Source organism: Caloenas nicobarica, chromosome 8 (assembly GCF_036013445.1).
Source record: "Caloenas nicobarica isolate bCalNic1 chromosome 8, bCalNic1.hap1, whole genome shotgun sequence".
NCBI lineage: Eukaryota > Metazoa > Chordata > Aves > Columbiformes > Columbidae > Caloenas > Caloenas nicobarica.
In genome coordinates, this window is record NC_088252.1 from 5,948,131 (window position 1) to 6,435,717 (window position 487,587).

The window sequence follows — 487,587 nt, forward strand, 5'->3', positions numbered from 1 at the left end:
TCACCAAAACATTATCATAACTGTCTTTAGCTGTCTTCCTTTTGCTCTACTAGAATTCTCATAAGAATTTATCACCTAGTAAATCATATATATCATATATTGCTAGGTTGAAAGGCTGTTGTGTTAGTCCAGGGGCTTAATGTTTCAGATGCTCCAGAATAGTGGCAGATACTAAGAGAACAATCACTACAGTTTTATCTGGCCAGAAGAAGATCTGGATGTCTAATATCCAGAGGTTTTAAGGTCTTCTCTATTGTCAGCTGCTAATGCAGAATTGTATTTTCTGTGCTTTTAAATGTATGGAAATTGTTACAGAGCTCCCTGAGGCTTTTTATCAAGGATGCAAATTGGCAAGTGAGTACCTTTTGGTGCAGAAGCTCTTGTGAACCCTTTTGTCTTTTGGACCTGAAAATAAAATGAAGGTCTGAAAAACTACTGATATTGCTACATTAATTTCAATTGTTTACCTTTGAGACCAGCCTGGAGGAGAGAAGAGGGGAAAAAATGGCTTTGTTAAAAGTTTGACAAAACATATTTAAACATGGCTTCTTGTTTGGTTGGATGGTTGGTTTTTTTCCTAGAAGACTTTTTTCTGTTGCCTTTAATTACATCTCCATGGGTTCATTTCCTTGGCAAGCTTTGAGAGAAAAAGAGTAAGGAGCGCTTTCATGCCAAGATGGTTTCTCCAAGTTCTTACTAATCCATACTTCATAGTAGCTTTATCAGTAATTGGTTTGGGTATGTTGGCAGTGCTTGATAGCTTTCAGCTGGGTTTGTAAAGTCAAACACATTTTCATAATCTACAAAATATTGTTCTCTTAGATCTTGCTTTTTGTTCTTTTCCATTTTTTTTTAAACATCGCAATGTCTGATGTTTGCTGTTTCATTGTAATAAAATTTATGGAATAGCTTAGGTAATGTTTAGGAGAGTAAACCCCATACACGTGCCGTGCTGCTTACTCATTACAGAAGGCTCAACTCAGTTCTTCTGGGACAAAACAGGAGAGCCTAATTAAGAAAGGGGAGGTCATCATGAAGGTGGTCTATGCTTATGAATATTATCCTTATATACTGACATTCACTGAATGTATTTCTGGATGCAAAACCAGTGTAATGTCAATGAATCATGTCATCAGACATATCATCCTCACTGCTGGTAAGGTGCTTAGCCAGCAGGTCTAAAAAGTGCAGTGACACACAGCAGTAATTGAATTTTTGGGTGATTTCCCATTACCTACATGTGTCAGCCTCTCAGTACCCCGAAAATTCTGTAGCTCAGCAGGAGGAAGTGGCAAAATGCCGTTTGCCTCTGCTGAACTTGATGATATGATGGTTTGGGAGTGGACATTTCTCTCTACCGTAGATCAGGCTGTGACCATGAAAAGTATTTTGGATAGAGGCAACAATGCAAAGATGCTATAAGCTGATGAGGGTAGATTTGAGATTCGAAAATCCAGGAAAGTTGAAACTGAAGGAAGACTCTAATCATGTATGTAAAGATTCTGAATACGAAAGATAAATAAACTGCCCTGCGTATTGGCTGTGCTAGGTATAAAATGTTCTAGGCTTAGAGCAGGGGAGAGCTGGGACAACACATCGAGCAGGAGAATAGAATTGTGCTGAAATAGTTTGCATAGGAAAGCAGTGGTGTCTTCACTCACCGGAGATTTGTAAGGACAGGCTGGGCATGAGGTTTTAAATCTTTCTGCTGACAGAAAGAGCAGATTACCTGTTCTGGTGGCAGCAAAAGAAGTACCAGGTTATGTGCTGGTTTTCTAAAGTTTCTTAAATACTTTGAGCTCCTCTCTATAAAGCTCCTCTCTATATTTTCGGACTTGCTGTGGGATTAACATTTTGCAGAAGGCACGTTGGTGAGAGGCGGTGGCTCTCTTCCCAAGGGCCTGCGAATGTGCACAGGCCAGTGTGGCTGTGAGGTCCCCTGCATGATCAATCACTGCCCAGGTGACACTCCTCTGGAATGCTGCCACCGCTGTGCTGGTGATGCCACCGAGCTGCGTTGGGTTGTCGTTACTACCAGGGACTCCAGTGCAGGGTGCAGTGCTAAGCACCTTGTTCAGTGTCCCCAAGTCTCTTGGGCTGTGCCACCGACGTGGTGGGGTGGTGGCCACAGCACACTGGTGAAGCCTGGGGTGGGCTGGAAGGCAGAGGTCGCTGTGAAAGGGACTGAGCTTCCTAGAAAACCAGCAGCCACCATTTCTAGTTGCCCCTGCTGGATACAAGAGCTCTCAGGTCCTCACAAAGATATTCAGAGGTGAGAGGTGGATCAGTGAGAAATTGAGGTGTACGGGAGGCCTGGCTCTGAGCTGCTCCCTGCTGTTAGCTCAGGACATGGCTGTGAGCTCATGCTGGAGCTGCACCCCCAAGCTGTCAATTATGTCAAAGGAAAGAAACACGCACACTCTAAAAAAAGGTACTTTTAGCTGTCTTTGTATTTTACAGAACAAAGCCTATTTTTCTACCTAGTTTTGTCATTCCTCTTTAAATTTGACCATTACTATGAATGACTATGAATAATGTAAATGAGCATTTGCCACCTGGGGTTAGGCTAACTAAAATGTTAAATGTGACTTTAAATGGCCTGTCTGGGACCGCTTCGTCATGTTACATATTACAGCCATCAGTTGTTTAACTGAAAAGCTGACTCCTGCTGCTTCGCAGTCATCGGAGTAGCACAGGCAGAGCTGTGCATGCTGGGGATGTGAGCTGCACACTGCGGTTAGCAGTGATTAATGGCTGCAGTTATAAATAAGTGTGTACATGTGTATAGTAATCTATGAAAAAGATTATGAAGTGCAATGTCAAAGTGAAAAATCTAACACGGGGGCATTTCTGAAGAGGTAGCGACTCCCTTTGGATCCTTTCACTGTTGCTCCTTCGTATCGTCAGCTTCTGCTGCTTCATTGCAATCCATAGCCGCTAATGCGTTTATAGGAAAACGATGCTCAGTAGGAGAGGCTCTAAAATGGTGCTTAGTGTTTGTGTGGAGAAGAAGATTTATCTCTCTTCAAAGGGAATTGTGCAAATGCATTTGTCAATATGCATGAAGTAAATGAAGAAGCAGATATGTTTAATAGGTTGCTGGTAGAATAGAATGTGGTTCCTTTCTGAGCAAGGCTGTGCCTGCGTGTGTGGCTATTTTTTACCCTGCCGTAAGAGCAGTGCAGTGATACCAGTGCCCCTGCAGAGTTGCAGACTTTGACTGCAAGCACAGGGTGCTAAAGGGGACTAAGTGTGGTAAGGGTTTGTCATTATGGAGACTTTGCACTATCCCTTGAGTCTTCTGTGCTGTTCTGCCATCCCTCCTCCATTCCCCATCTCACATAGACACACCAATCAATTCACAGTTGTGCACGGCAGGCAAGAGACAACAGGCATGAACTCAGACAAGAGAGGGTCTGACTGGATATAAGGAGAAACTTTTCTCCCACAGGGACAGTTTGGCATTGGGGCCTGCTGTCCGGGGATGGTGTACCCCTTCCTGTGCAGGCTTTCTGCTGGTTCCCCTGCTTGACGGGAGGTTTCCTTCTCTGTTGCACACACCCCTCTGGGAGCAGATACTGTGCTCCTTCACTGTGCAGTAAGCTGGAGGCTTTAAGAGAGCCTGAGTGACTTAGATACCCCACATAGTTGAACTGGGTTCCTTTGGGCTTCTTGAAAATTCCCTGTTGCTCAAGTGTCCATTTAATGCAATTGCTTAGCTGTTATATACTTGAATTTCTGGCTGTAGAGCAGCATGCAGGCAGTAGTGCTGTACGTAAGCACATACCCTCCAGGTGACTTTGGCTGCTGAGGCTCCTGTCCTTTTTCTGTTTAGAAAGGACTTAAAGGGTAAAAGGGAAGGAGGAGCAGTGCTCAATACGGAAATTACCCTCCCTGTTAGCGAGTCATCAAGATCTCAAAAGAAACCATCATGAATGCTGGTAAATCAATGTCCTAACAGAGGGAGCAGAAGATGGAGCACTAGTTAATGCTGCTACAGGCCACCCACTGGCATCAGAAACAAGCTGGCCAGCTTCTCAAGCAGCCATCCCTCATTTCGGTGGTGACAAACACTCTAGACTCCTCACAGGCTTCACTCTGAGTGATGCTCATGCTGCTGGTGCTAAGACATTTTGCCACTCCTGACTATTCTCACAGAAGGAATAAAAATCAGAAAGTCTGGCATCCAGTGGGGAGACACTTGTAAAAATGAGGTGATTATGAAACAGATATTTTCAGTGTAAGTAAGTATGATTGGATCACGCTTCTTATCTGCAAGTGTGAAACCAGCGGATATTCCCTGGATGGTTTAACATTGCATGTTTCACAGCATTGCAGATAATTTCGAGGCACAGTAGAAAGGAGCTGCAAGTAAAACTGCAGAGCACATAAGGGGTTTGGAAGTGGTTTAGCTCCTCTTACAAGCTCCCCAAGACATCACAGTTCAAAAAGAGCCACTGTCACTGAGAAAACAGGAGCCTGATTTAGCGGGAGTGTAAGGCAACTAGAAAGGAAAAAAGTTTTTAAGTGTCTGACACATAACAAATGGAAGAAAGGGGAAGATGGTCGGTGGTAAGGGAGTAACTGGAAATTGAGGGAGAGAAGTAACAGAAATTGAAATCTAAGTCTATCAGCAAGAGAATTGGAAGACCTGGTGGGAGTTGCAACACTCCATTCCTAGGAAATGGTAACAGGGAAAGCATAGATGAGGTGATTTGCAGTAGATGTTTCTATCTTCTTATTGAGGAAATGCAAGATGATGTGGCCCTTTCGTATGAGAATTTTTTAATTTTATTTATTTATTTATTTATTTTATTTATTTATTTTATTTTTATCTCTCACAATGAAGAGTGTGTTAAACCTCAGGTACAGAAGTTACACTTGTTGAGGTTGGCAAATGTAGATGAGTTGCATCCTGTGGTTGTGAAAGAGCTGGTCGAGGACTGATGCTATAGAGTTTTTTGTTTGGTTCTTGTTGTCTTTTTTTGTTTTTCGAAACTCCTAGAACCCTGGGAGAGTTTCTTGGCACTAAAGAGAAATTAATGTTTCAGAATTTGAAAAGCAAAAATGCATTGATCCCTGTGAAAAAAATTCAGGTAAATGTAAGTCAACTTAAAATCAGATTTGGACAAAACAAAAGAAGGACAAATACATGAATCTTTTAATAAATGGTTAAAATATCTAAGTTTTTAAATTAATACTGCTTGGTATTCGCTTGTGGAAAAATTGATCCTTTTAGGCTAGCTTTTTGATAGCATTATAAACTTATTTGATTAAATTAATAGTGTTTATATAATGCACTTTTGCTTGGTACCTTGGAATATTTTGACTGAGAAATAATGCAAGATGACTTCATTCCTATTAAGTTTTATTTCTGTCCGATAGGGGTTGAACTCTAAGAGCAGCGAAGTCATTCCCATGCTGGTGTGCTTGTGAGGAGATCCTCCAGCATTTTTTCAGTGACCTGAGAGACAACCTGAAGTTACAGAACAATACTTGCAGATATCACGGCAGCTCTGGAGTTATAAAGAATTAAAAGACTAGAGCACTGTTGCAGATGTGGGAGATAGAGACACGTTGTAACATAGCCAAATGTAAATTTCTATGCATAGGAACAAAGAAGGCAGCACGCCGATTTTAATGTGGATAGAGGCTTTCTGTTTGCTCCCCCCCTCCCCCAAATTTAAAAGTTAAATATAATTGCTTAATACTTGGGAATCCTACCCTCAAGAAAAAGTTCTTTTTCCGTGTTCAGGTCCCAGGAGGTTCCTTGGCTGGCCGGAGCAGCCCGACGCAGCCCTCGGCCCCAGCCCTGTCCTGAGGACCCCGGCGGGCAGGGCACGCCGCGTGTGGCCTTTGGGATGATGTCACAAAGAGTCTGCACCGGGGTGACTCCAGATTGTTGGGCTGGCAGAGCTCTGGAGGAGGAACACTATTTGTGGGCCCCGCGTCAAGTGGGTCAGTCACAGTGATATTTTGGGTGCGTTGGATGGCTCGGTTCTCTTTAGACAGCTCGCAGGCCGATGCCGCCTCCTGCTCAACCTCATGGCTTTTGCAGCCACTGACTAGGTAGGATTGGCGAGACAGCATTGAAACGTGACTGAAAGGGCTGGAAATTGTGCCATTGTAGTGTGACTCAGGAAACTGGAGCTTCTGAGTGAAATGAGGAAAAGGAAGATGATGTCCCTTCATGAGTAGCTGCGTGAGGATCCAGTCTTGGTAATGGACTTTGTCTGAACCAGTAAATGTGTGGGAAGACCCAAGATTTAGTGGATGTAGCTGGACATGTTAAAAATAACTGACAGTTACTTAGCAGTAGGTATAATTAGCACCCAGAAAAGTCTTTCTAAAAGTGTTCTTGAACTCTTCACTGCTGGCAATTTGAACGTTAAGGCTGACTGTTGTAGTGCAAGGTATGAACTGCTGCAGACAAGAACTGAGCAGACACTGAGGCCTGTGTTATGCAGGAGAACACCTTGGTGATTGCAGTAGTCCTTCTTGGCTGCACAATCGGTGATGTGAAGGGTAGCGTGAAGCCAGGCAGATGCAGTAGTAAATGAGCTGATCATCTGAATGAATCCCCTTTACCCACTTGAATTATGAGGGATAGGATGCTTCTCACTGTGATGACACTCAAACTTGGCTCATCCTCGTCAGTGTGTCTGATGTACTGTGTGCCTATTTGCAGAATCTCAGGGGATGCTAATCAAGTTGTCTTTTCATCTCATAGCTAGCAGCACTTTTAAGGAGGCACTAAGGCAATACTTCAACACATCGTTTCTCTTCATCTTTTGGGGAGGTGATGTGGGACACTTTCAAGTCACCACTTACTACACAGCAGTAGATCTTGAAGACAGCTGTCTTTCCTATTCCAGTAAAAGTAGTAGTAGAATGCCAACTCCTATGGGAGCTAAATGAAAACTAAATAAGAATTTCATCATTTTCTTAATTCCCAGAAAATTAAATTAACAAAAACTGAATCAAATGTCTCCTGAGCAAAGGACTTAGTCATTGCTTATTGTCTAGGGAGCTGAAATAGTGAGGCTGTGATCAGTCTTCTCAGATGTTACCAATCTGCTTGTGTTTCTTGGCTCTGTGAATCCTTAACAAGGTAAATGTCTGACTCCCATTTTTTTATCAGCTATTGCCACCGCTATTTCGCATATCAAGGTTAGCTTCTTCAGTGCATTATTTCCATGCAACGCTGGATTCAGCTCTGCCCTGCCTTCTTCTACCCTGGTGTTGGAAAGTAGGCAGATAAGAAATCATCTGTAGTTCTCTTAGGATGACAGTAGAAGTAAAGAATATGGTGAGCAGAACAAGTACTGTGGGATCTCAAACTGCTTATACACAGCTGTGTGCAGTGCAACTAGTAACACCTGAGTATGTTTGGTTGCATGATAAATATGTATAGAATAACCTAGCTCTTCTTTATCACCATCCTTTAATGAAACTACTGCAGCAAAATCTGACCCTGACGTGACCACCCTCACCTCACCCTAACCCCCCTGCTGAATTCAGTACTCAGTGTCTGTGATACAGATTTAATAAAACTGATCATTAGATGCACTTTTCCAGAGTCAAAGGCCCCACTTCTTCAAATTCAGTGGGCCTGGGCTTAAGGCTGGTTTGGAGCAGTAGGGTGAGCCCCCTAGGAAAAGGTGAGCATATGTGTGAGTCTTTGCAGTGCGGGAGGAACCCAGAGAGCCGCTCAGCAGCACGGCCTTGAATGTGCTGATGCTCCATTTTATGACCTGCATCTGTAAACTGCATTAGAAGTTGTTATAATTTGATCCCAAGGTCAAATGATAAGGCAGCTTCAAAATAACCTTGAAGAACGAGGACAGGTCATTTGTGGTGACGTCTGCACATCTCAGATTCTGCTGGCAGAGGCTTTTTCCTGCTCCAGGATGCTGTGCTGAGTATGGGGTACTGTTATGCCTGAGAGATAGGGAGCTCACCAGCTCTGTATTCGGTATTTCACTGGGAAGCGAGGGCTGGGAAGAGGGGAATCTTGCTAGCTGAGCTTCTGTGCACAATGGCAGATGAGAGCATATTGAGATATTGATATGGAGAGCATACACCAGATTAGCATTTTGCAATGACGGCCTGTTTGCAAAGTGGATTAACAGTATTTGAACCCTTTAATTTGCTCTTTCAAGAAAATATGGATTGAAAAACTGAAAACCCAGCTTTCTATCAAACTTCTTTATTCATCAAGGATGCACAACTAAAGGTGAAAACATAGGTCATCCATTCAGCTGAATCAGAGAATATGGGAAGAGAACATATTCCATTGCTTCCCTGCCACACTCAGCCACATGGAGTGGCCTTATCACAAGGGTGAGAGGGGAAGATAAGAAATTAGCCCCCATGGGCAGTAAAGTAGGCAGTGGAGGAGAAGCCAAGCAGGAGACAGGCATTTGAACTCTCACACCATCTCACTCAGCGCACACACAGAGGAGCTGAAAATACAGGGCAGTAACTCCCCGTTTGACAGGCACCAGTTGCCGCTGCTGCTCCTCCTGGGGCAGGCAGAACACACAATGGCTGAGCCAGCGGTCCTTCCCGGGCAGGAGCGCAACAGCGGGCTACTCTGCTATGGGTTCTTCAGCTTGCTGTTGAATCTGAACACTGTGCCTGCTTCTCTTTTTAATTGGCGTTTCACAATATTTGCTGGGTTTTTCCTCTAGTAAGTTCATATAACTTCTGGTGACGTTTTTGGACCACATCTTGCTTCCTCCTGAATTTGGATGAAGCGGATTAGTTTCAGTGCAGATTAGCATGGGTAACATGGAATGAGGCCAGTCTCTGAAGCTTCTGAATTGCACCATTGTTCCTTAACAGTATTACGTGGTGTAGCCAGCAATTAATCACTCCCAATCCTTAAATTATGAATCGTTAATGAGTGTGCAGAAGAAACAGAATACAAATGAAAAGTGGATTTCATTATTAAAGCAATTTTAACTCTCTGAAGATAAGAAAATAAAGTCTGATTTTCTATAATAGAAAATAATTATGGAACTTAATCATTAACCTGAAATTATAAATTTGCATACGTTGTTCTCACAAAGAGCAAAAAATTTTGAAGGTTTGCTGTTCTCCTGTTATATTTTAAACACAAGAAAAAGCAATGCAAGAATTTTCAGAAATTGATCAGTGAGCCAAAATTTGAGGGGCCTACTGACCTGAAGTAGCAATTTACTCTTTGAGTAGTCCCATGATATCAATGGAGGTTCTTTTCCTTGATAGACTTGAAATAGTTCAGGCCATGCATACGAATAGGTCCCAGCATATTCCTTAGATGCTTTGTGTGAGTAAGCATGCTATAGAATAAGTAACAACCTTCTTTCTGAGCATGATTAAACTTGCAGTGTACATTGCTTCTTAAAGCATTTAAAATATTTCCTTACAGTGATAAAGGATTTATGACCACAGCAGTAATTTCAGTGTTTGCAACTGGAGGGGAAAGAACACAGCAAATAGGCATTTCCATTGCGTTGCACACACATTCCCATGTGCAGCGGCCACATCCCTCACTGCGGGTGTTCCTGCCAGTTCCACCGCTGTAAACTCCAGCCTGCCGAAAAGAGAAGAATCAATGGGAAAGGAGGGGTAATAGCAACGTGTGAACCTGGGAGTAGGTCTACAGTAAAAACAGATCAGGCTGACTTGGCTGCCCTAATAAAGAGAACTCAAACATAAAGATAAAAATAAAAATGATGGAAAAAGATAAGGGGATCTTATAATAGACCTGCAGGATGGCAAGTGAGGGCAGAGCACCCAGTGTTTTTGCAGGTTCATTAAGAGCCTGGCACAGTCGTCATGGGAGGGCTTTAATAACCCTGCGATTGACTAGAATAAGAATTACGAAATGACTGGGGAAGGATGAATGTTTCTGGTAGTTATTTCAGGACTGTTTTCTTGCTGCTTTTTCTTAGGCAATCAATAAGATCAGAAGCTGCTGTAGTGGGTTGGAACTGAACACTAAGTGACAAAAGATGGAGCCTTCATCTGAGGGAAAATGGTCATTATACCATTGGATGTGTTTGAGGTGCTTATGAGGAAATGTTCAAAGGCAGCAGCACAGAAATATTGGGTTTTTAAAAGGTAGACGTGAGGGAATGTGAAAAGGCTTGGATGAAAGTGGTTGAAACAACTATTGTCCGAAAAGTCCACTCAGGAGCAGTCTGATCTAGGGCCTATGAAGAGGAATCTTTGTTATAGAAGACCTTTTACTGTTAATGGCAGTAAAGAAAGCCACCTTTGTTGAGCTGGAAAATTAGTGTTTAATCAGGTGCCAGGTTAGATGCGTGGAAAATGAGTGAAGAGGGCGAGGGAGGGTATTTCACCACAGAATATCGTCAGGGACATGGAGTGATCCTTGTCTGTTCTCACAGAACAGCAGTGATTTCAGCCTACGTGGGTTCTCCAGCACATATGGAAACACTGGAGGGTTTTGCAAGAAATGAGGATCACTAACGTTAATCTGCTGCTCCCTGTGTCTCTACTCCCTTTGGGGACTCCCAACTGCCAGCACCTGCCCCGAAATCCTCACTCAGTGGAGATTTTGTAGTCTTCAAGGCACAGCCTTGGACTTTATTACCTTTTTCTTCAGATTCCTGCCTGCAGGCCTCTGCCTGCCTTTCCCAGCTGTCTCCCAACACAGGCCTCTGGGACCAGCAGTTTTCTCTTTGCAAGGAGAGCAGTGAGAAAGGACAATTCCCTCAGTGAGTCCCATCCCTAATGTGCTGTGCTATATCCTGCTTTGCACCGCTGCGCAGGAAAGAAGGATATAGCTGAGCGTTTCTCAGTGCACAGAAGAAATGAGGCAAGATAGATAATGTCCCTTTTATTAAAATAAATGCTGGTTAAAAAAGCAAAGTGAAAATCAAGCTTGCAGATTTGAATAAGTACTGAGCTCCTTTTTATGTAAGACTTACATTTGTAATAAGTTAATAAATGAGAAAGAAATGTCTAATGTTTTTATAACATGACTAGTGTGTGTTTCTAGACCGTTACAAGATGATGAGGAAAAAGTGTTACAGATGGTTACCTGCTGAGGTTATGATCAAGCTGTGTGACTCTTAACAGCCGATCATTTTTTTAACATCTGTTCCTTTTCTGAATTCTTTACAAACCTGGTGCAGAACCTTCACATGAAATAAGACTAAGTATTGAGTGAGGTGCAGACGTGCCACTTGCTGCTGGTTCTTGCACGTAGCAGCCTGCACTGCCCCTGGTTCCTGCCACATGGAGCTGCTGCTGGGGACAGACAGGGCATGGGTGGTTTTCGGTTTGTAGGAGCAGCGTGGAAATTCAGAAAGCTGGCAGGACAAAGAGGGGCAGGACTAAGCGGTGCTGATTCATTAGCCAAATTACCATGTTTGCAACTTGCACGTTGAGGGGCTGTCAGCATGCTTGAGGACTGATGGTGCTCGTCTGGGCACACTGCAGCTTCTGCTCCACTGTTCCTGCTAGTGGTTTTCTGCCAAACAGACAAAAAATGCAAAAAGGTTTACATGGGTAGAACTCACTTTCTAATTGTCTCTCCTCAGAAGCCTGGCTCCCAAACGAACAAGGAGGAGATTGCTTCTCTTCCTTTTCGGGATCAAAACACTTCATGCTGGTTTCACTGACTTCCACCAGCGTGTGGTTTTTTTTGTCTTCATGAGCGGTGTCCATATCAGATCCCATGGTCTCTTGATAGCTGTCTTAATGTTTTGTCAGAGCCACAAACTCTTCCCCACCCCCAGGGCTTTGGCTGCCTTTAACCAAGGCTCTGATATGGTGCAGCTGTAACCTGGGATCAGGCTGCTGGGGCAGAGCTGCGTGAGACTGAGCTGGGACATGCCTCCGAGGAGGCTCAGGAGCTGAGTTTAAGCTCAGGCCCTCAGCTCAGGTCCTTGCCTATGCTCAGCCTCAGACCTTCCTGACCCCAGCTTTGTCTTGCTAAATCGATGTCCTGGTTTGACCTTGGACCTGCCTCTTCCCTGCAGGCTGGCTGCTGCTGCTGGGCCTCCTCTGCTCCCTTCAGCGCTGTGGGACTGTTCCCTGGGCTGCAGCAGATCCTGCCCTGTGCCTGCCGCCTTGTCATTGTCCTTGGCTCACCTTCCCTTGCTGAGCAGCCCACTCATGGTGCTCTTGGAGATGCTCCAGGTAAGAAAAACCTGTCTGGTATTTCATCTGTTTTTTTACGTCCATAATTTTGACTGCTTGCTTTGGTTTGTGGTAAGATACTGGGAAATGGAGAGGGCTACACATGTATTTTCTTGATTGCATTTTGAGGGGCTTTTGCAGTAAGGGACGACTTTTCTTCCTGTTTGCATCTTCAGTGATTCTCTTTTTAAAAAAATTGTGCCACTTGCAGATTTTCTTTCTCTAATTATTCTGAATTTGTTTTTCTTCTTTCCCAAAAGAGAAAGACTGAGATATTTTTGGCCTAGTCTTGTAGAACACACAGTCTTTTGCCCACCAGCAGGCAGTGCCACCATCTGTCATGCAATTAGCTGTTCTCACTTAAGCACCTCTGCTCTGTGCTCTCCAAGAGGAGACTCAGGAGTCTGCTGGTCACTCCCTCTTGGGCAGGAGGGGTTTCTCCCTTCATCCTTGGTTGGTTGATAGCAAGTGTGCCCGCAGCCATTTGTAGTAAAGGCAACTGGCTGTGTAACGCCTGGTCAGTGCTCCAAATCCCAGCTTCTCTGGCTCGATCCTGCTCTGTGTGGGTTGGTTTTCCTCAGCTGCTGCTGGATGCCAGTTCAGGATTCCATGCACTGCTTTCCAGGCTGGGCACCGGGCTCTACCCAAAAGAAAATCCCCAAGATTTTCCTGGGAGCTGTTGTAATGACAGGTGAACTGCAGCCAGAGTGTCCTGAAGAGCTCAGCCCCAGCCAGGGACACTTACAACGGGGATAGGAAGGAGGGAAAGGCAGAGGTAGTTTTGTAGTCTCTTTTCTTTTTCACAACAGGCAACACATAAGCAATGAGTAGAGACTACTGGCAGGTAGAGAGGCAACTCCATCTGTCCTTGGCCTTCATCCTCTGCCCCAGTAAGTCTGCAGAGGGTCTCTTATGGGCACTGTTTTCTGCCTACTGCCTCCTCTCATCTGCTGTTCTCGGCACTCGACAGCTCTCCGCTTGGAAGGTTCAGTGGAGAGGGCTCCGTTTTGTGGCTGGTGTTACATGGAAACAAGTCAAGCACTGCTCTTAATTACAGATGCTGTTTTGCAAAGCGACTGAAGCAGGTTTTCAGCAAAGACATCTCTCCAAATCAGCTCATGTGATTTAGACTCAAGAGTGTTAGTAGGCAGGTAGCTAATTCTTGGCCTTGGAGAATTGTGGGATTTGTTGTTTTCATTGGTGTGTTTCTTTGTTTTTAATGTATAGCAGGGAATGTTGGTTTAACATGTAAAATGAAACTGTAGCTTGGTGAAGTAAATCCCTATAAAATGCTAACCTTCTATTTATGTAGTCCTTCCTTTGGGTGTTTCTTTGTTCATTATTTTTTTATGATATGGAGTGGAAACCGAGTAGCTTCATACAAATAACGGTCTTTAAATCCCCATAATCTCATTTGTTAAATTTCTTCTTGTCTCCATATATTTCCCTGAGACCAATTCTAGGCTTAATGTGCCAAAGATTTTAAAAATAATAATAGTTGATAAGGACATCTTGTACAGAGTTAGGATAGCAGGGAATATTTGTTTTGAATATAGCTGTTTCATACCCATACCACAGCAGTTTATGAAATCATTTTTTTGATGAAAAATGGTGTAAACGGCAAAGCAGTAAGAGTTACCTGAATAGAGCTTTGGCTTATTTAACCAGGAGGAGGAAGCCTTACCTGGATACTGCCAACTCTTCTGCTCTTCAGAAAGGAGAGACAAATTTTCAAGTGCAAGAAGTCAGTATGTTGTCAGGAAGTCAGTTTGCACAATCCAGGTTGTATTTTCTACCTGTTTGGGCACATAGATGGACAACTGGCTTTGACAAACCTCACTTGAAAATTTGTTTCACTGCAATGTTGTCACGGGATATGAGCCTCTGTCCCAGTGTGGGAAGTGAACTTCTGAACTGGCTTACGAACAAAAATGCTTCCCAAAAGAATCTGGACAAAATTGCAGAGCATGATTTAATGCAAGAACGAGGGCAGACACTGAAAGGTCAGCGTGATGACAGATGGTATTTCACTCTGCTTAGAGTTCTGCAGCTGTTTGCAGGAGGGTGGTGGGCGGGGGAAGGACAAATCCCAGTAGCAGTATATCAACAGACCATGTCTGTGTGTCATGTGGAAGCGCCTGCTTATGGGGGTGTCCACCAGGCACTGTGCGGTGCTTGCAGGAGCACTCTGCTGGCCCTGCAACCCTGGGGAATCAGTGGATTTATGGGCTCCCAAGCTGCAGGTACTGCAGTGTGGATTTATGGAGAGGCGGAGAAGCCAAAAGCAGGCAAAAAGGCCCTCTTCTGCCCTCCCTTACCGTTGGTCAAAATGATTCCCCAGGCCACATCGTAGAGGAGACACCTTGCAGCCCTTTATGGCACTGTAGCTGTCTGCTGTAAGACATACAAGGCACATGGAGCTGGCTGACAGTGGGAGTAACCGGGACTCCCTCTCAGGAGCTGCCAGGAGGGGAAAGAGCCCCAGATTTACTTGTTATCAACCAGTTTTCTTATTTTGGGGAGGCAAGAAGCAAGTGTATTGTCCTGCATACCTGGTCCAGGGTTTAGGAAGGCATGAGAAAGATGAGACCAGGAGAGAGGGGCTCTTAATTCTGTGCAGAAGGCCGTGCTTCAGCCTGTGCTGTGTCCCGTGGAGGTCTCTGCTGTGCTTTAGAACAAATCCTTGTCATTGCTCCTTTGAGGCCAGTCAGCCTCGACACCTGGGGTCTGCCTCCAGGAGCTGTTGTCGCCCAGCATGGTGCACGGGGGGGTTCAGAGGATTGGTAAGGAAAGAAGTTTGTGCCTGACACAGTGTCTCTGTTCCACAGCTTGCTTGACGGACATTTTCTTAGTGAAGAACAGATAACTACATTTGGGTGAGGCTGCACAAGTGATTCTTTTTGCAATTATCAGTGTCTATCTTAGTCTGCAAAATCTGGTGATTATCATCTTCATCAAAACAAATGGCATCTTTTTCAGACAGATTAATTAAGGGGAAAGGCATAAGTTGGTGTGGTAGACCACTCTTACAAAAATGCGACTTTCCTGGAATTGTACCGTGGTAAAATTTATATATGCAGCTTTTATCATTATCATAATTGAAAATGCAGAAAACATTAACCCATTAATACCCTCAGAAGTTATTAAGCAAAGAGAATATGAGTTATTTTAAGTTCCCTTGATTCCTAGTGTGCACAATTTTGACCCTTCATTCTTTGGAATGAAAATAGAATGAAAAATACACTACGGATAACTCAACTAAACATATATTGTAAATTGCTGCATTTTAGAAGGGAAAATAAAAGCCCTTGTTAGTAGTTGAAGATCTAATTCTGCTCAAATGATTTTACTAAGTAACTCTAGAAGTCTGTTGTTTGTGAAGGGGAAGCTCTGGAGGCTTCTCTTGAGGTTCTTGGTTTATTCTTAGTGTTCAGCACAATGCTCACTTAAACTCTGTAGTTTCCTTAGTGCTCATGATCTTATCATACACAAGCAACGTCTTAGTGTAGATGAAATGAGATTCTTTACATTTAAAGGTGGTTTCCCCTCTTGAATTGGTGTAGTTGTATTTGGTTGCTGTGGTACCAGAACTAGGGAATGCCCCTGCCCAGGGAGCAAAAGGAAGTTATTAGAAATGTAGGTGCTGGATATGCTTCTCTCACTTTTTACTTTTCTAACGTTGTCCGATTCTTTTTCCTGGTGTAATCTTTGGCCTTTCCTTATTATTCCTCTTTTTCTCCACTGGGTTGGCGTATCCATTTAGAAAGGCACATTCCTGCATACTACCATGCATGTTACTCTAAGGGAAGTACTGTCATAACAATTGCATATATTTTTTCACTCAGATGTATTTATGCATATAGGACCACTTAAAAACTATACCTCGAAGTGCTGAGACTCGCTTTCCTACATGTATCGGTGGTCCTAAATAAGTAATGAAGCAAATGTAGTTAAGATGCAAATGTAAAGTATCTTATTTTCAGTTTGGCTTGCATTAAGCTGTTCATTTCCATTAGCATTAATGAGGAAATACACCCAAAGGTTTTCCCCAGGCAAGAGTTCTCATCCTCCTAACAATAATTTCCATTTTACATTGTCTTTCAATCAAGGATATTTGTATTTTGCAAACTTAATTAAGAATTAATTAATTAACAATATCCCTGGATGGAACAGCAAATGGCATTTTCCCCATTTTACCAGTGAGCAAATGGAGGTTGCCCAGTGGGATCTGGGACTCCTGGCTCTGATGTTGAAATCTGAACCATCTGTGTCAGCATCTTCAACTTACTGGGGACTTGCACAGGTTTATGTCCGATGCATATCCATATTTATCATTTAATATATCGCTTCTTTGATAGTTGTTTAAGTAAGGGTATGAGAAAGCTGTCCTTACCCAAGTGCTTCTTGTGATTATAAAAGAATCTCACTTTCATGCGCAGTTCTCTCTCTTATTTGTTATGACTGACATTTCTGTTAAATGCCCAACAGATCCATTGAGACTTTTATATCTGCATTAGTAGAAACAGCAGACAATTTTAATAGCTATCTGCAGAAACAAATTACTTTTTGGCTGTAAACTGTGGCTGATGCTATGAAACAGTACACTGGGATACCTACCCTGTGGTTTCCTACCGGATATTCTCTATCTGTATGAACATCCTCAGTGCTGTGCTTAGTGGCCAGCTAATTTCTATATATTCATTTTATTTAATATGTATTCCTATCACTCAATCAGGTTTGTAAACCAAATTCACGAACGATGGGAGTATGTTCCTCTTTGCAATTACAATGATTCACCAGTGGCATAACTAATATGAGAACAGGAAACTGAGAAGTTATACCCTTCTGCTTGAGATTGAGGGTGGAGCTTGGGAGCAGAGACGATAGGAAAGAGAAAGAATGAGAAAGAAGAGGAGAGGATCAAAATACTGAAAAGAGGCAAGGAGATACGTTACCATTCCTCAGGCTTGCTTCATGGGGCGTATTCCAGGCTGCCTGTGTGAGTGCGTGTGGATGGGATCCCCACAGGAAACCCCAAAGTTCTTCAAACACGTCTAAGACTGTTCCCACGTTGTGAATCTGCATTATCACCACCAAAGGCAACAGGGAGAGCTGGTGCGTTAGGAAGCTCTTGTAATCCACCTTTCTTGTACTTAAGTCTAGACAGAATAGCTGAGGCTTATTTGTGCACTTCTTGATGTTAATAGCTTACTCTTTTAGCCTCACAGAAGGTAAAAAAAAAACTAGGGACAGCTCCAGTTTTGCAATGAAGCTCTGTGGAGACTAACTTCTTTTTTTCTTCAAATCACTTGTCATAGAACACAGCTTTGTGTACAGGAGCAGTTGCCTGTTCAAAGTCAAGGATTTTGTCCACCTTACTCTTCTGAGATTTCTTACTTCGTGTATTGACTCCAGATATATCTGAAAAAAGGGGTCTGGAAGGTATTCCAGATTGCTGAAAGTTGCTGTTGGATTTTCGTCTTTTTCCACAGAAAGACTGAGTTATTGGGTGTCCAACATAACCGCTTGGCTGTTACTGATTAATGTCTTTTAGCGCAGAGGAATTAGCAATGGATAAAGGAGTTCCAAGGACAGAAATCTGAGAAGAAAGTAACTTAGCTGGTGAAAGTGGTCCTAGAGATACGTGACAAACTGGGGTCCTTGAGCAGATAATCAATTCACATGGTGTGATTTGAAAATGACAATGTGGAGTTGAGAGCTAAATTGGTTGTCATTTATTTATTTAAAATCCAAAAAGAGAAACATCCTATTTTTCCTAGTCACAGCAAGTTCAGAGGTGTTGTCCATCTGGTTTATCACTACCTGTCTCTGATCACCTTATAGGCTGCTTCTTCATTGATATGCAGCCTGTATTTTGGACAATAGAATCACTTCATTTGCATTTTTGATCACTTTGTCCTTAGAGTCGCCATTCATGGAACCACACGATCAGTTGAGTCTCAGCTTTCATTTTAGAGTCTAGGAGGCATTGCCTCATTGAAAGCTTGAAAAGTGGGCCCTAAGGACTGAAACGTCAAAGGAAAAGAAAAAATACTTGAAATTATTTCTTTTTCAGTTGTTCAACATAAATAATTGGAACATCCTTTACTAAGACAATCTCGTAACTTTAGTGGGGTCTTACCCTTTCTATAGCTTGGGATTAATATTACTGAATTAAAGTTCTTAATTGGCATCTTAACTTTACCTTTTTAAAAACAGCAGAAAAAAATCAAATCCACGTGCTTTTCTTCTTGCACCTCTCTTTATTCGACTAATCTGAATTTTTAAATCTTACTTGGAAAAGAAATAATTCCAAAGTGTAATGAACATGTGTCTGTGCAGTTTTGTACTGGTTGGAAGTCACTAATCCTTTTGTGTCATCCTTTGTGAGGATGATCCTTGTCTAGTCTTGTATATTGATTAAAATTAAGCATTACAAAAACCTTTGACATTTCAAAGGATCAAACTTTTATATTTTTCTCCTTGTCTCCTTTTTAGAATTAACTTTTTTGTACCTCAACTGATTTACCAGCTGTCTTTTTTTTTTTCTTTAATAGAAATGTTTCACAGTGAATTGATATCTTATTTTGCTTATATTCAGCTTTTATGAAACATGCCAATGGGCACTTCCAGGGCACAGTATTGTGAATAAGTGTAAAGGTGGAAATCTCTAGCTATGTCATGTATAGCTGTAGGTTAGGGAGCCTAAGTCCAATTTATGCATATACTGATTAATAGGGATGATCACAAAGAACATTTAGATCGTTTCTGTGCCAAACCATTTGTTGTCTTGGTTTATACCTGAGCAGCTTTGCTAGCTTGGGTAATTGTCCTTGTACACAGCCATGGTGAGTCATCTGCGTTTTGAGATGTTTATTTCTTTTGTTTTCACATTGTTGAAGACATAACTTGATTAACTGTATCATTTGTGAAGAATCATGCCGAGAGTAGGATTTAAGTCATACTCACATTTGGTCTGTCTGGCCAAAACCTTATGTAATTTATATTCTTTCCCATTAGGACTGGTACGTTAAGTGCCGTCTGTAAAACTGCAGATCCTAAAACCACCAGTCGCTCGAGGCAGGCCCAGAGGTTATAGTTTCTAAAACAAACTCCAGTGAAGTATTTGGACACATTTCTTCTAACTCACCAGCCTCTGCAACCCTGGGGTTTGCTGCTCATTTTAAGAGTGTTTGATACCCACTGACCCCTAATAGCTGGTGTGCTGCACTAACCTTAAATTAATGCCACATAGTTCTTCTTTCTTATAGACTTAGTTCCAGCTGGTGTATGTTAGTCCTTCTTGACTGACCCTGCACCATGTTTAAAACTTTGGGAAAAGCGATCAAGCCCAAAACAGAAAGAGCAATCCAGCCCTTGAGAGGGACATGTAACCGTGGCATGGTGGTTCTGTGTAGGTCCAGCTGTGTCCAGTGGCTCTGAGCCCTAGCACCGAGTTTGTTCCGAGTTGTGAAGAAGAGATTGAAAATTTGAGAGTTGATCCTGCCAGATCACTAAAAGGAGGTGAGGCTGGTAATTTCAGGTCGGACAAGGAGCTGCATTTAGCAGGTGGCAGCCAGCACTTGTCCTGAAAAGGAGCCGTCAATACAGCTGCCAAATGCTCTGTGGCAGATTCTGAAAAGTCATAGCAAGCAAACAACATGTTTCAGAAAGGCAAGGAAGCAAAAGTACACTGCAGGGACTGTTTGTTATCTATGAGCGTGCTGACTACTGTGTTCTAAATAGAGATTTGTTTATAAAGACACAGTAACACAAACGGGAAGGTGGGAATCCTCCTGTCTGCCAGTGACTCATCATCGCAGGGCAGGATGCGGTGACGGGGATGCGCGGGCTGTGTCGTATAGTTAGTAGGAGATTTGCTTGAGATGTTCTGTGCGGTCCAGAGTCACTCCTGCACCCTGCTCTGGGGTTTTTAGGCTGGGCGTTTGTCAGACCTGTGAATCTGTATATCGCCTTATCTTGGCTAGAGTCTCAAGGTGCTTCCATAGCATAAATAATACAATAGTGTTTTTGCCGCTGTGCATAGCAATTGTGCCGTGCTGATAATCAATACAAACAAGTTGGCAAAATGTCTTGAGAACTGGTTAAAATTACCACTCTGAGCGCAAGACGAGAAAGTTATGTCAAATTTAATAGTCTGTTTAAACATTAGGTTTGTGCTTCGCCTTAGCAGGATGCTGCTAACGGACTCTCTCCCAGGGTACCACTTAATTACAATTACTATGGTTACAAGGTTAAGCAATAAACTTTCATTTAGTCTTTCAGCAGGTCAAATTATTCATTAACAACCTCTGGGCAAAACCTAGCCAGCTCATGTGCTTAAAAACCAATTAGACTTATCCCTGGTTTTACTAAGTCTCTCTTTGGTCATGAAGGTTCGGCAGCAAAGATGGAAGGAATTAGATCTGCAGTGAGTCCTTCGAGGCTGTGCATTTCCTTTCTTCCTTCTTCAGGATTAATGCAGGATTCCATCTAATGTAGGTTCAGCTCGTTAGATTCTTCAGTATGGTTTGTCTTTCTGTAATTAAGCAGCCACTGACAAAACTGGCTTCAAATGGCTGTTAATAGCTTTATAACAGTGCTTTTTCTTCTGCTATCCGTCCTGTAAAGTTGTTTTTATAGATTTTTTTCACCGAAAATCCAAACTGTGAAACTTGAGTTCTCCCTTCTGTCCCTTCCTACCTACTTCTTAGTAGCAAAAATAGCAAAAGGTTATGCATTTGTGAGTATTGCTCTATTTTAATTTGTAAGTCAGAACTTTATAAGCCAACTTTTCCATCAAAAGTTTTGATTTAAAAAAAAAATATCTGAGGTGAGTTCTAGGCTTCCCCTTCCTTTGGTACAAGCAAAATTTCGGGGGACTGTAACCGAACACTCATTCTTTTCAGGGCCTTATCCACAAAGAGTCAAGGGGTTTTTTATTACATCTGGTTTTCAGTAGATGTAAAAGCATTGGTAGCAGAAGAGTCATCCCCAATACTCTGGAGTCCAGTGTTGTGACAGATAAGCCTCAGGGCTTCCAGGTTACTAACCACAAACCTAGTATTCTCCCTTCTCCTCGAGCTATTTACTATTTACTTATATTGTCATTTCCGTTAATGTAGGTCTTCAATTAAATGCGTTTTCTTTATGTGAATTTTGCCATCTGAAGAGAATTTATAAAATATATAAAGTCATCCAATGCTAAAATAATAATACTGCTGTGCTACCAGGTAGAAGGAGCCTTGATCTTGTCAGGGTTGTCTCATGAGGAGTCTGCAGGTAGCAGGGGTTAGCACATGTCCCCTGACTGTAGGAATCAAATAATTTTGTAAAGAGACCAAAAGTAAAATTACACTTTGTGGTTTTACAAGCCAACTGACATTTTGAAGTAATTTAAACGTAACAACGTAATGCAAAGTGGCAGCTAATTCCCTAAAGCAATGCCGCAGCTTCAGATTATGCAGACTGTTCAACTTCAATGTGACAAACAATGTTGCTGTAGAAAAACTAGATTGTGAGTTATTATATGGGCTCCCCATGAGCTAAGAGTGCACATCCTTCTCAACAGGAGCTGGAAACAGCAGAGAACTGGTGCTGCCCCACGTCAGCTCAGGATCGCAGTGTCACCCCGAGTGGACCCCCTGTATCCCAGTTCTGAAATGGTAGTTAAAACAACAAAAGCAAAAAGCTGGTTTTTAAGGACCACTGGTCTTCTCTATAGGAATAATCTGTAGATTGTAACAGTGAGAGGTTGGACTTAAAAAGCTTTCGCTTGTGCGATAGAGTGTGGATAAAATAGAGCATGTCTTGTCTTTTTTACCAATGACTGTGGAGTGAGGAGGAGCAGTCTTTAGCGTTTAACTCAATTTCTAGGTAAAATTAAATGGAAGAGACAAGGAGGAGAATGATATTCCTGGCAATACAAACACTGTGCAGTCTGAAAGGAACTTTTTTAATTCCCTTACGAAGAAATCTCTTCCTGACGGCACTCTTCTCCATTTATGCTTCAAACACCTTATTTTTCATTTCTGCTTGAGAAACCATCAGAGCTCTGTCTTGTTTCCTAAAACATCGCGTTCATTTTGCCTTGTGCTTCCCAAAGTGAACCTGTCGTGTCAGCTGGCAGACTCGGAGACAGAACCGGCTCCTTCACTCTTTCTATGGATGACAGCGTTGAACTCAAAAATTATTTTTCTACCTCTTGTGTCATAAAGTTCCTCCCATGTCTCTCAGGCGCTCCCTCGCTGGTGTTACTGACAGAAAGCACAATTCAATTGCTTATTTCCTGAGGGACCCCCGGCCCCTCCTCTGGCTGGCTCTGCACCAGCAGGCGGTACTGGGCAGGGGAGAGATCTGCCCAGGGAAGCAACTGAAGCTGCGAAGCCGCCATCCAGGCTTGTTCTGTTGGTGGGGGAAGTCACTGCCCATTTCCTCAGACTTTTTATGGACTGAATGCTCACTGGAGGCTGGAGCACATTAAAAGCACACCTGGAGCACAGCTTAGTTTATTGTCACCTAAAGCTGTCCCTTTAGCACAGCCCGAGACAGCTGTGTGCTGCGAACCGAAGCAGAGGGAGCAGCGATCCAGAGAGGTTTGCTTCAACAGCGCTCTCATCCAGCCTGAAGCGCTGATGTAGATGTGCCCCTCCGGCTGCTCGGCACCTTCCCTTCCTCGCCCTTTGCAGCGGGCTGGTTAGCGCTCCCGTTAGCTCACAGGGATGGGGCGGACAGGCTGGCGTGGAGGCTGCGTAAGTTCATGGCAGTTATAGAAAGAAAGGCTTTGGAGGAAACACTAGGAGATTTAACTTTAATACAGTTGCAACACTCATTAAATAATTCTTTTTGTAAAGGCAGATGTAAAAATACCTCACATAATTACCAAAATGAAATATTGAAGATGGATAGTAGACAGGTAAGTATTTACGTCTCTGTTATCGGCTGCATGTTTTAAGAGGAACCTAAGGAGATTTCTTGGTCATTTCTTGCTATGAAAGTCAGCATGCAAGGTGAATTCTGGCTCCTTGGGGTTAGGATATGAAAGTTTTCCATAAAGCAAAGGTTCTGCCAAAATTCTGTTCACAAATATAGAAAGACTTCATTTGACTTGTTGAAACAAAATGTTTCCATTTTACTAAAGCAGTAAGAGAGTCAAGCTATGCACCTTGGCAATTCTCTGGTGAAGACATGACCAGCATTGCTGTATTCCTGCAAAACAATTTGATTCCATCTAAACTATGTTCTATGATAGGAAAATTTTCTGCTTTGATATGTTCCAGCCATTTCTGGCTGTATATACGGATGTGATACGCCTGAGCTATCACACTGGCGATGATCCAGAAGCTCAAACCAGGCAAGTGATCCTGAGCAACGCTGTTGTCCCCATGAGCAAAGTTTACCACAACTTGCAGCTGAATGTCTTTGTACCTTTTGCTTTGTCCACAATGTCCGTGCTAAATGGAGAAGACCACTTACTGATTAAACAGTGTAGGTCTTATTCTCTTCTGGCAGGAAAGCTCCTGTTGTAAAAACTTTATGGATGGGCCTTCCTTAGAGCATTTAGATTTAGGCTGTCAAGCCATTGTGCTGAATGGATGGAAAGATGTGGTGGAGAAGAACTTCACTGTGGGTGTCTTCCCTAAGAAAAGGCTCATCACAGTTTTGATCCCTGACTTCCCTATGGGCCTTAACTTCATAGCTGCTCATGACAGAGCCTGAAGGATGCAGGAGGAAGCGCTTTTACTCCTTTTCTGTTCTTACTGGCTGTCTTCCCAGAACTTTGTGGTGCTGTGACTTTAGTTTGTGTCTTATTCTCTTTAACAGCACATTTGTGCTTTTAATATTCTGGTTTTACACCATTTGCTGGTGTGAGTTAAAAGCCCATTTGCCACTGCTGTAGTATTAATTGTTGGCTTCTGTGTGTGAGTTTCTTTGCTGCAAACCAGGTATCTGTTGTACAGTGTAATGTACGGGAGGCTGTACTTACCGTGTGGTTTGGGTATTCAGCCATAGGTAAGGTGAAGGCTCGAGGTGCAAAGGCCCAGTTCTGTCATGTCCACAGCATTTAAAAATGATGGCCTTAATAAGGCTGACAAGGTAGAGAGAAACAGTTGCTGTAGGACAGTCCAAGAGCTGACAGTTCCCCACTAGTGATGGCAGAAAAGTCCATCTGTGGTCAGGGCGATGGACCTGATGGGCTCCCTGTGCTTACGGGACTGGCACATGTTTTGATTCTGCAGACATGATCCCTGGACAGACAGAAGTAAATCCTTTATGGAAAAAGGCCTGTGACTGTGCTGTGCTGTTTGAAACCACCAGTAATTTAGGAAGGATTGTCCTGGTTGTGGTGTTACTGATACACATTTACTGAGCTAATCCAGCAGTTCAGAGTGAGGGGAGTTCACGGGGATGGAGGGCAGGGAAAGGTCCAGATAGAGACTTCCCTGCAAATAGTGTTTGCATGTCAGGGAGGAAGAAAAGAGAGAAAAATAGGAAAACACTACTGTGTATTTTAGCAATTTTTAAGGTCATTCGATGGTGTGAATTACTGCAGTGCATTTTTCTAAATCATATCTCACATTGGTGCTTGTCAAAGGAAGAACCTAAAATAGCACAGTAGTTTCAGTAAGACAGTTTCAGCCTCTGCACCAAAGACTTTCTGAGGGCCTGAAGAAATCTTGTGCATGTATTTATAATAACCAAGTTAAAGGGACTTCTGGTAGCACACATTAAATGCATATTATACTACATGTAAGTGAGCCAGACTGAGGCACAGAAAAAACGAAATTCTCAATGCTCAGGCAGGTGGGAGAAGCTTCTGTTGTGCTGTGGGGTAAGTCTGGAGTTGGAGAGTTGCAGGAACCACTTGTGCAAAGGTTTGAGCAGGTGTCTGCTCATTGCTTCAGAGGCACAAACAGGCAATTGAGTGAAGTGCTGCTGCTGCTGCTAACTTTTAGAGGATGCAGGCGAGGAATAGGAAGCTGAAGTCATATAGTCCAGCAACAGCTTAAAACTAAAGAAAAAAAAAAATGGGAGGACTCTTCCCAGTTGGACTCTTACACTGGTTTGAGCCCACTGGTATTTAAAAATTACCACAACTAAGACTTTCTGCACTCTTAGATGAAAGAAAACTCATTTGGAAATTAAGTATTGCTCTTAATGCTTATGATTTTGATGTGTTGGTTTACAAAAGGGAGGCATATATTAAAAATAATGAAGTAGCACTGGCATTTCAATGCTGCTCAGTTACAGCATGTGTCTCTCTTGAGGATGACAGTTGTTAGACTGCAGGTGTGGCTATAACCCACATTTCTCTGGAGATGACTTTTTGTCCATGTTTGAAAAAATGTCATAAACCTTGTTGCCTTTGTCTTCCATTTTTTAGCTCTTAGTTTTATGGTAGGGAGGAGGACAAGGGAAAAGGGGGGAGGAGGATGAAGGGAAGACAATAAATGAGGAGAAGCGTGATGTTTGCTATTCCTAGAAGGTAAAGAAGAAAGAAGGGCATTACTGGCAGCATCCCAAGGAACTGCCACTCAGCCATGGCTGATTCTCCTAAGGAGAGCTGCTTTCTTTCTAAAGTAGTCCCAGAAGGCTGCCTTGAGAACTTGCCTTCACAAGTTATTTCAAAGATGTTCCTTATCCAAGATGTAATCAGGGCTGCATATCAGAAACTATATAAATTAACACTCTCATTAGGGCCTATGAATAGCTACACTTTGTCTCTTAAGAGTCACCTGAAAAAATCTCTATTTAAAAGTAAATGCAGCCATTCCACTTGGTAACAAGGATTTCTCCCCCAGAAAGCAGAGGAAAGAAGTGGATAGTTGACAGCAAACGCTTCTGCAGACCAGCCCCAAAAGGTGGGCACTTTTTTCTCTCCAGGTAGAATTTGCTAGTTGTGTATTTTTATGCCCTGTGTTGAGCCAGTAAAACCGAACCCAAACACATTGTGTGTTATGCTGGTCAAGTAAAGTTACTTCCCCAGTTCCAGAGACGTCCTTGCTCAGCAGTGATCACAGTGCCTGTTTTGATACTGTATTACCCCTAAAGGGAGAAACAGCTCTTCAGGAACAAAGGACATATGTAAGAGCAGAGTCAAAATTCTGGTGTCTGCTGGCCAGAAAACACAGTAGGTTGCTCATCACCATCAGGTTTTGCCTTTGCGTCCCTTTCTGCTGGCCCGCTTATGTTCACAGGCTGCCATGCATCCACATGAAGCAGCAGCTAAAGCTTGAACTACCACAAGGTTCCAAAAAATAATCTGTTTCCTTGGCATGTGTTTGTCTGGTTACCAGGAAACAGAGCCTTTTTATCTGGATGATGCAGAAGACAGGCCACAGCCAGAGCTGGGCAGGACTGCAGAGCAAGGAGGAAGGAACTGGGACAGTCCTATCAGGCTGTGGGAGGCCACAATGGTAGGTCAGCCTGCCTCGTGCCAGGGGACTTGCACCACGGAAAGGGCCCATGTGCAAAAGTGCAGCTTCCCACGGCAGCACATGCTCTGCCAAATTTAAACTTGTCTGTTTTCTGATGAGTTATTGAGCAGGTCTTCTTGCAGGCTTTCAAAAGTGAATGCAGAGCTCGCTCCAAAAAACCTAAATGCATTGGGTCATTGTGCTGAAGGCACAGCTTGAGCTGAGGTGAAAGTTGCACCAAAATTAGCTGTGCTGGTTTTCAACTACCAGGTGAGGTAACTACGACATAAATTCTTTCACGTGCTTCTGCTAGAGACATTCTTTCCAACTTCTTTCTGAGCTTGAGGAACTGGTAAGTATTATGAAACCAATTTTGGTCATAGATACTTGGCTGTTTTTTCCAGAACTCCAAGGTTGTGTTTGAGAGGCTGCCCCTGGGATTCGGGTTTCTACTTCACCTTCCTCATCCTTCTTTATGACATTGAACATTTATTGCAAGGGCTTCATCCAAAGCCTGTTAGTCTCTCTGCTGCCTTCAGTGGATTTTAGTTTGTAGGCATCAGTTTAGGCCTGAGGATTCCCTTATTCTGTTAGAACCTCTAAAAATTATTTGAAGCCCACTGATAAGTGGCACAGCTGTTCTTTGAGTCTGTTCAAGACCATTAGAAACAGCCCTCTATGGATCTGAAAACCATAGATTAAGAACCACTGAGCTAAATTCAACTCAAATAATGCCTCAAGCACTAATAGATACTTTTATTTCCTTCTGCTCCCAACTCTGATCAAATCCAGCCTTTTCTGTTTTACCTTAAGGGGTAGAAAGCAGTTCAAGCAGTGCTCTCACAAATGGATGAGTATAAGAAAGCACAATTGCTTCAAGGAAGTTACCCTTCCATGAGCCATTTAAGGGGAAAAAATAAAATTGCTTCTCATAAATTGTATAAACTCCATGGCTTATTGTCTAATCTAGGAAATGGTAGTAAAATAGTACTGAGTTAGAAATTTTTTAATTAAACCCAGACTTATTGACTTAAAGTTTGTTTATGAGTTCTAGCAAAGATTAATATACAACAGCAAACCAAACAATTTATTATTGCAGAGCTTTCTGTCATGTAATTCATAGAACGAGTGAAAGAGAGATTATTACATTCAAATAAATTTATTGTTCTGTAGCTCAGGGATTTTCTTTTGGTTGTTTTGGTTGCTGGGTTTGTCTGTTGTTTCATAAAGTAAGAGTAAATCAACTACATGAAGTACTGAAGCTACTCCTGGACTTTCCCTAGAGGAGTGGGATACTTACACATGCTTCAGACCAGCAGCTCTGGACTCTTATCGATCAAGGCAGGAGGCTTGGGTTTCCTCAAAGCCAGAGTTGTATATTGTTGTAGATGTAGAAGTGGATAAATCATTGGTCTCATCTTTAAAATAGCCTGTTATTTTAAGGGAGAGATCCAGCATATAAAATCATATGAGAACACGTACCTTCATATTGGTCTTGGCTTCTCAAAACCTTATGGAAGAGCGTCAGCTACAGAACTGCTCACAGGAAGCAGTATTAAGTGTCAGAAAAGTGAAGAATCCTTATTGCCGACTTCATTTTCTCTAATGAATTAGCTACAGCCACCTCATTAAGGAGGCTGTTCTTGATCAAACTTTTCTGACAGTTTTTTTAATGACCAAATTGAATTTAACCTCTCTCAACTTGAAAACTATTATTTTTCACCTTAATGACAGGACTTCGTTTAAACTATTCTTTTTAATTTGCTCCATTATTACAGTAAGTATTGAATGTTAAAAAGAAGCCATTCCAAAACCTTGCTATACTAAAATTGGAATCTGAATTTCACTAAAATTCAATGACTCAAATTCTTGGGGTAGGGCTGGATGATCAGTCTCTCACCTCGTCTCAAAGCCGTTTACATGTTTCCTCCAGTAAGTCGTTTCTGGCCCCACATGACACTAGTTCAGGAGCCCCTCAGTTGTGCAGGGGGGGTGCAGGCTGGGACTTTGTTCTGAGCCTCAAAATCCTTGCTTTGGCACAACGGAGGGGTGATTAAGAGCAGGAGATAGAGATGGGGAGGAGTGGGAGCAGGATGAAGAACCTCTTGCCCCCTAGTATTTGCACAGCTATACATTGCCACGGTGCTGCACATGAGGAATGTTCTTGTGTTATGGTGCATGATGTTTTCCGTGGTCCCCACTGGCCTCGCTGCAGGAGGTGCTGAGCACAGTGTGCCAAGTGCTGGACAGCAAGCCGAAACGGATTTTATCCTGAATCCTTCTATGTTGTAATTTGATGATAGTAAACATGACTAACTCTTTAGATGTCCTGAATGAGACATCTGGGGAATGATTTTTACCATTCCCATGAAGTGTTGGGCTAGGCTCTCTAAATTTGGATGCCCCTATGGAGAATTTAGGCTGACACTGGCTGTGGGGTCTTTTAGAGTTGTAGCACGTTTCTTTCACTCAATTAAAATTTTTCACATTGTAATCTTCTTCCTTTTTATTGCTGTCTTTATTCGAACGGGAGAAGCAAAAAGGAAATATCTGAAATCACCCTGAGAGATTTCCCTTTGAAAAGTAGAGGCCATCTTCAGCAAAGCAGCAATTCTTGCACTCGGTGCTGCTACTGAAACCTCAAATTTTGGACATTGAGAGCTCTCTTCAAAATACTTATTCTGCAAAATCCTGTCTTTATTGGAACATGATGCAATATCAGAAAGAAGATTTCATGAGGCCATGAATATAATCTTTTGTTTGTATTATGGTTTATTGTTTCTTCCTCACTTTGTCATAAAGCAGGAGTAGTGTTCATGGCATTGGAAGACGCATGCACAATAAACAGCTCGGTGGTTCTCAAACACCTCAACTTTACTTTGGTATTTAATCACCCAGAGAAAATGTTTATTGCCATGCACACTCCTCTGCTGTGAACATTATCCTTTTAATTGCAAAATGTTGTGCTGTATAAGACATACAGCACAGTTATATGGAACAAAATCTGGTATCTGTTTCTCGGGCAGGAAGAATTCCATGATGGGATCCTTGTCCCTTGGGTCTGCTTATATTAACTTGACATAATATGGACATAACCCATCTTCTCTGACTCCAGTGAGCTTTGGGCTGGCATCGTCTTTTACATGTGGGCTCCTCCTGTGGAAGCTCAGCTCAGCTGCCCCCTTCGGGGTCAAGCCCTGAAACAGCAAGTTCTCAAGGGCCAGATTTTACTGCCTTCATTCAGTGAAGAAAAGGGAATGTTTGCAAAGTAAACGACAGTACAAAGTAGAAGACAGAATCAGAGTTTCACACTCCTATGGCTAGCAATAACCCTTGCTTAAAACCTTCCTTTTCTTGGACCTGCTTAATACCACTGTCTTGTTTAACTGTTGCCTTTTATGTTGGAAAAAAGAAAAATTCAGGAAGTTAAAGAGCAAGTTTGACATAAAAGGATGTTGTGACAAGTATTTTCATAGATTCTCTGTACCATGGGAAAACCCTGCTGTGTCTTTCTGCAGGGCTGCAGAGCAGAGGTGGAACAGGGACACGGCGGGCAGCCCGGGGGGCTGTGCAGAGAGTGTGTGGCCACCCCAGCCACCCAGTCCTGTCACCCCCAGCTCCCTGGGAACAGCCAGCACAGACTGACTCATGGACAGCCCCTCTGCAGCAGTTTGGCTCCTTTGTCACAAAGCATGGAGGAAAACGTAGTGTGAAAGCAGCTCAGCGCTTCCCTCGTGCCTCCCCACCCAGGGCTGCTCCCGCTGTGCAGGTACCTCTGGATGTGCTGGAATGTGTCTGGTGCCTGCCCAGCCCCTCAGACACAGCACAGCCCCCAGTGTCCGATCCTCTCACAGTCAAACCTGGCACAGAGATGACATTTTCTGTGCAATTACAGGGATCTGACCAAACAGGACATAACTGTAGCCCAGAGAGGCTTATTCAGCTACCTATATTTTAAAGAAAATGGGAACACCTGCTGTCATTCTGTCCCTGTGCAGATCCCAGAGCAGTATAACGAACCCCTGCGTTGCATGTTCCTGCCTGCTGTGGTTTGAGTGCAAACACGCAGAGTGCCACGTGGTTTTGTTAACTTGTTCTGTGCCACCTTGGATTGTGAGACACAGAGACTTCAGCTGCTGATTCCTGTGGACTCCTGTGGGTTCCTACTTCTGTCCTCCCCTCCTGCAGAGGCTTGTGGTGCAAGACGAATTTATCTATAGATGTGTCTCCTTTGCTGGAAGACCTTCCACATTCCTTCTGACATCCTCAATCTGACCCAGTGCTGTTTCTCCTTGTACTCATCCTACAATCCCTGGGCTTCAGGAACTCCTCTTGAAATCATAAGCCGTCACCTCCACTTCGTCTTCCCAGCTCTTTTTCACAAAGCCAGTGGAGTAATAGGACCTCAGAGTTTTATTCTGAAGTGTTTTCATCTAAAATTCCAGCATCTGTGGATTCCTCCTTCGTTTCAGTTGTTGTAGTAGAGGATAGATTTTTATGTAATGTTGTAGATTCTGAAGCTCAAATAAGAGACTTTGGTAGGAGTGGAGCAGAACTTCATTGTGCATCCAAAGACATACGTAAGAAAATAGTAATGTTTCAAATTACTCTTGGCCTTTAGTGACTAGGAGGCAGACTTACTGCTGGCATTTCCCGATGGCACTTCTGGAAGTCACCCAGTATGCATCACCCAGTCATGTAACTTTGTCCGGTGTGCCTCTGTTTTATGTACAGGTAGTAGAACAGCTACAGACAGCTTTTTGTATTTAGCAGCAGGTTTGTAAGGCTGAAGAAAAATGCCTGGGTACCTCTATTGTTCCCAAGGCACTTGAGCACTTAAATGTCTTTTTCTGTTTGACATTCTTTGTATTTTAAGAACACACAGAGGTATCAACAGAGATTGAAACTCTATTACATGAGGCACTAAATGAACATGGAGAATGGCAGCACCTTCCCCGAGTAGCTCACTGTCTAAAATAGACAAAATGGGCACTGAAATTCCTATTATCTCAGTTTATAGGTAAGGCCACAGGATAAATTAAGACTCCTGTAGTTCTACACAGTCTATAATAGTCATAGTTGTTGAACCGCTGTCTCTAGAGCCCCAGACTAGTGTTTTTTAAACAGAATAACTGCTGCTTTCTTGGAAACAATTTAACAATCAAGATGTAAAACAAAGTAATGCAGGTATTGATACAGAAAGAGAATACGTTCAAGTATCATGAGGATGTTGCCATTTCATTTCTGTAGGAACAGACCACTAAGAAGCATATTAAGGCTTTTTCTTTTTAAACCGGTAAAGAAGTGCAACATAAAACTAAAATAGAAAGAGCCTCAATTGTCCTTTCACCACTTCCATGCCTCTGGCATTCCCTAGTTTGACTGGAGTTACTTCACTTTTAAACTACGCTAAGGAAAAGCAGCATATTGCCCTAACAGTCCGTCCCAGAGTTTCATTCATTTAGGAATACGACCTCAATGCAGGGCTTACTGCTGGATTGCCTGGTTCCTAGCAGCAGCTTTCCAGCTTTAAAAGAAATCCTCCAGTTTTTAAAAGTATTTACATTTAGTTGCAGTAGTCAGAATACAAGAGGAGAAAACATAGTTAGTCTCATTTATCTTAAAACACTAAAGTTAATAAACCCGCTACTTCTTCAGGAAGGTAAGAGAGTCTTTTGAGATGGTCAGATCCGCTACTCACTATTTTTAAATCAGATCTGCAGCTCTGACACTTTATTTTCTGCAGTGGATGAGTAACTGCATGTGGCAGGTTTATAGAAAACTAATTCCTCACCTTCAGTGATACTTAAGGAGAGCATTGGTACCATCTGCACTGATCCCATTACAGGCAGCTTATGGACAGCTGGGATGTCTAGGCATCCACTCTCCTCATTAATCCCCCATTCCACAGTGATAAACTTCTGCAGAGATGGCAACACATTGCAGATGGAATTAATCCACCATGGCAGGAGCTAATTAAGAGAACAAATCTGAAGCAGTGCCTTATGGCTTTAATTCCCTTTTTATACCTGCAGGGCAAGGACTGTTAAAAATGAAAAGAAGTTAAGCATAAGCCGATGCTGGCACTAACCATGTCTGCAATCTCAAATACTATTGCTCCTGCTCATTTCAGCAAAGCCTTGAATCAGACTTTTTAAAAAAAAAAAAAAAAAAAAAAATATATATATATATAAAAATAAAAATTTAATGAACTGTAGAGAGAACAGAGGAAAGAAAGCAGTTTTCATTAGGAATATTCAAAAATCAACCTGACTGTTCTCCTATGAAAGCTGATATAGTTAATCTTAGCATCAAAGCAGAGTTTTGTGAGGTGACATGAATTTTTAGGAAACAGTACTGAGACGGATACAAAAGGTATCTCCAGGAGCAAGTAGAAGTAGAGCTTATTTAAGATTGTATCATTTATAACAAGAAATAGTCCTCTACAAGATGTTGATGTGTCAGGGTAAAGCAACCATCTGTGCTTGTGTTTTCCAAAGGGTGTCTCTCTTTTTGTAGGTTTTCAAACTTTTGATCTTCAATCATCAAAAAAAAAAAAATCCTGAAGCCTTTCATTATCCACCAGTTTAACTCTCTGATGAGCCCCTATCTAAAGTCAAGAACAGGGGATGATGAAAACCTCTGCATGTGATTCTGCAGGATAGGAGTGCCAGCATATGAATGACCAATAGCGGGGGAAATGAATGAAATATGCACAGGAGCATATGGGAAATGTTAGAGCTGCTGGTGATCTGTGCAGTATTTATGTGCAAAACCTTGGAGTGTGTCTTCTGGATCAGAGCTTTACAAAATATGTTATTTCAAACTTGGATAGCTCTATTTGTAGTGCACTGAAGCATGTGCTCTGCTTTCAGCATACGTTTAAGACCCTTCTCTGCTTGTCAAAATACTTTGGGCTAAATATACAAAAGATATAAGCCTGGTGATTAGTATTATGTGATCTGCCTTTGAGACCCTTGCTATCACAGAGGAATCCCCAGTCCTGAGTTTAGGCTCTCTAGGCAGTGAAGTTGCTGGTACCACAGAAACAAGGGGGGGCTTGACAAAGCCAGTTGTAGAAAATGTTGGATAATTGCCATTTTTTTTTCCCAGTACCTGAGGCACTTTCTTCTGCAGGAAAAGTTGCAGACTTGCATCTTTTCCCGGAAGTAATTCCTTCTTATGAAACCAGAGTGGTGAAAAAATAAGTCAGAGCTTTCTTTCATATGTGACTAGTGATAGCACTGGAACTTCCACTCCATCCCAGATCAGTGGTCTGAACACAGCAGGTGAAATAAAAGTAGCTCTAGACATACAGGGCACTCTTAATTGCTGTGCACCATCATCCAGAGATGTGTCAGCACTGCCTATGTTGAGGAGGCAGCGATGTTGTTAGCCTGGGAGTCAGATGCAGCTCAGCAGCATTTTTTAAAGACTGTGGTTCTGGCTTGCACGTTTGCCATTTGTCCTTTTGTGGATCTGGACAGCAGTTCCCACCGGCAAGGACTGTGATCCTGAACAGGGTCACACTTGGAAGCGGTGCCAAAAATTCACTGCAGAACTCGGACTTAGAAAGGGAATTGTGATCCCAAAAGTGGGCAGCAAGGAGGGAAGGTGGGGAATTGCTGCCTGAAGGGGATAAGGGCAGTTGTAGCATCATTGAGCAAAGCACTGTGCAAATGGATCTGCACTAGAGAGAGCTGAGGTAGGTTAGTGCAGAGCCGTGCTCCCCTTACTCGCTCTGTGGGCTTGGGGCTGCTCCTGCACGCTATGGCTCCCTGCTGCTCCAGCTTTCCTGTCTGGAGAAATCAGTGGGACTTTTGTATCCCCTCCAAGTTCAAGGTTGCTCTTCAGCACAGACACTAATCAAGTCGGTAGCAAGTCCTCTGCTGACTTAGGGTCAGACAGACGTTCTTGTATCCCATGTGCAGAGCATCTCATTAAAAGAACACGTCTGATCCCCAAAAAATAACAGCTTGGGAGAGGAACATTACACGTGCTTTTGGTCGGGGTGTTTGTCACTTGCTGTGTGTCTGTTACTTGCAATACATTAAAATGATGTATTCTGAAATCCAACTGATAGCTGGTTCTGGGCAATTAAGATCGATTTAATGTATGGATCCTTGGAGTCTAATAACATATAGGAACAGATATCTTAAATAGTAAAAGGCCTCATTATTTTCCAAACCATGCAAATGTCTTAAGTTTTACTGCTAGATTATTAATGTCCGGTTGTTTGCATATGAAGAGACAGAGCCTGGATAAATTTTTGAAAATGTGGCTCTGAGCATTGATGCTACAAAAACATCAAAGTTATTTCAAAACCTTCAGTGAGGCAGGGCTCCTAGAGGTTTGGATTGTCTCAAAGTGAGCAATTAAGCTTGAACTGCTAGATTGAATTTTTAGAAGAATTGCTATGGGGAAGAGGGGGAAAAAAATAAGTAACAGAGTTTTTGGCCTGTGCGCTTCAGTTGTAGCTCAAGGAAGACTGTGAGGTTTATTGATTGGTGTTTTCAGTTTCAAATTGCAAAAAAAAGATTGAAGACTTAATTTTGCTTGTGGCAGGCAAGCGTCAACCCCCTGCTTCTGTAACTGTGTGCTCAGGCAGGCTGCCCGGCCAGGCGCAGCTCCCTGCCCCTCCTTTGGACTCTGCAAGGAGAAACTGCAGATTTTAAAAAAATCAGATTTGGAAAAGCATTAGACATTTGCATATTTACTGAAAATATACTGAAAGGAAAGGCCGTGTTGCCTGTATTGCAGAATTAGGTTCTTTTTCTTGACTGACAGTGTTCCTTCTTTCCTTCATACACACCAGGTTTTTGTTGGGTTTGTATCTAGAAACCCTGAGCTCCGGAGGTGCCTGCAGGTGAGATACAGGAGCTGAAGGGGACTATCCAAACTCTTTCAAATCCCAAAGATTCAAGTCAGACTTTGTTTTGATTTGGGGTGAAGTTTTAATACTTAGATTAGATGCAGTATGGTCTTACCTTACTTGTTAGTGGAGGCTTGTTCCTCAACTCTGTGTGATCATGGAGAAAAGGCTTCCAAATCAATTAGGCCTTGCTTAGGCGTGACTTTAACAGTTTGCCATTATTTGTGTAAATTGTTGCTCAGATTATATGAGCACCTTTGAATGAATAAGAGATACGAGACAAGGGACATTTTGTTTATACCTTTTCGGCATTTTTAAAGCAGAGCCCTCTGTCATAGGGAGTTACCAACTCCCTTTTCCTGATGGACAGTAGGGGGGAACAGCACTCAGAGGTGTCATTGCATGGAAATCCCAGATTGACACGCGTCGGCATAGAGAAGTTGTGTGTCAGACCAGGTCCTCCCAGGTCAAATTCTGGCTGACAGCGTACATGCAAGACCAATGCACATGGGGTCAGAAGCCTGCCAGGGGTTCCTGCCAGGAAGTACAGCCGAGTGGCAAATAATTCCTGCTAATTTCGGAGAAAATGTTTGATTCAGAGGCAGGAGTAGCTGGACTCTGAATTCTTCTGAGTAGGCAGCTCCTGTGTTGAAGAGATGGGAGTCTTGGAAGACACCTTTAGGCAGAAGATATTCATATTTATTTGTTCTGTAAGTGAAAAAAAGAGTGTTTCTATGACACTCAGCAATTCATGCAAAGGTTTTCAACTCAATTTTTCTCTATTTTTTTCTCCCGCAAGTTCAGATGGCGGGTTTCATGTTTCCAAAACCGGTACCTCTTCAGATCAAATACTTACAAAAAAATAGTTCAGTAAAATAACCCTGGCCTGCTGCAGAGAGTCATGGCAAGTGTCAGAATATTTTTTGATTTAACCAGTTTTGGCTTTCAGAGTCTGTTTATAAATCATTTGATGTGTAACTGTGCTATTTCACTTGGTGACCCTAGCAGTTTTGTTGTGGGATTTTGTGGTTTTTAAATGAAAATACATTTTTGTAAATGAGCAGAGCATGTATGGCCTGTTTGTGGTTTTGTGGATAAATAGCAAACCTGGTTTAAAACAATACACAGCAGAGTTGTGCGGGGGGGAGGAGGATGGAGTGGTCTCAAGTGCCCTTTCACCTCCTGGTGAAAGAGGAAAGTTGGGAAGGGCCATGTTATCTTCCTTTGTGCCCCCATGTATTCTACCTTCTGAGCTCCTCCATTCCCCCATCAGAAGTGAACGTCCATCACCCGTAAAACATGCGCGACTCTTGTGCTGTTTGTGCTCCCTTCAGGCGGAGGGCAAGGAGGAGCTGGAGCACAGGTCCTGCGAGGGCTGCTGGGTGGGTAGGGGGTACCAGCTCTGGGTAGGGGGCTGCTCGCCCTGTCTGCCTGGCCTGGAGACTCGGTGTCCTGAGTTCCAGGGACAGGGATTTGCTCCAGACACTCGCACACCTGGCTGCAACCCTACTGGAGTAAACTTGAGCAACAGCAGAGGCTTCGAACAGACAATTAGGAGTTAAGCTATCCATCAAGAACCTCTAAAAAGCACCCCGGTGAGCTGAGTTCATATTAGAATTTGTGGGAGGAGCGAGATTCTAGTTGATTCTTACTTTTGATGTATCAAGGATAAGGTTTAAGAAGAAATTAAACACTTTCTTAAAATAATGCCTTTAGTTGTGTGGGTGGAAGTCACAAATCTTTCAGCTCATAAAACTGATGCTTCGTATAATTTCCTAATGTTCACTTACCTTGGCTGTTAATGGAAACTTGCATTCCAACATAAACTCTAATCATCCCACTGAAAGCAGCAGGAAAGGTTTGTCCCTGGTGGCAGCCACAGGCCATTAATGCACTGGCACAGTCGATGTGCTCTCCTGTCTGTTCATGTGTTTCAGAGCTATCGTGAGCGGTACAGTGCGAACTCTTCAGAGAAGTACAGCAGGGCTGGAGCAGTGTGCTCCTACCCATCTCTAAGTTAAAACAGACAAGCCGCCTTGGAGGTCATGCCTGCTCCTGGGGTATTCACTTACCTTTGTATCCCAAATCAGAATGAAATGTGCCAGTAGAGCTCAGCACAAAGGGCTGGCCACCAGGTAACACCTTAGCTACTGAGCTCACCAGTGCTGAGGGCTGCCACACGTAGTGATTTTCAAAGAGTCCGTCTTTCCACGGGCAGATGGCAGACGTGGTACATCTGGGGTGAGTCTTCTTGACTGTGTGTGTGCTGTATATCCAGTCTGTGTCGGCACCACGGCTCCTTCACTTCAAAACTACTGCATGTGCTCCAAGCTGATCCTTGGTTAGCATTTCTGATATGCAAATCAGTACTCTGATTAGAGAGCTGATTCGGTACAGAACAATTCACTTGTGGAAGAGTCTCGTGGCACCAAGCGTTAGCCAGATCAGGGGAATTGGCTGAGAGAGGAGAGCTGGACACATACTGAGCAACCAGGCAGCAGAGAAACTGGAGAGACACATGAACCACAGCACAGGAGTGTGCCAGGAGAAAAGCTCTTGGGCAGACCAAGGGTAATGTTAATTGGAGAATCTGGGAAGCCCTGAATTTGATCTACCCAGGTCAGGATAAAGCCATACCAGTTAGCTAATACAGAGGAACTTGTGAGGATTTTTGTTGCAGCTGTAACATCAGATAGGAGGTTACATATGTGTGCATATCTGTATACATATATATGCAAATGTGTGTGAGTATACATATATATATACACTTAAATCCAATGCGGAGTTTGTGCACAACAGGCCAAAATTTAACTTTCTGGCAAGGTTGCTCATTGTACTATATTGGCGTAAGTCCTCGTACTCTTACTGTAAATTGCTGCCAGGAATGAAACATCTTCTGTTTCCTTTCTTAGACGCAGCAAATTAAAAGCAAGATCAGAGTCACTTAACGCCTGATTTGCAAGAGATGGCTTAACTGCTTGCTCCCAGCTTTCATCCAGTTCAGATTGAATTTAACTGATTGGAAGTGACGTGGGCAGTCTTGCTCTCCATCAGAACAGTGCAGTAAAGCAGATGGCTGGCCAAGGCACTGTTCCATTATTAAACAGATCAGCAAGGAGCCTAGAAAGGAGTGCACTTACAGCCTTTATATCTTACAAGGCTATATATTTTCTCTAAGATGAGGGAAAATTAATATGGCCTCTTTATTGGATGGAAAGGCTTTTCAATTTAACCTTGAGCTATTTCCCTTTACAAAGAAATTGCATAAAAGCAACAATGAAAAAATTTAATCTCCTTACAGGATAATAGCAGAGAGATCATCTGGAGTTTATAAAGCATCTTAGTTAATGGGTTCATTTAAATAATGACAGGTTTATCCGCCCACATTTGCAAATCTTGATTTTTTTTTTTTTTTCTTTAGTATATGCATCCAGATTACTCCTCTTCAAGCACAGAAAGGAAGTGTCGTACTAAGAATAATACAAGTACTCACCTGTCTCTCCTTTGGCAGTCGAGATGCAGAGTCTCAGCATTCTCCCTGACACTTGCGTCCATAATTTGAGCACTCTCCCTGACCATCTCTTCTCTAAATCTTAATGTCTATGTTACAGCTGATTCATACTCCACCCTGAAGTGTAGCTGCTTTCCACTATACCTCTGACTCTCATCAGGGCTTCGCCAACTGAATTCCTACATTGTCATCTTCTCTGACTCTTGACAGAGGTTCCTACTGGCAGCCAGCTGAAGTGTTTCCTTCAGTGCCGTTTGCCGGCTGGTTCAGCTGCGTAAGCTCTCTCTCTGTCCTTCTGCTGGTTCCTTTTTTATTTTTTTTTACCCCCCGCCCCGCTCCTCCCCAGCATTAACTGCTCCCCTTTACTTTAAAGGCCCTGCCTGATCTCTTAATGTCCTCATTATCACTTCTCTTATGCTGTCAAGACAGCGTCTCCCTTTTCCATGCAGCTGTGCTCGGTCAACCTTAAACATGTGTCCATGTGCCCTCCAGCTATGAGGCCCGTCACATCTGGAAGGACCCTCCCACAGGCCGTGCCATTCTCCTTTCTGCCATTCCCTGCTTAAACCTTGTTTTCCTGAAATGTTTGTGAAATTTCTGCCTGCTGCTAACGCCACTGCTGTGTTCTCTCCTTGCTTCCTTGGCTGCCGTGTTGCCTTCAGGCACTGGTGTCCTGTTGGTCTGTAAGTAGGTGAAGAAAGAGCTTTGTCGCTGCCCTGTCAGCGCCGTGCATGGTTCTGTGGTCCTGGTCTGTCACCATAGCTCCTGGCCCTACACTAATACAAATAATTAATAGCATTTTTTTTCACTATTATCTGGAAATACTTGTCAGCTTTGTGGCATTTCTTGTAAAAGCTTAGCAAGCCTTGTGAAGCGAATCTTGCAATAGAGGAAGAAAACCGATTATCAATCCAGGAATAATACAATACTGTCTTATGTTGAACATTCATTTATTTTTCACTTGCCAAATAGATTAAAATTCTTTAGGTAGGGCCTAAATTTGCTTCAGCAGATATCTGGTATGTTGTGAAATTCCTCTCTGTCTCAGATGCAGGTGTTCAGCAATGCTGTTGGAGTCTCTGCTCTGCTGCTCTTTGCTTTCCCTAATCAACAGGCACCCTAAGACACTTGCTAGATTAATTAAAATTTGCCAGCTGGGAGGCAAATCTGTGCTTGTGTCTGACCATTTGGTTGGGTCTAATGTGAAAAGGAAAAAAAAAAATCCTCTTTCTGGTTTGGGAAAACTCCTTGTGAAGGCTTTCTGAAGACTCAGGTTCACTGAGGGCGGCTCCTTGGCCCAGTAGTGCCTGGGTGGGTATTGGGAGATTTCTGGAAAGATTCCCAGTGCCTCTTTCAGGATATTTAGGAAGCCTTAATGCTTCACAACAGGATATGCCCTAAGCAAAAATCTTGGTAAATGTTACATATACTGTAAGTGGTCCTGGAAGCTTCTCTCCATTACTTTTTCGGTTTTTTCCCCCTCCTTTCTTACTAGTGCCATTAGTGGTAAAGCCAGAGCATTTCTGGGGGCTCCCACCAGTGTGCACCATGGAAATAGCTATGTACCCACCACCCTGCAGCCTGAACGTTCCCCGATGGTCTGAGAAGGCAGAGGTGCTGGAAACTGTGCCTGACCTGCCTGATCTGCTCTGCCCTGCCCACCCTGCAGGTCTGGTGGAAATAAAAGATTGACTGAAGTGGCTGAGTCAGCATCCCCAGAGGTATTTAAATGACATGTAGATGTGGCACTTAGGGACATGGTTTAGCAGTGGACTTGGCAGCGTTAGGTTAGTGGATGAAATTAAAGGTGTTTGCGAACCTAAATGATTCTGTGATTCTAAGAGCAGCTGAGTTGCTAAATGTCTGATCACATTCCCAAAGCTCATAGAATGCATATTTCTCAGGAGCAAATGTTCACTGTGAGGAAACTGCAACCAGTAATTCCAGTGGAGTTAAATGAGGATTCTGAAGGTGAATCCTGTGCCAAGAATAATGCTCTGAACTAAATAGCCCAAGAGTGGAGAGCCCAAATTTGCTACCTTTGTTTTCACTGTTCTTTTGGCTCAGTTTCTCCATTTCTTCTGCATTGTCTGAATGAAGGAGTTGTTTTTAATAGTCTTGATTTTTATCTTCCAGAACTACTTAGGAAACATAATGGAAGTGGAAACAATCATTGCAATACCAAAGACTTGTTTAATTTACTGGTCTCTTCATTAACATTATCTTGATCCATCATTATCAAGCTATATCTTCCAAACCTCCAGAGTAGAAGGAAGATGTATTAAACCCACTTTCTTCCTCCTGGGAAGTGAAAATATGCTAATTTTGAGAGAACTGTCCTCTCTTTTGTGACAAATTAGTAGCGTTCTAGAGTATTAATGGGTGGATCCTAAGTGGTTTTGCAACAGTTTCAGATCCCTGTGAATCTGTTATAGGCAGCACAAGAATTGCTTCTGTGAAATCCTGGATGGGGATATGGAAGCTTAGAAGTGTCCTCAGGGACCCTGTGCTATCCACTTATTCAAAGCAGTAGCTGCATCCAGAATATGGCCTGTGACATCTGGAATTTACCTGCAAATACTGACTAAAGAAGTTATTTTATTTTTGTTTTTCTGGGTGAGATATTAAGATGAAGAGTGTCATTCTGCTCTTTTAAGTAACCATGCTCTGCTGTAAGGAACTGAAACCCACTCTGAGGGCCAGGGACACAGGATGGAGGAGCTCTCAGGCTGATGTAAAGCAGCTGTTCTGCTTCATGTGCTGTTATTAAATACCCGTTGGTCTGGAGACTGCAGCGTGCATGTCCCAGGTGACTGAACCCAAGGTTTCTCCTCTTTTCTCACCCAACGAATTTAGTTACTCCATATGAGAGGAAATACCATCAATAAGAGAGATGATGAACTCTGTTGTGTATATTCTGTAGCCTAATGATTTAAGACTTCATTCTCAGTACAGAACAAGGTGACTAACTTGAATCCTGATTCTCCATGTCCCCAGGCAGTTCTCTGGCTGCCAGGCCTCCCTCTGACAGCAAGGCTTTGCTTTGGGGACCCCCTTGTAGCCATTGCTTTGGGAAAAATGGCCAACACAGGTAGGTGGGAACTGCTGTTGGATCATCAGTATTTTCATGTTGACTCAGTTGACAAAGGTTGCTCGTTCCTGAGCTTTTTGGGAGGGTGTGTGTTTCTGCCACCAAACTGATAAATTCTGCATGCACTTCTGTTTCTTCTTTCCTGCCAGTTATAATTCATGGACAGAAAGGAGGAGGGAGGGGAAGAAAAAAAAAAGCTTAAGATATGAAAAGTAAATAGCTTTCATTTTTTCTCAAATGTATTCATTAGTCAAAATTAGTCACTGAATAATTTACATGGATGATTCTTAGTTCACCAGTTGTCTGTGAGCAGTTCATTACCCACACTCAAATTGCAGATGTTTTGATTAGGTACATGAAATGCATCACAGCTGTGATCTTTCCTTCAGAGTATTTCTCTGATGTCAGCAGAGGCTTTCCCCATTATATCGGTGGTGGACCTGAATTAAGCCCAATATATATTTCTTTTGATTACAGAGCTTAAGCAAAGCTTCCTGAATTCAGTGTGATCTTTATGTTCAGCCTTGTGCCACAGATTATTTTTCAGCTATTTGGGGGGAACAGCAGGGTTCACAAACCCAAACAGAGATGCCAAATCCTGCACAGCAGGCACAGGTAACCAAGCTTGCTCTTCTGTGTGACCTTTCACAGGTTCTTGGTCAGTGGCCCATAGAGCCTTGGTAGATCCCAGGCTGAAAATCCTGGGATTAAACCTTTAATTAGGTGTCTCAGAACCAGGCTCTGGATGTGAAAGCTGACAGCTCTGAATTTGGCCGTCAATGTCATTGTGGATACACTTTTTTTAGAACATGTTTTACAGTTCTTTTGTCTTTCCTTTCTGTAAACAAGCTTTTCTTGCAACTCTTGATTTCCACAACAGCCTATGGTTCATTGAGAAAGTACTGTACCTCCAAGGACAGCTTCAGTTGTCATTCTGCTTAAACCCTCTTGGGACAAAGTCTTAGTTCATCATTGCCATGGACAAATACAATATTCTTATTGCATTTACTAAGCCGAGAAAAAGGTGAAATCATTATTGTTAGTCTACAAACAAGAGTTAAATACCTATCATCAAATGTAAAAAGGAGTAAATATGGTGTAAATTATTCTAATAGGTTTGCACAAAAAAGAGCAATTAAACTAATGCAGTTTGACTTCTTTTCAATTAATAATGTACCCAATCATTTCTACATTGTTTGGAAAGACTATGTGCAGATAATATTGTCTTATGGCCTAATTTTTTTCATGCAATTAGTTGCATACATTTGCTGACAGGCTAATTTATGAGCAATTGCTTTAAAAGCAGAACTATTTTGCATTTAATTACATTGGGTTGTAATCCATCTGTTGACAAATTTGTGTGTTTTGCTATTTATTTGCTAATGCGTTCCACTACTCCAATATGATCAGTCATACAAGTTGAATATTTTTTTGATTATATAAATACCATAGGGTAATTAAGGGCCAGATGTATGGCTGGTGGGAATGACTAGTTGCGCTATTTCTACACCCCAGTTGAACCTTTTATTACTGCTCTGTGGAGAGTGAACAAAACTATGATTAGAACTGGAATTCTGTGGCTGCTGTTTCTCAGCAGCTGCAGCAGGGGAAGGTGGGGGGGAGTTTATCCAACAGGGCCCTGCGATGCTGCTTGTTCCTGTGCCGGTTACCCCTAAAACATCATGTTTCTGAGCAAATCAATGCTCTTGTAGTGGGAAGCAGAGGGCAGCCTGGGGAATGAGGCCAAGCTTTCCGGATTCACTGTTTTCATTACTCTGAGGAGGAGGCAAGGTGAGCTGGCCGGAATGGCCCCTCAGGTGAGGTGCCTTTGGACGGCAGGTGCTTGGACATGGAAAGCAGGAGCGCTTCAGTTCACTCAAGTCTCTTGCTGGATGGGTTGGCAGTGAGTGCCTGAACTGTGGGTGCAGTGTGGAGAACGGCGGCTCTTGGGAGAATGTTGTTTCTCTTGGCAGTTACTGCTTGGACTTACTGAAGAACGGTGGTGTTTGGGTGTAAGAAATATTTTTTTCTAATTCTCTTGTGAGAAAAGAGAGGTATCGAGCTGAGCGGTTTTAAGACAGGTATTGGCACTTGGACTTTGCGTCGTTCTTGGGGGAAGAAACAGGAAGGTTCAGAAAAATGTAGTGGCCTGCGGGTGGAGGAGCTTGCTTGCTTTTGTTCCTTTGATGGGTAGTTCCTTCAAGACCAGTTGAGTTTAGGTTGCTCTCACAGAAAGGACAGCAACAATCGATAGATCTTAAGACAAAGTCTTGGAAAAGTCATTTGCACGTAGACACCCCATAGCACTTGACAAAACCCAGCGGGACGGTGGACAAAGTCTCCTTTTCTCTTACAGTGAGAGCTGCAGGATGCAGTGTTGGATTCCCTCTGTCAACAAAGCACTGTCATTCTTTCCCATATTGACTAATTACCCCTAAGGAACCCCTTTTGTTTGCATGATAATTTGAGGTGAGCTGTACTATCCAGGAAACTGAAGAGCAGCATCATTTGGCTCTTGACAGAGCTTCTAAGACTGTTCATTTCAAGGCCCATCAAAACAGCTCTAGAGAGTCCTGTGAAAAAGTGACAACAAGAGTGACAGCTTCTTGTGTAGCAGAAGCAAAGATTGAATAACGTGTGTTGAAGCCTTTTACAGTGGCAGTGCCTGTGTAGATGTGCATGAGCATACATACACTCCAGCAGGTTCATTTGCACTGTTGTGGTAGAAGTACCAAAATAAAGGCTTGTGAAGGTGGGTGTTTGTACACAGGGTTTGTCTGTACTTGGCTTGGGTAAGGACACACATCTCACACATTTCTCAGCCTCTGAGTGGGATTGAATGGAATCTTGGAATTACCACATTTTCTGGCAAACAGTTTCTGACTTTGGATTAAAGACAAAGGTCAAATTACAATTCTCTTTGTGTGTTGGATTTTTGGTTTTGTTTCTTTGTGGTCTTAAAGAACTGAATTTCTATGTCTCCTGGGTATTGACAGCTGGCAGCTGTACAGATTATGAAAGTGCAGGCATCTATAAAAATATCAGTTCCTTTTGAAGTGCTTTACAGCATAAATTATAGTCAGATAATATCCTCAGATGACAGTATCAGTCTGTGAAAAAGGATTTTCTTTCACCACCTCCTCCTGCTTTTAATCTAGAAATTAAAGACAATAGGAACGGCAATTATCAAAGATGCCAAAAAATATTCCCTCTTGGGAGTTTTACCTCGAAGTTCTAGTTTCTGCTCAGCATACATTGGGAAGCTCAGTTTGTTGTTAATATGCTTTTGTAAAGCTGTCTGACAGTCGCCATGAAGCATGGCGGGAATAGAGCTTAAGGGAATGGGTGGACACTTTGTGAAAGTCAGACAAATAAATTGCATGCTTTTTATTCTCTGAAGCACAGATTACTAGAATTGTAACTGACTGAATAATTCACAGTGATTAATTTGAAGAGATTTTACAGGTTTTCAGTGTTCTTTGAAAATCTGGACATTTAAGCAGAAGTATGGTTTATTTAAACATATTTCAGTGTAATTGTTTGGTCTTGAGACTGCTAGCAGGCAATTGTCACTTGAAATATTTGGTGTATAGACAAATTCTACAAATTCTGTGATATTTTTGCCTTGCATGATAGTGAGTTATATGAAGATGGTTTTATTCCTTAAATTGCAAGTCACGTGTTTGATAATATTTGCCATTCTTGCCATTTTGGATAATTGTATCAAACAGGGAGAGGAGATGGCATCATATGATTCATATAAGTAGCAGGCTGAAATGTGGATTTTGTAATTGGATTTATTTATTATTGCTATTTTTATGGTAGTGGTTCCTAGTTACTGTTAGGAACAGGGAGAATGACTATGTGAGTGTTCCAGGCAAATGGCATCCTAGAAGTCTTCCCTGCACTGCCTTAAATCCTACTTTTCCTGCAATTAGCATCTTAACTTCTCTTTAGGAGCAGTTTTCTCATTGCAGTTAATAATTGTTTTGGATACTGTTTTGTCCTGGTAAGCTGAGATGATTTTGGAGAGCAAGACGAAGATTATAAGAACATTAACCCTGCGCTGTGCATCTGAGAAAGTCACTGATGAGCAGAAGCCATGGGGAAAACCTACAAACCTGCTCATGTCCCTGTGTTCTGTAGGTTTATTGGGGATTAAGAGCTGAACTCATACACCGTGAAGGGCAGGGGGAAGGGGAAAGCAGGAAGGTGGGAGCCACTCCGAGATTTGGTATGTCAGCCCATGTCCACACTCCTGCTATGCCAGCTGAGGCTGTAGGACTAAAAGTATTTTACACATTGCAGTTTTGTGTTGCGATTTCCATTTCAGAACTGAAGATAAGCATTTTCTCCTGAGATCTCTGATCCCAGCTGAAAAAGTCTAAAGAGAGTTTGTAAAAGTAGAAGTAGGGGAATTCTGAAGCATTATGAGGCTCATCTGAAACTTAATCACTGTTGGCCCTGATTTTACATTCAAAATCCAAATACCTTCAAAAATGAGTGTGGGAAACAGCAGTGTTTCTATCTCATCTTTCATCATGAGATCCTAGTGCCCTCCAGAGTCTGACTAATAAAATCACTGAGACCAAGATACAATAAATGGGCTGTCTTCCCTGAAACAGACGGGAATATTTTATGGAGTGGAGCTTGGACTTTCCCAGTTGTCCTATTAGCTGTCCAAATTAATTCAGTTCAGATGACCAAGATGTGGATGTTGCAAATTTTTCCTGAGTGGAAATAAAGAACTCATTGATCAAACGAGAGTGGGAATTAATTAATGAGGAGCGAAGTCACAGATCTGCAGAATTGTGAGGAGTGAGGAAGTGATTGCATTGCAACTGTCGTGTTATTTACTACAGCAGCAAAATTTAGGCCACTTGGGGTAGGAGTGAGATGAGGAGGGTGTTTATAGCATCAGGTTTAGACATCCAGCTGAAGCACAGTTTGGTGCCATTAGCAGATGTTCCCTGTGGAGTTGATGGAGGGACAGGCACTACCTGAGAGAGAGCTGCTCAGATCCCGGGAGTTAGGTGGCACAATTACCTTCTTCATTCCTTATCATGGTTCTTCATTCAGCCAGTTCCCACCTGCTCCTTTCTTCAGACCGGCTTTGCAGCCACAGCTGGTGCGCCTGGGGCAGCTGGCCCAGCAGTCAGAGCGGCAGCACTCGGGGATGACGGGCCGTGGTTGCTCTCAGTGAGTGTCCCCTCGCTGCCCACTGGCTCTGTTTGCCCGCGGGTGCTGCTGGCACTGGTGAGCAGCACCCCGGCTGAGATCGCACCCCAGCCCCGCTGCACGGCCCGAGGGGCTGCACACCAAAGGAGGTGCTGCTTTGGCCCTGGTCCCAGGTTGTGTACCCACGCGCTTGCTGGGGCACCACCTGCCCAGCAGCTCCTTAACTGACTGGTAGCAGGTAGCCTGCTCTTCACAACAGTTTTTTACGAGCATGAGGACACTTCCTCTGCTACATACAGCTTACTTTCTCATTACACTTTACAGTAACCATTAACGTGTAGGAAAAAAACAGATTTTATCTGCTCCCAAGATAAAACATAAAACAAACATCCATGGCTCTGTAATGCCAAGACATTTTTAGGATGCTTTTCAGAAAACGTACTTGACTTCAATCATTCTAAATCTATTTTGTAATTACAAAGCCATTTTATGTTCCTTTGAAACCGATTCTAAAGCTATTCCACAACCATACTGAAAATGTCTTATGTACAGAGTTTACACAAACATTTATTTCAGTCCTGCCTTTTTTTTAAAAAATTTTTCCCGTGTTGATAATCTTTAGGGTAGAAAAAGGGATCTTTGCAGAACCTGAGCTGGTTTTGAACATCTCACCATGGCCTCTATAAAAGGCTGCTCGAAGGAACCCTATTCATCTGGGCAGTGTTAGTGCAAAAAACAAAGAAAAGGAAAAGGAAAGGAAACCCACCCACTGCAAAGTTTTAAGACCAGATGGAGTCATTAACATTTCGTTTCAGCTTCCCCTCTGGCACAGGCCATACCGATTCAGTGAGGATTCCTTTGTGGAGGTGAGCAGCAAAGGTTTACTAGACCACAAAGTTTATTGCTGGCTCTAAGGCTTCATCAGCTGGCTGCAGGGCGTGACAGGCTGGTTCGCTCGCTGAACAGGGGAAAGGTCTATTCTCTTCTCTCGGATGGTGATAACAAAAAAGACAAGATTGAAAACCACTAAATAGGCCACACGCTTCAGGAATATCAGTGAGGTTTGGATCAGCACGCTTGCCTATTATTATTACTTTCTCCTTGACAATGCTGTGTGAGGAACATGATCAGATTTATGAAACTGTTCCAGCTGTATGTAACCCTGATACTAAGTAGGTTTTCTCTGACTACAAAATATTAATAGCACTGACAAAGCACAGATCATCTCCCTATTAGATACAGCCTATCTCAGACAAACCAAAGCTTTATTTAGAAGCAGCCATGTTAAAACACAAATCCATCATCAATGGGTAGAGCCAGGAGCTGAATGATGTGCGTTCAGAGAGCGACCTAGTTGTAGCATATATAATGCCAAGAAAAGCAAATAGCAGAGAGGAAGGTGGAGAGCTGCTTCTGCAAGTGTGTGCTGTATTCGCAGTGTGAGAGCATATGCACTGAGCATATAATAACATGTAATTAATTATCAAGTGTTGTTATGTAAAGTAATTGGAAATAAAACTGACATTACATTAAAAGTGATATGATACTGCTACAGTAATCGCTGTGAAAGCAGAGGAAGGGATTGTAAACCAATGTGATCTGGTTCTGACTTGGTATTGGTGGAGTTTACATCCCCTGCGCATCTCTTCCCGCTCCCAGGTTTATGGGAAAAGCAGCTGCATAGCTGTTCTCTTGCCCCAGTCTCATCAGTACTGGCTTTCAGGTTATTAGTTCTCAAGATTGCTCTTGCTATGATTCAGCCTTTAAGATGTGGTTATTGTGCCTTTTATGGGTGAATGGAAAAAACCCACAAAGGTTAGCTATGTTTCTTCTCAGTGAATTCCTTAGCAGAAGGAAACATTCAATGATCCCCTTTCTGAGAATGTGGTCTGACAGATCAATGCATTTTCTGGGTTCTGTTACCCTGCTGAGAATTTATAACAGAGTTTGAAGCCAGACCACATCGGCCCTTCTAGCCAAACATAACTAACTTAAGTAAACATGACCACACAGTCTCGCAGAGTTTCTGGATTGTCACTCTCTGCAGGGAGAGAGGGGCACGTTGTCCCCTGTCCCACAGGAGAATCAATCAAAGTTGTAGTGTGTGTGTGTGCGCAGACACCATCTGCTTATGGGCCTTTTCCCCAGTTAGGGAGCACTTTCTGTGCTGGGGAGGCTGTGAGCCATTTACCCCCTGCATAAGAGGGATACAAACTGCCAGGGTGAATAATGATGAATGATAAATTGATTTTTTAATTATTTTTACTAGAAATCTGGTCTCTGAGCTTATTTTTTTCTTTTATACCAAAGGAAGCTATGATTTTGCTGATGATTTTTTTCTACTGATATAACTAATTACTTAATCAAGGGCTTCTGCCTTCTGTTTAGAGATAGCTGAGATATTAAGAGATCTCATTAATGCCCTTAAAAACACAGCAAGACTTGAGAAACCCATAAAGATATATTTAGTGGTAAAAATCATTCCATGATAATTTGTCAATTGCAGTATTCTATCAGATATCGAATGCTCGAGATGAGATCTGCTCCAGCTGGGAGAAGGATCCATTTTCTGTGCTTTTAGACGTGTCTGGAAAGATAATGCCTTTACTTAATTTTTTTTCTCATGTTTGCTGGGTCAGTAGTGTTCGGGTTATGTTTTGTATCAAGAGGGTTTTGTGTAGGGCTAGCAGATGGTCGATGGGTGTTACCAGCATGGTATAGACATAACCTGATGTCTTCTGGATTGGTAAATGATGCCATAGAAAATACTTATAAGTAAACCTCGAATACTGGTTTAGAGAGTCATGGAATAACTCTGCCTGGAAGGGACCCATAGAGTCATCTGGTCCACCTGCCCCAAAAGCAGAGCTAAATCATATTAAAACTTTAATAACAGAACCATAACAGAAAGTGACTTACAACACCCTCACAGTTTTACTCGGTTTCATTTCCATGTCACTTCTGTGTAGTTAATGCTCCTTTTAATTGAGAAAAACTGCACAAATGAAAATGTTCTAAATTTTTCCTGTTATTGAGCTACTGAAACTTTTCTACCATTATTACTCTTTTAGGGAAAACATCTGTCCTTCTTTGACAGAGGGGTATTTGCCCGTGTTCAGAGCACACAGATTTAATAGCATTTGCTGGTTCCTGCAGCTGAGTATCAGATTCATCATTTCTTGTCTAACTGCACCTCTGGCACACAGACAGTCCATCACTCACCTCCCCAGGAAAGGGCATCAGCTCCTCTGTCTGTCATCACTTTGCAAGAGACCGGCTGCCCCCCAGGTGGGACCCACCGTGCTGTCCCTTGGACACAAGGTGGGACCTTGTCTTCCTAAGAGCTCCACAGAGAGCAGCTGGGAGAGTAGGCTACAGAGTCACCATAAGCACCTGTTATACATTAAGCCCTTCCTCTGTTGTGTGTAATATGTGCATACAGGGTAATATGCTGATTTGCTTTATTACCATTTCTGTCATTTTGTCATATCTTACCAGTTAATGATATAAAGCTATAGTTTCAGTGACGGAGAACCCCATGCTCTGCCTTTTCTCTTGTTTCAATAGGAAAGCTTACTGAACAAGGACTAATGAAAATTATAGCTATTTATCCACCAAAGCTGTGAAATAATACATTATGATTCCCAAAGTGCTGGGTTACTGTACTGTGACAAATAGAATAGTTTCGTAAGTACCCTTGAGTGAGAACAAGTGTACAAAAAGGGAACTGATATTGGAGATTTATTTCTTTCAATCACTTAGTTGCCAATAGAAGGAGTGATAAGTAAAGTTTATATTTCTTAAATATCTGTCTGGTGGGGGGGTTTAAAGGTGGATAAAGCAGGGGGGGCGCTTAGAACCGATTGTGTTTGAAGTGGTAGGAGGAATAAATGAGATTTCCATACAGTGAACATTCCTTAAGAACTATGTCTACAGCTGCTCACCTGGGCTTTGCTCAGCCCCTGAGCCCCGCAGCAGGACACACGCTGTGCCCCTCAGCCGTGGCCTCGGGCTCTGTGCTGTGGTGGCGCTCGGCTGCTGGGTGCCCGTGACAGCTTGCCCATCGCTTCTGTCACTCATCTTCCAGGTGATCTTTTGTTCATCTGCTTTTTGTGCCCATAGCAAACAGCCAACCTTTAACAGGGTCACACCAGTCAAGTCTGGGCTATTTCACTCTGGTGCCGGGCTGGGCAGCAGCAGCAGCACACACATCAGCACAAGCCTGGTGCCATGGCATGTGGAGAGGCTGCTGAATCGGAAAAATTTCTATTCTTCTTTGTTCTGCATAAGTAGCATTTAGACATGAGGCACTATCTAAAAGGAATAGGAGCGAAAAGCTGGATTTGTGAAAGACCTGGCTCTCCTCCTTTCGCCAGTGCAAACAGGCCGTGTGAAAGAGTGACTTGGGTACTGTTGCCAGCAGGGTGGCTCCAGAAAGGGTGCTGCTTGCAGCATCTGCTCAGTGGCTGAAAGATGGATAACACTCTTTGAAAGCTGCTCTGTCCCCTATGGGGTATAGGACTGCAGCATCCTGGGCCCTGTATCTAGAACATGCATATGCTGAGGGCAGAAGTAGGCATAGGGGCAAATGGGAGGTCCTGTTTGAGAGAACATTTGGGTTGGCTTTGTCAAAGACTTGCTTTATTGTCTTGGGCAAATTATTTCAGACCAGAATTTATACTTTTCCCTCCCACTGACACTCCCGATTGCTCTCTTGTTTTCTGAGATACACCTAACGGGGCTAAGATTGCTGGATTTGGAGCGGATACCTGTAAAGCTGTTGGCAGCTGAGCAGGAGTTCCCAAGTCCTGTGTCTCAGGGCAGGTCTGGCGTGAAGCCGTCCGCAGTGTGCGCTCTGTTCCCTGCTGCAGAGCCAGCAGGAACCACCACGTTCCGCTGCAGGGATCCCGACAGGAGAGCGGAGTCTGTGCAGCACGTCCCAGCCTGCCCAGGGGTGGGGAGAGCAGGAAGGGCTCTGCCTGCTGCAGACCAGTGCAAGGCTGGGTCTGCATTCTGGGTGCTAGATGTTCCTCAGAAGAAAGGCAGTGTAATAGTTACCCTGCATTCACGTCTATTAAATGTGTCAAGTTAACTGTCTCAGCAAATTAATCTGTGAACTGATTGTTAATAACTCCATTCTCAAATGGGTGAGCAAAACCATAGATTAATGAAGTTCTGTAGGCCTCGTAATTCAGCTCTGATGCAAATCCAGAACTCATGCATGGAGTAAGCCCTTTGCATTGTGTTCACCAAATTAGCTATAGAGAACAACAAGGTGATGTCTTTTGGTTTATCTAACAAAATCTCTACTTTGAGTTATCAAAATCTATATGCTTTTATACCACCTGGGGCTAAAATCAGGTCATCTGAAATCAAGAAGAGCTTTCTCGTTATTTTCCAAGTAACTTAAAACTTCGTGGACATGTAGAGAGGAACCCCATTCTGTCTAGTCTTGTCTGGCCCCAGTTATCCTAATCCTCCCTGCTTTGCAGACAGACTCTGGCTCCTTGTCCTCAAGGCACTTCCAAACTTTCCATCATGTGAATAGACATTCAGAGTTGCAGCTGAGCAGTTAAATTTTAGGAAGTGCATGGTGACCATTTTGTCTCTTGTTTCTTGATTATTTTTAATATACATGGTATGTTTTTATAACTGCCGCTGCTCACTGAGAACATTGCTGAACTGGCCACCTGACTTGTTTTCCTGAGCCGTTACAACGGTTTTTACGGCATCTTAGTGTGCCAGTGTAGTTCATGTTATTCTTTTCAGCCTGTACTTTGTTGCAAAGGTGATAATCAAAATTAGGAAACAGGTAATCTGTGAACAAACATGCTAACAATAACAACACTGCTGCTCTGAACTTGTATTTGTTGCACTTCTCAAATCTTACTTCTCTTACAATGCCTACAAAATGCTTGAAGTCCAAGCAGCTGATGAGCTCTGACTCCTGCTCATCTTTCATTTTCTGGTCTGTTGTTTCTTGCTGCCACCGCTGTTTCCCCCTGCATAAGTGGATTGAAAGCCTGCTGAGGTACAGAGCTTTTTCCAGTGTATTTGGTGCTCAGCCTGGGTGAGTCACACTAAAAGCAATGTTAAAAAACAGTGATCTTGGGATTACAGTGTTTTGAGAAACATTAAGCAGTACCCTCCACTCTCTTCTGCAGAGGACTTTCAAACAAACTTTTCAGTGAGACATTAAAGGGCCCTGGTCCTTGTGTCCTTGTGACTTGCCAAGGCAGCCTTGGAGGCAGAAGTTTGCGTGTTCCTGCGCATTGGGAGGTTTCTGACCGAGGGATCTTTAGGTCTGATACAGAAGTAACGTGGTGAAGTTCTCGGTCTTGTATACAGTATGCCAGAGGACTGTTCCTTCTGGCCTTAACATCTAAAGAAATGTCCCTTCTCCTTTACCCTGTGGATCTGTGAAGCATTCAACCAGACAAGGAGAGACACAAGGCCTGGGAACAAGGTCTTTGATAAATGAGATTGTCTCCTTTCCTTACCTTTGACCTGCAGGTAACTTTGATTAGTGGCTCTGACATGTGTCCTGGGTTTTTTTTCTTAGTAAGGGAGAAAAAAAAAAGTTGGGCATCAGTTCCTGATTATGACAGTTATGCAGAGTTTTGAAATAAAACCAACGGTATGTGGCTGAACCTGCCTGATAAGAAGTTATTAAAAAAAGTCATAATGTCTTCGTCACAGCAATGAGGAGATAAATTATATGTTAAATGGCAAAGCACAGCACTGCATATTTCATGCTCTGTAATGACTTAAGAGTTCATCATGATAAATGTTATTAAAATAAGCACCAAAGGAATTAAATGTGATGCTCTGCTACCTGTGCTGAGATCTCTTCAACTCAGTTCTTGCTGCATTGCCTTTGCATAGCCACTATTCAATATAACTTTTAAAGAATGTGAACAGGTAAAAAAGAAAATCCTTGATGATAAAAGGCTACACAATTAACAAGGGGAAAAAGGAAGTTGCCTCGAAGCTTTCCCACTGCCTATAAAAATGAGCTTTAGGTTTTACACAGGTGGCATTATTTTTAAATGTCAGAGCTGGGCTTTGTTCCCCCTTTTAATATAAATGTCAGTGGCATTTTGCTGGGAAATCTTTTTGTTTCACCTACAACTTTTATAAATTCAGACTGGCTTTCAATCTTGCCATCTACTTTTATATATTAATAACTCTGACTGAAGTTTTGCATCAGGGTGGGTTTTTTTCCAAAAGCCCTGAATAAAAGACAAGCGGGGGACCAGGCATATTCCAAAAGATCAGCAACAAGGTTTAGCATGAAGTGGACAAGTGCTGTAGTGACAGTGGGGTGGAAATAAAGTGCCGTGAACCCCCGCAGTCCTAACCAAGGCAGAGAGCTTCATTAGCACTTGGGCCACTGGTTAATTATATTGCTGAGGAGAGGAAATAGAACCAATAGCACTTCCATGCAGCGTAGCTAAAGAAGGCGTGGGTAATGGAATTCCACAGGGAGAGGAAATAATCAGAAACTGGTAAATACTACCCCACTCTGCTCTTAAGTGAGCTAGATCTTAGAAAGCTGTATAAACTTTGAAGAAAAATATGATGGTGTTAGAAAACTGCTCTTTTCCACCCAAATTATCTGTACTTCCAGATCAGTTGGCAGGTGCTCCTGAAATACCATGAGGGTGAAAAAAATAACTTTATCGATCATTAGTGCATTTATTCTGTCCTTGCTTTCTAAGGCTATTCAGTGCCCTAGTACCTTCAGATGCTTTTGTAGACACCATTAATACAGAATAATTCACCAGTGGGAAGGCAGGAGTGGAAGGTTGGAGGAAATTATGGGGAAAATATCCCCATCTGCTGTCCCTCACCTCAGCATCTGCCCAGGGTACCGGGCGATGGGAGACCCTTGGTCTCATTCAGTAGGGCCATCTTTGCTCTGTGGGCCCTTAGGAGCTGGCATTACCCCTTTCATTTGTATTTTATACTTTTAAAAATAGTGTCCCAATTTTTATGTGGGTTTTTCCCACTTAAAAATATAGTTTGTTGCATTTAATGCAAATAGATTTGTCTAATCTGAAATAGCAACAACTGCGTTTCTGTATGAAATAGATTTGGCAAAACCTGCCCTTACCAAAGCAGATTTCTGCCCTACCTTGCTAGTGCCAGCTGTTTAACTTCCCAAACCCTTTAAGATTCAGTGTCATTTATGTCATCTCTAAATGATACTAAAGTGGCCGAGAGTTCTCCTATCTCACTATTCTTTGAATAGTTGACTACTAGCATCTCAAGACTGAAATATATTTCTATAAAACCTTTTTAAGCTGTCTGTAATGATGCATAAACTGAGAAGTATCATTCCAGGGATTTGCATGAAAGCCCACTGTGTTCATGGTACATTGCTTCTGAGTTACAAGGTTTTATAGCGGATTTTTAGTGTATTCAGATACTTAAAGGTGTTCGGCTATATTATGTCAGAACTTTTTGGGCATGTTAAAACTCTGCTTTTTCACATCTTAGAAGCTCCCCTGGATCTGTCGCTCCTGAGAAGCCAGCTTGAAACCAGCTTTACAGAGGCTGCAGAGGCTGCACAGCTGCTCGTGCTGCTTTGCATCATGAGCAGAATAGCCCTGACACACGCACCTTCATTCTGTTACTCCAATGAAAGTGCTCCTGGTGTTCTCAGTACTATGGTATCAAGTACTCTTCTGGTGCAGAAATTGCTGCTGATGAGCACAGAGTCATCAAGCCAGAGACAATGAAATACCTTAAAAAAAAAAAAAAAAAATTAGCTGGCTCCATCAATGTTCCTTTATAAACTTCTAATGCACCTAGTTGTTCAGTGTCCAATTTCAACCCAAAAGGCTCTGTTGACTTTTCCATCATCCTCATGTTATGTTTGTGGCAATTTCACCTTCTTGAAGATAAAACAAGGATTTTATGCTGCTCTTGGGAAATGGGAGATGAAGGCAGAGTGCCAGTGCTTGCTGAACAAAGGGTGCCCGAGGTGGCAGCCTTGGCTCTGAGCTACAGCTGCTCTCCCTTTCAGGCAGGCCTAAGAGCATGAGCAAACCGAGATTCATCCCATGTCCTCACTGAGTAGAAATGCACATGTGCTACTGCAGGTGAAAGGAGACTCAGGTCTGTGACACACAGTAGTGCAGATTAACAAGATTAACAGCTAGCTCTACTGTCCTGTCTCATCCTATGTGCATTCTTTCTGTCGTAGCGGTAGCATCATGTTAGGCCAACCAGTCATCCACGCATTTTTTCTGGACGGTTTCCTAAGTATCAAAACAACTAGGATTTGTCAGGTAGCAAAGCTCAGGCTTCCCATTCAAACCTGTGATTCCCAGAATTGAGTGAAGATGTGCACCAGATTTGGTTTTCAGTCTGCCCTCTGGCTTAGTCTGCTAAAGAAAGTACAGATGGATGGTGAGCAATGTTGCCGCTGTGATCTGAATCAGGACATGATTAGCAACAAAAACCAAGCTGTCACCACAGGGATACTCTTTAATCCAGCTCCAGCAGGCCTCTGAACAAACTGTGTTGCACCAGAATACCTCGTTGTGTTTGACGTGGACATCAGGTGCCACTGAGTTTAATGAGCTCTACTGAGCTTTACAAACAAGCATAAATATTAGAGAGCTGACAAGCAAAGACACATCCCACAAAACAGATTGACACACATGGTCATTTTGAGGTTGTGCAGATATATAAGGCTAAGAAAGGAGCACAGGAGTAGGCATCTAATACTCTAAGTATGAAACCTCAATTTTCAGTGAAGACAATGGAGACGTGAGAGTAACTCATGGCATCTAGGTTTTAAAGCACAATTTATGAAAATAAATAAAGGCAGTTGACTGAGCAGTGGCCGTTACAATTTGCACACTATTGGGTGCTGTTGTTTGGTTTGGGACAAGATGCTGATACCTAGTTGAAGTGTAAGAACTCCAGGAAATGCCCAATGTGGGATTCAGTGGGATACTTTTGTATTAAGGTATCAACCACTGAGAGTGACAAAGTCTGTTGGTTAAGGTACAATTCTTAATCGGAAAGACTGGTGTTTGCTGATAAAGGGTAGTTAAACTCATAAGCTTTTTTAGTAGTGATAAAAACGAAAATATAACAGTACACAAGGAGTGATTTTGTTCTCAGATTCTCATAATATGGCTAACTGCGAAACTCCTTGCAAAAGTGGTGCTGGCAAGGTGCGTTGGCTTTTGCAAAGCAAAGCCCAGGTTTGAGCTTACAAATGCCTGATTCACATGTAGTCCTTGAATGTGTTGAACAAAAAGCAGCTCTAAGAAATTGCTTGCTGTAATCCAAGCTCAGCCGAAAGGCTTCTGTGATTCAAATTTGACTACTTCCCATAGCCAGTTTTTGAAAACGATGTTTACTGTTAATTCATCGTCTTTAAATATTTCTTTAGTAACTTTCTCCTTTGCCTTTGAAAAAATCTTTGATCTTATGAGTCAAAAATATAACTGGCAATATAAAAATGGAAAAGCTTACGATGTTTTTATTAACACAAGTTTACTCAATAACTTTGAAGGTTGCTTTTCCAGTCTGGGAAGGAAATATGATGCCAGTCCAACCGCATCTCCTTTTTCTCCATTGATGTTTTTTCTTCCTCTGTAGCAGTTGCTGAAAGTTAGAGTTCCTGCTTGTCCCAGTTCCCTCTGCACTTCTTGCATCTTCCAGCAGCTATCAAATGTGCCACATCATCCCACCATCTCCTTTCAATGGATTTCTCTCATATTGCCTCCTTTTTCATTGCATCAAAGTTAAGCTTCTTGGATGCATTTCTTCTTATTTTCTCTTTTTATTCTCTTACTCTGTTGCATTCCCTCTATTCTGCCCATGGTGGTAGCCTCAGTGGCCTGTTTTGCCGATTTCTTACCAGATGCTACCCAGAAGCACCTCACTTTCTCATGTTCTCTGTGGTGACATCAAAAGCTTTACTAGCAAATGGAAATCCCTTCTTGAAAAATAGATGAAGAAAAAATGACATTTTTTGGCTGACCTCTAAAATATTTTGAACTCAAATTGTGTTTTTGACTAAGCCAGCCACCTTGCTCTCCCAGACACCTTTGATGTCAATATTCCCAGTGCACAGGGTGGCTTCACCCATGGAAACAGGAGCGGAGTGAAGGGAGACAGCCCTGCAAAGCAGACGTGCTCCATGAATCACCTCTGGCTTCATGTCTGTCTGCCTGAGTTACACTCTGTAAGACATGCAACTTAAACACTGACTCGCTGTTTTGAGGGAGCCTGAAGAATTTTGGCACCCAGTCCCTTCTAAATCCCCAAAGCGCTGACAGCCTGACTCCTCTGGCAATTAGGATTAACCGTTGTGGTTGGTAATATCCATAGAGGATGGAAGGAGTTTGCAGTGTTCTCAGAGCGTTTAACTCTCACGTGACTAATGAGGGGATTGGGGACGGTCTCTGCTCTGGGTCCTTCCCAAGGGAGCCCAGCAGCCACGGGGTCCTCCTGGCGGCCACTCTGCATCCCAGAGCTGGGTGTTGCTGTGGCGGCTGTGAGGGAGCCGAGGCTGCTGCCCAGGGCTTTGCTTTGAGATTCTGTGCAGTGCCGCTCAGAGACGTTTCTGCACCGAAGATCAGGACTCCGGTCACAGCTGCTCTGGCGAGTGCCAGGGCGATTCAGTTCATTAAATAAGATGTGTGAAGTTTTCGTGTTGCATGAAGGTTGGCAAGGCAGCTTCTGGTAGAGTTTAAAAGAGAGACATGGAGAGATACAGGGACAAGAGGAGGGCGTTGAACAGATTATTAGCGGACTTGAGCACAGGATATATATGACCAAGGCCAAACAGCAAGTTGGAAATGAATATTGAACACTGCTGAGAGCTTGTCCCTTCAGCACAGCAGTGATGAGTGCTGAGCATATTGTGCCCCCACTGTGGATCCAGCTCAACAGGTGTAGGCCTCAGGTAGCCGAAAAGCTCCTTCACCTTGGTGGGGAATTGGCCCATTTGTTGGCTCTGAGATTTGCAGTAGAGGATAAAAGTGGTGGGGAAACATCTATTCCCTCTCTTACCACCATTTCCTAACCATGGGTACTGTCCCCTCAGAGACTGGGGCCTGGTTGGTGCAAGGTGGGAAGGGAGCTCTGTGACCTGATGGCTGGGAGCAGGGAGGGGGCAGGTGACCCGCATTTCAACCATCCTCCTGACAAATTTAAAAAAAAAAAAAAAAAAAATTCCAAGAAGCTGTTGTTAAAACCCAGGGAAGAAACTATTGTAACAAAGCCTTGAGCAGGGAAACACTCACACATTGTGGGGTTGCAGGTCACTGGGCATATGTGGAATGAAACATTCAGTCTTGCTCACAGGATTTGGGCTGAGAAACCAGCGGGGCTGGAAATGTTAGAAACAGGTTATAAAGAGATACACTTAAAGTAATCGTTCAGAGAAAAGAAACTTCTTCCCATTCGCCACCCTTCCAGACACAGGAGGCCCATGAACACTGTCCTGGGATGGGGATGCAGGGCACGCAAGGCGCTGCACGACAGGCTGCAAACGCTCCCTTCCGGCCTGCTGTGCTCCAGAGTTAATTTAACCTTCTTTAGACCTGGGTATCCTAAAGTACAGTTAGCCTTCTGCTTCTCTGTGGTTTTCATTTTGAAAAGGGGAAGGAAAGGGGCAGAAAAGGAGGAACTTTGTCTCAAAAGATCTTCCATGCTAAGGCTGAATATTTTAACAGAATTTAACTTTCTAGCCTGTTTTTTGGGAGGCAGTGAATGAATCACAGTTAGCTCTGCTGCAGGCTGAGGGGGCCGAGTCACGACAGACCAGAGGGAGAGATACTTCAGGAGGAGAATCAGTGCTGGTCAGCCTTGAGTGCCACAGCCGAGCAGCACCATTAAACAGCTGCCAAGGACCATTGGCTCTCCAGGATGCTCTTCCATTTCGCTACATTAGTTATGGTTTCCGACAATGACCTCTCTTGACCCAAAGGATTTTTTTTCAGATAAATTTCTCTATTTAAATTTCATGCATTGCGAGTCTACTCAGATTCTGACAGAGGTTAGTTCTACATTTGACTGACTTGCTTTAAACAAAAACAGTCCTGGGAAATTAACTCCTCCTTTGCCAGGCTGTTGTCTTGTGAGTAAATGGTAGGCAATGTTAGGAAAGGAATGAAGCTTTTCAGGGGAGTCATGATGCCGGGAAAAAGTAGCCTCACTTTTTAGGGCTCACACACAGGTGTTGCAAAAAAGTAGTAACGGCTGTAAATAAAAAAGCTAATCAATTGTTGGGAAAACTGAGGATGTCTTAACCCACACCATGTTTAACTGCCTTTAGCAAACAATCTTCCCGCACAGTAGTCATGCCTGGTGGAGGATCTGGAGAAGAGGCAATTACCAAATCAGAGACTGAAACAGTTCAGATGTGCGTTAAAAATGAAGTAGCAATTGGTGTTGGTGGATCTGCTGTAGATGCACATGAATGTACTTCTGTGCTCATTTCTGGTATATGCTCCCCTGCTCCTGGAGTCAGAGATTTCTGTAGTGTGTTGGCTTTTGTGAAGCCCGGTTAATGATGCCCATTAACTTCAGTAAACTGCAGTTTTAGTCTTAAAAAAAAAATCTTGCTCGGGTTTCTGCTGTCCCACAGATAGAAGAACAAGAGCTCTGACTCCCTTATGATTTATTTCAACAAAAGTGATCTTATATTAATGTCTGACAGTTTGGGATCCATTGAGGACACAAAAAAGAGGCAAAAGAGATGATGTTTGCAATCCATTCCTCTCTTGGTTCAACAAGCAGTTCAGTTTTGTTTGCTCTTACATTTGACAGACTGAAATTACTGTCTCACTGTTTATAGGGCAAATGATGAGCTTAATAATGTTTGGGTGTGTTGAAATATGTGCACTATGAAAGAAGATTGGGTTTTCAAGAGCTTCCCATGAAAATCTACCTGAAGTAGTTTATCCATCTCTCATAATTGTGTATTTTCTTTTCCTTTGCTTTTACATGTGAACAGGAAACAGGAGCTTGTTTCTTGTGTCTCTGCTTCCTCTAAATGCCAGAGACGTTGTGTCATCTTGACTGAGAAAAAGATGCTGTAATATTAATTTACTTGTGTTTTTAAAAAGAAATTTTGTTTAAAAAGGGAACAAAACCATTTGACGTTAATATAATTGGTTTGGTTTGGTTTCCAGAATGCCCAAGCCTTTCTGCTGCAGTTCAATTAATTTCCACCATGGATGCCACCAGAAGGCTGAAATAAGGAAAGCACTAATATACACACCATCCTGAGAAAACACATCTGAAGGCCTTTACTGCCCTGCTGTCGTGTTGCCAACACACACTGAGTGCACCACCAGGCTCTGCACCCTCTTCCCCTGCCATGGGTTTTGGCTGCTTGTCTGCAAGGTCGGCTCTGATGTGATGCAGGTGACTTTGAACCTGCCTCGTTGCTGTGGACTTGTCTGCGCATGGGACTCCTCACTGACCCTTGCGCCACCACCAACCCATTCTGCCCTTCTTGCTGGGCCACACCAGGGCCGTGCCAGGCTGGGGAGGGCACCGTCCTGCTGCTTTGATGCCTGCGGCTCCCAGCTCTCCTTTGCAGATCAGCCCACTGACACATGGTAAGATTTTGTAATTATACTCAAAGAGACTGATATTTTCTCAAGAAATTCTCTAATGTTTTTAAAATGTTGCTCTGTGCATTAAATCCATATCTGAAGGATGTGGTAAATCAAATATGTCAATGAACAAAGGAGCTTTTTTCTACAGTGCACGTCCTAGTGCGTACAAGGGTGGCCAGCCACAGACTGCGCCGCTTCTTACTGTCTCTGCCCGTGAAGTTGGCTCATGTGGCCGCAAAGCCAAAGGTGCAGGCTGCCATCTTTAGGGAGTACAGTGAATCCTACCTGACCTATGGCTGGCTTCAAAGTCCATTGAAATAATTAGAAATGTCTTGTGGATTCTCTGCAAGCAGTCCTACAGACCGCATGTACTGCAGTAGCTTGTGTATTCTATTGTGTCCTTGAACCAAGACATTATTTCAGTGCCTGCTGCCCTATGGGGGTTCTTTGGTTGACTTCAGTTTCTCCATCAAACCTTTACCAAACAAGTTAGTGTAGATGTATTAGAGAGGCTTTCAATCAAATGTGGCAAGAAGTCTGTTATGCTTTTTGTCTCTTTGTTTGTTGTTTGTACTTGTGTGGAGCATCTAAGGTAACCAAGCTTTGCTTTAGCCCTTCACATTATGGAACAGCAAAAAATATCCTCGCCAAGGTAAGTGACACACAGAGGCTCTGTCTGAACAGCTTTTCCAAGTCAGCGTTCTAATCTTGTAATCCAAACAAATAATCAAAGTGAAAATCCTCTTTCTGTAATTGCTAATCTGAAATACTCAGCCCTTTTCTATAGAATTCAGCAAGGGGGCAGATGATCTTCAAAGGTGTTTCAATGTTTTAGATCAAGATGGATTTGGTTTTGCTGTTGGAGGTGAGGTGAGGGGGAGGATTGTTGTTTTGTTTTACAATACTTAGATGTTTGCATGAGGTAAACTTTCAGCTATTAACAGGAAAGTCAAAGACTTTGCTAGAGCAGGAAATAGTCCTTTTAGTTCCACATGCAAAGGCACCTTTTAATGTGGCTGCTGAATTGGATTCATCAGAAGTAAAGGCTAATCCTCCCCTTGACATTTATGGCGTTAGTTGATTACTTCTCTTCTGAACTATTCACGTAGAGCATTGCAGGTTTTTATAAATTCTTTCCTGGAAGTGATTAATATTAAGAGGTTTTTCCAATTCCTAATTTAAGCTCTGCACATTAATAATTGAAAGCTTACAAGGTAAAGAAAAAAAAAATCAAACCTGGCAGAGCACACTGGGAGAAAAAAATATCAGTGAGACAAAAACATTTTAACTGTGGAGGCCAGAATTCTCTTGACCGTCATAAAGGCACGTCCTGACATCAGCTGAAGGCTGTTGAGGCGGGAGGGCGAGCTGGAGGCAGCGCAGCCGCTGGTATTTGTGCAGGGCTCTGTGCTGACATTATTGCAATACTTACACTGCACAGAGAGCTGGAACTGAATGAGGGGACCCACCATGTATTCTTTGCTCAGGAAAAACCTTTTCCTTTCTTCTACAACTTACACAGTTTATTTGAATTTACTTCTTAACTGTTTTGGAAGTACTTTGTCCCTGTGGGAAGAGTACCTCTGAAAGGAAAATATTTAGTAGTATATATAGTTAAATGCATATGTATCTCATATATATATATGTGTGTATATATATTAGAATGACAGTAGTAGCTAACAGACCCATGAGAGTTCAGAGTCTCATTCTATGTAGACTCTAGACTGGGTAGGAATTAGCCATTGTACCACAGTTGACAACTCTATGAAGACAGACAAGAATCATTTCTGTCCCTATTTTTAGGGAAATTGATGCAAAGCAAACACAAGGACTCAGATTTCTGTATGGTACACATCTTTATAGGCCTTGTAAAGGGATGAAATTTTCAAATTAGTTTTCTCCTTTTGACAATCTGGGCATAGGTGTTGTACTGCAGGTACTAGCTTCAAAGGTTTTCTTTAGATCGTGGTCCATATTTAACGTCAGCCAGGCTCTCTGTAGGAAAACAAACACACAAACTCCCATCCTGGAGCTCACACCTGTGAAACCTCTCCAGTGATGCTGCTGTGAACCAGAAGCAGGCAGCTACAGTGGGCCTGCTGGGTCGTCGTGTCTAGTCCTGTGCTACTGCCATCAGTCCCCTCTAATCCCATCTATAAGTTTATCGAGCCTCATCTTAAAACTAAATAGGTTCCTAGTGGCAAAGCTATTACCACTTTTTCCTCCTTCTGTTAGAGAAGGTGGTTAAAGAAAAAACTCATTTCAAGCTTGAATTTATCTGTGGTTTATTTGTACTTTTTTATTCTTTGTCAGCATAGATGGCTCTTCTCCTTCCCTTATGTTTACCCTCCTCCTTTCACTGCCCCTATGTTGAATTTACTGGCAGCAAGTTCAGTTGCAGCTTTTCAAGGTTACATGAGCCTTATTCGTGTGCTCCTTTATCAGGTCACCTCTCCACAGCCCATGTTATTCTAAGAGCCCATGTTATTCTAAGAGCCCATCTCCCCATCAGTTGCAGGTCAAATAAGTCTTTCCCCAGTTGGAGTGCCAGGCCCAGAAATGGTGCTCGATGACTTCTTACCCGGGCACTGCCTTCAGAAGTGAGAGATCTATGTTCAGTTCCCTCTCTGAGTGAATCTGAATTTCACGTAAACTAGAGACCACACCATAAGGTATTCTGACCTGGTTGTGTGCTTTCAGTCACTTGTAGATACTATTTCATTCACTAGAAGAAATTAAAAGTGGAAATGGAGCGGCACTATCCCATAGAACTGCTGAGGGTTTTAAGCATTAGGCTGGAAAGTCATTCGCTTTCCTTTTCTGTGTCAGTGCTGTCATAACTGAGGAGAGCCCCATCTCTCCTTCCTGTAGGACATAAATCCTGAAACCATCTGGAGAGCTTCCTGGTAGATGTGTCCTCCTCCTCCCTCAAGCAGAGGCAGGGATTTAACCCGGCTCTCCCTATTCCAAGGAAAAGACAGACACCACATCAAAGTAACCAGCTTTTCCTAGGTTTAATGGCATCAAGAATAGCTGAAAATTGAATGCTTCAGATCAGTCTGGACTGGTTTTTGTTTAACTTCAGTTAGGCCTGATGCATTGGGGGAAAAAAAAAAAAAAAGAATGACCAGAATAACCAGCACTGCTTCCTGAGCAGTTTGTTCCCTAACAGCCACTGGGGAAGACTGACTTTCTGCTCGTTTGCAGGCTGCTTGGTCCCATTAAGTACAGATAAATGGTTGCGAACAAAGATGAAACACAGTTTCAACATTCATATAGTGGAAAAATGCAGCCATTTGTTAAGAGAGCTTGTAGCTGGTTAAACATAAATGGCTGGAGTTGGCTCATGTGGTTCATATTCTCTTATTACACAGCCTTATTGCAGTAGGAACAACTTAGTGTTTTCAGACAAATTGATTCCATGATTACAAACTGGAGATATTGTTCACTTTGGTCAGTGAGAAGGCCAAGAGATTGTGAAATGGTATTCGTTTTTTTACATTTTCTAAGTAATACATTCCCCTACAAAGTTAGCACCAGAGAAATAATAGCACAAGGTCAGAGTTAAACTTGTTATATGAAAATTACACTTGGTAATGATCTGAACTTTAAAAAATATCTGCTTCCCATTTCAGAAATAAGACAGCTCAATTCCTTCCTACGTTTCATTTGTTTTAAGGCTGGAAATGGTATCAATTTTTCTGCCAGCATATTAAAACATGTTTTTATTAACAAGTAATTGCATTGAGTCTTGGAAAGCATTAGCAGCAGCAGCAGCAAATACTTCTGGAAAGCTGAAATATGTATTTCAGATTCCTTTGAATAAAAATGTAGAACTGCTCCAACAGGGTATTTCCCTTCCCTGAGCATAAGACTGGATAATTTTCTATAGGTTCCACAGCTGAGCGCTTTTTAAAATCTCATTTTGAACTCAAGTAATCTGTGAAGTGAATGCCCATCTGAGTGAAAAGACACCCTGTATTTTTTTTTTTTGAGACAAAACAAGTACAAAATACCTGAAAACATAACAAATTCAAATGAAATTCAGAGGGAGGTTGACGTTTGAGCTGTATGTGGTGTTGTTTTATTTCTAGTTTTGCACTAGTGTGGATCAGCAGGGAAGGGGGGAGGTTGATCTTCCCTAAGTTAATTTTTTTCAGGACAGTCTCCTATGTGGATGTAGTTAGAACCAGGTAAAGTGGATGTAGTTAGAACCACATAAAGGTGCCAGTGTATTAGAAAAAAAGTTATTGGTACATGAGACTAAAATGTGATATGATTACATGAAGTGATCATCTAGCTTGTCCAAAAGAAAATTGAGAAGCGACTTTATTATACTACATAAACACAGTGAAAAGAGGAAGAATACCTTGTGCTGATGAACTCTTTGGTCTTCTAAAGGAGGATGATGCAAAAATAATGGTTGGAAACTAAAGTAATATAAAAATCCATTAGAAAGTTGTGGGGTTTTTTTAAATGAGAGTGACTGGGACAACCTCCTGAGGGATGCGGTGGATTCTGCATCTCTGGAGGCTGCATCAGAGGCAGCACAAGGTGAGCTCAGAACAGGGTGAGTCTAAGCATATAATAGACTGAAAATAAACAGGATACTCACTGGACACGAGATAGTCTCTCTTGATCTTAAGCACTGAAAGGGTTACATCTTCAGTTTAATCAAGTACATAGCTGCCATTCCTGCACCTATGAGTTCAAGAAGCTGTTGTGGCAAATGTGCTATTAAAATGCAGTGACAGGGTTATGGCTGTAAGCAGCTGGACATCGGTTCTTTGGAGAAGGTGTTAAAAGTGATGGCTGGGGTTTCCAGGAGGGCCTATTGGGATGATGTGACAGAATATCAAGCAATATTCAGATCATTTTCTTGAGGTCTCCCAGGTTGCACTTGGGGGGCCAAAAAAATAAAGAAGGTTGACTTACAGTAATAGTGTTGGTGAACAGCACTGATAGTTCTCTTCAGCGAAAGGGCAGAGACAGGGATGGAGGCACAGCTGGTTGCACACAAGGGTTGTCAGGGACGTCTGTACCTTCTAGCTAAGTTTACCAAATCAAGCCCGAGTCATTTTGGGGCATCATTTGAAGGCAGAAGGCAGCGCAGGGTGCCTGTGCAGGGAATGGGAAGAGGTGGGTGCTCTGCAGCCCGTGCTCCTTGCTGCCGTTCTCACTGCTGCGGAGGCTGCAGGCACTGAGCAGGCTGCCTCCCTCTGCCTTGGGAATGTTTTAAAGCCTCCATGGGGAAGCGGGGGAAGAACGCAAACCACTTGTCCTTTGATTTTCCTTTTTTCAATCAAACTCCAGGTAGCGATCTCTTTGAAAGATCTGGTGACTGGCTGAGTCCAAGCCCCTCTGAACGCTAATGGTAAAGCACTCACTGACCTCGGCAAAGCCAGGATTTCAACCTTGCTTTTTAAACCAAAAGAACGCTGTCCCAGCCTAAAAAAACTCCAGGCAATAAGTGTTTAAGGCCAAGCTATCCCAGAGAAACAGTGTCCTCCTTTATCTCCTCTTTCTTAATCCAAAGGTACAATTTTCTTTTAAAAGCCTCTGTGGGCTTTGCAGCAGCAATTTTGTAATTTGAGGCTAGAAGGAAGCTGGAGTGTTCTAAAGGAGTAAAGAAGCAGTTTAATTAGAACATGAAAAACCTCCCAATAGCTCTTAAAGTAGGTCTTTTGGGGAGTATTTGAACGACCTGAAAGTGCAGTTGTGACCTTGCTGGTCTGGATAACCATCCATTCATCCTTAGGTTTCTTTAAATCATCCTGATAACAGTAAAAACGTTGATAACGTTGGAAGCCAGGGTTCACACCTTACAGACTCCAAATCTTTTCTTACCTGTTCTTCCAATGAAGCACACTCACATTATGGCTAATGTGGGAAAGGAAGCAGATGATGAAAGTATACCTTGTAATTGGAATTTAATGAAGTTTTATCCACAATCCAGCTGAACATGTGTGAGTCCCTCAGTCCAATTGCTCAGCGCCTGGAGCCTGGAGTGCCTGGATTTGGCAAGGGGACACATTAGCAGGATAAATGCTGAACAGACTGTTATTCAAGGAACGAGCTGGACTTTGTGCACTTCCCATTCACTGGTGAGACACGTGTTCCTCGCCCACCAAATGCTGGCAGGAAGTTTGTGAAGGGTACAAAGTAAGGAGGGGGGAAGAAAGATTCCTCTTAAAACAGACAGATGGAACATTTCATATATTGAAAAAATACGTCTGTTTTGTAGAAAACAGGCTGTTAAGTATGTTTGTTATTTTTAGCCAATAATGCACTTGATGGAAGAGTGTTCTTGATAAGGAACAGCCTCTGATGGGAGGGAGACAGGACCATGGCAGGTAGTTATTAAGGCCAGTTTGGTTGGCAGCTGTAAAAGTAAATAGTGGTGCTGCTCTTGGTTAACAAGCAGCAAATGGGGGATTGGACAAACTTTCAGATCATTAAACAAGTGGAAAGTTCACTTAACATCAAAGTGTTGTTCGGTGTTTAGTTTGTACTTAAAAAAAAAAAAACCCTGGCTCTAAATATTTCTGCAGGTCTTACGCAGTCTCTGTCAGACCTGCCTGGGAGCAAGACTGGTGCCATAGAGAGAAGGTTTTGTTTAACTCGTTTGTGTGGGTAGGTCTGCAGTGACATCTGTCTCCTCAGACATCACTTCTCTCCCCAGGTTCCAACTTTTCTGTAAACTCCTGTCATTCAGGGAGCTGGGGACGTGAATCTATTGCTCAGGCAGGGGCTGCAGCCGCTGGATTACCCCACAGCGTCCCTCAGGTGGGCATCGTGCCCCTCCGACCAGCCTGTTTCCATTAGATGGCAATGCAAGGACCACTGTCAGTCACATTGCCTGATTACTATGTTGTTGGAGACAGGATGATCATGGTAGAACATAAATGAAAACTTTACAGATCGAAGGCTGAACAAAATTGCAGCTCACATAGGGCTGTTAGTGGCTTCTCCATGATTTGATTGTCACCCTTACCCCAAGCTCCAGGCACAGACTGTGATTGCCTCCTCTGCTCGAGGATGAGTTTGAGTCTGTAGTCTTTACATTTACCACTTCTAAGTGTGAACAGAAATTCTCTACCATCTCTTTATTGCAATCTAAAATATAAGAAAGCTTATTATTTACATACAGCATCAGACTTCCCCTTGACGTTACAGAGGGGTCTTTGTGCTCTCTCACTCATACTAAAATCTCTCTAACTGGTGTCCCACCATCTAGTTTAACCCAGAGACTAACAAGGGGAGAAAATGGTAAACGTGTTGTGTAACTTACAGAAAGACTGCTGAAAAAAATCTTTGTTATAAAATTGTTCTAGTACTTCAGGGAAAAGTAAATTATTTTTTATAGCTGTTTGTAATGCAAATTTTCTATAGCAAAGCCTATGGAACCTTGTGTTATTAATCACCATGAGTATCCATCCAAACTTTCTTTTTTTAATACTGGGTCTTTTAGCTATTTGGAAAAAAACATAAATGTGTGATTTAAAGGTGGAGGGGCGATGACTTGTATACAGCAGAGGAAAAAAGCCTTACAATCTAAAAAGAAAAAGCAAGATAAAGACATTTGATTTCCTCTCACTGATCACACCTGTACAGAAAGATGGCCATCTGATTACTTAGTGCTTTGAGATGGCTAGATCACCCTGTGCTGAGATTTCTTCTGCTCTCTTCTGCCTCTTGCCCATAACAGAGATAAGAGAAATCATTCGAATAGAAATTCTAGCCCTAGTAATAATCAAAGAACTATTCTGTTCTTATTTCAGAATCAAGCAAAAAATCATTGTTCTTTCCCTTGCCACCCTGTTCTCTGCTCTTAATGTAATGCATTAAGGCCACCTCTCATGTTCTTGTTCATTTTGGGGTAGATCGTGATTTAGGTGATTGATTGCAGGGGGGGAGCAGGAGTTCCCCTGCTGCATTCAGTGGAGGCACACACAGAAGAACACTAAGGACGGCTATTTGTGCAAATTCTTGGGGCTAAATTCAGTCTGTTAGGGCTGGGTTTGAGACCACTCCTTCTCGATACCATTCCCGTTTCTAGTTCAGTGCTGTGTTTATTATCTTTCAGCAGCTGCACAGCACTAAGCCCTGGGGACTGAAGAGAATAATCATTGTGTTTTGATCCTCAGCTTCTTTTCAGAGCTAATAAATAAGTTAGCTGCTGGTTTATATAGCAGTTTGGAAGCCCACACCATTAGAAGGTGTATTTCATTGGCACAGATAATTAGCAAACATTGCCCCAGCACTATAATTTGCTGTTTGTTTTCCCTCTGAAGCAAATAGATATAAATTGCTTAAAAGGGCAAACCTGTGCAAGCGAAAAACATCCAGACACCCAAACACCAGCTTCTAGCAATTAAGGAGATATTATTGGCATCCACAGGATTATTGTCATTTTTAAACTATGCAGCTGCTTATGATGACAGTGCTCTCTGGAAAGGCAGCTGGTCACCAGCGTGCCCGCACAACGGGCTCTGAGGCGGGCTGGGAATTACCCGCTGCTACGCTGAGATTGTCTTGGAGGTCTCTGGCCGGGTTTATCTCTCAGTGCCTTATTATCGCTGCTGGTGCTTGCAGATCAGCCTGTATTCCACAAGCTGAAACTGAAGCCTGCCTGCAGGTTGCAGTGGGTACGGCCAGATGGGAACTGTTCAGTGAAACAGCTTTTTAAGTAGAAAGCGCATGTTTGTCAAAATCGAAATTGTTTTGTAGCAATACATCCCTTTCTGTGAATTTCTAGGAGGTTACGCAGCTTGTGAGTCTTGCTGGTCCCCACATGCCAGCCTGGCCCCCGGCCCCAGGACCTGGTGCCCCTCGAGGCTGTTGCACTCGGGACCCCGGAGCAGGACCGGCCTGGGTCCGCATCTGAACCTGCCGGCTCACACCACGATGGTTGGGCACGGGCTGCACGGGGAGTAGCAGATGGAAAAGGTCGAACCTCTGAAATTCCCAACCCAGCCTTGGTTTGTCTAATCTCCACTGAGCACTGGAGCCCCTGTTTTACTGGCCTTGGCTCAGATTTTGACATCCAGAAACCAGTCTTGGGATGTGCTTCTGTTTTCAAAACTGAAAAAAGGTAGGAGTGGTTTGCATGTGAAATTTTTCTCTGCTGTGGGAGACATTAAAACTCCTGTTTTGTTCTGAAAGAGAATAATTTCTCTACTTTTAAAGCAGTTTTGGATTTCACACTGAACAGCCATTCCTGCGTTCAGCCAGCTGGCTGGTACCTGCAGCTGCTGCGGGGTCTGTGCCCCCCGTTCCGGTGCTGCCCCGCGGTTCTGCCCCCGTGCCAGAGGGACAGAGCCCCTTTGCTCTGCAGCAGAACTGCCTGTATGAGCGACTGTCACCAATGCTTACGCAGCTTCAGCTGAACTGAGAGACAATAAACCAGCCTCCAGTCTCATTTATAATTACCCAATGGGAAGGAAATTAAAATGACAGTATTTAAGTTTTCACTCTCTCCTGGTGACACTTAGATGTGGGGTCACACTTGGCAAAGGCAAAGTAATCAGCCAAGAACAAAACCTTGTACAGCTTTGTTTCTTGTTGCAAAGCATTGCCAGTGGGCCATTCAGTCCCTCTTCCCCCTTACACAGGTATGCCATTCATTTTATTAGTCCCTTGTGAATTCTGTTGCAGACAATGACATAATTGAATTTAAACAAACTGGACTAGACTCTTCTATGGTCTAGTGAACATTTATGTCACTCAAGCACCAGGAGACCTCCGGAGGGGTTTGGGTTTTTGTTCTTCCTTTTCTTTCCTTAGATACTTCCAAAAAATCAAGCGTCAGTGACATTTTCTGGAGTAAACAGTTCTAATGGAGCTGCACAGAGATTTGGGTGGTCATATGCTTTTTGTGTGTAACAAAGAAACAGGATTAGTTTTCCCTGAAAGGCAGAGTCACAGAGCTCCCCACAGACATCTCAGGAAATGCTAATTCTTCCTGACTCAGGTGGATAAAAGATTATGACACAAATGGTTACATTAAAAGGAAATATCTCCTCCCCAGAGGAATTTTTTTTCCTTACCTATAATGTAATACTAACAGATTAACAATCTGTTACTTAGATTGAGAGATCTAAATGTATATCATGTTAGACATTGCTCAGGCAATTGGGAAGGGGAGGAGGGGATGCTGTGGTTTCCACCTCTTGTGTGGAAGATTGTGTAAGCTGTTAGTGAAGTAAGGGCAGATTCTTGGTGGCATTAATGTCTGTGGTTACAATTGAGAACAGGAGAAATATGGCTGCATTTAGTTGGCCTTGAGTTGAACTTTGATTGGAACAATCATTTTATTGAAAATAATGTAAATGTTGGGGAGCTTGTTCTGATGGGGCTTCTGGTCCATGGGCAGTTCTCATTGCCATCTGCAGGAGCCAAACATCTTTCTTATCCTCAGTAGCACGAAGACTAAAATGAGCCTGCTCAACGGCTGAGGTTGACCCCGAGCATGGAGAATTAATCCCAGACTGACTTCAGCTCAGAGCTGAAGCGGCCCAGAGACATAAGCAACCTGTATTCCCTGTGACCTTGACATCCTGGTAATTGTGGGATTCTTTCTAGAGAGTATTTAAGCTTGTGCCAAAGCCCCACTATAGGCAGGCACTAAGCTGTAGTAGGCTCCAAGGAGATGTTACAGTTAATCTTATGTCTAGATCGTTAGAAGAATTAGCATTTAAGAAGGTCTTGTGCTTTTTTCTTTCTTTTTTTCCTTCCTTTTTAGTTTCACTGCACTAACCATGGCTAGATGGCCAAGACCAGGCATTGTGAATCACCTCCCTCTGTCGTTTCATTAGCTGAGGCCTTCTCCCTCCACATTAAACATTCATGGTATTTAGAATAAATGTTGCATGCATTGTTCTGTTGAAATAAAAAGCAAACTTCCTTAGTGAAGTAATTATGATGTGGGTCACAGGTTTTTATATAGCAAGTCAGACGTTATTTAACTTTGCAGAAATCCTGTGCTAGGCCTTTTATCAAGAAAGTCCATTTGTTTTTAAAAACCCTAAATCAATAAATCCCAATTAAAATAATATGTCAGATAACTAGTAGTCCTTAAGATTTTGGTTTTATACCCAGGAGGGTTCTAGCTTACTGATGACATAAGTGTATTTATTTACTGACTAGATCAATAGCCTGCTCAATAATTGGTTTTTGCCAAGGTTACAGGCATCTGGCTAGAAATAATTAGGGCTGTTTGTGATGATGGATTTTTCTGAAACTTGCTGTAATACCTGAAGAAACTCCTACCTGGGTGTCTTGAGGCTCAGAGCTGTGTTAATTCCCTGTGCATCACAGTCATGCTAGCCCTGTCTTATAAATAGATCCTGTTCAATGACCTGGCTTCCAGAATTTGCTGTCCACAGGGCCACAGTATGTGCCCGACAGCTGATAGGTAGAATCTCATTACATTTACAGCATTTCCAGTTTTATATTCAGTGATATTTGTCTGCAGTGATCTGTGGGAGATGTTGAGGTTTGGTAGTGGGCTTTGAGCAGAAACTCTGGAGATTCTGGCTTACGGGTGAGCTCTGGATGGGGTTCTGTGGCATTGCGAGGACTTTAGGGGGGAATAAAGATCTCCGCCTTCTTTCATTTATAATATTTCTTAGCTGCCCTGTGTGGGTTTTAATAAGGGGTGATTACACTGTTCCCTGGAGCCAACATACACAAGATGGCAAAAGTGATTAAAAGGTAAGTACTGATTTGAAGCACCATATACTTTTGTCAGCAAGTATCAGTGTGAATCGTGAGGACGGCTGGTAGATCCCTGCAGTGCTGTCAGAATAAGGCCATCAGCTCCCCAGGGCCACTGTGAGGGGTGACAGACTGGCTGTGAGAAGCAAAGAATCTGGGGAAATGGAAAATCTAAATAGCAGCCAGTCTTTATTTTATGACAAAGAGGCTCTAAGAAAGATTAGATGCTTCTCTGAATTGTAGTTCTAAGAACCTCTTCAAATCAGCAAAGTGAATAAGAACACACTTGGTTTAACCTTAAACACATGAGCACTCCCATTTATTTTTTTAGGGCTGACTGATGTGCACTGGATTTTTTTCCCTGAATAAGGTTCTTGGGTTGTTAATCCCAGAGTACTTTGTCACTCGGTGAGGCTCACTCCTGAGACCTCCTATCGTCCTTGCAGTGTCCCGGGTCAGTGAGGTCCCTTCCTGCGATGAATCTCCACTCGTCAGAGGTTGTTGTGCCAGCCCACGCCTTCGGCGTGTTTCATGGCTCAGTAATAAATACGTCTGACTTCTGCATCCCATCCTTTCCCCAGGGCGTCTGTTTGCCTTTATGCACGGAAGCCAGCTATACATATTTATTACTGGGATGAAATAATAATCAGGAGATTTTTCATTTGAGTTATACTTTTTATGTTATTGCTTGGTGTTGTACACAAATATATCGGGAAGTAAACACAACTTGATTGCAGTGACCAAAAAAAGAGAAGAAATATCTCTCTTCAATAGGAATATAGTCTCAAAACTGATAGTGATAGCTTTTATCATGCTCTTTCTTCATCCCTTTTCCCATAGGTTAAGACTCAAGTCATTGATGCAATATCCCAGAAATAACATTTCAGTTTATTCCCAGACGGCATCCTCAGCTGTGTATTTGGAACCACTTGCACATAAATTACTGGGAAAGCTTATAGGAGCGTAAAGTATTTTCAATAAAACCTAAAACCTTTGACTTTTAAGCTTGCTCATGATGAACATCTCAACCACGTAAAAACTAGAGCACATCCTCAGAGGACAGAATCTTTCAGTCTTCATAATCATTTAAAAAGAGAAAGATATCACAGGTGGAATGGTTAGAAACGAGCATCCTCCTGACTGTGGGTGTATCATGGCTTCCAAGCAAGTAGTTGACTTTCACAGATTTAACCCCACCTTGTAGTGTGTCCTTAATTAAAACCGGAGGGTAAAACAGAGATTTTATGTTTAAAACATATAAATATATATATGCACACATATATTCACACATTTAGCTAAAGGAATTTACATGAAAGTGTATTTTTCAAAGGAAATGTAATATCTTCAACAGGAATAGCCATCAGGTTCTTGAATCATCCTCCCCTGACAATATCATAAACCTAAAGCACTACTCAGACTAAGTGCTTGCTTTTACATGGCTAAATTTAGGTAGGATGATTCACTCTTAATTCAAGAGCCAGATTTGCATAACAAGACAATGGCAGTTAAGTGTCGAAAAGCCTAGAGCAGATTTTCCAGCTTCCTTACATCGCAAAGCTGTCATTGACCTCTGTGCAACAGGAAATCAAACTCCATTTGTGGATACGAAGCATGCTGCAAAGATATGATTTAAACTAAAGTTTAGGGACATACGAACAACCATGTGGCATCTGATTGGTGTTCCAAGCCTGAAAGGGGACAATAGCATTTGCTGAGGGAAAGAGGACAAGAAACAAGGGGAAATGGTGTAACCCTTCCCACGGCACAGCCTCTCTCACCACGCTCAGCTGCTCAGGGAGTTTTTGCGCCCAAGGTGGCACATGGACCATGCTGTGCTTTGTACCTCCTCATCAGTCTGCCTTCCATCAAGTTTTGAGCCCACTCGTGAACCTTTCTCATTTCGAACCCATTTGCAGTTTTGATTTCTAATATACTGTGGGATGATTTCCACAGTATAGTTAATAATTGACCTTCTCAATGTAAGAGCCTGATAAAGGGCTGCTCAGTGGAAGAGACAGGGTGGGAACATAGTGCAACGTTGATTAGATTGCCACAAAAGCATACTAGGGAGTCTTTAGTTAGGGCCATTCTACAATATAGAGGCCAAAAGTAATGCAAATCATTTTTCTTGAAGAAAAGGGAAATAGAAATTGAACTTTATGTGCTTTGACTGTGTGGCTGGTGTAGGGAGAGACAGTTTTTCTTTCACCCAGTTGAGTCAAAAATAAAAATTTTCTTTGAAGTGTTGCTTGGCATGTCTCAAGTGACAAGATTCTTTTGTAAAAGCTATTGCAGTCAAACTATGAATCCAGTGCCTGATGCTCCTTGCTTTGAAAGACTGTCAGGCATCCTCGTGGGAGCATGCTTAGTAAAAGTGACACTTTCTCCAGTTAACCAGAAAATAGAAAACCAAGGACAACTCTTCCTTCCAAAACCAGCATCAATTTCACAGGATGACAACTTACGTATTTGGAAGGCATTGCTATTTGTGTGTCTGTAGGACTGGCAAAGTCAAACTAATAAATAATCATAAATCCGCTTACGAATGGTTTTTCATCTTTACTTTCTCTGTAGCTGCTGCTGGCTTGGTGGCAAACAATGGAGCTGTGATGCAGTTGAGATCCTGCACTTTTCAGGTCTCCAGAGACAGGGCAATGCACAGGCACTCTTGTTCTTGAAGTCTTCAGCTTTACTCTTGGGTTCAAAGAGTCTCTCTGGCAAAACTTTTCAGAAACTGTCTCCTTAGGCATTAGCCTACCTTCAGAGAAGGTGTTCAAGAATTCATTGTTTTGAAGAAAACAGGCCACAGTCTGTGCAGAATATATCTAAACCATTCGCTCTGTGCTTTAAACAATGAAAGAGCTACGCGCGAATCCTTGTCTTGGTTTCCACCTTATTCAGATGCATCAGGAGTTGATCCTCGTTCTCTAAGCAGACCAGGAGATGTCCTCTCTGCACCCATCTCTTTCTGTGCAGCTTTGGGGTTGCATTCAAGTTTCCGTAACAGTAGCAGACCCTTTTGTAAAGGCAGTTGATCTGCTCTGCCAAAAGACTTTGCCCTCACTTTTTACTCTCAGGCTAGCAATTAAGTTTTCTGTCAGGAGATTAGTTGCTCACTTGCCCACCTGAGATTTGCTCTGGGCAGTAGCCAGCTCTTCGAAGAAAAATGTTTCCTTTTGACTATAAGCTTATCAAGCCTTTACAGCCATCCACTGTGAGCTTTCTGCGAAGGAGTGGGGGGGTCTCTCCTGGCACTGCCAGGGATCTCTGGCCAAACGGGTTTTCAGAGGATCCTATGGAGACATGGGGTAGTTTTTGCACTCAAGGATGGCTGGGCACGGGGCAGAGCGTAGGACAAAGTAGTGTAGTAGATGGAGAACAATGCATACGTATGCATAAATGTATAGTCACTGTTCACACTGTCATTGGCGCTCATTTCTTGAAAAAGAGCATCTGTTTCATAGCAGCAATATTCTGTAATAGCATTGCCAAGTATTTTTGTGCCAACTCATTTTACAAAACTGAACCCTGGTCGATCCCGTTGGGTGGAGGGGGACAGTTCCTGTGAGCTCACAGTGAAGGTGGGGAGGGGAACAGCAAAAGGGAGCACACAGTATGTACAACAACAAACAAATTCACTTGCTGCCAAAAAGCAAAAGGTAAAGAACTTTTGTTGAGCAGGTATAAAAAAGCATTTAGTACCTAGTGCCTTTGAAGTCCAGATGAAAAATACTATAAACACCCAACTTCACGTCATTTTAGTCCAGCATCTGTTTCTTTGGCGGAGAAGTTGGATTTTCCCCAGAAATCGTTTCCTGTTACTGAATTAGATCATTTCCCAATAAATATGTAGATGAGAGCACTAAAACTATATGGATTTGTACTTGTCACAGAATAGGTGTTGTCCCAGTGAATTATCATTTATGGATACTGGAAAGATATGAATAAACCTTAAGTCATCTCAGAAATAATAAGGGGTTTCAGCCTGTGTCCTTTTAACCTCCTGTAGTGAGCTCAGCTACTGCTTCTTAATACTGAATATTCATGAAGTCATTAAATGAATAATTGGGATACATTTACACTTTATTACTGTTATGGGATAGCCTGAGCACCTTAATAAGATGCTGATGATTCATTTTGGCATGACAGGAAGAGGGTGCAGAGGGAATTTGTCAGTATGACTTGCTAATGCAAAAATAATTGTTCCATTTTCCAATTTTAATGTCAAGAAAGACACTGATGTTTAAGAGTGAATCTGCCTAATAGTCCCTTTCACTATCTGCTAGAGATTTGTACAGAATCAGTGCTCTGCAGTTTGCTGTTTCTATTTCTGCAGTAAATGAAGAACTGAGGAAGAGGCGGCAGAAATACCCCCGCCCCTCGGAAACTCAGAGATGACTAAGAGCTCCTGTAAATTGCAGATCAGTTCTGATGCACTTGATAAATGGGGAGGATTAGATAAGTAATTTGATTAGAATGTAATAGCAATGGAAGGAGCTTTCCATTATACAGAGACCTTGACTCTTGAAATATAATGCAGCTTTTATGGGTCAATTTAATTGTATTTGAACTATACAAATATTTACCATGGGTACATATTGAAAAGTTACATTCCTCTGCTATAAGTCAGCTCCATAAATAGATGTGCTATAGAGATATAAAAAGTTTTATAAATGTAGTAGAAACGAAAATTTAAATGAAAACTGGGCTTCAAACCTGCATTGACTCAAGCCAGTGTGCTTATTTTTGTGACTTAAAATCACGGTCATCTCCCCCATGGTGTTTTTCCGTGCACTGCCACTGCTGTCCCCGTGGCCACGAGGTGTCCCAGCTGGCATGGAGAGCTTCCCTGCGCGCTGTGTCCAACCTGGGCTGGCCTGGCCTCCTGCACAGCACCCGCGTGTGCTCCCGAAGCTTGTGGTGCGTCTGTGTCCCATCCCATGGGGTGAGACTGTGTCTTGATTGCAGAGGGAAAGAAAGTTGCCACGGGAAGAAGATGGCCTTGGCGGTGGATATCGGTGTGAGGACCCTCCTCAAGATCTTGTTGTCAGAAAGAGGTGAACGTAGGAGACGTCACACTCAGAGAAAGGCAGATGCCAGCCTTTAGGCAGCTCGTATACAAGAATTTCCAGACCATGTACTCTACATCTGGCAGACAGTTCACATTATATGTCTTTGATAAATAGTACTTATTAAAGAGTTAGAAATTTCGCCTTCCCCAGAGAAGCTGCTTCATACGTTTTTCAGTCTTTAAGCGAAATGAAAAAGTTTAAGGAAAAAGCCCCCATCCGGCTTCCCCTGATGAGCCTCCAGTTAAGATTTTCCTGAAGTATATAAATTCTTAATTTGCTGTAGATAATGTCTACCAGATGATAGTACCAGGAGCAGAAGTGGAAATTAAAGAACAGCAGACTTGGAACAGAAGTTATTAAGCACTTTTTCATGAAGAGAAACGTTAGTGTGTTGACTTTAAGGCAAGGCTGTCAAGGCAAGAGAGGCCAACTGAGGTCATGCAGAAGGGCTTTAGTTGGACACTTTCTGGAGCAGGTTTGCCATGCAGGTGTGTGTGGGGTGGGTACAAAGCTCCCCTTCCCTGGGTCCCAACGTAACTGTAGTAAAATACCCTCAGCAGAACGAAAGCAGACGTTGCATCACATCTACAAAGCAATGTCACTCCTCGAAGAGGGGCAGGTAGCCAGGCTGGGTTCCCTGTGGGTGACAGCAATATCTGCTTCACCTGAAGCACCGTGTGAGTTTGTCACGTGAACATTTTCAGGAAGACAGAATGTGATTTGTCTAGTTAGCAATGTTGAAAGCCTCAAGTATGGGTTCTTTTCATCTCGCCTTCTCCACTATTGATGGCGCTTAGGTGTGGAACAGCAGTGGTGGTATTATATATCGTATAAATCCAAGATTTCTGAAGGAGTTTTTAATCTCTGTGGTTTTGGAGAGAGGATCTGTACAGCTTTTCCAGAACATGAAAAAAATGGCCTAGAATGTGATGTGTTTTAGTGAATTATTAAAAAAGCAGAAAAGAATGTAAGAAAATAACAATAAAACCCTTCTTGCCATATAGTGAGGCTCATCAACAGCACTTACATGGCTTTGCACAAGGATTTATCACATCATCTCTCTTTCACAGGTGAGGAAACAGAGGCTTACAAGAAGAAAGTAACTTGCCAAGTTCAAGTGCAGAAATAGTGGATGAACGGGGGATAGAGCGTAGGTCTTGATTCAGAACTCCATCCGGGACGCCTCAGGCCAACGCGAGAGGGTTGGAAATTACCGTTTTAGCAATTAGAACACGCAATCTTTTTTTTCTTATATATTTAGGGAAAGGGCTAATTATTTTTAGGTTGATTTTTCATTATTCTTTTTTTCCTATGACATGAACATTTCTATAGGGGGCCAAGCGAAATATTGTGCATTTATGTTGTGTGGGCACTTACTGAAAAAAGCATATTTAAATGAAAACTTGAGCTTCTAACTTGCTCTGAAAAGAAATGTTCCAGCTTTTAGGAAAATCACAGCATTTTGAGTCTGGCTTCCTGAGGAAGAAAATCTTTCGCTGTATCCTGCAAAATGGCTGCTGATGTGTGTGGCCACGTGTCCAGGAGCCTGTCTGTCCTCGGTCACTTTTGAACTGTGCATCTTTCAATTGAGAAAATTCGATAATCTGCCTACAGCTAATCAGTCAAGTGGGCAAATATGTTCCTTGTTTTTACTTTTGGCAAAATAATGGCTGGCACTGAATCCTGTGCCTGCTTGTTCTAACGTCCTCCTTATACTGCAGCTGAAATTAATCTTAAGGCAATCTCTCCTATTTCCAAATGAAAATAAAATCTTCATATTCTGCAAAATGCAGCTATTGATCTGGCTCTAGCCAGATAAATCCTTTTGAAATGAATTCCCAATAAAGCAGTAAAACTTACTGCTTTAATAAGTTTACAGTGCAAAACTTATTTGACAATGCAATAAAATACTATCTCAATTGTCGAACAGATTTGAGGGTACTTGTTAAATGAGGCAGTGTTTCCTCTTTCCAGAAACTCCGATTTAGATGCAAGTTTGTTCAAAAAATATAGTTTTGGTGCAAGGTTATCCTTGTGAAAAGTTTAGAGCAGGGACTGTAGAAGCAATTATTCTTTCCAGGCTATCACTTATTTCTACTGTAACTTCTAGCAATGGCAGAAAGCTTCAGTACTGGAAAAATTAGTAGATGGACTGAGATTGAATTTAGTTTTAAAATTTATATTAGTAACTTTGAAGTGATTTTTTGGAAAAAAATAGGTTTGTCAACAGTATACTTACATGTTAAAGAGAAACATCCTAGCATTAGCAAACTTATTACTATCGTCTGGATTTTTTAAATAAAATATTCATAAAGCCAGATCTGAATTTCAAAAAGAAAAATAGCCTTTAAATTCTGAAGTAATATATTCTCCCATCTCATTAAAAAGCAGAGATCTATCTTGGATCTTATATGCTCTTCCTCATTACAAGACTATTTATATAAGAGTCTGATAGACATCAGCTCTTCTTGGGCTTACAGTCCTTGAAAATCATATAAAATACTTTCCTCGCTGTTTTAGCCTATATATCTAATTTTTCATTATTTATGACATACAACAGCTCGACTCTCAAGGTCGCACTCCAAAGAAGTCAGAGCACATTTCTTTTTAGGTTTTGTTTTATCTCAGAATTCCAATCAGCTGAAAGAAAAAACACCACAGAAAATACAGTGAAGGCAATCAAGAATATAATATGGTTTCGATAAATGCTTTTCAAGGGTGGAGAGTTACTGAGGAGCTTTTTAGCTAACGCTTTACTTTAATGGTACATTTAACTAATGCCAAATTGCAATGGGGCTCAAGTGAAAGTCCATGTGATGTGCATGTAACTACCCAAGAAATTCATTCTGACAGTTCTTTTTGCAAAACTACTCTAAGACAAAAGGAGACCTTGGAGCTCTCCCTGCTTTGTATTCTGAACCTTGCTTCCGAGCAGCATGCCCAGGCATTAATCCCAGGAAAGGTTTCATCTCAGCGCATTATTCCAGCAGAGCAGAGCTCATGGTGAGGCAGGCAGGCCAAATGGGTCCTGCAGCCGCTGTCACTTGTCAAAGGTTTGCCACAGCGCACCAAATTGTGACCCTGTCGGCAGTTTGAGCCTGCAGCAATCACATACGTTTCTATGGCAGGTGGAGGAGGACAGAGGACACAAAGTCCAGTGGATGGTAAGGGCTGGCTTTTTAGGAGCAGCTCTGCAGTTTCCACCCACACTCTATGTTCACTTAACAGCAGAATTAAATAGAACAATAACTATGGAACATTCTCTGGAGTTTTGGCAATTTGTATCAGAGATGTGAACTGGCTTGCAGCATGAGGTAGGTTTTACTGTTGTTACGTGCAAAGGGTTTAGCCAAGGTGGAGCTATGGCGTTTCAGAACACAGTCACGTCAGCAGCCATCACTTGGCTTGTTCAGTGCAGAGCATGCTACAATTTCCCTAGAACATCGTCCGGACTCCATACGTTTAGGATGGAAATCAAGCCACATTTCACTGCACACCAGGAACAGGCCCTTGTGTCTCCTGCATGACCTCTCAAAGCAGGATGGTGGCACCTCTGACCCTGTCACTGCTGGCCAGGCATTACTGGCTTCAATTCAGAGCAGGGTTTGCACTTTGTTCATACAATGAAGTCAGGCATGGTGAGGGATGGTGCGAGCACTGCCACAATACAAATCATAAAGAAAAAAATGGTAATTAGAAGGGCCAAGCATCACACTTGCATTCAGCACTCTCCAAAGAATGGGAATGAGATTTTCTTCCAAGGTCCTGCAGTGGCTAAAGCCACATGTCATTGTATACCCAGCAATGATGCTGGTAGCAACGTGCCAGAAAACACAGTCATCCTAATTCTTAGTCATCAGAGATTGGTTTAATCCTTAGGCATGACCCATGGTATAATTTTGAAAATAAATAAATAGATAGCTAGGTAAATAAATACATGAAATCAGTTGCTATCATCCATATAAATACGCCATTGCTCTCTTTGTCTTAAAATTTTATGCTAGCATGAGAATGTGTTGTGGACTGCTGGCAAAACGCTAAATATTAAAAATTACCTGATTGTATATTTATGACTTGGAACACTCTATGATTTATGCCATCTACTATCCACTTAAAGGCTTCATCATTTATTTGTTTGTCTCTTTTACCTTCAGGTCTGAGAAGGGCAAAAGAATGGTACCATGGTGAAGAGAGATGTCCTTCCTTCATCTTAGAGGATTCTCTGGCCTGAGCTGTGTCTGAGCTGGATTCTTCCCTTGCTGAACATCAGCCTGCAGCTCTTCTAATGACTAGCATCTCAGGTACCCAGTGGAAATTAGATGAGAATTTGGCCATTGCATCCAAGTGCTTCATATCTATCTTTTCTGAAAATGTTATTACTCTAATACAAGGGGTATATTGCAGTTCAACACCTTATCTTCAGAAAGAGTCCCATAACACTCCCCGGTAGTTATGCGGTACTGCTGCCCATAATTCACCTGTGTCCTACTAAACACCTGCTAATGGGGTTGCTTTGAATTTAAATTCAAAACAGGTCTTTTACTTCTGCTCTTCATCAGTAATAACCTGTGCTTATGGGAAAGAAACCAAATAGATCTTATGTGAGAAAAACAAAGCATATGGTGCTAGGACAACTTTATAGGGACATCAAACTCAGTGACTCTTCAAGAATTCATTCCTCTATCTGCCTCAAAATCTGTTTTCATTGTATTATGTGTGTATCTTAGCTGTATGAGACTACTCTTGTGACTTCTTCCCAAAGCCTGTGGTTCCCATGCCATGTGCCATACATTCTTGTTCTATTAGAACAACGTCCCAGTTTTGTATCTCACTACAGGTGGATAGATGATGGCAAAGAAGTGGATGTGGTCTGTCTTGACTTCAGTAAAGCATTTGACACAGTCTGCCACAGCATCCTCGCTGCTAAAGTGAGGAACTGTGATCTGGACGATCGAGTAGTGAGGTGGACTGTGAACTGGCTGAAGGAAAGAAGCTAGAGGGTTGTGATCAATGGGGCAGAGTCTAGTTGGAGACCTGTATCTAGTGGAGTGCCTCAAGGATCGGTACTGGGACCAGTATTATTCAATCTATTCATCAACAACTTGGATGAGGGACTAGAGTGCACTGTCAGCAAGTTTGCTGATGACACCCAGCTGGGAGGGGTGGCTGACACACCAGAGGGCTGTGCTGCCATCCAGCGAGACCTGGACAGGCTGGAGAGTTGGGCAGGGGAAAATTTAATGAAATATAACAAGGGAAAGTGCAGAGTCTTGCATCTGGGTAGGAACAACCCCAGGTTCCACTATGAGTTGGGGAACGACCTGTTAAAAAGCAGTGCAGGGGAAAGGGACCTGGGGATCCTGGGGGACAGCAGGATGACCATGAGCCAGCACTGGGCCCTTGTGGCCAAGAAGGCCAATGGGACCTGGGGTGGATTAGAAGGGGGGTGGTTAGTAGGTCAGAGAGGTTCTCCTTCCCCTCTACTCTGCCCTGGTGAGACCGCATCTGGAATATTGTGTCCAGTTCTGGGCCCTTCAGTTCAAGAAGGACAGGGAACTGCTGGAGAGAGTCCAGCGCAGGGCCACGAAGATGCTGAAGGGAGTGGAGCATCTCCCTTATGAGGAAAAGCTGAGGGAGCTGGGGCTCTTTAGTTTGGAGAAGAGGAGACTGAGGGGAGACCTCATTAATGTTTATAAATATGTAAAGCGTGAGTGTCACGAGGATGGAGCCAGGCTCTTCTCGGTGACAACCAATGACAGGACAAGGGTCAATGGGTACAAACTGGAACACAGGAGGTTCCACTTAAATATGAGAAGAAACTTCTTCCCAGTGAGGGTAACAGAGCACTGGAACAGGCTGCCCAGGGAGGTTGTGGAGTCTCCTTCTCTGCAGACATTCAAACTCTCCTGGACGCCTTCCTGTGTAACCTCGTCTGGGTGTTCCTGCTCCAACGGGGGATTGGACTGGATGATCTTTTGAGGTCCCTTCCAATCCCTAACATTCTGTGATTCTGTGATCTTCCTTTAAAACAAATATTACATCTTCCTTCAGCTTCATCCTTGCTGTGTGTACAAGTCCTGCTGTCCGGGTGTTACCAGTTTCACCATGAGAACAGTTTCTTGGGTGCCTTCATTTCCCGCTTCCTATTAGATACCACAGCGAGAGGTCCTGAGTTTGCAAAGCCAGCTGCTGCCAGCTCTGTGTTATATGCAGAGCACTTGTACAGATGCCATCAGCTAGAGCCCTATTTGTCGTCTTCAGCCTTGCACAGGGACTGAGGAACTGGCAGCCTCCGAAGCCTTGTTTCTTGTTTATCTCTTTTCCCACCTCTTGCTCAAAAACGTCTCACAGGGGTTCAACAGGGTCCCCGTTCTGTAGCCCCACGTCTTCCACTTGTGAGGGATTTGATGATGCTTCCTGAGAGTGACAAGGTTTCTGCAGACTATAATGTGCGATCCCAGACCAAAAGGGCGTTTAGACTGAGGCTGCTGTGGCACTCTGGTGACAGATCACCAGCAGGGGAGGAGACCCCAGTATGAAGGGCAGGGATAGAAATATTTCCCAATAATGGTGTGTGGGCAGGATGCACATTTTCATCTAGGGAAACAGGCTAGGACACTGGGACATGTGACAGGTTCTTGTTTGGCAGTACGTACTTTATACCATCTGCATACCGTAACAAATGAAATACCATTCAGAGCATGGAACAAGAATCTGGTTGCCAGAGTCTGTGGGAAGCCATCCAGGTGACAGAGGGAAGCTCTGCAGAGAAAACTAGGATGGTCATTTATGACAATTAAATGACTATGTTGGGGACTGTTCACAACCTGTTTATGCAATGCATCTTCCTAAAAATTAAGGTAACTCTGGGCACTCACTGGCTGTGTGAACGTGTGCCCAATGGCTCGGGTCAGTGCAGAGTCCCTGATCCTGAAAGCAGAACAGACTCTGTTCTGCTCACTGAAAACTGCTCTTCCCAATGCCTGGATAGTCCCACTTGTAGGGGTCTGAGAAACTTCTCAACCCAAGTATGGTGCTACGTGGTCGCTTGTGAAGCTTTATATTGCTGCAGAGATCTGTTTGCATTTGCTAATATATCTTTATTCTAATGTACAAATATAAATACTTTGTACTATGTGGCACCTCCCACTCCGAAATTTCAAGGCGACTTAGTACCATTAGCTAACCAAGAAGGTAACCATATATTTGGGAAACCTGAGGCTTTTGGCATTCAGTCATCTTGCCAAAGTCAAGTGGGAAATGAATGCCAGAATTAAAGCAGAATCGAGGGCCAGCTGCTAGCCCTGCCTCTGGTCACCACTCCGACTGTTACCTGCCTGCTAACAGCATGCAAATCCAGGCTGGATGGGTGATCTCTGCAGTGCTGTTAGCTTCCCGTACCACAGGTACCAAACATACTGCATACTGGCAAGTCACAAAGTCAGATTCAGCCTTTGTCCAGCTGTGATTTTAACTGGCAGTTTTTGCAAACAAGGGAGTAGCGAGACACAGTGCATCACCACACATATGTGGGGTTGCTGGTGATGCACTTACCACAAGGAGATCAGCCTTCTCCTTTACAGGTGGAGCTCTTTGTCAACCAGACGTTGTCTGTCTACTTTGAGCTGATAGCGGTTGAGGCCCAATGCAACTTGGAAGGGAAAATAAATGGAAAGATGAGACCTTTAGTTAAAATAACATTTTAAAAAGGAAGATGGCGTTTCAGTGATTTGCAATGAGAATTGTGACACGGAAGAGAGGTCACCCTGAAAAATTTAAGTACTTTTAAGCAGGGTTTAATTTGTACAAAAGGATCTGCAGTGCACCTTGAGGCAGTGGAGCCATAAATCATGCCTTTCCAGGGCTCATTTATCACCACAGTTCGCCCCAGGATTTAGAAAAGGAGGTAGAAGCATTCCAGCTGTTTCATGCAGCAAAGTGTCATTGATAAACGCGAGTCTCCAAAGTAAACAATAAAATATCAATTATAAGTAAGACGTTTGCAAGGAGGCTGCATAGAATTAGGTTTCCTGTGCATTGCAGAGCTGTCTAGATAGTGTCTCCTTCCTCACTGGTGATATTGATTCCCCCATGCTGGAGCAGTTCTTGCAGTTGAAAACAGGTGACCCAGACTGCACTTCCACTTTCTTATCAGTAGCAGGCGGTCAAGGAGTCAGTGAGGCTGGAGCAAGGAGCCGGTCATGCTGTCCTCCTGTCCTTGCCATGCGCCTGGCGGTGCAGCTGAAGCCAGCATTAACACTCGTAGTCATTTGCCATTGCAGAGGTCTCTCTCTTTTGAAGCCTAACATTTTCTCAGCGAGTCTGCACCCCCTTCCCAGGGAGGGAATGATTATGAAATTAATTCAAAATATGTACACTCAGATAAAGCCACTGATGAGCAAACTACCTTCTGGCCGTTTGGGTCAGGCAGTGCTGATGTTGCTGCCCCTGCAGATGCCATCTCAGGCAGAGCCACGCCGGGCAGGTGATGTGCTGGTGGCAAGCCGGGACCTGCCCCGCTCCGGCAGCTGGGGGTGACGGTGCGACCAGATGTGCCCAGGAACCTGCTGAGCACGGCATGTGACAGCCATTAATCATTTGCAAAGCTGCTGCTGACTGCAGTCATGGAGAGAGCAAAGGGGCATTTTGAATTCATTTTGTTGCATACGGTAGTTAACATGGAGGAGGGGGACGCCTCACTATACTAATTTTCCAAAGTTATGTGCAGGAATGTAGCTACATAATGAATATCAAAGACTTTAAGAGCATCTCATGTGACTAAATCACAGCATAATGCCTTGAAGTTCCATGTGTCCATACATTTGTACAGCACTCAGCACAGATAACTCCTACTTCTTGTATCTCAACAATAATAATCTGAGAATATAAGTTCAGTCAGAATAGTTCATGACATTTTGTTCAGCAAAGGCTTTTTATGCTTATCCCAGGTGTTGGTTGCCGTTGCACGCTAAAAACTCCTGTAAATTCCCTGCAACTCATTTAATTTGTAACACTGTGTAAGCACACAGGATGAGAGAAAATGCATGGTGAGGCGGAAAGGTTTAATGGACATAAGATTGGTGTGGTAACTGTAGGAAGTGAAGCTGTTTCCATCGTTCAGTGCCTGCAGGTCTGTATTGAGCAGAGTCCCGCAGTGGCCTGTGCTGCAGGCAGCCCCAGCCGGTACCCCCCACCACAGCACTGGGGCGCAGGAAAGGACTTTCCCTGAACAGTTCTGGCTGTGTTGGGCACCAGAGCAGTTGCTGGGCCAGCGGCAGTGCCATGGCGAGTGCCAGCCTGGGCTCGCTCTGTGGTGCTGCCTGGAGTCCGCCGGGTGCCCAGCGCCCGTGTCTGTGGGTCAAGCGCACCTCTGCCTTTGCACACACACCAGGACGAGGGCTCTTCTCTGGCCGCTCTTGTTGCAGGTGGCCAAACTGTACGCTCACTGACGACTGAGATGCGGGGAGGCTCAGTCCCTCCCCAGACCCACGCTTGCATGGGGAGACACCGTTCTAGAAACATGCACTCGAAGAGGACGGGGCTGTGCCAGCCTTGCTGTGGCTCTTGGTTTCCTGCCTGGAAGCCACAAGTGAGCAGCCGTCCAGGGCTACCTTCCCTCCCCAGAACTTCTCATAAAAGCCAACCAGCGTGACACCACCCTGCGTCAAATATGCAGGCACAACCTGTCCCTGATGGTTTGAAGAAATCCATAAATAAGATTCAGCCCAGCAGATCAGCAGTGACCCACCCTCAGAGTGCCTTGCACTGCCCGTTTAAGAGACAATGATGTCTCTAGCCAAGATTTCTTAGGCATCCTCTCTGAAGAGGTTTGCCTTATGCTGCTCTCCCACTATGAGAGACATAAGCCCAGTGTAATACCACAGCAACAGTTCTCTGAATTGGTGTTGGTGCAACAGAGCAGACTGTAAATCCAAGCAAAATGTCCAAAGTCAAAGTCATTTTAATAGAAAAAAGAGAAAATTATTTATCATCAATAGATAATAAGAATCCTATAAGCTTGTCTTAGTATCTGTTTGCTCTTGGGGAATTCAAGCCACAAATTATGGATGATTTCTTAATTGCGAAGATTTATGATAAAAAAATTACAGTAGTTTCTCTTTAATTGCTTGCAAAAAATCATTAATATTGTTAAGCAGCATCATTTTTCAAAATGCTTTTGGACATTATTTTTATTAGGCATTATTGTATTGCAGGACTATTTATGTTTTGCGAGCAATCTACTGCATTATTAGTTAAGCTCATTAGCCTAGGTGACTGAAGGCAGACTTTGCTGCAGAAAGCTGCTCTGCCTGCAGCCAAGCAGCTTTTTGCAGTCCAGCTTGTCTTGGGTGCCTTCTGCTGGCCAAATAAATCCAGCCCGTTTTCAAGACACCATTGTTTTATGGTGGTACTGAAAACCGTAGGAAAATAGCAGAAATTAATGGTGGTTTTCTTTTTTATATTTTCAGTGTTAGGTGGATAGTCAAGTTGTGTTTGACTCTCTTTTTCTGCCATCGTAGTTTCAGATGAGGTCAGGGCTGCTTTGCGGCCAGTGCTCACCTGTGCTGCCTACACCTGTGCTGTAAAAATACATGTCTTGGAGAAGAGAAAAGGAGGAGCTGCAAGGTAATGATTTGGGCAGAGAACACTAAAGCTGTGCTCCCAGCTGCTCTTGTGACGCCTACTTACACCTGTAAACAGCCACTGGTTTGTAGACTGTGATCTGAGTGCACTTTTCAGTGCTGGTCCGTGCAGCCACCTGAAGTACAATGTGAGTGATACCCAGCTCGTCACCCTTCACCGGAGGCTCTGAGAGATGTTGAGGTTCACATTCTGGGGTACATGGTTGGGCCACCCTGCAGGAACTCATTGCGGAATCTTTAATACAATTATATTTCTGGCACCAAATTTGTCTGACAAGAACCCTTAGTCTTGACAGAGAAGCTTTTCACATGATGCAGTGGGGCTGGAATTATCTCCCTTCAGCTCAGTAAAACTCTGCCCCACCAGACACATTGCTTCATTACAAACAACTGCTGCAGTTCGAACTGATCAAGAATGAAACACATCTGATTTTTCAAGCCTTTTAAACCTGATGGCAAGTGCATTTGCTGCTGTTTTATTAATCAACATCTTGTGAAAATGCCTTGTTTTCTGTAGCAGCCATCAGTCCTTCTCCTAGAAGGCACAGGGTGCATAACCACACCATGTAGCTAACCTGAGTAAATAATAAATAAACAGAGCAGAATTCAATAATTTAACACACTATCCTCAGAAAGGAATAGGTAATTTCAGGGAAATCAGCTTGGTTAAATGTGGCTAATCCATGAGAGCTAAGCGCCTTGACGGCTTTGATCTGTTTCAGCAAGACAGAAAGGTCCCAGGCTCAGCGCTCCCCGTGGGCAGCACAGAGGAACCAGGGATGGCGGGGCTGGGGCTCCCTCGGGTTCCCTCAGACACCAGCCAGGCTCACAGCTGCTCGCAGCTGCGTGTCTTCACCCTGCCTTGTTTACACCAGGGTTGCTGCTCAAGGTCATGTTTTATCTTAAAGAGTCTGCATATATATATATATTATTTTTTTAACTTAGTCCATGATGAAATTAGGGATGTTTTCCCCCTTTTTTTTTTTATTTTGATGAAAATTTATTTCAGCAGTTATTTCTAGGGAATCCATTATCTGGTGTATCAACTGATTGACTTTTTCCTTATTGTTCCTCAGGTCCTCATTTGGTTTATTGTTGGGCAGTCCCAGTCAGTAGGCCAGGTTCAGCCTTGCTGCGAACCTTAAAGCAAGATCACAAATATCAATTCTTCTGTGTCTATGCCGCCAAATCACTTCTGCTTGAGTTGTAGGGTCTCAGCATCTCACTGAATTTAGCTGGGAGGTTAGACAAGCTATTAGTCACTATGGAATTTTAGATATATTGAAAGTAATTGCTTTCCAGCTTACTCTGAGTTATGGGTTAGGAGACAAAATGGAAAACAAACTGTGCCAACATTCCCCTGCCCTCCTCATTGAACAGTGTCTTGGAGTATTGTCTCCAAAACCAGCCTGAGCCTATATCCTCCCAGCATTAGTTCTTAGCAGACACATGAAAATCTAAGAGGCAGGAATTAGAGTCAGTTTTATTAGCCTTCTTCATTGCTTGTTAAAAAGAGTTGTACTAATTTATTCAGCAAGGTGGAAGCCCAGATAGGCCCAACTGACCCAAGGTGAAACTGGGACCATTGTGGCTGATGACAAGGCTGTATAAATTCTCCTTTCGTTTCCAGCTGGATCCCCCTGTGCTGAGGTTTCTCAGCCTCCATTTCTCATCTGGGATGTAATTTGTCCTTTACAAAAGGCTCTCACTGCCTTAACTCCCGCATGGGATTGGGTTTGAGCCTTAGTGAACCCTCAACACTACTTAATGCTCCAGATCTGGGGCTTTTTCAGACCGGCCCGAAAGCTGTGCCCAGCTGTGCACTGGTGATTTTCTCTGGCTTAGGCAACTCCTCCCAATTGTGTCCTCCATTGTCAATGAGCCCTAATTTTCCAAAGGCAAAAGGCCAGTACATCCTTATCCCAGCAAGTTACCCGACCTCCTGCAGGTCCTGATGCTCTGCTACAGTCTGTTATCTTCATTGTTTCCTTCTTCCCATCATTGTCAGGGTGTAAGTTATTGATTATTCTGCCAGGCGTTGCTAAACCAGAAAATTTTGATATCTCGAGTGAAAGTGCGTATCACAACTTATTTACTGAACTGCAGCCAGATTATCCACAACATTTTTCTGTTACATGTGAGCAAGGATGACTGCAGCCAGGCCTGACAACAAGTTGTAAAAAATAAACATAGCATGTTTATTTATCTCATCTTAGACAGAGGCTATGGCCAAATTAAACCTGACCTTCATTACTAATGAGGGCTTGGAGCAGTCTGTTCCAGTCCTGTCCTCTGTGTTTCCATAATTTTTCAGTTCTGGTTAATAGCCACATTACAATGAGGTGAATACACTGGAATAGTAGTGCCTGTTTGCACAGAGGTACCCGGCTGTATTCCTATATCACCTTCACTGCCTTGTGCAACACAAAGCACAAACAGTCGCTCCCGAGTGCAGGGTACATTTACAGGATCCTGAGCAGATCTGAGGAATGGCATGTGTAGCATCTTCTGAATACTGAATTCCAGGTATGGCAAGTCAAATTTTGGCACTTCTGATGCAACCCAAAGTTGCTTTTGAAAAGCCCCTCTGGACAGGATTGACTGATTCATTTTAGTAGGAAAAATTGGAGAAGTGACTTTGGTGCTGCCACTTGCCTGGCTTCCCCTGACTGTCCTGACTGGGATGCAGGAGCTGTCAGCGCAAACCCGGCCTTGGCTCTTGCTCTGAAGCACTCACTGTGCTCTAGGGGCTTGTCCGAAGGTGTGCGAACTCCTACTTTCTAGTTACCCAGCTGCATTCTCTACAGTCAGTAACATATACTAAGCGTAATTCCAAAGCAAAAAGAGTGCAATGTTAAGAATAGCAGTGCTTGGTCTGGGGGCAAAGCAGCAGCTTGTGCATTTGCTTTAAAACCAGAAAAATAATTTTAAAAATCTTGACTCATTTCAAGTGGTGACTTACAGAATATATTCCACAAATCAGAGGAGAGATCTTGGGTGTTTGACAAATAATTCCAAGATTAATACAGATATATATCCCTGAGTGCAAGAACTTTAATCAATCCCTAATCTCCCAGAGAAGCAGTTTGACTTTACCTGACAGCATTGTGAAAGATGATCTGCTGCTATGTGACTAGTATAGTAATAGCAAAAGCCATTTCCTCTTTTTATTCAGTTTTTAGTATAGATAGCCCACAGTTCCTCAAAGACACATTCAGAGCCTTCTGTTGAATACAGGAGGCTTTGGATCAAGCCCTTGGATACTTTCCCACTAATAAATTAGACCTAATGAAGTGGGTGACAGCTCTCCAAGTCTCTGCGAGTCCTGAAGGCCCAGCAGTGAAGCATAAGACTGAAAACACACCTGAAAAGGAGGGAGAGCAGGCAGGGAATAAGGAGCTGGTGACTGGAGCCACCTAAGATCTCCACTCTCAAGTCTTTTGCTTTTTCCTCGCTCGCAGAGGACAGCTGCCCTCCTCTTTCATTCTTCACAAGTCGTTTACAGCCCATTTAATTGGCTGCCAGTGGCTCTTGCTATTACAGGTGCGGGCTAAAGCAAGACAAATTGTTTTCATACAGCTTGTTTATGCATAATCCAAAAGAGATTTAGAGCTGAACAAAAGCAAACCCTTATTGGCCTAGACCAGAGGACAGGTCTATACACGAGTACAGCCGTGCAGCCCCGGAGTAGCAGGTACTCCCGGGGTCGGGTCCCCTGCTGAGGGCCGTGGGTTCCTGCGGGGTTTTCAGGGCTTGCTCTGGCTCAGCGGTACCAGCGCCTGCCCTGTCTGCTCCTGCCATTTTTGTGGGGTCACCCACATAAGCCTGGGTCTGCTCTTCACCAGGCAGCACAGCAGAAGGTGATAGATTTTACACAGCATTGTTTTGCCACTGGGCTAACCCAAGGTAAACCGCTTGCTTTATTAACTATCTAATTAAAATGAGACCGTAACATATCATTCTGTACAAAAATAGTAACAAAAACAGAACAGTTAGGCAGCTCTGTAAGAGAAGGTTGTTTAAAACTCTGGCATATTTTGCCTGATGAGCTTCATTAATAACACACCAAGAGAAGGAACATATCCTCTGTGGTGACTAAAAAGTTAACAAAATATTAATAGAAGTTTTATGTATTGGCTTATTTATATATTCTTATATAATGGTATATATTATTTATTGTCTATTAATATATTAATATATAAGTGTATTGATAAAAGCTTTGTACAATAGCTAGAGGAGCTGAGAAAATAGCTGTTAATAAACATTTTCACTTAGGTTTGGTTCACTTTGGTTTGGACTGTGAAACTTAATATATGCTCACAGCAAAACACACTAAATTAATAGATACATATACTTACGTTTTGACCATGCAACATCCAAAGTATATGTTTAATTTTACCTGCTATGTATATTTCTCTTGAAGTCAAAGGGATGATTCAGTGTGTATAAATTAAGCCTACAGCAATATAACAGCATTGTGAATGCTTACTCTCTCCATTTTTTATGATCATGGCTACATGGTGCCACTGTGTCTGGCATTTTACATGACTGAGAGATTACTGAAAATAATTTAAATAGAGAAGGTAAGGGTGATCAGACATAAAAATAGGGAAAAAACCAAAGCAAAACTAGGAGAAAGGAGGTGTCCACTGTGTCCGTCATGCTGTAGGGACAATTGCTTTGCACCAAGGCATGTGGCGTTTGCATCTGCAGGTGTTGCTGCAGGAAATACAGGAGTAGTAAGAGCTGCTGTACCCTGAGAAAGGGCCTGGTCTTCTGTTTGAAGAATCCTTGTACATGCTGGTTTTGTGTGGTAACTCATATAAGCCTAAGTCTGAATTTCAAAACCATATTTTGCTGAAAAAGATTTCTGAATTTAAGAGCCAGTATTTGACAGTTGAAAGCATGTGTATAGATCCATTTTAACACCCCGATTTGTACGCTATGAAAACAGGAGTATGAGTTTTTAGAACAGTTACATTAACAGATATGTTTTCTTTAAATTTAAATATCCAGATTCTGGTCTGAGAGCAAGCAAGGGGACGTTCCTCTCTTAAGAAACCTGTAAGTGACTGAACACAGGATTTTTGAACAGAAGTGTCAGGATCTCCCATGTAATTAGAGCCTTCCACTGTGCCAGGGGAACCACTTTGCAGCAAACCTGAGATTATAGATGCATATTTCCAGCAGATTGGGAATTTGCATAACCCATCCATAGACCACCAAAAAAATTAATAAGGAATTGAACCCGGTGTCAGCTATGGCCACTATGTATCTGAAAATACAGCTCTGTTGTGCCTTGACCTTTTCTGTTTGGAATTTGGATTTTCCAGCCCCTCTGGGAAACATAAATAAATAAATATTTTCCCCTGTGCACGCTCATGGCATCAAATAACATAATAAAATGAAATCTCTCTTCTTCTATCTCCCTTTTCAATATTTATTCTGGGGATTTATTGTTTTCCTGCCTTTTCAGGCTTCAAGGTTTCCCTCTGATAGACCACCTCACTGTGGAGCATTTCTCATGCTCTCCATGCAATACCTCTCAAGCTATTATTTTAAAATGTAGTTGGAGCTGCTTTAAGACAGTGCAGAGTTATTAATTTTTCTTTCTAGTTATGCCGGAGCTGCCTCATGAACATTTCAACTCAATTTTTAATTGAAATATTATTTACATTTCATAGTGATTTCATTAAACACCTCAAGAACAAAAAACTTCTGTATGTTTACATGTGGGTCCTGTTCCTACAGGGTTCTGATCTTGTTATGCTGTGCTGAGCTGAGTTCTCAGCTGGCATGAGTGAGAATGTGCTTTGGGATAGAGATGGGCTGACTTAGACCCTGTGAGTATCTAGTATTGTGATGAAAAATCATGAGGTTGAGTGCACAAGCATTCAAGAAGAGCAGCTTTAATTTTACTTCTGTGCTGTGAAGAGTTCCACAAAGTCAGTTAAAGCTGTTACACAGTTGAGAACATGCGTGTGTCAATACAGGGTGTCACTTAGGCCAAAACCCAATGAACACACTAAAAATCAGAAGTCCCCCAGCAGAAAATGACTCGCATTATCTCACCAGTCTTTTCTACTTAGAAACTTGTCCTGGAGTTTTCTGAAACTAAAATACAGTGTTTTCCCCATTGGGGTATTTTCCCAGCCATGTCCAGTAACAGTGCCACTGGCCAGCAGATGTTGTGAGTGGCACGGGCTGACGGTGTCACTGCACAGGAACTGTGGGGTGGAATGGCTTGTACCAGAGAGAGCTGCTGCAGAGAACATGGCACCTGAAAGGACATGTCACTGAAAGGTCAGTTAATGATGCCATTCGTCCACCTTTGAGCTGTCTCAAGGTGAGGAAGGAAGCACCAGTGCTGCTGGGTTGTCTTCTCCTTTCTATCTCCTCATTGTCCTTACTCTGTGAAGTACAAGGCTGGCTCTTCCTGGATGGGACAATGATTTTTTAGAAGCTGGGGCAAGCCACAGGCAATTAGATTTCTCGTCTTTGTCATAAATACAGTAGAAGCTCAGGTTATCCAGGCGTTATTCAGCACCGCCACCTCGCAGGGAGGAGAGCAGGGGCCTTGGCTGCCCCCGGCTGCTGGGGCTGGCAGGGGCCGTTTGTGCGAAATGAGGAGTCATTGTACATGGCTGGTCTCCAGCATTCATGCACTTTGCAGGAATGCTAAAATGGGATTATTACTGGTGTGACAGTGAAGCCTGTGTATACACCCTCACTTTCAAGTATATTTCACTGTTGCTTAATCTCAAAGGAGAACTAATCAGCAAGAATATAAAGTATTTTAGGTCTAGATTAGATCTGCATGGGGGTTTAATACCTTGGATCCAAAGCACAGAAGCAGTGAAGCTACATAAGGCAGAATTTCCGTAATGTTTAAGCATCAGCATTGCAGGAACAGTGCCAACTATTTGTATTTGTTGCAGAGATTTGGGGTCTCCTATTTCCCTCCTGTGTACTCCCTGAGTTTCGCAGTGTAAGCGCCTATTCCCAGCTGTTGCTGTTGCCTTTAAGCCTGTTAAGGATAGGTTTGCTTTTCATGGTGCACTCTGATTGCTAAGGAGTGAGTCTGGGAAGGAGGAGAGAAATCACATGTGCCATCTCCGCCTGAGAGGTTTCCCATAAAACAGTAATTCTTGGAGTTCTGTTTCCAAATGCAGTCAAAGGAGTTCTTAGGGTGCCCTGAGCCCTCTTACACTGACCAATTTCTTTTTTTTCATAAGAAAACTAGAAAATACTTTTATCCATGAGTTAATTGTTTAGCCACATCAAAGCTTTCAACAACAGGCTCATTATGGAGTTTGGCTTTTCTGAATAATCCCCTGCAATAAAAGCTACTGTCTTTCCCTGAGAGCTTCAAGGCAATGCAACAACAATTGCTTCACCAAAAAATAATTCACTACTATGTAATTAGCAGCTCATCCAAGAGATAATCTTATTGAAATGAGTATATGCCATGGGTAGTAACAAGAATTTAAAGCAGTGACATATACAAAGAGCCCATTCAGAAGCTGAAACATATTGCCTTTTATTTGTAGAACAGCTTATAAAAGTAATAAGTGTGTTACAGCTACATTATCACCATGAATATATTGCAGATGAGCTGTGCAAATAAGCAAGAGTTTACAGTAGCTTTGTTTCAACCATTTTTTTACACAAACTTTGTAATCACTCAGAGGGCATCCTTGGGGGCTACTGGAGATTATTGAATATGAAATGTTGCAGTTCTGCATATTCAGATAGAAACATGGTTCTGAGAATCTGTTTAGCCAGCCAAGATACAAACAAGTGCTGGGACCTCTCTGTCCTTTCAGAGCTGCTTACATACTGGGATGTGAGAAAGCAGCAGAATGAAAACCTGTTCGCTCAATAAGTTCTAATGACAAGTTAAAGACAGTCAGAGGCCCTTTGCAGATGAGCCATTAGAAATGGCACAGGAGACGTTTCTCAGACACACAGCATTGTTACCCTGCTCCAGCTGGCATCACCTCCCCGTTCAAAGCTGGTGCTGGCTGAATCGTGTGTGACTGAAGGAGAGAGATGTTTGTTGTAAGATGCCTGGCTGAAGATTACATCTGTTCTTCTAAAATAAATCTGTTTTCCTGTATTATCCATTTTTCAACTATCCATGTATTGAAATCAGCAACAAAGAACCTTGAAAACCTCTCCTTCCTGATAGTGGCTTGCAAACTGATCTGGTCATCCACATGAGGCCAAAGCTTCTATTTCTGGCATGCCAAGAAAGCACAAATCTGTGTACTGTCTGCTCATGTGGGTAGACCTCCCTCTAGCCCATATTTCAGCAAAAATCACCGGTGCATGGCCATCTAGATAGCTCCTGACATTTCACAGTGTTTCTGATCTATAATACTTGCCTGCAGAGATTGGCTAACAAATATGATTGTAAACTCTGAGCCTGCTGTCACAGTAGTTACTCATTCTATAATATCACCTTCTCCTGAGAGTACACAGCTCTACTAGTTTAATTCACACGTGCACTTAGATAACACCGTGACATGTGAGACAAAATACAGAGGCAGGAAAAATTTGTTTCAACTGTATTTCCAGGTCTAGTGGTTCTCACTGATGTTAAGCAATCTTGTATCATCAGAGATTTTTCCCCAGACTTTCTGGGTGCTGCCGGGAAAACTCACTCAGCCTCTAACAGTCCAGCTCATGGACACCACAAAGGACCAGGTTCACACCTGTAGTAAATCGGGATTGCTCTGTCTGGAATCGATAGGGCTGTGTTGACACACGCCAACCACAGACTGCACTGCTGATGCAAAACTCAGTGTGGGCCAAGGAGCCAGTTTTAAAACTAAGGAAAGGACTTTAAAAACCTGTACTCATTTTTCTGCTCTGTACCCTAATCTTTTAAAATAAATATTACCCACCAGCACCAGAATTAGAAACATCTGTTAGGAAAATGTGGCAAGAGCAGGGAAGTGTGTGTTTTATGATTAACATCAATTTCTGTGTCAGGGCACTCCTGTTTTAACTGAAAACCTGCAAAATATCCAGATCTTGGTGCAATGTTCTCTGACAAGGCATTCATACTTGTGCTAGACTTGGGTAATTTTGTTGTTTTATCACAAATTTCGTCCCTGTTTTCTGTAGGTGTTTGTGTTTCAGTATGTTCAATATATTTTGAACATTTTTACAGAATGTGAGGGCAGTCAGTGACACACTGGACATCAGCTGTGTTTTGTTAAAGGTCATTCAAACTAAGAAAACTTAACAGTTATTTGTAATATCAGATAGCTTTGATCTCTGACCTTGATTAATGTACTTGTGCCATTGGTACCTAATATATCATTTCTGTGATGAGATACATAGTAATCCCATCATTGTTATGTGCCAGGAAAACTGGATGGCAGCGAGGTTAAAGTGTAGCTGCTAAATATGCAGCTTTTTATCATTTAGCAAAATGGAAAAAGATGAGGGAAGGGTCAGGGCACACGTTAACCGGAGCCATAGGGGTTGACCCTGAAGTCCATGAAGGTTAACAGAAGTTTTTCAAATGGTTTCAGACAACCTTGTGGAGAAATGCAAAAGTCTGATGTCCAGACACGGCTCAATAGGATTGCACTGATAAATACTGATGAGGCAACCTCAGCGTGGATGAGATCGCAGTGGAATAAAACAGATGTGTCCCCCAGCTTTTTTACAAACCATTTTGTCGTCTGTGTGAAGACTGAGTTCAATGTGGGTCTTGTCTTCATATCCTGGAGATCATTCCTCATCTCACTGAATATAATATAATTTAACATAATGGAGGACATGCACCTGCAGCTGTAGTTTCTAACCTTGTAGGTTATTTCACAGGGTGTCACACAAACAGGATAAAAAATGAGAGATGCGATTCTAAAATAAAGTGTGAGTTTTAGAAATGCAGTGAGCATGAGTTAACTCTTCTTGCGTTGGAAGTACAGTGGGAACAGAATCAGGCCACGTCTGAGAGCTCCAGAAAATCTCATTATGTATGTCCTTATTATTTACATCTTTTACAGATATCATGTAGTGCCAGTCTAATAGCAGTAGATAAAAATTACTTCTTTTTTTTTACAGAGATCCTTTAATTTAGAGACACCCAGCAGTATTCTAGTGTTCAGGTTCTTTCCTCTACTGTTTGTAAATCAAAGTCTTAAGCTGTAGTGCTTTATTGAATACAGTGACAAATAGGGATGAACTGCATTCTCCCCTATAGTCATAAAATTGATTTAATATTTCAATTAATCTTCGCTACACCTTCTCCAGAAATGTATGTGAATATATTCTGAGTAAGTCATCTTCAGGAGTTAAATAAATACTAACATAAATATCACTTAATTTATTTGTTCTCTATAAAATACCTTTATATCAGTCTTGCAGTCAAACATAAGCATTGCTTCCACCAATTACAACACAGGAGTCTCAGATGAGATTGCCTTAACAAAGAGATTTTCGCATTTTCATTAAATACTTTTGCATTCATAATCTGGTTTCCATATCCAATGAAATGGTTCTTCGCAGCTTTATAGAGGATAGAATTTATATCATAATCTATCCTCTAATATAAAATTTAAAAAAAAAAATAAAATAAGTGACATTTTTCTTTCCAGGAAAGAAAAGAAGACAGGCTCTCATCATTAGGGCTTTGCTTATTTTCCCTCTGATACAAGACTGCAGAGAAGCTGACAAGATTTCATGAAGCGCTTTTGTGTATGTGCATTTTTTGATGTGAAGTGCTATGGTTCATATTTTTTCTGTAATGATCCTTCATGGTCGTAAGTTGATGAAGAGGAGACACACGACTCCTACTAGACCGTGCTAAGGTAGTCCAGAAGTGGTGAGATGGACGAGTATGTGAATGGATGAATTGTTAACATAAGATTTCTGAAGTCTAATGCTTTTTGCGTAAGTATTTTTCCTCTAAACCAGAATCCTAAATTCACTAAATGTAGCAGGCAATTAACTGTGCATTAGGAAGCTATTTGTGGAAGCACACGGTATGAATCCCCCTCCCCAGCTCACTAAAGGCCTCACCCTGCAGTCTTTGCAGCCCTTGGCAAGGAATTTACTGATTTTAGTAGATTTTAGATCATTCCCCAGTAGTCTCCTACTATGAATGATAAAGAGTTGGATTAAAAATTAGGTTTGGGGTGTTTTGTGAAATATACTATCCTGAAAAGTAGGCTCTAATGAAAAGACAGGAAGAAAATAGTGTATGGGAAAAAGGACTTCTTTCTCTCTTCCTGGGTCTGCCCTTTGGGGTTTTCTTTCAGCACTAATTTGTGACCTGGTGATGACTTTGGACTCTTACACTGTTAGAGATGCTAAGTGAGGCCTCCATTGGGTAGTGAGGGCCACAAGCATTGAACCCCTTGCTCAGGACCTCCACGCTGACTCCCAGGCACAGTGCAAGATCTATTTCTTCACGTTTTTCAGAGGGAGTCAATTAGAAAGTTGGGTTTTTTTCTAAAACCACAATTGATCCTATTAGTAAGTCCTAGGGAAATACTGCAGGGGTGGTCAGACTGCCCAGATGCAGGTGATGGCACTTCCCTGTGCTTATTCTGAGCAGCAGTTACTGGTTCTCCTTCCTACATTGCACACGACTTGTAAATGATACTGCCCTGTGCACATGACTGCAACAGATAGTTAGATGTATTTAAAACACTGGAATGAAGGAGTACCCAGCATACAGGGTTGAAAGAATAGCTGAAATAGAGGGGTTTTTTTTCCTCTCCTCTGTCTCCTCACAGTCTCCCCATTTTGCTGACTTTAAGAAATCGAGTTATGGGCCATAAACTACCTCACAGTTCAGCTTCTTTAGCTCAGCTGTGATTGAAAAAGCTGGCTGCTCGCTTAGGCTGGTGGGGGAAGCAGAAGATTTTCTTTGAAGTGGACCTGGAGGGGAACCGGTAAACTGGGAGGACCTGCTGGGAGAAGTGGCAGAGATTACATCTGTCTTCTTGGTAACAGCAAGCACACTTAGTGCTTATTATTCCACTTTACAATGTAGAGACATATTAGGCTCTAAAATATTTGTGGAAACAGCGGTTACAGGTAAGGTAGTTCTTTCATCTGTCGTTAATGAAAAATGTACAAAAATGTTCAGGGGCAGCACTGTTATCTGTGCATTTAGTGCTTTTAGAGTCATTAGACAATTATACAGCTCCTAATTATGAGTCTAACTTGGGACCGCCATCTGTAAACTTCAGTTACTGCACAGTGTGTCTGTCCATTTATTAAGTGGTGCTTTTACACTTGGGCTCACTGGTCTCTGCTTTCCTGCTGTTCATTGCCAGATGGAATTTAAGTCTTGCTTCATTAAGCCCTAAATGGCTTGGGCCATGTTTGACTTTCTTGCCTTGTGGTACTGTCACGCATCTTGCAGAGGCCTGTGAGACATCAGTGCTGTGCTCTTGAAGTTACTGAGACCTTTGCGGTGAATCTGCTACAAGGAGTAATAGTTTCTCTCCCCCTCTCAAACCAGAACCTCAATGTCTTGACCCTCCTGGTACAAGAAAAGGCTCTGCCCTTCTTGCACACGTCTAAAGAAGAGACGGGGTGAGGTAGGTCAAGGCTGCATGGAGGTGAATGTTACTGGAGGGGGACAGATGACCAAAGCTGGGGGGAGACTTGTCTGGGAAAGAGCTGTGAGGTGGGCAGGGAGAACCTGGAGTTACTTTGCATGTGGCATTATCTGAAGCAGAAAAAAATGTGAAAGAGAATGAAAAATGAAGCTCCCAGGAAAGGCAAATGCTGGTATTCTGATATTCAGTAAACATTCAACTGTGCTGAAAACCTGGATCAAATATGATATGGGCATAACATCAGCCCCATGAAGCTGGATGATTATTCATCCTACTGCTGCTACCAAGTTCTGTGCACAGTGATAGAGGTCTAGTACAATTAGCGTCAGCTAAATTAGGTTAAAAATAATCAATAGGATACTGTCATTCTTTGTGTCAGTTTAGATCACACAGGGGCTTTTTATAAATCTCACTGGGAAGAAAAATAGTTGGTTCTTTTCCATTTTGGTTCACGCAGCAAGGGCACAGATGTCTGGCATTTTTTCAGTTGCGTTTTTGCAAGTGGCACCGCGTTGCCAGAGGGTTCGGTTCCAAGCTGGCGTCCTCGCCCGCCTCTCTCCCAGCTCAGGGCTCCAGCAGTAGATGATGTCTTCACTTGTTCCTCCTCTCACCTGCCAGCATGGGCTTGCAGTAGGCAAACATGGGACAGACCTATTTAAAAACAGCACATTGCTCTTTTCATGCCTTACGAAGCAATCTGCAATATGTGCTGGGACTGTACTCCTTTCTCAACACAGCAGGTAACTGCTCCGACTTGCACCCCAGACACCCCCAACAGCTTCAGGAGGCGGTAAGACTGAGAAGGAATTTGGTCTCCTGCACTCACATAACCCGGGCAGGACGTCTGATGTGTCTGGCAGCTTCCCCAGAGTGTGCTCGCTGCAGCAAGCAGGACAGGATCCACCCTGGTGCTGGGCAGATCAGGGAAGGTCCCCAGCAAGCCCTGCTTGAAGTGGAAGCACCAGTGTGGCGTGCAGAGCGCAGGCACGGCCTGACATGCACAGGATGCTGTGCATGCAAGAGATGGATCTGCTCTGTTTCCACTTGGGGCCAACTTGTCTGTAGGGCTGAGGAAAGGGGTGACATTACCTGCTCTGGCCAGCCGAGGGCATTTGGCCTTTCCCTGTACCCCGGCCATCTGCAAGGCTTCCAGCCTCCTCCATGCTTGGCTTCCTGGGCAGAGGCACAACAGGGCTTTAAATTTTGGAAACACAGGAGGGAAATCCCAAAAGGAAGGAAACCAAGGAGAGGAGAAGCCAAGTACTGAATGTGAGGGGAGTGTTAGTCAAGGCTGCAGTTCTTGTCCCAGTCCCAGGCTTTGCCCAGTTTACCAGGTGCTTTGTGTTTTCTCCCATTCACTCCACTCTCCATCTGCATTGGACTGAGCCAATCAGACCCCTTGCTGGCAATGGCAACAGCCTTTCTTCTTCTTTATTAGTTTTGTTTTGCAGCGATTTTTTTTCCATGCTATGTCACATTAGCAAAGATCTCCTTAGACACATGCTATGACACGGCTTCCTGCCTTCTTCTGCCACACGAGTATCTCTGAGGAGGAGCGGAAACTCTCCTGCTCCCGGACTTGGGCAGGGGACCCAGTCCCCAAGCACCTCTCCAGCTCTGCATTCGCTGTAGAAAAGCCAGTTAGTCACTGGCCACATGCACCACTGGTGAGCACTGCGAGAGGCCTGTCCCCTGGGAACCAGCTGTCACCACCAGCTCCTCTCTCAGCAGATCCTGAGGATCTGTCACAAGGCAAAATCATTATAGATGATGAGGAGCAGCATCATGGTTCCTTTTTGTGTGTGCTCTCTATTCTAAAGCCCTCTGCCAGCAGAACCACTCTGAATGCATGGTAGTGTGCTCAGGCTGCAGAAGAGCACAGGAATGGATTACCCTCGCAGTCATTTATATGTTAAGGGTTAAACATGACATGAAAAGCCTATTTAAATGTCCTTTAGGCATCCCTTAAGCTTCCTGCTTTCCTGTCTTCTCCGTGGTTCATAGCCAGGGCTTTGCCCTGCTGGGAGGCCAGAGCCAGTGTGAAGCTGCCAGCTCTGCGTCCAGCGCAAGGCAGAGCAGGAGGGACAGAGCGTGTGGCTGCCATGGCCTGACACCAGCACGCTGCCCGCCACGGCCACGGCGGCCAGGCTGGGGCACGGGCACGCTGCTCTGAGTGCCTTTGCGGTTCCCACCAGTTCAGCAAGAGCGGTGGAGATCCTGGGTATCTCAAGTGGATCTTGGCGGGAGTGAGGACGTTGTGTTGTATCGCGGGCTCCTGGAGAACAGACTTGGTGACCTCTCCTGGTTCACACGTTGAAACAAAACAAACCAGTTGTTAAGGACACCGACCTGGATGAGCAGTGCTAGGGATCACTGTGCTGCAGTGTATAGTTAAAGTGTATACAGTGGCCTGGCATTTTCTTCAGAAATTTCTCTACATCTGGAGGGGGCCCCTGGCCCTGGAAGTCCTTGCCTGGCCATGGTGGTACTTTACCTGGGCTCGGTGCTAATCCAGCCCTGGGAAAGGAGGACACAGGGGCAGCAATAGCAGCTGTAGCTTATGCTAAGCTAGAGGAGTGCCTCTGTTCGATGTCAGTCTGCAAACTACTGGGGCACCTGCAGGGTTGTGGTCTTTTTTTTTTAACAAACTATTGCAAGAGCTGAGCATCTGGGATTCCCTTTAAGTCTGGAACACGTCAGGCAGAGGCCAGCTCTGGCCAGCACATTAGTGTTAATCAATCCGTTGTTTTGGCTGTGCATTACTTGTACAGCAGCAAAGAGACAGACAGACTCACCTTTCTGAAAGAAAAATAGCTTTTAATTTCCCATACTGAGGTGTCATTTGGCTTCTGTATTGATTCTGACAGCTTTCCCAAGCACCTGGAGTAGTGGAAGCAAATAGTTCCTTGTTTTACTGACACAGGAGAAAAATCCGTATCCTCATGCAGATCAAATCTTTTTTCCTTTTGATTAAACGATATTGCATCCACAAAAGTCATTAGCGTTCCAAATACATTGCAATTAATCATGAAGGGAGTAAATGAATCATTGATTTAACATTGAGAGCTTTTTTTTTTTTTGGCAGTGTATTCTCCTGCCAAGTTACGTTACCAGTAACTAGTCAATAAAGAATAAAATCAAACATTTGGTCTGTTTTAGCATGTGCCTCAAACTTCATAAATATCGACACAGATAGAGCCAAGCAAATCTTCTTGCTGATTGTGAGCTCTAGCTGATAATACATCTAGCAATAAAGATATTTTCAACAGAAAGCAGTGGCAGATACAGCTTTCTGATTTGTCCATTGATACAGTTTGGGCAGTTGCATATATATTCACATGGTTTAGGGGTAACTCTTTGGGTGAGACAGGGTATGTATGGAGGTGGCAGGGAGATTATTATCTGGCCTACACCAAGAGATGTACTAGCTTTTTGTCAGTAGTGTGTGCATGTGTGTGTGCGCATGTGTGTGAAAAACTGCTTATGAGCATATGCCCAAAAATCCACAGAACTATTGGTACTGTTGGCTGAGTATATATATGTGTCCATATGTAAACCACCTTCCCTGGAAAGGAAATCCAGAGAACTTTACAAATACCGCATATGTACATAAAAAGTGAAGGTTATAAACTTAAGCACTCAAAAATTAGGAAATGTGCTCAGTGCTCTATAAATTTGATTTTTGTGTATTGATGCGACTTCTGGCCAAAGGTCTCCCTGCTGTTGGGGCATTTGGCATTCGTTATGTTGAGCCCAGTGTAAGCATCTGCCATGTCCAGCAGTTGTGTGGCCACAGGCAGCTGGATCAGCTTGCTGATGTGGAAGAAAACGTCGTTTTTATTTTGGTCAGTTACTTTTCTATGAGCTCAGTGAGCTGGATCCACACATTGCACAGTTGCACAACCTGAGACAAGGGAGGTTGGCAAAGCGTGTCAAGAACGGGAGAGAAGGGAGGATGGGACCGCTTTGTTCAACAAGAGCTCGCAGCAAGGTTGAATGTAATGACGTCCAAATCTGTAGCCTTGAAAGGGAATATCGCTCACGTGTCTAATGGAGCGTAAAGTCACGTGGCAGCCTTTGCTTCATTAACATGGCCTCCCCACCCCAGCCAATTCCCCATCCTCAATTTACAGAAACATCATTGTACTGAGATTTTTATTCATCTGTGAAATTCAGTGTTTGGCCACTGGTTCACAATGCGTTGGGTCCTGTGCAGGTGCAAACACAGAGGACGGTGCCCTGGAAACAGGGCTATCAAACCAGGGTTGGTTCATTTCCTTCTTTTTCCTTGCAAACAAGATATTACATATAATCCCTGGATAAGATAAAGAAGCAGATCAGAGAAAATACTAGAAATAATGGAAAACGTGCACTCTCTTTAGGACAGAAGAGTGAATATTTGGACATCAGATGTGTATTTATATCAGAGAAAACTGTTGAAAGGCTAGAGATTTATCCAGTCTAAGAAAAAAGTGCATTAGTGTATAATATGCTCTAGTAAGATCTGTAACTTCATGCACATGAATATTCACTACTGAAGTTAATGATACTGCTTTTAAAGTTAGGTACTTGATTTTAGGTACCTTGTTCAATTAGAGCCCATTGCATTAACTTCTCTTAACGACTGTTGCTTGGATTTCATCATAGAAAGTTTTTACAGCGCTCTAAGGTTAATCTACCAGTATCTTTCTTTTCTCCCATCCCCAAAGTGCCGTTAAAACTTCAAGCTTCCTTTGTGCCTTGTTTTATGTTTTCGTCAGCTCTATTGGTTCTCAAGCTTAAAAATATTCTCTATACCTATAATACATGTGGGTGGGGGAAGGCAATTTGGGCCAGAGGATAATTACCCTCTTCTGTAGTTTCTGGTGCATCTTAAGTCCCAGTATCACCTGCAGGTGAACTAAAATGTCAGGCTTATAAAAATATTAAAAATGGTAAAATATGTATATATCCATAAATCTATTTAAGCAGAATCGGTGATGGATGAGTGCGTTTAAATTTTAGAATCATATTTCTGCTAACTTACTGGAAGGGGAATCCCATAATTCATGGGAAAGTCTCATTCTTGTGAATTATTGTCTTCATCATTTAAGGAATATTTCATCTCCTGAAGATGATCTCCAGCCACTGTAACCTGTAGTTGGCTTTCAGCTATATTTCTTTATCTTCCTTAATGTATAGGATCTTGTGCAGTTCAGTCCTGAAAAACCGAGTCCCTGCTTTCTAGTTTCTGGAGCTTGTTTTTTCGAGAGCGCTATTTAAGTAAACACAATGCAGCAGCATGACCAGTTTCTGTTTTCTCCCTCCTTCCGTGTGATCATCCCTTGTTTACTTCAGCAGCATTACCTGTGGCTCCTGAGCAGCACTGTTGGTATCTTCAAGAGGAGGTGACCTGGCAGTGCCTCAAGCGCATGCAATGTGCTAAAAGGGAAGCTGTTTAATGTCCCTACATGTCCGGTCATTAAACTGATGACAAATGGTTTGGTTGTACAGGTGAAACGCTGGGCCTGGTGACAGGGTGACACCTGAGTTCCTAGCCCTTGCGCACCTCAGGCATGGTCCTGGTGGTGCTGTGACCTCGTGTCACGTCTTCTCCCTTTGCTTGTTTGCCTTAGGGCTGTGTGACCACATCTACTGCGCCTGCCACAGGGACCCTGCTCTTAGCTGGGCTTCTATGTGCTGAGGAGAGTTCATCCTGGAGGGACAGTTTTTGAGAGGATCCACAGTCTACGTGATGCAGACATTTAATATTTTGTTCCTTATTTAAAAATGTAGTAACGCTGGTAAATGCTGCAGTGGGCAGGGCAGAGCTTGAAGGAGCAGTGCAGTGGAGCTGAGGAGGGAGCGTTGGGCCAGGCGGGATGCTGGGTCTAACCGCAGCTTTCGGTCCAGGGCACCAGCAAAGAGGGAGTCCCCAAGCTGGCCCGGACGATGTGATTCCCAACATAAATCCCCCTGGGAAGAAGCCCTGTGCTCTCAAGTCATGTCTTCCCGTCCTTGCTCTGGAAAATGAGGATAATAATACTTGAGCTATCTTCTCCGAGTGTTGCCTAATATTTGAATACTGCTTTGATGCTGTGGAGTGCTGAGGGTTATTGCTCCGCATAATCTCTGTAATTCTATTATTCCATGAGTGAATTGATTCAGACAAAACTGGAAGCATCTTTTATGCAGAATCAGAGCCGAAGTAGAACTGAAATCTTGTATCCATAGGTAGGGCAAGAAATTAAGCTCAACTGCAGGAAACTTTTTTTTTTCATGACTGGTCCAAAGTCTATGGGAGTCTTTCTTTATGCCAGTGGGCTTTGAATGGGAGCAGCAGAGACAGGTAAGCCAGACAAAGTGGAGAAAGAATTGCTATGATTCTACTTCCAGTTCTTGTATACGGTGTTCACGATGCCCCAGATCTCTTTAAATCTTCTTGCTATTTTTTGTGTTTGATGGTCTCCATGGACATAAGAAAGGAATAAAGTAATTTCTACAAAATTACTGATGCTATCCTGTGAGCTAGGCATCAAATCTCAGGTCTGAGTCAGCTCAAATTTCATCTCAGTCATATGGACCGGGCCCATCAATAGGCTATGAAGATCTGCCTAGGAAGTTTTCATTTCTTTTTTTCCAAAATGTGCCTCTCTGAAACTTCTTAGAAATGTTTGTGTCTGATGAGAAGCAGAGCCATTGAAGATGGGTTAGTGGGCAGAGCAAGAATGTTTAAAATGGATGATAGATGAACGCCATTACAAAGCTATTACCATCATGCAATATGTAGCTGAAATATCTTAAGGATATGCATGGTTTCGCCAGTAAAAAAATTACTATGTAAGTAGAAGGCATTAGTACAGGGGTGATTATGCTAAAGGCACAGTGCTGGGCATGTGAGCCAGGAGCAGGGGAAGGTGCCAAGACCTCAGCCCCCTGTGACTCACCCTTACAATTTGTGGTGGGTATAAGTGTGGATATAAATGTTGTGTCTTCTGCCAGGCCTGATTTCTAATTGCTAATCAAATACTGTGGCTTAGCTTTTATTATAGCTTACGAGAGCACCACAGAGTCATGTAAAAAACTGATTATCAAATGTATACCCCTGTGCAGTAGGGTGTGTGCTTGGGATTTCCTGGGTGCACTGGCAGTCCTGGGGGGGACCGGGACTAAGGTTGGTGTGAGGCAGCAAACGAGTTACGTTCCTTCTTCGCTCATGCCTGACTGAAATCTGTGAGGTACTTCTTAGAAAGGATGAGCACCTTGTTGGGATGTAGCCATGGGAAGTGTCAAGGGCCAACAAGCACTGAACCTGGAGGGCTGCTTCTGAATAGCAAATAAGCCAGTTCCAGTTTAGCTGCTTCTTGCTCTGCCACCAGATGACACTGCCTGCCATCCTGCAGCCCTCAGTGCCACTGCACGATAACACAATCTTTGGCTTCTTAGTAAATATCTTTTAAACCAATGAATTCAAAAAGCACTTCAGATGACATTTAAAATTTAGAACCAAATGACTGAGCCGTGAATAATGAATCTTCCCCAGTAGATGGATGGCACGTTACTGTGCAATTCTCTCCCTCTCAGTCATTGTCAGCTGAAGCACTTTTCTCTTCCACTTGGTTTCCCTCCTGTCTTCCCTCACTCACCCCCAGTACACGCAAGACCTGTTCAGAAATGCTTTATTTTGAAGAGCATATGCAGAAGGAAACTTTCAAACCAATCAGACCTAATCACAGATCCATTTTTCTCCTTATCTTCCATCCTTACCTGAGGGTTGGTTATTTATGATGCCCATCTTTAAACTGGAGCTTTCTCCACCTATCGGCCCGTCCTCAGCTGTGCACTTGCCAGCAGTGTCTCCCAGGTACACAGAGACGCAACACAACCACCTGTGCCCCTTGGACATGCGTCCTCGGGCACACGGTGGAGGACAGTGGACAGGCAGCCCCCGTTACCCCACAGCCCCTAAGGCCAAATCAGAGGTGCCACCTTCAATGCCCAGCAGTAGCCAGTGTTTTGGGGCAGCACAAGGTTGCTGTGGCAGGCAACATTCAGCTGTACCCCAAGCTAGGCTGTGAAACTGTCAGCTCCTGCATCCTCCCCCTGGCCAGGAGCCCCTTCCTCACCAGAGGACAGGGAGCAGAATAGGATGGGGGGCAATTAGGGGCGGGGTGCTCAGGATGTAGCAAGCTGGTGAGTAACAGCATCCCCTGCACAGGCTCTGAACCTGAATTCTGTCATCTCAAACCAAGCTGGGTCGTGGGCACCTGAGCACGGGGGAAAAGGAACAGGTCTGTGCCATTTGTGTCACCAGGGCCCAAAAATTAAGCAAAGGAGGATAACAGACTAAGCGGGAGGCTTCATCAGGTGGGAGCAGGTGATTAGGCTGGAGTGCTCTGCCTTCAGCTGGGAGTCAGTTCTATAAGGGCTGCATTTCCACTCTAGAAAGGCTAGAGGTTCTCAGCTTTGTTTGGTTGCTGTGAGGGAAAATCCTTGCAGCATATTAGAAGTCTTGCTAAAGAAGGTAAAAATCTCTCTGTATTTATTATAGCATTGGTTACTTTTTGTATTTTTCATTTTCATTGATTGAATCTTTCTGTTCAGAGGAATTTTCAGCATTGTATTGCATATTATCTCCCAGTGCTATTATCCTGTTCCAGAAGGCAGCTGTGGAAAGTGCTGATTTTGGTAATTACTCTTGGGTTGTTGTTCCTTGTCTTGTCATTCTTGAAACTTTTATATGATTCAATTAGAAATATTAGGAAATAACATTTTAAGACAGACTCTTTCAAATTTACTTCCTTGGTTGCTGTATGTGTTATTTAAATATTTTTTTTTCTCCTTTTCTAGGGTTTCCCATTGTTTCAACACCCAAATTAGAACCTCTTTCATGTGGGAAATGCTTTTCTTCTATGAACACTTGCAGAATATTTGCCCAGAGCAGACATGGAGGAAACACCCTTGTGTGGTAAGTACCCACTCGGAGACTAGTGCTCTGTAGTAGGATGAACTTCTAGCTCTTTGTGGCCTGAAGCAACAATCAATGGCTATGTTGCTTTGTTTTATGAGGAAGGTAATTGAATGTTGTGAACTACTGTTTATGAATCCTGCTTTCACATCAAGGAGCAAGGCAAAAAGGGGATATATTTTTTTAGTATATTTTAAACGAACTGTCAAAGCTGCCTCTCTGTAACTCCTTTGTATGCAAAATAACAATGCAGAGCCAGACTAAAAGACGAAAAATTGTCTTTTGAGACAGTTATTTGAAGCAGTAGCAAGGTAGCGCTGACTGCACCTGAACCTCAACCTATTCACACCCTGCAAACCTTAGCAAATAATTAGTCTCTGCTGAGTTATGTGAAAAGCAATAAAGCTTATTTCTGTGAGCAGAGAGAAAAAATTTGTCGAGCTAGACCTTGCTTTCAGTGTCTAGATATTCCAGTGCGGTTACACCTTCCAGCTGAACTTCGAGATGATGAGAGATTTCCCCTTGAGTATAATATAGATGAACCAACATAGGAAAGGGTTACTGGAATAGGGCCTGTGACTGACTGGAAATATCTCAGTAAAGGTGAGGGAGAGGCAGTATTGCAAATCCTGGGATTATTCTAAATAAAAGATTATTTTTTTAAATGAAAACTGGGAAAACTTATCTTAGAATTTTAAGTCAGGAGATGGTTTAGTGGTGAGTATTCAATTGCTAAAGAGCCGTGAACTTGACTGAACTAATGTATTGATTAAGGCAATATTTTCCTAATGTTGTTCTTAACACTTATTTACCCTTCATTAAACTTAGGAAAAAGTACTGCTGAAGATGTGTTTAGGACTCAAGGTAGCTACAACTTTCTACTAGTGAACTCACTTTGCTTTCAAACTAAGTAAAAATACCTAATGTGGTGCAGTTGGGTATATAAGGCAAGCTGGTATGGTGAAGTGGGAAGAGCCTCAGGTTTTGAACTATACACTGGCGTTACATTGAAATAAATCAGTGTTCCGTGCATACATCGTAGAGCATTGCATCAAATGACCGAAATTAACTTTCTTGCCATGGCAGGTAGAACAGGTAGTGCTTTTATGTCCCAAACGTGGCAATAGCACGTGTAAATGGGGTGACTGTAGTTACCAGTGCCTCTAATGGTGTTGGAGCACGATGTGGAGTTGTGTTGCATTCAACAGCTCTTTGCTAAGGCCTCTGAAGTATAAATAAATAAATGGTTTCCAAAGGCTAAATAGGCTGTTCTGCTGAATTGGTCTTAACCAGCAGTGTTGACAGAGCACACCGGCCCATGTGCTGGTCCTTAGACTAGCTATTCAAGCTGCTCTGTGAAATCGAGCATCTTTCTATAGGTCTTTTTTATTCCATTGGTGATGGAAACGCTCAGAGTAAGTCTCCCAGTGTTAACATAGTGTTTTTATTTTTAATCCTGTCTAAAATACAGAAAAAGCAAAGGAGGAAAGATGGATATTAACCAAAGATCATTTCCAAGGGACTACTGTCCTTTTGGACAAATTGACTCCAATTTGCAGCTCTCTTGCCTTGTTTGTTTGTTTTATTTTCCTCTCCTCAAAACGCTTCTTCCCTGGCTGTAAAGCCTTCCCTAACTCCTTACCTCACAGCTCAAAGGAAGAAAAAGGGCCAGGGGGAATAATCAGTGTCTGTATACACTCAGAATGCATAATCCCTTATAAAAGACATTGTATGTGGAATAGATTATGAGAATGTGACCTTTGTGTTTGAGAAAATGATTAGAGAGCAAGAGCCTTGGTTCAGCACAGCACTTAAGAGTTTACTTAACTTGAGCAGTTGCCCAACAACTTTAATGGCTTACTTGCACTCTGTGATAGGTCAGGGCCTCACACTCACAACTGGATAAGGTGTTTTGAAATATTAATTTACTTTACAGAGGTTTTTTTTTCTTTTTGCTCGGAAAGTGTTCACAACAAAATGTTTTATTGCAACATCAAATGTTCTAGAAGCATGATTAATAAAGAGCTTGCGGGAATTGAATTAGCAGGCAAGAAATTGCCTGCTTGCATTGATTTACTGTGCGTGTATGCAAAAACTTTTATTTTAACATGAGCTGCTACTCCACTCCTCACAATTCCTGGCAGTAAGTATTATAGAAAGCAAAGTTCCATGAGATGATAGAGGGGCAGTTCTAACTTTGTGTTATGTGTGTGGTGGCACAGCTGTGGGGCTGCAGGAAGACAGAAGGGCTCACTGCTGAAAGCCAGGGTGTTGCAGACTGTGGCTGGGAACTGCCTCTTCCTTGGGCTGTTATTCACACTGGAATTATTAAAACCAGTTTTGGAGCATTTTCTGTTGCTGGCAGGTGTGTAACAGCAGGACAGCTTCTAATCCATGTGAACAATGGACATTGGGATACTTCCTGAAATCCTTTAAAAGTGAAACTGTGACCATTATGGGATGTTTTGTTATTAACTTCCCTTCCCCGGAGTGTATGTGGGTTTCTGGCTGTGCTGTGAATAGCACAGTGTGAACCACTGGAAAGCTACTGAGCAGCACAGGTCTGTAGTTAGCCAAACCCAGGCTGGACCAACTCAAACCTCCTCTTCTTTCAGGAATTCAGTGGGCATGGCTGATCGCAGCTTTGCATAGAGAACTCCTGCAAGCAAAGGAGAATGCTTGCTGTGCATTTTTGCATAACCAATCCCGTGAAAGATTTTTCTACTTCATTTACTTTGTAGGAGAGCTTGCAGTGTCTGAGTTTGGACTAAATATACAGGATTGTTTTGGACATGCCTGAAGTTCTGCTGAGTATTTGTCTGCATGCAGTCCTGGGTGCTGATTGAAATTTCATGTGGCAAATGTAATGGAGGGTGTAAATCTTCATCTTGCTTCTCATTCAAACCATAAAAATTAGATAATCTGGTTCATCCTATGTCTCATGCTAAAATGAGTCATATGTATGTATGTGTGCATGTACTTGTATAGGGGTCATTAATGAAATTCCTGCTGTTAGTAGGTTCCTACAAAATCCCTTCCAAGGGAAGTAAGCCAAATAGCTTTGCTCTCTCATCATTCCTATAGAGGCAGCCACTGGGTCCCAGCAGGGGTGTTAGCATCAACCAATCTGTGTTTTGACTGAGGCACCAGGAAGCCCAGTTTTCTGGGCCAGTATTTCAAGAAAACATATGGCAGTGTCTGCTGCTCAGGAAAGGCAGTGGTGTAGCCAAACACTGAATCGGGACTTTCCCACTGCTCAGAGTTAGGGGAATCTGGTTTCCCCCACACCACTGGGTTATAGTGCAAGGCTATTTTGCATTTTCTACTGTAGCCCTAATAAAAACTTTTTCGCAGCTAACCCATGCAGGATTTGAACTCGCTATCCTCAGGATTGAAGGCTTCAGGCTAACAAAGCCCAAGTCCATTAGCCAGCCTCAGGAACAGATATGTGAGCTTCTTAGACAAGGAAACCACTAAAGACTGGCTTTCATTGTAAGCTGTGTTTTAATTCCGATGTTGTAACACACATCATGTTAGACGGAGTTATTACAGGGCAAACACTGTTTCTAATATCCTGTTAGGATGATGAATGAGCTAGCACTTCAGAGCAAACTGGGGAAAGGGGGACTTATCACTGCCATGTCTTTACTGCTTGACTTGCATTGAAACTTATTTTGGACTGCCACCCTGATCCTTTGACATTTCTACCTCATTGCTATTGCACTGCCCACATTGAGCTTGTTTATAATTGAGTGTCAAGTAGTTGTAAGTGGGCTTCTAGACATGTGGAATAAGTTTAAAAGTATATTAGTTGCCTTATTCCGTAATTCAGTCACGTTCTGACAGCTCTTAACAGGATAAACAGCTTGTGTCTTATGAGAATCTCTTGATTGTGTTCTTTTGCTAAAGAGCACTTCCACAACTAGCATTAATGACTTGTTTTCTGGTGACAGAGTATCTTGACTGCTTTGAGATCCTTAGCAGTCTGTACATCAGGTGACTGCAGGACAGCAGGAACTTTACTTTTAAGCACCTACTGTAGTGTTGTCTGGCCCAGCAAACTTTCTAGTGTTCAGGACCCAGGAGTAGGGTAGGTTTCCCTTCAACGTATAGTGACTGTTATGCAAGGTAATTATTTTCTTCCTTTAACTTCAAATGATGTTTGGATTTTTTCCAATCTGTAACCAAAGTATCAGCACAGTGTCAGCTGCAGGTGGGATTCTCAGCAAGAATTGCAAAAGCATATAGATATTAAGTATGGATATTCACGCAGTCAGATGTTGCATGGGGCTTGTCTTCATTAAAGTACTGTATTAGTAGCTTCTATTATGTTGCTCTCCCGCGGTGCAAGCATTCTGGATCAGAAGAGACCTGCCATTTCACATGTGCTCCAGCTGTTCACTTCACCCACCACAGTCATGCCTAGTATTTTCTTATTTTTAATGAGTTACGTGTGTGGAAAGCCAAAAAAAAAAAAAAAAAAAAGCAGAGGGAGATTGTTTCCAGCATGAAGAAGCTGGCTGAGATCATAGAAGGGCCCAAGAAAGTTTTCTCACAGTGGTGTGAAACGTGGAGCTGCAAGGCCAACTCGTTTCCTTGGCTGGTTGTTGTGACGGACCAACAGCAGGGCAGTTGCCTTTGTCACTGGTGCTTTTGTTTCTGAGAGCACTGATGATTCCTGCCCCATTTTCTAGTCTCTTTTTGTTGTTGCTCTTCTGTTTTCTGGGCTCTTTATTATTCTGTCCTGATTTTGGTGTTACCATCCTTTGGGGATGTTTCCCATCTCCTTATGTCTCATCTTAAAGCTACACATGGTTCAGGGCTCTAAGTGATGGCTCCAGGATGCCCAGCCATGGCTTTGATGTGTGTCATAGTCAAGCAAGCCGAAATACCAACACAAATCAGTGCGTAATCAGGCACAGCTCTTAAGTTTGTCATGCAGTGAGGAAAAGCTGTGCTGAGGGGAACCAAAGCAACAATGCACATGGCCTCCCTTCATACGGACTGGTCCAAGCCCCCACTGTGACAGTACGTGTACCTCTGGAGGCCCTTGAGCTGTGCTCAGTGGCACACTTGCCCTGGAGCACTGGGCTTTTGTACCTTGTCTTCTGCCAGCATCATGCTTCCTTCATCCAGCAGAGCTCTCCCAGAATAGGTGTAGATCAATCCTGTCGAGGGTCCTGACAGTGGGGTGGTCTGTGGATATCACACTGGTGTTCCCAAGTTCTTGCCTGGTGGCATTTGGATCCTCTCAGCACATGCCATACTTGAGGTAGGGGCTCGCAGAGCAGGATTCCTGCTCTGTTCTGAAAGCCTGCACCACGTTACAAAGAACTAGCGTAATCATGACTGCAAACCTGAATGCCAAGCCGTTCCTTGTGCTTTGCATCCCTTGCAACTTTGATAGTTGCACAGCAATCTGCAGAAAGCTTGCTGACAGTAACACGGACACTTACTGGCCTGTGCACAGGAATATTCCAACTCTGGGCATGCAACCAACAGAGCGTGTAAGCTTCTGTTTCTCTTGTTCTTTGAACCATCTTTTTGCCTCAAATAATGTTCAGAGAAAGGGATTCAAAACCTCAGTTTCAAACTCGTATACCCAGTGCTTTTGAAGAACTGTAGAACAAACAAGATCTGTTTTGTAGGAGGGCAGAGGGGAGAGAGTGGGTACCGCTGCTCTCACATTGCTTGTCACTCTCTCAGGATGGAGCTGGGCCTGGGAAAATGGTACTGAGCTGATATAGCTTAAGCAGGGTGGAATTTTAAGGTCTCTACCCTCTAGCTATGCCCGATCAGCCTTTACAACATTGGTTGCTTCTGTACTGCATCAAATACTGTTGTGAGGGAGTAATCCAGCCCCTGCAGTATCATTTGGAAAGGATCTGGAGGTTTGATGGCAGACCACCAGTTCTTAAAATCTGAGAGCTCTGTATAGTCTGGAGGCCTTTATAGCTGTGCTGAGTTACCACTGGCCTAAAATATTGCCAGAATGCATTACTTGTCTCTGGAAGCCATTTGTTTTCATTTACTGCACAAAGTGAAGCCAGCCCAGGGTTACAAACAGCCCAGTCTGTGCCGGGGCTGTAATTCTGTTCCACTGGTAAATGCCACTGTCACTTACAAGTGCCATTGTCAGAGGTGTAACACAAGCAGCTTGGTGGCAGAGCATAGGTGCTTGGGGCTGTGGAAATGGCTGTTTAGACCTGGTTTGGCAGAGGATTTAAGGAAGCGATGCGCAGGAGGGTTCTTGTGACAGGTCTTGGAGGGAGGCCGGCTGCTTCTGGGGGCACTGCCTGTCTCTTGTGTTTGAGGAGTCTGTTCAAAGACCAAACCTGTAATCACAAGGAAGAGAATTAGGGTGTGCGGTGAGAAAATGAGCTCTTAACACAACTAAGAAGTCTGTATTCACAACAGACCACTTCTCCTTAGCAGCCCAGTGCTGCCCTGGCGTAAGGCTCAGGTGTTACATATATAAGAGCTATTTGCGGTGATGCCCAGCACCCAGTACTGTTAGTTGAGAAGCTTGGAGTGTTTCACTTTAAATTGCACTGTAAAGCTAAAATAAAAAGATAATATCTCTGTTTTACAGAAAGGGAGACTTAAACTAAGAAGAGCTTATGTAACTGTCCTCACAGAAACTTTTCTTAAAAAGCAGAATGTAAGCAGGTGAATGGTTAATCAGTCTGTGCACTGGATGAATACAAACATTTAATGGGTAGGATCTGTACCTGAATTCTATTTCTTGTGGAGAATTTAATTCCTAACAGCCTGAGTAGTCCCTAATGAGCTTCTGGAGCAAGGAAGATGTATATTTGGTAGAGAAAGATGAAGTTAGAATACACTTAAAATTAACTGGACAGATAGAAGTCCCTGGGACCTGATGGGATGTGCCTGTGAGTGCTGAGGAAGCTGGCTCATGTCATTGTGAGGCCACTCTCAACCTTTGAAAGGTCATTTCAACTGGGGTAGGCTCCTGGGGGCTGGACGAAATCAAATGTCGCTTCCATCTTCAAGAAGGAGGATCTAGGGCCATACAGGTCAGTCAGCCTCACCTCCATCCCTGGGAAGCTGAAAGAGTGAATACTAGTGAAAGCCATTTCCAAACATACCACTGATGGGAACATGTTTGGAAGAAGTCAGCATCGATTTACCAAGCGGAAATCATGCCTGACCAACTTGATAGCCTGTATGGTGAGATGACTAGCTTGATGGACAGAGCGAGAGCAGTGGATGTTGTTTATCCTGACCTTAGTAAGGCTCTTGGCACTGTCTTCCATAACATCTTCATAGACAAAGTAACAAAATGAAGTGAACTGAAAACTGGCTGAACTGCCATGCTTAAGGGGTGCGATCAGCACCCAGATCCAGTGCAAGGCCGCTCACCAGTGGAGTATCCCAGGGGCTGGTGCTGGGCTCAGCACTGTTTAACATTTTTGTTAATTATATGGGTGATAGGACAGAGTGCACCCTCGGTAAGTTTGCAGCTGATGCCAAACTGGGAGGAGTGGTTGACACACCAGAGGATTGTGCTGCCATTCACAGGGACCTTGATGGGCTGGAGCGGTGGGACTACAGGGATTTCATGGCATCAAGCAAAGGGAAATGCTAAGTCCTGCCCTTGAGAGGAATAACCCCACCTACCAGGACCCTCTGGGGCTTGTCTGGCTGGAAAGTAGTTCTGTAGAAGAGGACCTGGGTGTCTTGGTGGACACCACGTTGAGCAGGAGCTAGCAGTGTACACTAGTGGCAAAGGTGGCCAACAGTATCACGGGCTGCATTAGGAGGAGTGCTGCCAGCAGGCCAAGGGAAACCATCCTTCCCCCTGCTCAGCACTGGTGAGGCCACATCTGGAGCACTGGACCCGGTGCTCAGCTTACCAGTACAAGAAAGATGTGGACTTGCAGGAGCAAGTTCAGCAAAGGGACACAAAGGCAGTTAAGGGCATCTCTGATACAAGAAGAGGCTGAGAGAGCTCAGATTGTTCAGCTTATGAAAAAGAAGGCTCAGGAAAGGTCTTACCAGCTGTTCCCAGTGAAAGGGCAAGAGGAAATGGACACAAACGAATTCAGAAAATTCTATTTAAATGTAAGAGAATTCTTTTACTGTTAGGGTGGTGAAATCCTGGAATAGGTTGCCCAGAGAGGCTGTGGAGTCTTCATCCTCAGTGAGTTTCAAAACCTGACTGGCCACAGCTCTAGGTGACCTTGCTTTGAGCAGAGGGTTGGACTAGATGATCTCCAGAGGTGCCTCCCAGCCTCAGCCCTTCTGTGACCCCCTGAAAAGGCAGCGACTCTGTGCAGGCACAGTAGTTGAAGCACTGTCTTTAACATAACAACATTACTCAATGCTCTGCTCTTATTCAAGAGGCCTGTCAGCAATCTAACTTCTAAATCTGCATTTCCTGGCTTATGAGATCACAAATGGAGGCAGACTCTCATTTCGTGAAATGATAAGAGCCCAACAGATAAGCAAAGGGCAAGAGCTTGCTCAATCTGTTAGTTACATAACCACATAAATATAACAGTCACTTTTCTCAGCATCAGGTACTTACTCTGTAATTGGTATCACTTAATGTAAAAGCGTTGTTCTCCATTTCCCTTCTCAGTTTTAATGGGTGATGTAATTGCAGTTTCTCAAACCGTGGTAGCATACCAATGCAGTCACTTCTGTAGGGAGTCAAGTACTTGGCGCTATTCACGATACGTTAATGTAAGATGATCACAGAAACAGGACCAAATTGCAGATGCATATGACATGTTTGGTATCATGAAAGGAAGAAATACTAAGACCTTGAGAAAGAACCTTGCCGCACTTAAAAGTATATATATCTTAAAATAATTATATTTTTCTACATAAATTATGGTTTTTATTTCAGGTACAGAAATTGCTGCACTATTAACTCGACTACCTGAATTTTCATATGAGATAGGTAGAAAATTCCACTATAAGGGGAAACTTTGCAGATAGTGGGATGCAGAGAATTTGTGGAATTTATTAAATAATTTGAAAATTCACAACTCCTCTAAGGAGCACGTGTCAGGTCTTTGAGCCAGCACTTCAGCTACAGTTGCAGAGCTTGTGGGGAGTATCTGATTTAACTGATAACTGACTCTGATATGAGCTTCACCAAGCTTTGGGGCTCCCATCTCTGCTTTATTCAGGGCAGAAAAATGAGCTACTTTATATAAATAGCAACCTGATTAATACTGACCCTGTTAGAGGATTAAAATTACTCCCTCCTTTGTAGTCCTGGCTGTAGTGCCTAGGTGGTTGCAGGGCCATTTGCTGTGTTTCACACCTGTGTATGCGGTCAGCCTGGGCAGGGCGCTCACTGGATGACTTTTGGATATAAATGAGATGATCACAAGCTTGGTCTGAAGCTGTGTTCAAATGGCCTGCACCTGATGCACTGAGGACAACTGCTTAATTAGAGAAATATCATAGACAAGACGATGAGATACAGGAAGGTTTTCATTCAACCTTGCCTTGGGAGTTGATGAAACTCAAATGTTCCTTACTTTTCCATTTTATTGTGTGCTGTGAGGACCCTGCCAGCTGGCCTCCCACTGCACGGGGGTGAGCACAACTGAACATGCGGTGGAGGTGCCAGACATGACAGCAGGGGAGTGAAGTGATGCCTGTGGATTTGCCACTCGGCATTACAGTTATCCCCTTAAGCTGTAAGGCAAAAAGCTTGCTGGATAAGGGGAAAGCAAGCTTAGCTGGGGGAGTGACGATCATCTCTGAAACACCTGCAGGTCTGAATAATGCTTTCAGAAGAGCTGGTCAGAAGAATAAGAGTTTTCCTGCAAGAAATACTCGTAAAAATCTCTATCTGCTTTGTACAGGATGCTGTTTCCAGTTTTGGGATGGTGGAGGAGGAAAGAAATTGCTGTACTTCATGGTAAATGGTCAACAGAAGAGTGAAAGCTCCTGCTTGGAAATGCAGGCGAGGTCCTCATGAAAGCTGTCCTTTGGGAACTTTCCACAGAAAAGAATAGGGATTAGCTCTGGTCTGAATATTAACTCAGTTTTAGTAAACAAAGTATGCTTTCATCTGCAGTGAGTTCCCAACTCAAATGCGCTTGCAGCTGTTCATACCAGTGGTATTTGGGACCTCACCATCAGTTCAGTGCAGGGACAGGACACTTCCCTGGAATTGCCTCGCCGTGTCTCATTAACTCAGATTTACTGGGATTTGATCAAAACCATAATCTCACCTCCCTGCCCACAGTGCTTTACTGTCTTTAACAGAAACAATCAAACACAGCTCTGAGCTTCTCATTTTCCCCACGTGCCACTAAAATATAGTGCAGTGTGCTGCAACATCTGTAGGTGATTCCATGCATGAAGGAGTATATTTATGCCTCTGCAAAATACTAGATTGGGGTCACTTCTGAAGCATTTGGTAATACTTCTGTTGAAGGGAGAAGCAGACTGTTTTGTTTACAGCACAGGCATTTCCTTTTCCTAAAATGGATCTTTGAGAGCCTTCGCTAGCTGTAAAACCAGGATGCAAGCTGGCATGTGGATTCATTAGTGTTCTGCGCATTTACACTGGTGCAGATTTTGGCCTGTTTTATTGCACCATGTATAGACAAATCCAGCAAGTTTGGGGGGTTCCCCCATTTCCCTCCCCCAAATGCCTAATATGTTCGTGGCAGTTTTGTGTTTTTACAAAACCGTTGGCCTGTCCAACAACACAAGTGATTGAAGATGCACAGTGTATGCACCATTCAAGTCAAGACAGTTATTTCCATGCCTAAAGTTGAGCTCACAGACTGCTTGGGCCAGCACACTGACAGAGCTGGAATAATGGAAATATTTCTGGATTTATTTCTTGTGATGAGGACCAAAAAAACCCACCAGAAAAACGTTTGTTCTGCTAAATTGACATATGTCCATCCCAGGAAGCATTTGAGCTTTGCATGAGTTGAATTTATGTGAGGTTTTCTACTGCAATTACATAAGGAAGACGCATCCTAGCCTGACTGATCATATGTGTGTAGCTTTAACAGCAATTAGTTCTACTGATAGCTTATCTGAAGAGCTGCCAGAGATATTGATCAGAAAAAAAGTTGTTTGGAATAGTGGCATCCAAAACAATTGGTTTTAAACCAGTCAGAAATATAGCTATTGATTGACTGAAGGAGATTCTTCTAGCCTGTAAGCGTACAATTTTACTTTCTTAACTCGGCGTGATGCTGTGGTGTGAACTTTGAGAATAATCTTTAAAGAAGGTTTTAAGGGGAAAAAAAATGCATCAGGGTGATTGAATGTCTTTCAGAGAAAAAATGTGGAGGAGTACAGGAAGCAAGGGTTGTTTTCCTGATTATTTCTCAGCCATCCAAATTAGAGATTGAAAACATTACCTAGATTTAGTGAGGATGATGTAAAAAGGGATGCTGTTTAGAATCTGTCTGAAAAGTCCTTATGCGCGTCACTTTCCTGGGACTGGGAGATGGCTAACTCATACTTGCAAACTGAGGAACTCGGAAGTCGAAAGTGGTTTGTAGTGTTGAGTATCTGATTGAGAAATCATTCTAGGATTTGTTCTAGAACTAGGCAAACAGGCCTGTGCTGGTGGGAGGGATTTTACCTGGATCTGTTTTCTTCAGGCCTCTGATTATCTGCTTTAATTCATGCCTGCACAGAGAGGGATGGCACGTGGCATTATATTGAACCTCCACTGTCAGGAGAAATTTCAGGTAGTGAAATGGTTGACTTGAGTATTTTTCAGCGTAGTTAAAGAACAAACATCTCTGTTTTCCCCTTTTTAGTCAGCCATTGCAAAAGCAAATAAATTTCAAGTACAGTCTGTAAAGACTTGTGATCCAGACATTTAATTCCTGTATTCAGAGCCTGTCTGTTGTCATGCATGGTCTGATATGCCCAATGCAGTTGCATCACCATCTGCTGAACTGAGCAGTTGTTTGAAAGATGGTAACATGAAGTTACAAGTTGATGATGCTTATGTTGTTATGAATTGAAGGTAGACAGTTTCTAAATCGGTCCCTCCTGTCTATATAAGATGAGCTTGAAACAGGGAAATTGAAGTTCAACGTATTCTTTTAAAAAATCTCCGTCTAAAGAGAGCTGTGGTTCTTCCCCAACTTGGGAATAGTGCCCAGTCTTTGCCTGCATCAGGTGGAGGTCGTGTGCCATGGCCCTTCCTGGGGCTTGGGCTTTGGGGAGCGCTGGGTTTGCTGCATGTGCTGCAGCGCGGTGGAGCTGAGTCTGCTTTGGATAAGGAGGAGTTAAAATCTCTTCCAGCCCTTGTGTCCTGTATTCTGTGTGTAAAGAAACATGATGCTGTTCTTGAATTACTAGTCCTTGCCCTCTGTATTCTAGGCTGTTTCTTATTTAAACACTGTTAATTGTTGTTATGATCATATTGGAGGTCTCTGAGAATGTCAGCCAAGACTGATGTCCCTGTGTCCTCAGTGCACACACAGAGCGGAACACCTTACAGCTTGGCGTGAACTTGTCTGCTTCTTTCGTGTCACCATCTCTCTCTTGGGAATGAGAGAAGTGAGATGTGACAACGTGAAGTGGCTTTTTCCGGCATCACGCAAACTGCCTGTGACAGAGCTGGGAAACTGACCGAGACCATCCCAGTCCCAAGTCAGGGCTCTCGGCCCGTCCTCGGGCACTAAAGCACAGGCTGGGAAAACCCAGAGCCCCGCTAAACCTGTTGCCAGCTTTTAGTCATCTCGTGTGCTCAGCCAGCAGCCCCTGCAAGGCTGTGTTAGGACTGAGGCCAGTCTCTTTCCAGCACAGCAGGAACATTCCTGTTTGGGGGGCTGAAGTTTTAAGCGTGGTAGCTGCCCAGGGGGTTGGACTTTGGTTACTGCAAAGCCAGTTCATCTGCTAGCTTGGCAGTACAAGGAGAACGAAAATACCCCCTCCACTTCCAGAAAAAAAAAAAAAAAATCCTGTGGCTTTATCATAAACAGCTCTTCGGCTGAAGCAGCTAGGGATTTGAGCATGGAAATAGCCTTTCATTAGAATAATGTCTCTGAGCATTCCCATGAAAAACTGCGTTTGATCAGCAGCGGACTTGGAAAGTATTGCCTTGCAGAGATTGCAGCCCTCCTCCAAACTGCAAACCTGCGGGTTTGTTCGCTGCCTATGAATATGATCATTATCGTTATCCCAGACTGTTATTCGCAGGGCAGGAGTGCTCCAGAGCTCCTGGGAGGGCTGAGGCAACACCGACACACCCGCTTAGAGGGGGGAAGAGAAATGCTGCTGCTTTCCCGCAGGACTGCGCTGCTGCGGGGCAGCGAGGGGCAGGCTCCGGGGGATGGAGGGGAGCGGAGCTGCTGGGGCAGCTCCCTACGATTTCCGAGAACCGCCAGTTTCCTGGTGAGGCTGGAAGCCGCTGCCCGGGAGCCTTTCCCCGCGGGCTGTCCGAGCGGTGCCGCCGGCAGCCGCGTTTGTGCGGGGGGGCGCGGGGCCGGCGCGGGCCATGGCTGGGGCGGGGCCGCCATCTAGCGGGCGGGCTGGGGCTGGCGGCGCGAGCGCGGCCGTTGGGCGCGAGCTGCAGCCGTTGGTCTCCCGCGGCGCTGGTGCCGTTGGGGACCCGGCGGGAGCACCGGGCGGGACCGTGTGTGGCGGGGCTGCGCGGGAGGTTTAGGTACCGAAAGTGGCGCTGTCCTTCCAAAACCCGGCCCGGAGCCCCCGGAGGTGCTGGTGGACTCGCAGCGGGAGTCGGGGCGCTGTGCAGCCCGCTGCCGGGAGCGCCCACGCAGGGTAAGATTGTCTCGGCTCCCGTGGGCGCCGGGGCCCTGAAAACTCCGGGTGCTTGTCAGTGGTCATTTTGCGTCACTCTCTACTTGCTTTGGGGGATGTAACTACTTAGCAAAGTGCATAGTTAACTTGGGTACCTAGAGTATCCAGAGAATCAGGTGGTATCAGTATTGCATCCGCCATATTCAGTCAGATTAAGCCCAGTGTTGTCAGTCTGAAACTTTGACAAATTGCGCCTTAAAAATAATCATCAAATGGATCTTAAGCTTTAAATTATTAATGCAGATACATTTGGAGTCTTGATTTGCCCTGTGAGTCTTGGAGCCCTTTAGAGATGCCTCAAAAACTCTGAAACCTAATGAGATAAGCTGTGGTGATTAGGAGACTCCTAAACCTGTGCATTAGTGTCAGTCCATTGTTACAAGTTCTCATTTGTAGTTAGTAAGTCCTCACAAGGTACAGGGGGAAACTTTCAGCTCCACTCAAATGGAGGGAAGAGCAAATGTTCTGCTCTCACTTCAGTGCGTTGTAGTGGAATTGCAACAGGAGAGAGGCACAAATAAAGGCACTTTTGGAAATGCAACCCAAGTTAATTACTGTGGTTGCATTTAGTGACCACAAAGAGGGCAGGGAATGCAGGAGGAGAGGGGAGCGCAGTAACAGAGGCAAAGGCCATTCTCTAAACTGTTGCCAGTTCAGGAAGGTATGGAGCTGCTAAGCTTTGCACGACAATTTAGTTCTTTAACTTGTTCTCGTGCAGAAATGTCAGTAAAGGTGGGCTCTCTGGTGGGCAGGGTTAAGTGTACATAACGGTCTGCTTAGCCTAGTAAATCCATCACATGGAACAGGTGACTGATGAAATGAGCATAGCCAAACATAGCACGCTGGGGAGAAGAGTGACATTAACTGATGGGCTGAAATAGCAGTTTTGTTTTCATTCCCAGATTAGTGGCTAAAAAACCACCACCTCTCAATAGTAGAAACAGAGCGTGCATCAAGCAACTATAATGGTTTATAAAATGTACTGTGGTCCTTCTGACAAATAGCTTAATTTCCAGCAAATGTACAAGATAGTCTGCCTTTAGGTGGTGGAGCTAGCTGTGGTCATTTAGTATCTTTGTCTAAGCAAATTTATTGATTGTACCCATGAATGAAGCAATTCAGAAACAGGAAATACCAATACAGCAACCAGTAGCATTCTGCCCAGAGCAACATCTGTGCTCCAAGCTGCTTATGGTAATATTAAACAGTACAAATCTGTTGATTTGATAACACAGCGTCAAATGGTAAATCTGGATCAGCGTTGCATATATCCAAGATTAAGCATTTCTGAGTCAAAGCCTTCAACTCTATTAAAAAAGAAATAGGCCTTAATTCTAATCTTGGTATAGTGGTGTTAGTGTGGAGTTACTTTGCTGATTTCACAGACATTACATCATCTTTATTAAGTGGTAACTGAGATGACTGGGATATGTCAGCCTGAGCTCTAACCCCAACAGCCACAGTTGTCTTAGTTTATTTTTCTACCAAGTAAAGTCACCCTTGTAATTACCTTGGAAAGACTGGAGGGGCACAGAATACATCATGGTACTGTTTCTTTGCAAAGGAAATCTCTTGTAAGCTGACTACACGTTTGAAAAACTTACCTGTCTACAGACAAACTAAATGAGAAATGTTGAACAAAAGCTAGTAAACATGTCAAGACAAAAGAATTACCCTTAAATACAAACTTTATTCCGAAGAGTATTTTGCTATAAATTAATAATGAGGATGGGGACACACAGTAAAAGCAACAGTTAAGATAGAGAATGTACAAGAACATGAAGGATCTGGGGGTGAAACATTTGCTGCATGCTACCCTCCATGACTTACACCTATCTATCTTAGTTGTATCATAAGGAGAAAAAACCACAAACACATCTGAGGAACATGGGTATGAATTTTCTTTACTCAACTTGCTTAGCTGCTTCCATCACCTATTGAATGTCCACTGAAGAATAAACAAAATGAAGCCAGTGTTGTGTGACAACTGGCTGGATGACTGAGCCCAAAGAGTTATGGAAAATGCAGGCAAATCCGGTTGGCAGCTGGTCATGAGTAGTGTTTCCTAGGGCTCAGTATTGAGGCCAGTTCTGTTTAGTATCGTTATCAACGATCTGGATGAGGGGATCAAGTGCACCCTCAGTAAGTTTGCAAACACCAAGTTGGGTGGGAGTGTTGAGCTGCACGAGGGTAAGAAGGCTCTACAGAGCAATCTGGACCAGCTGGATTGATGGGCTGAGGCCAGTTGTATGAGGTTGAACAAGGCCAAATGCTGGGTCCTGCACTTGGGTCACAGGAACCCCATGCAAGGCTACAGGCTCAGGGAAGAGTGGCTGGAAAGCTGCCTGGCTGAGAGGGATCTGGGGGTGTTGGTTGACAATGGCTGAACATGAGCCAGCAGTGTGGCTGAGAAGGCCAACAGCATCCTGCCTTGTATCAGGAATAGTGTGGCCAGCAGGACCAGGGCAGTGACTGTCTCCCTGTACTGGGCACTGGTGAGGCTGCACCTCGGATCCTGGGTTTAGTTTTGGGCCCCTCACTACAAGAAAGACATTGAGGTGCTGGAAAGACTTCAGAGAAGGGCAACAAAGCTGGTGAAGGGTCTGGAGAGCAAGTCTTATGAGGAGCAGCTGAGGGAACTGGGGTTGTTTAACCTGGAGAAAAGGAGGCTGAGGGGAGACCTTCTTGCTCTCTCCAACTACCTGAAAAGAAGGCATAGGGAGGAGGTTGTTGGTCTCTTCTCCCAGGTAACAAGTGACAGGATGAGAGGATATGGCTTCAAATTGCACCAGGGGAGGTTTAGATTGGATATTGGAAAAAATTCTCCGCTGAAAAAGTTGTCAAGCATTGGAACAGGCTGCCCAGGGAAGCGGTTGAGTCACCATCCCTGGAGGTGTTTAAAAGATGTGTAGATGTGGTGCTTAGTGACATGGTTTAGTGGTGGACTTGGCAGTGTTAGGTTAATGGTTGCACTTAATCTTAAAAGTCTTTTCCAACCTTAACGATTCTATGATTTAGGATAGCTCCATCTAGATGCAGATCAGAATGCTTCAGCACTAGAAAAAACATGTCTTAGTCAAAAGTCAGTGCAGTTCTCTGTTCATAAACACTTTAATCCCCTTCCTCTCTAGTTCATAAGCCTTTACCTACTCACTAGAAGAGGCTGGCTCTCTAGCCCCCCACATCCAAGCAAAAGAAGCCAGTAGCTGTGTTTTCACATGTAACTAAGAATTTGGGAGGGGGCCCTGGTTCACATCTTTAATGTGGTCAGACTTAGCAAAAGGCTGAGCACTTCCACCCCTCTCTGGAAGCCTGGCTCTGTCTAGCTGTCCATAACTGAGGGTCCCAAAGTAGTTACAGATGAGCATATAGACTCATGACCTCTGTAAGCACTGACAGTTAATTCTGAACGGACTGTAACTGCTATACAACAGATTTAGTCATCCTTAACTTACAGTGTATGCTGCGAAAAACAGTGGCACTGTAGTAGCTGTGTACCTCCCATAGGTTTAGGGAGGTCAGGTACTGGGCCCCAGTTAGGAAAGTGTGTGCTTGGGTGCTGTGCAGCTATAACTGGAATCACAGCATCATGAATAGCACCATTCAGAAACAAACATTTGCTTAGGACTGTCATTTCAATCTGTTTTGGAAAGGACCTTGCCACACCCACTGCCTCTTCCCTGCACTGTCTGCAGCAGCTGGCATGGCAGTCCCTCCAAGCCCCCAGCCATTAATTTTTTTATTTTTTTGGTGCTATTCTGTCACAACCATTATGAAATTCAAAAGAAATCACAGTGGTATTCAATTGTTTTATTCTCCCCCACCCCTGACAAGTGAATATCCGACAGGAAGAAGACGAGATGGAGACATTCTGCAGAACTAGTTGTATTGCAAAGGGCAAACTAAACAGGAGTACAGACCTGTAATCAGCTTCAAGGTTATCTCAAGGCTTAAAAAGGGTAGAAATGTTTGTTCACTTAAGTTCCAGACAGTCACCATCTCTTTCTGAACTCAAGGGTACCAGGCCTCTAAGAGAACTTCAGTGGTGTACTCCAATTCCTTTTGGTTTAGACTAGCAATAGGAAAATTTTGCTTTAGTCCACTTTTGAATCTCCAACAAGTCCTTTCAGTACATACCACTGGCAGAACATACGCAGTTTGTGTTAATCTGTGAATGGACATCCATGCATATTGATGTACAGAAATAAGCCAAAGTCTCTTGAAGTTTACATTCCCTGTATTAGGCCCACTCTTAGTAATGCAGCCAGGATTACATATCTCTGTTTACTTACGATGATTGCAGTTTGTGGAGTTGGTCCTAAGAGTCATGAAAGCTTAGTGCTTCCCCTGGCTGCTGCCCAAACTGTTGTCCGAGAACTCTATTGCTTAAATATGTAGGACAGAGCCAAGACAGCTTTGGGTTGACATGAAGAAGGTGGGGGCATGATTTAAAGTTATATGGGTGCAAGCTCTCATCTATTTTTATATTTCCTGACATACCTGAAACCCCATGAACCTTAAGGAAATTAACCTACTTTTGATTGAAAGTATAAGAAAGACTTAACATATTAAACCACTATGAATACAGGAAGCTAAAAGTGGAAGTATAAAAAATAAGTCCTCTTACTATAAAGAACTCAACTTAGGCACCCTGCCTGTTTTACCTGAATAAGAAAGCATGTGCATTTCTTCAGAGCTCTCTTTACCCTGCCAAGCACAGCTCAGCAATGGTTATAACAGGATAAAGTAACTGGGTCCATAACACACATAACAGTTGCACTCCAGGTTACAGTCTATAGCACAGCACTCTGCAGGAGCATGTTGTGTAAGGACCCAGACACAGAAGCAATGCCAGCCAGGCTCCTTGGAGTGTTTTCCTTAACAAGTCATGAAGGGGAGAAAAGACCTGCTGAATGTGAGGGGGAAGTGTGCATAGGCCAAACCCAGGTTCAGCTGTGCTCAAAACTAATTGCCCATAATGAACTTGGTTCAGGAAACCTTGGAGGCTACGAGGCAGACACTATCCCAGCCATGGCAAGGCAGCTCATACCAAAGTGCCTCTTCAAGGCTTACTTGTGCTGTTTGTCTCTCCAATCTTGACTGTTACTGCCTGCAGAGGGGTCCTGGTATGCCCCACAGCACAAGGGTTGTCCAAGTTAGTTCTCCTGCAGAGTGATGGCAGTAATGAGCAGAGACACTAGGCAATGGCCTTTCCCTCAGCAATGCAGGTGTTACAGTGTCTGAGGCAACTGTTCTACCGACAAGGAAGGCCACTTGCAAAGCTAACAATCCATTACTTCCATCTGACCAGAGAAGAGTGATTCAGGATAAAGAGGGAGGTAGAACAACAAACACTGGCCTTCCTTGCCACTGATCATTCACATTTCTGGGAGAATAAAAGCTGAGGAGTGCTGCTGCTTCTTAGCAGTTTGCTTATACATTCTCAAGGACAACTTCCCCTGGATGGTGTGACAGACAGGTCTAGGACTCCATCTAAGAAAATACACTACCATCTGCAGGCACGTTTGAAAACAAAAAAATTCCTCAAGCATGGCAGGCTGCTTAATGCCAAGGAATTTCTGCTGAACTCTGTGTTTGTCCAGGGAATGTTTAGAAGCCAGTGTTACATACATACTAATGCAGGGCTCCCGTAAACCTGCTATTTGGACCAGATTTTAGACCCCCCTAAAAAAATCAATTTTTCCTATAGTGCTTACAATAACAGTCTATTACATTGGTGCTCATGCTGATCCTTATCAGTACAAATCCTTTTAACTTCAAACATCAGAACAGAATTCAAGAGCAACACATGCCATCTCCAACCACTTAACTAAATAGTGCCTTTAAACTCTCCTTAGGACAGTTAAGAATCAGTTATTAAGATTTCACTACTGAAAAATAACTATTGCATTTCTTAAAGTTTAACAGTAAACAACATTGCCAACATATTATTGCACACAATAAAGGTTTTTGGAACTACAAAGACAAAGAACGGGTAATCTAGAAGACCCAGAATAATGATCCCAGAGCCATTCCAGTTGCTGCTCCAGCAAGCATGCCCAGTGCAAGATCTCCATCGCTGTCACGGTAACGCTCTCGAATGATGACATGGTTCGCAAGGGGCTGGCCATAAGGTCCTAGGTAGTAAAATATTGTTAGGAGGAGGGCAAAAGAAGTGTGTATCTTAATACCATACACTGTGATTTCAAAACATGCCATTCTTTCACCCTCATTGAATGCTAAGATGATATCAGCTACAAAGGTAGAATACATCTCTGCTTTGGATTCAGCCTCCACATTTATTAAATAAATCCAGAGGCCTAGCAATGCTTCTAACCTTGTAATAGTTTAATATCTGGGAGAACAGCTCATCAAAATGTAAAACTGAACATCGTTCTGCACTTATATTAGCAAAGAACCTATGAATTACTTGTATCATTCTATCAAACAGTTAGTGGATTTAATCCAAGAAATGGGTCTAAAAATAGATTCAACCTTGAAGTTAAGGCAAATAAAGTCTTTGGCAGCTCTTACGCCAGGGTTTTGTCAGAAACTATGTATCAGTTATTTACAATGACTGTCTTCACATCCTGGACTGATCTGTTGTGTGGTGACAGTTACATTTGTTTTGAGATGAAGACTGGTCCAGTAGGAAGTAATTAACATAAAGCTCAAGAAACCACCAATTGCTCTGCAACAGACTTGTACAAGCTCCACCAGTGTTGTTTTGTGACTTAGCTCCTACCTGCAAAGCAAACATAAAAGTATTGCTTTCCCTTCCAGACATTTCAGGAAGATTAAGTTTTCTTGAAAATATTGTAATGTGTTTTGTAGCAGATACTGAAGTAATCCAACTAATACAATTGGAAAAGGTTCTCACTGACTCTCAATGATGCATGACAGGGAACTTCAGGAGAAGGATTATGTCAATTCAGAGAATAAGCAATGAAGCCAAATGTACAGGGGTTAAGGTAGTTGCTAGGGGTGAACTTGACCCCTAAGATTTGGTTGCAGTAAACCTAGTGAAGGAGAACAGAGGCTTGGTTACTATGCCCAACCTATAACACACTGGATTTGCAAACTGTTTAGGAGAGTTAACTGTTTAATGCTGCATTTTTATCATACAGGTTTCTAAGGCTTGATTTCTAAGGCCTGCTGGTAGTTTTTAAAAATGGCTCTTGGGACTTTGAACAAGCTGCTGCTTTTCAGCTGCAGAGAACCAACAGAAGCCACCTTCCTCTGTGTATGGATATATATGATCTGTATCTTAGGACCCCTTTAACTTAGATGAGGAAAGCCTTAAAAGCTTTCGGCTGAGACAGCTCCATTGTTACAAAAAATGGGAAAGTCAAATGGAAAAAAAAATCTCCCTCAAAACTGAAAAAAATTCAGATAATGAAAAATTAGTAAGTGAAATCTTCTGATTTATATTATCCATACTACTCTAAAGCCCCTCTTTTATTGGGATTGAAAGCTGTACAAACCTGAACAGAGCAATAGAAGACTTCACAAGTGTGAACATACTGCCTTACAGCAATTTGAGCATGTGGGGTAGGAACCAGTTACTACCATGGTTTGGGAGTGGATTTACCTTTGAAACCTGCATTTAATTCTGAGGCCATAGCTGAATATCAGTGTTGAAATATTTAAGCTAGGTGTACAAGCAACAGATGAATTAAAAGCTCCGTTGATGCCCAGTATGGAGTACTGAATCAATCTTGGTCTGGCTCTTCTATCTTTCTTTAGAAAACATGCTTAGTGTAGTTAAAGAGTTCTGTGTCCTTCAGAAAGAGTTTATGAAGTAATTTACATATGTTGGCATCACAGTGGGAAGGTTAAATAACACAAATTTCACTGCACTCATTTTGTTGTGAAAGGGTAAGGGGACTTGGTTCCAGTTACAGGTCAGGTTTCTTTCTGTGACTCTGTTGCACAGGAGTGGTGGGCGGTAAAGGGAGGCGATTAATAGAATTAAAGCCAGAAAGATTGACTCAAATAGCTTCTATAGGATGGTGAAAGATATGGTTGATGCCAGTTACCTTGGTATGGATACTGATAGGGAACAGCATAAGCTTGTCCGTTGGAGGCGTAGAAGACTTGAGGCCTAGCAGGGGGACATGCACCATTGTACTGATCGTAGCCATAGCCATAAACCTGGTGAAATGAAAAATGTCTGTCACAAAAATATTCTTTGCTGGGTATTCAATTATATACTTTGTTCAATTCTCCCTCATTTCTAATGCAGTCAAAGTTTCACAAAAATATCCAGTCTGTACTGATATACTCTATCTACTACCTAGAAAGGATTTACAACAGCTGCTTGAAAACGGTTCTCCTCAGCAGCATTCACTCTCCACCCTTCCTGGATGGTGAATGGCAGAGGCAGGGCCTGGCTCATCAGGCAGAGCCACAGCAGCCCTCCCAGCCTCTCCTCTCTGCCCTCATGCCAACAGCAGCTCTCTGGACAGCCCGGAAGTGTCAGATAGGCAGAAGCTGATCCCGAGAAACTCCAACCAACTTTCCACTAGCACACTGCAAGTAAATGTCAGATTCAGGACAAATATTCTGTAGCCATGTGTTTTGGAAGCAACTTTGTTCTCCAGAAGAGGAGGCCCACTGCTAGCCTACTGCTCCCAGTACCACATTTAGTTAACAGCTTTTTCTAACAGCGAGGGGCTGGAGCAGAGCACCTATAGTGTAACAATACCCCAAACTATCCTTTAGTGTATCACTGCACGTGAGTCAGAACATCCAGAAATCCCCGAGGTATACTGGTTCTGCCCCAGTGCTGCTCCTTCTCCACTGCAAAAGAAGTGTGCATCCAGCAGCTACAGTTATTGTGTTGCTGTGACAATTACGTACAACAAAATCCTCATGTGTAAACCTGACAGCTCCAGTCATTAAATCCTATTTTTAAGACTCCTGATTTTATATCCTTCCAGTGCTTCCACAATGTGAAAGTGTAGTCACACCCGCTTATGTTAAAAGCCGCATGGCCAATATTTTTCAAGATTAACCAAATAATTTCTGCCCTGTCTTTAAGAAGCTTTCTTTTCCAAGTTCACTGAGCAGCCATCTCTTTATTTACCTTCAAACCAAATCTGCCTCATCCCTTTCAAAGGAAATCCATCTCAAACAGGAGTGACAATAGATTGTTAGTGCCTTACTCCCCTTTTGTACAAACCTTAAAGCTGGACCTACCTGTGAAACACAGCACTTTGGGAGCACAGTTTGGCTGCTAGAAGGATGGCCACTTCTGCTATCTCACTTATTTTAATGCTTCCTGACTGCAACTCTTACCTCAGGTGATGGTGTGGCATAAGCTGTATATGGTGGGGGTGCTGAGGAAATGGCGGTCTCATCATACATCACATCAGATCCCAAGTAGCCCTAAACACCATGGAAAGGGAACAGTTATCAACTTTTCCTACAGACAGACAGTTAGAGTAGTGCAAGGTTTAAAACTTAATGACGCCAAAGAAAGGCTAATCTTTAGACATGCTGCATGTTAAGAAAGCAGTGAATACCTTATAAAGCACTGCAAAAAGAAACTGTGGAGAACAGACCTGGGAGAATAAAAATGCCTGGTCAACCACAGGAAGGAGTCATAAAATTTCTTACCTGTTTGTGCGCACACACACACATACATAGGTGTACATACACCGGCTCCTTCCATTATTTCATAGTCTCAGTTTTAGAAATTACCCTCTATTTCCAGATAAAAAGGTCTTCACAACTAAGCTAGCTGCCTCCTGGCACTCTAGAGTGGTATCACCAAGTTCTGCAAGAGCAGGTAAAGGAGACAAATGCAGTAGCCCAAAGTGGCACCTGAACATTTTAGCAGAACACTGTCACAATTCTTAGCCACCTCTCACTTCTGGCTGTAAGGAGACTTTAAAAAATACAAGAAAAGAGGTTTAACTGTGAGGATTTGGGGGCCTTGGTTGTTTTTAGGGAATTATTTTGCAAATGCCCCCTGTAATTCTCATCCTTTTTGAAGGCAGCCACAAGGCAAAGGTGATAACTTACTTGCATCCGTTTACAAGGAGCTCTCAAAGATACTTAAGATTTGTTACAGTAGGCTTGTATTCTTGGCCTCTATCAGAAATATACAGTGATGCTCTTAGTGCCCTATCCCAAGAAAAAAGCTCCTTTTTTTAATTTACAAGTCGACACTTTAATAGCTCAATCGAGAACGTTCCTATTGTCCCTTGTACCTGGACTGGAGAAAGACTTTTGAGGGCATACTATGGCCATATCCCAGGTCAAGCTTGTGATGGAGATTCTACGGATTGCTTGAAATGCACTGTTGAAAGCACTAAATGAAGAGGCAGGTATTTCCACCACCTGATAAAAAGTCCAGCAAATCCTCACATCTTAGCAGTAAGTGTACTCTGTTGTGCTACAGGGAACTCTGTACAGACATGCGAGACAAAATGCAAATGGCTGTAAGGGACATAATACTCAAAGCTAGAGTGGTCACCCTGCTATTCCAGGAATGTTATGAGGCACTGCTGGATGCTCTGTATTTTTGAAAGCTGTATCAGGCACCTACAGATGGAATCAAACCCAGTTACCCAGTTAGTTCAAGTCCTTGTTGGAGACCGCTAGTAGGTCTGGAAAGTGCTAATTTATTATATTTGTGCAGAGAGCTACTCGCCCTGCTCTCAGTAGCAGGGGTCTGCCTTGGATGACAAAGGTGATGCACTGACTGGCAAGTTCTGTATGCCATCTAGCAGGGCTGGCACCTGAGTGTCAGAGACATGAAAAGCAGCAGCTCCTGTCTCCTGAAACCAGGAGTCACTGTCTCACATATAAGCAAGATAGAGCCCCCAAAACTAGAGCAGACAGACCATGAGCATTGTGTCCTCTGTGTGAGGACAGTTCCTTCACTTCTCATTTAACACCATGAAGCAGCATAGCATGGCTGCAGTCAGAGCCAATCATGTCCGGGGTAGTTTTGCTATGACAAGTGTTTGCTTTGGGTATCTACAGATCTAAGTTGTATCATATGACAGATGCCTCAGTACAGTGGCAATGTTAATGTGACCCATCAAAAACTGAGATAAGCTTCTAGAAAAATCAGCGTTTCCACATGAAACGGAAACATCTCAGGTTGGTTCAGGGTAGCCATCTAAGGAAAGCTAGTGCTGAAGAGTACTCTGGAAGGCAGTCTGGAGGAAAAACGAATTCACAATACCCACAAGAGGATGTATTTGGTTCCCCTAAGATACAGTTCTCTAGAGAACTCCAGGACTTATGATTCCTGACCTTTTCACTCTCCACACCTAGCATGCAGAGGTAATATACTCTTCCTTGGCATGCCTACACTCCCCTCCAAGCATCTCTTGCTCCTCCCCTAGTCTCTGCCAAGAAGCATCCCACTATGTAAAAGATCTACATTAACAAACAGCTTCGTTGCAATAAGCTGCTTCTACCATTGCACCTGGTAGGCACAAACACTAGGAGTGGAAAGTGCATTTTTATTGGTTGCAGAAGATATACTTTTTGCCCAGAGCCTCAGTACCCACTTCCCTTACAGGCCAGCTTCCCAAATATTCACTTCCACCCAGAGAAATCATTCCATGAAATCATTCACTTCAACCCAGCATGCATTGCTTGGACTTGGCTGCAAGAATGATGTGCTGGTGATCCAGAGGATCACTCTTCTCCCTACCCACAAGTCCCTTACCATCATACTCAGGACCCTGTTTTCTCTAGCAGAGAATGATGAAAGTAAACTGCTAGACTACATGTAACACTGATGTGTTGATTCTCTGTCAGTATAGGTAGTACACTTACTGTGTTTGTTCTGGCATCCTGGAGAGCAATTTTCCATGCCCTGCAAAAAAAAGCCCATTGTTAGTGGAACACTGATAAAAATTGATGCCACTTTTTCTTTTTAGGACTACGAAAAAAACAAGGTTAGCAACTGGAGGTACTGCAGGAGCAGAGTTTAAGATACGGCATATGCCGAAGCCAAATGATACACTAAAATGAATGCACAAAGTTGTTACACCAAGATTGAGAAATAATTACTTTCTTTGCAGAGCTGAAAAGGAATGAGAAGGAACACAAGAAGGAACAGGTGCTGTTTTGAAGGTCCTCATTGCAAGCACAACAACCAGGTAATGTGCGGCCATGCTCAGGATAAGGAAATAGGAGGAAATGCACAAGGGAAGTTGTATCTTCTGCCTGAACAGTTGCATCTGTGCTGACTAGAGAATGTGGGTCTTGACGCTATTACAGTTTGAACACAAGGTACATACAGTTCACACAGGCACTCCCATGCCATATGGCTGGGAGCATGCTCGATGCGTCACGCTTAGTGGCAAACACTAAGTTATCTAAGTGTGCATAGCTAAGCTCAGTTGAGAGTTCACAATAATGGAGTATTATTCCTTTTACTACTGATTAGGATGTCCTTGGGCTATGCAGGGTCATGTACTACTTGAAGAATGGGAAAAGTGAAAAAAAAAAAGTTCAACAAGTCTTGCATCAACCATAAGATTCTTTTGCTCCTCCTCACCCTTCAGTGTTTTCAGTGACTTAACATGCAGTTAGTTTGCATGAGCTAGACAACTTCTTATAGGAGAGCCATATTTTTTTGTCACTGAAAGCCTGCTTTTACTTGCTTGAAAACTTCTGTAAAACATGTCTCTGAAAGTTTGAAGGACGGAAAATAATTTGGGAGAGAGAGAAAAACAAAGATAAAAGAGGAAGAGGCAGCAAAACCAATATACTGTGTCAGACTTACAGGCAGTCATCTGCACTCTCTGCACAGAGGTTGACTGTCTTCCCATCACGGCAAACAATCTGCATCAAACAGTCTCTCTGCTTCCCCTCTGGAGGCTGGAAATCTGAGTCAGAAAAAAAGAGATGAGTTATGAAATATCTATAAGCAGAATTTCATGATTGCATTTACAAGAAGGGAGCCAATTATGCAAAAGTCTGGACAAAATAAACTAGGGCCAGTTGTATCTGACTTCCATGGCATCAGAACAAATTACAGAAAGAAATAACCTTTTCTTACTCTTTAGAGTATCCTGAAAGTAAGTAGCTCTGAGCATCATTCCTAAGAAATGCAAGTGTCTTACAGCAGAACCAATCCATACTTAGTAGTAAGTACTCTCCACCACTTTGGTCATTCACTTGTGTCAGCTTCAAGTGCAGTTCTAACAAATGCTAGAAGTGAACTTAATGATACTCAAAAAAAAATATGCTGAGGTTTCCCATTTCTAGTCCTGCCTCTCACTCCAGCCAGCACTATAATTACAGCAGCAACACTCTATAATCAGATACAAAAGTCTACTGTGAACATCCCATTCCCCTGTGCATGCCTGCCACCTCCATATACGGACACTGTCCTCACCGAGTTTTAAAGGGAAGTATTGAACTCTAGCCTTATCTATCCCATGGTGATACCATGCCGTTGGGTATCTGTAAGGGAATTTAGTAGTTGGTGGAGTTGAGGTTATTTGTGGGGGGCAGGGGCAGTGTTTTGGGTTTTTTTTAACGATAATGAAGTCGCAGACTTTTTGGCCATGTTTATGCTCTAGTGTTGTAAATGGTATGCTGGGCAGGCAGTGAAGTTGTAAAGAATCTTTGAATACACAAATCCTGAAGGTTTCATTATTACCTCGACATTCATTCCCCACTCTGAGGTTGATGCAATGGATTCGCATGTGGATTTTATCTTCTATATCGTGGCGATTTTGATCATCATAGAATATTAAGCGGCCATCAGACCACAGGTCAAACCAGTTCTTCTTCCAACGCCGTAAAATAGTACCTTAAAAATCAGACAGTCAGTTTTAAGCGCACATATTGGGAAGTATTTATGTCCTAGAGTTAATAAAAGATAAACCAAGAAATCCTTTACAGTTGCCCCAGACATTCTGAGGTGCCAAGCAAAATCCTGCAGTACAATATCTCCATTTCAGAACATTACAGAATTGGGTTCCATATTTTACCTAGTATTCAAAGTCACAACTGAGTTTATTTTACGTGCATAACCTGGCACTTTAGTTCTAACTCGTTGCAAGAACAAGCCGAGGGCATGACTAATTGAAGACATGAAGGTGTCAGGTAAAGTTTCCAAGTGTCCACTTGTACAGCACTAATTACAGAGCAGCATCTGAAGCTGAATGCCAGTCAGACACCTCAGATATGATATATCCTGTTTCCCACTGCTATACGCAAAAGGTCACATGCAAATGCTGTCACAACAGGTCATTTTGTGACGTGTCCTAAAGGTTAAGCAACAAACAAACAGCCGACAGAGCTAGAGACTTGTTTTAGAAAAGACCTGGGAATGACTAAGTTGCTCATGTTTTTTGAAGTTAGACACAGAGGGGAGAAAAGGAGGTGAAAGGCCCATGACTTACTTTGCCGGAGCAGCCATCCGCTCTTCACAAATGCCATTGTTGCTTAATCTAGTGGACGGAGAGGAAGGTGAGGGGGAGAAAAGCAGTTTTCAGTATTTCACAATAATACATTAGAAAGAGGCATCTCAATGTGTATTATCATATATTATAACTCTGTGTACCCACCTAGTATTGCAGAGAGACAAGCTGAAGAGCTTCAGTAAGGCACAACTAAACAAATGGAAAAAATGTGCAATTGTAGCAATCCAATGTGACTATCAGAGAGCACTTTTAAGCTTAACTGGAAAACACACAAGTTTACAGCTACGACCTTTGCAACATGGGCAAGAGACAGACTGGAGTGACTGCCTCCTGACTCACCGCCAGTTCCTTTCAAAGTTCTTCTCTTGACATACGTATGCTTCCTGTATTCTGCACTCTCAAGTTACTAAGCACCCTGTTTCTGTACTTCCTCTTCTTTTTTTTCATTCACTGGCTCAAAGTCCAGCCAGAACAAAAGCTGAAACAGTTTAATCTTAAACAGGAAGGAGAAAGCTGGTTTTATGACTTGTCTTTCTTCCAAATCATCACTAGCTCCCTCCAAGAAGAACTGAAATAAGTCCATAAAGTGAGATTCTTGTTTCTCCTCAACTTTTAAATGAAGCTTGAAATGGCATGGGAAGGACCCTGCATTAAATTCAAGTTATCAGACATGACATTAAGCATTCAGCCGCTGCACTCTGGTTTATGAGCATCCTAAAGAAAAGAGATCAAGCACAGGATATGTTGGAGGATGAGGTTTTATTTTATAGCATAATGGTGTTCTGACTATTGTTCTAAAATGGACTAATAAAAACATAACTATCCGGATGTAATTGAACTAGAAAAGCAAGAACAGAAGCATTTAAAGCCTCCCTTCAGAAGGCTGCCTTTTTTAGAAAATTATTTGTGGGGCTTGTAAGCCAATATGAGAGACAGATACTTAAACCTACCAGATAACATTCTACTTGTAGCAGCATAAGAAGAGGGGAGGGGAAGGTGGCTTAGTAAATTTGATAGACAGAGGAACTCCTCCCAGACAAGGAATGTGTCTAAAGCTTGGAGAGAGGGAAGAAGAGAAGAGAGTTTTGTTATCTTCGTAAAATATAAAGTTAGTAAGGACCCACTTATTTTCTGATAGATGTATATATGCCATCTATTAGATATTACTTGTAGTTATGTCCTCTTCCCAGTATTGGACAAATTCTGTAACACAGAAGACTATATCCAGCAGGATTTCATGTTTAAGGAATGCCACATCCAGCACAGGCTTGGGTGTGATAGTGGGAACCACCTGCAGGTAAAGCTTAAACTCCAAGATAAACCTCTTAATCTTGGCTTTTGTACCAGCTTGTTAGGAAAACAAATATTTAGCTGACAGCCCACTGAATGGGAGTGTAAAACTCATATCCTGCTTTAATCCTCATCACCAAGTCCTGCTGTGAGGTCTAAGCATGCTGTTGTCACCTGTCTACAGAGGGAGAGCTTCAGAAATAGAGGCCAATTTATTCTTCCTATGTAACAAAGCAGTACCAAGGACCCCATTCTCCCATCACCCCAGTATACGCTTTTCTCCTCCTAGATTCTCCTTTACAAGGAAATAGTCTTCTTGTTCTTCATTTTCAGAGGAAGGGGTCTTTCCAATAGTGCTTCTGTGCCTTCCAGTTTGCTCACTAAGGTGAAATCACTGTATATTTCCAGGGCCTTTTTAATAGTCTAAGAGCCAATAAAGAACTTGCATGAACTTCAGTTCTGTTGCAAGTGCTAGATTAGGCCACTGAATGTTTGTTGCTCTCTTTAAACCTAATCTGTTACACAACAGCATAATTAGATTTAACTTAGACACATCTAGAGGAAGAAATGAAGAAGAAAACATTTCTCTTGACAAATTAAGCTTTGCCTGTCATTACAGAATGCCTCACAATTGAAGTCTCACATTACAGCATCTCACAGCTATCTAGGGCTACAATAGCAAAAGAGGCTTCAGCAGCTCTTCAGCACCTTGCATGTAATCCCAGATACAACAACTGCATTTTCCCAACACAGAATTTAAGCGCCCAAAACTTCAGCTCTGGAGAGAGGGCAAAGAACAGTCTGTTAGCACTGAAGTAGGAGGTGCAAAAACAATTACATATTCTTCTCTGGTCCTTTTTAAGCACACTCACTTGAAGTCCTATACAGTATTCACAATCAACCCACATTATCTTTAAAAGAGTAGCTGCAGAGCTAGAAGGTAGCCTGGCAAGATCAGCTGCACTGAGTATTATTTGTTTGTTAAGCTAGCTCAGTGAAACCAACATGAAAAATGGGATTTAAGCAAAGATAAATCAATTTCTTTTATCACCAGCCTCAGCAGAAGTTCCTTGGTGACTGAAATCTAGGAGGAGCAGCACCCTAAACTGAACACAAGAGCAAATGCAGCAAAGGGGAGAGGCTATTGCTTCCGGCTCCTTGGAATAGCAGTTTTCCTTTCTTTGCACAGAATGTCATGTGGAATATCCAACAGTCTATTCCAGATGACTTCTCATTCTCAAACTCAGTTGGTTAGTGGGAAAAGCGAACTTCAAAACATATCAAATGTTTCTACCTGCAGCTTGTAATTACTAGAACAATTTAGATTAATGCCGTCAAACTAGCAATGAACCCAATTCTGCAATCCATGTAGACGGAAGGGCCTTGGTGACACAGACCTACCTACAGAGCTGAGTCCCAGGCGACCAGCTGTGCCCACTGACACCTCACTGATACTGTATTCCTAAGACTTCAGGTACAGAACTATACAAAGCTCACAGAAGTGTTCAAGTGTAACCCTATTTGCCTCCCTCCCCTTTAAAACAAAGCAAGTTTTTTATTTTGGGAATTTTCTGACTCTGCAACTAGCTATGTGTAGGCCTCTTTTCCATGCAGTTGTGTGTATTTCATCCAATGCCTAGTTCTACTGAGAGCTGTGGCTCTCGGTTCAAACCTGTCCATACGTGAGCGAGTCGGTGTCAGGCACAGGCGGTTTGGAGAAACACCATCCCACCTCTTCCTCTCCCAGCGGGGACAGCTCCCCCGACAGCCCTGCCAGGGCCCAGCTGGCCCCGAGCTCGCTCCCTCCCTCCTGCCGGCCGCGGCGCCCAGCCCGCCCGCAGCCCCGCCTGGCCAAGGCAAAGCGGCGGCTCCGCTCCCCGCGCCGCCCCCCGGCCCGCACGCTCCTTCCCCGGCACCCCGCAGCGGGCCGGGCACGGCTGGCTCGCCCCGCAGAGCCCCCGAGCGCTGCCCTGAAAAGCTCCGTCTCACCGTCCGCGCTCACGGCAGCCGGGCCGAGAGAAGGGACCGCCAGCGCTCCCCCGGGGAGGCCCCTTCCGGACCTGGCAGCTGCGGGCCCGCCGGCCCCGGCCTGGCCCGCGGCCCGCTTACCTGCGCTGACCGCCGGGCCGAGCCTTGCCGGGCGGCCGCACAGAGCTGTGCCCCCACCTTCCCGGCCCCGCCGCCGTGCCCCGGCCGTGGCGGGCGCCGCCGCACCCACCTGCCGCTGCCGGGCCCGGTCCCGCTGCCGTCCCGCTCCGCCGGAGGGCAGCGCCAGCCCCGGCCTGACGTCAGCCCGCCGCGCCGCCCCGCTGGCCGCACGGCCCGGGCTCCCCCCGCCACCCGGGCCGAGGCCTTGCGGGACGCGCCGCTTTCCGTGGAACCTCCGCGGTGTTGGGTGGGAGCGTCCCTGTCCCTGTTCGGATCCTTGTGCGGGATGGTCACCTACTTACAGTTAATGTCTTCCTCCCGCAAGACGTGTAGATTCTCAAGATTTTAAATGCATCTCCTGCACAGGTTAGCACTTGGCTCAGTGTCAGCCCCACCACACTAAGACACTTAGACATTTTTCTTTTCTTCCTATCTTATTCATGATTATGAAAGGAACATTTTCTGATCTCATGCCATGGAACTGCGACGGAGAATGACAGTCACTTGGTTCAAGCAGTCACACAAGTGTTTGAGGCTAGGAAAGGCCAGCTAGTCTGTGACCTCCTACATAAACCAGCCAGAAACTGCATCTTGGTGATTTTTGTATTACAGCTCTAAACTCTGTTGGGCCAGTGCTGCCTGCACATTGCAAAGTCTGAGCTGATGGAGAACGCACTATGTCACTAATTAATTATCTTTACAATTCAAATTGTCTTTTCCATTTCTAACCCAAAATACATGAGATAGTTACAGTTTAAAATGAGGAAAACCTCTTAAGGAGATGTAATATTTCCTCTGGATGATCCAACCTCCTATTAGAACTTTTCCCAGGCTCATCTTTTTGTTTTAAAACTAGGCAATACAGAAATGGTACTCATCATAGTTACAATTTCACGTACTGTCAACAAGCTCCTAGACTTTCTCCTACCCATCTATTCTCTCTTCTGGACCACAACAGCAATTCTAACCAGAAATTACATAGAAAGCCTGTGATAGTGTAGTTCATGGCTGTAGTGTAGTCCATACTTTGCTATAGCTTTGAAGTACCATAAAAGTGGTGAAGGCAGAACAGGAGGGATAAAGAGAAGTCATCTGTCTGAACAGAACTGCAGGTTTCAGAAACAACCAGTAAATGGGATTTATGTAGATCAAATTCTGTTTATGGAGCAGTCTTTTCTCTGAGGCTAAAGCTGTTCACCTTTCATTGCTGAAAAAGTATTTTCAGAAACTTGGAGGTATTGGATTAGTAACAGTCTTTAGACTGGGGAGTGAGCACTTCTAGAACAAAAAATATTCCTCTTGAGGATTTGGGAGCCTCAGCAGATCCTGTCCTTGGCGAGCAGTCACTAGGGGACAGCTGCCTTTTTGGCATGTATTTGAAGTGTTGGCCGTCTGGGTTCATATAAAGCTTTAGTTTTCAGATTAGGTTTAAAACCATTTTAAAATTAATGGAGAAACTGTCATGGCGTTTCCTGAATGAACTATCTCCATGGGCACAGAACATGAAGCTTTTGTTTAGTAGTTGTTTGGAACCACGTCCTACACTATGTTGACCTTGGAAACTCAGGGCCATGAATCCAGAGTCAGGGCCACTGCCACGGAAGTCCTGTGCCACGCAGGTCCTATCTGAGAGTGCCCAACAGAGGCACAGATCTAGGAAACACCAGACCTTTGGTCTGCCAGAAACTCAAGTGTATGCTGGAAACACATGCAAATACATATTAGGCTTATCATCCCATTAAATTCTGAAATGTTTTGAATTAAATGTATTGAGCTCTGCATTTGCTGATCAAACTTTCATCAGGAAGTTTCTAATGAGCTGTGCAGCATGAGTCTTAGGCCTTAGCAAAAGAACTAGAATATTTAGATGAATACTATTACAAACATGGGTCATTTTCAAATTGCTTGCCAGTGAAGTGTGGAAGTGAAGGCTTTTGTTGACATTTTCAGCCTATTCATAATTGCACCTTCAGTTTGGTCACATTCAAAGCACGGTGTAGACTCATCTCTCACTAGTAACTTTAAAAAAAAGGTTTGGAATGCCTCAGTTACTAAACTCTCTTTTTTTATCCCCACTGTTGTCCTGAATCAAAGAAACCGAGACTGAGGTTCAACTTGCCAGTTGTAGTTACAGCATATCAGTTAAAATTCAATTGGAAAATTAAATTTCTAAATGCCTAAGAAATTGTTTTTTGTAAAAATGTTTTTGGAAAAATTGAGCCATATGGTGACTTCTAATTCTTTGTCATAAAGCAGCTGACATAATGTATCTCTTCAATACATGCTAAATTTTGACTGCCACCAACGTGTTTGAATTTTCATAGTCATTTGAAGGTCTTCATAGATTTTTTTATATGCTGCTGAAATTTAAATTTCAAATTTCCTACTTTGGTTCATAAAATATAATTTTACTCTAAAACAAGCAGAATACACGTTTTCATTAATGATAAACAGAATATTTTAAACAAAATACATACCAACATTATTAAGTGCTATAATTAATGCTATTAATACTATTATAATACAACAGTGCTCAGCTGGGCTAAAAAAATCATATTAAGAATCAGCATAGCTTGCAGGTTAATGAAATGAAAAATATTAATAAATTGACCAAACAACCCTGGTTGCAACAGAAAGATCAGGAGGGCTGCTGCTGGAGAACACCTGCAAAAGGAATTAAAAGAACTAGGACTCCAAAGTTAGTATATGGTTATTACTGTATTTATTAGTTTTTCAAAGCTTCAATATGAAGGTTATGGGCAACTTGAAAGTAGTTAGGCATTAGGTGAGGACAGCACAGCAGAAGATAGGGCCAAAACTAAAGCGAGCTTGATTAAGCATTTGTGCAACTAACCAACTCGGTGATAGTTCATACCTAGCCTATAAAGTTTCCCTGGTGAGAGGGAGATAGAAAAGAACATGGTTTGAGTTTACCAGAAGGTTGTATTGCCTTAGCCCTGTACATAATAGTCCCAAACAGAAAGGTAAATCATAGACTTGGACAAAAATCTTTATCCAGGCTGCCCTAACATACTGCCTTGTCTCCAGTGGAAAAGACCATTCCTGTGCGTAATTGACCTGCACCCAGGATTAAAATTCCTTGGAACATTTTACCTGCAAAAATGAATCTGTGTGGCTGGGTTTTGTCACATTGTCGCATGAGTGTCTACTTATCAACTGAAGAGGGTTCTTGTGGTGTTGTACGGAGGTCCTGAGCAGGACTGCAGCATGCAGACAGTGCAGGACAGCCTTCCCTTGGAACAACTACCATCCAGACAGGTCTCCTAACAGGAGTGTTGTCTTAACTTGTGAAGGGCTCAGATTTTTAAATTTATTTGGGTTTTGTTCTACTCAAATTTGCAAAACATAATGTATCCATAGAGCAAACATAACGTGTAATTGCAAAACATAAAGTATCTGTATAACATATCTGGAAGACAAAGTTTGCTTGCAGGCTGCACAAAGGTTGTGCTCCAGCTGAATGTAGCTAGTACGAAGATGGCAGTAGCACAGACTGTATCCTTGCTAGCAGCCAAGCTCCCAGGGATGGTGGAGGCATATGGTGATTGCAGACACACAGGAAGGGCTGTGCCGCTTGTCTTCCCAGCTCTCGTTAGCCTGGAGAGCTGGATTTTGCTAAAGTCGAGGTGAGCAACAATCTACTGTGTTGATAGAACAGATAAGCATTTTCAGAGCAATTCAAGGACTTAGACACTTATGTCTTAAGAAAATCTGTGGACTAAGGCTTAAGAGTTGAGAGAGAAGCCTAAATCTCTTTTGAAAATGGGACTTGCCTTTAAGCAGAACAATGCCAGATTAACTCGAGCATACTGACAGCAAGGCTGAGAGACTTGCCCAGGTGCATGAGAAGGGTGTGGCAGAGGTGGGGATGCTCCTTCTTGACGTGTAGCTGAGACCATGCTTCCTCTCATCTGCCTTCTTTTGGCCTGTGGCTTGCGGAGCACTCCGGACAGCTCTGTATGCTTCTGCAATGAAATGATCTCTTCAGACACTTACTCCAGGGGAAAGAGTATGGAGAGTTACATGCAAAACCAATGCTGTCTGCAGCTTCCTGGTGCGAGGCCCGGGCAGCAGATTGCAGAGTACACCGAGAGCAACAGACAAACAAAAAGTCCAGCCAAAAGCTGAGGAACTTTCTGGGTGAGACTCTGGGATTTCATTGTCAGCTTATATTGTTCAGATCTGATTAAAAACAAACTGGCAGGAGAAAGACCACGTGCTTCTCCAACATCTCTGCAGGTCATGCCACTGTTAGCGATGTAGCCTGTTTGGCAGGAACAGAGTTTTGGCCTTAACTTTTATTTGTAGGCAGTTTTGAAAAGCACAGGATTATCAGGGATGGGCAACTTGCAGAAAAGTTCCTGTCTCATCACAGCCATTCTGAAGAGGAAGAGGAAAAAAGCTTGTACAACACATCTCTATTTTCCACTAATAACTGTGTTTGGGCCTGATAGCCAGCCAGCATCAGTGGGATTGTTTCCTCTGAATTATTTGGGCTCTGACTCTCACGTTCCATTTACATTTGCTGTACTATTCCATTAGCATTTAAAGACAGTGCTGCATGCACAAAGGAGAGGATTTACACTCATAGCCAAAAGAAAGACAAGGCAAGGGAAGAGGGAGAGATCGAAAGAGTAGTTGCACTCCATTTCCACTGAAGGAACTAAAGCACAGGAACAGTAAGACTTAGACACAATCACTTAGAAAATCTGTGTCAATGTGGTGAAACAGACCTACACCTCCCATTGCCAAGCCACCATATATTTGCATTCCCTCATCAGACTGCTGTAGCCCAACGGCCACCCCCATAGAAGCTCCTGATCTATATTCTAGTCTATCATTATATTTAAACCTAGGTGAGAAAGCTTCAGTTACATGTTGCTTGTTAGTGAAAACTTGGGTTTAGGGCAGGAGTTGACTTTGGAAGAACTGTTGATGAGGGGGCATCTGTTTTGCCTAATTTCATTCTCGAAGCTCACAGCAACTGGTAAGTTAAAAATCAAATACCTCATCTTGCTCTGAAGACCCTGCTCTGTGTTGTCTTCAAGTGCATATTGAGCCTGCCCTCTTAAACCCAGCCTGCCAAACACTGGAATCAGTGGAAATCATTATGTGTTCAGAAGGGTTTGCGTTAGGCCCCAGATTTTTTCCCTTCTGTTCCAGCAGTCGGACATTAAAATAACTTGTCACAAAGTGGAGGATGACTGCCTGTTGTTTCTTGGGAGTTACTGTGCTGTGCACTAGCTACACCAAAATTTATAGGACATGTTTGTGTTTGACTTCTGCTTTTTATAGGGACAGACTCCAATATCTGCATCTCCCAGAAGCCTCTGCGTGCCCTTTGATTGAGCAGCAGGAGCTCTGGCCTTCTTGACTGAGAGTGTTTTATTTCTACAGCTGAGCTCTGCTATGCAGTCTTAAGGTACTCTGTTTTTTTCCAAGTGAAAATAGAAACTCTGACTGCTACTTTCCAGAAACAGTCCTGAAAAAGGGCCAGTGCATTCTACACACCCAGACCCAGGTAGTCTGAATTCTTTCCGAAGAATAATTTCTGCCAAGCTATATATTCCCACAGAGATCCTCTGACCACGTGGCACTACTAGGGCTGCCACACAGCGTAGTGCCATTTGTTGTTGCCAAGACAAGCCAGAAGCAAATTATCTCCCACCAGAAAAGGTCAGCGTGGAAGTGTGCCTCAGAAGTGTGTCTCTTCATCTACTCCTTGGTATTTAGGCCTCTTGAATGATCATTCTCACTTAATTTTCATTCTTTTCAAACCTCCACGCTATCACTTCTAGGACTGAATATTTATCTTGCATGTACATGGACATTGAAGCTGAAATTTTTTAGATGTGTGGGCTGCAAGAAGAAGAATTCAGCATCTAGCATCTGCATTCAGCTTGCAGAATTAGAATGAACTAAGCAACATCCCTTCTCTCCCTCGCCGCTAACATGATAGCACAACAGTGCTACAGAGTCTGACATCTTAAACATTGCTAAGATAATCATACTGGATTTGAGTCAGGGCAGAAATGTTATCTCCTTTTGTTTCCTTACTGTGTCAGGTCTGGAAGTGTTTGCAGGTTGCTATAAGATACGGTCAAAATTGTAAAGATTTCCATTTGAAGCACTGAAGCTGTTTCGCATATGTTAATGTGTTGGGCCAGCACTGGAACAGACAGCCCTTAATTAGAATGTAACGAAAAATATTACAGACAATGCCCATTTGTGCAGTAGTTGATAAATCTAGAGAGGATAATGCTCTCCATGTTGTCTGTTCTTTGTATATGCAAAAGCTTAAGAGACAATTACTTGACAATTTCTATGTACCTTGCAGAAAGCATTCACCAGAAACCAGTGATGGGAACAATCAAGCTCCAGGCATGGAGCCAATATGCAACTGATTTTTGCAGTGTGTGGATCAATTGCTGAAAACCTCATCTATATAAAACAGGCTTTCGAGCACACACTAAAAGCTCTTTACATGACTTGATCCATGATCTGACAACAACCAGAAATGGAAAGTTCTACTGTTGTTTGTATCCCAGTAATTACAGAGGCTTGGGCATCTCTGTGCTCTGTATGTACTCAGAGGCAGCCCTTCCTCCTATAGCTTATCATTTAACAGACACAGTACAAAAACAGTTAATACAACCTACCTCTGAGACCAACTCACCAGATAAAGTGCCGTTTACTTATTTTGAACAGGTTGATAAGTAGGCTCCAAAGCACAAAGCTGTTTTCCAAAACCATTCAAGCAAGAAAAGCAGAGTGATTTCGGGGACTGTGCTTTCACTGTAGCTTTATTGCCAGCAGTGTCTGTATTTCAAGGTGCACTGTCTGGTTTCCAACTCTGCAATAACATTCGGCCAGCATCCATGTCTTCAAAGAAATTGTTTCAGCCATAAGAGTTAAGGCAATATTTCAAACATTCATTTTTCAAATGTCACTCAACTCTGAAAAAGCTACAAGCCTTCAGAAAAATGTAAGATCTGTGGGACATGAATTCTTCCTGCCGTTTTGTGTGGTACCCTACACAATGGGTTTTGGTCTCAGCTGGGCCCTACTTAAGAGAAAAAACTACTGCAGAACAGGCATTTACAAAATTTAAGGCATATCAAGAGAGCACATGTTCCCTCAGAATTAACACAGTTTGAGATCTAGTAGTCCTAATTCAGTGTATAAAAGGTGTCTGCTTCAGGCATTAACTTTGCTGGAACTGTTCATATTGACAGGCATCTATGCTGAATCAAAGCATTAGGCCAGTGCAGTAAAAAAACCCCAAAAAACCAAAAACAAAAACCCCCACAACAACAAAAAAACCCCAAACATATATCCCTAGCCATCATGTTCAGTGAGGATTGGTTCCTACCGACTGGCATTTGACACCTCAGAGACTTGGAGCCCACAAAGGATCTCCATATAGAAGATCCAAGTATCCATTCATTCTTGTTCCTTCCACAGCATTTGCAACAAACACATCAGCATATCTGTACATCTGCCCTAACCTTTCTGGAGTTCTAGGGTGTTTGCATCTAGCCAGATCAAGCTTTAAAATAATATTCTACCTCTAAATAATATTCCTGACATGAGACAACCTGAAAGCCCTCGAGCTGGTGTTGAGATTCATGCATGGCAGAGAAAGTACAGGGTGTTCCAAAAGGTTGGCACTGCCTTGTGTTGCGGGCTTGCTATCTTGTGAATGGCTGAGGCTGGGGGCTGTTTGTGCGCTGGGAGAAGCAGGCAGCAGGAATCAGTTGAAACTCTCTGCCCCTCCTTTGAATTGGTAAGAGTTTCATTCATGAGCGGTTTGTGGTTGCAGAGATATAGTGATTTCAAACTGGGCCCATCTTTTTGAAACATGCTGTATACTGCTGAAATTAGTTCCATCTTTTTGAAACACCCTGTATTTTAACTGGTGGTTTTGATGCAGTGGCATAGCGAGTAATTCCTGAAATTAACTGCTTATGCTCACAGGGCATTCTTTAAAGTTTTTTATTCGAAGTGGGACAGCTTTCTGGAAGATAGGCTGTAAAGGTGAAGGAAAATATGCTGCACATATGGGTGAGAGAATAGTGTGGAAGTTCAGATTAACTGAGTGTGTTTTTGGCTTCAAACTCAATGAGTCAATGAAGATAATTGCTAATCTGGAGACATTTCATTTCTGAATCCCTTCATAGTGCTCTTTGCTTTGCCAGCCACTGAGCCACTGTAATGTGATGATTCCACTGCTGACAGAGCCTAAATGAAGCCAGCCAAGTTACAATGTGTAATAGGATTCCCTGGAAGCTTCCTCAGGCTGTCCCCATTTGTATGTTTAGAAGTCCAGATTTGCAAATTTATTAGGTGACTAAAGAAGCAGTTAGGAATCAATTTTATAAATAATCTAAGGACGTCCATCATCTTGCTTCTTAACTTTGTGAGGCACTTTTCAAATACTTCTATGGTACCAATTCATCCCATCAAGCTTCAGACACTGGGACAAAGATGTAGTTGCTTTAGATCCCCCCTATAATATCCAGAAGACAGAAAGGCATCTCCAAGGAGTGCTTCTACCCATCTTGATTTCCATCACTCTTTAAGGGTGCCATTATCTCTCCATTGAATAAACGTAAACCCTAGAGTGGTCCTTCTCCCAATATAGGGGTACGAGAGGCCTACCACTAAGTAAAAAAAAAATGGGTCTAGGGTTTCTCGCTGTATCTTGGAAGTGTTTTGAAAATGTGGTCCAAGATGACTTCTTCCTTGAGAAGTACAGAGCATGGGGGTTCATGCATTCACTTTCACTCAAAGAGAACATTGGCATCAACTTAAATAGCAGCTCTAACACTCACTATTGCTCACCTGAGGTGTCTGCACTGCGTAGGAGTAGTCATTTCTCCACAGCTTGCTTAAAGATCCATTAGCTCTTTCCTTGAGTATAGTACTCTCATTAATATTGCAATAGCACTGAGCTCCACCTCATACCTAAATAACGCTTGTCCCATTAAAAAGCATAGGTACATTAAAAAAATGCTGGAAGACATTAATATTACCCTTAAAATGCACATAAGCAGGTGATGACAGCAAGTTCTCTTTTTCTGAGTCTAGCATGCTTTCCTTTTCCTGAGTTGAATTCCCTAGCACTTGTGCACTGTAATAATCATTCTTGCAAACTTCTGTCCTTGAGGGCTGGCTGCTGTCGTTTCCAAGTTCTGCTGCTAATTGACTTGCATGCTTCTCTTTTGTTTCTATCCATTGAACCTCTGTATGTCATTAATACTCTCACCTCTGTAGGTCATTAATGCTCTAACCCCCAGCTTTCGTGCTTTGAATCCAAAAGCAGATGATGACAGAAAGAGCTGTAAATTAGATGACCTACAGCAATGCCCTTTCCTTATGAGACAGTAAGAAGCATGCCCAATAATTTACTTAGGAACTTGACAGTTTTCTTTTATACTTCATTCATGGAGCATGCGTCGGAATAAAACACATCATCTCTATGTGTAAGACAACTATAACAGAAATACAACATGGATGTCAGGTTTTACAAATGGATTTTTTTCTCATTTACATCCATGCACTTGCCCTCATCAAAACTTTCCTTGACGTCCTGGGAACCCTTTGCTTTCACACAAAATGGAGGCAAAAATGATGCCAAGTTGAAATAAGACTCCTATTTTGTTCTTGTGTCAAAAGACTGCCAGCTAGGGAAGAAAAGGGTATCTAGTTCCTGGTGTCACTCTTTATACGATGAAGCTAAAGAAAAAATCATCACTGCTGGAATCATCTCTGCCAGCCTCAGCTGAGAGGACTGGCAAGGAGTGAGGTACGCGCCGAAGGGATGGAGACAGTAGCCTGATTATTTTCATGTCAGTGATACACTGAGTGCACTCAGTTTACCAGGGGATAAACAGAGCTTTCAAGGGGATGGGGACAGCTGAGGAGAATACTCTTTTGATTTACATCTTCCAGCACTCTTGTCACATGCATAAGTGCTATGAAAGCAGTATGTGTGTGAAAGATGCTTATTGCAGCTGCAAAGACATTATTGATTTATTTAAAAACTCAGTTTCACGGGAAGAATAGATCCAGTGTAACAAAGCCCATCATGACTCACTTGTGCAGAGAAAGGCTCTCACTCTGGGAGCTGTTGTTATGAGCCAGCAGTACGTCAAAATGCCTGACTGCCTATCTAAACAGAAAACTTGTGGAAAGACAACCCTCAAAGGATATGCAGTCTACCCAATACATGCTTATCAGTACCTTGTCCAGATTGGCATTGGACTTGTTTGAAAGTAATTGCTTAGGGGGGTAATTGACTATTTTGTTTCTATATTTTGGTTCATTTTAAAACCTCTACCCACTTTAGGCTCTGGTTCATCAGAGCCCAGCAAGGTGCCCCGTGTGTGTAACACCAGGGTAGTTTTCATTCTTTCTTCACCCTCCAGCCCTCGGTGGCTGCCCAGCCCATGCCCAGGCTGTGCTCTGCAGAGAGCAGCTGCTGCAGGGCAGGCAGGGGAAGGGGAGGGCAGCTGGCTGCGGTCACAGGGCTCCTGGAACAGGATCTGATTGATTGCAGCATGAACCAAGAACAGTGTGGCTGAAGCCACTGTGTCTGTTATGGGGACCTTGCTTTTGAGGGTTTTGTTTTGTTCCTCATCTTTGCTGCTGAAAGCCTCTGCATTGGCAGAGAAAAAAATCTGTGACACTGAGGTCAGCCAGCTGAATTGGGAAGAAAGTGCAGGGGAAATTCCGTGGAACTGATCAGACATGTACCACAAGGTCACGTACTAAGAGGTTGTTTAGATAGGGTGTATCTGGCATTTTCTGGAAACTTGTGGAAATGCAGTGAGCTCATGATACTCAGAATTACTAATTTGCTTGGGTTTTGTTGTTGTTGTTGGTTGTTTGGGGTTTTTGTTTGTTTTGTGTTGCTTTGTTTGGGTTTTTTTTTTAACAGAATTGAAATTTATCAGAGATGCTTCATAGCTTTGTCCTATGTTTCCTTGAAGGTATGGGTTACATGAGGGAAGAAAGATGTTAGAAAGAATACTAGACATAATCCAGTTTAGAAGAGCTTTATACAGTCATTAAGAAACACAAAATAACACAGATACCACAACAAGCATTGTTCCTATGCCAAAATGCAGGACTCTAAAGGGCAAGGCAATACAGAAAGCTGTGAGTAGCACATTGGATGCATTCCTATGCATTACTTATTTTCATCGGATTCGTTGCCTTCAGTTTCGTAGTAGACTGTTTACAGAAGTTTAATGGTGATTGTGAATCACACTTCCATCAATATGTGGTGCTACCAAGTTTTCTTTATTTGAATTGTTTCTGCCTGTCAAAAGAAATTTGTCTCACTGTTGTATGGTGAAGCTGATATTTCTAACATTTTTTGTGACTAGATGATACCTCTCCAACTGATAGTAGGAAAAGAAAATGAAATCAGTTCATCTAAAGTTCAGTGTCCAACCTTATATTTTAGAAAGTTGACTTCATAGTAAGACATCAGTTGATAAATTCTGTAGACTACCTATGCTGCAAATAAGATTTTATTAGACATAGGCAGAGTTGAACACCTACCATTAATCCACCAGTAAAGCAATTATGATCCAGCAAACAAAGAGTCACCTAGTCCAGCATTCAATTTATGGAGGTCAGGTAGTACTTTCATACCAAGACCAGTTTACAAAATCCAGATTCTTTAGAAAAAGCAACTAGTGTCAGAAAGTCATGAAGAATTTAAAGTCAAGGTCTCAACAGAAAGCAGCACTTGTTAATAAACACATTCTGTGTTAAGCTGTACAAGCTATGAGAGCACCGAACATTTGCAGGCAAGTGTGGAGGATTACATCTTTTTGCAGAAGTTTGCTAAAAACAGCAGCATGTACCTAGCCTAAAAAAACCAAACAAACCAAAACAAACAAAACAGCATTACGTACTCCAGAGGCTTTAAAAAAGCATTAAAAATGTTGGTTGATATATAAGGCTTGTTGTTGCTAATTGAAGACTTCACCCATTAGTTATTCACATAAAGCCTCTTGAAAAGCAGTAATGTTCTGTTCTTATCTTGAAAATGTGATGTATTTTATTCGCTGGAATGAATTGTATTCTAGGCAGTTCTTAGATCCATAGCTGTAGGAAGAGTTTGTGCTTGAGATTTTTAACATATCTGCTAGCAAATTCAGAAATTGGAATGCAAAATCCAGAGCACCATGAAGGTTTGAAATAGTCTTTATTTTATGTGGTAGTTTAACATCACATATCAGAGAATGCAGTTGAAAACACTGCTTATATCAAGATAAGCAATACAGTAATTTTATTAATGTCTTACGGATCAGTCTCAGTGAAGTGTCATTTTTTGCTTATTCATTAAACAGAGCCACAATGCAAAACAGCATATTGTAAATGAAGACATCAACTGAGAACTGTATTTTCCTGTGGTAGAGGGCTATGAAAGATGAGCTATTTCACTAAATGTAGCCTAGCTTCATTGTAAAAGTGTTTTCTGGACCTGAACAAATATTTATTTAATGAGGGTGTTAGCCGCAATAGGATTTCATAATTTGCAGCATCAGAATAATTAAAAATATCCCTATTGAATGGCATTTTAATATATAGTACTTCCCTAGATATTACTTAACAAGTAAGAGAAGAGCAATGCAGAACATCATATGCGGGCAATATGGTTACCTGATAAAGGTTGTGTCTGGATCGGATAGCATGAGATTGGTAATTAAAAATGAGAGGGAGGCCACCAATTTGGTGGGGCAGGCTTTGCACTGAAAAGTGAAATGTACTAAATGTTGCCCAAACTAGACATAGCTAAATTCCATTTCCCTGTGCTTACTCACATCTTCACGGCTGTGGTCAGCCTTGTGGCTAATGTCTAATTAACAATGAAATAATTGACTCTTGCTGTAGGGATTGGTGTTACAAGAACAGAGGCTTGTCTGTGCAGTATAGGGGCCTGGCAGTATAGGCGACTGAAGAAAGTTTTAGGTACAGGCTTGATAGAGAGTGAACACAAGGAAGAACTGTTTAACTGTTTTTTGTGAAAATCAAGTTCTCCTAATCCTAATAAAGTTCTGACAATAGTTTTTGAAGAAACCAGTTCTCTGTAGGGCCTTATCGTCACAGAATTGTCAGCATTTGGCTGGATTACCTGAACTTTCCTAGCAGAATAGATTGATAGGCAAATGGAAATCACTGGTGAGCATTACCACAGGGGAGGTGCAGAGAGTACTGAATGTTCACTTCTTCTTTAAGGTGCCATGGAAATGTCTTGCAGATAATTACCATTTGCTTTTCTACAATAACTACTCAACACTTCTGTCTTTGCCATGATAAGCACTTGGACTAGGAACTGTCAAGCTGAGTTTATTAATCTTAGTAGATGTTTCTGCTTTAAAGTGCTTAAAATGTGTATTTGAGTGAGACAGGTATCTATCAGAGCAGAAGCGTAGAATCATTACCATCCAAAAGTGTTTCAGTGCCGGGTCTCACTGTTGGTAATTTTAATAATTTGGAATAACTTTAAAAACTCTGTGAAAAGTGACAAAGCCAAAGGGCATTCAGCTGTCAAACAGCACAGCTTTTGGAAAGGAGTTTGTCCTCCAAAAGAAGAAAAATAACAAGTTCCAGAGTTTTGCAAATGGTACTTCTTTCCGTTTAGCAAGAACAACACTTCTTCCCAATGAAATAGGTAAGAATTGCAGATGATGTAAATTGGACTCTCTGTGTCCATATAAAATGAACTACTAGCTTGTAAGCTGGTATATATAACAAAAGGAATGAACTTACTGTTTGAAAGAAGAAACAGTAGTATCAAAGAAATTTAAAGACTGATCTTAAAATTTCAGTGTACATCCACATGCCTGCTGGTCTTGGCCTGCTGCACTTCTTCGAATGCAAGACTTTGTGGGACAAGTGGAGCTGGTCATCAGGTTTCACTGCCAAGATGGGGACGGAGATAGAGGTCAAACAGAGTGCAATTATTTCTGCGATCAAACTCAGGCTGGAATTGTGATTTTAATCACATCCTTAATGGAACATCCTATGGTAACAAGACCTTTTACTCACTGATTGTCTAGCCTTGGCACATTGAAAATGCCAGCTCCATTTGTGTACAGATACTGGGCGAACACGGGAGATCCAACACAACATTGCAGGTGTAGCATGTGTGTCTGTTAGCAAACACTTCTGTGGCTCTGTGCATCTGTCTCAGAAGGAGATTTTCAGCACCAGAATGATTCCCAGAACACACACATATTGTACCATCTGTGTAGTTTTCTGATTTCCAGCCTTAGTGCTTGCTGCAATCTCACTGGGTACATCTTTTATTTAGGAATAACTTGTTCAGTTTATGTTGCCAACTGATTCAGATTCAGAATTGTCCTAAAAATTTGCAGGGCCAGTGGTCATCTCCCTGCCTCTTTTGAGGTTCTCAGGAAGCTTGTTTTGATGGAAACGAGTCACATCCTTAGAGCATGCTCACTCATATTGTCAAAGCAGAAACACAGATAAGGAAAAAGTATACTTGGGGAGAATTACCAGGCCATATACTGAGATGTAACACAAAATCACTTGAAGCAGACTTAGAAGATGTTTAATAGTTACCATTTCAGTAAATAGCATAAGAAAAACAATAAATCAAGCTGTGCTGTGATTCTCAACAACATATGTATCTATTATCCTAGGTTGGAGTTTTAAAACTTTGCATAATAGCTAAAAATATGGAGAACCATACTGTACATTCTTTAGGAGGGGCAATTAGTCTCCTGCTGGAGGAATGTCAGATATTGTTTTCCTCCCAATCAGGGCAGTTTCAAGATGAAGCTAAACTGGCTTTGTATTTTCCATCTCAGGTTTCCATGGTAACAGTATGTAATAATCTTATTTGTAAATAGCAACTACCCATTTAACTTCACAGCCACTTTGAACATTTTTTGCCACAAATTCAACATCCTTGAAATGTCCAACTCTGTCTTCTAATTTTACTGCCAGTACCTATAATTATTTGAGGATATTTCTGTTTATGAAATCTTCAGTGATGTAGTAGCACTGTAATATCATATACTTATGATATCATATATTTATGATGAACATATCATAAAGTTATGATGAATATTGTCTGGCAATGGCACATCTCATTATAAATATTTTCAACTTCTTATGACTTTGCCAAATTGAGGCCACTCAGGTTGAATGCCATTTAGCCCAATTTACATTCCAGAGATTTCTTCTGTGCTGATAATTTGAAGTTTCAGCTAATTTCTTTCAATTGTAGCCAAGAACGTGGCTATGGAAGAAAACAACCTTTTGCCTTCACAGACAAGATTCTTGCAGCTTTTTCGGCCAGCCCTGAGACAGGGTTGTAGAGCACATGGGTGATGTCTTGCTGTCAGACACAGACACAGCTTTTTGCCGTCCTACTAAGAATTAACCGAAATTTGGCCAAGTTTTAATCTTCTGAAAAATTTCATCTTTCATATCGCTATCTTGCCTTCCTAAAATTCATAGTTTGAATTTGCTAATGTTTCTATCTGCATGAAGCACAGTTTAGTCCCTGAGAACTCCTACGTGCTGACAGGCTGCATGTGCTCAGTCCCGAATTGACTGAGCCTGCACCAGTCTCCTGCTCCAGGGCCAAATGGCACTTGATGTCTAACTGCCTCTGCTTGGGTTCAGTGTAGACTGGGGACAAGAAGTGAAAGAGAAAGGGAGAAGGACTCTTCTGTGAGATGTGCACATATGGTTAAGATTAAACAGGTATTTAAAGGCTTTGCAGAGTAAGGATGCACTGCATGTTTTTAACAAAGCCACTTCCCCAAATCTCTCAAATCGCACCCCTTGCACACTTAGTCTGTTTCCCATTTCCACCCTGTCTACCTTACACCCCCAGAACACTGCTTCATGTGGAATTATAAATCAAGAATATAGCGCTTGGGTTTGACCCAAGTCAGTGGTCTGTATTGGAATCTTGTCAGTTGTTTTCCACTAGGAGAAACTGAGAATGAAGCAGGGTACTACTTTGATCTAGCCCTTTTCTTTTCCAAAGAACATACAAAGGTCCATTTCCTTGGTCACAGGAGGAATTAAACAAAGGCAGTTTCTTTACTGATAGTATCTAGTCTCTTCCAGTTAGCAGTTGGTCGGACAACTCATTCTGGCCATGATCCCAAAGCTGGTCCTTACTGCCGCTATAGCTTTCTGTGGCTCCTCTGTCAGAGCCTCCCATGGTGTGTCGGTCCTGGGCAGAGGAACCCGATGCTCTCAGACAGTGCCAGCCTGCCGACGGCTGGCTCTGAAACCCCTTCACCCACGCAGCTGGGACTGCTGAGCGCTCTTGTGGGCAGTCTGTGTTTTGGGTGCTGGTACTTAATGGTTCCATGGTCTACCCATAAAGAAATGTGGTTTTCCTACATTTATCCTCCATAAAAGACAACTGCTTATATCCCTGAATTCCAGAACATAGCCCTCACTCACAACAGGACATAAATTTTAAGAAAAAGGAGAAATAGCAGCAGCAAAGTCCTTGCAAGTACACCAAAGTTAAACATCTGCATTGTGCAAAAATGAATGTGCTGTTAACAGGAACTACCAGCATCAGATATGTTCGAAACATACGTAAAAATCAGGACTACCAGAAAAATATTTCCATTTTCTCTTTTCTTACTTCCAGATTCTAGGAAATAATCCTAATTTTGCAGAGAGACTTTTGAATTGAAGCAAATACTTTTCGGCCATTTCTGCACTAGTATTGTTACTCAGTTTCCAGGAGGCTGGAACATGAACAACACCAGCTAGTGTCTGTCTACAGAAGACTCTGCAAAGGTCCCAACTTCTTGCTGCTTGACTCAAGTCATTCTTTGTTGTACTGTCTGGAGAAAGAAATAGAATCAGGAATTTATGACCTTAACAATAAATAAGGTCAAATATATTCTTTCACTTTAGTAATGAACAAATGAAAAAGGGTGCATAAACTAATAGATATTTTTGTTTAATATATCAAAACATTTTTCCTTCCTTTTCACAACACTGAATTAACCCTTTCTCTCTGTCTCCTTCAAAACATTAGCATCAAATAAAAAGCAATGGGTCAGTGACAGAATACAAATTGGCTTCCTTTTCTAAGCGGTATTATTCTTACTCTTGATTCTGGCAAATATAGGACAAAACTGAATGTAGTATTCCATAACACTCCCTGGGAATTGTAAAATATTCTACTGATACCAGTTAGAATGATGCTAAACATTTATCTGTAGCAGTTTACTTATCTTGAAGTTGAAGGGGGAATTCTAACTGGCTCTATGTAGAGTTTTTATTGTTAAAATCTAACAAAAGAATTTGTCAGTTTTATTCGTAGAGGCTCATGGAGACTTACAGCACTATAAAAACAGAGCAGGTGTTCACTCTGCCAGAACAACTGCTAATGGCCCACAGGTCTGGGAAGTCTCTCTCCTCTGCTTTTGGAATGGAAGGAGATTATTACAGTGCTTTCAACAATATTCAGCAAAACTGTAGCTGATGATTTGTATCATTAAAATAAGTCACAACAGTAACAAACATTTGTAAAGTCCCACTAAATGCCACAACACAGCAGTCCTTGCTGTAAGCTGTTATTAATACAAACACAGGAAATGCATGTTTTCTTAGTATTTGCTCCACCTTAGAGCAGCTATATAGCATCTACAGAAGCTGTCCACATGTTTCCCAATAGGACACAGTGGCCTAAAATCTGCCTCCATTTAGTGGAAAAGAAATCTAAGCAGTAGAGTAAGGATTTTACCTCGTAGATTTATATTTATCTGTGTAATAACAGAGTAGACTTGAGCTGATTTATGAGACCTTGATATTTACATACATTCCAAATTCTGTTTAATTTCACGTCTTTAATTTTGTAATTCCTGGCTTTCAGATGTTTGTTTGGGATCATTATGAAGTTCTTATAATATTTTCTGTCACACATTGTCAGTCCCCACTATGATGGCAATTGAATTTTGTCTGGTTATTTAACTACAGATATTACTTTTATCATACTGCGCTTTGGAATCAAGAGCCAAGTTGACTGCCTATGAAAAACTCCATGTATATCATGGAGAAGGAAATGCTGCAGCATAGCATACTTTGCTTATGTTAGCTATGTATAAAGCAGGTATGGACTGAGCGAAAATACTTCTGATGCCCATAAAAGAGACTCAAAAGCAATGGTTCTGCCAAATAGTAAATCTGTCATGGCTGAATTTGAATTGGATCTGTGCTACAGCTGGGGTCCACATGGGCTATCTTTCTCAGAGGCTTTGTGTACCTGATGAAGATACTTGTGATGGTCTTGTCATTATAGAAAAGCATGTGTCACATACAGAAATCCTCAAAGAATTAAACTCATATAAAAAGGGAATGTGTCCACTATTGAGAAAGGGAGTCAGGGATAGCAGCATTCTGAGATATTTTCATGTGGTTGATGTAGCAGTGGGGTTCTGACAGGTCCTCTCAGAAAATCAGAACACATTTGCACGTTTCTTAATCTGCATACCACCCTTTGCATTGTGCTTGTCACCCAAAATGTTTGATCAAAAAATAACTTTTGAAGACTTTTAGTGATGGAAAGAGTGATAAGGACTACAGAGGTGGCATTTTGATGTTGTAGAAAAAACTAAGAAGGAGAAGCATGTGAAAAGCTCCTGAATGGTGAAGAAAGGGGTAGGAATGGAAGAAGCCAAAAACGAGAAAAGCTCATGAATATTTGTATAGCATTTACCAGTCTTATTGAGAGCAATCAAAACTGTCTAAAATCTATTTTTCAATCCCGATTCCAACTCTTAGGGGTATTTTTTAATTATAGGCTCATCTGAGACTGCTGAACAATATAGACAGGCTATTAAAATGTATCCTGAATTATCATGACCCTTCACATATCTCTATCACATGTTTTTAGTTGCATGCCAGTAAGTTTTGCTTCCTTTAGAATTTGTATGATGGGTTTAAAATACACAGACAGCACAATTCAAAACCACCAGAAAACACCAAACGAAGTAGTTAGAAGACAGTAAATAACTACCCATCATTTAAATAAAAAGCTGAAAAACAGCCAGAAATAAATACTTGTCACACTATTGCAATAGCTTCTAATTGCCGCCGGGCGGTGGCCGTCCAACCCAGTTATCTGCCTCTTGGGGCGAGTCCATAGATATTGTAGGTGGCTCAGATTGCCAGAACAGTTCCAGCAATTCCAGATGAGACAGATGATAGCAGAGGAAATTCTTAGCAGTGCAGAATAGTAGATGGTGAGGTGCTGGCTGTTTCAAATATTACAGAATATTCCACAAAACACAGGAATTCATTTTGGAGCACGTATCATGTCACTGTTGATGGTATCTTTCCCTGTAGTGCCTTTATTGTCACTTCCTCATTACTGCAAATGGAGTCCCCTCAAACAGATATATTGAACTAAGAATATATCTGCTCGAGCAATTTTTTTGTATCATTAGCGCAGTTTCAGTGGTTATGACCTCTCATCCCCCAGACAGGTCTCTCTCCTCTTGCACAAACAAACCACACTCAGAGGAAAACTCTTGCCATGTAGTGCTGGAGACAGTATTTCTGAGTCACCATTATACTCATTCCTGTCTATATACTAATGGTACTATTCTTTTTGTAATGTAGCTGGAGTCAATGCACCAGCTCTCGATTTATTGTAGTATTCCTCTGTGACTGACCAGCATGATTGATGTATCTCAGTTCACATTTGTGGAAAGTGTATTACAATAAGAGGGAGACACCTGAGGATACTTAGAAAAGAGCAAGCTGTCCTACCTGTCAGAAATGTCAGCAAGCTGTGAATCAGTGCAATTCTGCTACAGAGAGCATTATCACTTCCATACTTTACTACTGTAACTATGACATTGTACAAGAGAAGTATCAGGTGTTCAGTTTTATCAGTTTTTAAAAATAATTTCCATCTTTTTGTGATTTTTTTTCCAACCACATTTAAGGGTTTGTATTTTACTGGTTGACAAGACTTGTGCACCGTACAGCTGATATATACTTTATATATGAGACTAATAATTGGCTAAACTAGCCAGGGATTGGCTTACGTGTGTGAGAGTTTAGATTGTTGCTTTGTCATCTTTTTGGTATCAGATTTTTGCTGTGGCTGGAATATTTTCCACCATGGTGTATGTTATTACACCATGAGACGAGTTCAAATTTACAATTTAGGCATAGTTTGCAGAATACTTTCTAGCATAAATAGTAATACCCCCATGGTTTTTAATAATGATGCATGGCAGGGTAACAGAAAAGGGTGCTATTTGTATTGCATGTCCCTAGGCAAGGGAAATTTTAGCGAAACTAGTTCCCTGAGTTCAGCAGGGGTCTGAGGTGCCCTGTAACATCAGGTAAGCCTATGGATGCCTGGCCCATTTGTGCAGGCTGTGTATCGGACAAGGCTCAACCTGTTGTTCTTCTCTAAGAAAAAGATGCTCTGGCATCCTCTATTGTCATCCCTTTGGGATTTAAGGAGTTGTTGGTTTATGTGTAACATTTGTCGGCCCAGACCAGCAGCTTGCTCGGGGAGCAGGGCTGCTGCTCAGAGCACCCCTGCAGTGCGTGCTCAGCAGTTCTCACCACACATATGGCACTGGGCCATTTGCCTCCTGCCTGTCGCAGTTTGTTTGGGTTTGGTGCCAGCATCGTTCTTTCCAGCAGCACGCTGGCTTGTGTGTTCTGTGCAACCTAAGATCAGTCAGTAACATTTGCTGTCATGCTGGAGCGCGCTGTCTGATAGTCACAGTGCCTGTCAAGAACACCTCTGAACTAACGGCACTGTTTGTACACTTTTCTGCACAAATCCTCTCTGCTCAGGCTGCCTCCAGGTGCTCACAAAGTTATGTTTCCTTAACAGCTGCTGAGCAGTGACGAGTATTGTCTTGACTCCGGCTTTTGCCCCAAGTGTGTGCAGCTTTGCCTGTGATGTTTTAAAGGACGGGCAATGTGAATTCCGCACAGCTGTCACTTTGTATCTTGCTGCGTGTTCAATGATTTCCACTGTCTCTGGTCCAGATTAACCTACCATACATGGCTAATTCGTCCTGTCCTTGGCAGATACTTAGTCCTTTATCAAAACGTTAGTTTTAAGTTGATGTCAGTGTGTTTTGTCTGAGGATCAAATCGTGCCCTTGGCACGTCTGGTTCGGTGTTAGAGTTGCAGCGGTGGCTGCCACCCGCCAGGCAGAGGATGGAGAGTTTGTTAGAAAGCTCCCTGACCTACAATCTTACAACCTGTTTAAGCTCACCTTGCTCGTCTGTGTCGGTTTTGTACAGGGGTCAGCACAGTCCCGATTTCTAGAAAAGCTTCACGGGTTTGCCTGCTCTCGGCAAACAAAAACTATTGACAAACAAGCTGGTGCCCGTGCGGCCCCGAGGGCTCAGCGCAGGCACGGCCGCACTCAGCGATGGTGGGGCCGCCAGGCGCTCCGTCCCCGGGGCCAAGACCGCTGCACCCGGGGGAGACGGGCAGCTCGGGGCAGCCGTGGCCGAGAGCTGCCCTGGCAGGAGGCCGCTGACAGCCGCTGTTATCCCCCGGCCGCTCCGCGCTCCGGGCCCCGCTCAGCGACAGCGATAATGGCGGCCGAAGGGTCACGTGCTGCGGGGGGCAGCGCCCGGGGGCTTCCGTGCACGTGACGGCGGCTTCCGCCCCCTGGGCTAGGTGCGCGCGCCCCCTCCCCCGCGGAAGTGACGTCGGCCGCGGGTCGGTGCGCAGTTGTTCGGTGCGGCGGCCGCGGAGCAGCCGGAGTCGCTCGGCGGCCACTGTCCCCCCTCCCCGCGCAGGCAGCGCCCGTCCGGCCCCGCCCGCCGCCCCGCCTTCCGCACCCGCGTACGTACGGCCGCACGCACACACACACAGACGCAGCGAGACAGCCAGCCAGCGACGGCCGGGCCGCCACCACGAAGCGCCGCAGCCCGGTGAGTGCGAGGCGCCCAGGCCCGCCGCGGGTGGCGCCGGCTTCCGGAGCCGCTTCTTCCTCCCCGCCGCGCCCGGCCCGTTATGTAAGGGAGCCGGGCCCGGCGCCTCCGCGGCCTGCGCCGCCGGCCTCTCGGGCAGGCCGCACCGCTCCGCGGCTCCCCCTCAGCCACCTGGGCGACCCCTTCTCTGGCAGCGGCGCCATCCCGGGCCCTGCGCACTGTGGGCCCCGGCACCGCGGGCAGCCGCTATCCTCAGCCTCGCTCGAGGGCTGGGAGGGCTCCTTTTAACAGGTGTCCAAATGGTCTTTAAACGGCGGCAGGTGATGGGCTAATTGGGGAGGGAGCCGGTTCCCAACCGCCTCGCCGCACCTGTGCGGGCAGGGCCCGCGGCCGCCGGGCTCTCGTCCCCTTGTGTTTTGTGTCACTGCCGGGACCTCTGCTTACCTGTGTGGAGTAGGTGGATTTTGAATGCACGGATGTCTGTAACGCTGTTTTGTTGATGTATACTGGAGATCGTCAAGTTGAGAACTTCGTAAAAATTCAGTATAGCATCATGAGGAGATTAGTCAGTTGGATTTTCAAATAAATAGCATCAGTAGGCTTCCACTGCATGTGAAGGTCTGTGTGTGGCTTGGATGTTGTATCTGTGCTGTTACCTTTATATCTGTGAGCTGGAGGAAAGAATAGAGTTTTGGTCATCTGTAGGTTGTAGGAAGAGTTGTGAGACAAAAAGAACAAAAGCCTGATGCAAACTGTACTTTTAGTGCTTTTCTAGAATGCTTGGAGCCAAACCATAAACACCAGCCAAATCATGAATTCCGTGCTCTGAGAAACATAAGTTGAGGTTTAAGTAAGGGAAGGTATACAGCTCTCAGCATGAGAAGATCTGGGCTTAATTTGTTCTTAAATGTTCAGTAGCACTCTGCAAGTTACCTAATTTGACTAGACTTTCTGTCTGCTCTAATGTGATTTTACTGGAAGATGTATAATTGTTAGTGTCATAAAACTTCCATGCTTGTATAACTCACGCTTCCCAACATGTATGTTTGGGGTAGTAATTACACACTTTAACTTTCAGGTTAACAAGTAGGAGGAATTAAGAGGCTTCTGGAGATTTTGTCTCAATTTGGAACTTGTGACAGTTTCATCTTATTTTAAAAAGGAACATGGTATAAACTGAAAACTTAATGATAAAATTTACCAAGAAGCAGATCTTCAAGATTTAACTAAGAAGTTGTGAATATGATTCCTTCATGTAGTGAAATTTTATTCTTCCAATTTGATTTTTTTTTCTATTTCTCATAGTTGATTAACTTCCCCTAAATTTGGCAACAGACAGGCATCTAAGATGCTTACTGTGAGGAACTGATGGTTTTGCTGCACTATTCCACTTTGAAATAAGAATGTATGTGATCTCAGAGTTATGCAGGAGATGCAAGTATTGGAGTTGGACAACTTTTACCCCCTTGTGCAGTAGCAACAACAGAAATCATAGGCTTTGAGAAATGCTGGGCCATTTGTTTAATATTTCTGTGCATAGAAGGTTTTCTGAAGAAAAAAGGTTTTGTTCATGTTCTGTTACGGGTTTTTTGTGTTTGTGTGTGGGTTTTTTGTTGTTTGGTTTTTGGTTTGGTTTTTAGAATAGAACGATGCCACTAATGTACAAATGAAGTTGGTTCACGAGCAGGATCTTAGTATGAAATTTTTGGTAAAGGTTTTCTTTCTGTGAATGACACCTATAAGTAATTCTGAGTCTTTAATATATAACCGTGTTGTCTCTGTTTTTACTGATACTGGATGGAAGTAGTATTGGTGTTAATGTATGTGTATTTCAACACAAAAAACCTATAATAAACCACTAGTAGAATAGGCTTACAGATGAGAATTGTAGTCATTAGAAAGGATTAAAAAGTCTAAACTCCTCTATTCCTTTGTAGTCTTAAAAATAATGCATGCATACAAAACATAGAAGGGTGATTGCAGGACTTTCATTATTTCTCTTTAATGACAAGAACATCTTGTAACTTGAGCAGGGGAGGAAGACTTGCATGTGAATGTTTCCAGCTTTGCATTTTACTTTATGTATGAACTTTGGGCAAAGTTGTTAGTTGTCCTTCTCCAGGCTGTGGTTCTACAACCTCAATCTGTATTGCCACTATCCAGTCCTGCTCCCTTCCTTGCATTGGCACTGGGGCTGTTTTAGCCATTTGGGGATGTGTTTCAGCTCTCTCAAGCTGGTAGTAAGAAAATATAGCAACCCTCTGCCCAAAAAGCTCCAGCAAAACCCTGTGTTTTGCCAACCGATTTAGCTGATGTAACTTACTGAAGGGTAAGGGTGCCACTGCTGTCCCTGCACAGGGAGCAGGATTGCTCTCCAGCAGCACGGCAGTTCTGTGTAAGCATTGGTTCCAGCTTCCCGGTAAAATGCAGTGACCTTTTTTGAGGTCTTGGATGAATAGAAGAAGTATGCACTACCTGCAAATACCAGTGCAGTGTGGGATGTGTTGGTTTAGATGTAGGAAGTCTTCAATGCCTGCTGATATAAACCCCCTCTTTTAAGACTTAATTGTGACAAAAGTGCCTTTTATTTGGCCTAGGATTTGCATCAAAGAGCAAAGTGGCTGAAGTTTTAACAGAACATAATGCAACTGCTACTTTAATCATTGTCAGTTATTTGAAGAGCTGAAGTGTCCTGAACTATTTTCTTTGTTACTTAGCAGTGGAAATTACTTTTTTACATTACAAACTACTGGGCATTTAGGAATTGTATTTTACTTCTATTAAGCTTTGACTGGAAATCAAGTGGGTTAAATGTAGAACATTACCAAGATGGTCCTTAACTTTGTTAAGGAATTGTATGTAAGTGGAAACCGGGTTGTTCGTACAGTTTCATAGCAAACAAGCATTCTAAATGTATTCCAGGATGGATAGATGTTAAATACTATAATGAGTTCATGTGAGCGTGCTTAAGTTTCAAGAATGAAAGTATTAGTGGACCACAATAGTGTGCTTTAGGCAAGGTACTTGGAGATTCTTCTCCAACTCTTGTGATGGAGTTGTCATATAATGAGCACAAAGTGGCATTCAGTAGATCTTGTTCTGATAGTGTTTCTGCACAACTTTGAAAATAAATAGTAAGAAAAAAAATGTTACAAAGGAATGCGCAGTTTGTTTTGCAGTATTTGCATTGATCCATGGTTTTTTGCATGTATCTCTGTAAAATGTTTTTAAGAGCAGAATTTCCTAGAAACGTTCTCATTCTGAGTGCAGCAGGAAAAGCATGTGCAAAAGCGTATCTAATTCGGAGTGCTAGAGCTTCAGCACTAGCAGCAGTTGGCCTTTGTGCTCAGCTTCCTGAAATGTGGATTTAAGAGGAGGATGATTGTCCTGGTATCTGTCCCAAGATAAGATTTAACAGGCTTCATCAAAACTGAGTTTGTTTGGCTTTGGCAAGAATGAAAGGTGAAGCATTAGTGCTTCCCAAGCATGCTTGCATAGTCTTTAATCGGAGCATCTTTAATTTACCTTCATTTCAGCTGAAAGAATTAGTTGGGTGTAATTTATATACAGTTGACTCTGTGCAATTTATATACAGATGATGCAGGGTAGACACTTATTTACATACGCATTAATATGAGAATGCTTTGGAGGGGATGCCAACAAAAAGGTTGAAAGGCACAATCCTTTGGGTTCACTTTATAGTAGTTTCCCTAGTGTTTGATGTGGACTTGAAGCATTACAGGGAAGTGGACTGCAAGGTTCTGTATTTCAGTATAACAGATACCCTTCCAAGTAAAATTACAGTAAGAGTGGGATGATTGCAACCACTGGGTAATACTATATAATTATACTTACATGTTGGGTCCTTCAGAGAATACCTGAAAATAATTATTTTTAATTAGAAATGATCTGAAGTTTTGTCTGCATTACAAAAACTGTAAGCGCTTTTTGTAGGCTGGTGGATCTCTACTTGTATTTCAGTGGTGAAAGCAGAAGTGGTGGAAGTATATACCTGTTCAACCAAAGGTGGAGTAATGTGTGTACAGATTCTGAAGTACAGATGCATTTGAAGTGGAAGTTGACATTGTTTCCAGTAAGAGGCAGCTTGCAGGCTCCCAGAACCATAGATTCTTTTTCTCCTTACTTAAGTGGAGTTCCTTTCTCGTACTCTCTACTTCCTTTGAGATCAAGTCTTGAGTTGTCCTTTTCTATTGATTTTCTGTACATTTTCAGCTTCGTATGGCTTCTGTTTAAGTCACCCCTCAGAATGTATGTCCTTGTGTTCTTCTGCAGTCATTGACTACTAATACTTACCATAGTTGTGGAGATATATATATATATATAACACCTTGATATTTACAGAATGTTCTTGTTGGTTTTCCAGTCCTCTTTCTTTCTTCTCATTGCTATTCAGAATGGTGAGAGGGTTACATAGTCATCTTTCCTCCTCATTGCTGTAGAGATTGCAAGGAGGTGCAGCATCTTTGTAGGGATGTGGGGTGTGGAGTGCTGTTGATATTGGAGTGGGAGAGTATATCCACCTCCCTGAAGCCTTTTACCCACAACTCAGAAATGCTGAGACCGAAGTGACGCTTGAACCTCTTATGGGGCTTTTAAGTTTAGGGACAAAATGTGACAAAATCAATATTGAAAGAGGAGCAGAGATGCCAATGAGCAGGAAATGCAGGGAAATACTAAGGGAACAGGCTCATTTCAGTTATTTAGAAATGCAGATACACAGGAGAAAAGAACAGAGTTGCTACAGTGAAGTGTTAGTCCAGTAAAACATGCCTGTTCATTATGGTACAGCAGAGTTAATGCTACAAAACTCCACAGGGCTTCCATGGGAAAAATGCTTTATACTTGAAGATGACTAGTTTGATGTAGAACATTTCCAAAGAGATTTGCGTCAAACTGTTTTTTTCAGTGTTGGTCAGGTGATTAAAACATGCTGTTTTGGGGAACTTTCTTCATACTAAGCAAGGTAAATGGCAGGTTCTTTAACTCATTCTTAATGGGATTCTGTTGTTTTGGTATGTAATCAAATATGAAGCTGGAAAAAATAAAAGCAGTTCTCTTTAAGTTGGTATTATTGCTTAGTTGGTGTGGGAAAGTCCAAGAATCTGGTGAATCTTGTAATTCTCTTACATCAAGTTTAAGTGTTTTTTGAAAGCTGCTGATAAAATTTGACATCATTTACTTTCTGATTTCCTAATTTGGCACAAGTCTTTCTTTTACTTCTGTTGTGTACTAGATGCTGCTAAAACTCCAGGCTCAGAGCTGTCTTCAGTGTTACTTTAAAAAGCAAACTACTTATGCTTTATACAGTCACTTAACATAGGTTTATTAGTGCAGCTATACTGATACAGTTACCTCAGATTCCTGCCCTAATGCATTCTGTAATTAAAGTAGTGGACATGTAATTATGACTTTTGCTTCATAAACTTTATTTACAAAATTCTGTTAAATTCTGTTAAGCTGCTGAACACACACTGTTTGAGTAAAACAGCATCTCAAGATGTAGAGGAGGAGTGACTCAGGTATCGGTTATTAGCAGTTAATAAGAAAGTCTGGATTCATAGTGTGCCCTCCTGTCTTGCTGTTGGAGGCTGTGGTGAAAAATGACCAGTTGAAGGAAGAAAACTGGTAAATCTGTAAATGTATTCCGAACATCAGATTACTGAAGATATTTGGATTAAAATACAGGGATTTTTTTTCTAAATTATTAGAAAAGCAAGTGCGAACAGTGCTCTTGTAAGAGGCCCGTGGTAGGCTGGCTTGTGAGCTGTGCTGCAGTGGTCCGTATTTGGGCATACTAGGAAAATTTGAGAAACAGCTTCAGTTCCATTTTATTTTTCACGGTGTTTACGTACAAGATTCTTTTTAAAACTGGGGATTTGGCTTTATTCCTGCCAGTGATACTAACTGTAGGTGCCTCTTTGTGTGTATACGAAATCAGAAATGACTGGACCCAACTGTCAGCTTGTCGTAGGCTCTGAAGAATGTAGAAGCAAGTAAACAAATAAATGTGAGCTAGCTGTCCAGTACAGAAAGTCTTTTGCCACTTACTTCTGTAACACTTGGGCTGTGTCTGACAGTGGAGGAATTTAGTGCTGGTAAAGGACTGAAATCCCAGACTTGAAATGTCAGCAGTAATAGAGCATAAGTATTTGCATCCCATGGCTAGATGCTTCAACAAGGCAATGGGAAGAATCAAAGACTGATGGATGGTAGATGGATGATAAGTGATTGATAGATGACATGGGAGAAGTCCAACACAGGTGAACTCCTGCAGCGGATTCTGGATTTGCAGCCATGGGGATGCTCTTAGGGATGGAAATATTTTGAAAGCATGTTCCACAACAGGGAATGTTTCATTCCTGAGACATTCTCTATCCAGTTGAGGGCTGCGATGCTTTGAAACTTACTTCTGCTTGTAGCTACAGTTTCAGTGTTGCTGAGTAGTTGAATTGCTGCTTTTCCCGCTGTTAATTTTTCTTCCAATACGCTTTCCCCCATTTCCAGTTCTGTTTTAGTTGCCGAGATTTCAAGCTTTCCCTATAATCAAGTAAATACTTTTTTTTTTCCCCCCCCCCGATTCAGTTACTGGAATCATGAATCCTGTGTATAGCCCTGGATCTTCTGGGGTTCCCTATGCAAATGCCAAAGGAATTGGTTATCCGGGTAAGTAACTCTGTTTTTTAATTAGTTTATGTTACAGAGATCTTTGTTCCTAATCAAGAAGAAATAGTCACTTATGAAGGGCTTTATGTATTATCTGTTTTGGGATTTTTGAATTTTTTTTTAAAATTTAAAAAGTGACATTTTGAGAGTCAAATTAGTTGTTCTGTTGTATTTCTAACTTCGGTATCTCTGCCAAAGCAGCTTATTTTAGGAGCTCTAATAATTACGCCCTGCAAGAAGAAGAGTCAGTCTATTTCTGCTGCTAGTTGGCTTGTGCTGTTAACCTTTCTATCCTCTAATTCCTGTTCCTGCTATCTCTTTTATGACTGCCTGAAGCATGACATCAAAGGTGGGACAAAGAAAATGACCAAAAAAAAGTTTTTAAAATAGAAATCAAATGTATTTCTTGCTTTCTCTGCTCCTCATTTGGCATCAGGTTTCTCACCAGGGTTTTTTTCCCCTCTCATCTCCTAATGTGTTTGTGAGCAGGGTTAATTTCTGATGTCTCCATAGTTCAGAAGCTGGATAAGGCAATAATTAGATTTGGACAGAACTTTTTAGGAAGGCTGAAAAGAAGGGCTGTGTGCCTCCATGTGGTATTTCAGGCAGTATTTCTTGATGCAGTCCTTTTTTTTTTTTTCCTGATATCTGTGGAGTAAGGGAATTATTCCAGCCTAGGAAGAGCATGGAGAGTCTTTCAGCTCAGATTTTGTGTATCATAACCAATTAAACTTTTGTTGTTCTTAGGGGGAGTCTGTTCTGTGATTTTGTTGGTATCTGTGTTGGGAACTAGAAATCATTCTGTGCTGTTACTGTTTATATTCTTCGTAGCTGTACTAGGTTTTCCTACTGGTTCTTACAGTTTCTAAATTGTTTTTCAGCTTAGGCGTAGTGTACTGGAATCCTTATTTTCCTGTTCCACTTTTCTCTGTTCCTTCTTCTAAATACTGGTGCATAAATGAATTTACTGTTGACCTGATTGTCTCAAAAATCCTTTAATATTTATTTTTGCTTTTCAGGTACTTATTTTTTCCTCAAACTTTCTTTATTTCTAAAGTATTTATAAAGGGAAAACCCAAACTGTGTTGCAATGTTTTTAGGTCTGTCAAGTGACTGAAATGGTGCAGTAATAAATTGTAAAGTCGATGCCATGTAACCATAAGTCCCACAGGATGGTTTTATTCTCTAACTGTCTTAGCTATATGAGCTATAGTAATTTTATAATAAGGTAAGCAGCAGTTGTTTACTAATTAATATCACAGTATAATTATTTCTGTATCTGTAATTGTTGGCTTTTTCAAGGCTTTGTTTTGCTTTAGATAAAAGTTATTATGAATTATTCAAATATAACTTTGTATTTTTCTCTATTCATTTTCTAAACACAGATTTATATAAACCAGGGTTTCGTTTGTACTTATAACCGTTTACATATTGCATTGAAGCTCTTGTTTTTACTAAGCTAAGTGGTACCTTAATTTACTTAGGAAGATATACTATTGTAGGTTCATAAGTAGAAGTTGTAATGTTGTTTAAATGCTATTATTCTATTCTGCTATTATACATATTAGATTACGTATTTAATTATGCAATTACTGTATATTTGCCAGTCTTTGCTTGGTTGTAAATTAGCATAACTAAAATATGTGGAATTGAGGTAGAGTTGTTACAGAAGTGCCTTAAATGTCATGCTACAAGTTGATCACTCAAAACTCTTCCTTGCAGCAGTTGGTCAGTTTACTGTGACCCTTGAATTCAGCTTAGTCAATAAGGTCCATGGGGTTACACTGTTACGGGTAGTTTGCTGAGCTGCCTGGTTCAGGCATAAAGATTGTGGGATAAACACAAAACATGTTCTCTAAAATGAAAAGTAGTAGACTTGCATTTAGGATTTTTAAAAAAACTAGTGCATGACTAAGTCTCCCCCGTTTGCCTCTCCTAATGTAAAAGCTACAGATTCTCCATTCAGAGCCATTTAATTTACATGGCTTGTATGGTAATGAACATATTGTTAGGTGGAATGTATTATTTAAAGTCACTGTATTTCTGAAGCTGTTTCATATTTAATAGCTGTTTATATTACACTACACCTATTTGAGGTTGTTGGATGGGTTTACAGTAGTAAGTAATATCTAAATGTTCTCAGGTTGATAAAAGTTCTGTGTGAAAATTAAAACTTCTGCTTGTGGTAGTTACGTTTTTCACAGATGACTTTTTTCTTAAGCAGCTCAGAGTGCTGTACCGTGGAGCTAAACCTGTGAAGAAAAAGTAGTGGACTGAAAACGTAAACCATAGAAGTGGTGTTGCAGATGTGTAGTCGGTTTGAATAAGGTGTAAAGCCGTACTGAAGTTTTTCACTTGCAGCTTGTGAATTTGAAAACTGAAGAGCTATTTACACTTGGAAAAGTTGTTATGAATTGGATATGTTATTTTTACCTTTGATTTTTAAGCCTAATGTTTTTCTTAATCTTATTCATGCTGACCACCTAGTAGTAGTGCCAAGTGTATGTCACTTGATATGTTTACAGAGTGCTTTACAAAACTAGATTAGCATATATAGTCCTGAGCTAAGGAATTTCTATTGTTGGGAGGAATTGCTAAGGACTCTGGGATTTATAGCAAAATAGAAGCCCTCAAATTTGAATAGTAGCGTAAAACTAGCAGCTTTAAGCCTGACAGTGAATATGCAAATAGTAATTGCCTTTTATCTGGAGAAGTTGAAATCATTCTATGTTGATAACAAAATGTGGTAGTAACTCTTTTTCTAAATACAGACATTACTCAGTTTTACAGTTTGGAATAATAGGTTCCTGGAAAAATCAATGGCTGTGATTAGTTCAGAAATTTCACTTACTACAGTCTAAACAAACTTTGTATTTTTCAAGTAATTGTAGCTTTTGCTAATGCTTTTCTGCCTTATGTTGGAGGCCAGTATATTGCAATGTCAGTTCAACCATAGTGGTGGTTCTGTTCTGGTATAGAAGTGTTTACCTAGCATTTTGCCAATACCTCAGTGAATCACTTGTTACTGGTAACTGTCATAGTACGTGCCTGAAACCAGTGAGCTTGTTTGCTACCTGAGTGTAAAAATAAATCTGTGTCAAATGCACCAAGTGTTTTAGACTACCTAAGGTTGCTTTGTACTCTGTACTTGGGATATCTCTGATCTGGAGAGTCAGAGTCACTGTGACTTCTAGAGATTTACTTCTGTGAAAAAGTATCTTTTCTTCAGATAAATGTTTTATGTGCATCAGATCATAAAACTCTGGAGGGAAAGAGGATTGAATAGTTGCACAAAACTTTGTTGTCCAGTTAACTTAAAAGAGTTACTTGGCAAAGTTCGAGATTTGCTGAAACAGGGATGTAAGGGAGAATTACACTTGTGACTCCTTAGCTGTTCCCTCCATCCAGCATTCAGCTGCAGGTGGCTTGGGAGCAGCCCAGTGTTTCAGTCGAGGAGGTGTGACTGAAGGCCATCCGTTAGGTCATCTCAATTAAAAGATGTACAGTGAAAATCTTTGAGAGTAAATTCTAGTTAGACTGGGCAGTTAGTCTAGGAAATAACTTTGACATATTCTTTCTTCTAGCTGGCTTCCCAATGGGCTATGCAGCGGCTGCTCCTGCCTATTCCCCTAATATGTATCCTGGAGCAAATCCTACCTTCCAAACAGGTACGTGTAATAGGTATGTCAAAGCAGTAACCTGAAGTTTGGAAGTAGTTAGAACCAAGAAAGGAAGGGCTTACAATAACACACTGCGGGATAAGCTTTACATTACTTTGAATACGACTCATAAGGAATCATCTGATAAATTTAGTATAATCTTGTCTTATACTGCTTTCACCTTCAGAGAAGGGAAAAATTGAGATTTTTGGCTGTTATTTCTATATTTCAGGCTGATACTTGAGGATTGCGTTACATTTTCCCTCACCGCTTCCTTCTTGATTCTGCTTGCTTTGCATCCTCCTGGTTGTTTCCAGATTCCTGTTTTTTCTTCTGTCTTCAGAATTCTTCTTTTTCATGCTTTTCTTCAATTATATCTCTTTCCAAGTTCACCTTGCTGCCTTCTTTCTGCCCTGAAAATTGTCTTCCACAAACTAATTGTCTAGAAAGCCTGGTTGCTGGGCAGAACTAATTTGTCTGTAGTGGATATTGGAGGAGGATTTGGGTAACTACTCATGCATGATTGTCTTTCAAGAGAAAGGGAATGTGATGAGCGTAGGAAAAGGGAGATGGAAAAACACACACAAGAGAAACCAGAGCTCTCACCTAAGCTCTTATGTAGTTTTGCTTTCACTAATAGAAGATGATTTTGATGTATTAATGATTGAAACAAAACAGAAACTGGTAGTATTTAGTTTCCACTTAAACAAGGAACATAGATCTGATAGAACAGTATTCTTCCTGTGCTTACTTTGCATACTAAGGAATTCTTTACATTGCTTTGTTAATGCAGATGTGGGCCATCTTCAGGAACTCTTTCACTTGCATGTTTTATGCCAGTTTTTCAGAGACACACATGGTACATAAACAAATTTGTCCCTGGATGTCCTTGTTTAACTTACGGGGATAGGAAAGGCTGCTACTGGAAATCGGGAAGCTGATGTTGTTGAAGCCTATGTGCAGTATTGAAGTTCAGTGTCTGTAACGTGGCATTTCACTACCAGGAGACTCCTGTAAGATGTGAAGTCTTAATCTCTCTCTCGGCTGTAGCTTCAAGTCCTGAATGTTGTGTTCTAAGCTGAGTGATGGTTCTATTCCACAAAGGAAAACAGATTTTGTTTTTTAATTTTGCAATCAGACTCTGTATGACAAGTGAGGAAGACTGATGACATGACTGCTTAGAAATGCATCTTTTCACAGGGCTGTGTGTTGCTCTGTTTTGATTTCTTGAAAGGGCATGGCAGCAATTACTGAGGCAAGAGAAAGTCATCTAAAATGTTTGCCTGCAGAACCTGTTAGTAGTGTGTAGCTAACTGTGGAATGCTCTGGTTGGTTCAACCTGTGTCTCTGTTTAGTTTGCTGCTTAGAGGCATAGCGAGTACAGAACTGATTTTGGCTTGTCTTTGGTCTTGCATTGAAGGCAGAGAAACAAATGGATAAGTTCCAGTAATTGAAGAAAAAACAAAAACAAACAACTAAACAAACACAACCCCCCCCACCCAAACAAGTACTTACTAATACACTATTCCGTTTCATGGTGGAGATTACCTTAGTGATGTGTCTCTGCCTTCTGTGCTCCACTGTGTATAACATCAGATTCCTGCAGCTATCCTAAGAAGTACCTGTAATTTTTGTTCCTAGGATGAGATAACTGAAAGGTAGTTCCAGTCTTATTACTGGTTGTAGTTTGCAAATCCTACTGCAGGAAGATGAAGATTTACCAAATTACGAGACCAGTGTTTTTATCCAGTTGATAGGGTTTTTTCCTCTGTGTCCATTATGTTGTAATAGATGATTATGGTTTCTGGGAAAGATTCTTGACTTGGTAGACTTAATTGTGTTGCCACATTATTAGTTTGTGTTGATTAATCTTGGAATATATCTTATGCTATATAACAAAGTTAAGAGTAGGAAATTTTTCACTTTTATGTGAAAAAGGAATAAAGACAAATAGAAGTTGTGGTATACCATCTTCAAATATCCTTAATTTTCTTTTAAAGCTAGTACTACTAGAATCTTTATTGCTGTTGAATAGAAAAATAAGCATTTATTTCAGAAGTGAGAATAACTTCATTTTTTAGCTGCTCTTTAAGCTATGAACCAAAGCTCAAAATGTCCAGGTCTTCTAATTCAGGCAGATGAAAACTTGAAGTACTTTGTCCTAACAGCTGGGGATTTAATATTTTTATTAACTATTCTGATGTAACTGCTCGTTTGTGGAATCAAAGCTTTTGTAAATTTGTCTCATGCAGCAGTATTTGAACGTGCTGTGCCACTGTTCGGTACCTTTTTACAAGTAGCTTCCTTAAATTTCTGTGGTTTTGAATAACCACATGGTTTACTTTTAAGGTCTTTGCTCCCTATAAGGAAGAAAATAATTACATGGGAAAGCAGAATATCTCTTGTACAGATGTACCATTTTGTGACAATGGAAGTTAAATATCCTGTGCAGCCGTATCAGTGGCTTTTTAGAATGAGAGTGGGCTTGACTGAGGACATAGTCGTGGTCCACTACTGATGCTTCAAGTTCAGCATTTTGTAGCTGGCTTATTCAACAGAAATAGCTCTCCATACTAGAAACAGAAGTTACTTCCTCAGCATGGTCTATTTGTCAAATACTTAAGATCTCTAAAAACAAGACTTCAGATTAAGTGCTGTGGTAGCTTTCTTTAGTATCTGCAAAGGTGATAAATTCTATCAAAAAAAAAAAAAGAAAAACATAGCAAACCTATTTCTTCATTAACATAAAAGTTTTCAGTTTGAAGGGTGGAATGAAATTGTGAAGAAACTCAGACTTCTGCAAGACAAAGGAAGGTCATCTGTCATCATGCTGTCTGCACAGACTGATTTTTCACAACACAAATGCCAGTGTTCTCTCTGCTGTGTGGCTTCAGATCTGTTCTCTGGATTGAAGTCAGCATGTTCTAGACTGTTTTAAAGTCGACAGTTCCAACTAAATAGAAATTCGGTCTGTGGATGTGGCATCTCCTGCTGTGGTGGACCTGCAGGAGACTGAAGATGGTTTCAGCATAGCACAGGCACAGGGCTTTGGTGCTTTCTCCAAAATAAGTGATGCTGAGTGCTTACTACCCAGGATGTCATTACTGGTGGGTGCTGCTGCCAAGGTGTTTGTATTCCCACTCTGGCCATTAAGCCATAGTATAAACATGGGAGTGTAGTGGGCAGCAGCAATGGTGCTTTTCACAGGTCTCTTTCATGCCTCATCAACCTTGTTCTGTTCTCCTGAGACCTTGTCTGGTGAGGGCAGGAGAAACTATGGAAGAACTGTCTTCAGGCAGGGTCTGAGCCAGCAGTTGCTACTTATCCCTGTAAAAACTGAACAGTTCCCAGCATTTACAAGGCGGACTGATTTGGGGGAACTTGTAATAGGAATACCAGAGAATTATTTCGGATGGCATCTGTAGTCTTATTGGAAGGTATACAAATAATTCATAAGTGAAGATGAAGGGTATGTCTACATATGCAATACATAAAAAGGAGATTTAAAGATACTGAAGTGCCTTCAGAGTCTAATTTGCAGTTGCAATGAACTCTACAGTGTTTGTGTTTCAGAGGTGTAGCCTTTCATGTTTATTTTAGCCAGTTCAGAAAATGCCAAAATACAAATATGAATAAATGTAAGTTGAAGTGGAAGATGCAGATTGTGTCTCTCTGTTCTCTGAATAATCCATCTGGAGCTCTTTACATGAGTCCTACTTTTGAAATTAAGCTGTTCCTGTGCTGCATCATGTTCTACAGAAGGCAACTGCAGGTTAGTTAACGGTTACTGTGTTTTGCCAGTACAATTTGGGATGCATTTGGAACTGGACTAATATTAACATGGATGAAATCCTCCAATATAGGAATGCTGCCTAATATGCTGAATCCAAGTATTTAATTATATTACTCTGAAAATACAAATCCACTTTTTTTTTTTTTATCCCATATCTATAGATTTGAAAAGAAAATTGTGCAAAAATACAGTTAACTTTTCATGTTAAGTTGACACAGTCAAGTATTTAGGTTTTGGACTGTTATCAGTATTATGTAAATGATAGAACTTGTGCTGGGATTTTGAGGCTAGCCTGCTAAGTGTTCACAGGAAGATTAAGGAGTTTGGAAATTAAGAAAGTTGCTACCCTGACTTTAGAAAGCAGTGTACTGACACTTGTTTTTCATGTTTTTAATGCAGATTTACCTTTGTTTCAGGTTACACACCAGGCACCCCATATAAAGTATCTTGTTCACCCACTAGTGGGGCAGTGCCACCGTATTCTTCGTCACCGAATCCCTATCAGACTGCTGTGTACCCAGTTCGAAGTGCCTATCCACAGCAGAATCCATATGCACAGGTAAATAAACAAAACTAAAAAATTGTCGCACATAACAAGGTATATCCAATCTGCTTAGTGTATTTGGATTTGTCAAAAACTTTTGGTTCTTTAGCTAAAAGCAGCTGAATAAAAAAATTATGAAATAGTGAGAGAAGTTCTGTGATAGATTAATACAGTAAAAGATCCAAAATGAAGGGAATGAGTGATGAATGAGCCCTTTTTGTTGAAGCCATTGCCAGCGTTGGAGTTTTAAAAAGGTCCTGGATTTGAATGTTATGCTGAATTCCTTAAAAGAGAGCTAAATGTTAGAGTTTGCCAATGAAATGCAGTTGGAATAGTTGAAATGAATGTTTTGGCTTCTACTCTGTAAATACATTCCATCTTTAGAAGAATGCTTTTATTTTATGGTACATTTGTGAAAGATGGCATCATTTATCTTCACCATGAGATATCCTCCTGTAATTACTTAATTTACTTTTTTTTCTCTAACAGCAAGGCACTTATTACACACAGCCTTTGTATGCAGCACCACCCCACGTAATTCACCACACCACAGTTGTGCAGCCAAACGGCATGCCAGCGACGATGTATCCTGCTCCCATTCCACCACCTAGGGGGAACGGTGTGACCATGGGCATGGTGGCTGGGACTACGATGGCAATGTCAGCAGGTATGGAACTTGTAACCCTCACGTTCTCTTGATGAAGCTCTCAGTTTGAGGCAAACACAGCTGCATTACAAAATTGCGATGCCAGACGTGTGCTTGGCAGAATCACGAAATCGTTTAGATTAGAAGAGAATTCTGTAGGTCATCTAGTCCAGCACCTTCAAAAGGGATCCAGCTAGGTCAGATTGCGTACTTGTTCGCTGATATTTTGATCATCTCTAAGTATGGAGATATCATACCTTCATTTCAGATACTAGTATTATGGTAAAATAGTTTTTCTTTAAATCTGTATGGAATTTCACTTACCTTGCGTGCTTTGCATCTTACCTTACCAGTGTCGAGGATCTGACTTCCTCTTCTCAATACATTCTCTGTGCCTCGTTGAAAACAGCAGCCTCTTCAGGCTGAGGAACACGCAGCGTTCTCAGCCCACCCCTCATATCACTGACCTTCATTGTATGTTGAAATACAACATTTTATGTGTTTACGCTACCTGCAGGTCTTCTGTGTCATAGGCAATGGTTAGGGGTGTCGACTTCCTCATGCCACACTCTTTTAGTGGTGGTGGTTTGGAGAAAATGTTGTTTAACCAATAATGAAGACTCATCTGTGTTTACTGAGGGGGTGTGAAGCTTCGTTACTCAGTGGATGTTAACGTACAAAGAAATGTCCACATTCACTCAAAGCATGCTCAGTTCACTAACCTAAAAAACAAAAGCCATGAACTGGTTTTCAGATTCTGCTTTTTATCTAGTCAAATTAATTTGAGGCATCTCAAAACTAGGGAAGTTGTGTCGCAAACTGAGCTAGCATTGGAGTTTCGTATGTGGGAAAGCTTGTCCTAGGTGTTTGTTACTGTTTCTACGAAGTGCTATAGACCAAGACTGTTAAGATCCTGCTATCTTAGCCTGTTTGTTTCTGAAGCCCCATAGTCTGTAAAAAAACCTATCTGTAATAATGCAAACAAGAACTGATTTATTCAGATTTAGCAGTCAAGTTATCTCTGCCATCAGATATTGTTATAGCATGTAAAGCCTGCTGTGGGAAAAAGTTTTGCAGTGAATAATGCTTATGTTGCAGGGTTTCTGCTAGAGCTATTTTTGAGTAATGAGTATCTCTGTGTGCATCAGACTAAACATCAAAATGATCCCCTTGTGTAAATGTTTGAAGGAAGGTTGGGGCTGCAGTCTAAAATAATACTGGTCATTTTAAATCAGAAGATGAGCAAGCTGTAATTGTTTTAAAAATTAACTCTTTTTTTTCTCTCCCCTCCCTCCCTTTATTTCTCTGTACTGGAATTTGTACTTACTTTAAAAAAAAAAAATGTTCTCTTCATCCTAGGTACTTTGTTGACAACTCATTCCCCAACTCCAGTAGCCCCTCATCCAGTTACTATGCCCACATATCGGGCTCCAGGAACGCCAACCTATAGTTATGTGCCCCCACAGTGGTGATCATCCTGGCAGTCAGTGTAAGTTACCAATTTACATTGAAAGCAGTTAACCTTTCTTATAAATCACAGCATTGCAGGTTCTTCTGGGGAGAATTTTTTCAGAAGGTAAGCAGTCTGGGATACTTCTGCTGTATTCTAATTGAGTAAGAATACACAAAAATTATTGCTTATGTAATAGCTGTTCCCTACAAAGGAGAGAAGCCTTGTGGGATTTCTTCAGTGGTCTGTATCTTCAGAAATCATGAGTCATTTCTATTGTTCACGATTGTTGAATATGAAAGAATGAGCCTCAAGTTGGTTTTATTAAAATACATCTTGGACTAATTGTATTCAGTATTTTGAATTCATTGGTAATTCTTGAATTCAGCAGTACTGTGATTCCTGAATGAAGCAATGTGTGTAACTTCGTAGTCTTACTTTTGATTGGCTAAATATTTAGGCAAGGTAGGTGTTTTGCCTTACTCTGAGGGTGAATCTTTCTCATAAGCTGCTGAAACAAATACACGAACTGGAGTTTTAATTTCATTTATACACTCTGTTTCAGGGAAGTCTCACTTTATACGTCTTACAGTCAGCATGGAAAAATTGTTTCTAGTGTGGCCCAAGATTTAGATCATGGGTTTCAAGAAAAGGAGTTTAATTTTGAAATCCTCTATAAGGTGGGATGGATTTTGGGGGCATAATTTGCATCAAACTGACACAAAGCCTAATGTTTTGGGGATCCTTGCTTCTGGGGTTTTTTAGCGTAAGTTGAGAACAGCTTCATTTGAAATAAGGACTTGTCAGACCAACTGAACAAGAAATTTTTACATTTAGTGGATTTAGTCTGTGACAAAGTTAACTACGTTTTAACTTCCTCTAGATTTCTATTTCAGCAGTTAGGAGTCAGAGTTCTGTGATTGCAGGTGACAATGTTCCCTTTGAGTTAGGAATGGAACAGCCGTTTCTCATTTTGTTGTGATGCTGCATACCAGTCTGCAGATCTGAAATGTTTCACATATAATATTTCATTCAAGAGTGTCGTATTACGTGAGTTGAGTACAAAAAGTGAGAATTTTGCTGTGACTAAACTCATGACTACTGATAATTAAAAAGGTATTTTACACTAAATCTTAATATTGCACCTTCTACTTAAGACAAAACTGCTAGTGAGGATAGAAAGCTGGAATGGACATGACAGGAGAAAATTGATGCAGTGAATTCTTAACCTAGAAGCCTGTGGATTTCAGTTGACTGGATAAATGCTAGGGTAGCAGTATGGAATGCCAAACATCTGTTGTGTGTGCATATCAGTGTGGTGCATGCAATGGTAGAATGTTCTGGCACACTCGCATAGTATTTCACATAATTGAAAATATTTCCTACCTTTTTCCACCTCTTAACGTAGGTTTGAAGATGGGAGATATGCAATCAAGAAATTGAGGTTTAAAAGTTGGTGCTGAAGCCCTCATGCCTCCAACCAGGACTTTCTTCTGAATGCTTTCAACACTTGGCTAAACACTACTAATTCCTGATCACTGAAGAATTTCCAGTGCTGCATATCTTACATCTTGGAACTCCAGCAGTTAGTCTTAAAGCAAATCCTAAATCCTGTTTTGTGGACTGTCTTGCAATTTTTTAGCTAATTATAATGATAAAAAGGGAGTATAAATTTATTCTGATCCATATCTAGTTGAATGCATGTTAAAACACGGAAACAAAGCTTGCTCAATCTACCTGCAGTGACTGATGCAAAAACCATCATATGCAAATCCAAAGGAACCGAAAAGTATTTTACAACTTGTATCACTAATGCACTGTTGTAATGTATGCAGGGTCTTAAGAGGTAGAATCACGAAAGTGAGTTTCTTTATAGAATACCATAATATACATTAGATAAGTGCTTCAGCCTTTTTCAGGTTGATGGAGTTGCCAGTTTAAAAGGGGCATATTTTTATTTAAGTGATGTATTCTTTTCAAATTCAACTACTAAATTGGAGTGACTGGAAAATGAGTCAGACAAGCTGTAGAAATCCCGCACGCAATTAGTTTACTTCATACCTGTTCATTTTCATTGTATGGATTCAGTGTTATACAGATGTTCTTAAGGATCAGAATGAAACGACAAAGGTAATGCCGTGTGTGCCAGTAAATAACGCAAACTTCCTTGAGGCAAAACTGGCTCTTAGGAATGGTAGGAGATGACTTCACCTGCGTAATGAATTGCATGTCCTGGGGAGATATATATCCAGTACTATCTTTCATATGATGCAAGATGTGTCAAAGTGAGACTGCCACGCAGACTTGTAGAAAAACACTTTCTTTTAGTTCGCAGTTCAGGAAATCCATGCTGTTTTTCCTAAAGAATGTTGTAGTCAGTTGAAAATGTATGTGCAGTTGATGCAGCTTGCTTTCCTGACACTTGAGAAATTCTAAGGCTTTCTACAACAAACAGGAGGAGTTCGGCTGTGTGTTATTCTGAGGAAAGCTTGTGTGCCTGATGGGTATGTTAAAGGGGAACAAACCATTTAAACACAATTTCCTTATTAGCTACTTGCAGTATGGACTATGAATATGCTGTAGAAGGGCTGCCAGAAAATAAGAGGTTTCAAATATTTGTTGTGTTTTGTGGGGTTTTTTTCCCCCCCTAAAAATATTTGTAATTGAAGTAGGAGCCATTTTCTCATTACAGCATTTTGATGTGTTTCTTAGTATTTTCTTGGTAAATTGCACTTGGAAGCACGTAAAATAAGACTGACTGCAGATTAGCATTTCATTGCAATGAGGCATTTCTGATATTTGTTCTTGCAACTTCAATTTTTAAAAAGTACCTCAAAGCAAATGCTGTGGGGATAAAGGGCTAGCCTTAGAACCCATTTATATACCAAAATTGTTATGGAGGAGATTTTAAATTTTTAAATTTGAATATTGCACATAAAATCGAGGTTTTTCTTAAACCTACTTGACTTACAATTCCAGAAAGATGCAATTTTCTTTTTTTGGGTACATTCTGCCTGCAATAAGTTATGCCGTAAATGGTTACAAAATGTTGTTCCCTTTTAAGCGTTTACACAGAGGTATTCAAGCTGTATTGTTCTTGTAGGTTGACTTCCATTCAGAAGGAATTTTTTTTTAAGTTCTATATGTAGTTACACTTTACTTTGGGGTGTTCCGCACCTACACAGATTTGGCAGCTACTTCAGGGTAGCATCAGTGCTGATTTAACGCTGCCATTCCAGTACTCTGCCCTGGTGGGAGGCTTACGTACCTTTATAACCTGTTGGTGGTTAGAGCCTTCAGTAACTTTATTTTTTACAGTAAGCACTCTCCATATTTTGTACTTCCTGGGTTTTTTTGTTTTGTTTAATAAAGTCTAGGTTTATTTTGCATGAATCACTGTCAGTGGACGGCCCCCTTATTTCTAATGCCTTGAACATAACTGTTGTTGGAATAAGTACTTTAAACCTTATTCATGAGCACTTACTGCAGCTTAGGGATTTTCATGTTTTTATATGGAGCAGAAAATTACCCCAGACAAACTTATTTGAATCTGTATTTCTTCGTTCAAGCCTGTTTAACAATTCCGTTTGTGTAGTAGATTTGCAGCTCCGATTAGTCAAGTGTGCCGGAGAGTACAGTGAGCATTAATACAGGCCATTTGTCCATTGTAGCTAGTAGAGAGTGACTTTTTGTTGTCTTCACAGGATTTTCACAAAGAGCTGAGGTATGAAACAGTGCTGTGTTGGGGAGAAGCTATAAAGAACAAGCTCAAAGCTTTGCTGTCTCCTGTCTCATCACCCGATAAACTAAAGGTTTGAAAGTCATAGGAGAGAACTTTAATCAATGCTGCAAGACATAATTAGTTAAGGAATGAATATAACTTCTATATATTTGCTCTGACTTCAGATTTCTAAATGTCATCTCAGAATTGGTCTCTGTATAATATTCTATAACACTTAGGCAGTCTCACTTACTTGAGCACTTTTTTTTTCTAAGTTGCATTATGGGATTCATCCACGAGGGGACGCTGTACCTTTTTTAAAAGGTACTAAACCTCCCAGTTTTCATCAATTATAATCTGCTGGGAGGGTGGAGCATGTCTCCAGTAGTTGATATGGAAAGTAACCAAAAGCACAGTGCAGGGGAACGGGGGGAATATGTGTATATATAACTATCTTAATGGTATTTTGTTGCAAATAGTAGAAAGCATGGATATAAAACTGCGGAGGGGGAAACTGTACATCTTTAAATAGGCGTTTACACAGTGAGGGTCTTATGAAACATTCTCTCCTGCTTTTTATATAACATTCCCTATTTAGAATTCCTTTATAAATAAATACGCAGTATGTGTTTGCACTAGAGCTCCTCAACAAATGAAAAGAGCTAGTGCAGTAGAGACATTTCAGATCAAGCTTCTCTTTAAAAAAAAATTTTAAAAAACTACACACACAAAAAAACCAACCAAACAGAAAACTTTTATGGCAGCTTTATATGATTAAAAAAAAAGTACTACTTTAAACCTGGAACTGAAAATAACTGTTGCAGCAATAACAGAGAAGTCCAAGAATTTTTTTTTTTTTGTAAATCAAATTTCAGGTGTTGAGTTTTGATAAAGTATTTTTTAAAAACTGAGGTATTCCCTATGTCAGTAACAACTGATGAAAATGTCTTTTAAATGTAGCAGCAGCAAAAGAAAAATGGCTAATAATTGGCACCAAAAATGCCCTAGTCAGTGGTGCGGTGGTTATTAACAAAACACTAGGAAGGAAAACAGAGAACCTGCTTCTAGATCTTGCTTATGCTTGTTGTAACCATCTCCTGTTTGAAGTTTCTAGGAGACGTGCAGGAATGCTGTTCAAGAAAGCTGCTTTTTGAGTGTACTATGCAAGTTAAGTGCTTAGATGCGGTGGTAGATGATGAAAAACCCTTTATTTTAGTTGGAAGTCCTTCCTTGTATTGCTTCATCAACTGAAAAAAAGCCAAGCCAAAACACCGCCACCACCTGTAAGTACCACCATGTCGTGGTGTTGTCTGAGAATAGTTCATGGTACAGAGTTGTATACCAGGGTACTCAACGTTGACTACTCTTCATGGAGTGTTCTGGCTTCACTGCTCCTTGGGTAGTAGGGCCACAGAGCGAGAGATGGTCAAGATTGACTTGGGATCATTTCCCAGTGCTTAAGCGCACAGTACTATACGCCATTCATTTGGGTTTAGAACATGTTTTTGCTTGAGTCGCTAAGCACAGCGATCCGATACCACCACTTAACTCTAGGCTTAAACTTGTGCCAGAGAGTAGTAAATACCATGTATGTGAAACCTCCCATCTTAGGAAGGTGAACAATATAGTGATGCTTCAGCTGAGCTTGTGGGGAGGAGAACAGCTGTTGTGGTTGGTGGCTGGCACTCTGCAGTTGCCCAGGGTAGGGTCTCTGCAGCAGTGGGTAGGAAACAGGTGTGGTCGTGTCCAGCCTTCTCCAGGAGGTGTCACTGGCCGACCTCGGTGTGTGCGGAGGGTCACCAGCAATCCATTACTCCTCGTGTCCAAGTGTTTGTGAGCACCTCTTCAAAAGACGCATATTTAAGCTCATTCAGACTGTTCTCATTAATACATGTCAGCTTTCTAATCCTGTATTTTATCAACTCTAAGCTTCCTGCAGAGACCCTCAGATTGGATGAGGTAGAATGCCAACTGCAGCAAAGTTAGGATAGTTTAGTGCATCAAGCCTCACCAGGAATCAAGTTCATTCTGAGATCTCTGAAGTAGTGAGGACTCCTTCAGCAGGCTGTGTACACCTCTGTTTGGGGGCGTTGAGAGGAAGTATGATGTGTTTTGTAGACAGAAGAGAGAAGAGGAACAGTGTTTATCTGGGGACAAGGAAACCTTTTCTTGTGTAAGTTGAATGTAACACTGAAACATCTGAATTCCACAGGTAGTAAGGGTCCATTTGTGATTTAAAAAGATATTATAAACAATTTATGGGCTCTGAAGTTTCAACATCAAGAAAGTGAACATGACTTTTCTAAACTGTTGTGACTTTTGGGCACTTCGCAGGCAAACTGGGAAAGCTTTTTAGCTGGCTGCTGTACAGACTTGTTTTAAGTAGAATGGATTTGTTAGTGGGTTTTTTTATTGTAATGCTATTATTGGCTGCCCTCATGTCTAAGATTTGAAAAAGTGAGTGCATGCAATGGAAGTACAAGAGGCCCCAGTAATAGTTCTCCATGTTTGTTATGAAATAGACACAGGTTTCCTTTTTATGACTTTTTTTAAAACTGTCTTACAAGCAGTTGTATTGGTACTTTTTTTAAGTTTAGGTCAATGTTGTCTTCCAGAATAAGTTTTAAGGCATCACTCACTCCTGCATTGAACTATCGCATCAACACAAAGAGTGGAGATTCCATTCTGAGCCAGTTCAATTGTGTGAAAATTCATACTTTTTTATTTTTTATGCAATTCAATGAGTAGATGAGCTCAGATTTAAATTCTTAAAAGCACGTTTATTGTAACAAGAATTGTTATGTATTAATACTTCAGTTTTCAATAAAGATTGACTTGTGTTGCTTATTGTGTTTTTTTTTTTTCCTACTGACTTTGGTGACATCCTTTTAGAAAAGATTCTGTTCCTGGATAGCTTTAGCATTTGCTTGATACCAAATCGATGCTGTTTCAGAGGTGACAGGCCTCGAGCAGAAAGCCGTTAAAAACCGGAGTCTTGAGTGTTCGCCAGAAGGAAAAAGCATTGAGTAGGTGTGAGGTGTAGATAATTACCAAGTTTCTTTAGAGTGTGGGTGGCTATTAATGACACTAATGTTAAAATGCAGCTATATATATTTGAAGGGGACAGGTTTATAATGCTTGAACTAACCAGCTATTTTAATTTATTGCAGGTCTCCAGAAGCAACAATAACTTACCTGGTAATGTTCCTGTGGAAAGTAATGTGTGTGGAAGAGGAAGGCATAACATCAATAACTGCATCGAACTGTAGAAAAAGCATTTGGTTTTCGAGATTATTGCTACAGGTGTTTTTAGTTGTTCAGTCAAGTAGTTCAGCTTCTGAAATAGTAGCCAAGCACTAGGAATCACATGGACAGACTTTTTTTCAGTGTGTTTTACCTCGGGTTAATTGCTGGCCAGTTATTCTGGGATCACTTTTATTTTACAAGGAGGTAAGTTTGGGGTTTTCTTGCAGATCATTGGAGCTGATGAAAATGTGTAATCCTTAACCAGCGGGTTGCTGGAATCTGGGAGCGTATGAATGGGAAATGCTGGTCTTTACAATGATGCTGATCATTCTTGGGTTAGGGGGATTCTGGTGCAGCTGGTCTGGTGGTGGTCTATTGTGACAAATTACTTTATACTGTATCTGACACTCATAAGAAGGTGGTACTGAACTTCTAAGTCTGTATATCAGGTTTCTTGCGTGTTTGTTTTAAATGTGTCTGTGGAACTACCAAAATGGTGGGTCATTAATGGTTTAATTTTTCCTCTTCCCGGATTGATTTGCAATGGCATCGTGATGCATACTACTCTCCCACTTACTTGCTGGTGAGTGGCTGTTATTTGCTACAAAGGTTAGATGTATTTATAAGAATTCCCCTCACTTTAGAGGTAGCGTTGAACACTTGGTAACAGCCAGAGCCCCTTCCAGAAAAGTAACTGTTCACTTGGTGATTGTCAGAAATATGGCAAGAAGTTCTGAGTTTCAAGTTTTCCTGTAACTAATTATGGACAAAAAGAAAGTTTGCTGCTTCTAACATCTTGCTGTAGATTCTAAACTCTACAGCTCGCTGTAGACAGAGTCAAGTAACAGAAATAGTTTTGTCGGTGAGTTCCCCTGGAATCGGGAGTGATGTACTGATGATTATTTAGCTGGAAATTTTCCTTTGTAGGAAATGTCAGTCATAGTGCTGGGGTAAGATGATGTTGGTGCATTACATGGATAGAACATCTGACTTGTGGGGAGCCTAAATGCTCTCCTAGATTTCGTTTCAAAATCCATCAGGCTATTAGCTATCCTGTCTTAGTGATCCAGAATAGAATGGGGGCTATATGACTACTTTAATTTTTTTTTTTTTTAATTGTACAGCAGTAAGAGGTCTTTGGTAGCCATGGGAAATTGTATTGTCAGTGTTGGAGGGAACAGCAGACCTACAGCGTAGACTGTTGAGCCTCATGGGTACAAGTAACTCATAGCTATAGACCTTGGTGGACCAAAAAATACTTGAAACACCAACTTGACAGAGAAAACTTGGCACTGAGCAGCCCAGCTCTCAGCTTAAATCAGTGCAGCTGGACCTTCATTTTTGGGCTACATTAATCTATTTTGTAGTGTTTTACAATTGCTTGTTCTTTTCTGGGCAAGGTAAAATACATGGACAGATTGATGCTTCAGAAAGGCAGAAGAATACACCTTTCCAGAGTTTTGCTTTTACCAGCCTTATTGTTAGAATTGTGATCATGTGAACTTCACAGCTGAGATCAAATGCACCCTTTCCAGTGAATGGATGCTGGCATCGCTGAAAATGGGGTTAAGGTTTTTCTTGATGCTGTGATTTAGATAGCAAGTGTATTATTTCAGGTTGCTGGAGGTTAAAGAAAAAAACCCCACAAACATTATCAAGCCTAGGAAATGGATGTGCAGGCGGGCTGCTACTTCTAAGAAAAGGGAGAAGCAGCAGGTGTGGAAAGATGGAACTCTTAAGCATAATACTGTTACGCAGCTCCATTTGATTATGGCAGATATAAAGGCGTATTTTGTATACTCAGTAGTTAATGTTTTATGGGAGGATTACAGAATTAGACAAGAGTAAAGTTGATAACTTGTTTATTTCCCATCTCACAAATGCATATGTAAACAGTCACACATAAAGGTACACAAGTCTGGGGCAAGTATCACAGGTATTTCATTTGCAAGGGCTGTAGAACAGGGAGCTGCTTTGGTGGCAAAGTTGTGCAAAAGAAAAGCTCACAACGTGCAGAGAAGAGTGGTGTAGTTGCAAGGAGGAAAATGACAGCAGTCTTACGCAAAAAGAACAAGCAGCCTGTATCTTTCCTAAAGCCACCAGTACTGCCAAAGCCATGGGATTTTAGTGATATATCTCGTTGTTAGGGGAACATGTGGGAGACATGGTGAGAAATGAAGTGTGGTGTCCATCCCAAGGCAGGGAAAGCTGTGACTGCTGTGTGGCCTCTCATGAGCCTGAAGCTTTGTGGCTGTGAATATAAAGGCAGGTGAAGTGCTGCTCTTCTTGAGCATGCGCTTGGCAGTCCTCCGATACTCCACCATGATCTGTGCAGCACTCCAGAAGAATGCAGGGGTGCATCCTGGCTTCTGACGTGTCACTTTTTTGACTGCCTTCTAGTACTAGCTCAGCTCTGAGAAGAGTTGCATTTAAAGATTGATTCCCTCCCCTGCACTATCAAACTAAGTGAATATCACTGTACTTCAGTGGGTTAAAATAATCTGAAAACTCTTGAAAGTTTTTCAGTTAATTTCTGTTGATCACCAAAGCTATTACTCTTTAACCCATTACTTACCTGAAGACCTGATCCTACAGCTTTGCTTAGTCTGGAAGCCCTGGGCACAGGGACTTTGTACTGGTAAGCTGATACAGGACATCGTCATTGAGACCTTATGATGGTACCCATGTGGTACCGCTCCCTGTCAACAGCAGTGGTAAGTCCTGCTAGCTTTAGTAAAACTTTGAGTAGCAGCAAGTACAGGCTGAGGCTCCAGCAGTTGAACAAAGTGCGAACAGCTCAGTTCTTAAAGCTTTAGGAGTTGCTGTACCACGTTTGCAGTCCAAACACATGCTGCAATGCCATAGCCCTCGTTAACAGGTACACGGCAAAACCTGTCATGGGAATTGATCTATTTGTTATTTTGATTTAGTACAAAAATGGTTTGTACTAGTTTTGATGTTATCAAAAGTTGAAGCATAGGTATTTTTCTAGTGTATACGCTCACCTTGCCACAGTTATTCCAAACTAGTAGTTCAAAATAGATTTTAAAAAATTTTTTGGTCAGAGCAGAAGCGAAATTATTTAGCAGCCACTGGTTCTCTTCATTTTACTGGTAGCTTCAGCAAATCATTCTTCTGATTTGTTCAAATGTTTTATGTTAAGTCTGTGTCTTACTTGTCCAAATGAAATTGGGGCAGATTTTACTAATTAAGAAATATGGCTGTTTTTCACAACAAGCTTCCTAAACAGATAGCTACAGAAGGGGGGAAACAGATGCAGTCAAAACGCCTGAAAAACCCTAGGCCACCCCTGGATTAAATCTTCTTGTCCTCTACGTAATTCAATGCAGAAGTATTTTTCATACTCATTAGGTAGGTTCTACCCTGAAATCCAAAATGATTGGTACTGTTGAGACTCGCGTCAGGGGCTTGCTTTTTTGTGTGTGAAAATCTTCATTTCTGGGCATATAGAAGGTCCATTTCCAGAGGAGGAGGAGTGGGTACTGAAGTCTCAATGTCTCTTCTTATTCATGCACAGAATGGACTCTTCTTGTGAATCTGGTAAGACTGTGTTGTCCATTAAGCTCAGAAAGCTTGACAAAAGCTGTTCTTGACCTGTTGTTCATATGCCAGAAAACCCCTTTATTATGAGTTTAGGTGATGACCTTGTGACTCTACATAATGTGTACACAACTGCTTCCTGTCCTACACATGCTTTCTCCCTGATAATTTTAATTGACAGTACTATGAGTAACTCTGTTCAAAATCCAGATGCCAGGGTGAAGAGAAGGGAAATTCAGTGGTGGTTAGTCTGTCACCACTGTCTAACACAGGTACATTTTACAATTTAGTCAGTAACTTAGGAGATGACTTTTGAGTGTCTAATCATTTAAAAACAATGGAGGTTACACATTATTTGATACAGTTTGTTCAGGAAATAATGGGTTTTGTGGTTCAAGAATCGGGAAGTAGTGGTGGCTAGAAAACAAAGGATGGCATGTCTCGGTGAAATCCTTTTCAGATTTACCAAGTGGTCTGTTGACATGCTGGTGCATGGGTAGGTATGTTGAGCAAAGTGAGGTTGATTCTTACCTGTTCATAGTGCCACTGCTGTAACTGCTCCTGCTGTGTTATAAGGTTTCCACCTCTTCAGTGTGATCAGCTTTTATCCCTGATTTCAGTCTTGCATAGGGGATCGGATCCTAGCTCCAAATGTTTCTCGCAAGACTAGAATCCCAACTGAAGACGCTTTTTAGGAAGAGTACTGCTATGCAGTCAAGTAGAGAGAAATAAAGAACTTTTCATTGACAGGTACACCGTTTGGCCAGTGAAGTCTGGTTTGGCACTTAGAAGGAGTTCTATAAAAAGTGTCTCTATAAATCATTTCTGTGCACTCGTCAGATGTGAAGTAAGATCTGGAAAAGATAGTAAATAACGTGATAATTCGATGCATCTTTACTGTTCAGAGTATTGCTACACAAGCAATAAATAGTAGCCAATGTTTGTGTGTTTTAGTGGGGGAGGGCAGAAGCATTTTGTATGGCCTGTCACTGCTGCTGCACTTCAGGGTACAGGGCCACTGCCACCCCATTTCATTCAGCAGAATAGCTCCAGATTTATACTGGAGTGACTCCAATGTAGATGTCAAGTTGAGTGTATAAAGCAGCATACAAATTAAAAATGCATCAGAAGCTGCAGCAAGGGAAAGTTTGAACATGTCTAAGAATGTATTTTCAGAATGGGGACAGTGAGGTATTGAACAGGGATCCAAAGAGGTTTTGGGGGAGTCTCCATCCTTGAGCACACAGGGATAGATAGTAACTGGACAAGACCATGAGGAACCTGATGCAGCTTCACATTTGGTCTTGCTTTGAGAGGGGGGTGTGTGTTGTGGGCAGAATTGTCCTCGGGTCCCTTCCAGCCTGGCACCTCCCCCACCCACCACTTACTACAAAGCTGAGAAGCTCAGAAAATGGATCATTTCTATGCCAACAGATTTTTTTCCTGGCCAATTAAAACAAACACGCCATGGATACAGACAGGAGGGTGCAGAGACGTAGGGTAAACACAGACATCACAATTGCCGCGTGTCACCGAGGGTGCTGGCTGCGCCTCACTGTCCCTGTCCTGACTGGGAATGCAGCAACTGTGATTGAGCCCCGTGGATACTGTGGTGTCCCAGGGAGTGCTGCCCTGCGCAGGGAAGTGCAGCAGCAACTCTGGGGCTTCGGATCATGGCTTAGAGTCGGGAAGCAAGAACTGGGACAGTCCCTGAAAGGTGAGAGTGCGCATGGCCATCTGTGTGTCCACGTGTGTGTGCGTGTCTCTGAGCGTGCATCTGTGTCTCTGTGCATGTGTGTGTTTGTATGTCTGTATGGGTCTCTGTAACCACGTTTCTGTGTCTGCATGTGCATCAGTGCATGTGTGTGCGTATGAGCATGTGTGTGTGCGTGTCATTGCGCGAGTGTGTCTGCCTGGCTTTGTGCCTGTGTGTGTGCCTGTACGTCTGTCAGTGTGTGTGTGCATATCAGTGTGCCTGCGTGTCTGTGCATGTGTGAGCAGTCATGTGTCTATGCATCTGTGTATGTGTCTCCATGCCTGTGAGTGTCTGTCTCTGTGTGTGCATGTGTCTGTGTCAGCGTATGCGTGGCTGCACGCGTATTTGTGCACGTCTCTGTGAATGTGTCTCCTTGTGTGTCCATAGCTGCCTACTGCATGTCAGTCTACGTGTTTGAGAGCGTGTGTGTCACTGTGCATGTCTGTGTCATTGTGCAAGTGTGTGTCTGCACGTGTGCGTTTGTGTCTGTGTGCATGTGTCTGCGTGTCAGTGCATGCATCTGCGTGAGTGTGCCCGCGCATGGCTGTGTGTGTGTCTGTGTGCGCATGTCTGCACGTGCACATGTGCTTGTGTGTGCATGTCTGCGTGTGTGTGTCTTGGGGGGGTGGGGTGGATGTGTCTCTGCATGTGCACTCATCTGTGTGTGCGCGCCCTGCGTGTGTGTGTGTGTCTGCGTGTGCATCTGCATGTCTGCGTATCTGTGCGTGTGTTGATGTATCAGTGTGAGTGGATGAGTGTGTCCATATGTGTGTGTGGGTGTGAGTGTCTGGGGTGGGGTGTCTGTTAGTGTGCATGTCTGTGTGTGGGGATGAGTTGGGGCGGGTGGGTGTGCGTTTCTGGCTTTGTATGAGTGAGTGAGTGTGTGTCCATCTGTGAGGGAGCATCCGTCTGAGAGTCTGTATGTGTGTGTGTGTGCACCAGTGAGTGTGAGTGAGAGTGGGTGTGTGTCTGCCTGTGTGAGCATGTGAGTGTAAGTATCACTGCGAGTATGAGTGTGTGTCCGCCTGTGTGAGAGTGAGGGGTACCTGAGTGTGTCTGTGACTGAGAGTGTGAGAGAGTATGGGTGTGTCAGCAAGTGTGTGTATGTGTGTCTGTCTCTGTGAGCAGGAGTGTCCCTGTGAGTATGAGTGTGTCCCCGAGAGTGTGAGATTGTATCTGTCACTGAGCATCCACATCAGTGAATGAGTGTGACTGGGAGTGCGAGTGTCTGCATGAGTGTGAGAGTGTATAAGTGTGAGGGTCTGTGAGTGTGTGTCTGTTAGTGTGAGTGCCCACATGAGTGTGTTTGTATGAGTTTCCATTTGAGTGCGAGTATGAATGAAAGTGTGAGTGTCCGCCTGAGTGTGGGTGTTTAAGTGTGACTCTGAGTGCGAGTCTCTTAAGTGTGTTGGCGTGAACGTGAGTGTGTAAGTGTCCACAACAGTGTGAGTGTCACCGTGTGAGTGTGTGCGCGCGCGTGAGTGTGTCTGCCTGAGTATGAGTGTGTCTCTGTGAGCGTCTGCATGAGTGCGAGTGAGAGTGCAGAAGCGTGAGTGTCGGTGTCTGTGTGAGTGATGGTGTGAGTATGAGTGAGAGTCTGAGTGTGAGTATATGAGTGTGACCATATGAGTGAGAGTGTGAGTATGAGTGTGTGTCCACGTGAGTGTGAGCACTGTCATGAGTGTGTGTGTGTGTGTATGAGTGAACGTGTGAGTGTCTGCCTGGGTGTGAGTATGAATGTGTTTCTGCATGACTGTCCATGTGAGTGGCTGTCCATGTCAGTATATGAGTGTGAGTATTGGCATGAATATGACTGTGCATGTCCGTGTATGAGTGGGAGTGTCCGTGAGATGTGCGACTGTCTGTGAGTGTGAGTCTCTTAAGTGTGGTGGCGTGTGAGCAAGAGTGTATAAGCATGTCTGTCCACAACAGTGTGGGTGTCCTAGTGTGAGTGTCCGAGTATGAGTGAAAGTGTCTGCGCGTGTGTCTGCGTGAGTCTGAGTGTGTGTCAGTATGTGTCCGTGTGAGTGCACTTGTCTGAGTGTGAGAGTCTATAAGCGTGAATGTCTGCGTGTGCGTGAGTATGCGTGTCAGTGTGAGTGTCCGCATGTGAGAGTGTTTTAAGTGTGTGTCTGTGAGTGTGTCCACGTGAGTATGAGTGTCCTGTGAGTATGAGTGTTTGCACATATGTGAGAGTGTGAGTGTGTGTCTGTGTGAGTGTGAGTGAAAGCTTGTCTGCACCTGTGTGTCATTGTGTCCGTGTGAGTGTGTATGTGAGAGTATCTGAGTGTGGCCACATGTGAAAGTGTCCACATGAGAGAGAGAGTGTACGAGTGAGTGTGAGTGACTGTGTGAGTATAAGTGAGAGTCTGAGTGTGAGTGATGGTGTGAGTATCTGGGTGAGTATGAGAGTGTCCATGTGAGTCAATGACCTTGAGTGTGTGCAAGTGTGAGTTACAGTGTGAATGTGAGTGAGTGTGCGTGTGAATGTCAGAGTGTCAGTGGAAGCGTACGAGCGTGACAGTCTGAGTGTCGGAGTGAGTGTCCACGAATGTCCATCTGAGTGACCATGTCAGAGTCTGAGTATGACTGTGTGTGATGATGTGTCAGTGTGAGTGTCTATGTGCTTGTGTGTGAGTATGAGTGTGAGTGTGTGTGTCCATATGAGTGTCTGTGAATGTGTGCGTCCGTGTCCACGAATGACCGTCTGTGAATGTGTGTGTCAGTGTGTCCACATGGGAGCATACTTGTGAGTATAAATGTGAGTGTCTGTGTGAGAGTGAGTGTATGTGTGAGTGTCCGTGTGAGTGTGTGTATGAGTGTCTGTGCGAGTGTGAGTGGTGTGAGTGTCCGAGTGTATGCGTGTGACTGACCACGTAAGTATGAGTGTGAGTGTCCGTGAATGTGTGTCCGAGTGACCATGTGAGTGAGAGTATGAGTGTCTGAGTGAGTGTGAGTTACAGCATGAATGCGAGTGTCCGTGTGAGTGTGAGCATGAATGTGAGTATCCCTGAGTATGAGTGAGTGTTAATGACCCTGGTGAGTGCATGTGTCAGTGGGGAGTGTATGAGTGAATGTGACAGTCTGAGTGTGAGTGTTCGTGTGAGTATGACTGTCTGTGTGAGTGACCATGTGCGTGTGAGTGCGAGCATGAGTTTGAGTGTTGGAGTGTCCATGTGAGTGTGCTCACCTGAATGAGAGTCTGAGTATGCTTGTAAGTGACCGTGTGTGTGTCTGAGTGTGAGTGACAGTGTGTCGGTGTTAGTATGAATGTGAGTGTCTGTGTGTACAGTGTGTCGGTGTTAGTATGAGTGTGAGTGTCTGTGTGTCCGAGTATGAATGTGTGAGTCACAACGTGTGTGTCAGTGTCTGTCTGAGTGTAATTGTGAGTATCAGTGTGAGTGTCAGTGCAAGTGAGAGTGTTTAACTGTATCTGTGAGTGTCCGCATGAGTGTGTCTGTGTGTGTGTCCATGTGAGTATGAGTGTGAGTTACCATGGGAGCGTACAAGTGAGACTGTGAGTGTGTGTGTGTCTGAGTGAGGGAGAGACTGAGTGTGCGCGCGTGTGTCTGTGCACGCATGTGTCTGTGCGTGCACACGTCTGCGTCTGAGTGTGTGAGAGTGTGTCTGTGTCTGAGTGTGTGTCGGAGTGAGTGTGTGTGTCAGAGTGTGTCCGTGTGTGAGACAGAGTGAGAGAGTGTGTGTGTCGGAGTGTGTCTGTGGGAGAGAGAGAGTGAGCGAGTGAGTGTCTCTGAGTCTATGGGTCTGTCTGAGTGTGAGAGTGTGTGTGTCTGAGAGCGTGTCTGTCTCTGTGTGTCTGAGAGTGTGTGTGCATGCGCGTGTGTGTCTGAGAGTGTGTGTGCGTGCGCATGTGTCTCTGAGAGTGTGAGTGTGTGTGTCTGTGAGTGTGCGTGTGTCTGAGAGTGTGAGAGTGTGCGTGTGCCTGAGAGTGTGAGTGTGTGTGTGCCCCTGAGAGTGTGAGAGTGCATGTGTGTGTGTGCCTGAGAGTGTGCGTGTGTGTGTGTGCCTGAGTGTGTGTGTGCCTGAGAGTGTGCGCGTGTGCGTGTGCCTGAGAGTGTGTGTGTGCGCGCGCGTGTGCCTGAGAGTGCGTGAGTGTGTGTGTGCATGTGTGAGAGTGTGCGTGTGTGTGTGTGCCTGAGTGTGTGTGTGTCTGTGTGTGCCTGAGAGTGTGCGAGTGTGCGTGTGTCTGAGAGTCTGAGCGTGTGTGTCTGAGAGTGTGAGTGTGTGTGTGCGTGCCTGAGAGTGCGTGAGTGTGTGCGTCTGAATGTGTGTGCGTGTGTGTGTCTGATAGAGTGTCTGAGAGAGTGAGAGTGTGTGTCTGAGAGTGTGTGTGTGTATCTGAGAGTGTGTGAGTGTGTGCGTGTGTGTGTGCCTCAGAGTGTGAGAGTGTGCGTGTGTGTCTGTGTGTGCCTGAGAGTGTGTGTGGGTGTGTCTGAGAGTGTGAGTGTGTCTGGGTGTGTCTGTGTGTGCCTGTGAGTGTGCGTGTGTGTCTGTGTGTGCCTGAGAGTGTGTGTGCGTGTGTGTCTGAGTGAGAGTGTGCGGGCGTGTGTGCCTGAGAGTGTGAGTGTGTGTGTGCGCATGTGTGTCTGAGAGAGTGTTTGTGTGCGTGTGTCTGAGAGTGTGAGAGTGTGCGTGTGTGCCTGAGAGTGCGTGTGTGCCTGAGAGTGCGAGAGTGAGTGTGTGAGTGTCTGAGAGTGTGTGAGTGTCTGAGAGTGTGAGAGTGAGAGTGTGAGTGTCTGAGAGTGTGTCTGAGAGTGTGCCTGAGAGTGTGAGTGTGCCTGAGAGTGTGAGTGTGCCTGAGAGTGTGAGTGTGTCTGAGAATGAGTGTGAGTGTGTGCGTGTCTGTCTGAGAGTGTGAGTGTAAGTGCGTGTGTGCGTCTGAGAGTGTGAGTGTAAGTGCGTGTGTGCGTCTGAGAGTGTGCGTGTGTCTGAGAGTGTGTGAGTGCGAGTGTGTCTGAGAGTGAGTGTGCGACTGTGTGTCTGAGAGTGTGCGCATGTGTCTGAGAGTGTGCGTGTGTGCCTGAGAGTGTGTCTGAGAGTGTGTGTGTGTCTCTGAGAGTGTGTGTCTGAGAGTGTGCGTGTGAGTGTGCGTGTGTGCCCCTGAGAGTGTGCGACTGTGTGTGTCTGAGTGTGTGTGTGCGTGTGTGTCTGAGAGTGTGGGAGTGTGCATGCGTGTGTGTCTGAGAGTGTGCGTCTGAGTGTGTGTGTGCGTCTGAGAGTGTGCATGCGTGTGTGAGAGTGTGAGTGTGTGTCTGGGTGTGCCTGAGAGTGTGCGTGCCTGAGAGTCTGTGTGTGCGTGTGAGTGCGTGTCTGAGAGTGTGCGTGTCTGAGAGTGTGGGAGTGTGCATGCGTGTGTGTCTGAGAGTGTGCGTCTGAGTGTGTGTGTGCGTCTGAGAGTGTGCATGCGTGTGTGAGAGTGAGAGTGTGCGTGTCTGTGTCTGGGTGTGCCTGAGAGTGTGAGTGTGTCTGGGTGTGCCTGTGTGTCTGAGTGTGTGTGTGTGTGTCGGGGTGTGCCTGAGAGTGTGTGTGTGTGGGGGTGTGCCTGTGTGTCTGAGTGTGTGTGTGCGTCTGTGTGTGTCTGAGAGAGAGTGTGTGTGTGTGTGTGTGTGCAATTGTGTCTGAGAGAGTGAGTGTGTGCGTGCGTGCCTGCCTGAGAGCGTGCGTGCCTGCCTGAGAGTGTGCGTGAGAGTGAGTGTGTCTGAGAGTGAGTGTGTCTGAGAGTGTGTGTCTGAGAGTGTGTGTGCGTGTGTGTCTGAGAGAGTGAGAGTGTGCGGGCGTGTGTGCCTGAGAGTGTGTCTGAGAGTGTGTGTGTGTCTCTGAGAGTGTGTGTCTGAGAGTGTGCGTGTGAGTGTGCGTGTGTGCCCCTGAGAGTGTGAGAGTGTGTGTGTGTCTGAGAGTGTGAGTGTGAGTGCGAGTGTGTCTGAGAGTGTGAGTGCGAATGTGTCTGAGAGTGTGAGTGCGAATGTGTCTGAGAGTGTGTCAGTGCGAGTGTGTCAGTGCGAGTGTGTCAGTGCGAGTGTGTCTGAGAGTGTGTCAGAGTGAGTGTGTCAGAGTGAGTGTGTCAGAGTGAGTGTGTCAGAGTGTGAGAGAGAGTGATTGTGTCTGTGTGTCTGAGTGTCTGAGAGTGTGAGTGTGTGTGTCTGTGTGTGCCTGAGAGTGTGCGTGTGTCTGGGTGTGTGTGTGTGCGATTGTGTCTGAGAGAGTTAGAGTGTGCGTGCGTGTGTGCCTGAGAGTGTGTGTGCGTGTGTGTGTGTGTCTGAGTGCGTGCGTGTCTGAGAGTGTGCATGTGTGTGTCTGAGAGTGTGTGTGTCTGAGTGTGTCTGAGAGTGTGAGTGTGTGCGTGTGTGTCTGAGAGAGTGAGAGTGTGCGTGTGTGTGCCCCTGAGAGTGTGTCTGAGAGTGTGTGTGCGTGTGTGTCTGAGAGAGTGAGAGTGTGCGTGTGTGTGCCCCTGAGAGTGTGTCTGAGAGTGTGAGTGCGAGTGTGTCTGAGAGTGTGAGTGCGAGTGTGTCTGAGAGTGTGAGTGCGAGTGTGCGACTGTGTGTCTGAGAGTGTGCGCATGTGTCTGAGAGTGAGAGAGTGTGCGAGAGAGAGAGTGTCTGAGTGAGTGTGTCAGAGTGTGTGAGAGAGCGTGATTGTGTGTCTGAGAGTGTGTGTGCGTGTGTGTCTGAGAGTGTGAGAGTGTGTCTGAGAGTATGGGAGTGCGTGTGTGCCTGAGAGCGTGCGTGCCTGCCTGAGAGTGTGCGTGAGAGTGCGTGTGTCTGAGAGTGTGCGTGCGTGTGTGTCTGAGAGTGTGGGAGTGTGCATGCGTGTGTGTCTGAGAGTGTGCATCTGTGTGTGTGTGTGCGTCTGAGAGTGTGCGTGCGTGTGTGAGAGTGAGAGTGTGCGTGTGTCTGAGAGAGTGTGCGTGTGTCTGAGAGTGTGTGCGTGTGTCTGAGAGTGTGAGAGTGTGCGTGTGTGTGTGCCTGAGAGTGTGAGTGTGTCTGTGTGTGCCTGAGAGTGTGTGGGTGTGCGTGTGTGTCTAGGTGTGTCTGGGTGTGTGTGTGTGTCTGGCGGGGGGTGTGTGTGTGTGTGCGCGATTGTGTCTGAGAGAGTGAGAGTGTGCGTGCCTGTGTGCCTGAGAGTGTGTGTGTGCCTGAGAGTGTGTGTGTGCCTGAGAGTGTGTGTGTGCGTGTGAGTGCGTGTCTGAGAGTGTGCGTGTCTGAGAGTATGTGAGTGTGCGTGTGTGTCTGAGAGTGTCTGAGTGTGTGCGTGTGTGTCTGAGAGTGTGAGTCTGGGTGTGTGAGTGAGAGTGTGTGTGTGTGCGTGTCTGTCTGAGAGTGAGTGTGAGTGCGTGTGTGTCTGAGAGTGTGTGTGTGAGTGAGTGTGTCTGAGAGTGTGAGAGAGAGTGATTTTGTGTCTGAGTGTGAGTGTGTGTGAGAGTGTGAGTGTGTCTGAGAGTGAGTGTGAGAGTGTGAGTGTGTCTGAGAGTGTGTGTCTGAGAGCGTGCGACTGTGTGTGCGTGTGTGGCTGAGAGTGTGCGAGTGTGTGTGTCTGAGTGTGCGAGTGTGTGTGTCTGAGAGTGTGTGTGACTGTGTGTGTGTCTGAGACTGAGAGAGTGTGTCTGACAGTGTGAGAGAGTGTGTGTCTGAGAGTGTGCGTGTGTGTCTGAGAGTGTGAGTCTGGGTGTGTGAGTGAGAGTGTGTGTGTGTGCGTGTCTGTCTGAGAGTGAGTGTGAGTGCGTGTGTGTCTGAGAGTGTGTGTGTGAGTGAGTGTGTCTGAGAGTGTGAGAGAGAGTGATTTTGTGTCTGAGTGTGAGTGTGTGTGAGAGTGTGAGTGTGTCTGAGAGTGAGTGTGAGAGTGTGAGTGTGTCTGAGAGTGTGTGTCTGAGAGCGTGCGACTGTGTGTGCGTGTGTGGCTGAGAGTGTGCGAGTGTGTGTGTCTGAGTGTGCGAGTGTGTGTGTCTGAGAGTGTGTGTGACTGTGTGTGTGTCTGAGACTGAGAGAGTGTGTCTGACAGTGTGAGAGAGTGTGTGTCTGAGTGTGTGCGTGTGTGTCTGAGAGTGTGAGTCTGGGTGTGTGAGTGAGAGTGTGTGTGTGTGCGTGTCTGTCTGAGAGTGAGTGTGAGTGCGTGTGTGTCTGAGAGTGTGTGTGTGAGTGAGTGTGTCTGAGAGTGTGAGAGAGAGTGATTTTGTGTCTGAGTGTGAGTGTGTGTGAGAGTGTGAGTGTGTCTGAGAGTGAGTGTGAGAGTGTGAGTGTGTCTGAGAGTGTGTGTCTGAGAGCGTGCGACTGTGTGTGCGTGTGTGGCTGAGAGTGTGCGAGTGTGTGTGTCTGAGTGTGCGAGTGTGTGTGTCTGAGAGTGTGTGTGACTGTGTGTGTGTCTGAGACTGAGAGAGTGTGTCTGACAGTGTGAGAGAGTGTGTGTCTGAGAGTGTGCGTGTGTGTGTGTCTGAGAGTGTGCGTGTGTGTGTCTGAGAGTGTGCGACTGTGTGTCTGAGAGTGTGCATGTGAGAGAGAGTGTGAGAGGGAGTCTGTGAGAGTGAGTGTGTCTGAGAGTGTGAGAGAGTGTGATTGTGTGTCTGAGAGTGAGAGTGTGAGAGAGTGTGATTGTGTGTCTGAGAGTGAGAGTGTGCGTGAGAGTGTGTCTGAGAGTGAGAGTGTGTGTGTGTGAGAGTGAGTGTGTGTGAGAGAGTGTGTGTCTGAGAGTGTGCGAGTGTGTGCGACTGTGTGTGTCTGAGTGTGTGTGTCTGAGAGTGTGTGCGACTGTGTCTGAGAGTGTGTGCGAGTGTGTCTGTGATTGTGTGTGAGAGTGTGTCTGAGAGTGTGGGAGTGTGCGTGTGTGTGTGTGTCTGAGAGTGTGGGTGTGTGTGTCTGAGAGTGTGGGTGTGTGTGTCTGAGAGTGTGGGTGTGTGTGTCTGAGAGTGTGGGTGTGAGTGTGTCTGAGAGTGTGGGGGTGTGTCTGAGAGTGTGTGGGGGTGTGTCTGAGAGTTGCGAGTGTGTGTGTGTCTGAGAGTGCGAGTGTGTGTGTGTCTGAGAGTGAGTGAAAGAGTGTGAGTGTGTGAGTGAAAGAGTGTGTGTGTGTATGTGGGAGGGAGTAAGAGTGTGTGAGAGAGTGTGTCTGAGTGAGTGAAAGAGTGAGTGTGTCTGAGAGTGTGAGTGTGTGAATGTGAGTCAGAGAGAGAGTGTGTCTGAGTGAGTGTGTGTGTCTGAGTGAGGGAGAGACTGGGTGAGTGTGAGTAAGAGAGACTGTGGGTGCGGGGGTGTGTGTCTGTGGTGAGTGTCAGTGCATGTGTGTCTGTGTGTGTGCACAGGTGCAAAAGCTTAAGCTTGTTGGTGGGTGAATGTTTATTGTTCCAAAAAAGAAGGGTGTTATGCTCACATTGGTCTACCTGTGGGAACGGGCTGCAGGTAAAGCCCCAGCTTTGCGAAGCACCATTTCTATGTTCACATTAGCTCAGTAAAGTTTTTTGCGTGGTGGTTTTTTTTTTTTTTTTGGTAGGTTTTTTTAGTCACCATTCTGTAGGACTGCATGGACTGCCTCGCTGCTGAGCACAGAGCTGTTTTCCCAGAAGACACATGCGGAACAGGCTGGGCAGATGGGCAGGGCCCAGGAGGAGCAGCTGGGTTCTCTTTCAAGTATGTTTCTTCTTGGTGTTTGCTGTTCCTTTAATTCCGTACTGTTCAAAGTGGGCTTGAGCATCCCCTGCAGCTTTTTCGATGTTTCCTAGACATGTTTTCCGTTTCAGTAACTAGCAAGAATTCAGGTGCTGGTGACTTGCTAACCTTGACCAGTATTCTAAGTGACCAGCGTGTCTCCAGTACGGTCTCTGCTTCACCAGTCTTCCAGCCAAAGGATGGCTTTGCTGAGGGTAACCTTCTTGTAGCACTTCTACTGATTAGTGGGTGGGGGTTTTTTTAAGCTGCAAGAGCAAAATCTTTGACTTAAAGAGAAACACATTCACACAGATAGACACATTGGAGACATACACAGGCTGAGAGTTGCTTTTACAAGTTTCTTTATGAAATTAGATGTTGCCCCTGTTCTGGGGGGAAGATAATAGTGCAAGAATGACTTTGTACATGCTACTGAATTCAGATATCCCTGGATGACCAGCCTTTGGTCAGCTACAGCATCAACAAACACTGGACTTCTGCGCTCTGCAGACAGTGCTCACAGCAATGTCACAAGACCTCCTAAGCTAGGGAACTTGGTCAGTATGGCTTTGATCTCACACTATGGTAAGGCAAATCTTTCCTTTTGCTAAACAAAGTTTAAATTGATTATTTTTGGCCACAGTTTGAAACTTGGGTACTACAAGTGAGGCTCTTAGTGCCAAATTTAGTTGGTTTTGAAGTGGCTTTCCATTTTTTTCCAGGGTGTCAAAAACCTGCAGTAATACTCCCTAAATTGAGGATCTGTGGCAGTTTGCATAACCACTCTGGTTTTAGTCTTTTGTATTTGAACTGTAGACTCTGACTTCTGGGAGCTAGGTTTGCAAATGTTGACCTTTCTTAAAAAAAAATAATAAAACAGACAAAACAGGCATCAAGTTAACAACATCTGACAAGAACAATTACAGACTTAGAAAATACACGGTTCTGATTTTTTACCATAAATAAACACATTACAAACAATGAGCATTTTCATTGGCCAGGAGATATGGCAGAACAATGGAGAGACGAGACTCTAAGGAACTGAGTACAGTATTAATTAGGCACATTTTTCTCTAACTTACGTAACTCAAACCCACTAGAGAGATTCTTGAACTTGACTCATGCTGCAGGTTCATTGGCACAGTTTCACGTACTATGTAGTTCATCAGTGGTGTTGAACTAAAGGAAAGAAAAAGGTCACAGTGCAATACTCACTGTTGTCTGGTCTGAGTGCCTGCAAGGGCTAAACGACTTAGTTAGACATGTGTAGGAGGATCATGTCTTTGAGGAACGGGGGCGTGGGGGTGGGCAGAAAGCAGAAGGGTTTATCCAAGGAAAATGTATCATGTCAGTGGCTCTGAACTGCTGTTCTGAGCATGTCAGGTGTCCCAGCTGCCATCTCCTTGCCAACAGCTGCCAGGCAGCACGAGTGTTCACGGCGGGAAGGAGCGAGTCCAAGCACAGCTGACAAGCAAAATCTTTCCAGATGAAACATGTCAGGCTCCCTGCTGTGAACTCTTCTGGGAAGTTTGCCTCTTGGGCACTGTGCAAGGCTGACTCGACAGGGCTGGCACAAATGCACACATGTGCAAGCACACACGCAGTGTCTCACCTCAGAGCCAGTGCAGTCAGTCGGTCTGCAAAATAAATAGGGAAGGCAGGAGCACCTGTGCCATCCTCTGTAAACAAAGGATTGGAAGAACCTGGGCTCCAGCTCCCAGGACTGATGGATAAAGTGCTTTTTCAGAAGGGGTTCAGGCACAAACACGGGCTGCCCTTATTTCCGGAAGGGCGTCAGCCTGCTGATGTTCTGCCAGAAGTTCGAGGGCTTGCGCTTGGGCTCTGCCAGCATGAAGACTTGCTGCTGAGGGAGCGTGGTAGGCAGGGTGGGATGCTTCTGACGCATCAGAAAGTCATAGTACGGCCTGGTGACAGCTGCGATGAGGAGATGGGGAAGCAGGTTAGTTGAGCACGGCTCCCTTCCCAGTCCCTGTTAAAGCTGCAGGTATGCGAGCTGGGTTTGCCTTAGCATTGCCCTTAGTTTCAGCTCTGCTTTTTAGGATTAGAGGTGATGCTGTGGAAGTCCCAGAAGTGCGCAGCATAACTGACAGGTGTTCTGTCACACAACTGTGGGGCTAAACAGCTGCAGCTTGTCATTAGTGACAAACTTAGCTTGTGCCTTTGGTTGTTCTGGGAGAAGCAGCTGATGTGCATGCGTCTCTTGCCTGTTACAGCCTCCTGCACTGGATTTCTGAGTCCTAACGGCCAGTGCCCAGCCTGCAGGCAGGGCCAGTTTGTGGGGGTCTCCTGTGCTGCTTCGCCCCGAGGGCTTTGCTCTATTAGAGAGCTCTGGCCTCCTACACTTCCTTCTGCGGCCAAATCTTACTTCTGACTTATACTGAAATTTATCCAAGCTGTCTTACAGGTGAGTTGGCTGGGATTTACCTGCTGGCTGGTACCACCAAGGGAAGCAGTTGCCTTTCTGTGGGTCCAGCGGAAAACAAGTGACATCTCTTCCTCTGGATATTAAGGGAGTGGTGGCGTCACAAAATGGGGTAGCAGGAATCTTCAGCTGACAGTGCTGCAGGCACAGCAACCTTCCTTTCTGTTGCTTGACTTCACGCTCCCCTGGCTGCTGCTAAATCTTCCTTGTCTCTCAAAGGTTTAACAGACAGCTCTGTCAACGAGTGTGGTACCTGCCCATGGAATTCTGCCAGAATCACAGGTTTCAAAGCATTTTCCACAGGCACAACTGCCCAGGCACAAATAGTCCTGCTGCAGTGACTTCTATGAGCCTCTTTGCATCACCAGGATTACTACAGAACTTAACCTTGGTTTTTTGCACAGGGAATGCCATACGCCTCGGAGAGCCTGGCTTCTAGGGTGAGGCTGTGAACTAGCCTTTGAATGGAAGCTGCCAGCTTGTGGTTTCTGGCACAGTGCTCAATGATACGGCACAAAGCAGCTCTCCTGCCGTTAGGAACAGTTTCCTGACTCCAGCCATCTGAATCTAACAAGAACTACACTGCGGATTGTCACATAAGAGCTCGCCATCTGGCTGCCTCAAGAGTTTGTTAATGCCACTTCATTGAAACTATTCCCACATAGTAAATGTAGAACCACCCTTCCACCCTGTATATGTTCAGGTGTGACTCACCCTTCGGCTTCCCGGTGTGGTGTTGCTTGCTGGCGTTCAGCATGGCTTGTTTCTTCTGCACCTCTGTGATCGAAAAACCTTGAAGATAAAATAGAATCTGTATGTCAGCAGCAGGTCCTCATTTTGTATCTCATGGGAAATACGGGTCAGAAAATGCCTGAGGTGAGAGGTCACAAGCTGAAATTACTCCCAAAGGTGAAGGGGCACATACTGCTGCCCCCAGCCTGTGCTGCGCTGCACAGCTCTGCCCTTCCCTTCACACAAGGTTTACTATCAGCCCTCGCCCCCCGCACTCTGCTGGGTGAAAAAGCCAGACCAGCCATGGTTCAAATGTCATTAGATCACAAGTCTGAATTAGGCAGCATTTGGACAAAGCAATGAAAACTTTCTCTCACAAGAACCCTTGACTGAATGTGTTTTTGCATAGATATTGCTAAGTTGGGCATTCACAATATACTGTAAAATAATGAAGCTGTATATAATGTATTGACTATTTGGTCAGCGCTGCCTGAACTCATTAAAGCTACATCGGCTTCCCTGAGAACATACTGCAGTGTGTGGAATGGGTGGGGGTTTTTTTGGTTTGGCGGGGTTTTTTTGGTTTGGCTGGGTTTTTGGGTGTTTCCGCCCCCAATTGCACAGCTTAATTCAGAATGTGCAGTTCAGCAGCCCAGAGCTGGACTGGCTTCTTCCCTTCCACTCTTACACATTGGCTGGTAGCTAAAAAAAAAAACGAAACACCAAACACACAGAAAACAATGCCTCCCAGCATTATTCTATGCATACCTGTCTCTTGGTCAAGCTGAACCTGTCTCCTTTCATTCTCAAATGCCTTCAGCCAGCGCTGTTTCTGCTCAGGCTTTTTTGCACAGAATAAGTGGACTTCCTCAGTGTCTCGGCAGTGCAACTTAAATGCATTTTTCACACTGATATTGAAGTCCTTGTCCTTCCCATCTTCTACATCCAGTATTTCCATATCATCCATGTTGATCCGACTCTTATAATACAAGATGTCCCGACGCAGAAGGTCCTGTAAGAGAGAACACACAGACATTACTGTTTCCTGTCCCTTTCTTAAACATTCACTTTCTTTCATATGCTGGAGGGCAAACTCCTGCTGACACCACTGGCACTGAGAGGAATTGCATGGTTTCTTCTAGTGGTGGGTCAGCAGAGGCTGGTGTCTGCCACTGTGGGATATCAGCTGCCCTGAATGAGAGGCAAGCCTGTGGTATCGCACATGATCCCAAATCCTCATTAACCCAGTGTCAGAAAATAGTATTTGAAATCTACAGTCCCAGTTAGAAAGGCAAAAACCTCCTAATTAGCTTTTGTTTTTTGTGTTGACAATGAAAAATAAATTTGAGAGCAGTGATGAAACAGTGAGGGTCTCAGGGCTAAGTTAGGTGGAGCTACCTGTATGCCACAGATTATGCAAAAAAAATTCCAATGGAAGATACCTTTCATTTGCCCTACAAAGGAAGATTTATTTTATTACTTAGGTCATGAAAAATAGCATGGCCTGTACTTACAAACTTATAGAATATGTTAATATGTTCTTATTGACCGTCAAGGTTCACAGCTCTTCATCAAAGCTGCAGTTACCTTCTGAATACGATATTATTCTCACATGGAAGTGCAGTTGAAAGAAAACATTTAAAAGAAAATGGGTGACAATGCTTCTACTTGAGTTGTGTAGAATAAACCCATACACTAACCCGAGAAGCAGCGCGATGCTTTCCTCTCTTGCTATAAGAACAAGGTCAGTAGTTAGTTCCTGTAGTTATTGCTGTGGTCAGGTGCACAGAGCACACCAGACCGTCTGAGGAAAGACAGCAACAAACACACATTAAAAAAAAAATCTCTGTGGCAGAAGCACATGAGATGCCAATAGGTACTAAGGAAACAAAGGGGCAGCAAGGGAGTTTACTCAAATTCTTTAGCATTATAATAGAGAGCATTTGCGCCTGGCTAGCAAGGTTACCTTCTTGCAGCAGACCAGCTGGTGATCGAAGAGGAAGAACATCCTCTGTTGGCTCTTGGCTTGAGGGTGGGAGATTTTTGTTAATTCCCCGGAATAGATGAGTTCGGAGCTTCTGACTAGGACATCTTCACCCTGAGAACAGCACAAAGAACAGGTTGGTCTCAGCCATCTGAAAGCAGGGGAGAAGAAATAAGGCTGTAGTCTCGCAGGAGAACCTCGGCTTGGCTGAGGGATCTGTGGGGCCTGAATTCCTGCTGGCAAAACTCTCCTCTGGGAATGAGCAGGAGCCTTTGTGCTGGAGGACAGTCCTTGTCACATCAGGGACACACTGTGCCCTTGGCACTCCGGGAATGGGAACTGAATTTGATAAGAACAACAGTGTGTTAAATGAAAAAAAATCTCCTTTTCCAGGGAGTCTGCTCAGGAGAGCTCATCCATCCCTGACATTAGAGGAGGCACATAAGCAGAGAGCTGAGAATTTAGCCTGACATCTTCGGGGAGGGAGACAGTCTGGTTTTATGAGTCTAGGATTTAGAAAATTAGTAGTTTTCTTTCTTTTATTTAGCTTTTTTTTTTTTTAATTGAGTCTACAGGGCACCTTGCCGTCCTTTGTCACTATATCAGAGCTTGCCTTTCTGCAAGAATAACGTGGCTCATTAAACATTAAGGAGTAATTCTGACCATCTTGAGAGTTTGAAATCACTCAAGATAAAATGGGGGCCAAAAGGAAAATAATAGAATTTTACTAACCTACGTGTGAATTTTACTCTGCAAGGAAAATGGGGAGCAAAAATCCCACGGAACATGCAAAGGCAGCTGGTCTAGCTGAGTTAGATGCTAGACCTTTTCAGTTGTACTAAAAGATCCACGTCTATTTAAACAAACAGAAAAAGAACCACTCAAAGAGGGGCAGCAGAACTGAGGCAGGACTAGATACTAATCCTTATGAAGACCTTGCTGCAGGTAGAAGCTGGAGGGGGAGAAGAGCAACCCAGAACATTCAGTTTATGGGGAGCTAACTCTCTTACCTCCCAGTCTTCTATTGAACTCTGCCACTGAGCGATCTTGTCAATGTTCTCCAGCCGCCGCTTCCTCTCATTGATGAGCTGAGCAACGTTCTTCATGGCATTTAAGGCAGCTTCGACATCTTTAAAATCCCTACGGTAGAGCAGAGATGTTAGGCATGGCGAAATGACACGTGCTTGTACCTGCACTGCAAGGAGTGCAGTCTAGTGTGGTTTAGCACTGGAGAGCAGAAAATAAGAGTTCCACTCGCAGTTCTACCCCAGCTGTTTTAGACTGGAAGCGAGAGGTACGTGTTTCTGTGGGCAGCCTTTCAGACGTGTGCTGGTTTAGAGGCACCAGATTACAGCTTTGTAACAAATCCAGGCCCAATTTCTGGAAGGCGGGGGGGTAAGCAGCCAAATTCAACCACAGAAGTGTAAATACAAGTTGCTGGAAGAATCTCCACGGCTTCTCAAACCTTATTTCATTTCCACATTATACAATACATTAATAGTGGCACCGTTTTTGTACAGGGACTGATTCTGTCATGCACAGATAAGGCAGCTCAGCAATAACTGGCTTCATTTCAAACAGGAGCCAATGGTTTATCTGGACGGGTAGGACAGAAGCTGATCCGCCCTCCCCCACGCACCATCTGCTGTCAACAGCTACTTCTGCCGAGTTTCGTGTAGCTGGGAAGGAGCTGTTCTGCACAACTTGTCTAACACAATTTTCAAAACATCTGTGTACTGTGTTAAAGAGCTTTCTGTTAAGAGGGCAGCTTGAGAACAACATGCTTATAGATTTAATAAGACATGCTCAAAACCATCCTGAGAAATACCAGTGCTGTAATGAGGAAGGTACAATTAAGTCAAGCCACAACGGACCAATATCAACACTTTCCTTTAATACAGATTTTTTTCCTGTTTTATTTCTGTAGCTAATTATTTCAAATGCTTGATTAAGTGGCAGTTATTTGAGACAAGGGCAGTGCCTTCACCCTGAAATGGAGCAATGAATTTGGCGGTTTTGAGCTACTGTTGAAGAGGCAGCAAGTGTGCATGGCTTGACTGCTGTGGGGCACAACATGGACATTTTTGAGTATATTCAACCAGTGCTTTTGGAGGCAAAGTTTTTCAACACTACCACAAGAAACACTTAACTCCAAAGTATGTATGTGCTAGTATCACAGATATGTGGGGCAAATAAAACAGAAAACTACCATTGTAAGGCAGACCTTGCAACTCCAGATCTGTAACAGACAGGAAAGCCCAATACTACTGTAATGGAAAATGATGTATTTGATAGAAAAATACCTTTTTTTTTCCTGGTTTCTACAAAGTAATACAGAAGAACTGTGGTATGGGCTGCTCTTGGCAAGCTGCCCTCAATACACGATTCTGCATTAGTCCATCTCCACGAGGTCAGTCTCGCTCCTTCCCTCCCCACCATGCTGACCTACCTGTGTTGGGGGTTGGTGTATTTGAGCAGTTCAGCCAGTTGCAGTGGATATTTGCAGATTTTCTGCACAGGAGTCAGCAGAAACCCATCCAGAGAGATGTCGATCATCTTCTGCAGCAGGCGGCAGGCTTCGAAGAAGTAGACGTACTTGTTGACTTTGGTGAGGCGGGAGAGCTCCATGCAGGCGTTGGGGTGGTTGTTGCAGTATTCCGAATATATCTGAAACTCTGTTTGCTGCAAGGGAAATGAAGGGGTTTACTGTCCGTGTTCTTTAGGGTGATGGCCTGGCTCCAACTGCTCTGTGTGAGTTCCCTGGGTAGGTACCGCTCCTGTGTCTCATGGGGCTGTCTGGTAATTTCTATCCTCCACAGACTTTGAAGCCGGGAGACCTACGGCTGGGGATGGGCAGCCTATTTTACACGTTACAGCACGTGCAGCTTATCTGAGAGAACGAGACGTTTCCACATATTCTGGCCTGTGCTCAGCTGAATGTTTTTCATGACTGGGTCAGCAGTTGCTGATCCTGCACTGACCTCAAAATGCCATAGCTGTAAACTCAGGTCCAGCTCGAGGCTTTGGAATCTTCCTGCATTTTTGCCTAAAGTAGTGTGGTCTGGCAGGGAGTATAGTGCTCGGGAGCTGAGACACTTTGAAAATGTTCTTTCTACAACCACAAGAACTAGAGGATGTTTGGTTGGGAGGTGGGTAGGGGTTGAACAGGGGGGTGGTGCCGGTGGTGTTTAATTTGGTGGGGTGGGTTTTTTTAAACAAAGCTTCAGTTCTGTCAAATCACTTTCTATTTCCTCTGACTTAATCCACACTCAGCCACCACTTTCGCATGAAGTCAAATTTACTTACATATTCCAAGAAGCATGAGCCGACCTCACTCAAATGTGGGTGGTCTTTGTTGAATTTCTTCTCTAGTGCTTTAACAAATTTCTTCTGGCACCTGTAGATGTCCTCAATATTCCCAAAGATTGTCTTCAGCTGCTCTTCTGTAAACATGTCAGCTCTTTTGCGGCACTGCTTAATGTAACCCTAGGAGGAAATCAAATTGTAAAGTGTCCCTGGGCATGTGCTCTGTGGCCTTCGGTTATCAACAGAAAACCCCAGGGACTGTAGTCAGTTGTACACCAGGTTCCTGTATCCCCTTCCTGCAGAGGTGTATCCATGTTTTAGCTGTTATTTTCTCTAATACCACCCAAAACACTGTAGAAATAGAAACCAAGCCACAGTTACATCGCTGCCTTAAACGATACTGTAATCCACACCCAAAGGAGTCCCAGAGCTGCTTTCTCTCCTGGTAAAGACACCTTTATCTTTCTGCAGGCTATGGGGTGTTGTGACCCCAGCACCGATCCACTGATAGATTTAGGCCAATTAAATCCAGTTGGGGATCTGGTTTGGATGCTCGTGTTAGGAAGTACCTGGCTGACTTGAGGCAGAACGGGGGCACAAAGGACATGGGGCGAGACACTACAGGAGAAAAGGCTTGTTTGATAAGAGTATGCTGCTTTGCCCCAGCTGGCTCTCCTGGAAGGCACTACATTTTTGTGTCCTTTCAGTGAAGAACTGTGTTCCTGCAAAACTTATAAATTACCTTCATTTAACCCAGTGCATATGACGGCGTGTCTCTTCTGGAAGAGGTGTCGCAATATTCAGCATATTTGCAAGTGAAAGACCTAATTGGCTGAACATCCCCCAGTTGTTTAGATCTGAGCATTGACTTGCCTGAAGGCTGGAGTTGCTGATTATATTACCTCAGAACATATATTAAAGAGGACAGCAATGCTAGACATTTACTTTCCTGTGGCTTGGGAAATCCAATTAATTTCATTTAATCAGAGCCCAAGTGGGTGCTCCAAATACAGAGGCATTTGGGATATTGCTGTAATGAATAGTCTTCCGCTTCCTAAGCATGTAACACCATTTAGCAGAGCAGGCTCTGATGAAAATACAGTTTCACTTTCCAAAAAGCTACCTGCTTAGGGTGGCTCTCTGGGCAAGAATGAGACATACTTTATTATCCTTCAGACAAGTTCTTACATTCGCTTCCCACTTTATCTTGTTACCTCACAAATGTCCTTCAGATGCTTGATGTAGTCTCTCTCTGTGCTTATGATCTCATTGATGACGTTGGTCCTCATTTGATCTTTTGTGGTCTGCCCCATCCCAAAGCGGCGGCTGGAGTCGTCCTCTTTGCCACCTTCTACCTTCAGGGGATAATCTTCCATGGGTTCATCCTGGTTTACTCGGAGCTGTGCCAGACACACAAGATGTTCACCATTTGTATTGCTAACTAAACACAACTCTTCCAAGGAAGAGAAGTACGGGACAGTTGACTGAATGGCATACAAAGCCTGAGCTAGGACACGGAGTGAAGAGGGCTGCTATGTGTGTATTACTTGTAAACGTATTTTCCCTGTGGGGAAGCTAAGGCCAAACACTCAGTTTTGGGAGGGTACTTTCAAGCCACATGACAGCTGCTCCTACTGTGTGACATGGGTGGTTATAAGCAGACATCTATTGTGGACAGAAGTCATAGGAACGATACAGAGTCCTCCAGGAAGAATACATATAAAATCAGTACAGGGAATGGTTCCTCAAGTGAAATCTGCTTATATACCTGTGAGGGGGCACTTAAGGAGAGAGGGGAAAGCCAGTAAATAGTTACTTCTTTGTACAGCTTCATTGTTGTTCTCATATCATAAATAACAGGTGACCTCTCAGTATCTCTTTCCTCAAGATTATTTAAAGGGAGTTTATTGTTAATATAAAAGCAGATACAGATGCCAGCGGGCACATAATGTGGTAAGGAATGGTATTACTTTACAGGGCTGTGTGTGAAACTCGTGGTTCCTTCACAGTGCCCATCAGATGGCAGCACAGCATGAGCAGAGAAAAACACCAGCGTTCTGTAGGCACACCGTCCTACAGAGTCTGTATTGTCAAGAGCAGCAAAGTACCTTAGTAGCAGACAATTATTGTGCATTTCACGTATGAGAATTGTTTTATGTAGTAGTATTGCAGCTCTTAGAGTGCCCACGTGAATATTTTGTACACAACTCAGCACAGAGAAGTGAAAAACACTGGAGTAGGAACATGCATAACTACAGGCATTTTTAGTGCAATGACACAAAACTGCTTTAAGCTTTTAGTGTAGTTTCTTCTAGGCAGGATTACTTACCACTTGATACACATATATTTCCATACAAAAAATAGGGCATACCCAGCCCTTATCAACATAGGCATAGATTACATTTACTCCCTGTTTACAGGTGGTGGAGCCCTCAAGATGTGCAATCCTGATTTTCCTTCAACGTGAGCAGAACAACATTGGACAGTCTTAAACTCAGACCTTGGCCTGAAACTTGTGTGTAGTAACTGAAAGACCTGTGGATTTATCCAAGTCCCCAGACACACCAGCCTTCCCGCACTAAGCCTGAGACCCAGGGATAATTGGCAGGAAATCTTCACTCAGATGCTTGAATAAGTGCTGTAATTACTCTGCATCCCTAATAGCTAGCACTAGTCTGCTTTCCCCTCAAATAATATCACAGCTTTTTGCCAGTCAGGACAACAATTCAACTTATCAGTAACATGAAAGAAAAAAACACCCAGTGTTTTGACTGCAAAAAGAGCAGTTCCATCCCCACCAGTGCTGAGAGTTTGGTCCTAGTAATCTCACTTGCAAAAACATCCACTCTTCCTAATAGTTATCCAGCTGAGCCTGTCTCCTGCAATCTATAGCAAAGCATTTCAAAACTTTTATAGCACTATCTGCCCCACTTCTCCAAGGACTTTAGCTACTGCATCACCTCGTATCACCTCCTTTCATGCTTCACCTGGTTTTGGGTCACTTGTGATCTGAAGTGAGCTGGATAAGGAGCTAAAGGGCTGAGAATCTCTGCCCTTAGGCACCTCGTTGCCTTTGCAGCACTGAGGAACCTGCCCTGAGGTGGTGAAAGCTGAGCTGGGCATCCACACCAACAGCCACAGCCCAAGGAAGGAAAAAAGCCTTTCTCCTCACAGCAGGAAAAGAGTGCACAGCAGTTCCCAGACCCTTGGTTTTATCCCCCACTTTCACAGAGAATTCAGATGTGTTTCAGAATGCTCTGCTGGAAATTAACCTAATCTCTGCAGGGTCTGCCTCAGCTGTTCTATATAGCTATTTCTATAGGGTCTATATTTCTAGTTGGCATCAGGGTGAGCCTTGGCCCAAAAGCATCAAGTGTGTTGTTTCTCCTCCCTCACCAGTTGTCCCACATGACCTCCAAGACTTTGTGTTTTTCTCCTCCATGTTTAAACACCTGGAATACAGTGTACACCTGATAGAACTGATGTACTGTTGCCGTATGTAGAGGAATAGTAACAAGACATGTCGAACCAAATATCTCTTGCAGTGAAAGCGCTCAGGAGTCACTTACAGAATGCTAAACCTGGAGAAAAAGAGCAAACACTTGGTGCTAAGAAACATCAAGCTCTTACCCGTACGAAGCTGGCTGGAAACCAGCCTTCACTGTCCAGAATCCTTCCCCACCACCACTCCTTGTTGGTAGCATCCATTACTTCAATGACATCGCCAGCCTTGAATCCCAGCTCTTGGTCATCCATCGTGACATGGTCCCAGAGGGCTTCTGCGTACACCACGCTGCCATCACTGATGAGCTGCGGACAGAGCAAGTCGACTGTCAGCTCTCCCCAGGAAAGCAGCACAGTCAGCTAGTGTGGCTGCAGCTTTGGAACCATTGCTGCTGAGCCAAACAAGTGTTGATAACTGTTTGCTCCCCACATGCAGTGTGAAAAGGAGTTGGTGCTAGTCTGGCAGTTGCTTCAACTGACCTTCCTCTCAGTAGCATTTATTCAGAATCACTTGGACACAGTATGTTTACTACCATAAAGAACATAAATTCAATGCTCTGGAATTTCTTACTGGTGACTTTGCCTCAGCCAGCAAACAAGACTCAGGGGTACACTGTTGATGGAAGATGCTCTTGTGCTGCCAGTGCAGCCCTGCCTTCAAAAGCCTTGAAATAAAACCTTGAGCATCAATGTTCAGAGACATACTTCAGAGCAGAAAGTATTCTGAGACCTCAGAGCTAGTCTAGGATGGATAGAGCTCAAGTCTTTAAGGTGGTTAAACTTAGCACTTAAGCTGCTTAAAATAAGTCTCCTGGAGAGTTTAAGTAATTATGCTGAGGGACAACATGTCCCATAGAGGGCCTACTCTAGGAAAAAAAAGGACCCATAACAATTAAAAAACCCAACCCAACCATAAAAGACCACGTGGCTAGAGGCTCCCAGCAGGCTCTTGAACACCCCAGGCCTGTACCTGCCGGATGTCATTCTCAACCATTCACACCTCAGCTGTGGTGCAGTGCTGTGTTTGTGAGCTGGTCCTGCTGGCCACTACAACAGGAGTGCCTGCCTGATGGCCACGGGTTTATCAGGTCAGAGTCTCCTTTGAATTTCAACAACCACAGAGTACACACACAGGCTCCTCAGGGCCCCAGCATGACCAGGAGTGTCTGAACATCAGGGATTTCCCCAGGAAGGCAGCACGTATACTGGAGTCCTGCAATTCTGGAGGGGCAGTGAAGCCCTATTTTTCTCCAGGAAAATGGTACAATGATAAATTCTGGGAAGACAACAGAAAAAGCAGTCTATGAGGCACAAGGGAGAAAGACAACCTGTACAAAACCCACTGTCCATGACATATCTGACAGCACTGCAGCAGTATCACCACAGCCACATCACGCAGGTCCCATCCATGCTGGGCACCTGAGGTCGCTCGGTCACACAGTTCTCTACTGGGTTACTATTTTTGACACTTCTCCAAGAAGAAAGACGCCTGTTGTAAAAGAATGTTAGCATAATTGCGCATAGAGTAAATCAGGAGAGAGTTAACGAGGCATTTGAAAGAGAACTGAAATACAGTCTGCCTTGGCATAGCGAATGTCCCTTCAGTGAACCAGAAACAGCTTAACACAGTGTTTCTATTTTTACAAAAATAACAGGATGATAGGGAAGGCGGGGATGAGAGGTTCCCAGTTATCTACACAGCCAGCCTGCTGGCATGCCCCACACCACCTTTTCTCAGCTGCCCTCACACCACCGGGGTCTGGGTGCTTATTTACTGCAGGTTTCTGTTCCTCAGAGGTGACGGCCACTGTGGCAAGGCCCAGCAAGCAGGGGACACGGGGGACATGCTGCTGTCATACAGCTGGCCAGTGGCACAACAAGAAAATAATCCTAGAGTATACAAAGGTGTCTCACTAGTCTAAACTCTTAGAGCAAGGATGGGCTTTGATCACAAGGCAAGTAGACAAGTGGTATCATTAGTCTCAGAAAACCAAACATCAAGAGAGAGTGATGGACGCACCGTACAGCAGGGGCAGCTGTGCCAGTCAGATGGCAGGTTTTGGCCCAAATGAGCTGCGGAGGGAAAGGCTTGACCACTAATCCATCCAGCTGTTAAAGCTATGTGTGATGCTTTTTACACATAGTGTACTTAATAGGCACATTGCATATAGTTTGACAAGTTTGAAGCATACTCAGCATTATAAATAAACCCTTTATTCGTATTTTTGAAACACTTGTAGGTTTTGTCAGGCTACTAGAATCTTAGAAGTTTCAGCTTTCTAACATGAGGCGGTGATGAGTAGAGTACGGAAGAGTGGATGTAAAAGCATGCATTTTTCCAAAATCAGGTACCAGACTTCAGTTATAGAACAGCAGCTGTGGATGATGGTGGATTTGGCTACTCTTGGAAAAGAGCTCTGTGCTGCTTTGAGCAATCCACCTGTGCACAACCCATCCGTTTGCTTTAGCAGCTTTCACCAGCACTTAGGTAAGTCTTACCGCCAGGTCACACCAGAGCTGCTGCCATACACGCTGAGTTATGTATCTCAGTGGGTAAGGGTTGGCTGTTGCTGAGGAAACAGACATATGCTAATAAATCTCTGGAAAGAGTGGCATTCATCTGGCTTTTCAACATACAAATTGTGAGCAGCACATAAAGAAATGGCTGTTTCTGAGATAAAATTCCTTTGCTGTGTGCTTAAATATGCCACTCTGAATCAGTGCTCTGGGTATGATGTGGTAGCTGGCACACACACCACGGCCATGACCAGAGAGAAGCTAAATGGACTTCCTCTTGCATTCTGATGATCACACAAGCGGAGCACTGATGATGTGAAGGCATTAATACCTTACAGTACCAAGCTGTCAGATCTCGGTGTCTTGACGAGAAGACAAGAGACCATGCCTGACCTATCATTAACAGCATGTCAGGGTTGATACACCCAGCTCACAAGGGGACAGAGCCACATGGTTCTTCTCAGAGTCACCAAAAGGCATATGACAGACTAGTGAATCCTCAGCTGATACTTTAATCCAGCTACTATTATTAATATCTTAAATTTTATCTATTCAGCAACAAACATGCTGTGAATATGATTTGTGAAATACAGAAAGTCACAACTGACTCAAATAGGCACAGGCAAGAGCCAAGTCACTACCACAGACAGATCTCATGCAAAGGTGTGACTAAAGACACCTGAAGTACAGGCCAGGATTTGATTAACTAACACCAAACACCATGTTTGTAGGGAGGAATGATGAATACGGAATAAAGCAAGAAATAAAGAGGAAAAAATACCTTATATATGGTCTGGATCGTCTCAGCTAATGTAGCACAGCAGCACTTTCAACATCTGCATGCCTGCAGGCTGCCAGGCTCTGCGCTCTCCTCCCCGCACTCTGTGCTGGTGTAGCGGGGATGGGGGCAGGGGAGCAGACATAAGCGCTGAAGAGAGTTTAATCATCACCATGCTTAGAGCTCATTTCTGTTAGCTCTCTGTACCAATCTGTACCTTACACTATTTATTTCAATTGTATCCAGTCCAATTCCTAGGCTGACAGAGAAATACCGAATTTACCCAGCGTAACAATCCCTCTTGCAGAGCAAACACTGAAGGGCAGCTTTGAGCCAGGACTGACATTTCCACGGCACAGAAGCACCAACAGTTCTGTACATCACTGCAGCAATGAGCTGCTCCAGCTGGGCCAGAGCACGCTGCAGCGGCCAGGAAGGCTAAAACACACCAGCAGATAAAGACATTACCTGCAAAATGTGTTAGAGCATGGCACAATCAACTAGCTGTACTGTGAGAACTGCTTGTCTTCCAGAGAAGCACGTATTAAAGGGAATGCTCACTATTTCCAAGCATGGCAGCTCCTAGGCTCAAAAGGCTCATCTTACCACAGGCTTTAATCTCTGTGATTAAAGCAGGGTTTGAGAAACAACTATTAATTTCCATATGAAACAACACTTATGTGCTGGCTTTGTATTATCAAGGTCAACTCGGTACATGTTCTTGAAGAGTCTCAAGCCAGTCTCTAGAAGAGAAACATCAGAAGACAGAATGCAAACCCAGCCACCCTACAGCTGCTCTAGCTACTGCAGCTGGCAGCAGTGAAAGCAAAAAAAAATTGCCTATTTTTCTTTGTTTATAACAACATTTAAGTTTGTAGACAGCAGTGTTTGCCACCCAAAGGCAGTACTAATACTGATGCTTTGAAACTGAGAACAGACTGCAGCACTAACATTGCACTGGCAGTTTCGTGCATCTGCAGCTGCTTTCCCCGTTGCCTGTGCAGCTGCAGCCTCACTTGTGCAAAGCAGGGAGGATCGATTGCTGTTATCACACCAACGCCTGTGCCTGTGCACAGGCTGCCAAACAGGAGACAGAGCCAGGGCTATCACACATAGCCACCCCAAATTAAGTCCATTACACGTGGGCAAACAGATCTGGCATGCCAAAGCCCAGTCTATGGGCTTGTTTGCATTCCAGCTACTCAGTCCCTGCTTGTCTCAGGGTGGACACCTTGACATAATTACCTCATATATCCTGGTCTTGTTCTGACAGGAGCTCCGGGCAATATTAATAGAGATAAAAGATCTCGACAACTTACAGAAGGAGGAATGAAGACACCTTTAGGAAATATTTATCTTTGAGCTACCTGGGTCTAACTGAATAAAATTTTAATAGCTTTCTCTTGATAATGCCAAGTACACTGGATCATATAGAGCAAAAAAATGAACCCAAGAGCATTGAAGATACTGGGAACAAGGCAGTTCAGGGAGAGTGCCAATAAAATGGAATTTACTTTTCAGCTCTGTGATCCTAAACCAGACACCTGTGAACAGCACCTGAACACAAGCCCTTCCTGGAGAACTACAATGGTTGCTGTGAAGCCTGCACTGGTTGCTCGCCCCTCCCGAACTTTTGCATTACAGACCGAAGCTGAACTGGGCCAGCACATCAAACATATAAACCCTGCGGCAGTCCTGTCCCCAGAGGCAAAGCATCCCCCAGCCCAGCTCCTTCACCCCTCGCTTTGCTTCCAGAGCTTCTCTTCTGCCTTCTCTCATGCAAATACTTGTTTTTTCTGAATGTGGGTGGAAGCCAGCTAGCCTTTCCCTTCAACTGAATCCACAGGATACTTTTCAAATCATCCTGACAGCTTGCTCTTTCTACCTCTCAAAATTATTAGCTTCACTATTTAATGATGGACAACAGAGATTAATTTGTCTCACAGAGCTTCTGTCATCTGAACAGCAGGCATTTAGTCTGAACGAGTTATCTTGATTGCCTTTACAGAGCATCTCCCCTTTGTGAAGAGAGGCAGGCACCCCAGGGAAGGGTTCATCCCAGGCATCTATGAATTAACCAAGCCCCTGGGGGTCCTGTCTCCCTTCGGTGCCAGGGAGGAATCTGGGCTCACTAGGACTTGCTGCCTGGCTGCTGGGTGCCAGAACCACTGACAGGACTCCACAGCCACAGCAAACATTTCATGGCTTCTTGCTGCTCTCCTGTGTGTTTCAGGATAACACAAGCCCTGCGTGCCGCAGCGCTATGCCAGACGTGTGTCCCCCACACGGGCCATGGGCTGCGGTCATTGCTTCAGCAGCACAGACCCACACAGCACGGCTCCGTCCAGCTGCGCCCGCGGCAGTCCTTGCCCTTCTGCCCACTGGGTCAGCTGCACGATTCCTCAGCACCGATTTCAGAGCACTGATTAAGGATAGTGGAGGGCTCTCAGGCATTTACCGAATGCTGCAGGTCTCCATTCAAAATATTTTAATTTGGCAGTGATTCTCCTTAACAAATCTGAGATGCCAGTTAGCCAAGATCTTAATCCAGTTAAGCGTGCTACACTGATATTCTATAGTGCTCCCTTTTTAATCAGTGCCTGTTGTCAAACTCCTCATGTGACATCTAGTACAGCTGCCTCCATTTACCGAACACTCAAAATTTGTCATCACATTTATTTGGTAAGAACTATTTTCCACAAAACCATTCTGACTGGCATTAATTACATTATTCCCTTTTATTTATATCATCCGAGTCCTGATTCTCCCTCAGAAGTGGTTTAAACAGATGGGAAGAGGAGGAGGGTCCCCCTGCAGCAGGCAAGGAGAAGCTTTGAAAGCTCCTTCGCAAGTGCTACAGGAGGAGGGAAGCGACGGTTGCAGAAAGTGGAGGCGGCAGAGCTGTGCTCCATGTTATTGCAAATTGAAATAACTGGTGTGTGAAGAGTACGGCATGAGACAGCATGCCAGGTGCGTGTCCATCTGAGCCCAGTTAAATGGGACTTCTCAAGCTCCAGAGTGATGCAAGAAGTTCTCAGTTCTTCACCTAAGATACGGGAGCTGGAGATTGTAATGCAAAACAAATCAAAAAAAATTTCTTTAGACTGTTTTACTTTTGGCTGAAATAGGCCAGGGAAGTTCTTAAGAAAGCGTGGGGATAATTACCTGTAAGCTGAGGAGGACGCCTACGCATCTAGATCCTGTTGGTGCCCTCAGTACCACAACCATCACTCTCCCATGACCTCCATATCAAGGGAGTCTGCTGATTTTGGGAACTAACGTCCTTAAGCTTTGGCATACAGAGACAATAGGAGCAAAGCCTTTCTTTCAAACCTGTTAGTACTCTACAAATGCTTGTCTTTGTATCACATTTTATAGTTAAATGTTGCTGTTGCTGGCAGTGATTGCTGCAAGTAAAGCTGTAAAACAGCTTCCATTTTAACCTTTCATACAAGTTTCCAGGGGATACTTACTTAAACTAATGTCTATAAGACATTTATTTTCTGGTATAAGTGAAATATTTTTTTCAAGCACTTTCCAAACAAGCAGATACAAGGCTGAGTGACAGGGTGACAAAACGGCAAATGAAATTGTATGCTGACAACTGTAACACAAGCAGTATCTAACACAAATGAGCTGCTCCTCAGGAATGTCTCTGCAGACAGATTTAAGAAAACATCAACCTGCTCCATGAGAGTGAGAAAGTCTGGACATCAGGAATGACTCAGGAAGAAAGACGGAAGACGAGAACCAGACAAGGCACAAGGAGCAGCAGGAATTGAAAGTGGGAAGAGTTTCTAGGCCAATACAAGCTAAACAGACCTTGAAGCTGCAATAGAGAAAGGTGGACAGAGGGTGGCCACAAGATGAAGGCTTACAAAATGGTTATTTGTAATGCAAGGCTGACGGGTGCCCAGTGAAATCATTTACAAAATGGTTATTCGTAATGCAAGGCTGATGGGTGCCCAGTGAAATTGCCAGGCAGGAAGTTTACTACCAAAGCAGTACTTTTCCCTCTGGTGCATAATTAAGCTGTGCCACAGGCTGCCACAGAGCCAAACACGTAGATTATTTTAAAAGAGATTACGTCATTGTACATCCTTTAAGGCCATTTAAACACATCATATCTAGATACGGCCCAGCAAGGATCTTAAACACACCTGGAAAGGCACACAAGGGAAAGAGTTGGGCCATACCTGCATCTAGTCCTGAGCAGTTACCCCAAGTCACAGGTCAAAGTGTTACTGGCTGCCCGAACAGAGCTGGTCTTGGGATTTAGGGGAGTAAAGGCACAAAAGAAACGTTCACTATTCATGTTACCCACAAATACTAATACGTCTTGAAAATGGTGAGCCCTGGAGCTATTAACAGGGACAGATATGCCCCCCTGAGGTACAGCAACACTCTTGTTTGGGTGGAAAACTAGTGACTGCTAACACAGTAACTACAAGGACATTGGGATGTCCTCTGCGTAGAGCTGTCGCCCTCCTGGCTGGGACCCCTCAGGCAGAGGTAAGTCCAGCACCTGCACGTAACAGATCCCACACGCTGTTTATCCTACTCACGCAACACTCACCAGGCACATGGAGGAAGGTCAGTCCACACATCTGGAGTAGCCATTCGTCCCTACCACATGGACGTCCAACTCGTGGAGGGGTTTTTTTCCCAAAAAAAGAAGGGTGAAAGCGTACCCAGCGAAACCTGGCTGTTCAGACATTGCCTGGGAGAAGGAGTCCCTGACGCAGGTTACAGAGGTGGGTGTGTGCCACATCCTCACTCAAAATGTTCAAAAGGGCCTTTACAACTAAGAGCTCGAAGGACCTCAAAACCTCCTTAAGCACTAAAAGCCACAGAACTTAAGTCATTCCAAAGCTCTAAATCAGCTTAAACAGCTTAAACTCATCTAAGGCCTTAAAGTGTTTTAAGCACTTTAAACCCATCTAAAGCCTTAAAGTGGCTTAGGGAACTTGAAATACTCTAAGGCTTAAAAGTGGTTTAAGTATCTTCAACTTTTGGCTACTCCACTCCTCATGCCTCTCTCCATTGTGTGGCACCTGTCACTTCAGGTTAAGGCAGGATCCATGCGCTACAGTCCTATTTACGCCAACAGCCCAGAATCGCTCTTTTTACCCCCTTTCCAGCTGGGGTGCTTTGGGGAGCACTGAGCCCCTCTCCCACCTCAGCACAGACCCACATCCCGCAGCCGATAGCTCCGACGGCAGCACTGGAGCGGGTGCACACAGCTACTCGGGTTTGTAACCCAGTTTACTGGGCTGGTGCCGTAACAGCACCTGGAAATCAGCCACACACTCTTCTCCTGGCTTCTTTGGTTTCAAAGACTGGGAAGGAGCAAGGCCCGGGGTTGAATTCTCAGGTTTGAACAAGACTTTGACCTATATCTACAAAGTTTCTAGTTTCTGGTTCCAGTTTGGCTGTGGATGAAAACCATGCCAGACTGACTGACTCCCCGCTTCACCTCACCAAGAGTTTTGAAGTCTGCGTTTACTGCAGAATATGAAGCATGCCTAGTTAACACGTTTTTACATTTTCTGATGCCCTGATTTTAACTGTACACCTGGGAATGGCAATATCCCAGGACGTTTCTGTTTGGTTGTTCTCACACGTAAAGTGATTGCTGTTGCATCTTTTTTACACCAACATTTCTCAGGTACCCAAACAGAAACTGTTTTCTTTAGAAAATTTTACTTAATGTTACATTAACACATTTTTATGTCACTGATGCTACGAAACTGCCCTAGTCTCCTTTTACTGCTGCCTGCAGCATCGCCCTTCCTCTGCACCCCCACCAAGACATCCCCTTGGGACATGTCCCATCCTTTGCCCTCTCTGCAGCACAGCTCCCCCTTCCACTACCTCTCCCATGACTTAATTTTGAGATTTTTCCTTTCTACCTCCTTTTTTGCTTTCTCTTTCAACATTATCTCTTTCAACAGGTAAGGAATATACTGTACAGACCCCCCAGGACAACATATCCAAAACAGTTCAGCTGCACCTCATCTGACACAGGGATTTATTGAGGATAAATGTTGCATTCTGGTTCTTTGCAGAAGAAAAGGGCATCATGCAGTTCCCAGAGCTCTCTGCCTGCTGATGACTGTTGCTATTCCCTTCCCCCAACAGATAGAACAAGTTACAGAATCAGTTAAAGCTTGAAGGCAAATTAATCTAAATTTGCTTTACAAATAAGGTTAAACAAAACATTTTAAAGCAGATACAAAGTGTGTTGCTAGCAAACCACTCTGAATCATCAAAAGGTCAGCATCTCTTTGGGCTCGCAGCAGGCAGTAAGCCAGAAACACAGCGCATGGCTTTCCTTTTCATGTGTGTGCATGATTTAATTTTAGCGGAACACACTGCAAAGAACATGCTGAAATGATTTTTATTGCTCCTATCTCCTTGGATTCAAAGCACTGTGACAAAGTCTGTACAACACTGCTAGGTGCTGGTGGACACGCTGGACCAACAGAGATAGTTTAGTAATTTCCACGACCCATCTCTCAAAGATGGTCTCCCTGCCTCAAAAGAACTGCGCAGTTCAGTTTCTGTTTCCTTTCCAAAACTTATTATTCCCTGACCTCTCCTTCCCGGTGATCTCTCTCCCAATGCACATGCACAGTTTTAGATCCATTCTTCACTGAACTAAGAATTGAGGTCTGTCCTTTTCTTTGAAAATGGGGCAGAGGAAAATCTGAGTATTAGACAGAGAGAAAGAACAAAAAACCTCGATAATGTCTGTCAGGCAAAGGAGGTTGCCTGGCCTTTGTTTTTGGTTAGTATCTGTAAATATAAAAATGAGTCATTTCTTTTGTAGTCACTACAGAAGGTTCTTCAAGTAAATTACACTAAAAAAAAAAAAAAAGAACAAAACACTACCAATAACCTCTTCATACTGCAAATGTCCAGTTCTAGGTAAAGAGGAATGATTCAAGAAGAAGTAGGTTCCTGTGATCTTTTGAGACCCTCTGCTATTATGCTCTTGATTATATCCATTTCATTCATTTGGCTCAAGTCCACAGCATCTAGATGAAAAGACCTAGAGACCTAATGGCCTAAAAAAAGCTAAAGCCTCAAACCAGAACCACATTCCTGTTTCCAAGACCACACTACAAACAAACCCTCTAACTATGGGAGACCAAAGCATCTGCATAACATGGCTTCTTTAGTCCAAAAAGGAAAATACCAACGTATGTCCCGTTCCCCACAGGTTCTCATTTTAGTCTCCATTACTCCCTGCACAACCCGCCCATAGTGGCCATGGGCTTTTCAGTGTGACAAAATAGTTTTGCAAAAGCAGCTGGAGGCAGAGCACATTTTGATAGATCAGGCAGCAATGGGACACTGGAGTCCCTGGCTCTCCTCTCTTGGTGTCCAGTGGAAATCTTGCTACATAATTAGATAGTGCCTAGTATAACAAGTCCTGACTCCTGGGTGCTGCAGGTATGAATTGGGATATTAAAAATACTAAGTCACAGCTCCTAAGCAGCCCATCTTTTCCTAATCTCCTGCTGGAACTATTTCATTTGGTGAGGTGAGGGAAGCTGTGTGAGGCTGCTGCTGAGAGCTCCTGGTGCAGCTCTTTAGATTGACATGTGATGCCTATGCACAGCATTTGTATTTCCATACAGAGTTTGCCACGACTGCAGACATTCAACATGCCAAGACTGGACAAGATCACAATTCAAAATAACCACAAGCAGTCAAACCCAGCTCTACTGTACTGCTCTGAGCCACATTACTACCCTAGCTATAGACACTGGGCCTATAAATAACATTCATGCACTGCCCCTGCACAGTGGCCACTACAAACCAGCACAGCTTAGCAGAAGACAACATACTAATTCCATTCTTGTGTTGCTATCCTAAATGGATGCAACACCAAACACGCACAAGATTTTTAAGTGTGGATGCTATGGCGGTTTGCCCCATGCCCTGGGTCACCTTGGCCCTGCCCAGCAGCCTGCTCTGGGCAGGAGCTGCTGCAGGAAAGAAGGAGGGAGGTGAAAGCAGCCCCTGTTTCTCCAGCTGGTGGAGGCTCTACTTGCTCTGTCACCAAGGGACAGCAGAGATTCAGGTGCCCAGCGTGAATCTGGTGCTCTCTGGAAGGAAGAGCATGCTGGAAGGGACTGCGCTGGGGGTCTCCCTCTCTGGAGGGAGAAGGGGAAGACGTGGGACTCGGTGCTGCAGATGGATGTGTGTGACCAGAGCCCTGCACCAGGCCCTTGTTCCAGAGTGGCCAGATCAGCTGGTCAGCTGAAAGGGAGAGCAAACTCCCAAATTTCCCTCTCCATGGTCATTCACACCTGATTGACTGCTGAAAGATTCAACACCCCCTTGGTACCTGGGGAGATGTTTGTCTTTTAGCGTTACCAGCATAGCTGAGCCGACCATCACTCCATCAGTTACAAATGCAGAAGGCTTGCACGTGTGCGGCAGGACAGAGAACACCACCGTGGGCCTTCAGCAGGTCTGTGCTACCGCCTCGAGTCCCATTGCCACCCCTGCCAAAGGCAGACACAGAAGGGGTGTGCTGCTTGTGACAACCACAGCCATGTCTGGAGTAATCCCAGGCAAAGAACAGATACAAGGATTCGAATAAGACATCGCTTTATTCCAGAGTTTCCAGCACGTTCTGTAGTTAACAAGCCCAATGACTTGGCATAAATAACAAGTACTCTCCCTTTTAAAATCTTTCTTTAACCTGCCTGATAGGACTTCTTTTGCTGGCTTTTCTTTAAATCAAAACACTGAAAGCATTAATTAAAAGTAATTGTTGATGGTATCATCCTAAATGCTTACTGTGTTTCTTATCTGGCCAGCTCATGCCTTAGATTCCACAAATAAATCACAAAGACAGCGGATACTGCATATCACCACAGAAATGAGTTTAGCCTGGGAGAACAAATTAAGGGAAGATATAATCTAAAGCTGAGATCTCCCTTTGGAAGTGATGTCTTGGTCTCACTCCTGTTCACAGATGCTCTTTGCACTTGTGAGGCTCAAAGTAAAGCAGTAGGAGAGCAAAGCTCTGGTGAACTCACCCCGCACAGGGGCAACACAAACTACCCGTGCAGAGCTCGGAGAATCAGTACCTGCCCCATCCCTGCACGCTGCTTTGCTTTGGGGTACACCAGCCCCACGGAAGCAGCATGGGCAGGCACAGCTCTTGCTCTGTACCCCAAGGAGGAGGCTCCAGCAGTCACAAAGGGTCTGGCTGCCATCACCTGGTCCACAACAGGAGCAGAGAGCACAGCAGGCACCAGGCACCCCGAGTGCTTTGCAGAGAGGCAGTGACTGCAGGGGTCCCCCTTTCCTGGCCATGCTGCTACCTCCATAGGGCTACAGCCCAAATGTCATGGCAGAGCCTAACAGTCAGATGGCTACAGAGAAGGCAATCACACAGCTTCCCTGCAGGGCCCCATCTCTTGTGTCAAATAAGCGCACAAGCTTTGATGTGTCAAAGAAGCAAAAGCAAATGGCTCTGGTTCCCACAGCACAGCCTCTGTAGCTGGGCAAAGGGAACTTCTTGGAAATAAGGACACCATACCAGGTATAGTGTAGATGTGGCAGAAGTGTGACACAGAGAGAAGGGACAGAGGTGGCTGCAGCACTGGAGAAGCACTCGCCTGCTCAGGGCAGGGCTGTGCCTGCCCAGGAGGCCACCAGCACCGGGTTTGGTACTTGATCCCTTCTAATCCCAGCAGAGCCCTTCGCATGCAGCGGGAACAGGGTGTCCCCAAACTGCGCTGGCAGCAGCTAGCAGAGAGGGAGTTACTTCATCACCACAAGACCAGCTCCAGCTACCTCATCAGTTTTGCAGGACACTAAATAAAAAGAAGCTCCTAGGAAACTTACCTAGGCAGAGTGTAACAGGCAGCTGCAGTCACTTGATGGATCTAGAATCAGTCTTGGCTGGCAAACGTTTGTGCTCAGCTCACCAGCTGCCCCACACCATTTCTGTGTGTTGAGCCAAACATTGAGATTATGAATGGAGTCAACCTACCAGATACTCTCCAGAGCACGTGTATGCGTGCAGACCCTGTAAATAACAGCATTTAACATCAGATGTGTTTTGCACTATTTCAAGATACAGAGCAGGCAAGACAGCAATAACAGACAGTTCAAATATAGTGCACGGGCTGCCATGATGCGAGGCCTGTTGTTAAGAGCAGAACACTCACCCACCAGAGGAGGGTGAGAGCTTCCCAAGGCTCAAGCACTTTCAGAGCCTGCTCAGACCTTGTGCATGGTCTGCCCTCACAAGCTGCTACCAAAAGCCTTCTGTCACTGACACCTATGACCCCAAAGCCACACTTTGGTCTCCCAGTCTGTCACTTGAAGGCTGAGCTCAGCTTTCTCATCTTTCATTTGTCCTTTCCAATAAACAACCTTTTTTCCACTTCACACCATGAAGTTATGGTTCCAGTCATAACTGAGACAATAGGTAAAGTTTAGACAGAGAGAAAACATATTGGATTGAAAGCCAGTGTTGTGTGCTGAGGTTTGGTGGGTTTTTTTGAAATGGTAACTTCAGAAAATGACATATACTGGATAGTTCCAGTGGCTGTTTATCACGTCTATCTAATAGAGTTAATAGCCTAGTTTGAGATTTTTCATAATTCAAAACTGTTATGTACATAAGAGACTCCCAGCAAAGTGCAGTAAGCTGGGGCCTGCTGCTGCTCCATACCCAGCACTGCAGGAGACCCTCAGGAAAAGGATGTTCCATACTCAGATGTAACTCAGCAAGGAGCTCAGCAAGGACACATTTCATTTCTCTATGTGCTAAAGTGACACGGTTTTGTATAACACTAATGTATTACACACAATCACATAAATGACTGGTACAGAGTACATCACTCATGATGACAGAGACAACATCACCATCCGGCCTTTCTCAACATCACATCGGATTCCAGGAGCCAGAAACATTCAGGTCTGAAAGGAATGCAGCAACTTCAACCGTTAGTGCCAGAAAATGCGCTGCCCTCGTGAAAGCTGTACTCAAATTACACATCACCTAACACACAAAATGAAGGATCCTGCTGAATTTTAAGGGCTTGGATATTTTGCAGAGTCTCCAGCACAAATGCAAGCAGTGTCATCAAGAACAGTACATTGTGGCTTCCTTTCCGGTCTGTCTTCCTCCAGGAATTGATCTCCTTCAATGCCATCAAGTAGAGGGCTGCTCCACTGAGGTGCCAATGCCCAAGCCTGGAAGTGCTGTGAGATGTACAGGGCTGCCGATTAAACATCATTGAGGTGAACAGGCCTGGAGAGAGCACACCACTTTGCTGCCCTCCCCGCCTAATGCATCTACAGGAGTGCTCCTTGAGTTGCTTCCCCACTGAGCCTGGCTGCTGCTGGCCACTGGGAACACGTGGCCTGCAGGCAGTGTCCTGTGCTGTGCTTCGCCAGCCATTTTAATGTACATAGCAGATAAGCGCTGAGATTTAATAAAGGAAACAGGATAAAAGCCAATAAAACACTCCCTCCACACTGCTGCAGGGTTTATTCAGCCCGAATTCCTGATGCATTCTATTGATCAATCACTTTGGCTAATTGGGCATTACTCATGCCACCGCACAGCACAGTGTTCACCGTGGCAGAGCAACAGAGGCATTACGGGGTTCCACTTTTTACAGCAGGTGTTTACATGTAGCAGGCTCTTGCGTAAGGGCTCAGTACAGGATGGCTGTTCCTCTGCAAACAAAGCAGCAGCACTTCGGGCTTCTCCACGGCTGAAGAGTGCTGCATATAGGCACAATATAGTCTTCGTTAGGAATCGAGGCTGATTAGCGCCACAGAGAGCAGTTACGATTAAGTAGGTTGGCTCTGTTACCTCTTTCCCTTTCTCTGGTTTGACGGTGATCCAAGCCGCAAGGCACAGGTGATGACAGGAGAGTGAGGGGAGCAGGGTGGGGAAGGAGATGATGATTAAAAAACAAAGGAGGGATACTCTGAGACACACAGTTACTGTAACAGCAGACAAGCAGACCAGAGGCAGACAACGACATGCTGACCTGCTGATTTGTCGCCCAGTCCTGGAAACCCCCACACACCACACCACTACCGGCAGTCGTCCTTCAGTGAAACGCCAAAAGAAACATCAGCACCACGTTGACGATGATGAGGAAGAGCAGGATGACAAAGACCACTACCCGCTGGGTCTCCGGGTTCATGTTGCAGCGGAGGAAAGTGTGAAGTGCGCTCCATTTGTGCCTGCTTCGGTCAGGGACCTTTGCCATGGCTTCAGCCCCCAGGCAAAAAACAAAAAAGCAGCAGGCTTCTTAAGTGACCGCTGTACAGCCCACAGCAGGGGCACGGATGGGGGCAGAGGGTTGTGAACAAAAGGCGTTTTGCAGCTCTCAAAAGCAGAAGTCTAAATGGTTTGACACAGCCATTGCTGGTCTCGCACAGCATGTGTGCCAAAACGCCCCCTCCACGCCCCGTTATCTCAGGAGTACGCTTATCAGCACATCCGTGGGTTTCCACATCTTCTTTGCCGAAGGAACTGTTGGCATCGCTTTAGCAGCAGGAAGACGTTGAATTCCTTCTTGCAGAAAGCCCGAGCGTGCCGGAGCACTGCAATCCGGGCTGCGATATTGGCTTTCCAGAGAGCGGCTCAGCTATTTGCTGGGCGCCGTCTCCAGGATACATGCAGGCCTTAGCAACGCGCGGCAAGCGCCAGCCCGACCTGTGTGCAGGGGAGGCTTCTAAGGAGGGTCAGGAGTGGATTAGGTGGCTGCTTTTTTAAATCCTTCCACCCGCACTAGGAGCGTGCCAGCAATAGAGACAAGTCCTGCCAGGAGGCAAATCCCGCTGCTCTGCTCGGGGTGGGGAGGGCCGGCTGGGCGGCGGTGCAAGGGCACGGCGAGGGCTCGCACGGCTTCCCGCACACCCAGCGTGCAACAGGCTGGTGGGCGTCTGCAAGGAGGTCGGGGGGGAGATGCAGCAGTCTGAGTGGGGGTCTGGGAGAAGTGGCTCCGGCTGGACTCTGCAGGATCCTGGAGCCAGAATGTCTAAAGGACTTGGCTACCTCTGCCAACGCCTCCACAGGACTAAGACACTAAAAACCCAAACCTCTGCAACCAGAAAACCTCTAGTCAGCCCTGCAAAGCCCGAAACGTGCTTTTATTAACATTTAGCTGCTGGACTGTGAGGTTCATCAAGCTGCCTGGGGTACACTCACAGGTGCCGCAGGCTAAGCACAGTTCCCCACCAGTATCTGATCAGGACCAGGACTAAATGCCCTCTCTTCCTTGGAACAGTCAGGCATGGTTCCTGGAGAGCACCCATCACAGACAGGCTCTTTAACCACGGTTGCAGCCCTTTTCTTTCCTCTAGCCAGCAAAGCACAGCCCACCTTTCAGTCAACTGCTGGCACTAATGGCACTCCTCAGGGAAGGGAGGACCCAACATGCAGGACCTTCACTGACGGGAGGTAATTGCACATCTTCCAGTTCTCACACACTCACCCCACACATACCCTCTCATGAAAATGAGAAATATGAATCCAGCAATCAGCCCCTGGAGCTAGGGGGAGGTGATACAGTAGCTAGTGCATGGAGCAAAGAGGATGACTCTGCACTTTATCCAACAGGGCCAAACATGAAAAAAAGAATTCCAAAACCCCAATGTGTGTATATACAATCACACACATTCCTAGGAGCGGGAACCAGAAGTCATGCCTCCTCAACTAAACATACTAACTGCTAAACACCTACAGTAGCATCTATCTCTGGGAAGGGCAACAAGGGAGCAGCACATGATGTGGGCATGAACAGAACACATTCGGCTGCTCTCACAATTGAGAGAATCCATATTAAAAAAACCTGTCTTTTTTCAGGTGTTAGCACATCAATGCCCATGCTTCTTGAAGATCTGTATAGCTCCTGCATGTATCCTGGAACACAGCAGGTGAGAAATTTAAAAGGGAAAAGGTTTCAGAGTTATGGTCTGTCTGGGTACTTTTTTTAAATTTTTTTTTTCCCAAATTGTGCTAAGCAGTCACACAACCTCCACTGTCTCCTTATGCTTCCATAATGTTTAAGATGTCCGTCTTTTTTAGGCATTATAAAAATCAAGCCTACAATTATTCTGGTTTGCTGTTTCTGAACTTAAAGATCCTGCAAATCTCTTTGTCTCTAGCCTAAATATAGAACAAGGCAGAACAATGTGCCAGACAAGGGCTTGTGCTCTCAGTACAACTTCAAGACTTTGATAAGCGGAACTTCATATACGGTGCAAACTACTGAGATCCACAGGCTGCCCAAGCTGCCAAGAGGTTTTGAGTTTTGGGACTGCACTCACTTTAGGGCTTTGAAAAAACAATTATCCTGCCATATGCACCTCAGTACAATTTGTAAATTCCTAAGCATGCAGACTTCAATTTAGTGATGCTTCTTCAAGTCTGCAGTTGAGTGCATCAGTGTGTTGTTCAACTCGTGGGCATTCAGCAGATCTTGTATGGTTTTGAAGGCTTTTCATGAACACATTGAGTTTGGGCATAAGCCACTGAGCAGTATTTGGGAGGGATGTGGATCTTCAGCAGATGCTAATCATGATGAATGGGAACCATGATCACACATGCTTCTTTAAAACCTGCACAGCAACTACCATCTTCTCTAGTCACTTAGTTACACTGAACAGAAATAGATAAATTCCAGTGACCCACCAAGACACACACTGGTGAGGCAGGTTAGCAGAACTTATAATGTTGGTGCCATAGGACACCGGACAATTTATAAAATCCATGATGATGTAATTCTCCAGTAATTTCCTGAAATCTTTGCCACTCATCAACATGCTTGAGCATTTGAAGGTGAAAGCACAGAAAATGTGACTGAATATTTATGAATATATCTTAAAGCAGAAAGTAGCTTATTTCTTGGACACTGCTCTGAGACCGCTTGGAAGGAGAAGTTGCGGGGAAACTGATACCAAGATGAAAATGCTCAAAAAAAAAAAGCAAAAGTGGAATGGAGGGCACGTTTTCACCTTACTTTGTTGGAGCTGTCTCTAAGAAACACCCTAAGCCACAGCTATGTTCCTTTGCTTTCCTGATGTACAGGCCCAAGTGCCCTCCTACGCTGGGCACATACAACATGTTTACGTTGTGTACATCTTGGAGCGTTCACAATTAACGTTAAGTTGCAGTCACACTTGTGACCCCACAGTGAATAAGCAAGCATGAGTAGAAACTGGTCTCGACAAGGACTGAAACTGCGGATTGACTCTAGCTGTGACCTGGCTTTTGTTTTCACCCCCACACAGTGAATCCCCCCAGACTGTCCTTCGCAGGGTCTGTGCGTGGGGGAGTTACTTCCATGTTGTGATTGCAGGGCTGAGGGGCTCTCCAGCTCCTGTCACACGCTGCTAAACACCATGTGGCATTTTTCTAGGACAAAAATAAAGCCTCATTCTTATTCCTCACTGATCAGACATGCTTCTGTGGTAGATGGCAACAGCAAGAGATGAAATAACTGAAGGTTTTACCTTGTGGCTTGTAACAGAGTGGGATTTAGTTTGTATAATTATCACTGGGGAAGCATATTTCAAGTAAGTGCTGCACAATCTTCATTGGAATCTAATTCGCAATTGTGACAGTTTACTTCCAATCCTTCCTCTAAGAGCCATCCTCAGCTCGGACTGCACCAAGGGAATGATGCTGTCATTCAAATGGTACAAGTGCACAGAGCAGCCCCAAAAGCCTGATGGCTCACAAAGTTAGTGTGGCTTAGTGACCGAGCCTTCAGAGAGCAAATTATTCAAGAACCCCCAGTCTAATACTAGATAAAACAGAAACAGACATCCCTTTTCATCAAAATGATGCAAATTATTGTCTAGCCCTTACTGTCGCCTTGCTTGTATGTGCAGCAAATGGGGCCTAAGCTTTTGAAAACTGTTTTAGGTGCCAGTTTTAAGAGGCCAGGAGCATACAGACAAATTCACTTGTCTGCCAAACAAAAAGAGCATTTCAGTATCATAGCAGCTGAACTGGGAAGTGAAAGGCACATGTACACAAATGGGAAAAATTAATAACTGTAGTAAGCAGGAGGGATGCTTCAGGAGAAGAGGCAAATAACTAACTGAGGAGATGACAAAAGCAAAGAGCACATGCCCCAGAATGAGTCCCTTGAGGGCAGCTGTGCAGAAGGGACCAGCCCCTCCACAGAGAGCAGGCTTGGAGAGCAAGGCTCGGACTAGTAATGGAGGTATCACACTAAAGCCCGTTTCCAGGACTTCCTGGACTTAGCACAAACAGGGATGTGCTTGCTACAAGACACACAATTCAATTCCTCTTAAATCCAAGGACGCATCGGTATTGTAGCACAAATAAACTGTGCTCTAAAAATCAAGTGAGGAAAAAAAGAACACTCTTAGTCATTTATCAACACCCTCTCTACAGCTAGGTGAAAAATGTGTCAAAATGTGTCCAAAGACAGGAGAAGCGGTGCTAGAATTGAGTCTGGCTTAGGTCCATCTGATACACAGACACGTACTTTTTGCCCAGCCATGCTGCCCCTTTCTCTGCGCAGGGCACAGAGCAGGGACAAGCCAGGCAGTCAGCTCACGGTGTCTGCCTGCTCTGTTCTCAGCTCTGCATACCATACACACCCAGCACCGACCATGCAAGTTCCAGCTCCTTCGCAAGTTTCCCTAAGATGTTCCTAAACAGGGTATCTTCTGAGGCAGCATTACTCTCTCTTTTTACACCAATGAAGCCACAGACACAAGTATGAACTTCCCTGTCTCTCTGGTTGGCATCACTGTCTGTTTGGATGCTGCGTATACAGAAGTACAAAGGAAGAGAACAGGTTCAGCATGTGTTCAGAACGCCTTCAGCAGTTCAAAGCCAAAGTAACAAATTTCACCTGGATCCACATGACTTGGTTCCTCTCCGCCCCCTGCCTTTAACCTTTCTTCGACATAAAAATCACCAAATTCTTACTGTCTTTTTCATAACACAGAGCTGTTGAAGAGCTTCTTGGGGAAGAAGCTGCTATTAATTATTTTTTTTAATTGGGTGATGAAAATATTTCCACCTAATAACACCGTGGTGAGCAAATAATTTCAAACATATCTTTCAAAAAAGAATCCAGAATCTAAGTGGATGTTCAATGGACAAATTTCCACTCAGTTTCCAGTTCAGCAACTGAAAGCAAGGACTGAGAATGAAATTGTGAGAGAGGCACGCATTGCTGCCTGCAAATCAATACATAAACCCCGAGTTTCCTTAACTGCCAAATATTCCACTATCACACTTTGCCCAGCATCGAAACTAAGCAACTATCAACCCTGTTATGCATTGAATTAACCCTCAGTAACAACTGCAGCCAACGTCTCCCAAAAGGACGTCATTCATGATCAAGCCATGGCCAGAGAACATCAGAACAAGTACAGCTTCTTAAACTGCATCTGATCGTATATTTCTAAAATGGAAAACAGTCTGTCAAAGGACCGCAATTTGCTCTGAATTTTACAGTGTGTAACGCTGTGTTACTAGAGCACAGTTACTCCCACCGCATGTTTCTCTAGCTAGCACTGCATGGTTTAAACCCACACAGCTTTTACAGCCAATACTTCCCTGAACAGTTTACTCAATACTTCCAGAACATTACAAGTTGTTCTCTTGCTTGAGTACTAAGAGTCACAAGATAATTATCAATGGAAAGAAAACTGGCCTGACAGTTTCTTTGTGCAGTGCATAGATTAAGACATGGCCATGTTGGCACACTGCAAGAAAAGCAACCATTGAGATGGGCCAGCCCCGACAGCAACAATGAAAAAAAAGACAGAATCTGCTTAGCAACCAGGCTTTTGCTTTCAGACTCTACTAAAGCTAGAAAATCTTTCAAGTTGTCCTAAAGTAAATTCTATTTTCAAGAACAGCAACACTAACTATTAACATATTTGAAGCATCTGGCAGTTATTGTCATGGCCATGGTTCAGAGGAACCGTGTCGCTGCTGTGAGCCCCGTAACCACAGCACGCATGGACATGCTTTGGGGAGCTGAGCCAAGGGAGCTGCCAGCAGCACCCGCAAATGACACATTTCCAGGGTGGGCCGGGCCAGCGCAGAGCATGCATGTGAGTTTGACTGACGGTGGAAAATTCCCTCTCAATACTCAATGACAGATAACAGGCAAGGGATGCAGACAGGAATGTCCTGGAAACAAAACAAAGCATGTTATGATAGATGTGGTGGAGGCAAGGAACAAGCAGAGAGAAGCAAAGACAGGCTGGCACAGTCTATGACATAGCCTAGGAAAATGAATCTTTTCAATTCAAGATTGGACACAGGCAGAACAAAGGACGCTCTGAAATAAAGGCAGGCTGAATGAGATACATGGTCAGGCAGATTTTTTTGCTATCCTGCTTCTGAGCTGAAAATTTGACAACCATGGATAACACAGGAAGACAAAGAATGGTCCTCATTTGGGCACCATGTTGGCTGTAACAGAGACATAAGAGAGAAACAGGCAGAGAAATACTCTCATAAAAGTCAGGGAAATGAGAGAGGGAACAGGCATAGGTCAAGCTGTGGTATCTGAAGCAGGTGAGGTCAGAAGAAGCTGCAATGAAGCCAGTGAAAATAGATAAAGTGGGTCAGAAGAAGGGGATGAATAACAGTGCAAGGTGAGTGACAAGAAGAATGTGGTGACTAACATGGGTAGAGGAAGATGCAAAATGTAGAGAGCTGAAAAAATCCCACTAAATAATAACCCTCGTAAGAGTTTTTAACAGAGGTGGCTGGAGGGAAGGAGAACAGAGGCAAACTTTATTTTTTGGTAGTTTCTAGACCACAGGACTCCTTTCTTTCTGACTATACAGGAGTTTTTTAGAAAGCCATATAGTTTGGGGCTGTCTGGCATATTCTGTTGAGCTCACACATTATAAAATCTGAGTACGGGATTCCTTTAGCTGTCGTCTTTAAAAAATGTGTTTGGTTGCAGAGCAGTGTTATGACACTCCTCCAACTGCTCAGCCTCCTCACCTCTTACAGAATGTACCAGTCTTGTGGATGTAGAAAACAGAAAAACTGCTTACAGGTAACAGCTCTGTAAAGCTCTTCCAAGCTGGTATGCAATAATGTTAAATTTACAATCCTCCTTCATTGTCTTCTGATGTAATTAATAATTAAAGGAGCCATAGGAGGGCTAAGGAGAGCAAGCAGCTTCATGGACTATGGAAATGAGAAAAGCTATGAAAGGGTAAAAGATGTACATAATCAGTATATAAGAAACAGGCTGAATGCTTTAATGTCCTACACAACAGAAAAGCAGGACAGAAATTTTACAGGGCCAAGCAGCCTTCCGAGGCCATCTTGTCTTGACACCTCTGTTTCAGCCAGCAGGCCGGAAAAAAATGCAGCAGAACAACACACCCTGACGAATGAGCCTTGATGGGCTGTTCTCCAAGAGCCTGCCCCATCAACTGAGAAATAATTAGCAATCTAAGATACAGCTCAGAAGCAAACTTGGTAAGTGGCTTTCAAGATGATCAGCAAGGCGAGGATGGGAAGTTGATCGCCCCAACAGTAAATGAAGGAAGTCCCCTTCTGCTTTCCTAGTAAAGCAACCATTAGGGACAGGAGAATGTGAAAAAACCAGAACATTCACTCTATATTGGATAGCTCAAGCAGCCTGCTTTCTTTTCATAAAACCCGTTGACATGAAGACTTGCCAGCAGTAAGTCAGTGGAACAGCCAGAAGCAGGATCCTCTCTAAAGACTATAGATACAGCTAGAAGCAGGAGTGAAAAAACCCCATCAACACCTTTCTAGGTCACTGTTCTCTACAACTGTACCAGCCCTTCAACCCAAAACTTCAAGAGAAAGGCTGCACTTGACATTCAGCTGCTGTAAAGCAGCACAGCTCTGCCCCTGTCCTCTGAGGCCCTCATCACACTCCACAACTCCATGCAAATCCGCCTGACAAGTATGTGCCACATGGAGCTGTGCCAGGCGGTCCCACAGCGCTGGGGACAAGGGCTGTTCTGTGTGCCTGCCCATGGAGTGTGCATATGTTCAGGAGTGGGAGTCATGGGGTTAATGCAAGTGACATCTCCTCGTTCTGTTGCGAGGAGCAGGAGTTTGACTCTCTCAGGGCACTGAGCAAAGGCTGGCCCCAAGCGCCCCAGAGGGAGAGGGAGCATTTCCATGAGCCTCAGGAAAAGCAAGGTTGGCACTTCAGCAACTTGGTTGTTCTTGCTGATCTTTCTTCCTTCTACAGCTCCCACAGTTTTGCTGCTTTTACCAGAACAGTGATATAAAACTGCAAGGGATACACTTAAAGCATGGCTGAACTCACTGCTGACTCTGTCCCCAGTTTACTGAGCATAGGACAAGGGGCCTTGGTCACAGGACAGGGCTGAAGCTGACAGGGAAGATCTTCTGAGGCATTAACAGTGCTCTCTGAAGGGCCAAAAGAGTCAGGAGGGATTTTATTTTTCCACCACAGAGTTCAAATGTCCTCTGGGGATTAGGAAAAAAGAAAACTTTGCAGAGAGGAGCTGCTTTAAATCAGGATTTGGAGAGAGGAGAACGAATCCAAGAGATGTTCCGATATCAAAACCATGCTGAGAGGAACCTGAGGCACAAGTATGGTATAAAGCCAGATACATTCACTCCTCTGTCTCTATGTAAACACTTAAACCTGGAATAACCTCTATACTAACCTTTACCCAGCATTCCTACTTTGTCATGTTCCTTCATTATTCCCTTTTCTCAGGAAATCTTTGTACAAAGTTTAGGTAGACACACCATGTTTTCTTTAAGCGGTGGGGAGCATCAGGCAGAGTTCTAGGAACCCAAAGATACACAGGATAAAACACAGGCAGACGCTGAGATGATTTGGCACAAGGAGTTAAAACATTGCTGGATCATTTTTTTCTCCAAGGAAACATAAAATTGTTTGTGGAGCCAAAACTCTCCCTGTACCCTAGTAACTGGGAATATATTTAATGCCAGCAAGCAACAGACATTATTAAGAGTCCTCTAATACTCACAGCCATCATTAGCAAGTGTTAACAGGAGCTGTTAAACTCTTCACAATTTAACAGCTGGCAGGGCTGACGTAACAACTCCAAAGCCATCATGCTGTCTCCAGTTATTTGAGTGACGTATTTAGCGCTCTTTTACAGCCATTGATGAAAGTTTGGGCAGTACCTTCGCCTCTTTAAACATGTTGGTATGTGTGTGGGGACACATCTGTGCCCACAAAGAGGTGAAACACAAATGCTACCTCTCCTGTTCTGCTTCTTCAGTTCGGCTCCTGGAAGGAGGAGTTGGGTCCAACTCAGAGATCGACTCCATTACCCAGTCATTCCCTTCTACACATGCAGGGCCCCTTCCACTGTAACACCTCAGCATTTTTGTTTAGGAGTTAAAACTGTGACAGACCCTCAATGTGCTATTCTTGCCCCAAGAACTAAGCTAAGCCTGGGTTGTTTGTTTTGTTTGTTTTTGTTTGGTTGAGTTTTTTTGCTTGTTCATCATAAGAATCAGATTAATAGGGCTATTTAAAGAAAGCATGAAAAATTACATATTTTCTAGAAATGTGCCTGTGTGGATTAACTCCTGCTGGTGATCTGTGTGGATGCTACAGACCATGGCATACATGGTATGGGAGCTCCTGGCCACAACTCACACGTGTGTGTGGGAACAAGCCTGAGGATTGCGCAGGGCTCACTGCAGGACTGCAAGCGGGAAAGCTGATCCCATTTCTCACCTCTGCCACCACCCTTTCTTCATCTCCAACCTGCTGGGGGAGGATCCCTTGTGCAGGGGACAACCAAGCCCTAGCGCTGCTGAGGGTGCGAGAAAGTGGCTCGGAGCAGCCACAGATGTCCTGGGCAGAGATATGGTGCTGGTGACCCCTGGGACCACTTAGCTCCTCATCCTGATGTTTGATGAGACGTAATTGCTCCAGAGTATTTGATTATACTGATTTGCTTTAAATCCATCGCAAAAAGCACTCTGAAATTACCTTAGAAGTTTGCAGACCTGAGAACTGTAAAAACTCTAAGTAGTTACAATTTTGACTCCGTACTCTGAATATTCACATCTGAGCCCTGTACAAAGTTACACAAGCACTTGGGACTGAAAACTCAGATCCGGTAAAGATTTATGTCCATTGGGAAACTATTTCTTGTCCTTGACAGCACTGAGCTTTATACGGTACTCAGCAAATAAATAATAATTGCTGCTTTTGGATCACAGTTGTCAACCTTGGTTGCAGAAACACTCAAGATACAAAAGTGGGAATTAAGCCCTCTGGAAAAAAAAGGGGGGGGTGGTGTTAATCGTTACTGGTTTCTATTTGCTTTACTATCAGTTGGGAGAGCAATATACTCACATGAAGATATAAAAGCGGTAATAAATCTCCTCTCCCAGATTCCACAGGAATGTTATATATTGCTTCCATATGATCAATAATTCTAATTCTGTTCTCAGCCTGGAAATCTGTTGTGACCATGGCTTTTTTAACCTATTCTCTACTCTTTTTAAAAAAGGAGATAACATTTTGCAGCACTATTTTACATTTTTTCTGTCTTTTGAAATTTGTCCTCATATAGTACACAAGAGATTTCTATTAATTGGAATGTAGATAGATAATGTGAAAAATGCTATGAAGGATATTATTCACATTTAACAAAATTAAAATATGTTGTTCTGATTTCATCTGCATTAACATTTTATGAGTTTGGGGTTTTGTTTAATTTGTCTTTTTTTTAAACAAACCAAAACAAAACAGTGCACGTGTCTGTCTTGTTCAAAATTGGCTGTGCTTGGAGCAGCACTGGGTGAGCCTAGAACAACTTCTCCGTGAGCGATCAGAATAGTGCTTCAGAGTCTCACCAGCCCCCGTTGCACACTGCTCAGTAAGACAGAGGACTGCCATAATATCTGCGGCCTCTGGTACATGGTTGATGTATTGTTTGTGTCACTTCCTGAGTATTTTTCTGTATTATTTACTTTGCTAAATCAGAAACATATATGTTGGAACCAATTAGCTTAATTGCTTCTCGTTGACAAGCACCGATTAGCACAAATATCTGTAATGTACTACAATATTGTTGCTTTAAAACATAAGGCAATGGTGTTACATGTCTTAGATAAAATCCTGGCCTGCTGAAGCCAATGAGTCGTGCATTTCTTCAGGAACAAGACTTCACATATCAAATTCCAAACTTATCAAGCATACAGCCACAAGAGATAAGGAAAAACTAGGGAGTCTTGCTGTTATTTTCCAAAGTTAGTGCTTTGCTGTCACGAGGTGGGGACGGTTCTATTCAGCTAGGGCTGCAAGGGGCTAAACACTCCACGTGTCGAACTGCAACAGCATTTGTTCCAAGGCACAGAGCCATACGGACCCTTTGCACAGCAGGACAGAACAAACTCTCTGTACGCACCTGATCTTCCCAAGCAAATAAGCCTAAGCCTCCTCGCCCAGGCCACTCACTTGACAAGCAGTCTAGTTTGCCTCAATATCACCACAATCACCGAGAGCTGGGCAGGCAGGCTTTTCATATGCTTAATCCCTCACGTTCTTGACTTCAGTCTGCGTATGACAGATTTCATGAAGCTTGAAGCTCTGTCAGTCCTGCACATAATATTTCTGCACTGGAAGGACAGAACCACAACACATTTGCAGTATAGGTTTTTTTCTCTTACTGCATTTTACCTAATTATACTGTGGAAGCAAAAAAATACAACGACAGGGACTTTATCTGGAACAACCACAAAGTAAACTCCACCAAGTACAATCTAAACACAAAAATCTCTTTTCATAAGCATCAAGAATGCATTTGAAACAATGTCAAACAGATGCCCCAAGAAAATTATTTCTCTTGCCTCTTTTCTCATCCCAAACCCTTACTATTACTTTTTGATTGATTTTTCTTGGCTGTTGTACAATCTCATGCTGATTTTCTTCGCTGGGCTGTATACAACCTTCCCAGCCTTCTTTTATTCCTCTAGTCTTCTTGCCAATAAATTATGCTAGTTTTATGGAAGGTTTTTTTTTTATTTCATAACCATGTTCTCTTGATTTAAAATGAACTAAAACTCAGTGGCTGGGTATTTTGTTTTTGAATGCAACACTTGGTCTGCCAAATGCCTTAAAAATGTATTTCAACTTTCTCTGTTTATTTGAAAGCTGCTTCTTTTAAGAAGGCTAAGAATAATGCAGTTACCATAGTTTCCTTATCCATGACCAATAAAATGCAATTTGGAATACAATAAAACAAAGACAAGACTACTCTCAAAATGTGAGTAAATGATTGGACATTGATATCTTCACCCTCCATCACTCCCAGCACTACTATGGAAAATATGACTAATCAATATCCAGCTTTTGGTCCAGCAGGGAAGATGAAGATAAGCTTGTCCGATTCCCAGCCATGTGAGATATTTCAATTCGGCACTTAAGATGTCTGCTCATGTAAAATCCCCACCTCACAGATTTAGTATTTTACCTCAGAGATTTTGTATTTTACTGTACTCCTTTGTTCCAGGAAGTGATTATGTAGGAAATCACTTTGCTAAGGCTCAGTGAAGCCAAGTGATGGATTAATTACCTGTAGGAACCAGCTGACAAAGTAAATAATGTACTGCCTGTTCTTATGGTTTTGTTGGTCTCTGAACAGGCAAGTTTCTAGGGAACAAGCCAAAAATAATCTTTCTTTCTTCCAGTCAACTGGCCAACAACACTCCACATATACTTCAAAGCCCATACAGATTGCACCTGCTTCGGACACATCCATTTGCTTTCCTGATTAGAAGTTAAACAACGGAATTTAATAAAGTGAACTTTTAAAAACAATTGCTCTCAATAATAATGAATGATGAAAGAGAAAAGCACAACCTGCATGACAGATATACAGAACCACTGCCAAGTTAATTTTTTTGCTGATTTTAAAGAGTTTTAAAGATTTCCTTCAAAAAAAGTAAAATACTTTGCTTTAAAAAAAAAAAAAATCCAGAGGATGTTCTGTTTGATGAGAGACACTACAAAGAGCTGGCAAGGCACGCACGTGAACGGGAGGGAAGGAGAATCTTCCTCCCACACCTTCAGTGCACACTATGGGACCGACTCCTGTGGTGCCTGGGACCCCCTCACAAGCACACCAGCTAAATGTGGGGGAATACAACTCAAGATGTTTTGGTGTTCTACTAACGTTTTCTCGCCAGTGGCGACAGGCCAAAACAGCTGTGGTTAAATAAAAAAAGCTCCAGCCATGGTTGAATAAGCTCTGGATGTAAGGAATAAGGGAAGAAAATGTAGCAAGTCTCTTCCTTACCCCAGTCACCTAGGGCTATCAGCAGAGATTCTAAGCACTAGGAGCAAGAAAACTGCCAGAAGAGCATTTTGTGCTGTTGTTTTTGAGGAAAAGCTGTTATCCTCACTGTGCAGCTTTCTGGAGCTTTTGCAGGCCCCAGAAGCACCATTGCTGTATATATCCAACATACAGGCACAGAGCCTTGGTCAACATAGTTTCAGTTATAGCTTAGCCACAAGAAAATATAATACATCTTCTATCCTTGCTTTCTCCTCTTGTAAAGGTCACGTAAAGGTAACAGAATATAGGGAAGAGAGAGAGAAGGTGTAAGAGTGAGAGAGATCAAGCTTATTACTTCATCTCAACAAAAAAACATCCTGTGTGTAACGGGATGCCAGTTCTAATCTATTAGACAAAGACATTGTATTTTTGCAGAAAAACACCTTAAATCCTGTTAATATGTTGCTCATCACATCAGTTAAACTAAGTAGTACATTTTAAAATTGCTGATGTCATGTTAATCAGTGTCAGCACTACAAAAGAAAACAGCTAAATGCACCAACTAAAAATGCATATCTTTTGCATCCCTAGAGTGAATGTACTAGGGAGCAGGAGGAAGCAGTGAAGACCAAGCCTACATTAAACTTCGCACTCTTCTCATCTACTGATAAAGAAGGACGTAGACCAGTTTTTGCCAATATTTCCTTTATGCCTTCAAGTACACCACATTTCAAGTCTCACAGCAGCCCTGACCAGACTGCTCATAAATGCTTTTAAACTTCCTGTCCACAAACCACGTCAGAGGAGAGTTACCTGCTCAGGACCTGTGCCTCTGCACTACCTTTCATCATTGTCCTCTACTGACAGGGACAGTGCAACGATGGAAGGCCCAGACCCTGTCATTACCCAGCTGTGAGTGGAACCTGCAGTAAATGACATTTGAAGCCAATATCGGTTGGGTTGTTGACCTCTCTCACGGTTCACAAGAAGAATCAGCATCCTTCTTTATCCTGCCTGTCAGAAACCAGCCAGTGCAATACCTCATTGATGGCGAGCTGCTCTCCGCCGCCCCCGGGGTGGCCGTAGCGGTGGTTGGAGCTCCGGAAGTCCTCGTACAGGTCCTCCTCACTCCCCACATCGTCTGTGAGAGCCGTCTTATCCAGCGCCGCATCAGCGATCACTGCAACAACAAGAACAAAAAATTGGTATAGACCGCAAGATCCGCAGCAGCACTGTGTCAATTATATGAGCTTGGCTGGGGTGAGGGACACTGTAACACAGCATAAAGGAAAAAAAGGCAAGGAAACTACATAGGCAATTTCATGGCACAATCCCAGCCTGGTGCATGCCTATTTTTCAGGCAATTTTTCTCCATTCATGTTTTGTTACTGTAAATGACCGTGTCTTTTTCTAGACTGGAAAGTACGATTTAAAAAAAAAAAAAAATCAACAACTGCTACACGTTGCAAAGAAAAGATCAAGCAAGAACAAGAAAACAGACTCTGAGAAGAGGCACAGGGCAGAAATGATGCAAACACGACTTCATTATGACATTGCTGTGTTGACAGGAAACTCGACGAGGTAACGAGCTCATGTCTGCCAAGTCATACATTGATGATTGTGATTTACCAAATCCTGTCAGACCAAGGAAGCTCCCAGACTTTGGGAAAAAAAACATTCCCATTCCTTTTTGTCCACGCATTTATTTAATCTGAGAATCCTTTTTGTTGCCTAAAAGGGTGTTTGCTACAGAAGTCTCCATTATTACCACAGGAGGGCCATTCTGCTCAGCACAGCCGCGAATCTGCTACAGATAATGGAGGGTTTGCAGGCTGCTGCTAGAATAGGCACTGAAGTCTCAAGATACAAGTGTAAGCCCAAGAGAAATAAAAATATGGCATTTATACTCCTTGCACAGAAGAAAATGGCACTTCATCTGTTTCACAGGCAGGAACCTTTTCCTAAGGTGTCCTCAAGGTATTAGCAAATACACTTCGGTGGCATGTTGAGCAATCATTCATTCATCCCATACCTGTATAGGTTACTGAGCATAAACCTTCTGTTCTCAAAATCTGTGAAAAATGTCAACGACTAGATAAAACATTTTCTGACATATTCACCTGGATTAGCAACTACTGGGACAACAATTTCCATGACAAAGAGGTGGGCTTCACAAAGATTTCTATGCATGAAGTTGCTAACACAAATATGATGCAGAGAACAACAGCTGATATAATTAGTAATTTTGGTGTAATGGACTTGACACAGCAATAGTAGTAGAATTGAAGGAAGTGAAAACACAGACATTATTATCAACACTCTTGGTGACAGTCTGCTGTCCAAGTTCCACATGATGAAATATAATGAAAGTTGTTGCAGAACAGGTAAAAAAAAAAATGACCTTGATCTTGTACACGTTGGACAGGACAAGCACCGATTGGAGTCTGGGGACACAGAAGCCTGTTCTTGAGCCCTCGTTTCACTCCATCATGCAAGTGCATCTTATGAACCTCATTGTGTCAGTGGGCCAAGAAAAAGTGCCTAAGGGTTTGTTAGCTTATTAATACCCAAAAGCAAAGCTTCCCAGAAATACAAAATAAAGTGCTGTCAGAGGTCACAGCAAGACCTGCAAAGATCATCCTCGTCAGTGCTTTCCTTACCAGTGATGTTTTCTTAAGGCTTCATCACTTGATTACTGCTAATAATACGGTGAGGTGTAAATTCGGTGTAGTAGCTATCAGTTCAGTGCAGTGACTTGCCATCAAAATGACTGGAGCATGAGCTATTTTTGAACTAAATACTTGAATGTTTCTGCTTTGAATTCGATAAACATGCACAACACTGCAAAGACATATTCATTATCTAAACCAGGAATTCAACTCAATACTGATGGCAGGTCAGGACACGAAGGTGCATACGGGCTTATGATTAAAGCAGAATTTTCTGTGGAAGTGCGTAACTACCCAACCATTCAACTTTAAGTGACATTTCACAAAAAAAAAATTTTAAAAAATAAAAATCAAGCATTCTCATAGCTTTGCTCTGACACATCGTATCATTATATAGACATTCTCTACCAAACACATACCAGTAGTATAGATTGCATATACAGCAGTTCTGGGACTAAGACCTAGCCCTTTAATGTAAAACTCAAAACCAGCTGGAATGCCACTGATATTATTATTTTATGCAGAATTACCATGGTTTGCACTTTATTTTTTTAAAGGGCATTAAAGTATAACTTTTTGCTCATATAATGTCTGAAAAACATTTGCCCGATAGTAATGAACAACTTTCAGTGCTTTAGTACAGCAACAAGAACAAATGAGAAATGTTTTTCAAAGAACGAAAAAATAAATAATTTATAAAAAGGGAGTTAGCAGTCACTTAATTCCAAAATTTCTTTGCATGCCTCTGATCTCATTCTTTTCCCTCATTTTACGCATGGCTTCATTGTTTTTGCCTTATGTGCCGTCTGCTATTTTCACCACTAAAAGTAATTTTCAGCTTAAAAAACGTTCATTGACTTCTTTAAAGCTTTTATTTTGCCACCGCATCCCCCATTTTCCTATTTGTTCTCTGATCTGTGCTTAGATGAAAAAGCAAAAGCTCTAGGGAGATATTTATCTGTATTACTTAAAATACTCTATACCTCTGCTAAGTGCCTTGAAAGCTGTCTTCACTTTTACTAGAGATCTGTTTTTCTTCTCTGATCTTACCAAGCTCGTCAATTTTCTGCAGTCTCAAAACCTGCTACTGCGTTTTGGATTAGCTTTCCTGGCAGAAAAGTCCTCATGGCCGTATTTCACCAAAAAATGCAGTCCATAGTCATAGGGAAGTTCCCAGTCCTTGAGAAGAACGGCCCAACGTAGACATTATATGTTTTCCCAAAGTAAATAATGTTCCAGGGAAGCAGCTTAAAAGATTACAAATAAATAAGAAAATAAAACAGTAGTCTGGAATGGTGACCCGATGCACTAGAAATCCATCAAGGAAGTAGGAGAATGAAGGCTTCTAACATAGGTAGTGACTCAATGTGCATAGCATAAACTAGGTCAAGTAGAAAAGAAGCAAGTACAAAAAAAAAAAAAAAAAAAAAAAAAAAAAAAATCTTTACAGACAAGTTAGCAGAGATGGCTGAAATAGCCTATGAGCTTCCTCAACAGCACAGTACTAGTCGGACAGGCAAATACTCAGCTGCATGGCAGGTGACTCAGATGCCCCATTCCTGCCCCCCTAGATGCTCATCTGGGTGTAACACTGAAATCCAGCGTCATGGTCACTGGTGGCCTCTCTCTGTCTCTCTGAAACCACCAATCTGACCTGTCCCTGGCAATCGGGCAGCACCAAAAGAACAATGTTCTGCCAGAAATATTTCAGGCAGGTTTCTCCATATTTTATACAGCTGTCCTGATAAATTTCACTAAATATGGCAACATATCCCATAGACAGGAGCATAGGGAGGGGTTGTCACTAACATTTAGTACTGCGACCTTCTGTGCAAGTATTAAACCTCTGCTTTATACTGTTTTTAGTCCAAGCCCAAGCTTGGGATTTATGTCATTCAAGTACAAAAGCAGACGGATAATTCCAGCAATAGTAGCTCATGAAAGAATGCTGCACAAACCTTTTTGTGCATCCAAATGGAGAATAAGGCATCAAGAGCCTGACTCCATGAAGAAATATCTTGAGGATATGGAGCAGCAAAAGTCACACAATATATGGCACTGAAAACAGGGCTGGGCACAGGTCATCTGTGTTCAAATGCCTGAGACAGGTTACATTTAAGGACAGTTGCAAAAACAAAAGGGAAGGATTCTATAAAACTCAAAGCTTGATTAACGCGGTCCAGAGGAAGGAGGTGTGTGGGTTCACCCTGACACCTTTGCAGGTTTTGGGGTGCAGGATGAGCAGTCAGCAGCGGGAGGGGTCCTGGCTGGGCTCTGCTTCTGCCCCCACCTTGCTGAACGGGAGCACGTAAAAGGCTGACACGTAGCAACCCTGAGAGGTGCTTCTACACAGTTACAGAGCTCCCCATCTCATCAGAAAGCTGTTGGAGCTGTCTGCAGCTCTGTGGTTTCACACAGAAGAGTCCTCTGCACCCACAGGGAGAGACAAGCCATACGGTGGCCACAGCACAAACCACGGCTGTACAGCTCACAGCCAGCCCAGCTGCCTCCTGCTCACAGGTATGGCTGGATCATCTGAACTGCCCCACAGGCAGCTCCCTGCACAGTGGGATGGTTCCTCTTGGGAACCACATCAAGCCTGTCTGACACCAGAGAACAAAACAGCTGGGCAGCGTGATCTTAAAAACCAACAGAAGATGGCAGGGAGGGCAAAATGGGAGATGTCTTGTGTTGTTCATTTAAGCTCTGGGAAACCAAGAGAAGTTGGGATTTGATGATCTACTGAAGGTCACACACTGAAAACAAATATTAACCATAGTCCAGAGTTCAGTAAAGACTAGTGTCACCCAATACAGATGACACTGTCTGCCATGTCTGAGCTCCTCTCTCAAACAACAACCTGCTTCATACATTCCAAGTGACAGCAATTAGTGAACAAAAGTTGTTGTTGGCCAGAAAAAAAATACTACCACCAGAGGAAAAAAAAAAAAAAAAAGAGAGAAAAAAAAATCCCACCCCCTCACTGAAGAAACACAGAGTAAGTTTCTAGAACAGCTTCCTTGGAGCAGCTGGGCACTGCAGCCCCAAATCTAGCACAGCCTCCTAACAGAGATCTCTTAAAGTCACATTGGTTTATGTCTCAGCTGGAACAAGCCCCAGTAGCTCCCCGCTGGCAAAGAGCTCCAGCCGTGTGTCTGGGTCAGAAGCCTGAACAATGACCCAAGACTGACCGACAGTAGGCTAGAGGCAGCTTCCCAAAATTTAGGTTATCTGTCTTCACTTGACTTGCACCCTACAGCCTTTAGAGCTAAGGCTGGGACAGCAATCTGAGATGATTACAGACAGCTTTGAAAGCCAAGAGCACCCATCGTTTGTAAAAAGCACATTATATTAATGACAAAGGGAACAGCTTTTGGGTATTTGAAGTATCTCTCTTTCAAGAATGCCTTTTCAGTACCACATCCACACATTTAATTTGTCTCTGTAGCATTCACATTTAAAATAATTCACCGAAATAACAGTAGGAGCCTGATTTACACTCACAGAGCAAATTAATTCAGAGCTAACAACATCATTTCCTCTGCCTCAGTGAACAGAGATTGCTGTGATTGTGTGCAGCGCCCACAGGAAAGTGCATTGCATGCAGCTCATGAAGCAGTAGTTTGAGATTTAAGACGATAAACAAATGAAAGGGGTGTGTGGGGTGGGGAAACCAAACCCAGACTATGTTGCCCAGGTGAGAAGAGCCCCTCCACCTGTTCTGAATTGCCAAACCCTCATCTCCCTTACTGCTGCAGCCTCCATCAGCCTTGGTCTGAATTATGCACTTCATTTATCAGCTGCTTGATATACAGAGGTCCCTATGCAGCTGCCACAGTAAAATCCATCAGAGTGATGTCATCCCACTTCTGCCCCAGCAGTGCAATTCTCCAGCTCTTTACTGTGCTGATGGACCCTCTCACATCATTCTGCTGATGGTTGTGGGCCAGTTTAACAGGAAGAGGGAAGTCTGGAGGAGAATTAGCAACAAGGGAACAATGACCAGTTAGCATGAGATTCATGGGGGAAAAAAAAACCCAAACCAAAACATACAAACAGAAAGACCTACCAAGGGCATAGGCCTGCAAAGCCAAGCCTTAGAGAGCTATAGTCCTCATGAAGACATTTCTGAGCAGGTAATGACTGAAACTGTGTTCAGTGAATCCTTGAGGAAATAAAGAACACAGAATGGGGAGGAGAGGCAGAAAACGTTTAAGTGGAGAAAGCAAGCTTCATCGCCTCCATTTTAAAGAAATATTAAGAAGGGAAAGGATTCAACATATCCAAATTAAATTAGTATTTTGGTATAATGCCACAAATGGAATTGCTGTTGTGACTGAAACCAGTTCTTAATTAGCTCAGGCAAAGAGCAAATTCGTGCTCGAAAACAAAAAGGACACAGTTCTTCAATGGCAAGCTGAGCGCAGGTCCTCTGTGGGTCTGCTGGGCACATCACCCAGGGTAACATTCATCAGCAATAATGCACTGAGCCACCCACTCAGGTTTCAAGAGTTTTTAAATCCCAATTAGAATCTAAGTGACTTACAGAGAGGCTTAAGGGAGTTCTCGGCAATCTCGGGTAGCGGAGATAATTATGGGGAAGAGAGATGGGGATTATGAATGGCTCCACAGCTCTGACGCCCACGTTTACCACTTGCTACGCGCTGGCAGTTTGGTTTGCTTTGCCTTGGCAGCCACACGACAGAGCTGCCCCCAGTCCCTTCATTGCTTGGTGAGGGATGGTATGAGTGGGAGAGAAGAGGGGGAGCAGATCTGAAGGAGAGTGGAGATGATGGGAAAAACAGATAGGAAATCACATAAAAGTACTTTCTTGATCCAAAGCCTGATCCTTTGTTGAAAAGCCCCTCTGTTGTACTGCATACAAACTATTAATTCACTGGCCACGTTCCCATCACAGCTACTGACTTGGAAAAAAGCAGGCTTGTCCTCCTACTTTATGTATTTGTTGTTTATTTGCTCAGGTCTGATTACTCATCCATACCAACCTGTTTGTTCTCATTATTCAGACAGATGTCTTTGGAAATGCTATTTACTTTATATCTGGACAACGTGATGGGGCCCATTCTAGTTTAGTCCTTTAAACCCTATCACAATCTAAACATGAAATCAATCACAGCAATCAAAGTTACCAGACAAATCAGGCACATTCTTTACCGTACCCTTCGTAGGATGTACTGGGTGGAATATCTGGCATGTCATTTTACTGCCCCAACAACAAGCCCTATGCATTGGCGTAGCTACTATATAAAGGAGTTAGGATGGAGGGGGAATAGAGGAAACCATCCATCATAACTTTTCAAAAGTTTCCTTTGCGGAAGACTAAAATGGTCGCATTTCTTGTTTCTAACAGGTAACAAACACTGACACTCCAAACTCATACTGAATTTTTACCTGTCTGTTTAGCTCTGCTGCTTAGCCCTTGCTATGCCTTGAAGTAAAAATCAAACCCAGACCAAACTCCCCTCCCTGGGAGTCAAAAACAACAACAACAAAGCTGCCCCTTCATCAGACAACTGCCTCCCAAAATACTGACAGGCTGTGGCTGGGAAACATCCTATCTGACATCGTCTAGTAGAGCATGATCAGAGAGTCAATTTGGATCAGCAGTAACCTCAGATGAGCTTGCAGTTCACCTGCAAAGACGAAAATACTGTGTTTGTGTCTCCGTGTCTACCCATTTTTACCGAAAAGTTTAACAGCAACTGAGGAAATTCAAGCAAATGAGCCAGGAAATCTAAACAATGGTTACTCACAGTGGACAACACCTACTTCAGCAAATGTAGGAGCTAAAAGCAACATCAAAGAGTGTTAGCACAGCTGACAAGCCTGACAAACATGAATTTGAAAGGGCTTTGTCAATAAGTTGTGTGTGTTGGTTTGGTTTTTGTTTGTTTGGTTGATTTTTTTTTTTTTTTTTTTTAGGAAAGCATCTGCTCCAGCTTTTCAAAACCTAATAAGCACATCTCACACCATTTTCTTAAAAGATTATTCCCAAGGATTCCCCTATATGATCTCAACACCTGTCACTACTTTACCGCATGGTTACTTGTGGCATCACTCGTAAAGGTCACTTTTGGGATTCTCTCATCTTTGGCTTGCACAAGTATTATATATGAACCTTGCAGATAAAGGAGCCACACTATCTTATTGCTACCAAGTCTTACTGCTCTGCCATTACTTAATCTGACTTCATTTGAACCAAAGCCCTGTTTATACTCAAACATACTCAAACTCTGTGTTTTAATCTTTTTTTATCCTCCAGAAAGCAAACAAAATAGCCTCCAACGGATCAGACATAACCAATCTTTCTAGTCATTGCCAGTCCGCAGATGAAGTCCTTGAATAGAAAATGTTCCCCCCCATGCTCTCAGGAATTGTTATTCCTCCTACCTCTGCAGCTACTTTCCAGGGACTTGGAGTTTTCTAATGCAAGTGCTGTTTTCTCCCAAATCTCATGCTGCCCGTGTCTGTTTTAACGGATTTAGCCATGATGTTTGCTTCCCAAGAGCACTCACAGGAGCATGTTAAAACCCAAGCTACCACAGGCTCTCATAGCACCTCCTTTCTTGTACCTGTTACTTTACTAAACAAAGGAAAGAATGTAAACGTGCTGTAGGAAATTCCTGTTTATATTTCCAAAGATTCTGTGCTTTTATTATGTCTTTACATCTGAGTAAACCATCAGAAGAAGAAGAACTTGGAAGTTAAGTCTTTGCTAAAGATTTTGTTGCCAAAAAGCATACAGTTTTCTTCAGTCTTAAGTCATAGTCTAGAAACACGAAAATTGCACTATACACTAAGCTTTAACTACTGGCCTGGAAAAGACCATGCTGTATAGAATGGCTAAGGTAATTTTTATAAAGAATTGTCACTATGAAGTAAAACAATTCATATCACAAAACTCTTTAAAATGCTGGACCCAGTCATGCCAGCTTTTCATAGAAATATCAACTTCCTTACAGTATTTTTACAACCTGAAGCACGAAAACAAGACATGGGTCTTTCTTATAATGAAGTAATCTGCATTATCACTGGAATGATTAAGAATGAAGAATTGTCTTGATAATGATTTAAAACCTTTGACAATGCAGCCATCTGTGTTCAAGACAAAACTAGTAACACCAGAACCTGAAGCAAGGCCTGCGAGCCTCTAGCGAGCTAACCCATAGACAAGTACCACAGACATGCCGGCCGTGCTGTTTCCAGCAAAGTCAGCACAAAGAGCCACTGCCTGGCACTTCTGAAAAGCATGCTGTTTAGATAAGTGTCTGAAGACGGATTTAAGAGGCTAACTTCGAACAATTAAATTTGAAAAATGTGACCTTTGGTTTTTTTCCCAGAATTCTTCATAATGCTATAAATCTAGCCTTTATCTTTGTGAAGCTATCCAGGCTGACAAGTGGCTTATATCTATGACCTTGTACCACAGAAGTAATTAAAAATGAATGCCATGAGAAGACTTTCAATTGCTCTTGTGCATTATCAAGTATAAGTCTCAAGGGGCAGCAAGATTGTATTGTTGACATTCTTTTGAATGTCCAGTCTTCATGTAACACACAACAGATCTTCTGGTTTCATACTAGGGCTACAATGTCTTCATTAAAAATACTAGTAAAACTGCTTTACCTTTGGGAAATCCTTCCATCCCTATTTATATTTTAATCCGAGTTCTAAGAAAATCCCTGACATCAAGCTACCAAATATTTCTGAAGGCAAAACAGAAAATCGAGGATTAATGTTATTTAACTACAATTGCCATGCTAGCTAGAGAGATCAAGCTCTTTGCAGCATACATGTTTGGGTCACACAATGCTACATAAAGTGGGCAAAGTTAGGCTCTGAGGCAAGCAGGTTGATTCTTCTTTGGTGTTATGCCCACTGTGAAGTATTTGCTCCCGGGGAATGTGAGGGTGCAGACATGATATATTACTGCAAATCAAATTTAAAGAATTAAGCTTGAGGTACTGAACCTGTTGATTGATGCATCTCAATACATTTTCCAATATCATAGGGAAAAAAAAAAAAAAAAAAAAAAAAAGGACTCCACATTCAATAATTACAAGTTTCCTAGGAAAATGGTGTGAGAAGGGACCTCATTGCAGAGTGTTTTCATAACATTCAACTCCAGGTCTGAATTATAGCTGAATGTGTCAGATGCAATCTCACCCTACACCAAGAAAACTCTTCCAAGGAAAACATTATTCCTCCTGAAATACACCAAGTATTCAAATCAAAGCTATTATTAATCATCCCTTTAAAAGGAAAAAGAATTCTGGCAAGGTCACATTGGTCGGGGTGCCTTCAATAGTTAAATTCAGTACTTAGGATGTTTACAGTGGGCTTTAACAAAGAAACAAGAATAGCTGAATTGGTAAGATAAGCATTTTAGCAAATCATAAGCCTGAGATGCTAAATGTGCATTCTGAACTATGAATTCAAAATAACAGATTACCGCTTACAGATCGTTGGATGCAACACAGAATATTTTTGAAGCTTTGGAGACCAATTTAAAAGTTGAACCTATTCCCAGCTGGAGATGGTAAAATTAAGTCGCAACAGTATATTAACACAGCCAGCAACGTAACTTCAATACTACCTAATAAAAGAGCATTGCTGAGTAGCAGTAATCAAACTGAACAAGGTCTCTTAAAAAGGTAAGAGAAGATGAAGCCTTTCCAGAAGTCTCACTATTTAAAGCAAGCCTATCCTTCTTTTGACCAGCACATACAGCATACAGTCAAATACAGCCCTACCTAAGGCACATGTCAGAATAAGGACGTTCATCTAGAAAAACAGCTGCAGCAGTCAAAATAATCTTTGCAAATCTGACATTAGTGGTGTAACTTGTGAAATCAAACCAGGCTAAAACAAGGACAGTGCCTTCCAGAGCAACTCTGTTTGTGTGTTTTAGTGCACAGCACTGGTCAACCACCTGCACTTCTTTACCAACTGTTTGAACTTATTAAAAAAACAAAAAACAAAAAAACCCCAAAACAACATAATCCTTTCAGTGAAAGGCAGATGTCAAATTTGACCTTTACAGTAATCAACCAAAATTTAAAATATTTAATTCCACCGTGTTGCTGTTACTGTTCCCATTTATGAATTGAGTCTTCTTTAGATCCCATATGCCACGAAAACAGGAAAACACTTTGTTTCTGAACAAGAACTGTGAATTTACTACTTGCCAATCCTTAGCTTTTCCAAAGCAGCTCAAAAAAGGTACAAACAACTTGCTCCAGACTTCATGCTCACAATTGCAGAAACACATTCTAGTTTTCCGAACTTCGCTCCAGCTACACTGACTGAAGGAGAAGAGGAAAAGAAACAACAAACTCGAGCCCCATGCCACCTACCTTTCAGAAGTGTTCGATGCACGAAATTACCTTTATTCTCAAATACACTGAAGGATGTGCTGTGCTTTACTACTTAGCACAATGTTTTAGTCCTTCAGCATCTAAAAATCACTGTTCATCAGAACTAAAGCAAATAGCAAAGGAATTATGCCAGTAACAACTCGCCAATTTAGAAGTGAAATTTAAATTAAGCTTGTTTTCCAAAGGTCTTATACCTGATGCATGTTCACTTAGGATGATGAATTTAAGTGTCTAGTTTTCCCTTCCTCTGAGAATTTAATGAAGCTAATTTCTCTAACTTTGCAGCTCATTTTTTGCCTATGAGCTTAACTCTCATATATCAAAATTTGAGCTTTTGAACAAAGCAACACAAATTCTCCAGGCTCAAATCCTATGGGCTGGTAGTCTTAGTGCTCTTATTCCATTTTCAAATTAAGTTCCAAGGAAAACAAAAACAATCCCCCCATATTTACAAACAAATTATTTTCCCCAAAGAGAAAACTGCTACAGAGCAGGATGTGGTTGAGCTACATTAAAAAATAATATATGCAATGAAAAGGCTACTTCTAAGTAGCGCTGTATCTTAAGTTGGCTTATGACATAGCCTGGATGAAATATGAACACTAAATCTGTCAGTTTAGATTATATTTCTGTGAAATCAAGCTGCTGGCTTATTTTCATATTCATCACAAATGGTTCTGTGCAGTAGCATCTTCCTCTAAGTTAAGGCACAGCTGTTGTCTCTGTCTTGTAGACTTAAATAATTATTTTTATATTCAGCTTTGGTGGTATTCCCCTGCACCAGAAGCCCAACTTCATAATTTCTGAGTGACAGACTATGCAATGCAGAATTATTACATCAAAGGACAACACTGAAGTATCAATAAAGGAAAGAGTCCCCCAGGAGATTACTGTCAAAAGATATAAATTCCTTCTTCCAATAAAAAAAAAAAAAAAACCAACCAACAACAAAACACACAACCCCTCTAAAACAAATTCCCAGAAGATGTTCATCCAGCCTGGAAAGCCATCTATCTCTACTTTGACAGTGACCAGCTCTCTCAGCACCAAAAACATTTGTTATATTTGACAAGCACAGAGTGTGTGAAGAGTGACCTGGAGAAACCAACAGGAGGAAAGGAAGAGCAGGACAAGGCACATACTGGATGCTGTACTGCTGTGCACACCAAGGAGGTCAGAAGTGACTCTCCCTAACATTCACTTCTCCAGATTTTTCCCCAGAAGCAATCAGAGGAGATACTGCTCTACTGCTTCTCCATTTCTGCAAAATCCAGAGTTCAGGGGCAGAAGAGAACAGTGAGAGCACAGCTGATATATTCTAAAGGAGCTTTAAAAGAGGATTATTCTAGTGATTAAAATCAGTGAGTGAGGCATGTAGGACATTCTGGGGATCATGGAAGTTTATTATGCTGTAAAATTCATGAAAAAAATTAGGATGCCCTTTAAATCCACAAGGCCATGTGGCTGCAGCAATGCCGGATATTCCATGCACATCCATTTGGCCTTTGGCATACTGCATGCAGAGCGTATGGCTAAACTGCAGCACTCACTATCAGGCTGACTTAGGGGGCGATGCCGCAATGCAGCGCCTTTGTGATAGCCTGGAAAGGCAAAATCATTAACAGACCTCAGTCCCTACTGCTGCTGGAAATAGCCAGCCCTGCTAGTAACTGCAATCCGATAGAGGCGAAAGGCAAACGCAGAGAGGACCCTCTTCAGCCATTTCAGATATGGCCCTTCTACTCAGAAACTAGCCCAAAGTAAACTCACAAATCTTTACAAATTACCTTTTTGTTTGTATCAACCGTGTTGACCTTCTGTTCTCCCCTTCTTTCACCTAGTTCTGCAATGGTCAGAACAAAAACAAAGGATGGGGGGAAATAGGGACCCAAATCCCCCCCATAGCAAACTTCCCACCTGCCTCGGCCTTGCAGAGCTCTAAATTCCACTGTGTGAGACAGCAGTCCCCTCAGAGAGGCCATCAGGCAGCTGACAGAGCCATTATCCGTGCAGATGATGTATATAAATCTCTTTGCAATCCGTTTCCTCGCACCTTGATTAATTACATTTCTGTCTGCCGTCTTTCCTTTCAAACATAAATGCAAAGGACAGGCTCTGAAAATGGGACTTTTTTCCCCTCTCGCGTCCCTTTCTGAACCCAGCAGGTGCAATTCTACTGAAGGCAGGAAACTACCGTTTCTCCACGATGTTCCTGGCATCTGCTTATCTTTCCTGCTGAAAACGCAGCGGATGCCATCAAAGTGTATCAGAACTTAAACAATCCCCTTGACTCCTGTATCCCTTTGCTGTAAATACAGCCTGAGCTTATTTGAACTGGAAACTGTTGTTCTTGGGAATAATTGCTCTGCACGCAGCACTGTCTCAAATCGATTCCAGGACACATTTTCTGAGCTGTGTGAGTTTTCATTACTAATCTCACAGTAACCTTAAAGGTTTGAGCTCAGTCTCTTCACCAAAGCGCACAGGTCCTTGGTTGCATAAATCTCAAAAATGTCAACAGCAAAACAAGCAAAATAGGCACAACTGTGCTTGCCTTGTTTCGGTACAGCGTGGCATTTCCAGTCTGATAAAGCTTAGATAGCTCTCTCAGAGGTGAAAGACAAATGCTCTCCATATACACATACCTCTTTGAACAGTGAACAGAAACTAGATGGGAGGGACAAAAAGAAAATATGAATACACACCTAAAAAAGGTATTAGCAGAGAGATTATGAAAAGCATTATAATTAGTACTCAGAGTCCAAAACAACAAAATAGCCTCCCTTGATGTAAGCCTTCCCAGATTTTGCCTGGAGTGAAAGCAATATCATAGGCACACTATGTGAAATTTTTACTTGTATCCATCATTTCTCATCACATTCTGCAGTGGCTGGGATCACCAAAGGTGTGAGTTGTCTCTTAGGAGTGGGCTTGGATACTGACAACCAAAATCCAGGAACGTTTGGCACTCAAGTACTTTGGTCATGGATCATCACAGTTCCAATGACTCCAGCACTGAATGTACAACTTCGCTTTTTAGCCAGCTCCACTTTAATCCAGCCTTTTAGGAGGCAGAGAAGCTCGTTATCAGGATGTTACTCTTCTGAGCAATGGGTTCTGGGACTGGTAACAGAGACTGGGGTTGATGGAGAAATCAATAAGTTTTCTCAGTTCCAAAATGAAGAACTGAGCTGAAGAACTGACCTGGAAATTGTGAGGAGAAGGCTTCTGTGCCCCCAGTGACAATGCTGCGGGCATGGCTGTGTATGAAATATATTTGATTCTCCTGGCCTTGGCTATCGATAGAATATGTCACAAGCTGACCTGTGAAATCAGTCAAACCCAAGCAAGAGCTGAGTTTGATCTGCGTGAGGATGGTTTCTGGCTTGACTACTATTTTCTTCTCCCTTTTGGGGAATGGAAATAGCATGAACCCCATCTCACCACAACTGATGCTACTTCCTCAACTGGGCATCCCCCTTGTTCCTTAGAATAATCAAATAATCACAATTAGATCTCCCTTCTGAAAACAAAGTGAAATTCGCTGTGGTGGTTTTGTTTGTTTTTTAAAAAAACCCACTTGCATCTAATTCATCCTCCTGGCAATATTATCCTAGGCACAAAAAGCAGCATCTTCAGCATAGTCACAGAATTAATTACCTGGAAATAGGAGTTTTAGGCAGAATATTTTCTCACAGTAAAATTCCAGATATTTCCACAGTCAAGAAGACAACAAAACCCGAAATTATATAACATGCGAAGAGAGTCCAGAGCAGGGAATATCCCTAAGCCACCACAAATGAGTTTGCCACAAGAGAGGTCAGGACTGCTCGGTGCACTCCCAACTGATCACCTTCTCTTCCATCAGCAAGCAGCAGCTTTCTCTAATGTTAGCCAAGGGGAGGAAGGGTACAGGCTGCATCATATCATAAACTGATCTACCTTGCCCCAAAAGAACCCATGATGTAAAACATTTTTTTCCCCCATTATTAATTTATACTTCCAACACCAGTGAGTGAGGCTGTTATTACCCATACTCAAGTAAATTCCTGCTTTCCCCTGTGTGATGTGGAAAAGCAGGGCAAGCCCAAGCATGCTGCTGAGCAGGACAAGCAGACAGAGAGTCCTGTGCATCACAGTACTGTTTTTCTCCAAATCATTACAATTACATATTTTCCTTTCCCGCTAGAAACAGCAAATTCTCTTCTGCTTTTAAGAAAGGAACTTTTAAAGTTTGTACTCAGCCTATACCCATCTTTGCCTATGATCCTCTCCCCATAATACCCCCAAGATTCAAAGTTCTTTTTCCCCTGATGAGGAAGAATCCGTCCCCCAGAATACTGGCAGTGCAGAATATTTTCTGAATATATCATTAGTGCAGTGCAGCTACAGTATAAACCTATAAAAGTATGCCACTCCTCATTTTTCTATTGCATTTCTTCAACTTATTATCGAAAAAAACCCCAACCCTTAAAACTACAAATACTATATCTGAACTCAGGATGTTCTAGAATTCCTCCTAACCCACTACCTTTCCTTCTTGGAATCACCAGGTAAACACTGCAGGGAGGAGAGGATCTTTGACCAAATGCTCTTTGCCCTTGCACCATCCACAGGCTTTCACAAGGTGATGCCAGCAAGACCCTCTGCTTGTTTTCCTACTCTTGCCCCAGGAAGGGGAGCGTGTCCCCCAGCCCCACAGCCACTATTAGTATGCTGTGGAATGGGCAGATTCGCTCTTGCTACCACTCAACGTCATATAACTGCTATCAATTTCCACTGTAGAGAGAGGAGACAATTTGGGCCTTGGAAGCAACATGAAGCCATGTAAATTTGTTCCAGAAACCAGCCTGAAACAATTCAACAACTGGAACAAGCCCCTTCAGTCTCTGACTAATGGATTGCATTTATCCAGCAAGAAGCAACAGACAAATTTTGGCTTGAGAGAACAGTTTGTAAATTGTATTTCCAAGCACCATGAACAGCTTATAGTGGGTTCTAATGAGAAAGATGTTGAGAGCCTGTTTCAATTTTCTCTTGGTCCAGCAGCTGATTTACATCTCCTGCAGTCCTTCCCAGTTATCTCCCTGCTGCAACATGACCAAGTCTGCAGCTGAATGCAGCTACTTCGAGATAATACTCAACAACACATAGATGGCCCCAGAGGCATCACCGCAGAATCTGGAACCCTCACTCTGAGTGGATACACCACACTATTTTTAATAGTTGCTGACCCGTGCTAAAGAATGGGGTCAGGAAGGCAAGAAAACACAGATGTAGCACAGCATTGCTGGAAGACAGTCAGTGCACAAGACAACCCACCAAAAATTGTGTGTACCATTAATTTCTGAGCAGCACTTTGCTGCTGAAAACATTCCCTGATAGGAATCTGGATTCTGTCTCCCACACGCCAGGAAATGATGATGTCAGTAAAAAGGTTAAATGCTATAATATCTAAATTAATCATGAGCAACGGGTTTTGTTCATTTTTAGAAGAGAATGGAGACTTAACACAGATAAGTTTTCCAAGACTGCGTATTAAGCCGCCTAGAACCTGAAACTTTATCTAGTACTTCCTCCCTACATGTCTTGGGTAGTTTGAATTACCTGTGGGACCATCCAGTTACCCTACTGAGTTCTACAGTAGTCACAACTCAAACACCTACACACCATTGAAAGTGGAAAGGGGGCTGTGTGTAAAGTTATCTTCATCATTTATAAATGCATAAAATGCTTTTAAATACACAACAAGTTAGCAGGAAATATTTTGAAACCATAGCTGTTCTCCTAACTGTGCAGAAAGGATTTAATCCAGCTTTTTCCAGAGTAAAGAATATTGGAATGGAACCAGTTATTTACTGTGCAGTAATAAAACAAAACAAACAAACAAAAAAATCAATGAATCCAATTACTTGAATTGCACCTCAAAGCATAGGTGGTGGCCCAGTATTCATTCTGACCTCATCAACAAAAAGCAAGATTGGAAGGGAACCTCACAGTGTCTTCTTGCCAGTCCACCCGCTCCAAAGCTGAACCAATAGCCATAGCAGCTTTTGAGAAAGGTTTTCCCAACCTGCTTTTCAAGACCTTCACTGACTGAGACTTCATAGCCTCTCCAGATAATCTCTTCCCAGGACCTCTCCTAGCATCCAATCTGAGTCTTCTTTGTTACAGATTTCCCTACCCACTCAACCCCCTAACTCTCCTCACTTCGTGAATAAGAAACAAATTATTCCCTTCACAACAGATTTTAGGTATTTCAAGATTCATGTCTCCCCCTGTTCTCCTCTACTGCACATCCCTAAAAATCATCCAAACTTCTGTAGATCACGCTCCCCAGATTACTCTCTTTGCTTTCTTCTGGATCCTCTCCAACTCATCCCACAACATTCTTACTGTGGTGCCCAAAAACATGCACAATATATCCTTTAAACTACACATACATTTAACAAGTCAGCCTACGCACTGTTTCATAATTAAAGCTAAGCATATTCAAACTATAATGTTATGAGTTCAAGTCGGCTTTATTTTAAATTATAGAGAAGATTGATGTAGTGCATTTTAGACCAGACTGATCAACAAGACTATATTAGCCATGAACTCAAATTTAGCTAAATTAAGGGCACTATGTTTCTGGGCACCAGTAGGCATTGCTCTCTTTACAGAAGTCAGCACTGTTCCTTGGGAAAGGTGCCACACAGTCACACATCTGCTCTATAAACCCAGCGCATCACGTTCTAGCACAATCGTGCTCTATAATTCGGAAGTCCTCTTTTTCACTGTCTCTCTCTTGAATCTGCATTGAGTACACAGAGCAGAGTCACTGGTACTCACTTTGGCCTGAACTTTCCACACAGTCCTTCCGAGAGCTCTGCTGAACCTGGATGTCTCTCATTTTCTCTTATTTACTGCAGTTCAGTCAGATCCTAGAAAGAGACCTGTCAGTTCTTGTTGTGTGCAGCTCAGTGACCTACAGAAGACACTCTTGCCACTGAGGAAAAAAGCACTGAGCCAGGTCCCTGTCTTGCAAAGAGTCACCCAGCTTGATGATCTGCTCTCTCTAATGCGAAAGGGCAGACAGAGTATTCCCTTCCCTTTTATTCTACCCAGTTAGCCTGACTATAAATGTGATTGCACTGATAAACATCCACAGCAAGAGATCATTTGCCCAAACTAATTAACTGCTGCCACCAAATCACCGTGTAACATTTTCACTGGAGAAGTGCGGCCTACACTGCTGTGTGACATTTAGCTTTTAATCGCACCCAGTTACTGGCAAAAAAATCCCAGATATTATTGTTTGTGTTGGTTAAAGTTCCCCTTCTAGATAAAACACAGGCCCTGTCAGATACCATCATAGGAGCACTAGTCCACAGGGTGAAGAAGCTGCTACGGGATTCCTGCTGCAGCCGGGCCTGAGGTGAGGGAGCTGCCCACGCAGCCCCCAGGCTCGGCTGGGCCGTGCTCGCACCAGGGCCTTGGGCCACAGCAGCTCCCCAGCCCCAAAGGGATGAGGACACAGGCAGCAGGGGATTAGGACAATCCGATGTGGCCCAGCAGATCAAGCAGTCACTGGGGCACAGTGGGGAGGGAGGAATGCTGAGAGCAGGAATTCACGCTGAGCAGAATACTCCCACTCAGCCTCATCTCCAGCCAGGCAGAACAGGGAGCAGCTCAGCTGGAGGGAGCAGAGCAACTCTCAGCCTACAGCTCTTGCTGGATTTTGAAATATTTTGAGCAGCAAGGTTTGCTCTGAGTGATATTCACCTGTGCAAGCAATGACAGAAAAGCTGCATTTGGATAATGCTGGTTTGCTCACAGCTGCTCACTAGCAGACTGTCCCAAGAACAGCAGTTTGCAGTTCACTCACTTCAAGCACCATTAAGAAATTGCTTTGGCCAAGTTGCAGTTTGCCTTTTATTCTCTCCATAAATCTGCCTGTTTATTTTGCTCCAATGCAGCACCATGCCTATGCTGTGGTGTGGAGACCAGAGAAGCCAAGGGCCTGAAGCCACGCTGCAGTACAAGCCACTTAGCTGATGCTGATAGTTAGGACCAGCTAAGAGTTCAGTTAGGCTTGAACCAAAATTTTACAGCTCTTCTCAGTCTTAGGATGGACAGCACACCAAGGCAGCAAACGATACATTTTTGGGTTGTAGAGTCCTGTGGCCACCAGAACAGCAAGGCTGTGCCAGGGTCAGGAATTCAGCTATTAATTAAAAGGGAGCATCTCAGCTTACAGTCACAGAATGTGCATCAGGGAGCACAGGGTGATTTTAAGGTTTTAATTCAAGATTGGAAGAATCGACACCCAAGTTAGCCCATGATGACCCAGCTCCAGAAGGAGCATGGATACATCAGTTCACTGTTTTAGTCAGGTTGATTAGCCGGGCTGTTAATCATGGTCCCTGTCACAATCCGGTTACCCAGCTCTAACCCACACAACCGTATCTGTTCCTGTGTAACTACCTTGGAAATTTTAAACCGTGCTCTGTTTTGACAGGTGGAAGCTAACTTGCAAGCTTTACATCCACAGATCTGTCCAGGAAAGAAATAATGAATGCCATTTGAAGTTCTGAGAAAACAAGGCCCACAACAAACCAAAATGGAATGTCAAAGGCTAAACTGTGAATTCTTTGCTCAACTTAGTATATAAACCCTCTCTTCAGTTGTGCCTTCTAAACCACTGACATGTCACAAGTGAGTAACAGCTCAGCTGTCTGAGGAAGTGGATCCCAATTCGTATCGTGCCACAGTGCAGTCCAGAGCAGAATCCAGTCTGCCTCCCAGCCCTGGGAACATGACCTCAGCTGTCCTCTTATCTTTTGCCCTGTGTCTTCAACTTCATTCCCGTTTTCAGTATAGCCTTGTAATGAGCACAGCAAGTGAGGACTGTGAGCTTGGAAGATGTGGTAGTTTACAGTTTTCTGATCTTGCTTAAGCAAGCAATGTTTTGAAATAACTGGGAGTTACGTGCCAGACAAAGGTGCTCAAACTGCAGACTAATTTTTAAAGTAATCGAGGAAGACATTCCTGTATGTGCTCATATGATTTAGGCCACAACTGCAGCCTTGCTCTTTTCCATGTAGTCTTTAGTGAGGAGAAAAGTGATGAGCACCACAAGAACTCAGACTCTTCCTGGAATTGTTGGGTTTTAATGCAAATGCATAAAATCCAAGCACCACAGAGCTTTCTGCAATATAATCCTAAAGCTGCTTACAGGCCAAGTCAAAATAAAATTGTTGTTGTGCCTGCCTCATTACAATGAACATGCAATAACCTCTCAGATGCCGGTGCCAAAGAATATGAATTTACCTCAATGTATGTGTTTTATATACAGCAATATGATGTCATTAAAACAAAGCTCCACAGAAGTCACATCTTAGTTGTGGTCTATAATCTCCCCTTGGAAACCATTTTGCTGCCCAATTACTCCAAGAATAGAATTACTTTTTGCTGCACAAGGTGCTCAGTCTGAGCATGTTCCAGAACTCTATCAGGAGGGTTTGTTTGGGGTTTTTTTTTGTTGTTTGTTTGTTTAAAAATAAAAAAAAAGAGCAGCTTTGAATAGCTCCTTGTGTTACTAGCACACAAAGAGACTTCAGCGTGGATCACACCACCACTCTGCTAGGCAATTTAAGAACACAGACCCTCTGCTAGGTGGGAGTACAAAAGGCGACAAACTGTCATACAAAGCTGACAGTAGGAAGCAGAGACAGACAAAGTGATTTGCTGGTAACAACACAAACTGAAGGGAGATCTCATCGTTCTTACTTTTGTAGGTTTTTTTTCATCCCTACCTCACTTGTGTCATTACCTGCAATCACACTCAGACAGGACTAAATATTAATTTCTGCCAATTTCCCTGCTGCACTCCCCAGTAAAACAGCTCCTTGAGCGCTTACCGAAGACTCACAATATCATGGCTTTTGTAAACAGGCCTGAAAGCTCACTTGTTTTTGTAATCATCTTACACAACTGCTATCAGCCATGACAGCATCCTTTCAGATTATAATGTCCTGAGACACGCAGATAGGAAAGACTTGCCCGAGGCTACTCTTCTACCACTCGTAAAAATATTAATAAAAATACCTAAGCAAGGGCTTGACTTTATTGCTATAGATTAAATGAAAAGGCAACTTTACAAGAAGTCTGGCCAGAAGGATTACATTTTTATTGATCTGGTTCTTGTCTGATCAGGTCAGCAGCAGGGCTCACATTCCTGTTATACAGCCCAGGCATTTAGAGAAGATTTGCCCTCATAAGGCAGATTGACCTCCACGATCTGCTTGTACTGCACAGACTAGAGTGAGGCTGTGGATTCGCTCCACTGCTACTGCAATACAACATTCGCAATGGACTAAAATTTGCTATTTTGGCTGCATTTTATCAAGCTGCAGAAGGAATTCCAGACAGGGGAATGGCCACATATGTGGTTTGCCTGAAGGATAAAGTGCAGCAAACCCCTGAACTTATTATTTGAAAAAGGGAAGCAAAAGCTGGGCCTTGCAGAATTTGATGGTCCTTCCATTGCTGTGCACACCTCAACTTTGATTTCTCATTAGGCAGCAGCAGACATCCAGAATTTCTGCCTACTCCACTATACGCACAGAAAACGGGCATGACACCACAGCCAGCAAGCCAGGTCACATACCCAGCAGTAATTACAATGGAGAAGGAAAATAACAGGGAGAAAGACATAACCCAGAATCAAGTGGTAGGATGCCAGAACCACACACTTTTGTGCTTCAAAATACCCATGGAATCAGCTCTCTGTAATTCGGTCTGCACATTACCCCTTCAATCCATGCTCAGCCCAGCATACTCCTCTGGTTTTGCTTGGGAATACGCGCGCCTTGCCAACAGTCACGTTCAGGATGTGCATCACAAGCTTCCTAACGCGCACACACATGCTGTTTCACTAGCAGCAGGCCAGGATGTTGCTGTTCCCATGGACTCACGCTGGCAAGAAGCGCCCCCTCCACCCAAACCCACAAAAAAACCTCTCCGAGTTAGAATCTCATACTTCCCAGTTTTCAAATCCCTCCATCGTAGACACATCACAGATGCCGAACAAGCGTCAAATTTGCACAAACTGCGATATGGCGCTCTGTGGCTTGGTGGTCCTGTGCTTAGCTATGTCCTGCTTGTGCTGGAACGCCAAATGCATTCAGTGCCCCTGGGTTTATGCTGTCCCTATTCGCCACTATTCAGGCAATATCAAATGAACCAGGAAAACAAAACATAAAAGAGGAAAAATAATTCTGCAGAAGCCTTTTCTAGGCTTACTCTAAATGCAACGAGAGACCATGGAAACATTAAAATTAGGAATAACAGAAAAGAGTGGAGGTTTTACTTTAGAAGACTTCATTAGCCTTATCCAGAATAAATAGTTTAACACAGATTGTAAGTCTCACCCACAATTTATCTTAGAAAGCCCAGTCTTAAAGACAATTTAACAAAATGTTTTTCCTATGGCAATCCTTGGTGTATATAAAGCATAAACCTCATACCCGTTGTGGATATATATCTTTCTTGCACGCATTATGAGGCACCACTCTGTCTTTGCTACTAAAAGGAAGAGCACCTCTCCTACAAAGCAAGGATCCAGGAAAGAGCCTTAAAAACAGAAACAGAAGAGAGTGTGTGAGAGCGAGCAGTGGCATATAGCTCTAGGCTGAGGCCATTACTGAGGTGAAGATGATTATTAGCTTGCACTTTCTATTTTTCCTATATTGCTTCAGATTTTCAGTATCCCAGCGATAAAAGCGTTCCTCTTAGCAGAAGCACGGGAGTGAGAACGAAGAGACAAGTCTCCTTCAACAGCATACACGCAATCAGGAAATCCAAAGCAAAGGAGCTCAAACCCTATTACATTATAGAGCCTGTAACATTTATGCCACAGTCAATGTGATCTTATCTTGGCAGATGCAAAATATGTGCTTTAAACTTCAGCTGAATGTGAAATATGGCTAAAACCTCTGATTAGTAAAGTGCAAGTCACAGTTTGTGTCTCAACCGGAGAGTAATCTGTCCACAGAACCTATGACCCTGTAACCTGGCTGGTATGGGATCTGAATGCAAACATACCAGCCAATGGTTAGCCCAGCCTCCCATTCTTGCTAATGCGGATTTCTTGCTTAAACCACGCCACACAAATGAATTCTATTATTTGTAGAAAATCAAAGCAAAAATTATATCCGAGTGTTCAAAGAGATCACCTAAACATGATTGGCTGACAGAACAGTAACTAAAATCTTGAACACTGAGAACTACTCTTTTCAGAATTGACTTCCTGGACAGGGTTAGTCCCATAGTGACCTCAGAACAAGTAACCAAAGACACACTAGGAAGGCTGAATTCAGCTCTCTCCCTGCACAGCTTAAGCTATAACGATTTATAGTCTCTTCCATCACCATATCTGTTTAGCCTCCACAGACATAAACAAATCTCAAGGAATGTAAAGAATTAGACAAGGCCATTAATACAGGGCCTAGAAGCTCCAAGTCTTCAATTCAACATTAGCTATAATTGTCAGAAAAGCATACGAGATAGAGGCTGACAGATGCTTTAACCCAAACATCTTATTTGTTCATGGTTTTTCTGGAGGAAATTTGCCCTTACAATGCAAATACAATGGTAAGAGTCTTTTCAGCACAAAAGGACCACTAAATGATGGTATTTTTAATTATTGCTTGACACTGACATACCCTAATCCCTGGCACTCAAGCCATTTTTGCTCAGAAATTTCTGGGTCATGGGTTACCTGAGGATTCTCTTTGCTACATAGAAGCTAACAGGAGTCTGAAAATGACACATGGGAATTTTTATTGAAGAACATATTCTGTGAGGAGAACTCCCACGGGTAAGAGGACGTTGAGGTTCTTTTCAAATGTTGGCATAAAAATCACAAAGCACAAAGTATCCTTGTTTGAGGAAAAAAAACTTTATGCCAAAGCCCCGTTCTTCTGGCGCAGAGAAGGGCCCCTGTGACAAGCAGAGCAATAGGGGCTTCTCGGAAGAGAAATGCCCACATAACTCGGGGGTGGGAGGGAGAAGCTATTCAACTGGAAGGGCAACCCTGGCACAAGGACAAACAAACACGGACAAACTCACTGTAAGGAAATTTAAGACTGGGAAAACATTTTGGTTGCAGAAGGCTTGTAATTCTCAGAGCAATAAGGTCGTGGAACAGTCTCCTAAACAGAAGTGATGAGGGTAAGACAATCTAGTTGATTTAAAGGTACTGCTGGAAAATAAGTTATAGAAGCATCCCAGAAGAGAGATAGCTGCAAGAGAAAAAGGACTATTCTTATTTTATACTGTAAGACAGTGACTCAGCAAGTCTCTGATGGTCCTTGTATTTTCTTTTAAAATAACCTAAAGCAGCTCCCCCCGCCAAAAAAATATTTCAACCAGAAGAACCCCCACTTCCAAAACAAACACCTGATAAACAAAGCACCCCAGTCAAACACCTGTGCCAAACACTAGTGCTTGCAAGGAGACTGGTTCTGCTCTGCTGCATCTTACAAACCATTCCATATAGCTGTCAGGATGCCGACACCACAAGCCAAGGAAGGAGCGTAGGGGAGCCAAGTGCACAGGCAGGGGAGGCCACGAGTACTCCGACAAGCACTCTGTGCTCAGCTGTACCCCGCGCCACCTTTCTGACCACATACGAGACATTCAAATCCCTGTCTTGGCCCTCTCAAATAACAAGCACGTAAAAATCACTTATCAGTCAAGTGTTATTGGACAGTGTACAGGAAAGGTTCATTAAACCATAAGGGAATCTGGATACTTCAATTTGCCAGAGCATGGCTCCAGCTTTTTTAAAACTAGTATTTTTAACTACTTTGCATACAATACTAAATCAATAAAATGTTATGATCACATAAGGCTTGTAATGAAATGTACCCTAGAATTTAATAAAAATGAAATAAGATCCTCTTGTCATTCTATTTCTCTAGACTAAATTGAATCGATCAAATTTCCTTTCTGTAGACCTCTTCACCCATCCAAGAAGCTACAGAAATGATTATCACTCTCACCTGTACAGGTCTGTCCTTTAACATGCCTCAGGGTGCAATATTTCTGGCTGACTAGGGGATATAAGATAGGAATCTTTTCCAGCTTTTCATGCAAGCCTGTGAGGCACTGCCTGCACTGCAAAATTTTGTTCAAGATGGCTTTGCCACAGCCATTTCCTGGTTTGATTCAAACCCAGGAGTTCTTTCTTGCTTCCTTCAAAGAAACTGAGTTCCACCTTGTACAGGATGAGGACAGGAGGGGAAAGAGTTCCAGTCTTCTATTAATCGCTTGCTGTCCTCCTCCCACTGCCTTGTCCCTCATGCGAGGCTTTCCCAACTCTGCCTGAAGACTAATGGTTGAGGACTCCTCTTTCTGGTAGGTGGCCTTTCGTTCTAAGACTCCTGGCTGAAGATCAGAGCTTGCCCTAGTAAGCAGAGCAGAAAAAGAGATTTTTCCCAAAGTATAGAAGAGGCATGACTTGCTTGCTTGCCGCCTCTTCAGACTCTGGGTGGGAGGCGCTGGCAAACAGAAGCACACTTGGGCAGCTGCAGGACTCCCACTTGCGGGCGGAGGCAACGCTATGCAACACAGAAACAATGGAGCGTTCAGTACTGCAGCTGTGCCACCGAAACAAGGCCGGGAGTCTGAGAGCAGGACTCATAAACAGCTAGATAACAGACTGGTGAACAGACCATCTGTAGTCTGTCAAAGAGCTAACCGAGGTCCATACCAACTACGCCCAACATACTATGTGCAGCCTGAAAAGTGTCTAAATATGGTATTCAAAACTGCACAACACAAACAGAAGATAGTCACAGCTAGAGACTGGAGCTTCACATATACATGAAGCAACCAATTTGGAAGTGCAGAGCAGAAGATGATAGCTTATAGGAAGAAATACAAAAAACTCACTAGATGTGGAACTGACAATATACATATAATAGAAAGTCAAAGCGTAGAGCTGAGCCACTGAACCGAAGGGTTTCACTATGTGCTCTTGGCTGAATGGTGCAATGTTTTCTACCCACCATGCTACCTGGAATAGGAAACCTGTGTTAGTCTGAGCTTTGGAGGTGCACCGGGCTAAATAAGCCATGATCCCCAGGCCTTTGGAGCAGCCAGCTACAGCCAGCAGGTGACAGACACCACTCTGCCATTTCAACAACAGGGACTAAAGTATGCAGGAGAGCCAAACACATGAAGATGTGACCACTACAGATTTAACGTAATTTAATTAAGATGATGGAATTGTGAAAAAAGTTAATTTCTATTCAGAATTTCCCACATTAGAATTGAACCTACAACTTACACAGATATTGCTGGGAGAAATAGGTGAAGAGATCTTCTTTCTACCCCATCACTATGTATGATAAACAGTCCAAGATCTGGTAGCAGAGGAAAAATCTCTCTGAGGATCTTTAGGTTAGTTCCGAGAAAGAGCTTCTTGCTTCCCTTCCTGTCTCAGGAGAATCACCTATTTGCCAGGACAATCTCATTACACTCATGAATGGACTCACAACATGGAACAAGGCTGGTGAGAAGATGCTTTGCAAAAATTTGTCATGCATAGGAAATGTAAAGAAGTCTTTGAGGCAAGAATCCTTTCTGTAGAACAAAGCATCCGTAACAGTTTCATGATAAAGACCGGACTGGAAGCACTAACCTATTTTTCAATGGACCTGAGATTTCCCAATTTGAATAGGGTGAGTGAGCATCTACTGAATTCTCCACAGGAGTTAACAGAAGACAACAACATTTTGCCTGAAAAGATTGAAAACTTGCTAGGAAAAAATATCATTACATATTACTTCTTTAGGTATGTTATATAGCCCCAATTAATCCATCCCCTTCTTCGCAGGGAAATTTTTGTCTCAGATCTGCAGTCCAAAGTTTTTTAGGCTGGCAATTTTGAGTTTATTGCATCATAAAGTTTATGTTGAATTTTCTTCAGTCAGCTTGTTCTTTATTCATATGTGCAGGTGTGCACAACACTGGCTAACCGTGTGATCTCAGTATAATAAAGTCTGTGAAGGTATGCACTACTCTAAACACAACTATGCAGTCTTTTTGTGCTAAGTATTTTAAGATTTTTTTTTTTAAACAACAACAAAAAAATTTAATTCACACAATTTTTAATCCACACTACATTTAGTTTCAATAGCCCATTGTGGGCATTTTCATATCACAGTAAATCTTGCAATAGGAATGCACAAACGAGTGTTGCTGCCATGGCTTTTCATACTATGAAGAATTCCAGTGTTCAATGAGCTGTTTATAACAATCTCAATTATGTCCTTCAGTCTAGCAAGGAAAAATACCAATATGCCTCAAAAACTGAAAACCAAACAAGAAAATCCAACAGAAAACCCTAATGTTTTCCGAAGTTAAAAAGAGAACATTACAAAAAAACTCAAATAATGCACTTGAGACAGAAAAGATGGAATTAAATTTAATCCTAATTTTTAACAAAAGCCAGTATCAATATAGAGGCTTCTCATATGCTGATGGTAAATGTAAATATGATGCAAATGTAAGGGTGATAACAGGGTAGGCCACAAATCTGTGAGAAACTTTTTATACTAATACAAATTCCAAATCTCTCTGCTTTAAATTGTAATTTGGACTAGGTTACATGCACACAGTGCCCCCGATATTCTTCAGCTGTAAAATCCTACCCACAAAACTTGCTAGATGAACTTTAAATTTCCAGGAAGAATATCGTTAGATCAAAACAAGACAATACAAAAAGTAAAAGGATTTTTTTGGGTTTTTTTTGGTAGAAAAGATTGCCATCTCAGAGGTAACACATCAGCTCCTTGGGTAAAACGGTGAATGCAGAGGCAGATTTTGATCAATATCTGAACAGCATAGCTAGCAAAAAATGTAATGGTGTTGCAATTTCTGTTCAACAGTGCTTTGGAATTCAGCACGCAGAAGATAGGAAATTAAAGTTAACTCATTGTTTTCTATGGCATTGCATTTGTTTTCTCATTATTCCAAAGGAGCCTTCCGCTGGTCCTCAGAAGGGTGCAGCAGCCACATCCCACACAATGACAGCCTTGCTCTCCTTGAGAAAAATTGATGTGTCTGGTTCAAACAGTCTCTTTCATACAGGGAATGGATTGAAAATGCAGTACAATACAAATATCATGCCATAGCTTTCCAGCAAGAGGTCAGCAAGGAACATGGACTTCCCAACTGAAAGATATTCAGCTACAAAGAGCTGTACAAGAAGATATCAGGCATAGCCCACTATGCATCAGCCAGCTGTTAGCAGCTGCTTCACTGACACAAAACTGCACTTCTGGCTCTATCTCCACCTTCAGCATCCTCTTGTCATCAAAAAAATTACAGAGTGAAATTACAGAACAAAATTCCATCTCCATCATCAACTCACTTTAGCTAAGAGCAGGCAACAAATCAGGTGATCCAATGAAGTAAACCATCACCTCAAAGTCAGAGATCACGCTGTGTCTGGAGAGAGTGAAACACTGTAAGGCACCTGTAGCTTAAGTAAGTTTCACAAGAGAAGAATGTCTGAGTTCAGCAGATTTGTAGAACTGGGACAATATTTGTGACTTATAGAGATGCTACTACTAGTAACTTCTTGTCCTTGCCTTCAGTTTCCACACTATGGCCAATGCTGCCTTCAGGACAGAATTGAATCACATAGCTGACTGATTAAGAGCCCTCAAACCAAATCCAAAAAGCCACTGTCTGTCTGAACTCTTGCCTTGAAAAAGGATGACATAAACAATTCTAAAATTAAAAGAAAAGAAGGGAGAGGGTCACTGTAACAGACAGGTAGTCAAATGGAATGTGACACGATCCCCAGAGGAAGAGAAACTGGCGGCCTGGCTGGCTTTTCCTCGTGACAACCCCAGGATATCTGACTATCTCGGCACAGGATAGAAAGAGGTACTTTACTGGTCCGTATCACTGTAGCCCCATTTAATTAGCAGTCTCCTAAAGAGCTAAGTCTCATAATTAATAATGATGCAAGGAGGCCAACAGCACAACAGAAAATAATTTGCAGCATTCTTCCAGAACTAGCTGACTAATCCACTTTGGGGATCATTTTAATGAACATTTCTGGCTTTCAAACAGTTTCCAAAAATATGGGAGGCAGCAAGGAAAATATTTGGTATTCATTTCTGCCTGCTGACCAACTTGCTCTTTCAGTTTGTTTGCCAATCTGTTATCAGATTAGGCATCTCACTTGCAAAAAATATCCATGTCAGTTATAGACAAACTACTAAATTGTTCCCTCTGGACATCTTGGATACCACCAACAGAAGAAGAAGAAACCAGTTTGATTCACAAATATTTCATAGTGATAAGCATTTATCTCCCCACCAGCTATTGCACTGATGTGCTATGTTGGGTACTATTCTACTCTTGCCAAAACCAACAGATTTTTGATTGGATCCATAATTGAGGAAGCACAGGTACACCAGTATCAAAACAGTAAACCAAGGTCTGACTTGCTCATACAGCAGAAAGATCCTTGAATAGCCGAGGAAGAGATGTAACGCAGCTGCCCAGGGCCAGACCACGCTCAGCTGAGATGCCAGGGTGAGGTATCTGTGACTTGTTAAAAGAAAAAAGTCTGAATTTAGCTGTCTGGCACAGGCTTGTCTTCACATCATGATTTGCCTCTTGACTACTAACTATTAATACCTCAAAGTTTCCTTTTTTTTTTTTTTTTTTTTTTGGAAAGTTCAAATACACTCGGGAAAAAAGCTCTTGAGAGTCCTGATCTTCATAGCTGTTTTCATGAGGCAAGACTTTACATTTTCTTATAGAGTTTGACATCATCTCTTGTTTTAATGCCACTTTTTTTCCTTTATTTTTTAAGATGACAGGTACCCAAATTTGGCTCAAAGGCTATTAACGAGTTTTCAGATTCATGTCAGAAGACTTGTGAGTTCCATAAAATAAAGCAATCAGCACACAGGTACTCTGAAACAGGAGGAGGATATTTCTGCCCCCACGGCGTCATCTGTAGGAGAGCTTTCAAAGAGATTCTGGATTGTACGCTGCTGGAGTGACACAAAGAAATGTCATGAAGCCAGCACATGCAATGATGCAGAACTTCCTCTAATTGCCAGTTATTCATACACAGGCATCACCTGGCAAGAAGAGATCAGCCTGGAATAGCATTTCACTCTCAAAGTGAAGAATTTCACCAGTTACTGAATGGGTCCATTGGTGTGATGCAGGCAAAGGTGTGGGAGAGCAGCCACAAGAATACTTACCTGAAAAAGTTTAAATTTTAAACTCAAGGACAGGCCAAAACTGAATTTTTGTACTAAAGTCAGTACAGCAAACTACAGAATCATGGTCAATGTGTGTGAATGAGCTACTTAAGTTGGTCTATTTTCTGGTGGAAAGAATGAGTTAGTTTTTACTTCAAACCCTTCCCATCTCTTAGCCTGTATAGACAGAACATTTCTCATTTCTACCCTCAGACTTATTAACATGCTGCAGCGGGTCAGACACCACTTTCAGACAAGTGGATTTGTCTGAAGTAGAGCAGAGGCATCATTGCTAACGGTGCTGCAAGCATGACTTCTTTTTACTAACACTACTACAAAATGGAAAAACTGTTCTCTTTCAGGGAAATGAAATGAAATAAGCCAGCCTAGTACAAAAGTCTCCTTCTGAGCAGTTCCCCTCAGACGTCCCTTTTCTGCAGTACTAATTAGCACGCTCAGCCTGAAGGTCTCTCCCAAAGGAAGCTCATACTCCACAAATCCCCTGTAGCATCTGACAGGCAAACACGGGATGTGCAATCAGCTTCTGGAACCGCAATATTAGTGAAGCGTGCAGGAAAAACTCTTGACGTGCTTGCTTAGGTTGATTCTGCTGGGGATGGAGAGACAGATACATGTACACACACACTTCACCAAAAGCAGCACAAGATCTGCCTGTTCAGAATCCAGTCTTCAACTGGAATTGCTCACGCCGTTCATGGCAACTGTGAGCAGAAGTGCTTACACCACTAAAAGGATGACCTTGCTGAAAGACGGATCCCAAACCCAAGCTTGCTTTTGCAGAATAGGCCCTCTGGAAAACTGTGCGTGCTGCTTCAATAGGCCCTAAGAAATACAGTACTTAAAGTTCACAAATATCTGGACAGACCTTAAAGTTATGCCCCAGCAACCTTTCTTGCAAGACAAACTGGAGTGATTTTAGCCCCAGTGTTTCCAAGAACCCTGTTTCAGCTGGAAGTCAGTACTGGTTTGAACAGCCTACAACAGTCACCTGAAATCTCTGTTTTGTGAGACCCCTCTCACTATTTTACTTACCACTGAGAACCCATTGTATGCATCGAGCTCTTTTTTTTCCTATAAGAGAGAATTTGCAAGGAAGGACATTGTCCTTGCTTTACTAGAGGCTGCGATATTAATGCATATTTGGCCAAGACTTGGTGATTAAGTAGTATGTGAAACTGCTTTACATTATTCCACTCAAACACACTTAACTGATTAACAGCCTAATCAATTTGCCTAGGCCTGCAGTCAGAAGGACACATTACTTCTGACTAGGAGTGCTCATAGGTAAGGGATGGAAGCTATAAAACTTATGCATCATGTTAATAGATTTTTGATAAATTAAAGTCAACAATGCCATTCAGCAAAAAGTCTCAGTCATCAAGACAGAAACAAACCACCAGAAAACTATACAACAACTCCAAAATTGCCTTTTTTGGGGAGCAAGATACAAGTTTATATTTAAGTCCTCAGCAGACTTTACCACTAGATTTCCTAGTTCGTGTTGTCTTTTTATGCAAAAGAAGGACACCAGCATCACAAAGATGCCTGTGCATCTTTCTAGACTGCTCTCTGTGGAACAGAGCTGTCATCTTCACATTTTATAACACTTGGCAGCAAACCCACATTCCTTGTGCATCACAGACTTCCCCTCAGGCCACCAAGTGTGTTGGATATGGACAGCACAGGGTTAGGGCTTCCAATTATAAACCCAGATCGACTCAGGCTTTCTGCGGATGAGAGATGCAGACCCCAGGATAGGCACATATACTAAATGTGTACAGGATATATCAGTTCTGCATACCTACAGTATCAGGGGACCCTCACTGTTTCAGATTTTTTGACCCATTTTTTCCTGTGAAATCATGACCTACATTCTACGTGTAATTTCCAGGGTGATAAAAATACCTCAAAGCCTCAATATAATCTTTCTGTGATGTAATTCTGTACCTTACAGTCACCTCATCTGATAAATCCAAAGAAAAGCATGTTAAGCAACAATATAAATTTGTACCGTACTTGCTAACCAGCTTGGAACGGAAGGCACAGAAGGTGACTGGGTTTAGACATGCAGTGTTGAACTTGGGTTCAAATGCACTCCTCTTGACAAACTCTCTAGAAGAACCACCAGTCACTCACAACAGAATGAAAACATTCTGTCTGCAGATCAACACTGCAGATTGAAACTGTCAAAGAGAAGAGCCCAAGGCATACATTCTAAAAAAATAAAGTAATAAATGACTCAAGAGGCAAATAATAATCTCATGGAAAATACTATAGTGAAAGGCTGCTCCCAGAGTTAATGGCACCATTAAGTAACATGCCTACTAAACAAAGACTGATCAAATAATGTATTTTTCTTCAGCGCATCTGAAATGTGCCAATGAATTGGTCTTGACAAACAGGCTCAAACAGGATCAAGTAACCAGCTTTCCATAGGAAAAGCCAGCTCTGATGGCACATAGCAACACAATTCAGCATTTACAGAATGCTCAGAAAATAAGATACAGCTGTAAATCCCATATTCTCCTTCCTCCCTCTTTGCTACTTCACCAAAAATCAAGGCGGGGTGGTGGGAACAATAGTAGAGAAGGGGTCACAACATAGCTCTATCATCTTCTCCTTTATTATTTAAAGAGACTGAGTATGATTCTTGAAGGCTTCAGGAATTAGCGTAGGAATCATAATCCAGTTTACAGAGGCTGGCTGTTTCCTTTCTGCTACACACATTTGAGTGCATCTACAGATATTAAACTGAAAATTCTGATTCCACCCTGTAATTGCAGTAGAATTGCCATAAATCTGATAATATCTTGGTTATTCTATATCGCCAACACTGCTTCCACTCTCTGCATATTACCTGGGATATGAGAACAGATTTTGGTAGTTCCAGACCATACATACATATACATCATCCAGGTCCAGTGATTCCAGAGATGAGTTTGAAATGTACCCTCCTACTCTCAAGTTCCCCAGATAACTTTTTCCCAGCACTAAGCCAGAAATAGCAAGTGGTTTCTAGGTGGCTGGAGAATGAAAGGGGCAAAGAACTATGGGAATTTCAGATAGAGCTTGTCTCTGGCTATTAGACAGTGAAAGAAGCTGAGAAGCCAAAAAGAGGTCAGCTAAAAAAAGAGGTATTCCTCACTCCATTATGCAAACTGAATTTATTCATGTAGAAAAATCTCCAAAAAAAAAAACCTTCCCTAGCAGGGTTGCTGTTGTCTATCGCTACAGTCAATTCCTCTGGGTCTGAACTCAGACCATTAGGAATTTCATTCTGCTTCACAATAAAACTCTGAATAGTCTGTGCCACTGAATAGTCTGTTCTTCAGCAAACACTCATGCTACACAATACTTCACTTTTTCTTTCTCTCATTTCTTAAAAGAATGGTCATGCCTACCTCTTTCATCAGAGAGTCCTTTTTTTCCCTTTCAGAAATCAAAACATAAATACTTAAAAATGAAAGAGAGTAAATCTGGATGAAAAGGAAAAATACAAGACAGGAAACAGAGCCAACAAGCTGCTGCCTAGCTGTGGACACAGGGAAGTCATACAGAACACTTCAGAAGGAAAAGGAATTAGTTCACATTCTGGCTGTGACCACTTCATTTCAAGGTTAGCAAGGGCACGTCCCCAAATGGCACCTTGAGCTCTGATGGGAAGTAGGCACTTGAGAAACATGAGTAGGCTACCAAAGCCTTTTAAGTGTTCATCGTCTGTTTGGAGAGCAGGTGGAGCAAAGGCAGAGACTGTCTGAGCCATCTACAGGAGCTCACAGATCTCTAGTCCTATTTAGGAAAGAACCTCTTGGGAGGAATTGACAAACCTACTCCAGAGCCTGACAACAAGAAACCCCGATTTGTGTTTATCACGATATGGGTACTTGTCCCTGAGGACAGGGCTGAGACAGTGAGCATGCTCTGCATACCATGGCCAAATAAAGTTTTCTTATCTACCTGAAAAGCTGACCCAACCAAGCTCTTCCATACATGGTACCAGGCCTAACTCTGTGACCCTACAGCAGTCACAGAGAACAGAAAAACCTGCTCTTGCTCTTCCTGTAAGAGCTGCATCCTTGTAGCTCAATTATTTAAAGCCTTGAGTTGCATTTTTAAATTAAGAGTGGAAGTATGACCTTAAAGTAGGAACCATTCTTATTGAAAGGTCTGGTAAGCACATTTAATTAGACCTATCTATTTTAATTAAAATATAATATTCTCCTTTCCTCTTATTTTTACAGGCCTAACACAACCACAGGAAGTTGATATGTTGCTGATTAATACATATTACACACCAAGAAATCCACTAATGTCTTCAACTGATGATCACATCCCAAATCTCTATTGCCACCTCAAACACTGGAGGTATCTTTTTTTAATCATGTTTTGAAACCTTGCTGTAAAACCACAATTACAAGCACTGAATTCCCACAATCTTAATTCAGGTCAGGTTTCTGTCAATTTTGGTCAGTGGTAACGTTATAATGCCCTGACATACCATAAGTTTTACAGTTATGCTCTTTGTAAAATGCAATTAACTAAGATAGTATATTAAACTAAAATCAAGTGTAGTGCGTTCAGTGTTCACTGACCCAAGACACATTGTCCTCTATCCTGAAACATGGCACTAAGAGGTGTTTAAGGCATAAAGATAGATACTCTTGGGTAAAATTCAAACAGGATAATCTTATCTTTTTATTGAAAGACATTTGAGTTCAGAACCAACCTTCCACTTACTGTGGTGATGTGTCCTGCACAAGTGGAATCTAACTGCACATTTCACTGCTCCCAGTGAAGACGAGCAGAGGCAAGAACAGATGGGAGCAGGACATAACTCGGAACAATTTTTGTGCAATCCAAGCAATCCTGCCAAATAATCAAAACCAAAAATGCCGAAGAAGTTTACACAGCTTGTCCAACTTCTAAATTTAAAGCAACTCCCTCTGTAATGTACAAACTGGGTCTTGAACTTCTCATGTTCTTGTGCCCTTACTCTTCACAGGTCACAGTACAACATGTAACAAAAAAAATGAGTGCTTTCACAGCAAACAGTTTCATCAAAGGAGTGGGGAAAGCTGACGTGGCATTTGTCACCTTGGGTTACATGAGTTTTGTATGCAGTAATAAAATTTCTTCAGACTAAGAACCTTGGATTTATAAGACACATCTGAAATATTTGAACAACAAATCTGGTCTGTAGTATTTTCTCAAAAGTATTCATTTTAGTTCAGGCTTTGGGCTAGCCGACTAATTTTTACTTCATTATAGTTATTTCTTCCCAAATATACTTTCCATAACGATTCCCAGGCTCCTCATTTTTCAAAGCCAAGTAGTAAATTAGCGTCCCAAGTATCAAAGTTATTAACTCTGTTTTCTGCAACTGTTGCAGCCAAAGTTCTGGAGTTCTGTCTGCCACAACATCAGGACAAAAAGAGATGAAAAGTTGCCTTTTATTACTGAAAACTGGAGTGATAAGATATCCCACTGGGTTTCCTCCTTTCATAAATTATGCCTGTATCTAGATCAACCCTCTGGATTTTTCTTTCATTGTTAATATAACCAAATTCCAAAGCAGTAAGAAAAATAGTATGGCTGGACTCAGACCACAAATTAGTCTCAGAAAATGAATAAACTGAACAAGTACATCTTCATTTCTAAAGTAAATGTTAATAAAACAGAAAAAAACCCTGTCACAATGTCTTAGGAAGCTAATGCTTTCAGCTTCTTTCGTCTCTGCTATGGGTTTAGAAATGATAGCCCTTTTCCGTATTCCATTTTAGATGTCAAGCAAATATTTTAGACATGCTCTAAATTCAGTTCCTCAGGTAAGAGTCATTATCATTAAACGTTCCTATTTCTCTGAAAGCAAAACTGCACAGAATTATTCAAGAGTTCAGCTGGCATCTGTAAAAACAGAACCAAAGATTGTTTTTCTTGGTTAGACAAAAATCACACTTACAACAAAGGTTCTGGTGTCAATTTAAGAATGACACAGTGCCCTTTACAGGGACCTTCTGTCTGTTCCTCTCTCATCCCAGGGCTAAGCCCAGGAAGTGCAGCAGAGTATGAACACAAACAGGTGTTTCTTTGTTTCCCAGAAAATATGTCCATATCTGGTGAGTATACTCAGAAGGCAAGGCATTCCACATGTTCTTAGTCAAAGACAAAGTAGATTTCACTCCAAACATGGGCTCCACTTGCAGTCTTACTTTTGTTCCTGGCTAAGTGTCACAAACAAAGCTATGCAAACCTAGGTGGGTTTACATGTGCCATCAACGAAGGTCACACAACACAACCAGTAAAAGTGACAGAATCTCTTTCCAGTGCAGACCAAACCCAACACAGAGATCCACCACCCTACTGACAGCACCTGAAATCTTTTGGATATAGGTATCCAGATAGCACAGAATGTCTGGAAGCCCATGCATGGAAAATAAGTGTCTTCGTTCTCTCCCAGCATTAATGACCAAGACCTCAGCCTTAGCACATATAGTAACTAATACTGCTAAAGCACAGATGAGAACACAGAGGTAAACGGGGATTAGGGCCCAGATTCGTCTAACTTAATTCCACTCCAGTTCCCATGCTCTGAGTTTCTAAGCTATCTAGCCCAAGGCATTTGTGAATGGCCAGCTGCCAGGAAATACCAGAGGATTTTCCATGATAAGTGATGGTCTTTGTGATCTAGCTAAAGTGCATGTGAGATGTCCATCCACTGGCTCGCGGCTCCAGGGGCTGAACTATGTTCTTCCTCTGGCAAGTGTTCCAACATGAAAACCTAATTGCTTGATTTGTAAGGCCTAACCATAAACCTTGAAAAAATTATTAATGCATTAAACACAACATTAGAAGCCTTCACTTTTCAGACACTGAAGAGCCCCAAAACAAAACTCGGTATTTTTCACTACCTCAGTGTCTGCTGCTGCTGAACGAGAATGCACAAAATCTGGAAGTCCGGCACAGCAGTATGAGACATACAGACAGCACTGAATTCCCAGGGCAGTCTATCCTGATATCATTAATAAACCTCCAATAATTCCACCCATAAAAGGATGCTTCATTTTAGAAATGAGTTACAGTCTTTGTATGACATCAGAAAATAGCATCAACATAAATAAAGCACAGTCCTCCTCAGGAACTTATAGCTTTGTATTCTAGCTTCAGTATTTATTGCCTCATAAAGCGTGAAAATGTATCTGAAATGGATACTGACCACTCCTTGAATTCCTTTCTGCATGAGCAATGCCAGAGGTTAAATGCCTCTGCCTGTGAGTCTGCAGGAGGGGATACAACACGCTATGCCAGCCTGACAGTGAGCATACCCACTCCTAACCTGAGGCACAAGATATTTACCAGAAAGGTCCACTGACCGACAGATATTCCAATCTGAGTCACAAAACCTACGCTATGCTACACAAATCTTGTGCTTGTCTTGTTTTGTCCTTACTTTATGCAGCCTCCCAAGCAACAACCGTCACAAAGCAGAGGTAAGATTATTTTAAGCCCTAAATTAGCATTAATTGCAAATAAGTTGACTGACCATTAAGTCCTGTGTATTAGAAAATTCTTCACTGGATGCAGATCAAAACTATGCTACAGGCATAATCTAATTAATACTGCAGAGCACTTTTCTCTGTAGCACTACGTGCTCTACTTGCAACTTTTCTTCTGCGTCTTTCTTTACATTCCAATTAAGAGCTTTCTCTACCCCAACCAATTAACTCATGCCTGTTTGCATTATAATAGCAGTGAGAGGTTGCTCACTGTAAATCATTGGTATTTCCTGTTGATGCCACAGAAACTCTTCACTTCTGTGTGCTGAAACATGGCTAATTCGTTTTTCTGATACCTCTTGCTATTTGTTCACAGAGCAAGTCACCACTTTCAAATGTGTTTCCTCAAAGGCCAGCAATAGGAAATCCATACATCAAACAACTAAATGCATTTTACTTCATGTGGTTATAAGTCTATATAAAGGCAAAGCCATTAAAATTAGATTCAAAGTGGAATGTCAAAGACTAGCACAAATACTTTTATGCAAAGTATTACTGCATAGAGAAGAAACTGAGTACAGGTAAGAGAGACTCCCGGCTTATGTTTTATGTATCACAATTCCTACTTATCTACAACTGTATTCAGCTGCTGAAGGAGGAAAATTAATTTAATCAGTCATTAGAAAAGCTAATCACAAAATCACCTTCCAGAGCATGAGGATATCAGAATGCAAATGAGACACCTGACGTGAAAATCACTATTTTTTAAGAGTTGAGAAGGGCAAGATACAGTGAGTCAGAGCTAACTTCTCAGGTAAATTAGCTTTTAATTTTCCATGTCACTTTATATTATGCAACTGTTTTGGAAACTTTCTCTTCCCTTAAGATAGCATCTTCTCACCTGCATACTCTCTTCTTTCTTGCAGGAGGCAATTTCAGTTCATGGCAATACAAACACAATAAGACCCAGTGGAAAGCCTACATTTTAATTCCAGGCACACTTCCAAGATTTACTTTTGGAGAAGTAAAAGCTAATTGAAGTCAGGTAGCAATTGAAGTCAGGCAGCAACAGGTCGCTCAGAAAGCAGTAAAACACAAGGATTAGATCCACTTGGAGCACATAACACCTCTATATTGACTAAGGTCTGATGCTGTCCAGACAGCAAACCTCAATTCTACCCTCTTGGTAGCTCATCTAGACCTGAAACTGAAGAAGCTACAGACATGGGACACCAGAGGATACAACAAGGTGCTGTCTACAGCCGTAGAGGCCAGCGGCACAGCTTTGAAAGGTGACCCCAAGTCAAACTCCTGTAGTAAAGCCATAGGCTGATTACAGGCTGACCTATAAAGAGTTTAAGGTGCCTCCAACAGAGGTGGAGTTGTCTGGAGAACAGAGAGAATAGATCTGTAGGTCAAAACCTTTCATGGAGCCCAAGTAAAATTCAGGGGTCCCTACCCACATACTCTTAACTAACCAAACTAATCAGCAGTGTTCAGCAATGGAAATTGATAACGGAGAAAGTTTGAGAGGGGAAGAGTGCTGATTGTCATATGCAGATGGTAGGAAGAGGAGATCAGCATGTCTGAGAAGAACTGAAGGTGGATCCACAGACTGGTGAGTGACTGTGCAAGCAGAAAAGGTAGGAGCACAAATAAAGAAGTAGATCCTATGGATAGTGTAGGGTAGAAGATGACACTGACAGAGATCCAGGACATTTACAAATGCTAAGGACAGCCAAGAGGTCACCTGCCTGAAAACATCAATACATTCAGTATTTCTATTATCATCTTCTGAACATTTAACTTCTCAATCAGAAGTACCGAGCAGCCACCACATCCCATTTCCTCACTGATGTCACAAAAGTCAGAGTCTCCAAATAATATATCGATTAATTATTCAGAAACCAGGGTGCAGGAAGGTGACAACAAAGCAAGACAGTAAAACACTTGGGTGGTTTAACCACAACTAGTTGCCTATGTGAAATTGATTACAAAGCTTTGTTCCTCCTAAATAGGCATCCCAACCTTTAAATTCTGGCTGATAAGTGTTTCTGATGTCTACCACAACTTCAGCCATCAAACACATGCAAACTGAATACACCAGATAACAGGGTGAAAACACTGTGTGAAACTGGTGGGAGTTGCAACGTGTAACGGCGCAGGTTTTACTCAGGCAAAGTAGCGTGTGTGTCAAATGTCTTGCACTGCTAAATAACAGAGTTGGACTTTCTGTATCAGCCAAATTGGCATCCTACAATAGGGATGATGACATTTCTGCATTTGGCATTTCTGCTTCTGCGCTATATCACATTTTCCACTGCAACGTCAGGAGAGATTTCCATCTACTTCTGCTGAAAGAAGCCAAGTAAGGACAGCAGTTCTATACCTTTGTTACCTTTATAAAAAGGTTAGTTTGCAAATCACCTTCATTTTCTACCAAAGCCAATGTACAGCTCAACAGAACATAGATCCACGTTCCCAGTGATTTTCACCTTTTCTGCTATGCTACCAAGTTCTGTATTGCCATTGTAAGATACAAAAAGAAGAAGTTCACCAAAGAGGAAATGGGCAAGGTTTCTTGATCTGTAATTACTTCATAAGGTTAGGAATATGTGCAAAAGACCTTTTGCTCCAATAAAAGGTATATAAAAACAGCTTCTTAAAGGAAAATATTTCTTCTTAAGGTCTTCCCCAGTTTTGATAATGAAAAACTGCCTGTGAACTTGTTCTGATTATACTTCATATTTTGTTCATTCTATTATTCAACCACAACCACATCCTGCAGACAAAAGCCATCCAAAGCTCTCATCAGCTGTACCCAGGGCAGCAATATGGATCTGCTATCACTAATCAAGAGAACTATCTTCCTAGAAAGGAGGTGGGGAAATTAAGATGCACTTTATTAAATAAATGGTATCTAACAACAAATATATAATTGCATCTAATAATAAATATGGACCATCTTTCATTTCACTTGTCATGACAAAGGCCAAGTGTACAGAGTATTTTTCAGTATTCAGCTTTATCAAAGATAAACAGTAAGTTCCATGTTGCTGCTGTCGATGCTTCTTTTTTGAACACCAGCAGCCGTATGGCTTCTGTAACCCTAATCTGCCAGTATTTACAGGGTGACCAGCTTGCGCTATGGCCATAGAACCCTGAAGGAAGCAGAAGCTTTCTCAGGCAGAACAGCTGGCACAGATAACCAGCTAAATAATTAAAATGATGCTCTTAATCTTGCAAATTTCTACACAAACTGAAAATCCAGTCTGGTTCCCTCCATACACAATAAAAGCACCAGGAAAGAGACTACTGCATCAAAACCTCAAGCAAAACAATAAAGGGTTTTTTTGTTTTTTAAATCAAATATGCAATGCAAAATTGGAAAACGAAGGTTTTGTGAAGCTCGAATTACAAATATCTTCTACCACCAGAATATGGATTGCTCATATATGACAGAATCTGGAAAGCTGATTAACAAATAAATATCGGAAAAGATGAAATCCATTAAAGCACTTAAAGGTGGTTGGGAGCACAGCAAGGGTGGATTCTGTCAAAGTCCTGCCCTACATTCTTACAAGGGGATCTGGAGTACATGGGACACTTGTCATGCAGGGACAGGAACTACATTTACTTGCATTCTGTCCAGTCTGCAGGGGCCATTGTGGTAAGTGAAGATTTTTGACACGGAACCAGAAAAGGTGGTCCTCATCTGCACTCTGACCGTGATGTCTTTTGGATCATGATGGATCCAGAACCAGACTGTATTAGAAACAACCTGGCTTTTACTAAGCAGGTACCAGCCCTTATTTGCATGCTTAACAAAGGAAAAAAAACCCACAAAACCCACAAATATCTGATTAAAAGCATTGAAATATGCTGCCACCATGTTCAAGATGCACAGGAAGGGGGAGGAACTCCTCCCACAGATCCAGGCACTAGAGGAAAGAACCCCGCAGAGATCACTTCTGAGATGCAGGATGCAGCTTCCCTCGCTGCTTCTGAAGTTTCTTATCTTCTGACTCATCTTGGCACAAAGCTGAGAAGCTCCCTGTAGGAACAGGCTGTGAAAATACTCTGACATGAGGCAAAGGCATCCAATATTCATTCTGCTGTTCCCTCCCCTTCTCACAGCTGATGACCTGTCTTGGAGGACTGCAGCATGGCCTGGTAGCAGCAGAAGGCACACAAGACGTGAAATCTACCATAATTACTGACTTCTACCCTCCAAGTTCATCTTCATTAACTCTTCAAATATTATTCTTTTCCATGTGTTAAGGAGGAAATATCTGACTACAGTCCCTGACGTTTCCAGCTACAATGTTCAAATGGAGAACACAAAGGGTGTTTTTTCATACTATTTTCAGAATAGTAGGTGCATTTTCTCTTTGTAGGAACATGCAACATCCCACACAAACTAGAAATACAGGGTAAAAAGGACAGAGGAGAGATGTAACTGCTCTGCAATGGTGCTAATCAGTAGCATACTAGCTACATAGGAGGTAGCTATTGTAACTGAGGATCCTATCATGTGTGATGTTCAGTAATAGCCAATGTTAAAAGTAAAAATGTTGGGTATTGTTCTACATGATTCTTTCAATATGGGCTCAAAACAACAAATCCAACAGTTGCATGCCTTCCAACTGTAGCTAAGAAGCTAAAGAACAAATATGAACGCCTGAATGCTGAGAACAGGCCTCTTTTCTCACCCATTATCCTTCTGATCCTTCTGTACAGAGCAAAGCTGCTCTGCTATGGATGTGTCAATACATCCATTTCCATGACAACAGCCTCGGATGTGCCAAATATAGACATTTGACTTCAACAAACAGAGAAGGAAGAGGCACATGACCAGAGGGTGTTCTGCTGCACTGCATTTAAACCCAGTTCTTTCCTTATGGCCATGTGCAAACAGAGAAGGATTAATGGTGGCCCTTTGAGATACTGGTGCTCTCAGTTGTTGATCATCACATTTCTGCCACCCGTGCTCTCTCCTGCAACTGAGGGAACCAGCTGCCTTGCTTCACCCTAAGTGCTCCACTACAAAGTCAAACAGCTGAGCATTAACTGCTGATAAAGGAGGGTTTAAATTTAGTTTCCCAGCCTCATTTCGAAAGAGCTGAAGTTTATACACTCATTTGATTTCACCAGCTCTGTTTTAAAGGTAGAAGACCCTGGCAGAAGCAAAGAACAAACTTCTTAAGTCACATCAGAAGGACTTGCCAGCATTTTCCTCCTTCTCATAGCCAAGTGAGCTTCACGCAGCAGTAATGCCCTGCAGAGCACCACAAACAGCATCATGCATTGAAGAAACCCCATTAAGACACACAACCTCACCCGAGACCCTTCTCACCAGCTGCTGCCTTAGCATCACACACTGCACGTTATAAGACAAAACACGAGTGCCTTGCTCTTCTTGCTGTACTGCAGGCCCCTAAGTAGTAAATACCACTCTGGCACAACTAGAGCTATACAATGTGTTACTTGCTTGCGCTCTTAACATCAATCCATTTAAAACAGTGAATGGGTATGTATAGCTACTGCTAAACTCTGAAATTCTACTCAGACGCCCCCAGTCACATAGCTCTGAGATCTCAGATCAGTGCTATGCAGGGAGCCAGGAAATCCCAACCTGCAGCAGTCAGAGCCACTTCTATGGCCCTTGTAGGGTACTTGAAGCAATGTTTTTGGTCTATGGCCCAGCTCTGTTTTCCTTTTGATTATCTTACAGACAGTGCTTAGCAACCCACACAAGCTTGTCCCTTGTATTTAGGCTTTGTAGGAGAGGAAAACAGAGCAGGAATGAAGCTAAAGTGCCTGCCTGACACAGAGAGTACACAGAGTCAGTAATTACCAAAACCCCTTTCCCCCCAGCATTCCTATCTGCTTCTAGAGTCTCTTCCAGGAGAGACTTGTCTTGCTACCTCAGGTGCTTTGACAAGAAGCAAGTAGTATGGATCAGTGTTTACAGAAGAAAGCCTTGTTTTAACTGTAATGCTTTAAATTTCATAAGAACAACTGCTAGATCAACACCCTTTGAGCACCACTGGCTGAGTGACAAGGGAAGACATTCACAACCGAGGGATGTTGTGTTTAAATCGGGTTATCCACGGAATTTACTCACAAGTGCTCATTCTGACAAACACACTGGCCTCTCACATAGGTTTCTGGGATTAATAATTGCAGTACTGCAGCAGTGGAACAGTAGGCTGTTGTGTCCAATGTGATAGGTCCCTTCTGTTACTTATTAAGTGCTATAAATAGAGAGGCTGAATGAGTCTCAGTGTATATGGTACAGAAGCCACGTACAAGGCTTGATCAAAGAGCACATAACCTCAGTGCTTTCTAGAGATACTTCAGACAGGTCTTCACCTTTGCATAAACTATTTGTGCAACCAGATCCCTTCCACATGCACGCCAAAGTCTGGCCTGGCATATGCCCGAGGCCACGATATAGCTATTATCTGACATTACTCTCAGAAAAGCAAAGTCAGCACTGATCAGATGTTAACTCTCCCACTTTCCACTGGCATGGTTAGCAAGTACAGAAATGTGCATCAAAAATCCACAAAAAAACCCCACAAAGAAAATACCCCACACGATGCTGTTCATAGCCTAGAAAAATCATACGCTATTTCAGAGCTTTCGGCATCAAATAGGCACATGTCACCAGTGAACCATTAACTACAAAATCTGCTGCAATTAAGCAAGTACAACCTGTCTTGTCTCCACAAAGCTTCCTCTCCAACTATGCGCTCACCTGATCAACAGGAAGCAACTTGTGAGGCCTGCGGTGATCCCACCATCAGTGAACCCTGGTCCTGCTTCACATTTTCAGAAAACATCATCTACCCATCTCCTTTACCAAAGAAGGCACTTGCCAGATAAAGCTTCGGATGTGACAGAAGTTGCTCTGCCGCCCACAGGGAGAAGGATGATCATTAAGGTGGCTGGACTCAGAAAACCCAGCATTATTAAACTTAGCCAGGGTTCAGGTGCCAACCAATGCAAATGAGACTGCGAGGAAAATACGGATATACTGGGGTAGGTCCAGCAAGAGGCCACATATGATTAAGGCATTGGAGCACCTAACACACACAGAGAGGCTGAATGAGCTGGGATTGTTCAGCCTGGAGAAGGCTCAGGGGGATCTTAACAATGTGTACAGATACCTGATGGGAGGGCTTGCAGAAGACAGAACCAGACTCTGCTCCGTGGTGGCTGATAAAAGGACAAGATGTATACAAATTGAAATACAGCAAATTCTATTCCAACATGAAACTTTTTTTACTGTAAGGCTAGTCACAGCCTGAAATAGGTTGCCCACAGAAGTTATGGAATCTCCGTTCCTGGAAATATTCAAAACTCCACTGGCTGCCTGCTCGGGATGACCCTGTTTTGAGTAGAGGGATTGGACTACACAGTCTTCAGAGATGCCTAAATGATTCCAAGAAGAACTACTTTAGAAGCCCTGAAGCAAAACTAGAACCTTCTACAGCAGGCAGAATTTTCAGGAGCAGCCCACTGCAGAGGATGCTTCAGTTCTCTAGGACTCTGGAAGCAAGAGCATGATTGAAGAAAATCAGTATCAATCATACAAGTCAGCCTCCTTGCCAAGTCCAGTGGCACAGGGGGAAGCTTCTATCCTCACTTGCTGCCCGACCAAAGAGAGTCAATGCTCCAGTCAGCACAGTGAAGTCAAGGTACCATTGAAAACCTTTGTCATATGTAACGGCTGGGAACTAACTGGACGAAGTGACTTCTGCTCTGATCTATATACAGTTTGCACTTAGGCAAGACTATTTTTCTCTGAGCACTGAGAACTTGCTGAATTGCCCCATCTTTGCTCAGTATGATGAAGAATTGGGTCACAGTCAGCTGCAAAGTTAAAGCACTGGTGCCACTGCACATCAGTGAATGCCCTAATAGAAGTGTAAACCATAAGAACAGGTGACAAGTCCTCTGACAAGTGGACAGAATGATCCTTCTTTTGCGCTATACTGCCACAAAAAACAGAAGCCATCCTCATTTTTTATTTTTATTGCAAATGGAAAAATTCTTTGCAATCAAGATGCCCTTCTCAAAAATGAAAACTGAGAAATGGACAGGCAGCACCTGGGAGGAAGGCAGAATGCCAGGCTGCGATCCTCATCTTTATTCAGAAAAAACCCTTGTATTTGGTCAAACAATCTTTCAGGAATTGACCCAGCAGTGCTAACACTTATCTACACTTATGATTCCAGAGACATCAAGAATGATTTAGATAAATCAAAACTAATGACCTGGCTATTATTAATTCAGTGGATTTTTAAATAATTCTGTTCAAGTATCAAGTCACAGGCTTGAAAAGCTGTGACATTTCTTTATCTTACCCTTGGGAAGTGTACTGTTTTTCTTCAGAAAGCTAAGTTCTCTAGATCAGAGGAGTTATCTAGAGCAGGCCATCACAAGTGGATGCCTAAAAGATGCATAAGCTGTCCTACATAGAGACTTCCTCCAGTAGCTTAGAAATGATGGTCAGGTGGTGCTTGGGGGCCAAGTGGACATCCCAGCTGTCTAGTGCACGCTCTCATGTGAGCCAGAAGAAGCAGCATGAACACAGGTGAGTATTATGCCACCAACTGTGACCATAGATGTACACAAGAAAGCTTGACCAACCCCCAGAATTTAACCTATGGAGATCACTGACATCAAGCCAGCACAAAATAGGACTGCTGGGCCCTAGATTCACAGTAGTATACAGCTTGTGGTAAAGGGCAGAACTGGGACCAAAAATAACGCAAAATAAATGATTTTGTGCTCTCTAAAAAAAGCTAACAGATCCAATCAACAAGTTTCAGTACAGATGGTTTCTGTATATTTTTAATTCAGGTTTTTAAGGCTGATAAGAATGCCACATTTCAAATTGATCCAAATCCACTGTTTTCAGGGTATTAGCAATGCTATGTTTTCATAATAAACTCTCTTAAAAGGTTTACTGTCAAAGCTTCTTTCAGGCAGGCAGGACAGGTTTATGCCTTGAGCAGGATGTACCATCAGTGAACTGGAGCTGAGGCAGCTCTGCTCAGAGCACCCTCCTGCCAGGGCAATAGGTGAGCTGGCAGGAGCTGAGCCAGCCGAGAAGCTACTCAGTGCTTCAAACAAAAGCCCCAGAACTCACGCTATTTTCTTTTCCAGGTCACTCCGTATTGTCAGAAACTGAGATGCTTTGAATGCGCACACAATAAAATCTGCGCAAGACCCACACGAGCAGTGTTGCCTGTTGTAGGACTACAAACCAAGCCAGGCCTGGAGCTCAGGGTACTTACTTTTGGACCAGATTCCTGCCTTCAGCGTCCTGCTGTGATCTTCCAGTTGCAGATACTTCACAACTGAAACTGAGGTCAGGTGTGAACTCTGCAAGCATGTATTTTTTGGATTAACTCTGAATTGATCACTTCAGCACACAGGGTTGCTGACTAGTGCGATTCTCTCAAGCCTTACAGCCATGTTGCGTCCCAGGCTGCGCGGTGTGATGGAACAGAACAGCAAGTTACCCAGGAGACAGCAATGGAACCCACACAACAGAAGACGCTCCAGCAGCCCTTGGGTTCATCAGCAGATGAGGCTGATGCCTGCTGCATGCTGCACCTTAGTGCTACAGTGGACCCTTCAGTTTTCACACATTTTTAATTCAATAATTACATAGGCAGCTTTTCCTCCTCCAAACTTTTAAGTCTCGATTTTTCTAAAACACACTGCAAGGAATAACCTCAATGACAGCTCCAAGAACAGGGAGCCATGTCCAATTAGTGCATACGTGCTGTTTGCAGTCTTCCTTTTCTTCTTAAAACTGCAGTTTCTAAATGCCAAGTATGTCTTTCTGCACGTGCATCTGAACAGTGATCTTGGTTCATGCTTAGCTGAGGGCTTTTAACACCTGGCACAGGAAGATTTCACTGGCAGAGGGAGAACACAAATAGCTTAATCCTGTGCACTAAACCAGATCATTTGGTATTAACATTGGGCCTCCTAGCACATCTCCATTTTAAGGGCAGACTTAAATAAAAAAGGGCTAATTCAACACTACCTCATGGAAACTATTTCTATTAGCCAAAATTGAAACTCTTGCTACTTCATTCCTACACAGAAATACATCTCTGCCAGCTGTTATGAAAATATATCCAGTCTTATCTCATTTATTCTCAACATGAAACATTACAGTGATGGTTTAGTGGTTTTTTACTCAAAAAAAGAAAAAAAAAAGGCAGAAAAGCTCTTTGTTTTCTTGATGTTCCCGAAACAAAAACTTATTTTTTGAGTTATTTCATAAATACTCACACGTAATTTACTTTCCAATATAACAGGATGATACCAAATATCTTAACAGTACATTTGAAATAGATTTCAGGTGATTATTTAGGCATTTATTAGATCCCCTAACAATGGTTTTGCAAGAAACCTTATCCATCGGTAGATAAACAAATTTAGAGCCCAAATCTAGAAATGTTTTTCTTCAAGAAATCTCACAGACCGTTTTGATAATAAGCATGTGGCATATTCTAAGCTTAACCACTGAATGACTGTATATGTATACACACACACACTCAAACACGAAATAAAAAGAGAATTCAGAGAAAGAAAAGGAAGGACGTTCAAAACAAGTGATAAAGATTTTCTTTCTTCGCATACTCAGTTGCCTTAGACAGATAAATTGCCTCTTGCTATACTACCTACATTATGCGGGGAAGGCACAGAATACAGAAATCTGCCTGCATACAGGGCTGATGTACCAGAGCTTCCAAGAAGGCTCCTTGGGATACAGCAGAACTTGGAAATGGCTCAATTACTCTAGCAAAGCAATTAACTAATCTTTGTACTCCATGGGGGCGGGGGGGCGGGGGGGGGGAAGAGTTACTCGAGCTTTTATGAGCCAAAATCATAGTCCAGGGCATCTCTGGAAAATTAGAAGGCATTGAGAATAAGAATAGCAAAACTCTATACTTGTTTAAGCAAATATAGCCTGAGGTGTATTTGTAGTGACAGCTGCCAACACTTGTATGTCCACACAATGTAATCTAAGACAGCTAGCCAGGTGCAAACTGTGGTCCTGTCAGCTTACGCCCAAGCTAATGTCTTGTTTTCATGTGCATACACACCATTTTTTAAAACAGCTTTGTCTGAATGGCACGACCACCGCGGGCAGTCAGTACCCAGGAAGACAGCTCACCTTCCGACTGCGGTCTTGCAGTCCAGGGCACCCAGCTTGTCTCTAGCACTTTTAAGCTAACTATTGAACTAGTTAGCTGGTTTAATAAACCTCAGACTACAAAGGATTTTGAGATGAGGCAGGATTCTAATTAAAACAGAAACATCCATGGACTCTCAGAAGAAGTCTATATTTCTCTAATCCTTCAAAGGTACTTCTTGCGATTCAGATGAATTAAGAGAACAAGACCTTAATAGGGAATAAGTTGAGTTACAGACAAGCTTAGCAAGTTAAAGGATACATGCCCATGGCAAAGAAAAGGCATTATTATTACCTACATTGTTTAACCTAACTACTAAGCAGTAATAGTGAAGCTTTGTCATGTGTAGGCAACAATTATACACATTCTTCATGACCAGTGGGCACATACACTATTTGCCAGTACATGTTATAACCTGTTTTTTCACTGCTTTTTTTACCTACATGAAGTAGGTCCAGATAACCCAAATGAACAGGCAGATTCAACAACTACGCCAAGCTCTCACATGTCTACCCAAACATAGAGAAAGGGAAGGTCAGGTGGGCTTCATGGTACCACCTCATTCCCCCTTTCATTTACTCTCTTGGACCATGCAAGTTTCCTGCTGCAAGATCTGTGATGCTGGTAGTATCCAAATCAGGTGGCTTAAAGCTGTTTCACTTCCATCTAGAAAAAAACCAGCAGCTGTAGCATGGATACATCTGACAGAAGTGTTGGTCTGAAAGCCTACTTTAAAAGCAACTGCGTCTTTGAGGAAATACAGCCTTAGAAGATGTCATATTCCTCAGCAAAGGGAATAGTAATCACAACCTAAATGTTCTTCATGGGAGTTGTTTTGAAAGCAGAGAAGGAAAAGAATGAAGATGGTGTGCCTGAACAGGGGGTACACCTGGGGAAGTGTCACAGGCACTGCTCCCAAAGACTTACCTTTTCCCCCCCTGCAAACACAGCATCAGCAAAGACGGGAATGTTTCTCTCTTGGTAGGCACAGGTGGTAATCTGTGCCTCCCAGGGACACGATGAGAATAGCATTTACTCAAAACAAAACAAAAAAATCTCAAGGGAAAGTCAACTAACACCACCACCCTCACACATTAAAATGTGATCGAAACTACAGAATAGCTGAACCTACAAAACCTGGTTCTGCTCCAGAGGTACAGAAACATGACTAGACTTTTCTACCTACATTCACACTATTTTCTATTCCTTTTTATGGAAAAGCATGATGATAGAGTGTATGCTGCACCAAAAAATCATTTCTTTAAGTGTACTAAATATGTTAGGTGGCCAAGTTTACAAACACTTAGCATTTACTGAGTCTGCATTCACTAGAAAGAACTCAACCACTATTAATGTAGATACTCTTGCTATTTGCGTATGATGCCAAGTCACAGTTCAGCAACACTCAACACATTATTCAGAAGATGTATTTTCAAATCAGAAATCTTTACTTAAGCTTTAGGGCAGCTCATTAGTTCAGCCAAGAGATGTTAATCTTATAATTCTACCTCAAAAGTTCAGAATCTCCCTTAGGTTTACCTAACTGTATCAGCCACCATTACAAATGAAGCCACATAGAAAAATCAAAGTTAATTTAGCATGGAATGTTCTGGCTTTGTTGTTGTTGTTTGTTTTTTTAAATTAATTAATTGTTCAGAAGATGAGTGGAAGTTACTCTGGCAGGTGACACAGTAAATATATGGGGAGGGGGAAAACACATAGGACATGCTACAATGCAATCAATGAATCTGGCTGGAACATCCTGGTTCACAATTTGCCAAGTCAAGGGTGAAACATAACATCAACATGCTGCAGTGGATGCTTTGAGGCATTAACTTTCCAGTCCCCTAACTCTCCTTTGGAAGCATTCTGAAACACTTTGAACCTTAAATCGATCTCCCGTTGTGTGACCCCTTTAACTCCTGCTGACTATGTGACCCTGGAGAAAGACGGGTCAGTGGAATTATGCACTGCAGTCCATGAACACAGCTGCAGACATCAGTACCAAGCAGGCAGGGCTAGGGGGAGAAAAAGGAAAAAGAAAGAGCTCAAAAGAAAATCTCTCACCAAACAAGAAACATGCAAAGCATTTGCCACAGCTCAATTACTGGCTCCCTCATCAGCCACAATAATGAAATGAATGACTTCAAAAAACTTTCTAAAACATTTGTTGGTTTGGTTGGGTTTTCTTAAGCTCCGAATGAAAAAAATAATAACTCCCCACCCATACTCTACGTTTTCTTGTTTGTTTAAAGGCCATATTCCCAAGGCTAGTAGATGAGCCTATCTGCATATCAGGAGCCACAAAACTGTGCAGAGGTGCACTGAAGTGTAGTGTGTACAATTAAATTGCCACATGTGCACAAAGCACCTCTTTGGGAAACTATGGCAACTGCTAGTCCACCAAGTTGCAATTCCCCTTTGTCCCTACCATTCTTTGCTCTTCTAGTCCTTCCCAACTTGGACAAGCAAAAGAATAAACAGAACTATTAATGAGGTCGGGATTGGACCGGCAACAAAGGAACTGGAAAAGCAAAGAGACCTACTCACAAGCCTGAATCTGGAAATATTCTAAAGGAAATAAACTTTTCAGTGGAGCTGTACAACAGTGATGAATGGGATAAAAGCAGCATGCGCCTGGGATACAAAGTCTTGCCTGGGAAACCGGGCTTGGAGTGCCCACAGTTCCACTGAATCACTTGCTGGGGCAGTGTCACAACTGACCTTTAATTTGGATGCCTCATGTCTTCTTGTCCAGCTGAGATACTCAAGGCCTGATTTTCAGAACTGCTGAGCAACCCCAGCTCCAGGTCATTTTCCTGCTGGAGTACTGCACCAGCTAAACGTTTGGAAATTGTTCATAAGTATTTAAAAGTAGCAAGGCTACTGTCCAAGTATCAAACAATATATACCTCTTTTTCTGTCCTAAATCAAACTCTGAAAGCCTCTCATGCCCTGTGAGGGTTACTGATGCTTATGAAGTCCTCTGGCATCCTCAAATGGAGAGCCTGGTAGAATTGCAAAGCATTCCCTCTTTTCATGTTTATATTTAGCCCCAAGGAGAAGAGTCTCCTCATGTAATGTAATGTATATTGACATTTAGACCAAAATGCCATGGACTGATATGAAAAAACAGTAGAATGTTTCACTTCATACAACTCTGAACTATGTTTTTTGCATAGTTTTTTTCAAATGGCATTTGCACAGAAGTTTGTGGTGTAACAATGGGTCTTTTCTCTTTCAATTCTGTATCACATTTAATTTCCCCCCTTGGCCAATATATTACAAGAAAGTCAACGCCAGAACAAAAGGAATCTTACTTCATTACTGATTGCAGAGGAAGATTATTAACTAAAGACAGTGTTTTCCCCTTGTGAACCTCGAAAAACGCTACCTGTCCTTCCTACACAGGGGATGTCAATCTGTATTTCTGAAATGACCCATTGTCAAATATGTGCACATGTAAACATATGTACACATCAGCCTTTTCACTCTTTTGAAATCTAAATTAAGTAAAAGAGAAACGCAAATGGCTGCATTCCAATCATACTGAAGACCTCTCGCCTCCACTTCTCGGTCACTTAAATCTGGTTTCTTTCTAATCTCTGAAGTCACAGACAGCAACAGACTCAGAATGAAGACCCCTACAGACAAGTTTATGCACACAGTGGGAGAACAAAAGCAAAACTCTGTTTGCCAAGCCCACCTGTCCAGCCTTAAGGCCACTACTGGAAATGCAGAATCCCTTTAAAACAGAGAAAGAGGCTGACTCATCTTCCAGCCCGTTTTTAATGCACCATCTGATAATTCGTAGTGTTTCCACACTGTTTGTACTTTTTTTTCCCCGACTTCTTGTTGTGGAGACGCCCTGCACCTCCAAGGCAAGAACGTTGCCATGCATTCTAGTTACCGCTAATGTAATGCACTGCCAGCTGCTGTTGCTCCTGCTGGTTTGTTTGTTTGTTTACACAGTGTATTAAATTTTACCATTCAAAAATGTAATTTAGCACATGCTTCAAAAAAAATATCCTGCCTTGCTCCTCTGACAGCCAATTGGTCTTGATGGCGAGGAGCAGTTCTACCACGGCTGCCTTAGTTTAATCCAAAGAAGAATACTGATAGAACAGAATCAAAGCAAAACAAATTCTTTCAGAAAATTCATTGCTCTCAAGGTTTAATCCTAATTCTGACCTGAATTTTGTTAGTAATTAGAGGCAAACTGCTCAGATATCTCTTGCACATGATAGGACACTTACCAACTGTAGTATTTCGAGGCACCAGGGAGCCTGAAGTGCAGTGATCTGCTTTTATTATTGCACTGATATATCAATACTGTAAGTATGAAACTTAATTTGGTTTCTCCCTGTCCTCAGTCTGTCTCCATACCATTTTCTATTTCCTCTCACCTCTGCATTTGCTGCTAAATGCACACAGCATCCACAAAATGACACCATGCCTCGCAGCCTTTGGCATAAGAATATTGTGGAAACAAAAGAGCATCTAGAAAAAGAGACTTAGCTTCCAAGTTTTTGCTATCAACATTCCTTTTATATCACTGTACGTCATTTGTATCAACTGACCTGATTAAGCCCAAGAATGCATCCACGGAGGGCAGCTAACAGCAAATCTTTTAAGACAGAGGGGACTGAACTACCACTACTGCCCCATGTGCAACTCTTTTAAGTAACACTTTGGAGAGGATCCTGTGCCAGGGCTACTTTATGACAATGTCAGAGCTGTGCTGGGGATTATTTACGTTCCCAGTTACAGGAGAAAACAAGCCGGCAGATGCTACTGAGATGCAGCACTGCATCCCCTTGCATTTGCAGGCCAGATCTTTCCCCAAAATGGAGTGCCAATGGCCCAATCACACCCTGAGCCTTTTTTCCTGGCCCTGGACTCTCAGGACACACTGGACATGTTCGGCGCTTCTTGTCCACCTGGACAGTCTGGTGTGTGGGTTGGCAGGTCAGACAGGCTGCCCACCCTGCTGCAGTCCTTCCCCATACGATAGTGCAGTTGCTCTCACTTCAGCAGAGAACTCCAGAGCATTGGAGATTTTATTAAACAGCCTCAAATCTACAGTAGTACACGGAATTACAAGAACTTTCAATAATTAAAAGTATATGAGACTAAAGCAGATTACGCAGAACTACACCTAAAATTGTTCCGAAGCCTTGCCTCTAGCTGGTAGTACTTTTTACTGAGGAAATGGCAGTCACTGGTGGCCTTGAAGGCACTTGTCTGAATTTATCTAAGAGAGGAACTAATTTGTGGCAGCTCTACTAAAAATCTCTCGTAACAGCAACAGTCAAGAAACAACCTAAACAGCTAAGCCATCACTTATTAACACAATTGCCAGGGTCCTTTGCTAGTATCAGTTAGGAATGAGAAAGCTTCTTTCCCATGCTTGCAGTTCAAACATCCAAACCCTAAATAGGCACATCAGTGATTAAAAACTAGGATGCCAGATCCAGGCTATATGAACACGCCTCAAAAATCTCTGGTTTAAAAAGAAATTAAACCAAGGATGGGAAAACAGAAACCAAACTTGGGCAGCTGGCTCAGGGAACTGCCTTTCCCCATTTCAGTACACAGCAGTGCAAACCTACCCAGCGCTCATCTGCTGCACAGCACCTCACTTGGACATTTTCTAAAGGCAGCAATATGCTACACTGGAATTTACATGAGAAATGTCAGCTCTGATGTCGGGCTCTATATAAATAAGCTGAAAGAAGAAATGCTGTTCCAAAAGGAAAGGGCAGCTTTAATCAAGTAGAAGCCTAAGCACTGTTTCCAAAGCCATCAAGAATCTGTTTCACACGTTCTGACTTAAGTAGTATATTAAGGGTCTATGTAATTTTGTTTTAGCTGGAAGTCTGCAGAGGGTACAACTAGCAAACACTGAATGCCATGGTTATTTCTCATAACTAAGAGACCGCATTTCCAAATTACATACTTTTTCTAGAAGGTTTGATTTGGTTTCTCAAGGTCAGTGCAATATCACAGAGCAGTTTTTAGGGGAGGAAAAAAAAAAAAAAAAAAAAGTCCCTTACCTGTGGCAGAGTGAAGACTCTCCAAGCTCCAGTATCTGGACAGGACGCCTCTCATCCCACCACCACCGCACACCACCCCGCTGCTGTCTGAGTCCGAACCCGGCGAGAGCCCGGAGCTCCCACTGCTACTGCAGTTTTCTCCACTGTGTGCCCCACTGGACTCACTGGGGCACTGCTGGGTCCTCATGCAGGCGGGTGGGAGGGAGAGCCAGGGGCTCTGCTGGGCTGCGGGAGGAATCGGGCAGAGCTGCTCGCAGGGCAGCGGTACCTGGCGGTGCTGTCTGAGCACTGAGCTGGATTCCAACCCTCCTCTCTGCTTCTCTCGATGCATCCTGACATCATAGGGGTCCTCTAAGGAGGCTCCCTCTGTGGCAGCTCAGCTGCTCTCAGCTGCAGCTTCTAGCAGCTGATTTTTATTAAAGCCGATTTCAAGGCATTAAAAAAGCAAGGGTGAGACAGAGATCTTTCCTCCTAATTTAGCAGAACTGTCAGATTAAAAATAAATACGGGGGAATAATAGAATTTCATGCATTTTAAAAATGCCCAAGTGAGAGAGACCTTGTGTTATCTGCTTCCCTTGAGAACTCAGAAAGGACTTAACACATAAACTAATCATGTTAAGAACTGGCGGTGGCTGCTGCTATTAAAAAACTATTTTTGTAAGTCCTCAGAAAAAGAATTCAAACCAAAATCCAAGCCAGAAAAGCACAGACTGATATTTGGGGAGGCTGCAGCTGGGAGCTTTGAAAAGTCATTTAGCATCCACTCCAAGAGTGTAGACCTGGGACGGTCCCTATTTCAGCGTGTGATCTTTGCAAGATACCTCAGTCCCAAGTGAAACAGCATCACTAACTGCTTTTTAATTCAGAAGTTTTATATTCTCATTACCTGACATGTGATTCAGTGTGCCTCTATAAAAAGAATCCTGAAAGAATACTAGTTTCCTGAGAATGCAGAAATACTTGTACTGTTTAACACCACCTTTGGGACATCACAGGGGTTTTATGATACAGGACATTTCTGGACTGCCACTTTGCTAAAACACCTGCCCTACAATGGCAGATTTGTCAAACTACCAAAATAATTTAAGAGTAGTCACATGGTTTGTACCACGTGCAGCAGAAAACATTATAAAACTTCTTAACTAGCTACCAGAATAAGTGTAAAACCAGAACTAGATTGCCTCAGTGTGAGATTATCCACATCAGCTCAAATTTAGCCAGGTGAGACTCTGTAACTTGGGGTTCAGACTGAAGTAAACAAGGAGCTCAGGTCCACCAGCACAGCTGGGAAAGCAACAGCCACCCATAGATGGGACACAAAGGAACATGCTGGGAAATACCAAACTGCTCCTGCCATTTAGACACTGATTGCATGTTTAGGCACCCAAACCCAAAACTAGGAGTCTAATTTCACAGAAGAATCAAAAAATGCTTGGTTTACTATTTCTGTGTAAGGTAATTCTGTCCAAAGTAAATAAAGCCACATTATTATATGGCCATCACAGCCTGTTCTGACAGAGATCCTTTTGACTCTGCCTCACCATCTGTGCACAAGCAGGGTTATTTTATTTCAGTAAGACTTCTATTTTACTGCGTATTTCCTAAAACAACAACAAAAAAAACCCCTTTGCCCTCTATCACTGCAGGTTACTACAAAGCATCCAACAATGCTGAACCAGCTTTTGAGTCCTTAAGCATTCCAGCTATTCTTTACAGGAGAGGTCTCCGCAGTAGTAGCAAAAATAACGTTTCTACAATGGCCTGTAAGATGAATGCAGCTGTTCCGTGGATGTGGAGCACGGGGCATTGAGAAGAGGAAAGGACAGTACAGCTCTTCAGACACAAAAGGTGCTAAGGAGAGGCTACAATTCATTCCTAATTATCCTACACCTGCTCCTCAGAATCCAAGCTTGGCACATGAGAAGGAAACTCCACATCCCTGTATCTCTCCTTGACTGAACGACTAAACCCGACATTATTTACAGAGCCTCTGTAGCAACTGCCCTTGCCTGGGAGATCTCTGCCCTCAACCTGCTCAAATCACCCCACCTGTTCCTCCGCTAACCCTCCCACTGTCTGGACTCTCTGCTCTTGGCAAACACCAAAAGATGTTTATTCAGTGCCGGAGACAATAGCACTGCAATCCTAGCTGGAGGTGCCACAGGGGTATGCAGATTATATGTATGTACTGGATAGGCAGTTTCTAATAGAAAGAGAGGAAAAATATTAAAAGGCCAGGTTGCAGAAAGTACAATATTATATCAGAGTTCAAAACTGCAACCCATTACAGAGGGCTTCCATGTGACCACAGATTTGTTGTTGTTGTTAAATCTACATAAAGATTTTCTTCTGTGACGCTAGAGAGAGAAGTTACCTAAGTTGCTGTAGCAGCAACTGACTCCAACTAGAGATTAAGGATCACACTGTGCAGGCTGATCGAGGTAGTCAGGCTAGCCTGAGCCTTGGACAGCCTGATCCTAAATATCTGCCCTATTTTTTAGTCTCTACTGGGTTCTCCTGTAGTCCTTAGCTTTGAATGGCAATTGCCAGAATCATTCAGAGTCTCTTTTTCACTCTTTGTCCTATGGAAAGTTTTTATTGGTATGCTAAATCTTTCACTCTGGTAGCCAATACATACAATCCCACTCAACCTACTAAGACAAATTTTCAGGAACTCAGCCATCACTTGGCCCAGCTTTTAGGGCTGGATGAAAACCTCTGAGTGAGCACGTTATCAGAGACCTCACAGAATGCAAATATTTGTGTCTGTGGTTAAACAGGATTGAGATTGACATAGTGAGTCTAATCTTTCTGTGATTCAGAGATAAAGTGAAAAATACAGTAGGCAACACAAGTGCTTTTTAGCCACTTAAATTCAATGTATTTCTATGGGTTAATGAGGATGGAATGGACATTTCATGCTACAGCTACAATGATACACTTCTGAGGACTTGTGTACCACATTTTTCTGCGTCCCTTCAAGAACTCAAATGACAAAAATGGAATAAATATCTCAGCTTGTTATTTTACTGAACTACAGGACTGCTAAATATTTACAGGACATAATGAAGTCCTGTTATTAAGCTAATATTTTCCCTCTTGAATAGATTTCTCCAGTGGCTGTCAAACATCTTCACATTAACTGTTGCCAAGTGTGAGCTTAACAGGCCATCTATAGCTGGGAAAAGAAGATGAAAGTTGGCCACATGATGTTGAATAAACAAACAGTCCCTTCGCCTCTGAGAAATACTTTCCGCTGTAGCAGTGAGGCCAGAGGATAGTTCAGTATCACTCTGGTCACTGTTTTCCAGACTATCCACAAAGATTCAGATTTTGAGAACTTGGCTGGCCTATTCTTATTGCTTACACAAGATTTCCAAGGCCACTGGTATGTTCATCACTGGTACCCACCAGTCAGAATGAATTCATGCCTCGTTGGTTGGCATAACCAACACCAGCACTGCGCTGGAGCTCCTGGGTATCTCTCGTAGATATCTGATAGCAGGAAATTTAAATATCTTGGGCTCTTTAAATCTGACAAGACACAGGAAAAACCACCAAAAAGATTCAATCTGCATTTAAATAATGATTTTAAGTAATACAGGTTTAAGATCTGTTATAGCACAGCTACAAGCCTGATCTTGTAATGCACTAGTTAGAAGTTTCTCTCTCTATGAGGGTATGACAAACCCTGAAGGTTTATGGTCATACATGTGATCCTATCCAAAAGTTTCACATGTTCTCTGAGATGCAGCACAGTGGGAGAAACACCTGGGAAAAGGTAACGAGGGCAGGCACAAGAATAGAAAAGTCTCTAGCTGAGAAGCACAGAAAGCAGTGACAATTACCCATGTCTGCCTGTCGCTGTGTCACCTTGTGATTTTCTCCTGAAAAGTCCCAATGGAAAAGCTCAGAGATGGCAGCACCTCCCCAGAGAGTTCCCTCTGCTCTAGACCTGTGGGCTAGTAGCTCCCACACCCAGAACTGCTCACCTCCCAGCTTCAGCCCAGTCACAGCTACATTCTCACAGCTGCCTTCACTGTCCATCAAACAGCTTCCCAGTGACATTCTTGATTTTATGCAGTGTCTTCAGGTCACAAACAAACAGATATCAGACTCAGGAGAGGGATGGGGAAGAAAAAGATGAGTAAGACAACCCAAAGACAAACATGCTGGTCCAGTGCTTTAACCCAAAGCCTTGTTATCCTACCACTGTTCTCACTAGTACATTTTAGGCCATTCCCTCTTACCCCTTTCCTGGGGTGATTCCCAGGTCAAATAGTCTCTCAAGAACTTCAGAGTCTGCCAAAAAGCAGAACAGCATTCCCATATCTACATTAGGAAGCGGCTTGTTTCCTACGTTGGTCTTTCACTCTAGCTCAGCCTATCCAAACACTGCAGTAAACCAGGCAGTAAGGACAGATACATACTGCAAGGTACCAATGAAGATACGGGCATAACAAGACATATAAAAGGGAAAGACACTTGATGTTCATCAATACTACCTGCCAAAAAGTGTGTGGCAGCCAAGGAGGTCTTTCCAAAATGTTCAGACATTCCTGATGTTTGAAGAGGACAATTAACTTTGCTAACCTCAGGGGTGCGTGTGTGCACACACGTGTTGGTGGGGGTATCCAGCCTATATACTTCTCTGAAAAGGCTCGAGACTCATTCAGTCTTCACTGAATACAGAGATCAGCACCACCTCAGCTGTTCTTTATTTCGTAGATGTTAGAGCCATCTACTGGTTCCTTACAGTTTTCTCAAGTGGTGGCTCTGGACAGAGGAGGTGACAGCAGGGCAGTCTGCAAAACTTGACCAGTGACCAAGAGCACCACCATACACCTGATCCCAACTGCTGGGATACCCAAATGACACATTTGAACCTGCCTCATGTCTCCCAGCATGACATAAAGGCATAAAAAACAATGTCTCAGTGTCCTAGTGACAGTGACTGGTCAGAGAAAGCCAATGAGCACAGCAGATACAGCATTAATATTAAGCTCTTCTCCAGCACTCGTGGTATGTTCTAGTCAGGAACACGCAGCCTCACTCAAAATAGTAGGTTTGTGCCCAGGTAAGCTCTTGTCCTCAGGTAGTGGGTAAGTAGCTGTGTAGGGCACCTTTTGGGCTGGGATCATAACAACCATCTTGTCATACCCAAAGAACTAGCACGGGCTCCAAAATACAGTCACGGCAGCATTCTCTGCATAAGGTGGCCAGCGCAGACTTTGGGAGTGAGAATTTTATCCATATTTTCAACATGGAATGATACAGTACTGATGCACAGTACTTTCACATCCAATGTCTTTTATGGCTAAAGCATACGCTAGGATTATTAATCCAAGTAGTTGCAGCTTTAGAGTTAGGAACCTCAAAATTAAATTGATTCATCGTTTAATTCTATGTTTATTTTAAACAACGTACAGCTCTGTCAAAAGCAACAGGTATCACAACAAAGCTGTGCCAGAGTCAAAGAGAACATTCTGCTGCACTACTGCTGCCTCAAGGACATTCCCAATTCTAAAACTGATCCAACAGCTTAAGAGTATTGCTTCAGTAATTTGCAGTCTTCTTCCCAGCTACACCCTACTACAGGAAGGACACGTGCACACACACATCATCCCCAAATGCTTCACACAAAGGCCACAAGCAGCAGCTAACAGGGATGGCTGTGGCAGTGGCATTACAGCTCTTCCTCTGTTCATCAGGTTTTTTCCCCCTCAACTAGCATAGTTTTTGGTAGTAGAAAAAGGGTTCTGCTGCACTTCTTTTGTTTTGCTACATTTACACAGAAATTCTAGAGGTTGGGGCTTAGGTCATAGTTTCAAATTCACTTGTATCCACATCAGGAATACTGTGTGAATCACAGATGATTCTGGTTTCATGCCCCATTTCTAGATAGCAGATAAACACCTACAGCGCTACCAGCTGGTCAATCTACATTTACTCTCCCTATTTACCCTCCAAAATTCATTTCTATTTTTTAACTCCCTAAGGTCCCAATTGGGAACTATCACAAAATTTGTATCAGCTGTGACTCAGAATTTACTCCTATGACAATGGCACTTGGGGATTTCAGCTAATGGCAGAGATGCATAAACAACTTGACAATGATGGGTTTCCACCTGGGATTTCCAAGGAGTAAAGCTGCAGTTTTTTTAATTCAGCCAGGGAGCTGGTCCTAAGTGTTAGGACAACACCAGATGCTTGTGACAGCAAGTGATCAAAGCCTTCAGTGCTGAGAGAGCAGAGGTAGGGCTCTTGACACCATGATAATAAATAGTTTGTTTTCTTATTTTCAGATGAAACCTCATGACTCTGTGCATAAGTTGTATAAAGTGTCAGAAAGTAAACCAGTTTTGCTTGACAAAATATTATGACCATTCAACTCTGATGTAATTAGCAAAATGTTATGGTCCCTTAACTAGGTAATTCCAGCAGCATTTAATCAATGTTACAAAGAAACTTTCTGAGGCAGAAATGGCAGCTTACCCCCCAACGGTGTTTGGCTTTTCCCATCTAGATTCCTAACTACCAAACAAGTCTTCTGTAGTCCGCTTTTCTTATCCCACCCCAAAGTGCTCTGATAGAGATATCTGCAGCGTTTGGGCAGGCACTGTCAGATGGAGAATTAAAAAACCTGGCAAAGATACGCCTCACTGTTTAATCATCTGTGCGACTTACATTTTAATTCTGAGAAAGTGTCAGTCATTGGAAATGAAGCAGACATGGTACTTCATGCACACTCCTAATGAAAATACAGCATACTTGTTCTTTAAGATGATTTATTTTCAGTACAGGAAACTTCCTCTCATTTAGTTGCTTTAGTGCCTAATTAGCAACTTGAGAGGAAACTCATCATACCTGCCATAGCGCTCTCCAGCAAACACAAGGCAGAGAGTCTGTTTCATCTGCAGAAGCCTAAATCAAGAGTGTGATATACATATGACATCATCCTAGGTGAGCCAGAGTTCTTGTGAGACAACATTTCTACATCAAGCACACTATCATTGCCACTAGTGATCTTCCCTAAAAAGCTGACCACTGCTTTTAAACAGAACCCTGGTTATTTACTCAGGGAGAAAACTCACCAGAATATGAAAAGCACATGAAAGAATTAACGCTAAAGCAGATTTCTGCACAGACATGGATGCAGCATTCCAAATAAATAGGTTAGAATGTTTATCACATCGTTTCCATGCTCAATAGACCAGAGCTTAATTCTCTCATAATTGATTTCCAACTAAGACTAGCATACAAACCAGGAGAGGAGATGCGCCGCTTCCAGCCCACGCAGTCCAAGCCTGTTGGAGTGCTCTGGGAAAATGGATGCAGTTTCAGCGGCAGGACGTCCAAGGCAACAGCAGACATGATGGATGGGCTTATTCCAGCCTGCAACAAGAGAGGGAAAACAAAGACAACAAACATTAAACTCAGATGCCCTGGAGGACAAAATACAGCATTCATCACAGAGCACCTCTTTCCACCTCTGATGCCTGCTCCTCTAAGTAAGTAGTACATTAGTAGACAAACATAGATGATTATGGCTAGAGAGGTTAGAAAAGAGTGAGAAGGCACAGAAAACTGCAAGGTACTAAGAACAGAAATGACCAGCCAGGTAGTGGACTCATTTTTCACACACTACTACACACACCTACATTCACAGAAAGTTTCACTCCTTCCTAGGAAGTGTCTCTCATGGGAGGGTGAAGCAGATCATGCCAACAAGTCATCCCCTCAGCTGCAGAAGTGTCCTACAACTTTACGGCTAAAAACTGCTGTTCTGGTATTTAACATGTAAATAAAGCTTTTCCCTTCAGAGATGTATTGGCACCAGTCCCCAGCGATGTACCATGTAGATATCACAACATTCTTCTCTTCAGTTAGAGGTACAAATAGCATCTCTCACTCCTTCCTCTACCTGCCTGATGGATTTTACAAAACTTACAGAACTTTATGGAACTTTGAAAACTCTATACCATTGCCAGATCTCACTGAATTAATAAATTTTGCTGGTTTAAGAAAGAAAAACATATAAATATATACACACAGCTCTTTGCCTCTAATGCCACAGTAAATCAGGCTTAAAATTTAAAAATACAAGATTTTTTGTCTATTTAAAAAACCACACAATCATACAAACCACTGTCAAAAAGATATACCACCTACCCACAGATTAACCCACTCTCTCATGCAGACATTCACTTAAAGTTTAAAAAAAAAATCTATCAACAAAATCCAAAATGTAAACAAGGTTGTTCTCCGTTTCTGTGTCAAAACCAATATTTTCTGCCAATCTTGCCACATTAAGAAACCTTTAATGTTTTCTGTCTCCTCTCATCCACCCTGAAACAGCTGGCTGTCAGTCAACACCCCCCAAAATTATCAGTGACTGTGGGCAACTGGGACATCAGCTGGTCAGTGAGCACGGGTCCCATCGGCACAGCCATTTTTCACCTCTGTTTCACTACTGCCCCTTCCTTTTGCTGCTGTGACACCCAGTTCCAACATACCCATCCTTCACTGAACCAAGAATTTAGGCTATCAAGGTGCAGTAGTTATTTAGCATCTTTCCTTCTCCCTATCAGCCCACACTATATCCCACGAGCACAAATGTTGCTACTAGCCTTGATGCTGAAGCCTCTTCTTTAGCAGACAGCAATTAGTCAAAACATCCTTCCAAAACTAAACACCAAAATAAGCCCCCTGAATAGCCACATGCTGCTGCTCTGTACCTGGCTTGCTTTACTCTTCCTGGACTAACTTTCTTTAAACAAAGAGAACACAGCCAATAGTTTGGCACAAAGCACCACCTCCTGAGGGGCAGCATGAACCCTGTTCAAATTAACCTGAGCAGTGTCTGTCTAGAAAAGTCACAACAAAGCCCCAGTGGGAGCACATGCTCTTCCAGTGACAATGAAATCAAGCAGAACAGGCAACTCGCTGCGCTACAGCTCTGAAAATGCCAAGGGTAAAGTCTAGGTTATTTACATGAAAGGTGATAGAAAGCATTAGTGTCCTGCATGAGACTAGGAAGCAGAATACTGCCTTAGGGCTGTTACCATAAAAACTGCAGGCTTCATTCCTACTAATCTCCAGGAAGTCAGAGCAAATTTCAGGTACAGGCACCATTTGATTTCTCTAGCAGGGGAGCCAGGCCTGCACAACCCAGTTAGGAGAAGAAACATTTTCAGAGATGTTAGTAATATGTGGGCAAGGTTTTCCCCAACCTACAGGGGAGGGAGGGGAAATAAGCAATCGGGGCGCAGTAAAAACCCTCTCTTCTCCATTTTCTGATACAGGTTCAAGGAGGTTATTTCTGTGCTCTTACACACAGCAGTTCAGTCCCAAGAGAGGCGTTTACCCCTGTTGTGCCTGTGCCTTGTCAGGTAAACAGGGGGAAAATTATCTCATCCAATCCCCTCTCCAAAGTGTGTTTATTACACTCTTGAAGTGTATCTGAGGTGCCCACAGTGCTCATAACCATGGTAGCTCACAGCAAAACTTAATTTTCTCATATTACAGATGGGGTAAAAAAACAGATTTCCAGGAGTCACATCCAGGAGAATAAGCTAAAGATCTATTTTTCACTGCTTCTCATTTCTGTTTCAAAATAGAAGAGAGAGCTTTTTCTACACTATATCCCCTCTGGGTATAGTCCCCTGATGGGCCTTTCAGGAATCTCTCTAATTTGGCAGTACAGAAACTGTGCTCTAATAAATGTCCATAGAAGCTGTGTCTGTGTTTCTATTGCTGTGCACTGGAGAGGCATAAAGTTTAACAGTCAGGTTTAAACTTTTTGTCAAAATAGGAAGGAGCAAGACATGAGTAGACAGATAGTTCAGAGACATCACTAAAACGATTTTTGCAAAAATAATTTCCAAAACAGAACCCACTGCCATTACAGCGTTACACATAAATGTTTTGGGGCATTGTGTCTGCTCCAGCTAGGGAATCTATATCACATTAAAAATAAGTAAGAGGACCCCAAGCTATAGCATGAAACCCATCACCATGCAAAGTGCAAAGCCTATGGCCAAGCAAAAGAAAACAGATTCATCCACAGCCCTGTGAGTTTCTCTTCTTCCACTTCAGGAGGTGCTTCCTCCAAAGGCTTGCCAGGACCAGTTAAATGTTAACACTTTAAGGTACAAGATCAGAAGCTGCTCAGCTTGTTACTGGTAGCATTTCATTATAAGGGACAGCTGGGTCAAGCCTTGAGTTTGACTCTAGGGATTTACACAGGCTGTTCCCATTCAAAGCAGATGAGCAGCTTACCGGACCTAAGCAAAACAAAGACCAGTATATAGAATTGTTTAGGACTAGTATTTCAAGAGGTTATTTTTTTAAATTTAAAGGTAGTTTCTTGACTGCCCGCCTCCCTCTGAATCCCAGCCTTCAGAATAGCTTATTACCACCAAACTCATTTGTGTATGTTCATCTGAATGGTAACAGTAGTACCAGAAATCAGCACTTGAAAAATCAAGAACTGATTTTCTATTCCTCCCTGGTCTGACCCGTTGTTTTCACAATACTGCGGCACTACATCACCTTGTATGCTGACCTGATCTTGACTTAACACAATACAACTTGTTATAACTGAAGCCACACATCCTAAGGCAGACGGGTGTCAGAAAACATCAGAATTGCAATTTCAGCTCTCCAAAGACCCATACAGTTGCCTTGTTCCAGTCACAACACCACAACAGACAACAAACATCTTACAAAGCTTCTTTTGTGATAATTTATTTCTCCTTATAAAAAAAGGATTTAGCATCCTTCTAAAACTACCCTCAAACACTGCAGCTTGTGACAGCACTCCCACCACCCTTGAGTGTATAAACGAGCCAGCATTAACACAGGAATAGAGCATTACAAAGACAGAATAAAACACAATAGGAAAAAAAAAAAACCAAACCTATGCAATGACTATTAAAAAAAAAAAAAAATACAGGCCCAGAAATACAGTTATATGGGCACACAGGAAACAGCCCTTCAATCCCAACAGTTCTCTTAATAAAACTCAGTATTGTGCCCTCTTATCCTGCCCACAAAAAGTGCCAATAACCTGCACAACACACTTAAGTCAACAGAAACAGTAAAAAACAAATCTACCTACAAGCTACTAAATATCTTCTACTCACCTCTGCTACCCAAAGAAAAATGAGCCAGAAAACTAAGGCCTTTAAACGTTCTAAGCAGGTGATTTAAGTGAGGGAACTTCAAGGGGCCCAAGGGCAGGTGCGGTTAATTACACAGCCGATCACAATTTAGGGGTGAGTTTGCACCAGAAAAAAAAGGGTGGAAATGCTTAAAGGAGAAGCTGTTTTCTGGCAGCATCAAGATGTGTGGTCAGTCAGCAAAACAGACAGCACTCAAGCTGTGTAGTCTGATAGCTCTAGGGGAAGCGATGAAGGTAACTGGTCGCTCCCCTCCAGAGCACTAAAGGTCTCGGTGCTGGCTAACACACCCCGCAGCAGGGGCCACACTTCCATCACTAGCCATGCTTGACACAGAATTCTAAGAACTATTTTTAGTATGTTTTACTGGCTTCTGTTTATCACTGAGCCTATGTAAGACAGAGATTCATTTTCCCTAGCTTGTTTCATGACCTTAAAGCGATGCACACTCAGAACTCTTAACAAGATGGAAAAGTAACACAACTAAATTACTCACTGCCTTCAACACATAGGCAGTAGTGGGGCTGAGCCAGGGAAGCATTCTCACTGAGCTGACAGTCAGCAACACATCACAAAATCATACCCAGCACTCATCCAAGCATCAACTGGCAACATTTTGTTTAGAAGAGTCCTACAAATACAAAATAGCACAGATTTTTAGCTCCTTTTCTTGAGGGAGGGAGAAGAGTGGGCAGTTTTTCAGAAACGCTGTTTCTGGAATTGGCCTGGTTCTCTGTCCCAGTGTCGGTCAGCTTGGATAGGAGGCTCTCTCAGGCAGACAGGTAGGAGGCAGCAGGTTTACTCTCAGCAAGCCATGGTGGACAAGCTGAGCTGTGTCACGTGAATGTTCCCCCCTCGCCACCCACAGAACTATTCATCCGCATAAACTCAAGCGCATGTTGAAGTGCGACAGGACTGGGCCCTCAGCTCCCCTCAAACATCGTCATTTTGATGCAAAAGCAACCAGAAACAGGCAACCAGGACAACAGAGAGAAAGTGAAACAAACGTAGATAACATACCAGAACAGAAAACCCTGAGGAAAACTTTTATTGGAATATCTGCCACTTGATTTCAAGCTCAGAAGCTTCCTCCATATTATCATCAGATGCTGCCATGGAGTGTCTCCCTATCTCACGTCGTTTTTCCTCAGAAGTTCTTTTTTATGTGTGAAGGCTAAATTTGGCCCTTGGATACAGATTTGTGGTGCTCCCTGAAGGGAACAGACCTTATCTCTGGATCCAAGAGTAACAGATGCCATCGTTGTGAGTCACAACAGCCATAAAGTTTGCCACAAACAATCATAATACTGACCTAAGTGTCTCCTCCAGTGGAGGGAATACTAATAGCTAAAACTCCCATGACAGTGTTCTCTCCAGCATTTCACAGCAGGAATTTGCCTCAGTAGGAAGTGTGAAGTTGGCCTCAGATAGAAGGGAAATGTGTATTAGAAGTCCCTTTTTAAAGTTACACAGCAATGCCGTGGGGCACAGAATGAGACTTCATCAGTTTAATTTATATTGATTTAAGGCAACTTTGATTTGTCCCTGTCTTCCTTATCTTTCAGCTTGCAGATCAATCTGATGCTCTCACATCCTATTGTCCAACATGGCACAGGGCATGAACTGCTCACTTACAGCAACTAAAAAACTCACCGTCTTTAGAGATTGTCACTTCTGGACCAGTTAGTGTTTAATCAGTCTCCACAGACTACCAGGCCCAAAGAAAAGCAGACAGAACTGGTACCAGACAAAGTGCAAGGACAGGAATATGACGACAGCAGAAAGAAGCAGCTGGAGCAGAGAGGAAGACAGCGCCAGAGAACCAGGAGGACGGTGCACGGTTTCTTACTTTTAACTGATCCTCTAGGAGGTGTTGCAATTGAATCCCTCTCTCTGGCTGTGTCTCCTTCTCTAGCTTCCTTTTTGGGTTCCTCTCCATCCAAACATCATCGAAGCTGAAGCACTTATAGAGGGGTTTAGGTCTCTTCCTTCTCCTCTCTGGAATCTCCTTGGATTTTTCATCTGAAGCAAGGAAGGTGAGCCTCCAGGCTTTGCTCTCAAGAGTGGAGACAGGGTGTGGGGATGGTGGAACCTCGGGGAGCCTTCGTTTGCGATGAGGAAGCCATTTCTCATTTGGCCTCTTTTCAGGTGGTGTTTGACATTGCTGTTTAGACTCCTGTTTCACAAACGGCAGGTGAAAACACAGGGTTTGTTGGCTGGAAATTTTGTTTGCTTCAGGTCAGGTTGAACAGAAGATGGTAAAGCTCAGTTATCTGGCCCCAGAAGTATTCAGAAGAAAACGCTTTCCCAAGAGCACTGTCTGGCCGAAACCAGCCGGCCTACTCAGCCTGCTCCACAGGCTTAGGGATACTCCAGCCCAAAGCAGCAGCTCTGCTGTCCTTTTAAAGTGTAATAGACACTGCCTCTGCACAGGACAATGCCCTTTTCACCCTCGTTCTAGATGGCACATTACAATAACATTACTACTGGGATTTAGGTCACTCTGTCTGTATAATATTATTTACAAAGACAGACAGTGTCTCTGAAAATAGAATAATGACCAGTCTTGTCTGTCTGTGCTTTTCCAACTGTACTTCAGTTACACAATGTGAAAAGGCTTCCTAGATGCCTGCAGGTCTGATATATTAAGCTCTGTGCTTCCTAATGTGCTCTTTGTGCTATCCATTTTCTTTCCATGATGTTAGGCCAAAAGCGAGGAATTACACAGCTTTGCACTTCACTCTCATGTGCTTTTAACGAGTGGTTGCACAAAATTACAGCTTTTATACTGGAACAACTTAAAATTAAGCATGTCCTGAGGCATCTAACTACCACTCCAGGTAGCAGGAGTGTTAGAATCAATAATATTTAAGGTGGGAGACAACAAAATTGAGGAATGAATCATCTCAGGAGTCTCTTTTCATTCCAAGAAAATGTTGTGTCCTGACAATAGTATCTCTCCAGTTTCTCACTGTTCATTTAAAGAACCCAAATACAACAACCTTTAAACCACTGCAGGCACTTCTATCTACTCTCAATTAACCGACAATCCCAGATCAATTATTCTTTGCCGCTGGCAAGAGATGCCACCATCTAGAAACATCCCTTATCTACTAGATGCTATACAAAAAGGAAAGTGTGTCCTGCTGGCATTCGGTTCCTAACCCCATCATATGGGAGAGAAGGAAGGATGAGAACTTGCACAGATTCCAAACATGCGACATACTAGGACAGCTGGCTCTTGCTTGCTGGGTAACACAATTATGTAAGTAAAATCATGCCACAAACAGGTTAATTAAATATTTCTTGAAGGCCCTGCCACATGGGCAAACTGGTAATTGTTCTGTCTTGCTGGTTTCACCATAAAATCTTTGTCCCAGATATAACTTGGAGAACGTTAACCATCGCAGGTAACAAGAGAGGGGCTGCTCTGTGCTCCATCTCGCATAGCAGGGTCACTTACCAGTGTGGCAGCCAGAGGCGTCAGGGACAAGCCGATCCACCGCACTTTGGTACAGCACTATAGCACAGAAAAAGCTGAATAAAAAATACCTGTCTGGGGGCTTGGGGAATATATACATATCCCTGTAGCAGAGGGCACACTGGGAAGCGAGCTCAAGAAGCTTCACAATCATGCATTTGTTTTGCAATAACGTCTTTACTAATGTGGAACAGAAAAAGACTTTACTTTAAATCCACTGTTAAACTTAATTTTATGACCTTTTTACTCAGCAACAGACACAAAAGACTGTCTTTAGTGTTTAGATGCTAATTATGTTGGAAAGACTTAACAGTGCAAATATACTTTGCCCAACATCTCTGCTGTATTTTCAGAGATTCTTGAAAAAACAAATTCACTTACAAAACCCATGGTGCAGTTCTACTTCATTCCACAATGTCATGAAAATGGAAATAAAAGCCCTATCTACTTTAGTAGATGAGATGTTGTGTCCTGAAAGCTGAGACATTTGCATTAATGTCCAGGCTCCAGCTGCATTTATCCAATTTCAGATATCATACTCTGCAGCCTCCAGAAGAATTGGGAAAATTCAACTGGTTTTATATGGCGTAGACATCATTTAAGGTTTTCATGGTTTTCTTTAAATTATTTAATCTAGCAATCAATTTAAGTAATTATTTATTTGGTCATAATGGTTATATTATAGGATGTGGTCTTGCCTATTCAAGGCTTGACACATGCTTCATCTCTCCACTCTTTTCTAGATACTCTTTTGGGTTATCATTTACAGGTCAATGATTTTATTTGCCCTCTGAGAGGCTTCATCTGTTGACTGTGTGTATAGTCCAAGTATCTTGCATTTTCCTAGGCTGGTGTAACAGTGCAGCCTCTTGTTTGGAATGTGGTCTCCAGTATTAAGTTTGTAAGTTAAGTCGATGCCCATGAAAACAAAAGATTCAGCAGTTCCAGTACTACAGCCCTCACTTCTCAAACTGCCACCTAGACACTTCTTCAGATTCCAGACAGCATTAGCTGAAAAAACAAACCAATCAACCAAAAAACTTTCACTGGGAATCGATGAAGAGAGGTTGAGGGAACTGGGTTTCTTCAAGCTGATGAGAGCACCAAAGGCAATATAAGGAAAGTCTGCAACAATTTTGTTGTTACATGGATGGTAGATCTAAGCACTTCTCAGTAGTGCCAAACAATGCCACAAGACAATGGCCAGAAATTGTAGCTTGTATAGTCCTCATTGAGCATTAGGAAAAAATTTTCCTCAGGAACATGTTTCCCAGAGAGGTGGTGAAGCTCCAGAAAGGGAGGTTTTCAAGACTTGGTTAGACAAAGCCATGGTTTTGTCTATCTGGTATTGCCACTGGTCCTGTCTGCAGGAGGTGGGCTTAGACTATCTCCTAGGGTCTGTTCCAGCCGATCTTTTTTTGTTTCTGTATAAAAAATGGGGAGTTTCTATTAAAAAAATTAATGAGAAAGGGTAGGCTATGACCATTTAGGGAGGTATCTTAAAACTTTAGTAGAACATGAGATGTGAGAGAAAAAAAGGCAGCAGGAGCAGCAGCAAAAGCTGTGCGAAGGCTCATTTGAGTTGAATGCAACCAGCCCTCAGCTGCAGAACTGACCAAGCAGCTCCAGATTCAAGAACTCTCTGAAAAACCTCTGCTTGGGGTATGCAGAATGTCGTACTCTCTCTCAAGTGCCTCTTCTGAAAATCTGCCTAACAACATTATTTTGCCCATTTCTTAATGTCAAAACCCATCATCAGCAATACTGAAAAAGTAGCATAATCAGGCCAGGTTGTGGGATCTCAGCTAACAGATCAGTCTCAGTCACTCTGATGGTTTGTGCTTAGCCACTGAAAGAGATTCCCAAGCTTCCAGCCACTTACACCTCAGGAAATTCTCTCTGGGATTAAAAGCCTACTGACAGAGGAAATATCTGCTTCTAAAGGCCTCAGCCAAGCAAGAAATTCCTATTGAAGATACAATCTTTTCTGTGAGTTCCATCCTATCACAAGGAAATTAATGTGTTACCAGAAGTACAATACAATGCAACACCAAAAGCAGACCCTGAGTCTATGTTTTGTGGGGGTTTTTGGTTGTGTTCTTTTGTTTGTTTGTGTGGTTTTTTGCTGTTTGTTTGGTTTCGTTTTTGTTTGTTTGTTTTTTTCTCTTTGCTGTAGAAAAGGCAGAAAAGGAATTCTAGTGGCAATCAAAGGGTAGTTATGGCAACTGCAAAAGACTCATGGTACTTTAAGAGACAGCTATTCATTGTCTAAAGAAAAAGACTTTACTTCTTAAAAAGTGACTGCTAGCAATGGGAATTGATTTCTATGTTGCCTTTCACTTCGAGAAACTTATGTACTATACACCAGTTACAAACCTCAATTCTGCCTTATCTTCAGAAGGGTAAGACCCAGCTAAAAACTGGGTTGAACACAGGGTGATGTCTGTTTAATCTGTCTGAAACATATTATGCATTAGCCCTGTTGTAATGACTCCATTCCTTTGTATTTTTGTGGTAAATCCTCCCTTAAAGAGTGTATCAATTCATATAGTCTTGAACAGAAACAGAAAGATATTGTGCTACTTAGACAAAGAGGAATATTTATGCACTCATCTAACCAATGTGTTCACTAAGCCATTAAAGAGTTTCACTGGAATTCCTAAACCACATTAAAACAAAAGACTCTGCAAACCAAACCACCATCTGATCATTCCCAGACAACAACTCACCTCATCTCGGAGCATGTCACTAATGGAAGAAGCTGTGGTTAAGCTGATCTGGGACTGACTGCTTATGCCACTGTCATCCCTCTGGTATTCGTTGTCCAACGAGTGTACAGAAAGCAAGAGACTACCTCTGGGTTTCAGTGTCTTTGGTCTCTCAGGAGCTTCCAAACTGCTTTCAACTGCAGAGCTGTTCCCAAGAGAGATCACTGAAGTGGCACATATTCTTCCAGGATAACGGAAGCTCTTGGGTTGAGACATGGATCTTGGACTCTGCGGTTTAGGACTCATGGGCCTACAAGGCATGTCTTTACCATCAGAATTTGAGAGCTGGGGACATGATGGACTTGACTGGCTAAATGGTGACTGCAAGTCTGCAGGGTTAAATGGAGATTTCATCCAGTATTCCTCTAGAGAAGTATTTAAACTGTTGCTCAGAGCCTCCTGTTGTTCATCACAGTCTGAACTCTGCGAGTATCTGATGCCCAGGTCATGGGACTGTATTCGTTTTCTCCACACACCTGCAGGTGAGGAGACATCAGCAGGTTCCACAGAGGTGTCAAAATAGTTGGTGTCTGTTGAGGAGACAGTACCTGTTTCTGTTTTAAAAAATGTGTGCCCGTTGGAACTATCCTGTCGCTCTACTGAGGCTGTTCTCATTACATGGCCTCTACTTGTACTCTCCTGTGTTGGTGATAAACTTGCTAAGACAGGCCTTCTCAGTCCATCTGCCTCCTTGCTTTTTAGAAAAGCTTTCCAGGCGCTCTGGCGAAATTTAGCTTTCTCCTTTTCATTTTTCAGTGATACTCTTGAGCTTTGCTCAGTATTTTCCTTTTCTGGAGATTTTGATTCAAATAAGCTTGACAGGGATTTGTGTGCCAAGGACAACCTTGTCTTGAACTTCTTACCATCAGGGGTTTTGTTTCTTTTGTATTCATTTTCAGGAAACGATTTTCTAACCCCAGAGTATTCCACAGGTTCACTGTCATTGTTTTCAGATGGACTGGAAATTTGTTGTTCAGCATATTTGACAGCAGCCAGTGTAGGAGAAGTTGAATTTGTATCTACATCTTCCATCAGGATCCGACCAGAGCCAGAAGCCTTCCTCAGGCTCATTCTGTTGAACAATCCTGCAGGTCTCTCATAGAATAAATCATCGTCGTCAGAGTACTCAGATGTGTAGCTTTCCTTCCTGTGGAAGGCTGAACCAGATGAACAACTTTTGAAAGACTGTAAACTTTCAGTGTCTTCATCCTCTTTCCCAGCATCCAGTTCTTCCATCTTTGCCTTGGTGCCAAAGAAGCTGCTGCTTCCCTGATTTTCTGCTATGGCAGGCTTAGTTTTCCTGAAAGATGTCATTTTTGAGAATACTAAAAACCTGGAAGCTTTCCCACTATTCCCATTCTTCGTTGGCTTTTGCACAGCTTTACAGAGACTGCTGTTACTTCCCAAGATGTGGAATGAGTTCTCATCCATTTCCTCGCTGTTAGTGCTACAGGTACTTATATTATCCAGGCCTGGCACGCAAGTGTTATGGGTCTCCCTTTTCACAGAACTGTTCAAGTAATCAGACACGTCTGGATTCTGTGTACTGTCTTTGCTAGGGCTCGCAGTGTCTTCTGCAGGAGAGCCCTCCTTTCCTTCATCAGAAGAAGGTTCTTCACAAATACCCATTTGTTCCATTGAATCATTACAGCTTTCAGCTCCTTGCCTGCCTGCTGCTTGCTCAGAGATGATGATGGGCCCTTGATGGTCAGCATCAGCCCCATCTCCCTGACACAAATCACTTACATTGCACCTTTCCAGTGTTACTGCACTACTTATATCTAAGCCTTCCTCTCCGCCTTGATGAACTTTGAATTCCTCTTCCTTAGACACCTGGTCATCTCTTATTTCAGCCCATGACTTTCTGAGCTGTTCTCTCTCTAATTCAAATCCAGTCTTTGTTCTGCAAGGCTTCTTCTCAGAGATCATAACACCACTTCTGCTATGTGATTTAAAGACTGCTTCTTCACATTGATCTGCCTGACTTTCTGCAATAAGTGTATTATTGTCCAGTGGTACAGTAACACTCTCAAATTCCACTTTTGCACTTGTTACCGTGGAATTACTATACATGAACTTTGAGGATGAAACTGCATCTCTTTCCTCTCTCTTCTCTTGTGAAACTTCTGTTTTTTCTTCAGCTGTATCCCTACCAGGGAGTACCTCTGCACCACCAGGAATGAGGTGGGTGGCCAGAATCTGTTCTTCACAGCTGCAGCTTTCACTCAGAACTCTCTCTGGCTCATCATGAACTTTGCTGACAGTATGAGGAGACATCAAGTCCTTGCTCACTGCATTTCTCAGTGGTCCAGTTACCACTTCAGTAGGAAGGTTATAATTCAGTGTCTGGGACTGTAATCCTTTCTGCTCTACGGATACTATAATTAGGCCAGGCTTTAACTCTGGAAGAGTCATTAAATGCCTCCTCTGGCTTATATAATCTGATCTGGGAGTCATTTCAACAGCAAAGACACTGTCTTCATCCTTTCCTGTATGAGCAGGGTGTTCATTTGTTACTAGGTCAGAATGAGTCCTTAAGGCACCAGTTTTGCAACCTGTACTTTGCTGCATTGACTCTTTCCGCTCTGCCCCAGAATAGCTGCCACCCGGTTGCATTGTGGCTTCCAGGGCTTTCCAACCGAAGTCGAGGTTAGAAGAATCATCTACCCATCTTTTCCCTACCACGATCTCCATACCTGACAGTTCAGATTCAAGGCCATTCCCTTTCAAACATTTCTGCTGTATTCTACCAATGGAAACACAGTTTACAGCACAGTCACAATCTCTGTTTTCCACAACATCAGGAAAAGCTACATGACAAGCTGCTAAGTTCTCAGTGTCACCAATGCCAGATTCAACATCAATATCACAAGGGGATTTGTCTGCTTCCAGGTCTCTTTCAGCTTTGTAGTGGTGACTTTTTATAAGTTCTTCAGTATTTCTGATCACCCGCTCACAGTCCAAGGCAGATGAAGTCTCCTTTTGTTTCAGATTACACACAAAAGCGTCAGTCTGTGTGGAAGATAAGATATCAGTACATGTATCTGCTGCTTCTGGACTAAGGCCACACGTCTCTGATTTATAGTGCAAATCATATTCAACGCACTGGGGAGAGCCTGCTGGCTGAGAAAGCTGACAGTCATTTGAGTCTATGTCAGTATTAAGAAGAGACCTTTTTATACCAAATTTGCCTTCTATTTTTATTGCTTTTTCAGGGCTTACAGGTACCCTTCCCAAGTTTTTCCAAGTGTATTCAAAATCCAGCCCTTGAAGAGGTATTCTGGAACATGACCATCTAAATTTGTCTGTCAGATGAATACAGTTCCCCACGTATTCTGTCCTACTTCGAGCACTGATGTTTTCAGGTACGCTGTGCCATGTTTTACCTTCTGTAATCTCTGACCTCCTGAGTGGTGGCTGAGATCTTGGGTGGAAGCAACTCTGGTAAAAGAATGAATCTGAAGTCAACATGGTTTCTGTACCTTCATGTTTTATTGTTTTACCTGTAGTTTCCTCACTGTCAACTGAGTTTCTCTTGCTGCATTTTATACTGGACATAGAATCTAATTCACACTTACAGTCAGATGTCCCAGTGTAACTTTTACGGTTAGGTCCATCTGTTTCAAAATGAAGATTAGGCAAACTACAGCTTGATGCTGCATCTGACTGGAAGGAAAATTTTTGTACCTCAGGAAAAATCAAACAACTTTCTGAGTTTGCTTTGAAACAAGCAATGCTTAATACTGCAGGATGTTCCTTCTGTCTTGTAACACCATCTTCTGTGGGTATTAAGTTGGTACAAGACCGCACTTTACTGCTTTTAAACTCTGCTTTGTTTTGCAATACTGCTACAAACTTTCTATGTATCTGTGATATAATGCCCTCTTCACCGACTTGGTTCTCCGTGTTTGAAATACCACTAGTTAAAGTTAGCTCTTCATCACGCAATTCTTCACCTTCTGACTTCGCAGACTGTATGCAAAAGTCAGTTTTATTTGATGCTACTTTTATTTTGGAGGACACTTCTAACCACACCTGCTGGGTTAATTCTGGTTGCCTTGAGCACTTAAGTTCATGAAGGATTGTTTCTGCCTTTGCTTTAGGAAGACTACAGCACAGATTTTTTTTTTCAGTAAAAAGGCAGTTTGGATCCAAGCACGTTTCCCCAGTTATATCACTGGAAACAGATTCTGTGTCTGATACACTCTCATAAGGCTCAGTTTTTACATCTGACAAGGATCCACTCTGATGTGACAGGGTCTCAAAATAATCTTCATCTGTTTCTTGGCTGGATCCACGTATCTCCAGCTCTATTGTGCTTGGGGTAGAAGAATTCAGATCATCTTCAAACTCTCCTTCACTGATGTAGTTTTCAGCTGGCTCTGGGGTCTGTGAATAAACAGCAAAGAATGATTTAGCTGTGATTTCCCACAGCAGCAGGGCAGCATGAATTATTATTAGAAAAGGGACTTCAGAACACAATTAATTTAATACGCACTGATGTCTTTGGAAGTTCTACTTGATATTTTACTTATTAATGGACCTGAAGTCTTTCTATTTCTCATTTTTTGTTTCTTAATGTTTATTGATTAATATTTTTTTCATTTTAACATGTAATTATGCAGAGGCCAAAACTTGACTTTTGGCCATATCTTTCGTGGCCAAGTACCAAGATGCATTTCACATTCAAATAAATCAAATGGAAATTTTCCCTTGATAGTAGATCTAAAAATTCTAATGAATCCATCTTCAAATCTGAGGAGGAGGTGTATGTGATAAACCTGAGAAGTAATTGTTACTGTCCAAATTACAGAAATGTGACATAAATATATGCAGAACAGTTTTGCACTTGAATAACTGGATACTACCCCTCCGAAACCCTGAACTAAAGGTGACAGAAGTCTTTGATCTCATTTTCCAGAAGGCTTATACCAGGAGCACTACATATATCAGTTATCAGAGCACATCCAAATCAGTGGCTGAGCAGAAAGGTTAAAACCACACTGTCAATATTAGGAAATGTCTTTGTCCCGGGCAGCCACCCTGGGAGAGTCTTAGTCTTCTTTTCTTTAACCATCTGGCTATTTCTCGAGTTTAAAGCAGAAAATGAAATCACAGAAAGCTTTCCTGATGTAAAAATAGTACTTGTATCAGCTTCGGGTACAGCTATTGTCAGAAATTCTGCAAAGGTACCCAACAAAGATATTTAGCTGATTCCAGCCTCAGACCATTAATATATAGAATGAGAAGCTATATAAATATAAATGGCAGCCTTTAACCCTAATGCTGGATTCCTCTTTGATCAGGTTTTGATAACAGTCATTCCAGAATGACCAGCACATTTCAAAATCTGAAACCTGAGATAATGAACAATGCGAGACATTTCTAAAAGAACAAATAAAGTAAAACACAAGTGAATGACAGCTGTCAAACTAGAACACAAGGTCCCCTGCCCTGAGTTGCATGTCACCTTCACCAGGGTGCTTTGTCACAAAGGAAGCGTGAGCCCTCATACGGGAAGCCAAATTCCAAATCACATCAAAGGATGCATCACAGAGTTTCTGATTCTAGAGTCCAAAACACAGAGGGTAAAGCAGAAAGAGGAAGGCACTAAGGTTATTTCCAAAAGGGAGTCTCAATAAGATTTTCTTGACAGAAGAAGGAAAATACAAATTGCATGGAGGAGGGAGGGGGAGGATTCAGTCCTTCAAACCAAGTCCAAAAATCCTTTTCACACCATTAAACCTGACCGAATTGCATGATAGCGGCAACATGAGTCAAGTAACCAGCAGAGCATCGTGTCCTTTACTGTGTGCAATCAGTGATACATGTAATTGAAGTCTTTTAATAATGTCAAATCCCACTATCACCAGGCCAGAAATGACCAGCATTAATGCAGCACAGACTGGTGTTTCACATAATGATGGAGCAGCACAAACTGGGAGCAGCTGGCTCCCACAGCAGCGGGTACAGCAGCAGTTGCTCAGCACTGACAGCTCTGCCTCTTCAATGGTGTTCTGAACACAAATTTACAGATGGCAATAAACTATGATAAAAACTCTTCAGGCAAGTAAGAACAAACTAATGAAGATGCCCAACAGCCCCCAAGGATAATTATGAATTAAATTACAAAAAAATTAGGGCAGAGATCCCTTACAGTCCATCTATCATTCCAAACATAGCTGTGTCAGCATATTTGTACTGTGACCCCTCCCAAATTCACAATTTGTTTTTAATGGGTATTATACAAAATTACGCAATTAAAGCAGGAGCAGAGGCCCCACAAATGCCTCCATACCTCATGGGAAATGAGGAAACAAATTCTAGGTCTGAAAGGCACCAATTAATGTCAACCAGCGGTCCTGGATCAGGCCCAGGACTGAAAAAGTGCCCCCAGTGCTGTTAAGGGGAAGAGCAGGTGTCAGGGGCCTGCTCTACCAGATGTGCCCTGGGATGGAGAGGACACAGAAGCTTCAGTTCCTGAAGAGTGATGCTGTTGTCAGCAGCAGTTCTGAACCTTCAGACTGATTCTGCTCTGTGCACAAATGGTAGTTCAACAGGCACTCTGAAAGACACTAGAAATGAAACCCTCTGCAGGCAGTGAGAATAGTGCTCTTTAACCACTGAATAACGACATTTTACTTGCAAAACATATTCAGTTTTTGATGCAAGACACAAACATTTGCACCTCAACTGCACAGGAGGAAACAAAATTCACAGATGGATAAGAAAAGCAGAACTTCCCCAGGAGGTTCTTGCTTCAGTCAGTGCAGATATGTACAGGCATCCAAAAGTAACTTTGGCACTAAGTCACTTCGCAGTTTGGTGACACAGTTGTTTTGTTAATCATCTATACACAGCAAGAGCATGATTTGCATGGCACTCCATCCTTAAGCTGTAACCTTTTTATATGCAAAACCATTCATATATAAAGTCACTAAAACACCGTATCTCTCTTATCAACAACAAATGGATGAGCTTTATATTGTTCCCAAATAGTGTCACTACTTTTTGCTGAAAAAAGATCTCAAAGCCATTTCTGTTATTTATGAGAACTTGCACTACACTAACAATCAGCGGCATGAGGAAACAACATGCAGACATCCTCTGCATAAGTGTCTTGTTCTAGTTGTATTTAGTTCACTGGAAAGGCTCCAAATGGTTAAGCAATTCCAAAATCAGCAGGACTACGTGAGCAATTGCATAAAGGCTCTGGCAGCCACCATCACTTGAGGCCGTAGTGCCACATGAAGGCAAGAGGGAGAGGGGGTGGAACCAATGGCAAAACAACGCACAGCATCAGTGAAATATCGAAACATCATAACAGCATCATAACTGCCAAAAACTCAGTGCATTTTCCTCTCCTGCCAGCTTGAGTGACTGTGCTCTGGTTTTGTTCAGCAAGTGCTTTGACACAACAGCCCTATAACCTGGCCCCTGAGGTAAACCTGGGCCTCCATCACGATGTTGTCTCATGACTCTTGCTAAGTACAGGACGGCATCAGCATAAAAACGCCACAAGCAAGGGGCCAGCTGCACTCCACCTAGCTTCTCTAGCCCAAAGCCAAAAACCTTACCTCTCTCCTTTGACGCTAACGCTCCTGCTACCACATACAGGTCAGCAGAAGTGTTGGCCAAGATCAAACATGTTGGCCAAGGCGCAGCAGTTTCTAGTAGCAATGTGTGATCTGGGTGCCATCTAGAGGTTGCGATGAGGTGCCTGCACAGAGAAATACATACTCCATTCGATAAATACGAGCTGCATTCCAGCCTCTTTCTGTGCTGCAGGGCAAACGTCTCACCAACAAATTCCTCAGCATGGCTTTAGCTCCAGCCAGATAAGGACTGCCCGGCAAACAAAGAAGCATGAAGATTTATTGTGTTCAGTAGAAGATAAGTATGCAAGATTTATACATTTATACAATAGGATTGCAAAAATCTGAAAAGTTCATGGCTCCTTGTGTCTTGTATTTGTGGTTTATTTCTTCAAGTTTTACAAACTGCAGTTTGCATCAGGAATACATTTTCATCAATGCAGCAATATCAGACACAACTATCGTGAAAATATTTCTAGATTTATTCTCACAAGTACATTAAAAATTGACAGCTTATTTGTACCAGAAGAAATCCTACATTTTAGCCAAGGCACTAAGTATGTAGGTTCATTTTTTAAATGTAAAGTTTAAACTGTATCAATAATTAATATTATTACTGTTCTGAAAAGTAAAAAGATAACTTTTTGGTCAACACAACAACATGTCAGATAAACTTTGGAACGTAAACAACTAAATTTCAGACTCAAGCAACTTCCCTGCTCTTTACTCTAGAGTACTCCCTCTGCTGGAAAATGTAAAAGGGAATACATTACTTCATTGTACTTCTGCCTCCAACACATGAAAATTTTACATGGTTAGATTTCTGATTCTCTTTTAATGAAAACAGGGGCATATTTTGCTTGCCTTATACTAACAAGTCAATAATCTTCCTCCCTCACACCCTTCCTTTATTTTTTTAACAGAGAAAAGCTCAGGACTGCACCAGAAGAAAAACAAAAAAACCAAACAATCAAACAAAAACCCCACCACAAACAAACAAACAAACCCTACAATACACACACATAAAACCCCCCAAAAACCAAAACAGAATTTACTATGTTCATGCTGAAGATACAGTGTAAAGATACGAGCAAATAACATCACTGCTCCCATGACACAGGTCACTAAGCCTCAGTGAAAACATTTTTTATGCTAAAATCGAAATTCAACTTGCTTGGCCAAAGGAAAGCTCTTGTCTCAGAGTGACGGAGGCAAATGTACATCTGCCTGTAAATGTTACCATTGATCTTTCTCTAAGGCAGATGTACTTACATGAGGTTGAAGCTGTCTGGCAGAATCAACACACAGCTCTGCACGGACCAAAAATCCTACCCAAAAACTGTGCTTATCCTCCTCCAAAGACAGGGCCCATGCTGAACTCTTGTGCTGTGCAGCCAGGGGGCTCCAAGGACTAACATCCTACTGGTGGAAGTTTGTATGCTCTTTAAAAGATCGTTTTGATCTGCTACTCTGTGCTAAACAAAGACAGCACTCCCAGTTAGTTTAAGGACATGCTTGCACACTTTGCTGAGTGGGAACCTTTAGGATTCCTGGTGAAAGAAGCGGAGACTTCTGCTCCAGAAGACCAGGCAGAGAGTGCAGTGGTCATTTGTCCTTCCACTGTAAACTTGCTGCAATCACTTCTTTGTGAGTACATTTTAGCACAGACATATTTACTTTTTTCAAGCTCAATGCTTTTTTTCAGAAGCCATTTTGTTTTCTTGAGTGCCTTTGTGAATGCTGAATCAGAGGAGTAGAAAGACAGCAAATACTTTAAAGACAGGGCAAACTCCTCTGAAGAAGTATGCTATTGGAAAAAAGACTCCATTAAAGACAAAGAGTGGCTCAAGAAATCCTAAGTGTATGTCTGCACATGTAGCCACAAGACATTCACTGATGTTCCCTCTGTGATCAGCAATTCAGTGTTCAAGTATGGGACTGCAATGAAACTGGATGTCAAGTGCAAAGTCATGAGATACATGGCTTGTTGTTCTTACCATCTAATCACTCTGCCCATTTTTAGAACCACAGGCTTGCTTGTTTAATCAAGAAAATCAGTCAGCAGACAGTTATAATTCAGACTGTTGATTAAAACAGCACTTTGGAGGGAAGGGCCTATACGAAGCCTGGGAGACACAAGGCAGTGAGCGATACAAAATCTTGCCTTTCTTGACCTCCTCCCACCATTGCTGGAAACATCATCACCAATTGCCCAATACACTCAGTCACTGCATCTCCCCCTTGATTACGTTGTTTGCTTTTGAACAACTATTTCTGTGGTCATGCTGCCCCTTTTCATCAGCCCTGTTGCGATGTTATTACACCAAACACCCTTCCTCTGGCACGTCATAGTGCTGAGTTCCTCGACGCTCCAAAGCCCATGACCTGATTGTGCTACGTGCTGGATAAACATGGTGAGCGTGTCTGCCTCACAGTGTTTCTAGTCTAATTATGTAAGATAAAGGGAGGAAAACAAGAAGATGGAGGAAGCACTATCTTCATTTTACAGATTCAGAGTAAATGACCCGCTCAAGTCATACCAGAGCATATGCAGTGGAGCCAGGAATTCAACCAGCTCAAGCCCCGCTCATTATTTTTATCTTTTCATTTCTCTGTTGAGTCTGATGCCTCTCTGTGGGTTGAGGTCTCCCTGTACACACTACTATGTAAACAGAGGAGGAAACCTCAAGGGCAGTAAGGAAAGAGACATGACTAAAATGTATGTGTATATATCAGCTGGAGACTCCCAGGTTTTACAGAACAGAAATGCACCTAACACATTTGTAGACTCTTTCCTACTGCACGGTAAGGAGGAATGGCCTCAAAGAGAAGGCAGAAGGGAGATGGGCTTCAAGAGGAAGAAAATATGTAGGAAGAAAGAACAAATACAGAGGCAAAGTATAGTAGTTTATTTTGTATCTCTGGGATGAGTTTAACAGGGCTCAGTGGGACATGCAGTTAAACATGCACCCCTATCATGAGATACGAATAATAAAAGCATTATTCTTTCATATGTCTCAGTCTGACTTGTCATTACTAACTGAACAGCTTTAACTAAGAGCTTTGCTAGCAAAGTCAGACTGGCCTTTGATGGTCAGACACATTTTTTTCCTCCTTTTCTTGCCATTGCCCTTCATCTTCAGGTTAACTCCTAGTCTATATCATTCCATATACACAAAATACATGAGGATTTCCTCTCCCCAACTACCCCTACTGACCCTTAGTAGTTGCTTCTTACACAGTTGCCCTGAAGGGTATAACCTGGCCTCTGGACTCTTGCTAATGTTACACAAACAGAAACTCAGCTGACAGGCTCTGCAGCCAACGGCAGCGCTCACAAGCAGACTGCACCAGGTCTGGAGCCAGCAGTCAAATGAGGAACCTGGGATGGATGATTTTCAGACATGGGACAAGGACAGGCTAGGTCTAGTTCATGAGTTCAGGAAGTGAATTGAATCCAGCACAACTCTGCATCCTCAGCTCTTATTTTAGTTTCGTTTTTGAGGGTGGCATGAGGTATTCCAGTGGCAAAAATCTGCTCACTCCCTTCCTCCTCTCTCCACAGTGGCTGAGAAATCTTCTGGATGAGCTTTTAAAAGCAGGCAAGATCAAACAACATGCTAATCTGTATAAAATAACAACTTTCAAGAAAAATTTAGCTAGCAACGCTGTTGCAGAGCATGGATTCAGCTGTGTGAAGTTGTGCCATTTGCAAAGACCTTTTTTGCTCACTGTTTCCACTTCTGTTCCCACATAACAGAAAGCAGAAGGGCTATTTACAGGTATGATAACTCCTTCACTATAGGCACAGAACTGCATCAGCGCTAGGCCTGATCTGCAGCTGAAACACATGATCAGGGTGCACCGGTCTCCCTCAAGTTCCAATCTTTCCTACATCCCCACAGCACACGGCGAGGAGGAGCAAGCCTTGTGTGTTGAGTGCCTGCCAGGGTTTCAGACCTGGACTGAAGCTGAAGTGAACCGTATGCTGTTACGTGTGGGTGCAAGCCATTCAGCTGGTGGGGGTCTGGAAGTGATTCAGGTGCCTTTTTTGGTGTAGCTACTCAGTATCCTGCTTAATGCCTTCCTTCTTTGACCTTGGATACCTGATTGCAGCCACGTTCCTCCTCTGTTAAATGACAGTAACACCTCCAGACCTCAGAGCTGCACTGTAAATACAAGACTAAGTGACTCAGCACAGGGGAATGAAATGTCCTGACTCATGAGATGAACTGAGGTCACGTAAACCCTGCCTTTTATTTCAAGATCCACAAGGGTTGTATGAATCTGTGACTAAAATGCCCCCTTCTCTCTCTGAGATCTTGCCCATTCTCAGGAACCTTTCATCCCAGTGATGACTTCATTTGATGTCACTTGATTTGATTTAGATTAGATATACATGGACGAGTTAGCATAACTACCAACTGTGCTTTTGCCACAAGACTCCTACCTCATTCATGTAATTGGCTTCCAGGGATTTTCTGACACTCCCAACAGTACACATGGCTAAAACAACAGATACAGTAGTTATGGTGGCATAGGGAACCTTACCTTGGCACAGGTAAGGCCTCAGCTGGAAGCTTCAAGAAAGCTTGATGTGTATCCCATTTTGGGATACATGGAGCAAGTGGCAATAATAATAATAATTTAAAAATTACAAAAAATTATCTACTATGAATAAGCTATGGGGAAAGATTGAAAGTACAGTACGAAGTTCAGAGAGCATACAATGTGAAGAGTCCTTAAGTACTGCTACAGGTGGTAATCATCTCTCCAAATGTATGACAGATAAAATAAGACTTAAGGGATTTAAATAGGAGCTGAAAGATTGAAGTTGAGAAAAGCAAAAAAACCACCAACAGTATGGATAATGAAAAACTGGGATGGATTGCCTAGGGGATAGCATGGAGTCACCATCACTTTCTGACTTTAAGGACAGATTAGATACACATCTGACAGGAATGACGCAGGTAATGCTGATCTCCAGTGGAAGAACAGATGAGAAGACCTTTTTTTTGGCTCCTTGTAGCCCTCTAATTCAGTAATTATTAACTTGTAGGTGCTTATTCAGTTATTTTACTGCGATACACAGGCCCAAGGGGATATGCCATTTTAACACTGAGGTGACACAGAAGAGCAGTCATCAGAAAAGAACTCCTGCAGCAACCCAGATCTACAAGAAACCTGTGTTGCTCTCTGCAGCTACAGGCAACCACATATTGGCTGCAGAGCTCAGAAAGGACCCAAGAATGTCCATCGAAGAGATGAGAGGTCTAGAAAGCATGACATACGAGAAAAGACTGAAAGACGTTGCTTAGCCTAGAAAAGACCTCAAACTGTAAGATGGCACATACCACTCAGTCCTTACAACTGCATTTTTTAATTTCAAGCCTCAAAACTGTAATATGATAAAGACGACAGCGAAAGACAGAAGTTGTCCATATCCTAGGTCCTTTGGCACAATCTGCCCTACAATCTCAGTTGCGTCTCTATCTCATGGGAAAACAGACAGCATGGTGAAGATTCTTTCAGTGGCAGAGAGCATTATACATCCCTAATGAGCATGACAAATTATATTCATTCAGTTCTTCAGATGGAGGAACTGCTCCTTGATCTGTCATACCTGTTTAATACCAAGGGAGATTCTAGGATTGCAGCTGAAGTGTCCGTTTTGGCTTCCCTAAACTTTAGCAATGAAGCAGTATTTTTTTTTTTTTAAACAGAAGGAGCAGGAACTGCTGCCCCAAAAAAGTGTTAACTTCTAGAACACATCACTCATTAGTTCAGTGGGAAGGATCTGGCTTTCCATATTGTAAGGATAGAAAGAAGGCTGGAGGAGGTGGGAGAAGCTGTGATAAATCCCCACACACAATTTCTCCAACTTGGCAATGCGCAGAAAGGAGAAAAAGGTCTTGCAGAAGAAAATCCAGGGCAGCAGGACTGTGAGCAGGACTAGGTGTGCTTATACCAAGCCATTCATTCCTCAGGTGTTCCCAGGCTCCCAAACTGCCCTGTGTATCTGCCTAGGTATTAGCAAATACCCACTCCCTGTGATAGGGAATACGGAGTCAGTGGTGAGCAAGATCCAGCCCTCGCTTAGCCAGCGCTAACATGAATACACAGAAAGACCTGGAAGCTTATCAGTTCAAACAGAGGGACATACATTTTAAGCTGAAATCCAGCTTTCAGCACTGGAGAATCAGGAATATAGTAATGGAGCCTCCAACCTAGTGATTTTGCTTGGCCGAGCACTGACTTAGAACCATCACCAGATCATAAAAAATCTTGCAAAAGTTGTGTCTCATTTGATACTGTGTTAAGGTCAGTTCAAGAAAAACGGCACACAGACCTGCGTGAACATCCAAAACCAGCTGTAAACTTCAGTTAACAAAACAAAGCTCAACTTTGCTCTTAACCACAAAGATCAAGTAACATTTAAAGGGAAACAAAAAATTGCAAATCATACATTTCCAAGGCTTTGAAGATCCGGCTGGCACTGCTCAAGGTCAGACTGCTTCTCGGTACAGTTCATTTCTCTTTACTCAGCCCTTTCACTTGCTTGAATGCTGAATATGCAAAGAGCACTGGACATTTTTAACCTTCAATCATTTTTTTCATTACTTGTCAAGAATAGAACTAGTGATGGGCATTAAAGGTACAATATTCAATTGTTCAGGACAGCCTAAACTTTTAATTACATCATGGTAGACAATCACAAATAAGTGCCTTAGGGAAGACAGGGCAGCTGCGAGGGGATGCAGCTTTTCTGTTTAGCTCATGGCACAGAATTGAGCAAGGACAAACCAAACAGCACAGGGAGATACACCTTAAAACCACTCACAAATCATATTGCCCTTTTGTCTTTAAAAGGGAGACTACTTCAGCCTGCTTCTGTGCAGCCCAGTGGTGATCACTTTGTTTGAAAAGAGCCCAGTTGCACATAGACCATGCTTTGAGTTTTCTTATTTTACTATCACTTCTGCTAATGACTGTCCTTCTTGGATCTGGCTCCATCAGGTTTCTTTATAATTGTTTCCCTTCTTCCTAACCCTGTTATTAACTTATAGAAATGACTAATTGCACTGACCTACCAGAGAGAAATCAAGTATCGGGTGACTGTCAGTATCAAAGATGTTATATATCTTTTCATTAAAAAGGAAAAAAATACAACCAACCAACCAAACCTTTCTTCTGCCACTATATAGAGGTAGGAATTGTAGACTAAAATGGAGCAGAATACTGTGGACAGAGATACGTTACAGCAGAACTTCTGTGACTCCATCTTATTTCACAGGTACCTTCAGGTATGGACTCAAATCTATTATGCCCATTGGCCTGTCCCCTCCTTATATGTTATTATTTATGACCTCTATTTACAGATATCTCTATAAATTTGATGCTTTATCACACAATCATTATATTCCAAAGCACAATGGCTATGGAGCAGTGGAGGTTTCCACAAATCTTAGCTCTTAGAGAAATGAGCTCTGTTCCTATGCGTTATAAAGGGTTAAGAAGACTTTCTTCAGGTGGTAGACAGCCTCCTCCAGTGTCAAGTCCAAAACTCCACTAATAACATTATTTCTCTACCCGCTCTTTTTGTAGAAGCCTCCAGCCAACACATCGATACACCAGATCCAGTGCAGACACCACTTTCACCAGTTGTTAAGACCTCCCCAAAAGCCTTCATGCAAGATTTAAGTCTTGCAGAAGATAAAAAGCGAAAGTCATAGTATGTAACACCACGCAGCCAATACCTTCATTCCAGAGAGGGAAGGTTTTTATTTAAGTGTTCAAGTACTGCAGTATAACCTGTAGGACTGCAGTTAGGATTCTGCATAAGCAACAGACCCACGGTTTGAACAACCTGGTCCCAGGTGCCCTTGTTTAGTTTTCTGCCACTCTTTCCCAGCCACTTTGCAATCAACAGCCTACCTGGAACTTCCTGACTCTCCCACGGTTTGTATTTGAAGTGGTGGGACATCTCAGCTGCCAGTCCAAGTGCTGCCTCCCCATAACCAGTGCAGATGACACCAGGCTGTGACAAGATGGGATAAACTGATTTTGCTTCTCTTGGTCATATTTTGTTGTAAGGTCCAGGGATTTCTTTTGTCCCCAGCAGTACCACTGATTAGAGCAATTCTCATTTCTTATCTTCCACATTCTAGTACTGCTGCTCCAGCTCTCCCACTGCTTTGTCAGAACTGAAATAAACCTGGGGCAAGTTTTCTGCAACGCTCTCTCCATCTGCGATCCCAGCTCCACTGCCTGGGCCAGAGTCAAGCTACCAAGTTGCACCAAGAGCTCCTCCCGAATTCGCCAGTCTGCTGCTTTGTCAATGAGCTGATCCAGGATCAGCTCTTCCTGCCAACATCCAAAAGCACAGGCTGATGCCAATTCTTGCAGTGCCAAAGCAAAGGCTGTAAAAGTTTCACCTGGCAGTTGTGCCCGCTGCCTGAACTGGAACCTCTGTAGCACCGTGCTCTTTCCAGGCTTAACGGGCCCCGAAAACTTCTTCATTGTTTCTTCAAAGGAAGCAGCTGAAACAAGGGTTGTAAAAATCCTCTGATCTTTCACATCCAAATACTGGAGAACAGTCCTCAAGGACTCTTCAGGTTTCACTCATCTATATCAGCCAAATCTCACAATCAGCCACTGACACCAGGGGCCCGAGAGATTTCACAGTTCCAGTAATAGTTAGGATATAAACGAGCAGCCAGATGCAACTGGAACGCCCCAGACTTCACTGCCAACACTGCACAGGTCGACAGGTATTTGCACCACCTCTGAGCAAGGGCACAGACGTATGTCACAAACACTCTGCCTCCTGTCACGGGAAGCAATTTTTTGTCGCCCAAAAGCCTCCTGCCTTCCAGGCCAGGCTGTCTGGTGGGGCAGGAAAGGCAGCGCTCCTCCCACACAGGCAGGTGAGCGTGAGAGGAGGAAACAGAATGGGAAGGAAACAAGGAGATGGGAAGACTATCTCCCCCACTAGGAAGTTTCTGTTGCATGCCCTAACACCCTAAACTAAAGCTTGTCAAGTATGGGAATCAAATGCAAAATCTGGGTTTAATGGTTTTACACACATTGCTCACAATAATTAACAGCACAACCTTCACCAGCAAAACAATCCCCACATGCCACAAAGGTGTGTGCAGAAAGAGAGCAGGACTACAGCAGCAAGAAGAGTGCTGAAAGTCAAAGCTGACCTATGTTTCCTTCACAGATGCAGGCTGTCAGCTCTTTATTTTTTGATGTCTAACAATCACGCTCTGTGCCAGAGCCCATTGATCCATTCAAAAGTGGCACTATTTCACTAGCAGTTTCCAGAGAGCAGTCCCACAGGCATATAGGAGCAGCAGAACTGTAAAAAGATGTTTGTACGGGCAATTTTTCTTCTTGGGGCTGCAGTCTGTGGCTGTCTCCATTTTGCAGCGTTTTTCAGCAATCACATAGCAGGTACAACTGGTAACACAGCAACTGAAAAGTGTGTGTTGTTGAAAAAATAATGAGAAAGAAGGAGATGTCTTGCTTGCCCTGCACATTTGTGAATATGTGTGGTACTAAGAAACAATTTTTAGCCATTTTTCATATTTTGCTGGGTGGTTGCCGTATCCCAGCCAAACAGACCGGAGGGGTCTGTACATCCCATCCGGTAATCAGAGAAGGCCAAGAGATTCTCTGCAGCAAATCTCTATTATAGGCCAAGACTATCAGAGTTTTAAGACACCCTTTCTCAATGAACTAGCCAACTCCATTAGTTCAGAAGAACTGATCAATTTTTTTAATAACAGTAACATAAACAACATTCTTTGGGTAAAAAAAAAAAAAGCTGCTGAACAACACTAGAGAAGCTCACGGGTTTGCCTCCATCTGCCCACCGCTTTACCATTTCTCTTTCACAGGAACGTGCCAGCTGTTTCACTAAAGCCTTGGTCATACAACAAGTCTGAGTGGAGGTGGAATGCTGAAATACTCAACAGCTTTTGCATTTTTCAAAGATTTGAAATTTAATAGGTTTAAAGAGTATTGTCCCAACAATTTAATAAAGGAAGATTTAGGTTAATCTGGAGAATCTCAGCCCCATTTTTAGCAATAAGATTTACTGTACAGAGATTAACGACATAGATATTGCTTATTTTTATAAGATAACCCTAATCTTTACCCCATGGGCATCATTTTTCTGCCATTCAAAATTCTCAGTGTCTACTAGTTTTACAAGATTGCCAATTTATTTACAGGGTCAGCTAACTTGAAGGTATTAAGCTAAGAGGAAAAAGAAGGTGAACTTCCCCCAAAAACCTGCAAAACTTGAAATACTGGAGTGCCTTGAACTGCTTTGCCTGCACTCCAGAGTACAGTTAGTTGTAGTCACCAGACAAAAAGCAGAGAAAATGGCTGGAGAAGGAAGGACAGGAGAACTGTGCCCAGTAGAGCAAAACACACATCTCAAGCGCTGTGCCTTTGCCTTCCAAGGGTGCTGCCACAGAAACACTGAGGACAGACGCAGGGGACTAGTCTGCTGTAACACAACAGTTTAGGAAGGGCACTGAGGCCAGAACTAACCTGGCAGGATGTAGGTCTGACACACTGGGACATGGGTTTAAATTATTCATCAGTAGTCTGTGTGCTGGTTTAGTTCCTTCTATTTAATTAAAGGGGCTCTAATTAAAAAGTGAATGTTGTCAAGAGCTATAATAGCAAACAAAAAAGACATGGGAAGAGTTGGGCTGTAGTTAACATACACAAAAGCAATGACAGTGACTTCATTCAGTGCATGGATGGGCAAAAAAAGAATAAATATAATCACAAAGCCTTTTGTCTGAATTCCTGTGAGGTAAAATTCTTAATAGCTCTTTATTCCAGCTGGAGAAAACTACCAGTGAAATACACTGATAATATCAGATGTTAATAGATTGTGAAGTTTCAGCAGCATAATTTTTTAAAAAGTATTTTCCTTGAGTGAAAACTGCTATTCATGCACATTGGAGGAGTATAAAGAAATGCTTCCTTTCCTAAAAGATTAGATGACATAGAAGAATAATTGTGCAGAAGGGTGGCAGAGAAGATGGACTCCGAATCCTACTTTACAAATCCGTTTCTGGACCGAATGAGACATAGTTTAACATAACAAGAGTCTTCAAACCATGCTTCACACCATCTCTAGGTTATCACTCCCCTTACCACATAGAGGGCAGGAGCTCAGAGACATAATGTGCTCTGCTCTTGACAATAAAGGAGACAAAACCAGGATAAGGAGTTACAGCTTCAGTGTCCCATGCCCTTTCTTCAGCAGCTCATTAACCCTCTAGCCCCGCTGCAGCTCTACTTCTGGAAATGAACATACTAGTCAAAAGACAGTCCAAAGCTATTGCCATCCAAGTTCTTTGTAACCATCCCAATATTTAACAAAACCCTATTCAAAAAAAATCTCTGACTGAAGAAGACCCTGAGCTACAAATTGTTGGCAGCTGAAAGAACGCTCAGAGGAAGCCTTACTATAAGTCTGCTATATTTTTAGACTTTTTCCTGGACATCTTATTTTGATCACTTAAAGAGACAGGATATTGAGCTAAACATAACAGATTACAGATCCATCTGGCCACTGTGGCCATTCTTATCTTCTCCCTTCACAAAAAAGAAAACAAGTCCAAATAGGATGATGCCAAAAAGAGACCTCTTTCATGAAATTTCAAGATGAATTTTTAAACATAGAGACCTGAATCTTGATGCCTTCTTTGGAAAACTTGCCTATAAGAATCAGTTTTCAAGGCCTTTTGCTGTGAACAGTGGAAAGTCAAAGCAATCCAGTTGGGTTAAGAGTACACCATAGAGTCACCTTGTGTATTTCAGTTAGAACTACATCAAATCAAGAGTTCTTACCCTCTGCAATGTAGTGGGTCAAACACACACCATCTGACCTGGGTCTAATATGACTGCAAATAATTGGACATACTAGGGATGTCCAGAAAGCTTTTCTTGCACACACAGAGTGTGTTGTGCTCCTTGACCATGTCTAAGTGACAGATCATGCCAGGAGTGAGTCATTTGACAAGACCATTAATTTGGCCTTCTCTATCCACTCTCTTTCCTCAGAGCTGGAGAAGCTGCTCTTGCAATAGTAGTTTGCTCCCAGCCACCCACTTTCTCAGGAGCCACCAGTCCATCACCTGACAGAGCAGTACCAGGAAACCTGCCCAGAAACAGAATGGCCACAGCAGACAGCTGTTGGGACAACTGGGAGGGGACAGATTAACTGACCTGTCCTGCCAGACACACCCTCCAACGGTACTCGCACACCCCTCATTTAAACACCCAATGCTTTGGTTTGTTTCTTGGCTTTAATTATGAAACATTTCCAAGTTAGAGCATTTATGTGGATTAGCTACAAGAGGTTCATATTTTCTCATACAGCCACCTAAAATGCCCAGTAGATCATTCCATTGCTACTTAGCTGTTAGGAAGTTTGCTCCTTTTCAAGGTGTTAATTATCTTCTTGAGAGTTCTGCATTCAAAGTCCGCAGGAATGTCAGGGTATTTGCCAAGGAAAAACAGAGCACCCCATCTGCTATCTAACTTAGGAGAAAACAGATGTGGACATGTGCCCATGGCTTGTTTAGAGACAGGAGTTCAGCGAAGGAGACGCTTCTGTGAGCCCCAAAACAGCAACCGTGCTGGTGATTTACAGGGGAAGAGGTGAAAGGGAAAGAAGATACATTTAACCAAACCACAGAGAGTTCCTTTGGAAAACCATCCTTCTAAGAGCTACGCCTACAATGCAGGCAAGGTACGTCACTGAGGCACAGTCACTGACTGCACAGTTCTGCTCCACGCCATAGAGCAAATGAGTAGCATGGAAAGGGAGGCTCTGGGTGTGCTCGGTGTTCCCTTGGGCGGGCAGGATGCCACTTGTACAGGAAACTGTTAATCTGATGGATACAAGTGATAATACTTCCCACCGTTCACACAGGTGTATCACTGCCAACAGCTCTTCAGTGTGAGGAGCAGCATTCTGAGTCAAGAGAAATGGTGTTTGCATTCAGGACACTTACCCAGGCTCTACTCATCAACAGTACAACACGGATGAAGTATGAAGAGCCAGCTACACCCTTAAGCTTCCATTTAGTCTGGCTTCATTGTTAGGACATGACTAAACCACATCATGCCCCATCATGATAAGAACCCTGGTGGGAGAGAAACATGCCAAAAAACTTTGGGTAAGATTAAAAATGATGCACAAACGTCATTCACAAACTTCTCATCTACAAACCACGATACCACAAGACAAACCTGAGCAGGCAGAACAGATGTTCCTGCTTTCCATGATGCTCCAAACTCTGCTGACTTGGGAATATAAGGAACCCTATTATACTGCAAAGAAGAAAAAAACCCAGCTTGAATGGCAGACATGATGTTTTAGTCAAGTTCTTGCTTTCTGTAACTATTACTTCGCTCCGCATAGGTGTGACGAGCCTGAGTTTTCAACACTAATTATAGCTGTCTTGCTTAAGAGGTGTTTTCTCTGTCATTGCCCACCTACTTCTCAGAGACTACCTGTGTTACTGTCAGAGGAGGGACTGCACACTTGCTCACGTACCAGGAGACATCACACCTGAACTAGAAATACCAGAAACACAGAACAGTGCATTACTTGCAATACTTGCTGCCACTGATTAAAAGCAAGAACACTGCTGTTTCTTTACCCTCCCTGCAAATAAGGCACTGGATTTTATAAGTTTGTGATAGAAAATTGAAGAACAAAACCTTTTCTTTAAAAGATTTCAAATTCTATGGTGTCTGACCATATTAAACAAGGCTCATAACGCGATCGGGCCAGGCATATAGATTGTCTCTGGATGTTCTATTGACTGAAAACCACACACTAGCTTGTACATCTACAGAATTTTGTAGACATGAAAATTTTCAAGTAGATATGTTTATCACTGCACATTTCACTAATAAATCTGCACTTCTTTTTAAATTCATGTCATCTCTCCTCTTTTATCATCCTCTTTATTTCACCTGCCTTCCCCATTTCAGCAAATTCATTTTGAGAGATGGATTTAAACGTCATTCGGAGTTTGTCACAGATTGTATCCTCAGTCCCTGTGGTTTTAAACTGCACGTTTGTACAGGCTGGCCCTAGTGGGAGCAGCATTTCTCCAGTTCTTCCCCAGTACTTCCAGGTATATGGCGCAGCCTCACTTCTATGGAAGTCTATCCTTCAAGCAGGTTTGCTGTGGAGTGTGCTCTTCACTTTGACCACTATTGAAGGACATTTGGATCTCAATGGCTTAGCAAAACACTGCTGAAATAATCCTGACCACATCTCCTGGTCTTTTGTCTTCTGCAGGACAGCAATGAGGCACCAAAGTTGCTGAGACATCGCCCATCTTAGCTTGCTGGATTAACTACTCAATAGTTATAGAAGCCGGTATATGGGTTTTACATCAGCTAAGCCTGTTACTTCAAAAGAAATGTCTCTGCATCTCTGCATTCAGTGCTGGGTAGCCTCAGGGAAGACAGATTCAGCACCAAATGCCACCACATGTAACCAGCACTCATATATTTCAGAGCAATGGAGAACAAGATCATGGTCTCCTGTCAGTTTTTATTCCAGGACACAGCGCATGAATAGTATTTGCAAGATCACTGCCTTTAGGATCCATTCCCAACCAACACTGTTAAAGTTATGTATCCCTGCTCAGGCATTAAAAAGATTATCACTGTAAATAGTGTCAGGATTCCATGTGACTTGTAACAGAAACAGAGGCTTCCCAGTCGAGAAGTCTCAGACAGTAATAATAAAGAGTCTGATTTGCCATGAGGCCAAATTCCCCCTCTATTGGACATTTGCTGAAAGAGTCACCACCCTGCAGTTTATTGTTGCTTCCAGTAATGTTCCAGATGGCAGAGAGCCGGGCAGCCTGTTATATCAGTTTGTACCAGGATCTACAATTAGACAAACTTCGAGGTCAGTTAAACTTTGTGAGCACCAAACAAAGAGTGCTGTACAGCCACAAGTTTGTTTCTGTATTGATTACTTCCAAAGCTTGACAAACATCTGCCTTCTTTTCATGGAATGCAGAAAAATGCAGGAGGCTTCTCTTGGATGCCTTACCAAAATTAATCCAAATATTTCCCTGTTCCAGATTTAAGCCTTCAAAAACAGAGCTGTGGTTTTCAGAGATGCTCATTTCAAGGTTGTCAACAAGCAGATCTGTCCTTCCAAAGTACAGGGTGTTTCAAAAAGATGGACCCAATTTGATATCACTGTATCTCTGCAACCACGAACTATCAACTATCCTCTCAATGTTGTTTGTACAGCAGGTGGAGGAAACATAGAGCATTTATAAAAAGCTTACTAAAACTTGATAATTCATTAAACTTTTTGTAAATTTTTGTGTATTTGTAACATACAGGGTCCATCTTTTGGAAACACCCTGTAGTTAATTCTCTGAGAAGTGCTGCAGCCTCTATGGTGAAAGAATTATACAGTATCTACAGACTAATAACAAGGTTTTCCTCATTTGACATGCTCACGGCGTAGACTAAGTTTTCAACGGCTGTTTTTCCTATTAATTCCTTGGCTGAACTCAACAGCCAAGGAGTGAAGTACTTGCTGTATTGAGAGAATGCAACATCGCTCCAGTCCCTTCAGGTTTAATCAGGAGCAGAGGTACCGGAGCCAGCCATGACACAGATCTGCCTGCAGCTTTCCTTAGGAAAGAGAGACATCCAAGTGGCTGCGAACTGGGAAACCTCAGTGGTGTTGGAATATAAACCAGAAAACAGCAATGACTTAAAGCAGAGAAAACTCAGATCAGCCAGAAAAAATGGACAAAAACAAAGGGATTGTAGATGAAGTTTCCCATGCCCAGTGTCCGTAAAGGACCAGCCCTTTCTTTAGGGCTTCTTCTCAATCCAGCAACCTGCAACACCTGCCAGGGCTACAGTAAACATGTGCAAAGGTGTTTTAGGAACCACTGTGCATTTTCTGTCATCTCTTAGGTACAGTGGATTGTCTGCTATCTCGTCTTTACATTTTCCATCCTTCCCATCAGCTGCACACACGTAGTTACCTTCCTACACTCCTTGCTGTCTACCTAACCCAAAATGTAGAGCTCCCCTTTGGCTGCTCAGCCACAGTCTTTTCACAGAAGAGGGAGATACAACACACTACAAACAAACAAATGAATAAACCAGCTGTCAGAGAGCCCCTTTTTAGTGAACTAAACAGAAGGTTGTTGCAACCCTGAGTTCTCATGCTAACAACACCTTGGTTAAATCTAACCAGCCATAGACATTGGAAAACATGAAGTGAACATCTCACAGCACAGCATTATGACATCCACCTTTTCCAGCACATGCAATGAAGGAGGCCGCGTGGCCAGAAATCAGAATTTGAGACACCCTGCTCAGCTCAGCAATGTACTTCTCAATCCAGAATAGAATTCAGAGATGTTAGGGAAAAAAAAAAAAAAAGCTCCCCTTTCCCAGATCTGCCTTTTAGCATGGAAGGATCTGCAAATTTCAGATGAGTACTTACATGAAAGGTCTCCAAAACAGGACCCTCAGTTTCACCTGGCAGAAACATGTCCAGGCATAGAAAGCATGCACTGGAGCAGGGAGGCTGCCTCTGCCCCAGCACTGTCTCTGCCACAGCTGAGATGCCCGTCTCCCTGGAGAAACAACACTGACATTTTGAAGAAAGGAAGGGATGTCTGGATTAAACAGAAAAGGAAGACATCTGGGGCCCTATGGAGCAGGAAATTACTATCTGCAAGAATTCAGTAAATAAAAGGAACCAGGTGCTTCAAGAATTTCTTCACAGGTTTCCCCTGATGAGAATTATCTAGCTTGGCCAGAAAGCCTAAACTTTGTCTTTCAGAGTGGTGTATGGAAAGAGAGATTCTGACATAATTTCATTCAGTTCCTTTAAGTGAATATCACAAAGCAGCTTGATTTGCCCTCTCAACACATACACAATGCATTTAGGTGAAGGAAGATGCTGTTGCTAACACCCTACAGCATTGAAACAGGTCCTGTAGGATCAACTGAAAAGGACTTTTGCTCATCACATAGCTCACTGAGCATCAACATTAGGAAAAGGCAGAAAATTGCACATGGCATTTTCTATAGCACAGGCAAACATACTATTAAAGTTTCCACTGCAGAACCACATGTCAATATTGGTGTATAAAATAAGATAATGAGATTAAAAAATAAATTTTGGGTTACATAAAAATAATAAGAGCATATTTGCAGAAGGCTGACATGGTATCTGGATTTCAGTAAACACTGGGAGCTGCAATAGTACCTGTCAAGCTCATAGAGACTGACTCTCCAGTTTGCATTTCACAAATCCCTTGTACTGGTGAGTACAGCTCAGTAGGGACAATGCTTAGCTCCTACTGAAAGCAGTGGTATTTAAAGAAGGAGGCACTGGCAGGATCTACAGTGCTATACATATACATATAGAGAGTAATACATATCTTTCTGACTGAAAAACACAAACTGTGCATCTTAGCCAATCTATGAACCCTAGGGTTGCAGGCTCAACAGGACGACTGTGATATTCACGAGAGAAGCAGTAACACTGAGAAGAACATGACACCACAGTATGATGCTTTTCTGCAGTCCCACAAAGCGTTTCATATGAGATGTCAAAGTATTTAATATGAATGACCTAAACCTCTTGGAAACAATGATTCCCACATTGACAGAGTAAGAGGAGGTCAGTTCTTTTCGTTGTAGTTCAGAAAACTCCTGAATTACTACAAAATTACTACAAATCACTACAAATCCAGGAGCTAGCACATGACCATGCCACTTCAATAGTCTGAACTGAAAATTTGTATCAACTATTTTACAATTGCATGGATTCCATCAGTTTCAAGACTGTAAATATATGGGGCTGGCTCCCAGGAACATTATATTGCCATGAAGACCTGTAACGGCAAAGTGGCTTATCGACTTAATGAAGTTACTCAGTATGGTATCACTGCATCAAACAAAGGTAGCAGAAACTACTCTTCACTTGGAATCCACCTTTCTCTTGTCCCATAATAAAAGTAAGCAACTAATGGATCAGGCCCAGGGAGTATAAGAGCTCATGCCAGTAACTGCGGCTGAGGAAGAACTGTATTAATGCAATTCCTACCTGTCTCTGTAGAGAAAGATGATTATTGTTCCAGTTCTTCTTTGGTGGCTGCTGGACCCTGGTGCCAAGTGATCATGAAACACCTCAGAGAGACAGTATGGCAAGCTTGATGCAAATGACTGCCCTAGCAAAACAGTACTCTTCATACCAGCTGTGTTTCATTCAGCTATCACAATAAACATCCTCCTCACTAGAAAGGCGCTCTGATGAGGCAGACAGATTGTGGCTCCAACAGTCTCACCTTGAAGCTTTTAGAAAATCCTGTTCATTACTCATCAGGCACTTCACAGTTTCTGAAGTGAGTACTTCTTACAAAAAGTGTGATTCAGCAGTGCTGGGGACAGCTGAAAGACCTCCTGGGTCAGGAAAAGCCCCTTCTTTTGCTTCATTAAAATGAAAAAAGAATCATGAGGTAATTGCTTGGCTTCTCTTTTTACTGATGAACGCTACACATTTTTATGGAAATGTCCAACTGAAATGTATATGGTGTTAGGGAATAGGATCACCTATCTTCAGGTGAGGCAAATGTTCAGATTTGTTACCATACAGTGGAATTTGCACAAAGTTTGCAGCACCGAACTAGGTAAAAGTGAAGCTTTGACCTCTGAAATTACATGCACATTTTCCTGTGTCCTAATCGTCACTTTTACCCCTGCCCTCTTTTGTTTCCATTAGTCACTGGAATATATGGCTTCTTTCCAAAGCAGAAAGTTCTGTCTGCTTCACCGCTCAACTCTGTGTACCAAGTTGAAATGAACAATGCTCTGGTTTAACCTCTCCTCTGGGACCCAAGACAATTTAAAGAACTCTAATTCAGTTGGACTTGGCCAGATTTCCAGCATTACCTTGGCTTGCTGCATGTTACACCATAATGCTTCTATCTGTAACATGAACGCAGGGTGAGTGTAAATCCTCTGGTATTTGCTGTCATTGACATAACAGGATAAAAGAGAGAGAATAGGTTTTTTAAAAGACGTAGCCATTGCTGGATGTGTTCTCTGGATTTTTCCTGGATATCCTTGCCTCTTTTTTTTTCATTGTACATACGTACTTGGTTCTCCCATACTACTTTAAGCATTCAAGAGCTGAGAAAAAAATCTGACCATGAAGCAATGGTAGTGCCACCCTCATAGCAACTGCAATAAGACTGTAATATTGAAATATTAAGGCATAATGTTTTAACATTCAAATGCCAAAAGCTGCCCATAAATCTGAAGTTCTTCCTGTTCGTGTGGTTTTGTGTGTGTGTTTGTTTTGTTTTAATGAGGTAAAATAAAGATAGAAGAGTTTCATTTTTCAACCTTAATGGGTATCTCATTATAAAAAAGCAGAGACAGAGAAACCAATATTGCTTTCACACTCTACAGTTCAACAATTTATTTCAAGTTTTCCCCATAAAAAACCTGCTGTGTCAAAAGAGAAAGGAAGAAAAGAAAAAGAAAGGGGAAAGGGAAAGAGAAGGACAAAAGGGAGAGGGAAAGGTAAAAAGACGTGGTATTCTCCAAGTTATAGTGTAAGAGACAGCAGTTAAACTAAAAAATAATATGATGTGCATATCAAGATTAATATCAAGATTATTAAGATCAATAGCAAGATTAATGTATCTGACCTCAGTTGGCCACTCGTGTAGGACCACTTCTGATATCAGTGTGATCAAGCGTACATCTAGCTCCCACCAAAGTCTAAGACATAGGTGCAGAATTTGTGCTGTCAGCTTTATCTGCCAGTGTAAAACCAGTATGGGGAATTAAGATAAAACTGAAAGCTTTAAAGTGTTAATTTCCACAGATTTTAGATTTTTGAACAAGGCCTTGGCTATAACATTCTTGCTAGAGCTCCCAGAGACACATGGAATGCATCCTGCAAGATTTCATTTCAAAGCTCTAGTATCAGAAGTTTCACATAACTGAAATATATGGGTTTATTCTTTTAATTTGAGAAGAAAAAAAATCTTAACTGTGCACTAAGCCAACTATTGGAGAGATGAAACACATTTCCTGTAGTGCACCAAATCCAAGTACATTCCTTTTATTCCCAATACAGCAGAAGTCGGAGGCCAAAGGCAATCATCAGGCTTGGAAGAGACTGATGACTGATGTGTACATGGGGGTTTGTGTCTCCAAAGTGATCAGGGACCAATAACTTCCCTTTCCATCTTCATGACAAACAATACCGTTGTGCAATAGTGATGAGTCCAGGGAGCAAGGCTCACTCTCTCAACAACCGCACATGAGGAGCTAGTTAACTTCTTTGGCTGGGGCAAGACTAGAAAGGCTTCAGAACATCTCTATTGCCAGTGTATTGAGAAGCCTAAGGTCAGGACTGTATTTTGCAGAAAACTTTAGTGGATCCACTTGTGTCTGAATGCTTGCTGGTCCTGGAGAAGGCACGGCTCAGGAAGAGAACTGGAACTCACACTACGTGAGCCGAAGGAAGTCACCTTTCTCAAGCAAGCTTGAAAGCTCCACCAAATTAAGTATTGCGAGACAGCACTGAGCTTTAAACTGTGACTGCTTGGGAAGAAAGCTCTTGAGAATCAAGAGTGTGAAAGCCTTCCCACCCCTATGAGTAACTATGTAACTATTATTTCTTTTGTCTCCTATATAAAAAAAAAAAGCCTGGCACCACATTATAAATATAGACTGAAAACATGTGCTGAATTGGCATCTAGTTGTGTCATACAAATTTTAAGCCACAACAATGCAAACACACGAAAAATTTGGATACTACTCAGCAATAACAGGGAACATTGCCAAATCAATTAGTGCCCTCATAATACCTAATCAGGACAGCTCATTGAGGGAAGCACACCTTATTCATGGAACCCTTGTATAGTAATCCAACATGAGTTACCATACTGAATCCACAACACTAACCAAATACAACATGCACTTTATAAATCATGCCACACTATATATTTAGACATATACACTTGTATAAATTTACTTAATTCAATGTGTATATTTACTTAAGAATTGATTTACAGGAATATGAATTTTTTGGCACCGTACAATTACTCTTCAGTCTCTCTCAAAAGCAGTGTATCCCAAGGTGGATGTTAACATTTAAATTCCTGTCAAAAAAGGAAACAGAAATACTTTTTCCAATTCAAAGGACACTTGATGAGACTCTGTTACCTTTTCTTGGATTTTTTGCATAAAGTCCTTGTATTTCAGCCTTTTCAGGATGAAGTCTGTGATGCACAAAGCAGCTTCCTATTTTGATAGCATCCCCAAACAATGAGCACTGAGTGTATTTATTGCATCTTGGTTTCTCTTCTACTAGAATAGTGACTTACCCTTACTGGACAAGATACCAGTTTTTTAAGGACCTTCAGAGACAATATCAAGTTATCAGAGAGAAATATGTTTCAATAAATGTCATATACAAAATCTGATCCTTAGCACAAATGTGGAAAACTTGTAGTGCATTATTTTGGCAAACAATTATTACTCTTAAAAGTGCCTCTACACCCTTGCTGTCACTGCTTCAAATAAAGCCACACTAGGATATATTTTTTGCTGCTACAAATTACCATAGCTTCTCTGAAACTCGGAACATCTAAAGCTGGAGTATGCCCTGCCCATTGACTCCAAGCAGTTTTATCCACATTGCATATGCAAACCCACCCATCTCTTACAAACAACATAGAAATGCACGGTGTCCACAAACTCCTATCCCAAAGTCTCTGTCTCTGAACTGCTCATGCAAGTAGCCCTGAATCACGGGAAGGGCCCTTCAGCAGTTTCAGTGTGCAATTTTCAGTCAAAAACTACAGAGCCTCTGAACCAGTGATTCATCATAAGAGGACTTGTGATTTATGGAATATTTTATGCCAAAAGAGAAAATCCTACATACGTACCTCTTGTTTACATGCAGGGGGGTTGCCCCATAGTAATCTTAAACCTCATACAAGATTCGCTGGGTGCGGTTTTTCAGGGAGCAGCACTGTGTAATCAGCACAAGGAAATACAGGGAGTCCCTCACAAGCAAACCCTTCAGAGAAGGCCAAGGGGAAAGTGATGTGTGGGTAAAGGAGGGAAGCTAGCAGCTAGTGGAGATTGCTAGAAGATGAATACCAGCAGCACAAAAGCAATCAGAGAGAAAGGAAGACAAATTTTTACTCTTCAAATTGAGCTTTCTATATGAAGGACTATCTTTAGCCTATAACAAAAAGCAGCGATGAATCAGAGGAAACTGCTTAGACACAGACTCATCACTTGGCACTGCAAAGGAGGTGACATGCTCTGAACTCACCCCAGTTTACACTGCAGTCAGTGCACTGACACCCTGAGCCCCTGCACATGGCATCTTCCCACCGCCCATCACTACGGAATGACACCTGCCAGGAACTAGCCCCTCCCCCGGAGAACCGTACCCATGGACCACATCTACATGAATCCAGCTCAACACATAAGGCTAACATGCATGCACAGTTTGATTTACCCATGGTGAATACAAATATACATCCTAAAAAACAGAAGACAAATCTGCCTTATTTAAAATAGTTTCCATGGAAAGCTTGTCTCCAAATGGGGCTTTTGCAAGTTCTCAAGGTTAATCAAAAGAAGGACACTATCTTCTCCACATGTAAGAGGACTACACTGTTTGTTACTCCTTTCTCTCAGCCAACTTTGTGTTCAGAACTAGAAACTGAAATAAAAGCAAAGCGCAGCTGCCTGGTATGTGGAATCCACCCTTCAGCTCTCACCCTCCAGCCCCTGAGAGATGTTCAGCTCCCTCTGAGGCACTGCAGTTGTGGTTTTACTTTTGAGCTGAGGTGAAGGTATGTACCCAAAGACATTTGTCTAGTTCTTTGGAAACCTCAAAATTTTGAAATTATATGCCAATACAACAATAGCTCACCATTTCTTCAGCTAATAAACTCCCAACATGTTTTGCACGAAGCTGCTGTTTGTATAACTTCTTTGTGCAAAGCCAGGCTTCTAAATGTCAAGTTTCCTTGGGTGACAGAATTACACTGGCAAGGGCTCAAAATTAATAGAAATACAGCTTTACTGGTCAAAAGGACGAAAAGCAATCCCAGACTCAACTATGGTTTGTTTAAAAATAATAATAATGAATTGCCCACAGTCATTTATTCAAGGAACAAAAACAAATTGTCAAGCCACTTAAATTTGAAACATTTGATCAGTCTGGAGAATATAAAATGATTGGTAGCGGTCAAAGCTGAGAAATGGAAATACAAGACGAGTGCATCAGGAAAGGAAACCAAATTCCTTTTGTTGTGCAATTGTTTGATCAGCCACACCATCATTCCCAGCAGCAGACGATGTGTTCAGGCTGGGCCAGAGTTCCCTTTTCACTTGGGAATAAGGGATAAGATTATCTGTCTCAATGCAGAAAGACTTGAGGAGATAATGAGAAGGTCTGAAGAGGATATACTGAACCAACAGAAGAAAAAAGAGAAAGAAAAAATCTCAGTACAGAATAAAGATGAAAGCTTAGGGGTGGGAGTGATCAGCTTCACAGCAAGAACCACTCATGTATCTTGAGACTCTCCTCAGCTCCAGTGGCAGCTTCCACTGGGGCCCTGGCCACTGCACCATGACAGCACAGGTGACAGGAAAAGCCCTTTCACTAAGAAAACCAACTCATACTTCGGAAAGCAGAAAACCTAAAAAGGACTGGGAGCAGACAGCAGTAAGACAACAAGAACATTTATGTTTTCCCATCATACCTCTCAAATCCTAATTCTCAACATTGGAATGTGTTTTTTGGCTGGTACAGATGACCAGGGAAAAAGGACACTCTTCTTCATGATCATAACTCAACTCCATTGATGGACATGTCCTGCCTGTCCCTCTTTAGATTTCTTCTATTTACTCTGTTTCTTGGGGGGGATTCCCTCTTCAAAAACTAAAATCGAGGATATTGTGTACTTCACAGTTTAATGCATTAGCTTTTCCTTTTTGAAGAGGTGGATTAAAAGCCCAAGTTCATCTCAAAGAAAAATGTGGGCATTTCATCCCATTCACATGTAGCCATCGAGAAAGCAACCCAGAACTGCACTGAAACAGAATTTTCTGCCTGAACAAGTCCTAGAACTGGAAGAACAAGTGTGGGTGCTTTGAAAATGTTTCAGTCCTGAGCAGTTTGTGGGCAGTCCAGCCAGCACCTGACCGTGGTGTATACAGTACAGTCTGCTGCCATTAAGTGCTCTGCTTATGATTAAAAACAAAATGTAGCATAATAAAGAAAACTGAATGAGGGACAGGGACAAGGAAACTGCTTATGCTGCCACTTTGTGGTTTGAAACAGCATTTACTGCTCAATGCATCAATTTATTTTACACAGCCTCTGGACTCTCATAACCCAGCCTGAGTCATGAAACCCCAGTCAGAGACAGCAGAAAAAGGGAGAATTGATAAGAAACAAGATTTGAAACTCCATCACATGTGAAGAGGCACAAAGTCTGAAGCGTAATGCAAGCACCACATGCCAGCTCATCAGGTTCCCTAAGAATGTGTTCAATGTGGCAGTATCAGTGAACACTTAAGGACAGTTTTCCTTTTTGGCAAAATCCCGCTAGCACAAGAATCATGAATTTCTCCTTCTTTTCCTCCTTGGCTGTGTTTCTTATATAGCACCAAATATACTGTGAGCAATTCTGAAGAAAACATGTATTTAACTACAGCACCATTAAGACCAAACAAAGTTATTTAACAGCACTAATGAAAGGCACTGACTGATGCTGCAAAATATATGGAACTCAGCTTTGTTAATCTTTCCACGCTCAGTGAGAGAAACCCAAAAGATTTCATTCAGATGACAGACTGTTAACAACTAAAGCTCAGGCAGTTTCCAGGAGCAGACACTGTACCACATACAAATCTTATCAATGACATACAGGTCACAACTGATCTGTAGAAACTGCCACACATTTACATTAACTACACAAGAGAGAACAAGTTAAATTTACAGCATGGAGACAGGAAGGACATGATTTTCCTTTCTGCCATTGTTTTTAATTCTTGCACAAGTGAGCAGTCACAAACAAGGGTGTGATCACTGCCATTCCTGCAGCAGCTCTCACAGCAGCTGCTGAGCAGCGCGGTGCAGAGGGGCCCGGCCGGCAGCAGATGGAGCCCAGCCATAACGCTCTTCCCTTCTGGAAATCGCTCTCTCACATCCGCACTCTCTGATGGCTGTTGTAGCTGATTTTGACAAGCACAAGTTGAGAAATGGATTATTCTGACAAAGAAGAATTATCCATACTTGTCCCTCAACTGCGTAGCACAGAGAAAAAAAAAATCACCCCAACCTCCCCAATATTAAAACATCTACATTCACAACATTTTCAAAACTCCTTTCCAAGCTGATCTGAAGGAAACCAGAGAAGTATGTACTGAGCGCAGTTTCCAGAGAAACACGGCTCCCCATTTTGGTTTAGTTAGCCAAAGACATACCAGAAATCTCACTCCCATGTTGAACAATTTTGCAAGGACTCCAGCCTAACAGTTTATACATAAGAGGTTCAGACTGCTTGGACAAGCAATTCCCAGCATCTGGATATACATTTGGATATATATTATGGATATATATATCTCCAGCATCTGGATATACATTTGGGTATACATCTGGATATACATTATAGGGCTAGAATCTAAATCTCTGGAGAACCTTTTAGGCTTAGCATCATGCATACTGCATCTCCCTCTTGAGAGACTTCCTCATCCCTACCAGAGCTCTACAACAAAAAAGGAAAAGGAAGCTAACATTTAATATGAACAGGACTCATACCTCTCATGCACAGCTCAGCCCAAGCCTGACCCTTACACCTGACAGCCTCCTGTTACTTGAGATTACCTCCGGTGAATCTGATAGTCCTTCCTTTACTAGCACTGTCTGTCCACAAAGTTTGCAAAACTGATGAAGGCAGAGTAAGCATTGGCTGGAGCATGAAGAGCAATGCTAAGGAGTCCAGTTATATTTCTGCTGTTAAATTACTGGGGCTCATCAGGGGGTGGATGTTGCTGGCTCCTTGTTTTCCTCCAGCGCTGCACAGCTGAGTACACTGACTTGTCGGTCAGAGAGAGATGACTCTTGTCCTGGAGCCTCATTCATCAGGCTAGAGATTAAATTTGCAAAGAGCAAAACCCGAGCATCTGAACAAGAGCTCAGTTAGATCAGGTAGGTCTCTTGGGTGCAGCCACTGAGTGTCCCCATCTACCCAAGAAGGTGGATGCGTCCAGGCTGTTGTCTCTACCAAAGCTGCAGCACTGGACGGCTCTTCCTCCTGAAAAAGTGTGCTGATGTGTGGAAAAGCTAAAGGCCAGCCCTACCTTAGCCTACCCTGACTGGCTCCGGGTGAAGCTGAGCTTCATTCTCTAGAATGGAAAGCCTGTTTCCTTAGGTTATTAATTTAACCTGCTGTTTTCTCTCTTTCCAGGGGAAAGAACAAGCTTTCTGAAGTAAGTCGTCCACTCACAGAGAGCACTCAAGCTTTTCTTTATCCTCCTGTCCCCACAGCTTCCTTTTAGCCTTACAGCTACTGCAGTCTCTCTGGACCTCGCCTCACTGCTCCATCCCCAAATGCTCATATTTTCGTTATCCTGGCCTGTCTCATCCTAGGCCATCTCAGGCTTCATTGCTCCCCTGTTGCAGAGAAGCAAATTGCTTTTCAGTCCATGCTCAGCTGCCTTTCCTAGGAACAAGAGCTACCTTTCCAGGCTGGTATTCTCCCAGCTTTTTTCACAATGAAGACAAGCGTCAGCTTTTCATCACACTGGGAAGCCCTGGAAGGCTCTTTCAGAGACACTAGGGCTCCCAGACTGCAGGGAAGTTAGGTACTTGAACTTACTCTATTCTACATTTTGTTTCATCTATTTAGACTTAGGTTTTGTCAGTGTTAGAATAGCACCAGTCAGCAGTACAGACACATATCCATACACAGCCACAGAACAAACTAATGTGAAAGCCCTGGCCAAAGTTGGTTTTGAGAAGGCCATGCCAGATTCCAGAGGGCAAAGACAGAAGCACAGTTCCCCCACTACCTGGGCAGGTAGGATCTTCCTGTACAGAAAGGCTCACACTGTAAATGTGGGATGAGATCAGCCCAGTGGGAAAAGGGAATGATTGTCCCAAATGGCAAAATTCTCTCAGTCCAGGTGGCCAAGTAGACTAGACAAAAGAATCATTGAATCATAGAATGGTTTGGGTTGTAAGGGACCTTTAAAGATCATCTAGTTCCAACATCCCTGCTGTGGGCAGGGACATCTTCCAACTAAATTAGGTTGCCTAAAGCTCCTCCATCCAGCCTGACCTTGAACATTTCCAAGGATGGGCCATCCACAGCTTCTCTGGGCAACCTGTTCCAGAGCCTCACCCCACTCATGGGGAAGAACAAGTCGGTAACCTCATAATATTTCACATATCTGCTGACAAATCTACAAAACTTATGCAGCAGGGCTATAATACCCTCCAGTCCTGGAAGAGTCAAAATAGGTCCCTAGTTTGGCTCGTCACAGGGAACGTCTGATTCATATGGTGCGATATCGGATTAGAAAGCCCTGAGCAGGCTGCTGTACCTGCACTATAACACGGTGATACTAACTCAGACCCCAAGAAGTGTGCAAGCTCCACGCTACACCACATTAGAACTGCCTCCTAGCAGGGGTGATGAGCACGTGCAGCTTCAGAAGCCAGCTCGCCCAGAACATCTGCTGCACAGCTTTCCTTTCAGGCAGAAGGATATCCTCAGAGTCCCACTGCTCTCCAATCCTGATTCATGTTATTGCATCTTGGGGAACAGGCTGATGCCAAGGGAGGGCGGGCAGCCAGACTTCCTCAGTCAGAGCTGACAGAGGGGTTGGGTATCTGTTTTTCTCCCCAAATACACCAGCTGTTCTAATGAAAGGTAATAACTCTCCCTCTGAACCTTCGCTCATAGCAAAAGTAAAAATGTTTTCTGACATACTAGAAGGCATAGGATGGCGCTTGGCAAGAGGGAAAGAGCTTCAGACTGGATCTCTGCAAGTCACAAGTGGTTTGGCATAATTTCACTTGCTCAAACATTCAACTCCGGTGAAGTGCATTGAGCATGAAGCTGAAATTCAACACAGGGTAATAATCCTCTATAGCACAGTGTAGATCAAAATGCAGCACGTAAAAACATGCAAGATTATGCAAGATCACTCCAGAAAACACTTCCTCAATTTCTCTGATAGATTCAGTTCTTTTGTGGGTCTCCAAAGTAAAAAGAGACGACAGAGTCCTTAGTTTCCAGATATTTACCAGCAGAAGAAATACCATTCCAACAGAGAAAATATCTTTCCAGTTAGAGAAAAATCCAAACCAAAAATGTATTAATGGGCAAATGCAGTCTTGTTCTTTTCTTGCAGTAGGTCTGCTGTACCAGCTGTGTGGTTGTGGGCAGCAGGACTAAGTCATAAAGTAACAGAAACGCTTCCTCAGGCATCCTGAGGGAGTTAGGAGCTCCAAGGTAAACCACACGCTCAGTGGCTGGGGTTGCAGGGCTCCACCACAACCCAAGGAACAACTCCGCAGCCAAAGCCAGCTCAGCACCACTTTTGCCACTCCAACTCTTTTCATCAGTCATCATTCTTCTTGCACAGGTAATCAGAAGTTCAAACACAACTCTCAAATCCTTTTCTCAGAAATGGGCTCACAAGCACTTCTACAACCGCTGCTGCCTGTCTCACAAGGGAGGCACCGTAACAGTCCCTCTGGATTTAACCCAGAGCAGCTAACGCTGATGATTCCCGTCTCTCGCTGCTCCCCTGGATCACCTCCAAATTATTCTCACAGCTTCTCTAAGCTTTGAGACCGAACCCAAACTTGTAGCCTATTGCTCAGAAAAAGCCTATTGCTCTGTTTTCAAATCAGCTGCTTGATCACCATCATGGTGATAATTAACTATTTGATTAACTATGTCGGGACAGCTACCATGTAGGATACTGTTCCATTGGGATTTCAGTCAGGATTTCTATCTGTTGCACTGATTGGCAGAACTGGGCATGTCCATGAAGTTTATCAGCTGGTGGCATTGCTGTGCAGAAATGAGACCCAGAAGTACAGTTACACCAGCATGTTATTATTGCAATCATCCTGCTCTATCTGTTTTTACCATATTTACCAAAGTAGAAAGGCAGTATCTCTGCCTCTTTTATCCATTGTGTTTTAAAAGAACAGGCTAAACAAAAACACCCCAAAGGATTATATTTGGACTCCAGTCTACTCCTCCTCTAAAGGTCAGACACTTCTACAACCCTATATACACTTCTGTTCTCCTGCATGCATCGGTGATGCTCTTTCACTGGCAGTCTGCTCCCTTCCCAAGCAGGGAATATTACGTTTCAATTCCAGCAATTTGTAGGCGACTCAAATATACTCCTGCAATTTTCATCAATCCAATCATCATGGGAGCAGCTCTCTGGAGCAACATTGAGACTTGTGCCCCATCCAATATTTACTACTATGCCAATACTGAAATTGCTAAATCCTGTTCTGATTAAGCAACTCACCACCATCTACTATAAAATCCCATTACACTGGGTCATGGGCCCACTCTTCCATCCTCATCCACCTCACTTCACAAGCCACACAAAGTGAACACATGGAGCTGTCTGTAACTGCAAGAGCCACACTGAGAACACCTTGCTGTGAAGCTCCCATATCCTGTGCTAAAAGACCTCCATAATAACCCTGACAACAAGAACAGAGCAAAGAAGATGACTGCAAAAGGATAAAACTAAGAATTTTACCCAAAACGCAGTCAGCTGATACACTCATACACAGGATACCACCACCCAGTGAAGGTGCTGCTATCTTGGTTTTGACCCAAAATGGTACAAGGACCAATCCAAAATTAAAATCCAAACATCACGCTATTCCACTGTTGCCTTTAGCTTCAAAGTGGAGGAAAGAGGGATTTCAGATACGAGTCTTTCTATTAGCACTTCCTGTTAGTTAGCTTACATTTCTGGCATCAAACTTTGTAGGAAAATTAGTTCGCATCCATATGAGTGAGTGCCAGCAGTTGTGCATCATTCATCTGTGTTATGAGTCAGGACACACTAGTTCAGATTCAGCTTTATGGTGAAGATTCTCTGATGGAAATCAGTTGCACGCTTCCAGCTCAGAGATCCAGAAAACTGAGCACAAGTTGGTCTGTACAACTCTGAAAAGCACAATGAAGACATCCAAACTGGCATATCAGACTCCAGCACATGTGCACTGTGTCTTCTAAGAACCTGTCTCTAAGTTATTTGGATTGGGAGCTATCAATTTAATACACTGTTCTTGGAATAAGTAACTGAGGCTCAGGAAGTCAGAGGAGGAATCCAACACATTTGTTCAAGACAACAAAAGGCACTGACAGCATATTGGAGCTTCTCACTTTGAGCAATGACCTAGATATAAAACAACTACAACTACTGCATTTCAAGCAGAATCCTTTTAGCAGTCCTGCTATGTTTTAAACCACAGGGACTTCACAAAGATGAAACACTTCACAGGCATCTCCTACAGGGATATGCTTAATAACAAGCAGCATGCAAAAGATGTCTTTGATATACATCTGTGTTTGGCTATGCAGAGAGAAGGAAGCCCTAAAAATCAGGCACCTGAAGAGCATGACCTGCTATTAAAACATCCAGTTTATGAAACATCCATAGTTAGAGCCTTCTTCGTATTCTCCAGAGACAACAAGTAGATTCAGTGCCCCGTCCTGCTCAAAATGTGAGAGGCTATTTCACATCTATGCTATTTAGCATCATTTCAGTAACCGTCAAGAGTCCGAACTGGAGGTTTCTATCTGTGCCTGAAAAAGCTGGCTGAAATATCAAGGTCTGTGCCGTGATTCATCAAAAACAGAGAGGGCAGCCTCACTCCAAAGCGTTCACTGGCAGGACTACGCGCAGAGGTAGAGCAGCCCTGTGTTTGTAAAGGCATTCCCAACATCTTTTCTCCCTTTGGAGTTGCCAAGGAGACAGAGCTGTTCACGGAGGCTGAACTCATTCAGTTCATGTTTGCAAGCATAAACTGAAAATCACAAAGGGGCAAAGTACCAACACCACCGTTTACTTTCTCTATCAGGGCGACTTCTGCCTCAGGGAAAGACAGACACCAATAAGCTTGATAACAAAGCGGTACAACATACACACATAACACAGCTCAGGGAAACAACACACAGTTCTGTCTGATTTTGAAGCAGTTAAACACAATTTTCAAATTCTTCCCATAGACTACTACAGTTTTGAATTTTTCCTTTCCAGGGTGTGGGGACTTGTTCTCCAAGAATACGGTAAAAATAACTTCCCCGGCATCAGCTTAAATTTACAATGTACACATTGTACAATGTGTAAGTTGTATGACAAGCCCTAAACATTTAGGAATAATTTTAAAATAATGTTATATCTCTGTATCAAAGACTGAGAGTGACTAAGAGCAAGATCTGAAAAGGTTCACTTATTTCCAAGGCTGAATTCTTACTTCAGTGGGGTTTAATAGTATCCCATTTGCAAGAATACAGCCTTGTGTTCTTCTTACTTTTGGGGCAAAAAGGGTCTCTATTGATTTGGAAGTAAAAGTCTTATTTCTTCTTTCCTGAAAGCCTCATTTATGAGAATGACTGGAAAAGGATGAATACTCTTCTCAGAGAGCAAAGGTTATTCTACTTCCACAATTAAAAGTTTCTTTCAGAAAAAACAGTGAGACAGAGAAATGTTGTCTATGTCAAACTTTTCCACAGATATTACCTGTGAAGACTTGCAAACAGCCAGTCCATTTAAAGATGATAAATACATATTTAAACATCAATAAAAACATCGCTTAGATTCAGCAGTGTTATGCAAGCACGGATAATAATAAGAGGATTTACTCCAAAGACCTTTTGCCCAGTAGCCCCTGCTCCAGACCCCGTATTCTCTGCTAAGGGCTCAGTTGCTCCCTGTGCCCAGGAACCCACCACCTCCAGCCCAAGGCCTCTGCCTCACAGCCCTCCCTGCCCTGGGGGATGAGGGGGTCACCTGAGGATTCAGGTTACCTGAGGACTTGTTTTCAAGCACAGCTTATTCTGAAGGGTGAGAAAATATCTGAGATACCAGACGTGCACATGACAATAATTCATGCTGATACTGAACGTTCAGCATTTTTAATATTTTCTATTGTGCCACAGTTAATGCCATAGTTTTTGATGTTAAAATAATTTCTAGACTGTTTCTGAGCATAGAAATGAAGCCTATTAACCCCCCACTGCTGAAAATAGTCACTTCTGAAAATAATAAGTTAAATTGCCTAAACATGTCGGCAGGAGAAACTGTTTGTTCTTAGCACACTTTGAGCCAAATTTCATACCAGCATATTCATCTCTCCAGAAAGGGACTTGTGCCTACAAATGCTTTCTTTACTATAACCTCGCAATAGCCCCTCATGCCCAAATCTGTGTCTTTACTCTTGTTTGAGAAACTGATTTGACTGGAAAAAGACCCCAGCAAAAAGAAGCAGGACGCATTCCTTTTCAAGAGGCTAAAAATTCTTAAAGGTAGGGAAGTTACCTGTCTCCCATCATAAGAAAAGGCAGAATAAGTATTCTCAATCATCTACAAAATAAGGAATAATCTCTTTTCCAAATAATCTGACACTGAACCTCTAATCCTGTAAAATTTCCAGTACAAAATATTGGGGATGATATCTACAACCCTGTAGTGGAAATAATCTTGTCCGTAAAGACATTTTCTGCCTGTGTTTGTTACTTGGGAATTCAGCTGCATTTACTTTAATCTCTGCATATGCACAAAGACCCCAGTTCACACAGTTCTTTGAGTGCAGCAGTAGTGTCATTTTCTCTGAAACACTAAACTCCTGGAGTTAAAAACACGTGGCAAGTTTGCTCTTGAAACAGCAGAGATGAGTCAAAATAGGAAAAGAAAATATGACACAGAGAAATAGGAGGATGTCAGTCACATGCACTGTGAAGCAAAAGCAAAATTCATGTATTTTCAAGTGACACGTTACAAAGTATCAGTCCAGACCCAGAGCCATACACCCAGAACAAATACGATTCATTGACACAGACCCATATGCCACTAATTGCAGCCAAGTTCCTCAAGTGTGGTTTGAAATAAACAAGGGTTAAATTCTCTCTAGGATAATTGTGTTCTACACTGACATCTAAGTCTCCTGGCAAGACATGTAAATATTTAGCATGCTAGTTAGGGATTTTAAAGCATTGCTCAGGGAACAAGAGCACAACAAGGAATGAGACAGGCCTGGACCGCAGCTCCTCCAAGTTGCAGAACTATTCCTGGAGGGGAACTTCTCCACTCCTGGCCCTGCAGGGCACAATCCAGCTGTGCACATCTGCAGAAAGGCAACACAGGCTATTCTTCAGTTGCTCTCTGGTTGACTCTAAATACCGATGCAAAGAAGAAGTGACAAAATTTGATGTATTGAAAAACAGATGCAATTTGGCAAGACTCAGATCCTTGTGCTACAGTTACTGACATGATTCTCCAGGGATTTCTGACAGTCCGACTCCTACCCGCCTTCCCGGTCAGCTTCCACATTATTGCCATTCTGCCCAACGTGCTGTGCCATGATGCCATATGCTGCATCAGTTATTTCCAGTTTGCGAATGCACATTTCCTCCTAAATGTGGGTGCTCTTGGCTTATGTCTCGGCTTTCAAGAGCAGGGTCCTCATTCCCAGGGCACCAAAAGCACTTGGCACGGTTCATACAAATGGATGCAGCACTGAATGGCTGCAGAGATACCTTGTAGAAGATTGTTCTGTCAGTCAAGCCTTGCTCACTGCATGCAAGCTTAGTGAGAGAACCTGCTGTACTAAAGGAATGATAAAATACATCTATTGAGGAGACATTTTTTCAGATCTTATTAAGACTAGCTTTTTGTCAAAGGGTTTACGATAGACGAGTTGAGTGTACTGACAGCACATCAGAAAGCATCTGGTACCTGATGGCTAGCTGAAAGATATGCCCAAAGCAACATGTCTATAACTAAATGTCAGCAGTAAAAAGGGTTTCGCTTGCAAAAATGCTTTGCCCAATAAGAAGGTACGAAAGTCAAGGCAAAACAAAGCATTTTGCTGAAGTGTAATTCTTGAGTAGTTACTAGAGTGCTATCACTCTTATGCAGCTCTACATCATTTTCTCATCGCTTAACATGGCACTGACGCAACCTTGAGAACTGCCAAGTAGTACTTCACTGCTTCAAGGCAAAGACAGAAAGGGAGATCAAACCCCAAACTTAACATAGACTACCATTCTAAATTTTCTGGGTTTTGATACAGGAAGACAAGAAATGCATAGATGTAACGCTTATATTCTCAGTTTATAGAAAACCATCATCTTTCATTTAAACTAAAACCCGTCTCTTCTAAAACCTTTTGGTTTTGCAAACAAAACGAGTTTCAATTTGCTCAGATATCCAAGTAAAATCAAGTGTAAACCATCAGATTGTCCCTGGCTCACCCTTAAAAAAAAATTCAGGCAAGCATCACCCAAGTGTGTTTGAAACATTCAGCATGTGTTGCCCAAGTCCAGCTGATTATAGAAGTCCTTAAGAATATGGGAGTTTTGATGCCCACCTTCCCTTTTCCCATGCATAGAAAACAACAGCATTGTTAGCAACTTCACAGCTGAGCAAAGTTTAAGTATGAAATCAAATACTTCTTAATACAGAAAGTAATTTGGCAGGCAAAATCCAGATTGTTTTGGAAGTTCTGGTGATATGTCTTAATAACATAAGAGGTACTTTATGTAAGAATTATGTTAAGAAAACACAAAAATTATGTTATATTTTGTTACGATACCTCTTATTAGCAATATAACATCATGCATTTCACCTAAATAACTTTGTTTTAACACAGTTTAGCTGTCTGTAGACCTAGGTTGTTCTTCAGTTAATTTTAAAGTTAGCAAAAGTTAAGGAGCGTGGGTTTCTCCCATGTCCTTCAAACCAAAAGTGGCTGAGAAACTCTCGCATATTAAGGACAGGAAAACAAACAAGCAAGTGCACAAATGTACGAACTGGGAAAATAAAAGCCATCAAAAAGATTTCACCCCTAATAGTCTTCCAAGTCTGGCTATAAATCAGAACAGATTGCTTGTGGCATCTCTTTGACAAGATCCAGTCTCCAAAACCAGATCAGAGATTATCTACATCCCAAAACAAGATGTACTTGAGGTCTTACGCTCCATAAGAAAAGCTAATCTTTATTAATTAGTTGTCATGGAAACTCTCAGCCTTGATAAAGCAATGACTGGTACACCAAGATGACATACAAACTGCTTTTAGTAAATGCCTTCATCATGATTTGGATAAACAAAATAAGCAAGGCAAAAGTTGGCCTCCTTATTCAGAAGTCTTGCAGAGAAACAAATGCCACTGGGGTTCAAAGAAAAAAAAATTCATTAGAAAAAGTTTAAGGTGTTGCAAATAACAATTACACCAGTTCTTTCACACTTTCTAGCAAAGACCTGTAATATTAGCTAATGGTGCCTGAATTACCAAATCAGCAATAGTAAGTAGAAACAGCCTTCCAGAAGCAGGCCCATGCCCTTACCGTCTGCTGAATGATGCACTTAGCAGAGGCCAGGTGTGATGGTAGGAAGCCAAGGATCTTAGCAAGAGTCTTAAATTTTTTCTTCACAGAAATAAGACTTCTGGGAGTACCCTATTCAAGCTGACTTTGGCTTCTTTTCCTCTTTTCAGAACTGTCTGTGTAGGACATACTTTTCCAGGAGTTTAAACCTCACACCCGAGAGAAAAAAAGATCCACAAGACTGATCTCCCCAGTGCCAAGACACAGCAACTCAGCAGCGGGACAAAGCTGAACAAAAAGAGCAACCGCACAGAGATCGCCGTGTCCAGCTGAACCTGCCGAGCAGGCAGAATGCACTGGGCAGAGCCGAGCTCTCGCCAGCAAGATAAAAAAATGCTGAGGAAGCAGATCATCTTATTTCTACATGGGGCTGGTTTGCCTATTTTCTCTTGCATTTGCGGGGTGAGTAAAGGAAGAAAGAGAAAAGGGAGTGGCACAAAACTTTTTAGGCTTCTGGTTGATTCTCCTAACGTGGTGATATCAGGTATGTTATACTGGGAGTAAATTCAAAAACAAAAAAATACTGTAGCATACACTATGACCATAACTGTACACCTCTGCAGCAAGAGTCCTCTGTTCTGGTAGCACAACACCCCATCTCTGGCTTTCCCACTTACAGATGTAATTCGGAACAGCAATGTAGCATGTACATTATGCATATTATGTATATAGATATGGGTATAGCTTTAGTAGTGCAGAATGGCTAGCTTTGCTGTGAATTTTTAAAGGGAATTTTGCAGGTGATTTCCATTTTCATTTGAGAAGCATGTGACATTACCTGTAGGATTATTAAATGTTTTGCTCTGGATCAGAAAACTGTTTCATTTTATAAATAAATGAAGGGCAATCAAATAGTTTGATTCTTGTGAAGATGGTCAAAATTGGAATAAGGTAACATTCATGTGTCTCCTCAAATAAATCAGCTAGCTGTTCCAAAATAAAATAACACCCCTACAGCTGACTTGGGAGATGTTAGTTTCAAAATTCAGACCAAATCCCGTTGCAGCAGTTGCAGACAGGAGCCAAACCAGGAGCTGGCAGCAGGGTGAGAGCGCAGGCATGGCCGCAGTAGCTCCCCACAAGCTCCCAGTTCACTTGTTTACCCAGACACTGAGCCAGATTTTGCTGTGCCATCAGTCCCCGTGTTGTCCCATGTTACCTCACTGTCAGCAGGGAAGCTAGCTGAGGTTTTACTGCATCATCTGCAACTTCGGAATAGACATTCCCTCTGAAGAAATAATTGTCTTCATTGTAATTGGTGACAAATATTTAAAGCCATCTGTTTCAAAACGGACTCCTGAAGCTGCAATTAATCTTTTACCATGGGTTGTTAAGATTAATTCAATTGCTAGGGCATTATCTCACTTGTTTAACTGAAATCTAGAATAAACAAAAACGTATTAGTGTTGACAGGGAGGGTTTACGTGGTTGTGTATGGAGCTGAATTAACGTACACATTACCTTCATGCACACTTACAGGAACTGCAATCACCTACCAGCATGAACTAGAGACAAACTTTGTGTGACAAGAAAAGTTACAATTAACAGTGACATGGTATCTGCTATCAGCTGAAACCCTGTTGCAACCATAAGTACTCTACAATAGCTTCGTGCCTGATGAAAGAACAGTATGAAAGAGCCAAGTCTTATCTATTTGGCTGTGATTATTTCAGCCTGCTGGTGATTTTGAGTGCATTCCTGTTCTTTTCACTGCTTGAAAGTTACCTGCACACTAAATATCTGTTATACCTAACTATCCAGAGCAATCTAGCAGAGAAGCTCTGAAATAAATCTACAGAAGAGAGAGTGTCAGGTGAAGACAGAAGGATCACATTTAACAGTGTTAAGGTTAACTCTCAAAATATATTATTTCCCTCACACTTGATTAAAACTATCCCAATCATGCATTGCCTTTCCATAATTTTTTTACAATTTCTATTACAGAGGTCCCTAAGACTTTCAGCTCATGAAAATTCCCATGAAAAAGACATAAAGTGTATCCCAAATACCATTTAATAACACGTATTTGTCGTTTAAATATCAAAGTAAAAACTGGAATATACGTACACTAGAATTTGAGATAGCAGACAAAAATTCACTCCTTATGTAAACTGCAGAAACTTAACCTCAACTGATAGGGATGCACTGTGAACGGAAAGACTTTTTTGCCTTTCCAGAACTGCAGAAATACCCATTTTTAACACTATCTGACTTTGCTAATTTTTCAATGCTCGTCTGATAATGCATTGAATTGTTGTTGTTGCTTTTCCACGGATACTTATTAAAACTTTGGTTTCTTCATACGACTGGTTATTTGCTTCTTAAATTATTATACTTGACCTCTTTAATAAGCGCAGGGAATACACAGGGCTTGATGTTCACCTGCTATGAACAGATTAAAAACTGTTCTTAAAACTGGAAAGGTCATACTGTAAGCTTGATCGAAAAGTTGTCTGTTCAAAACATTGAATCTCAGCCAGTAGAGAGAGCCAGGCTCTGCACACAGATCTTATCTGAGGCCCTCTGTGATCACAATACTATTTTTAAAAGGAGAACTTTTTAGTACCAGAGAAGCAAAGATGCTTATGAGACTCCATTGAAAAAGAAAAGCACTACTATTTTTTTTTCCATAAAGGTTGTGTATGTGATCAGGCAGCATTTCACTCAAATTTCAGCGCTGTCCTCAGCTTGCCACACGCGGGCACTGAGCGAATGTCTGTGGCAAGCGTGCCATGGGAGATTTCCAAGAGGAACAGATTGCTCATTAGCCCCCACCTATTCAGCGTCACTGTGGAAAATTGGCTCAGCAGAGGGGGTTTGAGACAGAGAAGTGTTATAAACAGAAGGAGGAGGAGTTGTCATCCATTGCTGGAGCAAGCGTTGCCTGAATTTCTACTTTTCATCTTGGCAAGACCTGTCCCCTGAAAAGCACATCAGTATTTCACCTTTAATTTTCTGTGTGTGATCTGAAAGATGCTGTTTTGGCTGTGAAGCATTTCAGCAAATTGCTTAAAATTCCTCCACAGGTTCCAGCCCCAGCTGGTTGAGGTGCCTGGAACAAGGCTGTCCTATTCAAGGAGTGCTTGCATGTTGCAAGGAACTGTTCATTATTTTATTCTTCTTCTTGCACTTTGCATAAAACCACAAAAACATTGCCATTGACAATTAATCTGATGCAAATTCTTGTCTTGTCTCCCGGGATTTTTACTCAGGCAATAGTTCTTGTGGGGTCAAAAGTTGAACCTAAGGCTATGTATACGTCCTGGTAATTTTTAACTTTGTGGTGTGATTTAATCATATGGATTTTCATTCTTCATTTATAGGTTGTATACAGGGTGAAATCCTTTTCTTAAGGAACACTGTTTAAGTGCTACTAGATTGCAATCATGTTAATTGAAACTCTCCTTATCTAAATAATTATATACTCCTCTGTATGACTTCAATCATGTTACTGGAAGTTTCTCAGCAGCAAGCCCTTTTCTAGCTGTGCAGGATTCCAGCTCTGAAGGCAGAAGTAAATTGTGACTTCCAGGTAGCTTGAATTCTTTGCAGCACAGGCAACAATGTCACAATTCTGGTGATTTGGAAAACTGTTGACTGAGGTACCAATGGCCACTTTGCAGGAAATCTGGATCCCAACATAAAATGAGCTTTGAAGACACAAAAGCTGACCAAGAGCTTCAAAACGTTTCCCACACTTCTACCTGTAAGCAAACCACTCTTCACCCCTGGACTTCGCTCTTCACATATATTCTCTGAATGGGCCAGGTTTTCTTTTCTAAAACATAAGATACTACTTTTATTGGAACATCTAGAGCCTACAAACAATTTATGGTGTCACATACTGAGATGCATTTTGTAAATAATCCTAGTGGCAAAGAAGCCAAAGTGACTCCATTAAATGTAATCTCACTTAGTACCTCTTCAAGTAAAGGCCTGAGCTAATGGATATATTTGTTAATTCCTGTTGACGGATACATTATCATTTTTCCCATTGTTACACTTGTATTTTAGCGGACATCATCTGCAATGTAAGTCATGGATCAGTCTGTCTTATCTTAAAAGTGACACGCATTACTATATACTGAAATAAGTATTAATCACAAATGTTAATACTCTGGATGCAGAATGTGCTCCCACCCTCCTAGACTGATAATAGCACTCTTGCATTGAAGACAAAGAAAACCTAACTCCCACAGCAGTATTTCAGATGGAATATGTGTGCATCACCCCTTTTAATTTACATACATACAGGCAGGTTAATCAGGAATTGCCTGGCTGCCATTAATTCCTGTTTCCATTACTGTCAAAGACTCATTAACGCTTCAGAGACTCTGTATTTTAATGATTCAGATACTTTGCATACTAAGCAGTTCTACCTTTCCCTTTATATCTCCTTAAGCCTCTTCCAAGCAAAACACACTCCTCCTTTAAAAACAGAGTTCATCTGGCACTTTGTTTCCTTACTAGCACAGATACACTGACACAAAAGCTACAAATGATCCAAACTTCACTCCATTTTTCAGTTAATAGTATTTTCAGGGCAATTCTTTAATCTTCTGATATGTGAGCTGGCTCTTAGTTTATTCTCACCAATTTCTTTGCTTTTGATACAGAAATGGATAGCCCCTGCACTCTCATCTGGTGTCATGTTCTTTCCCGTAGTGCAGCATCATTTTCTCCATGAAGACTGCCCATTGCCATGCGCCATGACACATTTTTGGTTTAAGAAGGTACAAGATAACTGTCTGGGATAAGAAATTCCCAGTCCTGATGATTTGCCATACACTCTGCAGCTTAATTCAGTATCAGAAAATAACAATGTTTTTAGGTGGAAGCCACTGCAGGAATAAAATATATCCATTTTCGTTCTTCCTTAGTATCAAAGCCATTATTAGAAACATTAACTCTGGCCATCACACTCCCTGTTTCAGTGTAAAATGCACTTCAACCAAAGCATTTTACTTTCTGTGGACAAAATTAAGACTTCATGGTTACCTCAGTTGAAGAGTATTCATCTACAGCTACTTCAGTTCCCCTGAAAGCAAGACCTACACAGAGGAGTTTTATATGTTAATTTATACTCCTATGATAGCTATATTTTTAAAGACATTTAAAAATGAAAGTCCTTTTTTTTTATATTTTTGCAAGGACAAAAATTCACAGCATTGACTACAATACCCACTCTACATTTATATATAAGCCAGGGGTTCTTACAACCGTATGTGCAATCATACAAATTTGTTGTTTTGCATATTAAACGAGACATTAGCAGTCATCTTTGAGTTTTTAATGAAGAGGTGTGTATTCTGGTATTACTTGCAGGGTTATTACTCAGGTAGTAAGAGTTGCTATAGATGTTACTGGAAGATCTAAGCTGACATTGTAGGATTGTCATTTTAGCTCCAGCTCAATATTGGCTTGGATTAACTTATGCTAGAAAAAGTTAATTAGCTAAACACTGACAGCGTTCTTCAGCCAGTTTTGCAAGAAAGCAGTTCCCACCCAACACTGAAATGCTCTGTTTGACTGTCCTTTATACTTTTTGTTGCTATTTAGAAAGCTGCAGCATCAGTGCACAGAAATCCAGCTGTACAGGATGATCTTGATATCTAGAAGATGGAAACCTGAGATTCCACACACTCACAGGTTACCAAAGCCTGATACACTGTTAAGATACCTGCGTCGTATCTGCTTGCCTGACAGTTGAGCACACTTACCGATCACATTAGTACACCGTATCGTCTAGAATAGATGACGAACAACTGATAAATGCATTTTTAAAACAGCTGCACGTTACAATCATTCCCTAATTTTAGGCAAAACCTGCAATACTCACAGTCATTATTCAGCTACCTATGGTACATTCAAGACATGGCCCCACACAACAGCAATATTACAGCTGCATATGACAGACCAAATTGCTTCTGCAGATAACAAGGTACATTCTCAATGAGACAACACTCTGAATATTCCAAGGGAAAATACAAATGTCTGGCACAGGTCCACTTGAAATCAGAACTTTGTTTAGACATATCTGCTGCAGGTTCACTAGAAGGTAAAAAGCAGCTGACCCGCAGAGCAGAGTAACCAGACATTATTTTAGTGCTCATTTCACAGGTATCTTAGAGGTGCCAAGACTCTCAGACTAACAAAGATCAGCCCAGGTAAAAGACTGATGGTCATAAAAAAGGAATTAAAACACATAGTTTAGGAGGGAACTTTCAGGATAGGTGAATATCTAGTGAAACAGATGCAAGACCGGTTACTACTACAAATGTATTTATTAAATCAGAACAAAAATCCTTCAGAGAGGCACATATATTGTGAATAAACTCTTCAGTCTGATTCATGTAAATGCAAGCTGGACATATTGTTTGAAGAGAAGACCACTGAAGTTAGGTTCAGATCCAAAGTCTAAGCTGGATGGGCTGCAAAAACTAACCAAGCAGATGACACAGATTTCTGAGCAGAATTAAACAAAAGTGTGGCCAATGAGAGAGAGAAGTGTACAAAAGTTTGAACACTGATATGAATTTAGGATGTTCTGCAGCTGTGCAATAGTGGTTCCTATGACAGCAGCAGCAGGGCTCCCAAAAGCTCTGCCTGTAACTGGCAGCTGCAGCAATTGTTTAGCTGGCATTAGTGGCCTGGAGCGGAGCTTTGGTTCACAGAGAACAATACACGTACTATTTTAGAGGCATTAAAGGTATTAGTGGCAAATCTGCATCATGCCTTGTTTACTGCTGTACCAGTGGTATTAGACAAGAATTGAAAATGACTGCGACAGGCTGCTTGTTTTGAAATGCTCCATGGCATAAGTGAAAACATGATTCTTAACTGTGGCCATCATTATAAAAGACAGCAGTATTAATCAGCATTTTCTGGTTTTGAAATTAAAGAAAACAATAATATACTTCCATAAACTTCACTGTTGCACTTCTGAAAAACTAATTATGGCTCATCTGAGCCATTTATATGATTTTTTTCATTTAATAAGGAGTTACAATTGGATTTCTGCACGTTTTCTGTGAAAACCAAATATGTTCACACCAAGTGAACAGACACGTAGAATATTTTAATTAGAGAATTACTTAAACTAGCGTGAAAAACCAGCACCTAAAACCAAAGAAGTTGTGCATCTATCACAACATCTTTCCATTTCTCTTGGCAGAACCAAAGATAAAACTATTAAGGCTTTAAATGGATTCTTTTGGGAGATAAAAATCCTGATTGGCCAAAATATGACAGGATATCTCTGCTGACACATCTTCACAAGATCAGAAACGCGTGCAATTTTGTGTCTATTTTGAACAAGCAGTGAAACGACCCATGGTACCATCGCACAGTTCTGCATCGTAAACTCGGATTTCTGTGCTATGAAAGCCTTCCAGCCAGAACCAAAGGAGGGCAGGGGGGGTCCGAGCTCTGCCCCACAGCCCTGCACCCAGCTCCGGCACTACTGGAGATCTAGGGACAGGGACATGCTGGTGCAACTTCTAGAGGAGGACAAGAGGCCTCACAATTCCCTCCCATAGGGTCAGCAGTACTTATCCCAAATCTGAGGGCAGGTTTATTAGCTGTTCTGCCCACGCTACTTTTTCTTTCCAGTCAGGTGAGGGTGATACTTTTCAAGTTCCCAGACGTGGATATGGGGATTTTAGGAGCTAAAATCCTATTGAGAGACATGGCTAAGACCTCAGACTGCATTTCCAGCTATTTGAGCCATTATTCTAGCGTGACCCAAATCGCAAGAATGTCAGAGTTCAGCATGGGGCACAGGACCTGTAAGATACAGCTCCAGATATCCTGTGTTTTGGCCAGCTTTCAATTAAGAGCTTCCTATTTCAATAAAACTTCATAGAAAACAATGAAGAAACTGTAATTAAAACAGTCTTAATTGTACCTCCATTTCAGACAAAGCCTGACCAACTTAGCTGACTGTTAGATTTAAGTCAATGTAAAATGAACCTGTAGACTTAAACTGACGCTTGTCATTCTCTCAAACTGAAAACAACACAAGATGGCACAAGGCTGTTAAAAACTAAAATTATAAACTTTAGAATGGATCCAGTGATCACCATAATACAGATGACAGTTACCAGTTTTACTCAGTCCTCTTTTTCTCAAATACTAGTGTCTTAACACTATTTTGGATGTCTGAACCTTGTGTAAAAAAATACTGAGAAGAATATACTCCCTCACCTTAAAGTAAGCTAGTTTACATACACTTTAGCAGCATGTTTTACACTAAAATTTTTCAAAGCCTGTCGTGATAAAACAGCAATGCAAGTATGATGAGTCAATAGCGATATCCCAGTAACGGAGAAAAACCTTCCTATAGTATTTTTTCTGTTCCTCGCTTTTACTTCCCAAAGAATGCAGTGTTTAGAGTAACAAAGTAATTCAACAAAAGCTAAGTAGATATTTTCAACCACATGTTGGGAATTTTTAAGACCAGCTCCCCACAATCTCCCTAAGGAAGGCTGCCAAAAATGAGGCCCACCTTCTGCTTAGAAGTGCTGCTGGTTTTCTGTGAACCATTGGGTGGCTGCAGGTGCTAATTGTAGCTACATGTTTTAGGACCAAAATTAAACCTTTTCTCACACACATTTATTTCAAGCGGCAGTTTGTCTCCACAGAGTAACTCTGGGTTGAGATGTAGTGCTGATTCACAGCACGGCTGCACCCCTGCAGTGTACTGCACCAAGAAGCAGCGTGGCATGAAAATGTCCAAGTGACAACATAATCAGAAGCTAGAATCCAGCTGATTGCAGTTATTCTATTCCTTAAGTATTTCTTCTAAATTACCATAATTCTCTCTTGTGCTTCAGATTATAACATTTCAGATCACGGCATAATCCAATATTCACTAATCCGATTAAACTTTCATTTCCTTTGACCTACACTTCTCCAAATCATCTCCGCATTTCACAGCACACGCTCCAGCTGCAGCACCACTGTGCCATAATTCTGAGTGGGACTTGGATCTGAAACAGCTTTTTCAGTCCAACAGCAGACAGCGGCAGGACCTCAGTCATACTCTGTAGAATTTATTAGATTCACAGAAAATGAAACTGTCCCCAAGGGGGTTTCGTACTCATCACTGACGATTTTTGGTCTGCTTGTTTTCATAATTTGAAATATAAACTTACCCTTATTGGCAACATTTTGTAATTTATTTTGTACCTAAAATATTTTCAATGATGGTAGTGTTCAATTGTTCAATTTGGCACATTTAAAATACAACAAACACTTCAGAAAAACATAAGAAGGATTACTTATAATTTGGTTTTGCCTCATAAAATGCATCTTTCACTGCAAACAACTCCCCGTTGATGGATGTGGCTTACACTACAAAATTTATGGGTTTCAGAATCCAAGGATCTCTCCACATAAATCCACAACGTTTCCTTTCTATTGTAGCAGAAAATAATCACTTTCTACAAATCAAATGCTAACACAGCAAAGCAAACTGCAAACCTGGTGAGTGCACTTGCTGGGCATCAGTTCTCAAGAAAACTACTTTCTACATTCCTGTACAAAGACTTCAGATCTAAGTTTCTCTCTTGTCAAAACAAAACTAAACTGAACAAACTCCCACACTCAGGAAAAGTTTGAAATTGCTTACCTTGAAGAAGCTCCGAAGAAAATACATTATGCTTAGCATTTTGGAAGGTTTAAAATGAGGAATTGTTCAATCTTTAGAACATCCAAGGCCTGGGTGAATTCCTACACTCCTGCTGTGTCTTTAGTTACATGCTTTCTTGTTGCTATTTTGGACAGTCTTAGTACAAGGGAAGCACATGAGCCATGCCAGGAGCTTATGCTAAGGAGTTGCATAACAATTAGGGCTTATCTGTGCTGCGCTGTACAGTACAGCAATGCAAACAGGTTTGTTCACAGTTTACTAGCCCCAGAACACTTCTACTAGGCATGCCCAGAATGATGCCATTGTATTTGCTAAAGAAACTAAAGCTGTTTGTGAGTGCTTCTAAAAGAACTGGAACTACAAAGGGCAGCACATGCTCCCTTACATCCCCCCCAGCTTTTGCCTTTGCCAAGTGCAAGTTCAACCAGCGAGTATTATGCTTGCTGCAGTATTTAAAAGCAAAGGCTCCCACACTATGAGCTTTCTAGTTACTATCTTTAAAGGTAAGGAAATATTGCAGAACAAGTCTTTTGAAGTGCAGAAGATTAAATGTAATTTCAGTTTCTTCTTTTTCCCCAACATTAAAGTCCCTTAGAGATTATCTGTGCTTCAGTAACATTCGGCAACAGAGGAGCAACTTACACCACATCCTAAACAAGCTATCAAAGTTTAGTGGCCAGGACTGAGAGTTACAGGCAGTCTGCTCACAGTGCACTTGGAACTAAAGACAACTACCGAATGCAAGCAAGTTCTCAGAGAGGGATCACTGCATGACAGCAACTGTCAGCACAGCCTGATACTGCATGCTTTCATTTATTTTTTAATCTAACTATGGCTTATATTTGAACAAGGCAAACCACCCACTATTAAAATCTTTACACCAGGAAGAGGTGTTTTAGGGAGATGCTTCAGAGCAGCTTCTGATGCTCCACAGTGCTGGCCATAGGGGAGAAAACCAGACAGATGTGCCCTGCAAGCAGCACAACAAGGTGGCAGGAGGGACAATCCCAGCAGTCGCCCAAAACCAACACCAGCTCTAACACGTAAGACACTCTTTGATTCACTCTGTGCAACAGGGGATCTCCCTGTCATCACTCCTCCAGTAAGCACCCACTTGCCTTGGATTTGCAATACTGCAAACCCCTCTACAGCTTCCAGCAGCCATTCTTCTTGTTAGGCTAGTTCAAACAGAAATATTATTGTTTTGGTAGTACATGTAAATAAGACATTTATGCATAAAACAAATACTTGAGAGGAGGAAGCCATCTTTTACCACGTACAGAATTTTTCTGCCATTGCAGGAACTGCATAAGTATACAGAGCCATAAGGAAGGGCCCAGCTAACTTGTTAGAAACCAGGCCAATGATTTCTAAATTGCAACATAAAGTGCAAATGCAATAGAGTCTGTGATTTGATTTGCCAAATGATAATACTGCCTCAATGAAGTTCAGTCAGTCCTGCCATCTCTTATGTTTTCATGGACAAAAAGAGTGTTTTCCACTAAAATCTTAGTTCTAAAAGACATACATACGTCAACATCATACACATACAGCAATCTTTTAAAGGAAACTTTTGGCCCACAATTTGGGAGGAAAATTGACAATAATTATAAAATGCCCCAAAACAATTAAAAATCCAATATAAATTTTAAACAAATCTCCTTGAAGGGAAATGGGCCTGGGTCATGAGTTTTCAATGCTTTTACTTGTTAAATCTGAAGTTTAAATTACTTTGAAGGAATACTTTTCATGATGTATCCTGAAGGTACCATCGCTTTTTTACACCCTGCTTGTTACAGAAACTGCAGGCAGGCTGACAATTCCCACACGCCTCCCCTGGTCCCGACTCACAGGGCCAGGCTCCCAGGTCCCGCGGCCGCGCTCTGTGCCCAGCCATGACCTCGGGCTCACGGAGCAGAAGGAAATGCCCACCAAGATAAGCCCAGCTCTGCAGCGCCTTGACATTCAATTTTCACAAATGAAAAGGAAAGTAAAGCTTTATTCACATATGAATTAAGGGGGTTTTAATAAGAATCAACCCATGCATGTGAAAAGCCAGATTTTTGCTGCCTGATCTTTATCTACAAGTATTTCTACTTTTTAAGGAACTGCCCACATTGCAAACAACACACCAGATCAGGTCACTGCCATTAGCCAGGAGTTGTACCAAGAACTTGACTTCCCTTTTAGTTGCTTATCTTTTCTGAAATTAATCTTAAAGCTCAACTATTCATCATTCTGTTATTTCACGCTTTACTTGTTCATGGGCTGGAAATAAGGACGTTCTTTTTCCGTAAATTAGCCGAGAACTTTCCCTCAGACTGGTACATTCACTGGACTGGTTTACTTCACCACACAGGATGTGCAGGTTGCACAGTATTCTCTGAATCCTGCAACTCCTTAAAGACAACACCACTGTTACCAGAACTCTGCCGACCAAAACTTCAGAACAACTGCACGAACCTGCAGACTGCTGTGAACCTGCATCTTGACGTGTGATTATAGAGCTACCTAATTCCTTTTATGTTCCTGAAAAATACGGGTCGTACCAGGTGCCGCTGCCCAGGGCTGGCAGTGGGGTCTCTGTAAGGAGAGGGGGGGCTGCCCCAGCTAGACACAGCTGGTTCTGTCTGGTTCCAGCCGTCCCAGAGCAGCCAGCGGTGTCCTGGTGACCGGGTGTCACAGTGAGGGACAAATGCCACCCGGCAACGAGGGCTGAGGGACACGGCGTGAGCACCAGCCCAGCACACACATGCACTGCGGCTACAGACGGACGCGATGGCTTCAGGAGAATCTGCAACCTGAATTGATTTGTGTGCTGGTATGTGCAAATGTCTGAAAGATCTCCCTTCCCCGTTCATCCTACCGCTGATGAAGTCCCTGACAGTAACTTTGATTTCTGACTCTACAAAAAGCTTTCTGATGCTCAAAATTTTGCATTTTCTAGAACATCAGCCTACTGCCAATGGCCTTGTATTTTCTCATCACTAACCTTTCACAGTCTTCCCCTCTCCTGTTAAAAGCAAATGATGCGTTCCCAAGAGTTCACGACTACCAATCTGCTTTCAGAGTGAGGAGCTTATCACTTAATATAAACTTCACTTGCAAAACTGCGGTGATCATTTTTTCAGTGTACAATTCTGAGGTTTCATTAGGTCAACGAGGATTCATTCTCTTTGGTACAGGCACAGAGCTGTTAATCCTCAAGCGCCCAAGGCCAGCCACTGTTGACATTTTTCTTACTGATACACTATCTAAACCTACATGCCTTTTCTGCTTTTTCAAAAACAGCAGCTAAAATCTGTCACCGAATCACAGAACAAAGAAATCCATTTTGCCTTTTGCCACCACAGTCAAAAATTGCTGTTGAAACTGACACTGCCTTCAGCAGATCATGGGGTGCTTGAACCAAACCCATCTGTCTGAAGGCAGGTACCCAAACCTCGTGGAGCATCGAGACGAGGATTCCCTGAAGGCCGACAAGTGGCACTGAAACTCCACTGCTATACTAGTGGAATGTTTTCCTTCCCATTAATTAAACTATTCAACTACTTTATGTACTATTCACTAGGGTTAGTTTCACATTACTGGGTAGTATGGAGATTGTATCATGTCGGCTTCCAAACCAACTAAATGTTAGAAATATGCTGATGTCATTCCAGCTTTATGGCTGCAAAGGTCAAACAAGAGAAGTCTTGTGTGCACAGTGCAAGGCTTTAAAGTAAGGCTGGGGACTGGACCTGTCTTGCCTCTTCTGGGAGCATCATATGCTTCTGTAAGATTCCTCCAAGGAACAATTTTTGCCCTATGTTGTCTTCCCTTCAGAGCACAAAGCCTAGAGATTTCATTGTTTTCATCTCAGTAAAGACTTAAACACCCTTTATTAAAAAAAGGCATTGAATATGGGTCAGTGGAACCTTAATTTATACCCCCAGACTCGCACATTCTGAAATATTGCAATTTGAAACAAAAAGCTCTGACAATGAAGGCTTCAAGCTGTCCCCCTGAGCTGGGCAGTAAGGATTATGCTGCAGGCAGCCAGCACTGTCTGAGCAAGATGACTTAAGTGACCAAACAGGTCTAATTTCTGAATGATCATGTCAGACACTTTCATCTCTGCTCTAATTGCTTATTTGCCCTTAGGCGGTTCATTTGATTCCCATTATCATAAAAATACACCTCTTGATGCAGCCTAACATGTTGGTTCAAGTACTCTTCAAACCCTTCTGAATTTCCCTCTTGTAATCAAAGCATTTAAGTTTTCTGTCTTCGTAGAAGGTAAGAGATTCTGGGCTTATAATGGAAAACTGCACCTTTGGGAGCTGAGACAGGTATTTCTGTGCTTTACCGCAGCCTCAGCTCTCTGCTGGGTAAACATTTGTGCTGCTCAGTCAGACATCTCTGTGCACCAACACTGGCCACCATTGCCTGACAAAATTCCATTACTTTCAGACATCAGCAAACAGCAACTAAGTTAGAACTTCTCAGGCTGTGCTTTACGTGACAAGACAGTTTAAGCCAGTTTTAATTACGAGCTTCTAAAGAAAAATAATACAGAATGTCTGAGCAGCAAAAGCCATGAATCAAACCCTGCACGGAAATTGGTCAGTCATAGCACCAGCAGTGATTTCTGTCAAAGCATGAATGAGGAGTTGCTGGTACTGCCACTAGAAGAAATGTCACTGCTGTCAGCTCAGACCCTTACCCACAGACAGATGATGTTTTTACTCCTATTTGACACCTCTATTTAAGACTGAGTCCAGATTGTGAGACACAGCAGCCTTGGTGTGAACCTTGTTAGGTTAACCCAGATCTGGTTAGATCTCCAAAGTTCTCTTCTAAACTAGAGGCACAGGTAACACAGAATTACATGCCTGGTAGTCCAATAGGGAGCTCCTGCTACGGGTGTAGAAAAAATGTTATTCATGTTCATTTCAAAATTCCCCTGCAGCAAAGAGCTAAAAAACAACTGGGTAATCGCTGCCTTTGACCTTAATCAAGCCAATGAAATGAATTCCAAACAGAATTTCTAGAAAGAATGTACTGGGTCCAGAGAAAGTCCAGAGTGGGAGTACTGAGGTCCCAAACTGTAATGTTGCCCTCAAATATGCTCACTACAACTCAAACAAATGGAACTTGAATGCAGTGCAGAAGTTGGCTTCTGGAACTTTTACCTAGGCTTGGAGAGAAGTCCTGCTGGCAGTAAGCTAGTTAGAAGCAGCATCACTGGCTTCTCCACCTACTGCTCTCCACAATCTCCGGGCCAGGTGGATGGCAGAGGGGTGCTATCACATGCAGATGATGAAAATGACAGGGTGTAATGAAGTAGAGTTCCACTATTTTTAATCTTATAGTTATTCAGAAACTCATGACAACTGTCTCAAAGTTATAACCATTATCTAAGATTCAAATCTGCTGTTAAAACCTCCTCCACCTGGTTGCTGTGGTGCAAATAAGAATCACTCTCTTTGTACTTACACTGGACATAAAATCCATTTTCACTTCTTTACATCAGCCCCAGATACACAGAAAGTGCTGACACTCACAGTAAGGTGAGATACAGTGATATCAGAAGAAATGCTAATGCTGCAATGTCAAACCATTAGGTGCAGTGACAGAAAGAGACATAAACCAGCACTAGTTATTATTAAACTGATGGAAGACTGAGAATTAAAGCAGCCAATATCAAGGCTATGGAAAGAATGTTTTCAGGTCAGAGTCCCTGTCGTACTTTGAGGGCCTGACTGTATTGGAACCGATCAAAGCAAGCCTCTGAGGACATCTGGTAAGACACAGAGTAAGACAATACTCTTTAATTAGGTAATAGATTCTGGTTAGGACAATGAGACTGTTTCAAGGGCTCATGACATCTGTATTTCTAATCTAAAAAGTTTAATGTGTGTAGCAGCAGCAGAGTCCTTTATGGATAGGTGTGTCTGTAGGAAAGGCTCTTTGGAAACCATCCCACAAACAGACAGTGCACACACACAACAGAGAAATTCCCACAAACTCTCTCTCTCTCTAATGAGATTCCACAGCTCATCACTGGCGAGTGAGAAAGTCTAAAGCTTTCTTCCCAAGCAGGTGATATCACAAGGTTAGTTATTTGAGATGGGGCCAGTTCTTCCCTCAAGAACTACTTTAAAACTGGGGGAAAAAAACCCCAACAAAGTACTTGTACTTTCGGTACAATTATTCCTTTGATTAACATATAAATGCTGTTCTTGTTAACCAACATGTTTTCAACCAAGGTGTTGTTAGCAATAGTATGCTTTCACTCACAGCATAATTCGATTGTGCATACATAGACAATAGTTACACAATACACAGCCTGTATGGCCATAGACAAAGCATGACATTATTGTAATATATTTCTTTACAGTGGAAAATACAAAATGCAGATCAAGCTGTTGAGCCTGTAAGCAGAGTCCAAATTGTTGTGTATACAGGCATAAGAAACAATATTTATCTGCATTTTTAATGCAGAACGATGACCAACTTGCTTTCCTGCTTCCTGCCTTGTTGATCTAGAAGTACTCCTTCTTCCAGGAAATCACAGCATATATTTCCTATACTATCTTCAACATCCCTTCACTGTCTCTGCCCTCTTGCATGTGTTTTTCCTGCAGTATTGTATTGTCTAAATAATTTCCTGGGTTTTCTGGTTTTCATTTCTCCATGTTAGATTTGGCTCTTTTAAGTAGGCCATCTTTTCACAAATATCCTTAAAATCTTGTTTTGCAATCAATTTGCTCTATAGGAGAGAAGTCAACAGTTTGTTCTATTAACAGAGAATCCAAGTGATAAGTTTTCAAGTCCCCTGCTTCTAGTTTCCACATGTGTAAGAACTGGGCACACTGCACCTCTCAGCTGCACGCTTGTTGGCATCGGTACTTACCCACCACTGAAAACCCAGGTGTTGCTCAGCCTCTACCAATAGCTTTTTTCCAGGAAACTCCCCAGGCACAAATGGTCCAATAAAGTTGAGGAAGTATCGGATTAAAATAAGAAAATATGCATCTTGTTCCTAGCACGGCAGGGCACTTGGCAAGATTGAAAGACACATAGTTGCTAGCATTAATTCCTTCTGGCAACGTATTACCAGTTGTTATGCAAGCCATGACCTGGTATTTGAGCCGTACTACAGATGGCAAATAGCAACACCTCCGTAGGCAGGTGTCAAAAGCCCCCAAAATCACATTAACTCGAGCATTTTGGAATCCTGAACTCATCGGGGGGAGAACAGTATCAAGCAACCCTCTTAGTTCATGTCACAGAACTGTAATGCGCTCTCTTCAGTGCAAGAGCCTGGACAGGAGAAAGGAAGATTAGAACCACAACACCAGCATCTGCTGCAGGCTTGAGCTGCAATGTGCAGCAAGAAGGGATGGTGAAGTTCACAAACTATGGATTAGCTTGCTCCTGTAGCTATAATTTCCTCAGTTCTGTATTCAAGATCAAATTAACAAATTTGTGAAACAAAACCAAAGCTCTCTGAGTGGATTAAGCTGGATAAATGCAGTTACAGCTGCAGAACTGATACTCCATTAGCCCATCTGTTGGGACCTCTGGTTCAGGCACCAAGACCTCATGCTATTTTTCTTTGAGCTGTTCCAAGTCACTGTCGTATATTTAATATGTGTTCCAAGGATTAACTGTGTGTATTGACTTTTCAGCTGGTATCTATTAAATTAATACCTAAGAAGGCAACCTTATCCATTGATCAGTGCCACAAGACTTGCAATGTATTTCTTAATGGGGGACATAACTGGTATGGGAGATGCATCTCAACTGCTGATTTTCAGCTTGCTGTGCCCTAAAGCATTTGTGCATCCCACTGGAGTGACATGGCTGGGGACTGCAAGAGCCCACACTGCACTTGGAGTATTAACAAGTGATGCACATGTGGAACGGAAAGAGACTAACTGTAACCCCTTAAGCACTGCTAATCTTTCATCCCACCAGGAATTTTACTCTATTTCCCACCAGGATTTTACTCTTCCTCTATTTCCTATCTGGGACATGTTCATGTTAGATGTATCTTAAAAAAATGAGCACATCTGTTAAAAGAAACCAAATCAAATACTCAGGCCTCTACTCAGCCTTTATAATACTGGCCTGCTTTATGTGCCAGTAGACTCACACTATTTGAGGCTATACTGATGCTGCAATAATAATAAAGATGAGACTATATGCACTTCAGAACAACCTGTACAAGTCCACTGGGAAACTCAGGATGTCAGACAGCTGCATTTCCATGGCTACTACTTATTTCAGTTAGATAAAGCTACCATATATAGCCAACCTCTGTTGTAGCTGCAATGCATACGGGTTCTTTGAATGATCTCTGCAAAAGGCACAACTTGGGGATACTGATCTGGTTCTACACAGCTCTGGTTTCCAAGGTGGCTAAGAAAAGCTGTGGCATATACAAATCAAAACAAGCTGAGAGCTGTTGCTGTGTGACAGCTAGCCCTGTGGAAGGAACAGAGACACGTATAGTTGTCAGCTTCTGTCCAGCTGCAAAGACCATCAGCCTTGCCCCCATGCTATAAGAAGCAAAATACATTTTCAATTTAGTTACCTCCCTAATTTTAGCTTTTGGCCTTTCTCCACGCTGGACAACAGTAAGGAACAGAAATGTTTTCCAAAGTAAATCAAAGCTCTTCACATAGTTCCAGTTCAAATGGCTAGTAACTAATGTAAGTGCTGCAAAGGCTAGTGATACCTGACAGTTCTCCATACCTTAGAAGGTTCTCCGTACCTTAGAAGGTTCAGCACGTGCTGCTTTCCAGGGTAGTCACTCCCTCCTCAGGCAGGTCATGCTCTCTGATGACAGGCAAGGCCTTATCAAGGATCCCAGTGAGTTTAGCAAAGGTCTGATTCCTGCCTGCTGCTACATCTAAGAATTATTAGGTTGGTGCAAAAGTAATTGCAGTTTTGGACCATGAATTTTAAATCATTATAACTAGGCTCAAACACATCTTTATTAATCAAAATAGGAACCATTACAACCACCACAGTTTTGCCAACAAGAAATAAGTTTGTTTATTCCTGTATTCCCATGCTTCAGGATTCAACAAACTCTTGGAAAGCACTTTCTGCATCCTGCTGGTTGTGGAAGTGTTTTCCCTGCAAAACATTGTCGAGATGCTTGAAGAAGTAGTAGTTGATTGGGGAGAGGTCAGGTGAATATGGTGGACGAGGCAAAATTTTGTAGCCCATTTCGTTCCAATTTTGAAGCGTTGGTTGTGTGACGTGCACTCAGGTGCTGTTGTGGAAAAAAACGGGCCCTTTCTGTTGACCAGTGCCAACTGCAAGCATTGCAGTTTTTGGTGCATCTCATCAATTTGCTGAGCAGGCTTCTCAGATGGAATGGTTTCGCCGGGATTCAGAAAGCTGGAGTGGATCAGACCAACAGCAGAGCACCAAATAGTGACCATGACCTTTTTTGGGTGTAAGTTTGGCTTTGGGAAGTGCTTTAGAGGTTCCCCTTGGTCCAACCACTGAGCTGGTCATCGCCGGTTGTCATATAAAATCCACTTTTTGTCACATGTCACAGTCTGATCGAGAAATTGTTCACTACTGTTGCATAGAATAAGAGAAGACAACACTTCAAAACGATGATTTTTTTGATTTTTGGTCAGCTCATGAGGCCCCCACTTATTGAGTTTTTTCACCTTTCCAATTTCTTTCAAACACCAAATAACCATAGAATGGTTGACATCGAGTTCTTCAGCAACTTCTCTTGTAGCTGTAAGAGGATCAGCCCTCATGATTGCTCTCAGTTGGTCATTGTTAGCTTCCGATGGCTGCCACTATGCTCCTCATCTTCAAGGCTCTCGTCTCCTTTGTGAACCTTCTTGAACCACCACTGCGCTGTGCGTTCGTTAGCAGTTCCTGGGCCAAATGCGTTGTTGATGTTGCGAGTTGTCTCTGCTACTTTATGACCCATTTTGAACTCTAATAAGAAAATCACTCGAATTTGCTTTTTGTCTGTAATCATGTCCATAGTCTAAAATAATTATAAAATAAACAGCAAGTAATGTCAGTAGCAAAAAAAACCCCAAACATAAAGCAAGAAATTCACATTAAAATGATGTGTAACATAACCACGTTTATTTAAGAATGTATTCAATATCAAACAGCAAATTTTAACAAGGCATAAAACACAATTCCTTTTGCACCAACCTAATAATATGGAGAGGCATGTGCTGACTACATAATTCTTCCCGGTACATTTTGAACTACAAGCTAATGGAAGCATCTCCGCATGTTTACAGAAAGGACTTGGACAAGCAGAGTCACCTGAGAACATACATCCGTTCCTGCTCAGACTTCAGAACAGCACGTTCGTCACAGAACCAAAACTATCACACAATCCTAAACCACTAAACTGCACCCTGAGTATGCAGTTGCCCCAGAACATCTGTCATAAGTCTCCACTCAGCTTTTGCAGTGTAGGCATTTTGTTAGTTTTGTCTTTTATTGTCATTTGCATTTTACTCAAATCGTAAGGTCTTGTCATTGTATTCTTCATTCTCCCTGCTGAAGTCCAACATATATTTGCACTTGTTCAATGCCAAGCACAAAGCAACAGACAAAATGACATCCCTGACCTGCACCTGGCATTCACTGCCTTTCCAGTGATTTGCTCTGTTGAGTTTTATGTAGATTATTTTCAGTTTGGGAAAACGTTGTTAAGTTTGGGTGAACAAAAGCAGTTTGGATTATCTTAAGAACTCATGTACCTATGTCTAATTCACAGTAAGATCTTTTTAGATTCATGCATCCGAGATATTTCGGATAGTAATTTTTCACATACACCATGGGTCAAAGTGACATCCCAGTCACTGGCCAAATACCCAGGCTTGGCACACTGACCCTAAGAAAGGGATAAAATCTTGCCCAAGGTAGCTGCAATTACCAGAAAAAAGCATGTTCACTAATGGATGTATACAGCTTCAAACTTGGCTCCTTAAAATTTTAACCTTCCCCTGCCCCATCTTGAACGCTTCATTCAGGGTGGCGAGGAAAGCTTTAGGAGACAATTATTAAACCTAGAGGGCCAGAAACTTCGTTTCTTTCTTCCAGATACTACAGGACTCCAATTCTTTGCTCACTTTTTAATGGCAAGGCAGAGTAAAATATGATTTATGTTCACTGTTACGTGCTGGTATCAAGTTTGAACAACCTGTCCAGAAGAGTCCAAATGGCAAGATATCCCCACAAACGAGGGAGAATTGGAAAGAGATACCATAATCAAGTAACTACCACTCCTGTTCTTCCATGTTAGCAGTTGTACAGTAATTGTGGATTTTACCATTGCAGAGGAGAAAAAACAACACAGTAACTTGCTAAGTTTACCAATTGTTGATTCTCACTGAGGCGCACATACCAAAGAGGTCCATTCACAGTGTCAGAACTTCTCTGAAAACAGAGCCCTTGTGCTTGAAGAGCTCAGGAGTAACTCACAGAAAAGGTTGGGAAAAATAAAAACTAAAAATCTAATTTCATTTTCCAATCTACAAACCTCTTCATTTTTCGGCTTCCCAAAAGAGCTACAATAATTACATTGTAATTCTGAGACCTTCTCATAGCAGCTTTCCATGACAAGAAATGGAAAATCTGAGAAAAACTGACAGTGAGATAAAATAGTTATAACAGCTCCAGAGAGGAAAACTGGATCTGGATGATTTAAGCCATGGAGAAATTCAGAGACACAGAGCGTTATACACTTGAATGAACTCACTTTTGCCAGGCTGATGTGCCTGCACAGCACAAAGAACTGAGACACCAATGCCAGTAAAAAAATAGGTGATGAGACTCTCTGGCTAAACACCCTGAACAGCAACACTGTGTCAGAAAAAAGGCTGAAGATATGGCAAAACTTTGTTCTAAAATGGGCCAAATGTAAAAAGATTTATTGCATTTTATTTTTGGCAAACACTGCTATTGAATGTTTTAGATCCTTTTGAGAGTTCCAAGCATAAAGAAATTTGACCACATTATCCCATGAAGAATAGTTTTTAGAAGAAAAAGTTTTTAGAAAAAAAAATTTTTCTAGTTTTTAGATAGAAAAATATTTTTACAGTAATGGGCCAAATTTTACACAGTCTTTGTATAAGCCAATGCAAATATTTTGGCTTGCCTTTGCACTAACACATGTACTTTCAAGTTCAAGCCTGCACACACCCATGTGCAGGTACTAAGCCTGCTTTGATCATCACTCTGCTCCCGTCCAGTGCACCAGGCCTATCTTGCAGAAATGACCTACAAAAATCTCCTTCCAATCAGCGGTAAAAGCAGGGAAAATGGAGATAAGGAAGAATGTTGCCCCAAAAGGTGCAGTTCAGGGAAGAAATGGAAATGTTTCAAACTGGGAAGATGTCACTGCATCCTAATCTTAATGTTGTTTGTGTATGCCTGGCATTAGTAATCAGACTGAAAGCCAGCTTGATTGCCTACAATTTAGCAATAAATCAAGGCAGTACATGAAGCTTTCTTCTGAGTCAGTAAGGGTTAGCTACTAGTTTAATAGCCTGCCAGATGCTCCCTTTGGCTCACCACAAAACCAGTTCTTTCCTACAAAGTATGATACAGACAAAAAAGGTTCCAAGAAAAAACTCATGCTCTTGCAGAAGACATCAAATTAGAAGAGCTAGTTTTCTCAGGCTGTCACCCATATACCAAACCACGCTGGAAACAACACTCCACCGACTTACAGGGTATGTCAGTCCTTATACCCTTTCAGTTCTTGCTGTTTAATTGCTGGGCTTCAAATCACATGAACTAAAGCTCAGGTGAGTCATCAGCATCAAGAAAAACAAGATTAAGCCTGTCATATCCCATCTGCTCCATGCACACAAAACCAGTTGCACAGCTCCAGGACAGTGAAAGCCATAGAGCATCACGGAAAGAAGCCAACTTCCTTTTTGCTGTATTCTACATTTGCCATCTTTCCTCACGTGCGAATTAATGTTAATAGTATTTTCTTGCTTTTTTCTCACCTGAGTTTTGTGCTCTTTTTTTGGAAAAATCTCACCTCGGCAATCTTTTCTACAAATAGAAGTTCACTTGAGTTTATAGTTCCTAGGACAATGCTGATACATCAGGAAAGTGGCATGCTGCTTCATGTCTTGACAACGCTATGCCAGCTGTTAAAATAATACTTAAAACTCTTCTACAAACCATTGTGCTGAACTACTGTACAGCAGACAGAAAAGGTTTTCATATATCTGCCCTAAGTCATTCAAGATGAAACGATTTCAAATGCATTTTAGTTGTGGACAACTCTTTCCTTGCTCTAAATCCACCATTTTGTTTGAAATCTTCAACCAACTACATCTCCACTTAGGTGAAATCTCCAAGTAAGTAACTCAGCATACCTTTTTCCTAATGAAGGCAACATTAGAGGAGCAGTAAAGCTGTCTATATTACACATTTCTATATCTTCATCATTTTTACATCAGCAATCACAGCACAGCTCCTTATAAGGCTTTTTATTCTACCGGTTGCTCAAACCACATGAGACTGATTTGCTCCCATTTTAACACCAGGTAAGCCTTATCTTATGTAATTGCTCTTGTGCTTCTACTTCCAGGGATCCCAGGTTTTGTAGGTAGTATCACCTTGAACAACGACTAGGAAAATTAGGATGGAAAACTAATGTAATTTCCTCCACACTCTTTTCTATATCACATAAGCCTATGTGGCACATCTCATCTTTGAGCTACTGCTGAAGCCCATGCCCTCCATTTCCTGCAAATCAATGAAAGGGATGTGATGATATCAGACACTGTTTCAGCAAACACAAATTTTCACATAAGGTTCCACTGATAATCAGCATTACCCCAGGAAAATTTGCTTGCTCATGGAGCCCTAAATATAAATGAAAGCATAGTTTCCATATGAATCCTAAATATCCATGGTGGGTTTGAATACCTAATTTCTTTTTGCAAGGAGAGGAATCTGTAGACACAGTAAGTATCAGCCAAAAGTTTCAAACAAGAGTACTAAAGACGGGCTCTTAAATCTACACTAAGCAGTTGATCAGCTCAACTGTCATTTCAGAGTTTGCTTTTAGGACACCTATTTTCAAACAGGGGTCAGGACTCATAAAATATTTAGGGTTTTAAATATGCTGTGCAGCTCTCACCAGCAGCAGTATCCTACTCCACTCTTGAGATGTCAGAAATACCAAATATTCCTTTTGAGTTCAAGATATTCTCAATGCGGTTTGCAAGATCTGAACTTGTTAATGTCAGCACCTTCCTGATGAGGTAAAGGAGTGAGCTGAAGCTGTGCAGCTTCCGAAACACCGAGGCCCTCATCTTCCCAAACACTCACTACACCTTTCCAAAAGGAAAGGATCATCAGCTCCCATGTTAAAAGCAAACAGAAATTAGTTCATTATGTGAACAAAACACTTTTAAGACTGTTTATAAGTAGGCAACTCACTTTCAGCTGGAAGCCTTTTATAACTGGTTTCACATACACACAAGCTTGTTTTACTACTTAATTTCTCAGGGAGCAAGCAGAAACATTTAATATCCAGGGTGTTTGAAGAATGGTATTCTCTCAGACTGGAACTCTATGAAACCAGTTTTACCATTTTGACTTTTCAAAGGTAAGTATGTATGGGGTGTTGTCTGATGTGCTTGTTCTTTTAGGAAAACATAGGGAAGGGGATACAGTTATGCATCTGCAGCAAGACATTCCAGAGTTGAGCAGAATATTTCACATGTATTAAACTGACAGAGAAAATTGGGTACTGTTTAAATTTCACTCAAATGAAGGGACAGCATATTAATGACTTTAAACTGGTATTTGCTACATAAGCTGGCAAGCACGCCACTGACAGCACTGGCTAGGAAGCTTTCCTCTTAACCTTAATTGGAATTAAGTGAATAGTTTTATTTTGCATTTTTAACTGTGTTCTAAATTGGACTTCCCAACTTAAGCCTCCCCCCATGACTCCCACACAGAACCACACACAAGTACAGAAACAGCTCTTTGACCTGCTCCCAGAACAGAGCAATTTGCGTTATATGAGTCATTTAGGTACAGAGGAAACATTTGCAACAAGTGATGTGTGAACTCCCATGGGCAGCCTTGGGAAGGATGGGAACCTGGCAGAAAGGAGCTTCACTGGTCAGCTGCTTTCATGGTCCCACTTGCATTGCCACTCTCCTTGCCATTTTGTTTGCTGTAAAGTTCATTTATTTTGAATTAGAAGAAGAATACATTAGATGTTCTTGTAAGTCTCTTTTATATCTAGGAAGCTTGGCTGCAGTTCATGTGCCACACTTTTGGCAGCAGATAGACAAAAGCCAGATCAGAGGAAGTAGGAAAGACACACGTATGGAAACAGAGGTACTTTATGACTTTGGGAAGAATGGATATGTAATAAATAAGAAACAGAGAAGCAGCAAAATGGGAGACACTAGACCAAGCTTTAAAGAAGAGCAATTATGTGAGAAGACAAGCTGTATCGTAGTTGTTACACCTCCCTTGTACCTCTTCAGTCATAAGAACTAAAGAGTAATGTTCTCTTTTGATCTGCCTCATTTCAGCTGATCCTTTATTATACCATGTAGAGTAGAACAGTTTCAATGGGAAGGCACAAGAACACTCCTACCACAAAACAGTTCAACACATCGCTAAGCTGTGAGGGGCAAGAAAACTCTTCTAAAGGATATGAAACATGGGGTTTAATCCTCACATGGAGAAAAGAAATGAAAGATAAGTGTCCTGGGTCCTGAGTGTTCTAACTATGGAGCTATTGTATAGAAAGTGAAACCACCATCACCAGCCTAGTCTTTCACTGTATGCAAAGCTCAAATCCATGAAAATATTGAACAGATAAACCACCTCAGGTAAGAAGAACAGAAGAATGTCTAGTTTACGAATTCCACTATATACTGAGGAACTGGGGAACCTACCGAGCAACCTCAGCTGCACAGTAACTGAGCAGAAGTTCTGAGGATTTATATCTTGGACTCAAGTATTTATTTCTGCCTAAGTCTTGTCTAGATATAGCATCTGCCTTCTACACTCCCAACTCCTTAGCTTCTCCCCAAGGATAACTGCACCTCCCTGAATTGCTGTAATGGAACACCAAACACAAAGAATGCAAAGCACTCACATCCTGTGACAATGGAGGCATGCGAATTATATAGAAAGGTGTGAGGACTCTGAGAGCATTATTAACCTTCATAAAACAAGTCTACATAATACCAGGAAAATTAATGAAATTAACTAATAAAACTAGCATCAAACAGGCCTTCAGGAACAAGGTCTGAGACATTGACTTACCTAAGATCAAGTCCGTTTAATATGAAAAAAGGACTCAGTTCTGGAAAGTCATAGTTTGACAGAATAAAAAAATAGTTACCTCCCCATAGCTCATAATTATGCAAAAAAAAAAAGACACTGCTGCTTTGAGCTTTTGAGTTGTATTCAACATATGTAGGACGGAATCCTAGGAAGGACTGAACACCTTTAGGCTGCATTGTCTTCAGATGAATCATTAAATTACATTCTGTTATACTGTATATGATATTCAGTGTACTGTCATATTATTTAGAATCTATCATAATTCAATATCGTAATACATAAGAGGAATGAGTGAACTTACAATTGTATACTTGGTATTGCCAGAGTTTGGGAAAATGAGTATGATATAAAATTAACTTTCCATTAAAGAATGTTCCTGAACTTTCTTTAAAGACAGCTGTAAGTACTACAAGCTGGAACCTGCTATGGACCATGTTGAAATATATTTTTCTGCACATTTCCTTGTGATGCTCAAATATGCCTACTTAAAGAGGCCAGAATTTGTTTTAAACTGGTAGAGCACAGATGATTGGTTCCAGTTCCTGCAGATATAAAGAACCCTTCTGACTATACCATGAATGAAAACATGTTCCTAATTCAAATAGAAGTGACTCTGTACCTGGATGTGGAGCTGCCTTTTCTCAGAAGTACTCTTCCCTGTTCCTCCAGCTGTCCTTCTTAAAGCACCTCCTTGGCACTCCTGTGCAGAGATATAGGAAGGCAGAAAAAAACCCCACAACAACAAAAAAAATCAATTTGGCCTTTAGGGAAAAAGGAGCCATCAATACTATTGCTTTCAGTTTGCCTGCCCACAGAAAAAAACCCCAAAACATAAAGCTTTCTTAAGTAAAAACTATGCATATAAATTAGGGTTAAAGGAACATCACTCTGGTTGCAAAACCAAGCTTTCAAACATTAAGAATCACCAGAATTAAGATCACTTGTGTGATGCTAAAGCAGTTCCCTGCTGTGTTTGAGTACAGTCTTCATATGTAACACAAAGGGTTTTGTACAAGCTCCATACTTCACTCAACACAGGAACGGACAATACTCACTGAATATTTGGCTTTATCCTCATTGTTCAGGAAGAAGAAGCAAACGCATCAGGCACCAACATGTTTCTATAGCTGTATGTGCTACGGAGAGCTGAGGACCTGCTGGAGGGGAAGAAGAGCAAGGCCCTTGCTCTGCCAGCAGCTGCAGCAGCTGTGGCTTCCTCTGGGTACCACTACACATTTCCAGGAGAGAAGTTTCTGCGGTTTATAGCTCCAGCAATTCACAGGAACTCACCTCCTCAGTAGCGCAGGCACTCTTCTGCATGCCCTAAAGGTTACCTGGTCCTTTCTTCTGATCCCTCCACTATTCCTATATCCCATCTGTTTACAACCTGTAGTCATCTGGAAACAATGTTGCTGCCCACTCTCTCCTGTGTTTGTCCTGATAATCAGAGGCCAGCGACATGCAAACCAAGAGGAATCAGGAGTATGTAAATGTGAAGATCTCAGTCATAATCCAGAAAGAAGGCAACAAGTGGCAGAATGCCTTCAGCTCTGAGAATATATATTCCCTCTCAGTTCAATGCAGAGGTTTAATGAAAACTTTGGAAATAACAACATTCAGGTTTGCCACAAGTGATATCTCTGGAGGGAGAAAAACTGGTAAGATCTTGCTGACTTTGTGGGAGATGAATACAGTGGGTGGAGTTTCTTTATCATCTGGCCAAAGAAGAAAGTCCCAATGTCTTGTCTGTCATGGAAAATTACATCTGTGAGCATCTCATGAGGGTGAAGGTCATGCATTTGTGTTCCTATCCTCCAGGCTTGTACTATGGAGATGTCTCGCTTCGTTTGTTTATGCAATATGATTGTTTACAACATCAAACATAAAAACCGTAAAATATTACTACTTCAATTACAAACATCCTCAAGCTCCAGCTTCTCTGAAGTTCCATTTATTTCCACAGAAAGAATTGCTGTTAGTGCAGTAGAAACCTTACCGACTTCAGCCTCAACATAAGATAGAGGAGAAAATCTCTCTCCCCAGAGAAAGTACCAGTATACATAGAAGGGAAAGTAAGTGAAATAAACTGTGAAAAAGATTAAAAGCAAGAAACACAATTAAACTGAGCTTAGTCATTATGGGGTGGTCAGAGCTGCTACCTGTCTCTATTTGAAAAACACTGAAACTCTTGCCTCTCTTTTCAGTGATTATCTGAAACTGGTAACAGTAAAAGCATGCATCATGACCACGCGGAGTGTGGGATATGCTAGCACGGATGGATCCCAAGACTGGTAGCTGATTTCCTACTGCGCTGTTCCTTTATCACAAGGAAAAGCAAAACAGGTACTTAGCACAAACAGTTTTTCTTCATTCCCTATATTCTTCATGAACAACTACACCAGGAAACAGCTGTCACTTATTTTTACTTGTGATCCTACGATAGTTTTTCACCACAGGCTTTTTATGTCTAGACACCAAAGTGGCTCCATCCCATTCATAAAGGGAGGAGATGCAGTGCTGAGCTCTCTAAATAGCTGCCAACTTCCTCAGCTCTTCCCACCTTAGACTGCAGAAAGCGTGCCAGATCTGCAAGGAATGGAGTTCAGAGATAAACTGATTGCAAATACAGCTTTCTGGTGCATTATCGAATTTTAAAAGCTTAGTCTTCTGCAAATGCAGGAACACAAATAACTAATTCTACTGTGTCTAGCGTAGATTAAGGCTGAGGATGGATCTTGTAGGCAATTAGGAAAGAACACTGCCTCTGCTTTTATTGTGGGAAGCATTCCCTAAGTATAACGCCATTGGAGATGGCTGAAGGGGATTGCATCTGATTAGGGAGGAAATTACAACCATAATAATTAGCATCAAATTAGTTCCTGTCTCATCTTGAGCCAGGCAAGTCCATCACACTATTTTTACCAGCTGCCCTCTGGTGGAAGAAGATTCTGCAGAACAGGCAGGAAAACCCCGGTGCTGGGCACAGGCCAGGTGAAGGCCACAGGTGGCTTCCACATTTCTCCCTCACTTCCCTGGAAGTCAGGCTGTGGCTATGGATGGGCCACTCACAAGTTAAGCCAGGAGGGACCAAATCAGGAGGAACAAACAAAATCCTTTGCCCAGTGACAGGAGAGGTTTGCTGGGTCGAGCTTGAGTGGTTGACACCCCTTTAGCATAGCACCTTGCTTTATGTGGTCACCTCATTTCTGATAAGTGGGTAGACAGCACTTGCTGTATTTATGTCCAAGGCTTATAAAGCTTTGATCAGAATCACATTTGCAAAGCTTTAAAGTAACATTTCCATGTTAATCAGGAAGGGGCTCTCTAGTTGCAATTATTATCACTTGTGTCCCGCATGTTCAGGATCAGCAAGGACACTCTCTGCACTTGGCCTAATTAGCTGTAAAGGAGGGGGAGAGCAAAATCCAAACCATGTGCTTGGGCCCTCCTCTGAATTTAATATGAACAGTTTCAGACTGACCTGCTGGCACCTTCACCCAAAAGCACTGGTACCTAAGAGTCTCTGGATCTTTAACAGTTCCCTGGCTCCTTCCACACACCCCTCCCCAAACACATGAAGCCTGGCTGGGAGTGTGAGTAGGGCTTTGTTTACTTCCCCGATGGTTTTACAGGGCTGCCTGCCTTTGCTCACTTGCATTTGGAGGCACTGAGTTTGTGTCTTGGGAGTTTCAGTGAGAGAGATGTATTGCAAAGATTTTGGTAAAGGATTTTGGTAAATCTCTCAAGTTTTAAAACACACTCGGAAGTTTATCAGTGAAGAAGTAAATCCTATCCTTGCCTGCCATGCCTTCTACCTGACTAGAGGTGTGATGAGGAAATTCAGATTTGGTTCTTTCAAGGGCTTTACAACTACACTGTGAAGTGATAAAGGCACTTAATGGTTTGTATTATTTCAGTTATTCATGTTGGTATTATATGGAAGTGTTTCAGGTAAGTTGATCCCAGGCGTTGCCACAACACTTTTTAAATCTACACACATAATTCTATAATGTATCAACGAAATTCCCTGCTACATAAAGCCTTTACACCACAAACGTGGCAAGACTACTGAGAAAGGAAAGCGTATTTCTCACCACATGTTTTCAGCAGAACCAAAGGGCATGACTTGGTTTCCCTTCAGTCCTTGGGAGCACAAAGGAGCCTGGCTTGTAGTCTGAGCAATAAAATGGACTCAAGTCCCACACTCACAGCACCACCACAATGAGCCCTTCATTAGCTGGCACTTTCCATCAGACTGTTCAAGGGGACACACAGGTTTACCAAACAGCTAATCCTTGATAATGAAAGGTTTCCAACAAAGCTGCCTTTCCAGGGAGTTTGGGCACTTTCACATTAGCAAGAAGTGAATAGACAAAGTGGTTCAGGAAACTTGCCAAACAGTAGCTCATGCACTGAAACACAAAGACCTGCAGTCTTAAGGAAGCTAAAGAAAAAAATACAGTAGTGTTTTGAGTTGTTTCTTGTCATCATAGTTACTTTCTTCTTTCGTATTATTTCATTAACAGTCTTCAAAATATAAAATATATGCACATTTGTCCCTTAAATTTCACTTGCAAATATAAATCAGCCTTTGCACTGCCTTATCCCACTCTCCATGTGAGACAGAGGTTTCCTCTCTTTGCTGTGGGCCTCTTCTGGACATATGCCACTTTTCTTACTATCAGTCCCTAAGCAACTGTAACACCATTGACTGCTACTCCTCCATTTCCTCAGGGTTTTGTTTTACTTTGGTATTTAACAGGTCGACAATTGCATCTTTTCCTTTTGGGGTCCATTTTAAGAAGGCTTTGTTTAATCAGATGCAATTAAGCGCTTAAGAGCCAAGCTGAGTATTTTTCCTTTAGAATTGTAAAGGCTATGCATATTATTCAGATTTGGGTAAAAAACATCAGGGTTAACACCAAAACATTAAATACAAGGGTTATGAAAACAGCTTTTCTTTTTTACAGGACACAGCAAAACAAATTCAGGGTGGCTGAAAAACCAATTCACAAGGACAGAGAAGTTGCAGGGTGGAAGCACAAGGTGTGTATAACCCTCAGTGCACAGGGCAGCTCTGGGAGGGCCCACGCCACCCTTGTTCCCCCACCCTGCGGCTTTTGAAGGGAGCAGGAGCAGAGCACAGCATGGCTGTGTTGTACCTTCTCGTAAAAGACAGCAACATGCTTCAGTGTGTACAAAGCAATTCTGGCTACTCCTGACTTACTCATCAATCCCTTAATGTTTTCTCTCCAAGGAAATATGAAGATACTGTGGACTTCACAGGGAGCGCCTGTCCCTCAGCCTTGTGTGTATGGTGGGGCAGTTTCAGAAAGGAAGTTTGCAGGAAGGAAGATAACTGGTATAATCCAGCTATAAAAGCCCTTGAGACAGAACTAGGCTGACACCTGATGGTTCAAGTTCAAGTCTGAGGACAATTACACTACTGCTAATGCTGGTTTGCATAGACAACTCCACCTCCTATGGCAGTCACTTTAAAGAAGGAGCTTTTATGTTGACACCGATTTGGGTCTAATCAGTTCACATTCCAGCAGGATTGGCCAGATGACAAATTGAGCTCAGAAAGTCACTGGTCACACCACTGAAGTGGTTCCTCCTGCTCCAGTGCAGCAGCCAGCAGAGGGCAAGCTGCCCCTAGCCAGCCCCGCACCAGAAGCCCTCTCCTGACACCACTTCACACCTCCCATTTTCCTCAAATACAGCAGACCAAATACATTTTCAGACTGTGCTGGGGCTGGGGGAAAGGCAGTAACCCACCAGTGTTGCCTAGAGGGAGAGAGAAAGATAAACCAAACATCAAGAGTCACTCCAAAACAGGCTCCTGGAATGACCTTATTTCAACCCACATAGTCCATTAGCTTTCTAAAAAACATTCTTGGAAGATAAAGTTTGCAAATCTTCTCACTTGTAGCTTTTATAAACTAAATCACTAAGACTTAGTGAAACGGTAACAAGATCTGCTTGGAGCCTCACATACTGAAGGTCTGCAATCTCTGTATGATCCAAAAGAGGTTTTGTGCTGGGTCTCCAACCATAACATGGTGCTGATGGTGATGTGAGGCTTTGCCAGGAATCACAGCTACTTTGCCAAGAAAGCTCCAGCTTGTGGGGGAAGGTCGCTCATGTGACACCCTACTTCTGTAGCACTCTGTTCACCTCTGAATATTGCTGAATATTTCCTAGCATGCCTGTGGGTGCACAGGCACATTCTTTCAGCCCACAGCAAGATGGGACTGCAATTTCTTGTCAGCAGCAAATGGCCAGCAGAGTGTTCCACAATGGTGTCCAACCTGCCGCTGTGCAGGTGCTCAACCAGAGCACTCCAGCTGTGTCATACCAGCTCCATCACTGACAGTTAGGGTTGACAACACCAACCACAAAGGCATTCTTGCCTCCCCTCTAGCCCACCCATCTTTTTCTCAGAGCCTTATTGACTCATCAGGTGAGTCTCACAAACTCAGCTGAACCCTTTCCACGTGGCCTCTTTCTGCCCGGCACTCATCCGCTAGAAACCAGCCAGTACATTTCAGCTCCACAACCCTTTACTCCCACCTCTGGGTACAGACCAGCAGTTTGCAAACAAACATCTGAAATGTCTCTACTTCATGACAGAGATGTACAAAATTTCATTAATGCTTTAACCGAACTTAATACAGCAGAGAGTAAATGAGGTAGCTCAGGCTAGTTGAGAGAAACACACAGTACAAGCAAGATGAGCGTATCCTTGCCTTAAAAGTCCAAGACAAATAAGTGAGAGTTTGGTCTATATTCTTCTACAAGATTCTCTACTTAGGTGAAGAGAAAAAACCCCTATGTATGTGTATATATGTATATATACACACACACACCCCAACCACTTTGAAGATCTATGCACTATGTCTGGGCAAAGAATGTAAAATAAGGCTTACTGTCAGAGCAGTATGATTTCTACAGTCTTTAAAACTATGGGAAGTTGAACATTTGCCATACTGGAGTCCTCTCCTTCCTGTTTATTTGTTACAATAAGCTAATTGAACCAAAGAAATTATATAATTTTCTCTTTTGGACTAAATGAATGGATATTCCTCATTTGCATTTGGCATGCTAGCACGGACCATTCTCCAGCCTTGACAGATACTGCACATAATGGTCTCTTTTTTGTTCTGCTTCACTCTCCAAATGTTGAAAGAGTCTGTACGCATTTTGCTGTTACTATTAGACAAAAGCTAAACTGTAACTGAGTTTTGCATCTATGTAGCATCTCTGTGCTCTGCTAAACAACAGCTTGTTCCCCAAGAGGCAGAACTGGTGAAGTCTGGTTTCCTACAGATTTTTGTACCCTAATATCCACTCTACTCACCACAATAGCTCTGTTCTCACCCACGGTTCTTACACATCACCCTATCAATACATAAATCCTGAATGGCCGGATGGGGCTTGTCAATAAAAACACACATTAGAAGAGTTTCCTTGGTAAGAGCACTAATTTGGAGATTTGTCTTTTACTCAACTGCCAGGGCCCATGAAACTTGCAGGAAGCTTTGGTAATTCTACCTCTCCTTTAAATTTGGTTAAAAATGGTCAGTAGTTTCAAAAAATACAGGGAGGGAGACAGACAGACATAGGTCTCTCAACTGCCTCATTCCCTTACGAATTAAGCTAAAAACCTACTAAAAAGTGATGCATCAAGTTCTTCAGGAGTGTAAAAAATGGTCCTTTGCCATTTCAGAAGTTGGTGTTCACTCTGACACTGGGTACAATCGCATTGCCTCATTGCCCCTTTTGGGACAGTCAGGACTCCCAATAACCCACTCCTTTCACAGGTGTGATGGCAGCAGAGCTAGAGCTTCCATAGATCCATATACACATAAGGACAGAAACACATTCATAGTGTCTAGGGATGCAAATTTTGGTAAAATGTATTACAACCCATGTGGAAAGAAATCCTACTAAACTCTGAACACAAACACTTCCAGTGTGTCAAGCAACACTTGGACAGTTTGAGAGAGCATAAAGTGATGTGTAGAGATCTGTGAAGTGTGTGTGTTGTCCTTAGTATGTGAGTCAGAAAGGCTGGGCAGCAGCCATTTGAAGGACACAGTACCTTAAACTCAGTGTTGGAGGGATTGAGCACTAGATTCTTAGGGATTCTCTTTGTCAAATGACTGAGGGAATTAACTTTATACACCTTAATATATTTGCTGCAGCGTCTGTTGCAATACCACAGCCTGAATTTATTTGTTACACAGATATGCTGCAATCATTAGCATGTAATGAATAAACATACACAAGGTAAAAAAGGTATGAGTATGCTCACCAGATACAGGCTTACTGCAGCAGACTCTTCCAGGTCAATACTGCAAAGTGATGACATCAATTGTTCTAACAAAGTCTCTCTACAATGAAACAGGTCTAGGACTTTAGGATTCCCTTCTATCCTTCAAAATCTTTTCATCTGGATGGTGATGATTAATCCTGGTTTCCTGATATATCTCATGCTGTACACGACACCAGAAGTGTTTACTGGACTGTAAATCTGTGTTTGGAAAGCAGATTCCCTATTCTCTTTATAACATAGACAATGTGAATAACTGCACAGAAGGTAGCTGCAGCATACTTGCTACAAGGAAGCAAGTCCTTTAGCACTTCATTTTCCAAGGTTTAAGATCAGTTTTTCCTTCTTACAGTTTGAACTACCTCAAATACATGCTGGGTACGCTCCAAAGTCCCACAAAATTTGCCTCCAAGAAAACCTGGTGAAAAGAACAGTTGAATAGCTCCATGTATTTGACTTAAAAAGCAATATATCATGCAAAATATACATCTTTATTATAATCTGAATCTGCACAGAGTCCCCAGTGGGAACTAAGAGTGGGTATGAAATTATTCATCACCTTCACCTAACCAAGAAATTTCCAGTATTTAATTCCTCATTGTTTCCGCATCTCTGAATGCAAGCCATAGACCAATTTTAGTTTTATTTTACAAGAAGACTCAAGCTGATAATCTTGAGTCACTGGGGCAACAGGTAAAAATTGTATGATTCACGTACGGTGCAGTCATACTCCTCAGCAGCCTGACTTGCAAGCGACCATGCCACCTAACTCCAAAGCTAGTGGAAAAATTCTGATTTGAAATCACACTGCATCAGGTAAAGCACTTGAGGGGAGCACAACTTCCCCGGGGACCTATTCACTTGGTCACCTGAAAGAATACAAGAACTGAGCTCAGGCAACAAGAAGTAGAAGACTTTAGACTTCCAGGTTAGCACAGCATCAAGAGGATGAGGGATGTCTTTACGCCATGAACTTTGGCCTCACTGAGAGACTCCATACTGTTGACCAGCTGAGTCTTGCTATAAACTCTAGAGAGTGAGAAAGCCACCACCAGAAGCGGGCATCTACCATAAAAAAATCATCTTTACGAGCATCCCAGTGCTCTTCACATAGTGCCTAGCACAGCCACAAATGGAGATGTCAACACTAATGTAAAATGGAGATAGTGAAATGCACTTTACCCCCACACTGAGCTAGGAGGAGCTGGGCCAGCTTCACCCTGAACAGGAGTTACTGTTTGCATAACCTGCAACAAGGGGGAACATTTCACAAATGCCTGAAGAAAGCCAGAGCAGTGACATGGAAAGGAAGGAGCTCTGCCCTCCCCTCAGGCCAACTCCTTGTCCTCGCTGACTGTGAGCCCATGGGTTTACAAGCCAGTTTCTGCACAGAGTGATGCTCTGCACCAGGCATGCAAAGACACTGCACAGAAACAGTTATAAAAAAGAGGCTACAGTGATGCAAGCTCAAATGTCATGCTGTGAACAGAGGTGTGCTGTTGAATACATCTGCCTTATATCTACTACTTTGAACAGATGCCAAATAAAAGCCTGGGTCTGAGTCAATCTAAACAGAAAATCGTCACAGGAAATAATACCATGGATTGCTTTCAATCTTTGGGATTCATTCATTCCTAAAATAAAGAAGGACAGAGCTTCTATGAGTGTTAGGTTATCTGCATTCAGCTCCAGGCTCTGTCTCAGGCTTTCTGAATGACCTTGAGCAAATAATTCACTCTATCCACCCCACAGTCTCCTTTTGCTACATCACAAAAGATACTGGAATACCGAATTCATGGAGAAGACACTCAGACACCATGGTGATAAGTTCTATTTAAAAAAAAAAACACCAAAAAAGTTCTATACAAAAAAGTACAGGCATATTTAAATGAAAAGAACGTTGTCCTGACTCTATAAACATTGTGTTCTCCTGAAAGATCTCCTCTTCCAAGGTCTCTTGGATTTTGTCCTTTACCACAAAAAACATCTAGCATTTGCAAAGTAACAAATTCCATTTTATCATTCTCTTTTCCTTCTTTGTAGAGGAGATACTCTTGTAAGTGGTTCTTTACATTACAAGTTAATGCAAGTTATCAGAAAGCTAATGGTGAATTTATTACATACCAATGCCATGTTTAAATTATGTTTGGCCAATGACAAACTCATTCTCTTGACTACAAAGCAAGTATCTGAAGTATCATCATCGCCTGCCACAATTTCACCTGTCACCTACTAACAAGCACATATCACCAGTGTACTCTTTCTACAACAGCTTTTGAAATACCAGAATGAAAGCAAGTCTTAACTGCAGACAAATGTATCCAGATTCTATCTTTGCTTTCAGAGCTTGCACTGACAGCAGAGAATAACCAATGTTACGCCTCATCAGTTCAGGAGAAAATCCTCGGCACAGCTCCAACATGGAAGGCAATAGAGACCTGTAGCACCTTTGTAACCATAATTCGGGTAACAAACACACAAGACTGATTACCTAGTGGGGCTTTTTATTGGTATTTAATCAAAAGACAAAAAAACCCGGAAGACAGTACTTGGTTTTGCAGGGTAAGAGCTCATCTCTATCTAACAGAAATATATTTCATTTGTAATGTGAAATGCTGACTTTTGCACAAATGGTTCACATAGCCTGCTGCCTGAGGGCAAGGATTACTGAACAGACTAGCAGCGTCTGAACTGGCATACCTGCTACTGAAGTCTGCATGGCCTCCCATGCAATTCTGGATGCTGAAGTTTTATTACCTCCAGATGGTAGCATACTAAAGTTTTTTTATCAAGTCCTCTAATAAAATGAGGTCCAGATGGGTTCAGTGACCACAGCTATCTCCAATATGAACAGACTCACTGGTTCAGACCCACACCAAAGCAGTCTGAAAAGTCTGTAGACTGTTAGCCACATGAGATACAGTTGCTCTGAGAATCTGCAGAGCCCCAAATATCAGCCATGACTTCTCATCTTTGTTCCTTAAGGGAGGGATTTCAAAAATACAAGAATAACATTCTCACCAAAAGCCACCTTGATCTTTTAAAATTTTATTCTACACTCATGAATTCTAAAGGATATCTCATTTGCTACACTGCATATGAGAACTCATGCTCTGTACCCACCACTTGTGGAGGTCAGTCCTGCAGTTATGTTGACTGCATGACCACACTGATGTGTAAGGTTTTACAAAAAGTCTTTACACAGTTAAACTCTCTGTATATCCATCCATGTTTGCTGCCAAGACTGGATCACATACTCTTTCTCCTCTAAAAAAAAACATGCTTGAAACAAATGCAGGCTTCTCATATTCAACATAATACATACTTGGGACATCATTATTTATATGAGGTCTTTTCTATTACTTTAAAAGTCATTGTGCAGCTAGAAGTCATAATCTGCATAATGAAAATCCAGAAGGAAAAATGCGAACATACTCTGTGGTTAGATTTCACTTGCCAAACACAGAAGATGTATCCAGGGGCATTTCACATCTCTTTGGAGCTTTTTCATGCAGAGTTTCACAAAGAAGTCACTGCTCTTTAACCCACTGGCTGTCACTGCACCCGAGAGGACTCTGCTTCCCAAAGAACTTCCTGCATCCCAAAGCACAAGCAGTATGAACAATAAGAAAAGGAGATACAGTGGACAGATGTTTGCACTGCATCAGATAGATTTGCTGGCAACTGGTATGAGCTGTTTGGTCCCAACATGCTAACTTACTTTACTCCATCAGCTGCAATAGCCAGAAACACATTCAATTCAGTATTTCCCTCTAGGACTGCAATGATTACTACAGGGTAATGTCAATATAAATGGGACAGGAAGACTTCTGTCTAACAGAGGAATGCAAACAGTATTGTGTCTGTTAAAATTTCCTTGGTAATACACGAATAATATTCTCTGACCAAGGTATAACATTAGTCCTCTCCCTTTACACCTCAGGTGTGTTAAAGAAGCTGAAAACCAAACTGGATGTAAATGATGTCTACTCCGAGCTTATTATTATACAAAACTATATCACAGGGATCCTCTCCCTTGAATAGCATCACAGCCTGTTTGAAGAAAACAGCCAAAATATTAATTAATGCCAGCAGGCTGACAACTGACACCAGAAAGGACAAACTTCCCGACCAACAGGGTAGCATGTGCAGTCACTCTTCTCCTGTGCCAGGGACAGCTCCCTCTGTCAGCTGAGGAACTCTCTCTCCAGTGTCCACTTTTACTTTAACTCCTGATTTATGCTTCACCAAGCTTTCTCTGGCAGTCAGACAGATCCATTGTGTCACATGCCTCGATTGGGAAGACAGGGAGTTGACAGGAAACCCCATTGGCTAAACAAACCCCAGTTAATGCCAGCTTGTCGTTTTTCACATCCCTGTCATCATCTCACTGGTATGTGCTAATGACTTCACAAGATCAAACTGCTGGCAATGGTCACAGAGCTGGCTTCTGAACATGAGACATGGGCTAAATCATCAGCACTTGACAAACCACAGGCCACCCTGAGATGTACCAAGATACACCAATGCAAGATGCTGACCAGGTATGGTCTGTTATGTTCCATCAGCAGTAAATACTGCCATGCACTACAGGAGTCCCACAGCATTAACATGTTCTCTGGCTTTCTGTTCCCAAGTAGTGCACACTTTGTACAAAATCAAAAGCACACAGCAGGTCTGCTCTCCATGCAGCAACAGCTCCTCCTTCAGTGCTAAGGACAGGAGAAGAAAAAACGCTCACCTTAACCAAGTTAATGACTTCTGCTCTGCTTGGACTTGCATTGTTGACTTGACTCCCATTCAGACAGAAGCAACTAGCTTAAATTTAGTGATGCCTTAAATCCAAGCTGAGAAGAAACAAGCAGGATAAAGCTTGAGAGCCACTGACTTTCAATCCCCCTATTACAAGCAGAAAGTTGGACACTGAATTACTACCCATCAACTGCAAGTTCAAATCTTCTGCTAATGGAGTCACTCCGTAAGGGAGATGGTCACAGCACAGTGCAGTTTCTGCTCTTTAGAGAAAGGTACTGACCTGAACTGAGCAGTTTAATGCAGATAAGGATTGTATTTTCTGCCAAGTGCCTTCCTTTTGCCCATCTGTCTCAGCTCCAGCTGCCTACTCCCCTCCTTTGAGACCTGAGGCCTTGCCTTTTTAACTCGTAATCTCTGCTGTGATTGTTAATGCTATATTTACAATTAAAGTAACCAAACTAACCAAAACAATTGCTTTAGTCTTTTGTATCAGGGATTGGACTAGATGATCTCTTGAGGTCACTTCCAATCCCCAACATTCTGTGATTCTGTGATATACCTGGCATCTATTCTATCACTCCTAACAGAGTATTTAGAATTGCATATTTATCTCACAGTTCTCTACTGCTGTGTTGATGACCGAATACACCCTTAAGTGGACAATTCTCATTTAAAAGGAGAGACTTTGTTATGATTTTTGCCAAACTGACTTCAGTGTAATGGGCAGGTACTGTCCCATGCAAATATCACTGGCCTCCCCTCATGTGTTAGAGAAGAGGAATTGACTGTGCACCATATATGGGTATACTCTGAGCAGAGCATGTCAGCAGACAAGGGCTTGCACCATGTTTTTATTTCTCCACAAGCCTCCCTGTTCATTTGCTTGTGAATAGCATGGAATACAAAACCATGGCTCTCCCTGTGCAAGAGGTCAGACAGGTCAGCTACAGCTGTGTAAAAGATGGGCATTTTCTTCTTTGGTCACAGGAGACCAAGGCTCAGTGTAATTAATGCAACCTGCCTAAGCGAAATACAACAAACACTTCAATGGCCACAGCTTGCAATCATTAGAAACATCGCAGAAATTAAAAGTACAAACCTGGTATAAACAAAAATCTGGCAGTGAGGAAATCACCTTCCTTCCAAAGACTGTTTTGATATCTGACAACAAACTATTCAGATCCTGAAAGGGAACCTCATTTCCATTCTAGCACTCTGTCCTCTTGAGAGCCTGCGATGGGGGCGTGGAAGGGTGGTAAAGGGAATAGACTGAAAAATGACACACACAGGGGAAGTAACCTTCCTGCGATAATCAATGGCTTCATAATGAGCAGCCGACTCTACTGAATATTGATTAGCTAGTGCTGGCAAGGCTCTGCTTGGAGGAGGTCAGCACTCCTGCCAGCTGCCTTGTGTGAACACAAAGGAGGCCTCCGCAAAAGGCAAATTGTAAATGGCAGGTTTTATATGAGAGGCACCATTCAGGCCCTCAGTAGAGGAGAAAAAACAAAAAAACCCAAAAACCAAACCAAAACAACAAACCAGAAAGCATGGCCACAGCACTAGGAAGCGCAAAGCATCAGCAGTCATGCTAACTTTGGTTATTACACTGTGCTATGAAGTGCAATCCCAGGTTTGCCTTGATAAACTTGTTTTAAAGATGATCACTTGCAAATATGCATGATATTATAAGTTGCCACGGGCTCCTCTTCCCTAAAGATTTCACAGACATGTGGAATAGGGCGCTTGCACAGACATCCACCCTCAGAAGTTTTGTCCAACATTACATCTCAGTACATGCAGGGTATGTGTACACATTTCAAGGTGACACCTACATTGATATCTAGGCCAGCTCTAAGCATGTGTCACACGGTTGAAGCAGTACAGCTGTGTGTTAGTGCTCCATCCCTCCCACAGAACTCTCTGTTCTTAATGTCCCATTCAGTAAACATTATTTTAGGTTTTTAGTACTTTTCTTTTTTCTATAAATAGTTAGATATTAATTTTATGATTACAGGCATTGGTAAATAAACACAGAACTCACACTGCTGAGGAAATTAGCTATTAGTGACTAAAAGATTATCCTACCTTTTTAGAAGCAGAGAGTCGTTTCTCATAGGCTTTCTGTGGAAAGAGAGATTGTGACAGTCAGGGAAAGGAGATCTGGAAACTGTGTTCTTTAAAAAAAAAAAAAAAAAAAGAAGAAAAAAAAAAGAAAAAAGTTCCAGTTCCTGCCTGGTGTAACTCATCTGACTTCAGTGGGGCTGTCCCAGGGTAGATTTGTCCCTCTGTCTTTGCCAAAAAGACAACAACAGAAGCCAGTCAAAGGCATCCGCTTTTGCATTTCCTCAGTGAATCCGTTCATTATACTCTCATGATAGAGAAGCTGTAAACAAAGGCAGTTCATGATGTTGCATTGTGCTGGCCATAATGACATCGTATGTGCTTCATCAGCATACATGCTTCAGGACACATTGCAAAAGCTTTTTATGTATTCAGGACTCTTTCTGAGAGGGTGGGTTAAATGAAGAGAGGGAAAAGCTAACAGTTAAAACAGAAAAGGAAAATCTAACAATTACTTAGAGAGGAGTTCAGCATAAGAGGGAGGAGAGACGGCTTTATACACACAGACTGGAAAAAAAAAAAAAGACTCCAGTAAAATTCCTGCCTAGCAGTATCCCAGTTTGTTTGTATGCTTTAATACTTTAATTTACCATTTCTCTTTAAGATTACAAGCCCTCTAAAATGGGAATCATGTTTATACGGTGCTACCACATGAAAACCTCAGTCCAGATGGGGACTCAGAAGAATTTTTGTAAAACAAAAAGTTCAGTTTGGAAGCTCTCAGGCTAACTTTATATAAATGGCCCAACCGTGACTCCCTTACTTGGGAGCATTAGAAAACGCTAGCGTAAGATAAACGAGTCCTAAATTCTTTATTGCTTAGCAGATTAGCTTAAAGTGATTCACAGTATACGGCGCAAATCATTTTGCCTCTGAGAAGAAATTCTCTTTACCTTGCAAGCACTTACTGCTCCCACTAACGCTGTCTTGGGTGTAATAAAATCCAGCAGGAATATAACACTTCTGCTGAGAGCTTTGATTTTAGAGGTCCAGAATCTGCCACCAGAATGTGTATAATCCACACCCTGTTTAGAAATATTTGTCTTTGAAAAGAACTTGGGGAAAAAAAAAAAAAAACCAACCAAAAACCAGCCAAAATCCTGAGATAACAAACACCCAGCCGGGTAGGGGAGGCAGGCACTGGAGGGCTGGAAGCTGAGACTGGTCTGGGAAGAGGAGGACAGGCAGAATTAGCAAGCAAGGGTGAACAGAGGGGTTGGAGAGACAGAGTTTTGTGGTAAATTCTACCTTGTATTGCCTGTATGCACATGCAATGTACTCTACTGCAAAACACAAGCTTAGGTTTGTTTGTTTTTAATAGAATTAACTCTCAGGAAGTGAAAAGAGATAATAGAATGTGACCTATATCAAAACACACAAAAAATGGCACTAGAAAATGTCAAATTGTTTTAAATGCTAGATTCCACTGTGGACTATACAACAAAACCGATTCAAAGTGCATACATCAAGGCAGCATTTGGATAGCTTTAACAGCAAACAGAAACATTTCTAAACAGTGCAATCCTACTTAAAAAAAAATTACTCCATATCCCAAGTTTTCCCCTATTACTGTCAATTACTCCTCTGCTAGAGACCATAAAAGGAAAAGTTCAGACAGTTCTTTTCTGAACACTTGTTACATAAGGTAAAAACTGTCAGGCTTGTGTTACTTGAGAAGTGTTTACAGATGAGTAATTACAGCTAAATAGTAGCTCCTTCCTCTAGAAAGGACTCGACATACACAATTTGCCTTAGTCACTGCTCAAGTCACAACAAATACAAGGTACCGGGGAGCAGCCAGTGACAGCTGTTTCAAAGTGACAAGGATAGTAACCTACACATTTCTCACTAGAAAAGCAGAGCCAAAAACTCTGCCTCACCTGGGCTCCAGGACTCTGCATCTCACATGCAGAGCATATCTCAGGAATTCTCTAACAGGAGCTGGCTCTGAAGGAAGTGATTACACAGAAACACCTTAAAACTTTGCCATAAGAGCTGTGGACTTACTCCTAAGACTACTTTAAAGGCGCTTGCATTTATTTCCTAGTCATCTTATTCATGAACTTGCCCTTCACAGAAAGGAAAGAAAGCCAAGCGACTCAGATATTACCATGTCAGAAAACTCCCAGCCAAGGCATAGTCATTCCATGCAAATCCAGAAAGGCTGGAGACTTGCTCAGTTGGAGTTTTGAAGTTCTGCAATTCAGTGTAACAAAGAGAAAGGATACCAAATGTAGTAAACAAGACGACATTACTACTTTGCAGCAAAATACAGTGACTTCATAACAGCTTTTGTAAAAGTCCTACCAGCATCTATAAGAAATTATTCTATTAATAATTATAAGATCTTACCTAGCCATTCAACTCCACAGATGTCAAAGTCTTTTACAAAGAAAGTACCATCATTTGCTCATTTTGCACTATTGAAGGTTTGACCCTGCCATCACAGCAAGTAGCCACGTTGTGATTACTGGCACAAAGAAATCCATGAGAACTGCAGGAACCAACACGTGGCTTCTGCAACAAATTTTCCCCAGATCTTGCACTACACAGAACAGAACTGAGAAACCTTTTAGACTTAGGTGAAGGAATATACTTCTAGAGGTCAAAAAGTCTTTAAGGATTATTTTTTTAAAAATTCCTTTGGACTAATTAAACCAGAAATAATGCCTTGGAAGAGTGCCAGTGTGTACCCTTTGGGATTAGTCTCGCTTTCTCCAGAACCATAGTGTAGCCCCAGGAGTGAGTTTGTTCTGAACAAAAGTACCTGTAGAAAACTGGATAAGACCCACATGTTGCCTCATCAACTCTGAAGTTCAGATATAAGGATGTGTCTATAGTGACCATCTAGCTGAACAGGAACCTAAGTCATCCATCCCAGACAAGTACACAATGTGTACTACTGCACACTATGACGCCACGGCTAGATGTGCTCTGCGATTCCTGAAACAGCAAAAAGTACCACAGGCTGCATTCCCAGGGCTTCGAGCAAAAGCTTCCATCTAGGCGAGCTGAGGTCTGGGCTGCAATGAGGCTAAAATACAAAGCTGCACGCAGCCACAAGTGCTGTGTTTCAAGTGGCCTGGGATCAAACCCACCCTGCTCTGCACCCAAACCATACCCCATTTCAGGCTTGCTTGAAACTCAGCCAACTGTTGCTGAAGGGTTCACAAACTTCAGTGAACTTGTCCTGAACTTTGCATTGGAAATGCAAAAGTAAAATAAAACTTTCAAGTTGAAGGTTCTGCCTTAAGACATTCTGCCCATCTCCAATATTGATGCCTTATAAAACAATAATTGGCATTCTATCCACTGTGATCCCGTACCCCATTCCTCATACACATCTTCCCAGACACCCTTTTCTTTAGGTCTAAAGACTTCTCCCACCTCATCAGCTTCACAGAAACTACGATCTTTAAGATGAGGAAGAATACCCCTAGCTACAGAAGCACTGTAGGCTATGTATAATTCTTTCATTCACAGGAGAAGAATCCCTCCATCCCAAAAAGCTTACTTAAGTAATGATAACAACATATTCTTAAATGTTTTCCAAGGGCAAATGAAAAGGTTTATTCTGTTTTTAAGGAAAGTCATAAAATAATATACAAAAACTTTGAAAATTGATCATGGTCCTGTCAGTGGTAGTAATTCCAAGTTTAGATTCACAGATTGCATTATGTGCCTTTATTTCTCTGCCCTCTATATATCCCATTGCTGTTCACTGTAAGTTATGGCAGCTTCAAATCTTCCCAGCAGCAAGTGCCCCACTGTTTCTCCAGTTAAGTGCATGTTCTTCTCAATGAGGTACTTCCCCTCAGTTTTAGCATTCATTTTTAACACACTCATTTAAAAATCTTTCTTCAAACAAGCATTGCAGGCCTGGGGAGCTATAAGATAAACTGCACAGCAGTTCATCAAGATGAGAAGAAGGAAGAGTGAGCCGTCTGTTACTATATGCAACTCCTGAAGATCTATATGTTTAAATAAGTGGAATTTAATTAAAAGCAAAATCAGTTTATCCCTGAACAATGAAGCTTATTGAAGCTTGTCCTAGAATAGCCTTCAACACTATCCACTTCTCTACGTGCTCATTTTTAACCTAATCTAATTGTCAGTTCATTTTTTTATGCAACTCCATACTTGTTACAAAGAATTACCATTTTTGTAGTGGCAGTGTTAAACCACTTCAAAAATTAGCTTACACAAATCTCACTCTGGTACTCTGAAAACAAAAAACCTCACTACCAACTTCCTCTAAACCATTTCACATTACCAAAGATTGCATATTTGAAAACAAATGAAGTTACCAGATTCCTGAAAAACACATTGTTGATTCTGCACACTTCTATTTCTGTAAGCCATTACATAGTCACTTCTGGAGTTTTGCACTTAAACTGAAGAACTGGCAAGTAAAAATAGTTCCTATCTCTAACCTTTTCTTTTTCACCTGATGATAATCCACTCCTGCTGTTGCTCAAGGGAAGGGCAAAGTGACAGCAAGATCAAACACAACACGTAAATAACCATGAATCACTGAGGTTTCTCCCTTGATCTACTGAAACAATTATTTCTCTCTGGTAATTTAACAGAATCTTCCCTGAATCTTTTCATATTTGTTGTATATTTTACAGCACAGGTCCTGACCTTGTCTATATAGGTTTGGTTTTCTCAGAAAGGCTTTCTGACAGTTAATGAGAATGTGGTTCAGTGCCATGCTCTTGTGGCAATGACAGTGTAAGGGAATTCCAGGTGACCAACATCCATGCTTGTTTCTGCGCTGTTTGTGTGACAGTGCCCTGAGACATGGCACTTCTACACAAGTGAAAATTAACTAGGGCAAGCAGGAGGGAGATGAGGTTTTCAGACATGTCCACAGCTTGACTTGTTTCATTGTGCATCCTGCTAAGAGTTGTGTTGCTACAATATGTGGGCGGGGGGAAGAAATGGATTAACAAACAAGCAATTAGGGTTTGGAACTGCTCAAGGCATGAGCACAACCAAAAAAAGCACTTAAAAGCCAAAACCAACTGCAAAATCTTCTCAGCAATGTCCTACCACTCTGTATTACACAGCTCTAAAACAAATCCAAAAACTCAAATATTCCATTAATTTTAGATGCTTTTTAACTTACAAATTGCAGTTGTCATTCAAATTTCAGTTTTTCTCTCCTGCTCACAAGTAGGCCTTCTCCCCTTCCATCTCCTATTTGTCCATAATGCTCTGATAGCTACAGGCCACCTCCCACGTTGGCAACTTGCTATACAAGGCACAGAGCCACATGCTTGCTCCCAAAGAGCTGCGTACTTTCTGATGCAGAGATTAAGAAGTTTATCCAAGGCCCTACTGGGAGCTTCAAGCAGAAAAAGGAGTGAACACAGATCTTCAGTGCCTTCACACAGGGTTGTGCACATTTCTCAATCTGGAAAGGATGAAATTACTATACTGAAAGTAAGACAGTGTTGTTGGGATGCACCTCAACCCACAGCATAGGTTTCTGGAGATGAGGGTTTGCACAAACATTGGTTCCGGCCAGGTTGCTGTGCCTCTGGGGATCCACATTAGCGTCGCCCAACACAAACATCAGTCCCATGCAGGATTTCTGTGCAGAGGTGCCATTCTCCTGTGGCTGACATATTCAGAAATAAGCAGGACGAAAAAAAGCACATCCATGAACATAACGATGTATGCAGAGCCCTAGCTTCAGTAAGATTGGAAATATCAGGAGATCATTATTGCTACCATGTGTTGTGATCCTCACCTCTCTAACAAAGAGGTACTCAAGGAAAGGCAGTTTCTAAAGTGCACTGAGGTGCTGCAGCAAACAGTGGCAACTCAACAGGCTGCTGTCTTCTCCTCAGGAGAGTGGCAAACCCAGGTTTTCTGGACAATGCGAAACATCATCCCACCATTTATGACCACAAAAGTTCCCAGGACATCATGTGTCCAGCTTTGCTCCTGCATGCTTCCAGCAGCTTAAATGTGTGGGGGTGGTTATTTTGCAGTTTTTTTGGTGCTTTTTTTTTTTTTTTTTTTTTTTTTTAGGAGGCTTTCCCCTGCTTCCAACACATTTTGCTGATATCAGTCCCCTGCTTACTCTCTCTGCTGGGCATCCTGGCTGGTTATTTACGTGGGACGTGAAATGAAAGCGTGCACTTTTCAGATGAACACTGCTACACTCATGCCATTTAGAATTTTTATTTGGACTAAGCGAAGAACAAAAGTCAATTCAGCAGCTATGATAATCAGCATCCAAACTCTATAACACTTGCATGATGATTAACAATTCCAAGGATATAAGATTCATTGTTTGAGAACTTTCCATTGCAAACTGCTATTTCAGTTGTCCTGTGCAGTTATAGCACCTGAAAACTTGTTGTTTGGTGTTTTTTTTGTTTTGTTTTTTTTTTTAAAATCAGATCCTCATGTAGTCACCTCCAGGAGCTGGGACTTTAAGAGAAAAAATTCCAATTTGAAAACTTTAACTGCCCACATTACAAAAGCTATTTTCTCCTGAACATTAACATCAATATTTCTTCCACATTCTAGATTATCACCCACACACTTCTCACCACACCTTAAGGGCCTGATCTTTTTTTCAGCAGGGAGAGACTGGCTACCAAGCTGTACTAGTGCTGTCCATTTTGCTAACAGGATTATAGCAAATAATACAAAAAACCCCAATTTATTCATATGGAAAAAGCATTAATCCCTTCTGCCTGCTCCACCCCATAACTTTCTGTCTAAGCACAAAAGCTATCTGTCTGCCTTGGCAGCAGAGAAACATTTTAAAAATGTTTCTTAAATACTAGGAGGGCTTTTTTCCCCCCCTCATTCTTTTCAGTTTAGCTCTGGAGGAACACACAGACAAAAAGTATAACAAAGACATTCTCTCTCAAGTAATTAATACAGGGCATTTATATTGCTTTCTGGGGAATAACATAAAATATAATTACCAGGAAAAGGTGAAGAAAATACAGAAGGAGCTATAAATAAACCTGTACCTTTTATGCTGTTAATTTTGTGTCTCATACAATAGCACCATAGTGTTATTAATCAGTATATAAGATTTTAGTAACTAAATCTGCTCTTAACTTGTGTCAGCTTGCACCTGAACTATGGTAAATAATTCTGTCTTGGTTTCTCTATAACCTGGAAGTTCTCTAAACCCCAACACTACAATATCATCTATCACGTAAGGACACAAAAGGTGAGCTGCCAAGGTTTATCCTGTCATTTTCTTTGCTAGAAACAAAGTGACAGTCCACTTACAATGACCATAATCAAAATTATCCACTGATTCCGTCCAAAAGTAAAGTTGAGTGTTAAAGAACAAAACCTGCATTTGAATAAGGAAAAAATGCAACGTATGTACTAAAACTCAAGGCAAAGGGATTGCTTTCCTTTTGTTGTTTTGGTTTTAATTATCCATATTATTCTATATCACTCTTACAGGAATTGGGGTAGTACGACTAAAGGTCGATGGTCCTACAACAAATAGTTTTTTCACACTGAGACACACTCTTCCTCAGTTCAAATGCAAGTTTCCAAATAAATCAAGAGTCAAGTGTGTGGAAAGAATACAGTTCTTGATACTTGGAAGTTCAAATTTTATTTCACTCCATATTTCTGAATGGCAGAGTGATCTAGCTAGCTTCTAAAACTGCCCTGCCCCAAAAAATCACTCTCTTAGATGTCTGTAATAATGAGAAACTTTCTAGGAAGAGCATCAAATATTCCAGCATGCACAAGAAGTAGTAATTTGTTCTCAGTCATCTATTTACAGGTTCTTAATCCACCCTGTGTACTGTACTAGTCATACAGGATTTCAGTCATTTTTTTAACCTAATCATGAAGTCACAATTCAGTAAGAAAGTTCTGCCCTGATTCATGAGCTCCAGTGCTGCAGGAGTCTGCAGGTTCATTGCACAAACTGGGCTTACATTAATAACACAAAAAATAATATAGTTTTGATTGATAGCATTTTTGAGAACTGCAATAGCTGAGAAAGACAGTTTCATAGAAAAGTAGCTACTGAACACTAACATTCGGTCCCCCACAAAAATGAAGATGTGGTAATTTTAAGAGAAGAAGGCTGAAAAATAGAGACATGGCTGCTTTTCCAGCAATCATTCCCCCAGCTTTATAAAGAATGTTTCAGAATTGCTCTGCATATCCATCTTTCACAGCCTGTGCTCTCTGAACACACTGGTTTGTAGCTCAGAGCTGCATCCAGGAGATGGCTAGATCAATGCTAAAGATACTGGAAAAATCTCAATTCTTGGCATTTCGGAGTGGGGAAAGGAGCAAATCAAGCTCCTCAGCACATGCTGAATGATTTACATTGCCCATAAAGAACTAACTCTCCATCCAGAATGCAAAACCCATCTGAACCAAGCTCACTGTCAGGTTCAATACATTCCAATTTTCCCTCCACTGTTTTCTATTTCCATCACTTTGTCTCTCTACAGCACTTGGTCCTACCCAGCACTCTAAGTGCTATTCCAATATAAACCAGGTTGCTTCAGTATTTCTGGTCCAAATGAATCCAGAAAATTTGGGCATAAATTAAAGGAAAACTGAATTAGAAATATTTCCCCTGAACAAAATAAGCTCCATAGAAGAGTTTATGATGTTTTAGGAGTTGAGTGCATCTAATAATCCAGTTCAGCCTAGAAGCTTAAGCCTAAATAAAATATTGGCAGTTTTGACCAAATAAGTGAAAGGAGATGGGAGTATTCTGGCTGACCCATCTGAGACAGCTTAAAAAGTCAGCGTTCCAAAGGGAGGGGGGAGGGAATGTTTGGAGCTTCCTGAAAAACATCCCTCTTTAGTTGTCTCAAGTTGCACTTCTTGGCTTTTGCTCTGAGGACTGAAGGCTAACAGTGAGCTTCAGTGCAGGTCCATTAACAGCCAAATAATAAATACTTTACTGAGAAAACAGGTATTTCTGCAAGCAGCTGAACGAACATAGTCCTGTTCAGTCCAGATCTGCAGTTCTCCAGTGGGGAGATGTTTCTGATGTTCAATAAGGGATAAATTTATGCAGGAGCCTTTCCCTCGGGAGGGGAATTAGCGAAGTCTCTGTTTCCACTCCCTGACTACCCACCTCTGCCTCCCTGATGTCAACCCTGTAACCTCTACCTCACTGAAATTTTGCTGAGATTTGGCCATGTTCAAATGTTATAAGGGAGGAGTTATAGACACAGCAAGATTCTGTAAGCATATCAAATAACTAAAAAAAAAACCACCAAAAAACCACATGTAATTTCCAAACACACACTTATGTTAAGGTAGCTGGAAAATAACTGTGAAGGGAGCCAGCCAGTTCCCACTGCAATATTTTCATTTTTTGATCCAACTGCCACCTACCAGGACAGGAAGGATGGTCCAGTGGTTAAGCCCCTGTCTCACACTATGTATATCAATGTTCAGCTCCCTCCTCTGCCAAAATTTTGTCTGTAGATCCTGGGATGAGAAATAAGGTATGGAACACATAAATGACATCTCCAAAAGGGGCCACACCTTCACTGAACATCTTTTCAAAGACAGCAAATAAGAAAAGGCTAAAAGTTACTTCTCTGCATCCTATTTTTCCTCAAACAGATGGCAAAGGCAGCAGGTAGAGCTTCCACACTACCTCGTGATTGCAGCCTAATGGCTAGAAAATTCATTCACAGTATAGGAAAAACAGGGTCCCCTTTCCTCTCAAAGGGGATTCATGCCCTACTGTTGAATAGTCTGCCCTTACCACTGCCACATACACACAGAAAGATAATCCAGCCCTACAATGTTTATAATTGGAAGTAAAAAATAAAAATTAAAGAAAAAAAAAAATCAAACAAGTTTGTTATCCCCTTTACAGGCAACAAGCAGACACAAGGACAGTAAGATTATGAGTACAGAGCAATAAATCAGTTGCATAGCTAAGAATTAAGCCCTTATGCCCTAAAACCATAGGACAATAAGTTAAGTACTTTCAACTTTAATTTGGGATTCATTCTGGTAGGTTTATGTAGCATATACAAGCCCACAGTGTTCAAGTCATTATGCAGCAACAGCAGTTGGAAGCTCCTTAGAACCAAGTACCAGAAAGTATGCACACAGACAAGAAATTAGATTACAGATCTATCTCACCATTATTTTGCCCTTTGTACGGATTTTAGACTGTTAAAAGCATCCCAGCTGACAGAACATGCTTTAACATATAGTAAGTAACAGGGAAATCACACACATTAACCACTTGATTTTGATATTCAGAGGTTTTGGATATTACTGAAGATAAAATCAATTTAATTAAATTTATGTTAAGCCCAAATTACAGCCTGCTTTTATTTTGAGGGTGTTTTGTTGTTTATTCTGTTTTGCACAAGCTTAACCTATTAACTACTGTTTTAAAAAGTTAGTGTGACCCAAAATCAGTATGGAACATGATGTCCATCTCCCTTTGTGGATACCTTATCTTTCAAAGTGTTTCAGAACTCTTTAACAATTTTATTTAAGCTAGAAAGGCATCAGCTTATTTGAATCAGTATAAACCATTCTTATACATAAAGAGGGGATTGCCCACAGGAGACTTTCCTAATTTAATAATTTGTTTCCAATACTTTTTGTAAGTTTATAAAGCTGTTTGTTTCTTTGTGAGCAAGTACCTTTGGACACCATACAGGTAAGCAGCCACTAACTGGAAAATGAAGAGATGATTTATGATAGGAAGGACTAACAGAATGAGGAGAAACTGTGTTTAGCAAGCAAGAAACCAGACACCGATCTGTGTGCACTCTAGTGCAGTTTGACACAAGAAATGTAGTTGCAAAATAACCAAAGTCCACCTGTGTGCAATAGCAACACATGTAATAAAAATGTTAGGGAAGCACTGGCCAAGTGTGAGACCTGGCAGCAGACCTGCCCTCCTGGGGTTTGAAGCTCAACCTTGTAGATACAAGGGGTTTCATTATGGGTAAGAGCTACTGGGTGTTAAACCTGTTAGCCCAAAGCGGAGAATGTCACCATTTCATAAGACTGCTTGAAAACAACTGCCTTTGATAATAAATGGAAGATTAGAAAAGCTCCCCCTACAAACGAGCTGTAACGTTTAGCCAAATGCACCTTTGTACAAGAGCAAAAAGCTCAACTTGTTCACAGGCATCTACAAACAAGTGCCTAATCATCCCTTCCTTGCAACTGTGCGGTATTCATAAATGGAGGCTGAAAAGGAGAACTGACTGAAAGGAAAACCTTTGTAGCATGTGGAACTTCTAGAAAGACACAGTCTTTTCTCTCATCCCACAAGCTGTGGTGACCCATAACAACTGAAGCCCACCTTGGGGACACATGAGCGAGAAGTTTCCCACATGGCAGCCTGCAGAAGATAGGGCGGGCTACGTGGCTCTCTCCATACCCCTTACTGAAAGGCCACGTCACTCTATTTCGCCCTTTGGGGTAGCACTGATAACAAGTTATAGGGAGCTCCTGACATTTCCCAAGTCATAAGCATCTGGAGCCCTATCTGTAGCCGAGAACTGGAATAATTTCAAGGTACAGGGGATGTACACTGGCTGTACCAAAGGGTGCCTCTGTCACAGAGCAGCACCATCCCAATGCTGCTGGCCTTCCCTCCCCTCTCTTTACAGCAGGCTTGCTAGGTCCTGCCAAGCTGCAGAACCTGAGAAAAAGCAACACTGTGCTGCTTTTGTTCTCATGAAGGGAAAGGAGAAAAAAATTAGCACTTTTTGAATGGATTAGGACTTGGAAGAGACTGAAGTCATGGAAGAGTGTCAGGAAATAAGAAAATGGGGTCTCAAATCCAAACAGTCTTTAAGAAAGCTCAGCAAGAGAGAAGCATTAATTAATTATTAATGTTGCTATAATAAAGTTTAGTTATCCTCTCAGCTTAGCTGGGGCATTGTAATGCTCTCAGAGAGCTTTCTGAAGAAATTTATCATTTTAACAGAAGCCACATTACCTCTCTTCACTCTATGTTCATACAGTATGAATTGTTCCTTCCCAACTCAAAGGATTTATATGCACTATGCAAATATAATGCTATATGCAAGCAGATACAATCACAGACAGAAGCACCTCTCCTAGCTTGTGTTGTTTTAATAACTCTTCCTGTCATTTAAGAAATAATATCCATGCACAAACAGAGCAACCATAGCATACTTCAGAAATATGCATCTAAACAAAGTACTGAATGACACTGAGTAATTTACAGTTTAGTCCACATGGAGAACTTTGTATAGGTGTGGACTTACTTGGAGAAGGAGCTGAGCAAGCATTTGGCTTCTTCTCTTACACATCGTCAGTCCCCCCTTCCCTGCATAGTAGTGATATTTCACTTTTTTTTTTGCATCAACCTTTCAAAAGATCCCTGCAGTAAGCAAGGAGAAAGATTACAAGGAAAAGTCCCATGAAAGTGTCTACATCTGCCCTCTAACGCAAGGAATTGGCACCACATGAAAAACCCTACCCATAGGCAAAAGGAAAGGCACAGCAAATATGGAATATATATGGAAACAAAACTAGCTAGCAATCTAACAGATAAAACTGTTAGTACTGTTTAGGTTACATTTTTATGTTACAGTTTCGCATAGCTATGCTGGCAAAAAAATGATGTAGCTACTGCCACAAAACTGCCACATGGGTAGAGGTGCCTGCAGGAGAGGGGCTGTTGCTGCTGAGGCACCACCTGGCCCCACACCTGTGCTCTCCACCCATCACCATCATGTATCTCCTGTCTGTCACACACTTCAGAAGAGAAAACAGCCAGCAAATGTTGCTTTGATCTATCTGGTGATCTGCTCATCAACTGAATGCCTAGAAGAGTAAGACTTGAATGTAATAATATAGAGGCAAAGGAAGACATATTACATGTTCTAAATTTACTAATACAGCATTGCTATGCATAAAAAGACCAGCATTTTAAGCCCAAGTGTCTCAGTGCTGCTCTGCTTAAATCTAAAACCTTAAAACTATCACTTTTGTAGGACTGAGTGTTTCCTTACTTGGATGTGAGTATTAAAGCAGCTTTCTGCAAGGTGAAATGGAATGAACTGTAGCATTTATACCTGGTCCAATGCCTTGTTTCTTCCCTATGCAATAACACACTGAAGTGTTTTAAATAGATGTGCCCAGATCACGTTTAAATTAAGTCCCACCACATCCTCAAAACTGATTCCCCGTTATATTTGACAAAACATTCCAAACCCTCAAGCCTTTACTTTCATAATGTTCACATTTTCAAGACTAAAATACATTCTGTTGCTCATCCAACACAAAAGATGAATGTAAATCAAGGAAGAGCACTACAAGAAATTTCACCTAGAAATTAACCTAAAATAATCTCATAATCCCTTGCAACTACATAACAGTATATAGAGATAAATTTGCTAACAATTACCAGGATATTGCTTTGTATAGTACTCCATGAGTAGCCCCTACAAGTTTTCCCTTGTTGGATCACCTGTTTCTGGGTACACTGCCAATATTTACAATGCTCCTTTTAATAATAAACCTTTAAGATAACTGCATGAAACATATCATTAAAATACCAAATGTTTCAGTAGAGACTTTGATCATTTGTCTTTTAAGCACATAGGAAGTTAATTAAAAAACTCACATATTTGTACTAAAATTTCTTACCTTGCAGAGCTTCAGCAACAGCCAGCATGTCCGGTATGCTGTCAGAGTGAATTTCGCTTTCATGTATCTTTCAGGCAAACGGGTAAGATACATTTGTACCAAGTCCAGCTCTTCATGGACAGCACTACTGCCAGCATTATTAATATCATCTTGCCCACCCTCTTGCCTTCCTTTTTCCTCTTCTGCTGATGCACCCAAACATCTATTGAACTCCATTTTTAAAATGCCCTTTCCCTCTTCTCCACAAAACCCTGATCTTTTCAGAGACAACTCAGGATAGTTTTTATTTCACATCAATAACATTGCCCAGTCCTCCAGAATTATGCAGCCTTGTCTTTAAGCCAACCCAAAAAGTTAAGACTATGGTAAAACAAACTTTCATTAAACTGCATTGGCTCTCTGCCTTTCTCTTATTGAACAACCTCTTACAAATGTGTCTACAGCTACAAGATAAATATAGCACCAGCTAGCCTTGTCATACAGCACAAGAATACTCCTGCCGTTGCCAAGAAAGAAGAGAAAGATTCCATTTATTTAAAGAGCAAGTTCCCGGCATCAGTACTCCTTTTTTCATTCAGAGGGAGAAAAAAAAAAAAAAAAAAAAAAAAGAAAAAACACGAAAAATCTGTTATCTTTGAAAACTTTTTTTGCCAACTGTGCTTCCTCGGAACAAATCCTGATTCTGTAAAAAAAAAATTATGTTCTTATGGAGGAGGGCTTTTTTAATTCCAGAGGCTTCTAGACACAGTAATTCATTGTCTCTGATATCGCAGATGCCAAGCTTTTGAATGCTACAAATTTTGAAAGAATAAATGAGGTCTTACAGATGGACTAGAGCCAAGATATTTTGAAATAATGAATAGCTCTTCTGTAGGCCAAAATATGAAGAAAATATGCAAGAGATTAACAAAGTAATTTTTAGTTAAGCATTAAGCAGCTCATCTGTGCCTTGTGACAGCTCAAATTTGTACGCTAAAAACAATTTTAAAGACCTTTAGTCTACTCTTAGTGACAGTTAGAAAGGACCTAAAGGTTTAGGTTTAATTGTATCAGTTAAGAGAATTTAACAGCATCAACAACTATAATACATGGTTTTAGTCAATTGGATTAACTTTATTGGTAACTTCATGCAGAAAGTTCTGCTTTCTTTAAGCTATTTCGCCTCCACAGTGGGGTATTCAAGTAAAGCAAGAGATCACTGTGGTCTGTTGAAAAACTAATAAAGAGCTCAAGTATCTTGAAACATTGCCCTTTTTAACAGATGGAGGATCTAATACCCCAAAATTCCATCACCTTGAACCATTCTTGAGCATCAGACATGGCAGTTATTCATTAAATGCTTGGCATCCAATTTTATGATCTTTAATCATATTAAATACCACCTTGACCTAATCTCAGTGATTTTCATAGGACTACCAGTGAGCTATACGTTGCATTGTTAGAACGGGTGTTTCAGAATATAAGAGGTAAAAAACAAAGCTGCTACACACCCATATACAGTCTGTCTATAAGACACAGCAAATGAAACACAGAAAACTCTGCACATTTCTATTGTTTGATATATTTTGCAAGGTGTCTGGCTCACCTGGTTCATCTGATGGGTAGAGCTGCCATTATTTCCCTCTCTTTTCATGTTCACATAAAATTGAGAAAGAGACAATACAATGAATTATAGAGGCAAACGTTCCTGTGATAGTTTGCTGTAATAATAAAGAACATAATTTCTACTCCTGCAGGCAATCCTGAGTACAGATGTTGAAGGCAAGCTGGCTCGAGCAATTGCATCCCAGTGTTTGCTCCTCTGAGCTGTATCCCTCTGCTGCTCACAACACGTGCCTGCAATTCCCACACAGGAAGTTGTGATAACACAACTTCTGAGCAACCCTCAGCAGCAGCACCCACCTTTTCCCACCTGCAGCTGATTAGAGCACTGCTTATTGAGCTTCCAATGTTGGCAAGCAGCTACCACCGCCTCCCTGTGGTGGTCTCCTCTGCACCAGGGCCAGCTAGTGCTCCTCATGCCTCAGCATAAAATCAAACTAGTTCATGTGCAGGAAAGTTTCACAACTCTTGCCTGTTCTCATGTCCCTAGAGATGAGTAGCCTACTGTCTTCATTTGAAAGCTGTTGTGGCCATGCCAAAAGCCCGTATCACCACTGCTGCCAATTTTAAACAGCGATTAAGAACACTTGATATAGAACATGACAGGAGAAGTTAAACCAAAGAAATGTCAAGAAGCAAATAATTGAGCTAGCTCCTAAACTTGTAGAATGCTGTCAGCTGAGCTTAAAATTATGAGTGGATGCAGATGAAAACTTCATATATTACTAAGGTGCTTTCTCTTAGTTTGTTCCCTGAAGTATATGACATTGTCACATACTAGCAAAGTCATATTATTTTTATCTTTCTGTTGCCTCCCAATTCTTTGACCACTAAGAAGTTTCTACATGAGATATTTTTACCCCTAATATTTCTTCTCAAATTCTTGCCATTTATGAGATGGATAATGACATATGAACCAACAAAGACAAGTCTGCCTAAGCTGTTTTCTGGCCCTGGTAAGTGCAAACATACTTAAAATAAGATCCATTCACACCCTTCAGATAGCCAACATTCCCAGCATTTCTGTACTTAGCAGAAGCCATGATAGCAGGTCTCAGCAATTTTAGGAAAGTTATATAGACTTGGACCAAGTCTTAAAGCTGCTTGATTTGGAGTTCTTACACTTTGCTGTAGTTAAAATGGTAATTTTCAGCTCACCCATGTAAGTGCTAAGTGGATGCCTTGGGATTTACACCAAAAGAATGTAGCCCTGCATTAATCACACTGTACACACTTAATCTTCAGTTTTAAAACCTAAATGCAGGTAAAGGTGTACTTCCATGTTCCCTGATATCTGATTAGATGCCCTCTCTCACTTTTTCAGGGGAAGAGCTTTTATAACTAAGTTGTAGGAGCACCTATTTTGGAATTTAAAAGGCAACCTTAGAGCACTAGGGTTCTCCTGAATTTGCACCGAAAACTATCTAAAGCCTTTAAATAGTTGTAAGTCCCGAATTCCTTCCAAATCTTCCTCATCTTTTTATAAGTATAAAATCCCTTTACTCATCATAATAATTTCCTGTTGCCTCAAACAGTGATAATCACACTTCTATAGTCCCATTTTCTATCCCTTAGCAGGTTAGCTTTTTACCTACAACACCTTTTCAGAAATTTCCAACATGAAACAAAATCAGAATGACTTGTAGAAAGTGAGCTAAAAAGCAGTCTGCATGCAGTGCCCAGATACTATTTTTGCTTATCTTCATAAAGTCCAGTATCTGAAATGGCTTCAAAGTCTTAAGATAAAATACATTCCCAAATAGTTACTTTTTTATTATAACTTGATAAGAAATCAATAAAAGTATAAAGAATTCATTTTAGTGGCCCACCGTGACAGGTAATCTTTCCTCCACAGCCTGTAGTCACACATCCACCTTTTGTTTTGTATTGGACTATTGATTCATATTGGTGACAGCTTTTCTTGCCAGGCGCAATTATTGCGGAGCCCCTCGGCTTCTTCAGTACAAAGTGTACAGTAGAAGAACGGGTTCAAGATTTTCATTTTGCTATTTTAAATCCAAAATGACTCATAGCAGAAGCATGATGTTACTCTCCAGAGGAGTGTAAGCTCCTGGCAGGTCATACCCAGTTCCCTACTGACTTCTGCTCAGCCTGAAGAACAGCTGCTTACAAGAGCTCTAGATAGGACTATGCTTCCCCATGCCAAGATTTAAGACCAACAAATTGTGTGTGTGTGTCCCTGGAGGAAAAAAAAACAACAAAAAACACAAAAACCAAAAACCAGACACACACAAAAACCACACCCAAACCACTCCACAGGTTTTATTTCTATTATCCTCATCTCCACTTCATTCTCCCATGTATTTCTAAGCATATTATAAGAAGGCCTTCTGCAAACTGAGATCAGAAAGTAACATTGATAATCTTCAAGCCACTGTTTTTGCTGCCATTCTTGGGCAATCTATCCCTGAACTGTTAATACATTCAGCACTACTATAGCATTCAATAGCTACAGTTTGAGCTATTTAAGAGATCAAATACGTTCAACATCAAAATTGTCACAATTCCATATTAAAAACTAACAAGAAGCTGTGAGAAATTTCAGAGGAATTGGACTTTTGAAGGGCCAAGCTGCTAAAGCTAATGAATTGAAATGTGAGGTAACATAATTTGCAGACACAAGGTAACATGATGCAATGCAGCTGAGAAGCTATTCCAGTAATGAAGGACAAATTGGTAACAATACTGAGATAACTTCTTAAGTGATGAGATAAACTGATGTCACACAATGAGTGAATTGTCTAAATCTTACGCTTTGCTTGCCACATTCTACAATGATGCCTTTATGAAGTGGGGAAGAGAATACTCAGCATTGCCACTACACTTTCCACCTTCAAAGGCTTCAGCAATGAATTAATTACATCTTCGAGCCCTGGCAATGCAGTTGACCTTGACTTTACCCAGAAGGCTGCTCAACCCTGATGTTCCCCCAGAAGGCCCAGAGAGCTTAAATAGGCATCTTGTGGTTGTGTATTGAAGTTCAAACTGGTTTATAGTAAATATCTAGTTGCATACAGAGTATAATTTGAGTTTATATGTACACACTCACTATATATTTACACTACTTACCCTATGTATGTAGCTGATATATGCAGGTTTTAGGTAGGTAATTGATGGTCACAGGCTCTACTAATACACAGTCAAAAGGCCCACTGAAATGGCAATAAACAACATTTTAAACTCCTATAAACTGTTTACGATATATAGAAATAAAATCTTCAAATGGGGTATAGCCCATTTCAGTCCTATCACGATTGATTACTCCTTTCATCAGACTTAGCTCCAGCAACAACAGCAGCAATCAGACACTTTTAAGCTGGCACTAATATTAATGGTACCAAGAATGTCTGCAAAAAACAACTCTATTTAAATCATGCCACTGGAATTAATCTGGCAGCCAGCGTGCATGCAGAGATGTCACTGATATCAGCAAGAGAAAAGCCAGGATGGGCAGATCCCTACATGCTGAGTTCTGGGCAATACGCAAACTTTGTGCGCACTGAAGCAGCATTTTGCCTTATATTAAGGGAAGAAACTGGATGGCATTAAATATACGAGGCTTTCTCATATGAATGTCTATATGTGAAAGGATTCACAACTTTAGTTTAGCTAAATGTAGACAGGCAAAAATGTAGAGTTTTTGTGAACCACACAAGCCTCAAAAAATCCACAACCCAGGAAATCTTTTGAGAGAAAGAAACCTTTTTTTAGCACACTCTCTGATACACGCTGCTTGGGATTGGGTCAGCAGCATCCCAAGAATAGCTCACTGTATTCTCATACATCTGGTTCTTGTCCCAGCAAGTTTGGAGAGGTGTGAAAATGAAGAGTGGCTGTGCTGAAAGTTAACCAGGCTTCTCTGATCATCACGGAAGTTCAGCTCAGGTTTCAACCAGCATCTTGTGGTTTGGCACAGAAGAGGTTATTCTAGTTCAGAGCAGGATGTAAACACCCCGTGTGAGCATCACTGTCTTTGGGAGCCCTCTGGCCACCTGCTCCAGCATTCATCCTGGCTCCTCGCTTATAAAACGTGCCCTAGGGTTTGGTGAGGAGGAGTGATAGTAAATACATGTTTTGTTCTCTGTTTTAGCCTGGAAATCTCTGCTCTATACACCACGGGAGAGGGGGGAAAGCGAGCAGGTTTTCACAGACATCGCTGAGGCTCTGCCTGCGAGCTCCATTTTACTCACCCCATTTTACCTCAGGGTCTCCCAGGCTGCTCCACTCCGAAGGCCTCATGCCCCAACCCTGGGCACACCAGGGCAGGGCCCTTCAGTTGCCGGCAGATCCCCAGGGATCTCTGAAAAGGCTGTGCCCCCACAGATGCCGCCTGCACCCCAAGAGCCTCACCCCATCCAGCGCTGTGCCCTGCTCGGGGCCTTCCAGAACAATCCACCTCCACCCGAGGCCCGAGGCCGCACCGCACGGCTGCTGCCAGCGCCGCCATCTTGGGGCTGCGTCCCCCCTCGAGGGCCGGGCGGAAAACACCAGTCGGCGGCCTCAGGCCCTTCCACAGCCCCCAGGGGACGCGGTTCTCGTTCCACCCGGGCCCACCACGCCACGGTGGGGCTCGCCGGCTCCCCTCTCGGAGCAGCCCCGCGGTGGGCGGGACGTGCTCCGCCGAGAGTGCTGAGGCGGCGGCGCAGCCACAGCCCCGGGTCGTTCCCGTGGGGCGGGGGCGCGGGCGGGAAGAGCGGCCGCGCAGGTGAATTTGGAGGAGCAGAAAGGATGCCGGTTAGTTGGTTCCAGGCGAATACTGGGACAGCCCGGACCCGGTGTCTGCCCCGAGTGCCTGTGCCCCTCCAGGCAGCGGGTAAGAGCACCGTGGGTTGTCAGCTGCTGCGTCACCAAGCGCATGTTTCCTGGCGTTCTGCTCATTCCTGTAATCCCAGCAATGTGTCTTTGTTCCAGATGGCATTAAGAAAGGTTCTCCTTCTTAATGTATTGTCAACCGTATTGTGGCCCTCTCATTTTTGTTATGCTGCCTGGCATTGCCTTCCTCGATTCTCGAGGTGATGAGGGTTCTCAGCTCCTGCTACAGGCCCACTGACAGGAATGGGTGGTTTAGTACTTTCTTGCCTTCGAGCGATTACTATTGCATTCCAGGTTGTACCAGCTTTCAGTGTACTGGTGTTCCATCGTGGAAAGACCGGCCTTCTTTCCCTGTCTGCAATTTTCTTGTTAAGAGCATTAATGCATGGCTACAATCATATTAACATTAAGCAAGTCGTTGCTTTAAAAAGTCCTTGTAATTGAGTGACAGATGCTTATGACTGAATCCATTTAAACAATATGACTGAAGTTACTATTCAGGGACCTGCTTAGCACCCTGAGTACTCACTGACTTTCAAGTGGAAATGCTGGTGATCAGCACCACACAGAGTCAGTTTAGAGTTCCCAGGTTAGAAAATATCCTATAATGCAAATAGAAATTCAGGCGGCACTTGCACTGTATGTCTGGATGTAAATGAATCTGAAACCATGGTAGAATGTCAATTAACAATAGCTTTATGGTAGTGTAACAATTTTCTTTTGAATAGTCCCTTTGTGGTAACAATTGACGTAACTTTTCTGCTAGCTTGTATTGCATTATTTATAGATCTGAGAGCTATATAGATATTTTAAAAACATAGCTACAGAATACTGAACTGAGAAGTGTGTTTTTTCAGCTTAAAAATGATGTATCGTTATCCTATTGTTTTTTTGAAGTATAAGCTTCAAACTCTAGTCTGTGCTCTCTTATGCCAGATTTAACTCTTAATTTATTTTCTTTATTTCTTCAGACAGTTAAGACTTATGAAGATGGGACACTTTAAGATGTGCCTGGAACTTAGTACTCTCTTCAAGAAGTCGACCAGCTAATTTATAAAGCATGTTGTAGAAGGTAAGGATGAGCTTTTTGTTAAATAATTGAATCAGGACTAATTCCTCAGAGAGGCCAGAACTTCTCCTTAAACATGACACAGTAAGTGCCTATGTTTAGAAACTAATCCACTTTCTGAATTACATATGCTTGATAACCTACTAACTTCCTCAGAGTAAGATTACACTAGGTAGTGTTTTGATCTCAGTATTCTGATTCTCCCAGTGCTGACTGAGTGATGAGCCAGGTTCTCCTACACAGAGGAGAAGAATTAGAGAAATAGTGAATTTTGCCTCTATAAGCCTCAGATATAGATTGGGGATTTAAAAAAACAAATCCTCATAAGCAGTAGGGGTTTTTTAAATGAATAACAAATTTGCAGTGTTGGAAAACAGTGATTTGTTAATGTTGTGTAAAATACTGAAGTGATGTTGATTAAAGACCACACATAACATAGACTCCAAGTGACTTTAATATGTAATGTAGAATATGGTAACTAAAATGTAATATATAAAGCATATGTACATCAGATATGACATATATGAAAAATAGTTAAAATACGTTAAACAGCATATAAATGCATGTGTATTAGTTACATAATAAATCATCTGTGTACTGAAAACTCGGATTTTTAAACAGTACTTGCTTCAGATTTCTTCCATTCTTGAACTTAACAAGTTTGCACAGAGCCTCTTTTTAGGTGCCTATACAGACTCATTATGCATACATGTGAGTATGTACCACGTGTGTATGTTGTCCATCCAAGAGAGCCACTGGTCTTTATCCTTCTCAGTAGAAGCTAGAATATGTAACATAGTTCTCTCTTAAATATCCCTCAGTTTGCCTACAACTTTATTGTGCATCCTGTGCATTTGCTGCAAAGCATAAGCATTTACAATATCTTGCCACCAAACACTCCAGCTTACTTAGAACAATGAAATATTCTAAGTGAAGCAAAATATTACTCTAGGAGTTGTTGCTAAGTTCATATCACTTACACTTGGCTGGAATACCTGAATGCCCTTTCAATACTTTGCTTTTGGAAGTAACACTTACCTGACAGTTCGTGGGTCTGATATTTCTTCCTACACTTTTTCCGGACATTTTTACTAGTATGAGATTATTTACACTCCAGTTCTGTAAAGTGGTGAGTGTTCTCTCCATTTAAAGTAGTAAGTGAGGTTTTATTAAGGATACTGGGGCACCTGGTCTATGTGCTGGCAGTTCTCAAAACACCTCTGAAACTCCAGTGAACTCTGCATTGAAAGAAGGAATGTCAAGAATTGGTGTCTTTAGCAGAATATAGCTTTTAAACAATATTTTTTTCCAGAATATTTTTCTACATTTTAGTAAACAATAAGATGGGGGAAAAATATTTTTTCCTCTTTGGAGGTTGTCTTTAGCACAAAGGTATAATTCTTCCTTTAATTATTGTTCTGATCTTATGTGTGGACACAAGTGGTCACTGATTCCATTCTTGTAAAAACAGGACAGGAAATAGATGAGTAGTTTCATAGAAGCTGATCTGAAATTTGGTAGCCACAGAAGTCTGTGCAAAGTTTTTCATAATTTATCTTAATTTTCTCTGTTATGCATTTAAAAGTTAAAAAGCCATCTAACAACGAAGGGGAATGACAGTAGGTTAGGCTGAAAGCAGGCTGAAGGAACTTGTTCTCACAGCTACACACTGCATGAGAAATTGAATATTCACATATTCATTTCACCAGCACGTCTTCATTTCCTAAGGAGATGTTGCTCATGTAATAGAATAAGTTTAATTTAAAGATTTTCCTCCAAACTAGTTTACAGCTGATCTTGGTAAACACATTATTCAATATGATCTTGAGGAAGTAGATTTTCCGTTAGCTCTTTAAATGGAGAATGATTAAGCCCTGAAGATTTTTGAGCTTTCCCCAACTTTGCACTACCAGTCATGCGGGGAGTACTAGAATAGACTGCCCATAGGCATTTTTTCCGTGGTGTGTAATGCAGATCCACAGTTGTTCTTTGGGCAGCCTGGATTGAGCCCAGGACCTTTGAATCTCCGAGTGCAATACTCTTACTGCTAGAACTAGATCTCGACAGCTGCAGGTAGCTTGTAAATCTGGGTGCCTCCCAGCTGCCCCCGGCAGAAGAGTGTGCATGTGAAACTGTGGGCTTTGTGCGTCGATGCTGGGCCTGCAAAAAAGTAGTAAAAGCCCATCTTCCCTCTCTGCGCTTGTTTCCTGTGGTTTGTGTCATGAGGAAACCACTCTCAGGGCACTCACAGTGCCACAGAGCCCAGCTTTAAAGGCAGTAAGGAGGGCAGAAGAAGTCCTGCAAAGGGACACTGTTTGCTTCTCTCTGTGGAAAGGCAGAGGCCACAAGAGAAGAGATCTGGATACTTTTATTAATAATAAAAGCTGCAGCAGGGACTGGGTAGCTCTGACAGATGAGTAGGACTTAAAGGGAGAAGGGCAGAGGAAGAAAAAATAAGACACCAAACAAACAAACAAAAAAAAAATCCACAAAACCAAACAGCCACCTGGGTTAACGACGTATCTACCTACTACTTTGGAACTAGTTTTTAAGCTGGAAAAAGAAGACTCTGTATAAGATTAAGTACATCTGTTATCGTGGATATAAACAGCATGTTTTCTCTCCTTTAAAACAGAATCAAAGAAGTTATCTTTTTGATGGTGATTTTCAAGTATACCTCTTTATCCTATTCACCATTTCTGCTACATGATAAATACATCTCTTTGGACGACATAGGGCATGCTATATTATGCTTCCTGATATTTTTATTTATATGTTTACAAAATACCTTTCCCCAGGAAGTAAATCTTGCCATATTAATGTAATCTGCAGTCTAGAACCTTGTTGCTTTAAGATGGTTAAACAGTTACCATAAAATATATAAAGCATTTCTATAAAATTCAAGAAAAATTAGTACAATGGAAAAAAAATTTACCTCCTTGTAACAACCACCCAAGTGAATGCTCATTCTGCATGTACCTATATCTTAAAAATATAGTGGTATTTTCAGTTGTTGTGTGGCACAATGTGACAGAAATATGCTATCTTTTTTTTCTTAAACCTTCTTCGTGGCATGACTTTTTTTCAAAATCCTGCTGAAGGTTTGTTGTTGTTGTTTGGTTGTTTGTTTTCTTAAAAAAAAAAAAAAAGAAAGAAAAGAAAAAAAGAAAATGAAAAAAAAAGGCATTAGTTACCACCCATCTGCAAACATGGTTTCAGGGGTGTGTGGTTGTCAGGAGCTCCTAACTGTATTAGTCAGTTAGACAGATCAGCATGATTTTCTCCTCCAACACCCCTGGTGGGATCTCTAGAGAGAAATCCTTGTTGAGTCTGACATCGACGTAAGGTCAGGGCACTATGTCATGCTATATTACAGATATGGGGCAGCGTCCGTATCTGCAAGTGGATTCTTCAGCGTTGCACCTGCATTATAAGCAAAAAACAGTTTAAGTGTTCACATATTTATTTCTGGTTTTTATTTAACAGTATATTGTTGGAAGAGTGAACAAAGGAAAATAAGTAAACCCAGAAATAGAAACTGGCTGCCATCAGATTGCTAATCTGGCCCTGGTTGCAATGATGAGAATTTCCTGGTTTGTTTATTCAAGTAAATAGTGTTTCACTCGCAGAATACTGCAGTGCTTGGCATCAAAATCCATCTCTTCTTGGAACACGAGTAAATCTGTTACTTAATGGACATCAAGGTATCTGCTGCCATGACACGCATTGGGAATACTCTTACAGAGCAAAGGGTAAAAATTCTGTGAATGGTGTCATTGCCTTGAGCTGTGGCACAAGAAATTAAGAGAGTTCCCCCCAAGCCAGATATCAGCTCTCACTCTTATTTTGTCCCATTTTCAAAGTTCAAGTTCCAAGCTGCGACGCAGTTGCACTGTGCACTTCAAAGCTACGTGTGATAGCTCTTGGTGGAATAGGAAACGCGCCTTCCATGCTGGAGAGGACAAACAAGGCTAGAGTAACTTCTTGACTTTGTACCAAATGTCATCCTCATCTACCTGCAAGTGTCTTTTTAGCAGTTTTGTCATTAAGTTTCTGAATATTCACGAGATAAGTAAAGCAATCCCCAGAGCCCTCAGCACTCCTAAAAATGTGGTTATATTTTTTGATGATTTGTCCTAGTGTTGCAGCTCAGCAGTTTCCCAGCATTTTTGCAAAGGAACCTCACCTTGATGAACTGAAGGTGGAGATCTGCAATCACTTCTGTTTGGCTTTAGTATTCTCCCACCAACTGCAGCTTTCCCATTGTCCCCCTACCCAGCCCAGACCTCTCAGCCTTCCCTTTCTTTGATGCTCTCCTGTTGTCTTCCTCTGACATCTCTGTCTCTGCTGCTCACTCAGGCAGCAGCAACACTAAAACTGAGCAAACAGATTTGGACAACCAGATCTATTTCTTTCTGGTGTTGTTCAAGTGTCCTTTTCCAGAGCTCACCTAAGTGACTTGTTTCATGGGTTGGAAGGCACTAATTTAAAGAAGTCCAGGATTAGATGTTGAATGAGGCAACAGAGGAAAGAATACAGACAGTTCTTGCGAAGGACCTGCCTTAGGTACTCCTGAAAAATAATATCGGATCAGCTGGAAGGTACATCCCTGGTGTAGTGAGACTTGCAAGCTCTTGTAGATGTAATTCAGAGTATGGCTATTGCTGCACTCCCGATTCCCTCGTGCCAGCTGCTAACATCTGCCCAGTGTGAGGAGCAGGCAAGAGAAATGTGACTGGGCAAGCCGAGCAGAACAGCCTTCCTGATGAACAGGGCAGGGCGTCCCCGTGAGGGGACACATTCACCAAAGTCACCTCTGTATCATCAGGAACTCACTCTTAGCATGTTCTCAGTGCAAACTCAAAATTTAAAAAAACCAACAGTTATTGTCCTCATGCTGTCTTTATTTACATTTCAGTTTATATAAATGGAAGACAGCTCCGTACTCCTTCGATGCTGAAGTGGTTATTCTTACTCGGAAACTCATGCTAGGGTCTCCTGCGCACAACCAGTCTGTCAGCTTCCCTAGAGAGTAGCATAAATGTCTCCCCAGTTTGTGCCCACATGTGAAATGGCTGGGAACAGCTGCATTCCTGCCTGCTCCCTGACCCAGGCACACTTCCCAAGCAGCAAGGAGGCCTAATCCTTCGAGAATCCCAAACACAAATACTGCAGTGATACTTGTCACGCTAGCACAAGAATTTGTGATATTCATAGGCTTACTACAGTTTATTTTCCTTGATCTGAAAGCTGTTTTTCCGTGAGTTAAAAGTGACTGATGAACCAATTTCCCCCACCTCTAGCAGTGTGCAGTACAGCCTGAATCTGCCGGAGCGTGCCCAGCGCCCGATGCGGTGCAGGATTCCCCTGGAGCCAAGCGGCAGGACTGCCAGGGGAGCTCTGACACCTGGTGGCTGATCTCGGCTTCTAGACCCGGGGTACGTTACCTCTGGGTGGCTCTGCTATAGCAGCTTCAGGCAGTGGGGTCCTTGTGCAGTATTTTAGACTAATAAATATCTTTCTGTGGCTGGCCATTGTATGCCAGGATTGATGAGTCCAGGTCGACTGCAGCGAGGAATTTATCACGTGGATTCCTGAGTTGTGTCGTTCCTAAGATTTTTTTGCTAACAAGCATTGTTTCTTTGCCATTCCCCAAGTGATTCAGGATGCTTGCCAAAAACGAGAGTTTTGGCACCTGAAAATCGGCAAGTAACCTGGCTGTTGGCAGTCCTTGAAAAAAGCAAAAAGGTTTAGCATGTGCCTGGAAATATGATACAGAAAGCTGCTAAGTGCAAGAGCTTTTGTGAGCTGTTTGGATTGCTGTGACTTCCTTCTGTTGAATGTACTCTGCTAGGCTCCCAGTGTGTGTCCTGTCTTCAGAGAGGTGCTTCTGTCAGCTTCTGTCAACTAAAGTAATGTAGTTTGCATGTCTCTAAAGTCCCATCTGCTGTGAAAAATCACACTAAAGCCTTGTCACTATGGTGAAATAAATGTCATATCCATTTTACAGTGAGGTAAGTAAAAGACTCAGGGTAGTGATTTGCTTATTCAAAATACTATATGTCAGCATCAGAGCTAGAAACAGGATATGGAAGTTGTTAATGTGTGGCCCCTGCTCTGGGCCCTGGGACATGCTTCTTGACAGCCCAGAGGACAAGGACAGGAGACAACACAATGGCTTTGGTAGCATTTGTGAGAAGTGTCCACCACGCAGATCTCACCTGACAAGCTGAATTGCCATGCACTCAAAGCTTTGCCTGTAATCACTGAAAAACATTAAAACATCTGTGAGCATCTTGACCTTCACAAGAATACAGAAAGGATTTCGATAGTGCAGCATTCCACGCTCATGTGTCCCGTTTGTAGCTGTGTCACCTGGCATAGACTGCCATGTACATTATTATGGTCTCAGAAAGTTTAAGCTAGAAGGACTTTAATGATTATATTACTTGTGCAGTTAACTGATTTTGTGACGTGGTGTGTTGAGAGCTGGCGAGCACGAGGTGGCACAGCAGAGCAGCGGTACCAGGCGCTGCACGGAAGGGGCTGCAGCGGGGTGACAGATCTGGCAGGTGCTGTCGGTCCTGGAATTTTCGAGGTCGCCATCCTTACACCTAAGTCCAGTTCTCTGGTAGAATGTCTGGTTTTTTTAATATTTCCTAGGCAGCTTGGTCGTTTCATCTGCAGATTCCCTAGAATTTATGGGCGAGTATCAACCCAGCCTTTACTGGAATGATTTAATTAATCAGTGCTTTCTAGCAGCTTCCCTTTTATGATGCAGTTTTCATGATATCTCAGCTTTACCTGCAAATTAAAACTGTGGGATAGTCTCAGTGATGTCCTGACTCTCAGTTCCTTCCTCCTACAAGCACATTTGAAGATTTTTTTGTTTCTGCTGTGGCTTTTATCAGTTGAATTTCTAAACCTTGTTTTATGTGCTTTGAATTTTTTTGTTATTTTTCTTTTTGCATCGTACAGTTTTCTAGAGGTTACCTAAGGAACATATTCTAGTCTTTTGGTCACTGCAGCAGAATACTGGCCCTTTAAGGCCAGAAGGGATGTTTGCAAGATCAGTTGCTCATGTGCCTAAGGAAATCTGTTTTAAAATATTTGATGTAGCCTTTGATATAGAGTGTCTTGGGAGCTATTATTGTCAGGGGCAAGTTAGAACGTGGAGCCACCAGTCCCTTAAGGGTCTAGGATGAAGAATCTTCCATTATAAATTTTCTCCTTCTCTCATCTGGGATAAAGATATGTCTGTTATCAGCCTCAGAACTGGGAGTGATTAGATGAGTGAAGTTAACCATGTATCTGAAGGAAGACTGGGCTAATGTGGACTCCCCAAGCTAGGAGAAAAGCCTGGTGATTGCAGCTGAAGAGGAACAGGATGAGATTCTAAATCAAGGAAGTCAGGACTGGAAGCCTAAGAACAGTATCATTTAAGAGATCAACAGAGACCTTGATGCTCCCTCCTAGAAAATTGGAAAAAAAAAAAAAAAAGAACTTAATTTAAGTAGGCACCAGGAAAGGGAAATTGAGGCAGGCTCTGTGCAGGAGCTGTTTCTACCATGAGAGAACGCCCTGAAGCATTCTTTGTCTAGCCTGGCCATTGAATTGTCATAACCTTGATGCCAAGGTTATTTAATAGCTCTGCTTTAACGTTATCACGCAGAGCTAATTGCTTCAGCTGGTTGTGTAGATTAGAAGCTAGCTGGGAATTTTCTGACAGAATGATTTTCAGATGGGGAAAATACTACTATTCAAAAGTTTAAATATTCTTTGTGAAAATTCAGTTTTACTGGAACAACAACAAAAAATCTTTCCAGTAAAATAGCAAAAAAATGCCTCACTGCCTAGAAGATTTGCTGATTAGTAGAACAGAATTGATCATAAGTAGCATGCACAAACGAGACAGGCAATCTACTTCAGTGGTCTGCCATGGAGGTATTCAGAAACTCCCTTTCCGTGAAAAGCATGGTTTTAAAATACTGTAATAATGAATTAGCCCAATGAAAAAAAGAAAAAAAAATGCAGGAAGGGCTTTCATTTCCCTGTCCCCTCAGTTTCTCAGGGCATGTATCAGTTCTGAATAGTGCCTTGAGCACACTATTGCACACTTTCAAAAATAAGGACTATGACTTCTATTCGGAAGCACATTTTTCAGGAAACTTCCAATACTTCTGGCACAACTAGGCTGGATTTCAGTCCATCTGAAGACTGCCCACCCACACAGAATGAGTGCAGCTGTGCTGGTGCCCCATGGGTTCAGAGGAGCTCTGTGCAAGGGCCAAAAGACCTTGATGTTGTAAATCGGTCTTTTATGTAGTATTATATCTCTGAACACTGTGCATTTTTGCTTGCTTGTAGACCTCAAATTCTCTGCCTGAGTCAGAATGAGCTTTAGACAGGGAAGAGATCCAGTGCATACTCCCTGTCCTTGGCCAGCCTTTATATGCCACTCTAGAGGCCTTAAGAAGCCACAGCAATGTTTTCTAGGTGGAGCCAGAGATTCCTCCATAGCTCAAAGGCCAGGGCTGTACTATAAATTTTGCTACGACACAGTTGTGCGCAGATCAGCACGCTGGGATGTGACCTGACAAAGAGCAATGTTGCCAGAAGCCACCTGGGTAAAAAAAAAAGACTTGTCGCTCCCAGAGAATCAAGAAGTTATACTGTAAAAAATTTTTTTTTCTGTTATAAGCTATATCTGCCTTAGAATGCTGTGCCAGCATAATATACTGCATAATGTTATGAGACATAATACCTGTGCTGACAAAGCCCTCAACGTGGACAGGAACATGGTCATGTAGTGATAATGTGTTCCCTGGTTGTTCTGCAGTTCTGAACAAGCTGTTCAGATCAGTTTGTATCTGTCCCCATAATTCAGAGACAAACTGCAAATGTTAGGCAGACACACTTCCCTGCCTTTATTAACTGCATTGTGTGTAGTTTATCAAAGACCAAGTGTTTTTCTCTCATGAACACATTCTATCTTTGAATCTTTTCATGGCTGCAGACCCATCCTAAAAAAAATTCAGACCAGAAGATTAATTAGTGGGAGTATTTCATGAGCGTGTGAACAAATGGAATTATGGCGATGTGATAAAATAACTGATATATTGTATAGGAATTTATCTTCCTTTTTTTTTTCTAATCACAAGTAACTTGAATAACATCCTTCTTAAATGTTCCCTCTGAGAGAAATAGTGTCTGAGCCCTGTTGTGCTTTCATAAATACCCAACTATAAGTTAAAATATCATCACATGCTTAGTACACTTGATTATGGGGGCAGGATCAGGCTGTCAGAATTTGTCTGTAATCTCTGATTCCAAACAAAGTTTGCAGTTCTGCTGTCTGCAGCTTGCTCGCATCCTCATTGTCTGCTTCACAGCTCACGTTCAGCCTCTAAGTCAAGGTCACAGACAGCCTGAAAATCAATTTTCCATGCTTCTATTATGCCTTCCCCACCCTTATTTCTTTTCTTATCGCTCTTTATGGAAGAGCCGCCTGCACAGACCTATGTCTGACGTATGGGACAAGTTCACATGTGTAAAGTCTTTACCAAATAGGAAGCCTATAATAAAGTAGTCTGTAAATAATCTCTTCCCCTAGCTATCATGAAGCCTTTCAGATTTTTTATAGTCGATAGTCATTTGAATTTTGTCAGTGCTGCATTGTGCTGCTGTTGATTGAAATGGTAATGAATGCAATACAGTCTCTCTCGAACTCTACAGTTTTAAAAAAAAGATATAATTTACAGGCAGTTAGCAGTGTTACAAATTCATCTGGCTCATTGATTGATTGCTAAGTACAAGCTGGCTGTGTCTGCAGGCACAGTCTCAATTGCAGTGAATCGCTGTCATCTTTGTGTTGCACATCTGTGGTACATTTGCTGACTTGCTAAAGCTAGGGTCAGCAAACAAGACCCTAGCAATCATTAGTAAGTACAAAACTGGCCTAAGAATGTTTGCAATTAATTTTCCTGAGCCAACTCCCTTTCTTTTGCTGTGTACAGCCCACTATCCTGCAAGTCACTGCAGTGCTCTTTGACTTAAAATTCTCTCTCTGTTCTCACATCCAGACTGTGTCTGCATCTGGTCTATTCTGTGAAAAAAATCCCTTTATCCATATGACTAAGGCTCTAATTCAGGTTCTGTTCATTTTGCTTCCGAGGTATCAAAATTTCCCTTTCCTCTGGCCTTGATAAGCACAGTCTTGCCTGTTCGTATCCACTCAGAATGTTGTCACAGAGATGATATTTTTCTGTCTGGTTATAATAACCCTAATATCTGCTGCTTTCCATAATTTACCTCATTTTTCTTACTCTATAATGTCAATCATCTGGTGGCTGACATCCCTTCCAAGGCTTCTGAAGGCCAATCTCTGTCCTGTCAGTTGTATCCCAGTCTACCTAGATATGATTCTTGTTTATGATTAGTCAACAATATCAGTTTACTTTGTCTCCTTGTTATGTTTCCAAAGAAGAAATGTAATGTTTTGTCCTATGTGGCTTCTTGTGTTTGGAAGTCCATCCCTAAAATTAGGATAACACTAGATGACACAGATGATATTTCAGCTTCTGATGGGCTGACTGGTGCTGTCTCATTGTTTCCTTATATTCTACCATCTGTTTGTATCCATCTGTGGCTGTTTGCTTTGCATTATCATTTCTAGACAACATTTCTAGCTCTTTGGAGTACAGACCCCAGAGCTGGTCTTTTTTTATACAGCACTTAACATGAGGGGAGAAGGAGAGTAAAGGGGAAGGAAGTCAGACAGCGGGGTCTGGAATGTGTGGGCATGTTAGGAACAAAAATGATTACATGATCTTTGTTGTTTGGTTTTGCAAAACTGAAATTGACTCTTGTCTGAATATTCTCTCTGGTCAACTAAACTTGATGCTATAGTTTTCAAAGTCCTGCTCATTTTTACCTCTTAGTGTATTTATACGGCAAATTATTGTGATACTGTTTGGGTAGTAAGCAACCATTATGTAGATCTATATAAGCTTTTGCTAAGCTTCACTGGAGTGGCAATCTACATGAAGCAATGATGTGACACACAGAGGAACAAGCCTAATCTTCTATCTGGAATAATTCCAGGTTTAAAATGAATGCTTACACTCTTAGGAACAAACAAATTTCACTTCCTCTTACTGCAGAAGGCCAGACAGCAAGAAATAGAGCTAGAGAGAAATTGCCAAGAGTTGTGTAGAATTTTGTTGGCTTCATTTTGAGCCATTGTGAAATAAGGGAAATCCTTCACTTTTTCAGTCATATGAAGTGTTGGGTCATGTTGAGGTTTCAAACAGGTAAAAATAAAATGGAACCATTTCTACTTCAGAACTTCAGCTAACTTGTCAATCCTTCAGCAGAGGAATGACACTGACTGGGGCAGCCTCTCATACTGGGGGAGGAATACTTTATTCCAGGAACACGTGGGAAGGGTCCCATCTCTGTATCAGAACCCTCTGTCTGACAGAGTGGGAAGGCATGCAAGGATCATAGCAGCTTCTTGATGCCAGGCTCACATGCACTGCTTCTTGGGAGAGGTCTAGGAGGTCTAAAAGTTCATAGAGTTTTCTGTGTCATCTGTGAGCGGAGATGGTCCTGTCTGAGCTCAGAGGTTGTGCAGCCCCCATGAAGAGACTTCCTGACAGACTAATCTTTTCCAAAGAAGACAACTGTACTATTAAAGAAAATTACTCTCTCAAAGAGGTTGATAAGCAGATGAAAAAGCCTTGCTAACTAAGTGCTTGTTTTTCTTGCAAGTGCAGGAAAGGTAGACTGGAGAAGCCCTCTGTACTTCTGGGGCTTTAAAAACTGTTGTGGTGTTTGAAGAGCAATTCTCTAAAAATGCCTCTCTGGAAGCAAAGCTAAACAGACCAGGAAGACTTGATAGATGCTGAGATCTGGTCCAGGTTTGAGGTTTAGTGATGGGTATCCAAATTTCAGTACCACCCAAACCAGTAAAAATGTGGCTATGAGGGAAACACCGCTGTCATCAGATCCCTGACCTTTGGCTGTGATGCTCTGGAGAGAACACCCATCCCACGGTCTGGACTTGGATCCAGATGGACAAACTAACAGTAACTGCAGGAGAGGCTGAACGATCACGCGTACTGTCTCGCACCATCAGCCAAAGCTGGCTGAGGTGTGTTCAGCGCTTCACTGGGACTGCCCAGAGCTCCATGTTCTTCACCAGCCAGGGCAGTTGGACTTTACCTGCTCTTCAGCAAAGTCAGCATTGAGGACCCTACCGTGCAGTTTTCCTTTTACAATCCTGCCAGTCTAATTTGTTTTGTTGGCAATGGGAATATTTAGTTGACCTCCCTACACCTGGTAACTGTGTTTCTAACCTCAATTCACACATTTGACCTCCTAACAAAGAGCCTAAGCATTAAAAATGTTATGAGGCCCTGGTGAGGGGGGCAGCTGAATGGCTGCATTAGCACTGGAGCTGAATTATTGATAGAAAGGGTGATCTTTACTTTCTTTTTAGCTGTTGAATAATAGATTAAAAGCTGCACAGTAAGATTATTTTCATTACTCACTTAAATGACTTGTTCAGTTAAAAAGAGTGAGGAGAACAAATGAAAAGTGCCCTGGGGTGGCAAATATATTAGACTTAAAAGTTTTATATTCCAGAGTATTTATTAATTTAGGACGTATTTTCCAATAAATGTTTTGATTTAACAGAACTAATAAGGAATGTTTTGTATAATTTAGGAGATGAGAATGGACTTTTTTTCTCTGAGTGTAACTATGCTACTATCAGTGAAATTTATCAATAGAGAACAATTGATGTGTTCTGTATTAGCTAGTGCCCACACTAATCCAAATAAAAAATGTTATTTAACAGTTGAAATTACCAGACTGACTAATATCTGGTCTCTATAATTTTTATGTTATTGAATCCCTCAATCCTCCTATGTGTGGTGTGCCACACTGAGATGTCACCATCTGGGTAGTCCCAGAGAAATAATAAGTTTGTTTGATTTTGCTTTTCCTATTTAGTTTGGTTGCAGTAAAAATAACACCTATTAAATCTTTTCAGGCATAATAATCTGTTTGGCTTTCTACACTGTCTTTGGCTATCAGATCTCCTGGCTGGTTATTAATGTAACCAGCAAGAATCCTGTTGCAGATTTCTCTTCATCAACAGCATTCTTACTAAAGGTATTAGATGTCATGGTTGCCCTGGATTTTGAATAGACAGTTGCTTCTGCATTTCCACTTGTGCTACTCTCATGCAGGGCTGGGTGATATTGACTTTGAACTGGACAGCTCCTTTTTTATTAGCTTTGAAAGTTTTTCAGCACACACTCAGCAAGTATCTGGTAGGCTGGCTGGGCAGCTTTCTACTTATATTCCTTTGGCAAGAATTTGAAAAAGAGGAAGAAGGAGCAAGTTTCTTTTAACTGAAATTATTCAATGCATTTGTTACAGCCACTACTGAAAAATGGGACTTCCAAAATAGTGCATTTCTGTTCTTCTGTTGGTATTTTCTTAGTCAAAGAACCAAAAGTAACAGAGCAATCAGTATTGTTTCATGTAAGTATCACAAAATGTTATGTTTTAGTCATGTTTAGAACCCACTCAAATCCCTGGAAAAATCTCCGTGGATTTGCAACAGTCTCTGTAATGTCTGTTGATGGGAGGCATTCCACTTAATACAGAGAATCAGGATTAGATTTATGCAGAATTGTACCTTTTAGCAGCCACACAGGCCTGTTTCCTTACACACCTGCAGCTGATCCAGAATAAGCAATATCAGCGCGCTTCTCATCACAGCCATCCTGGCTGCCAGCCTTCAATTGTCCAGCTTCAATCCTCCTGCATTTTCAGATCACGAGTCCTCAACGGGGTTGGGAGGATTTGGTAAATTTTGTGATGCTGAAGTCTCAGTGGTAAGAAGAGAAAGGCTGAGTTCACTGTGAGTAGGCTGCTGAGTGACTATCCAAGGGTAAAATGGAAATATGTACCACTGACCTACTTAGTGTGGAAAGTCTCCCTGTTCCATTATTGATGAGCTGATCTACTTAATGCCCTCCTTGTTGCCTGCAGTTAGTTCAATGGCAGGATGATTTCAACTATTCCTTTATTTCTGGACTAATGTAATTAAAATTTCCCTGTTTTATAGCCTGATATTCTAACTCAATGGAGTATGTACAGCTGAAATATGTAGGCTGAGTCAGAATTTTGGATCCGCTTTTAAAAATCTAAATTTAGGCACACAAGACTGTAAATTTTATTCTCCATGGTCTGATAAGGTCTATAAGAAGAGCACTTGTGGTTCTAAAGGCTTGTACTTTGAGCTTGCAGTTTAGAACTGATCCATTTTTGTAGGGTGTTGGGTTTTTTTAAAGACAGTTTCTGCAGGATTCTGAAGTATTAGTGTTGTATTTCTGGTTTTTATATTGTCAGACAAACTCCAGCAACAGACCATTCTTTTATTTGTTAGAGAAACTCAGTTGCCTCTGACAAACTAAAAAAGCAAATGGTGATACCAATAAAACTAAGATTTTATTCTAAGAATTTCATTTTGTGAGTCTATTTTAGAAAGATCTATATTCAAAACTTGCTCTTAGGTTCAGTCTGTGTCATGCAGGTAACTAGAGATGAATATAGATTTACATCTTAACTAGCATGAATGACTATTCACATTGTGGAAGGAGGTGATTTTCATTTTGGAAGCTAATTTCTTTTTTTAACAGTCAGGGGTGGGAATCTGATAAATGTAGCTGTCAGCCGTGCGTGGGGTGGGGAGGAGGGGAAAAGGAAGTCTTCCTGTGCTATGTTTAGCAGTGTTTGTTACATAAAATCAGCAGTAGATCTGGACTCTGGTAAGTTCTTTAAGTTTTACAACCCTGTTATTTAGAACTGGCTGTGTGGCTATATGGGTTTAGCTTAATAGCGACCTCTTAGAAAAACAGGAAGGAAAACCAGTGAGTCAGTCTACAACATGCCTTGGTAAACACCTAGGGGTAAGCAAAAGGCAAATGCCCAAATTATTTGCTTTGGGCTTCGTAACTTCTTGGTTCCTGCCAGGCTGAATAGCTTGCATTGCCAGTGATGGGTACAACAGATTACAAGGGCTATGAACTGTGGAGCAGATTTTATGTTGAGAGGTGAACTGATTTCCCTTCCTGCTGAAGGGAAGTTAGTGTCTCTTATGGAGTCCTGTAGAGTGCTAAAGAAGATAAGCCATCCTTGAAAGTTTCTGCCAGGTGAAAAGCTCATGTTAAGTTTGATACTCTGCAAACCCTTCCGTGGTTTAACATACTTCTTTGCAGACACTCTCAGTTTTTTTCTAACACTAAATGTTAAACACATCATCTTTGTTATTACCAGGAGCCTGGTAGAGTGAGCCGCAGAGATTGAATCCAAGCAGATCTGCTCGGATAGTGATGGAGACATGTGAGATACTGCTGGTGTTACTGGACCTGCTCTAAAAGCAGACTCAGCCCAGTGGTAAATGGAAAGCTGGGAGCAGAAGTGCAGCTAAGCTTTCTGCAGTAGCACTTGAGCTGTGCCCAGCACTGAATGGAGAAGACACTATTTCTGTGTCACCGTTCCATTCCTCTGTTTCACTCATTGACATAGGCTGCTCTGATGCTTTCTTGTTTCAGATCCTATAGAGTTGCTCTGCCAACTGGAGATTGGCCAATATGAATGTGTGACCCAGAAATGTTGCAGATTTTTTTATAATACTGTTGAACGCTTTTTCTCAGCCATCGAGGTATGGGAACTGCACAGGCGGAGAAGTGAAGAAAAAAATCAGTTACAGCAATGAACTTTCCTGATTTTTTTGTTTTGATGACCACACATTTTTATTCTCACTGAGAAGGCTTTTTCAGGTATGCCCCCAAAACACAAAGAAGTATACTGTGTGCCAATTTATAACTTAGGGGAATTTTTTTCTATTTATTTTGCTGCTTTGAATATTTTTGTTACAGTAGACTTATGTCTAAGGAACTAAGTAACTATTTCCTGGAAAAAGTCAGGACTCTTCTGTCTGAAAGCATAGTAAAGCAAGGTTTTCAGTGTTCATGTCACTTAACTTGATAAGAGCTAGGTCCTTAATTGACTTAAGAATTGTTTTCCACTATAAAATGGTTTTTATTGGACCGTTATTCATCATTGTATTGTGCTGACTTCAAATTTTGATGCCTTTAATTATAACAATAAGTGGATTGCTGTGTAATATGATGAGTGATAAATTGCTGTTAGGGGACATTTATTGATTTATATTCTGTGGACGATTGCTGCATGACGTTCTTATTAGATAATAGAATATTTTCTATAGATTTCCTGAGCTGATTAAATAAAATGAGGACCAAGACAATACCACAATGCCTGCAGGCCAGGTGAAGGGTGAGGTGCTCTCTCTGCCTTGAAGCAAAGAGACATATAGTTAAGAGGAGTGCAGATGCACCGGGGGATGCAGAAGGGGATGTGGAATTCCCTTCCTAAAAGATGTTCTGGGAAGTCTTGCAGCTTTGGGTCCAAGGAACATGCAAGAAAAGACAGAGGGATGTGTTCTCTCTGCAACCTCTCTTCTGGGGCTGGCAGATCAAGTTAACTGCTTCTAGCAATGTTATCTCCAGGCCTGCATCTCTTCCCCTCCTGCAGAAATGAATCAATGCTAAGAAAGGTGAAAGATGCAGCAGAAGCAGGGCAGTAGCACGGGGTTGTGAAGAGGTTGAATCTGATGATTAGAAGTAAGAAAATTTGGCACCACATCCTAATGGAAAGTGCTCAGGGTCTACAATCGCCAAAAGGTAGTTTTCTTTAAAAAGAACCTTGTTTTGGTGGACTGATTTGTTACAGACCAATGGAGAAGCCAGTATAAAACGTATTTAGGAATCCTGTCTTTATTTTTTCCCAAAAAACAATAGTTTGGTGCCACAGAGTTGCAAATGAACTCATCTATCCTAAATGCATACTGTCCCAATTTCTGTTGTTTTAAAATGTCCTTCTTATAGCATTTTTCAAGAGCTTCATGAGTAATTAAAAAAAAATAATAGAAGAAGGTCAGTGGTAGTTTACTAACCCACTAATTCTTGTAACACAACATTAGGAGGTGACAGTTCGTTGCTAACAACGCTACCATTGTCTAAGTCCTTCTAGGCAAAGAACCAGAAAACATTTCCAAGCTAATTGGAATCTACATGAAGCATTCATTCTTTTAGCACATACAGCATCCCATCACAAATCACAGTGACTAACGGTGCATTTATTAATAGAAGCGGCCTCAAAGATGAAACAATTCGGCTGATGTGAGCCCTGCAATTCTTGGGCCAGAGTCTGTGCCCACTCTGTCCCAGAGACGCGCAGCATGAAGAAACTCTGCCATGCTAGGCAGTGAAGCAGATGGTGAAAGGGGCTGTGAAAGGCTGGTGCCTGGCCCGTGCACTGTAGGGAGCAGTGCTTTTCAGCAAATCGCTGTATGGAGTCATGGGTGACCAGTGGATTTGCAATTACCTTTAATGCTCCATGATCCGTGGGCAGTTACTCAGATTGTGGAGTAAGTAGCCTGTGCTGTGCACGCATGGCTGCCTGAGGTTTCTCACGTCAGTGCGTGGGAACGTGCTGTGTCTGATGTTGTGCTCTCCCAGAATGTGGGTTTGTCTGGGTTTCTTAGCTGCTATAGCAGGCCAGGCCAGATGGCAGCTGTTCCATGCAAAAAACTTTCGATCCTACTGCAGTGCCCTCCCAAGAGCCCATATTATCTATGTTTCTTCTACTATCGAGGTCTTCCCAGCCCACTGGAAAGCCCAAATAATGGAGAGCTGTCAGCGCTTGAAGAAACCTGTACCTCATAGGAACACAGAAGCAGATGTTGTGTGGACTGAGGAGGAGCAACTGTCTTGCACACTGCCTGTGTGTCCTGGGCATACGCAGGAAAGAGGTACATGATCTTGAGAAGTATAACAAAAGAGGTGCCTATAGGATAACTGCATTGTGCTGCTTAGGTTGTTGCCAATGTTTCACTCACAGGTTTCACAGATACCAATACTTCATAAAACTTTTCATTGCCCTTTTTAAGATTATAGAGGCTGCAACATTCCTGTAACTTCCTTCCTCAGTGTCAGCTCAGCTACAGTCACTGTAGCTCAGTGCAGGAGGTCTGGCCACCACCTCCATTTCGGAATCATATCAGTGGCTTCCTGAACTGCCAAAAGGGCCATCTGGTATTCAGCATTCACTCTGTCCGAGCCAAGGGGTGCTGCCTTGCAGGGGATTGTGTTCTTCCCTCTGCTGATTGCTCATTGCTGGTTGCTAGGCTCTCCATACAGGTGAACCCAGCTGTTCTGTTACAGTTTTCTCCTGACTTTATCCCCCAGGCCTTTTCTGGGTGGCAGTAGTAAAGTACGTAGCTTTAGAGAGCATTCCTATAGGAGACTGATTGTACCTTGCAAGAATTTCTCTCTAAAGCTTGAAGTATATAACCAATGTAAATGTAATGATTTATTATTCACTGCTGACTTTCAGCATAAAGATTTTTATGTTTGCTAGATGAAAAATCATAATTGCAGTCTATATCCAGCCAGGTGATTTATGTACATTCATTTGAATTGCCTCATTTTCCATTCCTTGTGGTAGACTGTAAGGTATAACATTAACATTAGATAAAGAAATGGAGAAACTGCGTTTTTTAGGGTTTTGTGTTTTTTTTTTCTAGTATTGTCTGACAGTGTGGGAAGTTGGAAGTTCAATCATCCATCTGTAGATAAGCCAAAATACAGCTGAGGTCACTCAGGATTAGGCCAATAATAGACAGTGTCCAATAACACTTACTGCAGTTATAGACTTTTTCATTTTTTCTTTAGCAAATAAAGGAAGATAGCACACCTCCTGACACAGGTCGCTCAGGGAAGAATCCTACCCTGCTGCTCTGGGGAGACAGAACACAGCTCAGTGCAGTGTGGTTCACATGAGCAAACATATGATGGGGATTAGTGAAATTGATTTCTGAGGAAATCCCACAGGTATTAGGAGCAGTATCCTATCAGTTTAAATCAATCAAGATTCCTAATGGCATTTACTGATTGTTAGGCTGAAAATGAACTACAGGATTTGACTCTGCAAAAATACAGCTTCCATAAAACAGAATTAAAGCATAGAGAGGAACAGAAGAATGGGAACAGTGTTAGGGCAGACAATGGTGACTGCTAAGGGGCAGAACAAAGCTAGAAAGAAGCAGCTTTTATTGGAAGGTGACTGGAAAGGTAGAACTTTCCTTTTCTGATCATGAAATCTAGAATTTTGGAAGGCTCAGAAGTGCACCAAAGAGCAGCGGTTGGCATTTTGGGGTTCTGAAATTACTACCGGTCTATACAATGTTAGAACATGGCTAGTAAAATAACCAAGAAAATAGAGAAAAACATTCATTTTTTCCAAGAAAACAAACAAAAAGTAGATAAATGGAAGTAAAGTACAAACAACCAATATTTAGACTACATTTTATTCATTTAAATGCAAGTTGCCTGGTCTCTGGACTTACTTTAGAAGCCTGCTTCATCTTTGGATTTTTTCAATATTTGGAAGACTAAATGGCCCTTTAATGAAGTAAATTTGAAACATGCTGCAGTAGAGACTTGGGAAACTATAAGCTGCCCCAGCGTTTAATGTTTGTGTAGTTTGATGGCTATTTGAATGAACCACTGTGGGTCAATGGCATTACAATTTCTATATACACTGATAGGTACACTATCTTTATCATTATTAATATAAAATGTGTAAGGATCAGAGGTCAAGGGAGAAATAGAATTCTTCCTTTTAAGTGTCTGTATATATGTTTATCTCTATAAAATCTCATAACATAAAGCCTTCACATTTCTATCATTTGCATTATACAGCCTGCAATTGGCAATAAATGTCATTTAAAAACGAATCTTATCCATACTTAATTTGTGTTTCAAGGCTTGTACTCAATCAGGCTAGCTATCATCTCCTTTAAACACTAAAGGGAAAACTAACATACCTTTCTCTAGCAGAAAAATATGTATTAGTTTTATTACATTATTTTTAAATAAAACAGCTTTTGAATTGTGAAAAAAACCTAAGGGCATTTTAAAATTTTTAATTATGATTCATTAGGTGTTCCAAAATTTTAGATTATAGTTGAAGAGTACTTTTGAGAGCTGCGATAATTCAAGTACTATCTTGTTATTGATTGAAGCTTTAAGAAAGCTAGCAAAAAAAAAAGCCTTAAATTGCAACCTTGCTGGTTCCTGGCATCTTTTTGCTGTCTCAGTAGCAAACAACTTCCAAATACCTCATCACTCTTGCAAACTAACCTCACCAGCCTTGCTCTGATCAGACAGACCCGCTGAAAACATTCAGTTGTTCCTCAGGAAGATGTAAACTTGAGCTTTTTGCAAGATGTATTTTGTAGGTGGTTAGACCACCATCTTAATTATAAACAGGTTCCAGGGAGTTGGTTGCTATAGCAACAGTCTACTTAGTGCTTTTTTCCAGTGCAAAACCCAACTTGTATGTTGACGGGAAGACGGAGTGGATAAGGAAGGGAGATTGAGCTTGTATTTCTCCAAGAGCCACAAATTACAGCATCTTCTATTTAAAGTATGCAGATGGGAGAGCTGCTCCTTTTCCTCAATGTTTTTCCTGCCGCTGAAAAGCCCCATTTGATGTTTGTGTAAAATACAACCTTCCCTTATTTCAGACATGCAACCGTGCCAGGGTTAATTAAGGCTAACACCCAAGGAAATGTTTCCTAAAAGCACAGCTGCAAACAGAGGGCACAATCTCTCCTGAAAAGCTGGAGCTGTGAAAATTTCTGATGCAGTGTTTTGTCTCGTGGCTCCTGCTGTAAATAAGGCTCCCTCTCCATCCTTACTGAAGTCAGATAGAATTTGTTTTGCCATTGATTTCTCTGCAAACACCTCCCTGGTTGAGTATCACCACCCAGAAACCACCTTGGCTTGATTTCGTTCCCCTGTGTTGGTTGTGACATGGGAAAACATAACAAAGGGGCTTGGGGGGGGCAATGGACAAAAATCCTCAATCCTGCCTAATCTTAGGTTGTGATTCTCCCATCTCTGTGTCCTTCAGTCACCATCTGCACCTCTGTTAATGTGACCAAAGCACAGAACCCAAGGCTCAGTTCTGTGGCTGCTGTTGCAGGGAAACAAAGCTTGACTGGCTTTTGTGGGCACGGCGCTGTGGGTGCTGTGCAAGCCTGTCTACTCTCATCGGACACTGAGCTGAGCACTCAGTTTTCAGTTTGTGCATTTTACAACATGCTGCAGGTCAGGATTCTGCAGAGCCAGCACATTTCCTTTGCAGAATGAAATGGGGGGAAGGAGAGGAGTCTGTGATAGCAAAGGGCCAGTTTTAAATTACGGCTTTGCTTCATTTGTTTGAAAACCCAGTCTACATTTTCCTACCTTGCTCTCTGTTGTGAAACAAGAATCATTCAATCAGAAATAAGGACAAAGAGGACCTTCCATTTTCTTGGATCTCCGGTAATCTTCCCTGTATCGTGACCTGCAAACTGACAGTTGCCCTTTGGATGATATAATCACCTCAAAGGAGGAGAGGACAGCTGATTGTGAGGAGAGAGAAACTTGCTGGCTGCAATATCATGGTATCATTTGTGCAGTTGTCATCGCTGGCTGCCACTATCAAGTGCCATTAGATCTTTTAAGGTTTACCTGAAGAGGTCTGCCACAGTGCATGTGGAGAGAGGCTTCGATTTAATGCCTTATTCCACAGGAAAAATCTAACGTACAGTACTTTTTTTCTTCTCTCTACCCTGAGCTATATTGCTGTCCAAGAACTGCAAACATCTTTCTCACATTCAAATGTTGTAAATAAGATGCAGTCCCCATGATTTGAATGGCATAAGAAACTCACCACACCAAATGTATACAATCTGGCCTTTCTTGAAGAACTGATGAGAAGAGTTTTCTTAAAACAGAGCACCCTTCCATAAGACCTGATGGGGAACTGTGTTCATTTTGGACATTTCCTTAGAAGAAGAGTGTAGGCTCCCTGTGCTACTGTCCATCAGCACTGGCTCATGACAACAGTGCTTCAGGCCTTTCACTGTCATGGTCAAATTTTTTGCTTTTACTTTAGCCAGATTTAAAATCTTCTGGTGGTTTTGTATGTGTATGTGGTTTGGGGATGTGTGTGTGTGTGTGGTTTGTTTGGGGTTTTTTTTAGAAAAAAGCAGAAAATCTGCTGGTGCTGAGGATTTCTGTGCTTTCTATCTCCCTGGACTATGATTTTACACAAAGAACCCAGACTTATGTACTGAAGCACGGCCTCTGCCCTGAATATATGATCACAACAGTGTCTGTAGTCTCCCAGGTGTTGCCAGGCCACAAAAGGGACAGTGCCCATTTTGGGTACAAATACAGATCAGAAAAGGAGGAAATTCAAAAGGAATGTTTTTGAAGTTTTACAAAGCAAAATTGATACGTGCAGGCACAATAGACAGTTGATTTTAAGAGATGCCTGAGAGACAGACACTAAACAAAACAAAGGTTCAAAACACAAATTAGAAGGCTTTGAAGTTCATACGCTTAATTAAGTTTGGAAAAGGGAGCGCTAAACCCAGACATCCAGGAGGAGCCACTGTCTAGCTCAGAGGGTGCTGGTTACCAGAAGATGGGAAGTTGGTTATTTCAGGTTTCAAAAGTCTCCATTTTTCCTCTTTCTGACACTCCTTTTCCAAGCACCTGCTGCAGCCGGTGGCAGGGGTGGGATGCAGTGCTGTTTGGAGGACTCTGCTTCTGCCCCTCTCTGCATGGTCTGATGGGAGGAAAGGAACTAGAGGTTTTACACTTGAGGTCCAAAAAGCTGAGGTTACCAGGCTCTTCTTCCTACTCTTTTTTACGTGCTGGCTGGTGACTATAAATGCCGTCAGGTTTGTACAGAGCATTCCCAAGCTGAGGATCTGCTTTGCATTCAGTGTCTCCACGACTGTACTCCAGACGGGGCCAGATTCTCTCCTGTTTGAATGAAGACGCCTGCTCTGTAACTGGATATGAGTCTCTTGCTTCCCCCTTCTTCCCACCCTTACGCCTTCCCAGCCACCACAGCAAAACAGAAGTGAAGCAGGTTTTTGTCAGAATAGTAACAACTGATTCATTCCTTCATTTAAACAAATGGATTGATATTTGGCCCAATTCCATATAGAAAATTATAAGGTCTTCTATAGCCAAACTTCTATAGCCAAAACCTGACTTGTATTTTTGCAGTTGTGTCAGGCAAGACACTAAGCTTCTGAATAAGCAGGGGGTTTTGGTTTTGTTGGGTTTTGTTTGTTTTGTTTTTCATTCTGCCTTTACTTTTCCCCATTTCTCATAGAAAAGCACTGTGTTTGTTTCATATGTCCTGTCCCTCAGCCCATGCTGCTGTCCACAGAAACTGTTTTTCTTTTCTTTTTTCCATCCATTGCCATCTCCCTGAAAATATCACCTTCAAGGCTGAAGGAGACTGGGAGCCAGCTTCTGCTCTCAGGGTTAAATCCGAGAATCATTCTCCTGGCTTCAAATTTATGCTGGTGCAACGAAGATGAGAATTTAGCTTTCTGTACTGTTGTCAACAGGGGAAAAGTAGAGTCTCTGTAATACTGTATCCATGGAAACCAGCCTACTGCAATAGCGGGTAAAGCAGCAAATCAATTTCTTTGGTTTTAAAATGAAACACATTTAACAACATTATAGTGCATCTGCTGTTTAAGATATCATCTGTGCTGATAACAGTGTCGAAAAACCCTTCTCTAGCAAATAAGCTGGTAAGAACATTTCTTCCTCCTGACAGAATTCTGATTTTGGATAGAGTAAGCATTGATGACAAAGTCCCATGAAGACAGTACAGTGATACAGAGCCAAGTCCAGAAGCAACAGTGCTTAATGAAGGAGAAAATTGTTTAATTTAGCATTTAGCCCAAGTGTCCGGGCACATGGTGACTAACACTCAAATGTATTAGCAGAGGCAGTGGCCTGTCACCTCTGTCTCCCTGCTCTTTGCTTCTGCGGTACCGTATGCGACAAACGGTACATTTGTACTTTGTGCTGCATTTGTCTGAACAGGAACGTGTGCGTGTGTGCGCGTGTGGCTGGTGGACTGTCAGATGAGATTTCAGTATCTGGTTCAGTGCAAGATGATCTGGGCAACTGACATTATAAAGGTATGTGTTTCAGAGCCAGAGGCATTTCCAATGAAGAAAATGTGCTGGCTGTCTCTGCATTTTATTGTTTTTACATTACATCATATGAGACTCGAAAGAAGATCTCTTTGCTATGCCATGGAGGGAGCGTGGAAATATATGGATTTCTTACCCCAGGCTTTGAATGTGTTACCGTACTCTTTCCCTGCTGTGTGTAGAGGGATTCCGCCTTTATTTTTTACCTATTAAGGCATCTCTCTGGCCATTTCGAGAAATAATACCATATATCAGACAACTGCCTATATGCAGATGAGGTTCCATTCTGCTTTTCCTTTTTATCAAATCCAAATACTGCAGGCTGCCTTCCCTATGCCTGTCAGACAGGGAAATATCTCTCTTGGAGAAATGCACCCTTATTTAAGACAGAGGGAATGAAGTTGAACCAGAGGGAATAAAAAGCATTACAGAAATTGCCTAGACTGTGAGTAGCCCTTTGGTTGGTGAGGACCAGATACATAATCTTGTGTCACTTTGCAGTGTCTAGGCTGTATTTTATCTGCATTTGAATCTCAGTTCCTCAATAACAGCAATAACATATGCCATACTGTTGTCTTTTATGTACAGCTGCCCTATCTATTATGGCAATCCCTCTTTGACTGACAGTTATCTATTTTTTTCTGACCTGAGGGCAAGCTTATTGCAACATACTCCTTTTAGTGCTATCACTGAAACACATCCAAAAGCTTCAACTGGTGCATAATGTGATGGTTCAGCATTTGAATTAGATGAGCACGTACCGTTGGGAGCACATGTGGGTTTTGTTGCTCTGCCACATCTACCAGTTAATGGAAGACACAGTTCAAACCACGTTATGTGGTGGAAGTGGCTCAGTGGTCTGAAACACTGTTGTTTGCAGGGAGTGCTTTGTTCTACCTGTGTCCAGTGGCTATGACATGCAGTGTTGTCTGCCTGTTTGGCCAGTCCCAGAGATTTCAACAGCCAGGAAAAGACAACCCAACGCTCTGCTCTAGGACAGCGTTCCCTTGTTGAGGATGAAGAGTTTCCTGCTGGAAAACATCCAGTCAACAAGCTCAAACTTCTGTAGCCACCTCTGCCTCAGTCACTTCTCTCACAGCACCTGAGTGTGGAGTTTTAAAACAGTGAACCTTGGAGGATTCTTTGTGTATAAGCTCTTGGGGTTTGCACAGTCATGTCCAGCGTAGGAGTGTTTCTCGATGATGTTTGTCTCCATGGATTCAGAGATGACACCATGTTTATATGTCGCCTCTCTTACACTACCACCCCCGTGATTAAGCCGAAGATCCTGAGTCACCTTTAAAACAAATTAAAATTTCCAGCAAACCTGTAGGCCATCTGTTAATGTAGGCGGGTAAGAAGATACTGGGTAGGAAAACTCAGTCACACGGCAGTGTTTATATCTATCACCACAGACATTTCCTTTAACCATGTTAAATGCCATTTTAATTATTGTCTAAGTTATTTTTCTGTAATAAATTTCTAACAAAGCCTGTAGTGAAATGATCCCTTAAAATGAGACCATTCCTCAAAGTCACTTTATGAATATGCAAATCCCATCTGTATTTTAAAATGCCATTCATTTTACTGTTGGAGAAGCCTCTATCAAAAATCAACACATCCCTTTTGGAAAAAACTTGAATTCTCATCTTTCTGGGACTGAGGTGGTAGCGTATGAACTGTGTCACATTCCTAACACCACGGGTGTCAGTGCTGACACGTGGTGGCACGTAGCAGCTGCCACTTGATACAATGCAGTAGAAAATGCCCCCTGTTACCACTTCTGACAGTCTCAGCAGCTATGACTCTCTTCTCTGTTTCTACCAGGAAGCAAGTGACTCCTCAAAATTAGAATCCCTTTGTGCGTTCCTAGCCTGCGCAGGCAGGGATATTCTTAGCAGTACCCTGTAGACTAATATTCACAACAAACTAAAAATATCAGGCCAATTCATACATTGAACTGCTCTTCTAACCTTAAAAATCTGTGCCTAGCACCGGTTTCTTACATATACTAGCTATGACTTGAAGTCTTTCCTTGCCTATACTGAATTTTTCATTTCAGAAATAACCTAATAGAAGCAAGTAGTTCTAAGGACTATGGTGTGTGCTTGGATGGCAAGTTCTGCCTAAAAATCTGGGGGTACAAGAAGGTGGCTTGCTAGTCAGCATTGTTTGCAGGATAGTTTGCAACAAAAATGGAAACAAAACAAAAGAAAATCACTTCTTTCACTAGAGGAAGACCCAGTTCACTGATGAACAGGTAGTAACTAGATGATGCGTTAGTAAAGGGTATTGATGACTCTCAGTCTCTGGCCATTAACCTAATGCAGACCCCTGAAAAATATGCCTCCCTGCAATGGGTGACGTGTTAGTGGGGAAGGGCACTGTCACAAAGATGTCACAAGATCGCAAAGCAAGTGGCTGAATCTCCCAAGAGTTGAAAATGTAAGGATGTTTCTGCCTCATGCAGAGAGAAATACTGTCCTTTTTAGTTTGTGCTGCTTGGGAAGCCCTTAGAGATGACCAGAAAACAGTCACACTGCTGTGAGCAACAAGAAGCATTGTGTTCTCTGGGTTCCTCCATTCGATATTGAGCCGTTCCTTAATTCTCTCTCCTGGCCCTTGCTGCAGCCTCCTCTCCATTTTCCACCACCTCCAAAGGCTCTTTCTGAGAGTGCTATGGCTGGGCAGAGTCCAGCCAATCTGTCAGAGTTGCCAGGGCACATAACAGAGAACTTACATGGGTTTAAACTTCTAGGATAGATTTCCTCTCAGCAGCTGGAGGACAGAGGATTTATCATCTAGCATAGTTAGAGCAGTATGTACAGATGGCGTCTGCTCTGGCCTAAAGCCTTGTGTGACAGGCCAATCTGAACCAGCACCATGGCTGTGTACTTGAGCAGCTCTTTCAGGTTTACAACAGAGGTATTTCTTACCCTATGTCAGAGAACAAATTCTGGATCTCCCTATATATGTAAGTGTGGGTCAAGGATTTTCAAAAGCTCGAGGCGCAGCACAGAGCCTATAATCCCTCTCTTGAGAAGCCTGTCAAGCTTTGCACGTGGAGCATACCTTGTCTTCAGCTCTTGCCCTGCCACAGCGCTGTTTGGCCAGAGACCAGCTGTATCTACTGGAGAGAGATTTGAAGCTTGCAACCCTGTTAGGAGAACACCCTTTTGGTATACTCGGCAGCAGCAGCAGAGTATTGCGGACTTTCCCTTGTGCTTGAGGGCACACCGTACGTATACAACTGCAGGACAGGGTATGTCTGTCTGCCCTGTGACTTAACGTTGCAGATCTCGGGCTTTCTCCTGGGACCCCTTCTGTAGCAGCTCACGCCTCAGGACTCCAGTAGAGAGCTCTGCCTGATATCCAGTTATCACTCCAGAGGGAAGAAGCAGGGCATAATTTTTGTGTTGTTATTAAGTAGTAAGAGGATTTAATGACCTGGTAGTGAGGAATCTGAGCTGAGTGCTGCCAGCAGCCTGTGGCCAGGCAGCCATATCCATAGTGTTGTTCCAAATGTGGCAGATCCTGGAGTGGGAGAAGGAAAGATTTTCCCTGCTTCAGTTGGTGTGAAAACTGCTGCACCTACATGGGAGATGGGGCTTCAACCTTTGCATGTGACTTGTAAGACTCAGGGAATGTGATATTTGCTATATGTGGCCCCTGGTTTGGGCAAATGTGTCATTTAAATTTTGATTACTCTTAACTACCACTCTGAAGTGGAAGTTAAGAACAGTGGAACTGGAAAAGTGAAAAGCCCTGAGTGTGTATCAGACTCCACTGCCCTAAGTGTGAAGTTGGAACAGATGTTACCTTTTTCACATGTAATTTCAGACACCCCATAGCCACTCACCTTCTCAACGCGAGTGCGTTACTGGTGGTTCCTCCCTGTCACTGCTGTCCCCAGGGTCACAGCCTGCGAATTTGGGGACAGAGCGCTCCCTCCAGCCAGACCCATGTGGGACATCTCCGCAGAGCTCCATGGCCCTGGGCTGCTCGGCTTGGCCTCCTCCAGCTGCAGCAGGTCCGCGGGAGAGACTGAGCTGCTGTATGAAGTTTGTGGAAATGTAGCAGGTATGTCTGAGCAGACAGAGTTAAAGAGAGGTAAAAATGTTGGTCTGCTAAGAGTTGTAGCAGTGGCAGAGTCACTTGGACTGAGGTCAATTGTAAAGTCTTTTAAATAGGAGAGCGCTTGATTGTTTAGCTGGGCATATTCAAAATTTATCTTGCCTCTAGTGACCTCACCTAGGATTTTTGCTCTGCTTCTCTGATCTTCAGAGCAAATTTGCTCCGCGTTTTGCTTCAAATGATACAGACTGCCAGACTGGAAACTTGTCTCATAGTTGTATTGGTTTGTGCTAGGAATACTGGAGTATTCTGGATTTGGGGCAATGCAGTTACATTCATTTTGCAAGAATAACTTGTTTTTGTACTGAGACATCTTACGAATGATGTTGTTTACTTCATTCCCAATGCATTTGTCTTCCAGGTGTTTATTTTCATAGCTGATTTTTAATGATGCCACTTGTGTTACACAGCGCTCTAAGAGCTGCACTATGTTAGTGCTGCTCTCCGTTGCTGTGGGGCTAATGTAGCTCTGGAAGCGTCTGAGAGTCAGAGGCTGCAGCGGGTTGTCACAGGAAATAGAGAGAGAGGGGTACATTGGTTTATTTCTGTCCTCCCTCTCCAGGGGATCCAGGAGTGAGGTCTCAGCAGTCTTGTAGGAGTAACATGATTCTACTTCGTGATTATCATCTAACGAAGGGTTTTCAGAGCTCTGGGAGCCACTTTCTCTGTTCAGCTTTTCTGGCAGTGGGTTTTTATCTACAGATGTCTCGCATCCTTCTGAAATTGTCATCTTCTCATTCTTAGTTGAAGATGTCTGCAGATTATCTCCATTAGCCTGTGACTGTGGTGCATAACTTGATGCTTGGGTGGTTTCCACAGTCCCAGGCACTGTAGATGAATTCTTGTGGCAAGTCCCCTCCCTTCCTTGGAAATCCAAATTAGATGTGTTAGGGCAAGAGTCCAGGCTGTGGTCTCTTTCAGCAACATTTACTGAGGAGGCCTCAGTGGCATGGTCGCTTTCATCCAACAATGCACAGAGGTTAAATGTATTAGATTCTTCCTTGCTTGGTTTCTCCTGTTGAGATTCTGTGCTCACTTTCTGTTCTGGGCTGGGTGGGATCGACGAATCATTAGATTTTTCTGGCTGTGATTGAGGGCTCTGAAGAGACTCAGGGGAGGAAATGAGCCCTGAGTGTTTTCGCAGCCAGTTTATTATCCCCATGGTCAGTGAAAGCTCAGTATCGCAGAGCTTTAGCAAACATTCTTTGCCTTTCCACGTGCTGTGGAAAAAACCCTGGCTGATAATGTCTAGAGTTGGCTGCGAAGCCATATTCTCCTCAGCTCCAACATGAAAGCTGTAAATGGACAAAGGGATTTCAATGGCTTGTTCTGAAATGCTTTCAGATGTGCACAAGTCATCGTCTAGGACTGGGTTTATTTTGACCTCATTTGGGTCATAGAAAAGCTCATAAAGGGCATCTCCACTGTAGCTGTCTCTTGGAAATCTACCTGGGACCCCAGGGGTCTGAGCTTCCTTCATTTCATCATCTTGTCCAGGAGAAAATGAATCATAGTAGCCTTCATCGCTTGTGGATGTGGATTCCTGGTTGTCACTTTTCGGCGTTCCTGTTTCTGTGGAGCTCTCTTTGGAATTACCACCATCTTTAACAGGTGACACTTGGGGGTCTGTCACAGATGCAGCAGCCTGGCATCCAGCCTTTTCCACATCAGGACCAGGTATCTTCAGTAACTTCTTATCAAACAGAGCACTCTGATGTAGCCTCACTGATTTGTTGATGTTGTCCCAAAACTTTGCAAATTCAACAGTCTCATTCTGCCCAGGGGAGGCCAACTGCTCCACACCCCCTTGGAAAGAGCCCATGACAGGGCTGTCTTTGTGCTTGCCTCGTCTCAGCAGAACTTCTTTGCTGTTCTCCAGCTCCAGGTGAGCCGAGCTCTCATCAGCAAAGATTTCCCCACAGCCAGTGAGAGAGTCAAAGCTCTTCAGGGAGGCGACGTCTTCACACAGAGTGTTGCAGCAGTCGTAGGAAGAGTCAGACTGCAGTTCGCTGTCTGAGCAGTCTTGGGACAAGCAATCAGCTGCAAAACTTTCTCCAGTTTTGAAAAGATACTTTGCAAGACGCCCGGACAACTCATTCTTGCAACCTGGAGAGGACAGATTCTTCTCCTTCTCAACCAGGAATGGAAGGCTGTCTGGTTTATTTTTTTTTATATGAAATATATCTCTGAGCCCTTTCTTAGATCTCTTGAGGGAAATTCTCTTCCTGGGAATGGTTTTAGCGACAGCCGGTACAAAAGGCATCTGTGGCACAAAGTTCCTGTAATCGATCATCTGGCTGCTGCACGCAGACTGGCTGGGGCTGACCACACACTCTTTCTTACTGCTGGAGCTGGACATCCCCGAAAAGCTGATACTATTGACAAGTCGCGCCTTACTCTTTCCAGAAAAACCTTCCTCACAAGCCCTGCTGGGGCTGCACTGCTCTGTTTTGTCTGCCTCACTAACACAGTCGTGGGTTTTACTCTTCCTTACAAGTTTGTAGGAAGACCCAGATGATTTTTCCAGGCTATTGTCACCAGCTCCATTCCTTGCTGCCCTGGTAGAAAATCTGTAGTTCTTGTGCGTGGCCAAACATGCCAGCTGGACTTCAGCTACACTGTGGTTTCCCTCCAGAGCTGCCTTTTTGTCTTTCCCAGTATCGTCTTTGTTGATAGGAACTGTGTGCACTGGTGGCACCTTCTCATGTTGCACACTGGATTTAATGAAGGTCTTTCCTCTCTTGAGCTCCATACTGCTTCCTCACATCTGTTTCTGTAAAGAAAACAACACAATAAAAATATTGTGAGGCTGGAGGCTAGCACTTCTAAAACTGGAGAGCAAAGGGATGGATATTCAGCATTATACAATTGCGTTTATTTGTCACCAGGAATTTCTGTCACTGAATCATGGTATTGCATGAGAAACAGATCAAGTGAAACTGGAGGTACGTTGGCAATGGCTGGAAGATCCAGCAAGGAGAAGACAGTACACATTAGAGCTTGGTAGCTGAGGCTCAGAGAACATTTTGTCTGTTAGAAATGGAGGCGTCTGGATTTACAATTATGACTGCAGGATGGCTTTTAACAAGATAGAGGTACTATTTCGAAAGTAGAAGAGGCATCAATGAAAAGCAGTGTCTGAGGAACTTTAACATGCAAGTGTGTGCATCAGGGATCAGCAGTTCACAAATCTGTGCCTTTGAAGAGGACTAAGAGCTCAGGGTGGGAAATCTCCTGAGAAAGCAGATCAAACATCTGACACATGATGCTCAGTTTATATTAAAATAAGCCTTACTTGTGAATAGAAAATCCATAAACCTTGGTACTATCCTGTGGAGCTGAATTACTGTTTTTGCTTCCTCCTGAGTATAAAGTATAATTTTCTGCACTACTGCTTTTATTGTAAAAAGTCAAAAACGCCACATTGAAAATCACTGTTAATTATGACAGAAGCATCGTTTCTAATTTGCAAAGACCAGTGTAAGTACATTGAGGCATTGCCACACTGAATCTGCATTGTGCATTGATTAGCTATTTCTAAAAATACTCTATTACCTGTATCAATGCTCATTGTGGTCTCTGCCTATTTGGTTTTAGCCATGATGCTTTCAGTTTTCCAGCAGTTATTTCATGGACACGCTTGCTCCTTTCCTGCCTTATTGAATATTGAGTAAGTCAATGGACTTACGTAAAGGTAGGTCAGGGAAGAAGCAAGCCCTTCCTAAAAGCTGTTAGAGAAACCAGGTTTTTACTGGATGGGAAGCAGGACAAAACCTTCGAGTCCTGTTCTTGAAAGAATATGCTTGGATCTTCCGTTCATGAGACTTCAGTTAATGATTTCTCTTGTTTTGAATTGTGTAGATGTAACTAAAACCATTTAGAGCCACTGAGCTCTGCAACACACACACACACAATACAGTGCTATCTCTAGCACTTGTTGACAAGCTGTATGTAACATCTCTGATGAAATGCAAAATCCCCAATACTGCCTTGAGAACAATCTCGGACCCAGACCTGCACCCACTACGGAGACCGCCAGGGAGATTTTAAATTCAGCAGCACGCCTAGCCTTTGTACGTTCTTAAAGTACAACTTACAGCAGTCTTTAGTCCACCTTGCGCTATAACAGCTGTCTGTAGCCTCCAGAGGCTTTCCAGTTGCCAGGGCTTGCTGAGAACAGCAGCACTGGCCAACACCTCACCAGATATGGGTCTGGCAGCTGGCAGTTGTGTCACCTGCAGCACTTCTCCAGCGGGCACATCAGTGACAGCCTGTTTCTCATAGGAGCTGCAAACTGGCAGGTGATTAGCAGTGTTTACAACTAAATGTAGGTCAGTGACAAAAGGTAGAAAATGTAAATGTAAATTGTGACTATTCGACATCAAGAGTATGGTTGTTATGGAAGACATGGTGGGTGGTGATAGATGGGTGTCTGTCAGTATGGTTGAGATGTTGGCACATTTATTTGTGTTTGGGGCTGTGTGTGAGTATTGCAGAGCATTCTTAATGAAAGCCTGTAAACATTTTACTACACTGTCAGGTGTCTGGAGTTCACTGCTGCTGCAGGAAACTGGTTTTGCATATTCAGAAATAGGTCACTGGGACATGATTATACTCCTCTTCTGAAAAGCAAGGTGTGATTGAGAAGAAATCCAGTGTGCAGAACTCCAGCAGAGCTATGAAAACAATTGGAAACAGCTGATGCAAGACCAGTTATTAATATGTCAAAAAAAAGTGTCTGACATCTCAGTCCTTTGCAATTGTGGAAGTATTAATAGGTTCTGTGTCCCTGCGGGAAGTCCTGCTGCTGAGAAGCTCCTTAGAGGGCTGTGCCGTGGTGAATGCTGGCGTTACAACAATGCTATGTAGGACTCTCTGAAGTCCTGCAGCTGTTTCTGCCCATTCCAGCTATTAAACAATGGTCATTTTTGTAGGAAATTGCATACTCGAGAAGTTTTTCTCTAGATACATGAAAAAGGTTTTTAGCAGTGGATTTGTTTTATTGTCAAGTATGAAACATTAAAGCTAAGAATTCAGGATGTCAATAGATAGTCTTTTGAATAAAGAAATCTTTGGTCTGAATTGTATCTCCTTGATAAGAAACACAATGGACTACTAGTTTGATAACTGGGTCTAGAAACTTTGAGGCTTGTTCTTTTTTTTTATAGATTAGATGAACAGTTTTAACATGAAAGCCCAAATGGCCTGAATAGTGTCTGTACTGACGATATATGTAGTATCATGTAAGATACACTGGTGGTAGCCTATGCTACCTTTTCTGTTTCATCTGATGAGGAAAAAAAATAAGTTAGCTGTTGTTTTGTTTGTTTGAACATCTTCTATACATATAATCACTAACTTTGGACTCTGTTTAATGTCTCTATTTAATCCCATATATTCTTTTTCTCATTTTCCCCCAGGATTCATGCAAGACTAATTAGTATCTAGTTCATTGTTTCATCCTGCTTATCCTGTTTTAACACTGACACAGCTTTGGGAATCTTCCCCATTAAAAATGTTATTAAAAATGAGCACCAGGAAAGGGAAGATCTCATTCAACTCTTTGAGGGCACTTAAGGGCAGGCTACCAGAGCCTGCAGATTTTTTGAAATGTTTGTCTCAGATGCTGTTTTGTAACTTCCCATACGATGAATTCCTCTTCATCCTCACATGATATAAATTATCAACGAGCTTCTTTCCAAATACAGAACAGAGGTATTTATGCAATGCTGCTCTCTTTATCTATTAATACTTGTAGCATTCTTGGTTGTAATGGACCATACCATAACACCTTTTTTTCCTCTCTGCAGGGATACAGTTATATCTCCAACTCCAGAAGCTGTACCAGTGAATTTAGAGACAGATTAAAGTGCTATAAGGGAAAGTTACCCTCCAGTGGTTATGTAAAGCTAATCAAAATTCTGTGAAAAATTATTCTAGGCGTTTAAAACATGGTACATCTCTGGGATTTCTTGACTGGTGCACTCAGCTACACTGTTGCCTGCCTCTGCTCCTTTTTAATTATTCTCTTGAACTTCACTTGCAGTGTATCTCTTCTTCCACAGGGATAAAGGGTGTATGAGGGACTGATTTCCACCTTTGCAAAGGAAATATATTTTGCAATTAAAAATCACTGTAAAGAACAGAAACCTGTAGAAATGAGCAGTCAGTCGGCTAAGGCTAGGTTGTTCTGTTTCAACAGGCTCTGGGTGTTTTCTTTGTTAACGTTACTTGACCTCTTTTTTTAATATCTGTGAAATTACTTGTGGAACACATGTTTAAATAGATAACATGCTTGAATCTCATACTGGGCTACAGTTTAAAAGTAATTTACAATTATCTTAGGTGCAGCAGTGCTGAGACTTCCCATCTACAGTAATCGGTACTTTTATCTGTCTTGATCATACCAGCTGCTCACTTTTAGGATTTCACAAATGTCTAAGCAGGCAATTAGATCCGGATTTTGGGCTTATACTATCATGGAAATAAAGTTTTGGGTTAAATTTTAATAATATTGCTTATAAAATGCAGAGATTCTTCAGGCTCAGACAAATACCACAAATACCATTTTACTGTGTCTGTGGTTCATCTAAAAGTAAATAAAAGTTTTAGAATGGGAAGGCAAACACAGTCCTGTGGGCTGAGCCTTGGTTTTAGGACAGTCAAAGCAATTGCTCATAGTCCTGGGTTACAAGGACCTGAAGGAGACTGAGTTAGGTAACTGTTCTGCCTCATAAGAGCCAGATTCAGGTGTCCTAAATTCTGCCTAAGTCCAGGTCCGCAGACAAGGAGGACAGAGAGGGTGCAGTGGAGCTGGACTGGGTGTTCATCGGGAAGCAGGAGGAAGCTGAGTGGAGGCAGGATCCCAATTATCCCAATAGTGCCTCTGTAATGGGGGTCAGAGACAGAGGGGTCACACTTGCCTCTGCCCGTGGCCCCCAACCTTTCTGCCAGGCTGAGCTCCCCACTGTTTTCCCTCTCTGGAGGAATGAGGGGAAGACTTGCTTTGGTTTTTGGGCTGGTGTCAAAGTTATTATCTTATACTAGCTTATCTCACAGCGGAAAGGTTTGTTTAGGTTACCTTCTAAGAAAAGGTAAAATAGGTTGTGCTTCAATGTGTCAGTAGCTAAAGTAGCAGTCTTCTGGATGTAACTCTAGCAGGACCATCCTACTGGGAAGGTAGAAGTATCTGCTTCAGTGAGGTTGTGTGGATAAGAACAATAGTATTGTGAAGAGGAAATTTAGATGATCTCTCTGGCTTTGGCAAGTTTGGCTCAAAATGCCTTTTGCTTAAGTAGGAAAAAATACAACTAAGGTTCATTTATTCCCAAATCTTGTCAGCTGTCTGGCTTGGACACTCTTACTTGCTTCTTTGATGGGTAATTTATACATAAGTGTCTCTCTCGGAGACAGAAATAAGCAAAATTCAGAATATAGTAGTTGTTTTGCAGGGGAGATAGGAGTGTTCTTTCTGCTTCTTCACCTTTAGTTCATTCTTAAAATTGGCAGGTTGTGGAAATGGTAGTTTGCTGCCTCTTGCTAAGCAGAATTGTGCATGCCACTTGGATTCTTAATTTAACCTCCCTCCAAGTGTTTTCCTTTTATTAAATGAAAGACTTGATAAACATTGCACACTCTTTTAGGGTTTTTAACTTAAAAAGAAGAAAAAAGCTCTATTTGGATTGCTCTTATGTTTTAGGATACAAGTCTGGAGTGAGTCCAAAATCCCTTTTCTGCAAGTGGCTTCATATCAATCAGACTTAAGATCCTGAGTATCAGAGTTGCCTTTGAAAATGTTACCCCTGCTTTCCAAACAAAAATGGTAGCATAAATTTCCTGAAAACATGTCTGTGGTTTTGGCATTTGGACATGTATTATGCTTAAAATGGATGCGCTTTAAGATGCAATATTTTAAAAAAATATTTCTTGAGAAATTGCATAATGGGAAAGGGAAAAAGAAGAGAGCGCTCTGGGAGACTCTCCCTTGCTATGCCTAGTTAACCTCAGGAGGATTTTTGCTGGGTGCCAGCTGGAAGCCCTAAAATGCAAAAACAAGCAAGCATGAGGTGGTGAGAGCCACAGCTACTTTTAAAGTCAGTGGGCAATACTAAATTTTAATGCTTAGGATCTAATCAATTAGCAATGCAGAAAGAACAGCTGGTGCTCCCAGAAAAGTGGGAGGGGGGGAGTATTTTTGGAATAAGACTTTATTTACAGTCAAAAGCCTTGACTCTCTATCTCAGAAGATAAAAGTTAATAATGGAAATACTTACTAATAATCATGATAATATATTCCATATATTCCCTTAATTTGATTTTTAATTACAAAGCAATAAAATGCTTCCTTACTAGAGGGTAGTGATATCCTGTCTGCAGTTATAGTCACACTGTTTCTAGTAAGCAAATAAACACAACAGTTCTTATGGTGAAAATGAAAGAGGATTTTAAAGCAGGGCTCATCTCCTCACCTAAACTGATTACCCTGCTAGTATCTCATCTCCATTAAAAGACAGAAAAGAACAGGCTAGAAAGGATGGAGGATGTAATCAGGGACAGGCATGATTCAGGAAACAGAAGAATGTTTATTTTTAAAGACGCCTGTGTGACACACAAACCTGCATTGAGATCACGCCTCTTGTTAGTACTCCTCATCATCGTTAGGGGCTCTATCTTATCATTCCCCTTAATCATTTGTCTCTCTTGGGTAACCCAGGATGTCTAATTATTTGCATATACATTTAGGTCAGGCAATGGCTTTCTTATGAAGAACCAGCAAAAAGCACATCGGTGTGTTTTTCTTCAACCTCATTTCCAATGAGCACACAAAGTAAAATCTTATACTCCACAGCAGAATACTAGAAGGATGTGTAGTTAAATGCTTAATCTTATTAGCGATGTGCTATAGGGAAGCCTGAACCTTCCTTTGAGCCCTGCCAGCTGTTCCGTGGAGCTCAGGATTTTTCATAGTAAAATTAACCACGTTTCTACTCCCAGTATACTCTCCTGCTGTGTGCCGACAGGAGGGACCCCTGTGGGAACAGAAGCACCCACAGTGTCCCCCAGCCTCGCGTAGGGCACCCACGGTGTCACCCAGCCCCGCGTGGGATGTGCGGCAGGGCAGCAAGAGGCTGAGACTATGACAAAAGGAGGCTCCTTCTCTGACAAAACCTCTGCACCCCTCACTCAGTTTTCTTCTGTACCTGAGGCTGAAAGAAATGTAACTGCTCAAAATGTTCCAATTACACCATGTAAAAGGGCAGCATAAACTCCTGCACAGGGAGCTATCGAATCATCACTCTATTGCTGGGAGATGGCAGCTGAGCAGAAATTTGCACTGTGTACCTGTGAAGGAAACAGGGCATTTTTACTTGCCCTGGCTGGCAGCCTGTTGGCAACAGACAGCAGTGTTAATGCTGTCAGCTTTGGATGTTTTCAGTAATTTATTGCTTTGAATGAAAGTAGGATGTACATTATATACAGACAGGCATGCACTTGTCAGATGTATGGAAAAATAAGTAAGAACCAATGCTTTGAAAATGAGCAGTCATCCCAAAATAATAGTCACTGTGTCAGAGCAAAGGAAATGCCATTGCACCAGAGCAAACAATAAGGCAGATCACAAAAATCCTACTCACCATGTTTTATCCCTGAGCAGAAATCCTCTTTCTCTCTCCTAGCCTTGCTACTGAGGCTGGTCTTTATCCAGAGGCTCCTGTGATGCTTTTTAGATCCTGAGGGGTTGGACCACTGCTGCTCTCCAGTGTTACTCTCCACCCCCTGTCTTTTCCTCCTCCTTCTTCCTTCATCTCCACCCCCTCATTCCTCCTGCTTGTAGCTTTTTCGTACCTTACATAGATTCTAGGCTTCCACATGTAGCTTAATTTAGGAAAGATGCTTATTTCAGCCATCTGCTTAATGCCGTGGAAATGCCTCCATTGCTAAGGAATAAAAGCCCAGAAGGTAAGCTTGGGAGTCCTGAGCCAGCATTTTGGTTCCTCTCTATATGACTGCTTATTAAATACGGAGGAACACATCCAAATTAATTTCATTTCTCACATATTGTTTTCCTAGGATTCAGGAAAAGTGGTCCTAACACGTTCTAAGGTTAGTGAGGTGCTTCGCTGTGCAATGTATGCAGATTATTGGACTGTGCTACCCTTTGTAAGGCTTTTGTTAATGCTGAATTTAGGGAGAGTTTCATGTGGGTGTAAAGTGGTGTAAGGGGAGAGAGTGGATATTTCTGCTGGCCAGTCGAGTGCCCGGTGTCAGCCTTGTATTGCCTTCATCAAGCATGATTTATCAAATTGTTTTTACAATCAGTCTAACTTCTGCTTCAGTGTGCAGTGAAGTCAACATCCGATGTTGCAACATCATTCTTTGTTATATAGAGGAGTTTATCACAAACACAAGGGCTTTAATTTCACAAAAGCGTAAAGCTGGCGTCCTCACCCCAGCCCCTCTCCTTGTGAAGGGCTTCCAACCTGGTCATATCTTGATTGTCCCTCCCCATTAACTCTCCTCTGAGTCCTTCACATCAGTCTTTCAAACACACTGCTTGTTGAAACACCGCTGTTGGGCGCATAATAGGAGCCTCTTAAGCCAAAGTGTATGCCATGGAGCAGGGCCTTAATCCAGTTCAGTAGCTCTCCTGTGAGCTGCAGTTTAGCTGTACTCCAGGATGCGGCAGGAGTTTGTGTACAGACGGGTGTATCTGTGGGCAGTTCACGCTCCTGATGCAGGGGCTGATAGCGCGGTTACCCCGAGGTACCTCTCGGATGATTGAACAGCAAGTTTAGACAGGTCCAGTCTGTGCAGGTATTCGGAAAATCCTCCAGCTATGTATGAACTAAGATGAGTGTTCCCCCACAACTGGAGCGGATGCATCAGTCACAGAGCTGATCTCTTCTGTCCCAGCGTGACAGCAGAAAGCGAACAAAAGCCTTGACCTGCTACCTGTTCTCATCTTCTGCTCACCGTGTGCTCTAGCTGAACCTTGGAGGTGGGGAAGGAGCTTCAACTTTTGTGCTGTCTAAGCTTCTAAAGCTGAAAAATGTGCCAGTTAACCTTAAAGAGGGCAGAACAGAGTGCTCCTGCTCTGAGTGCCAGCCAGTGAGCCACTGAGGTGTCCCCGATGGTAGAGACTGGAAAGTTACAGCCTGGGAAACACTCTGGGTTCAGCCCAACCTGCAACAAGTAGAAAGCCCTTGTGTGGCTTCACCGAAAGACTGGTGGGAGGAAAGAACAAGCTGTGGGAAAATCCTAGTAGCTCTGGCAAGTAGAAGAAGACCAATCACGAGAGAAAATACATGAATTAAAAATAGATTTGATGGTTTTTATTCTGCATGAAATATTTGTATTAATATAGGAGGAAGCCTTACTTCATGATGGGTCTATGAAGACACAAAGTTTTCAGGTAGTAGATCCTTGCTCTGCAGTGGTGTCATGTTTGATAGTCTCCACTTTGTGCACTCCTTTTCGGCAAGAGGGAGACTTTAAAACTTTGAAGTCCTTCTTTGATCAAAGTGACACCAAGGCTTGTTGGAAATGCTGACAGACATGACAGTCAATCAGAGGTCGCTTCTGGTGCTGATTCAAGGCTGATGGCTGGTGTCGGTATTGTTTGAGCAAACCTAGCAAAACTAGGGGTTCAGATTTTTCTATTTGAAAATCATTCGTTTCAGGCTACTCCACTGTGGCGGTTGATCAGTTGGTTCAAAAGGTTGGTTCTTGCAGAATGTAATCATCCTCTCTGATTAATTCTGATCAATTCAGTCTGTCCAGAATTGTTTTGGGCATCAGTGGGCATAAAAGGGAAGGGAAATCAGAAAACTCTAGATGAGTGGCACATGGAACAGCTGCCATCTGTTTAGCAGAAGCACACAGCCCTGGGCATGGGGAGTCAGAAGAGGGCCTGTGAGAGAATTGGGACTAAGGAACATACAGTCCCTGGCGTGGCAGGAGATCCTTGGTGTCCAGTGAGGAGGCCTGGGGAAAGGAGGAAAATCCACACAAGGGGCAGTATGGACACACAGGGAGGGAGTTTTTAGATGAAGCAGCAGGCCCAGCCTGCTGGAACTTGGAAGCCTGCATCTCCCCAGTGTGGGTAGCAAATGTTTGCATCAAGTGATTGAAGACAACTATTAGCATGAGCAACTCACAAAAAGCAAACTATACTACTTTTTCGTGGAGGAATGTAGCGGATGGTTTAACCCCGAGGCTCGGAACAAAACCCTTTGCTGAGATAGCTCTATTTGTTTCCAAGGAATTACTTACAGGATAAATTTGACCCAAGCTGCCAGTGAACTAATGAGGAGTCTAACATCCCCAGTCCAGTTGAGCTTTCTGCTAACATCAGCTTAAACTTAATTATTCATGGATTCTTATCAGTATTTCTTGGTCTTGCACGTCGTAGAGAATTGGTAATGGGATATGAAGCTTTTTCTCTGTAGTTTGCTAGCAGAAAACTAACCTGGGTTGAAGGGAACAATCTGCTTCCCAGGGCTTACATTAAGTTAATTGCTACTCCCTTCTCAGTTACTTGGTGACATGGTGTCTGCTGCAAAATTTAGGATTGCGAATTGCTGTTAATAACATCAGCACTTAGCAAAGGAAAGAGAAGGATTTTTATCCACAGATTTCTGTAAGCGTATTCCACCTCAACATCCCCTGCCTGTTTTCCCTGGGAGGCACTGTTGTTGCCGTATTTGCTGTCAAGGGGATGAGGTGGAGTAGGTAGAGTTGCAAGAGCCCCTTTCAGTGTTGGTATTGAAAAGCTTGGCCATCCTGCCTGCCAGCCAGCCCTTGGAGTGCCAGTGCTGGTGGCCTTGAGGGCAGTGCTGAGTGCCCCGGGCTGGGACTGGTGAGTTCTCAGTATTGCCGTTGTGGGGACTGCGGATGACTGAAAAGGGATTTTGCGAAAAAAGAGAATGGGGAGGACATTTCTCCAGCTGCTCATGTTAGAATAGTGTCTGCCCTGAAACTGTGTGCTTTAAACAAAAAGCTCTCGGGTAATAAATGCTTTCCTGAAAAATCAATGTCGGAAAAATGAGTTGCATTAAATGCTGTGAAGAACTCCAGAAAAATTGTTTCACCAAATCATAAAGATCTCCAAGTCTCTAGAGAACAGAGACGGCACCTGGGAGGGACATGACACTGCAGGGTCCTGACTACAGAAGTGTTTAAATACAAATTTCCAAGGCACGTATTCAGAAGTTTTTTCAATCCAGATATGCCTGTGTGTCACAGACATCTGTCCAGAGGAGGCAAGAATACCTGCGGTTTCTTGAACTGCTATTGTCATTAGCAGACACTCCCTGTTTCAAAGACAAAATAATAATTCAGCATAAAACACAGAGGATAGCAAAGTGCGCTATTCCCCAGGCATCCGGGTGCAACCTATAAGAAAAATTTTCTCAGCTTCTGCTGAGGAAGATGCTAGTGTGATGGCTTCAGGGAAGGTTACAGGAAATTTTTAATGACTGTTTTGTATGACTTGGTTTCCCTGCTTAATTTTATGTTGTTCTCTGCCTGAGTACATATAATTAAGTGCTCCCAAGGCCTTGTTAAATGCTCAGTCAGGAAACTAAAAAAAAGATATACAGATGGAAGTAGCCATAGATACACAGCTTCAAATAACAGAGAGAGACCATCAGTGAGGGAGAAACTATTTCAGTGGCTCTAATGGAGTAGTATTTCAAATGCTAAAGCTGGGATGAAAGGAAGGCTAAATCCAAAAAGACCTAGATAAGAGAGAAATGAGTAATTAGATAAAGTTAGCGAGGGTGAGCACAAAAGCAGAGCAGGTTGAGATCTGCATGCACAGATGGGGATGCTGAGCTGTGAGCAGGACGGGTTGCTGGTCCCGCTTCTGCCTTTCACTGTTTGAATGCTTTTACTTTGTATCTCAGTGAAAAAATAAATTGTGTGTTGCACAGAGACACTGTATTGGTCACACAGCAGGTAATATATTTGTCACAGGATCTTGCAGAGGAGTCCTCATGGGCGCTATGAGGGGACCGTGAACCAAATAACAAATCCTGTTCTGAAGGAAGAAACCTCTTGGCTGAGTGTGTAGTTGGTGGGACCTTGAGGAAAAAGAGCACTCCAGCCAGTTTGCTAACTGAGACAAGTAGCACCTTACTGTATGTAAAAACCCACTTATCTGCCAATCGGTGTCTAAACACAGGCAAAGAAAAGAACACTTGGAAGATGGATGAAAAATGAAGCCTTTAAAATCACAAGCAGTGCATTTGGTAGCAATGCAGTTAGAAATGGTTATGGTTGATTTGTTCAATCAAACATACATTTGGGAAACAAATCTGTGTGTTGAATATATGTTGTTGTTGGTAATGTCGCAGCCAAATTTAATTTTAAAGTGGCAAGTCCTACCTCACAGAAGAGAATAAAATACTGGCTTTTAAATGCAGCATGCTAGCAGAGCAAGAGATGATGTTTGGTGGTGCTTGTTTCTCTTGTTTTGCCACCTCCTGTGTGCTGGGTGGCAGTGACTGGCTCCAGAAGCTCCTGGCTGCTGCTGCCGCCTTACCTGCCATCAGAGCTGGAAGGTGAAACTCCTGACTGTGTTCCTTGAAGACATTAAGTGATGTTTGTGGTAGGAGTATGGCATTCCAAGCAAGGCTCTTATGGTAGTGAAATATGACCTTTAATATATTTTTGCAGTTACAGTAAATAAAGCAGTAAAACTGAAAGAACTGAGCTTCTGACAAAGTGCTTCATTAATGTATCATGAGTATTGACAATGCCAAGGTCATCATTTGGTTTGTAGCTACACCAATGATCAGCAGGTCTTAAAATACGGTATTTTATGGGTCTTCTAGATGGCAAGTTATTTAGAGAGGGGTGATTTGTTGAGCACTATTCTTTGGGCTTTATCCTTTCAAGGCTTCGGCTGTTACCATAGCTCTGCAACAAAACAATCTCTCCCAGCTGTTTGATTTTTCACAGAGGGGTTATTAACATTTCTAAGCCAGCTGATATGCCTAGGCAGTACTCAAGCACATTAAACTGTTCCATATTTCTCTTATGAATGCGCAGTAGCCATTTTCCAACCAGTAACCGAGTGCCAGCGCGAGCCAGGGTGGTGTGGAGATGGAGGCAGGAGCAGTGTGTTGGAGGACAGAAAGCCCGGAGCCGAGCTCGGCTGGGGCCGTACAAGAGGCACTGTGTTATGGTGGGGTGGATGCCCTGTTCTTTGTTGCTGTGTCTTGAGGAGGGTGGTAAGCCTGTCAAATAGGACACCTTCATTTAGGAAAAGAGACTCAGAAATTATTCTTGAGTTTTAATACCGAGATGGCAATTTCTCGCCCTGCAAATGCACTGCAGCAACCTGCACTTCTGAAAAGGACTGGTGGGTTTTTTAATACCTCTGTTTCTAGGCACCTGGTTTGAAAGACCTTACTCAACTCTTCTTGAAAATCAGACACCTTAACGTGCTTCAAAGCCCCTATGTGTTGGGATTTTACTGGCGGAAAAAGCATCAGGAGACTGATAAATTCTCAGAGCTTGAGTAGAAGGTGTATGAAGAGTACCAAGTGTGGAGTGCTGCTGACTGCTTGGTCATTGCTACGTAGTCTGCATGGTCATAGCTACATAGTCATTAGGAGCTTGTCAGTGTTTCAAAGAGCCTGGTCTATTCAGAGCCAACGGAGTAGTATCCAAAAATGGACAGAAGCCAGCCACAGAATAATTTAACTTCTTCCTCAGCTCATTAAATGAGTTGCTTCATTAAGAACGAAGTCTGGATTCACACGTAGGTGCATGTGTTGTCATAGAAATGGTATGAGAATGACAGAGGGATGGGGGCCTTGATTTCCTCATTTGTTGCTATAGCCTGAAGTTTTCTGTACAGAGAATGTTGCTGCATCTCCTCACACTGTGTAAGGCAGGGGGTGCGTGGTGGACACCCTACAAATCAGTCACAGGAGTGCCAGTGCTGCTGGTGGGAGCTGGAGGAGGCAGATTTCTCTGCCTTTGGCTCTCTTCTATTACGGATGTTTTACGTAAGGCCAGCATGGATCAAACCCAGGTTAGTCTGCTCCAGACTGGGAGTCATTGCCCCACTAATTAGAAGTTACCCAAAATAACAAGGTGCTGCAATATGTAGGTAGTGGAAGAGGCCAGGTAATATGCAGAGACACAGGAGTCAAGGAGGAGGCCAGCTCTCAGCTGCTGAGAGGTCCTGTGCACCACTGCCGCTGCGGTCCTGTGCACCAGTGCTGCAGTCCTGCGCACCAGCGCTGCTGCGGTCCTGCGCACCAGTGCTGCTGCGGTCCTGAGCACCAGTGCTGCTGTGGTCCTGTGCACCAGTGCTGCAGTCCTGCGCACCAGCGCTGCTGCGGTCCTGCGCACCAGCGCTGCTGCGGTCCTGTGCATCAGCGCTGCTGCGGTGCTGCGCACCAGTGCTGCTGCGGTGCTGCGCACCAGTGCTGCGGTCCTGCGCACCGGCGCTGCTGCAGTCCTGCGCACCAGTGCTGCTTCGGTCCTGCGCACCAGTGCTGCTGCGGTCCTGTGCACCAGTGCTGCTGCGGTCCTGAGCACCAGTGCTGCTGCGGTGCTGTGCACCAGTGCTGCGGTCCTGCGCACCAGCGCTGCTGCAGTCCTGTGCACAAGTGCTGCTTCGGTCCTGCACACCAGTGCTGCTGCGGTCCTGTGCACCAGTGCTGCTGCGGTCCTGTGCGCCAGTGCTGCTGCCTGCGGCAGCGAGGGGAGGAGAGAGCAGGAATCACCCGCTTCCCCAGCAGTGGCTCCCAGCGAGTGTGTGTGCCCTGTGCCTGGCACAGCGCTCCCCAGACACCCTCGTCAGGGCTCCTAGATTCTCTGATAATAATATTATTTTTCCCTGTCCCATAAAGATCTTTCTTCAACACCTAAACAGGTATTTGAAGTTGTGATTTTTTTTGCCTGCTCTACCTGAGGTGTGCCGCTGTCTCCCCCTGAAATGTGTGACATATTTCTGATTATTAAGGTGCATCCCTTCAGTGTTCAAGGGTGTGGGATGAGCAGATCAGCAATGTGTGTTTTATTTCAGAGTTCTCATCTTTGGCTGTTCGTAGGAGGACAGAAGCTTTCCGTGGAGATGATATGCCTGTCAGACTACGGCAATCATCAGCATTTTCTGTGAGGATATCATAATAAAGAAGAAATAAATATCCAAAGTCAGCTTTCATGGAATTAAGTAATCAATTACACACTCTTAAAGCATTTTTAACAGGAAAACTTGTAACAATATTATAACATTTTTTTAGCTTCATTTCCAGATCAGTAAGATTTATGAAATCTTGTTGTTTGTACCTGCCTACTTGTCCCTGCCTTTCAATAACTTCTACACTTATTAGCCAGGTTTATCCTGATTTGAGATACTGAAAGAGCTCTCAGAAAATATTGGCTTTTCTTAAAGGTTTCATGAACCTAAGTGGCAAGGTAGCAGAAACAGGCCATGTAAGTACCTCCACTGTGGAAAAAAAGGCTGGAAAAGAAACTCTGCTTTTATTAGAAATCAAAAAAGCAGCATTGCAAGCAGGTAAAAATTTTAGATACCAAAAGCAGTTAATCAACCACAGATTACGAACTCCCAGAAAAGTAGACTTTGTTACAGTGCTTGAAGTATTTACTTTAGGTGTAAACCAGTGGGGAGGGGGGGAAACTTTTGTTAAGCAGGAATCGTTTCTAAGCTTTAATGCAGTGGTAAAGAGAACATGAGAAAATGGTAAAAACCTAAGTATGAGAGATTTTTCCATGCCTTTGGAAATCCTAGTTGTTTTCCAGACTGGCAGTGGGATTTATAGGTAACTCTACAACTGCTGTAAAACCCACTTCTCTCCCTCCTCACTGCACGGGTGGGCAGCTGGTGAATTAATCTGAAGGTCTCTAAAATGACTCCAGTATTTACTGGGTTATCACAGTCATTTGACCAGAGAATCTCTCTCAGAACACTTGATATTTCTGTGAAAAACTACTGAGCATCAGTCAGCACAGCTCTCTGATTAATTCATTCCAATACCAGTGCTACATCTATACTAATGCCTTTCTGCACCATCACAGTATGCTGCCTGATAGTGTCACTGAGCCTTTTTGAACTTGTATTAATTAATTAGAACAAAAACTGAAACTGGGGTTTGGGGAGTTGAGGTGGGTTTTTTTGTTGATGCTTCCTTTTTTCTTTTTTTTTCTTTTTTTGAGGAAAGCTTCTGGAATTCATTAGTCAGAGGAAATTACTTGTAGGAAATGCACACTTTGTTGCAAAAGATCCTGCAGCAGACAGGCTTGATTTCTTGTTCCAAAGGCCCTCCTGAGGATGCTGTATTGTCTCAGCAGGGAAGCCTTGGCGCCTGGAAAGCAGAACTTGTAAAATACATTTTGGAGGTGTCAGCAGGCAAACATGCCTTTGTTCAGACTCTTGTAAAAGACTACTTATATTTGGGCTGTTGTTGCAAACAAAGAGACTTTCCACTAGATGGCCCTCCACATCAAACATTGAATATGTAAACATGGAAACAATTTCTGGGCTTTGAATTTCACATTAAGCTTTGTCAACAAACTTTCTGTCCCATGATTCATGTAGGCCAAAGTCAAGTCTTCTCCAGTCCTGAAACTGGGCAGCCCTCTTCCTGCAACCCAATACCTACATTAAAATACCTTGTCTTCTTTTACTGTCAACCTGAGCTCAGAATGTATATGCTTAAAATCCTGCCTTCTTGTATATGAGAGCTACATAAGTGGCTGTTAAATGTTCTTTTTATTCACAGATAACAAAGTGAGATCTGGGATTTAAGGTGGTGAGATTGTCATACATGCTCGTGAACAAAAGAGAATGCAATGGTATTACAGCCTTGTCATTTGTTTTGTTGCAAATGTTCTGCTGAAAGCTTTTACATCTGGCAGGGTTTCCTAAGGGGGGAAAAAAACACAGAACTAAACTTTCAGAGGACGTAAACTGACGTTACTCTATTAAACATTTTAAAAATTGCATTAATCAACCTCGGCTTTGGTTGAGGAATTTTGGGAGAGATCCTGTGTGATTATCCTGCTTATGACAAACCTACTGAAGGCCATTTTTGGAGGTCTCTTCCTTGGAGTGTGACAGAAAATACTTCCTTGTATTTGTTCCTCCAGGTCACTGCTGTTTGTCCAAATAACACCTTCCTTTGTTTCTTATGTTTTGCTGATGCTGCCTAGCGTTAAATTGCAGGATGCTTGGCACAAGTCTCATCTTCCTGCCAGGAGCTCCATGTAGGTGAACTCTTTCTACACACAGCTCTTTGCAGTGCTGGTTATCCCCGGAGGACAACTCACACACCATGAGCGGTACACAACACTCCGGAGCTTTATAAATGAGCCTGGTGGAAGTGTAGAACAGACAGTCTCTAATTCTGCTGGTGTGCAGATGCTTACAAAGGGAGTTTCACCGAGTAGTTGACTAGGAATTAATGTGAAACTTGTCCCTGGTACTAACCTGATGTTTTGTGCACAAACGGCCACTCACGGCACCTGCAGGAACCACACAACAATTTAAAAGATGGAAACAGGCGTGAGGAAGAGACTGAGATGGAGGGTAAGGTGTTGTTGAGACTGGATGTATTTTATGTTGGGGTAAAGAAGGGGTTGGGAACGAGGTTTAGGGGTTGGAGACTGCAATAAAAGGATGGGATGGAAGAATTTTGTGTCCTGCCTCAGTGCAGCACATATAGCCCATTGCTGTTCGCTCAGTTGCTGCTGCTAATAAAGATATCCCAGCTAAGCAGGTTTGGAAATGTCTGTAACAAAATGAAAGCACAAGTCTTCCTTCTCATTTTCTGAAGCGACACATGGACTTTGGGTCTTAAACTGCTGCAAAATATGGAATAGGCTCAGGACAATGTGAAGTAATCAATTGGAAAAGGAGGCAAACAATGGTGCAGAGTACTAACAATTGATGCTGGTAATAAACAAATTAAAACTGTCACTAATAAGGTACATGAAGGGGGCATTCATCAGGTGATGCACAGAGGGGTTTAAAAGTTGAAATTAAGTGATCATGACCACCGAAAACAAAATAAGAAAACATATCTTAAAGGGTGTCTTCGTGAGTAGGCAAGAACTGGTATATTCACTAGGAAGGAAATGCAGCTGATTAACAAGAACGCGACTGAATATTGCTGTGGGCCCTGGTGAGTGCTCTTTGTCTCACTGTGCTGCCTTCAAGGGACTGGTATCAGTTTTTCTTGCTGAGAAGGGTGGTGTTGCTAAATGGTATTATGATAACATAATGGGAAATCAGAGCAGCTAAGTCTTGACGAGGCATCCGGCTCGAGTTAATTAAAATAGAGAAGTCATACCATGGTGCCAAGGGAAATAGTAAAAGCACAGATGGGGAGATTCGATTGCTATGGGGGATTAGTGTGTTTAGTGCAGAGGTCTTAAAAGGACAAAGGGACAATCTGGACAACCTCAAGGCTGGAACCAGAAGCTGAAAAGAGATGTGGGCATATGAATTGCAGATAAGACAATTTTAAGAGTTACTACCAGTGTGAGTTTGTGAAGGAAAAGGTAAGCTTTAGAGTTAACCCAACCTTTTTGCAATTATGGAAGTAGAGTCTGATAAAAAGGGAGCCTGTACACAGCCATGGCTCATCATAATAAATGGAACTAGTAATCATGTTCATACTATAGTAGAGACAAGCCCAGGCCAGATCTGTTTAACAAAAGGCTATCCTGAGCCAAACTATTCCTGGTTCAAGCCAGGCTGGCCCATCCTTTTCAATGTTACAAGGCAGATGTGGTTCAAGGTGCATCTTAACATGCCAAGTGAGTCTTGGAGATGCCAGGCACAACTCTGCTGGGCTCCAGTAGCAGGAACTTGTCTGCCCTGGCCTGGAGGGGGAAAATGCATGTAGCATGGCATGAGGCATTTGTGGCTTTTCTGTGCTGCTCACAGCAGCCATAATCCCCTCATATCCAGTCCCCAGAAAAGATCACAGTGCAGAAGTATAAGTAGATCAGATGGAGGTGTCTTCCACGCTCTGTTTGGCCTAAGAGCCCAGAGCACACTGAATGAGATGGCCGTGATCTCTCCTCTGCACGTCCTCTCATATTGTGCTTAGCTCCTGCCCAGATCTGGAGGCGTGGTACCTGCCTTACTGCATTTTTTGCTGTCTTCCCTGGGACCGTGCAGAGACACAGGAGGCCTGGGCTGAGTAGCTCTTATGACAGGGTTGTACAGAAGAGCCCGTCCCTCCGCAGACCCCCCAAACCCAACCCAACCAAGTAAAACCTCAGGGCAAGCGTGATATTTCCCTAAGAAGAGGAAAGGGATTGTCTGGAGGCTGAAGAAGGCAATTCCAGAGCAGACGAACATGGAGAAAAATTTCCAGATTAGGAAGGGTTCCTTAGAAGAGTAAATAAGATACATCAGTGTAGAAACATGTCCTTTCCCACTCTTCGGCAGCCTAAATGCTGCCTAACCTCTGATCAGCGCTCTGTCAGGTTATAGATCTTCTTGTGCCTAAACAAAAAGCAGAGGCTGCTTGTTCCTGAGGCTGCTTGTTCCTAAGGCTACTATATGAACTGAAAACAAAAACTACTTAGTAGTTCAGAGCTGCTTTTGTTTGGCCTCTTGCTGGAAATCAGTCCTGATTATGCATAAATTACCAGAGACGCTGGCCATTTCTAGCATGCTAAAACCAGACAGGACAGTATGAAGGGTGGGTAGGAGGAGCTGTCCCCCTGCAGTTCATTTATAAAAACAAATCCCTTTTTATAATTCTGTATCCCTGCAGACACCCTGTGAGGCTCCAAGGCCCCCATCTTGAGTCTGACGAAGAAGGAGTTAACCCGCTACAAGCTGTTCTCCAAAGGGTTGAAAGGCTGGGGCAAGTCCCTAAGCTGGTGTTTATTGATGGCTATCATGGGACAGACCTCTCTCTATTTTGGGAACAGGAAGGGTGGACTTGGGAACCTTGCCAGGAAACAGCTTTGCTGGAGACTCAAGGGCCCTCACCTTCCTCTCCTCTGTCCTTACAAAACGTTTATCTCACTTCAGGGCTGAGGTCACTGCTTCTGGAGTGTTTTTAGCAAAGTGTTGAGGTGAGACACCTACTGTGAGAGCAAATGTAGCCCACATGGCAGGCAGCTCCTGTCAGCCCGAGCAGACAGCAGGAGTTCAGGAGCACTGGTTTATGTGAAAAGCCTGTACTACCGGAGGTGCAGGTTAGAGGCTCCGGGAGCTGAGGAGCTTCCCCTTACACCAACTCCTCAGCTCCTCAGGCTGCCAGCAGCAAAACAGCTTTAGATGCATGTTTGCTTTGTCTAAAAGTGGGGCTCAGTGATGCATATCAGAAACTGCCTCACTGGGGCTGTTGACAGGACCTGAAGCGGTTCACAAATAAACAGTGTAGGAGCCTTTCAGGACAGATAGCTGGGGATGAAAAGTGGCATTGCGCGTCTCATTTTCATCATCCCTTCAATCTCAGTAGTGGGCAGGTGAGAGAAATAAGTAGAGAGACAGTCTGAGATCAGAAATTGTACAGAAGAAATTGGCAGGATGTTTGGCAAGGAATGAGGAGACACAAGTGGCAGGGGCTGAGGTGTCCTGGGGACGGCACATATAATTCCACAGCTGCTGTGCTGGAGCTGGAGCTGGCACTGATGTAACAGCACTGGTTTGACTACAGCTCGGGCAAGATCCAAAACCAAGAGAATATCATGGCCTTCCCAGGGAAGCCAAGTGCTTGAAAGAGGGACTAGTCGTGGGGTGGATGGTATTGTGGTGACCAGCAGAACATGCGATGGTGGTGGCACTTCTAGGAATGGGCACTGCACAGGGGCGCGTGACCCTGAACTGCCTCAGGGCATCGCTGGGGGCTTTGCTGAGACACCAGTGCAGTTCCGACCTGGTTCAACCCACACCTTATTAAAATGGGCTGTGAATTTCTGGGACCAATACTGTTCAATATATTCATCAATGACTTGGATGAGGGAATTGAGTGTACTATCAGCAAGTTTGCTGATGACACCAAGCTGGGAGGAGTGGCTGACACGCCAGAGGGCTGTGCTGCCATCCAGCGAGACCTGGACAGGCTAGAGAGTTGGGCGGGGAAAAATTTAATGAAATATAACAAGGGGAAATGTAGAGTCTTGCATCTGGGCAGGAACAACCCCAGGTTCCAGTACAGGTTGGGGAATGACCTATTAGAGAGCAGTGTAGGGGAAAGAGACCTGGGGGTCCTGGTGGACAGCAGGATGACCATGAGCCAGCACTGTGCCCTTGTGGCCAAGAAGGCCAATGGCATCCTGGGGTGTATTAGAAGGGGGGTGGTTAGTAGGTCCAGAGAGGTTCTCCTTCCCCTCTACTCTGCCCTGGTGAGACCTCATCTGGAATATTGTGTCCAGTTCTGGGCCCCTCAGTTCAAGAAGGACAGGGAACTGCTGGAGAGAGTCCAGCGCAGGGCCACAAAGATGATTAAGGGAGTGGAGCATCTCCCTTATGAGGAAAGGCTGAGGGAGCTGGGTCTCTTTAGCTTGGAGAAGAGGAGACTGAGGGGTGACCTCATTAATGTTTATAAATATATAAAGGGTGGGTGTCACGAGGATGGAGCTAGGCTCTTCTCGGTGACAACCAACAGTAAGACAAGGGGTAATGGGTCCAAGCTGGAACACAAGAGGTTCCACTTAAATGTGAGAAGAAACTTCTTCTCAGTGAGGGTGACAGAACACTGGAACAGGCTGCCCAGGGGGGTTGTGGATTCTCCTTCTCTGGAGACATTCAAAACCCGCCTGGACGCCTTCCTGTGTAACCTCACCTAAGTTTTCCTGCTCTGGCAGGGGGATTGGACTAGATGATCTTTTGAGGTCCCTTCCAATCCCTAACATTCTGTGATTCTGTGATTCTGTGATTCTGTGAATTCATTTGAGTTTTCTTCCTGTATGTGTTGTCTTGCAGCTTTTGTGGTCTGTAGCAGTTTTGCGCATCTTTATATTCCTCTTAGTTGCTATCCATTGTGCTGGGCTGGCACTGAAATGTTTATTTCAGAGCAAGAAACTGCTGCTTCATGGTAGGAAAAAGCAGCTCAATTAAAAGGACCTAGGAATTCCTGAGAAAATGCTGAGAATGGGTTAGAAAAAAATGTTTGTTTTCTAGTTGCCCCCAGTAGCTGGAAATATAATGAACTCTTACAGAACGGGCATTTGCCTGTGTATGGCTGAGCTAGATCTGAGCTACCTGGAGGCGGTTTGGAGCTGGCTACCATGCTGGTGGGTAGCAATGCTTACGAAAGCATAGAGAGACTGAAAAGGGAGGGTGATATGTTTGCCCTGAACCAAGACTCAGGAAAAGAAACTCTAATTTCTGGCTTTGCCATGGCTTTTCAGTATGATTTGTTTTAAATTGCTGAAAGTCCATCTGGCCTCAGTTCTTCATCAGACACCATGGTGGCTTTGTTCAGAGAGCCTTTTTTGGCTCTAGGTGCTGCTGAGGACAATAGCAAAGGAAAAAAGAAGACATATCTTCTCTGGAGCTCCTCATGCACATCCTTTAGTGAGGTGGAGCTTGGACTGGAGAAGAAAGAAACAAATACTTAAACTAGAAATAAAACTGACTGTATTTAGTGAAGATCTCAGCTTGCTGGCTGCCTTCAGCAAGATTCTCTGTGTGTCCCAATCCCTTCCTGTCGTGAACTGTGACTCTGCCAGTTTGGTGAGAAGTTCTGGACATATCAGGGGGCGACGTGCCCTCCGCCTTGTGCCTGTGGAGGTCACCAGTGAGACTGGTGCAGGCTTACATAACCCAAACACCAGTAGTTTTGCCTAAAAAAAGTACCACTTTTTTTTTACAAGTTTAGAGCATTTGTGTTCCAACATCGTGTTCCTCCTCCCTCCCTAACATTGCTTTCCTGCCATGAAGCCTGATTCTCCCGTGTGAGGACAGGGTATTGCTATGGAAATGAGTGGGAGCCGTACAAAGCCGCTGCTATGAGGACAAGGCAGAGCGAGGCCTCATGTGGAGAAAATCTAATTTTTAAGCACCTGTGCTGCATAAGTAACAAAGGAGCTGCTGGGAAGGGACAACAGAGCTTGTGAATGGCACTGTGTATGCGACCCACGGCATATCCCCCGCTTGGCTAATAAGGGATTGTGACTCTTATTCAGCACATGCTGGCGGTTAATCCCTCCGCCATATGGCGGCTGTGCCTGGCACCTGCTTCACCAGTGTGAGATAAGGTCAGTGTCTCCCTGTGGGCAGAGGTACTTCAGAGAATCAACGTTGCTTCAGCGTCTTTGCCACCTGGGAACAGCTGCCGTTCCTAGGTACAGTGCTGAGAGCTGGGAAGGAGCATCTGAATTTTGGCAGCGAGGCTCCTTCCTCCCCAGGATGGTACCGTGCCTTGTGCTTGTCCGTGCCGTGTACAGATTGTGTCCATTCATTCACAGTCTGTCATCAAAAGGCATGAACTGGAAGAGATAACATGAATTTTCTTTCACACTGCTTTTTTCCTCCCTCTTCTCTGATTCTACTCCACTTCTAGCATGTTTCCTTCCATCTTGATTCCTTCTCCCAAGTAGCAAGTGATAGGATGAGAGGAAATGGCATCAAGTTGTGCCAGGGAAGGTTCAGATTGGATATTAGGAAACATTTCTTCATGAAAAGGATTGTGAAGCACTGGAACAGGCTGCAGAGGGAAGTGATGGAGTCACCATCCCTGGAGGTGTTTAAAAGACATATAGATTAGGTTCTTAGGGACATGGTTTAGTCCCAGACTTAGGTTATGGTTGGACTTGATGATCTTGAGGGTTTCTTCCAGTCAAAATGATTCTATGATCCTATATTGTCTTTGCCCCCCAGTTTGTGCAGCGCAGGCGAACGCTCCCCAGCTGTCAGGGGGACTGTGGCAGGGTACAGCTGTGGCTGGGTCTTCCCATCTGCTTATTGCCATCAAGGCCCCTGCCTGTCTGTCTGCATGTGCCAACCTGTCTCTTCTACCCTTTTTTCCTTCCATCTCTCTTCTAGTATTTAAGCTTATCTTGCACTTTACACTTTCCAACCATCTGTCTCCCTTCTCATCAAATCATCCTTCGAGGAAATACCATGCTAAACCTCTCCTGTGCTGCCTGGCTTTTTACACGAGACAAAACATGTTAAGACAGGGACACAGGCAGTCCTTCCTAGGCAATGTTGGAGATAGTTGGTAGTGAGACAGGACAGAGGCATAAAATTTTCAGTGCCAGCCACAACCAGAAGGACAGACAGCCTGAGATGGAAAGATGCTCTTAGGAGGTCTGTGGATGCACGTAGCTCCTCTGTTTGAGAAGCTTTTTCTCACGAGAAGGAGCATTCTCGCTGGCTTAAAGGAGGAGCCACGAATTCAGATATGTATTTCTAGTTCTGCTCATGACTCTGCGTGATATTGAATGTGGGTTTAATCTCTTCTGATAGTTGCTAAATCCTCAGGTAAGAGTGATATGGTATTGTTCTTTACCTGGGGCCCTAGATTTCTGCAGGTAACTCCTGTTAGTGCCGATGTTGTACAGGGTTTGAAATTCTTTTAGAAAGGTTTCTCTCAAATTAAACTGCCTTAGGAAAGAACACTGATATTTGTAAAAAAGGCCTTATTTCGTAGGCTGTTTCTGCTGTTTCATAAATGCATTCTTATGAAAAGTAGGTAGACATGAGAGATCTATAAATCTAAGAAGCAGTCTAGAATGGCTTCTCTTGGTGTCTCGTTAATCTGCCCCTGAATGACCGTGTAAATGAGCAGCTGGTTGCTATAAATCCCTGGTCATATCTGCAGCTTGTCACATGAAAACATGTTCGTAAATGAATCACGTAGGTCCTTTCAGTGTGAAAGAGGCACTGTGGCAGAGGAGGAAAACCTGTCTTGCTTTGCCTTGCCAGGCTCAGGAAATGAGAAGGAGTGAGTTCTGCCAGCAGCAGCCTGGGCCAAGCACTGACCTGCAGGAAAGCAGGTGGTGTCTGGGACTTACAGGCACTTTTTCTTTTTTCTTAGGTTGTTTTACTTCTCTAACCTTTTGTTGAAATATGTCAAATATTCCAAAATTTTGTTCTTCTGACATCCAGCTTAATTCTCACTATTCCACCTGCAGGGCAGATTTGGTACAAAATGTACCTTGGCTTTGTGATCACTGTGCCCTGAAGATATTTGGAATTAGAAAAAGTGATTCAGGGATTTAATGCTGAGTCCTCCCACTCTCTTTCTCAATATCCTCTCTATTGTTTGGGAGCCTCGTATAAATGTCTTCAAACCAGCACTTTCTAATCCCTGTTTTCTTTTGTATCAGGTTTAATTTGACCTTTAAAATGATTGTAAACTGAGCTTAGTTTTCACACCCATTTCTTTACTTAACTTTAGTAATTTCTATGCCTGATTTGTGAACTTTGTACAGTTACAAGAGCAATGCGTATGTCCCTTATCTATCGCAAATAACACGCAAGGTGCTGAGCAGTAGTTGTGGAGCCAAGTGGAGACAGACAGCTAAGCCATGGAGAGTAGGACAAGGAGACTAGGACAGTCAAGCTGGATCTTTCCCCTGAGGGTTCTGACCCTGAAGAAGCTTGCAGGAAGGTTTAGGGGGAATCTTAAAGGTTTAGAAAAAGAGTTATCTTTTAAATGACTTCCTATTTAAAGGGGACAAAAAAAAGGAAAGCTCAACCAGAAAAAACAGTACAGTTGGACTGTTCCGATTACTTGTTTTTTTCACTGACAGCATCTCGTTTTCCCCAGAGTGAGAACATGGGTACAGGCAGGAGATAATTGCAGCTGGTTCTCCCTGCCCTGCTGGGAGGAGCTGGCATGCTCACGGGCACTTGCCTGGTCGCAGCTCGGAGAGGTTCACCAGCAGTGAGATACGTTCCGCGCCTAGATAAACCTGAAGGAGGGGCATTCTTGGAAGCTGAAGAAACTGCAATAGCACATGAAGGCTCCTGAGCACAAGGCTCTGTTACTAAACACAGCTGGAAATATCCCCATGAAACCACATTCCAGTGAAATCGTTGATTTGTTGGACCCAACTGTCTCATCCAAAACACTTCTCTTCAAGGAACTGTGGTAGACTCTGAGGTGGCCTTTCTACACTGCTCTCCCTGGGCTCCTGGCCAGGCAAATCCATCTCTGGGGCAGACAGTACCATTTTTTAGATTAGGACCTGGTGAGTGATGCTGGAACAGGCAGACATGTCAAACACTCCATGCTCATACTGAGGCAGTGATGTGATGGCACCCAGGGAACCTCGGCGGTGAACGTGAACATGCAATTAGTCACACACTTCCTCTGGGAATCTTCTCTTAACACAATCTCTTGGGATGAAGGACTGGGGAAATCTTGGCACTATTCTGGTTGGCTTCTCTTTCTTGTATGATGTTTCCCTGTCATGGCAGCAGTGTGCTTGATGACTTTGTGCATCAGTTAGACTAAGCCCTTTGTGAAATAGGAAGCTTCCCTATATGTGTACACAGTTAAGTCCATACCAGCTACTGTAAGACAGTAATATTTCTGACCTTTTCTGTTCAATTTGACAATATCTGTTCATAGTCAGTAACAGAATATAATGTAGTACAGGTTTTGCTGGATTTACAGTGTTCTGTATGGCTGAATGCATGCTTTTTCAGATCTCCCAAACTTAACAGATAAGATAACTAAGCTTTCAGTGGGACGTTGATTGAAGCAGAAACGAGTAAAGTAATTAACAGTGTGTGATTCAGTTTGAAAATCAATACAGACTGTATTGAGCCAGAATAAGAGCCAGAAGAGGAGCTGCTTATACTGCAGATCTGAACCAGCAAGATACGTAAAAAGTGCATCCACCTAACATAAATTTACCAGGGAGCATTTAAAAAATCAATAACTAGAGCATTAAGGCCAGGTTTACAGGAAATTGCAGGAGAATCATTCAGGTTGGCACCACAAAGTATTGAACGCTGAGATGCAATGGCAGGCAGCTGTCTAAGTTCAGTATCCCCAGGAGTGGTCTTCAGAGCTAGCAGCCCTTTGCGAGGGGTCCAGATGTGGAAATGCCTCCTAAACTCAGGAAAATGAAAGGAGACAGCAACTAGATATTCTCCCGAGCCACCTATTCTGGGTGTATATAAGTGTGCCAAGACACCAAACTTCAAATTTTTTAAATCTCAGAGAACTATACTGAACTATTATAAGCCCCTGTGGAAACCTGAGGGGAGTGGCTTTGGCTGGGCTTGCTCAGCTCTGATGGGGTTGAATCTGTCTTCCAGGTTTTTGCTGTTTTCCATGTTTGTAAACCTAAAGCCTGCCTGCATTTCTAGGACTTTTACAGTAGTACAGTTAAAGCTGGACAAGGTCATGCCATAGGGCTTGCTGGGCCATCCATAGGCTGTAGCAGGTGAATAGTTGAGGACAGGATAAGCAAAGCTGAGAACTTGTGATGCCTCGTGGGCTCTGCAGTGCTCTTTGCATGTGGGCTACGTGAGTCATGAGCTGCTTTGCATTTGCGTGAGGATCTCAGCTGAGAGTGAACCTGCAGGCAGCTACTGCAGAATAATTAGCAAGTTCATACCTTGCTTACCTTTCACATCATTTACCTTAAATTGTTCACAGTTACACTTCCATGGCCACAGAAGTCAATTTTTAAGACACGGTTCAGTTGAAGGTGCTAGATTTACCACTTTGGTTTGTACTTTTCAGTAGTGAGGATGTCAGTGTTTGTTACCCCCCCAGATGTAGCTGGGACTTCTAGCTCATGATAACTAGCTCTTCTATCCAAGAGGAAGAAATAGATCTGATTATAAGGATGTTGTTTTCAGGCATCAGGAGAAAAAACAATTAGACTGAAAAAATAAGAACTATTTGTTAATTGAATAACTATATATAAACAATAAGCCCTTGAAATATGTATTTGCAGAACTACAGTGCTGTGTAACATCATCCTATGAAATACTTGGCTGCGTTAGACACTCCTGTAAATGCCAGCAGATTGTTGTATATTGTATTTGCATTTAGTTTTCTGTCAGCCAAAAGTGTGCAGCTGAGATGACAATGAACTCTTTCGTTTGTTCACATTTGATCCTAACTAGCTGGTGGAAAAAAAGAGTTGTGATTTTATATGGAAATGAGAGAATCTGCCCAGTAACAGGACATCCTTGGACTGCCATGAGCTGGGCGGCAGCAAACACTTCCACCATTAACAGAGGTCTGAAATTATAGTGGGAGGTGATTTGGGCACACTTGGGTTTTCATTGCTTCCCTTCCATTTTGCAATAATAGTATAATTCAACAGTTTGGGTGTTTGATTACTACTGTCTACTTTTGGTATTAACTGTGTTGTGAATCACTGATAGATGCAGAGCGTAATCCTGAAGCCAAATGTATAATTGCGTCACTATTGCTCGCACACTCTCCCGTGGATGCAGGATTGAGTGAGCAAAAATAATCACCTTCTGTTTTGCCTGCTCAGGCACTATAGCAACTGAAATGCTGTGCTTAAAATGATCATTGATTTTTCCTCCTATCCCGTTGTTCCATATGGTGCAGCCTGTCAAACTGCCTTAACGTACAGCCCCATGGATGCCAACTATCAGTGTGTAAGGAAATGAAATGTGCACAAGATTTGATGACTGATGCTGAGTTGCATAAGCTGTCTGCTTTGTTCCTTGGCATGCCCTGAGACAGCATGTCCATGACACTGCATGACTTTCTGCCAGGTGAGACCCTGCACTGTCTCCCACAGGTGGAAGCACGCTGCATTGCCATATGCTGGTAGTGCTGGGGAAATAATAAATGCAATAATGCCATGTTAAGTAAGGAGCCGCATTCCCTCTGCTCTTGTAGCATCAGTAGTAAAATCCATATTACTTGAGAGGACAAGATAGACCATACTTGAAACAATAGTTAAAGATTTGACTGTGCTGGTGAACGTAGGAGGTCCTGGTAGATTTATCAGGCCTGCCAAAAAGGTCGTCTGAACTTAGACATATTTATTTTTAGGCACCTAAATAAATAAATAATATAACGTCAAAAGAGCTGAGCAGCCAGCAGGTTTCATTGACTACTTATTTTGACCATCTTATTAGACCTTTGGCTTGTGCGTACACTATTTTTCAAATACTGGGAATAATCCTTTGATGTTTACAATTACTTTAAAAGCTCCAGGCTACCCCTGCACCACTGGTGAGAAGAGCAACTAGAGCTGGGAGTTGACAAAGCTGCATATTCTGCAGATCTCTTGTCTTTGCTACTTACAACTTGTATAAACAGCAAAGTAATGTGATGTTGTAGCAGCAGTGCGCTGCTTTGTGCGGTGTGCACAGGAGTAAGCAACTGCAGGAGACGTAGACCATGAAATAAAATAGTGCTGCTGTACCTGCTTTGCATCACCCAAGGTGACGAACAACTGCATCAATATAGTATTTTTGATTAAAACTAAAGCCTTGTTAGTCAGTGTTCAGCCTATTTAAAAAATTAGCTTTTCTTCTGATCAGACCACACCTGGAAGAACCCGAAGAGTTCCTTCTCCACAGTCCAGATCCTTCAAAAGTCTCTCGTCGCACCCCCAGCTCTGATACTGAGATCTGACAGTTCAGTGCAGCAGTGGTGTGCTGGCCAACGAGCCAAGAACTGGTCTCCAAATGGCCACTGGAAATGCCAAGTCTGCTGTAGGGTATTCTGATACAGTATAATGTATGTCACTTATCCCAGACAATTCGCAGATTGACTGTAAGTCTGCAATAGATGAGAATTCAGTATTTGTGTATCATGCATTAAAAAAGGCCGGGGAAGGCTTATCATCTATAAATAACATGATTTGATTCACTGAAGCAAAAATGGTTGCCATCTATAAATAAGGTCATTTCATTCACTTGAACCATTGTGATAAAATTTTATGGCAGGATTGAGAGCCGTTTTTATTGATCACTTCAAGTCGATTGTGTTCTTGCATAAAAATCGATACGAAACATCACCCCATCACATTTATGACTCTCCTACATCAGTATACGTGGAACGTTGTTCTGTATCATTGTGTATTTGTTTAATCAAGCCAGTATTTCATCTGCCTCATTGGGCTGATAATGTGATGAGAATAAACTCGAATTACTGAAAATGATCAACACATTCATTTCTGATCAAAGAGCTAGCTGAGGGATTTAGACATTTTTTAAAGCACACAAGGATTCGTTCTCTTTTTAAACATTAGATTTTGCAGAAAGAAAAGAAAATATCCACTTTAGGCAAAAACATCTTTTGGGACCAGAGAACTCACTTCCAAGTTTCAAATTCCTGTCCTTGAGAAGAGCTGGCAGAATTGGCTACGGAAATCACTTTGCTTCTGCAGGCTTTTTGCATCCTCTGCTTCATTTGCCTTTCTAAGGATTTTGTGTAGAAGATCTTGCTTCTTCCCAATCAGACAATCATCCCCAAATCGTTAGGAAATGGACTTCTCTCGCTGTGCTCCCGTAAGGAGAGTGAATGCAACGGCATACCAGCACAGGGAGTCAGAGTTCAACAGTTCCTCAGATTTGGATGTTGCTTCTTTGTACTTTTTGCTGGAGGAATGGTCTCTCACCCCATCAGGCACAAACATGAAGATGTTTTTAATCCCTCCGGTTGTCTGCCTCGTGGCAGGTGTCCTCATCATTCCTACCATCCTGTTTGTGATCTTCTCTAGGTTGAGCATCCGTCGGGAAACAAGGTACATGCTGCTGGGAAATGCTCTGCTTGCTGATCTGATCTACCTTGTGTTCTACACCCCGTCAGCTGCTCTCAATGCAGCACGCATAGATCTCCCAAAGGAAGCTTGTATCCTTCTATTATTTTTGCTGGCAATGGCTTACTGTGGAGGATTGTTCACAGCTGCTGCAATAATCTTGGACACATACATAGCTATTTTGTTTCCTTTGCGCTACAGTGCTATTTTACCTCCTTCAGGAACAAAAAAATATATTGTCTTACTATGGATAAGTTCTGGGGCTTTTCCGGGGATTTTCTTCTTGGTGCTATCGACCACTCACAGCTTCACGCCCTGTGTCCTGGAAATGTGCTCGGTTCCAGTAATACTGATACTAACTCTGAATGGGACTGATGCTGTGAAACTCTGTTTCTGGCTTTCCGCCACGGTTAGCTTTCTCTGCCTCTCTCTAATATTTTGTTGCTATGCTATGCTGTATTTTAAAACCAAACAATCAGGTATATGGGAGAGCATCTGCTCCAGAGCCAGTGTAACATTCTTAATGCACAACACTGTGTTATTTTTTTATTTCTTTCCACTCTTGGCCTTTTTGGTAGAATCATTCTTGCGCGTTAATGTTGCCATCAGACTTCAGACAGGAATGTGGGTCTCCCTGACAGTCTGCAATGTCCTGATGATTCTGCCTAAAGTTCTGTTTCCTTTTCTGTATGGGCTCCGATACAGAGAGATCTCAGCATCTCTCAAATCCATTGTCAGAAGGAAGCATCTTCGCCTGGTGTCACCTGCCCCATCCCCTGCTCCATCCCCATCCTGAGCCAACGCAGAGCACAGCCATAGCAGAGGAGTTGCCCTTGCCTTGGTAGCATGCCAGCCTGGTAGAAATCCTGCAGCTTCTGAGGAAGTGATCTGAAGAAGAAGTGATCTGAAGAAGAAGTGATCTGAAGAAGCAACCTGAAGAAGTGATCTGAAGAAGTGATCAACCCATCTTGAAGACATGGGTTGATCACTCTGCCCCCTTGATGCCAGAAGGCCACAGATCTTTGACCACATCACAGCTGAGAATACAGTGAATGCTACACTGGACAGAGTTCTAAGCTTTGTTCTGATGTGGGAGGACAATTTCTTTTAGAGGAGATACTGAATCAAGGTCCTTTTCACCCACCTGTGGCAGATGCCTTTCTAGAAAACAGAAAACAAAAAATAGGTGATACAAAGCAATGGGAGTAACCACAGGTCTCTTTACAGCATCGCTTATAGCAGAGAGGATCCTTAGCCAAATGTGCTGTGAACAGAGCAGCTATTTCTTTCACTCACAGTGTATTCTTGCAAGATTGATAGCCAGTGTCCTATTCTTTAAAACATACACTGAGAGGTGCCTCTGGAAACTGCTGTACTCAGTGAAAGGCTGTGTTTCCTCTTGTGCAGTGTGCCAGCATGTTAGATGCCTTACGGATTCTGTCTGACAATCTGCAAAACACCGAATTTTTATAAAATCTCAGTCTGATGAGAAGTCACCTTTGATCAGTATCTGTTGGGCAGTCCAGCACAGGACACTGCCAGGGAGTAACAGAGATGGATGAGCTCCAGCAGCCTGACCCCAGGTTATGGCTGCACCGTGTCAGAGCCGCTGTTGGGTATCTGCCACCAAACCCCTAGGAAGGTCAGGAGACACTGCAGAGCCTGTTCATGTACTCAGGGACAATAATTATTATATCTTGTAAGAGCCTTGGAGGTTTTCCAGATCAGCCAACAACCTACACAAGATGAGTGAAATGTTTTTCTGATCTTTAAAGAACCTAAAATTTCATTAGACATGAACATCAATGTGGGAAATATAAATTGCAGTGCCATTCCTTGGACTTGAGAAAAGAGCTTTTGTATTTCTGAAGAGAATATTTTTAGCATTTGTTGCTTTTTATATACAGATACATTGGGCTTTTAAAAAATGGCATTAGAAAGCAGCCCTTTATTTCAGTCTGTGCAGTATTTTAATTGTGTGCAGCCTCTCTCCACCTCCTGTTTGCTTAAAGCAATAACACAGCAAGTGCTGAATGTCGCTTTGAGGTATTTCATGCTCATCCGAAGAATTCCACTAAGTGTGAGCCAGGAGGAGATGGGTGTCTGGTTGCACAAGATTTTTTTTTGGCAGTGGAGCCTGTTTGAGAAGTTTCTGCTTATCTCTTCTCGTTTCCAAACTGCTTGTTACTCTCCTCACATTGCAGTGTCTGCTCTCTCCAGTTTGCTGGTACAACTGCTTCTGGGGTTGCAGGCTAAAAATATCCCTCCAGAGAGAAATGGTGTTGTTTTCATTTTAACTGAGATAATCCCAGCAATCTGTTTTATAGCGTGTTCTGCAAACAGCTGTGTCAGCACAACTGAGGGGGCAACAAATTCCAGTTCAGCAGTGGAAAGGAGCAGGGGCATCTTAGAGCCTAAAGGACAGTTCTTGTGTAAAAGCATCTTTAAGGTAAAGTTGTTGCAGGTGAATAAAGTGGTGTTTTGTGTATTTGTTTTAACCATGGTTCTGTGCTTCCTCTATTTTGACTCAAAAGAGCGTTAAATTCCTGAGTAGCTGGCTTTGTTTTCCAAGAAAAACAAAACAAAACAACAAAACATTTCTTCTCAGTCCTCTTCAATAAAAAAGTGTGACCTAAAAGTTTTTGCTGGCTGCTTTTATTTTTCTCTAAGATGAATGTGCTGTAGACATTCAGCACACAAACTATGTTTGTGTAAAGACTTTAGTTGCAGCCTATAATAAGGCTCTTCCATTACACTAGGAAGGATGGGGTAAGTGTCTGTATACTGAATCAGGTGCATTCTGCTAAATCCCTCCAGCCTGCGGTATGATCAAGAATGGAAGTGGGACCTTTAACTCCCCAGGCCACTTGTATCCTGGGCCAAATCTTTATAGCAATGCCCATTGGCAAAGATGCTGATAACTTACAGGTTGTTTCATCCATAGAAGATTATTTCAAGCTTTATTACCTGAAGTTTACTGATATTATAAATGTTTATGCTAAGTAGTAAAGATAACCGTGCAAATAGTATGGAGTAAGGTAGTTCTATTTAAAGCCATAGGTGACTTTGAACAGCTGCAGGTTAATAGTATTTGATCTTCCTGCTAACCTTTGTCCATTATGAAGTTAATCCAGGACAGGCCTGGGTAGGATTGTATTGCCAATTCTGTAACTTATGCGCACATCCCCTTCATATATTTAGGGACGGCTAGAAGTTTGGTAACATAAAGAAAGACATTAAAAGAAGAAGTGAATTGATGACTGTGGCATGTTTATGTATGTATGAAATCTGTCTACAGTGATATCATAAGGACCAAGCAAACAAAACACGGCTTTGTGGAAATGACCTTCTAAGAAAGATGGATTAAATTATCTTATTCATGGCCTTGAAATTGTTCCCTAAAATGCATGTTTGCCTAGAAAAGGTTTTGGTTGAACTGAAATTAAGTTGAATGGAATTCTGAAAAGGTCATCTGCACTATGAGTTGATGATATGAATCCACTTTAAATTGGTTTAACATTAGTTGGATAAGATTTTATAAGTGACCGCTTGTAGACAACAACTTACCATGGAATATTGCT

The 487,587-nt window shown here is 42.6% G+C and overlaps 5 protein-coding genes across 9 annotated transcripts; 2 read left to right on the forward strand and 3 right to left on the reverse strand.

Annotated features, from left to right (window-relative positions):
- Positions 1-126,296: 126,296 nt before the first annotated feature.
- On the reverse strand, positions 126,297-142,584 carry PLEKHB2 (pleckstrin homology domain containing B2). 4 transcript variants are annotated; one of them, XM_065640262.1, is made up of 9 exons: positions 142,515-142,555; positions 139,151-139,195; positions 138,986-139,033; positions 138,238-138,390; positions 137,356-137,458; positions 136,401-136,440; positions 133,899-133,988; positions 132,638-132,752; positions 126,297-130,735 (listed from the first exon to the last, which is right to left on the reverse strand). In XM_065640262.1, the coding sequence occupies exons 3-9, from the start codon at positions 139,020-139,022 to the stop codon at positions 130,599-130,601; spliced, it is 675 nt and encodes a 224-aa protein (XP_065496334.1). In that variant the 5' UTR covers positions 139,023-139,033; positions 139,151-139,195; positions 142,515-142,555; the 3' UTR covers positions 126,297-130,598. The 4 variants fall into 4 exon arrangements, with proteins under 4 accessions (XP_065496334.1, XP_065496333.1, XP_065496337.1 ...); XM_065640261.1 differs by lacking the exon at positions 139,151-139,195 and having other exon boundaries at positions 142,515-142,584; XM_065640265.1 differs by lacking the exons at positions 139,151-139,195; positions 142,515-142,555 and adding an exon at positions 142,406-142,429.
- A 21,629-nt stretch (positions 142,585-164,213) lies between these two features.
- Positions 164,214-187,705, forward strand: FAM168B (family with sequence similarity 168 member B). Its single transcript, XM_065640372.1, has 7 exons — positions 164,214-164,422; positions 171,026-171,106; positions 174,691-174,774; positions 178,975-179,117; positions 179,592-179,769; positions 181,108-181,237; positions 182,607-187,705. The coding sequence occupies exons 2-6, from the start codon at positions 171,037-171,039 to the stop codon at positions 181,218-181,220; spliced, it is 588 nt and encodes a 195-aa protein (XP_065496444.1). The 5' UTR covers positions 164,214-164,422; positions 171,026-171,036; the 3' UTR covers positions 181,221-181,237; positions 182,607-187,705.
- A 2,376-nt stretch (positions 187,706-190,081) lies between these two features.
- On the reverse strand, positions 190,082-415,893 carry ARHGEF4 (Rho guanine nucleotide exchange factor 4). The gene is made up of 16 exons (XM_065639832.1): positions 415,503-415,893; positions 401,826-401,861; positions 317,254-321,681; positions 312,893-313,219; positions 307,126-307,255; positions 244,742-244,881; positions 215,228-215,407; positions 212,812-212,997; positions 211,598-211,777; positions 210,741-210,973; positions 209,302-209,431; positions 208,274-208,405; positions 207,076-207,319; positions 206,290-206,367; positions 202,868-205,067; positions 190,082-192,580 (listed from the first exon to the last, which is right to left on the reverse strand). Exons 1-15 carry the CDS (start codon positions 415,716-415,718, stop codon positions 204,910-204,912), a joined length of 6,798 nt encoding a protein of 2,265 aa, XP_065495904.1. The 5' UTR covers positions 415,719-415,893; the 3' UTR covers positions 190,082-192,580; positions 202,868-204,909.
- Positions 415,894-423,577: 7,684 nt separating this feature from the next.
- Positions 423,578-461,046, reverse strand: AMER3 (APC membrane recruitment protein 3). Of its 2 annotated transcripts, none has more exons than XM_065639976.1 (3): positions 460,963-461,046; positions 451,053-454,100; positions 423,578-426,429 (listed from the first exon to the last, which is right to left on the reverse strand). In XM_065639976.1, the coding sequence occupies exon 2, from the start codon at positions 454,077-454,079 to the stop codon at positions 451,071-451,073; it is 3,009 nt and encodes a 1,002-aa protein (XP_065496048.1). In that variant the 5' UTR covers positions 454,080-454,100; positions 460,963-461,046; the 3' UTR covers positions 423,578-426,429; positions 451,053-451,070. The 2 variants fall into 2 exon arrangements, with proteins under 2 accessions (XP_065496048.1, XP_065496049.1); XM_065639977.1 differs by lacking the exon at positions 423,578-426,429 and adding an exon at positions 443,257-445,994.
- A 22,638-nt stretch (positions 461,047-483,684) lies between these two features.
- On the forward strand, positions 483,685-486,510 carry GPR148 (G protein-coupled receptor 148). The gene has a single exon (XM_065640322.1). It carries the CDS (start codon positions 483,732-483,734, stop codon positions 484,800-484,802), a length of 1,071 nt encoding a protein of 356 aa, XP_065496394.1. The 5' UTR covers positions 483,685-483,731; the 3' UTR covers positions 484,803-486,510.
- Positions 486,511-487,587: the final 1,077 nt, after the last annotated feature.

What these genes read in the sequence shown, in the direction of transcription:
- PLEKHB2 (XM_065640261.1), bottom strand. Translation starts at nt 139,022, where the DNA reads ATGGCATTTGTGAAGAGCGGATGGCTGCTCCGGCAAA. An exon ending in AGTGGGGAATGAATGTCGAG is followed by an intron (nt 137,459 to 138,237) that starts GTAATAATGAAA and finishes TTTCTGACTCAG; the next exon opens with ATTTCCAGCCTCCAGAGGGG. An exon ending in CTATCAGTATCCATACCAAG is followed by an intron (nt 130,736 to 132,637) that starts GTAACTGGCATC and finishes TTTACTACCTAG; the next exon opens with GACCTTATGGCCAGCCCCTT.
- FAM168B (XM_065640372.1), top strand. Translation starts at nt 171,037, where the DNA reads ATGAATCCTGTGTATAGCCCTGGATCTTCTGGGGTTCCCTATGCAAAT. An exon ending in AGCAGAATCCATATGCACAG is followed by an intron (nt 179,118 to 179,591) that starts GTAAATAAACAA and finishes TTTCTCTAACAG; the next exon opens with CAAGGCACTTATTACACACA. An exon ending in TACGATGGCAATGTCAGCAG is followed by an intron (nt 179,770 to 181,107) that starts GTATGGAACTTG and finishes TCTTCATCCTAG; the next exon opens with GTACTTTGTTGACAACTCAT.
- ARHGEF4 (XM_065639832.1), bottom strand. Translation starts at nt 415,718, where the DNA reads ATGGAGTTCAATAGATGTTTGGGTGCATCAGCAGAAGAGGAAAAAGGA. An exon ending in TGTTGCTGAAGCTCTGCAAG is followed by an intron (nt 401,862 to 415,502) that starts GTAAGAAATTTT and finishes CTCTTTCCACAG; the next exon opens with AAAGCCTATGAGAAACGACT. An exon ending in CCACACCGGGAAGCCGAAGG is followed by an intron (nt 205,068 to 206,289) that starts GTGAGTCACACC and finishes TCCTCATCGCAG; the next exon opens with CTGTCACCAGGCCGTACTAT.
- AMER3 (XM_065639976.1), bottom strand. Translation starts at nt 454,079, where the DNA reads ATGGAGCTCAAGAGAGGAAAGACCTTCATTAAATCCAGTGTGCAACAT.
- GPR148 (XM_065640322.1), top strand. Translation starts at nt 483,732, where the DNA reads ATGGACTTCTCTCGCTGTGCTCCCGTAAGGAGAGTGAATGCAACGGCA.